This window comes from Ammospiza nelsoni, chromosome 6, assembly GCF_027579445.1.
Source record: "Ammospiza nelsoni isolate bAmmNel1 chromosome 6, bAmmNel1.pri, whole genome shotgun sequence".
Taxonomy (NCBI): Eukaryota; Metazoa; Chordata; class Aves; order Passeriformes; family Passerellidae; genus Ammospiza; species Ammospiza nelsoni.
This window is the reverse complement of record NC_080638.1, coordinates 22,826,417-23,403,132: the sequence shown is the minus strand read 5'-3', so window position 1 is coordinate 23,403,132 and position 576,716 is coordinate 22,826,417. Positions and strand designations below refer to the sequence as shown.

Sequence of the window (576,716 nt, the reverse complement as noted above, 5' to 3'; positions counted from 1 at the left end):
CTACCCGAAATTAAAGCAGGGAGAGTACAAGTATGACATCAGCTGAAGTGGGAGGAGGGGACATCTTGGCATGACATAACCAATCAAAGGTGGGCAGCAGACCCCCTCTGCAATAAATCATTGCTCTGGTACTTCCCCTGTGTCCAGGCAGTTATGAAGGGGTGAGTGACTAGATACGTAGTAACCAAATAAATGCCAAGATAAACCACAGAATTTTTTAATAAAATAAGTACAAAATTTTTTTAGGATAGGGTTAGGAAGTTTGCTGAAGGAAGAGGAGAAGATAGGTGGATCATGGGTAAATCACATAGCATAAGGAATGGAAGTTCTGATAAACATTTCTTATCATGAATGACTAGTAGGAAAGGGAATAAAGTGTGGATCTATATATGTAGCAATATCTATTGCTACATGTATAGATCCACACTTTATTCTATAATAGCCCATTGAGTAGGCTTTTGTTCTGAGTTATACTTAAACATACTTGAAAACCTTTGCTTATGGATATCAAAGATTAATAAATAACTTGAGACAATTTTTAACCTTTTTCTCTTCTGCACTTAATTTTTTTCTGAGGTTGTTATTTTTTTTAATTAGATGAATACTTACCACAAAAATTAAATACCACCAACAATAAAAAAATGCCTGTGATATTCATGGGTTTTAACTCAATAAAGAGTAGAAACAAAGCAGCTAAATTCAATTACAGTAGTACTACAAGGGAAAGCCATGTCCATTCCCCATGGAACAATAAGTTTGACCTGCCAAGAATCCATTATAACTGAGGTCAACTTTGGATGCAGATTTTGTGTAGCAAAAGTTATATGAAGTGACCATGGATCTGTTTTGAATTTTGTTAAATGTATAATTTCCTTAGAATGAAATTAATGTCAGGTGAGGGATAAATGCACAAGGTACACTGGGTTGATAAACATGCCAACTTTAAATCAAAATGGAAAGTTGAAGTCTGGTTTGTGCTGTCACCTTAATGTTTTTCACAAGCTGAGATAAGAGCATAAGCCTCATGTCTCAGGTTAAGACTCTTTTTGGGGAACCTGAATCCTGCTTTTGTAGGTAGGATATGCCTCATAGCTATTCCATTTGCTGAAGTTCAAAATCCTCACCTCACTTTTCATTATAAATATATGAACTTGCCCATTTTAAAAAAAGAATCTGTAAAGAAAACAGCATCATGACAATGAAAAGTTCAATTTCTATCTTTCAAGCACCAAAAGTTCTCATTTTTATTCTGTCTGACAATTTTACATGAATAGGATGGAGATGCTACATAAGGTGATACAAAAACTGATGAATTGTCTCCTGCCTCTGGGTACAAATCAATCATCATTGTTAAATATTATAGATTAATTCATTTCAGGCACACATACTGCAGGTTATGAATGGGTTCTCCTTTAAAAAGATTTCATGGTCTGTGTTTATATGCAAAAGAGGATGTTTTACACTGTTTGAGTTCCATCAATGATGGCTTGGTGGATGAAAATTATTGCTCTCATTGATAAATCAACATCAGGTCAGCATTAATTTAAAATAAGGAGTACCTTATATAGGATTGACTTTTTCTGGAAGTGCACCTGAGGGGCAGGGCCCTGAGCACATCCACATTCTCCTGGGGGTCTGGCAGCAGGGCCCAGGCCACCACAGCCCAAAGCTGCTCCCCTCCTGCTGGAGGTGTTCAGGTGAGGCTCCACAGCACCACGGTGGTGAGGCTGGGACAGAGCTGACCCCCACCCCACGGGAGCTCACCTGGGATGAGGGTCTAGTGCTAAACTCCACTGAGGATCCCATTCCCACTGCCTCACAGCTGGCCCACTGCCTGGTCCTAGGCTCCTGTGCTGGACCCCAAATATATCTGAGACTTCCATAATCTTTAAAGATTAAGGCTCAAAATACTCTTGAGTATATGAGGATTCTTACTTGGCAGATGAAAGAAATTAAGAATGAGCCCTTGTTTTCTGTCTCAGATGTGTATTTTGATGATGACTTTAGTGTCTCTAGACTTTTCAAAATGCCTTTTTTTATTGAAGCAAACAGGTACATTACATGAAGGGCTTTAAAGCATTCACTTCAGACTCCTGATGTCTGTGTGTATATATGGTGTGCATCGGATTTCTTCATTTTGTCATGTCAGTTTTAAAGCCAGTACAGGAATGAAAGTGGTGTAGGGAAATGATGTAGGATGTCAGAATTATTCTGAAAAGAAACTCAACGAAAAACGCTTGTTTTTTTTTGTGCTGGAACTGGTCAGGTCTAGGCTGACTCACCAACTCTCTGGCTGTGGATCCCATGGATGTGTCTGGAAATCCCAGATCAGCTGTTAAGAGAGGACTAGATCTCTGGCAATGAACTGGGGCTGAATATTCCCAAGATCAGAAATGTAAAGAGACTTGTGGTTCAGAAGCTGTGCCTTAATTTTGATGCGAAGCAACGGGAAGGGAGCAGCAGCAATCAGAAACCATTCTACACTTACAGCTTGATGCAACTCTGCAAGCCACTATAGAAGTACAAATATTAAATTTAGGTGTATCCCAGACAACTCAAAATTAGCTTTGCCATGAGTTGTAAAAGGGGAAGCAAGAACTGGGGTCTAAACTAGCTGGAATTTAAAAAGCAGATATGTCTCAGGAGGTCTTTCCCATATGAATGCTGGGTTGATTTCTGTTTCCAAAAATGTCCTGTGTATTCTTACTAACAAAGTCTGTCTGTGCTAGCTTAGATATTGCTGTCTTATACAGCAACATATGCACAGAAGCCAAGCACTGCAATATTACAAATTCAGAGATGGTTTACCCACACTGCCATCTACAGAATGTTACACAGATCAGCAAATTATGAGAGATGTTATGTTAACAGATTCCTCCTTTTTTCTTTTTCTCTTTATTTTTTTTTTTGGCAAGTGCATATGGCTTACTCACGTATTTTCTTTCTACATGGATTTACAATGGTAAAGTACACTGCTGTACTGTGAACACCTTTCCAAGTGTTTCTGTCTAGCAATCTTACAGATCATTTCATCTTATTAATTTCTGTTTTGTGGCTGGTGTGCATTTAACTGCAACCTTCTCAGTCTTCTTGTCGGACACCCTGTGAGAGTGCGCTACCTTAACAAATAGTCTGTTAGGTCTATTGCCCAGTACTGCAGTTCAGTGCGCAGTCCCAGGGTTCACAGGAGCTCACTCACTGCCCACGCCATTAGTTATTCCTTGAGGATCCCAAGGGACCTCACTTTAGCTTAGTTGTGGTAATACTGTGCTGACATGTGACCAGTGTGAGCAGATGAGAAGCTCCAGTGCCCAGCTAAGTGCCTTTTAATGTGTGCCCAGTAGTCACAGCTCTGCTGCTGTTCCATTCATGACCCAGGAAACATTTAGAGTAGAAGAAAAAGTTTAAAGCTGTTTCATTCAAAGTACTGCACTAGGGAGAAATAGCAAAGCATGCAATCTCATCAGCAAGTCTTGGCAGTTATATGGGAGATAAAGGAGGCTGAGAAGTATTGTGTGTGTTCAAGAATCCTCTAAATATACTGTAAAAATACACCACTTGTCATTCTTAATGATTCTCTGCTGCCACTTACAGTGATTGGAGCTCCATTTGCAGGTTTTTTTCATTTGAAACTATTTCAGTCTTGGAACAAATTGAGTAGATCACAGAGAGTTCACATTTCAAGGTGCTGAACAGAAAGTTCCCTGGTTTGGACGGCTTTTGTAATTTACTTCTGCCAAGATTTTTTCCCAGGCACATAATACACTGTATTGCTGGTATACAAAACTTTGACTTGTGTAAATAAATGAGCCACAGGAGGAACTGCTATATTCTCCTGTTTGAATGATTCATGCACATAGAGCAGTAGGAAATAACATACTATACAGAATCTTACAGAAGTAGCCTGTGTTGCTGGCACAACAATGGGATGGGAAGCCTAGCATAGAAAGATAACGAGATTTCCACTGAGCTGAATACGTATAGTAAGCCCTTGGGATTCAGTCTAAGCATGAAAAATAGACAGCAGATTATGAGAAGAAAGAGAGATGAAGATAAACTTTTAAGATCATTCTTCAAAAAAGTGCTTAATTTTTAAGCATTTACAATAGATCCTCCAGAGAAGAGTTCAGACATTGTTTTTCATATTCAGGAAGTATTACCTCAATCCTGATCCATCACTCTGCCCTGATCTTTTCAAAGGCTGAGGAATTTCTTTCTGTCCCTCAAGAATAAATAAAAGGAATGAAAACAAAATCTTCCCTGACTTTATTCCTGTTTTTAGATGCCTTACCAACAGTTGTCTCTGGAAGTGTATATTATCAGTCTCTCATTTTAGAAATGAGGGAGGTTGTTCTCAGGATGACATCCATATTTTGTCTTGCAAAGAATGGCAACCTTCAAAGATTCAAACAAACCAGCTTCTTACAGGTATAGTTGAGAAAACCCACCGCAGTCAACAGACAGCCTGACACTGACTTCAGAGGAGCCTTGTGTGGACTAAGGTCAGGAGTTGATCTGCTGTGAATGGGTGAGAGTGACTGGGAAACAGGAACTTGTCCAAAAGTCAATCAAAATTAAATCACATTATTTTAAATTAAATGTGAAATAATTCAACTTTTTTTCCTGTTCCCTGTTTCTCCTCTCTCTCTAAAAGCAGTGCAGAACACTTGAGAATTCTCCTCATGCTTTGTGCAGCTGAAGTGCCTGTATCTCCCTCCTGCTGTTTGCATCACAGGCATGTTTGTACCTACAACCAACAGGACTGTGGAAGGACCTGTTGGTTAAACTGTTGATAGATGAGAGCAGCATCCTCTGCAAGTTTAATCTGACCTTACTCTAATTAGATACTCTTTTGCCAGCTGAAGATCAGGGAAAGGAAATGAATACTGTATCTATCTAAATACTAATTCACCATAGAGATATCTTTCAGTTCGAAAAGTGTTAGGAAAAATCTATATTATTTCTATGTATGTTTAAAAAAATATTTAAAAACAACCTTTTATGAACTTATGTTTTGGCCAATCCACAGAATAACAGAATATTATGAGTTGGAACAGACCCACAAGGATCCTTGTGTCCAACAGTCCAGCTCTTAAGGTTGGTAGTTTTAAATCAGAATGAAAGTGAAACATGAAGTATTTGATCAATTATACTGAATCAAAATTCATCTTGGGTGTTTCCAGGAGGAATTTCTGTAACTGTTTTATATATATATATATATATTTGGTTGGGGCTTTTTTGGAAAAAAAATCAAAAATATCCATATTTTGCAAGCAGCAGAAGAATGATAATATTAGCATGCTCCTAGAAAGTTATATGACAAAGTTCAGATCCCCTGTAAAGGCAGTGAATCCCTGAAATCAGATGATCAATAAAAATGAGTACAGATCTTTCTCTTCTGTCATCTTTTAATCTTTTTATGTGTTTTTAATCCCTCAGGTTTTGAAGTTTCTTTAAAAACCTCTCGTACATGTTGTTACCCTGTGTTTCTTGACTTAGAGAATGATAATGACAATCTTACTGGGAAGTTTTAGTGTTTTATTTTAAATGATTACTAGTAGTAATGTCTACAAATGGTAATCCTCTTATAAGCAGAAGTAATTAGTCATACAGTGACAAAAGAAGGAGCAGGCAAGTAACTGAAGTGATTTGCCTTTGCATCCATGTATAGCTGAATTATAGACTCATTCATTCTCTACTTTATGTGTTACATTATGTTGGATCACCATGTTTGCAGGACAGTATTTTTTTCATGCTGTGTGCTGGAGATTGTTTTTGGTTTGGGCAATGAATTTTTTCTATGTTGTTCTCCTAATAAATGCACATTCAGTAACCAATTCAGCTGTTAATTCTGAAGAATATTAACTATTTACTTGAATAAGAGTTCTTCCTGGAAGGTATTTATAACTTCCCAGAGCCCAACCACTCACTTCCCATCTAAAAAACTTAGAAGAAAAAGAAGAAAAATCTCTTATGCAAAATGCTGAAACTGCCTTTAGTTCTGAATTCTGCTGCTCCACCTATCATTTGTGTCTTACCTGGTTTTGACAGCTGTTTTCAGAGCATGAGGAAAATCTTGATTACTCGAAATATTTTTTTTAAATACCAGAGTAATTAATGAGCTTTGTGGTAAATTAGCAATAAAAGTATATTTTGAAGTAAAGGTTGCTGCTCAGCAGAGTAATATTTATTTTCTGGAAAACTCCTCTTTCTCAAGAAGAAAAGATTCTGAAGAAACTAGCACATGGATTTACCAGGCTTATGATCCCAGATTTCCAAATTAACTATTTACACCACAGGTAGAATTGGAGAAAAGGCTAAAAGATGTGCAAAGGCAGAATTAAACCCCTGGAGCTCAGTCATTTTGCTGGATTGTAGTTCACCATTGCCTCTGATCTGCATTGCACACTCCAGTCCCTCAACAGCGACAAAGACACTTTATCAACTCCATTCCCCTAGCATCGCTGCCAAGAGCCTCGTGTCAGGTACTCTCCACAAGTAACAAGCAGAAAACACCTACTGTCACAGGTGGAAGAGCTGAACCATTTCCAGGAATTGGGAAGGGAAAGCAGGACATTCCTGGTAATGCCTTTTCCATTTCTTCATTCTGAACAGACAAAAGGAGCTGTGCTATATCAGACTGCTGCAGCCAGTTTTCATCACTGCTATTGCTTTGCTTAGTTCCTTGAAAACAAGCAGGTTGCTGGGGGAAACTTTATTATAAACAATGTGAATTTTCTTCTGACTATTCTAACTTAAAAATGCTTCTGAGATAGAAAAACTTTTAAAAGTTGGTTTATTTCCTCTTTTCCCATCACACATATTCCCTGATGGTTCAGATCTATTCTGTGTCTTCAGAACTTGCATTCTTGTGAAGGAGAAGGATGCATGTCTGGAGCATACCATCAGCATTTTGATAAGGGCACATAGGACAGATGTATAGGCTCGTCCCTGAGACTTATTTGCAGTTCCTGTCTTTTCCTCCCCTGTATAGCAGAGGCATTTCATAGATTCTACTCTAAAAAGAGCTAAGTGATTTGGGGATTTGTTTTATCTTGTTTTTTTCCTTGGTTTTTTTTTGGAAATAGTAAACTTTCTGGACTCAGCATCCCCAGACTATTTGCAGTGTCAAAATGAGTTCTCCTGTGTCATTTGATCTGATTACTGAGTAATGCTAATGGAGGATATAGTAATGAAATTGGAAGTGTTTGGATTTTGATTGTTTTGCCAACAGTAAAGATAAAATATTTTTATTCTAAATAGACTGGAATTCCTAACAGCAGAGAGGGCAGGAGCTGTCTAAGTGAAAATAAGAAAAAGAAAACATGCCACATTTGGTTCAGATCAAAAGTTGTGGAGTTTTTAAAGTTTAGCAACTGAATTAAAAAATCAATTATTTTCACAGCTCCTCCTGAGAAGTCATACCAAGCAGTACTTTTCTGTCTGAACTTTTCCCACCCTAGAGAATCTATAATAAATCCTTCAGTGCAGGATGCATGAAGATTGTAGAAATCAACAAAACCACTACAGCACTAATTGTGGAAAGCATGATCTAGATTATTGTGGAAAGCATAAACTAGATAGATAGATCATGTAAACATAGATCATGTAAACATAGCCAGTGCTGCTGGGTACTGGCTATGTGCAGTGCAGATCTGTTAAGGATCTCAGCAGTGTCAGTCAGAACCATGTCAATGCCCCATCTGGCAAAAGAGCATGCCCCATTAGGGCTGTTTTAAATCACAGAAACTTCTTCCTAGAGAAATACTTCCAGGGCTTTAGAAGGAAGAAGTTCAAAGACAGTTTAATTTTTGTGGGAGTACTGAATCAAATACTCAAGATGCATCAAAAGTCCTAATCATCCTCTCTCCATGCCAGAGGTTACACCTGAACTGGTTCATCAGCTGCTGAACACTTACTGATTCATTGCCAATCTTCATATCTATGGATGTCGTTCACTTTCCTGTCTTCTGCTTAAAGAAGTAGCTCAGTCAACGTCCCTTCAGTTTTGGAGTCTGCCTATTTAATGCTAGGGTTATACTAAAACTACAAGGTGCATTTGGAACTGGTCCTTGTTTTTGTGTTAGAAGCTAGCTTTAGGTGGATTATCCATGTAGCAATTAAGGCTGTTCCACGGTGTGCCCTAAGCAGGATCAGCTTGCGGATGTGGCGCAGCAGTCCAGGCACGTGGGTGTTTCCAGGCAACAGCCCTCTCTGAAGTGCTGTCTGCAGCCGCCCAGCAAGCTGCCTGCCTTGCCCAACAACTGGGTGCTGCCAGGCTGGCCAAAGCCGCCTTCTCCATGCGCACCCGGAGCGTGGCTGAATCCAAGGGCAGTCACTGCTGCCCCGGATAACAACTGCCTACAGCTGTGTATCGACACAGTAACTCAGAAGGCATAACAGAGCTGTTATCTTCCTGTTTTAACCATTAGCAAACTGGAGCACAGAAATTGTTTGGTTTAGGTAATCCATAAATTTTGTAGAGGAAACAAAAGTAAATTCCAGTTGTCTGGAGAACTGTCCTTTCCCTATGAGATCACACATGCATTTTTAATCTCTTACAAAAAGAGAAAACCTTTCAAAAATATAGATTTGTTTTATACAGAGATCTCAAAGGATCCCCACGTTTGGATGTCAGATTTGAACTCTGGGTTGCCTAGGGTTATTGGAAACCCTTAAAAATAGCTTGCTGCACATAGCTGCACACAGCACAGAGCACTGCTGTGGCCGTTAATCACAGCACTGTGTAAACATATTTTCCATTTCGAATTCAGCCTACATTTAATCCTTCAGTTCAGAGAAATGCTGACAACAAAGAATTTTCATCTGGCAGATTAATTTCTCTTTTATTACCTCTTCAGAAAATCCTACACTGGTATCTCATCTTCTCTCTAAATCACCCAGAGAGTACAGGGAATTGGATGTACCTGTGATCAACAGTTGTCAAAATCTAGTTTATAGCTGATAGACAACCATCCAAAAAAAAATAACTGAAGATGTTTGTATAAGATGGTGAGGAAAAAGGACACTTGAAAGAACAGAGTTGCAGGAAAGTCTTTTTAGGTCCGTATTTCCCTTGTTGATACTACATGAGGCGTCTAAAGACAGCCCTAACTTCTCATAGGCATTAAGGAACTGTGATTTATCACAGTTCAGGAGGGCAGCAGCAGCAAGAATATGAAGTTATATTTTACTAGAAATAATGAAGTAGTTCTGAGTGGTGTGCATTTTCATCCCTGGGGAATGATCTACCTCTGAACTGAGGAAAATGCAACTTTTACAAGTATGCCTTCTGTGGATGCTATTTAGTTTCATGAACAGAAGTAATCTATTGTGTCAGTAGTACAGACATATTACAGTAGCATAGGCAATTAAAGACATCAATAGAATATACAATCTAGAAATGGTGACTACATAGCATGCAAAATAGCATAGCCAGGCGTCTAGTTTCTCAGACAGAATGTGAAAGATCTGGATTTGCCAGTGCACCAACTGCAGTATGTCCTTCAATTCTCTTGCAGTGCACTGTGGTGCTGTGAACTCTTAACTGTTGCCTTAAGCTTCAAGGAAAAACTACTTAGGTAGCAGATGAGGTAGTATTTTTGCATGACTTTATCAGCAGTCTGGGAACCACCAGGAAAAAAATATGCAATTTATGAGACAAAGTACTTTTAAGAGCTTCTACATCTCTGGCTTCTACTACCACTCAGTGACAAATTAGGTCAAATATCTATGACCACAGCCTTACTCTGCACCAAAGCTTTTCATACAGTGCTGGAGGCATCACTTCACACTGACGATTTCTAATGGACCTGTGGTGCACTGATTCAGTGTCAAGAAGTGCTGAAACAAAGCAAAAGCAATGCCTTGGCAGCACTACTGATCCCCTGTGGCACAGCATGCACTCATACACCAGGATGGTGTTGTAGAGGGGAAAATCAGAGAGAGAGAGGATAACAACTTTATTAAAAATGACTGCTCCTGCTAGAACAGAAGAGAAGGGAGATATTAGTAGACCTGCTGACTGTGCACAGAAAGAGCAGATGTTGGAGGTTAATGGAGCATTAGTAAAAGAAAGAAAATCAAAGTCTTCTAATACCTGGAATGGTTATTTTAGTCAGACGATTCCTTACCTGAAATGCACAAGGTTTAATCCGAGTTGAAATATAAAGCAAGACACTGCATGGCCTTGTTCAGCAGAGCTACACTTTGCTCCAGGATTGGCCTCTCTGAATTTCTCACTTCAGAAGTATTACCTGCAGCCATTGCTATCAACCTAATTTAACTGTAATCTTTGTCTCTCCAAATACACATAAAGATTGGAATCTTCCTTCTGAGGAATTATTTTGTGTAATGAGGAACAACAGATTAAAAAAAGAAAATGGATACTTACATCAAGGAAAAAAATTATGTAGTATATAAACATGCCCCGTATTTATGTTGTTGTTACAAGGCATAAATTAACAGCTTGTTTGCTGTTTTACCAGCAGTAAACTGCAGAGATAAGTGATTTCCAACTGGTAATAATTACTTTTTCTAGTAATAATAAAGATTCCATGTGACACTGTAAAAATAAAACTTCAGGATTCTGTTTTCCTTTAATAGGGAGACAGGCCTGGAAGCTCCCAAACTCCTTATGAGAATTGTTTAAAGATCACTGTGTGAATTTCATTGCCAACTAAAAGAACTGTGTGCTGACAGACTTAAAAACTGAAATCAATTGTTTATTGAAAGAAGCCTCAAGGTAGTGAAAAAAGATAGCAAAGTATTCTCAGGCTGCTCAGCTGAAGTGTCTCAGAGTTCAGTCTAGCTAAGTGGCCATATATCCTGGCTTTTCAGATGACATTAATTTCTCTCAGGAACTGCTTGGGGCACTCTGAAGGTGTTCAGGTTTTGAGTTGATTAGAAAAAGGTTTTTTGTTTTGTAACCACAAACTGTTTTCTTTTTGCTGCCCTGAACATTAATGATTCTTCTTCAGTGTCTTATGACAAATTCAATCAGACACCAGGTTAGTAGGAAACTTCTGTATTCTGAGAAACACAAACACACAACTGTTGAGTTACAAGCTGGCAACAGTGATGCTAAATAATTTCTTTTAATGATGCTTCTGCATGACTATTGCATTTACTCAGAAATATAATCCAAAGTGAAGTGAGTAGTTTGCTTCTTTGTTTTAATAAAAAGTTTTTCTGAGTGGTAAAAAATGGAAACCAGATCAGTCTTATTTAACACATAGTCTGCTTGTGAGCTATGAGGCTGCAGTTTATAAACAGAAAGAATGAAGCTAGAAGCTGGGTATAGGCAACAGGCTGTTGGCCTTTAGTTTGCTCTAGAATTAATGCTTAGCTCAGGTGGTACAGTGATGAGTCCAGTGCTGCACAGAAAGTGTGTTTGTGCTCTCAATGCATTTCTGCTCCCTTAGTCCAGAGCCCTGTTGCCCATATTTGTCTCTTCCACACATACACCAGGTCTGCTGCCAGGTTCCTTCTGGAGGGAGCCAGCTTCAAGTATTTCAATAGTGTAAAGAACAACAGAGAAATGACTTATAAATGTCTGGTTGTCCAAGTGAAGCTATTAGAATGAGAAAAGAAAAATCTAAGCTAAAATAATTGCAGAATTTTCATAAAAGGGAAACATTCTTTACTGTGAGGGGAAGAAGCAGAAGCCTCATCCCTTGAGGCTTTAATAGCACACCAGAAATAATTTTTTTTTTTTTTTTTGCAAAAAGTAGATGCACTTCATAAGGTTATTTCAATGAAGAAGCACTTCAGAGAAAACCACTATATTGCTAGAAAAACAGATAGAATTATTTAGTAGTGTTTTCCATATGTAATTTCAGGATGTATTTTATTAACAAACAGTGTTGCAAACTGTATCTTAGAGAGTCCTCTATATAAAACCGGTTTCTTTCATTTTGCTCTCACATCCTCCACGGTAATAACTAAGGTATTGTCAAACAACCTAATGGCTCCTGCTATTTCATTCTCTGCACCTCCTAATGCCAAATCCTTCAGAAGAGCAGAGACTGTCATACTGGACCTGACCAGGACCCTGTCTCAGAGGAAGAACAGCAGAACATTTGTTTCTGAGTATTTAGGAAGCAACACACAGCATAGCTGTATGAGCCATCCATTGAAACAGTTTGCAGCCCCATTTCCTGAGCTGGAAGCTGCCTCTAGACCAGAAGAAGAAGTAAAAATAGTCTTTTAATGTCCCTGATCTGACACTGAGTCTCACAGTTGATAAGTATGAAAAATTACATTCTCTCAATTCTAACTGCAACCATGAATTCTATTAATATTGAAAATGAATGTTTTCTGATCAAAACTTTAAGGTAATTTAGCTGAAACTGCATTTTTCCTATTTTTAGTGCTCATTATCATTCTAAATCTTAATTACCAGCTCTAGCACCAAAATATCTTAAATGTATGGGTTTCTTACTGTCAACAATATCTTTCAAAAGAAGGCATTATACATTCAATAATTTATACAGTGAATGAGTGTGAACACATGAGCAATAAAAGAAGCAGACCTTGCAAAGAACCAGGTAAATAGGATGTAAAATCATGGTAAATTTAAGACTCTAAGGAGTTTAAAAACTTTTACATATGTCGGACACTGGGTTTTTGGTTTAGGAGGAGTGTTCAGTAATAACATCATTAGCAATGAAACAAGAAGCTAAGTGGGACATTATATAAATGATGGTGACAGTTTAAATTTTGCAACTGTCATTTCAATTCAGAGTTTAGACTCATGTATTTGTCTAGTTACTGGTGCTCTTGGCTCTGTGTCAAAAATGGCCTTGAATCATCAAACAGACAATCTCAGTTGTACAAAATTCCCCAAGAAAAGACTCAAACCCTTTCTTATGCCTTTCCTCTTAAAGAAAAGTAGAACAGTTCAAAAGAAACTGTGCCACATAATACTATGCTAACCGTTACAAATGCTAGTAGTTACCAATAGATATATGTCTTATAAATATTGGCCTTGTAAATTAAGCAATGTTCTAGTTATCTCTGTATGCATATATCACGGCAAACCATTAGGGAATTATATTCTTTTTACACAAACCTTCATTTGGCCATATACATGAGATTTAGTCACTTCCCATTCTAATCAGCCACTCAGAGTAGTTGCAAGAAATTAAACAGCAGCTGTTTTCTGCCTACCGTATTAAATGGCTGCATTGCATTAGTCAATGCAGTCATGTTTCACCCACTCACTCTCTTCAGATCTCTTTTTCATTGTTTGCTACAGGGAAATTTTCTCTGACAGCAAGAGGAAGAGGTGTAAGTTTAATATTCTGAAGTGCCAGGCTCCCACAAGCCCAAAAGGTCCCTATATTTTTTTCAGTGTACTTTGGATTCCTAACAAGATGGAAGATTGTGTATAAATGGGAGAAATTAATTTAGTATCACATTTCTTTCATCAAGAAAACAAATATTTCTTAGGTGGTCTGGGACATAGTCCTGGCAGCTGAAAGGAGTCAGAGTAAGATACAGGGGAGTTCTTCATTTCTCTTAGTTTAAAATTACTTTTTAGGAAGAAAACTGCAGATTCAATTAAAAAGCTTAAACATAATGTTCATTTTCCTGTATGAGCTCATCCATCAATTGTGATGAAATGGAGCTGGCTTGGTGGAGTGTATCATTGGAAGAGTATTTCATATATACCTCACTCCTCCAAAATGCTCCTCCAAAATGCTGATTTGCCACTTGGCACTGGAAAACCACCACAAAGGGAGTGATTGCTGAGAAAGAGTGGGAGAAAAAGGAGACATGCTGCTGTGCCACTCTTAAATTTGCCAAGAACACCTGTTTTTTGACAGTGGTAGGAAATAACAATAGAAGGTAGTTAGGTAGAATGAAAAATCAAGAAATGTGAACAGTCTGTAAGGAACAGTTTAAATTAAAGAATAGCTGAAAGCTATTATGTGCACTGTCATTTAATCCATTTCACACAAAAGAGCTTCACAGAAGCTATGGCATATAGACACATTTGTTCTATATATGATTGCCTCTAATGAAGATTATAGCTCCAAGTATATTCCATCACCATTTCTCCAAAGTCAAGAGACTGCAGTGAACTTCATTACAGACGACTACAGCCAAATGGGGTCTACTGTCCACACACCCCCTCTTGACAGTTAAAAGCAAAAAACAAACATAAATGTGGCTCATGCCAAGATGGGTGAATTTGTCCAGTCAGAGTGCCCTTACCAGAGTCATCAGTTATGTGTTGCCTGTTCTATGGTCATGCCTAGGACAGATTTTCTCTGTATGAAAATGAATTTTCCTCCATGAAGACAATTCTGTTAAATTACACCACAAATGACACAGGCTGATACAGCTACTGTGGTTCTTCGGGGGAAAAGCAAAGCCATGTTCGCAACAGCGAAATCCTGCTGGAAGTATCTATTACAAGATGTGACTACACATCACTGCCTGTAAGATGGATGGCATAATAAAGAAGTGAAAGAGGGCACTTCTCAATTCAAATTGACACAGTGAATCCCAGAAAGCCTATTTTAACAAGATTCAATGACTCCAGGACAGAACTCTTACGACTACATTTCTAACTTTCTCTCTTTTTCTACCCAGTCATCAATACTTTCAGGACTTATATGCCTTTGCTGTGGGTAGGAGCTGGCAACTTGGGAACTCAAATAAGACAGGACTGCTGAAAATCTGTGTCTGTGACCTGAAAGCAGTATTCAAATAAGGTGGCCTGATTGGGCACACACTGTCTGCAGCAAGTTCTGCAATTCATTCAGAAATTAAAGGCTCTGCTGAAGTTTGCATGTGTTTTAGACTTGAGTTTCAATTGGCTGAGGAGGCACCACTAAAGTGAGAAGTTAGAGAAAAGCAAAAAGCTGAGAGCAGTAGAAGGAACTTAGGGGGTAGAGACATGGAGGAGACAAAGCAGCCATCAACACAGTAAAAACTGAATTTTTTTAAGAAAACCCAAAATATTGCTGGAGTGAGGAGTTTACTGCCCTTTCAGATTTTCTTCCCCTCCTTCTATTATCTGCCCTCTATAAATCCCTTCTTGCAGACTCCACTGAACAGAAATTCCAGGAACAGACTCATTTTTGCTCAAGCCACTTAGCAATAAGTCTGGCAATATGAATTGCCAATCACATCCGGCTATTGTTGTAATGCTTTGTAAGAAGAAATTGGACCTGTTTTATAGGTCACATCACTTTTTAAAAAATGTAACCCAAGCAACACTGATTTAGGCTAGCATGGAAACACACATCTGAAGCCATGAAACCAAAATGACAATTTGGGAGATAGAACAGAGTCAGACAGGGGCTGGAAACAAAAGATTATTTCTCCTGTGCTGTCTAATTATGAAGCATAAGTATAAAATTCTTTGTAGCAAGTTCAATAAGAAAATCTAATGGGATTAGCAATTAGCACCATCAGGGTCCTTTTAAACACTGCATCATCCACACAGTGCCTATAGGGATCAGAGAGGGAAATCTGAGTTCTTGCTCATTGTTGGAGTCCCACGTGGGGAAATTAGAAAGTAACATGTACTGGTAGGCAGTGACCAGCCAGCCTAATAGCCCACTGACTGAGGTGACATAATATACCAGCAAGAGTCTGCTCCTGAAATCTCATTGCTGTGGTTGCTGCTGGCTGCTACCCAGTTAAAATAATGTGCAAGGACAAGCAAGATCAAGTATTCCAAAATGCAATGAAGTGGGACATGAGCTTATATGTTTTACAAAAGTTTTCTGAAACTTCTTCACTGGTAAAGGCTTTATCCAGCCGGACAAATAAATCTCCTGAGAAGTATCTTAAAATTAGAAAACAGAAGCTTTGGCTTGGGCAATCCAAGCTGGTAGGAACAGGAGATTTTTGCTAATCAGATAACAGACACACCATTTACAACAGGTGAAGATCTAATATATTTCTACTTATCTAAGTGAGACTTATCAAAAGCTGAATTCTACCTAGGATCTTTATTTTTGATTGAATAATTTTTAAAGCAGTAGGGGTATTTCACAACTCTCAATTTCTTGACTGCAAAACTAACAAGTAGCTTTAAGAGGCCAGGTTTGCGGCAGTTTCAAGACTGAATACAGAATAATCAAGGGTATATTCTATTGTAAAGAGCAGGGAATGAAACAAATGTTCTTGCTTCCCTCCAATTCTAGGGCTGTCAAGGACCACTTTGATGATGTGATTATGGCATCTAAATTGGCAGGAGATTTTTTTAGTGCTGAATTACAGAACTCCCTGCATGAAAACTGCTCTCACTGTAAAAGCTTCTTGCCCTGATTTGCTCCTTTTAGTCCCTTTCTAACCCACCCACCAAAGCAATTTCTGGACCTTTTGTTTGGTCTTGGTAGGAAAGGGAGAAACCATATGATTCAAATAATTTCAGCCACAAAGCATAGAAAGTCATAGTGTTTGCTATACATCTGTAAATACACTTAACAATCTTAGATATCAATTTCTAGATATAGATTATCCTAAACAGAATCAAACACATTGGAGATAGTAGAAATTGTTCCAGTGCAGATGTTAGTTCTTTGAAATGTCATTTTCAGCTATGACATTTGAGTTTGCTTTTGCTTTTAGATCATGACACATGCTATGAAAACTTTATCTGAAGAAGGAGATATAGAAAGAGAGTGGGAAAGTTGACAGTTCTTCTGAGTCTGTCTCCCAGGCATTCATATTAGAAGCATTTGTTCTTTTAGTTTTCATAAGCAATGTCATGGTTTTCATAATTACCTGATTTTTTTTCTCAATTGAAACCACTGTGGCTGTAGCTACAAGGCAGTGGATATGGGGAATTAATTATTGAGGAAAATGGATGGTAGAGAATAAATGCAGTGACTCTGAAATTAAATGAATGCAGGGAAGAGAAAATAAAATGTGAGTTGAAGAGCAGTAAATCTTGCACAGGAAGGGAGCAAGGCAATTGTGAATGGGTCCAAATACTCCCTTACAACTTCTGTGATGACTGCAGATGGTGATGAGGTGACATTTTATGGTTACTCTCCTGACCTAGACATAAACCAAACATTAAGGGGCTATTTGCAGAAATCATCTTTCTCTTGAGGCTCTCAGTTGTCTCTGTGAATGCTTCGTCCCTTTTTCTTTCCTTCACTTTCTGTTTCTATAGGCAAAGATGATGAGCTTTATACCCTCTGATGTTTCTCAGTAGAATGTCAGCCTCAAAAATTTATCTTGAAAATTTCTCTCCTCCCCCATCTATCTTCTCTCTTCTGTCTCAGGGTGACATCTGGTGTATTGGCTGAGGTCTCCAGGCAGCTTTGTACAGCTCCAGACTCGCCTAGGGCAGCTGGCTGGAGTGATCAAAGGGGACGACTGAGTTGTTTTGTTTTTGCTGAATGTCGGATTCTTTAAGTCACCTTTGGGTTCTGGGGATTTTCAGAGCAGCTTTTTATTTGCGACTGACTTGCACACAGTCTTAATGTTGGAGGAATGGAAGCAGACTTCAAAGAAACCCACAGTTTTCTTTAGTTCTTGAAACGTGCTCTCCTTCCCCATCTCCAGTATACTAACTAAATGGAAGAAACGTTCACCTTGGAAACAATGGTGCTTCTTTTTAATGACATGTTCTGTTGTGTACCGGGGAGTCAATAATTTTTCTCCACATTCGTTCAGGGGAAGGGCAAAACTGCCTTTGTTGACAGCAAAGATAATTTTCATCAGAAATGAAGCAATTTTAGGATGCTTCTTATGTGGATATCCTCAGAAAGAATGTATACAGGTTCATTTTTTTTATGATGAAGTTCCCCTGTCTTGCCAGATTGTCTTCATCTTTTATCCCAGCTTACTTTCAACTTCTCACCTGCTTGTTTCCTTAACATAAATGTTAGAGAAAATCTTTCTAATGCACAGCTTCTAAGTTAAATTTTTTAGTCTCTTTGTATTCTTCCCTTATCTCCTTCCCCTTTGTATGAAACTCTTCTTTCTACTTTTTTTCCCCCCCGATTATGAGTGGGTTTTGTTTTGCCTTCACTCACGAGATCTTTTCCTGTTTTTCTACTCTGCATCTTTGGGCTACCACAGCTACATTGTCCATGATATTCAAAAAGCTGCTTCTCATGTCTGTGCTTTAATCCTACACCTCATGCCCCTTGCCTATCCCACCTTAATTGAACTCTGAAGCTAATGCTCCTTGAGCCTTTGCTCTGACTGGACAGGAGATGGAATGGTGATTGTTGTGAGCTAATCCTAGTGCCAAACACCTTGAGCACTAGACAGACAACATTTGTGTTCTCCTAAATTCCAGAGGAAAAAAGACCTTTTCATGCAGAAAATCAAAGTACAGAAGCATTCTGTTCACCATCTCATCTAATCTGAGAGGTAACTGGCATAAGAGACAGCTTTGTCACGTCTGCCAGTTTTCCTGAAGCAAAGCATTTCAGTGCCCAGAGAAATGCTTTGGAAGGATAAGCATCTCAGACTGTTTCAAGGTGCCTTTGTCTTTAAAAAGATAACTGTTTTGGGATAGATTATAAAGTTTTTATACACTCAGAGAAGGAACTCAGGATTTTGCCATGGGCTTAAAGTAGATTTGCATAGTACAGCGTGCCTCTGCTGAGATGCCCTCAGAGTCTGTAAGAATTTGGTGCTTAAGCAGAGCTAAAAGAACTGCAGTTACTTTATTGAACTCCAAAACTTGTATGATAAACCTTTTTGGTATTTATGGAGTGCAGTCTTATAACCTACCTTAGGGTTTGTACCATTTTGTGGACTGCTTCACAGCAGAAAATCCACCAGCCATGGTGCTCAGTTCTATCTAAGATATAATTGTTCTTTAAAGAGATCCTGATCTAATGGATTGATTGTTAAAGTTCAGGTTTCTAGCCATTACCTGTGGCTTGAAGACATATTCACTCACAGTGGTAACAGCATCCTTGTGTAATAACTGGAGTAATTTGCCTTCATCTCAGGAGTGTAAGCTGAACAGCACCCTGAACAGATCAGCCAGCTACCTCATCTTCCAACCTGACAGCCTCCAGGGTTCCTCAGGACACTTCGGACATCCAATATACACCAGAAAATAATCAGCTATGAATACATTAGCCTCAAGCTCTGCTGAATATCACAGCTTGAAATGCAGGATATGACTGCTAGCTGAATTTTTGTTTAAGGGCACAGTGCAGCACTACTGTGTGTTCAGTGTGAGAAATCATTAGATGAGACATGACAAACTGCTCAGTCATTCAGCCAGAGGTATTAAGGGAGCTGAAGACAGCGTACTTCAAAAGGAGCTAAAATCCTAGCATGGCTAAGGCTATCTCTCTGTTAACAAAGACAACTCTCCAAAGGAGAGGCTGGAGCCTTTGCAGGGTCCAAAGGTAAAGGGAAAGAACACTGGTAAGGGCAGTAAAAATATTACCTGGGAATATAAGGGGAGATTTAAATTGAATAAAAAGAAAATCAAGCAGTCAGGTTTACTGGTAACTTCCTGGTAGTTGATTTCATCAGTGGAAACTGAAGTCTGCACTCCTATTGTCCTAATTCAGTCTGGTGAAAAGCCAGGCCCCTTGCTTCTACAGAAAATATGTAATGTTGCTGTTTAAGGAATCTTGCTTTATTCACTCTTGTATGCTCTATTTTTTTAGAGTAAACTATATCCTTTCAGTCAACAGAACAGCACCCAAAACATATGTTTGAAAGTGCAGCTGGAAGGATGGATTTTTGTCCTAAAGGTTGAATCCAACTGAATCCCAAGGAACTGGTTGTGCTTCCAGGGATAGGCTGAAGCCTGTTTTCACACATTTTACAACAAAAATAACAGAAGTCAATAAAGCAGCCCATTGGAAGAGGAAGAGCAAGGCTTTACAAGCATCAGATAATGTGATTTATCCAATAAGATGTGAAAAACAGAGTAATCTTTAAAAATTTAAAAAACAACAACAATGGAATAAATGAATGTCTGACACATTGTCTTTAGAAAGAGTATTCCCCAGAAAAAATAAGTGATTTGTTTTGTTTTGTTTTTTACCCACACACAGTTGTCAGTTGTGTCTTCAGAGGCAAGATTCATATTCCCTTTCATTTCAGGTACTTCCCACATTTACATTACCATAGAAATTATGATTATTCGTTTCCCCTGACAAAGGCTGATTTATGAATATTTTTAAAGGAACTAAAAATTCTTGCCTTGGCAAAAATGCTGTTTTTCCCATTTCCCATTGTCATCTTCAAATGATTCAAAAATTGAAGATTTTGTTCCTTTTCTGATTACAAGTAGTTGAATTTAAAAAAGTCCTTCTGCAACTATTTTAAGTTCTTTTTTTGGCTTTTAGCAAGTCTCTAAACATTTTGTCTAAGTGCATTGCTTAAATGTGTTTTGTGGGCACTTCCACCATATTTCAGGTAGATAATTATGGTTAGCAAATGGCCTTAAATGGATCATGCCCAGGCAGCATGGAAATAGAAGTGGTTTGGAGAGCATTTTTGAATTACAGGAGTGAATATTGTTCATGCATTGCTTTCACCAAAACTAAGGGAGTCCTACAGCTTTTTGGCAAGGTATGCAGTCTGAGTTTTGAGCTCTGAGAATGTATATGCAGAGCTATTACCTGGACAGGAAGGTTCCTATTTGAAATGTTTGCATTCAAAGCTCTAATTTAATGTTTCCTAGTCAAATTCAAATGGGTATGGGTTTTTGTTGGGTTGAGATTTTCTTGTTTTGCTTTGGTTGGTTTTTTTCTAGTGTGGAAAACCCTGCCCTTATAGTTTTGCATGTGTTGCTCATATCGTGATTCTGTCTGGATTCTGATTTCACAAGTACTTTTTTCTGAAAATCAGTTGCTCAGCTGTTCATAGTGTTGACAAAAGAAATTGTATTACTCAGTGGAAATAATTTGTTCTGTGACACTTATGAGGTCTTTACTTTTCATAAAGCATGATTTCTCACTAGTGAGACATATTTTACCCAACAGTTCATTAAATACTTACATGACAGGAAACACCATTGGTTTTTGTGCTCCAGGATTTTCACCAAATGGGGAAAAGTAGAATTTCATCAGCTCTCTCTAGTAAAATTTTGCATCATCTTTGCAAGACTCAGACTGCTCTAAGAAAGAATCACAAATACTTACGCAGAGCTTTATCCATGCTTAAGGTGGCAGTGTTGGATACAGATGCCACCCAGCTCACTATACACTAGCTCTAGGAGTTTTACTGGAGCTAAAGGTCTTTGATGGAAAGAGCAGTGACGCATAGTAGAGAAAAATGTCCAGACCAGCTTTAAAGTGCTGCTAAACTGAAGACCTGACATGGGCTACATTCTGGCTGTGCTGAACTGTAACTGCTTCAGGAGAATTAATAAGGTCAAAGCAAACAGCATGAGAAACTAAAGCATAAGCTTCTCCAAAATGCCTTGTCCTATGGAGGTAGAAACTATCTCACAAGATGTGAGAGGAATCTAATGTGATTTTAATCCTAAATCATGCTGATGAATTGTTAGAAAAACCAAGTAATGCCAGTTAAGACAAAGGTGTCCCTAATCCAAGTGTTTGGATCCACCACACTTTTGTTTAGATTTGGGAGATGAAAAATAAATGATAAGAATGACAACAAGTATCAGTGGGTACCATCACTTTCCTTGTGACAAAAACATACTCTGTGTCATGCATTCGGTTCAAATATGTGAGATATATATAAATATATATATATATATCTATATATCTATATATATATCTCACATATATATATATCTCACATATATATATCTCTCACAAACACACACGCACACACACACACACACACACACACACACACATATATATATATATATGGTTTTGCTTCTGACTTGTCTTCTGACAAGGCATCAGCAGATAACTGTACAGTAAAGGTGGAAATCAAGGCATCTGTAAAAGAATTTGTCAGAGAAAAAAATTTCTCAGTTTCCCTGGTGGCACCTTCTATTGCAGTGCACCAGTGTACATCTCTAAGTCATGTATATGTGTAAATAGGAAACTTGGTTATCTGACACCTAAGTTTTCAGTCTGGATTCCCAAGGTTCTTAATATCACACAGGGAGCATAGACATAAATTAATCCCTCTTTTGTTGTATTTCAAAGCACTGGAGTTTTATGATACATTTCATTAGGCCCAGGATAATGCCAGCCACTGATATCCAAAAAACAGAAAGAACACTTTCATCTTGGTACAAATGTCAATTTGGGAAAGTTATTTTCTTTGCACTAGAGAAGCCATCAGGTAAACTGACTCTAGTGTCACAAACCTCAAGGAAAATAAATCATCTTTGTGAATAGGAACAGTTGTTAGAATGAACTAATTTGTGGTATATTTGAAAACATGATAAATAAGTGGTAAGAAATACATGTGACAGAATCAGAAAATAGGGATATTCACCAGACTCTAAACATCTGTTCAAAAATCTACATCTAGAATTATAAAATAATCTACACTCAGATTTGCCTATCACAAATATGGATGTTCCATAACATTTTGCAGAATTTCCAGTCACAGGATACAATTTCATCGTCCTGGTTCTGACCAGGGCACAGTTCATTTTTGCAGTAGCTGGGAGGGGGCATGGACAGGACCCAGAGGTTATTTTGCACCACCTGATGTTGCTGCTAAGGGCAGGGGGGAGGGAATTTCCTCCGAAGGGAAGGGGTCTCTTCAGCAGAGCGTGAAGGAGGGAACAGTCAGGTGTTGTTTATTGCTAGGGGGGTTCCCTATGATTTGCCCGCCTCTCTCTTGTACGCTGTCATTACCTGCTATTCATTTTCTTATCTCACTGCTGTTTCAGGATTGTTCTTATCTCAACTCATGATCTTTACCTTTTTGCCTCCAATTCTCCTCCAAGGCCACTCACAGGGGGTTGGAGGGGGCAGGGGAGTGGTTTGGAGCATCTCAGTGGGAGTGCTAAATTGAGGAGCACCGTTCCTACACCATGGCAGTCATATATAACAACATTAACCATTTTACTAGGACATGGTTTTCAATACAGTTACAAAAGATATCTCTAAAGCAGAATAAAATCAAGATGTGATCTTGGAAAGAACTGACAAACTTGACTACTGAAGATCTGAATTTGCCTCAGTCTTGAAGATACATATGTTGCTAAAGTCAAAGGAGAAATCTGCTTTCTTTCCATTTCCACAAAACTTTGTCTTTTCTTCAGGAGTTCTATAAAGTCTTTCATGAGACCTCGCTGTAAAATTTAATTTTCCTGTTTGTGAATGAATACATTTGTATTTAGGACATACAGGGGTTTTTCCCCTTCATCAGCTGTGTCTCAACATCAGGTACAGTAGTAGTGATTCTCCATCAACAGGAAATATATATAAAGCAGGTTTATCAGTCAGTCTATTTTAGATTAAAGATGTAATAATCACACATTTCAAAATGTCTTGCATTAATCAACAGCAAGTAGAGCAGCAAGTAATGAGCCAGAAGCACTTATGGCAAATGAAGACATTTAGAATTCAATACAGTGAAGATCTCATATAAAAAACCTCTCAAAAAATCAAGATCACCACTGTCTAACCAGATAACTTTGGCAGATAAGAATTGCTATACTCAATACTGTCTTATCTGTTTCAGAAGCAACAGATGCTTTAAAAGTTATTACCTGCTAAGTGGAAAATTACAGACCAGATGGAGCTAATTAATTTGCAATTTAAAAATTGCCACAAACTAGATTATGTAATTAATTTTATGCAAGATATGGTTATGCAAAAGATTGGTCTGCCACTTTTAAGATATCCAAAACATTAATAACTGTTATATAAGCTGATGGATGCTATGGAGTTGGATAAGCATCTACAAATTCCTGTGTGTAGGAAGCTTTGGTGGAAAATTGCAAACCTGGATAATAAACTTTTAGAGAGCTCTGAAACCTGGTGTTAATCTGGCAGCTCTTTGATCTCAGCTGACATCTCTGCTTGGAAGGAAACAGAGAAAAAAAATGCAAGTTTGCCTTTGCCCAGCTACAAATCAAGTTATAGAATTATTTTTCCAAATGGGAATGTGTATTTCTACAGCTAAGTTGAAGCTGTGAACCATGGTGGTGTCTGTGCTTCCCTGTTAGACTCCTATAGTTCTTGCTTTAACTCCTTAATATATTAAAAAAAAAGCTTTCTTATTGTAAAGTTGCATAGCAAATAGTCAAGATTAGAGGACTCCACCTTCTAAAATTAATCAATAAACCTAGAGATATTTTGAGATTTTTTCATGTGTACACACACACACACACACATATATATGCATGAATACATAAATAAACGACTCAAGATCAAGATTTGCTCTATAGTTTTTAAAAATATTTTTTCCCCTTGTCTGTTGCTCACTTTGGATATTTTTCATGCAGAAAAAAATTCAACCATATTTGTGAAGCCATATAAAAACCTTTTAGTTAAACCCTGTGAGAGACAGGGTTTACTGTTTATCGAAAGATTTGAGCTATTTCTCCTAAGAACAACATGCTCAGAACTCTCATCTTACTCTTAATTCAACAACATCATCACTTCCTTGACATGAAACAGAGAGGGGAACATTTCCACACAGATAAGGAATTTTCTTCTCAAAGGGAAGGAGGAGGACCAAGTTTTCATCACTTCCCTCACCGCTGTTGTGCGCAGCTGTGGCACTCCTTTCACCACAGTGCCCTGTGCAGCTCTCTGGGCACTCTCACACCAGGGGTTTCACATCCTCTCCTGACTGATCCCAAGGCACCATACACAGTGAGGTATCCAACAGAGCAGGAGAAAATGTATGAAAGACTAACTTGGGAACTCTTCATTTCTTGCATAAATAATAAGTAATTGAATTGCTTTCCACTTTTGTGTTCTGTGTAGTAGAATGAAGAGAGTTTTCTAAGTCCATAAATGCCTATACAAGAAACCCTTTAAAACTGCAGCATGTTCTTGTATTTTCAATTTATTTTGTACTTTCTTTTCGTGGCATGTGGCACTGCATTGTAGCTAAGAATTCTGTATTTGGCTGCTTCAGGGACATTACAGACTGTTTCTAATGAAGGGAAAGATGTATAGGTGACTCCACTGCCCTGCATCCTTTGTTATGTTTTGTTTGTTTTTTTTTTTAATCGCATAGTTAACCTTCACCTTGATCTTCATTTTCTTTAGCATCTTTGAGAATAAATGACTGTGAGATTCTATCTCGTTCAATCCTGACTGACCAGGCTGTGGTCTAAGGACAATCTAAATCTTCTTGGAAAATACCAAAGGGCATTTTGCAAGGGTGAAAAGAGACCTGACCCAGAGATTCATATGTAAAATCATTATTTGGTATAAGTCTTCCCCCAGAAGAGGTACTTGGGAGATTTTTCCATCACTTCAGTTCACATAACCTCGCTTACAGGAAAATGGCAAGAAAGAGCTAAGAGGAGATTTAAAGTATTAGGGATCATGGGAAATTTAGAATCATGGTAAAACTGGGCACAAGATATCTGAAAAAAAAATCTAAAATTTGAAATGCTGAAATCCTCTCCCACTGCCTGATCCTTTAATGAGATAATAGAATGCATGTCTCCCTTGCAGTGGCAAACTCATACACTCAAACATGAAGTTAGTTACAGTGCAACAAGGAAAACCTCTGCAAATTTGTTGAGTTCTCTTTATGGCTGTTGAAACATTTTTTCCTTCTACCTGATGTTTTCAAGAACACTCAAAATGTATTAATAATTATTTTAGTCTTTTAAATCAGATAATGTAACTGTTATTTTCTTCATTAAACAAAAAGACAATGCCATGAAGCTTTTTTCCAGGTGTTATTTGGTGAACAAAAGAAACAATCTCAGAAAGAAACTGAAAATTAAGTATAAAAATAAATAGAAACATTAATATTAATTTTAGTAATAGGCATGCAATTAATGCTTCCTTTCCAACTTTAGGTTTTTGTGGGTTTTTTTCCCATTCCCATTCCTCGGTATATTCTGAATTAGTATATTGAAAATGGAATGGGAGATAACACATTAAATAACCAAACATGAGTAGGAAGTTTCATCTTACTCGTCTTTCTTATGTTCCTTAATATCAGTAAACTACAATAGCAACTTAAAAAGGGTCTACATGCATAGAATGGACTACAGGGTTTACTTTTCCCCACATGTCACTTAAAAGGACAAATGCACTGATATATACAGGAGCCACTTATTATGATTCTGAGGAAAAATATGGACTCTTCTTATGACAGCTAAACTTCATAAATGGGCCTATCATATTTTAAACTCAGAAGCATTAAGTCCAAAACATGAAGGATACACTTAAATGAGCAAATAGATAGCTTTGTTTGAGGACTAAAGATATAAAAGTATCTTGGTCCGATACGACAAGAGCTAAAACAGCAGCTTATGACAAAATCAGACTTATTCTAATGCTCGTCTTTGAGACTTTAGAACTCTATTATGCAAGAAAAGGGAATATTCTGATCCCAGTCATTTTCATTGAACAAAACTCTCGTGATGGCACAAACTACAAAGCCAGAAGTTGATTTGCACTATACATCAGTTTCTGGCTGCACCCTTTGCTCTGACGGGTAGGATGGAAGAAAAAATAACTTGGGCACCAGAACTTTTCACTTGAACCCCCAGGACTTTGTTATCTTTCTTGATTCTGCACAGTGTCTGGTGTGCAGTGTCATTCCTGCCCACAGCAAAGAGGAGCAGTGGAGAGCAGTCTATAATCGTGTGATGCCCTCTCAGTATCACCACACAGGCTCAGCTCCCCAAGGATAGCACTTCTCCCAACAACTTCAGGGTGGCACATGGCACTTCAGTGTCCCTTAACAGAGTCACTCACTGCCAGCACTCCTTGTTTTTTCCTGCAGTATCCACTGACAGCTGCTGGTACAGTTTGTCTTTGCAGTCCTTGTTTGTGGGTGTCTGTAGCTGTTCAAGCTTCAGATCTGGCTTTGCTTGTGATGCTGGAGTATACAGTAAAGTCTGAAGAGCAATCCTGATTTTGTAGCTCACCAGGGTCTAAAGTGCCTCATTCTTTGTGGGGTCAGCCACTGGAGCAAAGTTCTGTAACCACTGATCCATTTCCTCAGCTGCTCTAATGCTGTGCTGCATTTAACGAGACCCTGAAACACATCATCAACCTGTGCACATCTTTTCCGTGTACTGATATTTTCTTCAGGAAAAGGGAACAAAGTTTCATTGCATCCTACTGTCTGTACTGAAGCATCCTTCTTTACCAGTCCAGTGTGGGTGGAAGCATCAGACATCTCAGGGGCTTTCTCTATAATAACACTTGTTTTTTAACACTCTGATACAAGTGCCCACTATCCTGGCAGAGAGTAGAGCATTTCTGTGGGCTGTGGATCTACAAGATGCACAGCCCTTTTTATACGATCTTCTATACAAACTGCTGCTCCCTCTATGTGATCCCTCTTAATTCCTATTTTCATGCCCTGCAGCAGATTAAATTATGATTTATCCTCTAAGATATCTTCAGCTAACTGACCCATCAAGGATGGTTTGTGATTGAGCCCATCATCAGGGAGCTCAGTGGTAGAGTCAACTAAATAGACATCTGTACTCACCCTGCTCTTTCTGGACTCCAGAATAAATCCTTCACCCCAACTTTCTAAAGCTTTTAGAAAATATTTGGACTGTATGTATTCTTTTAAAAATATTTAGAGAAGTTTTGATGCAACTAAGCTGTGATTGGTATTTCACGTTATCCACTGCTGAAATTCTGCATCGCAGATGAAGTTCTATTATTTCCTCTTTTCATATCCTAAGTGGCCACTTGCCAGCACTCTTTCTGCTGGCAGACAGTCATGTGGTAATGATTGACTGACACTGATGATCTATTTCTCTTAGTTCTTTTGCCCAGGACTTCCCATCCAAAACAACTTTAAAAGGAAGAGAACAAAATAAGTGAATTATTTCAAGAAGTGTGAAAAGAAAATACGTTCTAAAGTTTTTTGGTTTTGGAAGAACTGTAGTTATTTAGTTCTATTAAATGGAACTTATCAAAATTGCAAGTAAGCCTTGCCTGCTTACTTGCAATTTTGATAAGAAAATATATCCTGGAAAGTCAATGATAGAATTGCATCACAGGATCAGGGGAAAGGATCCTCTAGAGATCAATTAGTCCACCAACAACCTGGTCAGGAACACTCTCAACATGAAATCATATTTCCTAAGATCTCAGGATTTGAATTCCCACATTAACAATACATCCAGAATGGAAGAAATGAAGGGGCTAAAGAAATGAGAAATCCTTCAGTGCATCTTATGTTTCTCCAATTTGTGTTCATGAATCTCCTTGCAGACATAACTAAAATTAGTAGAGAGAAAAATGTAATTTGTTAGTATTCCTAACAGAGGTGAAAGAAAAATTGCGATGTGCAATTTTGTGGCTCCCCATCCTTAAAACAAAAAACTATAAATCATGGATACCTACTATGAAATTATCAGTCTGCATTGTTTTATGTACTAACAGGAGAGCGCATTGTGTTTCCTAATACACATTCAGGTTTCAGTGTGTGATGAGAAATAAATCTTACATCTCAGCCTAATTTTATTTTTTTTATATCATGCTTTTCTTTTATTTGTTGAACACTGACCACTTAGTTTATAAAATGCATGTGTTCTCTGGCAGACTGCACCTGGTCTATGACTAGAATATTATTACTGAGAAGGTGTATAATCAATCATAGGAAAAATAAGGCTTGCTGTACTATTCTACTTGATGATAAGTCCCCCTCTAGATTTGAGACTGAGTTCTAGGTGCTCAGGCACATTCACTTTTTGATATTGTTAGTCTGGAATTGTCTGAAGAAAAAATATTTAACTTAAAGGTTATTTCTTTCTCTAACTGGAAAAACAGTCAAATTGGATTTACATTTCAGAAATTGGCAAGAAGCAACAGAGGAATAGAACTGCGGCTAAGTAAAAATGTGTTTTTTCTCCTGGCTGGCACTGATTTCCCTTATGAATTTCCTCACTGTGTCATAATGATGAAATTAATGTGCAGGTTCACTCTGTAAAAGGTCAGTGTGTCCAGAGAAAAAATCCCTAAAGTGTTACTGCCCTGGATTTATTATCAGGCTTCTTGAGGAGTTCACCCATAGAATTTAAGAATGATCCTGAAGCCAAAGGCATACATGAGATGACTATTTTCTCCTGCACAGCATGGATTATCACTGACTTGCACCTCTGTTTTGTTCTAGTCACAAGCTGTTTAACATCTCCCTGGGTTACCCCAGCTCACTTTACAGAACTCCTAGAATGGAGCTCCTGAATTTGGTGATCCCTCCAAGCTCTGCAAAGAAAACAGAAGCATTCAGAGACACTTGGATATCATCTGGATGTTATATATTTTTATGCAAATAAAATACTTTTTATTGGTCATCTGGGTAGAGAAGCAACAGTGCTGAGCAAAAAATGCCTTTTTGTCAGATTCCTGGCAGTCATGCAGCACATTTACTGCAGTGCTTTCCTAACTGTCTTTTCTCTATTGCTGACGTCTGCTTTCGTCTCCCTCTCACTCTCTTGCAGTTTCTATGAAAAGCTGTGTTTCATATGACATCTGATCTGCAACACAAGGCAGGTAGGTGTTCAGATATTTCTGGGAAGGTGTTTACCTCAGGTTATTTTCTCACTCACTTTCTGAATGGTCATCTGGCTCTGGGTGAAACCTCAAAGTGAATAACCCATAGCAATATTTTGACTCTCAGAAGTCATCCTCTGCTGAAATTATTTGTGGGAACTGTTCTACACTGCATTCAAATATTAGAAAGGATTCTTAAAGTCAACATTGACATTCTCAATGTCAACAATTACTAAACAATGCTTTTATTTTAATGCATATAAACCCAAGTTTTCAAATATTATGATTCCCAGAGAATCATAATATGGGTTATGTTTTTAGGGAACATACATACAGGGGAAAAACATGGAAAAAAAAAAGGTTAAAAAGTTCACATATCACTTGGTGATTAAGAAGAAGTGCTCATTTGATTCTGGGACAGCGTCAGTTGTCCTGGCTTTTGGTAGCTCAAATGGAGATAAGGTTTTAAGAGAGCTGTACATGCTGTATAACAATTCCTTCCAAAAATAAACTTTTTTTTATTACCGTAAATAAATTTTCTTGTAAAGCTGAAAAAAGTAGAAACATTCAGAACTTGAGTATTACTCACAATTATGTTTTGCAGTATCCTAAAACTTCTGAAAGAAGCATGCAAAGAGGAAACCTAGTTAGAGAGTGACACATTAAAGCAGAGATTTTCTTCAGCTATAAAAATTATTGTAATAAACATACTTCTTTACTTGTGGGAGAGTTCAGAGGGGACTCCAATGGCAATTCCAAACTAGCTGGACAAGTTTTGCCCATATGAGCTTGTGGATTTGGCAGAAGAAAGAGAAAGAAGCATTAATGTTGTACAAAGTATGCCTACGATTTTTGTTGCATTTTATTATTTATCACCTGCTATGTACATAAAGGCTTTTTCCTACTCCACCTGCCTTTGCCCTGTAATAGTCATCACCCTACAAGCCTGCTACTGCTCATGCAATATTAACATTTATGATGCTGCCAAAATGTTTAGAACAGAAGCCAGAATATACTTGCACGCATGCACACACCAGGGATGGAATACTTTCAGATCACAGAGGCAATATCCCAAGCATATGAATGCACTGTGTAAGCAGAACTGGAGGGATTAGAAAAACTGAACTTGGCTGCAATTGACTGTATGATTAAAAGGTTAAGTAAAGCTTTTCCAGTAATTTTTCTCAGCGTAATTATTCAACACACTGCTTCTCACAGGGTGGAATGCTTTAAGCAAGACTGCTTCTGAACTGGATCTGTAGTTGTAGTTCAAGGTGATTTTTCTTTTAATAGAAGCTCATTATATTTACAGAATCCACAGAAATGCTATATAAATTTGAGTTTAAAATTTTCTCTTCTGTTTGGAGACAGAAGTGTGAGGCAGGTATTTTAGAGGAGAAAGACACATCTAATGTTAGCCTGAGAGCATGCAATGTGAATATTATCATAATTGTAACAAACATTCTTTTTCTCATGGTCTACTAGATAAAATAGAATCATTGGATAAACAGCCTCAGTTCAAGCAGTCTCTGCTAACTGGTTAAAACAGATAACCTTATAGAACCTTATAGAAATGTGAACAGAAAAGAAGAGGTGTCCCCATCAAAGTACAATGAGGTTGGATCTAATCCTGCAAGTGCCTGGTGAGGCTGCATCGTTAACACTGAGCATTTCAAATTCATAGTCAAAAGGCTTAGCATGAGGAAAGGTGTTTTATTTTCACTTCATAAACCACTGGAAGTTCTAATTATACTTTTCACTTTCATAAAGTTATAAATCATATGATCTCAAAAGTCATTGCAATCCCTGATGAACTTAATCTCATAATGCCCAAGAAATAGAAAGCTTCTTTAAATAATATTTGCTAGGGCTTATGGGAAACTGCTAGCTCAGCCAAGCATAAAACCAGATCTCCTTACCCCTTTATCTGTGCTTCTGTCATCAAAAAAAACTGTCTAACTAATGGCTCTCACCTTCTAATTTTATTTTCTTAATTTTCTTTCAGTGAGATAACTCTGGTCTTCTTAACAGGCATCAAAAAACTTTCACCAAATAAAGTTACCAACTAATTTACTGGAAAATCAGAGTAGTTCTCAGCTAGATATCAATTTTTCAAGTATCTATATAAAAGGTTTACAGTTGAATTAAAATGAGTAACAGTAAATTACAGGGAAATGTTGTTTAAGAAGCCAAACATAATGAACACCATCTCTATTTAATGAAAATTTGCCTGCAACTATATGTAGGGTGACTTCAATGAATTTGATTACTTATATATATAAAGATCTTATATAAATTGTTAGCTGATTTGTGTGTGTGAGAAATAGCTACTCTTCATAGTTTAGGAAGGTTTATTAAACCTTATCAAAAATACAACAGAAGACCGAATAAAGAAAAAAGATTACGGCGCTGGGAGCAAAAGATTTTCCCTGCCACGCGCTCAGCTCTCTCAAAACGGAGATTTTCCCTTTTTAACCCTTTAACCCTCTCCCCAAATTTTGTCCATCAACCCCTTCTTCGATGCCCAGTGGTAGAGATCTCTTCCTCAAATCCTGATTGGAGGTCAGATGTCACCATAGTGACAAGCCAGCCCTCCCAGATGTCCCTTGATAACCACACAAGGGGGTACAACATAACTATAAATCTGTAAACTTTTCTTAACCTATACACATGATATTTTTCCATTAATGGTAAGAGTCAATCTTCACATTACTCATCTATCACACTGGGTTTGCTTTTTTCAGGGTTTTGTTTTGGTTTTTTTTTTATTTTCAACCATCTCTTCAGTCTTTCATGGAAAACATTCTTTCTCACTCTTGCTTTCAGTATCACAGAATGAAACAGTAGAAATTACCTTTTTTAATGGTAAGAATAGATCATTAAGGCTTCTGAAATTTGTCCTCTGTGTCTCAAATCAACAGAATTTGAGACTTTCAATGAGAAAGTGAAGTCTAAAGAGAAGTGCTTTAGACATAGAAACACTGTCAAATGCTTTCTATTCCCTGAAAAGCAGAATGGAACATGAACCCTTCTAAATTCTGAGTCATAGCATAGATCCTTCATGAGAAATGGGAGAGACCCAAGTAAAGAAAACACATAGATCAGCAAGATTTTAAGGAGGCAGGGACCTGACTGTGCCTAAATATAATGATTAGAAATAAAATCAGAAGACAGAAAATATCTGAAGGAGGTGCAAACAATATTTTTTCTTTTATGTAAATTAGTAAAATAATATTAATTAGTTAAGCAGTCTTTTGCCATTTACAGGTGATATGAACATGTGCTAATGCTAGAAATACAGTCAACCTGCTATCTAAATTACCTGAGTAACTGCTGTTTATGGGCTGTGGTATAGGTGGCAAACATGATTGTACTACATCTTAAAGGGTGATAAAATTTGAAAACATATGTAACATTTAACCAATGCCTTTTTAAAATCTCTTTGAATCTCAATTGTTTGTGACTAATGATTGTGATCTAGATTAGATGTTTAGATGTTTAGATTAGATGTTTAATCTAGATTGTGATCTAAATTAAAGTTTTTGTGTAACTTTTGCAAAAATTCTTGGAGGGACAAAAAGGTTTGAAAGTCCTAATGTCAAGAAAGTTTGATTTTTTTCTAATGTGTTTACCTCGTGACTTTCTGTAAGCCATCCATATCACGTGGATTAGGAATTAAATGCTGTGGTTGCAAAATTTGGGTTTTATGTGAAAACTGAAGGTCAAATTAAAAGCTGATGCTATGCTGTTAAACTAGAATAGGGAGCATTTAATAGGCTGAAAAGAATGTGCACACTCAAAGGAGAGCAAATCTTTTTGCTATGGAATTTGAACAATTACTAAAGTCCGTGTTACAAAGGTGCTTGTTTCTGACAGATGATCACTGATGGATTGCAGCTTTTTGTGTCCATATCTTCATAAAACCAGAAACAGTCAGCTGCCTGAACAATTTTCAATGTAAAAAGAACAAAAATGAATATATAAATTGGGTACAGGGAAAGATAAACCCTGACTATCAATAGAGATCAACATAGAAATATTAGCCTGAACTACTGGTTTGAATATAAAGGGAAGAAAAAATAGGGTGTATTTCATAGAAAAATTACACACTTAGTTTTCTTAGACTCTGAAATAGTCCACGGGAGCTTTGGTGGACCTGGGCTGAACAGTCACATGTAGCCAGGACAAATAAGTAGCCATAAAGCAATACAAAACAATTCTCTATCTATCAGATAATGTAATTGCTATTATTGTTGATTTCTCATTCTAAAAATGCTTTCAAGGTGTCTTGTTGCTTGAGTTTACAAAAAAATCTTGTCCTATCCACTCTGTACTGTGCATATAGCATACTAGTTGACTTCAGTATTTCATATTAATCCCAATCCTAGCAGCGCATTTGCTTCCTATTGTTCCTTTGTGGTTGTCGTGTTGTTTTCAACTGCTGCTCTTTTACTACTGCAATTGCCCTCCTACCTTGCTGACCTTGGCAGTCAGTGAACAATTTTGAGGAGCTAATCAGGCTTTTACAGCTTTCCCCTGAAGAGGTAGTGGAGTAGCACGTTGTCAGACAGTGCAAAGTGGACAGGCCTTAGTACTTCATGATGTTTTTTCTATACTTGTTTTGACACACAAAGATCTTTGTCCACACATCTGATACAAATACATACGAGCAAAAGAGATTTATGTTTAATTAAAATGCCTTCCAGAGCTTGACTGAGCATAAAAGTCTTTCAAAAATACATCCCCCAAATAAGGACTCTAGGGAAACATTGACAAAACAAGATAAAAATGAAAAAAGCACAACACAATTACTTAGCAAGCCAAATTCTAATTTAATAATTCATGCCTTTCCTCCATGCCATTAGCTGAGATGAGGAAGTGGGCATAGTGGCTAAGTGTTCAAAAAGGACTTGTAAATGTACACTTTTAACTTTCTGAATATTTCAGCTTTCTGTATGGGTCAACAGAACCAGTTCCTTGAGGAGAAGTGCATCCTCATCCTAGGAATTATCATTTGATTTATTAATCATTCAAGCTAACTCCTAGCTGTAATTGCTGTAGTTCATTAGAACTTCATTTTTCTCATTATTTGCCTCAGTACCTACTTCAAGCTTTTCTTCTTTCCTCCTTAATTCATGTTGTTGAAGAAAATTACCTTTTTATTTCCCTTAAGCCTTTATTTATTTTTATGCTCATATAAACAAAGAAGTCATTTGAGTCTAATTGTCACCAATATACAAAATATAGACACTAATTTATCCCTTCCCATAATAATACCTTAAATATTTTCTCTCTCTATTTCACAGGTGCAAAAGACATTTTTCAGGTAACAAAGCTTGCTAAATCTAGTCCCTATTTTGACTACTGAACCACTCTACTTGTCTTTTAGTATTAAATACCCGGTGTCAGACTGTCTCCAACTAGCATTGCAGATGTGTCATAATTTGTTTTAAACAAGGGAAGCATGGTAGCCAGTTAAAAGGTATGAGATTACTACTCTACCATGTATTATATTCTGGTGATATAAATAGAGCTCATTGGTGTGTCCTGGCTGCGCCTTAGTTCCTCATTATATAGTGGGTTAATTATGCCATGTTAAGCAAGAGGCAGGAGAAGAAGAAGAGTAGATTCATTTTTGCTCCTCATGGCATATTCTGACACTTCAAGGAGAAAACAACTGAAACATATATTTTTATGGCATTTGAAAAAAAAATGTGAATTCAGTAGGGATTTACAGGACAGGAAAACAGTGAATACTTGTCATATTTATTGTGGAATTAGGTTTCTTACAGAGGAGCAGTGTGAGAGTTATATGACTCTTATTGTAGTCCAATGACACTCCAACTCCCTTTTCCCATTAAGGAACACTGAAAAGAAATGTGAACCATTATATGCTACATTCACTATAAAACTACAGAGTGTTTGTGTGGAGTTTTGGGATATTTTAAGGTTGAGATTAAATGTGCAAGACATCATTTTTCATTTGGACTCAGATCTTTATTAGTTTTTATTTATATTACAGTCTCAAACTGTGAGTTCTACAGTACTTTAACAAACTAAAAATAGAGCTGTTATCTTTCTCTCTACAAGGCTTTTTAAGGTTAAACTGTTTAATTAAGAAATGACACAAATTTTTTTTACTTTTAACTCAATAACTAACTACTTGTGGTTTGTAATGTGGACTTTTTTATTTAATTACGCAATATCACCCAAACCCATGAAGAAGAAGGTGAAGAAGGACTCTGCCTTAAAACATTCATCTTGTTTTATGTATATTACTATATTCCAAAACCTTAAACTCCAAGTTTTCTGCCATGTGATAGTACACACTTCTAGTCAAGATACACACTCATAATTTTAGTTCTATCATTTAATTTTGGAAGCCTTCTCCATGGCCTCAGGTCAAAAGTAGCGTTCTCTTAGGAGTCATTGCCTCTTAGCACAGAAAATCTAAAATTCTCAGTAACTAGGATTCCAACAGGTTTGTGTCAAAGGGATTATACACTGAAACTGTACAAATGCACTTGTTTTATGAAGTTAGCTTTTATACACCATTCCACTGCAGTTAATTATACCCATGACTCTTACCTGTGAGTGGTAAGAATTCAATCAACTTACATTTTGAGACTTCTGAAAGTTTGCAGTCTTGATATTGCAGGAGGTGGCATCAAGCCTTGTAGCTCTACCACAATACTCCTACACCTCTGATTCACCTAAGTGAAACAGTTGTTCTTCATGAAGATCAGGATGGATTGATGTCCATTAGGAACTTTCCATCAGCCTTAACACGTCTGTGTGTGTTACTGCCGCCCTTCATCACTCCTCTCTGTCAGCCTCCTGGCAGTCGGATATTCCCCAGCCTGTTTTCTGTGGACAACTGTTACAGAAGCATTGGGTAAGTATGAAGGGAGAATGGGAAAAGCTGGCTGTGGAAGGTGCTGAAGAAAACAGTGGCAGAGAGAAGCTAACAAGAATAGCAGGGCTTGATGGTCCCAACATTAGCAGCCATCAGGATGCCAGCACAGGGAGGGGTAGGAGATCAGTGGCAAAAGGCAGGTGGGAAACACTGATGACTGATAGCAGCAGAGAGATTAATGACCCCTTAATTAGGGAGCAATCAACCTCAAAAATGAGCAGAAGAGATTGTTTTACTAGTTGGCATCCACTGTCACCTGTTCAACCACAAGAAATGCTGTAAAGATCACTTGGATAAAATCTTGGTTTCATGGTTGCTGGTGCTGCTACTTGGATGCACATGTGTAGTGCTGGAAATATGAAAGTATAAATATGTCTGTGGTAGTTAGTGAAATCAGTTCTGATACAAAAATGAAATTATCCTCTCCTGCTATGATATTGCTTATTGAACTTTGCTTCCTTGTTGCTACAACCCTCCATCAGTCTCCCACAAATCAATAGCTGTCAAAATACAGTTATACAGCCAGGCAGTGCTCATCATTAAAATGGAGAGATGGGCAAAAAAATCTATTCCATAGAATTAAATATACAGGGAGCAAAGGTTCAATCAGGTTCATCACTAAAGCTGCAACAACATCACTAAAACTGTCTTCTTTCTCCCCATGCTGAGCTTTCTTCCATCTTCCATTTTCTGGAAGATGTGTCTCATGCAAGTTATGTGTTGCTGCTGAATGCCAAACATGCTTTTTCTCCTACAAATAGTGTGGAATAGGTTAAGAATCTTAATCATCATTGTATTAGAATAAAAGCCTTTTTTTCCCATTAAGACTTGCTCCTCATTTGTCAAATGTCATTTATAACAATTGATTTGTATCCTGCTAATTTGAAGTAATTCATCTGAGATTGAAAATAAGAATTTAAAATAGTTGCATAAATGACACATTCTTTTACAGGATTACTATTACAAGACATTTGTCTAATGGGCTTCAATGTATTATTGATTTTCTATCATTGCATTTTCTAAAAATAAAATGATTATTTAATTAATTTTTCTCATCATGCTATCTTGTGTTATGGCTCTCTGAAACTGAAAGTGCATTATACTGTGGATCTCTGTATTTTCTTCTACTGCTGTGGTAGCACACAGCTTTCCTCCACAGCTCAGACTTCTAACGTGGGGTCTTTTATTAGGCTGTATAGAAATGTTACATGAGTTGGCAGAGCCAAATAGCAGATTCAAGACAGCTAGATGGAGACTGACAGAAACAAAGATGGAGCAAGGAAAAATAGGCAGCAGGAAAATACAAATAAGGACTGAGGAAACATAACATCTCCATGTAGCTGTAGTACCTGGAGATTCAGTCCTGAAATTTCTTATTCTACCATTGATTTGCTGTGTTAATGTCCTAAACACCAACTGGGTGGTGGTGGAAAAGAATCCTAGATTTTAATTTTACACATCTTCCTTACAATTCAGATTGAAGGAGAGGTGACCAAAATCCATGTCCCAAATGAAAGCTATGTTAGCCAGCTATAGATAGTTTTGTCCAGTATGAAGAAGCATACAAGCTAAATTTGAACAAAGTCGCAAACATAAATTCTTAAAATGTTGAATATATTTGTCCTATCCTATTAATTTAAAAAAGTGAGTCACTGGATCATCTGTACCTAATATCCTGTTTTATCATTAAAACTTTAGAAAACATTTATATCTAATGACATTTAGTAAAGTTTTCATAAGCCAGACTGCACATAATTATTTTTTATTCTTTTCACTGCATGCGAGTTGTCTCTGACCTTTCATCGTCTTCTTGGCTTTTTAGATTTATCTCAAAATGAGATCTTATTGTCATGCAAACTCAGTCAATAAGCTGGGGAGAAACTTCAACTGAGATTTGTAATTGTCACAATCACCCTTCTAAATAAACAACTGATAGGGAAAAGGTTGGCTGGAAGAAGACTGAAAAGTGAGGCATGAAAAATCTCCTGTTCAGACAGTGGAAGAGCACATTAATCAGTCTCTTTCTGTACTTTTCCTCAGGTCTAGTGCATACCACCATCTAGTGGCTCCGAATATAGTATGGAAAATGGCACTTAACTTCATTATAATTATTTTTGATGTTTGAAATTAAAAATCCTGAAATAAACTTTTACAGGAACCATTATTGGTAATGTAACATTTCCTGCAGCATTAAGTCCATCAGAATTACATATGAGATTGCAAACTGTCTTGGCCTTGACTAGGACTGAAGTGCCATGCCAGAACACAAGGCAATGGAGGCAGGAGATAAATATCCCCTAGTCCTATTCTTCTCTCTTCTTGGCACTGAGAGCCTCTGAAAAAGAAGGCATAATACTAATCTATAGAAGGGGAGAACTCCTGCCTTTAATAAGGAGGGTTGCACACACCTTAAACTGCAACAACATGTTAGTGTGCAGTCAATTAAAAAAAAAATTACTTTGCATCTACCTAAGAACTCCTTTTCAAAGCTGTTACCATAATAATTTATGGTAGACCTTCCTGCTGTAGTAAACTAGATAAACACAGTGGCATAATATGAGATTTGTAATTATGGACCTTGAGACCTGATGTGAATAGCAAATCCGTGGAATCATATTAACCGAAACTGAATACCTGAGCATAATTTAGTGCATGAGCTGCACTGATCCTGAAACTCTTTCATGACTGGTAAGGCTTCATATAACAGTGTTTTCCTACATAGAGAAATCTTAATCAGTCTACATACAGTCATCTTAATCTGATCTTGAATTCAACAAGGCAAAAGTAGTCCCATTAGACAAGATGCTGAGCATAGGGAAGTCATGGGACAGAAGATGGAGACAAGGAAATACTCACAGACTAGATGCTGCTTTTTAATTCTATCAGTCAAGTGATAAATTCTAATTTCTTCTTGTCAATTCAGGCTATATTAAAACTAGGAATGACTCATTCAAGAGAGCCGGCTAGAAGAGGGACTAGAGGCATTTTTCCACGTAGTTCAGAGGCAGGAGTGGGCTTGGCAGGTGAATTTTCCATACATAGTGAGAAAAAAAAACAAAAACCCACATTGCTAAGGTGGGTGGAATGCTAAACTATAACTAGGAAGCAGAAAATAAAGGAAAAGGAAGAGTAGAGGAAAACATGCAAAAATAAATTGAAGGTCAGATGGCATATCTGTGAATTACAGAGTACTGGGTTGTTCAGAATACTTCCAGCAAGACCAATCCCTCTTTCATTATACAGTCAAGTCCCACAAATTTATTCTGAGACATATCTCTTAATAACTTTGCTCAAACAAATGAGCAAAACAGTAACATAAAACCACAACCTACTCTTCTAGCTGTATGCATGTATTTTATTTTAGGGATGCTAACAATTCTTCCACACAACTGTTTTCCCATGGGAATCAGCCTGTGACTGGACACAAAGATTTTCTTTCCATTAGTAGCCAGTACTCCCTGTGGTGAAAATGAAATCAAAGAAAACAAATCAGCTTTATCAGTTAGCTGTTCAGAAAGCAATTTTGGAGAAAGCATTCCTATCGTGATCACAGGTAAATTTGTGGAACAAGAATAATTTCCAGCAAAAATACTGTTATGCAATACATTTATCTCAGTTACTTTTTTCTGAATTTCTGCAGTAGAAATCATCAAAGATGCTGTGAGCAGTGCCAGATATCCTGCTGGTTACTCATAAAAAGCACAGTTTAGTGCTATTATGGCATTTTAGCCAATACTCTCTCTTTCTAATTATTTTTGGTTCTTTTCTGCGCACTCAAGAGTTGAATATGTGATGAAGGTTGTGAGAATATGTTTAGCATCTAAAACTGTTCATACTAACAGTGACAGAGATGAGCAATTTAGATTTGTTTTGACACTTAGAATGTGTCTTACTTTAAGGTTATTGCACAAAAGGAAATACATAAATTTTAGATATGTAAGAAAGAGTAATTAATTGAAGAAAATTAATTATTTTATTATTTATACTAATAAGTGCTTATAACTCATAAAACATCTTTTAAAAGAAAGGCAGTTAGAAAGAGTGAAGGAAATACAGGAATTGAACAATGAAAGGAATGGAGAGAGTAAATGTGTTCATTTGTTTAGCTGATTAGAGAAAAAATAAGAGTTGATAAATAATTATATAGAATCTTCACTAACAAAAAAAATATTAGATATTGAAGAAGGTGTACAGTATAGTGAAGACCTATGTAGCAATAAATTAGTCTATAATTGTAAGAATTAAAATTGGAGATATGGCCTGCATCTTTAGCTGTAAGGGTAATTAACCATTGCAAAATATTACATTGGAAAATTGTTCATTCTTTATCTCTTCAATAAAGGCACATATTATGGTCCTGCAATCAAGAGTGACTGGATGGAATTCTCTGGTTTGTTAGACAGAAGGTATAATTCAGATGATAAAACTGTATTTTACTTGCCTTAAAAATCAATAAAAGGGTTGTAATTTTAAGCCCTAACTATCATAAGGAAAACTAATCATGCAATCTGATTTGTCTGTATTATAAGGATTCTTAGCGAGAAAGAATGTCAGAATAATGTAGCGCAAAAGGAACATTCTCTTCTGCTGCTTCTTCTGCCTATCTCCATATGGTCACAAGTTTGGGACTTGTCATCATATCTATTTCTTCATTATACATAACAGTTCTAGATTGATCCTGGAAATAGTTGTTTACAACCAAACCTAATGTACTGGAATTAAGTGCAGTGTTTTCAGTCACTAGACCCACAATTTGTGGGCAGTCCTTATTAGTTCACAGCTTTACTCTGGCAGCGTTACGGGGGAAGGAGTTGCCAGAAGGGTAAAGTGCTGAGTACTTCATGTGTGAAACAGTAATATTTGCTTCTAATAACTTTCTTCCAGGCTGCATCTTCCCACAAAACACATGGAATTGTGATGCATTTTCATGCCAACTGATCTGTTAGATAACTCTATTTGTAATACAAAAGAACTCTGTTTTAGTGGGTATACTCTGTCTCCTCACCTTTCTTTTTGCATGGCTACTTTAGAAACAGTATAAATTACACATGGTAACACAAATTTGGGATGAGAGGTGCTGCATATAGGTGCAAAAGATTGTTTCTGCTTAAGACCCACAGAAATCTATCTATAATGGTCATAAATAGTTATAGAATAAGAAAAAATGCATTCCTAATTTCATTCCTCGGGAGAGGGGGAGAGAGATGACTTATAAAGATAATCAAATAGAGAAAGATCAGCCAATATTAGCATCCTGAATAATAATACAGAGATTGAGCAAAGAGATTTAAACACTGCAACACACCCTGGAAAAGAAAATCCATTTTGCTGATAGCAGTTATTGAAGATGAGCTAGGGCAAAACATAGTTTACAGAATGAATGTGCAACTACAGCACAGTAATAAAAAATATCTTGCTATACAATCTGGAATGGTCAGATGTTCTTTCAGGGAAGATCTTGTTTCCCATCAGTTCAATGGGTATCTGTAATACCAGTCTTCATCATGAGAGTCAAGTTTGGTTTCCAGCCTATGTGCCCTGATAGCCAATTACTTATTCTTCCATGATTTCTTTTGTAAACTGTTTTGCTCTGTTCTAGGCATGAAACACTTTTGTTAAGATCACATTTTTCACATTTTGTTGTGCAGGTTCTTCACACCAATCTATATCTTGGGTCTATATCTTTTATTCACATAAAGTAAATTCTTGTTTAGGCTTAAATTTATCACACCAAAGTCAATTGGATTAGGTAGTTTCAGTGCTCTTTTTACATATTTAATTATTTTAATTTTTTAGTCTCTGATAATTCCACTAAATTAGTAGCATAGAAAAATGTGTCAAGCATATATCATCCTTAAAAAAATATAAACCAGAGAAATGTTAGACATGAAAGGCCTTGAATCTCCTATTTACAGCTGCACCCATCTGAAATATGAATCCACTTTAAAAGCAAGGCAAATGGTTACTTTTGAATTTGAGCAGTACCTTCTTTGCTCTTGTCCCCAGATACATGCCACGAAATGAGTCAACCAACAAATTTAAATAAAGAGGACTTTGCACTGTCTGCAAAAAAAATTATTCAAGTAGGTTGTGGCCATAAAAATACTTTATCTTTAGTCAGGGCAGTGGAGCAATTGAGCAGCCACAAAAGACTAAATGTACTTTGAATCTAAAAGCCGATTTCCAGTTGCCAAGCCTGTAAGAATCTTGCCAATTTATATTTGATTTTTACTCATTAGGAATATAATGAGTAAAAAATTCCTAACTTTTAATAAGCCAAAATTCACCTCATCTGTGGATTATTTGATATAATGAACTGGAATGATATTAATCATCCAGTTTCCAGTTACAAAACTGGGTTTTTAATTGCACAGCCCCCAGCTAATCACATACGATTGGTTTGTTGCATTTATCAGTGGGTTTAGTCAAACCCCACAATCAAAAGGCATTACCAAGATCCTCATTTAGGGTACGCTTTTGGATTGATGTTTTCTCTGGAGAAAGGAGTAGTCTGAGGTTTCTTTGATTTGTATACCCAGGACAATGTTCATAAACACCTTAGGACTGAGGAGTGGTAGGGTAGGTCCATCACCACACTGTTCCTTTGTCTTGAGCCAAACACAGCGAGGCAGGGCAGGTTTTGCAGTGTTTTTCTGCTGCCTACATCTCTTTTCTCCAACTCATTATCTTTGGTCTTGGCTCTAATTTTACAGTGTCATTTTTAGCTAGTGGCAGTTATGATTTTTTTCAGCCTTCTAGAGTTTTACTGCCAAATTAATATAGCCTTACGATATCTTAGTACACTTTGGAATTTTACCACAGGTACTTAAAGAGAATTCAGGTTATTTTTCTGTAAAATGTAATGATTGATACAAACTATGAATCTCTGTATATAAAGCTATGTCTATAAAAATAGGTGAAAAACTGATTAACAGAACTTTTGGGACAGTGTTATTCTGTTAGTTTCCGTGAGATCTTTTGTTGTTCTGCTGGTTGTCTTTGTGGTCACACACACAAGTACAGGGATAGCCCTACTTTGTCAGGAGTTTAATTATTTTCTCATCTATACTTTGGTTTCAAGCTTTGAAGCTTACTGAGGCAAAGTATGTGGGCAGCACAGCTGTCACCCTTGTTGCTGTAGTTCCGAATACAGTAGTCCTGATTCCCATCGTACTGCAATTAATCTTCTGCTTTGCACTAATGGATGAACAAGCATATTTACTGCAGCATAAAATTCTAATTATTTCCTGAACAGATGCATAAAGGGGATTTAAATTAATGGCAAGTGACAAATGTGATAAATGTAGATAACATCTTTAAATACTAATATTCTGCATTGCAGACATTTTTTCAATACTCAGTTCCTATACCTCCATAGGGTGTCTTCCCGTTTGTAATGAAGCTCTGTCCCAGCCAGATGTTTCAGGCACCATCTAACTCCCTCTGGAGACACCCCTGCCCAGCAGGCATGGCTGAGTTGTATTGGATTCACCATGATTGCACTCCCGAATTGTCCAGCAAGGTGTTTAGAGGCTTCCTTTCATCCCAACTCCTTTGCTTTATAATCACGCGGTATTTCTGATCACAAGCTTACAAGTGAGGTCTTCATCCTCCTCTCACTGAACTGCCTTTAATGTGTTATGTAGAGACAAAACAGATTTGAGTTTATTTAGAAAATTATCTACAAAGTAAGTTTGCTAGATTACCACATGTGGTTCCCATGCTAGCAATGAGAACTTTAACAATGTAGCACCTAATATTTGCCATGTCTCTAGGGAACATTAATCTAAATTTTTCATCTGCAATGCTTCCAGAAGTGATCACTACATGATATACAATCCTTCTTCTTTCACACAGAACAGATATATTCTAGGATCTGCTTCTCCAGATCCATCAGGGCCTGACTTGAATTGGCAAAGGATCTCTTATTTTTATGTCATGTAGATTCTCAGTTTTTGTCTGGACAAAAAATTGTATTGATTTGCTACTTTGCAATAGCAACTGGTCAAAGCATGTTAGTGAATGCATCTTGCAGGCTATATCCCTTGACAACACAAGGGTAGTACCTGGTCTGGGCAGCTTTACTAATGCTTTCATACAAATATTGGGGGGGGGGGGGGGGATGGGATGACTAAGAGCTAATTTTTTATCTTTTCATTGTTCAGATTTTTGTCTACAGTTATTCTCGTCTTCTTTCATTTAGTCTAGACAGCTTTTGAGACATCCATGACTTCAGAAATTCACATAGTTTTCCTTTATTGTCAGTATCCATTCAATGTTGTCCCCACTCTTTTAGTTCTTCTAAAAATAGCATTTCTGTGCAATTTTTGTCACTTTCCAGTTCTGTCTTTTGTCTGGCTGTGTCACTGTTCCACCTTGCTCACTGCTGTTATCAGCTCCTTATACCTCCTTTTTCAAGTGTGCATTAGATTTAGATATCACTATAATGATGCAGCAGGGACTCCAAAAGTGCCACAAATTAGATCTGAAAGTGTATATTAAAATGAGCTCTCTCTTTCCCTGCATACCAAGAGGGATATTAGGAAAAAACTAGAATATCTGAAGGTTTACCACTCTCTGGAAATCAATGGCACAAGTAGCAGAATACAAATACAGACAAATACAAATGCAGACAAATACAAATGAAAGTTATCATAGTATACCAGTAGAATTAACAAGGTAAACACTTAGGTTTTAATCAGAATACATTTGTCATAGAATATTTTAAGAAGCATCCATGCTGCTACCTTTTAGCAGTTACCTTCTGCCTGAAGGTATGAAGGTTTACATTCTAGTAAATTTTTATCATTTCTGGGTTCTCATTATCCATGTAAATGTATAATTCTTTATTAATTCCATTTAAGTTCTTAACTTCAATTATATCCTGTTGCAACAAGTTCCTCAGGTTAATGACGTATCATGCTTAAAAAATTTCTCTTTTCATCAGCTTTATATTTATCTTTTAACATCCTTCCTTTATGGCCCTAATACAATTTATGTAATTCCCTAGAAACTCTTTCTTGTACTCCAGCTCTGAGTTCTTTTTTTTTCCTTTTCTCAAGCACAGAAAAGTCTGACAGTTTGCCATTTTATATTATTTTAAATAAAGCATATCTGAAATAATTAAAACATATGAGACTTGATGTCAAAAAAATTTTTTGACCTCAAGATCATCTGATGGAACACCTTCCAATATTTTATTTGATAAATAGAAGTAATCCAGAAAGTTATAATGAATAAAATGTAATTTCTGAAGCAGACGCTTTGTGTAGAAAAAATAGTTCTCCACTCAAACCACTCAAACTTGATATGGTGTTAATTAAGTTTTTCAAGCTGAACTGCAAAACATGAATAAAATACAACTTGAAACACCTTGTTTCTCAAAAGCCTAACCAAACCAAAAGACCATGGATGCTACTAGCAAAGAACTGGACTGCTACAGTTAGTTCTACCATGGAAATGTATTTCTCAGGTTATATTTTTCAAATACAGAAACACAGTATTAGCAAAGATAAAATCTGTAGAGATAGACTTTATAGAGGTAGTGTCCTTTGTAGTTTTATAAGTGTTACATATAACTATATATAACCTTGTCTTTTGCAGTCATTGACTGATATACTCATTTTATTGGAAATGTATATATGAGAAATCAATGTTGCCAAAGTATTATTAGATTTCTAGAACTGTTTCCTAATTCTAATTTTCCAAAAGGCTTATCAAATGAAACATTATGACATATTTAATGATTGAACTTATTTTTGCCTGATGAATGCATTCAAAGTTTTTCCTCTCAGTTTTCCCATATTAATTCTGGTATGGTATTGTTGTAGAAAGATTGTGATAGATTATCAGAAGATTGGCTATCAAAACATTGTTTCCAACAGAATCATTCTTTGTGCTTTTTGAGGCCATATGTAGTTCCAGTGGATACACCAGGAAATATTTTATTATGTATGAGACATGCAGATCTAAAATGGCTGCATAAAAAATGTTGAGCTCTGCTTTAGTTGCCCCGAGCAGATAAAGGAAGTTCCTTTTTCTTTGACTGAGTTCCTTTCTAGCACAGCACTCTGTAAAAGGGCTTGTAGAATTTCACTTTACCAAGGAAAACAACCAGATTTCCTGAATGATTTGAAGTGTGTTGTCAGGATGATACCTCCCCCCAGTCAAGTCCACCCCAATGTCTTTAGGGTACTCTGTAAATTTGGAGAGGTAAAGAGAGACAAGCAAATACAGGTAGCTCTTGTGGCCTCCATAAAGGAATAGTTCTTGACTTTTGAACTGGTCTTATTGATCTAAAACTGTGGGAAGAATCAGCTTGGAAGCTCACTGGACCACATCTTCTGTGACTGACACTTCAAAGAAGAGTTTAAGTTCAGTTCTTCACCCTTGTCGGTTCTACATTTACACAAGTATAGAAAAATAAATCCTTAAAAATGAGGATTTAAAATAAGACTCAAGTTTCTTGAATCCATTTTTCTGGCACAAGTTCAATGGACTGAGTTTTATGAAAACTCCAAGAAGAATGAAATGGAGGTGAAGGTTCATTTTTAATGCATCCTTCTGTGTAGCTTTCCCAGTCTCTGCAGCCTCTACTACATAAAAATCCCAAACAATTCTTGGGGCTTCTGAGATGTGATGACCTTCTTCCTTTTACCTCTGTTGTGTACAACTACAAGTGAATTCCAGAATGTCGTCAGCCCCATAGCTCATAATTATTTCAGCACAAATCCTCAAAGACTAAGTATCATGCCTCATGGTACACTGCCTATTTGTGGATGCTTAGCTAAATCACACTTGATAAAATAATATGAATTTTAATGCATCTTATTTGATAAAATTCACAGCAGACTTATTAGAAGTCTGACGTATATATAAAGTAAAAAATATTTCTTAAAAGTAGAGCAATATCAGTAATTTCGTGCTGGATTTGTGGAAATGTAGAAAGTCGTCTGTCTTCCCAATAGTCAGGCTCAGAACCAATGACAGACATGGGAACAGAACCAGATCTTCCCGTGTATAATCCCTGTGACAATATTGCCTTTCCTTGCATGCTCCGTAGTGTTCTCAGGCTCTTTGTGTTCAAGAAACAGTGGGTGAGACCTTTCAGACTGTAATTCAAGTAGAATAGAGTGTTAGAAGTATGTGATAGAATTATTTTCCCTTTTGGTAATCTGTCTTCCATTACTAACTGTAAGAAACAGGGAAAAAAATCAATTTGAAAGACATTTTTCATTATAAAGTTTGCTTTCTTTTTCCTTCTCTTAACACTAAACTTTAAAATGAAAGGTCACTTCAATATTAAAAAAAAAAAAAGAAAACTCTTGTTCCAAAAAATTAGAACTAAACAATTTCCCTTATGAAGAATGTTTTTTCACTTTTCCTTAAGAGAATGCCAATCAAATTAGTATATTCATGTTAAAGGTTGGGGGGTTTTAACAAAGAAAGTACTTTCTAGAAGAAAAAAATTCAGCAGGCCTAATGAAGGTTTTATCTTTGAGACGTGGATAGAAAACTTAATAATTCATGAGATAAAATAAGACCCAGTTTATTGTAGCTTAGTGGCTGTGCCCTTCAAATCTAACAGAAGGGAACTTGTTTAGTCACAAAGTCAGATGATTCAAACATACTCTAGCAAGTATGTACATGGATAAGGAATAGCTGCTTTGGACAGACTTGTTTTTGACCATAAATCTACTTTCAGACTGCTCTCCAGCTCAGCTATTAGTTACAGCACTCTTATCAGTTCAGCTGAGCAAAAATGTTGCTGTAGGCTGGGGGTGTCAGAACAATGTCATTTCAGATGATGATTTTTGTACAATTCTCAGATTGCGCTACATGACACACTGTAGCATTATATAAATGAAAAGACTGTAAAGCATACATTACTTGCCCTAACTGAGTGCAAGTGGCAGCAAGTTATGAACAGGCACATGCAAACTATTTCTTTGCAGTAAGCAGAGGTTTGCCATGGCTCACTAGGGACCTGTGAGGATAGAGGGACAGCTGTTTATTATGGCACAGTTCATAGTGAGTGGCCTTTGTTCATCCACAGCTGAAGGTGTTGGTCCTGGGTAGAGCATGCAGAGGCTTTTTTTCCTTGCCTTAGTAAAAAACCCCTTTTCTTTGGGAGAAGAGGAGGGGTAGCAGTAGTGCCAGTGTGGATTTTGGACTTAGAGGTGCCACAGAATGGCTCTGGGAGAAGAGGATGGCTATTTCAAAAGAGCCATTGGTTTAGATATAGACAAAGACCACAGTGCTCTACTCAAGTAGCTCATGGGTGACTTTATAGGCCTCAGGGTAGCCAGTGGAGGGGGAAAAAACCTTATTTAGGGATATTTTTGGTTATAGCCTTGCTTCAGGCTATTTCAGAATTTCTCATGAAATCTTACTTTGAAAAACTCCCTAGGGAACCGTAAGAACTGCAGGCAGTGAAAAAGCCAAAGAGGAAACACAACAGATCAAACTTTCTGTCAGGCTGGCCAGCTGACCATCAGCTTTCATGGCTCCAGTGACTGTCTTTTTCTAACAAATATGAATATGTACTAGAGCAGGATTTCAGAACCAAAGACTGCACTGAAAAAAAAATGAGTTTGTAAGACCCCTAGTATCTTGTGAAACAACTCTTCTTTCTCAGAGACAGATGGTGTCCAATATGAGCTCCTGTATTCATCTGCCCTATGATGACAGCTGAGAGAAGTCACTCATGCAAAAAGATGATAGCACTTAACAAGCAAAATCTGTAGTTTATTAATAATTAAAAATTATTCCCATGTTCTCTTACTGATTGAATATTTAATCATTTGTTCAGTCAACACCAATGTCTCATTTATTATTCATTAAAGATAAATACTTTGTAGTGCTTCTGGATTGAAATGTGTTACACCAAGATTATTAAGAGCACCCAGAGTTGATTTATTATTTAGAAATCGATTAAACTTTTGTACAGAATTTAATGACTTAAATAACCTTTCATATTTTTAAAGTCAATAATAAGTTTTATTTAAAAATCGGTTATGTGAACACAAGCAATGATGGTGAAAAAAGAAATTCTCAGACCCGAGTTTAACATTTAAACTGAGATGGTTTGGGAGAGAAACACATCACTAATATCAGACCTTGCTCACACAGACAGAATGACTTCCTTCTATTTTAACGTAAAAGTACAACACTACATGCTGTGCCATAAGCTTGCAACCACTTAGTCCAGTATTCTGAGGAATCATCAGAACTCTACTCCATCCCCTCATTTTTACCCCCTTCACATTTTGTTACTTGACTTTTTGAAGGGACTTATGTATGATTTATGGAAGTTTTGCTGTAGCTCTTCTTCTTTGTCTGTATCCTGAATAAAGCCAAAGATCAGGAAAGGAGAGTTTCATCGCTTCACATCCTCTCAGTGGTGACTTACCACCTGAGGAGTATGAGATGAGACCCTTCTTTCTTCTCTGCAAGTGGACAGTCAGCCTAGCAGCAAAAGGTCTGCTGTCTCTCTCCCTAAAAAGGTTTCTGACTTGACTCATAGTGACTAACTGCTCAGTGAAACCAGTCTACAAAATGAAAATTCTCTGATTTTTATAATTCCTTAATTGCTGGGGCAAAGCTGGACGCTGCAGCCAAGGTGAAGAAATCGCATTTACTTGAGGAGACAAAGAAGACAATGAGTCATACCTGAGTGGATCAAATGAAAACTAGCTATTGTTTATACCTTCTAATTAGAGATCTCTGGCTATATATGTTGTGCAAAAATTGTGAAAAAAGGGAATAGATCAGTTTATTAGTTTGTCATAAATAAACAAAAAGTCTCTTGAGGTAATAACGGAAAAATGGGTTTTTCTCTACTATTTTCTTTTCAAGCTTTCTATTTAAGGTTTGGAGCCCTTTTTCCTTCTTTCAAATAATGCAGGCTTTCCCAATCTCACTAAAAGTAATTTTATGGTCATTCTTTTCTCAAATGTGGGAAACAGCAAATTCAACTACCTGGAAATATCTATTGTTTAGTCTTGCAGACTGTAAGGGCATGGAAGTGGCTGCCACTTGGTTTCTTTTTCCCTCCAGCAAACCACATTTCCTGAAGTACCTTTGTTTTCTCATGCTTCTCAGGATGGCAAAGCAGGCACCAGAGGAGAGAACCCTGATAGATCATAACTATCCCCTTCAACTCCCTCAGAGAAAGTTTAAAAGTTTAGTGGAGACAGTATTTACAAAATTCAGTGATATTCTCTCCCATTCTGGTTTATCTGTACTCAAGAAGAATAGAGAGCACTTATGCAACCCCAAGGTAGATTTCCTCCTCTCAAAAGCAGATCTTCCTTTTTTCTGAGTGTTCACATTGCTGAGATTACAGACATGCACGTTTTCCATGTACTTTTTGGAGATGGACAATATTTCTCTGCACATTTTCTTTGCAGATTCACTCCTATTTCATAAAGAGTGAATGTAAATAGGCAGAACAAGCAGAAAAGTTTTAAAACAATTGTTGAAAAAGTGCCAAAGTTTTTTGTGCAGCAAAGCAAGGGTGCCCCGTGTTCAGTGCAGAGGCGGCTGTAGCAGAGCATCAGAGCTGGCAGGAATTAGGGAGGCTGCTTCATTAGGGAAAGACTTGGTGGAGAAGAGACACTTGAGGAAAAAAAAGGAAGTTTTATATGTAGCCTTTGGCTGCATCCTACCAAGCTAGACAATTAACAGTGAGCGCCCTGCCATGGGAAGGAGTAACATCTCATCTGTCATACAAGAAACAAGTTAAAATAACTCCTACTCTGTATTGTGTCCACAAATGCTCCTGAGAGCATTTCCCCATTAAAAGTGAAGGGTATAGACAGAGTGTAAATATCACTACTTTTCTGTAGTTCTACCTGATGTTGGTTTTATTGAATCAAAGCCCTACTTTTCCTTAGATTCAGATGGGTGGAAAGGGAGTGTGTCCAGGCTGAGAAAGGCTGCTCGGTGTTGCTGTGAGACACTGTGGAACTGAAGAGAGTAGGGTGAAATTCCAGAAGAAATGTGATTCAGGGGTGAAGAGAGGATGAAAGTGTTGGTCTGGGGAGGTCTTCGATAAAGACGAATTTACTAATAGTTATAAATGCAAAATATCTGTCAACATATTTCTAAACAATTAAGGTTAGCTTACATGTGTCAAATTTTATAATTAATTTCTGCATGTTGTAATTACAGAAACGAGAAGAAAATTGGTTTACAATTTAATTATTGTAATTATATTGATTACAATATAATTAACATAAAAATTCATTAGAAAAGATATAAGAAAGGCAGTTTTGAGTACTTCAGGAAACATTTTGGGGTTAGGTAAAGAATTTTGGCTCTTAATTTTTTGTAAAAACTTAACAGTGTTAGCTCCTCACAGAAAAAATTATTTCTGTGTTCAAAATGATTTGAAGCGTTCCCAATGTGCTGCTTAATGCAATATATCAGAAAGAAAAAGAGTCACTAAAAAGACAGGACTTTGACACTTGTAAGTATTACTTTAAAGTAGCTTTTAGTGAAGAAAATGTAGCCAGCTAGGAAGAAAGGAAAAAGAATTTAAAATAAATAAAGCTTTGGAGATGTGGAGTGGATTGTGTGCTGTAGAAGATTCTGGTAACTTGAAAGCTTTGCACTTACGGAGACCCATCTTAAAAATTAATCACATCAAGAGAAACACTTTCATCTGAAAATGACTTTTCTGGGCCTATTTATAACAGACTTCATGGATCAAATTCATTGAAAATATAGTTAATGAGATTTTCAGTGGGACTCAGAGCCAGTATAGGACCTGAAACTCATTTGAAGTCTTTTACATGTTATAGCTGGAATATTTTTAATGTTGTTTTAAAAAGAGATGTGTTTCTATCAGTTTAACTGATAGTATAACCAATCACATCATTGGTGTAAAGATTTTGGACTTTGTGTTCTTTGGTATTTATTTTGCCTCTACATATATTGAGAGGAGTGTAATTCCATTAAACCGAAAAAAAAGGTGTTAAAAATGCATTTTTGACATTCTTAGAAACAAGAAAGTAAAGCAAAAAATACATCCTTCTCTTAATATGATGAACTGTTCAAATGCTGTGGTTTCAGTTTGTGGGTCACATCAGAATCTAGCTCATTATGATTCGTATGGATATCTCAAAGATTTTCAGGATACATGATGTGACTAATTTAGTACTGATGTCAAACATCTATTGTGACTTCATGCAGATCAGTAAACTGCTAGTTTTGGGCACAGTACTTACACTTCTTACTGGTCCTACTGCCTCAAGGGAATATTTTTGTGGGTTAGAATCTTTATTTTGTTTATGAGTCTGCAAGATTAAAAGTTTGTTAAAATTATTTTTTAATATTTAACATTATGTCTTTGAACCTTAGACTTTGTTGTAAAATGCTGAAAAATATTAGAGTGATTTATATATATTTAAATATTTCAATATAATACAAATAAACTAAAAGGCAGCATTCAAATACTGCAGTCTTTCCCTGCCCCCTCCCCACATTTCTATATGACATCTTACTCAAAGTCATGGTATGGGAATATGTGTGATATAAATGGATTTCCTCCCTGCCTTTGTTTTGGTTCTAAAAAGCATCTTCCATTCACTGCGTGAGATTTCAAGTTTGGAGACTGAATGTTTTTTGTCCCTATAACCATATTGATCCCTGTGTAGTCCAAAGCCTTAGGAATTATAGTCATAAATTCCGTGACAAAAGCACTAGATTTTTCCAGCACTTCCCTCCTATAGAATGAAGAGAAATGGTCAGGAGAATGCAAGGTTTGAGGTCTTGATATTTGGTGAGTTTCTTTTACTTGACTCTTTCCTGACAAGGAAACTCCCATAGACACAGCAGTACAAAGAAGGAAAGACTAAAGGAAATGGAGTTTATTGCTGGCTTAAGCTACTAGAAAGTATTTTTCAGCTCTGAGGTAGGGATTTTACTCTCCTAAAGGAGACAGTGTTTGGATGTCCAGTCTACTCAAACATACTGAATAATTGATAACTCCCATCATGACCTGTGAAAAATACTTTGCAGAGATTCTTCTTTATGACTGATAATGGACAACATGGATGACAGTTCCGGATCTTCTCCCAGCTTTTGTTGGGAATCTGTAAGAAGCCAAAAGACAACAGAGTATGCAGTTTCACAATTCTGCCTAAGGCAAGCTGCTTATTAATTAAAGCGTCATAATCCATCAGAAATACTTGACCACATTACAAAAGGGTCAGACTATAATCTCTTGAAGGATGGGGAATTAACACCTTTGACCAATTCATTTTTAAAAACAGTAATTTGTTTGTTTTCTTTTTCTGAATTTGATCCCACACTCTTAGACTATAACCAAATTACCAGGAGACTATTCTTCAGTGGGGAATAACCAGCTGACAGTTTTCCTGTATATATATATGTGTGTGTGTGTGTGTGTGTGTGTGTGTGTGTGTGTGTGTGTATGTATTTATATACACATAGACATATATATGCATGTGTCTATATGTATATACATAAAGTTAGAGATAGATAGATAGATAGATAGATTAGATAGATAGATAGATAGATAGATAGATAGATAGATAGATAGACAGACAGACATATGGGATTATGTGATTTCTAGTACTGTATTTGCATTTTAACCTCTAAAGGCTTTATGATTTGTGTTTGTGTCACTTGATTCTCTCATGACACATAGCATTAAAATAATTTGACTCAGGTATGGATAAGTTCCAGTAGAAAACATGCCTAATGGACAAGTTTAAATGAAAACATATCTAGCAGCTTGCTTCTAGAGCATTCAGGCATAAGGGGCAATGACTTGGGCTCAAATGTCAAAACTTTCAGTTTTCTGATAATACTGAAGGCTTTCCAGAAAATACCATGCCTCATCCAGTTCTAGTCAATGCTGGCAAAGAGAAAATTGATTTTCAATATTACAATTTTGCCTAACTTCATGCATGGAATCTAAGGGATGAAGTCTCCCTTAAAGAGAGAATTCTCTAAAGTTTGTGAATAAAAACTCTCGTAAAACTGAGATTTGATTTCACATTTCAGAATTGCAAGTGTTGGATGGACAAGCAGGAAATATTATAACAGAAGACAGTCGTAACAGAAACTGTTTCAGCAACAAGCCTTGATGCCCAGTTACATACCAAGGCCCGCTCTGGGAATGACCACCTCATTGTTTAGGTGATCTTGGGCCAAATGATTCTCTTCTCTACCTGAATGCTTTGCATAGAAGTTTTTGTGCTAAGGTGTTGCCATTGTCCAGCCTTCCCAAATCCCTATAAGTGCTTCAGACTGCACTAACCTCTGTGGGGCTGTGAAAAGCCCATCTGTTCATTGTCTTTTGACAGTTGCACATTAGCTGTGATGAGATTTTGTTTATAGCCTGCCTAATATAATGGGTTGGATGTTATCCTTGTGTTTATGTTGCTATAGCATGGGCTTGCAGTTATAAATTTACATTCCCTTCCCTTGCAGGCAGTTGCTGGTAGTATGATGTCGAGTGGAATCTAATCGCAAAATAAATTCACCTCAAGAGACCTTTTTTTTAAATAAAGCAAAATATACATTCAGAAATAAATCTTCGTAAAGCCACATTAGTTCACAGAAAATCTGCTTATTAAATGTTAAACATCACTAAAAATACTTATTTAAGAAGTAGTTTGAGAACTACATCTGATTTGACTCTAGATCAGCAATGGGTATTCTGATGTTGCTAGACACTTATTTTTGATTGTGTATTAAATTTTCTTTACAGATATCCAATCTGTTCTACGGCAAGTTTGACATCAGCAGAAGTCATGGAGACTCAAGAAGGTTCCTTATTATTTCCCACTGTATGAAGTAAGAATTGTATCTTTACTTTTCGAAGCATGTACAAGAGCTTTATCAAAATTATCTCTGAAGGGCCTCTATGAATACTAGAGCAGATAAATACACGTGACTTAGGAGAAATCCCATGCCAATTTAATAAACCTTCTGATACGTTCAGGCACAGTTTGAGATACTTGTCTAAAGTCTAAATCAAGCTGTTGTGGATTGTCTCATGACTCTGTTCATTCCTGATTCACCTTTAAATTTAAATTGAGCTTTTGTTAAGAGTCATTTGAATCACTGCTATCTTACTGTTCCCATATTTTTCTAATAAATGAATAATTGTTAATTATTGCAGTTGAAATGTCTCTTTTGGTATCAGGTCCTTTTTTTGCTTCCTTTTTGTGTTATCACCGTTGACACCATTTCAGTTGACAGTTCCTCTATAATTTTTCTAAAGCTGCCAAAGTCCAGTGAATGCACTGGCTAAGTACCAACAGCCTTATTTCTTTCACAAGGGGCTACCTCCTCACAGTGAAATCCCTAACTTGTGCTCCACACAACCCCTCTGCTTCAAGCACGTTAGGTGTATGAAGTGATGTAAAATAGTACGATCCAAATCTGTGGGACTTTGAGGGCTTGTACCTTTTTTCTTTAATATATTTTTATCCTTAGGAAGGGAAGCTCTGGTCTATTGATATGATGAAAACGAATTTCTCTCCTGCAAGCACTTTCATTCAAGTCATAAACAACCTCCACATGACATTTTTGGGTCTCACCTAGCTCCTGTTTAAAATATATCTAAAAGGTGCTTAGCACATCATGGCCTACATTATGCTGAGGTGATTTCACAACCAACTTGGGAGCTACTTTCTTATTACTGCCCATCTGTACCCAGTCTTGTATTAAAGATCTTATTGAAAGCTTACATTTTGTGGATTGCATATTGCTGAATGAATTTGGAATGCAACAGGCACCTTCTGCATTTGTTTTTAAAAGGCTACAGTCAGTTCATCTGATCTTATGGGTGATGTTCATTTTTCTTCCTATGCTGAAAAAAATGAGTAGTTCCAAAATCAAAGAAGATTTGGAATAAAATGTTGTTGACATGTTCATGTTGGGTTTTTTTATACTTTGGGACATAAGTCAACATGAATGAGCAGAAATTTCATATCTGCTTCTTCCAAGGTCTCTTGAACATTACTCTGAAACATGGAACTGCTTCACCTTGGGGTCAGAACATTTTACTACATAGAAAACTTATTTAATCCACTTATGGTTTCTCTGTTTCAGGTAAATGAGTAGTTCATTGATGCAATGGAAGAATTACAGAATAACTGCAATGAAAGCACAGGCAAGACATACTAAGATATCACAACAGATCCATTCTTTGAAACAGTTCAGCTCTGCAAGTTTTCAACACAAAAGTACATCCTGGGTAAGTACTGGAGAAAAAAATGAGTTACACTAATTCTGCTAGGATTCTTAATTGGATCACATATAGTTTGTTTCTCTACTACTTTAGACCTTTATTTGCAATGATTAAGTGAAAAGTAGATATGAAATACAGCTATTCTACCTCTGGCAAAATCATAGATAGTCTATGTAGAGGGAGATTACAAATGGCAAAACAGCAGATAGTTTAGCCTACACACTTCACAAAATTATGTTTCAAGCTGACTATGAGATGGTGTTAGCAAAATCTGGATAAAATCTCCTAAACAAATGTATCAGATTTACAGACAGGTTTTAGAGAAATGAAGGTGAAGTATAGAATAAAATATGTCTGTCTAACAAGGTTTGCCTGGATATTAATTAATATAATATTTTTTATTTATGTATCAACAGTGCAAAGAAACTACAAAGAAGGCTCAAATAAAAGCTTCCACAATAGAACCACTGAGTAACTGTACAGTTACTTTTATCAGCATGAATGCAGCCTATTAGGCTTGTGCAGTTAAAATATAAATTGATCTGAGTCCAAACAGTTTATAGTACTTCTGAAATGACTGCTTGCTCTGCTGAGAAATTGGTCTTTTTAGTCATTTGCTATAAGTGATTTCAAATCCTGATCATTGTTTTGCTGTTAATTATACATTTTCCTGAGATAGTCTAATGAAAGGCTTAAAAATAGAAATACAAATCAGGTTTACCCATGCCATTAATTCTTCACCCTTTCCAGGCTGTCATTGCAACTGTCTCTGTCTTCCTCAAACTGTCAGTCTGAGTTCTTTTTTTGAGGCCATGGAACAGCATCATTAACAGGACAGTGGTAAAGGAATATGCAAATGGAAAACATCTCTTCTGAATTTTTTATACCTGCCCTGTAGACTACTAGCAGGGCTGTGCAAATGACTGCAAATGTGGAGAATGTGCAGATGTATTAGTGACTGAATGAAAAAGGTGGTTAAAAAGATACTTACATTGTGTCACTAATCAAAAGGTACTTCTACACTGTCAATATCTCCCCAGCTTTGTTTGATAGGATAAACAGATTGAATTTTTATAACACTGTCAATGTAAAACATTTCTGTTATCCTTGTGAATTTCTGAGTGTCTTTTCTCCACCTTTTCAAGTTTTCTAAATGCATGAGAATCTGAATACAGTTTTCTATTTCTTTTTCATCAATCACATGCAAATACACTCTTCTTGTGCCCACTACAACCTGTTCATTTATTCAGGGATCTTAATTTCCAATTTGACAAAACTGCATACTATATGCTTGTCTTGAATTGCTAGACTGCTCTGACTCTTTTTATGTTTATCTGATTCTTAAGATGAAGTCCTCCTTCTATGTATTTTGGCTGGCTATGTTGGCTTGGTTGAGATAATACCTAAGTTCAGTTTTAACTGCATTATAACAGTTCTCCATATCAGTTATTGGTCCATATGAAATGAGAAAAAAATAACTTATCATGGCTAGATGGTTAGAATGTAGAATGAATGCTCTGTGTTTAGACAACATATCAAGTTAGGTTTAGAGTTTTTCTTCCTTCAAATATATCAAAATATCAAATACAAAATGAAAATCCCAAATGGATGCCAATAACCGAGATCAGGTAGCTACTGAGATAACTCGGAAAAAAGAAGAGTCTCTAAATAAAGTCTCAGTGTACTCAGTTTTGTAAACACTTTAAGCTCTTGCTAATTCAATACATTGCAGGCGATTTTTCAAAAACCTACTCAGAATTTCTATTATAACATCTGCATGGAATATTTACTCACTGTGAGTAAAATGAAAAATATGCTAGTGAAATATATGAATTTGAAATTAAGTACAACGTTTCATATTTCCTTTTAATTGGGATAAAGCTTTAAAAGCTGGCCTGGCAGCACCATCCTTCTGTGCCTCAGACAGTGGAGCATTTTTGCTTTCTCTTTGCACAGTTTTGCCAGTCTGACTCTATTAAAAAATTCATGATTAGACAGACAACATTGCTGAAACAAGAGAGGACACATAATCCATAGGCTGGAGAAAGTGGGTATGGTATTTGTTTGATTTAGAATGAGTTTGGACTATCAGGTACCTTGAAGTTAGGAGAAAGGGAAGAAATTTAGGAAAGGGAAGTAAGAAAAAAAAAATTAAGCTGTGTGTGCCATTAATTTTGTCTGTAACTGTGTTATTTTTATGAGCAAGGAATAAATGTTACTGTTGAGCATTGCAAATCATGTTATTAATTTCTGTTCTAAGAAATGCCTCTAAGTATCACAAAAAGCCTGAACTCCACCAAATAATGCATATTCTTAATAAGTATGAATTTTTAACATGAATGGAGCCAGGGATCATTGGCACTTTGTCTCTTTAGTGTAACCAGGAGGTGAAAGCATCAGGAAAAGTACAAGGATTCACAAAAAAACCTAGAGATTCTGAGAGACTGCTTTCAGCTGTCAGACACTAACCTTTTTCTGGTTTGTGCAATGCTGCCAGAACTTGAGAAACAAGTTAGTCATAGTCCCTTTTTTTTTAATCTGGTGTATTACATGGGATGAAAAATTGAGTAGAAGCAAATAGGGACCAATCATTAGATTAAGATTATAGAATGACAACATCCATAAGGTATGCGAGAAATAACAATTATCAATAAAATGAGGGATGTTATTTTAGAAATCAAGTCCTGTTAGGGAATATTTTCTAATAGAAAAAGCAGCAAATCAATTATTTCACTGAATTTATTGCACTCTTCTATTTTTATATCATGTTCTTCACATTGTAAATAAGACACAGTGCAAATACTTTCAAGGAAAAAAGACTTGAGAGCTGATATGTAGTAACTTGGTGGCAGAAATAGGAATGGAATACATTAGAAAAGTGATTAGAGATCTGAGAAGTTCCAGAAAAAAATAACAAAGAGGAAAAAATATGTTTACAAGATTTTGGTGAAGTAAAACAAAGATACTGGGGAAAAAAAATACTAGTGATACAAATTTGTTTTCAAGGAAGTTTTAACCATTTTGACCAGTAAAGAAGATGATATCTAGAAACCTGCCCAGCCTTTGACCATTTCTCCTTATTTGGAGACACTTACTGTCAGATGAAGTGATTACTGGCCAGTTCCTGGTCATGACAGCATGAGAGAATGAGCAGAAATACCCCAATATTAGCATCTTAAACTATTGTCAACACGGGACTTCATAGGTAGCTTTGGCGGGAAACCAGAAATTCTACTTGTCTAGAAGTTCTCACATTTTGTAAATAATTTTTTCTTCAATCAAATGGAAAAGCTGACATTTCAGAACATTTAATAGACAGGTTTTTTTGTTTTTTTCAAAGGAAAAAAAACCCAAAAGTTGAAATACTTTGTTTCAATTGTGTAGACAAAACACACCAAACAATATAAACAGATGAAACAATACTGAATTCAATCCTGCATTATAATTTTGTCTTTTTTAAGAAAATATTTCAGAATGTTTCCAGCATGTGCACATTATTGTGAAATAGTTTTTCCCATGAAACAGCATTGTCCAAAGAGGATACTAGTTTTTGTAGCCTCTCTGTATCTAATTTCCCAAAAAATATCTGCACAACAAAAATAATATAATAGCTAGATAATGAATGGTTGCCATTTTTCAATGAGTTGTTTTAAGAGATAGCAAAATGCTTAACTATATTCATCTAAAAAAATTTTTATACATTTTCCATGCTAGAAAATAATTTCCAAATTGATGTTCTCATAACTGCAAATAATATTTGCCAGATAATTTTGAAATATAGGTAAACAATAATTGAAAATATTAATGAAAATTTTAAACTGAACTCAAAATGAATGATGGCCAACCTCTTGTTCAGTTTATCCCATTCAAAAAATCACACAAGACATTATTTCTCTTTCTTGAATGAGTCAGATTGATTAAATGTATGTGAACAGTTGCTTTTAAAATGAGGTTAAGAAAAACTCATTTTCATTTTCTTTTAAACATAAAATAATTATTCAGATTTCAAATGTCTTTTCATAACATTTGTGATAGCAGAGTGTGAGGACCTGAAGCACACCGAATATGTGAAGGAATTTCAAATCAATCAAAATGAAATTTGTACTAAGATAACCATAAACATTATTGCAGAAAAATTCCTAGTTTCAGCTTGAAAAATTTGAAGGTCAATTTCTAATTTGATGGTAACTTGCTGATATATGTTCTAGGAATATCTGAAGGTATTTTATTTTAGAATAGATTGTCAAAAATCAGATAGTTATTTAGTAGTTTCATACTGAATTCCTATATTCAGTTTTCCAGAAAAAACCCAACCTTATGCCTATGGTGTGCTCTGATAGGAGAAATTAGAAAAAGGTCAATACTTGTCTTTCTTTCCAGCATCATTTTTATGAAGAAATTGCACTCTGAGCTCCCATTTACAATTTGAAGACTAGAAATGCTGTAAAGATGAGTTTTATAATGTTATGTAACATCTTCGTCTGAAAATTATTTCTATAGCCTTCATAATATGGCTATTTTGCAGATCTATAAATTGAATCTTGACATAGGTCAATTATTTCCAAATGAGGGATCTAAAGTTCTGGTGACTAAACAGAGTTCTTTGCTTTCCCCATAGCCCTAAAGTCAGTGCTATAGCTGAAAATATATTTCCTTTTCAGCTTGGTAGCTTAGTTCTGGCAATCTTTTGATGTACAGTGAGATTTAGTATTTGCATAGGAACAGCTTGCACTTCTATGGTGATTGCTTATCAAAGTCACAGATAAACTGAAGTCTTAACTCTGATGTTACTCATAGGAATTCATGGCATTGATTTCAGGAGAGCTGATCTTGACTCTGCTTTCTTCATCCATTGGAAAGAAAAATTTCAATCCTGAGTTCAAATCAGCTAATGTTATGTATATTTCTCGTACTATTTAAGAGACAAAGTTAAGAGAATTCCCTTTTCCCCCCCCTTTATTCAAAATTATGAACACCAAACAGGTTCTCAGAATCAGGCACTCCTTTGGGTTGGAAGGGACCTCCTGAGGTCTCAAGTCAAACCTTCTGTTCAGAGCAGTTTAACACTGGGCATAAACCATGCTCCTTAAGGTTTTGTTCATTTATGTGTGGTAGACCTCCATGAAGACCTCCAGAAATTGCATTATATCCTTGCAGAAAAAAAAAAAAAGTGTTTGTTTGTTTTTTTGTTTTTTGGTTTTTTTTTTTCTGAAACAGTTTTATGAGAGAAATCTATTAGACTTGGCTGGCTGATATGCTAAAGCTTTCCCTTTTTTCATATCCACAGTATGATGCTACCGTAAGCCAAAATATTTCAGCATAAAATTGGTACTGTGAGGAGGAGGATTTAGAGCAGAAATACCACACACTGGAGGTGGACTAGAATAACTGGTCAAACTTTGATGGTTTTATTGATACTTGAAATTTATTCTTCCACAAATTGACAGGGAAAATGAGATAGGAAAACTGAAAAGTCCTTAGGCTTTGAGACTATAAAATTTCCTCCAAGACTTAGAGTTCTAAAACTCTTCCTACTGGAGTTTAGATAGTATTTATTACACAAAGATAATGACTTTTTATTTTCAGTCACTTCATGAAAATTGTAATTTTCTTGTCTTGTCTGTTCAAAAAATTTACACGATTTATGTGTCAAAATGAATACTGAATATTTGCATCATTTGCTTCTGGACCACTTGCTTTCCATGAGTTGTCAATGAATGAAGCTGAAGTCTTCTGTCTAGGTCAGTAGCTCAGCTGTCTTCAGGTAAGACTTCATGGAGGGTTGATTGGTTGTAGCAAGAGAACCCTTCTCTGCTGAAATTTAGAGCAAATATCACCTCGGAATTTCTCTTGCTTTGTGTCAGATGTAGTATGCGTTTTAAGTTATATTTCTGAAATAACATAGGAATGCCAGTGTAGGAGGTTCTTTGACATCTTTATCTGGTACCAAAATAATATTGTCTAAATGTGTTGCAATTTATGATAGAGAAAGTGTCATAAATCAACATGTAAGATGCTGGTTAAAATGGAACATTTTTGTTACAAGATGTCAGGTTGTACCATATTGATTTTTTGTGTACGTGCCATGTAAGACAATTTTTGGTCTGTTTTCTGTTTTATGGATTTGAATTAGAACACATATGAATGCCTATTCAGTGAAGATTATTTCTCTGTGTTTCACCTTCAGAAATACAGATGCTTCATCATTTAAATTGGTCAGAAGAACATTGAAATAATCTTTTTATGATGGCTAAGTTGCATTAATTTTCTTTTCACTTTACTATTCAGCCAATAACCTAAGAGGCTGATTAGGTCCTCTTTGGATATTTCAACTGTCATGTTAAAGCTGCTAAAATTAATATTTCAATCACTAGAGTTAGTATTGGAGGGATTTGAATAGTCAAAACATGGAGCTAGAAAAAAGCCCTTTCCAGATATAATTTTGGTTGTCACTGCCCTCTTATCTTTCATGCGATATATTTATGCATAACTCAGTCTGAAATTCTTCAGACTCCCATCTTCGATATGAGCTTGGGATGTTAATAGATGCACCTGTCATTGTCTCAGTGTGAGTGGCCTTTATAAAAATGCTGGTGATATAATGATAATGGTGTCTCACAGCTGTGTCTAGGGGAAAATCCAGGCATCCTTACAGTATGGAGTTTAAATCACCTCAGATTTTTATCTGAGGTCAGGTTCCTATCTCATTCCCTGTAACTCAGGTGAAAAAATGTCTGGGGCTAAATGCAGAAATCAGCATCTTTAATGCTATTCATGCAAAATAAGGGTCAATTTTTTTTACAGAATGAAGGTTTAGTTAAATAAAAGAGGATTTCAATTTCATCCTTATTTGATATAGGCTTTTTTTCCCTTTCTTTTTCTTAAAAGGCAATCAATCTTCAAGTAAAAAATAAAAGGAAAATCTCTGTCTATGCTTGCTTGTATATTCATAAGCAGACTTAAATAATTTAGTAAGAGCTTAATCCCTTTCATTTTTAAATACATTACATTAATCCATTTATATGAGATCATTATTTCTGCCTCTTCTGTGAAGCAGATATTTGTTACCTAAAACAGTCTTTTCAGTGGGGGGGGAAAAAATAAAAAGAAGAGAAAAAGATTACAAACTTCCGCAAATAACAGTAAATACAAGGTTTGCTCCCATTACAGTTTGCATGCTGATAGCTTTTTCCCCACCTCACAGATGTTTAATACTAGTCCACAATTTGAAGCCAAGGTCAGTTTCAGTTTTCTTGTTTAACACTGTCTGCTCAGGTTCTGCTTTCCATGTTTTGCCCTCTGCTCAGCCCCAGGCACCACCCCTTGCTCTTGGTGGCTCTTCCCTTCACCTAGACTGTCCATTAAGGAAGCACCTAAATCCAATGCAGGAGCATATTTATGCTCTATAGCTCTCACTTCAGAAAGTTTGCAGATATCTAGCCCAGATAACATACAAGATGGCATTTCTAATTGTTAAGAGCCCATTACAGTAAATTCATCCTACATCCTTTCCAAAGGCCAGGCTAACTTCGAAGTCTCTCAGGAGCCCTTTGCAGATCAGGCTTTTTCTGTTCCCTCAATTCATAATTAAGCTGAAGCATTGCTTGCAACAGGGCACTGTGGATGCTTAAACATTTACATAGTGTCAAAAAACAATTAGACAAATTAGAATAGAAAATAGATCCATGAGGGTGTTATTAACCACAGGGATAACACTTTTGGTTCAGGAAATCACAAAGCCACAAATCCTTGCAGCTGGAAAAGCGTATCAGAGAGTCACCACTGTGTGACCTCTGGGCAGGCACTCACATATGGCCATCTCCCATAGCAGCATGCCAGGCTAGATGAACTTTTATGCTGATCTGCTGCAGCCACTTACCCAGACAAAAGCCAGTAAAACTCTCCCTAATGGAAGGTTAGATCTATTTCTTTGTAGTCAATGACAACTTTGCTGGAGTCAACAAGCCGCTGGGGCCATTCCATCTAAGCTGATTCCAGATCTGACAGTGTTAAAGATATTTGTATGAGTGTGGCTAATTGTGAAGGAATGGGTGTTTATAGTTGTGATCATTTCTGTAGTGTGGATGTATAAATTGAAAACACATGTTGAAATTTAACTAAATTTTATTAATGATAAAAGGGCCATGATGCTCATACACATGAATAAAATGGCTGGAAGGCTGCAGACTGTTCATAAGAGCTTTACAAAGAACAAGTGATTCTCTCTTTGTCACTCACATGGAGAAAAGAAAGTTTGCTAACTGATAAAGTTTCTGGGATTTATCTTGTCTCTTATAACAATAGCAATATGTGAAAAGAGGCTGAGTAGGATATAGGAAAATACTCACCTGTTCAAATATCTGTATCATGATAAATGAATTAATTCGTATTTAGATTCACTGCATTAGCTCAATTTCTATAGCTCCTTTCATCCAAATGTGTTCTCCCTAAGTGCCATTCAGATTTATTCAATGGATATATAAACGAAGGACAGAAAACACTGACATTTCTTTAGCACTACAAAGCAACTCGACCTAAATCTGCACGGCAGGAGGAGACTTGTTAATATTCATTGTTCACACATAGATAACATCTCCACTGAATCAAGAGCTGTCTGGGCACATGTTTTTGCAGTGAAATTTGGAGTTACATCAGCAGCTAGTTCTGCCCACAGTCCCAAAAGCAGCACAGAAGAGTGAGCTGATGGAAGAGTACAGGTGTTACTGATGCAAAATTTAAGGAATGATTAGAAGATTCCCAAATGACTGGGAAAACAATTACTGAGACCATCAGCCTCTGTGCTTAAGGGCATTTAAATTGCCACCGAATAGCTCAGGAAAGATTTACATATGTTATGTTACAAGGCTACTCCAGTTGCATTTTCTTCTGCTTTCCACTGAAGCATTAGATAAAGGACAATCTGTCTGCCAAAACAGTTGAATAATTTATTTCACAGAGGCATTTGCTTACAGAACTCATTCATTATATTTACATAGGGTATTCTCATGGACTCGTAGTGTCTAAGTTAATTGGTCTTCCTATATGTATACAAACCTGATAAACAATTCTAAAGATGCACAGAAATACAATTTAAAATTCTCTCCAGTAGCTAGTTATGCTGCATATTTTATTAAATCTCTTTGCAGGTTTTTTTCCAGTATTGGTGTACCTACAAGTGTCATAAAAGGACACTGTAGGGCTGGTTATCCAGGAAACAAATGTCATGGCACTATCTGTAAAAGGTTTTACCCACTTAAGAATGCAGCAGGGAAATTGAAGAACAAGACGCAGGCTCATGAATTAAAATTATGTGTCTTATTTAATCATTTCCATTGCTATTAGCATGATCACAGTTGGTGGTCCTAAAATTAAGAGGGTTTTTTGTGCACTTAATTTTAAAGGATGAAAACATTCTACTTAATTTCACCAACAATAACAAATTTCAAAATTTAATGTTCTGTTAATAAATACTTTCATTTAAAAACCTATTTCTTTAAAGATTATTGTGAAGGATAATGTGTTTTATTGCAATTCTAAGCTAATACTGTTTGGAACTGTTGTATAAACACTGGCATAATAACATTTGTTTCGCTTGCAGGGTTTGGCTAGAGGAAAATGGCACATTTGCTAGATGCTTTATACCAAGAAATAGGTAGTACCAATATTTGCATACTGTATTTCACTAGTTTATCTTGGTTCATAGCTGGTCCCATTTACAGTAGAGATTATGTGCTGAAAGACAGGGACCACTGATCCATTGCAAAGATTGCTTACATTCCAGACTGTTCCGGTCTGTTTCATTATGTTTCTGTTAAACTGTTTTTCATATTTTTCTGAGGACTGAGATGAAAATCTCTAAAGATGTTAGAGATTGTGTGCTTTTGTTGAACATGAGTTGTCCTCCATACTGGTGGACTTGGGACCCCTAGAGAGGCATGTTGGATTATTAAAATCACCTTTGACCTCAATGCAGCAGGGTGTTGCACTGTCTCAAAAGGTGAAAGCCATCCTTGACCTTGAAAGCCAGGGGCAGTGGTCCAATGGGAAAAGCGTCTTCATTTCTGGAATTCAGTGGAGTATTAGGCAGTTGTTTTCTGTCTGGGTTTTTTTGTTTTGTTTTGTTTTGTTTTTTTAAGGGTTTAAATAATGTAACTTAACTGTAGTAAACAGAAACCATTTCAAAATCGTAACTTTGTTGAAATTAAAAACTGTGAAATAGCCTGTTTCTTTAAAGATTATGTGAAAAGTAGTAAATGTTAGTGCAATTCTATATCCATGGTTTATGTTGGAAGTATGTAGTGGGAAGAAACGAGGTTTTATCCATATTAGTTCATCACCTCTTCCTTACAGGAATCAGACAGGCCAGATGTCAATGAAAATGAAAGCTGTTTCAATTTTTAAACTGTCATTGACCAAGTCTGGGTATTATCTCCCTGAGATCTGTTCAGTGCATCACTGGATCAGATTCTGCCAGTCTTTCTCCAGTTCTAGTTGCATCAAAGTGTTACAAAAGTATGAAAATATTTAGTATGCTCAGGCATGGGAGTTTGAAGTTAAGCAGCTAAATTTGAGCAATACAGCTGTCTGTCTGAAGATTCTTTCCAAATTCAATTTACAGTGTTGTATGTAAGGTGTGTCCACACCATAGCTCTTATTTTGCCTTTAGCATGTCTACACCGCACCTGATGACAAACATGTATGACTTGCCTTTGGGCCCCATTGCAAGGAGATTTCTGGCACAAACACTATGCCCTTCCTCACCAGCCTCACAAGACCTTCATCATTACATGAAGAAATAATTATGTAAACATCCACATAGGTGTTTATACACTGTTGTTTGGTGATGTTCCTGCTACCAGGCTGCACAATCACAGCAACACTATCAGGGAGGCACTTCAGGGCTTTCTGTGATGAAACCACAGATAGCAGGAGGTGGAAAGATACAGCCTTAAGGAGGGATGTGTTAAACATCCTAAATATAATATTTATTTTAAAACTCTCTGGAAGGTGAACAGAGCTGCTAGTGTGTTGTGTTTCTAAGACAGAGACAAAAGCTGCTGATGGGATCATATTAACTCTGTGTATATAGTATTCCTCATAAGGGATAAATGTTTTAGGAAGGATATATAACGCTTACTATGGTGCTGGGGCTTACCTGTCTCCATTTATCTGTGATAGATTATGAATTCAGACCAAGTACGGACTTGGATTACTCTTTTCTCAAGTAACCCAGCCTGGAGACAGAGAAGTTATCCAGGAAATAGTTGGGATGATTTCATATGCCAAACATTCAGTGAGCAGACTGGCATAAGATATCTTAGCACTTAAGGATATGAGAAAGTGTAGAGGGATGTGAACCTAGAGAGATTTCCAGTGTGATTCTGTAGGATGATAGACTTACCCCACTATATCTATACCATGAAAGTGAATGGTAAAATGAGTTAGAAAGGACAGTGATAGGATAACTTACCACTTACAAGATTAGAAAACCCAAAAGCTTTTTTGTTTGCTTGCTTTTTTAGATATTACAAAAAAAAAAAAAAAAAAATCCTTATTATCTCTGCTCTACAGAGTGATTTAAACTACCTGAAGTTAAAGGAGCCACTTGGTGCACACCAAAGGTTCTGCCTAAAGGCAATTTAATATACACATATACTTTCCAGAAGTATATGTAATAACATTAAGAATACTGCAAGGCAGCAATTTTTCTGACCATTTTTGTCTTTGTGTGACTGCATCAAAGAAGAAAGTTATTGTATACTGTATATTCTTGCAATTCTTTATTGCCCTGTCATTTTGACAGGCTTTGAGAAGTCAGAATGGCCACAATAGTACCTTCCAACCTTCAGTGAAAATGTCATTGCTGGTTTGCTTTGCAAACCCGAGAACAAGCTTTCTGTTGAATGCTAAAGAACCACAAGCCTTAAGAAATGAAGCACTATATTTGATGCTGTCTGAAAAACATGCTGACCAAGACAAATTTTGCAGAGAAAAATCGAAAGAATTTCAGACTTTTGTATCCAAAGGACAGCACTCTTCACAGTCTAGACAGTCAATTGTAGAGAGTTTCATCCTTTTATCTCCAGAAATTCTTTTGTTCAAAGCAAAAGATATTTTACCTAGAGTGGGGACAATTTAGCCAGATTGCTATTGTGTGGTCTTGAACGGAACATGTTTGCAGAGGACAAATAAAATCAGACCTGCTGAGCTTGATGCAAACTGGTTTCACAGGACTATAACCCAAAGATTCTGCTAAGAAAGGAAGAATCTTGCGATTAAACCCCTAGATACAAGTACCGGTTAAGTAACTGAAGGAAAAGACTCCATCAAAAAAATTAGAAGAGGTTTTGTTAGAGAGATTGGGAGGGAGACAAAGCTGTTGCCTGCTTAAATTATCAGTATTTTGAAGAATAAACTGATTCTGTCCAATATATTTTCATCTTTCTTTAACTTAGAAGAGGGTATATGTTTTCCTCTCTGTTTTAGACACTTACTTCACCTTGTTAAAGGTGAGTATACTCATATGGATGTTGGAAAGATAATAGGTGTTACCATATGTGACAATTGCCTTTGGTCAGTATGAGGCTTTGAACTTGCTTGAAGAATAGCAGGAGTTCTGGAAGGGAATGGGCAGCCAATTTACCTTTTAGGGTCCCTGGAGGGAACCCTGCTGAAAACATTAAAAGTGGCTGACTTTTCAGGCTGTGTGGTTTCATGTGCATGCATCCATTTCAGGTTTGCCAAGAGACCAGATACAGAAACTTGAATTTCTTTATGTGCCCAGATGTGTATTACCTGGTTAACAAAAATGAAACCTTTTCCCTAGTTTAGAGGATACTGAATGTCTCTATACCTAAGAAACATTAAAAATCATGGCCCATTTTCTGTTTAGTCATCTGACTTTAAGTCTTCAAATTGAATGTGAATATAATATTTTTAATCTTGTTGCAGGTCAGGAATTTAATGGATTGACTTTGCCACAGGTCAGGATTTTAAGGCATTAACCCAGATGTGTTTAGGAGAACTTATGTGACCACACATGGTTCCTGGCTCTCTAAAGACAGTCTTACTAGACTCTGGTTACTGAAACATTAATGTTGCATCATGTATTGTGTTTGCAATGACCTTTTGTGCTTGTTCAGGGAGTGTGAATGGAACAGTGCAAATTTTGCCACAGTATTTCATATTTAGAATTAAATCATGGCACAGAGGAAACACAGAATATAATTGTGATTGAGCAAAAAGAAGCTATGAAAATTTAAGAGCAATTTATTTGTCTTGAACATTAAAGTAATGCAGTTATTACAGACCTGGAATCAGGGACATACTTTTCCTCATCTATTTAAAAATTATATATAGCTCAGGGAACCTACCTGAATAACTACTCTGGAAGCTTTTGCACAGGTTCCCCTATATGCTGAAAATAGCCTTGGGGAGTTTAAAACCTAAATAACAATACTTGGTAAAAGGATTAGAAGAATTAGAGTCAGTTGGCAAGGTGAGTGTTGACAAAGGCAAAAGCAACAACTCCAACAGCGGCTACAGCACTAGAATGAGCTGGGCAGGGAGTTCCTAGAGCCAGAGAAGCTGAGCAACAGCTGAGAGACCTGAGTCACCAGACCCTGAGCCACACAGGATCACCTGAAGAAGCAATGAGCAATGGCAGTCGGTGACTTCTCACTGCAGGGGACAGGGACACCCATCTGCCCACCTAACCTCTGTCCTGAAGAGTCTGTTGCCTGCTAGGAGCTTGAATCAGAGATGTCACAGAAAGACTGCCAAGGCTTCTCAACATGCCTGGCTATTATCCCCTGTAAGTCTTTCATGCAGGTATTGATGAAAACAAGGGCAAATTTGAAACCTTCATCCATGTTTTTAGAGCTCTGGGGACACTGGACAATGGTCTGTGTGCTGAGGTAGTTTTCTCCTTGATATTTTCAGTTATGGTAAATGTTGAAGGAAAACCTGATTTACCAAGTAAATGACTGGCTACATTGCTGGTGTTGTCTAGAGGGGCTTGGTTTCCATAACCATGGGACCTTGTCTGCTGGCACTTGATAGGGAGAGATGAGATCCACCTCACTCCTGTCGTTATTCAAGCATAAGCAGGAAATACACAGGAGGTGAAAGCAGGGTCAGCTCACTTGGAACAAATATTGCTAATAACACAAAGCCAGGAGGAGGGGCCCATATCCCAGAGGACTGTGCAGCCCTTCAGAGGGAACCTGAGGGCTGGAGAGGTGGGCAGGAGGGAACCATCTGAAATTCAACAAAGACAAATGCAGCGTCCTTCACCTGGGGAGGAATAACCCCAGGCTGGGGGGAGCCTCCTGGAAAGCAGCTCTGTGGAAAAAGACCTTGGGGGTCTGGTGACAACAAGTTGTCCATAACTGTAAATTTCCGGCGTTCTTCTTTTCTCTTTGCTTGGCTGATTTATGTCCGGAGATATTTCAGGGACGCCGCTTGTACGGTTTCTCGGCTCTTTTGGCTTGTAAGGTTTTCTGCTGCTGTTTTAGGTCCAGGGAATTCTCAGGGATGGCCTTGGAGAGCCGACGCTTCAAAGGACGAGGAGAGACTTCTGATCTTGTCTTGGTCTTGGTGTTTATTAATTGTTTATCTAAAAGATTTTCTTTCAGCCCGACAGAGGTCTGCACAGCAAGTCAGCCATGGGCACACTGCCGAAGCCCTCGGGCGGTCACTTATCTTTATACCCTAAGTTACGTGTACAATATTTATCATTTTTCTCCAATACTTTCTACTCTTATTAACCGGTGCACTTTTAGTAATGACCAATCCCAAAGTGCCACCACCACCACAGAAGATGGAGGCCAAGAAGAAGAAGAAGAAGGACAGGACACGCCCCAATTCCTCCATCTTACTTCTTTAGACCCCCCCTGTACCAAAATCCTAAACCCTGTGTTTTACACTTTAACTAACTTATCCCTTCACCATACACCCAGTGAATTCCTCCCAGTCCTCATACAGGTCTCATCTCCTGTGTAGGATCAAAATCCTGCCACCAGACACTTCTGGCAACATTCCAGGATTCCCGAGCCCCCCAAGGGTGGTCTCGGCCTCTCTGCACCTCCATCCTGAGGTGCTGAGATCCCACACATAACCAGGAGTGCCCTTGTGGCCAAGAAGTACAATGGGATCCTGAGCTGCATTAGGAAGGGCTTTGCTGGCAGGTCATGGGAGGTGGTCCTGCAACTCTACTCAGCTCTCTACAGCTCAGCTCATCTATGTCCAGTTTTGGACTCCTCAGTACAAGAAAGACATGGCGCTCTGGACTGGGTCTAGTGGAGGTCTATGAAGATGATGTGGGGGTTGAAGCTCAGGAGGACAGACTGAGGGAGCTGTGCCTGTTCGGCCTCCAGAAGAGATGATTTGGAGGGGCCTCATCAATGTCTATTTGAAGGGAGGATATCAAGAGAATGGATCAGGCTCTTCTTCATGGTGCTGAGCAATAGGACAAGAGACAAAAAGCAGGAACTGATGCACAGGAAATTCCATCTGAATATGAGGAAAACTTCTTTACCATGTGGGTGACCATGCACTGGAACAAATTCCCCAGAGAGGGTATGGATTGTTCTTCATTGGAAATATTCAGGAACCATCTGGACACAGTCCAGTGCAATGAGTCATAGGATGACCCTGTTTGAACAGTGAGGTTGGACCAGATGACCTCTATGGTCACTTCCAACCTGGCACATTTTGTGATTAATATCACAACTTATCCTGGGCATGGGTGGAAGTAAAGGAGGGCTATTGAAGGACTGCTTGATTTGAAAGGAAGAAAGTATGAAAGCAGTGGATGTTGTGATTCAATTGGGCTACAGAAAGACTTTAGTCTAAGACTAAAGATTTCATATATGCGGTGTAGGAAAATTTTAATTTGAAAAGGAGAAAAGAAAAAATTTGGAACTATAATGTCAGGCAAAAATAAATACATGGATAAAGTACTGGTGCATAGCTCACTAAAACTCAATGACTGTTCAGTATTCATAAGCAATTAATTTCTGCTAGCAGCTTTAAAATGCTTATTTCATGTTCCTAGACATATATGCCAGCTCTTCAGTTCTATGCCCACTTGACCAAAGTTATAATATTTTCCTTTCAGCTAAGGCAAATTTTATATGGAAAAATGCAAATACAAGAATTTCACGCCCCAGGTCTGAATTTTTAATCCAATCAACTCTCTCTTGCCACTTCACAGCACATCACGCTAGATTTTACATGCAAATGTATTGAAACAGTGCAGCTTCGGTCCCCCCTCTGGTGGGAATGAGCAAAACTGCAAATGCTACAAAAGGGTTTTGTAGCTAATGGTCAGATCAACAGCCCTGGAAACAAACCCTTTAGTTTTTTCTGAGCCCTTGCCTCATGCACTTTGTTTTGTGCTGGTTGTGCTTTTTCTTTATTCCCAGTGTCATAAGACTGCTCTGAAAAAAAGAGACACACACAAAAAAAAAAAGGCTTATGCTATGTAACAATGTAACAGCTGTGTTTCTGTGTTGTTATTCCAATGACCTGTGGAAAGTAATAAAGAATGCTCGCTCCTCTAATTTGCCACAGGTATAAACTAGACATCTTATGGTTTCATGGCATAAGATGAAACAGGCATAGCAACAGGCAAGAATGAACACTTTTAGATTGTTTTAATAGGAATTTCCATTATCATGTATGAGATCATATCCCTTGCCTTTACCTTAAAAAGACTGGTAGAAATTTGTATATTTGGCTGTAGGAAGTGCACATATTGATCCATTTCAAAAATACAGCACTCTTTTTCCTTTTATAAATTTTCACAAAGAGGTAAAATAAGAGAAGTGTGATAACATCCAATTAAAATTTGAAAAATGATTAAAGATGTTCCAGAAAAGAGCAGAGAACTTTCTGTTCTTACCTCTTGACAATCAAGATTTTAAAGAATAAGGATGTAGATTGAACATCAGAAACATTTGTTCAGTTTGAGATTATACAAAGCAATACTGCAATAATACCTCTTAGTTTTGTACATCTTCCTTTATAGGACCCACATTTCTTAATAGAAAACCATATGTAATACAAGAGAAACATTTACATGCAAAATGAATTCAAAATTTCTTTATTATGTCGAGGTTTTGCTGAAAATACTGTCTACCTCATTCTTGAATTTTCAAAGTACTTTATTTTCCCTGTGTCTAGAAGCAAAGATTTTAATCTTGTGTGAAACTAAAGTTGAAATGTCATCTTCTTTTTTTCTTGGAGCAGAGCTCTAATCCAGAGTCTTGACAGTGAATAATGCTCCATGAATTCCCTGATCATATTGTAGACTTGTGAAACTCAGTGACAAACTTATGAAAAAACAAACCTACCTCCAAATTCAAACTTAATATTTTTCTACATCTAAAATTATTTTTCAATATTCTGAAATTACAACATCACTTTGAGAAAAATATCAGACTACTGTTAAATCCCAAAAATGTTTCTGTCTGCCTTTGCCTAGCTCAGTAGCACTGTAGGTATAGTTATTTAAAACTGATCTTAAAAATTTACATTATAGATAAAAAAATCCAAAACAATGAAAAACTTAAATGGAATTTGTTCCATGGCTAGAGAAATATGGCAAAAATGATATTAACACCACATTTGCAGGAAAAAGGCAGCAGAACACATTTTTGTCAGAATGGCAAATAAAAGAAATTTCAGAGAAAACAAAACAATAGGTGCTAGGCATAAAAAAGTTAAGTGATGTTAAGAGAAGGTTGAAAAAACCCCAATCAGTATATGGTTAAGGCTTGAATGATATATCAGGAAACATTTTGTAAAAATACTCTAATGTCAGAAGACACTGAATAACCGGAAAAGCTACATCAGGCAAGTAAATCTTAGTGAGTAGAAATTCCAGTTGATTGAATTAAGTAACAGTGGAAACTTAATTTTTCCTTTAGCATCTATGTATTTGAAATAGGCTTAGGTTTCCAAACCCATCAAGAGCCTACATAAGAGGTAGAGTATTTTAAGAGCTAGAAAAATGCCTGCCCTCTAGGTAGATTTAATGAACAAGAAATTAAGTTGAACACAAGTTTAGTATTCTTGAAAACTGAAAGGCCAAGGATTTTGTGGCATCTACACATAGACATAAAAAAGGTTTATATGAAGAATATCTGTTCTTCTTTTCTGAATAATAAACTGCACATAAAAGGAGACTTTTGATGACCTTTGGTGATGCTCTAACAGTCATAGGGTAAAGCAAACAGAAAACACAGCAAAGAACCAGGGGCAGAGTAACAGAAGGATGGCAATCTGGCCCAGAGAAGGTCAAATGGTAAAGTAAAAGAACTTCTGAAAGCTCTTGCTTTGAAAAAAGGAGCAAATATAGTGTCTGTTTCTTTCTATGATCAGGCTCATGGCCTCTGCAAATAAATAGGACTGCATCAATGAAATATACAATGCTAAATCAGTGTTTTCTCCAAAGGTAAAAGACTACAAAATTTGATTTTTTACAGTTTTACCTATCAAGCGGTAATGATATTTTTTCAGTGTGCAATAGAATTCATGTAGTTACTTTTTTTTTTTTTAGTGCAGCTGTCATGTCAAAAGCTTCTGCTTTTAGAAGAAATATTCACCACAGAGAATATATGGGACTTTGGTGTTTATAAAACCTAAAGTAGCAGCTTCTCCAGAAATAAAAAGAAAGATTATTTCTCAACTGCAGTTGAGAAAAGTCTGAAGGCAGTTGGAAAGCTGTATGACAGGAAGGAATCACAGAATCACAGAGTCATAGAATGGTTTGGGTTGGAAGGGACCTTAAAGATCAGCTGTTCCAACACAGTTGCCATGGGCAGGGAACCTTCCACTAGACTAGGTTGCTCAAAGTTCCATCCAGCCTGACCTTCAACAGTTCAAGGAATGGAACGGTGCCACCACATCTCTGGGCAACCTGTTCCAGTGCCTCACCATCCTCACAGTGAAGAATTTCTTCCTAATACCCAATCTAAGTCTCCCTTCCTTCAGCTTAAAGCCATTCCCTGCTGTCCTATCACTATGTGCCCTTGCAAAAAGTCCCTCTCCAACTCTCCTTTAGGTCTCTTTTAGGTACTGGAAGACACTCTATGTTCTCTCTGGAGTCTGCTTGTATCCAGGCTGAACAACCCCAACTCTGTCAGCCTGTTCTGTCTTCATAGCAGAGGTGCTACAGCCCTCTGATTACCTTTGTGGCCTCCTTTGGGCTCACTTCAGCAGGCCCCCATACTTCTTATGCTGGGGACCCCAGAGCTGGATGCATCACTCCAGATGGGGTACCAGGAGAGCAGTGGGGAGGAGGATCACCCCTCCCCTTGCCCTCTGGCCGTGCTGCTTTTGATGCAGGCAAGGACACAGATGCTTCTGGGCTGACATTGCTGGGTCATGTTGAGCTTCACATCAACCACTACTCCCCCCCAAGTCAGTCTTTGTTCTCAGGGCTTCTTTCATATATCCATGTTTGGAATTGACCTGACCCAGGTGCAGGACCATGCACTTGGCCTTGTTGAACTTGTTGAAATTTGCACAGGCCCAGCTCTCAAGTCTGCTGAGACCCATCTGCATGGCATCCAGAAGGGAGTGCGCTCCTAATCCAAATGCAGATGGGCAAGGCTGTGAAGCTGTGCAGCTATCTCTATTTCAAGAAATACCCAAATGCATGGGCAAGTTGTAACCTGGCCTCTTGTCCCTAACCCTAGCTCTGACACTAGGCTGTGTTTGATGATTTTATTTCAAAAATTCAAACATATAAGCTATTCCTAGTAACACTGATCCATGTGTCAGTTTCCCCATTGCAAGTGCTGCCTTATGAAAGTCCCAAGAAGGATGACTGTTTGGGGAGTTATTGATCTCAGACTACTTCTTAGCATATAATACATAATTGTTTTGCCTATATATTTTCTCCGTGTTTTCTGATTCTGATATAATAAAAATTATTCTGAGCTAGCAACATAATTACTTAATATTTAAGTAAATATTAGAATAGTCCATGGATAGTGTAAAGCTAACTTTCAAACCATAAAAACATCTGTTGTGTAAGAAGCCAGGATATGTCTTTTGCTAATATAATTGTAGTATTCCCTCTGTGATTTAATGCTGTCATGTATAGAGAAAGCAATAGATTCTAGTCTTGTGCCTGCTTTTTATAAAAAAATATTTTCCTTTGTTATGCGAGTTCATTCTTTGATATATAGCATGAAACATCAATAACAGAGTAAGGAAAAATGAATAAATTAAAACTTTTTTGTTTAAATATAATTTGTCAACTAAAGGATCACAAAGCAGTTTAAAGAAAGCATTGCATGCAGTGAGCACACAGAAGTTGAATGGAGTCTTTCCACAGAATTTCCTGGGCTTTGGATCAAGGCTTAAAGAAGCAAGTCTATTAGCGCCCCAGTGAAGTAAAATATGACTGGGAAAAGTCTAAAATAGAAGAGATGCTTAAGTTATAGACTCTGGTATAAGACTACTGTGAATAGAACTGAAAAATATTTTCAATCTTATATCATATACCTCAGATATGTTGCCAGTCATAAATCACATTCATTTTAAGGCCTTGAGGCACTACACAGAAATCAGTAAACACTTCTAGCATTAAGAAGAGTACTGCGAGTACTAAATGCAGCAGGATAGAGCAAAGTTAACCTGTTGGACTTCTGTTTGTAGAAGAATGTAAGAGAAATAGCAGACTCCAGTCTTCCACTAAATGTAACTCATCATTTTTATTGACCATCTTGAAGCATAAAAATCACTGTATGTCTTGGGGAAATTATATTTTCTTATTTAAAACAATTTACTTGGAAATAGCTGTGAAACAATGGCAGCCTGAAAAACAAAGCTTTCTACTCAACATCCTGGCAGAATTATCTGATTCAGTGGTCAAATAAGTTTAAAATAATGGCCTTCAGAACATTTTATTTGATTTACAGCAATTTTCTTCTCTTTTCAACTCTTAAAAAAACAACAGCATATTGACATATTTTAATATCCCGTGGTTCAAAACAGTTCCAGGCATTCTATGGAACAGCCCTAATCTATAAAATATGGTCTTCTTTCCACAAATCATTACATCCATGAGTAATTTTATGTACAAGAGTTATTCCAGGGATTTGGAGGCACTCTTTAAACCTCCTCCCTTAATCATTCACAGAGTGTGTACACTAAAGGCACCCAGGTAAATGCTTGCCTAAATAATGTATCAAATTAAAAAGCTAGTGTTTCAAATTCACCTGCAACTTTCAGAAAGGTACTGTGATTTTTTAAAACCATACTGGTTACATGATGCAACAGAATTCATGCAGCAAGTAGAAAGCAACACTGAAGAAAAAAATGGAGAAACATGTCTTGAAGTCGCCAAGATTTGTTAAACTGTGAATGATATTTCATACCAATAGCAAGAGGAATGTAGAAATCAATTCTGTAGTAGCAGGACTATGACGACAGAGGAGGACAGCTGGAAGTGACAAGCAGGAGCTGCTTAGAAAGAGAAGAAAGAGGGTTATTTAGTGATACACTTGACTGTGAGAGGCAGTCCCCATGTCAGTGTGTAAAACTGGAGCGCAGATAGCTGATGCAGTGATGCTGAGCTGTGGCAGTGACTATGGAGTGATACTGTGGAATGATAGATGTGGGAGCTCTTGGCACCACTGACAGATAATTAGGGAAATTGGCAAGACTGGGGGAAGAAAGCTGAAATCTATTGTGCACATAAAGAAGATGAAAACTTGTTGTTGGGAGGAATATAAGGGCTTTTATCTCCCGTAAGTAAGGAGGGAATTGAAAGCTCTCTGATGAAGGTAAGAACTTAGTGTCAGAGAGTGGAGGATAACCTGAAGAATGACAATTTTCCAAGCTTGAGCCTGCTGCCTTGTAGAGAGCTTGCCATTTGTAAATGAGAAGCTTTCGACAGGGGAGAAATATACAGGCAAAAATACAATTTGGTGTCTGCAAAGGCGGGTGTTACAGAGATTCATGAAAAACATTGGCAAAAAATGCAGTGTAAGGCTGAATGCTGTGATATTTTTAAGATGACTTGGAACTTAATCAAAGTGAATCACAACAGTTCAGTTTTAGCTGTAATAATAATAATAAACATGGCAATGTACCTTAGAGTCATTCAGTCAACTTCCTCTGGAAATCTCATGCCTGTCACTAAATGCCTGTCACTGCTGAAATCTGCATTAAGCAAACTCACTGTTGGACCTTAGGTATAGACTCTAAAGGAGATAGGAATGTCCATGTAGATTGGAGTGTCACATACCGAAAGAAAACACCGAATCCAAGAATAGCTGTGCTTGTTCAGGCCAAAGGATCCTCCTAATACTGTACCCCTAGCGAGTGGAGATAAGGGCAAGGTGGCTGGCAAACAGAAGAGCCTAGACTCTGTTTGCTATTGCTGTGTTAAATCAGGTTGCTTTCAATCAGAGGTTACTGAGAAAAGTTTTTATAGCTATGGCCACACTTTACTGCAACATATATGCATTTTCTTCACTCACATAGAGTGTACTTAAAAGAATTCATTTACCCTGTGTTTCTTACCTGGGAATTCATCATTTGACTGGTAATTATAATGACTGTTCTTTGTACTTGGAGTTTTTAGGGAGTGGGCTGTAGGTAAAGCACCTTGTATTCTTTAGGTGTTTATATCTTATTAATTTCATTGAGAGTTAGACAACTAATTAGAAAGTACATGCCTGAAAACCTTTGATAAGTTAGGCCTTTGTTTCTGCAAACAGATGCTATGCTGCTGATAGTACTGCAACAGAGTGTAGTTACACTGGATGGTTTTGTACATATGCAAGGAATTGTATAAGGTCTTAGACGGACCAAGACCTTTTCTTTTTAAATGCACTACAAAGTACTCTGCAACTTAGTGAAGTTACCCAAGCTCAGCAGATCTCAGGTCTTCTCTAGCCACTTTGTTATCGACATGTCTCTTTTCAAGACACAATTCAAGGCAACATTTTCAAGATGTTTGTGGAAATAGAGGACCAGATAACTACAAATTAACAGAAAGGTGAAAATAGATGCAAATAGCAATGTATTTTATATATTTCAATTTAATTTCTATACAGTGCATGTATACACTTCTTGATTAGGAAGAGAAGCAAAACACTTTCTTGGTTAAAGATCTATTTTCATGGCTATCTAAATGTCTTTGTCTCAGTAACACAAATACCCTCTATATTGCATTCCACAAGTCCAGACTGAAAATGAATCTCTTTGAAGCTTTCAGTTTGTCTCCTATTTCTGGCTCCAGATAGAGAGGTGAAATGTGTTGGAATGGAGATTTTGGTTCTTTTGGGTGTATTAGATGTACAAGTCTGCCAAAACAGGCTTGGTCTTAACAGTGACTCCCCAAGAAGGCTGTGAGACTTTCAATTTTCTTGCTGAAGTGATTCTACAACTAAAATGGTTTCCTTGCCTCTTATGTGCAATTTTCTCATGGATACACTGGGGAGCAGAACCTGATTGTATAATAATATTTACTTAGTATGCAAAATTCTAGATATGGAATCAATGAAGCTGCTCAAATAGAATTTTATGGTGATGATGAGTGACAGATAAATCAGCTCCCTCTTCTAAAACTGGACTAGCTCAATGAAGCCATTGAATTTTAGGTGTTCACTAATTTCAGAAAAGCCAGTGGTTGCTTAATTTTAGTAAATTTAGTAAAAATCCAGTAAATGCAGGTTTAAAAAATGCAAATCTTGCAGAGCTTTCTCAAAAAGGATTGCTTCTGTCTTTCTTTTTCAAAGAATATATTGTCTGTATGATTCATGTAGTTGATGCACTGTGTAAGCTGTGATCCCAGTGGCTGACTACCAGCAAGGTGCAGACGGGTTAGTTTAACTGATGTAAAGTGCATACAGTTCTATGGGCTCTCTCATGAGCAAAAGAGAATCAGCTAGAAGAATTTTTGCTATATCATGTTTCCAACTAAACCAGTTTTCTAGTTGTTGATTTGAGTATTCAGAGAGAAGGAAAATGTGCAGAACAAACCAAACTCTGAGGAAAGACTTGTCCCTTGCTTTCCCCAGGTTCAGCTTAACTCAAACACTGCTCCACCCCACTTCCTATGCCCAACTTTCCTCAGTTTTGTTCACATGTAGCTCCCCAATTCCTTTGGAGTGGAGTTGGAAAGCACAGGGTCCAGGGTTAGCACAGAACCATTCCTATCTGCTTCTCCCCTGGTGATCCACAGCTGGGGTCCTGCGAGCTGTTTCTGCCCCAGGGCAGGTCACCCACTGCTGAAGTTCTGGGGTCAGTAAGTTGCTTACACCAGCACTGCAGCCATCTGGAACTGGTTGTGAGTGGCTTTGGGCAGTGCTGCAGCTCCTACTAAAAATGGTTCAGGTGCAATACACTCTTCTAGATTTTAACAAGAACTGACCTATTTTTTAATTTTTTAACAGATATCTGGTGGAATTTCAGAAAATTTTATCATGAAATTAAATCTCTACTACATAGGGTAGCTAAACAACAGTAAAACATTAAGAAGGGCTGAAACACAAGCTTCAGTCACTTGCTAATAGTGAGATTCTTTCTGCATCAGTGCATGGAAAGATGTTTATGTGTGCAATGGGAGGGGCAACTTCCTGGATGGATATAGGTTGTGACAGGAAGATAATTTTGGGTTTTTTGAGAGTAAGAATGGTGGATGTCATAGCTGCAGCTCTGCTGGCAATGTTTGCTCTGAAGATTTGGTTCCTTCTAGTTCTTCCTCATTTCTTTTTCAGAACTGCCACTTGGGCTGCATTGTCCATCACAAAAGCAAATTTGGATGTTAACTCTGGAATCCTAATAAAGACAATGGAGATGCTAATGGAGACACTGAGATCAGGATCAAGGCCACCACGTATAAGACAACGGCTTGCTGAAATGGCCATTTTAAAAGCCTGAGGTGAAACATATATAACAAGTATTCTTCTTCTGAGAAATGATAAGCATATTTCTCTTGTTAATGAGAAACAAAATCTTTCTGAATTTGAATTTTTCAGCTGGGTGTATAGCGTCCCCCTTCCTCCCCTTCCCCTCAGTTGCTATCCTACTTTTCGACAACTATACAAAAATTTTCTTTTCATTTTGCAACATGTGGCAATGAATGAATACCCTTACTTGAATTAGAGACCAACAAAAGTTGGACTATTTGAAGAATACTGCCAAATGCTAATACTTTTGCATTCAGTAGTATTCTTCAAATAAATCTGTTGATGTGTAAAACAACATTTCTTCTTTCCCTATCTGTATAAAATCTTCCAACAGTCCTAAGATTTTATATATTACAGTGATTTCTACAGTGACATTTTGAATATGAAACTTTTTCTGAAGAGAATTATTGAACTTAGACTACTTTTTCAAAGACAATTTGCCCTCAGTGCCGTACTGGACTCAGGTATACACAACTGTATTGTGCCTTACCAGAAGGCAGTGGATGCAAAAATTATTTTAGCATAACTATCTGTAAAAGTTATTTGGGCTGAAGTATTCTACCTTTTATTTTCAAGGGGCTAATATATTTCTGCTCAGTTGCACTGAGTAACTCAATAAAGTGTGGCAAGACCTCCACAAGTCTAAGCCCTCTGTAGCTTCCTGCTCTGAGCAGCTCAGTCCAGGTGCTTAAATTTATAGGATAACAATCAAGCCAGTGTAGTCACAGGATTAATCTTATGTGGCTCTAGGTGTGTGGGTATGTGTTTATATGTAGGTTCACAGAAATAGCTGATAAATACAGTTTTATATTAGTAAGTATTAGAGGCACAAAAAAGCTTATACCAGCTTATCAGTAGACTGTACCTTACAGCAGCACTTGTCTTTTACAGGGAACCGGTGCAGGTTTGTGAGTGCACAAATAGCAGAAAGAAAAGTTTCACTGGGAATTTTCCTAAGCTTGTTAGTGAAATCATTCAAACACTGATCTACTAAAAGAACAGAAATACAAGTTCTAAGAATGCCTCATTAGTAGCAAGTAACAAATGCATAATTGAAGCACATGCAAGTTGTTATGACTTCTTAATGCCACATGATGGGGGGAGCAGAGGGCACAAAAATCTTGCCCCCTAAGCCACAGGTGATGAGTAGCTCTAGTGTCCCACCCATTAAAGATTTCCTTGTGGTTTAGCTGGAGCTATAAGAATAACCTTTGAGTGTTTCTATGCTGGTGGCTGCATCACTTGTTTTTATTCTAAATGCTGCTAAACTTGTGGTTTTGCTGTGCCTGACCTTGCACCTTATTCACTGTACTTGTTTCAATTGACTTCCTGGGAACAGAATCACAAAGAAAAAGACTTTTCCATGGGGTTTATCCTTAAACCATCTGAGAGTTTAATGACTACTAATATTCTACTGTAATTTTTTCCTGTTATTGTCTTATAATAGGGTAATATGATGTCTATTTTAATATGGAACAGAAGTTCAGAACATTTCAGATTAAAAAAATCAGAGCCGTGAATACAAGGAGATCAAGATTTTGGATTTCATGCTCTTTGGCACATCCTAACTACCAGCAGCTGTGAGGGGTCAGGGCCAAGCTGGTGGAGCATATTTGACGATACTTGCAGCAATTAGTGCTCAGCTGAGTGGGGGTAGGTGCAGCTTTTCAGGTGTTGCCTGGGAGGAGACTTAGGAGCTTGCAGTGATAAAAGGAGCCAATACAGAATGTTTGTGAGTTTTCTCCTCCTCTATGTATGTGAGAATCTTTGTCCAGATCAGACCTGCTATTAGAGTTGTATTTTTTGGGGAAGGGTTCCTGGCTCTGGGGAAGCCTTCTGTGAAAACTGCTGAGGAGTCTGCGTGTAGGACTGGTGAGTAATGCGTATGTGGTGTTGTGTTTAAATTGCCTTTATCTACCTAATGGAAAATACTGATTATGGAATGATGCATGGAAATGAAAAAGATGAATATATAAAATTTTTCTTTGTCTTCAGGCATCTAAAGCAACTATGCTCAGGGAATATTAGTATGTTTTGTAGCTTTTCCTGAGGTGAAATAACCTATGTTTAAAGGCTGTGCAAAAGTTTATTATATTTGGTATAGTGGGGTACCCAAAATAACTGTGTGGAAACACCACACGAGAAAACGTGCATTTTCTGTAAGAGGACACTGTCGGGGTTAGTCACTTAGGCAGTGGGGAACCTGATTTCTTCCTAGCTGTGAGTTCTCTGCATCCTCTAATTTTTAGATGAGTACTCTAGTCCTTTGGACTTATCTGATGCATGCTGTTTCTTTCCTTTTTATCGCTTAAGCAAATTCAGCTTTACGTTTCCGCAATTTTTTGTCCTTCTAGACTCCCTCTGTTTCAGCCACTTTGGCCTCCACCCTTTGGTGGCCTGGCTGCTGGCTCAAATAACACTCTGTTGAATGGATGTCGACAGGGTGCATTTAAGTTTTGCATGTTTGTCTTACAAGTTTGTAATGTTTTCAAAATATGGATGGAAATTGCCTGATGCCAGGGAGTGTTGCTTGCTAAATAAAAAGTTATTCTAAAGCCCCAGTATGCTAGAAAAGCTCACTGGATTAGCTGTTACACTGTGCTTCGCAAATCAAAGTAATTTTACTGTAATTTTTGCTTTCTGAAGTTTTGGAATTAATTTTTCCAAACTGCTTAGCCTGAAGGAGGTACTTGACAGGAAATGTATAATCCAAAAGTGCTACAGTTCTGTAAAATTCTCACTGAGAGAGTATTGCTAAAGTTTTTTGCTTTTGTTTAGAGTGAATATTATAATCAAATAACCTTCATTATGCATGGTAAAATCAATACTTTTTAACAGTTTAGTGCATTATCCTTTTGAAAAAGAAAATAAAAATTAATGCTTTCTTGTTAGAGGCTTTCTAATCCTCCAAGTGGCAACAAAATCCTTGTTTTTCTTCTTTACTTATGTCTTTTTGAAAAACCGCAGCCGCTGTTTGGGTTTTCTCCATTAACTCATGGAAGCTAGCAATGGAAAGGAGTTAATTCATTAGGTCACCTAATGCCCCTCGCTAGCATAAGATTATTCCCCGTTGAGCTCTTATTTTGTCCGGTTTCATTTCAAGTGAGACTTATTCTAGGACTTATGTTATTTCTTCTGAATGACATTTCCAAAGCTGAAAATTCTCTGATTATCATGCATAGTTTTCTGTTTTACAATTTAAACTTTTATTTACTTTAATTTCATCTAACCTTTCTTACTGAAAGCATTTTTATTATGTAAAATAACTTTCCTGATTAGAAGTCAGGGTTTATTTATTTTGTGTCTATATGTTTACATATGCTTTTAAGACTTATGTTTCTTTCCAGTCTTTGGTTTCCAAACTACCTATATGAAGTCAATATTTAAGAAGGTTTTCTCTTCTTACTCTTGAATTAATTCAGACAACTTAGCACATGTTTTGTCTCACACAAATTATTTTCAGTTTAGGTTAAATTATGAATCGCTTGTATTTATTTGTTTTTGAGCCAAAGTCCTCTAACAAACTGCTGGTGGTAGCAACTGGCAACCACTGGACCCTACTGAGTCTTCAAATGCATGTGAGTTGTTTTTTGATGAATGTTATTAATGGAGTAATCTGCTATTGAAGGAAGTGAGTTTTGGTTGGATTCCTTTGTGGTATTCTAAACAAGGATACTGATGCAAGTTTTCTAACATGCTTACTTCCTCTCTTGTTTTGTAGCTTGTGAAGCCTTTAATTGTGCTTTGTCTCTTGCTTAATCCTTCAGCCTTCTATTCATGTGAAAGTAGTATTTGTTTTAGTCTTATAGGAGTCTCACTTTCAGTCACAAATTTTCAGGCTTGTCCCATCTCTCCCTTCATTACTCCCTCAACATTTTCCCCCTTCTGTTTTTCTGTCCTACACTGCCACCCCAGTCAATGTCTTCTGGGGTTCTTATGGTCATTCAAAGATATCATTACTCTAATTTCACAGAACATGGGGAATTGTTTTTCTGTAACAGCTTCTTTCCTCCCACCCCTTGCTCTCTTTTTGTTTTCTCTCTCACCCATGGCTGAGAGAACAGGCTCACCAAAATGGCAGGTAGGAGGAAGCTCATACCCATTTCCATAAGTTTTCACTACATGTCCAAAATATATTTGATGGACCATTTCAGGCTCTCTTAATTTCGCTTTCAATAATTGCAGCTCACTGCAGGGCAAGCAGGTGTCAGGAAAGTCCACAAATGCCTGAGGTTTATGTCCAAACAGGACACAGAGGAGTCCTACAACTTCATTCGAATAAAGGGAGAGAGTCCACTGAGGCATACAGCCATGGGCTTTTGGAGGGCACAGCCTCCTTTTATCCTAGACTCCTGTGCATGTTGCCCTCTTCCTTTCCTCGCTGGCTGAGGTATCAGGAAGGTACAGCCCCAAATCCCCTACCCCATGTCTGCCTTTGAACCTACCATTTTATCTCAACATTCAGAAACTCAGGCCTGTAGAGGCTCTTGTCTCTTTCAGGAACCAAGCTGCCTGAGCTCTGCAACAAACCTGCTGCCCAAACTTAGGAGAGCCATTAAGACCCATTTCACTCCTTCATCCATCAGCTTGTTTGGAAAGACATTAGCACACATCTTTCCTATCACAGGGGATCAAGGTAGAAACGGGATATGAATCTTTGTATTGGCTGCAGCACAGGGAAACCTTCATCTCTGTATCATCCCGATCAAGCAGGTACAGAACAAAATTTGTCAAGCAGAAAAAATCATGGTCCTGCTCTAGATTGACAAGAATATGGAGGTAGCATTAATAAGAACAGGTGATTCACTTTTTAAAGCACTTGTCTCTAGGGTTAAACTTCAAAGTTTTTTTTCTCCTGGTTTTCACCAACAGGTCTTTGAACCCCTTAAATTTTTTTTGGAGTTTCTCCATTTGCATGAAAACAGATATGCCAGGGTACTTTCCCTAATGTGATTGCAGGTTAATAGTAGTTAACAATCTGCTAATGCTAATATCAAACAAAAACACCTGCTTGAAATGAATCTGTCTGAACTACTCACTCAAGCACTTCTGGGCCTGGGAGAATTTGGTCTTCTACTCACAAATAGAAGTACCTAAAAGAAAAGAAATTTTAGTGCCCTGAGGTACAAACTCTTGCAAACAGTGACAATAAAGGGAGTCTGAGAGAAAAAACTTGGGTGTAAGACCACAAGTGAAACGACTGCTGTCTTTAAGGGTACTTAAATGCTCTTTTTTCTGAGACAAATAAGAAAGAGAAAGAAGCAAGATGGCCTTAAGTCCAAAATGATCTCTTGTTTGTAAGCTTAACATTTAGCACAAGTAAGGATATCTTTTGCTGCCTGTTGCCCATGGTAATATGTAGGTGTTAGTATAAAGAGAAAAGGAAAATCTTGTGCAAAAAATGTTTCACTGCATGTGAGGGATATGGCTATAATGGCTGATGAAAATTGATTAATGGGAAAGTGAGTCATCTGAGTCTAACATTCTCTATCAGCATATGTTTTTGAAGTAATAGAACTCAGTGCTCATGCAGTGGATCTTTACAGCATTAACTCTGAGATCTTTTAGGCTCTTGAACAGTCTCTCTTGGAAAGTGATGGGCACCCCATTGTTCATACTTTGAAATTAGACTGCAAGCCAGTGAATGTACATTACAATGCAGCAACAAGGAGGTTTACTTGGTTAAGAGAGATGGACCTCATAGATCTTATTCCTTGATCAGCCTAAAAACTATTTTCTTCTTAAGGCTTTCCACCTTAATTTGTGAACTTCATTTGTCATGGAGCAGAGGACTCACCCTTAAGGTCTTAAAACTGCAGTTGTGTTTTATTAATGTTTAGTTTAATAGTTTAAGTATCTCTGTTTTGAAGTGAAAGTCGCTTTTATTTTGCAAACTTTGCAGTAGCTGTTGATATCTTGATTGGTCACAAGCCTTTGTCTCCAATGTGAAGTGAAATGTCTTATTTCAGGCCCAGCTTGGGTCAAGCTATAAAGGACTAAAATGCCATTTTTGAAATTGCATTGATGAGTGAAAGAGCAGGGTTGTTGTCACAAAACTCTTCTGAATATAAAACTCACAAAGGGCGAGTTCTTTGTCCTTTCTTTGAATCTTGATAATTTTTGTTTTAATTCACTGTAATTTGTTTCTGCATGCCAACAAAGTTTAATGACTTAAGTGTCAGCTTGCAACTTTGTAAATATTCTAAAGCAACTTTGCAAAATACTGTGCAGTCAGAAGCCTACTAGAAGACATTTTGAACTCTCCCAATCATCTTGGTAATCTACAACAGTGTTCTGATAAACACAGCAAGAACACATTTGTAACCAAAGAAAACTAATTTTACACTCATCCTGATATTTGCCTTGTTTAGCAATGTTAGTCCCGCTACTACTCAAGCTGGTTTTCTGAATTCCTGTGCAGACAAGTGAGACTTGAAAGGAAACCTGGAGCTGGCACTAGAGGGAAAAATGAGAGTCTCTGGAGAGCAGGAATATTGATAAAACCATACCTTAGGCATTCCTAATTGAAGTCAGAAAACTTGAGTTAGTGTAAATAAAGTGCTGGTGGGCGCAAGCAGTACAGAGAGGTTAGTCAAAGCTCCTGGACAATTAAAGCATTTGAGAATTGAAATACTGGTTCAAGATATATGTTCAATCACAGCTTCCAAGTTTTCTCTTTTAATTTTTTTTTACCTGAATGTATGCTAAGTTCAAGATCATGAAAAGAGTTATGACCAAATCAAAAACTCAAATTAAAATATTCTAGCTGCTTAGAAAATAATTTCTTCTAGGGAACTTAAATAAGCTAGTGCCATACCCTGGTCTTTTTGATATCAGTATTTCTTTAGCACAGGATAAATAAATCCAAGATGTTTAAGTTTAATTTAGTAACTTTCATTTTGTTTCATAAACAGTGATCAGTATTTAAGGCTACCTGTATATGCCAGCAATCCAGATGTTTTTAGCAAGTGCACAATTATGTGAGAACAAAGTCTAGACTATTACTTTGTCTCTTTTCACTAAAAGATGTACTGCACATTTCTTGAAACCCATTTCTCTAGAGGGAAGGAAGAGATACAATGGTCCCAGAGAAATGTAAGCAAATGTACAAAGAATGCTCATGTTAGCTCAGGCTGAGGGTCTGTGTATTGCATCTGTGTCATCTCCTTGCAGCAGTAGCTGCTGAAGGACAGAAAGAAGGAAGAAAAAAAAAGGTTATTTGCTCTGCTGACAAGAGAGGAAAAAATGTAATTTCCTTTGGAAAGGGAGTGGAAGTGTTGTGGGGGAACAGGTATATATCAGAATATAAACAGTTGTGTATGATTTTAGGCTTTGGAGTCTGTGGGCATAGACTTTTGAGATATGTATATGTCTCATGAGCTGAGCTTCTGAAACAGAATTTGTTTTTCATGCTTTCAAACAAGGCTTTAAATGTCTTTCCTTTGAAGGAAGAAAGATAAAGAAACGTACTTATCTTTTTACTTCTGATTTTTCATCAAATTGTTTCTTTTTTTTTTGTCTAAGATATTAGGGTTGGAAAACTTGTCTTTAAATAATAGCATCCAAATAGCACAAAAACAAAGCGATTATGATTTGTATTTCAGCATTGCAGAATTAATCTGAAATTACAGGCTTGTGACACTGAATTAAAGTTTTTAGGCAGAAGACTGGAATTTGATTGTAAGTCTATTGGAACTAAAAATACCCACAATGTAAGCTACTCAATTTTTCAAAATAGCTGGTTAGAAAAAAGCAAACTGCCACTATATGAAAAAACTGTCTTTATTTTAGGGCAGTAAATAATGAAATATTGTACTTAGTGTGTTTCTCAAGTTCTGAGGAACTCACTTGAGTTTCTCACTAGATTATGACTGTGAGTTTTAAGATATAAAGAACATGAAGAAAGTGTTTGCTGCAGTTTTGCTGTTGTGCCTTTTCCCTGGAGGAAAGGTTTAAGATGATACCATTATTACTATTACTCATATGTCTATTGCAACAGTAATGCATAGACCCTGACAGATTGTCTGCAAGATTCTAGTAGCAGCAGAAATCTGTTTACCACTGATCTTGAATATAAGTTTTGCAAATATTTCTTAAGTTAGTTGGCAATTAATTTTTCTCTTCTCCAGGTAATACATTCTCTTGTTTCCTTTTCTACTTTCTTTCAGTTTTCTCCTAAAAATATTTGTGGCTACTAATAGACTTCACAACTTCCAGGAGAAAGATCAGTGTGATCGCTTTTCCAAAAGCCTCAGTATTGCGCAGTTCAGGTCTGAAGTTGTCTCAAGTCCTGCAGTGGCAGTGGATGCTGGCCTTCCTTAGGAGCAGCTGCCGCTGCCCTCTAGCAGAGGCAGGAGAAGCTGCATGTGCTGCTTCACAGTCCCTGCAGTTTTGAGGCCGGTGCATAAATTTACAGCACCCATTGATCCTGACTCTCTTAGGACTGTGCCAAGCCAAATGGTGGATGAGAAACTGGTCTATATTTTCTTCTGATGATTGTCACTAGGGTGCTCGTCGGGGGTAGTGTGCACTCTGGCAGCTGTAACTCTTCAAACTTCATCAGCCAGTGATGCCTGCTTGTACTGGGTGCCAGCCTCAGCCTGTCTCCAGGGACCTCTTGGGTCATCTTTCACTCCTGCTGTGGTCTTGCTAATGCTTTCTCAGTGTGGGAATCAGTCTCACAAATATGATTATTACTTCACAAAGGAACTGGAAATTAAGACGAAACAAGGGAACTGGTTGCAAATAGCATATGGAATATGGGGCATCACTAAATCAAATGATGCCAATATAATGAAATATTGTAAAATATTTGAGGTGCTTTTGGAGGATTTTTGTGTGGGAGCATGTGTGCTGGGTCAGTATTTTCTCTGTTGAGGGCTTTGCTGAGCTATAAGCTTGTGTTCTTCACTTGTGCTGAATTTCAGAAGTTTTCAGAGGAGTGACATTGATATTAACTGACAGGTCATCAAATTCAGCTGAATGAAGTGAGGGCTAGAGTGAGGGGGAGCTGAAGTCAAGTTCCCCCCCCCCCCCCCCACCTTGGGAGATGGGATGGGGGAAGGGAGTGGTATATTCACCTGGTTTATATTGCATTGTAAACTGCCTTTGTTTTAACCAAATTGGGGGAACAAAACCAAAGATATTTGTAAGACTGTTGTAATCAGGAGAGTGATGAGATGACCTAAGTGCAGCCTGTTTTTGAGGAAAAAAAACTGGAATCAAACAGCAAGAAAAACCTCTTGAAGTGCAAGGAATATTTTTTCCTTGTGATTAATGTGAAAGTAATTAGCAGGTAGAATGGCTTTTAAAATGACATAAGGACAGGTGAGATAGGACAAAAGTCTTTGCCTGCACGTTTGGTACTATGATGATGAATATTTGGAAGATGCCAGTTTATTCTTGGGCAAAATTTAATCTTTCTTTTTCCTCTCTTCTTTAACATGCATTCTGTGTCATGGAAATTAGAATGCAAGTCAGTTTAATTACTTTTGCTGTTGTTCCAGTCCCATGGATTGTAAATATTAGATTTATGAATAGATTTAATTAGCTCTGGAGCTTTTTTTAATATACTCAAGCAATTCTGACTGCACCTAGTAAAAGGTCATGAAGAAAGATGTCCACAATGGACTTTGGTCTAGGCATGAGGTCTTCCTTATGAAACTTTAGCTGACTAGGCAGAACTATAGATGTTATATCCCTGATGAACTTGTTAATCTGAGAGTAGCAAAATGATTCATACCACAGTCTTAGAAAACAGAATCTGGCATTAGCTTCTTTAGCATGTGCTCCGGGATGATAGACTCTAAAAGTACGAAGTGTCAGTGTAGTGCTATACTTCTGTGGCGTTTTGGTCACTGCATGAGGTGGAAAAGGTTAGTGAGGAGTGTTTGACTGAATAGAGCAAAGTCAATATGAAGGGCAGGTAAATGCATCAGGGCCTCTCAGCATGAGGAAATGAGTCCAGGCTGCTTATGATAGAAGACTGTGAACCTGTGAGTGGCATACTAAAGTGTGCAGAGCACTCCTATCTCTGATTTTTTTTTGTGGCACAGATAATTGAAGGTTGGCATAGTGTACTTGGGAAACGCCACCATTTTCTCCCCTTGATTAGTGACAATGACCAATGCAGGCAAAACTTTGGCTAGATGGACCTTCAGTCCAAGCTGGTGTAGCTGCTCATGTTCCTATGTAAATAGGCATGTTTATGTTTGTGGATGAACAAGAATCCTCTCTAAGATCCACGAGTCAAGAAAACAGCAACATGTCATGCAGTGATTGGGAATACGATGGAGGGTGAAGAAAGGCTAGGGTGGAGAAGCAAAATAATTGCAGCAAAGAAAAAAAACAGTAACAATATACTAATTCTCCTGTTGGTACAGTGGATTTTCATATAAATAAATAATTTTAGATTTAAATTATACAACAGTTTAAGATGAAGAAGTGAACAAAAGCCCAAGTGGTTATGTGTCATTTGTAAAACAGTGCAGGTCTTCCATCTTCTGAAACTGTCTCCTACATTTCTCTTTCCAGGTACCACAGCCTCCTTATCATGCTTTGTGGCTTTGCAAGTTCACTGGCTGTTAAAACTTCAGGGTTTACTTAACAGTAGAAGAGTTTTACTCCACATTAGCACTAAATATTGTGGCCACTGTGCTTACGGATTTTGCCCTGTTACATTGCAGTCCTTTGTGCTACAGTAGCAGTAAAACTGCCACGGTCAGTGCATGCAGGCTGCTTTGCCAGCTACTCCATGCTTAGCGTGCCTAAAACTCCCCAAAGCACTTCCACCATGTTCAATTACAGTTTGGTTGCTAAAACCTGTAGTGGTAGCTCTTTCTGTGATATGAAGCACCAAACTCATTTCATGTAGCTCATTCTTTAGGGAGCACTGTCAAATGTATTTGGCTGCTCAGACCCATGAGCTGGTTCCTTAACAGTCCCTCATAGTTATAATTTACTGTAGTAATCCCAGAGCTGCTTCTGAGGAATGGTTTATTTTTGTTTTCATGTTTCTGAAGGGGTCTCAATCTTCAGTCTCCTGAAGGAGTCTGAAGTGTCATCTGCTGCAAAAAGCTGAAATTATGGATGACAAGTGAGACAGCAGTGTTTGCATCCTGAACCTGATGCAGAGGGTCTGAATTATCTGTGGGAAAGCAAAGGCAACATGTCTGTTTTCCTATTTCATGAGTGAATTACAGCTAGGACTTGTACTTTCCACAGCAGAATACTCAGGTTTGTGAACCAATGCAGGTCAGTTATCTAGGCAATAAAAGCAAAATCTGTTTTGGTTCTTGGACTGAGAATTCTAAACTCCTTTCATAAGTGAAAGGTTTTGGCAAAACAATTCTCACTAAAGGAGCGAATTTCAAGCATGTTCATAAATGCAGTGCTGGATGTCTGCCTTCACTGACATTCTAATTTTTTCCTTTTCTGCTAGAAGTCTTTTCTTTTCTAAAAATATTTACTTGACTCTGCATATCGCTGCCTAATCTAAAGATGGATAATAAAATGCTGATTTTAAAATCCCAAGTAGTTCAGGATATAAGAATGACTTTTAAAATATTGCTAAAATGATCTGTTTGGAACAAATTTTCAAACTGATTATACTCTTCTGGCTGTAGTGTGGTTTTCTACATTACCAACCCCCCACTCCCTCCCCCTATAACCACTGCTGCTGTCCTAATCTTCTAGACCATTTAGTGCCCTCCTCTTATCCTAAGTAAAATACAATTGCTGGCTCCGGTATTCATTAGGTGATAATCCAGATTAATTCAGACTTTGATGTAGAAACAAGTCCTATTTCAGCTGCCAAGAAATCCAGATTGCCCCATGGAAAATGCACACACACATGCACATACACACACACGCACGCAGTATGTAGAATGCCTTAAAGAAACTGTAGCTAACCACCTTATTAGTATTCCTCCCTCCTCTGTGTTTCACTTGCAGCAACAGAGGGCTGAGCAAAATGCAGTAGAACAGGGACAGAGACAGAGCTGGCAATCATCTCGGTGCAGGCTGCTGAATGTAGGGGGTGGGGGGGATGCAGCAAAGCAAGATTAATAACCTTGCCATAATCCTGTGCACCCTGGAAGGAGATACCTCCGGTGACTAGCTGTTCTTGTCTTGATTAATTGGACTGAGTGAATGAGTGGCTGGCAATCCACCTGGTTTGGAGGCGACCCCCTGGTTTTGCTGCTCTCTGAATCCTCTACCCATCTGGGAAGGTAACAGTGAGACATACCATCTGCAGCACACACAGCAGCTATTGGAGGCTACTACTGACAGTTTGCACTACAGTTTTTTGGTGAGCAAGAAGCCAGGTATATTGTACAGTAGGATATTTCTGTGCTCAAGCTACTGAATTTCACAATCTGGTCCTTCAGTAACCCCCTACGCTCCCTTTCCAATTGCCTTTGAGTTCTGGGCTTACTTTTGGCATAGTCTCCTGGACGCATTTTGCTGGGGATGGAAGAGCAGTAAATGGAACCTCTGAAAACTAATTGTTTTGCTTCTGTGTGACTCGAGAAAGAGAAAAGCTTTAAGAATCATATCCACTTGGAGGAATTTAAATTTCTCTCTGAGAAGTTTATAGAGGAACTGTACTAAAGGTAAGTCCAGGGGATTGTCTACCCCTTCTGTTTCCTTGTTTGTTTCCTGCTTGCTCAAAGTAGGGGAAAAAGGCTAAAACGTTAGTACTGGGTGCATACAGAGTGTGGTGTTTGTAAAGTCTGTGCTTGTGATTTGCATCCCCTTTTTACTTCCTTTTCTGCTTTTTTTTCCTCCTTCCCCTGCCATTTGCACAGTAAAAATGCTTGCAAAATAATAATCTATAGGGCTCCTGGAAAATGTTAGTTAAATAGCACTATAAAGCTCCTTTTATTTCAAAGGTATTAGAATTTCTAGGAGGAGAAATCTTTTTATTAAACAAGCTAAAATATTTGGGAACTATCTCGAATGGGCAAGAAATATCGCTCGTACAGTATCTTCAATAGAAGCCTCCATATTTTCATAAATCTTGTCTAGTTTTTTCTCTGCATTTCAGTCAGCTCTGGAATGATGAATATGTAAGTACAAAGCTGTTTCTGCTGCTGTTAGCTGAAGGAGAAGGTAGCAGAATAGAAATTTGTGGATTTGTGCATCCACTTACATGAAGTTCATCTGTTTGCTTCTCATTAACCTTTTGAATGCTGCTTTCCTTTTTTTTTTGGCTACAGAATTTATGCAATATGCAGTACCAAACAGTAATAACTCTTATGGTATAAAGTGCCAGTCACAAATGGGTTTTTGTGGGCCATTAATTTTTGGGATGGGGGTGCTACTAAGCACTCAGGTGATGAAAGTAAATGCTTCATCCAGCATGGTTCATTGCACTCCAGAATTTCTGGAGATCTATCAGTTGTATTGCTCTGGTGCTACTCAGTATTTCAGCCTGGCACTTTGCCTCCCCCTGCACCCCCTTCCACAATGCAGTTTCTACTGTAACAGTATGACTGCTTTAGCCTTTCCCATCATTCCATTAAATAATATAAATAAAATATCATTGCACTACAATAGAATCAGAGCTCTTGTAGTTGAGCCTTTTTTTATTGCTGCACTGATAGTACTTAGCATTCCCAAGGAGGTAAGCAAATCTGTAAATACATTTCAAAGATGCTTCATTCTCCAAATGCAATTGCTAGGTACTCATGCCTTTTCAATTAAATGACTATGAATGACTAATACTGAACAATACAGTATCTCTTTTTTAAATACTGCATAGCTGGATATGTACTGTAAAAAGACAGGGATCAACATAGAGTTCTACTGAGTAACCAGATGTTCAGGTGCTTCTATGTGTGTATGCAAAGATAAGGGGAATTACATCAGATTTGTAAATACAAAGACACATTAGATAGGATGATCTGTTTGGTACAAAGAAGTATAATGACCCTTGTAATAGATCCTGTGTTGTAAAGCTAAAAACTTAATGAAAAGGCTCTGCTTCAGAGTAATCAAATCACTTTATATTATTGCATCCTGTCAGTCAGTCCCTCTATTTCCCACTGGTTTTGCATAATAACTTTAAAGATGGATTAAGGAAGAAAGGAGAACTGGTTATAGGTGTGTTTCCCCTCATTTTCTGGAAGTGATGCTTCTGTGTTGCATGTGCATTTACTGTATATGGTTATGACAGCCAGATCTCTTTCTGGGCAGGATGCAGTTTTCCATAGTTTCCCCACGTTGTACTTTGCTCAAGCCCCAAATGTGTGCTGCATCAGAATCTTACTTCACCAGGCAATAAGCTGTGTTTTAACTATGGGGAACAGACTCTGTGTAATGAGGGCCAAAAAAAAAAGTGTGTGTGAGAAGAGATGACAACTCATGATTTTTAAAGCCTTACCCTGGTTTTAGAATTGAAGTATTGAATGAGACTATCAAAGCAGAGATGTTGACTGGATGAAAGCAGGGGACAAATGTTTTGCCTGGAGATGAAACTTTCATGTTCTGGCAAAAAAGACAGAAATGTGAAATGCATTTTTCTTCACTTCCATTTCTGTATGTTCTGATACATGGAATAAAATTTAGTAGCGTTGCCTCAAACTGAGTGGAAGAGCAGTAGCCTGTATGCTGGAAAAGCAGTATGTCATCACTCTTTATAGTGTCCAGCTGCTATTAATCATCTGTTTTTATGTAATCATGCTTTTTCATTATCTCCTTATATTGTGGACTAAAGCAAATACTGGTTATTTGGCATTTTAACAGGCTCACTGAAGAGGAAACCTTGTGCTTCTCTTCCCATGTTCCCCCAGTTGTGTTGACTTAGATTTTCATTAGAACTTTTCTGGGATTTTGCTTCTGATTTCTAAATTAGACTGTCACACTTGTTATTTTGGTATTTCTTATACATGATATTGTATGTAACATAGCATGTTATTTCAAGATCAATTTTATTTTCTAATACTTTTGTTATTCTCATGGTAAGAGTGGAAATTTATAATACTCAGTTTTAGCAGGTTTTATGTGCGAACAGGCTTTAGCACCAGTTGGACCATGTGGGGGTTTTTTGTTTTTAAAAACCCAAATCAGTAGTCAAGTCTATAAAAGGAATGTTGTTTCATTTTAATGATACTTGAATTTAAGTTTTATTTCATAGTGTAATGCCCCATATGCCTTCAGTCTCACCTAATGTGTAAGATGCTTTCTTCTCTGTACTCTTTGACTGCCTGTGTGAGCTCAGTCCACTGTGCTTTGTGCATCTTGCTGGAATTTGACAGGAAGGCCTGCACAGATCTTGCAGTAAGTGTGTCATAGGTGAAGTGTCTCAGTAGGAGTATGGGTACAATGAGGTTCTCATGAACTGAATTGTCTAAATGTTGTTTTAAGAATAAATGGAAGAAAATAGAAATTTCTTTTTCACTTAGTTCCAGTTAATTGAGCAGCTTCCTTTTCTTGTTGCTGAAGTCAGCCAACCAGGCACTAACCTTCTCCAGCACATGTTTCTGTGTTTCTCAGACCCAGGATACTTTACACATGAATTCTTTCTTCTGGAACAAGCTGGATTGACAACTGGTAAGGCAATCTTGAAGCAGTGCAGTGGCATAGAAGTAAGGGGAGGATGGAAGAGAGATGTACCAGCAATTCCAGGACTTAAATAAAAAGAAAAAGTTCTGTGGGAAGGCAGAAAGCATAATTTTGATTGCTGACTCACTGTGTTGGTCTGTAATATTATCTTACACTAATGTGATGACACTGGCCTGGTTTTGAAATAAAGAGGCAGAAAAGAGTAGTTTTTCAGGAACATATTGCTTATAACTGCATGCTACTTTGACAAATATTCTGATCACTTGAAATTCATGCAGGTGGACTTTGGATTCTTAACTCTTTAAAAGAATTAATAGTAAGTAAAATTTACTTTTTCCACTTGAAGAAAAATGAAGTTACAAATACATCCCTTGAATTGATAAGTTAGGTGAATGAAGTAAATTATATTCTACACCTCCCACCCCCTTTCCCACTTTCTCTTTTACTCTCCTTCCCATTTCTTTTCATTCTGTGTCAAAGGATAAGGTTTAGGAGTGAAGGAGACACCAAAATTCCTTTTCCTAAGCTAGCAAGCAAAAATGGGTGATAATATGCTGCTTAAGAGTCTTGAATCTAGACCAAATTAATTGTAATTTCTAAAACCAGTCTCAGTATTCCTAGTTGGAAGTGTGAAAGTGAAGTTTATTTGGGAGATTTGTTTAATTCTTTAGCTTGTTTAGGGAAGACACCCATTGTGATGCTATTTATTATTTGTCTTCTCACAGACTGAGGTAGCTAAAGAGGCATCCTTTAAAAGTAAGAGCTCCTTAAATTTTTTCAAATTAGTGTGGAAGTGCATGTACTTTTTAGTTGTATAACAAAAATTTTAAAAATGAGAGAATGTTTTAGACAATGGTGGCTTTTAGGAGTGGCCCACAAGAGTAGTGTTGAGAGCATGGTATGTATGCAGGTGGGAATCTGCTTCCAGAGGTTCTTACATCTCAGACTGCTCAAGTAGCGATGGTGAAATTCTCAAAGTGAAGATCAAATGACCCAGTGGAATGCTGAGTTTCAACAGCCATTTCATATTGCCAAGGAGGAAACTTAGCGTTTTGGTGCTCTCACAATCTGCAAGATGCTGCTGTGTAAGAGCTCTCGCTGCCAAACTTAGAGTGGTTACATAAGGTAGAATCCTATTGATCCTGGGGGAGGATGGTGGGCAGAGATTTCTTCGGAAACTGGAGACTTTCTCAGAACAGATACTGCAGAGGCAGAACTGTACCAAGAAATCTAGGTCTCTTTCCAGTGCATATTGAAGAAACTTTTTGCACAATTGCTTTGTAATTTGCCAAAATTTCTTTACTCAACTGGCCATCAGTGGTAAGTATTATTTGTATTGTGTGCTTTGCAGAGGTGAACAGAAAGGTATAAAACAAAAACGTGCCTCAATGAAGCTTATAACTGCAGATAAGGGCTTCTCTTCATGCATTTTTTTACATATCCTTCAGCTTGTGACCTGTGGCCAGCAGATTATTTCCATGAGGCCCATTCCAATCTCTTTGGTATTTTTAGATGTTGTTTTGGTAGGTTAAATTTATGTCAAGGACCCATCAAGTCCAGCATGTACTAGTAAACTACAGAAAAATTCTAGTCCTACAAAAGTAAGAACAGACTGATGTCAGTCTCTGTTTAACTTCGCTGAAACAGCTGACTTTGTATGAAGGAAAGATAATAAATGCAGTGGGAGGGCAGTAACACTCTTTTGGAAATGTTTGCTTAATTTCATTTAACTTCCTGTGGGAGCATTAGAGGCCCTCTCCTTACTCTTGTTTAGTTTTAGGAGAAAATGCTACATGGGGATGTCAAGGAGTGAGCATGTATTTTGTAGGCTCTTTGCTCTCTTTTTGAAATTTGTCTACCAGTGTATAAACTTTACTGTCTTTTCTGGTGTCCCAGCAATAAATTGGCAAATAAGAAAGAACAGCATTGCTTCTATTCTGGCTGTGGTGCATCACTAGCTTATTAAATACATTAAAGACCTCATTTTGGTATGATTATGTAAATCTAGGGATGGCACCTCTTCCTCTGTGTGATTTCCCCCTCACCACTTACTGCTCATCAGTTAAACATTCTTGAAAGCATTGTTAGTTGAAGGGACAAAGTGAAGGTGAATGTTCTGAGGGTTAAACCTTACAACAGAGGTTCTCACATTGGGGCTCCTTTTGTTTCAATCTATTTTTCGTTTTCTCTGGAGTCTCTCATAGGGATGCATTTCATGTAAACCTATAAATCTTCACGATACTCTTGGTTATTTCAGGAAGAAAATTATGCATGTTGAAAGGAAATTATCTCCTTACTTAAAGCCTGCAAGACTAGCTGCCTTCTGAAAAGCAAAAAGTTCAGTAGGAAAAAACAGAGAGAAAAGGGTGAAAAAAGATGAACTCAGAGATTACCTCCAAGGCAAAAGTAGTTACCTATTTTTGCAAGAATAGAAATAGGGATTGCATTGTTCAGACTGCATGTGGAAGAAAGTTTTAATTTTGCATGCAAAATGTATTTTGGCAGTTTGGCTGGGAGAAAATGGGTTATAGAGTGTTCTTTTAAACTTCTCAAGCATATGCTTCAGAAAGAAATCAGGTCTCAAGTCTCCATTTTTATTTTGAATAAGGTTAATAGCAGCAGTGGTGTTATGAAAACTCCATAAGAGATTTGGAACTTTCTTGAAAAAAAGCCTTGAAAACTTAAGGCTTGCATTTGTCTAGGAAATTTGAGCTGCAGTTCTATAAATAAAGGAAGAATAAATTAAGTAAAAATAAAACTCAAGTCAGAACAGAACTTCATGGAAGTGCTACCCCTTCAAAGACTCTTCAGTTATTGTACTGCAATTGGGCTGTAATATCAAAGACATGTTCTTTATCTGCTCAGATATGCAATCATTCCTCTCATTAACTAAAAATAGTTAAGATCAGTTGAATTAAAGAATTGGAAGCAAACTGAGGCACACAGAGGAGGTAATTTACTAAGCAGGTATGCAAGAACCTAAGTATCCAGAAATGGCTTCAGATCAAGTGACCAATACATTGCAAATTTGTATCATGTAATAGAACTGGATGGGTAGGTATTTTCATTACTGGAAAAAAAAATGTGATATCTGGAGATCATGAACAAGACCTCAGAATATTTGACAAAGGCAGTTATTATGTAATGAATCAGGTCTTCTGTGAAAAATATATACCCAAAGTGTGAAATCTTTGACCATCTTCAGAAACTAAAAAATTATTCATAGCTTTATATTATCAGCTCTAGAATATGCAGAGGAATGTGACTGAGTTAATGTATGGCTGGATACATGCAACCTGTCATCAGGAAGTAAACATGTTTCTTTCTGCTCTTCATGTTTCATATAACACCTGTTCCACGTGGTTTTGTGCGTCTGAGATTTGCAGCGGTGCTTGCAGTGGAGTGGGCTGTGTGTGGTAGCATTGCTCATTGTGTTTCTTGTTTCCCTGTGACCCGCAGGATGGTGTCCGTGCTCTTTACTGGAGAGCAAAGTGGTCTCGGGGAGCAAGGATTGCCCTGGTTCTCTTTGGCTCTTTCCTGCCCTGCAACTACCATGTGATTTAGATGAATGGTAGGGGAGAGAGAGTCTAGCCTGACTTGTGAGCTTCCCTTTTGCTCCTTTGTCATTGATATTCAAGGCTTGCTGTAGTAACCCAATGCCCTCCTTTTACAGAAGTCACAACCCTTTCAGACCACAAAAGATCCCTTCAGACTGGGATTCCCTTGACAATCAGCTTTATAGTTTAAGCAGCTTTATGCAATACTGACAACAGTGACAGTTGAGAGAGGTAACTAGGAGACTTCTTGTATTATAAGTACTCGGCTTGGGAGTGTGTGCTTAAGGGTCTTAAGCTGCCTAAAAGAGTCTCTTAATCTGCCTTAATTCTTCTTATTATATTATTTTTCTGAAGTAGGTGGAGATGCACAATATTTCTTTTCATTTAGATGAAAAGAGAAGTTCCACACCTGTCTCATTGCACATTATATTTTTCATATGACATTGTGTGATTTATATGTTCTACTGGACATATTTGCAGAATGTGGAAAGGAGAAAAGGAGGAGTCTGTCCAAAACCCTCATTTTTATATAATGTTTTTTCCCATTTGAAATCCAAGCTTTCCTTTGAATCGTGAACATTTCAGTGATTTTTTTCTTCTGGAATGTAATGGAAGGTTCTGAGGTCTGGAAATGGAAAAGACCATCTTCCTTATCTCTTATCTCTCTGTGACATAAACCTACTTCTTGGTGTCCGTCTAGGAATGAGCCAACTCGAAATGTTTGGTGGTATCAGCAGGAATCAAGCTTCCCCAAAAACACTATTTTCTTTATGCTTTTGGATATGGGAAGGGAAACTGTGGGAGAACACAGGACAGCCGATCAAGTCATGGTTTTGAGGATACAACAGAAGTAGAGATGGATGAAATTACTGCTCTGATATTCATAAATATTTACTTTGCTGGTAGAAATGTATTTTGCTGTTATTGAGGGAGGAGAAAAGCCATGACTTGCCAAAATGTGCTTTCTAAATCTGAATATTTAGAGAAATAACATTTTTTTCTAAATGTAACATGAGTACTTGTTTCCTAAGTTTATTTTGTTCTAGTTCGTGTCTATTATACAATGAGAGTGCGCTTTCTTTTAAGCAGAAACCATGCCTGAGCTTTTAACAGTTAAAATCTTCTGAACTTCTGGATGTTGCTGGTTGTTGTCTTTCTTTCCATGTTGTTTAACTATAATTGGTGTACTAGAAGGCTCCTTGCATGATCTTGTCCAGGCCCTTGGGCTGTGGAAATGAGTAGGTACTTCCAATAAGTATATCAGTTTATGAGAATAGACATTTGATCTCCAGTTCTTCTACAAATTATTGTCTAAATAGCACTTTTCAAATGTAGGTGAATTTCTGAAGTCACTTCAGGCTGAGACCTATTTAATTATTTAAGCCGAGTGGTGAGCACTACAAGAAGCAGTGGAGAGAAGGTCACTGGAGCAAGAAGAGCATATCTTCTACAAAAGACCCTGATGTACCACTTGATTTTAGTAGGATAAATACACAGACACTAGGAAACATTAAGAATTTAAGGTTTCATGGGCTTTTTACCATTGCTAGTAATGGGACTGGAAGTTGCTGTTTGTTAGTGTAATACTGTTTGAATTTTTAATATTACAAAGCAAAAGAAGTGCTTTAATTGTTTCCTTTTCTGAAACAAACTGTGAATATGCTCTTACATGAAATGTGTTTTGAGGAAGACTGCTAGTGTAATACTATGGTGGTTTGGTTTTCTTTTAACATCACATCTTAAAGGCAGCTACTTGAGCTGTTGGGATTTTTTTTTCAGTTCTCTAGAGTCTCAATTTTATGATTTGATGTTATCATTGACAAGGAGTTTGTGTGGATTATGTGAGATGAAGCTAATGTGTTTTGTCCTTGCTTTGTCCCAGATTGGAAGTCTGTCGTATTCTGTTTTTTCGGTAGACAAAAGAAAGCAATACCCCTCAATTGTCTCATTGCCCTATCCGTTAGACATGATAATCCCTAACAGTACTGGAAATATGTGTGCCTTTAAATCTAGGCTAGTACTCTAGTACTTGTATAGGGAGCAGGCTCTTTTTCTGTGCTTGTTGACATTAACAGTGTTCAGGTAAGTACAACAAAAAGTCTAGGAAAAATTAGTCTTATTTGATCTACTGCAGGTGTATATAGCTATTTTGTGATCTGTCTTACTTCCTTTTGCTTTCTCTGTGACCATTTTTCCTGTAGGCTAAAGAGTGTACAGATTTATGTACTGTATAGACTACTAAAACTGTTATTGAGTGATTGCATTATGCTGGTAAATTGCTCCCCAGTGCATGGTTGCTGCCCCTCAGGACAAAAATGAGAATCTTCTCTGCCACCACCCTGTGTCCTTCTGATGCTATTTCTGATTAACTTGCTTTCTCTGCATTACAGTAACAAATATCTTTAATGGCATTTCATTATACATATGATGCCCCAAGTTTCATCAAATGAGGAAACACTTTTACTGGCTTTCAATTTCTACTTGCAGACATTCAGCAAGCACTAATTTTTTTGAATTTATTGTTGAATAGATGATGAAATGCAGTCATTTTGCGAGAGATAAAGCAATACTTTCCTTTAGAGATCAAACTATTTAAACTGGCAGAACTGGAACAGAATGGGATGTCCAAGCAATACATTGTTGTAAGAGGCAAGACTGTGGTTCAGATATTTGGTCTTTTGCTACCTGTGACCTTTAGTGCCAAAAATTTTTCTATTAAGCTGCTCATACCCAGGCAGGAGTGAGGGTCAGTACACCAGTGTTGTCTTGCTGTTGCCTTTTGCACTACCTTTATTGGCTAAGTAGGTTTAAAACTGCACTGTAGTAGTGCAGGACACATGGAGAAATGGATCACATTGGGCATGCCTGAATCTGAACTACCTGCAACAAACCCTTGCTGGGACTGGTGTAACTGCTATTCACATTGGATGAGGGCAACAAAAGTGGATCACCATTATCAGGGTAGTGGGCAACTTTTGTGTCATTAGCAATGTCACTTTTGGTTTTGTTTGTAAGTATTGCCATCGTCATTTCACTCTTGTTCTTTGCTTGCTTTGTGTGCCCTTTGCTGGTAAGGATGGAGATGAAATATGCAAGCAACTTCTGACTCATTCTCTTTACATAATTTGAGAAGGATTAAGCAAGAGTTGAGTCACTAAAAGTCACTAAATCAACCATGAAATTGTGACTTGCTGTATTGGAGGCTGTGTCTTGCTTTCCATTGTTTTGCATAGCCCCTCATTCACAGTAGGTGTGAAATCCAGCCACAGTTTGTACAGCAGCTTATGCTAATACATCATGTTACAAATCCTGCTCTGGAATTACAGGGTTCATTCTGTTTCCCCCAAGGGCAGAAACAACAAAGTAGGACTGTGAGATCAGTTTGAGTAATAGAGATAAATATTACAAAACCCCTACAGGTGCTGATCTGCTTTAATTGTTGTGTAGTTGCATAGGGAAACTTGAGGACATAGTGCTCTGAGGACACTGGCTGGTAGAACTCCAAATGAATAGCTGGACCATGCAGCAGCTCCAGGGCTTAGGGATCTGACAGCAGTCCAGCCAGCTGTTCCCAGCAAAGGGTCTGATTGCAGTCTTTGGTAAAATAACACCTGTAGCAAGAGTTTTAAAAAGTTCAGATTATGTTGCCTTGAACCTTACAGTCACGAATTCAGAGGAATCTCTGCCCCCTGAAGATGAACTGTATGGTGTTTAATTGATATGAAGATTATAGGCTTCCATCAAAAAGTTATGACTCTGGTGATTACTCTTAAATTTATGGACTATAATAAAACATTTATACGGCATATTCCTGTTGAATTAGCCCATAGCATCTAATGTTTGGGGTCTTATTTTCTATTGAACTTGATTTGAGGATCCGAAAGTAGAAAATTATTATTAAAAAACAAGTTTTCACTACCTCATCCACCTTAGTATGTATTCCTTTACAGAGAATATATTTAGGTTCTTATTTATGCTTGAAGCATAGAAAAACATTCAACATGTTACCCCTTCACATCTGTTGTAGTACATGTGTGTTTAAAATGGTTCAAAAAGATGGTGGCATTGAGTTCTGATTGTGGAAATTAATGCATTAAGACCTTGCAAATTCATGACAGATGATGAAACTATGTGGAGTTTAAATTTAGAGTTCTTGGATATAACAGACAAAATTGAAACAATATTGTTTACATTCATTACTATGTATGTGTAGTCTTCCCCAAGAAAGCTTAAAAATAATTTAAAATTCCAAATTTGAATAAGAAAAAGCACTGAGTCCTTCAATACAGTCCCTACTACCCTCTGCATAAATACAACTATTATTTAAATAATACAATTAGTAAGACTTTAGTCTTATGATGTTCTGTCACTGTCAGAATAAGGTTGTGTCCATATCAAAGTACTTTGGGCTAGTTTCTTTTAATCATCGTAAAGACAAACACCTCTTTTGTCTCTGCTGCCTTCATTGCTCTCTTAACACTACCTGACGCAAACATTTCCAGATTTTATTCAGAGAGTAACACAGTATTTATTTAGAAATCCATTCCTGTTCTCATGTACACAGCTAGAAATATTGTGTCTGTGAGCATATACACTCATCTATTATTTCATAAGTTTCAAATGCTTCTGCCATAATCACTTATACTACAACAGTAGCTGATTTTTCTGTCCGAAACATTAAAACTTCTTGTACTTGTGAGGTGAACAACTATCTGAAAATATTTAGATTACTTTTTGGATTTTGTTTTAACCTGTAGAAAGAGCATTAAGTTTCAGCTGGCGTGGGCCCTGCCTTGTCTCCAAACATTGGTTTTGCGTTTCACTGACCACAGGTATTTTTGCCTCCTCTCCCATAGACACTTCCTCTGTTGAGCTTCCTCTGCAAATCTTTAGCAAGACGGGAGCCCAGCATTTAAAGAGCCATTTAAGTGAGCTGTATCTCTGCTTCAAATCTTTTCATCTCTTCTCTTTGCTGTTTTTTTCCGGACTCCTTTCTGAGCTTTATCACGCTTGAAAGCAATTTAAAATCGGTTTGTTTTCTTTGTGACCTGGAGGCGCTTAAAGCGTAGCTCTTCAAGAAGCGCTTCTAAATTGAGTGTATGGTGGTGCAGCACAAGCCTTGGGAGCAGTCACCAGCAGGGCTTGTGGAGCACCGGTCCAGCTGCATTTCCTGCTGAATTGCACCGGGAAGGGGAAGAGCAGAGTGGGGAGGCAGGCGGGCTGACCGCGGTAAAGCATCGCGCCACTAAGTGAGCAAGCGGAGGTGTTGCTAACAACTCATTAGTTCATTAGCTGTGGGTGTTGTTGTGGCTTAATATGCTTATTGCAAGCATGTAAATCCAATAAAAAATAGGTGAAATTACATTATTACCTCTACCAATCTCCCCCCTCCCTTTTGTCATAACTGTACAGTCTCTGCTGCAGGTATATAATTTATTTGTTACCCGCTTTGATCTGAAAAGCTAGCTAAGGCTCAGGGCATTAACTACTGTGTTAAGAAGAGATGATGACAGTGCCTTTGCTGAATCTGTTCATTGATTATGGAAGGAATTGAGCAACAGAAAACAATCTGAGATTACTTCACTGATCAGTTTAAAAAAGAAGCCTATAATGTTCAGAGAAAGAAATGAAAGAAATGAGCAACTTTTGTTTGTAGTGTATTAGTTTTGATCACTCCCACTGATTCTTTTTTTTTTTTTGCATGGAACTGGATTGGTGACCATTACTCATTCAGCCCTGTCAGGGATGCAGGGGTTGCCGTATAAGGTTCTTGGTTTGATGAAGGAGACTAATACTTTCTTGTAATTATAATGAATAATGGTTGTTTGCACCTTGGAACAATAAAAATTTTAACCCATTTCTTTCCTAGATGGAAGAACATAAATACTCCACACCCCTCTCTGTTACATTTTTAATTTTTTATTTCTTTGGCACAGGGTTCTTCATCCAGGTTGGATTTGGTTACTGCTGAGTGTCAAAAAGTAAATGACAGTACTTGGGATTTATAGAGTACTTGTTCAGTTCCTAAATGAAAAATGCCTATTTTCTGTTGAAAGATGGAAACTCAATGGGTGCTTATGCACTGGAATAGCTGGAGTTAGAGTTATCTTTAGAAATCAGACAAATGTAAAGTGTTCAGAACTCTGTTTCGTGATTCTTGTAGATTTAGGTGTGCATCATCATGTAACTTTTACCTTAGTCAGCTTTTAAGTCACAAAGTCTTAAATTTGGAAGACTTGACATCCTAGGTTCTACCCTAGATGAAAGCTTTTCAGCAAACTGCTATGGCCAAGGGCTAAAACTTGTGTGGAGTCCAAAGCTGCAAAATACTGAAGTTTTCTTTAATTATGGCAATTTGAAACTGGCCGAAACAGAAGTTATGGCTGTAAAAATTAAACATGTGACTCTGTCAGAAAACCAGTTATGTCCAGACTCTAATGACTTGGAAAGTGATTGCACATCCATGGTGAAGCTCACTATCAGTGTAACAGTGTGTGTGACTGAATTCAAGTAACTGTTATTTCAATTTTTCTGTTAATCCACTTGATTCTTGAGGTACAATACCTTATTTTTGCTTGCTATGCAGAACTAGTCTTGCAGTAGGAAATTCAGGGGCTTGATTTGCAGATGGACTAAGTGATTTCATAAGTCATTAATATTAATGAATCCATCAGTGGGGAAGCAATCTTGCAATTCTACTTGTTCTAAGTGTGTAAGCATGATTAATTTTAGATTCAACCTGGAAATAAAGTGGCTTTTTTTCCCCTCCCCATTAAAAAAAAAAATCTGCATATGTTAAATAGAAGTGTTCATGAAGTTGTGGAGGGATAGAATGTAAGAAAATAGTGCAGAAGGCAGTCTCACACCTGAGGAGCTGCAGCTGTACCAATCACCAAAGATTAGGAACAGGCCTGCCCTTAGTAGGCCACAGCTGTGTCCAATAAGAAGATGAGTGCTACAAAAGAGTGGGTTAGCTGGGTGAGGGGAGAGTTGGAGTTTGTTGGCTGTGCTGTGAAGAGAGATGGAGTTTGTTGGCACTTTATAGCCATTAAAAAAATCAGCATTCTTTTCATTAAAGAATCAACCAACAGAAAATGCTGCTAAAATATTGGTGATTGTGGTGTGTTTGTGTGGGGGTAGCACTTTAAGAGCATCTTGCTGCTTAGCTAATGCTTACTCATTGATTCTGTTTTCTTATGGGCAACATGTTGGGGTATTCTGTTGGTGCAAGTCCAGCGCAGCATCGGGTATTCCAGTGAACAAGATATAAGTTTTCCTTCAGAAAAATCCACCTTTATATTGAAATTGTGCAAATGACATAAAATTATAATAAAATGTACTATAGTTTATTCTGTGCCACAAGTTAAGGTATTTATCTTTTTGTTTAGGATATTATAGAATGAATGAACAGTTTAAGACATGGCAAGCTATTTCCAAATAACTCTTCAAAGGACTAGAACAGAAGTGTGAAGTAAAAAAAATTAAAAATCACTGTTTTCTTGGTTTCTTCTTTACTTTTGAAGAGTAATACCAGTGTCCAAAAAAACCAGTTTTCTGCACTATAAATGATTCTTTCTCCTGCTTAGAAACAGACCTTTATCAATAGTTTGTGTAGTTGTCAGTAATTTTAGAGCTCTTTTGAAAACAGTTATTTGCTTCCACTTCTGTCTCACTTTCTGTTCTTATCTGTGTAAACTTTGTCCTTTTCTGGGAAGAAAGACACTTTTCTTTCCCTCTGGAAATCTCACTTGACATTTAGCAAGGGATGTTTGTAAGAATGTCAGATTGATGAGAGCTGTTTGCTGAAGTCTCACAATGTTCATTCAGCTGAACAATATCTGTTGTTAACAGCTATAATTATTATGAGCAGGTTTAAAAGGACAAGCTTATTGCTGTACTTTGGCAAAATGCAGTTGAGCTGCTGGTTATTCAATAGTAATACTTGGCACATTATGTTGCTTTTTATCAAAGTGCTTATGGATATTGACTAATTAAATGCATCAAAGGCTATCTGTAGGTTGATTGGTTGAGGGGAAGTAAATAACTTCATACAGTTATACACAAACTTAGTACAGTTTGTGAGTGTTTGGGTTCATAATAACAAACAAGAAATGGAGATGTGGCCTTTGTAGTGGAGATATGACTCTTTTGCTGAAGTTTTGTTTGGGGCTTTCAGACTTGGCTTCACATTTCCATAAACCTATGGGAATTCAGTAGCTAAAAATGAATCATTAAAGTTGACTATCATTGAGTCAAAACATATAAAGCTTTTCTTCTCTGGTAAGACAAGACAGCACAGGTGTGGCTCTGAAATCAAGGTGAGGCAGCACAGATCACCTTAGTGATGGTGTTGGAAGCTGCTTACAAGTAAGAAGTTCCAGGAAACTTGGGATAACTAAATGACTTTTGGAGTTACAAATGTGCAATATTTGCAATACAAGCAACATGACCCTCAAGTTGTATTCCTGAATCTTACTGTCCTTTAGTTTGGGACCTCTTTTATTGGACAAGTTGCTAGTGATGGTTGTTCTTCAAAGAAAAATGAAGTAAAGCACTGCAGAAAAATGAAACAAACCAGCTTGCTTGGAATTAACACAATTGTCATGTGTCCTCTAACGTTTCTTAGCTAGCCAAGCATGGGATGTGTAATAAGCAAGCGATTCCTGTCTTAGATTGAGTATGTTATACTTTATTATGTAGACAGCTCTGGGCAGATATGTAATCAGATAAGTACTTGAGCCCAGACTCTAGTGACTATTTGTGCTAATTGATAAAAAGATTGCTGCATAGTAGCCTAAATGGTAATTGGGCCATATGTTAGGAAAGGAAAGCATGCGTTTTGCTAGCTGAATGTACCTGGCAGAACAAGACAATACCTTACCTATGTATTTCATGTATACGAAACAGGAAATTAGAAATCATCATGTAGCTATATAGGTACTGGAAATGGGAAGCTCTTTTCCTAAAGTTTTTGAGATAATACGGTGTTTGTGGAAGTCTTTGTATTGGTCATCCTGCTAGGTTGAAGCATAAAGAAATATCTACATAAATCTCACCTACGGTTTGGAGGAAGGTGGTAGCAAGTGAATTTCAATACGTTAATTTCCAAGTATCATAAACTGTGTAATTTTCTGTTTGTGCATTTATATGAATTATCGCAAAGAATTATGAAATAACATTTAGCTGATTATTATTCCTAGTTAACTGACATATGCTCAGGCCAGCTGTACTGAGCTTGAAATCATCTGACATATTTGAGCCTTTTAGACTTGAGAGCAGTTATCGAGAGATCTCAAAAATGGATTTTCTTGCATCTTGTGTGTTCCTTTTGCATAAGCAAGCAGAATTCACTTTGAGAAGTTCTCCATGATTACTAATTCTTAGCGTGGAATTAAAGCTGCGTTTGTTTCAGAATGCTTGCCTGTGTAGTAATTGACTCTTCATAATCTGACACTTACCTGGGCATGTAAATCTTTTAAAAATTCAGGCCTTTGTTCTGGTGTTGTTTAGATTCAGTTATCATATTTTAACTTTACACTGTCTCACTCCCCACTTTGTGTCTGCAGCTCTGGACAAAACATGGCTGATGATCATGAGACTCTGGCTGCTCACTGACATTGCTGGGAAATTGTAGCCCTGCCACCCTGGGTTGACTTTTTGGCTGGCAAGGTGTTTTTCTTTCAAGTCCTGAGGTGCTGATAAATAAGTATAGAGAAGATCGTTCACCTTTTTGTAGGTTTGCAAACTTCCTGTGAGCCTTAGTCCCCACTTTACAGGCTCTTTTTTGATGAAATTGTCCAAACTGACCCTGATTAGCATTGTTAGGGTAATTCATAAACCTTAAATACACAAAGCTTCTGGGTGTGCTTTATAGGATTTTTTTCTACTTAACTTTTTTGTGATGTCTCATTATTAGGTGTTATGTTCATTTTGGGAATGATTTCTGGTGAAATGGAGTTTATGAAGGGAGCGACCAACCCACTGAGAGGCTACTAATTAGGATAGATTAAAGGATCATCTTCTTTAGGTATGAGTTTGAAAGGATGGTTTCTGTCCACAGAATGATCAGCTGTACTTGTATAATTTTTGGTAGATGTCTAATTTGTTTTTAAAGACCTCCAATGATGAAAACTATGCAGACTCCCTTGGCGCATTTGTCCCTTACATGAAGCTAGTGAACAGTCACTGAGAAGTTGGCTGTAGAGTTTCAATATTTATTAATGCATTTGGGGCCCTCATCTGTACACCAATATACTTGTCCTTATTCCTATCAGCATGTGCTGGATGACTTCGCAGGTTAGAATCCTTTAACTAGAGCATGGAAAAATCTGCCAGAGATTAACATTTCCAGGCCCAGTGCACTTTGTATGTTCTGCCAGACTATTGCTGGGAAACCTGCAGGTTTGGTTTTACTTGGAACTGGTTCTAGGGAAATTTCTTCTGGAACTTGCTTGAGTAGAGACAGCTGCTAAGAATAGTCATGTGATGAAACACGTAGGATTTTGTTTCTTCCTAGTATCTTGTGGCTTGCTATCTGGAGTCACTTTGCTTATAACTATGTGATCTTCCCTCCAGCAACTGAGTATGTTTTCATAAACAGAGCATAATTGATTTGATAATGCTTTATGTGAGTAGGGATATTTCCATACCCGAAAGGTAGGGATACCAGATAAATGGTAAGAGCAGATGGCACTGTCATTATCAGAGGAAAACAACTAAAGAAGTTGCTTGAGAGGGGGAAGTGAATCAAAGAATTCTGTGCATAAGCATGCTCTCAGCTGTCTTTGTATACTTAGAATTTCAGATTCAGCTCTGCTGCTTTTGCTACTTTGCTCTGCTTTCAGCTAGAGGCAAGTCCTCCCTTTGATTCATAGTCAGAGAACCATGGCAGAGCTGTTGACCTAGGAAGCAGCTGGGTGGGAGGACATAATAAAGAACTGATCTCCCATGGCTAGAGTAAGTCTCAGAGTACTGAGTGATCAAGAGGAGGAACAGAGATGGAACAAGGTGGGGATAGTGTCAGTTGTGGAAAATAAACCTTGTTCAAGCCTCTGGAGCTAAGCAATTTCTTTGTTTATTTCTCCAAGTGTGCTGTCCAGTTTTATCTCGCATATGTGTGTAGCTGCTTGTAGTGTTGCTTGCTAAGATTTATGAAGTCTGTGTAATGTGACTGCACGCTGATCAGCTTTCCTTTTAGAGTACTGAGTTGGTGTAATTGCCTCTAATATGTACCAAATCAGTGTTGAAACTTTGGCTGTGGGAGAAATGCGTTCTGGTGGTCTTAGTTTGGGGATTGAATGTAAATGTTGGTGTGTTGCCCACTGATTTGTGAGTAGGTTTTTGTCACCAAGTCACCACACAGCAACAGAAAAAAAATGGACACCCAAAACAACTTCTGTAGAGCTGGCTTTGAAAATGAAACATTCCCCACTCTGTCTGGAGATGGTTTCTTGGTTTTAAAGTGTTTGGAGATATTGGCATACACAGTTTTAGTACAAAACATTTTGTTATGTGTACTTTTCATGTCACTATTAAAATTTTAAATTTTATTTCTTGTTATCATCTAGCTGTGGTTTTTTTTCTGATGTGAATCCTAGTTAATAGAAATGTTTTCCTTAGACTTTTTTTCTTGTATTTTTAAAAACATAATTGAAAGTATTCATTTCCCCTCTCCTGAATTCTTATTTTTGTGGCTGAGTCACCTGCTTCACATATCATGTGTTAACTGATATTTTTACTTGCTGTTTTATTACATTGGTTCTTAGGCTCTCCAGAATATGTTTCTATTGTGCTATTTGCTGTGCAAATGTAGGAGAGAGCTGATTTCTCCCTGTAAGATTCTGTGCTTTCATATGTGAGCTGGAGGGGCAAAGATTGTTTGCACTCAGAAGAAATTTCGGTGTATGAAAGGTTCTTAGTATATTAAACGTGATGTAGGCAAAAAAAAAAAAATCTGTTTTAGGAGTCAGGGTTCTCTATTTATAGTTCTTTGCACGCCTTTCTAAGGGACACATTTAAAGCTGCATCATTTGACATGATCTAGCAATCAGCTCTCTGAGAAGGTGCTCTTTGAACGAAAAGACACGGAGAGGCTACCGGAGATCAAAGAGCAGGTTCCTTAGCGGCCCCCATTGCGCCGATTCCCTGCGCACAGCCCTTTCCTGCCTCGCTGCTCGCCCGCAGGAGCGGAGCGCTGCCGGCCGCCCCGGGATGCCTCTCCCCGCTCCCGCCGAGGCGGCTGCCCCGCGGCCACGCTCCCGGGCGCTGCGGCACTCGCTCCTCGGCAGCGGGCCCGCTCCTGGCTGTCGGCTTCCAGGGTGCTGCCGGCAGCCGGAGAGGAGCTCTGGAGTCCCTAGTGGTAACGGCAGGGAAACAAACAGCTCCTTCTTCCCTCTTTATCCTCGGCAAAGAATGGGACCGGCACCGCAGCTGCACCGCGGTGAGCGCTAACCGGCGGCTTTGCTCGGTACCACTTGCTGACCTCCTTTTCTTTTGGCATGCTGTATTTACCTCCTTAGCCGTATGGCTGCTGTTTTGTGTCACACATACAATAAGTTGTCACCAGGACTTCTCTGTCCTTCCAATTTTCTTGTGTATTTTCTTGTATTGCAGTGTCTTTATCCTGGGGGAGCTGCTGCAACTGAACAGTAGGAGTAAATAAGTTGCTTTGCATGCCTTGCTTGTTTTCCTTCAGGCCAAGTTCTTGATACTGCAAAACAAAATTTTTCTCTATACTCTGTTAGAACCTGTGAGCGCTCTTTTTATACTAATTTTAATTGTTTCAGTGGGACCCAGGGTAAAAATTGACTTGTTACTATCAACCTGTGTACCTTCTATGAAAAATGCTTGTGAAAGCTTGTGTGTGTGCTGTGATATTCACGATGTAGATTAGGATTTGAATCTCTAATGCCAGCAGTACTATTGGATGTTGCCAGGTACCGCTTCTCCTCTGGTTTTCCACCTTTCAGCTGAGGTACCTTGTCTCTTAGCTACTTCTAATTTTATGCTGATGTTTTTATGGAATATTGTGCAGTTCTGTAGATGTTTGATTATTACTTTGGTCTGAAATCTATTCTGCTGTTTCAATACCCACAACCTCTTACCCCTTGCTTGTGACTTTATGCAGAGCAAAGCACAGTTTTGCAATCTGGTGTGTGTGCCAGTGGTAAAAAGCCTGGTCCAAACAAACAGCTCCAGTGACAATTAGTGACTTGTGTTTTGAACAGGCAGGGTACAAGTGTTCCTGTTTCACCAAGTGTGAAGTAGGACGTAGCAGACTGGTAGGGTCTGTAGCAAAGGACAAATGTAACCTTAAGTGGGATTTGTATCCAGGTTGCTTTCTGTCATCCTGTAACCAAGGGCTCAGAAGTCACATGTCGCTTTCAGCAGTGTTGATGCTGTAAGTGGAGTTGCTTAAGGCTGTGTATAAAACCTCACTACAGGTATAATTTAACTCTTCTCTCTTCGGTTGCAGAAGAGTGAAGAGCACTGTCTCTGTACCTTGTCACCCCGTATGTGCTGCAAAAGATTTTTCTGTCATATCTATACCCCACATGTATTTCGTTCCTCTTGCATAATTCATTGTTGAAGAATTTGCATTTCCCCGAAGTTGGGTGCATTGTATTGATGAGAGAAATGGGGGCAGAAGAAGCTGACTGGGTTTGTTTTTTTTTTTTTTTTTTTGACCTAGCACTACTGCAAATTTATTTATTGTACAAAAATCTCTTAACTAAGAGGCAGTTGAACTGGTGCCAGTGGAATATTTCAGACTTTAAAAGTGACAAGCCCCATTTATATTCATACTTGAAAAAAGATTTTCTGAGCTGCCTCAGCAAAAGGTGACCATCTGTCTGTGTCCCCTGCTAACCTGGCAGTGAGGGAGAGCTGAACCTTTGGCTGTCTTCTGTATGCAGACACCCAAGAGCCCTTTTTCTCCCTTAAGTCAGCGGTTTACTGCAGGTTTGATATGGGAAGCAGTCATGGGCAAATGGGCTCCTGTTTTGGGCAGCTATACAACGGGGAGGTTTTGGTGTGGTACTGGGTAGGGAGCTGTCGTCGCAGATAGTAACATCCAAGTAGCCTATGCAAGAACCAGTCTCTATTAGTTCACATAGAATATGTGTTGGGATAGCTACAGCTGCTTGAAAGATCTTGACTATTCTTGAATAAGAGGTAAGCATGTATGCTAAAGCATACATGTGACTTTCTTTACAGATCATTGTGCAAATATCTTTCATGTAGGAATCCTTTCTTTTAAGGTAGACGAGTAAAGGATATTTCCAAGAAACTCTCTTGGCTATTACATGTTAGTAACTTAATTTTGGTGTTTTTTGTTTGTTTGTTTTTTTTTTTTTAATGGATGAAACATAGCTTGCATCAACAAGGATTTAAAGCAAATAACAAGAGAAACATGGTGAGAGAGAATTAGCCCTCATTGAGGGGTACCCTGTTATGCTACATCATTGAGTCATGGGAATACCCACTATTGTCCTAGATCTCCCCAGTCCTCTGTCTTCCTTTCCAGGGTGTCACTCTAAAGGCTCCAACCTCTATTAGAGTTTAGCACTGCGAGCATGCAATGGAGGCCATATAAGGTTCATCACAGTATCAGTAATGCTATTGATGCCACACATGCTGCTCTTGATGGAATGATGCAAACCTAAATGACAAGGTAATCAATTGTAGCTGAGAAGTACTTAGCTGGGGGAGAGGGCCTGCTGAAAGACTGGTGTGACCTTTCCAGATCATCACTCATTTTAGTATAATTAATTAAAATCTGCTTGCTGAAATGAAATATCTATGTGCTTTTTTGGGGGGAGGGGATGAGTTTAGGGAAAGATAACAGCTTTTGAAGAACTTACATGACCAGATCTTGTTGTGAAAAAAGGAAGATTGTAAAGAATTAGACAGCTCAGGTATGCACTGTTTCACTGTCAAATTATTGAAATTAATGTCTGTGTCACTGTTTGCATCACTGCAACATGTCTTCTGACACTTCTGGCAATTTCCCCCTTGACTGAGAATCATTTTTCATCTTCATGATGCACCAGGAATCTTTTATCAGTGCTGCAGAAGTGCAGTGTATGTATTCATAGCTTGGCTTTGAAAGAGAGGTGCTTACAATAGGTTAAGAGCTCAGACAACTATAATTTCCCTTTTGGCAATGCTCTGTTTGATCCTCTTTTGCACATCAAATAAGTACACTGGAGATCAAGGCAAGTGAGCAGTGCAGCAAACCCGAATGCTGACTGACACTGCCTAGAAGCCTATGTTAGTTAAAACTTGTATACAGACCATGCTGCCACTGGTTCTGTGTTTAAAAACAAAAGTTTTCAGCTTTCTGCCAACAACCAGAACTGTCCAATTTAAATTAATCAGTTATTTTTCACTGTCTGGTATATTTTGTCTGAGTTGTTATACATTTTTTTTGTTGTTGTTTTCCTCCCATGTTTTACAGCAGCAACAATAGTGTGGAGACATTTGTCTTGCAGAAAAAAATCTGTAAGAATCGTTGAAACATGCGTCTTTGGCTTTGTCATAGTAAATTTGTATGTCTAGGAAATGAGACTGGTTGCTTGTTGTTTTCTTCTAGTGCTGCTTCTCAATGGTTAGGTACAATCTTAGACTGCTTCCCTTGAGAAACACAAACAGTAGTATGATACTTAACTCTTTCACAACCAAAGCCATCAAGTGAAAGTAAAAATGATGTAAAATAGACTTTGTGAAAAATACTGTATTCCTGTTGCATGGTGAATAAAAGACCTAACTGATTTTAAATTTTAGAAATATGTGTATGGGGTTTTATGGGGGGATTTGGGTTACTATTTTTGAAACAGCAAAGCTGCTATGACTTACAGGATTTATATATGTGTGTGTTTATTTTTAAAAACCCCATCCAGTCACAGGATACTACTGTGACAGCCAGACACTCCATAGAAGAGAGTGATTATGAAGTGAATTTCTTACCTTAGGAAAGAAAATTGCTTTCTAGTCATCCAGAGCTGTAGTCTATTTCTTCTCACTTCAAGAATATGGTTTCCAGAGTTAAATTCTTGGAACAACTGCCAACAGGTTAGCATGTGGCAGAGAGAGTGTTCAGCCAGTAGTTGCTTTTAAATCTAGAGTTACCTTTATTGCGGATTGTGCTGTCAGTGCACTGCTTCCTATAACCCTACTGCAGTGTGGCTGAAAATTGGGAAAGTATTCAAGAATGGTTCACTTGGTTGCTTCTAAAATTCACAACCACCTTCACATCTTATGATAGAGACAAATCTGGATTCAGACTGCTGAACAGTTTCCTACAGGCTGTGTCATAGCAGTGTCCTTGTAGAAAGGTCCCATGGCATTTACAGAGTTTGAAAGCAAGTTAGAGAGTTCCAAGGGTTTTGTTTTATGAAAATGCTGTTGGAATATCAGCAAGATAAGATATTTGTGAATGGTTGGCTTTTTCTAAACACTTCCAAAAGCAATAAACAGAGGCAAATACTGGGACAAGATTTTATCAGTCCTATGCTCCCCACCAGCTACAGATATGAAAGGAGATAACCCTTCATGCCAGAGAAAAAACTTGTTCTAAATGTTTATTCTTCAGCTAAAAGGGGCACTTCAGATGCCACTGAAGTCTTAATGATGTTTTGGAGAAAGACATAATGATAAATTTTGGAAGAGGATTAACAATATTAACAATATTGTTGAAATTTGGAAGAGTATTAACAATAGTCATCTTGCACAATCTTTTTAGTCTTAAGCTTCAGTACTGAAGTAATTTCTTACAGTTCAGGAAGGCTGATGTAAACACAATACTTCTGAGATTCATATTAATCCTGTAGCATTTTGCAGACCTTCAGTTGTGTAAAGAACTGGAGCAAAATCATAATTCCCTAATTTGGCAATAGAGACTTGCCTTGTTTTTGAGCAGAATGTGTGGCCTCCTTTAGCCTTTCCACCTCTAAGGGTGTCAACACATGGAAATGAGGATTTTTCCAAGATAGCGTATTGTGGTGTGTTTCCTCCAGTTGCTGTCCACCTGTGTTAGTCTCACCCAGTTCAGAGATGGAAATGGGCCTTTTGTGTTCAGCAGTACACACTTAGCTCAGCCTTTATGGCTGGTGATGGAGTAGACGTAACTTTTTGGATGCCAATAGAAAGCACATTTGTTTAATTGACTCTGATCCTTCACTCTTACCTGCCCAGTGGGATGCTTTAAAAAGAGCATATTCTTCTGCATAGATTGTACTGAACAGTGAAGGTTTGTTTGATGCAAAAATTATTCTCTGCATGTCTGCCATCTGTTCTCCCAGTCTTTCAATGCTCAATCTGATCAGTAGAGCTCCTCAATTATTGGAGTAAAAAAACCTTGAGTGAAAAAATGGCATTAATGTTTTATGCCATTTTTTTTTGGCTGAATAAACAATGCTGGAGTGTACAAAGGATTAATAGATACTTCCTGTTGGGCTTCAGCTATATTATGAGAAATTTTGTCTGTGAAAATATGAGCCTTGCAGTACCTCTGCAGGCATAAATTATCTGGTTTTTTGTTTTGAAGGATAGCTTGTTGGCCTGAAGGCAATTGTTTTTCATTTACAATGTACTATAGCTTTCAAATTCTTTTTCCAGTGCACACCCCCATATGCAGTGTGTTGCCTCCCTACATACATTAATGTTAGTACCTTAACAAAGAATCAAATTTAAGTCTTTGTGTATGTAACTGAAAGCTGGTGTTGCATAGAGCTGACCAACAAAAAAATCTAAGACACAGCAATTTACAATAAAAGCAAAATCATGAAATGTGTTTGTGCCTTTTTCCCCTGTCCATGTGGCATTAGGGTATTGCTGTGGGAGCTTGGGATGCAAGTTCCAGTTTTGATTCCTGCAAGGTAATGTAGCAGGCAAAATCTGCTGGCCTCGATTAGGCAAAATAAGGACCCAAACCTGAACATTGTTCCGCAAATCTCACCAGTGTCCTCTTGTTGAGATGGCTGTACCTTTGTGTTTTCCTTTTCTCAACAGTCAGAATTGCCTACCAAAGTTTATCTAACACTGCTCAAATGTAATTTTGTCTTGAATTGCAGGAGGTCAGAGTACACATTGAAATTTTCTTTTCCTGCTTCTAGGCATCACAAGAATAATATAAAGAGATTCAATTCTGCAGTTTCCCTTTTGACTCTGACAGTGAAATTTACTTTTGTATATGGTAAATTTAAACCCACTTGAGTACTATAAATGTGTGTATGTATGAGCATGTGTTTGCAGGGCTATCTTCTGATCAAGACCTCAGTGAGCTTAAGGTAGGTTTTATGCTGGCTCACTTCACAGGATTTTGTTTCATTGCATTGAAAAGTTTAAGCGCACAGAAGTTTCAATCAAGTTAAAGCTACACAAAACTTAAAATAGCATGAGTTCATGACATTATATACACTAACTGGATGCAAGAAAGGAGTTGATTTACCAGACTGTTGCCTATTCCTTCAGAATGCTGAAAATTTGTAGGAAATATGGGCAAAGTTGCTATAGAAAATTTCAGGCTGTTCTGTTCTTATCTTTGTAAAGATTTCAGAGTTCTAACTGGTTTTTTTGTTTCTTAATCTTTTGTTTTATTGCTATTTTGTCCTATTGCTAAATATTAAAGGTGACTTCTGTGTAGAACTGAATTTGTGTGCTTAAGGTCAGTCAAGTTTTTAAAAGTCTCCTATTGTAGAACAGAAGAACAAATCAGTTTATTGGTCAGAGAACACTGATCCATTTGTTGACCAACACCTTTTCTAAAGTTTTACGGGATGTAAAGACAATATTGTATTAATTGAATCTGATCCAAATCAACTGGTATGGTTTGTGTTATGAAAATATTTTAGCAAGCCCATTATAATGTTTCTATCAGAATCAATACACTAATGAAAACAGAATTGAGTGTTATATTTTAGACTAAATTTTTTACACTGTTTTCTACAAAGGCTTATAGGAGAAGTGAATTATTTGCATATGGAAGGTATGTTGATCAGAACTAATGGAATGCTTGTGATTGGGTTTTCCATAAACCAAGAAAAAGCAGCTGGCAGAATCTTGTCTCTGAATTATGTAATATAATGAGGCATGTTACTGAAGTTATAGAATAGTTAGGTTTTGAAAAGTTGGAGGTCATTGAGTTCAACCATTAACCCAGGACCACTGTGTTCACCACTTAATGATGTTATCAAGTGCCTCAGCCACATGCTCTCTTTGAATGCTTCCAGGGATGGTGACTCAACTGCTTCCTTGGCCAGCCTGTTCTGGTATTTGGTAACCCTTTCAGTGAATAAATTGTAACCTCCCCTGGCACAGCTCAAGGCCATTTTCTCTCCTCTTGTCACTTGTTACCTGGAAGAAAGCAAGCCACACCTGGCTTCACATTCCTTTTAGGCAGTTATAGAAGTGCTAAGCTTTACCTTGAACCTCCTTTTCTCCAGGCTAAACACCCTTAGCTCCCTCATGCATTTCTCACAGGAATTGTTCTCCAGACCCTTCACCACCTCTGCTGCCCTTCTCTAGATGTGCTCCAACACCTCAATGTCCTTCTTGTCATGAGGGGCCCAAAACTGGACACAGCACTTGAGAGGCAACCTCCCCAGTGCTGAGTACAGCAGGACAATCCCTGCCCTGGTCCTGCTGGCCATATTATTGTTGGCCAGGATGCCATTTGCCCTCTTGGCCACCTGGCCAAATTCTGGCTCATGTTCAGCTGGTTCTGGATCAGGACCCCCAGGTCCTTTTCTTCTGAGCAGTTTCCCAGCCACTCTTCCCCAGCCTGTTGTGCTGCATGGAGTTGTTGTGACCCAACACTCTGCCTTGTTGAACCTTATACCCTTGCTTCAGCCCAACAATCTGGCCTGTCCAAATTGCTCTGGAGACCCTTCCTGCCCTTCAGCAGATCAACACTCCCATCCAGCTTGGTGTTGTCTGTGAACTTGACAGAAGGTGTGCTTCAATCCCTTTGCCCACTTCATTGATATTAAGCAGGACTGGTCCCAGTACTGAGCCTCAGGGAACAGCACCTGTGACCAGCCACCAGCTGAATTTAAGGTCATTCACCACCATGCTCTGGGCTCTGCCATCCAGCCAGTTTTTACCCAGTGGAAAGTACACACCACTACACCATGAGAAACCAGCTTCTCCAGGAGAGTTGTGTGGTAAGCTTTCACTTTACTGAAGTGCAGGTAGGCTATCCACAGCCTTTTCCTCATAGGGAAATGGGTTGCATTGTCATAGGAGATCAAGTCAGTGATGTAAGGTCTGTCTTTCCCAATCTCATGCTGTCTGGGCCTTATTCCCTAGCTGTGCTGCACATCAGATGATTTCTTCTGTGACTTTTCCTGACACTGAAGTCAGGCTGACAGGCCTTAAACTTGGTCTCATCCAGGATTTGAACCTGAGACCTCTTGTACCCTATGGGAGAATTGTAACCCTAGATCAACAAGTTGACATGCATATAATTCATACATATGGGTATATAATTATTGCTCTCACTTCTGAATATTGGAAAATAAAAAAAAAATAACCAAAACCAAAAAAAAACCCAAGACTTTAATTTTCAGTAAGAACTTAGAAAACTCAAGAAAGCAAAGCCAAACTCTTATTTCATTGCAATATTCTGAATGATGAATATGGATGGAAGGACATAGGGTGACAAAAGGCATCCGTATTGGCAAAGATATGATGGATAGAGAAATTGTTCTATTTGAGTCTTTTTTTTATAAGTTCAAAGTAGCTTTTAAAGAGCTTGTGAAGTTGTTATAAAGCTAATTCAGTACAGTGAAGGGCAAGGTAACAAACTCTGGAAAGCAGTTTGAAATGCTCAAACCCCACTGATGGGTCCTAAGTTAAATTCTGCTTTTCAATCACACAGTTGTCTTTGTTACTAGATTACTGAAAATATCTGCTTAGTGATCAGTTATGGTTAAAATGATTAAAAATTACACTTAACAATAGCTTTTGAATAAGAAAGGGTTGAGAACATACTAGAAACACATGTTGCTCTTTAGCAGAGCATATGTAAAGTATTTTTTGGTTTGTTGTTTTGTTGGGGTTTTTTAGCTTTTTTCTTCATTTTGGAGAAGAACAGAGGGGGCAGGGCTAGGAAGAAAACAGTAGAAAGAAATAAGAAATGCTTCATTTCTTTGTGGTCTTAGTGGAAAAGTTTCCATTGACTGAAGGAGTACATCAGCAAGACTTTTGTGGGGGACTGTGATGAATGTTTTAAATAGGGAAGAATAAAGATAAGAACTCTGGGCTTGTAAGAGTTCTTAAGTTATTACTAAATGAAGAGGAGTTAAATAATAAAGACTGTGTCATCTGGATTTATTGATTTTCAAGTAGGGATAATGTGTTTATTTTATGAGGAGAGTGGAAAAAATCATCTTTTCAAGCAGCACTTGTGGAAAAAATAGTTTTATTTACTCTTGATGCATAAATAGTTTGAGAATCTTAAGTTGTCTCTCTGAACCTTTTCCTGAGAACAATAAAAAGAAAATAGAGAAAATGGGGTAGGAAAGAAATATCTTGTATGTCTCTCACTGCTCATCTCAAACAGAATAAATGAGACTAAGTAAGTTTTTTTTGAAACTGGAGAACTAGAGAAAATTAAGAATTTTTTTTTTATTTTGAGTATAGGGCTATAAAAACTGTGTCATATCAATTTCTGTGCTTTTAAGTATGTGCCAGGTGCTGACCATCGCATGTAGGAAGATACCTCTCCTAAAGGAAGGCACCTTCAGATCTGCAGCCTACCTGTGCTTTAATCTAAAGAGTCTTTGTTGCTCTTGGACCAGGTGAGGTCACATCTTAGACATCAGTGGTTATGGTGATGATTGCTTACATTACATATACAATTTTTGTTTAGTATTATTTGCCTCATCTAGATCTCTAACTGTTGTGCCATGACCCTTAAAGGGATAGCCTTGTACATACAATACTAAAGAAACTACAGAACTACTGAATGTAATAGCCTATCTTAGAACTGCAGGGGTCTTTAAAAGATTGTAAAGTGAGAAGAGGGGCTCCTGTGTCTTAAAATATGCATAAATTATGACTTCATTTCTGTTTCAGGCATTGGTGACACAACTCCTATGGTTTATGATATGAGTGGCCTGAGGCAACAGAATTTAAGAAATAATGTGCTCCATTATTCTCTATAATGAGTTTAGCACACAACAGGAGTGTGTACTGGCTGTTTGCTAAGGACTGTGATCTTCAGGGTGCAGAGTAAGTGAGTTTTACCTGTGTGTATTATAGGTGTTGAAATTACTGAATTGGACTTTGTCAGCAGTTAAAATCTGTTAACACTTTCTTGAATATGAAGTGTGAGAACACTTATTTATTTGCTTTCCAATGTTAGCAGTAAGCCTTTAGCCAGATAATGAATATAGGGGGGATTTTCATGTGTTGCAGGTTTTGTTGGTTTCCTGTTTTGCCAGTGGTAGGGTTTGTTTTGCTTATGGGCACTGTGGCTGTTACATATGCTTACAAGCTCTTGTATCCTTGGCATTTTTTAGATAAAATATTCTCATTTGTCTTTGGGATTTTTTCCCCTCATTTCTATTTGAAAAAAGTTAAGTTGTCCTGCAAATGTTGAAAACTCAATCTTGAACACTTCTCTCTTTTTGCAGAACCTGATCTGCAAAAGCAATAGTAGCTGAAGCCTCTGAATTCACCTGGTATATCTACAGGTTGTCCTGGAAAGCCTCTCTGGGACTGATTTAACTAGTTCAGTCCTGGGACAGAAAAAATATTATAGACTTCTCTGTTAAGACTGTTAAATTGGACAGTAGATCTTTAGGTAGGAACAGGTTTTAATCTTACTTGGCACAAATTGCGTAGAGGAAAAGCACTGGACAGTTTTAGAAAAAGTCATTGGAATGGATTACATTTTCCAGAAGACTGTTGCTTTCATTAGAATAACTGATAACTTTGATTCTCCCTACTCCACCAATACTTTTTCTCAGCTCATGGGAGAGTATTCCTTTCCCAAAGTACTATTGCAAAGATGATGTGATAATCTTAGTAGGGATATGCTAATGGTTAGATTAAGCTGAAATATCCTGTGAAGTTAAAATTTTCTTTTATTTAGAATGTATTGATATTTGTATGTCAGCATTATAAGGGCAAATTGCAATTTGTTTTCAGGTGTTGCTTCTTGACACTCATGGGTGTTGTATATTTTTTTTGGTCAAATAATGTACCTGTGACAAAGAATGGCAGTGTATTTTTGGTGCTTTTATACATGAATTTTACCAGTCTGTACTTCAGTGCTATGGAAGTAGTACTCACACATACACTCCAACCAAAGAAAAATCCTAAGATGGGGGAAAAAAAAAAAAACAACGTGCAGTGCAAAACAAAACTGCCATAGAGAGAAAGGAATTCTCTGCAAAGTTCCTATAACATTTTAAATTATTTCCTGTTATATTAATTTTTCTGCAATAATTGTCAAGTTTTTTTATTACCTCTAACTATTTAGAAGATATTTTCAACTTTTTTTATTCACATCTGGTCAGGATGAGGAAATTCAGAAAGAATCAGAATACTAAAAGAGGTCTGATAGAATAATATGGAACCAGAAATTCTGTGTAGCTCCCTAATAACTTACTTAGAAAAATGCAGCTTTAAAATGCAAAAAGCACTAGAAAAGCAAGCAAGCTATGCTGTTTATTATTGGGGCATATTTGCATAACTCAATAGTTCATAAGCATACATTAAAATTTTTCTGGTTACGAACACAACATATGACACATGCTAATTGTAAAAATATATTTTAGTTGACTGAAGTATTTATGGTGGTGTTTAGCACAATTACAGATGTTCATAATAACACTCAGTGTTAACTGTTGTGCTCTAGCAAATTAGTGTTTCCAATTAATTGTCCTGCTGAATGTGTGATTACAGAATACCCCTTCTCAGACTTGAACATCATGGGCAATAGCTAGAGAAAAGTAATTACTTAAACTTTCTAGTGTATATTTGGGTGCTAATAGTTTCACTGTTGTTCCCCTGCCCCAGTTAGCTGTCATGAAATTTTATTTATTTTTGTTTTTCCCATGAAGATGATAATTCCTTGTACTTTTATGCTTCAAAAGTCTTGGTGAAGTTATCTAGATAACTTGTCATTCATAAAAGCATTTGTCCACAGGTGCATGATTATCCCAATTTTTTTATTGGACCTAAATAGGATAGAAAAACATGCTCTTTCCACTGAATGATTTATAAAGAGAAATGCCTGTAAATCCTATTAACTTTTGACATCATTTTACCTATATCTAAATCTTTTCTCTGGACTCACAATTACATGATTTACTGAAACCTACTTGCCATGTCAGTCAATGAGCAAACAATGTGTGTTAATCATTGTGAAAATAAAGTGATATTTACAGTCACTTAAGACTTTAGAATGTTTTTTGCTCATTGTAGTTGCAGATGTATATATTCTGCATATGATTTTATGAATAAAAAATAAGCATAGCGATTAACAGAGGTGAAGGCAAATAGTATTTATGCTTCATACATTGTTTTTGTTTACAGTCCATAAATTACTTATATGAAGGCATTGTTAGAGCTTCAGAAGCAATGATCACAGAGGACAGTAGTTATTGGAGCTTTTCAAAAATGTTTCTTTTACCTTCTTGGAACTGGGACACCAAATTCACTGGCACATATGCAATGGCATGTTCTTTGTAGGTGCTTTTTCAAAATGATAATTGGTTTAACTCTCAACCCAGTGGTGAGATGATCTCTAAAGTCATAATTTTTAACTTACAGGACCATTTATCTGGCATGCTTTATTGAAAGCATCAACTTTGATGAAAACCAGCGTGAATCTCTTTAGCTATGTTCATGATCACTTAGTTGTCAGATTCATGTTAGGGAATAGCCATTCTCAAGTCAGAACTCTTGTGGGCTTATTCTGCTACCTTGCATTACCCTGGTATCCTACCTGAAAGAAAAGTATAAGTATATCCATGGGAATAGGATTAAATTTTTATTGCTCCTTGACCATAGCCAGAAAAATTCTTAGTGGAATCTATTTGCAATATTTTTGTCAGGATGATGATGTACACCCAGCATGCTCTGAAAAGTAGCTTTCCTGCCCATTCAGAGTTAAGAGACCCCAATTACACTCTTTAATTGGGGATCCTGTGACGTTGCATGTGATGGGAGATGTCTGCACCTACCTGATGTGGGTGACACTTTGCAGAACCTGCAATTTGAAGTGATCTTATGACATTCTTCTACCAAGCCACCTGACCTTCCTTCTGGGGTGATGGATTCTTTTTTTTCCCTAATCTCTAGTCTTAAATTCTCTTTTTAACCAAGCTGGTCCTCTTCCCCAACAACTTGTCTTTCTACATCTAGCTACAGACTGTTCCTGAACATTAAATTATTATTTTTTAAGCACATCCAGTTTTCCAGGGCTCCTTTTCCTTTCAGGACTGACTCCCAAGGGATTCTGTCTACCAGTGTCCTTTAACAGATCTAGCAGGGCACCTCCCCTGGAAGGCTCACTTATCAGTTGTGTTAGGAAGTTGTCTTCCACATCCTCTGGGAATCTTCTGGGTTGCGTCCTCTCTGCTGTGTTGTATTTCTAATAGCCATCTGAAGTTGAAATTTCCCATGAGTACCAAGTGCTGCTATAGATGATATCCACAGATATTAGTGCTGGATGTTTAAATGGTACCTCCCTCACAGGCAATTTCTGCTTCAGTTGCTGTTCAGGAAAGATGGATTCAGCCTGAGAAGTGACATCAGCAATTCTTCCAAGTCTTGTTCAATTTGTTTGATTAAAACATTAGGCTTATAAAGCTTAGGTGCTAGAAATTTCAACTTAATGGTGTGAGGTTTGATAGATGTTTTTGCATGCTGCTAAGACACCTCATCTGCAATACTTTTCCTAAAGCACCATCTCTGATCTGAAACTGATCAATGTACAAAACAATGGATGAGACTGGATTTGTAGGCTACCAAATTGATTTATGGCCTTGATTCCTAGGTGGTTTTTTTTTTTAGAGTAATGCTTGAAGTTAGTTTGCAAGAAAGGTTCACAGCTAGTCAGCAGGGAGATGCAATTACTTCCTAAACATATCACGCTTACAGGAGGAAGATATGTTGACTATTTTGTCTCTTGAAATGCCATCTCTGCATGGAAGCTGAAGGCAATCCTTTCAGAATGCTCAAACCAGTTAAATAATTGTATCAAAGTGAAATAGAAATAAATCCTTACTGTTGCAAGTGGTGCTATAATCTTGAACAAACTGTTAGGTTGGGCAGCATGAAAGGCTGTATACATCCTTCATACTTTGTATTTACTTGCTCGGGATAATGCCTAATATATTGAAGGTCTGTTCCTTAACACTTTCTAGTTTAGGGAAAGTATTCAGCCCCAATATTCTTCTGTCAGAATGAAGTAAAATTGTGGAGTTATGTAATAAACCATGGATTTATTGGCAGCAGATGTAGGGAATATATACTGAAGCTCATAAAAAATGCGTTTAATATCAAATATTTGTATTAATGGAGGAGTTAGCCTCAGAATTAAATTACTGGAAGTCAGAAAACGTGCAAGTCCAGATAGAGACGCTCAGTTCAGGACCTCTAATTCCCTCTATTTTTAAAGTTTCTATAGTGTTTTTGTGGGTTTTTTTGGTTTTTTTGCGAAGAGGGCAAGTAATACAAACTAATGTATGCATTGGAAAGTGTTGTGTACATTTTTAGAGAGAAGTTGTAATGTAAAAATAAATGAAGCCTACTTATAGAATGGGGGGAGGCCATTTATGCTGTTATATGTCACCATATGTTGAAGTTAGGAGTTCTCTTTATGGACCTGTAGCCTTCCTTACTGTTCTTATCAAATAGCTTTTTATTTATAATATAGCTAATTGGAGCTCCATCGAGGGTCTTTTGTCAAAGTCATTTCTTGCAGCATAAAGAACATGCTAAGTGCAACATGGATTTTTTGAGCCAACAGTATCCATTTCCATTGGAAGGTTTTTTTTATCACCTCCCCTGATATTTTTTTCTCCTTCCTGCATCCTTTTTGGAGTTCTATTTCTATTTTCATTACAATTCCTCAAACATTTGTTTCTTTTATGTGCATTCTGGGTTCATGTCTCCTCCAACCCTGCCTCATGTTGTCTTGCTTTATGAGGAGAATGGAACATGCAATTTATTGCTTTGTTTTCTCCTTATGGTTACTTGGACCTTTTCTGCCACTTAGAACTTAAAAAAATATGCTCCAACTTTGTCTCAATGAACTTGTTAAAAGAGAATTAACTCTGATTTTTTTTTTTAAGCTTTGTTTCCTAGGCTAAGCACGCAACCTTCCTTCCTCTGTCTGCATTTCTCTACGCTTTAGTCATTCAGTTGGTCACCATGAGTATTAATTGAATATAGATGGCAAGAGAAATCAAAGGTACTAGTTAATAGAATTTTTAAAATTAAAATGACTGCATAGATGTACAAGTAAATTCAAACTGAAGAACAACTCAAGTATTGATGGAAGTATAACATATTATGTACAAGAAATCTAACTACAAATTGTATAACCATTTATATGTTTGAGAGGGGAAGCTTTGCCCAAAACTTGGGAGTGATTAGAGACAGGCATCCTGATGTTCTGTAAGGGTTTTTTGTGTTTTGTTTGAATCTGTAAGAGTGCTCTGTCATAGAATATTTTATTAAATCCTTAACATGTCAGTTTGCTTGCCTTGGTGACTTCAGTCTTCTCCAATCACTAGTTAAGCTGTCTTGTTTTCTTGCTGAGCTTTTCCTGTCTGTTGCTGAATGCTCATTGTGCACAATGCTACAGGTAATGCATCAAAATAGTTTTTTAGGCTCAGAGAGGAAAAGTAGTTGCCTTGTGACTTCTCCCATTGTGCCCAAAGGTACCCTCCTGTTCAGTGACCTAGTGAATGACAAAGAGAAATGAAAGGGGACTTCTGTCTTCATGCTCTGCACTGCTGGAAGGAGGGAAGCCCAGCTGCTTTTAGACAGCAAGACTGAGGACAGAACCAAATTACACACTGTGAATAATTAGAACAACATGGATTTAATATCATTTTTGCCAAGCGTTATTGTAGTCATTTCATCTCAACTGCTTTGTTCCTGGTTTCTGTAAATAGCATGAGGTTCTAGGCAATCAGAGCAAACAAATTCAGATTCAGTTACCTAAGTTATTGCTCATATACTTCTCCAGCTTTTGTTTTGCCTCTTCAATATATTATTTTTCTTTGACCCAGATAACTTTTCATTTGACTCCTTGAACACAGTAACAGAAATGTTAAGAATATTCTCCCTTCTTTTTGGATGATTTTGAATAGCCTTTCATTGATCCTCTTCCATTATATTTTGAATTTCAACAGCCTTGTTGGCACATGGATAGATACTGCCTTGTAAATGGTAAAAAATAAGAAGCAGCAGAGGAAGCATGAGGAAGGGGAGAGGAAGAGGCTTTGTGGCTATAAAATCAGAAGTGGTGTTGGTGGCTGTAGTAACTCTCAAGGTCAACACTGCATAATTGTAAAATTCCATCTTCTGTGAGATGTGACCAATGAAAAACTTGAGTGTAATCTGTGACATCCACTGATGAGCCATAGGACTGTGTGCACTGAGTAGTACAGATGTCTTCTGGAGAATGGAATAATGGAGTTTAAGGTCTGTAATTAAGAAGTCCAGAATAGAAAGTTTGGATGTAGCTTTATGGTGAAAAAATATGTACATAATAAATGTTTCCTGGTCATATTGTTGTTGATTTGCTGAGACTTTTTTTTTTGCCGGGGGTGGGGCTGGGACAGTGAAAACTAAGTTTTTAAAGGGAGTTGCACAGTGGAGGTGGTCACTACATGTATTAACACTGTTAAGTCAGATTTATTTAGTAGTTTATTCCTGAAGCAGGCCATACCTATATAATTTGATATTCTGGTGGATGAGGAATCTGAGATACTGCCAGTAACTTGCATATGGAAGTAGTTTGCTCTGGAAAGTATCCCTTTTGTGATGCTCTGACTTCTAGCCCTACATAAAGTGGCCAAATGTCAGTCAGAAGCTGCACTCATGTTTTCTGCAAGGGATAGGTTTACACTGGTGAGCTGATTTACATCAGGACTGTGGTTTTGGTATTGATGCCCCAGTGTTTGTGGTTGCCTTGCTTTGGCTTATCTCATAAGTTGGTCATGGAGCACAAAACCTGAGTTTTAGATGAGCCTGTTTGAGGCAAGGTCATCTCCAGTGTTCCTGCACGGAATTAGTGCTCGGCTGCTGGACTCAGACTGGGGACAGTCAGAATTGCATTGTTGGCATGTGCACCATTTGAGTGCCGAGTGGCTCCTGCTGGGCTGTAGCTCCTCAGCTTGGCAGAACTATTTGCCAGCACACCCATAGCTTTTGGCACAAAAGCCACGGGTTACTGACTGCTGTAGCAAAAACCACGATGATCACTAGGGGTGAGTTAGAGCCGAACAGAAAATCTTAATAATGTCTCTGTCTGACTCGAGTGCTTGACCTAGTGATGACTATATATCTGGTCTCGTAATGTGTTGATGGAAGGTGTTTTTCTCAAAGCTGTGTAATACTTTGGATTTAAGCGGCAAAGATCTGATTTTCATTTGTATTTTATTTTTACTGTTAATTCCTCATTGATGAATTGCCATTCCTGCTTCCTTTTGTCCCACAACACTTTCTCTGTTATTTTCTGTGTCTCTTTTGTGTAATTTTAATTGACTACTTCCTTCTTAATTAAATATGTGGCTACAACTTTGAGAGAAAAATCCTGGCAATTGATTTCCCACTCCAAATATGTGTTCAGAATATTTTTAATGTTGATACAGTGCTATTAAACCATAGCAGAGAACCTTAATATCAGCCTAGCTTACTTAGGTAATTTTGAGATGGCATTTTTTTCTGGTATCCTTTCTAATGCATTGGTCAATGGGGAGAATAATCCCCCAAGCCCATCTGCTTCCAATATTTGAGTGAAAATAAGAGCTGGGTTTTGAATGAAAATGGGAGCTGAGTTTAGTTATAATTTTCAGGTGGATATTCTCTGGTGGTTGTTGCATTTTGTCAGGCTATCAGCATCCAAAAAGTCAGGAAACCAGCTGAGCTAGGAAGGTGAAGGAAGCAGCTACTCTGCATCTCTGTGGTAATCCCATAGAAGTGAGACTGCTGGAGAATCAAAAACATTTAGGGTGAGGAAATCAAATGTAATAAGTTTTTTTTTTTTTAATAATTTGACTTCAACAGGCACAGTATTGTATTCTATTTTCCATAATTTTTTGCAAGCTAAGCTGGAGCTGGTGAAGTTAGTGCTACATACTGTGTAAAGTATTTTTTATGCAAGGCCTGTTTCCCAAAATTCTTCAGGGTTGAACAATGTGGTGTTATTGTGATACCAATATTTATTGTACTGATGGGGGTGGGGGAACAGTGAAATTGGATGATGTGAACAGTTTTGTAGTTTTGAAGTATTTACTATCATACACTATTTACTATTACTGTTATACGTTATTTACTATTATACACAAACTATTTAAAAAACCAGCCAAAACTTTTCTGTATTAAAAGGGTTGTTCAACAGCAGCACATTATCTTATCATATTTGCTCTATTTTTAAAACTGGAAAGCAAATACACTTAAGACTGTTGTGAAGATGTTGGTCCAGTGGTCTCAAACATAGATGAGTGCTCTTTTTTTATATGAAACAACCTGATGTTTTTAAGCCCTTAGAAACACAGGAGGTTCTTAAAATTTTTAAAGGTTTAATTACGTTTCATCTCATATTGAGAAAAAATTAATTAGATTTGAATCTGTTTGCTTGCTCCTTGCAATTACTAGAAAGGCCTCTTTATCATCTCTGATATTCCCTTTTAATTTAGATAGTATATGGTCAAATGAAAATTTATGAATGACTTGATCCTTTTACCTTAAAGTTTCTCATATAGTACCTATGTATGATTTTAAAAATAGTTACTTGGAATCTTCAATACTTGTATGCCCTAAATAGATTCAGACTTTCTTTTTGAAATCATTTATATTTAGAGCATAGGTGAAACCTTTTTATGTTCCAGTTTAAATATTTTGCCAAGTCTGGGAAATTTCCAGAGGAAAAACAGAATTCTCACCATGTATTCCTTAGCAAAGTATTCAGGACACCATAAAAAAACAAAAATCTTCTCAAACACAGTTCTTGTTACCTACAGCTTTTGTATAACTTTCAACACCAGCTGGTGGATCTTTATATGAAGAATGTAAGTATATTTGCAGCACCATTTTCAACTCTGCTGAAACAAAAAGAAATGCCTTGGGACCATGTCTCTACTTGCACATATTTTAAACCTTCCAGTAAGGATGTGCATGCTTATGTAATAATATTAACTTTCTCTGATGTTTTTGATGCACCCCAGTGAAATTATACCAGCTCTTGCAGCTTTCTGTATCTACTGAGTTGATAAAGACAGCACAACCTATGTTAATGGGTTGTAAATATCATTGTTTAAGCTTGTCTCACAGCTCCACTAGGTTTTCATTTGCTTTTCTGCCCTCATAAATATTTGTACTCATCCATGCTTGCCAGCTGAAGAAAGTCTGTCCAAACAAGTCTTTTGGCCTAATCAATGTAAATTCATAGAAGTTCCTGTCTGGAGTGCTGAAGGCAGAGAAAACAACTGGAATGTTGCTGTGGTAATCTCCATTCTAGCCACACGTCAGCAGCAAACTTGCTGTCTTGTGACATGGGGAGTGAGAGTGGGTCAACATTCCTCATCATCTGAATAAACTAAATGCTTGCAGTACAAAACACTACTGTCTCCTGCCATTCACTGTTAAAACTTTAAGGATTTAAAACTGTAAGCATTTTCAATATCAAAGATTGCACTAGCAGCTCTACCACACTCACTCCTCTTCATCTGTGGAACAGTATATTCTATTTTTTACCTGTGTTGTATGGTTGGTGTGAATATGGGAGTGCTAATGGAAACTGTTCTGGGAAACATAGTGAATGGCTAGCAATCCCTGAACTGTAAGGGTCTCAAACCAGCAGAAGCTGCCTTGTAATAAATTAAGGGAAACTTATAAGAGGACCCCAATTTTGGATCGCTTGCAGCATACTGGCAGGTGTGTGTTAGAAGGATATCTAGCCGTATTAGGGTTTTAAGGATATCCAGCTCTTGCAGGTGCTAAGAATAGTGGTAGAGGTGGTATAAAAGTCCCAAGGATTTTTCCTCCTAGGAGAGGAGGTAGCATGGCAATATGGGTACCAGATTCCTGCAACTCCTAGCTCTTTTCCTGTTTGATAATGATGATCCAATTACTGTTGGAAGTCAATGAGTTTTGAATGCCTTTCTTTTTGCAGCAACTTGAACTGAGTTTGCTCTGATTAAATGTGTTCAGACATAGTTGGTGCCATCTAGGTGCTCGAGTTCTGGAGAGAGGAGTAAAGGTAGGAGCAGCTGGAGACATTTGGCTAGCTGCCGGTTTTGCAGATGTGGGAGAAGAGGTGGCATGTAGCGAGCATGTAGGAGCCCTTCCCTCTGGCAAGATGTCAGGATCCATTTGGCAGACTGATGCTCAGCCTGAACGAGGGCTGAGCCTGCCTTGGAGAGCCCAGCTGAGGCAGGTGCTTGTGCACTTGGCAGCAGTTTGGGCTCTGGGCTTTGCTGTCTTGGGAAGGAGGGGTCTGCTGGAAACTGATAAATTGCTGTGACAAAGAGTTTCTTGTGCCTGGTGATGATGTTATGGAGTAACTACACTGTAAAGAACTGATTTAAGTGCGTGTTCAGCACTGCTGGTACTGCATCACGAGGGTTTTACTAACGTACTTGTAGTAGAGAATGTGTTAATGCCTCTCACTCTTTTCCTTTACGTAGTTAGGGATAAATCTTTCAAGAAAGTTTCAGTTAAGCTGTTTAGTTCAGTGAGGTTCATTTACAACTTACTGTACCTTGCTTATGTGACTGATCTACTTGAACCCTCCCTATGGACAATATTACACATCTGTGACATGGTGGTTGTGGTGCAGAAGGTCTGAAGACTGAAGCTGACTATCAGTACTGAGAGCATTACTGTGCAGGGTGGGATTTGTGCCATTTAATATGTCTAGTACAGCATTTAGCATCTGGCCTAAACTGTAGTTCTATCTCTTCTCCTATTCCCATAGAGTCGAGGAAAGGAAAAGATTACTTCTTTCAAATAATTTATGCTATTTACATATTTTTACACATCTAATTTTAGAGTACGGTGTATCATATTTATGGCAGTAGATATTTCCTTAAATGGATTAGCTAAAGTATGTTGGAAAGTTTTTGTCTAACTTAATATAGTTAAATTACTCTAAGTTGATCTTTATATGCCGGCCAACTGGTGTCTTGCAATTGGTTTTGTAAAGATATGAGCATAAATGTATGACACTATCAACTGTTTGGTATTAACCTGCCCCCTTTTCTTTCTAAAATACAACACAAAATTCATTCTAAATTTAATCTTCTTATTTTCACTGGGTGATTTCAAAAGCCAAAACAAATCTGAAAAGTTGGAATAAAAATTAAAGAGTTGCAGGTTCTATTTACTCCTAATTGTGGCCTAGACAATTGAAGAAAAACAAGCAAAATGTTTTGATCTTAATAAATTCTGCTTCTGTAGTGGACTTAAATATAATTCAAATGGTAATCTTATGGTTAAAAACAAATCAAAAGAGAAAAAAATCAGCAAAACAAGCCTGTGAACTATAGATGTTTTGCATTTGGAAACTGGGTACACTTGATTCAAGCTCTCATTAAGCAATATTGGCTACAGAATATTTTCCATGTGTTTTACGTATATTTTGTGTCATGTTTTGGCATATGACCAGACAAAATAAAAAAACTTCCATTTGGGAGTTCAGAATAAAATCTCTTTGCTAAAGTCTGTTTAAATTAATTCTCCTTTAGATTTTGCCAATTGAGTGATGTGGCTGTGGTCTGTAATCATTTTGCTTGCTTAAGCATATGCGATATAAAAAATAGTGTTTATAATGCAGTTATCACATTGATGCACAAGGATGCGCTGGCTCAGGGCATCCATTGCTGATATGTGCATGGTTTCTCAGCTGTAGGTGTTGAGGGATATATTGTTAGTTAAGATTTTTCCAGGAGAATGAATCTTTAGAACCTTTAGCAATATCCAGTCAAGACTGAACTTTTGGTGCTCCAAATGGCCAGGAGCCATCATCTTTGGACCTTTAAATGGTATAGGGGAATGGAAAGCTTATGAGTCTACTGATATAATAGCATGGCAATGGGATTAGTGTTGATCACTTTGTTCAGGAGAGAGGCTTGATTGAGGGTGATGTCTGGCAATATTACGTTAGGTTGCTGTGTAATCCACTCTGTAATAGCTGTTGTCAGCTTTGACTTTGGCCATTAATCACAGTTTGTCCTCCACACTTTCTCAGCTGGGGTTGAACACTGTGAGCCTTCCCTGTACAGCTATCTGTGATTCAATATCAAATTCTACTCAGTGTATCAACAGTCAGGCTACATCAGACTGTTTTCAATCACAGTGAAATGTGGAGCTAGAAAAGACCTCTATTCAGTATCTCTTTCAAATACTTTTCCAATTTTTAACCTTGACCTAGATTTGTGTGGCTCTCCCAAGAGAATTTGAAGTTTGTCCAAGTACCATGCCTTATACGCAAACATTCCTTGTGTGTGCTATATCTATCTAAAGGGAACAGCAAATGAGATTGTCACTCTGAAGGGTTATACTTCTATAATATATAAACTTCTCATGTGTTATCTGATAATTTGCCATACTAGTATTTTAATGAGAAACCAGTTTATTTCTACAAGTCATCATAACTTCCTCATAACTTGCTCTAAAACTCAGTTCCAATCAGATCCAATAACATCTGATACCTCTTGTACTGAGACCAGCTTATCTTCATCACAACTTTGCATTTACACAAAGATCATTCCCCAAGATTTAGTTACTTGCATCTCATTTATGTGAGGCTGTCTGAGGACCTGGGTGTATTTGTTCACTAGTTCTTTCCCCTTCCAAAAAATTATTATTCAGAAGGAAAGATAATTACAAGGTTGAAGATGAATGGTCTAATCCACTGCCTTGAATTTCCTCACTTTCCTGTGTTCATATTTTTTGGCTGGGTGTGGGAAGCACAAGCTGAATGTGGATTCCCATGCTGGCTGCTGTCTGTCCACTGCCACCTGTTTCTTTCCAGGAGAATATCTCAGGTGTGTACCTGTTCTCTAGCTCATGATTTAGGAGAATTGCAGGTTTGAGTCTCCTGTATCTTTTAATTGGCTCTATACCACATGCTTTTAAATTCTGTGGAGCCAGGAAGTTTTTTGACTTGGAAAAAAACTTGGAAATATCTCTGCTGGCTGTTGTCTACAAACCCCAGGGAACTTAGAGAGTTTAATCTCCTCTGCCTAGGGATGAACTACTTTTGTCTGTCACCTCTTGTCTGTTAATGCTAAAGCAATCCTGCTTGGCAAAATTGTTCATTTACCCCCAGCTCTTCTGAAGAAAAACATCTTTCTTAGTATTTTAAACCAGGTTTTTTCTTGTTGCTGCTTGAGTTAGCAGCTCTTCATGCTCTAGTCTCTATTAGTTCCTCTGGCCAGAGAAACAGTCTGACTTCTGGGGCTTGGGTAAAAAAGGACGAGTTCAACTGAGAAATTGCTGTAAAAGTAGCCTCAGTGAAAGGCCCTTATGGCTCCAAAGTTGATAATAAAGGGTAGGATTCAATGCAAGGCCACTGAAATATAGAAATTGAAAGCCAGAATTTTGGGGACCTGGTGAAGTTGACCCTGTTAGTACCTCAGTGATGAAAGTTGAGAGGACTTTCTCTTGACTCCACCTGGTTTTTTTGTAATTCTAAAACCGAATTACTTCAAGTGATTTTACAACCTTTACTTTGCAATTTATATTGTTTTCTTTTAAGAGCAATTATCTTCAAGAATAAAACACACTTCTGTAATGTGACTAAAACCTTCAACAGTGTGTTGGGATTCATTCTGTTATTTTCACCCAACATAGATCAGAATTTAAATACATTTATGACATTATATTCCTTCTGGAAGAGCACTTCAAGCACAAAATAGCATAATAATGCTTTGGAACCTTCAATGCAAAGGTTAATGTAACAAATGCCCACATAGTTAACGCTCTTCCATACAAGTTATTTTATTATGTGATCAGAAAAAGGTATGACAAGAAAGACAAGGACTGAGATTGCTTAATTGGTATTGACCTCTGTGTCTTTATTTTGTAGCTCTCTTTGTTAGTTCCCCTGGCAGCTGTAGCAGTTGGTACCTAAACCAAATATAGTCTGGAAAACTGCATCCTAGAGAAAATATTGAACATCTAAGAAACATGATGTAAATTCTGATCTGTGCCTAGAAGATATTTTTCACTTAGTTGCTATTCAGAGAGACTCAATTTAGAATGCTTTGTGCTGTTCCCAGTCTCATTCTTTCCACAGAAAGGTAAAAAGTAGATGGAAAGAGATAAGGAACTGTTGATGAAAACTGGTAATAATATCTCAAAGTAATTTGAATAGAACAATTGGAAGATTGAATTAAGCAGGTATGAAAAAAGCATGCCTTAGTCTGTTTTTTGCAGGGTCAGGCAGTCAGAAGGATCAAGGTTTTTAAAATACCCAGTGCGGGAGTAATGGAGTAGTGACTGAACCAAAGAATTTTTCTGTGGAAAGGGAGGTTGTCCAGTAGGTGATGAACAGTAGTCATTGGTCAGTGCTCTGAGGCCACATTAGAGTTGTAGTTGGAATCAGAAAGAGAAGCTGTATTCACAAGACTATTACTTTACCATGTGTTAGAGGAGCAATAGTTGGGGTTTCCTCATTGACTTTGAGGCGCATAAGAGAACAAACAGCTGGATTAAGTGACCTTACTGCAGCTGCTTTCAGTTCTGAAAATGAATCTAGACCAGTGTGAGTATCCTTATCAGTCATGCCATCTGCAATGACTGTGTTGCTGCAGCCATCCTGTTTGAATCGCTAGAGAGATGTTACAAGTTTATACCATCTGTACTAATGCTGTGAAAGTTCTGCTGGCTGCCAGACACTTGTTTTCCCCTGTGTTTTAATTCCATTCTCTTGGACATGCAGGTTGAAGCTTTTTCTGTGCTAGGAAATGGAAATTTCAGCGTTGTCATGTTTATGACTTATTTACATTTCCCAGCCACTGATTATTTTGGGTTTTCTCCATATGATGCTTCCTGTCTGTGCATTTCAAATTTTACTCTGCTCCTGTAATAAGCTTCTCCTTTGAGCTGTCTGTTTATCTCTTGGGTCCAATTTTTGCTGTTTATTTCCCCTTAATATTGAGTGGTTGTTCTTTCATTTTTTGTGTGGGGCGTTTTAGTTTTTTTTTGTTATTGAGGGTGGAGGGAATTTCTTGTGTCTTGTTTCTTCGCTTTTGTTTAGAAAGCCGTCTGTTTGAATTCAGTTTGCTTAATGAGAAGAATTTTGTGGAGCAAAGTTCTGAATGATCCTTCCCTCCTCTGCCCTGTGACTTTGTCATGAGGAGCACTGCTGTTAGTAGGCCATTAAATATTAATGGCTCTCTTTGCAATTTCTCTCTAATGTGCTTTATTTTGGTGCCAGTCCAAGCTGTGGAAATGAAAACCCCCTCGGGACCTTATGTAGAATGTAATTTGCTCTGCAGTTTTGGCTGTAAACATGATAATAAATTAGAGGATGTAATGAATATTCATTGAAGCGCACAAGGGTTTTCTTCACCAATGTCTGCTTACTGGTTTCTCTCCAAACTATACCTGATGAGATGAGCATGGATGTTGGCAGCCCCAGTGGCTTGATAAGTTCACTGTGTGATGTTTTTTCCTTGGAAAAATATACTCTAAAAAAGGTCCCCAAAGTGCCTTGTCTTGGCAAAATTCATAGGAGAAAACAAACCCCTTGGTGTTTCAGCCTGTTTAATGTAAGTTAATAAGTTTAAAGTCATAAGTTAGACTTGTATATGGATGCAGCTTCACTGCCTTAGTTATCCTTGTGCTGGGATCCAGGCCAATTTCTCTCATTGGAATGAGAGATGGTTTGACAATCTGCTTCATGTGTTTTGTCAAGTCCTATTGCTCAGCAGGTTTTGGCCAGGTCATAAAATTTAGTTCATAGCAAAGGAAAAAAGAAAAGCTTTTTTCCCCCACATTTCAGTACAGTTTCATCCTTTATAGGGAAACTTTTTCCACTTTTGGTACTAATTCTCGCTTTAGTCCTTTTCAATACTGATTCTCTTTTGGACTAATTGGAAATTTATTGTATATGTAGGGGAAGAGAAAGGGCTTGTCACAGTTAATTTGTGCTGTTGTCATGAGAGATTGTTAAATTGTAACTAGTTCTAAATTTAAAAAAAAATCAGAGTAAACGATCTGCCTATTATCTCTCAGTATAGCACTATTTATAGAATATCACTAAGTATCAAGTGCACTAAATGTACTGCACAGGCTTTGGATGAGAAAAGTTTCAGATTAAGAAAACTCAGATTGTAAATGGCCTAAATATTTTTCTCCTATCCTTTTGCACTAAGTAACCACTATGAATCAGTTACATTTTTTTATACTTTCATTTAGCAATTGCATGAACTTTTTTGTATAAAACTTTTTGAGTAAAGAGTTTTGATGGAGGGTTTGTTTTTTGCTTGCTTCTGTTTTTTTTTTAAAACTACTTTGTCAACCACTTTGAGAGGGAGACAAAATCTGTGTTACCATAGTCTATTGAGTAGTTTATTGGCTTGGAATATTTAAGAGAATCCAGGCAATCTCTGGTCTGATTGAAACAAAGCAGCACTTTGAATCTGCATCTGTCACAGCCTGATGATGGACTTTAATACCTGTAAGACAATAGAGTGTGTGTTTTTCCTTTATGCCGGATCATTTGGAGGCGCAAATAAAGATGAATATTTTTCAGTCCAGAGAAAGTGATTTCTTAACTCTCTTTGCTTGCTTCTTTTCCATTCAGTTTGATACTTTTTGATGCTGTGCTTTTTCATGAAGAAGCTCACATTTTATCAGGCATTTCTGTATTAGAACTGTTCTGGTGTTGAGAATTTGTGTCTCACAGTCTCACAGTGGGAATGGCTAGAAAAAAAAATGAATCTTCCTAAAATGAGAATATGGTCTAATTGGCTAGCTTCACTAAACATCTTGCCTATGTGCATAGGAAAACCAAAATAGTTCAGCAGAATGTCTTTCTTGTCTGATACCTTTTGTTACCTTTCTGATTTTGCTACTTGCATGTCTTACTCTATCTTATTTGTGTAACTCCATAATAAGCCTCTGTTTGCCCCTTTGCAATTAATTATATTTATGTCTAGCTTGGTTAGAAATGCTGGCTGCTGGTTATATAATTAATGGTGTAACAATGTCACACGATACTTATCAGTTCTTGCTGGTTATGCTATTTTTGTTGCCTTATGCTTGTGCTCAAGGCATTTGAATATTAATTATATCTTGCTGAGTTTGATTTTACTTGGAGTGCAACAAGTTTCTCTGCTTCAGAAGCACCAGTGGTTCTCTGCTGGTGCTGGCAGAAAGAGTCTTTTCAAGTGTTTACATTTGTGACACAGATGTCAATGTTGTTTATTTATTCTTCTGTCTCACTTGGTGGTGTAAACAGATCAGAGTATTGTGGGATTCCTCATTTGAAATATTGACTCTAACAGAAATAATATGCCTTAATTAGGGAAATACTATTACCTTCCTAAAAAAAGCTTATCTAATGGTTTTTAATGTATGATGACTTAGTCAATAACTCACCCTACCATCCCGTCTCTCACCAGTAACCTCATACTAGGTTATCTGGATGGTCACTGCTGCTGTCAAATGGGTAACTGACTTGTTACCATCCAAATGATGGGAAATAAAAACTATATCATACTATAGTTTCTGGAATGCAGAATCCCCAACAGCAGTGCTAATGCAGAATGTCTGGGAAAAGCCTGACTTTGAACACTACAGAACTGCAATTTCTGGGAAGTTGCAGAAGAAGGGAACAGCTGGTCCCTTCTTGAAATATGCTCACTACTGGTAATACTGTATCTATAATAAATTTAGAAGAATTGCTTCAGCCTTACCTTACTTTGTTTACTTGGTTAATAAACTTTACTGGACTAAAGACTAAAACGGAGTGCCAGTGTTTTCTGACAATAACAGTTGCATAATGAGATAGTTAAGAACCTGGCCTCGTCCAGCAGTCTGCACGACTGTGTTTCTGATGGACCATGTTCTGGCAGTGTCTTGAGCAATGCTTCCTCCTTCTCAGCTTACAGGTCTCTTGAAACACATACACACCAGAGCTTTGTGTGTTCTGCTAGTGATAATGTCCAGGTCCTTTCCCAAATGCAGAATCTTCTGTACTTGTAGCTTCTTGTCTAGCTAAGCCAAATTCCCAAGTTGTAGCTGTTGGCATCTTCAGGCCCTTGGTTCCTGGATACTTAGAAAGAGCCCATGCATCTCCCCTAGCAGTCTGGGCTCAACATGGCCCTCTCCTGAGAGCCCTGTGTATTGAGAGTATTTCTGGATTATTCTAGGTATCAGAGATTCTATCTTTAAAGCAATTTCTCAAAGTTCAAACTGTGTCAGTTCATGGTTAAATTATCTTCAAAGCAGCTGTGCCATTAAATACAGATCTTTGTAGTCCCTATCTCTGGTTTAGATCGTCTTTCCTTTCTGTAGCTAATCTCTTTCTAACATTTCCCAGTGTATGTATTTATCACCCTAATACCTGTACTGTGGTATGCTTTCTGATTTTTGCTGTCATAGTATATACTTTAAGACAAGGTTTGCTCAACATTGCATTAAAAAAAAGGTAAGCTGCTAATAGTACTAATAGTTTAAATATACTTTAAAAAATATTTTCCTGATGTCCTACATGGTAGAGAAGGAAGACTGCAATAAAAGAGAAAGCCCATGAAACAAAAAGAAGAGACTTGTTCAGAGACATGAGAGAAGCAAGGTAAATTGGCGCTCTTACAAGCAGCTCAGTTGCAATTGTAAGAACAATTTTAGTGCCTCTGGATATTTCTTATCACAAAAGCATAAGATGTAGCTGCTTTTTTGAAGTACTAAATTGGGTACTTGGTCTAATTAGTCTGCATCAAGCAGTAGGAATTTATGAGGACCAAAGAGGGACATGTTACCTTCAGAGGAAATTGTGTGATGGCGATAATATTATTTAAAATAAAAATACATTGAAGGCAGGTGTACTCCAGATTCTGGATTCAGTTCACACTTCTTGCATGAAGACATGTCATTCCATGGCTTATCCAAAGCTTATCAAAAATTATTAATACATTTGGATATAGTGTTTTCATTTCTCAGTTATAGGATACAGCTTTTATAGTAAACTTCTCCATATCTTAGCAAGAGTCTGTGTTACTTGGAACTGACTGTGAAAAGGTGATAAAGAATGTGTGACTATATTGGCTGGTCTTTTGGCTCAGTCAGATATGTGTTGTCATTAATCTGTGATTAATTAGTAGATGACTTTAATGTCTATGTATAGCCTGGGATATAAAAGGATTACGCTGATAAAATGTAAAGTATATGGCTTTGAGATTAAGTCCTCTTATTGCCATAAATTATATTTGATCTTCAGCTAATACTTTGGAAGGAATTAAAAAATAATAAAGAAACCTATCTTTTATCAAAATTCCTTCCAATATCTATAGTGTTGGGTTTTTTTTTTGGTGGGTTTGGTTTTGTTTTGTTTTTTTTTAAATTTGGCACATAGTCAGGAAGGGATGGTAAAATAACCTAGCAAGATGTTTCAGGAGGAATCTGGAGCTCTGAGTGTCTCAAGTTCTTTGACGATTAATTTATCTTTGTAACAGTTGTGCTTTAGTGTAGGCACTTAACTTTTGAGGATGACGAAATGAAAAGAACGGAAATATTTGTGAAAAACTTCATCAGCAAGGGCCTTGGAAAGATCAAAATGTAGCAGTTTGTCTTAGCAGTTTTTAAACACTGTCAAAATTTATTAAACAAAAACTTTGTTTAAGTTGACCTAGTTAATAATCTTGTGGACAAAAGACTATAGAACAGGCTTTAAGTTAAAGCCATAGTGAACTTGTTTTTCCTGGTTTTATTTTATTTTTTTCTTCTTCTCTCATTTTTTCTCTTTTTTTATTTTCCTTAACTGATAATTCTATGAATTTGAGAACTCTGCAGTTTTCTATCATATAATTTTCCCAGTGCCATATTGAAAATGGCAGCACACCAGAGACTATGGATAACTTGATAAAATTTTTTTTAAAATGAGATCTCATTGTGTTTTCACCATTCCTTGTCACCTGCCTCTTTTCTTTGAGATATCAGAACTAATTTATTTTTACAGGAAATTGTGTACATTTAGCTATCAACTATTTTTCTGTCTCCTGGCTAAGAAATTCAGAAATGTGAATTCAAATGTTATAAGTGTTGTATTATTGTTGTGATTATCATTCACTTGAGGAAGAAAGGGGCTTTTTTCATTAGGGATATATTAGTTTACTTGTGATCACAAATGGACAACAAAAGTTTCCAGTCAGAATTTAAAACTGTCTTTCCAGTACCCACTCCAGATATATAAATGAAAGTTGATTTGTCCAGATGATAGTACAAATATATATAAATTTTTATCTTTTTATTTCTGTTGAATTGAGAACTAGGACCTTTTCACAGTATTTCAGAAAATCAATGCACCTTTACCTCTTTCATTAATGGTTTCCATTAACTCTTTAATTATCAGAATAACAGCAGGTGAATATATAAAGCAAGGGCCAACTGTGGTGCAAAAATAAGTATCTGGGAAAGAGCTACATAGAGCTATATAATTATTAAAGAATAACTCAGATCCCAGAATCATTGTGTTGAATAACCTAGTATTGCGTATTTTGCTTTGAAAAGTGACAGTAAAAGTAGGTGTTTTTGTTTATCACACATACGCATAAAATTTTTTTGCAAGTTAATGACCTTCTGTCTCCAGCAAGGTTATAACCACTGGAGGACTTTGATTCCATAAATGAAACTTAATTAGATATGAAGCTGCATGAGTGGAAACAGAGTCCAGCTGGCTCACTTGACTATAGAACTAACAGCAATGAAACCAATAGGAGCTTTTGTCAACAAATTCATTAGTGGAGACTGTGCTTGCTAAGAACAACCATTTTTAGTAGTTTTTTTTGGTTATATAATAAAACCTTCTCTTGGACTTTGAATGAATGTGAAGAATGGTTCATAATGCTTGATGCAGTGCTGTTTAAAGCATGTTATGAACCCTAATGAGTTGCTCATTCACTTCTCATCACTTCACATCACTTCTATTTCTCCAGTGAGGACAGAAAAATGCTCATTTTCCTATTATCTATGCCTTGCATAAATAGCACAGGACAAAATGCAACTATTGACATTGCTTCGTGTTCATCACTTGAGTGTCTTTGCTCAATTATCCCAGCAGCTGGATGAATAGGATTCAAGGTCTGGTTTCCCTATTTTGCATTAAGTATAAAGAAGATAACAAATGCAAGTTTGATAAGAAGGATGGCTCCTGCATATGGCAGTCAAAATAGGAAAGGACTTGGATATTTACTCTTCTCTATGTTTAGGCCAGCCTCTAAAGGTAGATGTTGGGTGTTTAGCCCTGCTTCATACTACACAGTCATTAATTATACTGAGTGCTCAATTATATCAGATTTTTTACTTTTCTATCTTGTTTTCCTTTTTACTGTTTTTTTCCCTCTTGCCAGCCTACTTGGGAGTTATTTACTGTGGTAGTTCTAGAGGAAGTAGTGTTAAACAATAGGAAGAGATAATTGTAAATATCTTAGATTTATTTTTTTTCTTTCTTCTATATGGTTAATGCAAAGGAGAGATCTACTATTGTGTTGGTATCTACTAGAGATTTTAAAAGAGAGGAGGCCAAATAAATGAAATGAGTGTTTAGGAGAGGGGAGCAAGTGACTTCTCTGAGAAAAATTTTGTTGGGGAAGCTTTGCAGAATGGATTTCTTCTGCATTTTAGTGATAGGGGCAACAATAGTGAGGAAAAAAACCAGGCAATTCAAAGGAAGGCAGAAAACCTCCAATCCAGAAATAAAACCATCTGCCTTGACAATAATTTGAGCATGTTCCTTGTTCCTGCAATATTAAATTTGCTGGAAATTTATCATCTTCTTTGTGCTTTCTACAAATCAGTGAGAAGTCTGCTTGCTGGTGGTGGTACCAAGATCAATGTACTAACTGTGTTTTAATTCTATAGGCTGTTATTATAGCCATCCCTCCTTCCCAAGTTTTCCTTGGGAAAATGGGGTATAATTTGTGGATGTGGGGAGGGGAAATGTTTTGCATCACTTTCCATCTGGATTTGATACAGACACTTTCTTGCAACTGCTATTAAGAATGGAGTGCAGATAACAAAGCAGATATATGCTGCATTTTGTATTGAAAATATTTGTATACTAGGGGTGAGATAGGCAGAACTTGCTGGGCCTACTGTTAGGCAGTACCAAGAATAAGGATAGTGAATGTATGAGGGGAAATTTACGTGGACAAACTTGATGCTGGAGGACTATACTCTTGGCAAAAAATGACAAGTCTGGCCAAGGCTGCAATATCACATTGTGGTTTTTGCATATACTAAAAGAACTGTCAAGAGTTTAAGGTTATATCCTTTGGTCTTTGCCTTTAGTATGGTCCATACTCATCTGAACCTGTGGAGGGATAGAATGTAAGGAAATAGTGCAGAAGGCAGTCTCACACCTGAGGAGCTGCAGCTGTACCAATCACCAAAGATTAGGAACAGGCCTGCCCTTAATAGGCCACAGCTGTGTCCAATAAGAAGATGAGTGCTACAAAAGAGTGGGTTAGCTGGGTGAGGGGAGAGTTGGAGTTTGTTGGCTGTGCTGTGAGGAGAAGCCCATGAGAAATCACTGAGATGGTATGGGAGCCTTTGCAACAGGATGACAGCATGAACCTATGTTCCTATCACCATTTTTTGACCACAAAATTTATCTCTAGGAGAAGGGAAAAACTAAAAAACAATAACAAAGTACTGATGTTTCAGTTGTGAAGACAAGAAATTCCCTGAACTTCAATGTGGAAATTGAGATGGATCCTGATTTTGTTGCCATCATGGCCTAGTGAAGAATTAACAATAGATTATGTTCTGTAATTAATGATATGGCAATGGAGTGCATCTGCCCATGACTTCTGAGTATCTCTGGTACTAGCAAGAGTTGGATGGGACTGTTGGGTGTAGGGTGTGGTTTGGTGGAATTGTGTTTTGCTTTGAGGCATGCTGGATAGAAGCATCTTCTGTTATGCAACTGCTGAGTTATTGGAAAATTCATAAAGATTAGCCCAATTTCTAAAGAATGAAATAAGATTGGTGCATATATCATGAAATGAACCTACTGTGTTGTCCCAGAATATTATTTGATTAAAAGAATAGGTAAGGTGTAGGGAGAGGAAAAGGTGGTTGTGTGTATCTGTGTGATTGAATGAGGTCTGTTGCTTTTGACCTGATTAAATAGTCCACTTTATCTCCTGCTGTTGTCCTCTTCATTCATAAATAATCCTTGGGATCTGCACAGTGATGAAGTTGCTGTATGCAATGGATTTCATGCCCTTGCTATAATCCGAGCATGTTGTCATGCCATACTGTGTGTGTAGATATATATATGAAATTTGAGTGAAGTTACTGACTTTTGATATGCAAAATATAAGCAGACTAGTCAGATTTTCAGTTTATGCTTTGCAAGTCTTGAGCGTTATCTCTATGAGAGCTTAAGTGAGATTTAGTAAATAACTTGAATGGCACATAGAAAGGGCAAGTTCTTGTTTCTGGTTTTGTTTAAGTGGTATTTAAATCCCATATTTATAAATCTCTGTGCAGTTGCAATATAGAAGTTGCACTGAGGTCTGGTCTTCTGCTGTTAAGAAACACAGTCTTCCACCCTTGGAAATGAAGAGATGGAATTTGTGTGCTTTTTGCAGATTAGATTTTACAGGGAAAAATTCATATTGGAAAATTGAGTTCCTCTCAAGCACTTAACAATGGCAAATGTTCCAAAGCTAGATTAATATTCTTTTACAAAGTCTTTGCTATAATGTACCTCCCACCTTGACAATCTGCTTAATCTCTTCTGCCCAGAGGGCAGTGCTCTTCTGTAGTCCAGTGCCTGTTTTATCCAGCTGCAGTAGACAGGTAAGTCATATTCTGGTCTAGTGTTGAGAGCTTTTATGGAATTTTTCTGTGTGTCAGGCTGTGTTCTGTGTCCAGGCTGTGTCTCTGTGACATAGTAATTGGAGATATACAGGAAGCTTTTTTTATACAGGTAGATACTTTGGGGGAATTCAGAAAGTAAAAGTGCTTTCAGATCAAAGATTGATTTCTAAAAGGCAGCAGTAACTTCAGTTACTAGGTCATTTACCCTAACTCACCTGTCTACCCCACAGCTGTGTGCTTACAGATCTGTGAGTTCTGAATTACTACTTCTTCATTTTAGCTCAGCTTTCTTTCTCAGCCATGCTGGTGGATCTGAATTTTTGTCAATGCTAGTGTAACATACAAAAAAGAAAACCAAAAAAACACAAAAAACCCCCAAAAAACAAAAAACAAAAGCCAAAAGGAAAAACACAGTTCTTTAATTGTACTTTGAATATTTAGTGAAAGTACTATTTACCAGCTTAAGAGGACATTATAAATGGTCAGATGAATGTTTTTGGTAAGCTTCTGTTGCTGCATTGAGCAAATAATTGCTTTGGTTTAGCTGGTTTTACTGCAGTTTACATCAACTGGGGATCTCACTGTAGCTGGAAGCAGCTGTTCTTGTGATTGCTTTGCTTTTCTGCTTGTTCCAGCACATAAATGAAGCACAAGCTTGTATCTGTTCTTTTTATGAAATTTATTCTGCTTATATTTTACAAGGTAGGTCTTACTGAATGCTAATGAAAGCCACACCTGTCTGCTAAATTAAGAACAAAGAATGTAGTTCATTTGCTGTTCATCAAAATCAGTGTTTCCCTTGGATGAAAGCTTGTGTCTACTGATGCCAGTGACAGCCACCTGCATATGTCTGACAACATAATATAGACATTGGTAATATGCTGCAGAGTAGGAGAAGAACAGGAATTGCTGTACTCCAGATGGAATAAGATCAGAAAAACTGTAGTGCTAATTAGGCAGATGACCCCATGTGATGAATTTACTTTCTTTTCTACTCAGTGAAAGTGGCGTAATGTAGTCATTTCCAAGTCCTTCTGTACATTGCCTCCTCTGCTTATTCAAGAGTAAATGTTGCAAAGAATCATAGAAAACTGTGAAATTATTCTAATCTACATCTTAGAACAGGGAACTGCTCTTTTAAATATAGTAATTTGAGTACAAAAGGAGGAGTTGGAGCATAATGCTGATGTTTTTGTATTTCAGAATGTGTGACAAATTGCTCAGCTTAACTTTATCCTTAAATATAAAAAAAACTTTACAAACCTAAGCAGGTCAGAAACCACTGACTGCTTTGCCATCTTTGAGTACATGCAAATGAATCTCAGCACTCCCATTCTATGTAAGTGCTAGTGAAGTGGCCATTTCCATCAGCAAGAAACTTACCACTTGTAGCATAACAGTGTAATGTTGCAGATAACTTCATTCTCCACAAAATTGCTATGACTGAATTTGCAATTGATTGGTCCCAGTGATATCAAGTGGTGTACTTGTGGTGGTGAATTTAAGTTGAAGAACTTAAAGAATCAGCTGCATTGAATCACTAGAAAATAGGAATTCAAAGCAAAGTTCAGAGCAGATACTTTATATTTTTAAATGTGTTGCTTTTTAAAAATTATTACTTTTCCTGTTAAGCTGTTTTGAATTTTGTCATGTATAAATAAATGTTATATGTTCTTCTGAATGTATTTCTTTGGTTCAGAATAGAAAAAAAATACAGACGGAAGGGCTGGATCATTTTTTTTTCAAGTCCAAGTAGACAAGAATGGTGATAAAAAATGTTTAGAAGAACTTACTTTATGCTTCTATGTGCATTTACTGTTGTCAGGCTCTGTTTTTATCTACTCAAGTGCCTTGTTACATTAGCTGAAATGATCCTTATCTCATTTTGTAGACTGACAAGGACAAATTCTGAAACCATGTTTGAAACAAATTACATAAATGTGATGGAAAGTTTTATGTAGAGACATTAGTATTTTTCAGTTACTAAGGTAGCTTTTATATTAGCCTGAATAACAACAGGTTGCATTACTAAAAACAATGATCAATAGTGGAAATGAAACTGAGGTTAATTATGGGGTGGGGATCATGAAAACTATAATGAACCATAGTGCTTATAACACAAAAATGTCCCGTTCAAAAGACAAATATAGTCAAAATGTTCAGGAAGGAAGGTCATAAAAGAAGCACACTTCTTTTTTGTTGGTATTATGGTGGGGTTTTGAATGGTTTTGTTTAGTTTTCTTTTCAAACTGTTATGCTGTATTTATGGCAAGCAATGTAATGTCTCCTCACAAGAGCCATCAGGATGGCCTGATGCTGGAGTTCTTCAGTGCTGTCTGAGGTTCTTTTTGTGTTCACATGATAAAAGAAATGGAAGGAGAATAAGTGAGTGGAAAATTAATGTATCCTTGTGAGCCATTCAGCCCACAAGTAAGGGGAGCTGTGTATCCACTTGTTGAACATGATTAGGACACAGATGTGGCACATAAAACATTTTGTTTTACTTGGTTAAGTCTCAGATGGATTTGTTCCAGCATCTGAAAGATGCACAGGAATTGGTAGGGTAGAAACAATGGGCTGATTGCTACTTGACAGGTTTTATGTCAGCTTAAAGCAATGAACTATAGTGCTTGCACAGTTGAGCTAAGAGTGACATGCAGCTGAAGGGCAGGGCTGCTTGTTCCTTTGCTTCTACCTGTTTCTAGTCTTGCTTTTTTGTGTATGTTTGTGTGTGTAGGGTGGTGATGTTTGATTTTTAGTTTATGTAGCTGCACAAAATAATCAAATATCTGCTAATCCAGTAGTGGATTAATTTCTAGGAAACTGAACTTGCATGTCTCTTCATTGTTAATGTTTAGCTTGCAGCTAAGTACTAACCTACTAAATATAAGGTTTGTTGATCTAAGATAATCATGAACCCTTTTTTGAAGACAACTTGCATCTCATTTATTTTAATTTTGAGATGCACACTTTGTAAAAGGAGGTTACACCTAAGAGGAGATATTAACTTTCGGTCCTAGGACTGAGAAAGAGCTGTGGATGTTCGACTGCTGCCTTACCACCCTCACCTAATGCCAGGTATTCCTCCCAGTGAGTCACTGGTATCACCAATATGATGAGTGCCTGGCGTATCACTAACATGCAGTCCAATGAAGTTCTGATTTAAATGTCTTATCTTCTTATGTAAATGACATAGGGAGTTAGAAAAACAGATGGCAGACTTGGTAACAAAGTCCTTTCTATTTTTTGTCACCTACTGTCAAGTTTATGGGTTCATGAGTGTCACTTCCATATACTTCTTGTTAACTTGTGTAGAAGAAGAGCTCCACACACTTGTGCTGTTGGGTCTCTTCACAGTTTAGTTTAGCTGCTTGTTAATCTGACAAGAGTGCTTAACATTTCATTTTGTAATTCAGTCTCTTTTTCTGAGCTGCTCCCTGTGATTCAGGGGTGGGAGGCATATATTGGAGATCTTATGCATGCTAAAGATTTTAAGTTTTTTTAAAAAAAACAATCTGGTTTGTGCATGGTAATGAAATAACAATTTTAATTTAAGCTGTAGTATCAAACAAATAATTCATAGTGAATTCCTGGCCACAGAGGTTACAGATAAAGGGGATGTGTGTGCACACGATCTGAAGGAGCATAATGAAATCTGTGAGTCATGTCTGCCTGAAATGCATAATATTTCAATGGTAAGCAAAACAGGGCTTTTATGAGCTTGAAAATTAAGAGCATAGAAATTCTGATGTGTTTCCATGAAAATGAACTTCATTAATTTTTTTCCAGCTAATTTTTATCAGATACCATTTTGTTTATTAAAATATTGCGTCTGGTTTACAAAATATTAAACATTCAGTCTCTGAAGTTGGACCTTGCTGAAGACTTACTGACCTAGAAGAGTACAAACAAAACAGTGCTGTTTACATCTTGTTGCCAACACTATTGGCTAAAACTAGGTGTACTGAAGTGGCTGGTTTTGAGTGTAGCTTCTGGGTGAATGGAATTAACCAAAAGGATTTGCAGGGGAGCAGGTTGAAGGATGTTTGGCAATGTCACAGGCTTGTTTGGATGCAGGCATGTGCTCAGTACACTTGTAGCAAAAATCTACAGCATGTCTTCTGTTGGCAATTTGTGCAATATTTCTTGCTTTGTGGGGAAAGTGGGAAGTGGAGGCAAGCTTTGGATTTTTTTTTATTTTTTCCCCGGAATAGAGGCAACTCTATGAATTGATATACTGTATGGTGGTATTGTATATAGGCTTCCACTTTCAGACCTATCATGCCAGGGTATATGCCCAGAAAACACATAATCCTCACTTGCATTTTTATATTTAAGTGAATAAAAACTCTTTTCCTAGAGAATGGGGATAGGAGAAATTTTTCTGATGGATGTGAAGCACAGCTTTCGCAGAGAACAGATTGCCTGTGAGTTGTAGGTAAGTTTTAATGAACAGTTATAAAAAGTTAAATAACCTGCAAAAAACTCAACAACCCCCTGCTCCCAACATTTATCCACAAATGGATCACTCGAGACCATGGAGGAAACATGAGAATTGTCCCAAATATTCTGGATCTCTTTTCTGCTCAATGAATAGAGAATGACACATATGAATCACTGACAAAGCAGGTGCACACAGGGTGCTAATGTATTTTGGTTCGTCTCTTGTGGAAGAATCGTGCTGTACAATTTGTGATTTCTGCCAAGCAGAGAGGGAAATTTGTTCAAAAAATGAGTCTTCTAGATACATTAGAACCTCTCTAAAATCATGACTACAGTCTTGAGGATGTATGGACTGGGAAAGAACACAGATTGAAAAGGAAGAAAGACAATTATCAGCCTGCCAGAATATAAAAAGAAATAATGTAACTGCTAAACTCAGTGTTGGGAGCCCAATTATTCTTCCTATTTTTAAGATTAATTGGAATTGCTCATTTCTAAATTTAATCTTGACTAAGTGGTAACTAAAATATGGCTATTTCAGTCCCTGGATTTGGAATGTGAAAAAAGAAAATAAATTATGACCTCATTAAGAAAGACTAAGTAGGTGAAAAAGAAATGAAGTTGCAGTCATGTAAAATGATGTTACTTCTTTCCAAATTCCTGGTAAGTAGGAGCAAGTGATCTAGAATACTTGCATGTTCACAATATAAAATTTAAGCATAGTTACTATTACCTATTGTTGCCGAATCACACAGGAAAATGAATTATTCAACACTGTGTTACCTTTAAGCTGATGAGTGGAAAAGCTTTAGCACTGATGGTTTCAACTTCCATGTGTGTGCTAGAGATGTAATGTTACCAGTGGTGTGTGGTGTCCCCTGCCCTCCCAGCTCAAACAACTTTAGCACTCGTATGGACTTCAAGTTCCATGTTCAAAACCCTTACATACAATGTAAAGTGTTTTATAGTGCACATAAATCAGATGGAATAAAACATAACAGAACTAAAAAGTGTATGTTGTAATAGGATTTTGACTGATGTGCAAGAAGAAAGCTCCAAACCAATAGAAATCATGCCAGGTTCTCAATGCAGCTAGGTGCAGCTGCAAACAGATGAGATTCCTGAACTAGGAGAGGGGATTTGGAGAGAAGACACTTTAAAAATGTAAAATTTATCCTAAATCACTTGGACTTTTTTTTTAGTATCTACAAAAGGGAACATAAAATGACACTGAGGTCCCTCAGGGTAGAGACAAAAGGATGATGTACAGAAATTGTGTTGAAAATATGCATATTATATTAATAGAATACATTTCATCTTTTTATAAACAAGCATGTATGTCTTGGAGAAAAAAGGAAATATAAGGAGATGGAAATCTAATCACATAGAACCAGTGGTACTGCTACCAATAATTCAGGAAGGATTAAATGCTTTGTTCTTGTTTTGGAAAAGTACTAATTTATACAACTAACTGATAATTCTTTTCCATTTTGCTAGTAGTCTTTGTTGAAGTAGAATATTTATATCTTTGATTTCTATCATTATATTTGGATTGATATTCTGCAAGATATTTTAAAACTTATTTGTGCAAGTCATCTGTAACATTGGTATAGCCTAAATCTTGGAGCATTAGGGAAATTCCAGATGAAGGTTAATAGTGCTGTATCAGTGACTAAAAAGAACAAAGAATGGAAGCATGTTCAACCTAAGACCTGCATTTTAAGTGTAAAAAGTAATATAATTATTTCTAATCAGTGAAAATAATTTTAAAAAAGCCCAATCAGAGTAGCTTTTTAGTTTTTAATTGAATTCCAAGTGTATCTGATATTACTTGAAGTTAGAACCTTTTCCGCTCAAAATCTCATACTCACTCATTAGTCCCAGATGAGACTTGGATAATCTCTCTGGCATACATGATGATCTGCAGTAAATGAAATTTGTAATTAACACAAAGTTAAGAGTTTTGCAGGGTATGCAGAGCTATGTCTGAATCCTGGCATTTTAGACACCTTAGGAGAGTGAGGTTGGGATTCACACTCTGTGCTCTCTTCTTGATGTCAGTTTTAGGTTGGACCTTTAAGTTCAAGGATCAGGAGGTTCTACTACTAGAAGTAAAAGTTCAGTAAAGAGCTTCTTTCTCCTTGCAGGATGTGTAGTATACACATGTTGGTGTAATAAAAGTGTTACTTTTGGTTCTCTGGTGGCAGTTGCTCAGGTGCCTTGGTATTACAGAAGTATTTCTGCTAAAGTCCCTCAGGAATCTGTTCCTAGCCCCACACTCTTTAAAGTTATTAACCTGGCGGAAAACTATACAGTGGTTAAGATCTCTGGTGATGTGGAATAAAATTGGCAGTTTTCAAGGTTCATATGAAGGTAATGATATTATTAGGAAGCCAAGATACAATTTGTGAGTTGAAAATTAGTAGAATTAAGCGTTTCCCCTGTAAATCCAAACAACTTGCAAAATTACATGTTTAGAGACTAATGGTAGATGATCCAGAAATGACTGTAAAAATACTGCTTAAGCATGTTCTACTGTAAAATAAAAGCTGGGAGAAGTCAACAGAATAGCAAAGAAATCTTTTCAAATAGGGCTTGAAGTGTGTCTTTTCAGTGAGGAAAACATGGGTGAAAGCTGCCACCAGGCAACAGGAGAGAAAAGTAATGAAACAGCTGTGAAAAATATGGCAGAAGACTATTTGAGACTACTTACAGAGAAAAAGGTTGTGACGGGAAGACGATATTTTCTATGCAATGTATTGAATTATCTGTTCTTCTGGTTTTGCTCTTGTTTGTATCAACATTTGGCATTAGAACATGTGGTTGCATCCTACTTGAGAAAGGATAAAATGAAAGCTGGTGTTTAATTCCTTAGCTAAAGTATGGGAGTTCAGAAGTGCTGTGTTTTAAGTTGTCATTCTTGCATTCTGCTGCTAACATGCCTTGGTTTCCTCATCTGAATAAAAGGCCATGAGGGTATTACTGTAAGAGATTGAGCTGAGTTTGAAATAATTAAATACTGAAAGATACTTTCAGGAAGATATTTCTAGATCTAAATTAGTAGTGTAATGGTGAAAAAAAAAAGCATGATCTGAGATGTTTCACTGTTGTATATTTTTCAGGATAATTAATTTTTAAAGAGAAGGGTAAGGGGAGAATCTATCTTTTATTGGGTGAGCTTCATTAAAGACATGCACATAGCCCATCAATAATCAGACTCTTCGTCTCCATGAGCTTCCTTGTCTATTCATTTTTCTTTCCCACCTGCACACACAATGGTGGCTGTTTGCTCCCACATACATTCAACAATGCATCATTTGTAAGCTGGCCCTCATTCATTTCATCCCTGTTTGAAAGGGCTGACAGAAAACCCTGTGAAAAGCCTTTCAATGCAAATGCCAGTTTAATGACTTGGTTCATTCAGCAGAGGGTAATCTGAGATAACTTGACTTGTCCTCGCTGCAAATACAAGAAAATGTTTTCATAAAGCCTTGGACGTGTTGTGTTTTTTAACAAGATGCTTTCAGTTTGCAAACAGAATGTAGTGACTTTAGTTTTTGCTTAAATAAAATCTCGGGGTTTTTCTGCTTTGTCAACCTCCCACACCTCTGGAGGAACACACTGGAACAACCTTCCACACAATGGAACCCACCCATGTGTGGGTTCCTGTTGCCCTTGCTCTGTGTCCTCTAAAATGCACCTGCCTTTTAAAGGTTTGATTTGCTTCAGTTCCTTGGCAGACCAGCAGTTCTCCTCAAGGATAAACCATTGTTTGATTTGCTCTATCTGAACATTTTAAATATCAAATTATTGGGAAATTACAAGTGTAGCTGCTCTTATTAAAGCCAAAGAACAAACACGTTTAGTGTGTTTCAAAAGCCTGTATTGTGGCTTGGTCTTGGGACATGCCTTCTTCTTATATTAATTCTCATTTCTAAATCATTTGTTTACTGGATTTTCTCACAGAAAGACGAGACCAAAGTTATGAAAACAAAATAATGTAACTCTCTAGGCAGTTTGTGTCTATTGGGGACAGAATTTAATGACAGTGGTTGTAGCATTGATGTTATAAAACAAATTATTGACTTTATTTTCTGTTTAAGTTTAAAAAATCCACTTTAGAGTTATTGGAAAGCTTTGAGGAACTGACCAGGGATAGAATGAATGGGGCTTACAGAGACTATGATAATTTATTAAAATTAATCATGACAGAAAATGAGAGCAACTGCCTTTCCTGTAGGTTGTTTTACCAAGATTATGAATATAGCAGTGGGATGTCTTTTCTGTGACATCTTTTTGCTCTATGAAGCAAGAGCAAAAATTTCTCATTTCAAGTTTGGCCACTGTTCTTAGTTTTGCAAAAGTGATTCCAATATAATATTCATTTCAATTGCTTCCTCCACTTGCACATTAGCATTCCACAAATGGTAGTAAAATATTTTAAATGGTGTTCTGTTTCAATATAATTTTTGAAAGAGATGCTCTACTAATGTTTTGAATCTGATGGATACTGTCAAATCAGTAATGGGATATGCCACACGAGTGCCAGACTTGACATTTTCTTGTTGAAGCTTATCAATATTAGACACAGGCCACTCATTTTGGCGGTAGCTCCTCTAAGTGCCTGGAAATCAGACTGGATCAGTGGAATGTAAGACTGAGTATTCTAGAAAGGAGAAGAGGGAAGAAAACAAAGCACCTTTAGTGTTATCAAGTTTTCTCCAAGTGTTTGATAATGTGTTCTTTCTGGAGTATTCTTAAAATTAAAAAATGGCACAATATTTTAGGTGTCATTTGATTAGGCATGTTTCTTAATATGGTAAGATACTGGTTTCAGCTGGGATGGAGTTAATATCTTTCACGGACTCTGGTATGGGTCTGTGTTTTGGACTTGTGCTGAGCACAGGGTTGGTAATGCAGAGATGTTTTTGTTATTGCTGAGCAGGGCTCACACAGAGCCAAGGCCTTTTTTGCTTTCCATGCTGCCATGGTGGTGAGGAAGCTGGGGGTACATGGGAGATTGAGAGGAAACACAGCCAGGACAAGTGGCCAAAGTGACCAAAGGGATATTCCAGACCATATAGCATCATGCTTAGCATGTATAGTGGAGGGAAAAAGGAGGAGGAAATAGGAGACGTTTGGAACGATGAGGTTTTGTTAGAAGTAACTTTTACGTGTGCTGCAGCCCAGCTCTCCTGGCTAAATGCTTACTTGTCCATGGGAAACAGTAAATTAATTAATTCTTTGCTCTGCTTTTAGTAGGCCTAGCTTTTGCTTTCCCTTTTAAACTGTCATTTTCTCAACCCAAGTTTTCCAGCTTTTATCCTTCCGATTCTCTCCATGATCTCAATGGGAACGAAGGAGTGAGTGAGTGTACGTGACTACTGGCTGGGGTTAAATCATGACAGGTAATTAGGTAATTGCATTCATTATATTTATAGTGTTTAGCCATATGTTCTGTTACTAATATTTCATAACCAGGTGATCAGTTTCGTCTCTATTTTACTGAGGTAGACTGAGTCAAGGGCTAAGCCATTAGTTTAAATCTTGAAAGAGCTGGTTTTGGGACAAGTAGCAGTTTGTGCTTCTGTGGCCAGTAATCTAAATCTTTAAAAGCCTTTAAAAATTGGTGGGAGACACACCCCATCTATTCCAAGCTCAACAACTTCAAAAGCAACTTCACTGAGGATCTTAAGCTACGTACGTCTTGTAGAAGATTCAAAAATGAGCCTCTTGAATGAAGTATTCACCACTACAAATACCCTTTAAAATTAGTACACAAGTACATATCAGCTCAATTACCTTCAATCTCTTTGCTTCTATTCTGTGCTACAGGAATTCTATTAGGAAAAATAACAGAGCGTGTGCCACAATACCCACGGATAGGCTGTGCCTTCACGTGTTGTGTTTGGTTGACCTTGACAAACACACAGACACAAATGAAAAATTAAACACTGTAGCCTCTACTATTATGAAGCGGAAGAGAGGTGTGTTAGGAAATGACATTCATATGATTAACAGCAGAAGTATTTGACAAAACATATTGCATTTAGCAGAAAAAAAAGTATTGATATTAAAAGTGACAGAGTATGTTAGTTGATCTTTGAGTCTAAACTTAATTATTCCTATATGAATATATCTTCTTTATGGGTAGATGGGGGTTTTTGGGTTTTTTTGTGTTTGTTTGTGTGCTTTTTTTGCACCATGCAGTGTTTCATTGTTTTTTCAGTGGACTGAAGGTGGGCTCATGTGACTTACATTAACAAGTAATCTGGTGGGGTATTGATCTAATCTAATATGTGTTATTGAACTATCTTGTGTAATTTGGAAAAATCCATGTCTTTTTGTAGTGCAAAATTATACTGCCATGTGTGAAAGGAGAAATAGCTACTTTAAATGGTTCATGGATTGAACAGATAAATTTATCCTGACTTGTCCAAAGTGAGAAAGCAGGCTACAGTGATAGGACCATAAATAGTGACTTTTAGGCTTGTAACTTCAACTTTGTGTTGGAATTCAATCTCTTTTTCAGTACATACCACTGAGATTGCTCTAGTGTAAGGGTAGGAATGACCCCTGTGACTGAGCTATTGTTGATATGAAATTTAATGCATCTGAATACCTGAGGTCTGTTTGACCTTCCCTAAAGCACATCCTGTGTCACCTGGATAGGCAGCAGGCTGCTACCAGAGCATATATAACTATTGTCCTTCTGTTGCACCCACCTCGCTGACTCAAAGGCAAGGCAGTTTTCAATTGGGCAGCTGGCAGTTTATGTAAGGACACGTACCTGTAGGTATCTGCATTTATGAGAGGGGAGTATGTGGTAAAATGAAAATTAAGCAGGAATGCTGTGGATTTGTTCTTGTTGGCACAAATGAGAAATCCCCGTGGTAGGTGTCCCTGTCTTCTTTTTTTTTTTTTTTCTTTTCTGGATAATACCTGGATAAAACCAAAAAAATGCAGCTATTAAACTAAATAAAATGATGACAAGGCTTAGAGATTCACTAGGTGAGTCTTTTAACTCCCCAGGAACACGAGGATAACTCAAAGATTTAAAGAACTTGTCATTTAATCTGGCTACTATAAATTGATTTTAATTGAAAAATAGATTGGATTCTAATAATAGTTCTGAGGCACTTTGCATTTTCAGTTATTTTTTTTAGGGAGAGGATGCTATGACAGGCATTTCAGAAATATCAACTTAATGAGCACTCCTTACAAGGTTATGAAAATGCTGGACTTCAACCTGGACCACAAGTAAATTTGTTGCTAGTCCTTACCAGTTTCTCAAATGTTCCATTCTTCTGGGACAACCTGCATTTTCCTGTCTTAAAATCCTAGGATCATAGGATATGCTATATTGAGAGATACCCATCAGGATGATTGAGTCCAACTCCTGGGTATGCCAAAGACATGCCCAAGAATATCACCACATATCTGAAAGCATTGTCCAAATGCTGTTTGAACTCAGACTTGGTGTTGTGACATTGCTGGGGAGGCTGTTCCAGTGCCTAACCGCCCTCTGGGTGAAGAACTTTTTCCCGATATCCAACCTAAACTTCGTGGCATATCCTTGAGTCCTGCCACTGGTCACAAGAGTGAATAAGATCTGCCCCTCTGCTTCCTCTTCTGAGGGTGTTAAGGACCACAGTGCCATCTCACCTGAGTCTCCTCTTCTCCAGGCTGAACAGACCAAGTGGCTTCAGCAGCTCCTCATACAACTTCCCCTCTAAACCCTGCTCCATCCTCATGACCCTCCTTTGGACACTCTAATAGCTTTGTTATTTTTATATTGTGGCACCCAAGACTTTCCCCAGCACTCAAGGTGAGGCCGCCCCAGTGCAGAGCAGGGGGGACAATCCCCTCCCTTGCCCAGCAGGTGCTGCTGGACCTGATGCCCCCCAGGACAGGGTTGGCCCTCCTGGCTGTCAGGGCCCTGTTGACTCAGATCCAACTTGCCATAAACAGAATCCCCACGTCCCTTTGTTGTGGCACTGCTCTACAGCCTCTCATTTCCTAATCTATATGCACAACCAGGGTTGCCCTGTCCCAGGTGCAGAATCTGGCACTTGCCCTTGTTAAACTTCATATGGCTGGTGAATGTCAATCTCTCGGTTCTCTCTGCAGGGCTTCTATGCCTTCAAGGGAGTTGACAGCTCATATTAGTTTCATGTTGTCAGCAAATTTACTATTTCTTTGAGTCCCCCAATCCAAGTCTTAATGAAGATGTTGAGGAGAGCTGGGCCAGGGATGGAGCCCTGTGGAGCCCCACCAGTGACTGGCCAAGCTGATGTCACCATATTCCCTCTAAGTCTTTGTGCCTGACCTGTGGAGCCAGTTGCTCACTCATTATGGCATGTGTCTATCCAGTTGTGTGCTGGACATTTTGTCCAGAAGGATACTGTTAGAGACAGTATCAAAAGCTTTGTTCAAGTCCAAAAAGATGACATCTACTGGTTTTTCTAGATCAACTGGGTGGGTTATCCTGTCCTAGAAGAAAATCAGGTTCAACAAGTAGGATTTTGCTCTCGTAAAGCTTGCTGGCTGTACCCAATGACTGAGTTGTCCTCAAGGAGTTTTTCAATACCTCCTGGAATAATCTTCTACCAGGCCCTGAAATGAGACTGGCAGGCCTGTATTTTCTGAGGTTGTCCTTTTTGCCCTTCTCAAGAAGCAGGATAATGTTGGACTGCTTCCTGTCAGCTGGGACCCCTGTGGTTTCCCAAGATGGCTCAAAAATTGAGAGGGACTGTGGTGATATTAACTAGCACCGTGAGGATTCTCAGATTGATCTTTTTAGGCCCCATAGATTTGTGGGGATGCAGCTGGAGCAGCAGGTCCTACACAAGTTCAGGATCAACTGGGGGTTAATCAATCTCATAGTCATGGTCCTCCAACTCAGGGCAGTGACACATCCTTGACCAATCTTGTGCGTCCTTCTCATCTCATTCCTTGGGTTGCTTGTAAAGATAGTAACCAACACCATAAGACACAGAGAAGACTTCTATTTCCTTCCTAGGGGTCTTCAGCAAAATCATTTTGCAGGCCCTGGAAAAGGAATTGAATTGCTATTGTACAGTGAAAAAAAAAGGTTTGCATATATTTTATCTGGGGAGAGTAAAGTAAAAGGTTTATCAACATCTGGTATGTAAATCATACAGAAGAGAAGTAATATAACTAAGGAGTAACAGAGCATGCAGGTAGAAATGCTTGAGTCCCAGTAATGTAATCAATTGAACTTATTTGTCTAAAAGCAGTGTGTGCTCATAGCTCAAAAACAGGCAGTGAGTCGATGTGCCAGAGCAAACGAAGTCAAAATCTGCTCACCTCCTAAATAGGCATGTGTTATGTATGTACATATATATTTATATACCTGCAGTCACATATCTATATTAAGCTAGAAAAAGAAAGGCAGGAAATTTTGATACGAGCGATGAGAAAATCAGTTCTGCAGAGGGGACTGTGACTCCAAATGCTGATCGTAGATATATCTATATATATATATCACTGTGTGAAAGGAGTCACACTTGCGGACACTTAGCTCTAAAAAACCTAATGGAAAGACCCTACAGGATCTCAAATGGGCTTTTGATGCAGAGTGAGATATACCACTATAAGAGACTCTGCCTTTAATAAATTTACAGGCTGTTGTGCTTTTGGTTTTAATTCTTAAAATATTTCTTACTACAGAACTATTTCAATTATGAGATAGTTGAGCTCTTTAGCCACCAAGTAAAGGGTTGGAACAGTAATTGCAAAAAGGAAGCAGTCTGAAAATCATGTGAATGGAATGAGTGAAGAAATGGAAAATGATCTGTTGAGCAGTGAAACTGAGTGGAGGGGAACAGACATGGTAAATGTCTCAGTAGATGTGAAAGGGAAGAGAGAAATGTTTTGGTGTAATGAAGAAACAAAAGTAAAGCATCAGCAAAACCAAATCCTCCTATTTGTTGTATGCATTTTTTAGCAATGTTTTAAACTACAGAATGAAATATTTGAGTGTTAATTTTTGAAAGATTTTCAGGAGGCTTTTACCTGATGTCTTAGTGATGGGAAGTAACATATGGAAATCAGAAAGTTTCATCTGAGTTTTCACTTCCAAAATCCTTATTTCTTTCGAATACTTCTTTGCTTGGGAGTAGTTTGGTGTGTAAGGCATCTTTACACACATTACTTCTTACTGTATATTTTTCAGAAATTGTTTGCCTTGCAATAGAGAGATTGGAGTTTTTATGTGTTTCTCAGTGAAGGTGATTATTTTTATAAGGTGCCAATAATGTTTTTTTAGACTACGTGGATAAGCTAGGCACAAGGCTGCTTCTGATGTAATTTATTTACTATATATTTCATTGAAGACTATACATTGAGTCTGAATGCATTTAATCAAATCTTCATACTCAGAACAGGTTCTTTGGTTTTATACATGTGATGCAATATCTTGGGTCAACCTTGGGTTTGATTGCTTTTCTAACAGGCTCAGAGGTAAATTTGCCACAGCCATTTAGTAACTTCATAGACAATCTAGGAAGTTTTATTTAGATGATTTTTAATATTTTTTCTTGTTATATTAAAAAAACACACAAAAAACCCCACAACAAAACAATAGAAAAATCCCAAACCAATCCCACAACCAGCCAACCAAAGAAACACCAAAGTATTTTTAAAAAATTGTCCTTGAAATGGACCATCACTTAAGTAACGAACCTGAGTGCTGGTCATTAGTGTGAGATAGCCAAAGAGAATCCTGAAACTCTGAGGTTCTGGAGTTCAAACAAAGAGAATTTCAAGGCAAGTTAAGTTCAGGCAAGTCAAACAAATTTTATTTGGAGTGGACCGTAACTGTAGCTATGACTCTCTTCCTCTCTTCCAATTCTTAGGCCAAGCTAGAATTAAGACTTTGTGTTTGAAATTTTGGAATGGTTTTAAATACTATCATATTTAGATTATCATGTAAACGATGAATTTTGATTGCTACATTTCTGCTATACTTTCATTTCAAGGATATACAGAAGTGACACCTCTGTTGACAAGCCCAAGATGCATTTTTAGGTTTTTGTGATATGTTTCTCCTAGTATTACAGGCCTTTAAATGGAGTTTCCTAAGTCAGATTTTATCAGCTATCTAATTTATCACAGCTTAATGGTAGTTGTTAAGAAGCATAACCGGAGTTCTTGACATTGGTCGTTATTTTACAGAAAAAAAATTGTATATATCTCCAACTGCTTTATGACATGAATTTGCAGCTTCCTTGGATCTGATCCTGTGAAGTGTTTAGCTGCTGTTAAGATTAGTAATGTTATCTACCTCTCCCCAATGTAAGAGTTTTCAGAGTATTTATTGAAGTGGTTTTATCCGTTTTTGTTCCTGTACAAGTCATGCAGTTAATTTTTGGGATTGAAATACACCATTTGTTATTTTAGCTTTCACTGACATGTCAAGTGTATAATTTTCAGAACTTGTCTGTAGCTCTATTTCACATTTGATACTTTCCTAAGTAAGAAGGAAAACTGCATGGCTTGTTTTCGTATATTGTATGAATAGTTATACTTTTTCTGCATCTCTATAAATTTGAAAACAGTGAGATGAATGAAAGTAATGAGTCGGAGAGGACAGTGTGTGTGTGATGCTAACAGAAATTTATTATTCAATTTCCTCTTAAGACCTGATGACTTAAAGGATGCAGTTCACATTTGCTTCAGTCAGATCTTTAACACTCAGTAAGATTGGAGATTTAGGTTTTACTACTTTGTGGAAGCCCTTGGATTATTCCCAAACCAGCGTATAAAACTGGTGAGAATACTTATAAATGCAACACTTAAATTTGTATCTTTCACTTCTTTTGTTCCTCTCTGGAAATAAACTGCACTATTACCAGAAGTTGTGTTTTTCTTTCAGATACGTCTGAAACTGCTCAGCTTTGTATGGAATTGTCTAGACTTTAGTGCGATAAAGGCCGAGTTACATATCTAGCTTAGAGATTATACTGCTGTAATAGACTTTTACCCTTCTTCTCTCTTCCCTGTCTGAGCTTGGATTCCATTTTTTCTCTCCTTTTGCTTTATTTCAGTGACTCATTGTGTTCTGCCTTGTGTACCCTGAAGCTTAAAACTTGTTGCCAAGTTGATTTATCACGGTCATGCATTTCTAAAAACTTGGTTCTGCTGGTTAGTCAAGAGAAGGGAAGCTAAAGAAAAAAACACTAACAAATGAGAACAGTTTTGTGTGACCATTGCTCTTTGAGAATCATCTTGTTGTGGTCACTTTCATGTCTCTTCTTTTTTTTTCTCTTTACACAACAGAGCATAATTAAGAAATGTCAGATAAAGATATGTGATTATGTATTTTTGCTTCTATTATTTTGTTGGAGCATTTTGCCTAAGTACAAAAGTGCTGATGAACAGCTTATTTTAGAAATGTGTGGAGATTGCATAGCTGTAGGAAAGGTACTCTGATAATGTTTGTACTTTAATATAAAACAAAGAAAATATTTCAAAGGTAAAGTTACATGTAAAAATCAGCATTCAGCATTTCTACCTTATATGAAATGATAAGATGGAGGTACACAACTGGGTGAGAAAAAAATCTTATGTTTTTTATTTAAATTGATCTTCTGAATGGAAACCTGAATTTTAGAAGTAAAGTCAACCATGATGTAACCATTAGGCTAGGTGAGAAACAAGACCATTGAGTAGATTTCTTCCTCTCCATCTCTATGGTTGATTTTTTAACTGCTTAATTTGCTCAAATATAGTGTGTTATATTTATTATAGGTATCACTTTATTGAGCAAGATATGCAATGTCCAGGTAATATACTGGAGAACAGTGAACTTGCATGGCTTTGATCTTAATGTAACTCTTTATTTGCACAGACAGCAAAAAAGCCCATCATTTTCAAATCACTATAATGTGTAAGCTTTTAATTATTGGTTCATTGGGCTATTTTTTTAGAAAACCTATTTGCAGATTTCTTGTACCTTTTCTGAATTCACTTGAAGACAAAGTGGATTAGTCTGAAAGGCACAGGCTTTTGGCAGTGCATTATTGCCACTAGCCTCTTCATATCTAGCTACAATAGTGGATTCTGTAGTTGGTCAGTAGTTGTTCCTTTCACACTTGATCCCTCTTTTGAGGTGCAGTATCCTAAGTTTATCTAATCTGCCAATCTTCTTTATAGAGTGCAGTGGGCTTGGAAAGCTGATGGAAGGACTGCAGAATCATTGTAAACCAGGAGTACTCTCTACAGTTACAGAATACACTTTTTACTCTCTGTGGAAGATAAGACTTATGTACTGTCTCCAGGGAGAGTCCTTATTTTTGAGAGGGAGGTGTTTATTTAAGATGATCTGTCTCAAAAAAAAGTTTTCAAACAATATTCAAGTGTTGTTGAAAGGGGTAACTTTTCTCCTTGTTTTGCACTGGCCTCATTTGTACCCTTCAATTATTGTGAATTTAGTAGCATGTGTTCATTAGTATGCAGAAAAAAGTTTTCAAAATATTAATAGCTTATTTGGCAAATAAGCTATGATGTCTCTTACTATCCAAATCTGTGGAGAGTTGAATCAGATTTTTTTTTTATCTGTGGACACTTCTTGTGTGTTTTCTACTATCACATAACTTATGATCAGGAAGGGGGAAGCGATACTGCAAATATTTTCAGTCTGGAAGACAGATACCCTAGGACTGATTAAAAATCCTCACTTTTGTGAAAAGAAACATCTTTAAAATCTGGAAAATGACAAGGATTTGATGAGCTTCTTCAATTCCATTCCAAGCCAAACCCTCGGCATGCTCCTTGGTCTCCTTTGGGGCCAGTCTGGTTTGTGATCTTATAATATGATGAAATCCAGTTGCAGATAAAATTAATTCATGGCTGATAGTAAAATAAAGACTGCTTTAATATATTAGCAGCATATTAACTTCAGGATCTGTCTGAGGTGAAATTAATGCAAAGCTGGGAGGATATTCACTGAAAATATCTATGTTCTATACATTCATTGAACTTTGTTTTTTCCTCAGGCAAGTGTGCAGCCATTGCTGGAGGTCACTGCATCCAGTACAGCAAAACCCTGTTGGCTTAGTATGCTGTCACTGTGGTCTCTTTTCCAAGACATGGGAGAGTTGTTTCTCAAGATAGCCAAGTAAACAAAAAGCTCTGAAATTGAGTTGTTGGATCTGTGAAATCATGGCTGTTAAGACTGAGCAAATAGATCTAATGAGACCCTAATTGCTACTGTCTTTCTAAACTTTCACTGTCCATGAAGGTCCATGTTGGGCTTAAGGTATGACTCAGGCTGTACAAGCAAAGTAGCATTCAGAGCCAATGTTTTTGGGTGTCTTGCAATTAAGACTCCAGGGCTGACCAGTCTGTTAGTTATTGAAAAATGGCATAATCTGTGAGCTAGCTACATCCCTGCTGAAACTGCGAGACATTACTGGAAATGCCTGTGATATCAACTGTTTGAGAAAATATTTATCATTCTCCTAGAACCATAGAATGGATTGGGTTGGAAGGGATTTTCCCCACCCCAGTCAGGGAATAACTATAGAGGAATCAATTCACTAATGACTGATGTTGCAGAGCCTTTTGTCTTGCTTAAGACTTTTCATCATTTATTTTTATGTTCTTATGTTCATGTCAGTAAGGAAAGGAGAAAAGGAAAACTTAATGACAAAATCAATTCTGATCAAACAAAGCTAGGCAAGCCAAGCATCATAAATTCAGGAAGCCCAAATTTGGTTTTCATGTAGCAGTCAAGACATTTGTGCGTTAGATACACGAAAGTTGAAGATTGAAATCAGAACAGAATTTATGGCTTTAGAGAGAATCTCAAATGGGTTTTTGGCCTAATTTTTTACACTAACTTTATAAATACTTGCATACATATAGATTGTACAATCAAAACCCCAAACAACTCTACTGTTTATTCCAAAGATGATAAATACAAATCAAGCTGTTTATCTCACCAGAGGGATGTCTTATGAAGATATGCTACTCTGTGTTCTTTGTAATAGGCAGTTCATCATTACTATTACAGCCTTTTCTGCCTGAAATCCTGTAGTGTTTTTCACCCCCACTTAGAGTTTCAATTTGTTGCCTGGCCAAGGATTTGTTAGGATTGTGAGTAGTAGATGATTTTTTAATGTAGTGTAGAGATGCACATGAATGCACCTTTTGCTCAAATTTTGCAGTATTATATTTTCCCTTAAAAGATACTGCAGCTTTTAAAAGAATGTTTAAATTACATGTTCATGTGACACAATTTGAGAGGAGCATGACTGTACTCTAGGCTGACTTTTATGTACAGGCTGGCACAAGGCACGTGCAGGGGCTTTTGAGATCAAGTTTAGGGCCATGTTACATTTGGCTGAAAAACATCTCCAAATGTGTGCTGGCTAAAATGTCAGAGAAAAAAGACCTCTTTTCCTTGTGAATAGAGAAGAAATTTTTTTATCTAGAATTAGAATCATTAACAGTATAAATCATCTAGGGAGGTTCTGTGTGAAGTGTTTTCTTGGGAGCAGTGACAGGTTGAACACAGTGTTGATACAAGTGTAAGCGGTCCTACTGTAGACAGTCGAATTTTTTTGCCTTTTTTGGCTAGAAGAAGCTTGGTTAATGCTTCAATAGTGAATGCAGCTGCTTGAAGAAAAGCAAAAAGAGAAAACAATGACTTTTCTTGCTGACATCAAATGCAAAGCACCATGCCAAAAGAGGCCTTTTAAAAATTCTTTAATACTAGATTCAATTTTCAGTAACTCTTTTAAAGCAGGAAGAAGCAGGATAGCACTCCCAAGACATCTGATGGGTACAATGACAGCTGACTCCAGACTTTTTGTACCTTGTGATTACATAGGTTGACTTTACTTACATTTGCCTGTGGCTTTACCCACATATCAAATGACTGCCTTGGAATGTATGTCTGTCTTTTCTGAATAGTAGAGCAGCGCTAAAGGGTACAGTTTGTGTTGCAGTTGGGCAATACTTAAAATAGGAAGAAGGTAGAGAGTAATGGAGCTCTGCCACCCACAGCGCTAATTAAATTTATTAATGTGAAAGAAAAACATCCTCACAAGTTACTTAGGGCTAATGGACTTCTGGGGTTTTTTCCTGTTTATTTTGTTTTCAGCAGAGTAATAGGCAATGAAAGTACCTACTGCTTTGAGGGTACTTGGTGAGAAGAAACTGAGGATAAGTTTCATAAAGTTCCTTTTATAATTGAAGAAAATTTGTCTAAAAAGCTTACATTTGAGTTAGATGTTGGCAGAACTTGTTTACTATTCCTAATGAAAGAATGAGTTGTCAGATTTCTAGTATATCTAAGTATCAGTCATATCACCTGAGTTCCTCTTCTGAAGAAATTGCTGTGGTCTGTGGGCCCTCCCTGTCCCGGGACTGGGGCACAAGATGGGGGCAGTTCTAGCCCCAGGGCATCAGACAGCTTCATGGGACAGACTCAGGCTGGGCCACCATGCTGGCCCTTGGATGAGGTTTAGGATCATGCTTGGTGACACGAACTGGAGTCAGATACTGCTTCAGGTTAGCTGGGCATGGCCATGGGGGTGGAGTGGGACATCAGCATTCTTCTGCCTGTTTTCTCTGTGGAGTTTGAATGCAAGAGTTGGTGTCATTGCACACCCTGGTCCTGCATTAGACAGAAATCACTGTTTTCTGTCTCTTTCATTTCACACAAATAAATGCTCATTTTACCCTTTCACATTCCCACTGTCAGTGATGTTTGCAATTTAATGTTCAGCACTGATTCCTTGTTTTATAATTCAAGTAAGTCTGAAGCTGAGAGCCCTGATAGCAGAGCTGCAAGACTGGAATGACTATTCAGAATGTCCACTTAATCTTGTCCTTTCAAAATGTCCATTCCTCTTTTTCAGCTTTTGATTTTTTGTGTCCCATGGTTGTTTTTACAGTTTCAATAATATGGGATTAGTACATGCTTAGATTTATAGATGATTAATCCCATGAAAGACCCTCAATAGAATGTTTGTGAGGGTACGGCAGGTTTCATATTTGGTGGGCAAGAATTCTTGCCTTGTTTCTAACAGCAAAATATGAAAGATTTCTTTCTTTTCTGTCCCTAGCTCTATTCAGCAAATGTACTTCTGGTACAGCAAGAAGCACTTTTGGGGAATGTAGCTTTTTCCTTTTTCTAGATATATGATTACCCCTGAATATAACCATTATCCCTAGCCTTTAATTTGCACAGATGAATGGTTCACTACATATAAATTCATGGCTATGGTACCAGAACTCCTGCGTAACGATTGGTTCATCAGTCCAAGTCTATCTAAGGTGCAAGTCAGCTTACATGCAAAACTATTCCATTACCAGGAGCCAGACACTTATTTTTCTCCCTCCTTAGGCTTGCTTTAGCTGAGACAAGTCAAAGACCAAATCAACATCTGTTAATTGAGAGTGCTGGCATTAAATTAAAGAAAGAAAATTTTTGGGTTTGAAAATCTTAGAAAAGCAGTTGCCTGTGATTACTGCAGCTGAGATGCAGCAGTTTTACTGACTTAATGTAGGAATTTAAAGAACTAAACTGCTCTCAGAATGTTCTCAAAAAGTTATAAGCACTCAGTGAATGTTGACTTTGTTGTATGCTTATAAACAGTTTAGTTATTTCTGATAGATCCATATTTCTTTCATCATCAGCTGACCTGTGGAAGGCATGATGACTTGGAGCATTTGTACTTTATTCACATTTTAAGGTCTAATTGATAGTCTGTTACTCTTAAATTTCTGAATTAGGCAGTCTATGGTAAAGAACTTCTACTAAATCAAACTACTGAAGTGCTAGAAGTAAATAAGACTGCCAATGCAATGGTGGCATGTCAATTTAAAACAGATTGTGATTACAGCACTTTCTGTGTGTCAGCTCAACTTCATGAAGAGAGCCTGAACTCTGCCTCTGTGGGAGTTTTCAAGAGCATCAAACTAATCTTGTATATGTAAGCTTGACAAAAAGGTGATGATAGTTACAAGCAGTCATCATTAAAGGCTAGTGTGGGACACCTGTGAATGGGCATCAAGGCTTAGGTGGAAAGACTGCAAAACGGGCGATGTGACTGTTTTGAGGAACAAGCACTTAAAACATAATTTAATTATCTCTAATCTATTGGAAACTGTCTTTGCACGAGTGACCTAGTTCCCAGAGGGTGGGAAGATGTAGCCCTGAAAGGTGTGCTTGTGACAAGGTACTGGGTGCTTCTGAAACCCTTCCAAAAGAGCTGTTCCTGATTGTTTACTGCAATTGTGCAAAGATCTGGAGCACTGAGGCAGACCTCTGGCCTCCTTACCTGGGCCCATTTGTACCAAATCCTTTCAAATACTGCTGCTTGAAATCGAAAGTAAGTATGAAGCTACTCATACTAACACCTTACTTGTTTTTATGCCTTAATTGTATTTGAATTTCTCTCCAAATGTAATAGCTTTTCTGATTTTGTATATCAGGTATTTCAGCCTTTATTCCTTGTATGAATGGAGAGTGGGGACATGTCATCTGTCTTTCAGAGGTGAAATGCTCAAATCTTGTTCATCACACTTTAAATGAGAAAACACACAGTGCAAAATGCCATACTTTGAACTTGAGGACTTTGTCGCTTAACTGTTGAATAGTCTAAATCAGTTGAAATAATTTTGCCACCATTCAGGTTTTTTATGTGATTTTTTGTATTATTTCACAAGAGTCTTTTATTTGGATCTCTAATAGAATAATTTTGTAAAGCTACTTTGTGCTGAGACTGGTCCTCATGTATGTCCTGTGGAGGGCAACAAGCAATAGTAAATCATCTGGGCATATCCATGTAGCCTTTGAAACGTCAGAGAATTCTGGTATAACCCTTCTTGTTCATGTCAGTCTTAGTAATATCCTTTTTATCACTGGAGAAAGGACAGGATTTATAAAACATCAGCAAATATGTATTGCTTATCAGGAACAATCCATAGGCAACATTATTGGATTTATTGACTCTGATGGGACAGCTGATAAGCCTTTTCTGGTCAGCAGCCCTCAGGGATATGAGGAAGTCAGACTTTATTTTTCCTTGAAACAGGCATATCTTCTATTATCTTTGCTTTGACTTTTTCAAGTATTTTGTAGCCTTGGATCATGCACCTCCTCACACCTTGAATTAACACTTTAAGTAAGAATATGAGCCAAGGTCAAGGTCATACCTTAGTAGTGCATTGGGGTGCCAGTGAGACCATGTGCTCTTGAGCAAACCTCCCTGTTCAGTTGGCATATATTCTGGGATTCGGGATGTCTCATTAAAGATACTTATGTATGTAAAGTATGTAAAGCTGAATTTTAAAAATAAACTTCAGAAAGTCAACACCAAACAGGTTCTGAACACTGAATGATAGATAAAATGCTTCTGTCTATTAGATCTGATTGCACAGAGCAAAGCTCTGGGCTGCTGTGTGTAATGGGTCATTAAACCCAATAAAATCAACTGCCTTAGGTCAATACTGATGTTAGGCCATTCATATTATTTGTAACAGCAAATATTTCATGGTGTCCTTTAAAATTAGAACACTTTCACTGTTATTTTCCCACCTCCATTTCTGTATTAATGAGAAGGAACATGCTAGTCATATTATTTCTTATCTTTCTTCAGTTCATGCTTTAGATTTTTTTTGGAAGTTCTTTAAATTGGCATTTTAGTGTTAAAGAGGAAAGAAGATAGTTATGGACTTGGGATGGGAGAGTTATTTAGTTTTATATATGTGATAAAGCAGAGAATCCAAAACATGTTATGGTTTCTTTAAACTTTTTTTTCCAGGTGTCATTTTTTATAATTTTAAATTTATACCTTGGCACCATTGCCCGTATACACATCAGCTGTAGTTGCTTTCGACCATTTGTATTCTTCCTGTGTTTCGTTGATTGTTAAAAACGTGGTTTAAAAGGGATCTTTCTCAATCTCTTCTATATCAGTGCTGCTATCCTGTTGAAAATCTGAGGGTGGAGGTTTCATCAGTTGTCCCTTAGCTGCTCCACTCTCCTGATTAACTTTTCTCTAATCAGGACCTTCCCAGATGGCAGCAGTGACAATAAGGTTCTAGTTGTAGCATTATGCAGTACGGAGAGGCATCTCTGACATAAATTTTAACTCCCATTCAAATAGTTGTAGGCTGGAGTTAAATTTCTGCTCAGCTGCCCTTTAGCCTGGCCAAACAAGTTCAGCTAGGGTTTTATGCCCAAAGCACTTAAGCTATTTTAAGATGCTTGTGCCTTCTGCAAATGAATATTTTTGGTTTTTTTCTAGGCCTCGTTTTGTTTTCTGAGTTTTTACAGGTTCCTGAGCTTCTTTATTCTTCCTTTGTCAACCTTTTCACACACAGTTGAACCATAATTCTGTATTTGTATCATTATACCTGTAATGTCTTTGAAAAGTGTTTGCAGTCTTTAGGTAGAGAGCTCTTACAGTAGTCTTTATGAACTATAAACCAACCTTTGGACAGTATAGGTGTTTTGTCTGTGATGTTACCTTCATGGGTAGATACTAATGCAGAATATTTAGTGGATTGTGGGAAATATTTATAAGTGAGCTATTTTGGATGGTTTAAGTTATGATAGCTTGCTACTAATGAGCACATCTAATAAATTGGCAGATAGCAGCTTGCTGTCTTTGAGTGTGTATTTAGAAACCCTCCTTATAAATGTCATAAAGATTTTCACAGTGATATCTCAAGTGCACTGACATATTTGTTATGCAGAGTCAGTGGCTGTCAGATTGTTTTCTTCTAACACTTACTTTTCGCTATTTGGGCATGAGCTTTCTTGGGAGATAAATTTTTCAAAAAGTAGTATCTCTTTTGTCCTTTTGTGTTTGCTATGAGATAATACAGTGAAAAATTGCCACAGTGAAAAATTGCCACATGGAATTCTCCAGCCTATGCTTCAGTTATTGGTGATGGAACTATTTTTCAGCTGACCTCTAGTTCTGAGGCATAAGTATGACTATGAGGATATTATTTATGCAAGATAGCACTTAAGAAGTGGCATATCAGCAGTACTCAGAATATACAGCAAATGAGCTCATAAGAGCTCCCTTTTTTACAGGCTCCTACGTCACAAGAGCTCATTTTCTCTGCAATGAATATGTTTACCAACTCAATGGCAGTGATTAGGAATTTTCAGTTCCATTCAAATTGTTAAGTACATATTAGGTGATGGCACGGAATGAGCTGTCTGACCTCAGTGTCTCCCACTACTCCTGCTACATGCAGCCAGTACAAGTCATTAGCAGAGAGTTTGAAAAGGGGCCCTGAAGAGTCATATCTCTATGCTAGGATAAAGGGATAAAAAGCAGTCAAAACAGAAAGCTGGTGATGGACTATTTGCTGTGGACACATCCCAGAAGGAATGTTTGAGCTTCTTCAGAATCATGGTGTGTTTTTACATTGCAAATGTCTGATGTTTCTTTCTGTTAGGTCTGAGTGATGATATCTAGAGTAAAATCCTTAAAGAGAGACATGGGAAGTTGTAAAAAGTCATATACTGTCTTGATAAACCTTGCATTTGTGTTACTGTGCTTATTTTTTAGAACTCTGTGTTGAAATTAATTGCTACCCTTCTACAGAAGTACAGTTCACTTCAGGCTTCCACATTATCTTCTCCTGCTATAATTCTCTATTTGTTACTTACAATGTTACTTACAATGTAAGAAGACTGGCAATTTCAGTTAGCCACAGAAGAAGGAAAACTACTTTAAAAATGCCAGGCTGCTTTCTTTTAGATTTAGCTCAAAAATAGTCTGTGTTTTTTGCTTCACTCCAATGTTCATTGTATTATCCATCCTTATGCTTTTCTAGAAGGTATCACTTATGTAACTTTCTGCACTTTGAGGAGATTTTTAGCTATTCGATCTGCATTAGAATAACATTTTTCTATGTACTTTTTCATCTGTTTCTCTCATGATAAGATATTTGAGCTGCTTTATCTGCCTAAAGTGATTTGGAAACATTAAAAACCACAGCTTCAAAATTTCAGGGTTGATGACAATAATATGGGTCATTGCTTGCTGTTTAAATACAGTTGATCAGCTTTGCCATGTTGAAGATGAGGATGCTTTCCAATGACACTGTTTAGGTGAAGAGCTGCAGCTAGCCTCCACTTTGTTTCCAAAAAAAATCCCATTGTATGCATTAGATAAAGGATCTACTTAAGGAACACTAAAATTATCATTTTCTCCATAAGTGAAAAATGTAATGTGCAAAAACCTATGCAGTGTTTCACGTAATGTAAATGTCTACATGTTATTCAGTTTACCTTCTTGCTTCTGTATGTCTAATCACACATATTTTGACCAAAATACGTATTTTGATGAAAATATATATTTCAGGAAGGATACAGCTTTGATTACAGCATACTTGAGTGTCAGATGCTGCACAAGGTTTCCATTATAATGTCTGCAATTCCACAAGTATTGAATGAAAATACTAAGTTGTTGAATTGCTGCTTAGCTTTTCTAGATGAAAGATTTAGTAGGTAATTTGATGTGTTGATTCCATATGTGCTAGAAATAACTCGGTAAAGTTCCTGTCCTCCTCCCTTCCACTGCGAAACAGTGAGAGCAATTATGGGTATAGTAGACCTAAATCACAGCACTTTAATTGAATTTGAATCAACTGGGTTGGTTTGCTGAAATATTTGTTGATTTGTTTCCCCTAAACCATGATTCCTTAAAGGAGCACGTGCAAGGACTAGACTTTCTGACTGACATCCAGAATTGTGTGCCAGTTAAACCCTCGGATGAACCATTTTATGACAAATAACTTAAAGGTAGAATGACCAGCAGAGGGGAACAAATCACAGAGCCCTACAGAAACTTGGGTAGACTCCATGCGGTCCAAAATCAGGGTGACACAGGTGGTGCTGCTTGGGGATAGGAAAATCTTTGATTTGGTAGTATCTGTCCTGGCATTCCTAAACCTTGTGACTGTATGTAAATGGTAATCCCAATGGAAAATGAAAATGTTATATGAAATACTGGATTTTCTCTGAAAGTATTACTATTAATTTGCTTAGAATTTGTTGGGGTTTGTTGTTTTGGAGGTTTTTCTTTTCAGTTGTTAGACTTCCTGGATAATTTGGGGCATTGCTATCCCAAGAATGTCAGAACTGAGAACGAGTATATCCTGGCACCATGTTAATTATATATAATGTGTGTATGGTTTTGTACCTTCAAAAGTGATAGACATGTATTATAGTTATTTGAAAATCTTAGCTGATATTTTGAGATGAGAAACTTTCAGATTAAATGTAGCACTTTAGATTAATTTCTTTCAATGACGGGATGGCTGTAAATTAAAAAAGGAAAGAATGGGATTGGAGCATTGTTAAGGAAATGTGGCCATATCAAGTGAAATGTAAGGACTTGATAAACCCAGGATTAGTTTTGTCCAGGAGAAGAACTTTCCTGTATGGGAGGCTAGCATAACTGGCAGTGGCAGCTGCAATGCAGTGTTGCTGCCTGGGATCCCTGTGTGAGGGCTGTGCCACAGGTGCAGCGCATGCACAGCTCCCACTGGTGCCTCCTCCTCTGCCATTGCTGCAGGGCTCTGCCTGCTGCTGAGCTCCATACTGCCCGCACTCAGTGCAGGAGGGAAATAAAACAAAGGTTGAAGGCGTAGAAGTCATGCTGGAAGGATATGGGAATAAATCACATGGACTCCATTTTCTTCATGGTGGAAAAAGTCCCTTCTTTATTCTTGTAGGTTGTTTATATACAGTTTTACAGCCCTCTTTGACTCCAATTGGTTAGTAGTTTTCTTGCCAATTTCTTTATTGGTTAGCAACAAATTGTTTTTCTGTATTGATTAGTTACTCAAACCCCCAGTGTGTATGTGCAGGAAAAGTTGTGTGTAAGAGATAGTTTTCATTTTTCTATCCAACGGTGTAAAAACAGTTTATACAGGTGCTATTTGTTTTTCACCCAGGAATAGATTACGTTAACTAACTGCTCATGCCAGGATTGCTTTCATGTGGGTATTTGCCAAGTGCTAGCTTGACAAGGCCAGTCACTGATTCCAGGAGAGCAGTCTTGATTTTATGAAGCCTTTCTTTGATTTTTCTACCTTACTGCAACAGAAGGAGACCTACCTGTCCCTCTGGTAACAAGCATTCCTGGTTAGTAATGGTTTTGCAGTGGTTGGCCTCATGACTAGTGTTTATGGTGACTGTGCTCTCTGCATTCAAGAGAAGGCCACTCAAATAGGAAGAAGTAATGGAAATTTGTGCTTTCTTGGAAGTCATATGATTTTTATTTTTTCTCTGTGCTCAGGTTTAAAATACGTATAAGATTATTTAATGATGCGATGATGGAATTTACTTAATGTTTATTCCCCATCATAATAAAGTTATTGCCCATCTGTACTCCATCTTCTGTTGTATGTAGTGATAGATAGCTCCACTCCACAGAGTATTGATGGAGGTGATTGTTAAGGACATTTTTTCATAACTGAAAACTCATAATGAATAAATAGGCCAGGAAAGAGCTGCAATTTGCAAGTTGGATTTTCAAACTACTCTGAATTCTAGCAAAACAATTCCTTACATGGTTTTCTTCAGTTTTTGGTGGAAAAGCTATGCTTATGTGGCATTTGGCATTGTGTATATCTTAGTTTAATGTGTAGTGTATCCTAATTATGTTTGTACTATTGTTAAAACTCCACTTAGACAACATTTCTGAGGGAACTTGAGCAAGAGAAAGTAGACTTATGACCACCTAGTGTGGAAGAGAAAAAAGGGAATCCTTCCCCAGGAATGCAACCCAAAGAGCTTCTTTCCTCTCTTGTTCTTTATGCATGTCTTGTATTTCCATTTCATAACTGTACATATCAGTACTGGCCATATATTTTACACTTCCATGCATAGCTTGAACACAGGATGCTACTTTTTGATTTATGTGACCATTAATTAATTGTTCTTTTTGACTCTTATGCAGGATGGACATAGGACATACGTAGTCTTCATAAACTGCCTTTTTAAAGGAGTTGTTTATCTGCATGGTGTGACTTAAAATAATCTGTTTACTGGTTGCTTATGCTGGACTGTGGCATTGCTAATTGAGTCTTGCTTCACATTGACATTATTCAGTGTCCTCTTTTATTACCTGTGTTATAGCAAATTTAAATCCCTCTGCTTTTCTTGCAGCAAAAGAAAAATTAACTGAATTCCTGTGTTACTGATGTCTCTATGTGAAAGGGTTAAACTACTCTGGTGTGGCTGAAAGTGGAGGAATTCTCTTAATTAGGAGCTACTTTAAATACATTCTCACAGGGATTATCAGCATTTCAATGGGGCAGTTTTTTGGTTCCTTTTCCAATACCTGGATTAGTGTATCTGCCTGAAGTTTTTATGACTCTTAGTTCCTGTCACAATGTCTCTAAAGTACAGTATTTGGTTCATGTGATTCACTACCTTTGGATAATTAGTTTCTTAACATTTTACATATATTCTTCCAGTAATTTAAAAAGATATTTTTTCTGACTTTGATTAATTCCTTATCTTGCTTTATTTGAGCCAGTGAAAAACTAGGCAAGTTGTTCTGTGTATGAAGGGTTTTTTTTTTTTTCCTCAGCTAGCAAAGAGAAAGAAGAGGTGATGTAATTCATGTTGCCTTAGTTCCCAAACAGGAAACAAATACTTGGAGCTGTTGACATATAATGACTGAGAATGTAGGTACTTGGCTGTACCTGTTAAGTGTGTATGTATCTGGAATAAAGTGTGCTCTCCATGAGGGCTGGGCAGGATTTCTCCTGTGAGCTGCTCTGAACATGAAGGTTACCATGTGTCATCCTGCAGAGCAGGAGCTGCTTGTGAAACAACAGTGCATAACTTCAGATAAGGTTTGGATCAGCATGGCTGTGGGTGGTAGAATCAGGGACCCTGATACCTACTGAAAAAAGGAGCTATAAAAAAAACCTGTCAGCTGAGGTAATGCAGACAAGTCATATAACATGTAAAAGAACTTACTGAACTGTGAAGACTGACATTTGCATCATAAAATCAGGCTTTGTTTAACTAAGTTAATGCATTTTAAGTTTGTTCTGTCTCTTGGTGTAATAAAATAGGAGCGATGAATGATTAAAATTGAAAACAGAATGGATTCAATTTTTTAAACCACATCAGGTTTAATTCAGTAGATATATTAATTTTTTCATTTTGTCATTGTTGAAAGCAATGAAAGGTTTCCATGAGCACTGTGCTTATACATGGCACAGAGTTTGACCTTCACATGCAAGTAATTTGATTTGTGCATTTAGTACAAAGCAATTCTGAGATCCTGATTGAAGGGTCCCTTTATTCCTGCCTCCTTTCCTTCTACAAACCTAAGGGACTTTTCCTCCCACCATTTCAAACAAGTGGTTTTTGTTGTTGTTATGAAATTACCGGATAGCTTGGTGATGAGAACAATATCAAATTCTCCTTGCGCTTTCTTCTCTCCCACTAGTTCTTCTATCTCAGCAGCACCACTTCACCAGTCTTTTCATATTCCATAAATTTCTGCTGTGATATACCCCCTTTTTTGCATAAAAAAGTGTATGGATATTTTTTCACTTGGGCAAAAGATTTTCCTAAGTCAATTAAGCTTATGATTAATTAGGTAATTTTTCCGAGTGTCCTTGTTTCATTGTCCTAACATTTGTCATGTGAAGAGAAAATGAGGCTAAATTCTCCAAGTAACCAGTACTTAGTTGATTGATTTCTGTTTACTCGGACAACACTTACCTGCAGCTTACTTGATACCTATGTCTGCATCAATGGCCCCTTTGAGAAATACCAGTCTCTCCTTTTCCCTATTCTTTAATGTCATTTTATTCAAGCAAAATTGCTTGTTTTGGCTGCATAGTAACACTATTTTTGAATAAGTCTGCAGAGGAATTTTCTATTACTCTAGGTTCATACTATTTTACATTAACCTTTATGAGAAATTTTGTTCATAGCGGTAACAAGCAGATACAAACCTCCAAGCACGGAGAATATTTAGGAAACTCCAGAAAATAATTGAACTGGCATCTTTTGGAGCAGAATAAAATGACCAAAACGAACATGCCTTACTTTCTTCCTAAAATCAGAATTTTGTGGCTGTATCCATCAAAGATCAGAAATTTTCTCCTCTTCTAGGCTGGTTAAAAAACCTGCAAATTAAATTAGCAAAATGTCCAAATGATCATGCTGGTTAAATGATGGTGATTGTGGACTTAGAATACAGCCTGAAATGTTCTTAACTTGCTCTGTTAGGAGTTGCTAAAGTTTAGAGGCATAGCTTGACACTAGAATTTTCTGCTGACCCCATTAGTACAACCTCTTCTCCTGTTCTGTCCTACAGTGAGTTTGTTCCTGGTAAGTGGTAAGTTTTGATAATTGTGGTGTGTATCTTATATTATTTTAAAAGCAGGTAATATTTGCTTACTTAAGGCACTTGCTTGTTGTGTGGTGGCATATGGATTTTTAATGATTATAAATACAAAACTTTTGGGTACCAGAGTAAAAACCATTGTGATAGAATTCTTGTAGTGTGGGTTACCGCTGAGACTGCAGGAGCAGAAGTACTCTACACTCGTAATCACTGGTGAATTTTCGGTAGGCAAATTGCAGTTGCAGTGCTTAAATTGGTTTAGTGCACTAGGGAAGACATCTTAAACATTTTAATAAATAGGAAGAGTTTTAATTCTGTTTTATACCTATACCAAAAGATAAATTTCCCAGTGAAATTGCTCTCTTTTATGAAGTGGAGAACACCATGTTCATCTTTGCATGGCTTCCTGAAATTTAATTTAACCTTCCATCTGCCTTGCATAGCAGACCACCAAATTGTGCTTTGCCCAGCTTGCTTAGTTTAGTAAGACAAATACCTGAGACAGTATTGTTTGTGTTTTACTCAGCTGTTTTATTTAACCCAGGATTTCCTACCAAACTGTAGTTTTAAGGGAAAAGCAGCACCTAATATCCATTTTCCATACTTGTTTTAAATATTTCACATCTTTCCAGTGACTCCTCACTCTTTTATCTTTCTAGTTATTTTCCCCCAGCAGCTTCCTTTCCTCCCCAGCAGGTGCCAACTTGGCACGGCGCAGGCTTCCTCTAACTTGGTGCTGTGGCTGTTTCCAAGGCTGTTTAACAGGGAGCTCTTATGTGAGGAAGTGCAGCTGGAATTTTGCTCTTCCTCCTGCTCTCCTCGGTGCTCCCCCCGCGTTCCCCCGGCTGGCTCGGCAGCAGCAGTGCCCTTGCAGCCTGGTGAGGCGGGGAGCGGGAGCACTCTGTCACCTGCCAGGAGCCAGCCTCGCGCCCGCCTGGGCAGCCTGCCGCGGGAGCTTGGAGAGATGCTCCCTTCAGCTAGGAGAACATGCAGCACACAGGGCTGGAGCTGCACGGAGCTGCCGTGCATCTTTCCTACGAGAAATGGAGCACGCAACAGCCACCAGGCTACCCTCTCTTGGCATTTCCTTCTGCATGAGCTTCAAAATGAAATCCAGTGCGTCTCATGAAATGCAGAGGGACATTATTTCTGTTTTTCTTGCTTTAAAAGCAATAAACTTGTGCCTTTGCTAATGGGACAACTGAGATAATGAATCTATTCATGAAGAAATAACAACAATGATCTTGGAACAGATTACTACTTTGGTGTTAAAATGGAGTAAAATGGCACTACTGCTTGTTGTTAATTTTATTGTTCTCTATTGTATCTGAACTATTAAAAAATGGCTTTGTGAAGTTTATCTTATTAAGGAAATAAGATGTTCAAGCACAAGAAAGATACAAAAGAGGGATATATTATCACTTGTTGCCAATTTTGTCTATTTTAGAGCAAAGTTTTGTTGTATCTTAATCATTATTAACTAAAATATCTTCACAGCAGATAAGTAAATTTTTATTAGAAAAGTGTAACTCTTAGCTTTAATATGAGCACTAATATTAGTATGAATTAAGGATTAGTATTATTATAAGCTTTAGTATTGTATTTTGGAGACAGTAGAAGTCACAGGGATGTAAATTACTTAACAAGGTTCTATAATAAATCAGTGGTAGAGACAGAACAGGCGAGCATCCAGGCACTGTTAGTGCTTTTGTATAGAGGCTGGAGAATGTCTGGAAAGTGCATCTTTAAACGACCTGTTTCTTGTAATCTCAGTCTTTCTTTTCTTTCTTGCACAGTAATTAGAGCAGGGAGGCTGGGGAGAAAAAGAGAGGATTAGTAACTTCAGAACTTACTCAGACTGTACAGATACCAGTGCTGTTTGCATAGATGTAACATGGCGGGGGGACCAGTGCGTCTTGGAGAAAATCTGCCCTGTCACACTAGGCACCAATATCAACAAAACTGTAGGTTAAAGTGCAGCTTGTGTTTATTGTGTCTGTCTGTGTAATCATGCATATGTGCTGCTGCCAGTGATGGAGAGGGAATAGGATATGCAGAACCTCAGCACAGCATCTACTGCTCTCTGAAAGTGGTTGTGCTGGGGGTGTCTAACCTAGACTTTGCTTCCTGGAGTGGCACTGAGTGTCAGAAACCCATAGCTGCATCCTGTTGAGACAAAACATGACTGTGCCCTCAAAGCACATAACACACTGGTGCAGTCAGTCAGTCTGCCAGCTGAAGCATTTTGCTTTGGACATGCTCACACCTTCCTAAGGAACAGCATCGCTATAATGCTCGTTTATTGTTGCTTCCTTGGCTGTACATGCAAATTTGATCCTCCGAATATCTAAATGGCCACAGTGTGCAGGGAATCACATAGAGGAGAGCTGTTCTAGGCTTGCCAGTTCACTCCCTCAGATTGCATCTCCCTCACTGCCACTCTTTATCGCTGCTCTCTTTAAATTTTTTCTCTGCACCTGATTAAGTAGAGAATTTACAATATTTTACCCTTAGTGCTATCTAGGCTGCCTACTTGGGAAGTTAAAGGTTTGCTTCATATGCTGTTCTGCTTTAACTGTGGTATTCCGAAGTTTTTTACTTTAAAGTAGGAGAGGATTAGGGTTGGTACGTTTGATTAAGAAGGTCAATGGTATCTTGGGGTGCATTAGAAGGACATTGCCAACAGGTCAGGGCAGGTGATCCTGCCCCTCTACTCAGCTCTGGTGAGGAACATCTGCAGTTCTGTGTCCAGTTCTGGGCTCCTCAGGACTGGAGAGCTTCTGGAACAGGTTCAGTTCAGGGCTAGAAGGATGATTATGGGACTGGAGCAACAAGTAAAAGTTGAGGGAGTTGGGCCTGTTCAGTCTCCAGAACAAAAGACTGAGATGCGGACCTCATCAGTGTCCATTAGTATCTGAAGGGAGCATGTCAAGAAGCTGAATCCAGGCTTCTCTCAGTTGTGCCAAGCAACAGGACAAGAGGCAATAGGCACAAACTGAAGTACAGGAAGTTCCACCTGAACATGAGGAGGAACTTTTTCACTGTGCATGTGACCAAACACCAGAACAGGTTCTCCAGAGATGTAGTGGAGTCTCCCTCACTGGAGATGTTAAAGAACTGGTTCACTGATCGAAAGCATGGAAGAGATTACTCTGCATATGCATTTTTCTCTCTCAAAAACAAACTGCAAACTCTTTCCAGAAAGCATATCCACAGCATGATGACTAAGTTCCTGGATTCTGGGGACAGGAAATGGTGGGAGTCTTTTCCTTCACCTTTCAGACCATTTGACTGGTGGTTGCCTTATTTATAGGAAATGGAATTTTTTTTCAAGGCTTAATTTTTTCAATTATGCTTTGCTACTAAGAACAAATAACCTCCAAATGAGGTTTTCCTTGTTTCCATATGTGTGCTTGCTGTGTATAAGTCTTCTGCAGAGATCTGAAACTACTTCTTAGCCTGCTTTTGGATCAAAAGGATTGGATAGCAGCAGTGCTGACCAAACCAGCCCCAAACTAAGATCGCTTCCACGCTTATTAGGCTTCTTTTACACACTCAAGATGGTGGTGACCACAAATGTCTAAATCTACACTTCCAGTCAAACTACTCTGCTTATCAGAAATTTGAACCCATTCTCTAATCCTAGGTTGTATTAAAAAATGTGGGGGGTGGGGTGTCTGTGGAGGGTGTTTGTTGAATTTTAATATTTAGATTTCTGTGTAAGTGTACCTATTCTCATTACTGCTATTCTGTTGGTCTGCATGTTGTCCTGAGAACACATTTGAAAATATTTTTTGTCATAGGTTCAACAATCAAAATACCATATTTTGGAATAATTCAAGAGTATCTGCACAATAGGTAAATTATAAGACATGTATATCTATTTAATTTATCTACTGTGAAAGAATAATTACATAGCTTTTCAGCAATTTTACAGTCATCATGGAGCATATACGAGTCATGCACAACTCATGAGGGAATAGAGAGAATATATAAGGTGCTGTTATGGTATCATACACTGGGATTTCTGCTAGGCTTGATACCAGATGCACTATTTGGTTAAATTCTCAACCTATGTTGGAGTAGTTGTAGCAAAAAACCTGTTTTTGCAGCTCTCCTGGAATTTTCTGAGAGCCAGAAAATACTACACTCCTTTATCACTGCTGCCAAAGAAAGAATAGATGTCACTGATCTTGATAGTGGGCATCACTTACTTGTAAGTTTACAGGTTTCCCCAGTTCTTTCAAGACCTGTCAGGAGGACTGCCTAAATCAATTCATAATGGACAGAATCTGACAACAAGTTAAAATTATAGCTTATTAGGTTGTTCTTGCTACATTTCCTTTTTTTCTTCTTATATATTTCTCTGCTTTCCTTCCTGAAATTCATTACCACCAGCAACAAATGTTTTGAAAAGGACAGTTCACTCTGATTCTAGACAGTTGTGTATTTGTTTTCCATTTCAAAAAACAAAATAAATAAAAAATACATTATAATGTGGTTGCAATAGATTGAATCTCCACTGTAAGAGTCAACCTTGTTTCTTAGAAGAAATCTAACCTATTCTCCCATAGATATTGTGGAAGTAGATAATGTTGTTGTTATTGTTGCTAATATTATTATTTTATTAGATGTTTTGTGCCTTAGGGGAAGGAGTATGGGGTGGCAGTTGCTACGGAAACTGGTTTGAAAGAATGTTGTTGGGAATCTGTGAATCTGTTTCTAAGACAGCTGTCAATGTGGACATAAACTAGACCTAGCCTCATTAGTTAGGTGCTTTCTTTCAGGAGGTTGTGGCTGTTATCTGACATTTTCTATATCTGAGAGATTTTGTTGTGCAATTCTGCTTATTTACAAGAACAGGCTGGCTGTTAATGGACTCAATGTTTTCATTAACTTATTTTTGTTATGTATTCTAATGCTAAGTGAAGTTGTTTGTGTTCTGGTTTTTTTTTTTTCTTCCCCCAGACACTACTAAAGAAAAGTTGTTTTTCTGTGTTTAGTTCCACAAATGCTGGTGGCATGTTTTCAAGAAATACAAGATGGTAAACTCATATGACAGAGTACAGACATTTTTAGTATGCTCAAATTCTTTATCCTTATGGGTTGGTCCTTGGGGTGATAATTCAGCCATACAGTTTTTTTATAGCTTTAGCTGTTTTGCCCCATTAGTCTTATACCCTAATCTTCTCTTTCCATAGCTCTTCTATGCATAAAGTAGAGAATCCATTTTAATCAGCCAGTGTCATCTGAGCCAATTGCTGCCTTCGGGGAACTGAATGCAGACTCTTAACTCTGCTTTTTTTAGCAGTTCCTTGCAAGGCATTTCAACAAATATATAGTTTTCTTAGTAGGGAAGCAGTGGTTATTCTGTCTTTGTGTCCTCATGCTCTCTGAAACTTATTCATATATAGCTTATTTTTTTATTTTTCAAACACTCTCTTAAGGGACATTTATAGAACAGAGGCTGTATCATGAAACCTCTAGATGTGAAGTTTCCCCTACATCTGCTTATCCCAGGAAATGTTTATTTGGCTAGCAGTTAATCATATTGGCCAACTAGATGAGTAATTGTTTTTGATGGGATATTTGGGTGTATTTTGAGTCCATTATCATTCTTCACTCTATTTGTCATTTCATTATATTTCAGTGTTTTATATCTCTCCTTTGTGCAACTTTCATTAAATGCATTAAATTGCACTAAATGCAGTTTAAGGGCAAAGTATTGATAGGCAGAGCAGAAGTTGTGTTATGCAGAATGGTCACTTCATCCTCAGATTTAATAAATCAGTAATAGTATAGTTTTCTCTCTTTTCCTTTTTATTACATAATTCACCAAATGAAAGTAACCATAAATAGTATTTTTGTATATTAGTTTTCATTGCCAGTGTGTGTAAAAATTAATGACAACTGAGAGAAAAGTGCTGGAACTGAATGTAGGCCTCTATCTCCACATTTCTATAGCAGCTCCTTAATGCAAACCTGTAGCCTGTGAATAAAAGGTGCTGTAGCTTTACTGCCATGCTGTCACTTCATTAGGCCCCTGTATGTCCTCCTTCTACTGAATCCTGTCATTCAGCTCCAGATCTCATTCCTGTAAGCAGGATCTGGTGTTGCTTATCATCTTTTTCAGGATGCAAACAGCTGCTTTCTTGAAGTCACCAGATATGGCAAAGTAGTTTCATTATGCGTGAGTTAATAGTAGTGACATTCCTAAAGTATTTTGTGGCTTCATAATGTACTGGACCAAATTAAGTGAACCTGAGCTGTTCTGTCTCTATTTATGATAGTCCCTACTAACGCAGTCATCTTGTTTTGAATTGACTTTCTTGCACAAGTAAATGTACAAGCCCTCCTACCCAGATAAATTTTTCCTGTGTTGATAAGGTTGCAGGAAGAAAACATTCTACTTTGTAAAGGGTGGAAATTGTATAATGGGATTAAGCAGTCTGTGGCATTTGCATTTTAAACCAGTATGCTTAATGAGTATATGAGTAGGTTCAATTTAACTTTCCTTCAGGATGAAACTTAGTCATTATGACTGTTCAAATGTCATTTCCCTACACCTGTGTATACGCAGTGTTAGCTGATAATAGTTGTTGAATGAAATTTGGTCATCAAACACCCATTCCATTTATGCAGTTTTTCATTATTTAAATTGATTTCAATGATTCAAACTTGATGGGAGATGGGTTTGTTTGTTAAGCATAGTTTTGGTCGTTCAGTTCTTGGACTACGTTATGCCAAACATTCCTAGAGCTGCATTTCATAGTTAGAGATCTGTGTCCGATTGCAGCACACTCCTGATACCTGCTCCAGCACTTCAGTGCACTGTAAGTTATTAGGAACTTAGCAAGAACGTGAAACAAGCACTCTTTTCATGGTATTGGACATTCTGCAATAATTTTACAGGATGTCCTCATCTGTTCATTTTAAGAGCAATAGAATCAAAATAAGGAATGCTGCTTGCAGATAAATAGAAATGCTAAATAAAAGTTTTCTGTGGTAACATTGAGAGAAACTTAGACAATTGCTTTCATCTGTTATTTGCAGAGGAGCCTGAGATCTTAATGCATCTTATTACAAATCTATTTATAGATGCACATCCAGATATACACATAAAAATGATCTTTCAGTTAACATCTTTTCTTGAATACTGTTGTCAGTGTCTTAGCTTATGCAATATTCGAGGAACATTTAATTTAGAAATATTTCTGTGGAAAAAGAATCTCTTGTTGTGCTTAAAATGCTTTCTTAAAATGATTGTAAAGGACAGGCAATATTTTTCCCAGGATTTTATTCAAATTGTTTGGCTCAGACTTTTTATCATCTGTTTAACCAGTCATCAATGGTCCTTGATAAGCTTTGTGACTTATCTCAAAATCGTCCAAATTTTTGTCTGGAAGATGAGGCTAGAAATTTCACTAATACAGCCTTTCATCCACCCTCTGCTTCCTATTAATAAAATTATTAGGAACAAGATTTAGTCCTATTGTAGTCATGGGATTAAAGCACTGCAGAAAATTCCTACATAGTTCTATTTATGCAGGGATTTCTGGTGGATTCCAGAGGGCTTATAAACCCAAATGTCATTGGAATTCTGTGGAAGCTCCTGAGAATCTGAACCATTTTACTGTGTCTCATTTTACTGTGACTTCATTGTCAGTTTAAAATGTAAAAAAAAAAAAAAAAAACAAAAACAGAAAAAAAGAGGGAAACAGAAAACCCCTCACACTTGGTGATTTGTTCTTGGTTACTATAGTGATGAATCCTGTATGAAAACCCACACAGTTCTGACTGAAATCCAGACATGCAGATACTTGTCAGAAAAGAAAACAAAGGAAGAACAAATTCAACAGCATAGCATTGAATGGTGGTGTGAACGAAATCTATTTGGATGAAATTATTTACCTGACTTTTAATCTGGATCTTATTGTTTTGGACACAGATGTTAAATACTTCTTTCAGACTCTAAGCACAGAAAGCATAAGTACTTGGTGGAGCATGGTGCAGGTAGTCTAAAATTAAACTCAGTGTACAGTCCTGGCTAATAGTCTCATGAAAGGTGACACCTTCAGTATTCAACCTTTTATATGTCCTTTATCCAAATGTAGGTACCATTGCAATTGTTTTTACAGTAGACTCCCTCTGTGTCTTCAGTATTTCTAGACATTTATCTACTTGGAGCTTTGGCTTCCTTTTCTTTCTAGTAAAATTCTGTCACTCTCAATGTAGCTTCTGTAGGCTCTGAGCTTGGCTTTTGCTTCTGGACTTGACCCTGTAGTTTATAGGTCCCCAATCTGTAAGTACTTGCAGACCCTCTTCAAGCTGTGAGGTTTCCTGTACGTTGTCCCCAGAGCATTTCCTCCCTGAGGAACAGGATGTTCCTTAGCTTCTCCTCCAAAGGTATCCTGTCCACATTATTTTTTGTTCCTATTCAGTTGAACTGGGAATTACACTCCAATTTTCATTGTCATTATGGTGATATTTTCTGAATGCTGTTTTTTAATAGGGCTCTTATGGAGTTTAAGTATTTCCATTTTAAGGCTTTTAGAAAGAAGACCTAAATTATATAATGAGATCTGTTTGGTTTGCTTCCCACCTGGTAAAGCAGGGTTAGAAAGTGCAGACAGCTCTGCTGCCTAGACTGATTCCAAGTCTGAAACTTGCCAGACTGCAGTATTTCTGGGTTGGGGGGACCACTAAAAAAAAATAAATTCTTTAGTCTGTTAAGACATCAGCACTCTTTAGCCTGGAAATTCATGAATGGTCTTTCAAAGATTTTAATCCCAGCTGGACACTAGGATATCTAAGACTTCGGTGAGAAAGCAGAAAGTAGGTCCCTTAATGTGGTATTGTCTTTTCACATTTCTCACTATCAAACCTTTTCTGATCTGGCTTGTGTTGCCCTGGCACGTTCACTCGGTGGTCTAAGAATTCAGCTGTGAGCAGGAGACCTGGCTCCTGCTTGTGCAACAGGTCCTCTGGCAGTCCTCAGTCTGAGTCCTCATGGTCCTGTCATCTGGGAGGACTAGAAGCATGGAGAGATTCCCCATAGCCCAGAGTCTTAGGTCTGAGCCCCTCAGCTCATTAGTAAGCAGTGGTAAGGATGTGATACCCCAATGATCTCAACATCTTGCTCATGAGTTTTTATTCTCTTTACAGCTCTGAGGTTATCCTAGTTATGGATTTAAGATAGAAAATATTCTTTAATTTCAGTAGATATTAAACTCAAAGAGGAGGAAAATCTTAAAATCTCAGATTAAATGTCACAACTGGCCAAAATTGCTCATATTCACACTCACTCTAATTCTCCACTTTGTCATTGTTGTATCTGAACTTTTCAACAGAGGTTGTACACTACTCTATCTTTGCAGCATATACTATTCAAACTTAATAAACCTACCACTCTGAGCAAATGATCTTAGTGAAACAATTCACCTTTGAAGTGTTTTAATGTTTATCTGCTATCTCAAGTCAGAAAAATAATCTCATTAAAGATGCTAATAAATTAAGCTAATTATTTCAATCCTATCTATTAATGACTACTATATTACATGGATCAAAAGGCTGACTTTAAAATGTTTATATCTCATTATTAATAATTACTTCTATTAAGCTTTCATCTTTAATGTTGCCTCAGTGCCTTACCTGAGCAATGAAAATCCTTTAAAAAAAAAGGTAATTTCATTGTTGATGTTTAGAAATATAGAAGATACCAGTCTGGCTTTTAAGAGTGTTTGCAAAGCTTGGCTCATGGTAACAGCCATGTGTAGTAGACCATGCAGAATTTTATGGATGACTTATAAAATGTCACTTCCAAATGATCTAGACCTGCATGTACTGTGTATAACATGTACTAGTACAAAGTCAACTCAGTGGGATTTGGTGATGATCCTTTTATCTTGAAGCCAGTTTTAATGGGGTTACAACAATTCAATCTTCATTTGTCAATGTGCCGACAGTGTCCTCCTCCATGTTCTGAAAAGTCACTTGTAAATTAGGTCAGCAATTTTTGTCTACTGGAGCTCTATGAGGTAACAACAGAGGTTACAGTGAAATGTGATTGAAACAAGCTTACCTCAAAAAACCTCATTAATAACTCCTTCCCCTGTTCCTTGCTGCCCTAGGCAAGTGGAAGAAAGAAACAATGGCAAGTCCTCTCCTGTTTATGGCTACTCAACCAGAATTCAGTTAGGACCATATCCAGGAATTGCCCTATTTTTCAAACTAGGGACATATCTACCTGTTTTTTCTTGAGGTTAAACAATATTTGTTGTTTTTCAAAATGTTCCGGCCCCTCCAAGATAGGAAGTTTTTGATCTTAGAAAGTTTTTTCTAAAGCCCGTGTTTAGTTCCTGCTGTAAAGCCTGAAAATTCAACTGCTTTGTGCCTGTATTAAGTATAGTGAAATTGTTAATTTGATTGTCTCTATTTTTACGCTTTCCCTAGATGGTGTCTGTAAATTATATGTAAGTAAATAAAATTTAATTTTATTTTTGCTCAGTTCTAAGGTGTGAAGTCAAAGATTATATTCTTTGGCATCTAAAATACATTTTGATATGTGACTTAATTGAGTTTTGTCAGTGCTGGTGGGCTTTTAAGGTAGGTTCACTCTGCCATGACTGGAGCAGGTGCTATTAGAACCCCATACTCTATTCTGAGATTTTGGGAGGTGCTACACCCCAAAATCACACTCACATCAGTTACGGGGGAGGGTTCATTATCTACTGAACTGAAAGTCGGCCATTTTAGATTAAATAATCAAGTATTATGGATTAGTGTATTAAGTGTGGGAAGCAGTTAGAATGTTGTCCTGTGACGCTGCTAATTTCTGGCTAATGGCTGGCTGATAGTGCAGGACATTAATGGGATCTGCAAGTCCATTATGAGTCCAGATAGGTTGGAGAGAAGTCTCTTGGTTTAAGAACATGAGTTTTGTTGGTTACTGTGACACAGCTCAAGCATGGTAGTTCATTAAGCTTATCACACTTAAGTTATGTGCCTATGATTTTAAGCTTCAATTGAATGAGATGAACAGTGCCTTCTGAAAAGGGACTTACTGCTCTTGTCTTGCCTAGAGACTTGTGAAAAACAGGCATATATTTTGTTCTTCAAGTAATTCTTCATGTGACACCCATTAAGTATTTTGTTGGTGGTGACTCATTTGTTAGGGGTAAATGTCCAAATGGTAAAATGACTCAGCATTAACTTGTAGTAGAAGTAATTGATCTGAATAGGTGTCTCTTTGCCAGCTCAGTAGTTTGCTAAAATTATAATTTAAAAATAGACAATTAAAGAAAGTAAGTGATTTTATTAGAGTTAACCAGCTCACATATTGAACTAAAAATAGTTTTAAATGGTGGTAATAGCCAATTTCTTGAAAATGATATTTGCATTGTTCATCCCATTTTTTTTGCATTTTTCTCTTACCAGAATTAAAGTATTCTATGTATGATTTTTCCAATAGATACTTGATTATTTCTAGAAAAACCCCAAAACACATTGTACACCATGCAGATCTTGTTCTTTATAGTGTTGGATCAAAAATGAAGATTTTGTTTTGCTGCTTCTTTCTTGATTGCTGTTGGAGGCAATGAACATAGAGGGGAAAAATCATTCAGGTTTTGGGGTTTTTTTCTTTAGATATGGGCTGTTGGTCACTGTTAAGCAATAGGACAAAGAGCACAAATACTTGTTCCCAAATTCTAAATATGTGTGACCTATCCCAAGAGATTTTTATTGCTGTTTTGTACTCCTGGTTTATCTGTTTCTTCTTTCAGTTGCCAAAAAATTTTTTAGATGGTCTATATACCGTCAAAACAGATGCTGCTTGTGAAGAGTATTTTACACTGGGGGTTTTGATACTTGTTTGAGCCTCAAGGAATTTTTTCAATATTTGTAACACCAAAATTAGTCCTTTTTTATAATACTGCTTTTCGTAATTTCTCTAGAAAAGGGAAATGAGAAATTTAAAATAATTGGTGTATGACAAGAAGAGCATCTTGTGAGTCAGGAAGATTGGGTCTAGGTCTTGGATTATAAGCTTGCTTGAAAATAATTTTTGCATCTCTATCTAGAAAAGAAAAAAGAGGTGAGGCACCAGTCTTATTGCTGAAAGTCTGTCCTAGAATATAATTTCTCTCATGATTAAACCCCCTTTTTAATATCCCATCCTCTTTGCAAGCTTTAGAATTGTTTATTGGTTGTATCTGGTATGCCTAACAGTGTAGCAACTTGTTTAGAAAGAAAGATAACCAGTCTTCCCTTAAAAACTCATTGAGAAGGACTTTTTATTTCCCTGGTCATCTGTCTCAATGTAGTTTCACTTTCTGCTCCCACCAATTTGTATAATTGTTTTTTTTTTTATGGTTAGAATTTTACTGACTGCTACTTGCGGCTGTTGGCAAGGGTTTTCATTAAAAACCTTGTTTTCCTTGAAAAGTCTTTATAATTCCAAGTGTTTTTTGGTTTTGTGTATCACATGACCATTAGCAAACTATGTTCCTGCTTTTCTTAAACTTTTCTCAAAGACTGTAGAAAGGTGTGTAAATGAGATGCCCTGGAAGGCAGCACTATGCTTTACCACCTGGGCATGGAAGGCACATGAACTGCAGAATCCAACCAGTCTGTTGAGGCACAGGGCTCTTCTGAACCTGTTACTCCTATGTGACACAAATCAGGGTAAATAAGGCTATTACATGCAATTGTGTGCAGGTATTTTTAAGAGATATTGGTAATTGCAGTGTTCTAAGAGAAAAAAATACCACCACCTCCACATACATGCATTCAGCCCTCCCCTTCACCCTCTCAATAAAAACAAAACAAAAAGCAAAAAAAGATCCCTTGGTTTATTTTGTGGATTTAGTAATTTAGTGTTTGGGGGGTTGGTAAAGAATAGCAATGAAAATAACAAAGTGCTGTTCTTTTAGGAAATATTGTTTTGTTTATTTTCTTTCTACTCTGTAAGCATATTTGAATATATTAACAAGGAACACTAAGCCTCAAGGATAAAACTGCAGTCTGAAAATGCATTTCCCCAAATTCAAAAATGTGTTGTTTCAAATTTTTTTTCTTTATTAAGTCCTGGTCTATTGTAGAGAGAGTGATATTATGAGAGCCTCTTCTCACCTGGAAATTTAATGAAATTAATGAGTCTTGCTTAAGTGCTGCTGCGGTTTGTGCTGTGTTTTTTCTTGTGTTGTTATTTTTTCTGAAATTTTTTAAATTTAATTTTTATTTGAAGTACAAGGAAATTCTCTGCAACAGCCTTTTGCTTATCCATATAACTGAGGGAAGCAACATTTCTTCAATCATAGATGTGAGACATTGACTGACTGGACATTGGGTGCTCTCAAAGCCGCTCTGTCACATCTCTCTTTGGTGTCACTTTCCTCTTCAGCTGCATAGGGGAGAGAAAACATAATTAAAGGCTCATGGGTTAAGGATCAAATGACAAATTACTGTCATGAACAGAACAGACTTGACTTGAGGACTTTATTTGAATTTATTGCCTATCAAATTCAGAGTGGGGTAATGAGAAATTAAATTAAGTCTTAAAATACCTTGCCCCCACCTATCCCTTTCTGCTGGGCTTAATATTATTCTCAAATGCTGTACCTCCTCACCTCAAGCAGTGCAGGGATGCAGGGAATATGGGGGCTGTGCTGTGGTAAGTTCATCACATGTCTCTGTATCTCCTTTCTCCTCAAAGGGAGGACTCCTCTCAGTTCCCTCCTCCAGCCTGGGTTCCCTCCCACAGGAGGCAGTCCTCCATTAACTTCTCCAGCAAGAGTCCTTCCAACAGGCTGCAGCTCTTCATGAGCTGCTCCAGTGTGGATCCTTTCCAAGGGGTGCAGTCCATCCAAGGGGTGCTCCAGCATGGGTTTCCTGCAGGTCACAAGTCCTGCCAGGGGAGTCTCTGCTCCTCTGCCTGGAGCACCTCCTGTCCATCCTTATTCGCTGCCCCAGGTGTCTGCAGAGCTCTTTGTCTCACATATGCTCGCTTCTCTCTCTGCTCTGATTTTTTTCTCCTTTAAATGTGTTACCACAAAGGTGTTTCCATGGTCACTGATGGGCTCAGCTTTGGCCAGCAGCAAGTCCAGCTTGGATCTGGCTGGAGTCAGCTCTATCAGGCATGGGGAAAGCTGCTGGCAGCTTCTCACAGCCACCCCTGTAGTCCCCTCACTACCATTGCCATGTAAATCCAATACAATAGGCAATACAATTAGGTGGCACAGCTCTTACTTTGATAAATAATACAGCCTGCTATTTTTGGGTAAAAATTTATTTCCCTTCTTATAATTTGTGGCTATTCCAAATTTATACTAATCATAGAGATGAGCACCATGATATTAGTTCTATAAATTATTTTTCAATTAGAGGATTAAAAATTAATATCAAAATACCAGTTGGGGAACAGAGCAGATATTGGACCATATGAGGCAATATTATTGTTGTTTAAAAGGTTACAGCCTTGAGAATGTGTGCATGAACTGACCATTATCATCAATCTCTCTGATACATATTATGCTGCACATAACACATATAAAACCAGTCTTTATAAATTATAGTTTGTATACATACAATAGTGTGATATATTTCAGGATGCATGTCAGGGTCTCCTGATTTAGTGAGGCGGGGGAATTAGTCGCTTAAATATTTTCATAGATCTCATGTTTAGTTATGGGAATAAAGCAGTAACTTTGTACTATTAAACCTCAACATGAAAAGTGTATTACAGCCTCATTAAGACCATTTAGTTGAGCAATTCCTGTTCCTGAGAGTTTTAACAGAAGCAGAATTTTAAAAAGTAATCAAGAAATAAATAGTTACTGGATATTTGTTGCCTCAATTGTTTACAAAGTGTCCTGATATGTCTCAGTAAATTCTGGCTTGGATGTGAGGAAACAAAGCAGTTTAATAATTTTGAGAATATTCTGGTTTTTACTAATTTTTTGAATTGAAGATGTTTTAAGTGCATTAGAACAAACTTAAAAATAGGTGTGAATCTCTGGGATGCAGTAAGGAACCTTCTGAAAAGACAGTGATGGGTTAAAAATGCTGCTGCCACTAGGTGTCACGCTGGGATCATGTCTCAGAGCATGGGATTATTAGAGGTACTGGATGAAGGAGCGGGATCTCCTGCATGTATTTCATTATCGAAAATGGCTGGTTTTGCAGGCCATTACAGCCCTGTGCCTACCCCTTGTATCTGGAACGTTCACACATCTCATTGTGTGAAAAGGGTCGGTGCTACACAACCTAAAGCCAACACAGGTGCTGGACGTTTCCTCTTTCATCTGATGTCTTTCACAGACAGCCTCAAGTCACACACACCTGCTTAGGAAATGTGTTAAAATTGCTTCATGTGGGCGAACATGGTAATTATGGAGAAAAAAACATATGATTTTTTTTTTAAATCCTCCTCCAGTGTTTCTATCATATAAAGCTCAAATGAGCCAAAAAAAAGAGAAGAACACCCAAACAACCAGCAACCTGAACATAATGCAGCTTTTTATAAAGAAGGGCCCTAGAAGGAAAACTGGTTTCATAAGCAGGGAACACAATGTCAAACACTGAACTTTCTATTTATTGAAATTAGTTTTATAATATGTAATTGAGAATACAAAATCATTGTGGGGGCAATGTTTGGTTTTGTTGTTTTTTAATAAGCCTGCTGTGTTGTGGTTTTTTTTCTGTACTTCACTCCTGCCCACAATCAAAATTGTCACGTTTCTTAGCAGTTCCCTAACATGAACATTGTACAAATATGTGTAAATACTTGATGGAAGGGAGAACAGATGAATCAGATGCCTGATGAAAGAAGAGGATATGGGCACAAATTTGAAAAACTGGAATTTCTAGGTTTGTGAAAGGAAAAGCTTCTAACTGTGTGGCAATTTATTCCCCAGCATGTCTCTCAGAGAGGTTTTATGATATTGTTGGGGATACTGGAAAACCACCTGGATATGATTCCCCTTGAGCAGGGCAGTTGAATTTAGGTGATCTCCAGAGATGACTTCCAGCTTCAACCATTCTGTGTTTCTGGGTGTTTCCTGTCTGCCTATTGAGTCATCACTGGGAACACTTAAAAAACAAGCAAAAAAAACCCAAACCCACAAGACAAGAGAAAAAACCCCACCAACCAAACAATGCAAACACCTGCAAAAAACCCCTCCCAAATAAAATTGTAGTACATTATTTTAAACATTGTGGTCATAGGCTTTAATCGTCAGATACCAAAGAATTTGGAATAGGTTCTTCTTGTTTGCGTTTATTTCTCCCAAAAAGGAAAAAAATATCCCTCCTTCTTTGCATCATATGCTATAAGTCTAATAGATTATAAAGACTCTTATGTTTAGAATTTGCTAAACTTACTGGTTTTTTCCTAGCTTGTACATGGCTGAAACACGTACACTCAGGTACTAGGAATAATTTCTCACTGTTCTGAAGCTGATTTATGGTACTTCTCTCTCCAGCAGCCATTTCTGTGCTGAAAATTGAAGTATAACTTGGGTGTATATATAAACATCACCATGCACACAAACTTTCCTCTGACATTTCCGGTGTCATGAATAACAGCCTTACTAGGAAAAGCTTGAGCTGACCAGAGGCAAAAGGGTGTGCAGCCACTTAGAGGATAACATATTATTCAGTATCTGTCCACCAGTGTGATGTTTGTGCCTTACAGACTTAGGTCTATGTACACCAGGAGAGGCGTGCCCTCCATCACACAAAATATGTTTTCATTTCTGTTACATAACTGCTGGATCTCAGTCTCCCACCTGAATTCTCCACTTATGAATATGAAGCAGATTTCCTTAAAAGTTTTTCCACAAAAAAAAGGATAATATATATAGTGTGGTAACACATATGCTGCAAGCTCACACAATGGGTTCTCCTGAGTTTCTGTTCTGTACGTGTGAATTCTGTTATCTCAGATGTGTTAAGATACAAAAAAATTAGTTATACTTTCAAATATCTTTTTTGCCTGTTGATATGTATCCATTCGTTGTCTTGGTGTATATCTGTCAGCAAATGCTTTATTCCAAGGGCTGCTGGTTTGTTGCGTAGTGTTTAGCACAGTAAGACACTGATTTGTGTTCTTTGCGCCTAGTCAACATGGTGGTGAAAAGTTTATTACTGGCAATTAAAGAAGCTGAAGGTTTTCTTATTCCTTTGATTTGGTATTTTCATTAAGAATGTGTGTGAAGTAATAATGAATATATTTGTACATGACAGCATCTTGGGAGGACTGTTGGATGCTTGGGAAGACAGTGTTGGAATGTAACATTTCTGTGGCTCCTGGGAAAAAATGACCTAAAAAGAAAATATACAAAACTGTGAAGATAAATTCTGAGTGCTATAAATAAAGGAAAGCACACACACAGGTAAAAATATAGATGAGACAGTGCAGCATTCAGAAGCACATAGGGAGTTTCAGGAAATAAGATTCTATAGAAAAACAAGAAATATTTTGCTGTTGCAGTATAGCCAAATCTGTTGGTGCCTATGGAAGAATTATGGGGTGGTTGGGCTTTGTCTGGCAGTGATGGGAATGGGGCCAAATGACCAACAGGTTATTTGCCTATGAAATCCCCTTGTTTGGCAGGATAGTGAAGAGATGTAGGCAACTTGGTGAGGGTTGTGTTTGGAATATGAAGAACTCATAGCAAAGCATATTAATGGTGGCTTGGAGATAAGGAAGGAAGAATTATACCTGGATGGAAAGTAGAGGTGAGGTTAAGGCTTTAAGATGTTTTCATTCCAATAAAGTTCATGATTTAAAACTCAGATCTGCACAGTACTTTCTTGATATAGGACAAAAATGTAGCTGCAGAAACAGTGTCATACAGTACATTTTAGTTCTGGCTATATGAAAATACTGAGATAAAATGAAAACAAAAGTCTCAAAAAATTTGTCATTACCAGCACTTAAGACTATTTTTAGTTCCAACAATATGTCAATATACTGAGATAAAAGAACAGCTCCTTGAGCAGTTTGGTGACTGGATGCTTTTCTGGATCACCAGGTGTTCACCAGCCTGGGCTTCTGTTTCTGTCAATTTTGCCTGTTATGGAAAGTTCTCATTAAAAAAAAAAATCTATTAGATATTAATAAATTTGCAATTTAATCTGGTAATGTGAATAATGTTTGTTTCATCTCGACTATTTTTATACTGCCTGATTAATAATTGATAAGGACTGCTCCATCTTTGAAATTTCCCCTTAGGGAAAAAAGCATTTCCCTCTCCCCAAGAGTGTATATATGGGATTGTATGATTGATAATGCCTTAAACTGTTACTTGTTTGTTCCTTCTCATCTTGTTAGTGAGGAGATGAGCATTGACAGTTAGCCATACATCCATTCAGTTTGTGTTCTTCAGCAAGATGGTAACATGAGATTTGTAATCATCTTCCTTTGGACAGATGATTAATGATGGGCAAGTACAGCGAATCCATTTTCTAATTTAATGAAGAATATTTATGCAAATGAGCGGTAATTAATGGTATTGCAATGTGATAGATTTTAGAAATAGGTGCCTGACATTCACTTTCGGACACATGAATATTTTGTCTAGCATCTGAAACTTAGTGGCTGATGCTTTAGGAGATGAAATGTTCCTCTCAAGTATGAAGCTGGTGGTTTTTAGTTACCTTTACTGTGGATTTCAGAGCTCAGTTTAAGATTTTTTTTTCTGCTTTAAAAGCACCTGTGTATAATTTTTTTCACCATAAAATTTAAGTTGCTTAAGAAAAAAACAAACAACCCAAAACCAAACCATAAACATGTAGCATGGCAAATCTGATTTATGCTGTTGATCCTATTACACAAATGCAGCATTTGGCTAATGAAAATTTAAATATTGTACCGATATCCATAATAATAGGAGAGAAGAAAAGATGCTTATCATCTTGTTCTGCCTTAGCTTAAGGAATGAAGAGGCAGACTGAACCATGATTCACTTAACTAATTTTCTATTAACTGACTTTTTAGCTGTTGGTTGTTTAAAAGGTCTTATCTCATATTTCGGCTGTTTGTGATTTATCCTAACAAACTAGAAGCAAGTTTTATAAGGGGTAAAGGATGTATATAAATCCAGCTTCAGCCTTTTGAAAGAGATAAAAAGCTCAGGAAATGGAAAACCATAATGAATAATTTGTTTTCATGGATTTGTTTTTCATAATATTGATCAAAGGCATGGTGTTGACCATAGTCTTCTCTCTTTAATCAACAACAGTACCAAACATTCCTTTCTTTTGGGCTTCCAGAGTAATGGGCTAGATGATCATTGAAGTTTCTTTCCAACACAAATTGTTCTACGCTTTTATCAAAATTTCTAAAACATGCAAAAAACCAACATTGCATTTCTAGTAAAAAAATTCTGGAATATTCAGTTGAGTTCCAGTTTGTGTGTGTCTTGTAGTTTTTTATTCAGCCACATTGGATGATGTTCATGTGGGCCTTCATCAGTCATTCAATCCTCTATTTGTTGCTGCTTTCTCTACCTGCTTGTTCCTAGCTACTAACCTCTGTCAAAAATTTACCCTTCACTATCAGTCCTGATTGAACCCCAGCTAGTGACTGCACACCATGCAACTTGCTCACACACCAGCCCTGTAGCGGGATAGGGAAAAGAATTGGAAAAAGGTAAAACCCGTGGGATAAGAAATATTTTAGTAATCAAACTATGATGAAATATAATTATATTAATACTAGTAATGAAAAGAGAAACAAAAATAGGCAAAGAGAAAAATAAAACTCAAGAGAGACAAGTGATGCACAAGTTGCTCACCACCTACTGACTGATGCTCAGCTTGTTCTCAGCCACCAATCAGCACCTTCCAGCCAACTCCTCCAAGCTGTTATACCAGGCATGCTGTTCTATGTTATGGCTTAGCCCTTTGGGTAGTTTGAGTCAGCTGCCCCACTATTCTCCCTCCCAGTTTTTTTTGCATTGAGAGACTGAAAAGACCTTGATGTAAGGTGAGCACTTCTTAAGCAACAAATAAAACATCTGTGTTTTCAGCAATATTCTCATACTAAGTGCAAAATGCCTAGCACTCTCCCTGCCACTAGGAGGAAAACTGATTCTATCCCACCTGCAACCAGACCAGGTATGATTTTTTATTAAAAACAAAAACCCTGACAACATAGATTATTCCACAATTCTGATTTGGGTGGCTCTCCAGGTACAGGAAAAAATGAGTTGGAAAGACAATTGAATTTATTGCTATCAGACTCAGTGTTAGTTAGAAGAGTTATTTTTAGCTATTTCTAGTCACAGATACTAATGTATCATACTGACATGCCTCAAGGTCTTAATTCTCTTTACCAAAAATGACAGGTTGTTTTACTCAACTGAGCAATGCAACTGCTTTTAGACATGTACCCTAAACTAGATTTCCAGTTGGAAAAAAACCCTATCTCATAAATATTTTAGGAGAGAATGTTTTTTCTTTTATATCTTTTATTTAGGATTCAATGATTAGTGAAAGCCCCCAGAATTTTGAAAGTGCTCACTGAGATTTATTTGCTACTAAAATCTAATTAATTGTAGGCAAAGAAAATGGAAGGTCGTGTTTGCCAGATACCTTGTCTGTGGTGAGGTTCACTTTGGAACAAATTGTTTAAATACAAGGGGTTTGCATAGTCTGAATGAACTTTGAGAAGACATTCAAATGTCACATTTCTCTGAATCTTGTCACAGTGCTCATCTCTTCAGAGGCTTATCTTCTGCTAGCTGTTTACTCAGAAAAGAGTGTTAGAACCTATATTTTAACAGTCTTTTTCTTGGGGATATTTTGACATTGGTGTGTCCTTGCTTCACAGAGCATGTCTTCACTGAATGGAATTAATGAGTTTTATCATAGGCTGTGTACTGCAAACATCTGAGGACAATTACCTGTAAAGCCAGTTATTAGGAGTTTGCTTCTCTGTCTGCATTTTGTTGATCTAGAAGAGGTTGAATGATCATAATATTCTTTGTACTATAAGGTACAAAACACTGGTATCACATAGATGTCACACTGCATGCACACTGCATGTATGACATACATTCATGTATCTTATTACGTGTTAGGGACCATGGGTCTTGTGTTTTCCTTGCTAAACTTTTTGCATCCATGGGACTTGCCTGTAATCCCACTGAGACCATTGGGATTTCAGTTACAGACTGAATTTTTTCACTAAGTCTGAGGAAACAGTAATAACTTATTCCTTCTTAATATCTACTAGAAAATTTGCTGCCTTTCCTCAGTTTTGGTTTAGAAGTCAACCTTTTGAACACAATTAGTATATTTGTGATTTTCTAATGGACTTCAGGAAGGAAAATATTGCAAGTACAATTTCAACTTCGAAAGTGACAGTTGCTTTTATGAGCTGATGGACTAGGGCAAGAATAACAGAGCATTGGTAGAAAAAGCGGGGAAATAGTAATTTCTGTAACTTAGAATTTAGTACACCTGGGAATGATAAGGCATGAAACCTGAATAGAGGTAAAGAAAATGTACATCAGTTTTTGATTCTGGCATGTAGGAAATATAGCTTAATTTTGTTTCCCTCTCTCAAAGAAGAAAATCTATTTTAAAGATTCTCATACAGGACTTTTTTTAAGTGTACCATAGGATACATTAGGCAATTTTGAAGAATTTTAATTACAGATGGATTTTGTGTGTGGTTTTCCATGAACTATATTTATATGAAATTACTATATGCTGTGTATGTTTGGAGTTCTATTGTTTAATGTGTCTGGACTGATTGATAGAAATTTATGTCTATCATTACAATTTTCCCAGGTATATACATACAGAAACTAAAGTGACACTGAATATGGTACTTTGGCCAGGATATTGCAGTAAAAGTTGCAGTGAGGACTGAGGGGAGAGATTGTCATCTCTAATCTTACCCCTCTTCTACTCTTGACTATACAATTCTTTTGGAGGATTCTGTTTGCTTTATTACTTTGACAGTGGCTGAATGCATTCCTAATGGGAAAAGAAGCAAATTATTAAAAAATCTATTTTTTCCCTCTTTTTAAGTAAAGAAATATAAATAAAAGAAAATGGGCATGATTCATATTATCTGAAGTATCCTTAGGAATTAAAGCTGTTTTGAGGTTGGGGACAAGGAATGCTTAAGAGAAGCTTGGAAACATCACAAAAATGTATGCCCTATGCAGCAGATTGCTATGAAGAAAAAAATTATGGATTTTAGGACATTTTGCTCTGTCTCCTGAGACCACAAGGTTGCTTTTTCATGAAGGTAAACACCATGAAAAACCACAGATTGGTAAGATTTTTTAAAACAATGTATTTATATAAAGAAATTTTAAGCTGAAATATTTCACTTTAAGATTTTCATTTCTTGTGGGATCAAGTGGATAAGGTTTATGTGTAGGGCTCCAGAAAAGGATTTTTCTCCACATCCAGAAAGCATTCAGTGATGTGTTGTACCCTTGGAGCAAGAGCTCTTTCCTTATGTATCCCACCCTCCAATTTTTATGTCAACTTTATGACATAAAGACAGACATACAGACATCTGTATAACGTGGTTGAAATATTTTTCCCTAAAAACATTATCATTAATTCAAGTTGACATTTCCATGTTTCCAAGCTGGAGCACAGTGTTTTGCGAATTGTTAAGTTTTTCCTGCTTCGTCAAGCTGATTGGTTTCCATGACTTGGCTCAATGTTTTGCAGTGTACAGTGGACCTGAGTCTCACTTTAGTTATAAAAATGATAGACAGGGTAATGACCTATTACAAAATAGATCTTGATTGCATAATTTTAACCATAAGCACAATAAAATTTTCTCCTGTGTATTTGGATGACAGGCTATCGGTCCTTGTGCAGTTACGATTACCAAGATAACCATAATACAAAAAAATGTTCCATTTATGGGAAATTGTGTGAGTTGAAATTACTGAAAAGATGCAATTTAAGACAAAATTAAAACAGTATATTTACCATAAAATGATTGAGATTCATGAAGTAGATAAGAAATATTTTTTGTGTGACTGTTGGCAAGACTGAGAGATGAGAAGACAGATTTAGAGGAGGAGGTAGATAATCCTTGGAAGATGAATGAAAAGAGGTTTGATGACACATGCTGGTTTAGGGCTCTCATGTCTAAGTGATGGGGGTGGGAATAATGTTTATCAAGCACAAGGTGAGTGGGTTGGTTGTCTCCTTTTGCCCAGAAAAACATTGGTTTTGTTGGCATTGTTCATAGCATGTGTAGCTCCATGTGTTCTTTGTATGGACTTTGATTTGTGGGCTTCACAAATTTTCTGTCTAGGTGCTTTTCTAGCATAGTTTTGAGTTCTCTACCATGACAGATTGTAATCTGTACAGTGTGAGTTACAGTTGGAACTGGGCGACTTTCTCTGCTTAGCTGAATGCTATTGGATTGTTGATGGCTTATGCAGTACTTTTTCAACAGTTTCTTTCCGAATTTTTATTCTCAGATCAGTTACAATTTAGTATGTTAAGTTAATCTTACTTTTTGAAAGTAGTAAGATTGGTCCTTAGCCTTATATGATTTATAAACAGCTATATTTTTTGCTCTCTCATATAAACCCCACATTCTCTTTCCTGTTTTTTACATTAAGTGCACAACTTAATGTTGAGTTAGTTTCACAGTCCTTCTTGTCTGGCTTTAACTCTGTTAAATGTTCTTCAGCTGTCCCGGCCATATAGAAGCTTTATTGTCTGTCAGGACTACCAGCCCCTCCAACCCTTCCTTCAGGCAGTCTTTTTGCTCTTGGTTTTATGGTTCAGTAATGAGAACAACCAAGGGTACGACCTTGGTTCTAATGGACTGTGTTGTAGAATGTGTCTACCAAAATCATTCTGGGTGGCTTTTAACAAATCCCGCTAAAAGTGTGATTCCTCATAAGCAACAGTATCAAGTCCACAGGTTTCATGTTGTCTGCTACTTTTTCTGAAAATAATTTTGGAATTGTGTATGTATGCAAATCAACTCTACCATGAGTGTACAGTGATTGCAGTACACCGACAATATGTCAAACCTGTTGAAACTCTTCCGGACAGGAAATGTGCATGAGAAATATGGTGGAACCACTCACTTTCTGGTCAGGAAATCTAATGTATCAAGTAAAGGACATCTGCTACCATGCTTCAATACAACAGAAGCAGATTTTAAAATTTATTTAGATGTAGCGTTCCCATCGTTATTGAAGAGAGATAATTACTACATTTAAGAAAGTATTGATATGAAATTTAAAAATCCCTGGGCAGGAATAGCAACATAATTTTGTTTGGTGTTATTTCAGCTTCACCATTTTCTTGTTTTTGCGTAATAGCTTGCTTAAATAAATATTGTCTGGATAGCTCCCCTGCTGCAGTTTGGAAAATCAGATAAGCACAATAGAGTGGAAGAGGAAGGAAAAAATACATTCAGTTTGAAGGCAGAACTGCAAACTAATGGAAAGGAAAAGATTGTTTCAGGGTCAGTTGAATTGAGACAACTCACACCTGAATTGAGACATAAGGTGTCAATGCCTTCTTTAAAGTATTTGAAACTATTCCATTTATTTTTTTCTTTTAAATTGGGTAATTTTTCAAAAAAGCTGTTTTGAATTAAATACCTTATTTATAAACTCTAGAAACTTCTTAATGAAAAATAATATGGTGGCTGAAAGTTTCTTTTATAAAGAAGACATTAGTTGGTGTTTGAAGTGTTCCTTTTTATTGAGTTTTGAATTGAATACATATTAATTGAATTCAGACTAATGTTTTTTTTTTTAAATGGTTATGCTGCTTATCAGCAAATCTCTATCATACAGGATAATGATAACCAAAAAAAAATAAGGAAGGGAAGCTCTGCTGTGGAGAGAATTAAAAAGAATCAATTTGCCATGTTAGAATTTCTTTACAAATCAAGTGGAAGACAGAGGAATTACAGCTATGAAAATTGTTTTTAACAGCAGCGAATGTGATACTTCACAGTGGTTTAAATTGTTGAAAAATGTGTCACATGGTTTCCTGACATTTCAGATTGTCCTGCCATTACCCAGGCTGCCATTACCATGTTATCCAATTTCTTCATGCTGCTAACCTAGTACCTATGATTGCCACTAAATGAGTAGGAAAACTTATTTATTTACAACTGGTGTTTGAAAGTGCTGCAGCTTGTGCTGTACAGGCTGAGTTATTTCATTTACACATTGATACCCTTCCCATTCCACTAGAAGGAATTCAGTTTTCTGTAAGCACCTTTTGTGTATTAGTTAATCTATTCAGCTTCTATAACTTCTACAATTATCTTCCAAAAGTCTTCCTTTTTTTTTGCTGTTTCTCTTGTTTACTTCATTTTTGCTCAAGACTAAATTTCTTCCCATAGTTTGAGTTTCTATTTCAGAGAATTGTCTTTTAAAAGTCCAAAAACTGACTTTCCTCTTCACCTCTTCTAGATACAGACTTTCCTATGGCATTTCTCGCTAGACTGTGTCAGATCGTATTAGGAACAGAAAGGCATCTGGGATACGCAATTCTTGAGCATCATAACCTTTGTTGTGTACAAGTGGAGCTGCTATGTACCTTCATGCCAAAGCTTTAAAAATTTGTTTATACATGTTACTAAGGGTTGTGCACACAATCCACAGCACAGACAGAAGTATAATCAAAATTATTTGTTATGTCCTTACAATGCTTTCTAAAAAGCTTTCTTTCCTTACATAAATTTACAAGAAATGTAAAAAGGTTTTTTCACTTTCCTTAAAAAGTGATTGAGTTCAGTAAACTGATTAGGAATTCACCTATGCTGGCCACACAGAGGCAGACAAGTTTAAAATTACCATGAAATATTTTATTACCTTTTAAAGTGCAGAATTTTCAAAAGTTCTGCTGAATTAGATTGAACCATGAAATGCTCTGGCACCTTGGATGAAAGCTATTAATAATTTTCATACTGTTTTTTCTTTGTTTCCTCTTCTCTGTGTTTTCTGACGTTTGCATTATTACCTGATAACTCCAAAATTTTGAATTCGTGTATGACAAATGAGGTAATACCACCTGTCTCTAATGATTGGAAGGGTACTAAGATGTGAAAGTCTTTTCCTTGGCTCTAGGAAACCTCAAATGAGTTTTCTTTTTCTGGAGCTGAAGGTAGAAGCAAAAGAATTCAAAACATGCAAGAAAGAGATGAGATATTGAAATGATGGTGCTGAGCCAGAATCTTTAGGTGCTTCCCAACAACTCCACAAAATAGTAATTTCTGTGCACTTTGTGATCCACTGTTGATGATAGAGTAACACATGGCTTTGAGAATTATTTACTTGACTCTTTCATCATTGTTGTACTCATAGGATGGACTTCACAGGACAGCTTTAGGGTCTGCCTTGAGAGCTGGGAAGGCAATGTGAAACAAGCACTGGAGGCTGCAGTCAAGCAAACTGGTCTTGTTGCAGGAGTGGCTGCTTGCACTGAGGGTGAAGTGAGGTGAACACTGTGTAGGTGAATGACAACCTGCAAAAGAAATTAATTGAAAACTATAAAAGGAGGACAAGAATTCTGAATCAATAGGGCTAAAAAAAAGGAGGATGCGAAAGTTTGGACAAAATGTCTTTGTGAAGATGGCAGACTAAGCAGGATGAGGATAAAAACCTTGGTCTAAATTTTGAGCAGGAGAAGATTGTCTAGAAACATAGCTGGAAAAAATGCTTTATTACACCAAAAAGAGATATTTTCTGCTGATCTGGAAGAGAACTAGTACCCACATCATTGGAAAATGGAGTCCTTGGGCTCACTACTGAAATCACCAGTGGGGAATATATTTGCATTTTATGAAATGGTCTAAAGCCCATCATTCACCTCTTAGATAGTTTTTAGTAATTGCAATGTCTTTAATAAGTAATATAAATCTTGAATTGTTCCTGCTAGGAGGCAGGCTTGACTTCAAATCTATTTAAAAAAATATATATTAGAGGGAAAAAATTTGGAAGCTGTCCAAAAGCCTGAAGCAAGATAGGTTTATCTTTTTGTGTCTGACATATCTAAATATCTCCTCTGGATCTTTGGCACTGAAAATACCCCAGCGATTTAGATAAAAGGTTTGTGATTTTTTTTCCCTTCAGATGCTTTTAAGAAAATTAGATACTTGTTGGGATAGTTGAACCTTTTTTGAGGCTTTCAAAACATATCTGTAAAAAAAACAACAAAACAAGAGATTTTTTGATAGCTATTGTAGAGCATTTAAAGATGCTTGGTTCTCTTCCTGCACATAGAACTAGAAATTTCTCAACATTCACAGGGAAGAACATTTGAGGATCAGTTTGAATATTTCTGCACGATTTGACTCCAAGGGATAGAGCTTCGAGGAAAATTTTAAGGTACATTGGCAGAGCTCAAGGGGAAGAGTTTGACCCTGTCATAGCCTAAGCAGTGTTTTCTCATGAAAAATTCATTCTTCTATCCTAATGCTTTGTCACTGAGAGAGAATGTCTTTAATAGAAAAAAGTATAAACTTTTCTACACATCCAGAAAGTAAAATAAATGTAGTATAAAGTGCAGTAGAAGTATATTATCCTATAAAACCTTAGCACTTGAAATAGCTTTGTTTTTCTGATGCTATCAGTCATCTAAAGTAATTTTTTATTATTAAATATAAAACTAATGCAAAACTATCTCCAAGAATAATAGGACACTTTGGTCTGTAATACTTACAGCAAAGGTTTTCTTCTGTTGAGATATAAAGGGTTTATCAACCATATCTGCTAGTCTGGCTTTTGAAGAATTTATTTTGATTGAAACACTCTCTGGTCATTTTCAAAGCTATTTTCTTCTTCACACAGGAAAGCCTCAAGTTGATTTTTCAACTTGATGAGGAATTTCTACTGTCTTTTTGGATGGAGAGGAAATACAGTTTAAACAATTGTATTGGACCTGCAGGAAGTTTACAGACATTGTGACGTGCTCATAAGCATGACCTTTTAAACTCTGTTGGGCAAATTCATTACTCTCAGGTTTTTCTGGTTTTAATCCAGCAAGGCTGGTACTTCAGTTTGGCAAGTATTTTAGTCATTTGTTTAAACTGTCACCTGTACTTGTTGAGAAAAATTTGCTTTCTGTTTGTGAGCATTGCCATAGAGATATGTGGCTACATAAGACCTCAGTATAGAACAACTCATAGACAGGCTTCAGTGCAAAATTGGATGAAACTTTACCCATGGGAATAAGGAGGCTTAGAAATTCTAGAAGAAATCTCTGCCGATGCTTTCTGAAATTAGGTGTAAATAGGATGAGGGAACCTAGAGCTGAAAAGAGAAGAGAATGGGAAATAGCAATATTTTTTTACCTGCTGGAAAAATTGTAAAATATTACTTATGCCAAGTCTGCTGTTAGTACTGACAGCCATTGATAGATCAGAATTTGTAGATGCCTGCAGGGTCAATTGTTGTTATATTAACATTTGGATGTCAGACTATAATTCTGTGTGACATTTGGTATTAAAGCTACAAATCCTGATCTGAGGAGCTTATAAACTAGCTTGAATCATTGGGAAGAAATAACATAGAGTGACAACAGTCCCATATTTTGTGTCTCTCCCATAAAAGTTGAATGACTTTTTTGCCAGCAAGTAAAGTGCCTGCTCTACTTCTAATGACTCACAGAACTTGAGTATCTGGATAGCAGTTTTGGGTGGATTCTTTCCTCTGAAATGAGGAGCACCAGTATCATATACAGAAGATAAAATTAAAAAGTTGACCTTTTTATTTTCCAGTTGCCTCAATTACTGGAGTTTGAAAATTATTTTGAAATTCTTTAAGTCCAGCAAATAACATTCCCGTTGTGTGTTCATTTGTACATTATCATGACATGTTACATTAAAAACTAGAAGATGCCGAAGTATTTTCTGGTTCAGGAAGATCCTTTGCCAATACCTTCATTCACCCAGTTGAACTGCTCCAGCACCAGCCAGTCCTACAACTTGAGTGATGGATCACTTGCCTGTGGGGAGGTTTCCTGAGCTGGGAAGCCCTCAGGGAGTGGTGAGACTGGCTGGGAGCTGTAGCTGCCAGAGAACAGGCTGCCCAGGGAAGTGGTTGAGTTACCATACCTGGTAACAGCATCAGTGTCTCAGTGACTCTACGATAACCTGTCCTGAAAAGCACCCACGACTTGACCAAAAAAAATAAAAATGGATGAGGTATTCTGGAAACTCCTTATCTAGAAGCATAGTTATTAAAATGTGGAGTATTTTTTTGAGGAGGTAGAAGGTGAAATATGAAAACCATCGCTAGCTTAGAAGTAAATACATGAACAAGTAAGGAAATGCTGCACCTGCAGAATGCAGTCTCTACATCTTGATCTTTGAGTAGGTGAAATAAGATCTTTGAATAAGCTTTTTGGAAAAAGCATTTTCTGCAGTAATTTTTGTAGATCTTGCAGTTTGATGTCTTATATACTGTTTTCCCAAGTTAAGGCTAGTATAAACATATTATATAATGCCCTTGCCATTAGAAAAGAGAAATGTATGTGAAGAAAAAAAGTATTTTTATCAGTTCCTTCAATCTGTTTTATTTCAGGAATGTTTCCTTTAGAGTATGCCCCTTGTGGTCTTCTGTCAGTGACCAAGGAATTGTATCATGATTTCTTTTACCAACTGTCTATACTGACCAAGTTGTAGTCTCTAGTCAAGATAGGCAATCCTGTTTGGGTTGCTTGGTAGTGCTAGAAGTCTCATCCTGGGAAGAATTTCCCATTCCCAGCCTGAAAATGCTGTCAGCTGATGTGGAACATGTTTAAGATTTGTGAAGAGAAAAGATGAGTTGTGGTGTGTCCTTGACAAAATAACTCCATCCTTCCCTGGCATATTTTATAATGTCAAGAAGAAGCACAAAAGCACGTACGTTCTTCTCCCTCTATGAACTGCAGACACTACATTTCTCATTTAACTAGCAAAATTGCTAGTGGCTGCCTTCCTGCAGGATGACACCCTGTAAAAGGCACACTGGATAGGTTCCAGTGTAAGGAACATGCTTTGGAAGTTTCTTTGTTTACTCTTGATGATGTTACTTGGATTTCGCTAGAGATTTATGCTTTGAGGTAATATGTCAGAAGTGATGATGACTGCAGCATGGTCTTGAAAGAAAAATGTAGACAAAAACCTCTAGTATACTGATAAAGGCTAAAAGATGCAGAAACTTTAGATACTGAGAAAATCTTGTTCAGTGGAGTTGCTAGAAATGCTGCTTTCTTGGCAACAGCTTTACATTCATTGAAAATTGATGTAGATGCTAATGCTCCATAGCTTTAAATAAAATGCTGATAAAATATGCAAAAACCAGAAATATTATGTTCTATGCCTTTATGTAGCTTTATACATTTATAATCCAGTACTGCTTGTGTCAAAAACCAGTAAAAATTGAAACAACTGAGACACATGGGTGTCACTTGAATTAAGTGTTCTGCTTAGAAAGCTTGGAAATGAAATGAATGATTAGGAATTAGGGATTTTGAGAGGACTTAATTAGAATTAGAATGAATGTGGGGAAAATAACCTACTCTTGTACACGCATAAGAAGAATGGAAAGTGAATGCTTATTTCAGTTTGTTCTCGTTGTCTATTAAAATATATCTGATTAAAAAAGACCACCTCATTAAAATAGTTACATAACTTTTTTTATGAATCTAGTTACTGATTTGGGAGGGTAGAAGAAGGAAAGAAGAGATAGGTGAGGATGAGGGAAAGCTTATGTTAAAAAGCAATACAGTACATGGGAAAGCTTATGTTAAAAAGCATTATAGGAATGCACAGTTTCTCCACAGTACTTTCAATGCTAGGAGGTGTGTCAGAATTTGAATTTTGTATCTTTGAACACATTTCTTTCTCTGAAGAAAGAAACTTCTTTTGCTTTTTTCCAGTTGGATGTATGAACTCTGACACATGCATTTCAATTTTATAAATAAGCTTAAGTATCAAAGCACTGAAAAACCTGTACCTTTGCTTTTGTCCTATTTCTCAAAGAAAGGCAGGGAGGTAGCAGAATGTGTGATGAAGAGTTGGACTAAGTAGTTCTTCATGTTTTGGCTGCTTTACATTTTATAAGCGAATCCAGTACACTGTTGAGCGCTCATCCCTAACTACCCAAAGAGAATAATGGAAAGCCCAGTTAGAGGAAATAACATTCTTCTTTGAGCATGAAAGACTCAGGCATTTGAACAGCAGTCTGATTGTCATTACTTCTTCCAGCTGTTCTGCCTATCAAGTTGGAGATGGATCATTGCTTCATTTTGCATCATTTCACAATTCATAATGATAAATGTTTTTTAATGATCAAAGATGTCAGGCTATAATAATAAAGTGAAAGTATAATGAGTTGTTCAGTCAGCTTCTAGGTTAAGACTCCTAAGGTAAAAGAAAAGCAGACACAATATTGAACAAGATGACTCTTCATTCTCTCAATGAAATGGAACTGCCTGCATGCCCTTTCCATTTTACCTTGATTGTCAATTGATTTCCAGAATTTATTTCTATATAATCTCTGACTTTTTGAGCAAGGTTAGCTCTGAATTTAACCATATCTAGTCATATCTGAATTTCAGCTTCTGGGCAGCAGGATTGAGCTGTGAATAGCCTAGGTTATTTCCAAAGCCTGTGTGAAAGACTGGTCATGAGGCATGCTTCAGCCTTAGCCGCTAATACGCCAACTAAGGAAGCAATTTCCATTGTGATTTTTAGGTGGCTGCCTTCTCCAGAATAGCAAGCTTAGCTCAGTATCCAGAGTCACTAAGCAAAGTCCTGGCATACAGATACAAAAGCACACTTCCACAGAGGTGAGCTAATTGTCAAACTGGTTAGAATTACAAATTCCCACTATTTTACACCAGTCCCGGAAGTCACAACGAATTCCTTGATCAACTGGACTTTCAAACTTTTTACTTAATGTCTTCCTCTTTTCCCAACACAGGAATTAGATTTCTCTGCCTCTACTAAATTCTTTACTGCCACTTAATTTCTGGAACTAAACTTTGAAACAGAACAAAGTGAGGCATCCTGACTGCTGCTGTGCTGATAAGTTCAAGATTGAATCCTTGGTTTATGACTCCTGTATTTTAATTTCCTATAGGCTGATCAAAATATTAGTGCTGGAATTACTTCTTCAGGCCCTTTTATCTAAAGAATACTTGGTTCTAGAGAGCTAGGACTGAAAGCTAAAGGATTTTCTTCCCAAGTCTAAATTTCCCTTTGGTCAGTAACTTTATTTCAAGTTGTAGTGGTTACTGAATAAGTGTTATTTCTACATGTCTTATTCATAGTGAGTTGATGAACCAAAAGGTATAAATAAATGTGTAATATTCCATACTGCCCTAACCTTTTCCTGTTACAATCATGACCCACAGATGGTGGCAGCTTCCAGGAGAATAATACAATCCTACTCTTCTCTAACTATTGCAATTAGGTTTCGGAGCTCCCATTAATCACAAAGTCTGAATCAATATGTGCTGGACTATCTATACTATTTGAATACTCATGAACACATTTCATTTCTTGCCTTCAAAAAAGTTACTTTGTAACTCATGAAGCAGGAGTGAAAGAATATAATATCAAAAAGTAGAGAAAATAGAATATATTTATCACTTATTTTCTTTTTTTTTTACACCTCTCTGAATAATGCCTATAGCAAAAATATAATGTCATGGAATCAGGTGATAAATGAAGTAAATAAGTGGGCAGGTAAAATTCTGAAAAATACATAATAGTGCCCTCACAAAATCCTGAGCAGATAGTCAGCTTACCAGACTGTTACTTGATTTGTTGCTGTTACTTTAATCTTTCTAAAAAGTCACAAGATTTTGGCCACTCACTGCTCCTGTGAAATCAGTTGGGAGCTGCAGATATTCAGTGAAAATATCTTCTGTGGTGCTTAGTACTTGAAACTTTGTATTGAAAACAAATATTCCTTTATCATGCATTTGATAATAAAAATGTGGTAGTTACTATAGCCAAAGTACCTTAAATCTTCAGCGATAAATGACCTACAGAGCTCAAATCACAAAATTGGTCATTTAGATTATTTTTTGTTTTCTCTTTGATATAATGCATAAATGAACAGGTGGCAAACTATCCAAACCCTGTGCAATTCTTCTTCAGGGTAGCATAAAATCTGATGAATACTTTTAAAGTACTGTTAGTTTCCTAGGCACAAACCTCTTGCCCATTGATGTGTTATGTGCTTATCTACCAGTCCGTGACAGAGCAGGAGCCTTATAAGCAAAATTCAACAAAAGGCAAAGAGCGACAATGTTATCTAACAACACTAAATCTTTCAACACATATTTTCCTCTATATGTGCAGATATAAAAAGTGCAATGACCCTGCATGGATAGAGGCATGATATTAACTACTTATTCCAAATCTACTTATATATTTGTGATCTAATCGTGCAGTCCTAATTCTGTGAAAGACAAAATGACACTTAGGAAATAGTAGACAGCAAAAACCAGATCTCTTAAGTGGACTGCTTCTCACTACAACTCAGTTTTCACAGATCTTAAAATAATCACAGGGTAGCCATGAATCATGTAGAAAAACTGCATTATGAGATGGAGAAAATGGTAGAGGCAGGATGGCAGAGGAAGAGGGATATTTTTCAGTTTTTAGAATCTAGAAAAGATTTTTGTAATGAAGAGGTTATTGTTATTGGAAATTGTAGGAAGGTAAAGAAAAGATTTTTATTCGTTTCTTTGCAATGCCTTTTATTTTTTCCTTCAGTGTGCTGGGTGGAGGCTTCATGAAAACTCTAGTAGTTTGGAGGATGGATTTTTCTTCAGCAAACTTACTTCCATTGCAAACTTGAACAGAGGTTTAATTGAGAGGATGCTTTGGCAAAGATTTTCTGTCCTTTAACTTTGATTATTCATATTCCCAGGAAGAGAACTATGTATTAATTTTTCATTGGTGCCAAGAAGCACAAGAAAAAGATCCTTAGTCTTTCATGTTTCAAATCAACCTTTTTGCAACCCCTGCAGTACTCATTTCCAAAGCTGCTGTCCTTTAGCAAGTTAAGTATTACTTCAGAGATGCGGCCTAGTGTTATTAAGAGTTTTTAGGTGAAACAGAGGACAAAGTGAAAGATCAATGTTATGCAGGACATAATGGTGGATAAAACTGGATCGGGAGCACAGAAAAATAATAGGTTTACGAAATGGATTTTAAGAGCCTCATTGGCTAACAGATGTAAATTGGCAGGAAAAAAGAAATCAATCTTTTATGGCGTGCTGTTTCATGATTTGATGTGATTTTGGGGTGGCTACAACTTCTTCACAGCACGTGTTGCAGGTGTCACTGTTTTCAAGGGGCATTTTCAGTGGGTTACTGATACTTCTTGGAATGGAGTCTACCTTGTATCTTAGTTGACCTGCTGGAGTTATACGTTTAAGGTCTGCTTCTCCAAAGTTTTCTGATTGACCCCTTTTATTGACAAATAATGGGCTTTGACAATTTATGCTCGATCCTGGTCTGGAAAATGTATTGTTTGTATTAATGATATCTTGTGTTTGTGGATGCTTGTGTAATTCTCTTGCATATCCCAGTGTCTCACACAGAAGTTGTTTGGGGATGTCCAGAAATACATACTTATAAAATCTCTCTTTACGTTTGTGATTTGAGAGTTGGTAGACCTATTAGCAGTATGGAGATTTTCGTCTTTTTCTCACTAGCATACTGAAAAGCTGTTAGAATCAGCTTTGAAGTTCCATTGATTTGAAACAAATAATTAAAGTTAATTTCCTAACAAATTGATTTGGGCTGAACAGCCCCATAACTGTTACAAATTCACTGAACAAAGTGAAGACACAATGAGTTCAGTTACCAAGCTTTTGTCATTCATCAACAAGCTAATCTGAGTCATCATTTTTTGCTTAGTAATAATTGCTCTCATTCATCATTTGTTCTGCCTTTATTGTTTTTCTATTTCATTTACTGTAAACCAGGCTCATCGAGAGAAATAGTTGGGTTTTTGAGTGTTGAAAATGTGCCTTGGAGCAACCCACAAGCGATGCTGTAGCACATTTTATAGCGCCGCCCATGCTTGGGAGTGTGCTCTCCAGAGGTGTCGATCAGAGCTGCTCAGCCTGAGCTTGCAGCAGGTGATTAACATGCTACCTGTGGAGCACAAAGGACCGGTTTGTTCATTCTGCAGAGAAGCTTTAGCAAAGCTTTTCTTACAATGTGATTCTCTTTCTCTGAGGTGCAAAAGAACCGCTAGGCTGCTATACTTCTCCAACATAAATAGTAACATTTTTTTCCCTAAAGAAAGGTGGGTGCATACTCTTATTACATTTTTTCACTCTGTTAAGAAAAATGCTTTCGCTACTATTACTTGTTCCATGCACATAATTTGAAAACACTTAACACTGCAAAATGCTAATGAGTGCTGTGATTTTGTGTGACTTGGATCATCTGTCTGCTCCAAGAAAGAAAATGATCCCAGCAGATAAACCTATGGTGCGCGTCTGTTTGTATGCTTATAGCTATTTTCATACAATAAGTAGGAGTAATAGTGATTTACATGTTTTCTAGGACATTTTCTGTGTTGATTTATTTACCAAAATTGCTGATATTGATACAACTCTACTTGGAATGGTAGGACTTTTCAGCATAGTATCTACCTTGTTTAAATGATCTAAACAACCTCGATTAGATCTATTGCTAGTGCAAGAGTAATTTGGAGGGAGGAAGGCTGCTAGTGTTATTGCTCATCATTAATATTTGACCTGGAAGAAGATGAATAATCTCTTTTATCCATACTTTTAGATTATATTTTCATTTAAGAGTTTTGCCATGGTTTTAATAGTATTTTGTATCTTTCTCTTGACTTATATTGATTTTATATGAATTTTCTTTGGAAATGTCAAGCTACTGAACATTATGATAATATAAGTAGTCTTTGTTAATGTATTTTGCAAAAAAAACTTTCTTTCCTGTTTTTTCTTACATCTTTTGTTTAATATGCGTGCATCAAAGGTGTTTACTTCCTGATAGGTCACTCAGAAGTGACAGAAGGTTTATGTCAAAAGCTGTTGGCATTTTAGACAAAAGTTAAGTAATAACAACCTCTGAGTGGCTGTAATATGATTGGAGTTAGCACAGCCAAAATTAGCCTGTTAGGGAATCTGGAGAAATGTAGGTAAACTTTCATGGCCCCAGCTGATGTAGGCTTTATTATGGACGTTCACTAGTCCTTACTGTGGGAATTGCTGTGCAATTAAGTGCAAAATATTAGGTAGGTTTTAATGCTATGTTTTCTTGTGAAAAGAACTGAAGGAATGTTTTGTGTGATACTAAGCTACGTTATGTTAAAAGAAATCTCATTTCTCTGATGCATTGAGCCACTTGAGAAGGTTATGACTGTACTCAAAAATTCTCTTCTATTTTTGATCACTTTTTTCCAAGACAGTCTTGTGAGTTAGGGACAGCTAATGGGAGAAGTATTATTCCTTGTCCTTGGTTAGGAACAAACACAGAGCAACTGTTGAAGACAGAGGACAGGGAGTAGGTAATAAATCCTGTGGCATACGTATGAAGGAAGTTGTGACTCAGTCCAGCATAATTTTCATTTGTGTGGTAATGGATTTTTTGCCCTAGTCCTGCAACTTTCCATGTCAAATCATAGTATTTTTGCTGTGTTAGCATTACGAGTAACTGCTCTTTGGCAAAGAGGTGCAATTTATTGTTAAGATTTGATAAGAAAGCTGCAGCAGTGCTCTATATATTTTCATCAGCAAATCATGAATTTGACATCAACTTCAGGTATAGAACTGTAATTTTTAAGTAATTTTTGTAACTATTTAATTGATTGAAACATTGAATTATTTGTGTTTTGACTTTGTGTGAAAGAAAAATGCTTTGTTTAGGGAGGGGGGAAGACCCTGCATGTAGCTGTGTGGACTTAGTCCAGTTTAGAAATAAGCGGACTTGTTCTTAATATCTTCTCAATTAGCACAGAAAAATAATTCTGGCACTTAGCCTTAGGATTTCCCAAGCTCCCAAGGTAATTGAAATTATATCCATGAAGAATACAGCACTACTGTTCTTAAAATGTCTTGAATTATATTTCTTCAGTGAAACCATCTTCCTCTCTACCTGCTTCAATCCAGTGAAGCCAAAGTGATTGCCAGAGCACCTTGTTGTGGACATCCCCTCTAATAACTATTTTTTAGTACATTCTCTTTCTGCTGTTTCTTCTGGTTTGGTGTATCTCAAGCAAGAACGAGTACACAACTGTATCATCTACCCCATGCATCAATGCATACAGCTTGTGGATTTTTTTGTTACTTGTCAGAATACAGGCACCATGTGCATATGTACAGTATATGTACTCTCCTGCTTATATTTGACAGATGTGTGTATGTTCTCACTTTAGGAAGATTTTGAGCTCATTTCAAAAGAGAGGGTTCATTCAGATCATTAAATCCTACACAGTTCTGGTTAATAAAACAAAATCTGCCTGCACTGTGTTGAATCTTTTCTGTGACTCAGAAAACATCACCTTCCCCCAGCTTGTTGAGTCACTAAACAGATTGGTTTTTAATACCAAATTTATTTGGGTAACCTTGATTGTAGACAGTATCAGTTGGATATGGGATATAGATGGTACATTCCTGCAGAATGTTTTATTTTGGAGGTGATGTCAAAATACTGTATTTCTAGAATGTAGGTGAAGTTACTTAATAATGAGATAATTATTTGTGCAAACAATAAAGAGAAACCTTACTGGTGCTCAGTATTGGGGATTTGAGAGCATCTTATTATGTGAGGAAATACTGATTGTAGGAGAAAGTCTCAATCTTTTCTGTACTCAATTTTGCAGTAAGCAGTTTTTTGTCTGATATCAATCATATATCAATGTATGATATAAAAGAAGTTTATGTGTGTACTTTCTTTCAGTTTTTCTTCCACCTTGCCTGGGTGTTATCATGTTGTTATGCAAAATCATGAATCGTGAGATGTTCTACAAAAATGATTTAACATACTGGTCAATTAATTTGAGGTTTTCTTTTTACGGACCCTTTTGAAGGTCTGTATCACTGATTTCAGAAGTTCCCCTTTCAGCTATTTAGTTATTAATAATGTTACAAGCTTTGTCTGGTGTTCTGTCTCTAATTGTAAGCAACATTGAGAAAAAGGTAGGTCTTCTTTTGAATATTAAATCTTAAAATATGATAATTGTGCTGTTTTTCTGACCCTTGTTTGCTTTTCTACTGGTGCTTCAGCACAGTTTGAATTGGTTTAACTTGTTACTATGGCCTGCAGTAATGCTTATAGAAATAGTATTTGAAGCTACAAAATATGAACTGAGTTTAGTTTTCCTCCAATTTCCATGGATTTTCTCTTAATGAGAAGGAAATTGTAAAAAATAGAGATGTTTTCTGGTGTGTTTGCTCCTTTTTCTACTATTACAATTTCTTTACATATGGCCTCTTTTTTCACATTTTTTTCATGTTATATAGAGCAATAAGCATAGAAGAAAGATGAAGGAATATTAAAATAGGCAAAAATTTTATGTTTTTCTAATGAGAAACAGTCAGTGGAGTTTTGGGATAAATGTTTATTTTTAATGCTACAAAGCATTGGTCTAAAATGCTCAGTATCATAGATTTTGGCTTTCTAACAGCACTGCTAAATTCTTGGGTTCCCACAAACACTGATCCTTTGAAGATACTACAAGATGCAAAGAAGTAAGCAATCCTTTAACCTCACAGGTTGTAGAAATAAAAAATGGGCATGCTTGGTTTATTGCATTTTATTGAGAGATCTCCTGGTAAATACCACATGCAAGCAAACCCCTGTCTGTGTAAACTGCTGTCTTGCTCTTTGAACAGCTTTTCATTGTTCTGCCTTTTCACCTGTTATAAGTACAGAAGCACAAAGTTGTCAGCCTGTAAACATTTTTTCACTTTGACGCAAAATGTGCTACAGAATCACTATCTGGCATCATAGCAGGCTTGGATTGAGCTGTTGCTGAAATATGGCTACTTTGACAGGTGAGACCCAGTAAAGGGCTAGGTCTGTTCAGTGGATAATATTATACAAATAGAATATTATATATAAATTCCTCATTTCTTTTCTAAATGAATCAGAATAATTCAAAGTTTCATGAATTATAAGCAAATTCAAATAAGTAGAAGTATATTACAAGGTCGCTTGAGGCCAGTATAAGATTTACAGTGTTTCTTTACTAGATTCTTTTCTTGCCTCTTGTGTCATCTGGACCTGCCCTTGTTCATCTTGTATCACTTGCTTCTAATTGTTTTCCCTTGGGCAATTAGTCTTGCCAAAGTAGTCACAGAAAATGCTTTATTGTTAAAGTATCCCAATTTGTTTTCTAATATGGTTAGTGAATCTACAGTTTTTTCTTCATCTTCCGCTGAAAACATACTAAAAAATGCCCCTTTTCAGAAAGTTAGGCAATTGGTTCCTAGGTTTTTGGTGGAAATTCCCTTGGTTGTTATACAGATGTCTAGAGAAGACTGCAGGTCCCTGTGCTGGGTCTTTAAGGCAATGGCCCACGGCTTTGCCATCTGTTACACAGGTGCATGACATAACAAAAAAAAAGCTTAGAAGTCAGAGTAGCACAAATTAATATATTGGACTGTTGTGGGATTGTAGATATCTGCATTTTAATAATTTTTGTTTTGATGCTTGCTGAGTTTAATTCTTCTTTTTGCATTTCTTCCCAAATATATGGAAAATATGTTATTTTTAAATGTTCTTTTTCCCCCATTCATATGTAAGAATGCTGTTCTGAAGAACAGAACTATGTATTTGAATTCATACATGTGTGCATTTCTGAATCTGCACATTTGGGTAGATGTATGTTGGTACAGTTGTTTTAAAGAAAGATTCATTGAGTCGTTCTTGCATTCCGGCTAATTGTCTTGGCATACCACTGTAAGAAAACACTGCTGTAAAAAACAGACATGAGCAGTGGAACACAGATGCCTCTACCACTTTTCTTATCATATCTTGATAAGAAAAGTGGTACAGGCATCAGTGTTCCACTGCTCATGTCTGTGGCTAGTGCAAGGTTATCTTTTCTCTTGCTCTTCTGTAATTAATAGCAGTTGAATTATTAAATGGCATGAACATAAATAAAGCTAAATATTGAAAATTAGTCATGTTAAAACCAATTCAGGTTTTTTTTAATTCCTAAGAGGAATAAAGCCTGATGTCTGACATTTACTTCAAGCTTTTATCATATATGTCTGCATCAGTCAGATTTGTTTAAAATTTGAAGGCATTATTGGCATTCATGAGGCTTAGAATCATGTTGAGAAAAACCAGGTGAGCTCAAAAGGGATATGTGTATATGGGCACTTTTTCAGCCAAAGGTCTGATGTGCTTTGCAGTAAATCAAAGGGACCCTGTTACAGGGCTTGCAAGGGTTGCAGGGTGAAGAGAGATGAGAATGTTGACCTTATGTTCAGAAGGCTTGATTTATTATTTTATGCTATATATTACATCATTACTATGCTAATAGGAATAGGGAGAGAAAGTCTCAGAAGCTTGCTATGCTAAGAATAGAAAAGGAATGAATAAACAAAGGAGCTCTCTCTGATTCTGCCCCAGAGAGATCTCGGCCTTTGATTGGCGCTTAATTGTAACCATCCAACATGGGCCAATCACAGGTGCACCTGTTGCATTACACAGCAGCAGATAACCATTGTTTACATGCTTTTTCTGGGGCCTCAGCTTCCCAGAAGGAAAAATCCTTAAGAAAGGATTTTTCACCAAAGATGTCTGTGACAGGACCCATTTAAAATGCTGATTCTGGGACTTTTGGCTGGGGGGAAAAAAGTACAAATTTTAGGAAATTTTTATAACTGAATTTTGGTTTTGAAATTTAAGGATATATTTTTGTTCTGACAGAGGACTGTCAGAACAAAGGTTTGCATTTGTTTTCAGAGAAGTTTCTTCCCTTTTGCCCCACCTTTTTGCAGCTAGAGAAGCAGTAAAGAAGATTGACTGAAACTGCTAATTTTTGAGTGTTTCTGCAGTCACTGAGAGAAAATTTTATTTTGCTTAAGTTTCTTCTGCTGAAATGGTTAGTTCTTTTTGTGTGTGGCTGGAAGGAGGGAGTAGAATATGAAAAGAAAGTTCCCAGTATATCTTTAGAATCTTTATTCTTCCATCATTTTCTATTCTTTATTTTTTCTTCAGATTCAGAAAAAAGTTGTCACCTAGCAGGCTTTTTAAATTTATTTCAGCTGCAAGCAATTTCAAGTTAAATCCCAAAGTCCTCACTAGTCTCTCTTTCATTTGCACACTGTCTCTTTTTACAATGCAGTTCACTTCCCAAAATATTATTCTTATATGAGGTGATTTTTCTTCTTAAGAAATTCTTACACTTACTTTAAATTGCACTGGAAATTGATAATATATTCTTGCTTACAGTAATCATGTTGCTCATGTGGAAGTAGATGGTTACTTAGAAGTTTTGCTCTTCAACTTTAGGATCTTACAGTTTTTAAAGGATGTATATTAGGTCTTGGCTCCTGTAGGATTTCTTCTAGATTCTGTAGATTAGTATTAGTCTCATGAAAGGAAATTGCTTGAATTCTATATATAAATTTTAAATTCAATGAATATTTTTTGTAATTTTTTACTTTGAAAGATTTCTTTTCATTTGTTGTAGTAGGGATAATAGAAATAACCTTTGTTAATTACTGTTTGCCTGTTGTATTTCACTTGAGTTGCTAAATTTCAAATTTTCAATTGAGTAAATAACATAGGTAGTTGGATATTTGTGTGCCTCTTGAAGAGTATTGTTTGGGATGGCAGCTGGGTATATCTAGCCCATGATTTCTCATGTGTGTACCTGTGGGATACTTCCATGCATGTACATATTGCTAAAATCAAATTAATAAAGTGTCACTTAGCAGCGAAAGGAAGATTTAGGGTGAAATTTTCAAAGGTGACAGATGAATCCAGAAAGAACTTGCAGAATGTGTCAGATGATTTTTTCCTTTCCATTTCATGACCAAATTGAATCTAATCCTTATTAGCTATCCAGGTAGTTCTAAATATCACAATTCATGTGCCGTCTTGAAATATCGTTTCACAATTGACATTTTTGTTCCAAGTTTTGTGCTGATGTTGACTCAGTTTGAACACAAAATAGTTGGTTTTAAGTATTTTCTTTTTTTCTCCTTGAGAATTTTAATATATGAATAATTGTCTTGCTTTGTGATGTTATTTTTTTTAAATTGCATTTTCATCTGCTAATGAGAAATTATTTAGTCTCTCACTGCTTTTCCTTTGTTTCTTTGGTAATTTTTTTCTGACTTCATAATGTCAATAAAAAGATGTTTGTTCAATTTGGCTAGACCTTAGCAAGAAATTAGGACAGAAGTCCTTGGTATCACAATTTTCATATTTCTTTTTAACTAGACCATGATACAAGAAGAGGCATCCACAAATCTTTCTCCTTTCAATCATTGCTCGTTTAAAGCAATTCTGATTCCCTGCTGAGGTCTTCAGAAGTGAAATGGTAACTATAGCAAGTGCCAAAACATAGCAAAATGCCAAAGTTTTACTTTCTCTCACCTCTGACTGAAGTTCAAGTACTGAGACTGAGATTCTGCTTGCTTTCTCCCCTTTAGATTAATCTGTTTTACTTTTTAACATTTTATCCATAAGTTTGAAAAAGATCTTCTCTACGTTTGTCTCACTGGGTTGGAGCTTTCTTTTCATCTCTTTCACTTGATTGTTTCTCTGTCAGTTTTCCCTTGAGCAGCAAGTTAGTTCATCCATAAAAAGAATTATTAAGTCTTGATTTTGAACAAATTTTCAAATATCTGTGGGTTGAAAATAGTGGAGAAGAAAATGAGACATTCCAGAAATACTTTTCACCCCTCCAAAACAAGTTCAGAAGTTGTGATAAATTTAGGAAAAACAATTTGCAAATTTAAAACGGTTTGAGAATTTTATGAATTTGCATGCTGCACACAAACAATTGTGAGTTTATAGGAAGAGTATTCTTAGAAATAATATCTTTTTGAAAACAGGTTCATGAAAACCTCTGTGTAGAACAAAGATAAATTTGCTGTATTGTATCGCTGTTTTTTCCTGTCAGCCTCATTGATACTACACAAAGAATTTTTACCTTTTCGTTAAAAAATTCTTGGTGGAGAGCTGAATGGAAAAAAGATGATAATATGGCGGCTTGTGTGAGTGAGAGCAAAAGCCCAAACTATTTCTAACATGGAGATTGTTTTTGCTTTTGTTTTTCTTATTACACAGATTTTTTTTTTTTGGGGGGGTCTGGAAATGAAAAACAAAAATGTGCTCTGCTTTTGAACAAAGTCAGATATTATAAATGTTTTCTAAATCTTGCATGGCTGTTAGGAATGAAAACTGTTTTGAAAGCTTTGCAAGTGTCTCTTTTAGGAAGTCTTCTGTTTCAGTTTCAAATAAAGTTTAATTACAAAGGAAAGCTTGACTTCTCCCATGAGTATTTTCTTGTAATAATCTTTCTAATGTAGTGGTTCTCTTACAAATAACAAATGTTCTTAGTTTTGGAACATGTGGATATTTATTGAAATGTGTGCGCTCCTGCTGGGCTGTTAAAAATATCTGTTCAGGGATGAAAATTGATATATTCATCAGGTCTGACATCTGTTACAATTGAATATTTACATTTTATGTTCCCTTGATAGCCCTCAAGAGATAAGAGAGGACTGCTTTTCCCTTTCTGTGTACATATGTAGTTGATTAACATGTTTCAAATGTATTGCTAGTAATTATTGTTTTGCTGTCTTCAGAGTTCTTGCATCTATTAAAAAGGTAATGAATTTGGGTTTAGTAGTTACTCTTTACATTTTTGGTTCAATATTTTTTGCACTTGGTAGCAACTACTGTTACCTGTTCCATACTGTGTAGTGTCTGTACTGCTCTGGAAAAGCAGACCTTCTGTGTAATTACTATAAACTTCAGGAAACTGGAAATAGTATTATTTTCAGATCCACTTGGAAACATCAATTATCCTCATGGTGAAATCTTGCATCAGTTCACCACGAGAAGCAGTTCAGGCAGTAGCTGTTCATTTTGTGCTCGGTAGCCTGTAGTCCCTATTTTTGGCCAGGTTGCCAAGGTCTATGTACTATTCTCAGCCTTGGATCAATGATGCTAAAAAAGACTGGATGTGAAAGATTTAACAAAGCAGTCAATACTTAGGGCATCTCTAATCACCTGTGCTCTGGAAAACAACGTACAGATCAAAAAATTGAATGGTAAATCTGTCGATCATCACTTGATACTTAGCTTCAACCTTCAGGGGAATCTGATCTCTGAAAACAAGGTAAATGCTAAGGTATTTCTGAGTAGATACTGTGGCACTTCTCTTGGGATGAAAGTAGTAACCCCAATTCCTGTCAGATAATGGGCAAGAATGCAATATAGTTCTGTGATGTTATTGCATATTTTGCTTTTTTTGTCTGACCTGGAAGATAGGTGAGAAGGTAATCATAACAAACATTCAAGTTTTTAGGAGAAACTGATTATGATTTTGAGAAGGTCCTTCCTTTTAAAATTTTTAATAGAAATTAACTTTATTTTTCTCAATTTTCTTACTCTTATTCTGTAAGGTAAGGTCATGCTCTTCCCCTGAAGACATGTAAATAGTTGTAATTATGAAAAAATGAAAATATGTTTTTATTTTTGGATCTGAGACAGAAATTAATTTTTGAATGACTATTCTGTAGTTCTGTAAAGTTACACTTTTATTTAAGTTTATAAATGGAGTCTATAATTTTATGCCACTTGCGAGAGGTGCTTCAAAAATGCATAAAACTTTATCAGCTTCTTGACAATGAAGTGTTTGTTCAAAGGAGTCTGCTAAACTATGTTCTCAATGTAATTTACCTATTAAAAAGAATGTGTTAATTCTCACATTCTTATGTAGAAGTGGCTACTTAAGGGCACACAAATGATCTTCTGCATCCCAGGTTCAGCATTATCTGAAGAACTTTGTATCTTTTGGTCTACCTGGTAGGTTATACTTGAGGATTTTCTGTGGACATTGGTTTTATGGGCATTACACCTGCCTAGTGAAAAATCGTTGTGGATCATTAAGTGGATAAGTGAATACACAATTAGAGTTTTCTTTAGGGGGGAAATACTTTGCAAGCCACTAACCAAAAAAACTTGAAGCCTTTGTACTTTTCTGTTGATTGGTTAAGATAAACGGTCTTTGGCGTTTAAAATAAATCATGGAATTGCTGAAGGGTGTACAGAAGGATTATAAATCTTGATTGGACTTTCAGTGGAAGATTAGAAATTGTATACAGAGGTGGAGAAATGAAAGTTTGTTATAATTCCTTTTTTCAGAAATGTATGGAGTTTACTTTGCTTTTTTGGAACAAGGTCTCCTCACTTTAGTAACTTGGTCATCATACCATTACTTGCTGATCCAGGTGTATAAATGTGATCTCAGTTCCCAAAGAGTAGGATTTTCATTTTAAGGTAAAATTCTTCATTGAGTCTTATAATAAAATGTCCAATTATGAGAAAGTAAGTCCTTTTGAAAAACCACCTTGCCCACTGAGAACTAAACCTCAGGTATTTCCAAATCTCCCTAGTGACTGCTTAAGAGCATAAAACAAATTATTTAAGTTCCGATGTGGTTATGTGTGTAGACTGGGGAATGAGATGCTGGAGAGCAGCCCTGTGGAAAGGGCCCAGAGGGTCCTGGTCTATGGCAAGTTGGTTCTGAGCCAGCAGTGCCCTGGAAGCCAGAAGGGCCAGCCCTGTCCTGGGGGCATCAGGGACAGCATCACCAGCCAGAAAAGGGAGGGGATTGTTCCATTCTGCTCTTCACTGAGGCAGCCTCACCTTGAATATTGTCTGCAGGGTGCCACAATATAAAAAAGACATCAAGAGATTAGAGAAGGGCCATGAGGATGGTGAAGGGCTCAGAAGGGAAGCCATGTGAGGAGTTGCTGAGGTCACTTGGTTTGTTCAGCCTGGAGGAGAGGAGACTGGGGGGAGACCTCATTGCAGTTACAGCTTCCTCCTGAGGGGAAGAGGAGGGGCAGACACTGATCTCTTCTCTCTGGTGACCCATGACAGGACCCAAGGGAATGTTGTGAAGCTGTATCAGGGGAGGTTTAGGCTGCGTATCAGGAAAAGGTGTTGTATCCGGAGGGTGGTCAGGCACTGAACAGGCTCCTCAGGGAAGAGGTCATGGCACCAAGCGTGACAGAGTTGAAGTGTTTGGAAAATGCTGCCAGGTACGCGGTGTGACTCTTGGAGTGTCCTGTCCAGGACCAGGGGTTGGGCTCCGTGACCCTGATAGGTCACTTCCAGCTCAGGATATTCTGTGGTTCCATAAAATATTACGTATGTGGTGGGGGTTTTAATAATTTCGTATGAAGGCAAATAGCACCTATTTTTAATATTGCTTACTGTGTAAAATATGACCCTTAAAGAACTTTTAAATAATAGCATTTCACAGAATCACAGAATAGTTGAAATTGGAGAAGGAAAAATCTGTAACTGTATGTATATTTTACATATATTCAAGACTCAAAGAGAGAACAAAATTTTAGTGCATATAGAGGGCAGGTAGTAATGTGTTTATAAAAAATTATGTACCTTTCATACTTGTCAAAATTTCATGTTGAATTAGTGCAAATAGCTTAAAAATATCCAATATTTAGATTTTTAAAGCTAGCTGTATTGTAGCTCTGTTTTTAAAGCTAGCTGTAGTCAGTCCCTCTCTTCTTTTCCTTCTTTAAAGTATTTGCCATTTTTTTCTTTTTGCCTCATTGTTAAGAAACAATTTCAAAGGATGGTTTATGAAGCCATAAAGGTAGTTTAATTTATATTTAGTCCTATATTACATGTGAAGGTAAGTAAATGAAGTGCAGAAATGAGGTGGTATTAAATACAGTACAGAGGTAGACTTCGTGAAATTTTAAATTGGAGGAGAAATTACTAGCAAGAATATGAGAAGAAAATGAAAATTTTGTGTGCAGTCACAGAGATTGGTGGAAGGGGCAAGGGATAATGGTAATGAGGGCTGAGCAACAAAGATGTTAGGCTTGAAATAGGAGGTTAAGGAAGCCCTGTATGAGGCAGAAATTTAGGGTAAAAGGACAGATTTATTTGTGGGGTGTAAACACAGCTCTTAAGAAAGAGCTCCTAAGAAGTAAGGAAAGAAAAAAACCACTCTCCGTATTCCGTGAGCGGGCTAGGCTCTATTCCATAACAGGCTATGCTCTTCAAATACCATGAGGTTCAAATCCAAACAGACAGAGGAATGAACAGTCCCAGCAAATGGCTTCCCTAGTATTTACCAATCTAGTAGCAGTTGAGATCTGTAATCCCAGAGAACTGAGTCCACCCATCTTCAGAGTGTAATTGCATGCTCCTTTTCAGTCTAGTAGCTCTTTCTATTAGCCTTTGATGCTGTCAATTTAGGCCATGTCACATTTTCTGTATGCATTTAGCAAGGCCCACTGAACTCTAAATTATAACACTGTGTTTCAGAAAAATTAGCCATCTTTCCAATTATTTTTCAATATTTCTGACTTTGGCAGGGGCATTCCTTGGGAATTTATCATACTGAATTTATCATACTGAATGTGAAAGGAAGTAAGAAAATCAATTATCTCAACTAAGATAACAGAGTCTTAAGCTTGGAGGAAGTCCTAGTACTTTGAAGGTGAACTTTGACTTGTGTAGGAAAACAACAGAGATCTTTAAATCCACATACAAATGGAGAGATTCCTCAGCTGGTATTGTGATTAGGTTAGTGGTAGATATAGGGTGGAATAGAGTTTACTTATGCAGTTTTTAAGCAAAATACAATACTTGTGGCAAATTAGATCATATTCAAAGCAGTTAATGAGAGAAACCTAATTCATTTGATGAATGGGTAAGTTCATATTTTTGTAGGTTTTACATAATACTTTGCTGCTTTAGCATGACTCTGCTGATAGATCACTGAGCACTTTACAAACTTTAATTAAATGAGTTCAAACATAATCTTGGCAAATGTTTTCAGGAATAAAGCCATTCAGCAGAATACCTAGCTGGAAAGAAATGTACAGAATATTGTACGGACCTCATGTCTGATGTTTTTGAATTAGAGTGAGGCCTTGTTAGTAATTATTTGCTCATATCTGCTGGCACTTGGAATTTCTACTGCAGTTGGAATTTTCCTGATTTATTTTTATTAGAATAATAGTAGTACACTGGAATCACAGAACTTGTTTCTGTATTGGCAAATTCAGTTGAATTCTGCTGTGGTGCAGTCTGTCATTCCCATTCCCCCCAAAATTTTGCATATTTTTATGTTCATATTTTTACTGTAATTTCAGGAATGAATACTTGTTTAAGAGTTTATGTTGCAGTTGAGTTAAAAACTCCTAAAACTGCATTTGTCTACTGTGAGGTGGGCAGAAGTCTTAACCCAACTCTGCCATGTGCTACTTGAGCAGGGCAGAACTGCTTTCTGCTCTAGGTTGTGTCTAATCTAAAGAGCAGATCAATAGCACTGAGTGTGAGAACATGATAATATGTTGAAGTAAAACTGGTTGATTTGATGGCAGTACCAGTTTCAGTACAGTGACAGCAGACTGACTATTAACAGGAATTAGTGATTCAGGAAGCCCTGAAGCTAGCACGATCTAAGGAAGGTGAGATGGTAACACAATGTGCATTATCTCTTTCCACAATCTTAGTGCTGTGCTGTCCCTGCACTATCCAACCTTTTCTTAGACAAGAGAAGTTGTGTGTGTTTGATAAACTATGAGAAACTGTTCAGTTGTTTACTGTTCTGAATCCAAAGGCTTTGAATTGCATATAGCAAGTTCTCAGATTATTAATTCACTGCCATGCATCAGTGTATCCATATTGATTGCTTATTGAAGGTTTGGCTGAAGTTGAAGGGCGTTTTTCTGTATTAGATAATTTTTAGCTCCTTGTAAGCTTTACCCTTCATTCTTACCCAACTAATGAACTGAGATCTAAATATCTAATTTTTAACGTGTTTTTTCTAATGAAAATGCTCAAACTTCCTTTTTGCTTTGCTTCCAATAGAAAGGAAAAGGCAGCTCACACAAACGGGCAAAACATGAGTTAGGAAGGGTTACAGCAGTGTTGCATTTTGCATTCTGTGATACATCCCTGATATAATTAGCTCTTACCTTGAAAATTTCAACATTAATTCACAGTAGTTCAGCACACTTTGCACGCACCACTTCTATGGCATATTTAAATGCATTACAGTCCTCCACATGCTTGCTTGTTTTGCAGGGATCCAAATTCCAGAGCCAAGAGTTGCTAAATATTTCCATCTTCCGAACAAAATTTATGACTGTTGCTTCCTTTTCTGAAGTTTTGCATGTATTTTCTCCTGAATGATTAGTTCTTTTTATTATTCTGATATTAGAGGGAGGAAAATGCAATGCCAAGGCTGGTGCAGAGCAATGATGACATCTTTGGTTTTATCAAAACATTTAACTTGATTACAGTCAGCCATAATCAATTACATATAATTTCCCGTATGTGCCCTTTAAACAATATAATGCCTGGGATCAAGCCGGATATTACAAATTAAATGAGAGCTGCTGTCTAAGGTTTTCTAACAGTGATTGTTTCGGAAGAGGAAATAGCAAAGAACGTTCTTACTGGCAGAGCCTGATGTAAAACCAAATAGTGTAATTTTGCTAGTAAAGTTTTATTTTATGTTTTTTGAAGGTAAGCTATTCAAAGTGGATTTGTTTAATGACATGAAGCTAAGAAATTTTTGAAAAACAATATCAAATACAGTACTGAAAACTCACACTGTGGATGAACATTAGGATCCACGTAACCTTATTTTTGGACACTTGACTAGAATTTGATATGAATCTTACACTAGATTTTATGATGATGAGAGGTCAGTGTTGTCATCTTCCTCAGTGACTGAGTAGCTTCCAGCTGCATTAGATTTTCAAGCAGATTGAATGGTAGGCAGTTGAAATTAAATTTACAGCACACCTGAGGAAGGTTAGAGGAATTATTTCTCCCTTTCCTCTTCTGTAAGCATCACTGTTTTTGATGTGGAAATGCACAAGGGAAATACAGGACATACTGAAGTCACCTTGTTAGCTTGAAGCCAACAGTCAGACAGGACAAGCTGCACTGTATCACAGAAACCAGGCTAGTTTTTAATACGTTACATATTCTCTTATATTCTTGTGGCTGGGAGGCTTTTCTGCAATTGCCTAAAAGGAAGGTAAAAGCAAGTTGGGGAAGAATCATAACAAATGCTCTCTGGGCCAGAAGACCAGTGGTCAATCTGGCCTAATATTCTGCACTGAAAGGGTTCATGAGAGCCCTGGGGAGTGGGAGAGCACCCCCAAACCTGGATGCTTTCAGTAGCTCCTACTCCTGTACTCGTGTCCTCATTTAGAGTTGGGGGTGCTAGAGTAAAGAGAGCTGGACCTCTCCTGTTCCTAGGCATATCAATGCCAAGTAATTGCTGGTCTTCTCGAAAACTAGAATCATGTCACTACTATGGCATCAATATACTTGCTGAATGAACACATGCATTCTTTTCTTTTAGGTGACCAATACTTAAAATAGGTGTACTATGTTTAATCATTTGATTTTTTGGTGCCGAGTATGACTTGGTTAATGAATCAAAGTTATATAGTTTTGGAGAAATACCCTCCACAGTCCCTCCCTTTTCAATGCTACTGTTTTCATTTAGCAAAAATCAGATATTTAACATCATAAAATTTTTATTAGTGTCTCATGTATTCTAAAATTTTGGTCCTGTTAGAAAAAATTCCCTTCTTAAAAGCAAGCGAGTCTTTTTTTTCCTCCTTATTTCAGCTACTTTTTTGGTTTATCCTTTTTAAGTCCTGGTTTTATTCATTCTGTTCTAGTTTTTGTGCTGGAATTTATTTCATACAGTCTTCTCATTGTAAGTGAAAATGGCTTGACTTTGAGGTCTGAGGAGTATTATGTCACCACCTCTAGATAATGGATATGAGCTTTGACTGGTTTTTTTCCATTAAATTTAATGCCTTCTTAAGGGACTGTTATGCTGTGTTTTTGAAGCAGCAGCTTGTTGCAGTGACTCATTTCCAGATGTTCCTGGATCAGGATACTGCTGGTTATAGCTTCTCTCATTGTACAATAATAATTTTGAGTTTGTATTTTCATAAGTAGTAATGGTAAAAATAAATCAGATTATTTTCTGCAGTGTTGATTCCTAAGTGATTTTCAGAAGCCTCTTCTGCCTCTGGCACTGTGTATTAAGACCATTATCCTACCATATAGTGTAATAATGACAGAACACATGCTGTGTAATGTAAATTTACAATCCAGTTCTAGGCGGATCTTATTAGACTGTCAATCTCTCTGAATAACAGCAATGACATAAGCAATGACATAAGCAATGACATAAATACCCCAAAAGAACCCAAAAACTCAAAAAAATCCAAATACCCTTCTCTCCTTCCCACCCCATCCATCCTGATACCAGTAAAAATTGTATTCATATTTGTTGAGTGATTTTGCATTGACAAAGGTTTTTCTTACTTTAACAGGTTCTTTTTTATTTAATCTTGCTTTCCTTGCATGACCAAGGAATGCCAATTCAATGTAGACTACATGTAATCTAGTGAATAATGTGGCACCATGTTCTTTTTACTTTGAAGAAGGAATTTGTTTTCTCTCAAAACTGGCCATCTTCAGGAGTTTAGGAGAATCTCAGGAATATAGATACTAGAAATTAGACATGTGCTATAATAATTCTATGCATCTGTATCTGATTTTATACAAAGCAGTGAACTTGCCTTTCATGTTGTCTGTTTTGTTTATGAACTAGGAATTCAATCTAAGACTCACTGACTAAATATTTCTCAGACTCTAATAATTTCTTCTTCTATGGATGTTTGTGTTAGGGAAGCATTGCCACAGCAGCCATGCAGGTAATTAAGTTCCTTGTAGAAAGCTATTCCAGGCTGTGAGGAAGTAGAGGCAGCATTTTTGAGCCCTAACTTGAGCATCATCCATAGTTTCAAGGCTTCCACCTCTTTCACTGACACAACCTTCTGGTGAGAGAAGAGGGTGCCCTGGGAGGGAGAGGGGTGGGAAGGGCTTCTTGCAACATCACAGTGAATTTCTCTTTCCTCTGAGGTTCAGGTTCCCTTTACTTTAAAACTCACTTATATTGACATGGTGACAGAAAATTTTCTATTTCTTGGTGGTTCTGTGTTATATTGTGCTTCAAGTTATGCAAACAGTTATAGAAACAATATCTGTTTCTGAGCTCATCTTTATCCTCTGAGCATCACAACATTGAGATTTCTCAGTTTTCGCTTAGCTTTGCCCTGCAGGCACAAGAAGTCTGGGACATCAGAAAGGGACATTGTGCCTGCTTTCATGTCTCTTCAGGTGACAGGCTCTACCTAGGGTGCTGCTTGGTATGACTGCCCCTTGAGATTTCCATTTATCATCTATCTGATGAAGCAGTAGAGGAAGACAAGCATTTCAGTCTCTTGTTGCAACAAGACAGTGATGTGACCCTCTGGTTACAGCAGCAACATGCTTTATTCCTTTATTTTTCACATAACCTTATGGATTTTTTAATCTTGCCTAAAATATCCAGTTCGTGAAGAAAGAGAGAAAAAACCTCTTTCTTCAAATTTCTTGTTATGCAGCTTGTTTGTGATCATAATTTGTTACGTATTTGCATCTGGTACTTGATTTGGACATGAAGAAAGAGAAAATAAACAAGAAATAAGGAATAAAACATCACTCATAATGATGAGCTTTTTCTTATACCCCAGTGGGGTTTTTTCCCCCGCTTAGGGAATGACTTGTGATCTTGTCATCTTGAATGTTTGATAGGCACCCTGCACTACAGAAATAAGTAAATCCATCATCTTGGTGTGATGTGTAACCATCAGCTGAGACACAAGGGAATGTGTTGGATGTGTAAATAGTTGCATAGGAATTTTTTACTGTTCCTTAAATAGGCATTATGTGTGCACCAATGTCTTGGAAGAAAATTTGCCTCTGCAATTTATATATGAATAATAATATGAATAATCTGAAGGTCACATCATCATTTATAGGAAGTCCTCCATCTGCCATATGAATTTTATCTTGAATGTTTCCAATGAGTGCTCTGAGTGGTTTTCCTGCTCTCATAAAGGCAAATTCTCACACCCACAAGGATCACTGGCTAAAAATCATACTCCAAATCTCTTGAGAATACATACAACTGAAGTGTTTGTCTTGCTCTTTCTGTGACTAATTGCTAGAGGAGAGGGTTTGGATTTGTGCTCTTCCCCTCCACACTCTGGTTTACAGTGTCTTTTCTCTGTGTTGTTCTGTCATGGCAAGGTTACCTGCAGCTTCCCTGGCTGGCACATAAAAGGGAATGATGTACTGCAAGTGCACTGGTCTAGGCTGAATTCTCTAGTGGGACACGTGGCCAAATGAACAACCTGCTGGACCAGCGGTTGTAGGTGCTTTACGCTGAATATTCGTCAGGAAGTGAATCTTTGAAATCAAAGACAAACATACTGGGAATGGAAAAAGAAAATTAATGCTGCTAAGAGAATATGTGGTAGCCAGTGGAATTTGTCAATAACTTTCAATTGCTTGCTTAGTTGCAGGGAGGAAACAGACCTTTTAAAATTAGGAAATTCTCCATTTGGCCCAGACACAAGAAGAAGATCCAATATTCTGCCCTGAAACAGCCAACAGTGTTTGGGTGAGGGGGAAAAACATTTATTATGAGTTGTTTACTGCCAAATGATTATTTAACATTCTAAATATCCTGAAGAAATAGGCCAGCTCTGTGATAAAATATTTACAGTTCTTGGGCCAGCAGAGGTGTATGGGGGGGTGGACAGAGTGTTGTATGTGACCTAGATATATCTGAAGTCTTGCTAGATGGCAGAATATGATCTGAGAGGGATGATCCCTGAAGATTTCTATCACATGTCAAAACCAGGGTGGTTGTGAATGTTTCTCTTGCTGACATTCTCACATCTGAAAAACCACTTATTAAGCCCTTCCCAAATTATTTCTTACATCTAAATTACTCTGAGTGCTCTTACACTTCTGTTGCTATTTACCTTATGTTTTATAAACTGCAATAGTTTGTCACTTAGAGAATTGAGTTTTCTGTGTGTTTTACAAGGAAAAAGAGCAAAAGGAAGTGGAGAGCCTATGAGAAAATTGAGACTTTAAAAAAAATTACCAATTTTTCTCTCTTGGAAGATTTAATTCTTTAGATTTTCTAAAGATGAAAAGAATGCTCCATGGTCAAGATGATTGCCTAGTGGCTACTTTTTAATGTGATGTTAAAAAATAGAGGGCTAGGGATGTGACATTTTTACCAAATAGAGCTGGTTAATAATTTAAAAGAGTCCTACACTCCCTTGATTTTTTTTCAGCAATTCACTCATATACCCTGCTGCAGATGAGGTTTCTACTACATGGTTTTCTGTATTCTAATAGGTTGCAATCTTGTAAACTAATTGCTTTGCACACCTTAAGATATGGAAAGATTTGCAAGGACATAATTAGGGATATGCAACTGGGTAGTAGGAGAAGGAGCTTCCCATTGTGACCATCTTGTTGATTAGACTAGAAAGTTGTGTTTAAAAAGTTGTATTAATATTTTGGTTTCGCCTTTTCTTCTTCCTGTCTTATTTTTCTGTGATGCTGAGAAGTTTATGACTCCACTGAGACCCTTCATTGCTGCAAAACTAACTGCTGTGCATTATAGCAGTAAATGAACATTGTCTAATATTGCAAACAATATTTTCAGAAGACATAGGACTATAATTAGCACTTAGGAGTTTTTCAATCAATATTTATTTTGCTGGAGAAATTAATAATGAAATGGTTTGTTATGCAAGTATCCTCTTATAATTTCATACTTTTTAAAAGGCATGATCTTATATTCTGTAGCTTAAATAAATTTACAACAAAAAACCTTGATATATGGGGGAAAGTAAATAAAAATAAAATGTTGAAGTTAGACCAATTTGCTTCTATTTTCCATGTGGCTTTTTGGTTCATTATTAATAACTAATCTTTTGTTTGTGGTGTTTTTTTCCCTCAAAAAAATAAGGTGGACTTCTTTTGTCCCTAAGAAATTCAGTATGTACAGGAACTTTTATCTTATCCTTTCCTTATGGATGAAAGTGATCTAGCTCATCTTATTGGGAATGTACAACATCAGATTAATCTTCCTAAAGGGAAAAAAAGCACTAATTTTTTCTTTGATTAATTTGGGCTAAAATGGAAAGTACAATTACAGATTCCACATTTTTCTAAGTGAGAACTGTGTTGCTTTGGTCAAGTTTGATAGACAGTAGGACAGTTGTTTATGCAATGATTTCTGTTCCTTTAAGATTGAGTACCAACTCCCTTTGTGTCCTTTAACTCACAGAAGAGTGCAAAATTAACCTGGAATCTAATGTAAATGTGCACTTTTCAACAACTTCACATATCAGTAGAACACCAAGTTGACTGAAAAATTATGGATGTTCCTAGGCTATTTTACATTAACCAGGGATGCTTAAGTTGGTGTCTAATTTAATCTTAGTTTTTTGTGTGTATTTCAGTCATTTGTTGTGCTTGAGTACTTCTGTCACAAGAGCAGCTTAAATTTATACTGGCATTTGGATTTGCAATTTATTTAAAACACTAAAAGGAGTTCTACATTCATCCAGAAAGAGTTGATAATGTATTTTTTTCTTGAGTAAGAATATTAGGCAGATGTAATAATATAGTTTTGTTTCTTACTTGGTGTTTCTTTACCTGTAAAATAAGCAAATGGGAATCAGAAACATCCCAGAAATACAGCTACAGTGTAACCATAGACTGTATGCTGTATACAGGTCTTTTCAGCTACTATTAACTGTAACACATCAAATGATCCTTGTGTGTCCATTCCAACTCAGAATATCCTGAGATTCTGAAAAATGCTGGTAATATATATACTTCCAAATTGTTGATCAGTTTTGGTCTGTTTGTAATCAATAAATAGAGTTTAAATCAATTGAACTGTGCTGAATTTGTCTTCTAGACAGTAATTCAACTTATAATTAAAAACTAACAGTCATGCAAGGTAAATGAAAATTTTAGTCTCTTGGTTTGTAAAAACTCTGCTTGTGTTTGTGGTTCTGATTATTTTGCTGAAGATGTATACATTACGTCAGCTGTTTCACTTTTGCATAATTTAGAAAAAATATTAAAGGTATTTGTGACACAAAAACTAAAAAATAAATAGGAAAAACTAAAGAGGAAACCAAATGCTCCTTATTTGTTTCAGGCTTCAGTAAAAAGTAAATCTCCCGATTATCTTTTTCCATTTTTTATCTCTACCTAGTACTAAGTAAAGAGTGATAAGATTTTCAAAGTTGGGGCAAAAATGATCAATATTATGGAAATCTACATGTCTGTCACATATCCCTGGTCTTCTGGGACTGGGTGAATTTAAGCCAGAAGATTGCATGAAGGATGTGACAAAGGCTCAGGAGACAATAGGATTGTTTGGGATAATGTGAATAATGGGATTATGTGTCTCAGTACTCAGAAATTCATGCTAGTATACCCAAAGTATGCTGTGTATCCTGGGCTTAGAACAAAGTCTGGATTTCAGCCAGATGCTGCATGTTCAAGGGGCTGCAAGTTGGAACTCAGCCTGAAGGCTTGCCCCAAAAGGGGGCACATAACCAGATCTGTGAAAGTAGCATTGTTTGTCTTAGAGCAATTCTGCCATTTTTCTTTCTACTTCACTGGAAGAAGCTAGGCATAATATCCTTTACTCTCCCTCTGGTCTAACAGGAAAAGCTAAAGATAAACAAGGTTGAGAAATGGCTCAATTGTCTGTAATGAAAAAAATATGCTTGGTGGACACTTTCATTTTACAGCTATTACCCTTAGGGCCCTCCTTATTCTCTCAACTCGCTTTTGCCGATGATTAAAGTCTTGACTGATCATTATTCTCTGAGGTACTTTTGTAGGATTTATGGCTTTGAAGTGGTTGTTACATGTGCCACTAAAGTACTTCACACTTTTTTTTATCCCGTCCTGGCACCTCCTACAACCATATAGGGTTTGGCTTTAATGGAACTGGAATCATAGCAGCTTTGCCAGAGAGAAAGGATTTGAGAGAAATTTAGTACAAAGACAAACTTTTAAAAACAGAATCAGAGTGTTTTAGATGAGTATTTGTGGGCAAATCTTAATTTGGTGGAAGTGTTTTCTGGCTTTTTTTCCATTACTCTTCAAGTGATTAAATCTTGATCAAGTGTAGAAGGTATATTTTTGTTTTGTGTGCACAGCACAAGAAGGTAAAGAATTTTTTGTTTGCCTTAAAGAAAAAAGTAAACCTGATTATTAAACTGTGCATGTATAGAGTTATTGTAGGAACACCAAAGAATATTAGAGGTGCTACACCAGGTCAGTGGAAGATAGTTCATATGGGATCCTGACCAGGATGGCTAAACCAGAGCAACCCAGATGTGAAGCCAATAAACTGAATCACAGAGTGCATAGTGCTGAGGCAAATCCTGAATTACAATTTTGCAGGTCCTTATCAGCCATGATCAAAACCATTACTTCAGAAAGTTAGAGCAATTAAGTATAAAATATGAAACCAGCATTGTGTCAATATTCACTGCATGAACTGAGATGGGTGAAATACTACAAGTACTGCAAAGCTTCTGGTCTCTTGAAGAGAATGAGAAAAGCTCAGGCAATATGAAATAACTGACCTGAGAAAGGAGCTATAATGAAGAGAAATTTTAATGTACTCTAGATTCAAGCTTTTCATATGAAAAGCCATTGGAACAGAGGCTGTGTCTCCTCACAGTTGGAAAAGAAAAGATATCCAGGCTGCAGGACTAATAAAAGTCGGCTGAGGTCAGGGCAAGTGGCATTTTCAAACTCACCATTGTCAGGGTACTCTATATATATCTGTGTGAGAGTTTAGCTAGATTTGAACTCCAAACTGCCTCACATGACCATTTGAGGGAAGAAAGGAAGCACTATGTTCTTGATCTTACTTTGCTCTATACTCTTGTGACAGTCACTCAAGGAAGCAAATGCCACTGTTATTCCTCAGTGTAGTTGTGTTTTCTGCAGTGGTTGCTCAGTAGTTCCTCAGTTGAGCTGACAGAACTGGTTTTTGATAGGCTCTGGGGTACGGCATTGAATCATCTAAGTTAAACCAGAAGACTTCTTTCAGAGGCAGTAGGGCTGGTGTCCTTACAGAATATAATCCACCACTGGTGAGTGTTATCACCTCAAGTGGTGATGGTGAAGTGATTTCTGTAGGCTTGCCCTCATGGGACCCCAGCAAGCAGTGCTACCGGTTTGCTTACCGGTTTTACTGTGTATTGGAAAATGGGATGGCTTCTTAAAAGTAAGAACTGATACTTAATGTCACTAATCCAAAAAATGAAAGCAAAGAATGTTTTAAGGATTTCATCATCATCATGTTTAAAACAAGAATGCCATGGTCATAGTTACTTGTGATCTTAGAAAGGTGAAGTAGCAGACAGGATAAGGATTTTCCTTCCCATATCTATTTATAACACTTGTTTTGCAAGCTACCACAGTACATTTTGTACCAATCGCAGGTCCTTCAGTTAGCGTCCAAGACTATCTAGTAATTTGATTACCCACTGAGAACTGGAAAAAAACTCCAACTGTGAACAGGACAAAGAATTGTGTCCTAATCTAATATTAGAAAACCTTTTAAAAGGTCTTGTTTTTATTGACTGTTTAGGAATGACAGCGTTAGTTCTGGCAGTTTCAGGGAGAGGACAGGAGAAAAAATTGTGTTTCCTTGTCAAGTGTCATATTCTAAATGCACTTGGTAGAGCCATTTAGAGCTGTAATGTCAATATAGCCTCTTTTGTTGAAGTTTCCATCTCAAATGCAGAGGTGAGCTGCTAAATACTCGAGCTGATCTAGGTGATGTGCTACAGGAGAAAGGTAAAGCCTATTGTCCTCTCCATTCTTCTTACCTTGTTCTCTGTGTCAGATGTTGTCTCCCAAGGCTTCCAGTTTTTCCTTTTCTCTCAACATGCTGTCTGCCATTGACTCCCCTCTAAATGAAGCAAGGCTCCAAGACAGAATTTTGCAACTAACCTGCAGGCCAGAGTGTCTGCTGCAGGGATAGAAGCACCATGAGGTGGCCAGCCGAGAGGCAGCCAGCCACTTGGACAAGATGGACGCCATCTGGCTTCCCTGTCAGCGCCTATCTATTTGCTGGCCAAAGTACACCAGCTCTGAGTGCTTAGCTGGGCTCCCAGAAGGTACTGATGCTTTTTCAGCTTGCATGGAAAGCTCAGTGTCTCGCACAGACTATCTGATTTGGATTGTATTTTGTCTATAGCTTGTGGCCTGTTGTTTTCATTTTGTTTATTTGGGTTACATTTAGGGATTGCTCTTCAGAATAAACCCTGTTTTGTCATCATTTTCTGAAGAATTTTCAGCACTTCACTTTCTTTGTTGTTGCAAGTCAGACTTTCATGCAAGACACTATAAGCTGACTTTTTTTTCTCTCTCTTTCTCAATATGTTTTTTTATAAAACAACCAATGACAAAATACTCATTAGATCTTTAGAGGGTCTGGGAAGAGACAGCATAGAAAATTCCACTTTACAGCTTCTCCTGAACATCCAAGACTATTGGATTCTTTGACCCAGGCAGTATAATGAAAGCTGTGGCACTGTACCCTGTTCTGTCACAAAGAACCTGTAAGTACTTTTGATTGCTCTTGTAATGTGTCTTTCTCTAGAAACGGTGCCTGTGCTTGACATTTTTCATGTTAAATAGCAAAGTTCAAGAACAGAAAAACTGCAGTGAAGGTGGTGTGTGAATTTCAATCTCTGTGATTTATTTTGTGCCTTTGGAAAAATTATTTTTCTATTATTTGAATCAAATTGAGCCCTGAAACATTTTAAAAAATTTTTGTTCTTCCTTTGTAAACAACCAATTCAAAAATGAATTTGGGTTTTTTGATCCTACCTTGCTAAGTTCATCAGTTTGTCTGAATTTAGAAGATGTAATTGAGCAAAACAAACCCTCATACATATACCCCCTTTGTCATAATTCACAAAGTTTCAAGGCCAGTACTGGAATCTGGGAGTTTTCTCCCTGAATCTGGGAAATTCAATGGAAATGGTATCTGTCACTACCAGGATCTAGGGTTTAAGAGATCTGGCATAGGGACTGGAGAGCTTCCACTCATTGAAATCAGCATTTTTCAAATTAAAGTTTGAGTTTTAGAGAGAAGCAATACATTCCAATGGGGAATAGAATCCCAACATGAATGAGAAGGCTACTCTGTTAAAAAAGGATTGAAGACATTAGTGCATTAGATGAAAAATAATTGTATTTCCGTACTGCTTTTAATTTAATAATTTTGAACAGGTTTAATGCGATAACAAGTGAAGACAGCTGATGGTGAGTCATTGGGAGAGAACATTTATCAAGCCAGCTCTATCAAGCTTGTCTATTTAACATTAAAATACTGCTGGTTAATATGTTTCTGAATTCCAACAGGAAAAACAGCTGGGATAAGTCCTTTACTGTAAACTGTGTTCTTCTGCTGTGACGTTACCTTCTAGTCCCCTTGTCGCTGCTCTCTTGATTAGCTTTACATGAGAATGTGCTTGGTAGCAGTTGGGTTTTCTTCTGTGAAGGAAGAAGAAATACAAATATTTTGTCAGTGGACTGTAGTTTTTCCCTTTTTTCTGAGTAACTTATTTGTATTGGAAATGTTGTTTGTGGTTAGGGTTAGGGTTGAGAGAGTCCAAGAGCCTACAGCTCCTGAAACTCTGGGGCTGTAAAAGGCATACCAAGGCCATCCCAGCAAGGCCCCAGCATTGCTGCTCCTACGTTTTATCTGGTCTGGACCACCCCTAATTATGAGGTTAGGCTTAGGGTAGTGAAGCGGGTAGGTAAATGGAGTTTACCTGTAGCGGGTAGGTAAATGGAGTTTCAATCAGCCTATGCCCCACTGCAATGACTTCTTGTTAACCCTTGAGAACTTTTCCAGGTTACTTCTGCATCTTGACGTTCATTTTCATCATGCCTTTGGAGATAATTGTAAAATAAACCTTTGTCTCTTTCATAGAAAGTTGCTTTACCTACTCTTCCTCTGTTTAGTTCCATGAGTGTTAATATCTAAATCGATTTTTAGAGCATTTTCAGATTCTTTTTATTCTTTTAACCATGTCAGAAAAATAAAAATTTCATGTTTCCTCATATTCAAAACATAAAATAACTACAAACCCAGAAAAATAAGAGAAAATAGGAGAGAAATTGCTGTCATCATAGAAGTTGTCTGCTAAATCACCTTAGCATTTGCTTGCAGTTAGAGATAAACAGTTATCAGTGACTATTATGGCATTCTCATTAATTGTTTCTGCTTTTTCTCTAAAAGTAGTTTTGGAAGCTGAATTATTTACTTTTCTGACAGCTAATAATAGGAATTAGGAAAGAGAGGACTGGCATCTGCTCGGAAAGCCTTGCAGAAGTGGTGAATCTGCCATGGGGAATACAGACTCTCTGTTCTGATACTTAAGAGACCATAATGGCACTGAAGGAAAAAGGAACCCACAGGGACCCTATTAGGGACTGGGAGTCAGATAATCGGAGAACAAAGATGAAGACTGTGATGATTCAGAAATGAACAGTATGAAGATTGTGTGGTGGGAAATGAAAAAGGGAAGTTAGAAGTGCAGCAGAGGGCAAACTGAGAAACTGACACATCTGCTTGCATTTTTGGGGATAAAGGTTATTTCTGTTTTGGGGAAAAGGGACATTAGTGGCATCAGCCATACTGTGATGGCTAAGGATAAAAATAAATAGACTGGAGAACAGGATATCTGCAAAGAAATACAGAGCTTAGAGCAATGGGGGCTTCCTCCATCATGAACAAAAGGCTAGAGCATTATGATGGGTATTAGCTACACAGGTGTTATAAGGACACACACAGAACATAGCAAAAGGAAACCAGTGACTGTGTGGACAGGGTTAGGCCCTTCCATTTGTTCTTATGGGCCCATGTTGCTTATCCTGTATCACTCTGGAAGGGCGCTTCTGTGGCTTTTGGCTTGGAAAAGATCGAGACAGAGAGAAGTAGTGCTGGGATAGCAGGGAGCATGTCAAGGAACCACTGTGTGTTAAATGAACTTGGCTGTCAGAAATGCTGAATGTTTAATTCCTCTGAAAATGTCTGTCAAGTATATAATTTTTGAGCAATAATGGGATTATTCTAAGTGATGCACAAATGGTGTGTTTCACCACTGCTTTGATGTGAAGATGCCATTTGTCTTATGCGTGTGTATATTTGCTGTCTTATTTGTTGGATTTTTAGTGATGTCCAACCTTGGAAAAAATCAAGAAGTCTGATCAGGAGAATTAACCATGGGACAAAATTAAATTCACCTATGTTTGTGAATTAGAATTTTAATGTCTGGTAAAGCACAGTTGTAAATTACACAAATCTGTGGTCATATTAATGTAGTTATTTATATATTATTGCTACCATAAAAGTTTTATAGGGTTAATGGTGGGCTAAGGTTTTGTGCCTTTTGACAACATTTCCAATCTGAAAGAGTGTGCACAAGTATTTTAGTCTTAATGATTTTCATGCTTTACATCTTACAAAGTGGAACAATAATTCAGTTCCCCATGGCAGATGCTTTGTGTTTGGAAACCTACTTTAAAAAGAGTATGCTTGGAAGGCTTTTTGAATGACTTTTTATTTATACATTACCTGATGTCAGTGATGTGTTGGGGTACTGTCAGTTACCCATCTCTGTTAGGAACAGGAACTTGTTGAACTTGGATAGCACATTTCTATTGACATTTGAGTGACTCTTCTTTTAATTATCTGTGAGTTGGGCTTATGATACTGACCATTCAGAGTTCCAGCTGTACCTAATGCATATTGCATTTACAGCCCCTATTCAAAGCCAGGTTCTCAACTGGGAATGCAAATTGTGTTTATCATACCATCCAGACTCACATTTTTTACGTCCTTATTTTCTGGAAGTTCACAATATCTCATTTGGAGGTGGTATCACTCCTTTTTTGTAGTATGCAAATGACACTGAAATCTTTGCTGTGAATCTGTGCATGGAGTAAAAGAGTATTTCATTTAAACATGAAAAAGAGGGTAGACATGCAGTAAATGCAGGCTGTGGTGTGATAGAGGAGAGCCTGTGATTCTTCGGGGAGGTTTACATAATTATTAGCGAAAACCTGCTAATCTTCATAAGAGGCAAGTTATTATAGGGAGAGGTTTTGGAGGCTGCAAGGATAGCAGCTTCATCTGAACTGCCTCTGAAATCCTGTGGGAAATGAAATAGCTAGCAAGGATTTCAAGTTGGCTTGTTTTCCTGCATTCCTAATCTGCTTACTTCATGATAGGGTTTGATGCAATAGTATACTTTCTTTCCATATGGCAAGCCACTCAGTTTGAGTCCTTACAATTTATATTTTGGCATGAGAAAATAAAAGAATGCTGTCTTAGCTCTCCTATCACAGCCACTTTACCTATCCATGAAAAGAAATTGGGGTTAGAGAGGCTTAGAAGGTTTCACAATAAGATAAGGGGCAAGGGCTATATTAATCATGAAAACCGCAATATGAGGAGGAAAAATAAAAAGATTGAGTATAAACTTGTCTGTATCCTTTCAGGATAACCTTAGCAAACCCAAATCTGGGTATTTTCAGTAATGTCTGGAGCACTATAGCAGTGGAGTGCATTGCCATTTGACAGCCATTAACCCATTCTGATGGTGGAAGATAACCATAGGTAGAGGCATTAATATGAGAATAGATTTTTCGAATGTTAAAGTGCAGAGTTCTGTTTTGAAGAAACAGAACTCTTTGTCCTTTTCTCTACTGATTTTGCATCGGGAACTACACAAATAACAGTAGTTATACCTGCAAGTGTATGTGCTCTGTAGGAGTAGACAAAGATAAGCATGGTTAATAATGGAGAAATGACCAGGAACACTTGTAACTGAGAACTGCTTGAAAATCAGGAGTCTTTCTCTCAATTCTGTGTTGGGTGGGTTTATGGTGAAACAAAAAGAAACAAGAGTTTGTTGTTACCTTTTGAAAGTCTATTTGATTTCTTAAGCTCAGAAGTAGTGGCCTGAATAAATTTGAAGATATTTGAATTTGATTTAAATATCTTCGTTTCCTGTGCAGAAAAAAAAAATCTAAATATCTATTTTTAGTTAATTTGCATTTATTCTAAATTATTTATAAGCTATCTGGTGTTGAAAGGATGTATAGAAATTCAGTAGTGAGCGCAATTTGGCAAATTTACAACTGTATTTTATACAATTCTAGATTTTATACTTCCTGCCCAAAGTTTTTTGCTTCTGGATTACAAAACAGTGATAATTTTGATGTAGTGCCCTTGAACATATTTGCTCTCAGATGTTTATATCCATTAGTCTTTGCCATCTTTAGATTCTCTCCTTCTCTGCTCGCTCTCCCAGAGAGCCCCCTGGAATGCCATTGTGTTAAATCTCATTTTAAAAGCGGCCAATAGACTTTGCAACGCTTCTTCCTGACCTTAGTTCATAAGAGCAAGCATTATATAGAATTTCTGTTACTCAATTGGTATTGCTGTCTCTTACTCTGTTAGTATGGGCTGGAAAGTAGTTCCTAGCAGGTTTTCATTGTAGCAAAATCTATGTGGTGTACATTCGAGGGAGTTTCCAAAATCCAGGAAAAAGAAATGTAGCTACGGCTCATGGTGATCTAGAATAATTCTTGGTTAAGGAAAAACAATCAAACTTGTTTTGGCTTGTTAAAGCCTTGTCTTTTGTGAAATCACTTTGTGAGAAGATGTGTTTGATTGCTACATTGAATTCATTCAATGTCACATTGAGTATCATGTGACTTTCTGTGTAACTCGGTGAGGGGGAAGGTGTTTGAGACATTTCATACGTACTCTTTTCTTAGTTAGAAGTGTTTAAAGTTGATTTCAATTGCATAGCAGATTTACATGTTGACTTGCTCTTTGAATTAGTTGTTGATTATATTTTTCAAATCCAAAAATGAGTTTGGGTGGCTGCTTATATTTACCATACAGGAAGAGATGAGTGCCACATAGATAAAATGGAATCTGTGACCCTCTTTCCTGCTCTTAAATCATGGAGAACATATAAGACAGCCTTCTGTCAAAAATCCTGAGTATACATTACAAATAAATATTACCCTGCACAGTCATAAATAACATTCTTAGCTTTTAATGCATAATTAACATCGACTACTAGCTAGTAACACAGCTGAATAATTATGCCACATTTTAAGACTATTTCTGTCTGCTTCAGCCACAGTCAAGCAGTTAAAATATGGCCAGTTCTTTGGGCTTTGGCACAGTAATACTTAGCTACAAATTCCCAGTGAGCTCTTTAAAAGTCTAATTAGTAACAACCATTAGTGTTGGATTATTGCTCTGGTTTAGGCACTAAATAAACTGCCTGCTTTTGTAGGGTAAAGTCCTACAATGTGCTCAGAGTACCAGCTACGAGGGTTCATTTTGCTCTTCCTCCTAAATCAGAGTCCCTTCAGTTACCCAGGGGCCTAAGTGGCTGAGCCCAGTAACGCCTAACTCTGCTGGGTACCACACTGTGTATCCATGTCCTGATTCCCTGTGGCCAGGATACCCCATCATGCAGTAGGAGCTGAAAGCCCCCTATAGATCACATATTTGGTGGAGACCTGTGCTGAGGGGTCTGCTTACAGTAAATACACCCAAATTTTATATGTATATTGGTAGGATATTTCACATTGGGTTTAAAAATTGTGCACACGTTATGCAGTATAAGGCCATGGATATCAGTGAGGGTCTAGGAAACAGAAATTATTTAAAATGCTAATTGTCTTGTTTTCAAAGTATTTCTATGTAGTACAGTCAAAAAGTACATATAGCTTTGAATACTAAATGAAAGTATAATACTTTCAATGCTACTTAGGACTTCTGCCTGCCTGCTGCTAGCTAACAGTAAGTGTTATTAGAAATAGTTATCTTCTGTCTTTAAGGGCTTTATCTTTTAGTGACAAAAAGTCCCTTCAATTTGTGAGTTTTTAAATTTTTATCAAAGGGTAGTTATCTATTTTGATCACTGGTTATTAATTGAAGAGCTGATTTCCAAAATAATTAGATCTTACTCTAATCTGACTTTATGTAGGATTTGGTGGCTATTGAGTTACTCTTCCTGTATGTAAATATTTCTTTGAGATTTTATTCTACTCAAATCACCGTCTAATGTCTACATGCTTTGAAGCTTGTCAGTTTAGAATATCTATTCATCTTAGTTCTATGCAACAAGTGTTTTCAGATCCTTAAAAATGGTAATGATAAATCATACTTTTCAATATAGTTTTACTAGGGGATTTATTTGAGATATATTCCTACTCTGTAGTTGAACTTCATATATTCATAGAGGGGATACAATTACTGTTGGACTTACTGGGATACTGCAGTGAGGAGTTACATAATACATGCTGAATTTTTGTGATTTTTTTTAAACACTTTCTTCATTCTTCTTTAAATGTGGCAACTTGTCTGTTTCTCACCACATTCTGGTGTAAGTGGGGAGAAAGGCAATGTGTTTACCTGAGTTTTTAATTAATCTGCTGTATCTTAGATTGTCTAGCTAGGAGTTCTCAATTTTTTCCCACACCTCTCCTAATTCCATTATCTAATTTCTTTATAGTACACTTTGTTCTTTCCCTTGCTTTATTTACCCAGACAGGTGATAGGAGTGACTCTAGCAGTAACACTGTAGGCATAATATCCCAAGTTCATTTCAGAAGGCTGATGCAGTGGTCTTGGACATTTACTTCATTTCTTTTCACTGTTCCGCATCCAAGGAATTTTCACTGCTGCAAAACTCTGTTTGCTAATGCAATCCAATAACTGATATTTCTGGCATGAATTCATCCTTGCTGGAAATAGCCCCATTGCTTTCAGCAGAGCTATTTTAGGGATGGATTTAGTCATCTAGCTTGTTAAATTATGTCCTTTCCTTTTCCTTGATTTCCTCCTTTCCCACAATGTGAAATCTGTAGTCTTCTCTCTGGGGTCAGCATTTTATTTTCAATGTGAAATATATGCCCTGGCTCCAAGGCCATAAACCATTCGAACAGCTTCTATTATATTAAGTATAATGTGAAGTATTTATTCAGCCACTGAGTAAGAGGAGTAAAATACTGGAAGGTCTACTAATATTTGCCAAAATGTGTTCTTTTGCATGAAAGAGACAAGGTAATAATGTGTAAGATTACATTTATTCTGTGCTGTACTTTGAATTTCAAGAGATAGCAAAAAATCAGGAGGGGAAGGAGTTGAGATAAAACATGTGGATTAAGCAGCTGACATCCAAAAGACCTGAGACATCAGAGTAGTCACAGAAACTGCCTTACTGTGAGTGATTTTGTCCATATAAATTTTTGGCTTTTCATATCTGCAAGGCTATTTTGCTAGTTCTGCTAATCTGCTAATGATTCAGTTTAGCTTTCTCCCTTTTTCTTTTGTTTTTTTTTTTTTTGGTAATGTCTATTTCTATGTCATCTGTGAAGGAATGGGTATAATTGTGAATTTGATCTTTTGTCAGTCCTTCAAAGCAGGCTGTTCAGTGCATCTCAGAACACCCTTATGCATCCACCACAAAGGAAGTAGAATTCCAGAAAATCGGTTTTATATTCTGTGCCTGAATTTCCCGTAGATCAAAACAGAGTTGCAATGGCTACCCAGACCAGTGAAATATCATCTTAGGTGTCTGAGGCCTCTCTTTTATTAGGTTAGGTTTTTCTTCCAGTTCTGAAGAATGCATGTCTAAGACTGAGTCACACATTTGCAAATATATGGAATGTTAAAACTAATGGCTATGAAAATTAACTTATTGTACTGGCTATTAAAATTAGTAGTCAAAAATATAATGAAAGAAGTACAGGTTAATAAGATTGATTTTGTTGGTGGTGGTTTTTTGTTTTATTTCTTTTGGTTTTGTCCTCTTCATACAAATTTGCTGTGTGTCAAATTTGCTACAAATTTGATGATTGTCCTTCTGGATCTTTCTGGCTTCATTAGCAAATGTATAGTCTGTACAGAACATAATTGAAGAACTTTGGCATGGGAATTTGAAAAGACAAGCACCAATTACTGATACTCTGTTCCTGTGGAGAAGCTTTTGTTCATGTTTTAGGGCATGATATGATCAGTTTAAAACACTTATGATAAAACAATCTAAAAATGGGGTTACAGACTGGCAATGTTTTGTTGCTTGATTTGCCCATGTTAATTGTGTAGGGATAGAATGTAAGAAAATAAAGATAGTTCAGAAGGTAGTCTTATACCTGAGGAGTTACAGCTGTACTAATCACCTAAGATTAGGAGCAGGCCTGCTCTTAATAGGCCACAGCTGTGTCCAATAAGAAGATGAGTGCTAAAAAGAGTGGGTTAGCTGGGTGAGGGGAGAGTTGGAGTTTGTTGGCTGTGCTATGAAGAGAGATGGAGTTTGTTGGCAGTGCTGTGAGGAGTTGTCCATGAGAAATCACCGAGAAGGTATGAGAACCTTTACACGAAGATGACAACAGTTAATGACAGCTTTTGGGGTCTTACTCTGGATTAAAGTTATTTCAGAGACTAAGCATTGTCAGCAGTAGAGGCTGTGCAACCAAGAGATGAGATGAATAGGCCAGGATCAGAAAAAAATTCAGAAGGAATTAATAAAACTACACTACACATAACCAATAAATGTAGTTTGTCTTCTTGCTTCCTGCTGCCCAGATACTTAAAGGTGAAAAATATATGTTCTAAACAGGGATTCTGGAAGATTTGGACAACTGTGCGTGGCAAATTACTAAAATCTTTACAAAAGGCAAAAGGCCTTGTGAATAAGTACATGGAGGAAAGGGCAGCATAGCTTTGTGAAGTGAATTACTCTGTGCAAAGCACTGAGCAGGGGAATAAGAAAGGAACTCCTTCAATAGGTGAATCAGCAATTTAAACATGGGCAACACAGGGAAGGAACAAATGGTCAGCTCCTTAAGTCACCAGAATAACTGAAAGATATTGGTGTTGGGACAAGGGCTACCTATCATATGGAACAATGTACAACTGGTAGTAAGAAATCCTCTTGATGGGTGTAAATAGAAATACTAAAGTTAAATTAAAGAGCTGAAGGAGGATCTTACACAACTCAATACCTGCATAATAAAGTGGCAAATGAAATTTTGTGTAGTAAGGGCTAAATTTTCCACAAGAAAAAAGTACATTTTGATGCTGTATATGAAAGGTTGAAAGCTGAAATTACTTTTAGTTGTCAGAAGGAACATTTGTGAGGTTATACAGCAAAATGTCCATAAAGGTATCAATTTAGTACCTGGTAGCAAATCAAAAGAAATAGAAAAACAAACCAACTGAAAGAAATTGTCAGAAAGCAGATAACTTGGATCACTGTGTAAATCCAAGGTTTACCCTAATCTCTAGTTATTTTATCCCCTAATCATTGAAATCTTTAATATCGTTACATATAGATATTAATACCTAGAGGTTGGGAGATATGAATGAATGCTCATGACTTGCATTCTGATGAAACCAACTTTTGGCTACTGCCTGAACTCAGATGGAAAATTTAGAATAAAACAGTATGACAAATCTTACTGTTTTCTCTTATGGTACAGTAGAATAAATAAAATATCATCTGACTTATTTTTCTGCAGTCCATGAGAAAATTAGTTTCTCTTTAGCATATCTGTTTTGTCTGTTCTTTAAAATTTGACATTCACACACAATAGCATTTAATATCTTGGATTTGGGAAGTTTTCTAACAAATGGCCATGTCTAAAAATTTGCTGTGTTTTACTCAGCAAATTTTAGCTCAAATCTAGAAGTATTTTATTCTAGTTTGTGGTCATGCAAAAAGTTAATAGCCCCTATTTTTATTCTCTGTTTTCTTGGTTTTTTCATTGCTTTTAGTATCATGCTCTTGGTGTCTCTATCACACTAAGAGAAAATGTCCTTTGAAGTGCTCAGCGCTTTAAAAGCAGGATGGAGAGGGAAGGTCAGAAGTTTCATCAGGTATCTGCTGAGATCTGCCTGTTTAGAAATTAAAAAGTGCTGGCCAAAAACCTGATGCTTTTCCAGAAGGAGTTTTTTGATCCAGTGGTTTGCTGATAGGCATTATGAAAACAACACCTAGCAATAACATCAGGTTCAGAGCAACACCACCTTTCCTTAGCTGCACTTCATGTGTGTGAACAAAAGAATGAAGCAGTCAGGTGTAACGTGGGTACCCACAGGACTGAGACCCATCTGTCACCTCAGTACATGTTTCCTATTAGATGATTGTGAACGCTAGAACCTTCTGCATGCCCTGTAAAAGCTGCTATTTCCTGATGTGTTTTCATTTTATACTGTAAGGTATGAAATCATAATTTCAGACTCAACAAGTCTGGTCACTTGGAATAAAATGAGTGACAGATCAGACTAGTTAAAGCATTAATTATCAGCTATTAATTACAAATGTGGTCTCTTCTCCTCCTTACCTTTTAATGCATCCCTGTTTCTGTGATTGTAGTAGTCATTCATAAATATCAGCTATTTTTAGCAAATTATTTTTAACAACTAACGGCACAAAATGAACCATTGAAAATGAGTGATTTATTTGCTTTGGTTATTTATTATTCACTGCTTGGGGCATAGCTGGTCTGTACATAATGTGTTATTATTTTATCATAGATGACTGACAATTTTTAATATTTAGAATAAGGAATTTTCAATCTAGAGAATGGTGATATAGAGTTAACTCTTATTCTGATTTCTAACATTTTTCACTTATTTTTATTAACATAGAATTCTTTAAGTTATCCAGTTTAAATGCAAATGTAAAAGACCTGGAGGCGCACAGTTCTACAGCAGCAGGAACTATGATTGGGACAAGTGTGTGTAGGGGAGCCTTTCCACCAAGACAGTCCTACACAATGACAATAACTCATGTTTTGGACTATGGAGATTTACTTTAATATCTGAGTTTGTATTTTATGTCTAGTGGATGTGCACTAGTCCCTGCAATGCTGCTAAATCATGCCAAGAATCTCTATAAAATTCTGTGCTTGATCTTTTCTTCTGCCTTCCCTGTCTTGTTTTCTTTTCCATGATGCTATCATTTACCATAAGGGTGTTAAGAAAATGAGGGTTAGACTTATCCGTTCCTTGTTTGCTAAATCTGTTAATTTACTTTGCCTGGAATATGATAAATGAAAAATTTGGTAGAATATCTGTTGGATTTAGAAATGGGAAGAGATTTTTTTTCTTTTGTTCTGCCGGCACTAAGATGTGTAACAGAGAGCACCACTTCTACAGGCCTCCTGGAAAACAAACTTACAGCATAAGAGATTTGTGGTGATTTGAGAGACATTATGTTAAAGGTAAAATAATAAATGATTCCTTGTCTGCTGTGGAGGAAAGACAGGAAATAAAGATCAGGATAACATCATCAGATGCCTTGTGAGAAAAAATCAGTAAGTGAACAAAAAATTAAAGGAACAAAACTACATTACATTCAGAGGCAAACTAAGGAAATGAGGTCTAAATAAAATTACCACTATGCAAGTAGTAAGTATACATAATTTATAGACAGCCCAAAGAAGCATAAAAATTGATGTCCAGCAATAGCCATGTTAATCGACAATTTTCAAAGGTTGCTTTGATCTGCATTTTTCATCCATATTCCTATTGTTTTGACAGATAGTAATGTTAAAGGTGAATATCTTAGTGAGATTTCATTTGCATTTGAAGCAGTCTTGTACTTTTGTCTCCTTTTCAAGCATCTCAGCAATCTAATTTTTTTTATTTTAATGTTAAATTTATGTGTGCAAAAGCTAATGGGATATTAAGCCATTTTAAAGCTCTGGAATGTGAATAGAGAAGATTTTCAGATGATAATTGAAATTGGCAAGTGCAATAGAATAGCAGAAGGCTATTGTTAAAATTAAAATAGGTCTAATTTAGAGAGAATATTTCTGATAACAAGAGGAGTTTGTGCATAGTGACATTTACTGGAGACTTTTACAGATCTTTGGCTTGTGGAGAGGAAGCCATATGCAGAGATGTGACAAACTCTTCTGCTACTGCTCTTGAGATGTTCCATGTTATAACTATGAATCTGGAATTAGCTGGGACGTGAGCTTCTACTTTTCTACCAAAATGTGGAGTAAGGGGTCTCCTTCCCCCTGTTAGACCTGGAGCCATGCACTAACTCACAAAAATAACTGCAAATCTTCTCACATCTTTGGCTGAGTGTTGGCATATTGCTTAGCCCTGGAAAGGGTGAGGGAAGAACACTACTGGATCAAACAGAAAACTCAGTACTAATACTTTCCTTCATTTTTCAGGATGGTTTTTATGGTGTGTTTTTGTTTTATTTTGTTTTTTCCTTGTGCGTGTGTTTTTTCATTGGAACTGTGATTTCCAATGTCCCTGTAGTGCGGACTCTGAGACAGGTGGCAGAAATTCAATGCAATGCAAAAGGTTCAAACCCCACTAATGCAGTTTATAAGTAATTGTGTCAAGCTCACTGAAAATTACCAATCCAAATTAGCACAAGATGGATTTTTTTTTTTTTTTTGTTTCTTTTTAAAGCTTGGGAAACTCCAAAAGAGGCAGTGGCAGCAGCAAAGTTTAACTATTTGTTATGTGCAGATTCACATTAAATTATGGGTTAACATGCAATTTCTGGTACAATTGTGTTCTTCATTTGCAGACTGGAGGTTTCATTTATGTGCTGAAAAACACAGCAATCAGGGGGGTGACTGCACAGAAATATTAGAATGAAAAGATGGGTGAATCTGGGAGGTGCAGTGGTGTAATGCATACTATAGAATAAATGTGTCAATTTTAATATTTCCACCTACTCTCATTATGGTGATACCATGTGGTTCTTATCCTATTTTTTTTTTTGGCCTTCATACTGTCTTGAGAGAAGGAGTATCTGGGAGGATGAAACTGTAAAAAAAACCCACCAATTTGTCAGGCTGTCCTCTGCAATCTGTATGTCCTGCAAGCACTTTGGGTAGAAGGTTAACTTTCAATTCTTTTTGCCCTCGAGCATCGCACCTTTTTTATGTCCTACAAAACACAGCTAAATTTCATTCCCCTTCTTTATCCACTTAATCAGAAATGGTAGTAAAGTGGTAAAAACATGCAGGAATGGCCTCCAAGAGGTAAACAAAGAGCAACTTTTTAGTAGGACCTTCTCTTGTAGAAAAGAAGTAGAGGATTCTGGAGCTGCTGCCAATGGCTGAATGGAGCCAGGTTTTACCCCCTTGCCTACAGGAGACCTATAGTCTTCCTCTCAGAAATGTGCAATATTGAGTACTCTATCTGCATCTTTGAGTTTTTCAACAAGGGAGTTTCCAAAAATTTGCCAGGATTTCCCAGTGTTTCCACGCATTTCCAAAAGTTTGTGGGAAAAAGTTTAAGCAACCTTTTGTTTTCTCTTTTTAGTGACTGTTAGTAAAAGACCATCACTACTAAAACTTTGCAAATTCTGCCATCTGTCTTTTATACTGTTAACTGAAATATTTTGGCTGTTAAACTATAGTCTGGCTCACAGAATCCAATATAAAAATTTCAGCAGATGAAACAGAATGATATTGAGGAGAAAGTTAGGAAGGAAAGAAAAAAATTTCTTGGGGAGGGGAGAAGAGAAAACCCAAGGAACACGAATTAAATGGCACATGAAGGAATGGAGTCACAAGTTATGTATTCCTTGAATGAAGCAATTTTGAATGAGAACAGCAATCAGCTGAAGTAAATAGAGCAGGAAAGTAAATTTGCCCCAGCAAATAGAAATGCCTGTATTTTATTTGCTAGAATTATTTTTCTACAGTAAAAAGGAAGTCAGAAAGGTGAATTACTGAAACCATACTCTCATGGTTCCTTCTTTTGGCTTTTTTCCACCTCCAACTACTTTTTCCTCTTCTCATCTTTTCTCTGGAGTTAAATGGGTCACGATTTCTCTGCTGTGACACCTTTCCTTCTGCTTTTTTATTCAAACCATCCCAACCAAACTGTCATTTTGTGTTCAGGGTATCTCAGCAGAACATTTGGGATATGGATAGTAGGGGGAAGAAGAAACAAAAGGGGAAAAATACATTACGTATCATTAATGTACATAATGATCATAATGTAACATTAATCCACATGGCAACTGTAGGCTTCAAACCTCAGCATCAGAACTCTGAATTTCGGCCATATAGACTATATTGATATGGTTTGCAGGATAACTTGTGGTCTATATCTGAAATCAAAATTAAATAGCAACTATATCAGAAATGTTTTCTTTACTGCAGAAGACAGCAACTAAAAAAATATTCGTTTCAGTCTGCAGAAAAGTCAATTTGCACCCAGCTCTAAGAGTGAGCAGTTACTCAGTTTAACACTTTTAAAGGGGAAGAAACCCCTGTGTTCCTCTTCTCTGATAAAGCTTTCAGAAGCTATTCAGAACGGAAATTTCAAAAAACAAAACAGAAAAGAATTTTATAAAACAAATTTATGTGTTTCATAACTATGCTTTCTATTTGTGTTGTGATTGTTCCTCTCCCCTTCAATGGTTCTTGTCCTGCTTCAGATGAAGTACATGTGCTTGAAACTGTGGGCTTGGTTTGAGAGATGCATTTTGTTAAAATCTACATATTAACAGTTTTATGTGGTACTGGGATGAAAATTGAAAGGGACAACTAATTCCATTTAAGTACAAAGAAAAGGTAGAGAAAACTAGAGAAAAGGTAAACACATTTGCAGCATCCTTAAACCAACTCTGGATCTTAAGAGAAACAGCAAAGTGTTTTTGTATTTAATGGAGACCTAAATAAACTGTAGTTAATGACATAGGTGTATTTAGGCAGAAACTGCCCTTGACTTTCTAGAAACAAACTTTCTAGAAACATAAACTGCCATTTAGGTATTAAACTATGAAAAGCTATTGGTACTGTTCCTTGTTTAGCTTAAATTATATAGAACAGTGAAATTGGTTCAATTCTTAGTACTGTTGAACAGTTCATATTCAGTATTCTTCCCCCGTGCCACAAATCATTGCTGTCTTGAATAATGTAATAGCAGAGGAGTGGTTTGGGTTGGAAGGGCCCTTGAACATCACCAAGTTCTGACCCCCCTGCCATGGGCAGAAACCTTCCACTAGAACAGGTTTCTCAGGGCACCATCCAACCTGACCTTGAACCTGGCCAGGGATGAGGCCATACTGTCTCTGGGAAATCTGTTCCTGTGCCTCACCATCCATACAGTAAAGAATTCCTTCCTAATATTTAAACTAAACATATTTCAGTTTAAAACCATTCCTCCTTGTCCTATCACTACACGCCCTCAGAAAGTGACCCTCTCCAGCCTTCTCGTGGGCCCTTTTTAAATACTGGAAATGCTGTATGTTCTCTGAGTCTTCCCCAGTCTTAAGAACCCCCTTTCTCTACGATTTTCCTTGTAAGAAAAAGGGGGAGATGCTTCACCCACCTGGTTATCTTCAGGGCTCTCATTGCTTAATATATGTAATGAAAACATAATTAAAAATATGAGTGTTGGTCAGCTCCTTCAGTGGCTTTCTTCTATGCTCTTTATTTGCACTAGTATCAGGAAGTCACTCTCAAAGTTGCTGAAACCACCAACTTTCCTTATATAAGCTAATAATAAAATATTTTATATTTGATTCTCTTGCATTAGTGTAAGACTATGTCCACTTTGTCAGCTAAGAAATGTGATCTTTCTAGCATGTACCACAATATTATTTAGGTGGCATTACAAGGATTTTGTGGCATAGAGAAAATGTGAGAATCCTCTGACACTCTGCTAAGTAAAATACCTGGAACTGCCAGAACCTGCGTGAAAATTCACATGCAATATGTAAATGATGATGGAGAAATGAAGTTGGATTAGCAGACTTAAGGGGATTTATAATGAAATAAAGGGAAACCTAACACCTTAGGGACTTTCCCCCCAAAAAATCATTGCAACAATGCTCTTTTTTTGCTGATACCAGTCATTTGAACATTTCAGTGTTTATTAAAATACTTTTAATTATGTTGAAAAGTAGACATTTTTTCCAGCAGATATATTCAAGTAAAATAATGATATGCTTAGAGTAACGCTTCTTTGAAATCTTAATTTGATCTATATTATAATGTGAAGTGTTAATTTTTACAAGGTCTCGGCCAAAATCGACTCATGTTAATTACAGCTAGCAGATCAAGTTTCACCTGGCAGTTTCCAATGAAACAGTTGTTTTATTTCTATCCTTCAGCATTACTAGAGTCCCTTTACAGCTGTCGAGTACAGCCATGGAGATTTATTAATCAGAAAAAATATTAGTGATATACTGAAGTGGAAGGTGTAATTCAAGGATTTAAACTTTAATTTTCAGATTATTTTGTAGATAAATGTTATTAATAGGAAAAAAGAAAAGCTTTAAATAATAACTCATTATGGATTTCAGTCTGTAAGGCAAAGAATTTCTGGTCTTTTTTTTACTAGCATGCTCTAGGCAGTGGAGTTAAATTAAACTGGTTTTACAATTTAGTATATGGCTTACTTCAGTGAGACTACTTATGAAATGATTTTTCTGGCCTTGTGGCTGGGTCTATGTAACCATGCAGTCCAACGCAGTTTCAGATGCTATATCACTAGAACAAGAATTTAACTTCTGAGATAAAGTCTGAGTTATATTTTGTGGTATACATCTTTTTCTTGCTCCTTCTGCTGTTTGACTCCCTCATAGTATTTTTTCTACTTTATTTGCTTTAATACTGATGGATAAACTGATATGTAAGACAGGGGCAATTTATTTTGTGTGTTTCCATAAGTATGATTTTAGAGGATGGAAAAATTAATTAATACTGTTTCATAGTAGAACCACTACAGTTTTTTCCAAGAATGCAAAAGATTTCCGTCTTTAACCTCAAATATTAGTTAACAATGACATGACATGACAGCTATTGAATGGATGGCAAGAACCCATGCTTTCCTAAGAAGAATTTTTTTTTGCTTTTAGTGAATCACAGTGGCTTTTTGAAAATGCTAGAAGACTGAGGTTATCTTACTACTCTGTTTTAATTTTAATGATAATGCACTTTGTGTCATTGAGGCAATTTAAGAGAAAATTGCTTTGTTGCAGCATCCATGATAGAGTCAATGCATAGTGAGAAGGAGATTGGTTTCCTACCTTGCATTAAATGCAGCTTGGCAGTGTGGAAAAAAAAAGCAACCCCAAATCAACAAAACTTTGAGGTTTGTTTGTTGGTTCAGTTTTTTTTTGGTTTGGGTTTTTTTTTTTTTAGTTGGTTGGTTAGTTGTTTTTCTTTTTGTGTATGTGGGGGGGGTTCATGTGTTTTTGTTTGTTTGGGGTTTTTTGCTAGCAAATATTTATAGGTATGATGGAAAACATGACTTGGTAAATGCTCAAGATCTCAGTTGGTAACTTTGGAGGGACGGGTGAGCCACTTCACCCTCCTGAAGAGATCTTAACTGCTCCATAGTGAAGGTGTAAAAGCGACAGCTTTCAAAATCTTTTTTTGGTTACTCACAGTAATCAGGGGTTTGCTTCAGATGCAAAGTCCTAAATTTCTACAGTTGCATGAGAATCACAGCAGGAAGTTGAAATAGAAGTCAGTTTCTAATTGTGTTGATGGCAGATGTGAAAGCAAGTAAGCCCAAATTTTGGCCATTAAAAAAAATCTCCTTATTATTTAAATAATTAATGATTATTTTCGAATTTGACTGATGAACTCTGAACTTCTTGAGGTGACAGCAGAGTGCAGGTACTTCTTTTCCTGTCCTAGGTGAGTGATGGTTTCTGCCTGAAGCCGCTATCTTTCAAGTCACTGTTTATATAAATCTTTGGTCTAACTCAGAAAACACATTGGCAGCTGTACTTAAGGTATCTTTTTTCTCTTTAAATAAACAAACAGCACCAAGTATAATACAGTCCCTCTCTTTCACACCTCTCTGCATTGTGACCTTAGTGCTTCTAATGCAGCAAGTGTACAAGACCTTATTATTTCATAACCTACTGAGTACTAAGTTTTGGATTGTTTTTTAATTAACATTTTAATTGCTCATCAAAGTAATTGAAAACTGTGTTGGAAAAATTGTCCATTTACTAATCCCTCTGGTACCAGTTAACACTAAGCTTTTCTCAAGGTCAAACACGCTCTTGTGGTGGTAACTTTCTTTGCTGACATGATGCCAAAGGCTTGGTGGGTAGAGATGTTTTTACTATGCCTTGCAATCTGTCTGCCTGTGGTGAGGGAACAAAGGTATTATTCTGTGCATAGCTGCTTAGGCAACACTGGCTCTGAGATGTATTGCCTTATCGCTTCTCAAAGCCAGCCTTCACTGAGCCTTGATGAGATTAATGCTGGTAGAGAAAGTTCCATTTATGACAGTACTCTTGGACTATGCATGCTCTCAGGGATGCTCATCCCATTGCTGAAATATGATCACTGGAATCTAAGCTAAGGCTCAGTTCCTGGAACTGTCTAGGGAAGACATTGAACAGGCAAGGATTCAAGCAGGCTGGGTCACATTAAGCTGGAAGCTGTACTAAAAGGCTATGAAATGATTGTTTAGATATAGTTTAAACAAGCTCTATGAATCTTCACTAATTCTTACAGGAAGCAATGAAGTGACCTCCCTAATCAGTTTGCCTTGCCTTACTTCGAATCTGCTGTGGAAAATCTTACTTGTTGTCTTCTGGCCTCAAGTTTTATGTTTTATCTTAAAATAAACTTAGGCTTCTTCAGCTAGAGATCTCTGCTGAAGGGACTCAGACTGTTGACAGGGAGCTCAGAAAGAATATTGAAATGTGAGATTTATCTTTTTTCACTTAAAATCTACAGTTTCAAATAATTGACGTGATGTACTGGGAATTATTTTGCCTTCCCACTTGTGTAAAGGCAACAGTGATTATTGTTGTATGGTCTAAAATTTGGTGTGTGAAAAATAAAAATTCTGTTAATTTCTTCTTTTTACATAATTTCCTCGTATTTCCTTGTTGTTCATTCTTTCTGAAGGGGATTTGGGCATCAGAATCTTCATAAACTGGTTATGTGTCTTTATGCAATACCCAGCAATGCAATTTACAAGTTTTCTCTCTGATATTTAGGTTTTTTACTCAAAAGGCTTTATTTTGAAATGTCACTACCCTCCTTCTCTGAAGAATTAAAATGTAATGAATTGGAGCAAAAGTTATTCATTTCAGAAATAGGTTTCTGTCCCAATTTATGGGGGTTTTTTTACAATATTTGTGGGTTTTTTCATAGAAGAGTTGCATAAATATATCAGATGTCACATGTGAATTCCAGATCTTGACAAACTTGAGTGTCTTTTCTCCAATCCAGACCCTCTGCATGACTTGAGGATAGATTATTTGTTCTTTTACCTGCTTTTACTGTATGAAAAGTTGCTTAGATATATTCTGTACTTTAAAGTATTGTCCATTCAGTGGCAATTTATTTGGATTTTAAAGAGCAAGTAACTGATCACAGTGCTTGATAAAGTTAGTATATGTTCTTTTAAGTCCATATAGCCCATGTTAAAGATTAATTTTTGCATCCATGTTAACAGATACACCTTAATCTTTTCAATCAACCAGTTTGTGAAGCAAAAGAACATTGAAAATTGAGCAAGAAAAAAAGAATCATTGAAGTAACTTTGATGAACCTTCAAAGTGCCTCTGGTCACAGAACATCTGAAGCCTTAGAAAAAGCCCATTTTACTTTGTGCTCATTGGCAAATTAGGATAAATTGCTAGCTGAGCTTGCAGTTGATGTGTAATTGGCTCATCGTCACTGGAAAGGCTTAAGATGGGAGAGTACTCTGGTTATTGCCTTGGAAATTATAAATAGGAAGTGTCTGCTATGTTTGAAATGAAAATAAAACAGCTAGAGACTGACCCGTTGAAACACTTCATACTTTTCATTGCTAGCAGGAGATCCTCAGTGAGGCAGATCAAATGTAATTATTGAGAGAACATAAAGAAAACATCTTTGTTTGCCCTGTTGTAATGAGGACAGCTCAGCAGGACTGGTCCTGAGTGTGCTGGCTTCTGGCTGGGGTACAGGCTTGTACACTGCAGAGTTGGCAGGGGTCTTGGTTGTTTAATTACATGGAGTCATTTTTGCTTTTGCAAGCACTAGTAACTTTCTTTTATAAAGAGGCAGGAGCTTGCAATACTTAATATACACTTCATGTCCTGAAGGTGCTTTTCAATTATTAGGCAGTTAGTGTGAATGCCACTTGGCTGTAGTTGTATCCCTTCGTATGTATGTTGTAATGACAGATATAACCTAAACCTGAAGATGTTAATTTACAGATGGAGAAACAAAGCAAAAGGAGTTATTTTGGTATGTCTGAAATCATGTTCAAATAATTCAAAGGAGTTGTTATCCATGTGATAACTAATCAATGACCAATTTAGGAATTTGACTTTGTATTGAACTCCTGATACTTTTATACGAGATGAGGGTTTCTTTTCTTGAATTGTGATGTTTGAGTCTTGGCTTCCAATTCTTCTACAAGTACTAATTTGAGCATTGTTTAAACTGTTAGGAAGGAAAGAGTATTTTTACTTTGTTTTAGGTAAGAATGTTCTTTTCTTAAAGGTACATTAGTTTAATCTCTAAGTCTTCTATATCTAAAGAGGACAAAGAGGTTTTTTTATCAGATGAACATGAGCAGAAATCTAATAGAGAGGTCTGAGTTCTTCTCTGAAGATTCTCTTGCTCACTGTGGATTGCATAAGGCCCCAAAGGAGACAAGTCTCCCAACTTCATTATTTAATATTAGGCAATGTTGATATGCTCTTCTGTCCTCCTGAAAGTCTAGGATTTGAGTTTCTTACAAGAAGGAGCTTTGACAATGAACATCTATATACGTGAAAGACTAGGACTTGGAAATATGAAAACAGCAAGCTGTGTATGTCAATAATATAAAAACAACACATCTAAAACGTAACTCATCTTGCTCTACAGATTATAACATTTCTTAGTGATCATATCATGATCTTAAATTCTTTGGATACTGAGCAGCATTGGAACTGAAAAGGTTTTATTAGTGATACAAAAATAGTGGGGCACCCACATTTTATATTAATATATGCTTAAAATCAGAATTTTCTTAGGTTTCTCAGTGTGGAATATGTTTAGCCACAAACAAGACTTTGAAGTTACAAACAATCTTGAATTATTTTTCCAATGGGAAATCCCAACAAATCGGCATTGTTCTCTTTCATTTCCAATTCAAAGTGAAAAAGTGAGTATCTTGTTTCTTAAATAATTTTTTTGTAGTTTCAAAAGGTGTTAGTGCATGCAGTCCAAATCATATTGATTACATTGTAGTTCAAAATAAAGGATATATTAAGGATTAATATTTGCCTCATCAAAGCAACATTATTTAAATTAAATGGGAATGTATAGTGATTAATTTTGACATTGCTCTCTATGCAATTCTGTCCACAATGTTCCTGTAAAATGCCGCTTTTACTGGTGAAAAACTCTTTTCCTAGTTTTTGTCAGTTATTATAGGAAAGTATTGGTCTCATACACCTCCATAATTTGGACTACATGGACTACAATAACTTTTGCCTGAACAAATGGAGCATTGCACTTTAAATTTCTAATTGGTTGCAATTTTCATTTTTTCCCCTTGCATAAAAAACATACTTGGTCAAATGTGGCTGAGGTTAGGAAAAAGAGTAGGGAAAATTGGATGGCTTCTCATTTCCTCAGATTAATCTGAAATATTAAAATAGTGATCCTCTCATTAAGTAAAATTACTTTTCACTGTGATAAGATTGATTGCAAGTGGGTAATTTATTGAACTGCAACATAGTTTTAAGCGCTGTGCCTTGTGTCTGAGCCTGGCCTGAGTGTGCCACAGGTTCTGTGTGTGCTCTTCCTTTTATATTCCATGTTTTCTCTTTGTGACTACAAGTACCAGTCAGAATCCTTAATCCCTTCAGAATGGTTGTGACCATACTTTCAGTTTTTCTGAGCTTGGGACCAAGTCCTTGTGATAGGAAAATATTGTTGCAGAGCTGACCTTCTGCATGTAAATCATGTTGTTTCTTCCTTTGGTTTACATTCTTCAGAGTTGTAGTTTTCTCACATGATTGATTCTGTGTGTGCAAAACAACCAAACATGCCAGAGATACTTTCTTTATGGCTGTGTTAGTATTGTCTTCCTCTGTCTGCTCACCTGGAAAAGGAAGGAAAATCTTACAAGAGCTTAGCAGTAACAAACAGTGTATTAAGAAATGCAAATATCACTGTTAAGCTAAAATACTAAAGCTTTTTTGTCTGTAAGGAAAGGATGAAGAAGTTTAATAGTTCTGTTACGATATACGATATGGTTGTATGTTGATTCACCATGGGTACAACTTCTGCTTGTGAGAAATTATTGTTTTCCAAAAAAAAAACCTTAATGTAAAATTCCAAATAATGCAGAAACATTCTTGTTAATTTGTTTATTTCCAAAGGCTTTTTTTTTTTTTTGGCTGAGTTCAGTTTGAGAGTTTAGGGATTTGTTGACCAATCCAGAAACTTGACTTTCCTAGTCTGATGGAATATTCTCTCCTCATTTGCCTTAAGCAGTAGTGACTAACATCTGACACATGCCTGGCACACCCTTCCTCAAGCAGAGAAAGATGAAAAACATTTTTTGTGGATTTTTTTCTTCACTGTCTGGTTTTCTACATAAACAGAATACAGGACACACCTATGAGCTGGGATGTTTCATTGATTGTGGACTTCGGACTAATACTTTATGGATGTGGGGTGCTAGAGACTTTATGGTTTACTTTGAGGACTTTTTATAATTATTTTTAACATATATACAGTGATTAATGGAGATGTCCACAGAGAGGAATTTTCAATAGAAGCCTATCAATATTTTTACTAGTACCCTAGTCACTGGATTGTTGCCTCCTCTCCCTTCCTTTATAGGGAGGGATAGGGATGGGTTGGGTGTAGGTATCCTCTTGACAGGTAGCAGAAATAAGCATTTGACTGTTAGAGTAGTTGTTGCTTAATGCATTGGATCAAAAATGTTTGTATTGATGAGATCTTCAAATTATTTGATGTACTTAAAACCAAGGATGGACCCCTTAAAGAAAGCATGTAGGGCGCTGTGCATGGTATGCTTAAGTACAGCAATAGGATGAAATACACAACAAAACTGTTGAGTGAGAAATATTGTTTAAAATTAAATTTCATAGAATCACTAAATTTGAAAAATACCTCTAAGATAATCTATCAACCATTAACCATGTCATGCAACCATTAACCTGACACTGTGATCTCTTCTACTAAATCATGCTCCTAAGCACCACATCTAGATATTTTTTCCACTCTTCCAAGCACAGTGGTTCCACCACTTCCCTGGGAAGCCTGTCCTAATGCTGAATAATCCTTTCAGTGAAGACTTTTTTTCCTAACATGCAATCTAAGTCTTTCTTAGCAAAATTTGAGGCCATTTGCTCTTGTCCTGCCACTTGTTACCTGGGAGGGAAGAGCAAACCCCACCTTGCAACAACCTCCTTTAAGGTACTTGTAGAGAGTGATAAAGTCTCTGTTAAGGAAACTTCTCTTCCTGATTACCCAGGAGCCACTCTGGCAGTCACCCTTGCCCCACCTGAGCTGGAGTAGTCACAGCTGCACAACCCCCACTCACACAGTCACACCAGGTTTCCTTAGGACTCGAGCACTGCCCTGTTCTGCAGGTTCTGGCCACACTATTCCTGTTACAGGCCAGGATGCCATTGGCCTGTTTGGCCACTTGGGCACACTGCTGACTCATGTTGAGTCTGCTGGCAATTTCTCCTTCCTCCCCTCCTCCCTCATCCCTCCTTCCTTCCTTCTTCCTTCTTCATTATAATTTTCTCATCATTATAATTTTATAATTATTTACTACCTGTTTTCTATATATTGTTTATTAACAGTGGATCAGTTATGTGATCATTTGATCTGGCCTCTTGATCCCTGTAGCAGTGTGTGTATTTGTGAATAATTAGAGTTGGTGCCTGTGAGACCTCATCTACTGTGAGCAGCAATATTAGAGAAAGTATAAACTGCTGCTGTACATTATATAGTGGTATTGCACAGAAAGTTTTATTTTTCAATTTTTTATTCTCTCATTACCCTCAAAATGGTAATTTCTTGTTTCTGTGTGTTTTTTCTGGCTTTTGATTTATGCTATATATTAAATGCTTCATAGTTATTAACTACTGAGTGCTTTGTTTTTCCCTTATAACATTGTTTGTCCTTTTATTGAGGCAAAAAAGTGATAAAATAATGAAAAAATAAATACAACAGGATTTTTTAGGTTCATTTTATCATCTGATGACTACAGAACCTGGGGGAGGTGACTGAACTTACCTCTGACTGGATTGTGAAAGGAGACGTGTGTTACTTTTCCATCAGAAGGAGGTAGTAGTGTGTAGACAGCAAAAGAGCAGCAGGATTCCTCACTAGTGTTCACAACAGCTAGGGGAGCAGAATTTCAGGATATTAGAGCACATTTAGCAGGCAGCGTAGGCAAAGCCTCTATGTGCTTCAGCCTCTAGACATAGTAGAGTATGACTAAACCCAGTAAGCATATTGAACAGTAGTTTTAAAATACTGTCTCAGTCTTAATGCCTTTGGTATAAGTAAACTATTATAATCCTGGAAAAAAATATATGAAAGGAAAAAGGAGAGGATATATTCTAAAAAATAGTTATTTTGTCTTATGTCTGTTCTCCTTTCAAACAGCTAATAGGGAGGAGTGGAAGATAAAAAAATTTAATACTTTTAAACAATAATCAGGAAATAAAAAATTTCATAATCTTTTTATTGAGTTGGTTTTCTGCAAAATGAAGCAGTTTCCTTTTCCAGAGACTCGGAGAAACAAACACTTCAGTTTTAAACAATTTTGCATTTCCTCCTGGCTGATCTTTTATGGTTTTTCTTCTCTGACTCATGCCAAGAGCTATTTCAGCTTGACATGCTGCAAGTGCATTTTCTGTCTGTAATGAAATGGAGAAATGTGAATGATGGATGTGTGGTAGGCTTGCTCACTCCTCTATGCCTTGCTATTGATAAGTAAGCTGGGGTAGCCAGAAATGAACTTGTATTTACTTCAAAGCCATCTGGGCTCCCTTCATTCAAGTTGTCTGTAGCACTGTGGGTGTCCTCTTGTCCTTGCAGTGATACATACCTCTTGCTGCAGAAGATTTCTACTTTTGTCTTTACCTCAGACCTTGTATATAAGTCAAATGAAACAGGTCAGTTTTTACATGGCATCTTTAAAATGTATGATCTTTCCTCTTCTGCAGACAGCTGGAACTCTCCATGGTAGCTCTATTAACTTTAGGAGCATGTATTAATTTTTTACTGGATTTCTATAGTGCATGCATGTGGATATTGCTGTAGCCAGACTCTAATCTGTGGTTGCTCAGTTTACAAGTGTAAAGTGAGAGTGGTGTTTCCTCACACCGTACAGACTCTTTTGTAGCCTTGCTAGTTAACATCAGTAACATTTCGCATAGCGAGGGTCAGTTGCTGACAGTAGGAGTTACATCTCAAGCTTGTCAGCTTCTTCATGAATAATATATTTCTGATTTTACTTTGTGCATTTCGCACGTCCACACTGATTCACTGGATATTGCATCCGTGGTTAAGTGTCCTCTGCCACTATTATACAGCAATTTAACTTTGAGCTCATTATCTGCTTCCTGTTAGAGGAGGCTGACAAGAAGGTTATGAGCACTATCATGCCACTTCTGACTAATGTCAGTTCAGTTTGGGTGTTAGGTTTGTCATTTCCTACCAATTTAGCTTTCAGATATGTGTGGAATTTTTTTTCACAAAATGAAGGTGAAGCTGACCAACAAGTTCCTGTATCTTACCTCTCCCTTTGTTTCAGCAAATTAATTTCAAGTCATTTTAAGGTCTCACTTAACTTCTAAATGCTTGAAAGAGACAAATCTGTAATATTTTTCCCTCTATTTGAGATAAATTACAGATTTGTGAAAGCAGTTAGGATGAGTAAAACTCAGTCACATCAAGGAAATAGCAGTAGTCTAATGGATAGGGAAAACAGGTCTAAATTCTTACCTAGTCTCTATCCCTGCAGCAAGATAAAAGGCATGCTACTTGTGAAACCCATGGATTCTGTAGCATGCAATTGGACAATCCCCACTTCTGTCTCCATGCACTTGGCAGAAATCTTAAAACCAAAAAATTCCCTCCTCCCCCTTACTATTACTGCTTTGCCCACCTAACGATGTTGCTACTTGAGCTTTGGTTCATGATTAGTGTTTGTTTTAGCAAACATTAGATCTGAAAAAAATATCTTGAGCAAGCTAACCAGAAGTTTTCCATGTCCCTAGTCACAAAGAGTCTTCAAAATGAGAATCTTATATGCTAGTTATTTTATGTAGCTGCTGGATTTTTAAGGGATATTAACCATCTACAGTTCCCAGTAGGGGTACATTTGTTTCATATTCTTTTCTTAAATTCCTGTACTGATTCTGCAGTCTTCCATAATATGAGATATTTTGCTGTGTGCTTTCACTTTCCATTACAGATAATTAAAAAAAAAAAAGTGGCTATTCAGAAGCTGAATACTGTGAGTTGAATGGGCCCATAGTTATGGGCCAGCTGATATCCAGTAAATTCTCAATTTCTAATTTTGACCCTTGACAGTGTTTACAGCCAGAAGCTGTAGTAAGAGCATATTAATCTAAAGCTGTATAATCCATTCCTTTTGTTACAGTATTTATTATTTTTTAAAATCCAAGCAGCTTGAATCTTGAGCATTGAGATTATCTTTTCTCTCTACTGTAATTAACAGTATCTTCTTGATTCAGCTGTGAGTTGCTAACTGCTTAGGATGTTCTTATCCCACTGAAAACTTGAAATATTTAAAATTACATGTGAGTGTGTCCATAATGTGGTTCTAGGAAAGGAAACAATTTCGAAATAAGTCCTACTTAAAATAGGAGATGCTGGTTATTCCTAGGTGTAAGGGACTAAAGTTATTAATGTAAAACTTCAGGCCATTAGATACGTATTTTCCCATTTTCTTCTCTGATCTTGAATGTGGTTCTTGTGACTTTTCTTCTTTCTTGCTGAGAATGTTAGTATTCAACACATAATATGCTATTAAGACTCCCGAAGTATTAGAAATCTGACCATCCTTATGTTAGGTTGTTGTGATGGGATTCTCTGATATAATTGATACACAATTGTTACTGAGGGGAGACCTCCTTGGGGTCTAGAGCATCCTCATGAAGGGAAATGGAGGGACAGATCTCTTCTCCCTGTTAACCAGTGACAGGACATGAGGCAGTGGCATAAAGCTCTGTCAGGAAGATTTATTAGGGTGGATATCAGGAAAAGATTCTTCCCCCAGAGGTGTCTGGGCCCTGGAACAGGCTCTCCAGGGAAGTGGTCACAGCACCAGCCTGATAGTTCAAGAAGGGCTTGGACAATTTTTTCAGGCACAGGGTGTGATTTTTGGGGCTGATCTGTGCTGGGCCAGGAGGTGGACTTGATGATCCTTATTGGGTGCCTTCCAACTCAGGATATTCTGTGATTACATGCTATTAGATGATAGAGATGTCTTTATTGATATGAAGCTTGGAGGCCTCCTTGTTGTTCTATCAAGTGAACTTCAGGGTTATAAAACTGCAATAGCTTGAAAAAATGCTCCAGTAAATATCTGAACTTGAAAATTAGGCTACCGCATCTTGATGGAGAAGTGCTGAGATGAGTAATTAATTTAGTGTTTTCCAAAGGCCTGTAGTTCAATTCTAAAATTCTTTTCAATGCTCCTGATAATTTATATAAAAATACTACTTTGATTTTGAAACCACCTTATTTTTTGATTACTGATTTTATTTTGGATTACAGTAGAGAAGCCTAGAGTAGATTTTACTGGAGATTTGTGTGTCTGGGAAAAAGGGAAGTGAAGCCACATTTATTTTGACATACTGTTTTCATATCCTGGCCAGTGTAATTGAAAATTAGCATAGTTGTTCCACCACTTTAATGTAGAATTTATCATTTCATGTTGGAACATATAACTTAGAAAAGGTGTATAGGTTAGAATCACAAAATAAATCTCTTACTATTATGAAAGCATGTATGCATCATCTAGACTTTTCAGTGAAATCCTAATTTTGAGCTACTTCATATTGTATGCCTTGTGTCTCCAAGTTCTTTCAGTGGGAGAATAATGAATAGCCTAATTAATAGACAGTTTGCTTGAGTCTTGCTTCCTTGTCTTTATGAATGGGTCCGTACTTGGCTGCCCCATTTGCAGAAAATGTCCAGCTTGAGTAGCTTGAGTTTTTGTTTTTTTTTTTTTTGGTGGTGGTTTGGGTATATTTTTCATCGTTTTTTCTTTTTTTTTGTATATTAAATTGCCATTTACAGCAGCTTACACAGCAGCCCTAAAAGAGGTTGTTCTTGATGGCTGAATGTAATGACATACCTTATAAAAGAAATGGGAACAGGTCTTTTTGCTGCTTGATTAAATACGTATTATTTAATGTCTTTTAAGCTAAAATTTTCTGAAGAGCAATTAAATGGTGTAGATGAATGATGAATTTTCAAAGCACAAGCTTCTCTTCAGCTTAATCATAGGATCTCTGATATTTTAATTATGTTTTAAGGCCTCTTGAAATGACAAGGTTGATATGAAAAAATAACATGAAATCACAAAATAACTGCATGTTATGTTTTTCAAAACACTGAGGTAGCTACATAATAATTAGTTTTGGAGCTATTAAATGAAAACGCACAGCAGTGTTCAGGAATATGTGATTACCTGGAGGATTTCTTTATTAAATCTCTACTTTGTATTAAACAATACGTGTCCCGCTTCCTCCCTTTATGAAATACCTTGTGTTAGATGATGTTAAAGTATTTTTCAGATTTGGTTAAATTAATTGCTGGGGCAAACTGGCTCAAAGCAAAGGTGTGATATCAGTGACTAAGTGTGGACATTAGTTAAGACTGAGTGATGCTGTGTTATAGGGGGGGTGGACAAAAGAGGAATACTGCTTTTTGAGAAAGAGGTTTTCAGTGCAAAGAGAGATGCACTTCAACAATGGCATTGTCAGGTCTGAATTCCATATTTGAATCTTATGGTCTGAAGTCAATCAAGAAGTTTTTATCTCTTTTACAAATATTAGGTAATTTTTATAGGTTATTAATGAGTTGAAAAAAATGTACTATGTTTTCCTGAATAGACATTGAACACTTTAACATTTTCTTCTAATTTATAATCCTAATTATGCTTCTTATTTACTTTTGTGTAATACACCAGTATTTTAAGAGTTACTATAAAGATCTTCCATTTTCTACTTCCCTCCCTGAATTACAAAGAGTAATCAGAACTCAAAGCAGGACACACTTAGTTGCTGAAGGACAAATACATTAGGGAAGTTTCAGCTGCCAAGCAGCAAGTCTGCAAGAAAGATGTTTGATTCCAGACAGGCTCAACATTTGAGTAGCTAAAGGTTTGCAATAAAGCCTGTAACACACCAGGAAGAGAGATGTTTGCATCTAAGAAGGCAGCTTATACATCAATGCTTCCTTCCCTTTATTATTATAATGATAGAACCAGCAATAATAACAATAGTAATAGTTAGGATTATGTGAATCTGGCATCTGTTTTACAAAACATTGAATCACCTGTGGGAACTGCAAAGACAATAATGGATTGAACAGATCTGGATGTGAATAGTAATAGGGAGTGCATGCAAAATAGGCACACAAAGACACAAAAAGCTCAGGCAATTGTGCTTTACCATGTGTAGTGAGTCAAAAGAGATGTTTAATAATGAATAATATTAGAAAAAGGAATGTTCACATCACAGTAAATTTTAAAAAGGCTAACTGTAAAACAGTTTGTGTCGCTAAAGACCGTTTGTACCTAGGATGCCTAAAGTTTGAGAAGGGAGTTAAATCAATGTACCAGATGTACCAGGTGGAAGTAATAGCTGATGGCAAACATGACTCGATTGCATTTGCTCCGGCTGATACTTTGGGGACTGCAAAGTATCCTGGCAAGCATAGTTAAATGGCCATATTCAATATTGAAAGAAATGCACTGAAATTTGTTATATAAGCGTCTTTTGAACACAGAGCTCTGAGAAATTCTTTCTGTGGCTGAATTGTCCATTGTCATTAAATCTTCCAGGTGTAGAAAGCCTTGAATTTTCCTTCAAGACTGTGTGTAAGAAAAATTTCAGGATTTGAAAATGATGATTTGGTTGCTTGTCTTCACCAAAACACAGACCAAGTTATTTATCTTGAAATAACTAAAGGGCTAGAAAATGTTTAAGAAATCAGATATTCTAGAAATCATTGATAACAAAGAATATATATTGTATCACCATAGTTGCTGACAGCCTGGAAGTGAAAGATAATTAAAAATGCTTCTTGAATTACAGGTTTTGTTCTAAATGACGGAGTTAGCAGTAAGATTAATTGCTTTTGGCAGCAGCTGAATTTTTATCCATTTTTGAAGGAAGGAGAGAAGTGTTTCTACTCTTATACATTACTATGACTGTTGAGAATGTTTTTTGCCATTCTCTGAGCCTGAGAAAATGGACACATAGTATATACATAATTTTCAAATGCAATAGTGAGTCATAGATGCAGCTTTCTAAGCTATATGTTTACTATGAACATTCAAAGTTTCATTCTGATTTTGGAAAAAATACTCTACTTAGTAATTGAAGTCTTAAAATAGCATCCTTTTGTATTAGTTCAAGAATTGAGACATATGCTGTGACATATACTGAGACATATTTTTTTATTTTAGCTTGAAATATTTTCTTTTTCAAACTTTGCCTGGCTTAGAATAAGCTAAAAAAATAACTTCTCTCTGCCCTCCATCCCTTATTCAGTTAACCCCCACTCACTGCTGTGTCTATTAGGTCAACAGAATTCCAACAAGGTGTTTTTCTTGTATTTTTCCAGGATGATAGAGGGTGGAGTGTAGTCTCAATATTTTGATTTGGGAAAGGCTCAGTCCCTAAGTGGTATGTTAATGGAAGTGAATGCCTGAGAATTTGGGTTTTTTGGTCCCTCCCCCTTCAGTGATCTTTTAAATGTCTACCCTCTGCATCCCAAATGTTAGATAAGACTATTTGGTCATTTCACTACAGACAGAGGTCTCAAATATTTTCCAAGAGCATTTATTTCTTCTTTCATTGTCACCGAGAAATAGTAATGAGACTGCCCTCACTAGAAGCACACTGATTGTTTTTAAAAGATGTTTCAGGACCCTGAATGAGTTTTCATCATACTGCTTTTGCTGTTCTGCAACATGGCAAATTGCTGCTTTGTGGCAGCAGAAGGGGACTAAAACATCTGTAAAACTGAGTGTCATTAACTGATCTGACAGTATAATTAGTCTACAACAGAGAAGTGTCAGAGTATGCAATTGTTGGTTCTAGATTCAGGATAATATCAAAGCATCTGGAACTTTCAAAAAAGCTTCTTAATTATCAGCACCTCTATTGCTACATTCTATACTGCATACAAAATAAAACAGGTAAGTAAGACATCAACAACCTTGTCCTTAGTATGCAGAGATAGATGTCATTTTTGCAGCTCACTGTGAGGTGACAGGTGCTTGATAGACCAAGCAGCACAAAGAAGCTGGAGCTGTTCCTGCATATGGAGCTGTCTGCTAACTGTCTAGAATTAGAGTCCTCTGTTTATGAGACTGCCCTCCCTTGAGGTTTTGTCTAATTTTAACAGGAGCTGCTCAGTTGAGGCTGACAGAATTCAGCTAGAGATACAGCAGCAAGATAGATAACATGTAATCAGAGAGTAACACTTAGGGACAACCTGTGGTGTCCTCATGCCAGCATAACGACCTTGTGTTTATTAAAATAAATATCCTCAAGCAAGATGGTGCCAAGGAGTTCAATAACAGAAACATTTTCCTGTCCTCCTGCTGCTGAGTGAACAGTCTGAAGGTGCTGCCTCTAATTGAAAGCATTCTGCTTGCTCATAACAGTTAAGGCTAATTTATTTGTTTATGACAAATAACTGCCTGCAGAGTACATGGGAAAGGGGTGGTGTAAGGCAAAATTGAGTTAAATTTTCCAGCTGTGCTAAGGAATGATAGCAGATTCCCTACACTGTTGTTGTAAGTGATGCTGATGATGGTAAAAATAAGGAAATAAAAATGTATCTGGGCTGTTGCAAGCATTTTTCTGATTTACAGGTAGGTCTGTATTTTCAGAAACACTTTCATGTGGCATCTTCAAATGTGTGTGGGTCTGATAGGAATATGTACCGTGCAAACTTGACTTACTATGTGAGACCCAAACAGGTAAAACAGGAACATAAATTGGTCACCAGCAGTCTTGTGTTGTTGATAATACTTCTATCCAGATATGCATAGTCCTGAGCCACCTGCTCCAATTGACTTGAGTTTAGAGACAAAGATTGGACTTGGGTGATCTTCAGAGTCCCCCCCAACTTTAACTATTCTGCCATTCTGTGAAATTGTCTGCTGATAGATCCTCAGTTGTCAAGTGACAGTTCCTCAAAATACCCCCACAAGATGGAAAATTCTTGAGTTATAGAACTGACAGAATAGCTCACGGTGATGCAGTCATCTTTATGATGTAAAATAAAATCAAGTATGCTTGCAATTCCTGATACTTCTTTTTCAGGAGGATTTGATTTCATGGACAGCAACTGGGGAGATTGCTTGGTGCAGCTGCTACTTAGTGTATGGCCAGATGAGATCAGGTAGTTGAGGATTTTACTCACTCAGGTTTTTTAGTATTTCCAAAGATGGACATACACATCTTTCTGAGAAGGCAGCTGAATATTTGACAGCCATCATGGTGATTTTTTTACTTTAAACTTAAATGCAATTTTAAGCAGATGATTCTTGTTGCATTGTTTATCTCCTTTCATGTGTCACTGGAACTGTTGAGGTAGGTCTCTCTATTCTTGACAACTTCCCGCTAGGCATTAAGGTAAGATGGCCCATGAACTTTCTCTTCTGAAGACGAACCAGTCTCTTTTTTCAGTCTTCCTTATCCATCATGTACATCAGGCTCTAACTCATACTGGCTGCTGTTCAGTACCTCAACATGTCTTGTAATCTGTGTTTTATACACGAAGCACCCATGGACAGCAGTTGAGTCTCACAAATGCTGTAGAGGGAAATAATCACTTTGCTCAATCTGCTGGCTGTCCCTTTGCTGATGTAGCCCTGTGTGCAGCTGGCATGGCTTACTCCATCCCAGCGGCAGGACTTTGAATTTGCCCTTGTCAGACTTTATTAGGTCTCTGTCAGCCCATGTCTGTGGAAGGCCAAAGTACCTCTGAAGGGACTGATTGCGGGGACAGAGTCATCACAGTTTCCAAATTATATTTTATTGCATTATCTTCCACATGGATAGGTGGTTTGTGTGTTTTTTTTTTTTTTTTCCTTAAGACTAACTTGGTTCTTCCTTTTGATGCAGTTTAAATCGGTTACTCTTGGTCATGTAATCCCTAGGCATGGAAAATTAATTCATGCTATCCTCTGTTTCACAGCTCTCTAGGTATTTGCAAACTTAACATAATGTCCTTTTACTCCTTTATTGTTTTCTCTCCTCCTTCTTTTTCACAGCTCTTAATCTCTTTGTAATTTTTCTTGTTTCCTCTGGACTATCTGCAGTTGACCCTAATCTTCACTGAAATGCCTGAAATTTGATGTGAGTCTTTATCCTTGACAAGTGCAGTAGAGGATAATTTCCAGCCTTTTCAAGGCTGTGTATTAGCAGGTATATCCCATATACAATTTACTGCTTTTACAACAGCATAAAATTAGGTTAACTCCTGGACCATAAAAACCTCCAAATCCTTTTGTGTGAAACCATTTTTCCACACTACCACTCTGTTTGTGTAGGAGGGTGATGACCCTAGATTCAAAATATTGTCCACCTTTAAGGATAATTTTGCTTGGTTCTTTAAATCATAGTTACATGTTGTCAAGATGACAACCACTTGGAAGCTTAGAACTGAAAGTTATGTTTTATGTTTCATTATCCTCATCGTTAATGAAAACACTGAGTGAGCCTGAATCATGAGGAAAGTTCAACAGATGTGTTTGTTTCGTTTGCTGAAATGGCATTGATAAAGCCTGTTGAAAATTTTCTCTGAGCAACTTTGTGATAATCTGTTTTCCTTGGTGTTGTCCTTTTCCTCCTGTTTATATCAGATGGGGTAGAATCAAAACCCTGAATTCATGTGCTGTTATAGGAAGCCATCATAAAACCTTGTATGTTGTAGCAGAAAGAAATTTCTAGTTGTTACACATTTGATTGTTTTGATGGCATTTTTTTTTTCCCAGTGTTTTTCGGAGAACTCAAACTTACTTAAAATCCTCAAAACTGCTCAGCTGTGTTTTGTTCCCAAGTGTAGAAAGTTTTTGCCCTCTTCTGGTTTCACCACTGTGCTGTATAGAAATATTGTTATGAAACAACATGTCAAGTATCAGAAAATTGTCATAGGACACTCCATATGCTGCTAAGAGGTCTTCACACAATATTCTTTTCCCAACAGACAGCTATTTAGTTAAATGTCTTAATTATCATGAGGCTGAATTCTTTCTGCTTACTTACTATTCATATAAATATGATATGAATAGGTGACTAGGTCCTGCTGTAGATCTGCACACCATTGTAACACCTAGATTAGCATGTGACCAGTGTAGCTACTTGGTATGCAGAGGAGGACCACTCCTTTGTTCCTTGCTCTGATTCTTCTGCTTCTTAAATTTTTAGGGTTATTCATAATTTTTGTGTCTCTCTGTGGGTTTCTGTTACTGTCTCCCAGAAATATGAAGAGGTCTGTAATTTGGTAAGCAAAATATTTTTTAATTCATCTGGGCTGTATTATGTTGCCATGAAATATGTCCTGTGGCCAAAAGATGAACCTTTCTGGACCTTCCTCTGCCCAAGCACACGTTGTCTTTGCATCTGCTTTCTCCCTGAACCCCTGTACATTTACCTGAAAGTACTGAAAAACAAAAATCTGATTATGCCAACCCTTAAACCACTACTTTCCTTCACAGACACCTTTTGTTTTCTTAGAGAAGTCCTTAGGAATAGCAGTATCTGCATGATTTGTTTATATTCACTAAAACAGGTCAGTATCTTTACAGGAAATTTTTCAGATACAGCTTCTAAATGGCACAATATCTCCCAGAATTTCATGTAGGTATATTAGGAATGTTTTAAGAATTGAAAAACCCTAATTTCAAAAGGAAAAGGAAAGCAAATTTCAATCTGATTGCTTTCTCACCCCAGATTCTATATGGCTCTGTATTGACTATGGATACCTGCCAAGATAACTTTGATTAGGTCATCTCATCAATAAGCAATGTCCTTCCAGGAAACTACTTTAATTCAATTAATGTGGCAAGTCAAGCTAGGTCAGAATTGAAATTCAGTAGACATTTGTATTGCAGAGACATTTGTTAATTACATTCAGTTTTACATAAGGGACCTCATCAGATAAAGGGGAAAACAGAAGCATTCAATTGTAATCAAGACATCAATGTACATTCTGTGAAGGTAGAGGAAAGTAACACTACATGTGTCAGATACTCCATAGAAAACTTAAAAAGCTTACCAGAGAGATGCAGGGGGGAGCTGGGGCAGCAGTCAAGTGAAAGGCATTTAAGTGGAAGCTCATAGATGAATATAAAGCCCAAAGAGCAAAGATAATTGCAGAGAAGAAACACACATACCTTCAAAAAATAGGGACAAGATAAAATTCTGTTAAGATAAAGTATACACTTTATGTATGATTACATGCAGTAATTGCTTAAGAAATACTAGAAATTAATGCAAGTGACCTTATAATAGTATTTGTGAGACCATCTCAACATGTCTTCCTATTTAAAATATTTTTCATATTTAAAATATTGAAAATATTGTTAATATTTAAAATATTCAAAACAGGCAGGCAGCAACATTTTACTTGATTACAATTTTACTCTAATAAACTTCTGACATGACATTTTAAAGTCTGCCAAATTTAAACAAGAATATAATAGAGAAGATGATAATGTACATCATGTACTTTTGTTAATTGACAGTATAAGCAAGTTAGATGATTTCTGGTAGAAATAGTCACAAAGTGCTGTACTGGATAGTTAAATGAGTTTTGTATGCTCCAGCATTAGATGAAAGAGAAAATATAAAACATGTTAATGTCTGAATTCTTAATTTTTGCTAGATATATTTAACTAGTTAAAAGTTGTTTGCCTCATGTTTTACTTAATGCAATCTTGTGCTGATTTCTCAGGAGCATTTAAATATCCTCTATACCAAAAACATTTTTGAATTAGACGGCAAAAATCAAGCAAGATGGTGAAAAGTAACACTCTTCTTCTGTACATCCATGTAACTGCTCTATATATTGATGTCCAAATTGGCTGTCCTTTACGCAAATGCAAATTGCTGAGATGAATTAAGAGAAGTTTCAAGAAAGGCTGGTGATCTGGGAAACACCAGTGAAAGGCTTGAGAAATTCAGTCTGCTAAATTTATCAAGGTGTTGATCGAGAGATGGTCTTGGAATAGCTTTCAAGTATGTCCTTAAGGAAGAGATTGTTCCTTACCAAAGTTGCAGTCTTTACTCATGCTGTTCACTCCAAGGTCGCATGGCTTTGCATGTGAGAAAGACCCAGTAATTCCAGTCTCCCAGTTATGACAATTATTATGTTTTGTGGATATCAGTAACATGACTGAATGCAAAGTAGCACTTCAAGACAACTGTCTCTAATCCTTTTCAGGACCTGATTTGTTAGCCTTACTGTTTCCATGCATCTTCAACTGATGATGCAAATCTTTGAAGCATAGAGCATTAAATCAGTAACAGACGTTTGCTAAAATGAAATTGGAGTGGTTGGTAATACTGTGGGATTTATAGCCAATAACAAGAGGCAGGTGCTCAGACAGATTTATTGTTGTTTTATAATGATGTGAAGAAACCTCAGCAGGAGAGCAAGAACCTGCTTTTACTGTTTAGTTGATGCAGTCTTCTAAGGAAAACACCACATTTCGGAATTTGGGTGATTTTATTGACTCTGTTGCTACCTGAATGAGGTCTGAATTGCAGCCACCAAAAGAATTTGTTTTGTCAGATTTGAAGCTCCATCCTCCTTTAACAAATAACCCCAAAATTGGATGGGGAGATGCTGGCAATCTTAGTGTTCTGTTCAGCCATTACTGCTGCGAGGAGGTGAAAAAAGCAAATATCCAGGGATGTTTGGTTTGGTTTGATGACATTTAGAAGCATGGCCCATACAGCCAATACAAGATATGATCATGTTGTATTTTGTGAATCCTACATGATACTGGAAAAAATAGCTGTTTGTCATCATTATTTGTCCACCCTACCAATGGCAGAGCTGTCATCCAGACTGATTACCCCAATGCAACAGAAACTCCAGTGGAAGTGCCAAACTAATTTAAGTAGCTAGAACAGAACAATAACTTTTTTTAGGCAGTTCAGTGACTAATTTAGTCAAGCAAGCACTAAGTATAGGGCAATAAAGATTTTTTTTCCTATTTTTTTTGAGTTTATTTTATGGTAATTATGTGTGTTCAGGCCAATTTTTATCTAAATAAAGCATTGATTTTTATTTTGTTGAGAACAGTGTTTAACAAAATCAGTTATAGTCAGTTTTAAGCATATTTTTAAAAATGTGTTCTTAATTCAAAAATAGATGTTTGAATCTGATTCAAACAAGCTATTATAGTTGGGGTTTTTTTTGTCTGGAAAAAGAAACAATTGACCTTGTCTGTCATGCAAACAAGGTGGTTTCTAAACTTGGTCCCATATTTCTGCACGTGAATTCTAATAGCTCTGGATACATAGATCTATTTTATCACTGAAATGTTATTTCATTTGCAGTTATAAAGAACCATGGACAAAGTTTCAAAGATAAAATGGGACTTGGGCCATGAAATATATTCTTCTAATGTGATATAATATTTAGTAAGCCTATGAAAGTAATGAGAATATTATTGTAGAATGAAGCTATGCTTATGTCTCAGGTTCATGGATTTTATGGAAGAATAACCTCATCCTAGACCTTGTGAGATTTCCATACCTATGCTGCATAATTTCCAAGTAGACATGTTCTTAGCTGCTAATTTCCAATGCAGATGAAAGAGTCCTTCAGTAGCAAGATTTCAGTCTTTTGTCAGCAGCTTAAATTTTCATTTAAGACAATGTTTAAGAACCATTCAGAAGATAATGTAACAGAACTCATTAAGAGAAAGCACCAGTGTAATACACAGGATATTCCAACTATTACAAACTACAAAGTTAAAAAAAAAAGTGTTTTCAGAAATGTCTTAAATCAACTGAAGTAGAACTACTACTTAGTGAGAACTTCTCAGAAAAAAAAATAGACTTGAAAAAATTAGGAGAATTTGCTACAAAAGATTATTCATATTATGCTATTGCCAAAGTAAAACTGTTTTTTTAGGAAAGCAAATCATGTTGGCTTGTAGGTGTAGGTTGAAGAAGGAGTGTTTACACCTAGACAAAACTACCAGGTCTTGAAGTCCAAAATAGAATGGCATCTCACACACACACACTAAGCATGTGCAATGCAATTGTAACTGGAGCAAGTTTTAGAGCAGAACTCTTTAAGAGATAAGAGAAAAAATCTGTAAGTAATCAATCTGTGTCCAAAATTTAAACAATGTTTCTCCAAAAAGAATCCTTCATCGTAGCTTAAGATCAGGTCACAGAAAGGGGACATTGAAAGCTCTCAGACTGCTTCACCTAAACTATTAATGGAATGGATTTGTACAACTTCTAATACACACATATTAATATAAAATATTTAATATAAAATTTACCATATGTATAAAGAATTACTGGGTAGTTGAGTTTGGTGCTCAAGCCTCCTGCTCACAGCCAGGACAGCCTGGGGATAGACTGCTCCTGGCTTTACCCAAATGAGTCTTGGAAATCTGCAGGGACACCAAGACTGTAGTTTCTGTGAGGAGCCTCATGTAAAGCTAGATTATTCACATGACAGAGAAGTCAGAACCTCTCTTGTTTCAACTTGTGTGTTCTTTGATGTCTTCCTCCCTTACACCACTGTGAAGATATCCTCCTGTAGAAACTGCCCCTGCCACCTCCCAGCCCACTGTGTTACTGGCTCTGAACACTCCCAGCCCTCTCACTTTCTCCTCAGACCAAGTGAATCTAACCCTGACCATCACAGTGGCCCCTTACTGGACTTGCTTCTGTTTATTCTAATCTTTTTCTGCATTGAGAGAGAAAGTGTTGTTTTCAGTAATTAAAAGCTAAAAAATTGGCTTTTGTGTAAAAGTTCTCTTATAACTGTATTTTGAGTTGTTTTGTCCCACAATTTGGGGACACACTGCTTCTCAGTAGTCATAAGGCTTTGTGCCAGACTTGGCAGTTTGCCTCATCTCAGATTTCATGGGAGATCTCAGAATGGAAGATAAACAAGGACAACATAGAAAATACTTCACCCTTCTCTCCACTGGAAATCCCACAAAATCCCACCATGTGCTACTTTTTCTTCCTTTAAGTTAAGGAAATTTTTCTTTAGAGACTATTTGGATCACAATTTTTATTTACTCAAGACTGCAGAAAAACATCCTTCTGTGATCCAGTCAGCTACTGCAGTTTGCCCTGTGAAAGCTTAACATCTACATAGTTTCAAGCAAATTTATTTTGATGTGATTGCAGCCCTTTTTTTCCACCTTTATGGCAAGTTGTTGATGCAGAGGAGAGGAAACTTGGTTGTCCAGTCCAAATGTGTAAAGCCTACCAATTGTATGGTATGACAAAAGAAAGTAAAAAAATATATATTTGTTACCATAGCAACAACAAAACTCTTCCTGTGACTGGATTGAAAAAGAATATCTATCCTCTCCTCCTGAACTGATAAGAAACTATCCGAAGCACTATCTGTGAGATATTCTACAATGAACTGAAATGCATATTGGTTTATTAAACTGAGACCTTCACCCCCAAGAAATCATTGCATTCATGCAAGGATATCACAAAACTTTTTTTTAGTTTTCACTGGAACTTTATAAAAATTAAGTTGAATTAAAAATACTTTATACAGAAAACATGATGAAAATCTGAATTGTGCATTGTATTCTGCTGTATTTTTGTTCCTGTTCTGTTCCAGAAATCATAGCATGGGGATGGAAAAGTTTTTGGAAAATTGAACTAAAGTCACAATTGGTACGGTATTATTTAGTTTCCCACTAAGGAATGTCAGTTGTCAAGATGATCAAGACATTATTACAGACAGAACTGCTTTTGAATTTGATCTTTTATGCTTTTGTCCTTATAGCTGGTTTTTTTTGCCAGTTTGTACTATGTGTTTCCAGTTTGCTCCAGTAAATTGTGTAATATGCTGTGGTGTGGGTAAGAATAAAGTGATCATCCTTTTTAGATAAAATTATTTTAGTTGCTGTGATTTCAGTTTGATTGTCTGCTCCTGCTTCAATACTTCCAGCACATCTGATGACACTCTTAGCAAAAGATATTCTGAGTTTAGCGGGCTACTTCATTGCTTCATAGACTCTTCAGGAGAAGTATATAATTTCATTCCTGTCTTGCATGTAATTCATGTAATACAAAGAGTTTTATAGTAATACTGAGTCATACATTTAGTCAAACTGAGGTAATATGAGTTGAATAACTTGCAGAGGAAGGTGTTTGTTTGGGTTTTTGTTTTTGTCCTTCCCAAATCAAACCTTTCTCTTTATTTGTGCATTCCCTTGGCCGAGCAATTTTACCTTGAAATACAAAGTGACATTCGAATAAAATTGAATCAATTTTGTTAAATTTTTCTAGGAAGATAGTTTTAGAAGCATCTAAGTTTATTGTTCTTTTCCCCCATTTTGAATTTCATAATGTGCTGATATATGACTTTATAACATTTTTCACTCAAAGCCATCAAAGTTGCTAATTCTCTTAGGTGCTAAAAATAATGTTTTTCTAGTGTTCTGTAACTTTTGAGGATGGAGAATTACTGTGCATGGTAAATACATACTAGAGCCAAGGATACAGCATTTTAAAGTATCAGACTAGCATTTTAATCATTGTGCACTGTGATTTGCCACAGTATTTCACCTTTAAAGAGTGTCTGTAATTAAAAATCCAGTCTTTGAACAGAATTTACTCATTATTTTCCTGCATTGATATTTAATTGCTAATGGTATATTTTTGGGTTCCGTTTGTGTTCCATTTTCATGAGGCTGACATGGTGATATCTGCTTCAAATCTACACATTAGTTGTCTACCCTCATTTAAGGCAATTGGCTGTGCTTGAGTGACTGTCTCTGCTAGAGTTTATTTCTGTCCTCCATACCTGTGGTATGACTTGGGGTAATATAACCATGGTTATGGTAGTGAAACAACTCAGCCTGTCTTAGAGCTGCACTAAAAATGGCTAATAAAGGAATTTTTGCTTCAACTGCACTGTTGTAGTTACCTGGAATGCAGGAAAGATACAGAGTAGATCTGCTGAGCTGCTTATATGGAGTGAGAGAGAATGCAGTTCAGTGACACAACTGTAATTTTTAAATAAATGTACCTCTTTGCTGAAAAATAAGTGTTACTGTGTTCCACAGACACAGGATATACATGATGCCGTTTGATTCTTTCTCCAACTACTTTTTCACCCCTACTCAGAAACTGTCATGCATTTTGAGCAGCTTCTGCTCTGTAATTTCATGAGCAATTTTTGCTTAACCTCTAAGGTTAAAATAAAAAAAAAAATCATGTTAATTATAGGATAAGAAGAAACTTTTCCTCTGGATATTTATTGTATTGTATAGTGTGGACCTGTGCTGTGGAATTGAAGAGTTTATGTGGTAGAGATTAAGCATTTTGTGTAAAATGTGGAGGTGACATAATCACTCTTCAGTACATAAGAAATAAAACAACTTTCAGCAGCTACTGTTCTCTTTCCTAGATTAGGCTTCTTTTGCATTCTATGACAAACTCCACAGTTACTCAGTTTTTCTCTGTTTTTGTATTAAGATTTTGTTGTCAGCATTGATTGTCCGCTCTTCTTTGCTGACCTGAGAGCAAACTGACCCTCAGCCAGATATTCACCTCTCTGACTCTGTATGCTACATACTGTGTCTTCATCATTCAAGACACCTTCAAAGCATCAAAATTTACCAACATCCTGGAAACACTTCCTCTCCTGCTTCTTACTGAAGAAGAAAAGGCATTTCTTACTGTGCCTTTTTTCCCCTTTTTACTTTCAGAAAAACCCTCAATTTTTTTTTTTAAATCCTTTTTATGAATTCCCTTAGAGTTGTGGCATGTTCAGAAATGTTCTTTATAATATATACTGTTCCCATACCACTACGTTAAGTCTGAATTATATGCATTTTGGGGGGGATTCTTTCAAATTCTCTGGAAAAATAGTTTTGACATAAGATAAAATGGTATAATCAGATCTATTTCTGCTCTAATTAATCTTTACATTAAAAGGTGTTTCACGTTTAGCTGCAGAAGTGAAAATTCATCTTCCTGAAAATTGCCAGTTTCCATCAGCATTGTAGTTGGCTAAGAAACTGTTTCTAGGACATGTAAAATTAAACTGAAGGAATTTTTTTTCTGACTTTTAAACAGGCTAGTGTTACTAGCTTCCAGTAAAACTGCAGATGATGTATTTTGTGGAAATAAATTAAAAAATGATTAATTTAGGCAGACTCAAGAACAATCTTAACCACGTTGAGAGTTATCAGGTTACAGGACATTGAAATTTCTCATAACTTTCATATTTATCCTAACACTACGCTGGTCAACAGACAAGAAAATGTGTTCTTAGAGACAACATTGACCAAAATAAAATAGAATCACAGAAGTTGAATTAGTCTGTTGACCTTGTGTATCTATGTCCTAATCTTCTGTAATGAATTACCTGTTGCTGCACTGCTCAGGCCAGCAGTGTAAGTCATCTTATGTGTGGGGTCTCTGAATAATGGAAAAGTTCAGTAAATTTGCAGGAGTAATAACCTCTTCACTGTGCCATCCAGCCCATCTATTTTTTCACATGCTACTGCATCATCTAGGTAATCCCTCATAAAACAAGACATCTCCATTTGCTGCTTCTGTGCCCAGTTGTGTTGACTAAAGAGAAGGTGGAATATTTTTGCTCTTTGGTGTTTTTGTTTTGATTCTCCTTAAGGAATTTACTACGGTGATTTAAATTGAAATCCTGGTAAATTAGGTACTCTGATATAAAGTTGCAGATATTTTTAATATTTATCTAGCAAATCACAGAAACTTTTTGTTTTGACTAAAAGATATTTATGCTGCCCTGAATTGATTCTTTAGAGTATTGGCTGGTCATTTATTCAGTACAGCATCCATCAGAGCTTTGAAAAGTGTCAGGTAAAGGTTCTTGAAACTAAAGTTCACGAACAGCTGTTAATGATGTGCCCTTTCCCAGAGATCTTAGCTGTCTGCCTTGCCCTTAAAAATTAAATATTAGATCAGACTTGAAACATGAAATTTTTTGGTCTCTTGTTAAATTCTTTAATACCTGCCAGAAGCTTCTATTATAACTTTACAAAGACTTATTTTTAGAAATTTATGGTCTCTCTTCATATCCTGATTCTTAGTGTGAGAAAATGAACATATTCTGCAGAAAGCATGGGCACATTATTTGGCTCTTACTTGCTTCCAAAGCACCTAGTGGCCATCTTCCACTGGCTTTTGTGGAGATGGTTTTCTTCTCAGTGTTTTATGCTTTCTATTGCTGAAATAAGTTACATGTCAGGCAAGAGAAAAGGAATTTATGTTCCTCTGATGACTGCTATATTTAAATGACTGCTCAATGTAGTCTTTGCTAGTTTGAGTAAGCATTCATCAATTTCCTGTATGCTTGCCTGAAGATGCAAGTTCTATGCCTTTAGGAAGGAGCTTTTTTTCATGCTTTACTCTTTTCAGGTCTGAGTATGTAGCTATAAAATTTATATTTTTTGTTTGAAGGAATAAATGAGATCCTGAACTTTTGTGCTTTCCTTCAACAGATATACATTCTGTGACAAAGTATTCTTAGCAATAATCTGACCATGAAGGTGCCCTTTGATGTACTCAGGTCAGATGATTACCGTATTGTAAGAATTTAGAGTAACATGAGAATGTAGAAATTAAAAATGTTGAAAACTTGAGGTAGCTGTTATGTAATGTGTTTTCACTGTGTGAGTCATATATTCTATCTATAATCTACAAAAAGAAGTAAATATAAACATGTAAACATGGGTATAGGAAACCAACAGAATAAGGTGTCAGTAAAATGTAGAAAAAGCTGGAATCAAACACAAATGGGGAGAATTAAGCAAATTGGCCTTTCCAAACAGAGACACAGGAGCTGATGATTTGATCTCATTTGGGTTTGCAGCTCTGCCCCAGCAAAGTTTGTAAGAACAGGACTGACAGCATCCTGATGGGGCAAGCTGTCCTGCTTGGGACCCCACATAAGCTGCCAGCCATGCACATCTTTCTGGCTCTTCTCAGTACCGAAAGAGGCACCAGTACCAGTCAGGTTTCATACTGGAAGAGTATGAAGAGTATACTGCTTTTGTAATGACCAGGTAGAGACAAAAGTAGAGCGTTGGTCTTCTGGGTAAGATCTTTAAAAAGACTAGCTTCAAGGATGAGTTAGGGCATCAAAGTGTTGGGATTGACATGTTGAGTACAGGTTGTACCTAGAACCTGTAGGTACATGTGTGCATGCTGTGATTAAAGCCTTGGAGCTGTGCCATGGTACCTGGCTTTGAATCAGGGTGCTCCTGATAAAGGTCCTCTTACTGATTACTTCTACTCAATGATGTTGACTGAGCAAGGCTTAGGAAATCAGTTTCCTTTTGTGAGTTTCTACTGTCAGGAATACAGGTTAGTCACTGTAAAACCCTTCTTAAGACAATTCATACCCTTGCAGTGCTGGCACTGGGAATTATCAGCATATTGTAACCTTAAAGCTGTGTAGAGTTTAGAACATTTGCTTGAGTCCTTGTGCAACAATTATTGCCTTGTTAGTAGATTCATGACCTGACATTTGCTACTGTCATCATAACAACTATTTTTGTAAGAAAACAGTATTCACACCTGAACTGGTTTGATGCCTGACTCCTGGGAAAACACAACTGACACTAATTTGCGGTCTCGAAATATGCTGGGAATTCCTATTATTTTTCCTTTTGTTACTCCAGTCTGTCCCCTTGAGGCAGTAAGAATAAAAAGAAATAGGATAGAGAAACTGATATATGTTGAGGAAATACGATTACTTCCCATAGGTATTCTTAAGGCCTCACTCATCTTTCAGATATTTGGGGTAGAATGCAGTGGATGTGGGGAAATCAGAGCTCTGTTTCACTGATTTATTTTTTCCTTTAATTTTCTGTATGCCAAACTTACTTAATTTTCAGGGTTCCCTTCTTCAGCCACCATAAGAAATTATTCAACACTAATAAGCATTAAAACTTCTGATTTAAGTGTTTCTTTAATTCTAAACTAGTTATTAAAAATACCAGTTCATTTCTATTTTCCTGCTTTAGTGATCAGCATTATTTGAATCTTTCATTTGAGTAGTTCTTTCATTTAATCATCATCATCATCACTATAGCCCTGGAATCTATTTCTCATTTTCTCCTTTTAAAATATGCTTATTATAAGTATTTTAAAAGTATCTTATTTGTCTGAAAGTTTTTCTAAGCTCCTTCCAAGGACAGAGGAAAATTATAATAAGCGAGTCTTGAGTATTGATGTGAAATAGTTTTCTGGGTCTGTGTTTCTATCACTTCAAGGTCTCATCTTGAGATGAATGTTGCCTGGGAACTGAGAACCAGGAGAAAGATTCTCCCTTATTAATAACACAGTCTTTTTATCTCTCATCCTTACCTTAAGGTGTTTTCTGTGTCTGGGGAAGCTGGCTTGAAAATTTGAAATCCTAGTAGTGAGACCAGAGTTGATAAATATTTTCAGAGGAATGTTTAAGCAGAAAAGAGACAGGTGGCCAGGATTTGTTGATATTAGCCATGAAGAACAAATACATGAAGTAATGGTTATTAAATTACTTTGACATGATATGTTACTTCTTGGAAACTATAAATACAGAAAAGAGTTGTGTATATCTGTGAGTACATCTTGCACTAAAGGTTTACACTTCCTGCACCAAGAGCAACCTGCTTCAAAAGGAATAGGATTTCAAACCTGGGAAAATGTCATTTTATTTAGAATTCTCTATAATTTGACATAAGTATATTCCTAAACCTACTTTAACATCTTAAGTGGATGGGGGAATGGACTATGCTATTCAGCATGAGATCATGACTCAGAAAAATAATACAAAAAGAGAAAGGCCATTATGCCTTAGTAGGAGCAGGAGGGAAGGGTGGGAGCAGTTCTAAGTGAATCTGAAAGGATTGCAAAAAGGCAGATGTGCAAGAATTATGGACAGAAATGAAAGCAAAAAGCAAGGCATCTTACTGAAACACTGTCTGCATTCTATAAAAATAATTATATTAATTGATATTCTCCTAGTGTATTGCTTGCTAATTCCCTTCATAACCAGTAGATCTCTCTAGGGTATATACTGAAATCACTCCCCTTATTATTTTACTAAATTCACCTCACATATCTGTCTCAAATCCCCTCTGATCTCTAGCCTTGTACAACCTGAAGTTCACCTTCAGAGTCCTTTGCAATTCTTAACTTTTTGTTTCAGTGCTGAGGTCTTGTAGGTCTTAACCTCTGAAGCTTTTGTACCCATTTTGGATGGAATTGCATTAATTTTCTTTGGAGTAGCCTGTGCTGAAAACAGTGTTGATAACACAAGAATGTTTTTTGTTATTGCTGAGCAGAGCTTACACAAAATCAGGACTTACTTTTCATCCCCCACTGCCCAGCAGTGAGCAGGCTGGGAGTGTACAAGGAGCTGGGAGAGGACACAGCCAGGACAGCTGAGCCCAAGCATCCGAAGGGATGTTACACACCATAATGTGTCATGCTCAGCAATCAAACAGTGAGGGGGAGAAAGGAGCAGGTACTGCTCTTGCTTAGGGACTGCTTGAACCTAGTCAGATGATGGTGAGCAATGAGTTAGAGTTAAAAAAAAAAAAAAAAAAATCATTAGTATTTCTTGGGTTTATTTTTTTTTAGGGGGTGGAAAAGGCATCTACCATTTTTTTGTCATATTAAACTATTCCAACATATGACTTTTCACAGTTTTAACATTGCAATTCTTCTTACACAGCAGGTCAAAAAGTAAGCGAGCAATTGGGTGTGTTCAGCTGCTTACTGGGTTTAAAAAGTGATATTTATTCAATCCTACACATAATTTCCTTCATTCATTTCTTTCACTTTCAGCTCTATGCCTTCTCTCCTGCTTCTTTTAGCACTTGGAATGACTTCTAGCTTGCTTTAATCTTCCTTGCTTCTGATCATCTTTCAAACTTTCCTTACAGATTCTTTTTCAGAGACTTTCAGTGTAGCATGCTCTCCAGCTGTTGTGACTTCAGTTAGCAATAAACTGATTCTTGTTCAAACTCTAAATTAAAAGATGAGGACAAAAGTATGGTGATAAGTGTTATATTATGGGCTTTATTTGTTTGGCTGTTGGATTGGATTAGTAAGGATTCTGCTTACATGGTGCTACAAGGTTTTATGCAGTGCTTTGTAGTGAATCTGCTGGTAATACAGCAGTGTGATTTTCTGAAACTACAGATGAATAATTAGCTGGTTTTTAATATGTAGGTCAAAATTGTGAACTGATTATTGATTAACAAGCTGATAATTTCTTAATAACATTGTTAATTTGAATTTTTTTTCATGTTCTTAAAGTTCATCTATAGATAATTCACAAATACTTTCAAGCTCATAGCTAACACCTGTTAAATTTTGATTAGTTTCAATGAGCTGCATAGTTTTATTTTTCTATTGAAAGGTTATACAACTAGTCAGTGACACTGAAAATTTTGAATTATGCACTAAAGGAGGTGGGTTGGTGTCACTTAAATTCTTCATATGTTTTCCATGTGATTTTCAATTTACTTCAGTATATTTTCTAATATTTGCTTTTGGATTTATTCATAGTGACTAGCTTCTTTCCCAATGTAAAACAGCCTCAAAAATGAGGTGTAATTTGACCAATAGCAATTTAAATAAAAAGATTAAAGGAATACTTCAATTTTAACTTTAGCATATGTCTATGTTCTGTTATGACAAAAATTTTCATATGTACAGGTGAGGGCATGAGTATAAATAAGGCAAATAGTTGCAAATATTGTGTAATAGAACTTAATTACCATTTGCTAATTGCTTTCATGAATGTTATAGCCTTTTAGTATGATGTTGACAAGAATCTCTCTTGGCAACTGGCAGGAACTTTTGAAAATATTCTGTGTTTTTCTTATCCATGTGATTAACAGTAGTCAGATGGGAGCCACCACCCCATGAGGTCTGGTAAAAAATCAGTGTTATTGCCTGCTATCCACTTATGAGTTCTAATTTTATTATCACTGACAGTTTATTATTAGCTTGTTGCAGTTCTTGCGTTATGTTTTTGTTTTTTAAATACTCCATCAAATTTATGCGGATGACATAAATTCCCGTGGCATTGTCTGGACTGCTTTTAGGTTGCCTACTGTTTAGATGATGTTTGTAGTTTCATGCAAGCATTTGGATTTTAAGCAGGCAATTAATGTTTGAACACTTTTTGAAAAAGCACTTTGCTTTTCCAAAGAAATGTAAAGAAATTGCCAAGAACTGAGTTACATGTTTATAAACACAATACAGAAGTTTAAGTAACATCTTACATTTTAATTATGAGAGAGTCTCAGAATTGAAATGTAACATGAATTGTTTTCTCAGGTCTGTTTTAACTGATGTGATTCCCTTTCTGCTTGCTTTTGAGAGTGTAGAAATACAGCAACCAGACTGAAACTAGTTTCTTGACATGCAGAGCTTCCATTTCAGGCCTTAAAGCTGATAAAGCCTGCTTAAACTTTTGCACTGATCTTGTTTTTTCTGAGCTGTGTACCTGTGCTCCATCAGTAATCTCAACAATTTTTCACTTCCCCTTGGCTAAATTTGAGGATTAAGAAGCATGGCAAAGTTCACGGGGGAGGTGCAGGAAATCAAGTGAATCTTGGATATGTTAACCTGTAAATTTTGAGTGTCCCTTGTCAGGAAACCTTAAAATCCATTGATTTCAAACAGCTCAGTTCTGTGAGTAACCAGGATTCACAAATACCTCTGTGGTTTTTTTGCCCTAGTAACACATGGACTGCCAGAAATTAAATAGAATTTGCTTTCTGTGTCTTCCTTTCTCCTCCAGAAATTTGGCCCTGAACTATATAGCAAATACAGGAATAATGTTCAAAATAGAATTGTAATGCATTTGGCTAAAAAGAGGAAGGAATAGGTATGCCTAATAATGCCTACAACATATTTATTTCTTCTCTCTTCATGGGAGGCAGCAACCCTGTTCGTGGTTCTGAAAAGATTCTGCATTTTTTCATAATGTTAATAAATTGTGAAAATAGGTTGGTTACAATAATATTTTGTCTCGGCAGGTCTTGACATTGTTTACTGTATTTATTAGGGTTAAGGAAAGAGGGCAGGAGGATGCACTAGGAAAGAGTAAGTCTCTCTAGTGGTTTTGCAAAAGAAAAATTCCAGTCTTTGTAATTTATTTGTGAGATGTAGTGTAACTGTTAAACCCCAAAGCAACACCACCTGATGTCATGAATGTTCCTGCAGCTACAGACAGCACTTCTTGCAATGAACTGAATAATGATACAGAGCTTTCTGAGAAGCTCTGTATGACTCCTGGAAGTTCAAAGTGCTGCTCAATTCACTTCCTATGAGCAGCTTTCACTGATTGTTCCTTGTGCAGCAGCTCTAAAACAAACAAAGCTGAAAGCAGAGAAGCTTGTGAATTGCAGGCACTACTGTGCCTTAATGGCTCGGTGTGGAACCAGTGCCTTAGAAAGAGAGTTTGAAGCTATCCCCTTTCCTTTTGGATAAAGCATAAAACTACCCAAGCTCTCCTGTAGTAATTACATTATCTGCTTAGCTTTTGAGCTGTAGAAATGCTGACCAAAACCAGAGCTTTTCCAGTTAATTCAGTGTAGCTGTATAACTTCTGAAATTTGTTTTAGTAACACCAGCACTAGCTTGAATTATTTTGTACTTAATTTGTGTTGGCTCTTAGACAGTAGCATTCTGAATTCTCAGAGGGATTTTGATTGAAAAGTTGTCCATGGCACTGTTGTATTTGTGTTCTAATGTTTTTAAGAGAAAGAAATAATTTGAAATGTAAGAGCAATGTTTCATAAGCTTCAGGTACGCTAACTCATTTTCAATATGAAAATTCAGCCTTATGCAAAGTCCTTGACTGGCCCTTCTGTTTACCCAACACTACTGAAATTTGGCAGACTTCGGTCTTTTTTTTTTCTTTTCAGCAAAAAAAAGTTCTGTTGTTACGTTTTCTCCCTATTTTGCTCATTATAAGCATTGTTTTAGTCTCCTCTACCCTATTACCTTATGCTCCTCTAAGTTAATATAAAAGGACTGACTAGCACTGAACACATTTTGTTGTGGGCTAATTGGCTGGCCTTGTGTCCACTCTGCTGCTCTTTCTGTCATCTAGAAAACTTCATTTACCTTGCATGGTAGTGCTATGGGTTGCCTTTGTTGCAAACTGCTCCCCCCCAAAAAAAGCCAAACCAAAAAGTAAAAAAGCAACATGGAGATGTGATTATGTGCAGAGGAAATGTCTATTTAAGGATAAATTTGGAAAGATGGTCAAAATGTGTTTTATAGCTATAAAAAGGGTTATAAGACTTTATAAAGGGAAGATGATGAAAAAAAGATGAGTTATTCAGTGAATCATTATGAAAAAGGGTTAATTAAAAGCTTACTTTTAATAATTAGTTAAAATACAGGCAATAATAATTGAAACTGGAAGTAGTTGAGTAACTAGAAACTGTTAGTGTTGGAGAACTTGCAGGACAGACAAGTTGAAAAGAGTCAGTATTGCACCTAGCTGGGCCTTTTAGAGGACTATAAAGTACATTTAACACATTACTCCGCTGCTGAAGTGGCAAATTAAAATAAAATTAAGTACAAATGCAATAGAAATGTATGTATGACATAGGGATATTTCCATTTAACTATGGGTGGGGCATTTTGTTTACATCTGGGCACTGGAGAAGTTTTGATAAATACAGATGTGATAGTAGGAAACAAAAGCCAGTGAAATTACCCAAGGTTTGTAGAGTGGGTTTTTACACTGAAGAGTGAGTTGTTTTCATTCTCACTGCAGCTGACAAAGAAACTTGTATTTTTTATTTTCTAGTTTTAAATATTGGCCATATAATAGTAAGGATAACAGAACAAGGGAGAAATACTGTCATGGATGTTCTCTGCTAATAGTTTCTTGAAGTAACTAGAGGGCAAGTAGGCAGAAGGCTGGCTGAATATCCTTGGCTCTATTTCAGTAGATTAGTGTGTGTGCTAGTTGATTAGTTGAATTCTTCTGAAGGCCTGCATTTGGAGACTATTAATAAATAAAAGTAAGCTACACTGCTCTGGGGGCGTGGATGTTGAAAACATCATACACATTTTGCTGTCTTTCAGCTTGCCATGTTTAATCATTTTCATTCTCTTAGCTACAATGTTTCAAGCTCAAGACCCTCTGCAGTGTAGACAGCACTAATTATAACACCCTTGACTAATGTTTGTGCAAAATTTTATAATTACGTCAATATTGCATCATGCTGATTAAATGTGGTTTCACATATAGAGTATCTCACCTTAATTCATTCTTCTCTTACTGCTTTTCCCTCTAAAGTCCCAGTGTTAAACTTTCAGCAGTGATTATAAAAATATAAAATGTTTTTGCATGAGAAGAAAATTGGTTTCAGCTCTTCACGTTGAATAGCGATAATTTTGGTCACTACTTGAGCATGGACTGTGAGATGAACTATTTTAGAGGACTTAATATTTTTATTTCTTCATAAAACTATTATAATCTTCCTCTTCCCTGAATTATCTTCTGTAATGTGCCATACCAATGACTTCTTAATTGTCACTAAATAGATTTTTCCCCCCAATTTTTACATTTCTCTGGTTTCATTTCATTTTTTTCTCACTCAAATTTCTAATATTTTTACTCTAGTGATCTTTTCTCCCATACTCTGTATATTCACAATAAGCAGATGCTACCAGGGGCTAGATATTTCTGTGTGGTCACTGTAGGCCCTAACCACACTTATACTCTTAGGTGGCAGTCCTAATATGATGTGGCCACACACATGGGTGTGAAACAAAGCTTCACTACGTTATCCGAGGCAGAAAGGCTGCATTGAACTGCTGCAGGAATAAGTTATATTTTAGTTGGTCCTGTGGAGACATTTCTATGAAAGTCAAAGCAGGTGAGCTGCGCATGGATGAATCTTTTGAAATTTTTTCTTATAAGAGATAGTTTGGTGAGGGAAAGGCTACAGATACCTAAGTTTTACATGGAAAGATAGTTATACTGTGTTTCATGCATTTGTTTACTTTCTGTGAACCCATACACGACTTTTAAACAACTGGAAGTTGTCAAACTAGGCAAGAGGCTATTGGGAATAAAAGAATCATAGAATAGGCTGAGTTGGAAGGACCCTTTTAAAGGTCATCTGGTTCAAGCCCTTTGTTGTGGGCAGGGACAACTTCCACTCAATCAAGTTGCTTGTAACCAGTCTTGTTTCTTTATGGTTAGATAAATGCAGGATGTCAGAATTATTGTTCGATAAAATGCTGACAAAACTGGAAAGCTGTGTCAGGCTACCAGCACTCATTCCATGAGAACCTGCATGCCACCCCTTATTTCTTTGTAAGAATTTGATGAAGCTTTAGAGGGTGTGTGGACTTAGTAGAGATAACCTGACATATTCTCTCACTGAAAATAGTACCCTCAGTAATATCTTCTCTCAGTCTTGAAAGGTTAAAAATTACTAAAATCTTCTAAGTAATTTTTCCCTTATTTTGTTTAGTGTCCTCATCTGTCGGATGGCTGAGTACTGGTTCACAGGGGTCACAAACAGTAAGGAAAGAAACCTAATAATTTAGTTATTCAGTTAAAAATATTCAGGAATCTGAAAGAATACATTCTCTTGTCAAAAATGCTTGAAATTCCCTGTTGACAGCAAGTCACAACACTGATGGAAATCTTATAATGTTTTGTTATTTTAGGATAAGAAACAAGACTTGCTAACTAGGGTTTGTTTACAGGTACTGATTTTTTAAAATCAGTATAATTTCCTACTAGAAGGAAAGTTATGCCCTCTTAAGCTTCTTTCAAAGCTGTAGAAACAAACTGTATATAGAGCATATATTCACATGTATGTATGTATAGAGTAGTCTTCATTTTCTTGCCAGCCTATTCCACTCTTAAATTGATTTTACTGCAAGAGTCTATTATTCAGCCTACCTGTTTCTTTTTTTTCATGTGTTCTCATTAATACATATTGAAAAGGGATAAAGGAAGGTATGCTGGGATATGATATGCCGGATTTTCTTCACATCTTTTCCTCATTAATATTCAAGGGAAATCTGATTTTTTTTTTTTTTTTACATAAGAAAAATGTTAGGGTTTTTTTGAACATGCTCCCATTTTCTGTTAGACTATATGTGAAAGGCATTTTTGGTAGAAATTGAGAATACTTGCTTCTTGAAAATAAAACTTTTGCTCCTGGTGGTACAGAATAAAACAGAAATATTAAACTCCCTACAGTGCAAGTAACACTAACCTATACAATAAACGCACCTTGAGTATTAAAAATATTAATAATTTGCTTCCCTTACAAATGAAGATATAATGAAGTTGTACCATGTTCCTGTAAATTTCCCAGCTGTAGTAATGTATTTTGATATTATTATCACAGTGTGGCTACCAAAAACCCCCCAAAAACTGTGAATAATTTAACCTCACTTTTATCTTTTTATTATTTATTGTTGTCTTTCAGAAATGAATTCTTTTACTGCAAGAAATTGTGATTATTTATTGAGTCAGAAAGAAAACAGACTGATGTTCTCTTGGGTCTTCTGAACAACATGTAAGTTAAAATTTTCTGTAACCCTGATTATGTCTTCAATTTAGGTAGTGATTATTATTTGATTTTACCAAAGAAACCATTGGTTAGAGATGTTTCTTAATGTATTTTTTTTATCACAGCAGCAGCTAAGTGATAGCTGTGACAGCGGCAGATTGTCTGAGGCAATACCTTTTGGAAGATATTTTTATCCCCTTGTTTTACTTAGCACATTAATATTCATCAGGTTCTACTAATAATTTGTAAGCTTCACATAGGCAGGTTTGTAGCAGCACAAGTTAAAATCCATCATAATTGCGAAGCAAAGCTCTGAAAAAAAAAAATTTATACAGGGCCTACCTGCTCAGCAAAATGGTCTGGCACTAAGTAAGTGCCTTTATGCGTTAACTTCCCCCCAAAATAGCGGTATTGTGACCTTTTCTGGTAGGAACTGCAAAAACACAACTACACAGTGCCTGGTAGAAGTGTAAAATCTGATTAAAATTTTCAGTTTGAAGGAGATGCTAAGTAGTATTAATGACCTTCTCTGACTTAATGCACTAGCACAGAAAGGGAGGCTTAAAAGTTCGTTTGCTCTTTCCCAGGGCGATGTGTGTGGAACAATGTCGCTGCTCAGTAGCAGCATGATTTCTGGTATTGCTAGTGGAACAACAGACTGAACTTTTCTCCTGTTGATGTTTGATTTCATTGCCATAAGCATTTCCTGCCTGATAAAGGCACAGTTCTTGAGGTTCATGTTGTATCTCTGTTATTTGTTTGACTTTTGAAAGGCTAATTGATTCAGCTTTGTTCAAGGCATGGTCTTGGTCTTTTATGTGCATAGACATTTGTGGGGACAATTCATGGGCTCCAGCGTTAGGGGACTGAATATCTTTGATCCAAATAGTCATGCACTCACACAGATATAGGACTTTAAACATCCTGGTTTTCAGTGTTTTCAGTATGATTTCTGTCACTGTTTATAGAAATACTCCAGTCAATGAGTAGAAGAGATGTCACTGGCTGAGGTGATGTGCCACATCTAGTGACTAGTCAGAACCTAAATGTGAGGTTTGACACACAGCCAGCCAACTTTTCTTTGTTCAGGTGAACTTTCCAACTACTATGCAAGTAAATTACCTAATATAAGATGGTATTTTCACAAACAAATTATCAGTTGAAGGAACAAGTGGTTTGAATGTGTTCAGCTATAGGTGGGCATTCTCAAACTGGGATGCAAAAGCTATGCAATGGAAACTGCAGTGTGTCTGTGCTCTCTACTGAAAAAATGACAAGAAGAAGCTGCAAAATGGGTCTCTGGACAAAAAAAGTTCAAGATGTGCCGTGAAAATTCTTGTTTTAGCTGAGAAGTTGACACCGATGTTTGTAGCTTCCTAGAGGACTAGACAGAAAAATAAAAACTGGGCATCCCTTTATCAACATCTAGATAGTTTTTTTTCTGATTCATAAATACTTTCAGTGTCATGATCAGACGATTTAAGATCAAGGTTTTCATTGTTAGGGAAAAAAATAGATTTTTCTTCATTGTGTTGGGAAGATGAATTCTTTTATTTGATGTGCTCATTAGATTTTGTGATAGAAGCCATCAATTTCAAATAAAAAATTAAATATCTTAGTACCATTTTATTGTGCAGACTAAGAGGTTGCAGCTGGCCTAAAATGACTGCATAGCTACTGGCTATAGCTGATCAATAAGCCTCAACTTTCCATGTGTGACATCCCATCATTTACATTTTCTGCTATTACAATTTTATGATGCCTGGTCCTTCTCTCTGGTTTTTGGAAGACTCTTAGTCCCTGTTGTTGTAAAAAGTTAGCAAAAGCTGTGCTGCATGCAGTACTAATTTATTTACACCCCCCCTCAGTCTAGGAGCTAACAAGACAACTAAACACACGTGCTGCAAGTGTTTGGTTTTCAGCACATGCAGCAATCAAAGGAATTCTGGCAGCCACAGGGTGGTGTCAGTACTAGTGAGAACTGATCTACATTTTGCAAGAGGTTTTTTTTCACATCAGAAAATGCAGATTAGTGGAAACTAAAATCTGTGTCCTCAGCCTTTCATCCCAACTGGCTTCCTGATAACCTTTAGGAATAACAGTGCTTTTCCACTGGTAGCTAATTAAACACAGTTCTCTCAGGGAAGCTGTATGCCACAAAGCCTGCAAGGTAGAAATTGGGCTGTGCCCCTAGCTGGGGTGTTTTGGTGCTAGAAGTAGCTCCTAGGAACTCTGAAGGCCTGGAAGATGGTGTTGGGGATGGAGCCCTCCGTGCTTTTAAAAGGCTTGTCTTGCTCAGGGTGCTTCACTTCTGTGGTTAACTCCCAACTTCCAGACCAGCTTACAGGATTTTTAGGTACTTGACAGTACATTGAGGATCTGTGAACCCAGGGCAGCTCATGATGTTTTGTTTCCGTACTGCCTTAATATCTTTCATTTACTAGAGTTCTGCCTGATTCAGTTTGTTCTGTGTGTTTTTTGTTATTTTTTAATCATTATTTGATAGAATAGAAATTCTGTTAGGAGTTTTATTGCTGTGTGATTTGGGGGGTGAAAATATAATCATCTGAGTAGTGCTGATAATAATCCAGGTACATAATGTTTTAAAGAGATTTCATGTGGATATTGTTCTTCAGCTGAAAACATTGTTTGGGAATGATTGATTTAATTATTTTCTCCGGTTAGAGTCTTGGCTTCTAACTGGAAGCATTTTATGCTGTGTAGTTACTTGAGGCACTGTTATTTTCAATTCAACAGGAAACGGCTCTAAGAGCACAGAAATGAGTGACATTGTGTTAGGGGACTGCATATCTCAAAATACACAGCTTCAGCCTGCATGCAAAAACATCATTTAGTTGTGATAATAGAAATTAGATTTCAATCAGCATTCTCTTTGTTATTAATCCATTTTTCTCCTTTCATCTGAAGAGGTCCTAATAACATGTTAGACAAATCACACTCTTTAAAAGCTGATTTGAAATAAAAATGCTTTTGAAGCCTTGTAATTTTGGGCATGCATTTTGTAATAATAATATGTTTCCTTGCTGATGTATTGGCACATACTTTTAAATGTGCACAATGTTGTTCTTTTATTTTGGTCCAAGTTTATTGTTAGGAATTAAATAATTCTTCCTATTTAAGCAAATTTGTGAGGAAACCATAGGAGGTACAGTAAGAACATTAGATTTGAACATCTAATAAAGACCTTAAGTTTTAAGGACTGGTTATTAATTTGGAAGGTTGAAGGCCTGAGGTTAGCTTTTCCCTTTGGGGGCAGAAGTGGTGGTACTTCAAGTAGTTATAAATCTTTGATGTTTCATCAGTTTCAATTACTGTCTGAAGGTGAGGAATTTGTAGCGTGTGCACCCAAGCAAACACTTCTGTGTGCATTCTGCATAGGAGCACTCTCATATAGGTGAGGTTTTTATTGGAGTCTCAACTGCCCAACTTTATACAGCTTCATTCTAGCAGACATTTTTTGCGATACAAAGAAAGACACGTATATGAAGGCTTTGGATAGGCTTCTGTGATTATCATTTTGATTTCTAGGGCCAGCTTGAAGAACAAAAGAACTACTGTCAAAGATGTTGTGAATTTACTGCTAATTTAGTAACATTTTTCAGTTTCTTCTGCTGCTTTTAGTCTAGCAAATTTTAGCTACCTAATATCTCCTTTTAAAAACACCCTTTTGAGGTGGGTGGGGTTGGGGAGAGAAAACAATTCCCCTCTGTGAATGTGGCTATAATGCTCTATCTGAGCATACACTTCCTGACAGTCTCCCTTTGTGCCACCCCAAAAGAGGGTGGTGTGCCCAAAATCCTTGTCTTAAGGACCTTAAAGGGGCCTCTCAGTATTATTCTCTGCTCTCCTACAATCTTGCTGCTTCTTGTAGGGTTGATTTCACCACACACCCTTTTTCTTTTACAGTCTTGCTTTTCAGCATCCTTCAAGCTGTGTGAGTGAAATTGGATTGGATGAGTAGGATCCTCTGGTCCATGGTGCCACAAATGAATTGACAGCCCATGGATAACAAAACCCCACTCAACCTGCAAAGGGTCCTCTGGATCAATGGGGCCAAGGGCTTGATATATTCCTGTCTCAAAATCCAGTAGCTTTAGGACCTCCTCATGTACCAGTGTCCAGTCACACTTTTTCTGGTTAAATCATAAAAAGCTCTTTTTCTGGTTAAATCATAAATCATTTCCATATGATGGAAAATAATTAGGAGAATGCTTCCTCCAAAGCCCCGGTGCATAGCCAGGTGCATCTTTGGGCAATCTTTGTGTTTTTTCTGCTCTGGCCTCCTGTGGCCATCCTTCCTCAGGAGGTGCTTCTGCTCTGATAGCCACGCTTGGGCTATACTGGGCCTGCAGGACAGGGGTGGGACCTTGCTTCCAGTGTGCTAGTGACTGACAGCTGCACTAGAGGCTCCAAAGGGGATGGGGTGTGGGGCAGAGCACTATTCTGCCTTTGCTGAACTTGATCTGCCCCCTCCCACACATCCTGTAGATGCTTTGAGCCAGACACAATTTTTTTTCAGTCTTTCTCAGACTGCTGAGGTACTGGGCTTATTAAAAATTGATTTGAAATGTATCAGGCATTAATGCCTGTGAGAAAGTATGGCTAATATTATTAGGTGTCTGAGCTGCTTCCACACACCCAGGGCAGAAAGTGAAAGAATGAAAAAAGGCTTTGCTTAGAATACATCAAAACCACATGCAGTTAATCTAGTTGTCATAAACCATCACGTATATTAAATGCAGTTTATGTGCTTAAATTAAATTAACTTCATTTCTATTATTTCTATTCTTTATTTCTATTAAGTATTTGCATTTCTTAGATACTTTCATCCTCATCAACTTAGTACAATATTATTTATGCCACAAATCACATGTTAAATACAACTTTGTTCACTGAAATGAAAAGCTCTGCTGACTCATTTATAGGTTTTCAGTTTTCAGACTGCACATCTGGCTGACAGTAAAATTACTACAGAATTATTTTGTTATCCTAGTCTCTTTGGAACAGGAATAAGATATGTCCTATACATCACCAGTTTATGGTCTTGGCATTTAAAATATTTCTGGTAGGTACGGCGTGGTTGATACCAAGCTGAAGCTTCTTATGTTATATCCTAAGTGTTGGCAAATGCCTTCCCCCCCTCCCCGATCCCTCACTTGTGTCCTTAGAGCTTTGATATATTTACATACAAACAGCTTCTGAAGATGAAGAAATTAAACATGTTATCCACTGTAATTCTCCATGACTGTCTTTTAAAATGTCAGAACAGCAATTCCAAATTTGGATTTGCCACGATTGGAATGCTCTTGGTTTTGCAGACAGGCTTGAAGCACTGTTTAGCTCTTAAACCCTTATTGTTATATGGTCCTGTGATCTTTTAGGCCAAGGAAATAAAAACTCTCATAGGTGACTGAAAAATAGGAAAATAGTTTGGTTGTGTATATACTTGTTATGGACTATTTTTCTGCTAAACAGAGGGAAGTTTTATTGGTGCAGACTCAGGGATGCTGCTTTGCTAGAGAGTTTTCTCTTGTTTCCAGTTGTTACTTGTCTTGGCTGCTGCAGAGGTGCAGGGCTGCTGTCACACAGCTGGCAGCTTGGCCCTAACACAGGGAGCAGCTGTCCGTGCACTGGGTGTCAGCTGAAAGGTTGCAGCTGGGTTTGGAAGCGAGATGTGTGCCAAGACCAGATAGGCGATGAAGCGATCTTGTTTTGATGGAAAATTTTGATAGATGTCTTACAGTACTTTGAACCTGATATACCAAAGAAGTGTAAGAGAGTTGCACTTCGCAGTTCTAAAAAGCGATGTTTGAAATTCCCTATTTTTGAGGTATTGATATCAAAACTGCTTTTGGGTGCTTTTTTGTTGCTGCTGTTTTACTGGCATCCTGACAATCCTTCTCTTTGTTGAAGTTTCATTCTGTTACAATTCTGTTTGATAAATGTTCCAAAACTGCTTTATTAAAAGAAGCCGGATACTCTACTGATTCTTACCAAGTGTATCTCTCATTTGTTGTTTGTTGAGCAAAGGGATGGAATTCATATGGTAAAGTTGTATCTGTGGTGCGAAAAATGGATACAAAGAATTTTAGCTCTTTTCTATCTCTGCAAACTGCATTGTATCTGAAAATAAATTCCAGCTCTACATATGCATTTCTGTTGTGGCCATAGTATATGTTATTATTATTTTTCTCATAAAAAATTAAAGTAAATATTTGGTAGTATAGTTTTACATTTGCTGTGCACAGTTGTTTTTCTAGCATATCTGCTTCCCTCAAAGATAAGATGCCAGGCTGTGATTTATATATATATATGTCTGTCTAAATAATCTAAATATCAATGTCATAAAGAAGATGCATCACTTCAGTTCTGGTATTCATTGCGAATTTTGTTAGAGAATTGTCACTTCTGCAAATGGAAATACTTCAAGCATTGGGGAAGAGTAATTAAGTTTGGATAATGCTATTTGACTAAAATAAAACTAAACTAATTTCTTCACTGAATTCAATTCCAAATCTATTCAGAGTTCTGGAATATTAATTTACCTATAACCTATCCACCACACACATAGTCACTCACTCATGTTTGCTACCTAATTCTATTTTGTTCCTTTGGAAGATAGATACTGTCCGCAATCAAAAATGTCTGTGCTAATTCATTCTCAGTCATTCTGGTTATCTGTGTATGTCTATATTATATTTTTTTAATGTACCATGTCTTAGTATTTAAGAAAACAATGCTGTTACATATGGTATGGCTATGACCACATACTTCTACCTGAAGCAGCCATATGTTTTCTCACATTGACTCACACTGTAATGAGAATAGTAGAGAGGAAAAGAAAGACAAGTGAAAATGCAGGTTTATGAGGAATATCAGCTACTTAACATCATTTGAAATAGTAAAATAAATTCTGGTGAAGAAGTTTTCTTTACTAGGTGATATAGCTAAAAATGCATGGTAAATCACCAACAGTTGGCTAATATGAATACAAATAAAGAACATGATTGATAAATAAAGCACATATTTCTCTAGCTCATCTTGCACAGAGAAAGGCAAAGGTGCAATAAAATAGGAAACACCTGAAATTTCAAAAGGTGATTAACACAAAATAATTAAATGCTATGAATTGTTTTATTAAGCAGACATTTTATTGAACAGTTACCCCATTTCTGTTGCTGTCACCTACATAAGCTTAGATCACATTAAACTCTGCATTGTTTTCTACCAGATATGCCCAGATCTTAATTCATGGGGGGGACCTGTGGCTGGAGTCATCTTTGAATGTTATCAGACCATGTGAAAAATACAGCTACTGTCACCCTACACACATCTGAGATGAATCAGAGCAGCAGTGTAGCTTTAAATGTCCCTGCTGCTGCACACCATGAACCTGAAAATGGATCACTCCTGTTCTCCAGAACACAGCCAAAACATCTCAGTAACAGAATGAGAGAGCTTCCACAACCTGTCTCAAGGCTCTGAGGGTATAATTTTTGGAAAGCTTCTTGGCTGAGCCCAGAGTAGTAAAGATTGGTAGCACTTTCTGTAATGGTCTGCAGCAGCTCTTTTCAATCAGCCTGTGAACTTTGAATGAGTCCATAACAATGCAAAGACGGAGTACAACATTTTTACATCTTAGGACACAGTTGGTAGGAATACTTTTTTGAATGTGAAGAGCAGCATTAAATGAAAGAGCTGACCAAAATTATTACTGTAACAGTTCTGGAGATAAAGAGTAGTCTGTTCTCATGTCCTGGTCTGAATTATAGGAGACAGACATCTCAATGCAGGTATAATCCTAGCTATTAGATACTCTTATATCCCTCTCTTGTTTTTTCTCAACTTGAGACAACTGTTTTTCTGTGAGTTTTACATGGTTTGATTTGAAAGGAAAAAAAAAAGGGTCAAAAATTTAAAGTAACTTCAGAAAAGCGGGTGTCAAAGAAATCCATTTGAGGATGCTGTGATTTTTCCTAGGGGAGTAGTTGTGTTTGAGATTACTATGAGACAAAGCTATCACTTAACAAAATATGGGATTTTACACAAGCTTCATACTCCTGGCATCTCTATTAGAAAGTACTTAAATGATTTTCTGTTTCAAATGTTGTTAACTTGGATAAATGCCCACATTTCATGCTCCAATTACAATACATATTTTTAAGCTAATATCTTAGTAAAACAATTGGTAAAAATAGTGGTGTAAAAATGGTGAATACCTAATTTCTATTTCCTGTATGAAAAACAGAAAATATAAAAGAAAGCAACTTTTGTCTCCATTTCACTGTATTAGTCCATTTTGAGACACTTCTCAAGCTTCCATGGAAACATTTAGCCGGAGACCTGGAAAAGATCAGAAATATGAGCAGCAAGCTCTGACTTTGTGCACTCTTTGTGCCCTTTCTGCCAAGCCAGAGCAAATGTATATTTGTTACTTCTCAGTGCATGTTATGAATCAGCAGCAAAAAGGGCACAGATAGAGAAGACATCATTCAGGGTGACAGTATTTTTTTTTGTAATTCTTCATTCTGCCTTCTGTTTTCCTGATTTTGTCCTCCTAGGCCCTAAAGAACACTTTCAAGAACAATTCAAAGCAGCTTTGGTACCATACTGATTCAATTTCAATGTCATTAACTACTCCTCCATCTCATAGACATTTTCTCATGGTATTCTGAACATTTCTTTTTTCAGTTCTCTTTCATTTTCATAAGCAGCTGTCTTAATGGCCAACGAAGTGCAAAAGTCTCTCTTTCCAGTACATGTAGCCAGAGGGCACATCAGATGTATAAAATGGACTGAAAGAGTATCCAGTGACACTAAGTGGTGGTGGATCATGCAAAAAGATAAAATTCTGTCGATGCAATGATGATGGAGATATATCATACTACAAATACAGAATGAAATCTGTTTATCTTCACCTTGGCACACAGTAGGTGTTGTGTTTTCACTAAGGGAAGGTAACCTTTGTAACCTTTTGTTCTGTTTGGATGGAGTAATTGATGTTTGCATCTGTGCTATATTTGCTCTCTTTAGAAAACAAAACCCAACAAGGCTTTCCTGAAAAATATTTAAGCTTTGCAGAACAAATCAGACATGCTTTATGGAGCATTAGCTCCATGTCTTTACTGACAGTTATTTCTGTTTTGTGTAATACTTTCCAGATGATAATTATTAAATGCTATCAGATTCTTGATATTTTCCAAAGAAGGCAGCATACTTGCCATCATGGCATTATAGGATTTACCTTTTGCTGTGTTTTGTGCTTTTTTTTTTTGCTGGCAAAACACAGAAAGTGATTACTTCACATAGAATAAAACCCCCAAAAACACCTTTAAAAGCATTTGCATGTTCCTTTTGACCACATAATAGGCTATGTGTGCTTACCATAAATTATTCAGCATTGTTGAGTGTAAATGTGGCTCATTGGGCTTGCTGCAGTTGGACTTTCCCAATCTGAATGATTGTGCAGCTTACAGCTGGCAATTCTGTTAGTTAGTTGCTAGTTTAAGGCAAGGAAGGACTGCAGATGGAGCACCCTGGTTTTGTTATGGGGATCCCATCCCCCAAATGTTTTGACTTCTGCTCTCAGAAAACTGCCCCACACATTAGCTTGTATATAGCATAGGAAGAGAGATGCATTATCACTGTGTATAATAGTGCTTTATTAAAGGAAGTCTTCATACCAGCCTAAATATACTTCATCAAAGTAACTTAGTAAACTGAGACATAGATGTTCTTTTTTAGATTAAAAAAAAAAGAATAAAACAGTCTAAAAAAAAGAATAAAAGAGTGTATATATATATATATATATATATATATATATATATATAAAAAAGTCAAAGTTTAAGTAATAGGCTACAAACCCAGAGAACTCTGCCACATGTCACATGTGCAGGAAGTTTCAAAGAAACGTGATGAATGGGATGGTAGAAGCAAGTAAGTACATGTAAGGGGAAGAATTGCTATCTATCAATGTATTGACAAATTGGCAAATTCATGGATGAAATTCTACAGGAATAATAGTATCATTATATGTACTAATAGATTAGACTGTCCTATCTCTTGAATTTTTGGATTGTGGTGTGTGCAGAGGACCTTCACCAAAAAATAAACTTGTGGAAATCATGTTTACGAAGATTGCAGAAATAGAACTTCAAATGAAATCTTGAAGAATAAAGCAAGAAAGGATATGGTAGCAAAGATTTTTTTGTAAAACATGCTGTCTGGCTCTGAAGAACTACTGTATGATAAATGTTCTGCAGTATTTCCTTGTGTTTTGTTTTTACCAAGAGGGATAATACTGCTTTTGAAATGAAAAATTGAAGGAAGAGCTGACAGTGGAGTTTATTCCCTGATATGACTTGCTCAGCTCCAGAGCCCTACCCTTTGGAGAACTTTTGTTACTCAGACAGAGGCTATTGAAGAGGAGCCGGAATTTTTACAAACAGGTGTAAGTCTTGTTTGCTACTGTAGGAAAACATTCACGAAATGCAGTTTTAACTCTTGAGAAATTTTCTCCTGTGCTACATAGTGTGTAGCTACTGAGCTCATAAGAAAACTATTTTACTAAATACAAAAATTCTAGCAAACTTCACTTATGCTGCTTTTTAGGTCAAGAAGAGTAAAACAAAAAGGTGCAATGTCAATAAAAGCCTCACCCAAAGACCAGAGAGATTAAGGTAACACAAGAAAAGTAAAAGCCAGATACTATTTACAAATCAGAGTTGTTCCATTGTCAAATTAAGCAGAATAAATAAACCAAGAAGACAGCAGTTTCAGTATTGTATGGTTTTTTGAGTGGCTGGCAGATTTGGGGCAGAAAGATTTTTTTTTTTTCCCCAGTCCCCCTGGTGAACTGTGTACATGCAATGCTTTGCACTCAAAGGTTTTAAGAAAAAAAAAATTAACTTCTCATTTGTTATTACTTTGTCTTTCTGAAAACTTACAGTGATAGGCATGATTCCTTTTAATATGGAGCCTGAAACATATAGGAAGTGTAATATCAGCAATTATACCTAAAATTTAGGATGTTTTCTAATATATTTTAATCCCTGGGAAGAGTCAGTTAGATTTTCTGAGAATTTTTCACTTCTGATCCATTCCAAGTGATTTATCCTGATGCATTTGGCAGACGAATTATCTGCTTAAATTTTGATGATGCTACCAAGACTAATCTGCTAGATATAACAGCATTTAATGGTTAGAACAATACTGAGAGTGGCTGTTTGTTGGTTGCATCATGGATAAACTGTCTGGACATTAAATATTTATTTACCTTGTTCGGTGCATATGAGTAAGTGTTCATCTGGTGCGGGTCAATTGTAAGAGAACCTTAAAAATTGCACCAAAACCTGCCGCAGAAACTAAGTGAAAACAATAGTACTGTTTTTCTTCTGGTAGGATAAACTGTATGATGCTTATTTATACACCTTGTGATTTCCAAAATAATTCCTGAAGGAAAAAAAACTGGTGGCTACTGGCTTATTGCAGTGGAACTATGCAAGCTCAGAATAGTTCTGGCAATAACAAGCTGGTTCTGGTAATAACAAGCTATACTTATATTGTAGGAATCTAAACCAGCCCCATGATATCAGAACATGCTACTGGGAAATTAACACCACCCCAGCCAAACCCAGCACAACTTACTACACATAACAACACTTTGTTAACAAATTTTGTGAATAATCAACCTAATATCTTTGCACATACTCAATAATGTTTGCAGTGTATCAATAAAGGTGCGCCACCCTTACATCACTTTTACAAGGTGAAAAATTGTCTGACATTCTGGTAATGTAGCCTGTATATGCTCTTGTGAAGCAAGAAAAATAAAAGGATGTATATTTCTTTAGAGAGAGAGAGAGAAACCTAGATGCAGAAAAAAGAAGCAAATAGAATTGGTGGTAAGACACAGGAACAGGTAAATCATGATGTTTATTTTTATGATATTTTTATTTCTTAATTTAGGTTTTTATTTAAAGCTTTGAGATATTTACACTTAATTTCAGAAGAAATTTTCATTTTGTCTTCGAAATCTTCATGTTTTACTAATCTAATGAAAAAAGAAATGATGATGTTTGCAAATGAATAATTCTACTTCACATAAATTTCTTCAGTGGTGCAGAAAGTTGTCAAATGCAAACCCGTCAAAATTATTATGCCAAATAAACAGCATTCAACAGTTATATCATGGCTCTAAAGATTTTTTTCAAAAATTCTGGATGTATTTTGTGTATATGCAAAAACCAAATTTCTGATATGCCAGATTTATTTTAGGAATACAAAATTCTTTACCTGTGCACTATTTGAATTAGCCATCAGTTTAAAATCCCAGATAACAGAAGCCTGATCAATTTTAGATGGCATAAACAAGCTAAGTTAAAATGAAGTCAGCTCCACTCTGAAGGAAGTGATACATCATTAAGTGATAGCTCAGACAAAACCAATCTGAATAAAAGGTGTAGTCCACTCCTAGACTGAGCTAGAAAAGCTTAACACTTTGTTAACTCACCACTGGGCTTTGTCAGTGGGTTTCTGAAGTTTCTTACAAGAGTCCCTTCTCTCAGCTTTAAAGATGAATGTTATACTTACTGATTATTTATTACATACTTTGAACTGAATTGTAGAGAAAAATTAAAATTTGATAAGTGTGTTTCAAGTAGTTCTCGAGCTTTGTTCCTCTTTGGCAAAAGCTGCAGAAAAGCAAACCAGTTACGAATATAAATAAGGGTTTTTTATTGTTTATTATATACTTTAAGAGACCTGAAATTCAGCAAATCATTATTTTTTGGTGAGACTTAATTTCTGTAGGATATTTCCAAGCAACTATAAATTAAACTATTAGCCTATACTACCACTAATATTTTAACTGAGTGAGCACAACTCCTTCTTTTTTGTTTTGCCTCATTATACTTATCTTTTTGCATAGTACAGGTTATGATCAATCATAATTCAAATATAAGTGTAGGTTGTTTTCCCAATTCTGTTGCCTTCAGTCTGACAGCTGCTCCCTTGACATCTCCCCAGACTAGGCAGACCTTAGAAGTAAATAATGACAGGCAAACTAAGAACTGTCTCTCATGCTGACAGTCATTTTTCATTCCTGAAAGATACTGTCAGTTTCTTGGTTGACTGCTTGAGCTTCTTGGACTGCAGCCACATTTGTTTTATTTTTGAGAAGTTCAAGAGATAGCAGTGTGAAATGAGTGACCCTTTTCATCCTTCATCTTGAAAAAAAGCAGTGAAAACCAGTTTGCTCAATTTTGACATAAATTTAGAATTTTCTCCTACTTTCTTCAGTCAAAGTGAAAGTAAATGGAATTTTATTCCCTTAAAGGTGTTCTCCCTACCTTCATCCACTGATTTTTTTTCTGGGAGTCAAAATGGACAAACATGTCACCAACAGTATTTATTTTTGCACGTGCAGTTTGCTAATGTGTTTCAGTAGTATTTCTGATCCCTTCAAATAAGTGCTGTTATGAAGAATTAGAAACAAAGGAGAAACAAGTTTGCTTTAACAAAGCAGCCACAGGATGTTAATGAATAATTCCTGCACTGAAATTAGATTTTTTTCTGCTGTTATTATTTCAATGAGGATGCAGTGCCATAAAGACCTATGGAGTCAGTATTGTGCAAAAGAGGGTGAAACTATGAATAGCAGGAACAGAAAATGCTGACTGACCCATTAGATAAAAGTTGTTGAACAAATCTGTAAGGAAAATAAATAAATCACTAAAAAGTATATTTTTTCTTTTCCAGTCATAGAGGAGAAAAGCAGGCAGTGTGCACTTTTCCAGTGAAAATGGAATGAATGAAATGTTCAGTAGCATTCTCCATGGAAGGCCTGGAAATGTAAATATAAATTAAGCACTTTCATGATGACAGTGCATCCAAAAAATCCTTTGAATTTAGGCCAAACAGCCCTAGAGAAAATGAGAAATTCCTAATGCTTCCTGCCAAAGAAAGATAAATATGATTCCAAATTGAAACTCATGAAAACAGTTGCATATCTGTTGTTATATTATACAGTGGAAATGTTGTTTAATTACATGAAAACCAGTTGTAGGTCATGGATTTTAACCCTCAATACAAACAGAAGATAGGGTAGCTGTTGATCTTCTAGCCTCACTTCATGATGTTCTTTCCAACTAAATATACAGCTAAATTCAAATTACAAAAAAATAAAAAGGCAAATTGCATTAAATTTCATTCAACAAAAATACATAGAAATTTGGGTGGCAATACAGTTTGTGTGCTTGTGTCTTTTGTTGCTTTCTGAAGTCTTCCCTTTGGTACCTTGGGCTTTATATTTCATCTCTTTGCAGATGTAAAGTATTTATAATGCAGATATTAAACATAGAGCAGGAGTTCAGAGTTTCAAATTATTCCTTGTTAAATAGTAAGCTCATTTGTATGTGTTCTTGTCACTAGAGGGAAAACTTTGATAGTAAGTCTGGGATTTTTTTCCTCAAATATATCCAAAATGTCTCTTGAAAAACTCACATCAGAGGAAATAAGCGTGCCATGCTAGTAATGGATGTTAAAGTGAATGGAGAAATAGCATTAAGAAGGAAATACCATTATATTTGGTGGATAGCTAGCCTGAGAAATCTATACAATTATAGAAATTACAGAAATCAGGTATTCAGAAAGGGATTAGGCATGTAGAATTAACAATGAGTATCTGCAATGGCATTAGTGAAGAGCATATCTGTAAGGATTATAGTATTTATTGTTACTGGATGTACATTTAACACATTCTTAGTATTAGAGATAAATGTGCTTCTTTGGCTAAAGTATAGTTGTTAAAGTCTCGTTTCACTATTCTATTAAGGTTAAAATATGGAGCAACTCAGATTTAACATGGCACTTCGAAAATCAGGGGGGTTTTTTTGAGTTGTAGATATACTGTAAGGTTGAAGGCAACAGAAATAGAATGGAGGGAAATTCCAAATACAAGAGGGAGAAATTTCAGTGATAGATGTCTTTGTCTTGGCAGCACAGAGCATCATCTTGTTTTTGGTTAATCGCTGTACAAATTTTATAGTCTATAATTATCTTTAATTATAGAGATACACAACAATTATTATGCTGAAAGGAAGATGATAGTTGTGCACAGTTAAACATCCTTCTTCTATGTCTCTTTATTTCTGGAAAAAAGTATGCGATTATAATACTGGTAGGTGTTTCTTCTGTCAGTTTTGGAGCAGTATACATAACAATTATTTCTATTACCAACTTTCATCACTCATTAAACAACTTTGAAGAACTGGGAGAAATAGCTTGCTTTGTGTCAGTAGCTGGCTAAGCAAAGTTGTAGAGCAGCAGCAGGAAGATGAAGTTATAACTGTATTGGTGTTTCACTCTTCAAATGATCTGAGGCACTGGCCTAGTTCTGCTGGGGAAGAATGGGCCTTTGTCACCTAAAATTTATCCTGGCTGCTTCTCAGTCAGGGGTGACTGAGTAGCTTCAAGGTCAGGAAGGAAATCCTGTTGGCACTTGAGAGATCCAAACCAGGGTTTGGACAGCAAGCAGTCTGGAAATGTGCCTGAAAAATGCTCCAGTGTGGATTTGCTGCTCCCTGAGGGAAAGAAACTTCTGTGTGCCGCTTGGACCATATTGAAACTGTTCAATGCTGTGACAGTACTTGATTACACAGCTGGGAAGGAGTTAGAAAAGGAAAAGCAGTATATCTTATTTTAAAAATTTAAATGAGATATGGTTTTGCTTCTGAACAAGCAGGAGTATATCATGGAGTATATTACTCTCAGTCAAAGCTGGTAATGCAGCTCTAGATCATTTTTTCTGAATATTATTTCTCAGGAAAGACTTCTTTCTGGAGTCAGCACCCCTTAATTTATCAAACATTAGGCAAAGAAGCGTATCAGTGATATATATAATCTAATGACGAGTTGCAGTTTTAATAAATACATGTTTTGCTGATACTTCTTTTTACCGAAGAAAGAGAAAAAGTACAGGAAAAATCAGAATTTATATAATATTATAATAATATATTCTTTGTAATATCTTTGTGTTTCAGATTTTTTTTTGCTTGGTCTGAAAGCAAGTATTACAGTTGTAAGACCATGTGGTACATAAAATGGCAAAAACTGAATAACTGACTGCTCAGTTCCTTTGGTTTTTACCAGAGAACAAAAAAAACCAAATATTTTTATGCCATTTACAGGTCAAGGAAGTACCTTCCCCTTACTTTCATTTTCAGATCACTAGCAGCCTTCTTTGCCCATCCCACTTTGTCTTTCATTTGAAAGATTTGATCAGAAAAATACTCTTGCCATCTTCCCTTTTCCAAGCAAAACTGGAGCATACTAAACACCCAATGTTGACTCAAAGGAAAATGGTTGATACAATGGCAGAGTTCTGGCAGCTTCCCAGTGGCTTCCTGCACCTTGTTTCTTGCTGTGTCTCGTGCAGACTAGGGAGGAGGTACTGCCCTTGTCCATGTGTAATACATTCGAGATGCACAAAGAATGCACATCTCACATGCACAGTCAGGCATTTGAATGATGGCAGGCCCCTACATGATCAGATTTAAGTTTTATTTAAAGGCTTGTCTTGTTGGGTTTGGATCTGCCTTCAGTGTCTTCTGTTGGTACTACTCTCTTGGTTCTGTGTAACGCTTGGCTTCATTTCGTTAACAAAACTATCAACTTAGGAAGTACAGGGATCAAAAAATCTGATGCAATTAATAAATTTGAGGAAGGAGTTGGTGAGATAACTCATAAATAGTCTCTTTTTTATTATGATTGCATTATTTACTCTAGATTTTATCTGCTTTCTCCTTCAAGGGGCTCCTTTGTTTCTAAAATTCTTTTATTAGGAGTCTTGGAGACATGCAAAGCATGGCTTCAAGCTTTCCCAACCACTTTATGTCAGAGCTGCTTACCTGAGGTGGAGGTTTTGTAATTGGAGGAACTTTTACATTAATGCATTTCTAGTTTTCGCTTTTTGTTATGTCTGCACAGACAAGAAAATGAACCTTGTGTTATTTGTGATATGCTGCTTTGATGGTCATCTTATTCAAATATCTGTCCATTAGGGATGTTCATGCTACCCTAAAAGGCATTTCACAGAAACAGCTCAAAATGCATAAAATTACCTTCTTTTTGCCAAAATGGTCCTAAAGAGCACCAGTCTAGTGATTCACATCTCTCTTAAGTACTGAATCATGTGCTTTTTCTCTTGCAACAAATATTGGCTGTAGGTTACAGTAGCTGATCAACTTTCCTCTCTTTGCTGAAGAGAACTTTTATTTCATAATACAATACTATTTTTATAACACAATTTAAAAGAATCATAATTTAGGGATGTTTTTAATATGCTTAGAGTCATCTTTTGAATATTAGCTGAGCCAGGTAATTGTTATCCAATGTTTCTTTTCCATTTACCAGATTGCTCTTCAGTTATTGTAGAGGTAGGCAACGATTACATTGCCATCTGAAGTATGAATACATTGCTTGACATACAGAGAAGTCCAGACATAATTTTCCAGGAGTCAGCATGAAGGTTATATACTTAAGTATGACTATTTATGTGTTTTAAGGGTATAAATGTTTTGAAATTCTACTGGCTTTTTATAGTCTGATTTCTTACCTTTTTCTGTTTGGGTTTTTTTTTTTTTTTTTTGTTCCTCTTTCTTTTCACATCTAATATCAGCATGGATGATAGAGCAGCAGCTTTGAAAATTGTCAGTTCTTTAAGTAGGGCTCAGTCATTACAGGATCACCCAAGATAAATTGAATCTTAAACTCTTCCAGGCAGTGAAGGAGGAATTTCTAGCAGAGGTAGATAAAATAAAAAATTTGGTCATAAATTTATACTGTGAAGGTCTCTTTTATTTGTTCCATATTCAGGTGATGATTTCAAATTACAGTAAACAATAGCATCTACAATACTCAGAGGACTAATGGCTTCCTTTATGAGGAAGGTCTGGAAGAAGATGACATAATTAACATAGAAAAATGACAAGTGAGAGGAGACTGTGTTTATTTTCTCTAAATGCATGAAAACACAAGTAAGTGCCAGAGCAGGAAGAATGCATTAAAATCTGGGGCTGGCAGAGAGGCAAATGGAGAAATTAGGCATGAATACGTTTTGATGGAGTATTTTAATTATTGTATAGCCTAGCTAGAAGACAGCTAACTTTCTGGGAAAAGGGAGAATTATTAGCACAATGCTTGACAGCCTCTGATAGTTATGACTATATTTGCTTGCAGCAAGAATTTGGATCCAGTGACCTCTGAATTCTCAGATATATTTTTGTGGCTAATTTTTCTCCCTTTCTCAATATGCAATATTTTCTTTTCTGTCTTCAGATGCCTATGTACTTTTCTGAGAGAAAAGGATTTTTTTCTTTTTTTTTTGCTTTAGTCAGTAGGTCTTGCCTAGGAGAACTGCAAAAGGAAGACTAAAAACATGAGTAAAAACAGCTGTTCTGCTGAGTGCTTTCATTGAAAATGGCAGAGCAGTTGGGACCAATTCAAAATGTGTCTCTTGATTCCAGGAGGGTCTTGGTAGGCAGGCTGTAGGCAAACATAAAAGGTCTTTATAGTCCTCTGAGGGCTTGAACAACAGGGAATGATTTGAAAAGGGAATATGGTGAAACCTGTAAATGAGTGAATCTCTATTCCATATGGGCACTAGCGAGTATCACATTTTAATAGCTTTCTTTCATTCTTCATGTTCAAGTTACATTAAGTAAAACTTTGAAACTGAAGCAATTAATAGTAGAAATGGATGTAACAAGCTGATACCATCTAAAAGTCTTGAATTTCAGAAGGGGTCAGTGTTTAAGGGCTATGCTGATAAGGTAAATCGCTGTAAAAAACTATTATGGTACAGCAAATCCATTATCCAGAACTGAAACATAACTCTTCCTCTGGGGTGATGTACAGCAGCAATTCAATAGCACACACAAACACTGGAGAGTAAAAAGAGATTAAAATGACAGGACTGTAACCGTATGGTCACCACTGCAGTAAGTATATAAAAGGGAAAAAAATCTTTCAGATGATGAAAGAATTTTTTCTTTACTTCTACTGGGAGAGGTTAAGAAGAAAAACTGAAGAAATCCTCAGAGAACCCTTTGTTCACAGGGCTGAATTATTTTACAAATGCTGAAATTCAAATCCCATCTGCTAATAATTCAGTTCAGAATACACTTGAAAAGGCCTCTGATGGGATGAACTTTTACAGCTAATTTGAGGCTTCATCAATAACTCTTTTGAGAGCTGTTGAATTGTTGGAATTTGAAGTGGAAAAGGACATTTTTGAGTGTCAGCAGTTCGCATTACGGCTATGCTTGTTGGTATTTCCCTTGGAATGCTGGAATTTTGTAAGCTGTGTGTAAGAGCAGATCCTATATGGAGAAGATTTCATGTTTGGCCTTGCTCATGTTTATTAAACTTCAGCTAATTTGAAATCTGCTTAAAAAAAAAGGGTCTTTAAATTCAGCGGTACCTAAGAATGACATTTTTTTGTGGTTTTATCCAATTTGGGAAGGCAGAAAAAAAGACCAAGTAGATGTCACAAATCAAACAAAGATCTTTCCATAGTAGTTTCTCTGTGATGGAAAAAGAAGAAAATCGTCTGTTTAGAATCTTGAAATGCTGGAGCGTGCAGAACAGGCTTGGTGCAGAGGAAGGAGATGCCCTCTGTTCATGCTCACAACATGAACTTCCTTTACTCACTTCCAGTTTTCTCTCTTTCATTAGATTCAGTAGATCTGTAATTGTCCTTCTTTTATGATGACTTTTGTGCTGGTAAAGGGTATCAATTGACAACCCTGAAGATTAAAATCCTTTCTTGGAGATTATTATGGAGTATACAAATGCAATGGGGTTTTTGAAATTGTCAGTGCGCCTCAAGCCTCAACCATTGAAACCTTGTTTAAAAATTGGGTAAGCTCTGTCTCCACAACCTATTCGCAGAAGAGTTATTCTGTTAAAGCAGCATGCCATGATTATATTATTTAATTCTTCTAATACTACTTCACTCTGCTTGATAATTTGCACTGTTCTTTTGAGGATTGAACGAAATTTAGCTTTTGAGCTTTCCCCAAGTCATACTTTGTTGTGGGCTCTATTGGTTTAAACAATACAGACATGCACACATCCTTGACCCTAGTAAATTTGTCTACAACCATTCAAAGTGTTGAAACCAATTCCAATTAAAAACATGCCTCTTGTTTTTATGTAATATTTATATAGCTCTTGTACTGGTTTGCATTGTAGTCAAATTTGCATCTTATGCTGAGCTCAAATAAGAAAATTCAAAGATACCAAATATCACTGGTAAAGCAGTGTTATGATGGAACTAATAGTGACTGCTTAATTTCAAGTAATTTTTTAGTTATTTTGAATGCAAACAGTTATAAAAAGTAATGGTTACAAAGCCAGACATGGCCCAATATAGAAAGAATTGTGCTTAAAGATAATTTAGCCAGCTTTTAAGTGAAAAAAGATTTTTTTTCTCTAATTCTGAAATGTATTTTAGACTTTGAAAACAGTTTATACATAAAGTAGTACTTTCTTTTCTGCATTAATACTGTAGCCAGAGGGAAAGGCCTTGAAAATTAATACTAATAAAACCACAATATTCAATTCCTTTACAAAAAAGAAAAAACAGCACTGTAGGAGCAGTGTGTAGTTTGTAGGCCAAATAATCTAATAGTCCATACTCCATTTCTGGAGAAGAAGACATTTCTAAATAGAAAATATTTGCAGTGACATTGTTTACCTGAACACAAACTGAAACAAGCAATTAAAAAAAGCAACATTAAGTTTTGTTTAGAAACTATTTCACCCTTTTAGAACTGGAACAGATTATAGTAAGACACACTCTGTGTCTGTGTTCGTGCAGAAGGATAAAATCTGATTACACAGATGCAATTCTTGGGAAACAGAGGTTTTGTGGCCCCACTAAACACTGCACATTGCATTGAGGCATACCAGTGAATGGATGAACCAACTCTCCTGCTGCTTTACAGCAGCAGGTCTTTACTGGTCAAAATTGCAGTTTATTTGGAACTTTTTATAGTACTCATTATTTTGCTGGTGTCCAACTCCAGCACTGAGATCTCTCTGAAATCTGTCCTAATTTAGCCAAACCAGAAAATTTGTCTTTGGTTGTTGTTTTGGTTCACTTCTTAACTATTGTTTCATTCTCTTCACCACATCAAATTTAGCCCAAGTTTCTGTGCTCAGTTTTAAGGAGCATGATACAATACTCATGTCACAAAGGGAAAATATATGCCCTGAGTTTTTGAGTTTGTGCTATGTCGCATGCTAAAAATGTGATCTGTTTGTGATGTGTTGCCTTCTAGAAAAAGCAGCCCAGGTTACTTGTTTGTACATGTTTTTACTAGAAAGCAGAATAGGAGACACTGAACAACAAGAGAGGTAAAATTCATATTTGCTGCAGTACATTTGTGATCAATTTGAAACATTTTGCACTTCATATAATATCTAAAGTTGTTAAAGTATCCTAATATCATAATTAATTTCATTTTCAAATAGCACAGTTGAGGTACTGTGATTCTGAGATGCTTGATAAGAGTTTGCATATGGAATGGATATCATTTTTGGTTGCTAATACTCTAGCATAAAATGAACAAATATGAATGAAAATATTCTTTATTTGTTTGTTTGTTTTTATGTCTATCTAAGATTAAAGTAAAAATCAAGCCCAAAATCAAATGTAAGATTCTCAGATGGAACTGCCTCAAAAATTGCTTACTAGACAATATTTTTATTCAGCACATATATAACTTTTAAAGAGAGCCTTTTAAAAAAATTCTAATACATCTACAGTCAATTAAGATGACTTATGGAAGGAAAATCTGTTGTTTTATGACCTTTTGACAAATGAAAAAAAAAAAAAAACACAAAACCCCACAGTTTTAAAGTAGTTTAATTGCTTAAAGATTGGTGGCTATGTAAATATTTGGTAATAATTTTTGAATGAAGGCAACTTCATGCTTTCCATCTTTTATCCAGTTCATGATTCCATTTCAAAGTTAAAACAGATTACTTTAAAAACTGTGTTTTCATCTCTCTAATTTTAAATTATAAGCAGATTAAAGAAGTATGAAATTTTTTCACACCCACATTAAAAAAGTCACATCTAATGTTTGACATACCAATAAAAGTTTTTACAGATAGAGTTTATATGATGCACTGTATAATGAGTCCATGGCAAGAAGTTTTTATTGTGCCATTTGGACTTTCTGTAACATTATTTTCTTTGACATATTTACGCAGGAGCTGAAAGCAGATCTCTTAACCTTTTTATCAATATATCAGTTCATTAGATATGTGCTGAAATTAGGGAAAAGATGGGGACAAAGAAAGGAAAAAATCAGAGAGAAATAGGTGCTGAATGACTCAGACTCAAATTAACACTTCTAATATGTTGAAAAGGAAGTAAAGACTTCTTTTGTAGCAAGCTAAATTAAATGTAAACTACTTTTTCTTTTATTCTTCATACCCTATTGAACTTAAAGACATAGGCTATATGACTGAAGAATTGACTTCTAATACTTCTCTATTACCGCGACCTGTGTGGGTCGCAGTTGGTGAGAGAGAGACGGTGAATCTTGTATCTTGATCAGAAGGCTGAATTTATTAATATATGATATAATACATTATAGTTATACTAAAAAGAATATAGAGAGAGGTTTGCAGAGCAGCTAGCTAAGCTGAGAAGAGATAGAAAAGAACCCACAACAAAGTTGTGGCCAAGGACTCAGTCCCCTGGCTTGAACTGGTGATTGGCTCTTAATTATAAACATAGAAAATGAGCCAATCAAGGTGAATCCTATTGCATTCCACAGCAGCTGATAATAATTGTTTACCTTCTCTTCGGGGGCCCCTGGCTCCCGAAGACACAGAAATATGAAAGGAAGGATTTCTGTGGAGAAATGTCTGCGACACTTCTCCAGTACTTAGTGATTTCAGATTAGAATCATTTAACTCTTAAATCTCTTAAACTGTCCCAAATAAGAAAATATTAATTGTATTTCTCCTATTTGTTACAATTAGTCTTCAATTATATTTGGAGAATGAAAACATGGAATAACTTGTCTTCAGTCTGGTTGCACTCAAGTGACACAGTGACACATGCCAGATTAGCTCACCAACTAAAGTTTATAACCTCTATTACACAACAAATGTAGGTATAATACTAAAATATTCCTACTAATTATAGAACTTTGTCTTGCTAATGATAATTCAACCTAAGATTCTGGTGATTTAATTTGTTAAGGACACACTTCCTAATCAGAACTAGACACACTTTCTTTGCCAGTGAAATCTGTAATTTTAACTGATACACTTGTAGGAAGCCCTTAGAGTTTCTAAAACAAGAAAATTTTTTATTTCAACACTTCCGTAATAGCTGTTATCATCAGATAAAATAGGCAGAAACATTAGGGAGAGTGATGTGTGTAGCACCAGCTTGATGCTTTTTAAATTTGCAGTGGAGGCTTGATTTAGTTGCCTAAATCTAGCCTCCAGCTGCCTTTCCAGATGGGCATGAGTCTCCCATAGATCCTGTTATATCTGCCAGACTCCTGACAATGTCTCACATAATCCTGGAGCATGACAAATAGCATTAGACGTTTATACTTAAGCAACAGATTGAGCCCTGTATGTTTAAATACCAAGAGTATATGTCATTAAGCTTTACTGAGGGACTTCAAGAAGCATTGTGGAAAAGTAAAGCATTTCTGAGCTGGGATCAGAACAGACTCAGTAGTTTAGTTCATTGTGAGTCAGGATTTAACTGCGGGCCATCAAAGGAGACATTAGTATGTGTTCCATATGAAACTAATCTTTTCTTGACTCAGGTCAAATTCAGTATTCATTTGGAATAAGGATTTTAGCTATCCCAAATAATGTGTTCTAATGAGTCTATATAAAAAAAAAAAAAACAAAAAAAAACAAAAAAAAAACAAAAAAAAACAGAAAAAAAACAGAAAAAACCCAAACAGAATGAAAATACAAAAAGCAGAAGAGGAATATATCTCTACCATTTAATTATATTACTTCTTGTTTCTTTGCTATTTTAAAGTTTGGCTAATTCTACTCTATTTCAAAGCGCCCTGTGGTTTTTAAATGGATAGGATATTTACATCTACCTACTAATCTAAAGGGCTGACAGTGTTCATCTGTGCTGTTAAACCACTGCGGTGTTCTGTCTCATAGTTGGCTGCACTTCAGTAGTAAATGGAATTAGTCTATTATTATAGAGTTGTGAAGTGCTTTGAGGTCTGTCAGGATGTATAATATCTTGTGACTGCATGCCAAATAGGTAAATACCTCAACCATTTTACACTCTTAAAAAAAGAGGAAAAAATACTAAACTATACATTGTCATTGTCATTATTATTATTTCCACTTTTTAACTTTACAGGAAACAAAAAACCTGAGGAAAAAGTGTTACACTGATAATTTTCCAGTCACCTTTTCTTTAGAAATACAGAATAGGTATTCCTACAGCAATGAAATATATTCACCTGAATTTTTTCTAGGTTTCAGCTCCTAATTTTGTTACTTCTTTTAATGTTTAGGGAGATGAGGAATTAATGCAGCATTGTATGTCTTTGCATTGGAACTTCAAGAAATTTGTGTGTTTTTTTCACTCTTTTGTAGGAAGGAAATTCAACGCTTTTCACAAAACTAAGGAGAAGGAAAAAATAGTCTCTCTGTCTGATGTGTTTTAGTGACCTCAGTAGTGATATCATCCAAGAATAATTTAGGTTGAAGGGGCCTCTGGAGGTTGTTTTGTCTGCCTGCATGCTTGAAGCAGAACCAGCTTATTTTGGATGAAGATGCACTTGAAGCTTGTTCAGTTAAATTCTGAACATGTCCAAAAATGTAAATTCCCCAGCTTCTCTGGGCACCTGTTTCAGTATTTGATCACTGTCAGTGTGAAAGGGTTTTTCCTTATATCTAATTAGAATTTTCCTTCAAGCATCTTGTGTCTGTTGTCTCTCACCCCGGCACTGTGTACCTCCAGATTATTCTGGAGGGTCTGTCTTTACCTTCTCACTAAATAGTTAACTGTGGCAATAAGATCCTACATTAGATTTCCTTTTTTTAGGAATAGAATTAAGCTAGTTACCTCAGCATCTTCTGGCACATTGGATTCTCCAGTACCCTAGGTATATTGCTGACCCTTCGCTGAATTTATAGGAATGGTTTTCCATTCTGACGTGACAGTATCTTATACTTGGAATCTCAAAGTTGAAGCACAGTATTGAAGATGTAGTCCCAAAGATACAGAATGGAGGGCAATAATCACTTGTCTTAACTTACTGACCACAAGCTCTATTGCTTAGAATTTAGGTCACCTTTATAACAAGGACATATTGCTGTTATGCTTTTCTCTCCAGAGAGTCCTACTGCACAGGTTATTCTATTCTAAATGCAAGAAGTTTGCATTTTCCTTTATTAAATTTCACTTATGCAGTGCATGAATGCCTGCAGCATGGGAATCTCACAGGAGGAATGAGAAGTCGATGTGCAGTCACAGACCTTTTATCTCAATGGAATCACAAAGTGGTAAAGGATAGGTTACATAATTAGAGGGCTGCTTTGGATGCGTACATGCTGCTGAGAGGATCAGGATGGGAAGGAAGAGGAGATGTGCTCTGTCCAGTTGGGAATCTGTAGCTGTGTCTCAGGAAAGACAAGGAGCTGTTTGGGAACTTAAGAGCAAGGACGAGATCAGCAAGTGTGGAATTTTGATGTGCATCTGCTATGGGCAATCTGATCAAGAAGAAAAAGTAGATCAAGCCTATTTCTGGAGAACTAGAGAAAGTGTCAGTATCACAAGCATTAATCTTTAGTGTGCACTTGAACATCTTCTGCAAAGACACCTTTAGAGTCCAAGGTCTCTTGCTGACCACGGAGGATGATCCAGTAGGCCTGCTAGGGCCAAATAAGGCAGACATGGTCAGACTTGGGGAGTCTTGGGAGAGCAGTAACCATGGAATTCTGGGTGTTTTAAGTTCTGGTAGCTCACCATGCTTGAATTGTGTGACAGTCAGACACTGAGAAAACATGCTAACATGCTGTATGTTGGTACTAAGAGTTTGCATTGGGAGCTTGATGACACTGTAGGTGAGTGCTGGAGATTGGTGTAGTGTGTGGTCTGCTAGAGTATGGATTGTCACTATTTTTTTTAATGAACTTTTTTGTGGGCTTTTATATGGTGGTTTTGCTTGTTTGTTTGTTTTGCATTTTTGGTTTTTTTTTGTTTTGCTTTTTAACGAAGAGATTCAAAAATGTCAGATAAATGGGGACAGAGGTATTTTGGGAAGGCTAGCCCCAAATAATTCATATTGAATTGTTCTCACAGATTGCTTTGGAACTCTATTATTTATGCAGAGGGGAGAAGGAATCCTCCCCTCACCCAAACCTTTAAGGGAATATCCCTGTATTTGCTTCAAGGTGGATGATTGAGAAACACCTATTACATTTTGGTAATTCTTCATTAACAAAAAAAAAAAAAAAGGCACAGTAATGTCAGGATTTAAAATTTCTTTTCAAGACAAACCAATATCAGAGAGATGGAATAACAAATAGAAGCAAATTACAGACAGAATTATATTAAAATAGTGTGTAAAAGCTTAAATTTATGACAGAAGCAGTGAGGGCCTTTTTTTTCCTTGGGCTCTTATTTTATACTAAATATCTTCCAGTTTTGAAATAAACTTGCTTCTTTACCGAGTGATCTGAAAAAACAATTGGCTTGGCAAAAGCAGGCTGATAAGATATTGTAGTGTCATCTTTATAATGCCAGAATATTGGAAAATAATCACAGATTGTTTTCCATTGTAAAATGAAGGATAAAGATGAAGTGGATTAATGTTGTTTCTAATGATGTACAATATAGTAATTGCAATATATAGTAATTGCAATGTTTATGGTATTTAGCTTTCGAACAATAATTTAATTCATTTGAAGAATCTACTATGAACTCGCATAAAATATTTCTTTTATGTTCAGGCTCTAGCAGAGGGAATTCCTATGAACTGCCAAAGTAAGACTTGCATTAAGGTTCACAGAGTTTTAAGTACCTTCTGCCATGTAAAAAAATCCCTCATTGCAGGGCTTGTGGTTTCTTCTGGGAATTCATTGATGAGGAATTGTTTGAAGAACAGTGAAATTAAACAGAAAACAAAGCAATAAATATGCTCAGGGGTAACAGAAGTTTGGCTTCTGATACTAAGAGTGCTTAGTCCTTTTTACCTTGCTGGGATTTATGAAACAAGCATAAAACATTACAAAATAAAAACAAAATTACTATTCAAACTGGTAGACAAACTCCAGTAGAATGGCATTGTGAATTATTAAATTTTCAGTCATATTCCAAAATGTATGTAACTTACTGGGAAATAAGTAAACAGGCTTCTCTACAGCCCAAAAAATTATGATTCATGGTAGTGGCAAGACTAAGTTGTAATACAGTCTAAAAAGGGAGGACAGCACCAGGTGTGTTTGAATAAATAGATTCCAGGTGGTATAATCTCCAAATATTGGATGCCACATGGAAGATAAATTTTTCATGAACTGCATCCCAGTATACAAGATAAGAGATGAAACATTTGCGCCAAGGTTAAAAATGCTCAAAAATAAGTGAAATGTCAAGTATATTTCTAGCTGCTATTTCAGTTAGCAAAAGCCATTTCAAAATCTCTTGACAAACATAAAGGAAAACATGTGTGTGTGAATTTTGACTAGGTCCCTTTTTTCCCAATTTCAATTTAAAATCCTGGTTGGGAAAAGATCTCAATAGTGCATGCACTCCAGGTCACAATTTATCTGGAAACCTGAGATTAATGCAAAAACCCTAAAGACACTGCTAGCTACAAAGCCCACAAGTGTCATCACTGGTTTGACATAACATATGTACATTTTTGATTACAAAATGCACATACAGAATTCAACAGACATGTTTATCGATTTTGTTCGCCCCTGATTTGGAAATGATTAGATACACAGTGTTTTTTCAGAGGGACAATTTACATCAAGTAAATAGTTTTGAATGTCTGCAAATTCTTTTTTTTCTGTAAATTTGGACTGAGGTTATGTTCGAAGCTGGCAATAACCCTACTGAGTGAAAGCTAGAGTGGGATCATATTCCTTTCTCTCAATCTTCTTGCTAAACCATATGGACTTTGGCTTCTCTATAGCTCTGAAAAGTGTCTTTCTGTCACCACTCTGGTTTCACTTGTAGAAGTCTATTTCGTACTTATTTCAGTAAATCCCACAATGATATGTTGAGATGCCTTTTTTTTTTTTTTTCAATTCTTCAGTGCAAAGCATCTTGAGAAATGTAAACTGGTCATTCCAGCAGTGTCTCATAATTCCTGGTGGTAGCAACAGTTTCAATGCACCAGAGAGAAAACAAAACACAGGATTTCTCCTGCTCCTTCAAGTAAATAACAACATGTAAATTTTGCTTTGGTGGCCCAAAAGTAGCCACAGTGTTATCTGCTGTGCTGGCATCATTACAGAAAAATGTTGAGGAAAGAAAGAGGCAGCTGAGGGTGTGGGAGCATCTTACTGGAGACACACTCATGGAACCAGGCACCACATTGGGTAGCAACAGCCTTTGAAGGGCTGTGGCTGCAGCAAGGATGCTAAGAAAGAGCTGTAGGAAAACCTGAAGGAGCAGAGAACATTTGAGAAAAGGGACAAAAAGCAAAGTGTGGGAGAGTAAAGCAGGAAGAACAGCAAAGCATTTGAGGCAAACTTCTGTGTACATGACCCTGACATCCAAGTGTTTGCTTGACAGTATTTTTTTCTGCCCCATGCCTCACTTCCTTCACTGCTTTAATTAGCAGTAAATTAAACCAAGTAGAAATCCCCCAATTTGAGATTGATTGTTACATGTACACATAAGGCTGAAAAAGGAGATTGCATACATAGCACTAAAATAAACCCACAGTGACTGAGAACCTGAAGAGATTAATTTCTAAAGCTAAGCCTAATGTTAGGTACCAGTTGTTTTCTTAGAACACCGGTATTTTAGCTTTTCAGCCTGAGAAAGGAAATATTTGCAGCCAACCATATTTTTGGTAAAGTATGAGATTGTTTCTACTACCTCCCTCATACTCTTAAATATTCTCTCACATAATTGGCTTTTCATGTGAAGGATAAGCAGGAGGTAGTGCTGACATTATTCCCTTGGGATTTAATAAAGTCCTAAGCATTTGCTTTGTTTGAAAATAATTAGAAATTAAGGGAAAACATTTCCAAAAGCAAATGTAAATGTTTTTGTTGCATTTTCGCTGTCAGTATGCATTTAAATAAGACACTTCCCCCATACACACCCACATACAGAAACTATAGGAACACCCATTTGAATTCTCACTCTCTGCACTGCAAATGTCTCTTCATCCTTAAATTTTATAATTAGTTATATAGTTAAAACCAGTTAGGACTGTTGCTTTTAATAGTTTAATAGTTATTAAAACTGCTAATTTTAATATGCCACTCAGATGGATAATTAGGTTCCCATGTATTTTGAGGCATGTTGCCCTAGGGTTTTCTTTCTTTGTGGAGTTTAGTGGTCATAGATCTTTTAAGCAAATCAATTTTTTGTAGAGTTTTGAGGGAAGCAGTCTGTTGCAGTCTTTCACAGTCAAAGGAAATACATGCCCCACCCCCACCACACCCTCAGCTTCTGGAAAAAAGTTTGAAGATTTGCATTCTTCCTTCAATGTGATTTAAGATCTATGAGATCAGCCACCTGGATTGATGAAACTTGGTGATGACGTTTTCTTTATCACAGTAAACATATTCTGTAGGAGTACCCTATGAATGCATTTATGGAATCCTGACATCATTGTATTCATCTCAAATAAAACCAAAAAACCAACAACCAACCAACTAAAAAAAACAAAAACCAACCAACCAAAAATAAAACCCAAAAAAACCAAAGAAAATCAAACCCAGATCTCAAAAAACCCCATGAACATCATGGAATGGTTTGGGTTTGGAGGGACCTTAAAGGTTATTTAGGTAGGATGATGTTTAGAAGGTAAAGAGGAGCACATATGTAGAATCAAACAATTTGGAGTGACCAAGCTAAAATAATATTGTGCCTTCCCTTGGTGTATTCTAGGGTAGTGTTAATTTTCCTAACAGATTGTTGGATAGATTAAAAATACAAAAAATTACTACAATTATTTCCTCTCCCGTAAGCCATTTTCTTTGGTTTTAAACAAAATTTTATAAGAAATAACCCTTATTTCAAACTGATACCCTGTGCTTTCTATGAAAAATGCATACCTATTGCCTCTAAATTTAATTTCCTCAATGTAATTGCACACAAACTATCACTTTACCTCAAGTTTACTTCGTGCTTTTACTATAGGACATAAAATATGAGTTCAAAGCAGGGAAAATCTTACTGCCTCCCATGCTGTCACTACTGTTTTTACTACCAGCTTCTCTGACATTTCAGTACCAATCTTATGTGTGATGCTAGGACTACAGAAACTCTAGTGAGCAAAAGTCAACAGAAATCCTTGGGTTATGTGGGGTAAATGGGGAGTTAAAATATTCCAGCAGTGAAAAACCTGTGATTCTGGTATTTCTTTCACTGAACATCATCTCCACTGTTTTTTGCAGCCTCCTCTAATCAGTGCTGTCCTTCTGTTGTTCAGCCTGGAAATCTAAGCACTATGGAAGATGGTATGTTGTGTATGAACTCAAAGTGTGAGGTGTGTATTGGAATGGTGTAAAAGATAGGTCACAAGATTTCAAGCTGAAATAAAGGAGACGCTGTCCAAGGAGAAGTCTTGCCAGCCTGCCAAGAGGCATGCTAAATGGGAATGTGTTATAGAATATGACTTAGAGATGCAAGGTGCATTTTAGACTTAGAAAATAGTGCAAAGCATATCGAGAAATAGACTCTCTGTTGTTGATAAAAATCTTTTCTCTCTCTTATGTTTTATACAATTGTTTTAAAAAAATTATTTCTATTATAGATCCTGAAATATATATAAAAGCACATCATAAAAATATTATTTAATTTTTTCGCTGACTAAATGTACAGGTGTACCATAATTTGTGGCTTGCCTTCTTTTCACCCATTAATATCATTCCCACTGGATCTCTTCTACTCCATTATCTGAAAGTTATTTTGATAATCAACTCTATAAATACGGCTTTGCAGAGTTACATGCTTATTTTAGCCACAGGTTAGCCACTGTGGAGAACACAGCAATAATAGGAGTGTTTTCTTACTGCTTCCTTTTCAGTTCAATGTTATATATAACATAAATTTATCAAGCTGAATGAGCACTGATTAGCTGCACCTTATAGGCCTTGTACTGCTAGTAGATAGAGAGGATTTTCCCTGGAGATAATTTTGTAGAGAAAAGGGATCTGAGATCTGTTTGGACATTGACCATAGAATTCCTGCATGAGTGATTCTTATTTTGCTAAAGGTTTTGTTTTCCTTTAGGGAAAAAAAGTCCCAACAACATAGCAGCATATCAGGTAAAATTAAAATTCTAATCAGAGATTCATTGCATATATTGTAGATGTGTGATTCGGGAGGGGTTTAGCAATCCAGCTGAAATGGGCAGCAAGTGTTCGGAATTTGGCAGCTCTGTCATTTCCTACTGCTTAATCTGTTCATTTTAGTGTCAAAAGGTGTTACAAGATAGACCAATCACCAGAGTGACATTAAGAAAATCTGTTCTTTTCATTGCTCTGCCTGATGTTTTAGCAGGTGAATTGTGCCGAATATTATTACACTGATTAGAGTAAGCATTAGGGTCATTGGAGGGTCAAGTTTTCCTTCTTTGACTGAATGTGAAACACTGCTTTTAGAACCCTCCAACTGGCCTAACACCTCTCTCACTTATCTCTTACAAAAAAGCGTATTTGACAGAAAATGCAATCTCTCCTTCTTTCTCAAGGGACACACTGGAGGTGCAATGGAATAGAGGCCTACCATCCTGCTGAATTTCTCTGTTTGGGAAGGTGGTGATAATGTCTCTAAGTGGCTTCAATAATATACTTCTTTCTCCTCACTCTCCCTGGGAGAACCATTTGAGATTATTCTGCTCTAGAAGGCAGCAGAAGCAGCTAGGGCTTGAAATAGCTCTAAAGGATTTGAGTCTAGTTGCATAAATCCTGTAGAAGCAAAATACCTTCTGATCTCTTAAACTTTATTGAATCTACAAAACTAGACTGCGGCTCAATTGTATCTTGACTTTAAGACTTTGTTTATGTTTGAAATAATTGTAGAAGATGGGTCTGTGAGAGAAAGATATTGATGAGAAAATTCAAGATAAAGGTCTAGTTGCTTCATTTTAGATGATTTTTGGTGTTATAATAGGAAGCGGCATATGGTTATATGGTAATTTAAAAAAAATAAATCTCTAGTTTACCCAAAAAGTGAAAGATTTGTGAAAAGATAAATGAAGACCTTAAACATCCAGCTTAAATATATAACAAAGCTAACTAACTATTGCTGCTTTACCATACCTGGTCTTGGTCAAATCGCTGAGCCTTCTTCCTCCATTTTTCTATATATCTTACTGCTTAAGGATGTCAATTTTCATACATTACATCAGACAATCATGCCAGTGATAACTTCTGAGATTACCTATTGTTTCACTTAGACAAGCATGTAAGAAATGATGCATTTGTAGTTTGTGTAGAGTCACACACAGTTCAACAGAAAATAAAAAGCTGACTAGTCAGCACAGGTTTAATATATTTATGGAGATATAACAGCATGTATTGGATATTCTCAGTTGCCAAACTGTTCAGAAGCCCAAATTGGACATATCCTGCCTCAGAATTTAGATATGGGAGAGGCTTGTGAAGGAATTTATGTAGTTCCACTTGGAGTAAGAAGTGATTTTAGAGAAATAACATGTTTTAAGCATTAATTTCAAACAAAAATACAGAAATTTTGATAAATATGTCACCAGAAATTTTTTCATCTCCATGAGTATTTGAAAGAGATAATTTGCATTAAAAAGTCCCTTCTGTCTGAGATATATAAAATGTTACAGCATAAATACCATGGATCTGTTTTTAAACTCTTGAGAGTCCTCTAGTTATGAGCTATTATCTTCAACCTATTTATTTATTAAATCATATCTTGAACTAAAATACAAATTTGTATATTTCCTAATTCTCATTTTCCCTTTGAAAAAAAAAAAAACTTATGTTCAATAAATGTTCAATCCCCATATATATATTTTAATAGTGCTGGGATTGCTACTTTTAGTTGCATTACAGGTATTTGCGTCTACTATAAAACCTAATCTAAGAAACTTTTTTAATACCGTTAATAAAACCCTTTTAGATATTTCTTATCTTTGTGTGTCTTTGTAATAATTTCTTATCTCCCTTTCATCACTGCGTGCCATCTTTACCACTACAATTTTGACTCTGTCCGCTGTAGTATGTCACCTTTCTTGTATTTATCACAATTGACAATCGTCAAGAAATGCTGGTAGTTCTCACTGTCTCTTTCAAAGGGTGTTATGTTCTCTATGTGGAGTCTAGCTCAGAGATGGAAAATAAATCTTCAATTTTTCTGCTATTCTTAGAAAGTTTTCTTCTTAAGAAGTATGACAGCAGGAACTTTTGCCACTAATGTTTTGAAATAATATATATTAAGATGTTATCAGTTAGGATGTCATGATATACGTACATGTTATCCACCAGAAATTAGTAAATAATGCTATCCAGAGTTAAAGAGGAAAGTTAAAAATAGGTGAAATATGCATGGTAAAAAAAATCCATACATGGAAATGTAGTACAATGTGCTTAACTTGTTCTATGAAACTTGCCTCTTTTCAAGTGTTGTGAGCTAAAAATATGTATTATTGTATCTTCATTCAAATACAGTGAAAAAAAAAAACAATTTTTACTTTCCAGAGAGTACCTTGATAGGACAGCCCATAATCAAGAACCTGGCTGTACCTGACAGGGACACGGGACATGTTCATGGTAGCTAAGGAGGCCCTCTTTTCCACAGCTGGAATTCAGTTTTGAGTGGCAGTGTGTCTGATGCTGAAAAACATGGCCTGACATGCTACATTTGTCACTCTTGTTCTAATTTTTCGCTGTGGTAATATGACTGTTAAGGAAAGGAGGGTTTTCTAAGTATAATGAAAATACTCTCTGGTTAGTTGTTTTCATGGATAGAAGATATTTTCTGTGATAGAAGCTGATGGATTCCTATTGAATGTATCCCATAAATGAAAGCAACCCATTACTTTAAATAGCACATGAATCTATGCATTAGAAAATACATATAAGAGAATATTAACAGAGCACCTTTTGTGCCTTCTACCTGAAACTGTTTGCTTTGTAGCAATGTTTAAAAGTTGCTCAATACTGCACACTGCTAACAATGATACAGTACCAGGGGCTCACGGCCTGTTATCAGAACTAATCACAGTACAGAGAGAGCTCATGCTTTCCCTGAAGGTCTTGCAAGATGAACTACTTGCTATTCTTCTATGTTTCAGTGAATGTGCTAAACAAGAGTATACACTAGAGAAAACAAATGCTATCTTCCTGGTCTCGATGGCTAATCTGATAGAAATTAAAGATGAGGATCATTGTATTGGGTTTCAGTGGCAACTTTTGAGGTTGGAGAGTACAGGAGCAGCTTCAGTAAAAAGCTGCTGGAACCTTTAGAGCCACTGACTAAAGCTGAGCCCATCAGCAATAGTAATAGCACCCCTGTGATACCTTATTCAGAAATAGGTAGAGAAATCCCTGTTGCAGAACAGCAGCCAGAGTGAGACTAATGTGAGAAAAACAGCCCTGCAGACACCAAGGTCAGTGCAGAAAGAGAGGCAGGAGTTGTTCCAGATTCCAGAGCAGAGATTCCCTTGCAGCCTGTGTTGAGCCAGGCTGTGCCCCTGCAGCCCATGGGGGTCCATGGTGAGGCAAATATTTACTTTCAGTCCATGGAGGAACCCATGCTAGAAGAGGTGGATGTCCAAAGGAGGCTGTTACCCCGTGGGAAGCCCGCACTTCAGTGCAGTCTCCTGGCAGGACCTGTGGATTTGTGGGAGACCCACACTGGAGCAGGCTCCTGCAGGATTTGTGACTCCACAGGGAACTCAGGCTGGAGCAGCCTGGTCCTGAAGGACTGCTCCCATTCCTGGGGAGAAAAGCCTTGTTAGAGCAGTTCATGAGCTACAGCCTGTGGGAAGGAGTCATGTTGAAGTTCATGGAGAATTGTATCCAATGGGATGTACCCCATGCTGAAGCAGGGGAAGAGTGTGAGTCCTCCCTCTGAGGAGGAAGGATGAGGGGACATGTGATGAACTGACTGTAATCCCCCTTGTCTGTGCCTCTGTGCCATTTTCATGGGAAGATGGAGAGAAAATTGTGGAAGTGAGACTGAGCCCAGGAACAAGCAGGAAGTGAGAGGAAGTTGTTTGAAGGTTTAGTTTTTATTTCTCATTATCTTGCAGTGACTTCATTGGCAATAAATTAAATTTATTCTCTGAGGTGAGTCTGTCTTTCCCGTGATGGTAATTGTGAGTGATCTCCCTTGCCCTTAGCTTGACTCATGAGCGTTTTGGTATGTTTACTGTCCCCTGTCCAGGTGAGGAAGGGGAATGATAGAAAAGCTTGTTGGGCACCTGTCATGCAGTCAGGGTCACCCCACCACTGCCATTTAGAGTTTAAAAATAGGTAAAGAAGATGAGACCACCTTGACGCCAATGTTTTCCTATTATTGTATATAAGTGTGAAATCTCAAGGTTACTTTAAAGAATTAATGGGTTGTAGTTATTTCACTCATGCACCCTAACTCATCACACTAGAGAAAACCTTGGTGATAAAGGATGACCCCTCACAACAAATCGTATCTAGGAGGCTAGATCAAACACCAAAATGTGAGTTTCCACAAGTTGCTGCTCTAAACAGCAATTGAAATACTTCAGGGACTCATAGCTGACAACCCAATGTTCAAGAAAGATGATGAATGAAAAGGTGGATAATTGCAAGGAAAACATCTGACAGTTTCATTTAGTTAAAATTCTAGCTACAGTTATTTGGAAGGATTGATTTTATTTTGCTTTGCAAGGGACCAAGTAGGAGGCAAGGAGCAAGTGTAGGAGGCAGCTCAGTAAAAGAACACCTATTTTGACCTGTGATACTGACTGGACCATGCATTTTACGAAGAAAATTTACTATACTAGCTGTGTAACACAGCAATTGTTACCTCTGCTGAAGGTTGATTTTGGATTCAGATTTGATTTAGATTTTTACAGCTAATATGATTTGTGTCTTCTGGATATACTTGGATGTCTGTACTTCCTTAAAATAACACTATATACAAATATGAATTCACATAACTCTTTACTTGCTCATTCTAAAATGGATTGAATCATTCAGGATCTGATTTAGTATCTTTGTCTAGCATAGTAAATTGTGTTATCCCAGGAGGGATTGAGTGTGAACATTCCTATTGTGTATTTTGCTATTTAGAGGCCAGTGTTGTTGCTCCTGGAGTGGGAGAACTCTGAAATGGTGCTGGTTTTGCTCTATTTTGTCCTTTGCAAAGCATTATTCTGAGGTAAACTCATGTGAACATCCAGCTGTTTCATGGGGCAGAAACTTTTGCAGGGATGGTTCAGTGCTTTGGATAGGTTTCCACTGAATACTTTTGTAAGGTAATGTTACTGCTCTTCATTACTGGGGATGTCTCACTGTTTTCATTTCTTGTAGAAGAAGCTCTGTTTCTTTCCTCTTGTAATGCTGTCAAATACTTAGCAGGGATATTACTGAAAATAAATCAATAGCAATAGTGCACTAATGCAAGTGCTTCTCTTTCATGAGAAATGGAGAACAGTAAGGTTAGCATGGAAGGTTATAGGCAGCCATACCTCATATGTATCTCAATGGATTTTGTACACAAACTCTGCATTTAATGTTTCAGCCCATTAGCTGTTATTATTGGACTAAGTGAATCTAAAGTAAAATAAAGCTGAAATCCTGAATTTCTTACACTGTTTTCAAAGAGTGATGAAGTGAAACCGTTACTTAAAAGCCCTATTTTTTTTTTTTTAGGGGACAAAGTTGTTGAAAGAAATGTATACTTTTCAGAATTAATAGTATAATTTCATTAGAAATGAGGAGCCTTTTGTAAGAGAGCAGAGGAAGAGAGAGGAAAAACTTGCACTGTTGAGGATTCCAAATTTCGCTTTTTGTCTGAGACTGCTGAAAATGATGTATAGTCAAATAAAAATTACCATTTAAATAAGATTTTAAACACCAGAAAATGATGTACAAAATGTACAGAAGGATACGAGAAGGTTCTCCAGCTCATCTTTGGACATTTCGATGTCCTTGTCCTGCAGAAGACAACATCTGCAGTGTACACTTCCTGAAATGTAATCTAACTGAATTTTTCAACATTACTGATCCATTGGTGATGTGTTCTAATGCTTGCTTGTAGAAATTACCCTAAAATGTGCTGTCTTTGTGATAATTGCATAATATTTCTTTTTGAGCTACTCAGAATGCTTAATGGAGAGTAGTTTAATCTCTTTACAGTGGTCTTTTACATCCCTCAGTTTTGTCTTCTCTAAACTGAATAACAGCTATTTGTTTCATTTGCTGTCATATTTATTTTTATTTGCTGTCAAAAGTACAGATTCAAGATCACTGTTTGCTGTCTAGAAGTGTGACTTCCCATTACAGAGATAATTTTGAATTGAAACTTTTCCAGGGCAGAGTAGTCTAAAAATGCAATTCCCTTTGTATCACGGACAATTTCTAGTCTACGCTTTAAGGTTTCGTAATTACTTTTTTCATTAAGCCTGCTTATTCTGACTTGAGGTCACTTTCTGACCAGCAATATTCCATTTTCCACTGATCTTTACAGGTCAGTAAGTTTAGTTACAATTATTTAACCATAAGAAATCCGTTTTCTCGTCTGTTGGTACATCTGGATAAGATTAGGTTTTATGCTCAGAAATGTGATGAAAGTCTCAATAGTTCTTCTACATGTGAGATTTTAAGCTTACTATCCATGAAGTATTTCAGTTAGCAGGAACTGTTTGCTTAAAGGGCCACATTGCTGCAGTGAATGCTGGCTCTGTGCTGAGCCTTTCGGCGCAGTCTGTGAGGCGGATTGTCTCACAGCACTTCCTCTGAAACACCTTCACTCACTGACTTACACATGTTTTTCCTTGAACGTGCTGAGAGTATCAACCTGCCTGTGGCTTTTCATAACGTGTTTTTTTTTTTTTTTTTTGGTTGTCTTGATCTCATCATTGTCTTTCATGTAGCACGTCAGTAAATGAGATGAAGTTCAAGTTCTTTCTTTGAAACCCATTGACTCAGTCTCCTCAAATAACACTAAGAATAAAACTAAGGCCTGTCTGTAATTAAACTTATTAGCCTCCTGTACTAGAGACATTAGATTTTGCTTTACTCTTTATGCTTGTGGACTCTCATATACATAATGTAGGTCCCCTGCATATCAACTATAAACAACAGCAGAGATTCTCAGTTTTAGGATAAGGTTGTTCATTCATTTTGCTTTGTCTGTGTTCTTGAATGGATTATTCTCCCAGTGTGGCATTTTAAGGAGTTATCAAACATGTGTGGAATTTGGTAAATGAAATAAATTTTGAGAATTTATTTCTTTTATAATTTTCAAAGTTGGAACATGACTTTTGCAGCATTTTATATTTTCTTAATGTTATTCGCTGGTAGTTATTTCCTGGAATAGAAACTCTACAAAATGAGGGTTTTGCCCCCATTTAGATAAAATTCATATTCATTTCCAGGTTTGGTTTGTTGTTTTATTTTTTTTTACATGTTGTTTTGTTAGTTCAAACAGATCCATACACATAGATTAATACCTAAAACCATCACTGAATCATGTTTATGATTTTTATATTTTTTTACACCTACATTGACGTAAATAAGAGTCTTTACGTGTTTACTACTTGTGAAAGTCCAGATGGTTTTGATGCTAAGGACCCTGAGTACCCATATGTGGCTAAATAAACAAATGTGTGTTGATTTTCAATGCTTCCACACAACAAACATTCCTACTGACTAGAAGAAAAGGCCAAGATGCCAACCAGAACTTCTAGAATACCTGCTACCTTTGTTTGTTTACTGTTTCAAGTGTTTAAAAACTGTGCATCCACAAAAATAGAGATCTATCATAGTACTAGGATTGACATGTTTTCCTTTTTCACTTCTCAAGTTCTTGCAGAATTCTGTTCAATTTTTTTAAATGGCAAGAGAACTAATATAGCTTGCTCTTCTGTTAGAGAAACTTTAATTATAGTGCTTGCAGGTGAGAAGAGAGGCAGTAGGTCATGTCTTTATTAAAACATATCTAATTAAGTAATGTGGATAAAGCTTTCCCTTCTTACAATATGTCACATTTTTGATAACATTCTGACAGCTGATTGGGCTGGAGTTAAAGAGTAAGTTTCGGGTCAACCAGTGCGCTCAGATGTGGCTTTCCCATTGAAGCCACACTCATCCAAGGCAACAGGAGTCAGTTTTAATGAGGCTGGAACTGCCTCTGAAGGAGACAGATCATGAATTAGTCATAGAAGAAGAAAGAGGATATAAAGCAGTTTAGCCAAACAAAGAAAGGTGATTTCCTACTGATGGCCCTCACAAGTCCCTCAAAATGAAAGTAACAAATGGCAGAGGCATTGTCACTAGGTTGTGATGACATTTCTTTAGAAGCTGATTGTTGTCAAGGATATAACTCTAAAGAAGAATCAGAGAAGGGCTTTTCTGAATTTTGGTTGACATCTCCTATTTATCCTTGTGCATGGCAGACTGCTTCAAATGGTGGCAAGATTTGTCTCATCCCATAACTGTGATATCCATTTTGTGTTTACGGCTACATGAGCAAATGATGATGTCAAAGTAGTGAATTTTGATGGAAAATCTGAACTCTGATTTAATGGTAATTAAAATTAAACCTTGAAAGAAGATCTATTCATAAAAACTGGCTTATCAGTGGAGGGGCTGACATTTCTGTGATTTCTTTCCTACTTCATATTCTGGAGTGTGTCGCCTAATGTTAGTAAATTTATCCTCATAATGAAGTTATGTTTTAATAAAATACTATTGCATCTGTTTACTTAGAAATAACTGAGGCAAAACTTGAGTGGACAGGCCTTAACAGTATATTTATTTTATTATTTATGATTATTTTTTATTGCATTATAGCTACTAGTCTCTTAGACCTTTTGAAAACCCAGTATTTAGAGTAGATATATTCAGCAGCTGAATTATATTGATGTTGCTCTGTAATGTTCAACCTCCAAACTCAGCAAAATTCTTGCAGAAGCAAATTACAGTTTTAGTATGGAGAGAATTTGAGGAAACTGAGACCCCCTGTCATGAAGTCACTTGCTTAAGGTTGCTTGAGTAGTCCAAAAGAGAGGAGATTTAGGAGTGGACCACAAGAACAAGACCATCCTTCCTCCTTGTAAGTAATGGATCTGAGTAGAAATATATCTGTCTTGTTGGTGGTTTTAGATAAGAAAATGAAATTATCACAAATACACTTACTGATTTTTTTCAGAAAGCTGAGAAAATATAAATCTTGATATTCTTTTTCTGCGTATGCTGTCATTATAAAAGCTATGCCAGTTAGAGTTGTTTTAGCGAATTTATTGGTTTGATGCATCATAAATAACTCAGTAGTTTTATTCACTATAGGCAGAAACACTTGTGTTATTCTCAACTTTTCCAGCACAGCTACTACTTGCAATTCTGCAAACCTTAACTACTGTGACTGGTTCCAGCTAAGTCAATTAGTTTAATGAAGCTAACTTAGAATAATAGGAATTAAGTCACTGCTGAAAACTAAGCTACAGTAAACTATGTTCTTTGTGATAATTTATGCAAAAAACCACTTTTGATTCTAGGATACAGTGGCAAAATATTCCAGTAATAAAACATGTCAGAACATATATTAAACTGTTTCAAGAACTGCTTCCTGACATAAGATAGCATTTTATTCTTTTGATGTTATTTGAGTATGCAGAACATTACAGTCTGTGCTCAACTGAATTAGCACAATTGAACATTCTCACCATTTAAAGCCTTTAAAACCCTGAATCAGATCCTAAAAACCTCCATTCTCTTATTTTCTGAATTTTGTGATTGTTTTGGTTGTTTGGCTGTTTGGTTTTTTAGGGGGAATTCTTTGTAAGTGTTTGGTGCTTTTTATTTTCTTTCATCTTTTTATACATGCAGCATTAAAATCTGGTTACTGAGAAAAGCATGAAAATTATAATTTTGCAAAACACATTCATTCTTGGAGTAGTGTTTTAAAGATAAACCCAGCATAACAAAATATGCTAAGACAATAAGACTTGTCAGCATTACTAATGATGTAAAGCTCTTTTCAAATAGTCTTCCTTCTCCAAAATGATTGGTGAATTTGGTCATTATATCTAATTAATTTTCATTTTAATGAAAGACAAATGATATATTAGCATTTGTGAGCCTTTCTCTGTCAGCGTTAATTTTAAGAAAGCAGTGTCAAAGCAGTTTTCTAATAAAATTTGTGTAGACTGAAAGCACAATCAAGGGGGGCATGAACCAGTTTCTTAGGGGCGCAGGGCTCCAAGGCTAGAGACCTCCCTAAGACAAGGAATATTTCCAGTCCATACTGCTGTTCTGATTTACTTAAAATATATTAGAATGTCTTGACTTTTCTTCTGGCTACCAACATCTGTCCACAGAGATAAACCCCTTCCATTTCTAAGACAAATATATACCCATCAAGAAACCCCAGGATACATGATCGTGTTTATTTATCCAGATTGTGATGTCTTTTTCTGTTGATCATGTTTTAGTGTTGGGATCAGTGAACTATGAAGCTGTATATTTCTGAGCTTTCCTCTGTCTAGCAAAGAGTCTAGAGGATGATCATTTTCTCTCTACTTGGACCAATTTTCTTTACAACTGAACAGAGACTTTTAATCGTTTGGCAGGAAACCAACATGTTTACTGAAAGAAAGTGAACTTCCTCAGACTTTTCAGAGCTTCTCCCTAATGGTTTTTTTCAACGCCTGATTATTTCATAGTTTTGTGAATATACTAATTGAACATGAAAATCCAAATAACAAGGGAAGAGCCTAGAAACAGCAGTACCTGCTAGTTCTTACTACTACTGTTATAGTCAGGACAATATTCTGAATATTCCTCAACTGCTTCTTCAGAGTCTTATTCACAAAAAAACCCCACTAGTTAACTAAATTGAGAATCTTCTATATACTTTTGAAGTTTACTATTGATTTAATCTTTATTTTTACTTGATTATTAAATGTATAAATCTATAATTATTCCAAATAGAAAAATAAAACATTTTAATTTGACATATTGAACATCTACTAATAAAGAAGATTTATATGCTTAAATGAAAAGAATTAAAATACATGCATTGGCCTGGTTTGACAGCAAGCTTATAAGCTATAATGATGCTTATATTTCTTTTTCTGGTGATGGAATTCAATGGTTTAGGGGCTCTGCGTATCTAAAAGTAATTAAGAAAAAATCACATTGGAAAGACTGACATTTGAATAGCAATCAATACCCTTATGACATCAGAAAAATGCAGATGTTCAGGCAGTATGCCAGATTCTGACTGGATGTAGCTGTTTTCCAAAGTAGGCAAGTTTCTGAAGATAGTTAATCTGCTCTCTGAAGCAGTTACTGAAATAGAGCTGCAATGAGTTATGCTCCCCCAGGACGTTCCTATACAGAATTTATTCTACTCAAGTAAAGCTGCCTTTACAACCATTTGAAGTTGCAGGTAATGCAGTACTTTAAGTGCAAACAAGTTTCTGTGTATTCTGCTAAGTTCTTAATCTTAGCACCAGTGAAGTGTGAAGATAGGCTTGTGACTTTTGTATCATATTTCTCAAGTAACTTATTAAAACTGACTCTTACGTTTTAGAGATGATTGTTAAAGTGAACAACTTCATTGAGATGAATGGAGAAAATATCTTTTCCCTGAAGCGTCTTTACCATCTTTTCAGGCCATTATTTGCAGCAGGACCTTATATCAAATTTGCATATGAAAAGTTGTTTTCAAAATTATGACGTCCAGCAATGTTTTCTTGACTTCTTCCTACGTTTAAGTTACAGATTCAGTACTTCAAAAACTCATAAAATTTGGTTGAAATCAGTCAAAAATGTTTTTCTACTTTTTAACTTCTTTTCTCATGGAATTACTTTCAAAAGGTAACAAGTACAACAAATATTTAACTTGATAGTCTGTTAGTTTATTAGTCAAAATTAGAAATGGATTTACTTTTCTTCCAAATACTTACCACACTTGTAAGCTTGTGATATCCTAAAGGGAAAATCTTAACAGAATATAAACCTGCTTTGTTTGCCATCAAGTAGCAAAGTACATGTTTGTTAATTTTGATCAGTTACTATCAAATTTGATGATATTTTATCAAGTAGCTATCTCCTGCTCTTGAAAAATAAACTACTGGTTTATTCAACTCAATTGAAATGATCCTCACCCCCAAAATCTCTTTTATGCAGTAACATTTTATAGTGGCACATTGACTGCACCAAATCAAGGATTGCTTTATATTTGCTCACATTTGGACTCAATAACATGTTGAGCTATGCAGATAATTTATTCACATAATTTCAGTTTGGCTACAAAACAAAGAATTAAATTCAGCATAAGTTAAATGGATTTGGCTTTCTCTAACAAGAAAATTTTTCATTTGTCACGTCAGGTTTAATAGATGCATGAGAAATGCTTAATTTCAGAGGGTTTGGGGTTTTTTTGGGTTTTGTTTGTGGTTTTTGTTGTTTTGGTATTTTTTTTTCAAAGCAGGGGAGTTGTTCAAATGAATTCCTGAACTGCATGAAAACTTGAAACAGAGTAAGAAATAATGGTTGTGCTGATGACACATCTATTATGCTCCCAGAAAATGGTATTTAGCGAGATCAGCTGATAGGTAAAATGATATGATTTAGCCATTTATCTCTTAGAGTATTTTTATATGGGTATGTAAGACAAGATTAGACATTCCTCTTCTGCAAGCAGTACCCTTTGCCTTGCATGACATGGTACTATCCAAGTTGATGGATTGTTTAGTTACTCTAAAACTTAATCAGTGTGAATGTTTTATACAAAATTAATAATTTTGAATAATAAGCATTAACTGTTACTAAATATGCTTTAAAATAATTTCGGTTCAAAGATAAAAAAATAGGTTTTTTATAATATGTTGCATATGACTAGCTATTTTTGTATTATTTGTAACAATAATTGAAACATTAAATACTTCTAAATATGATTATCTATTAAATTAAACTTTTGACTATCGCTAACCAAAGATTTATATTAATATCTTTATCTAAAGCCAATTCCTAGCCATATATGTTCATGTTTCCATTATATTAATTTGAAAGGAGCTGCTGCAGAAGATGAAGTGGAAGCATGACTCTTGGTTAAATATTAAGGTTTCAGGATTTTGCTCGTACTTTAATGGTACACTGTGCAATGAGAGAAACACATACACATGCACTTTTTGTTTACATTTTATATTAGAAAAATATAGGAGACTTCTAAAGCTTCTGAAACTTCTAGAGCTGTCTGAAACTGAAAATAATAATTTTTAGGATATATGCATTAGAAAAGTAGACCAAGTCAAATATCTTGGTTTAGTTAATAACATTTTTGGTATAATAATAGGAAATACCCATTTAAGGACAATCTAGACTGAGGTAGGAACAGGAATTATATATACAGCAGAGTTTTCTGATCTTAAAATACATTCCAGCCTCTTTTATGTGCAAACCACATAAGAGCAGGTGGTAATAGCTGCTGAGTCCATCTTATTAGCTGCTTTCAAAAATAATTCATTCCCAGATCTGTACCTAAGGATAAGATTGTATAGAACTGAGGTAATTGAGAAGACCTTTGAGAAAGTAAGATGAACATATGAAACCAGTCCCCTTCTTTTAGCTGACATGCAACATGCACTGTCCTTCCCAGACCTAACCATATCTTTGTAAAGCAGTGATCTTTGGGAGCTGAGACTTTGAGCCAGTGCTTGCCTTCTCTGTCTTTGTCAGCGCAAGAGTGTCATGAACAGAAATTTCTCTTCCAGTGCTGGAATGCAGAAAGGGAAGGCAAAGAAAGTGTGAATGTCTTGGTTTATTGGTGATGCAGAAATTCTGCATTTAATAAGAAACAAAAAAACATAAGCAATTGTAAAAATGGTTATTTTGGACGTCTGTATTAGTTTTGTCATTCCTCTGCGCATCATAGTGCACATTTTTTGAATGATGAAAAGAATATATGTCACTTTTGTGTCATTTCTTGTTTTAGGAGCATTTCCTCCACCAACAAAGTTTTATAAAATATTTGTAATGAGCTGTGAATTCCTGTGAATTCAGCAAAGATTGCATTGATGAGTTTTAGTGTAAGTTGGAATGACAAATAATTGCAGCTTTAGAAATCGGATTCATGATGGTCAAACACACTCCACAAAGGCATGTGTATGCACATTGAACAGATTATCTGCCAAAAGGGAACCTAGTGCAGTTGACTATAGCTGTGCTCTAAAATCTCTTTATGTGCCGGTGGCATTTAGAAATTTCTAAAACCTTTGTAGAAAGCAGACTTGCCAACTGTTGACATGTTTTCTAAAAAAACCTTTTCTGTACATGTAAGCACTTGGTATCAGCTGCTTCACAAAGTTAAGTTTAAATGAAATGAAATGTGCAGTAATCCTGGCCATTAACAGTAATTTGAAGTTAAATACAAGTCAAAAACAATTAGTCTAAGTTTAATTTCATTTGAGGTCATCTGCTAGGAAAATTTGGCTATCTGTGTTTTAGAAAAGCTTAGGGCACAAAAAGGGTTTCCTTAGTGGGCAGAAACTATAATGCTCCATAAAATTAAGCTCCTCTAATAAGTCTGTATACATTTTAGTTTCTGGTCTATGTCTTTGAAGGTGGTTCATAGGTTTGCCCTGACTGTGGAAGCAAAAGGTCTGGTACATGAGTCTCTGATATTGTGGGGGAAGGATCCATGTCTTCAAACCATGATGATCTTTTAGTTCTGTAAGCCAAGATTAGCCAAATATCTGAGGGTTTTGGAAGAATATTTTTAATTTAGTAGAGCATGTTGGAATTTCCTGAATACTGTTTCAGAACTGGCAGAGGATGTATTTCTGGAAAATCTGTTTGTGCTATTAAGGCCAAAAAGTGTGAAGAAATTCAGAAGAAAATTTGGGCACTAGAAAACATTAGAGAGAATCATCAGGGGTATATTTACTAATCAGTGAATGCATATGGCTCACTGAACTGTATCATTTTAAATAGGCAGGTAATGCCTTAAAGCCAAGTCTTATACCCTGGAATGTGCATTAAAATATCATTGGCATACAAAGGAAAAGATACTTGAACATCCTTAGGATACAGAGGAGGATACAGAGGCATTAATTACCCAGTTAACTAATATTTTTTGTTTGTGTTTCGATTTTTTTGGTTTTTTTTTTTTAATCTGTGTTGTATTAGAACTGAAGTATCAAGGCCTGAGATTTTTGCCAGCTTTGTCATTTGATTCATCTTCAGTTTTCTGATTAGGAGAGATCCCAGGCATTTCCTGTGTCTGGGATTTTGAGCTCATCCTTGTTAGAGGAAAAAAATTAATTTGGGAAAATTTGAGGCATCTTGCTTGCTTTATTGTACCTTTGTAATTTTTCACAGAAGTGAATTCAATTTTCAGCTTTGAAAAAAACACAAATGCTTTGAGACAGGACCTTTTATTTAATTCCTTGTAATCTTTCTGCTAAATCAGAGGGTAATATGCGTATTTTTGTAAAATAATTCTTTGTATAATGCATTTCACCTCATTGGCTCAGTTATTTATAAAATGTGCATTCATAATGATTGTTTTTAATCTAGAATTCCTTTTGTTTGTGGTTTAGATATGTTAAAAGAAAGTGCTGAAAATGAAAGACAGAAAAAATAATTTATCAAATGAATCATATGAGAAAACTCTGTGCAAAAATTCAGCAGTCCTCATTTAACTCCTAATTGGAATATTTTCATGAAAGATTGTCTACCTTAATTATTCTAGTTTACAAGAGAACAAAAAATAAGAAAATTTATGTCGCTAATTGTATTTGATCTGCTGCCATTAAAATATCTATGTTCAAATGTAGTTCCTCATCTAAAATACAGATTACAATGAAGTGAGAGAGAGCATGAAGAGAGTAAACATAATGAGAGGATAGTTTGGTATGGCCTAAATGTCTAAAACTGGCTAAAATTTTCATGCTAGAGAAACTGAAAAATGAAGTCATCCTGAGTCCTAAATATCATTGAAAATTGATTACAAAAAGAAAATGAAAGTATACTGTTGAATAAGGGTTATATTACAACAGAGAAATGTTACTTATTTGAGAAAACCAGGTACTTTTATAACACTTTCTTGGGTTTGTATTTTTGTTCTTTTACAGAATCACAGTCTTTATACTGACTTTACCTTTTTTGAGGGAAAGATCTAATGGCATTTCTTTTGGGAAAATTCATTTTATAAAATCATTTTATGACATTTGCTTAAGTATCTCTCTTTTCTGGTTATAAAGTGAACTTGAATATTCATGTGTCAGTTAAGTTTCTAAATAAGGTAAAGATAGGAACACAGTAAAATATTCAAAGTCTGAAGCTCTATGTCAGTGAGTTTCATAGAATCCTAGAATGGTTTGGGTTTGAAGTAACTTTTAGAGGTCATCTGGCCCAACCTTGCTGCAATGAGCAGGAATATCTTTAGCTAGATCATGTTGCTCAGAGCCCTGTCCAACCTGACCTTTAACAATTCCAGGGATGGGAACTTTTATGGTTGCTCAGGGTCAGAAATCCAGAAATTCTAAACTAGAACTTTTATTTGAGGTCACCACCAGGTGATTTTTAGGTGTCAAGTTGAATCTATCTTATCAGCATGAAAGCTGTATATTGAAAGAACATGGACTACAGAATTCGCAGATCAACTAAGTTATCTGCAGATGAAATATTTTTCATTTGTTGACAGGAATTTCTGTATCCAAGTATTTGCAGCTACAGAAACCCAGTACAAGAGAACTTTAGAAGCAAATCCAAACTGTTCTGCTTAAGTGTTTGGATTTTTGGCCGTGACAAAATAAAAGATGGTGCTGCAGGCATATTATGAAAGAGATATAAAATTGCAAAACGCTTTTGGGTTTGGCTTGTTAGTTGAGATTTAAAGGAAAAAGATTCATGCATCACTATGTCATAACATATATTTACAAGAAACAGAATTTACTATTATAAAGTTTGGGAGGAGCCTCAGCTGTAGTTACCATGGGATTGTGGACTTCACTATACAGCAAGGAGGAAGCAGGGAAACAAGTAAGAGTGCAACCATGGACTTCAGAAGAGCTAACTTTAGCTTCTTCGGGGATTTTCTTGGAAGAATCACATGGGAACATGTGGGAAGAAGAGTCCAAGATATATTCAAGGTTGGTTGATATTCAAGGATCACTTCCTCCAGGCTTAAGAACAATGCTTTCTAATAAGCAAGAAATTGGGCAAAGGAGAGAAAAGACTTCCATGGCTGCATAAAGAACTTCTGTCATTCCTCAAGTAGGAGGAGGAAATACACAGGAGTTGGAAACATGGTAGGGCCACTAGGATGAAATTAGAAATTTTTTCAGAGAAAGTAGAAATGGGTATAAACCCAAGGCCAATCTGGAATTAAATCAGATCAAGGGTGTTATGGACTGCAAGAAGGGCTGCTTTAAAAACACCAAGAACAAAAGGAAAACTAAGGATAATGTGGACTCATTGCTAAATGGAGGCAGGGCCCTGGTAATAAAGGATGCAGAGGAGGCACAATTACTGAAATACTTCTTTGCATTGGTCTTCACTGACAAGGACAGCCCCCAGGAATCTCTGACCTAGAAGGGTAAAGGAATGTTAGAAGACTTTCCCTTGGTCAAAGAGGATTGAGTTAGAGGACTCCTAGGGAATTTGTCATCCACAAGTCCATGGGCCCCAAGGGAATGTATCCATTACTGCTGGGAAAACTGGTGGACGCAGTGATGAGGACACATGGTCATCTTTGAAAGATCGTGGTGATGGAGAGACATGTTTGAGACATGTTTTGCAAGAAAGCAAAAGTTTCCCCAGTCTTCAAAAATGGCGAGAAGGAGGATTCAGGGAACCACTGGTCAGTCAGTCTAAACTCAATCCCTAATGACCAGCTCATTCTGGAGGCCATCTCTAACCACAGGGATTACAAGAAGATGATCAAGAGTAGTCAGCATGGATTCATTAAAGGTGAATCATGCTTTACCAATCTGAATTCCTTCTACAATGAAACAACTACCTGGATGGATGATGAAGGAGAACAGTGGATATTGTCAGTCTGAGCTTTAGCCAAGCTGTTGACAGTGTCTTTCCCAACATTCTTGTAGGCAAACTCAGGAAGTGTGGACTGGATGAGGGAACAGTGAGGCGGATTGAGAACTGGCTGAGTGGCAGATCCCAGAAGGACGTAATCAACAGCACAGGGTACGGTGGGACTCGTGTCATTGGTGCTGTCCACCGGGGTTCCATCCTCGGCCCACTGGTGTTTAAAGAATTCAACACTGACTTGGAGGAAGGGGCAGAGGCCTCCTCAGCAAGTTCCTGCAGACACAAAGCCAGGAGCAGTGGCCCATACCCCAGAGAGCTGTGCAACCCTTCAGAAGGGCCTGGACAGGCTGGAGAGAAGGGCAGAGAGGGACCTTCTGAAATTGAACAAAGGCTGGTGCAGGTCCTGCTCCTGGGGAGGAACAACCCCCTGCAGCAGCACAGGCTGGGGGCTGAGCTCTTGGAAAGCAGCTCTGTGGAGAAGGACCTGGGGGTCCTGGTGGAACACAAGCTGTCCATGAGCAGCAGTGGCCAAGAAGGCCAATGGGATCCTGCAGTGCATTTGGAGCAGCATTGCCAGCAGGCCAAGGGAAATGATCCTGCTCCTCTGCTCAGCCCTGGTGAGGCACATCTGGAATTCTGTGTCCAGTTCTGGGCTCCTCAGGACAAGAGAGACTTGGAACTCCTAGACCAAGTTCAGTGAAGGGCAACAAAAGTGATTTAGGGACAGGAGCATCTCTCTTACAAGGAAAGGTTAAGGGAGCTGGGCCTGTTCAGTCTCAAGAAAAGACTGAGAGGGGATCTCATCAATTTCAGTATTTGGAAGGAGGATGTCAGATGATGGAGCCAGGCCGTTCTCGGTGATGCCACACAATAGGATAAGAGACGGTGGGCAGAAAGTGATGCACAGGAAGTTCCAAGTGCACATGAGAAAGAACTTTACTGTGCAGGTGACTGAGGAGCGCTGGAACAGATTGCCCAGAGGGGCTTGGAATCCCCTTTGCTGAAGATATTCTAGAACTGTCTGGACAGAGTCCTGTGACATGTGCTCTAGGATGACCCTGGCTGAGAATGGAGGTTGGACCAGATGACCTCCTGTGGTCACTCCCACACATTTTGTGATTCTGTGATTATATTAATATCATTCTAGTATTATTAATACTAGGAAATGGTCCATATCCTTATCTCAAGCTATGCTAAGTTTATTTCTCAGGTTAAGGTTTAGCAACATTGACTTCAGTCTTTCAGGGGTCTATGATCCTGATCCAGTGAAGTCTGTAAGGATGTATTTAATTTAATATGAATGCATTTAAGTTAATACAAATAACCTCCTTATATTAGTTTTTCATTGAAATTTAGGTGTACATATGAGGCCTTCAATGGATTGAGGTAAAAATATATATTGTTTTGCTAGACTGAGTTTAACAGGGCAAAGGTGTCAATCAAATATCAGTGTTATTGCTGTCTGGTAGGGTTCTGTGTAAATATAGTTCATGGTTCTGTGTAAATATAATTCGCCACGACATTTGTCTCAAATTATTGTCATAGTTTTTATATTTGGGACTTGCAATTCTGGAATTCCTCTTCCACTTTCGGTTGTGTTCTTTTGAATAGTTTCTCCTTACCAAGGTGAACAGTAGCTGATTTCCTCGCAATTTACTTAAGTTAGATAGGAAGTTGTTTGGCTTTTTTGATCAGGTATGAATAAAAGTGTCCATGCACTTTAGCCCCCTGCTTGCACACACACCTTAGTAGGAGTAGTAATTGTTCAGGGCCTCTCTGGCTTAACCAGAGGATGTGACAAAACACTACTGTGGTAAGGTGAGACGTGGCTAAAAGCAAATCTGCCAAAATATAATTAAGGGAAATGGAAACCCATATTAATGAAATTCATTAAGGAGCTAATGCAGGAAGAAAATGTGGTTTGAGAATAATTATTTGAAAGCAAAATTATCAAGGCTTATTCCGTTAAGTAAAAAACAGTTGTGCGTTCAATGACAGTTTGAAATTAAAAGAAAGTAAAAAATTGCAAATCAATAACAATAAAAAGTGCACTGAGCTAATGGATCCCTTGTTTCAAATTGAAAGTGACAGTTTTGAATTCTAGAGTAAATCTTTAGTGATGGCTCTTTTCATTACCACACAGCAGCCCTTGCCATTTTAGCTTCCATAGCTGTACTCACTCAGCTATGTGCTGCTTTGATCTATGACTCTATTTGCCATGCCTTTCAGGGATAGGGAAGTGGGAACTCATTACTGAAAAACACCCGAGTGATTTGGAAGATAGATTTTCATGTCACCAGCTGATCCCTGAGGCTCAACATCCATCCTTTGAACAGAAAGTTAAGTAAAACCTGAGATGATGTTTTCCATGTTGCTCTTTTGAAAGGGACCTTGCTGACTAACTGATTTAATGGGCATATCTGTTTACAGGCACTTCTGTGTTTTCCAGTACAGTAAATGCTTTTCCTTGTAGAGAACAAATAGCTTGGTGTTTTTTTTGTTCTGTCTCTTGAGTTTAGCTGTGTGATATTCCCATTATACTTTGCACTGCTGATGCTTGACATGTAGGAGTTGAAATAATTGGAACTGATTGGAATAATCAGGATACAATAGCTCAATATTATACCATAGGAAAAGATTCAGTAGGCAGAAGTTCTTTAGTCTCCCCTGTTTCTCTAATTTCCTATACTAAAATGATCATTTTCTTTAAGACATTTATGATATTTTTTCCTCTTTAGTACTTCTAAAATATTTTATTTAGAAAAGAAAAATCTGATGCACCCTATGTTTACTAGTATATTAAAGCATGCACTTCAAGACAGCAGCTGGGTTGTATGAATAATTAGTTTTGTTTCTCAGGATAAATAAAGGATGACTCCACCAAAAATTACACAAGGCTTGTATTTTAACTTTATTAAAAATATTCCTTTTTATAAAATTTTTCAACAATAATGTCTATCATTTTTTGAAGTGAATGCATGAAAAAAATATGGTTGTGAGAAGACAAAACCAACTTCATATTAGTAAAACATTAGAAGCCTTTGAAATAAATATTTCTATTCACAGTATTTCAAAGTAGCTAAAAAATAATAGTAATTTGTTCCATTCTACAAACAGAATAAATCTTCTGCTTAATATGTGGTAGACAGCTACTCTGCTATCATGTGAAATATTGGAGGGCATTAGATTGGATAATCTAAAGATTGATGGGAATAGTGGGGTTCATTTTGATATTGTCTAAATTGTTTGCATTCAGATAATTGGAATTGTTTGAGAACTTAATTATTTCTAAATATATTATATGCCTAATTCCTTTATCCTTGAATTTGGGGTCTAGTCCTTTGCCTCTACAGTTATGAGTTTTAGATTATTCATGCACCCATTCCCCCAGGAAAAAAAAAGGTTAAATGAACTAAGGCTGAGAGAGTTGGGACTCTTTAGCCTGGAGAACACAAACTTCAGGAGGGAAATGTATTAATGACTATGAATACCTTAGAGGAGTCTGTAAAGAAGACAGAGACATGCTCTTTTCAGCATTGCCCAGTAAGAGGGCAAGAGGCAAAGAGTCAAGCCCGAAGACAGGAAGTTCCCTAAGAACAGCAGAAACAGCGCTGGGATAGGTGGCAGTACTGGGAAAGGATGCCATGGAGTCTCCCTCTTAGGAGATTTTCAGGAGCCATCTGGAGACTGTCCAGTGTATGTGTTAAGGTGTTAGTAGAGCTTTGTCATTGTTTGGTGTTGCAGTTGAGATTCCACCAATGAAAGCAACAGGATTGCTATTGATTTCAATGACAGTAGGTGCTTAGTTAAGAGTTTTATTTTTTTATTACTCTTGTGCATACCGTATTAAAGAAGAATTAGAACTGGGAACTTCAATTTGAAAGTTGTATTTCTGGTTTAGCTGATGACTTGCCCTGTGACCTAGGGCAAACTCTTTTAATAATTTGTGCCTACATTTTCCAATTTGTAGAACTCAGAAAATAAAATGTATTCACCTTGCAGGGATGTTGTTTCAATTAGTCCTTGTGAAGTGCTCCAGAGATAAAAGACCGTGTAGCAATAGGAACTGCTGTTATTTTTATATCATTATAATACGTGTTAACTCTATGAAATTAATCTGTATCAGTCAAGAGACTTGTAACTCATTCCTGGCTACCTCTCTATGCATTATAATTTCCTCTATATACTGATGATATATATCACATTGGTATAGTACTGTATGGAATTTTATATCTCTATTCACTCTGTTTCATGAGATAATAGATATTTTTAAAGCTGGTGGAAATAATTCTTTCTTATTGACTGTAGTGACTTTACTATTTGAAAAATGTATTATAATTAATAATTGTTTTTAAGTTGGACTAAAATAAAACATTGTGTCATATGGCTTTATAGGACTTTTTTGAAGTGTGCCTGTATGAAAATCATAATATGCACTTCCTTTGATAACTGCATTGTTGCATATCAAACCTTAGAATAGGTACAATGTGTCACCTTGAAGAATGAAACCTATTTATTGCACAAAATGTCTAATTTATTATTTTGATTGTATCTGAATTAAAGCAGGGTTTGTTACATGATATTTGCTTGCAGGGCTGAATCCCTCAAGTATTTATCAAACATATTGCATAATGACAAAAATGTTTTGAAGAGATAAAGTTATATGAAGTAGTATTAACAATAAGTGATGTGGTGTCTACTAATTGATGTTCTTGCCTTATGTATCAGATCACTTTTAGTGGCAGGTAACTTGATGAATGATGGTGAAGGGCCTGGAGGGAAAAACATATGAGGAGGTTGAGATTTCTTGGTCTGCTCACCCTGGAGAAAAGGAGACTGAGGGGAGACCTGATTGTGGCCTGAGCCTTCCTCACAAGGGAAATCAGAGGGGCAGACACTAATCTGTTTTCTCTGATCACAATAAACTGTGTCAAGAGGTGTTTAGTTTGGATATTAGAAAAAGGTTTTTCACCTAGAGGGTGTTTGGGTGAACAGGCTCCCTAGGAAGTGGCCACAGCACCAAATCTGACAGAGTTCCAGAAGTGCTTGGACAATGCTCTCAGGTGTATGGTGTGACTCTTGGGGTGTCCTGTGCAGGGCCAGGGGGTGGACCTGCTGATCCTTGTGGATCCCTTTTTACTCAGGTTAGTCTATGGATCTCTCCATCATGTACAAATATTTTTCTATAAATATTATCAACTAATATTAATTATTTAAATTGAATAATATTTGTTTATCATTGATTGGTTAATTTTTTTTCATGCAAATTATATTTTTTTTGCACACTGTTATTAGCATAAATAATGAGCAGATATGTAAAGAATATATTTGATTGCGAAATCTAATACATTTTTAATTGTTTTGCTGTATGTAGTTATCATATAATGGTCAGCCAAAGTTATTACTAGCTCATAAAGACAAGTGAATGATGGCCGAGTGATTGCCACAGAAACTAACAGGGATTTCAGTTAAGGTGTTGCTGCTTTGAGCTGCATTTTTGACCAGTCTCTGTCCTCTCATCTCTTGGACCATAGGACCGATTTTTTCAGTGAATCTCAGAAGCAGTTTAATGTGGTTTGTGTGGTTTTGAGTTAAAACATTCAATATCCTTCCATGCAGCAGCTCACAGTGGCAGCGGAGGAATGTTACCTGCATGTTACTTCTGTTGTTGGGTGGAAAGCTGTAGCAAGGAGGTTGTTAGGGTGAAAAACAGAAAGTTACACAGTCATAGGGGCTTTTTGCAATTGTTTGACCAAAGCCAGATCTCAACCTCTTTTGATTTAATTAAAAAAGTAGATTCATAGTTAAGTACTGTGACATGTTTATGTATCTGTGAGTACAGGTATCTATGAAATTATTTGCACTGTGAAGATTGAATCCTGAGGTGAATATTTGCAGACTGAAGTGACTTTTTCTGATCTAGATTAATTATTACGCTATTTCATTTCTAAGGGTGTGTTTTTTCATCAAAATCCATGTCATTTTACAAGTATGTTATACTGCGAACAGTGAGTAATGGGAAAGTAATTAAGCATCGCTTCTGCCACAAACAAATATCGTACCATATGCTTTTCATTAGTACTTCAGTTTCTTCTTTTGCATTGGTTTTACACATTGAAATAAAAGAAGCACTAAATAAAAGGAATCTCTAATGGCATTAATGTTGCCACTTTTACTTTGAATGGATGTTTTGTAACCATTTTAACCTCAAGCAAAGAAGCTGTTGCCCCACTCAGCCTAACTTAATTGATGTCACAGCTGAACAGAAGTGATTCATCCACAGCAACTCTAATGTTTTCATGAAGTCAGATACATAATGAGATAAAGAGTACATTCAAGTCATGCAGAGTATTTAATCTGGAAGTTAAAGTGTCTACTCACAAAATAAGACTTTTAACAACTGATAGTTTTGATCTTGAGCATGTTTTTCTACTTGCACAAGCATTAAAATATTTCAATATTTCAATGGTCTGTACTTTTGTTTTGCAAGACAGATTTCAGTAGACAGTTCTTAGTCTCCTTGTAAAAAAAAAAAAAACCCAAAAAACAAAAAAACCCCCCAGAATCCTCTGAAGTAGAAGAAAGCTTGATTAAGGTCTTTCAGAATATTTGAACTTGACAGAAATATTGTTCCTAGTAGAAGGTTTGCCTTGGATTGAAATGGAGTCAGGGTTCAATCTCTTAAGTCTAAATACTTCTCACTTTATCCAAACTGGGAAACTGAAGTAAGCTGTGAAAAAAAACCAAACGTGTAATTCAGACATTGAATTTGTGGTTTGGTGTTTTCTTCAAGCATAGAAACACTCTTTAGCAACCATATTAATCCATTGGCTTTCTTAGTAATGTTTCAAAATCCCTCTCTAGTCATCAATTTGTGTCTTCTTATTAAAATTATTGAACTTAAAAATGTTTTAGTTGTTCCTTTCCTTCTTTCTTTCTTTCCTTTTTTTCCTCTTCTTATTGCCAATCATACATCAAACTGGTGACTTTCATGTCAAATACAACGTATTAATAGTTTGGCACGGTTTTTGTCCTGCAGTCTTTTATCAGTGTTTGCTTCCACGTGAGTATTTTTAATTGGGACACCAATAGGAATATTATTCATTACTGAGTTGCATGTATCGTGCATGTGACTTACTTTTTTTTTCCTTTCACTTGCCTGCCTCTATTTAAAAAAAAAAAGATTTTTTTTTTTTAGCAAGGTATTTGATTGATTTTAAAGTGAATTATATGAAACAAAACTTGTCAGGATTGACAGGTTTCTGAAAATACTTTGAAGCAAGTTGCATTTGCTAAAACAGTATTAATGAAAGTCACAAAGATCCTTTCATTAGATAATAAAGGAATTATGCGTTTTACTTATGCATTGTCCATTAAGAAAAAATCACTTCACTTCTGCTAAACGTTTTTTTTTGATGCACAATTTTTTTTATGTCTTCCCAGGAATAATTTTTGTTGACAAGTAAGTAAGAATTCGGTATTGCATTAAGTATTAAGCAAGAATAACATTGCAGTTCTCATAAGAGACAGTAACCTTTGTGCAGAGTTGGACTGTCAGCTTCCCAAAGTTGTAAGATATTGAACTCATGTTCAAGTGGGACTGTATTTGAGCTCTACTTAAAAAGGCTGGAAAAGTCACTCCATTCAAACTGAAAAAGAGATTTGAGAAGTATGTAGGGCAGAAAGAAAGGAGAGCATAAATGGAAGAGAGGATGCAATGTATGCAAGCCTATTTCATAGAAAGGACAGGGGAGGGTCTAAATGAAAAATGAAGCTTGTACAATCTTTATGTCTGGTAATGTTAGTGAATTACCCTCTGATGGTATAAACAGATGAGTCAGAAACAGGACGATGGAACAGATTTCAGAATAATGAGTAAAATTTTTAGTATAGCTAACTGCTGGTTTATCCTGCTGTTGGCACAGTCATTTATACAGAGCGAGGGTGATTATTAAAATGGTAAGCAAAATTATGAATCATATATGCTTAATGAGACATTTGATGTGAGATGCAAGTTTGCATTGAAATGAAACTCCACATTGCAGAGTGAAGGGAGTAGTCCACCATCACAACATTTCTGAGAGTATGAGTTAATGAAAGAAATGGTACAATTTTAACCTGATGTGGTATGGATTTTCTTATTGCAATTGAATTCATTGTTATCTTGGAAGAAAGACAAGAAAAGCTGTGTAGGCTCTTGTCGTCTTAAAGAGTATATGTGGCCTGCAGAAAGTACTGCAACTCTCAAGTTAAAAGACTTAATTTAATTAGATTAATTTTAATTTATTATGTTATTGGGAAAGTATCATGTTGCTTTTGCTCACAAAAACATGTTAATATTTTTTTTTTCAAAAAATGCATATGTTCATATTCATGAATAATTTTCTAGTCTTTTTTTAGCAGAATATTTTACCCTGAAAAGGTGCCAATCTGCCAGAAAGTCCAAATTATTTTATTGAATTTTCATAATCTAAATTAATGTCAAGAGTAAGATTTTTTGGATGGTGAAATGTCATTTCTATACAGTATTTACCTCTAAATCACTTGAGGAAAAAAACCAAATAAATCCTGTGGAGCATAGGGTTTTTCTTATGGAGCATTTTTTGTCCAGTATTACATGAGAGGGGCAAGTTAGAGGCTACCTCTTTATTTGACTGATGTAATTTTTTTTTTCCCCATTAAAGAAAGGCTGTCCATTAGAGTACAGTCTGGGATATGCATTATCTATAGATAGAGTAATATAATTATTGTTCCTAGAGCAGAATTTGAGGAAATTTATCCTAGCAGAAAGGAAGTAGATTTGTGGTTTCTGAATTATTAATAACAAACTATTTCTGTAGGATGAAAAAAAAGAAACACTGATTTAATTAAAGATTTCTGTAGGGAATTTTCAAATCATCCCAAAGTGTGTTGGTCTGTGAAGGTACTAAGTAGCTTATAATACATATTTTACTTGGGATTTCTGAGACATTACATCATTTAATCAGGGATGCTGCAATTTTTCTGTTGTTTTATTTAATAAAACCTGAAAGCTCCAGCACAAAAAACATGCATTCCATAAATAGCAGATTCATTTAGAAGTGAGTAGTTGTGCTCAGTGGTCATTAACATCAAGCAATGCCAATTCATTTGTGCTTGTTTGTTTTTTCTGGGTTGGGTTTTCTTTTGTTGTTGTTTGCGGTTTTCTGCTTGTTTGGGTTGTGGTTTAGCTCCAGCTGGCAACTAAGCCCTACACAAGGGGATGTGGGAGAGATTTAGAAGAGCAAATAGAATAAACTTGTGGGTTGAGATAAAGACAATTTAATAGTTAAAGCAGAAGCTGTCCTCCAAGCAAAGCAAAACAAGGAATTAATTCACTGCTCCTGTGGGCAGGTGTTCAGCCATATCCATAAAAGGCAGTGCCCCATCACATGCGATGGTTACTCAGGAAAACAAACACTATCACTACAAAGGTCCCCAGGCTACCTCCTTTTTCCCCCAGATTTATATGCTGAGCATGACATCGAATGATCTGAAATATCCCTGTGGTCATTTGGAGTCAGCTGTCCCAGCTGTGTTCCCTCCCAACTTTTTAAGCATCCCCAGCCTCCTTGCTGGGGAGAAGCAGAAAAGGCCTTGAAACTGTGCAAGTGCTGCTCAGCAATAACAAAAACATCTCTGTATTACCAACCCTCTGCTCAGCACAAATCCAAAACACGTCCCCATACCAACCAATTGGAAGAAAATTAACTCCGCCCCAGCCAAAAGCAGCACACTTTTTCTGTATATTGGCCTTAAATGGTAACCAAGAGCTACACAGATTATTTGTGTGCATTTCTGTCATTTGTAAAATTGGTCAAACTCCTGTGAAGATTCCTACGTGTTGTTAATTTAGGTTAAAATTTGAGGTGAGGGAAAGAAACAAAAAGACATTTTTTATACTTAGCTGGAATCTCTGTAAAATACTGCTAGACATTTCCATAAATTGTGATGGAAATTTTAAATGAGTGTTCAAATTCAGGAATCATTGTGTAGTTTTTATGTCTGTTCTATGTGTTGTGGAAGTACTAATGTTTCATCACTTGGAGTTATCAGTCCATGCTTTCTTAATGTTCACTACTCCCTGCCAGCCCCCATCTCACTATTCTGCTCACAGAACTATTTTCACAACTTAGTTCACAATAGTGTGGATGATTTCAGGAGAGGAAGCATAGTACAACAAATTTACTCTCCAGTACTGATCTTTGCTATGCAACGTTCAGAGAATCAGAAAATTAGTGTTAAAAGTGGTTAAGATATTTCTCTGTATATAGGAATGGAGCAATTGTATTAAGTGTCATATTTTCTGTTATTGCTTTTCTGAATATGACAGCACTATAAAACGCTGCCAACATTTGCATGGTACCATAAATGTATCAAACAACTGGCCTTCATCTTCTCTTATACCAAGACATGAATTAAGCATGTTTACAGTTGGCAGCAATCCATTTCAGTTCTGGGATATAGCACTGGAATTATCTGCTTCTCCTCAGCCCTTTCTCTGCTGCCCTTTAAAGTGCATGATGACATTCGCACAGTTTAAAAGGTATTATATGAAAGAAAATTGTAGGCCTTTGTCTTTTGACAGTAGAAGTGAATTACTGATTATTTAAATATGTGCTTTGTCCAAATAAGTGATTCATATTTGAGTATTCATAATTTCTTTTGTTAGTTTCAGTGAAAAAGAACAACATGGAAAATACAGAGACTCACACTTTAAAAATACTTTTAAGATTTATATTTCAGAGTAAAAGCAAATATCCATCATTGTTCCTTTTCCAAGTTTTCCTGTAGTAATTCAAGCCAAAAAGAAACTAAACAAGGTAGTAGAAAAATGCCTTAGATTTTTACATTGTTTTTCTTGTATGTTTAGTGTTGCGCCATTGATGTTGTATTGCCTCAAATAATGAAAATCAGTTTCATGAGGTATTTATTCTACAACAACTTAATTACTCTGCAAAAATTATGCTACAATTTTCATCAAATATAGTGCAGTTACTGTAAAAAAATTGGGATGGAATTATGATGGGATTATGGTTGATTAAAATGTTTGCCATGTGAGGCATGACATGGAGAGATGGGTATAATTTGTGGCAAGAGAGCAGGTAAAGGTCCATTGAAGATAGTGCCTCGCTCTCTGGACCAGTCTGGATGGCTTTTGCTCTACAGAAAGGGTGAACAGGATATGCTCCATTTAAAGGTAAAAAGCAGTAATTTGTTGACTGAGACATGAAGGATTAATTAGAATTAGCAATAAGCTTAGGCTGATCACTAACATGCTTCATCACCCTCGATGAGGCAATTAGGGGAGGGTCAGGGTCTGCCACTGCTCTGTGGAATAGGATGGTTTGTGATGTTCCTGTATTGCCATGTTCTAGCTCTATAATCCCCCTTTAGGTATTTATACATTTTATTGCATCAGTGTTCTTTTCTCTTGAATCCTGAGATGCCTCATAGCTTTTTTCTTCTCTATTTTATCTCTGCAGCTTTACCTTTCACATCTCACTTGACTATAGCCTAAGTAGGTTGTCACAGCTCCTTCCTGTAAACGAATGGGTTTCTTAAAAGTCCTAGCCAATGTTATGCCCAAGTCAAAACATGTATGGAGTAAAAGAAAAATGAACCCCTCCAGAAAGAAATAGAGATCTATTTTTTGATTTCAGGGACTGATCTACAGCTCAAACCTGAAGTGGTCTTGATTCCATTAAGTCACTAGGAGTGTTACTGTTGAACTAATGAGGCCTAAAATTTCCTCTTAAGTCCCTAGGTGCTCATTCCTGAGACTTTTCAGCAATTACCCTGCTTAACTGCATTTTAAGTTAATAATAGAGGTTTTATTTGGATACATATGTAATGCTGCTTGTTGAAAGATGATGTGCATTTTTTTTTAGATGTACATCTTGTAACTCATTTAACCAATGGAAAGGTGACTATTTTTCCCCAAGAGCTAACCTAATTTTTAGAGGCAGGATTCCACAAACATTTTAGATTCTTGAAGAGTCAGAGAAAAGTAACATGGACACAAATTTAGGTTATAGTACAAAAGAGTTGATATACTTATAAACAGAAGTTTGCATTTGAGCTGCCCAGGATGAAACTTCTGTTCTGAATGTTTCCCTTCTTGATTTCCAGAGTACCATAGCAGGTGCAGTGGCAAGGTTGCCAAATGGATTGATCTTTTCCTTGTCTTTCATTTTTCAACTCTACACATCTCATCCATTGAGTGTTTCTACAATATTTGTTAGCATACTCTTCCCTCTCAACTTTGAACCAGTGCCAGGAACTGAAAGCAGTGGCTGAAGAAGAGACATGATTGGGAAATGAAGCACTGAGTTTGTAGGAGTATACAAAACTCTTAAGTCTCTCATCTAGCCATGACCTGCTTGTCACAGATTGTCAGTGTAATACTCTTCCTTCTAATGTGTTGAATCTAATGTGACTGCAAGGGGAAAAAAATATTAAAAATGCTTTAAGCTCTGCTTTTGGAATCTATCCAGAAATATTTTTCCTTAAGTTTGTAAGAAACAGCTGCCGGGACTCCATGAGTCCCTAAATGCCCTCCTCATAAACATTGCATTAATATGTGCTTGGTCGACAGTTTCACAGAGAACTTATCCAAGGATATACCGAGAGTACCTGCCAAAAAAAAAAAAGGAAAAGAAGACAAAAAAAGAGTCTTTTTTTCCTGCATCATTTTCAGAGCTGTTTCAGCTGATTGATTGTGAAAGTGGAGTATGGTTTGAAAGTGGAGTATATGCTATAGGTATCTGCAGTATCACGTGTCTTTCCTCTTAATCTATTGAGAAGCTTGCTTGCAATTCTAGAGCTTTTCTACTCTGTCATAAACTTGTGGCTGGGCAAGCCTACCCCCTAAACTTCCACCTCAGATGCATATTTCTGAGAAGTTTATAAAGTCATATCAACTTTTAAAATGAAATAAAAGTTATACCAGCATCCATTGTATCTGAATTTTCATTCATATAAAAATGTTTAACTGAACGCAGGAAGAAGAGAAACACAAACAGGAAGTGAAAAAACTATAAAGAAAATGCTGTGGACTGACCTGAACTAGATCAAATTTCACGTGTATTTTGCAACAAAATAAATTGTGTATTAGTAGCTTTTGCCAAAAATTGAGCACCATTGGATGACAAATCTTTAAAGAGTGCTAAAATCTATTTACTAGTGGATATGTGATTCAGTAGGTGGTGCTCTTCCCTCTACAGATCATTTATGAATCAAACATTGAGGCTGTGATAGACTGATGCCTCATACACTTTGACCCCAGACATATGTGTTTTTTAGTTATTCAATAGACCGTGTTACAACAATAATGACAGTAAGGATTAAGAGCATGTTTCAGATGAAGTTTGTTTTTTTCTATGTGTGCATATCTTTCCTTTCGTCTTGCTCCTTCCCCTCAAGTGTAAACATGGACTGGGGCCTGGATATTCTCTTAGTCCTATGCCCTAAAGCATCTCTGACTCAAGTGACCATGTTGACTTGTTTCTGTCTCATTTGCCTAGCAGGTTTCATAATCATAATTAGTCATATCTCTTATATTTGTTTTTCCACTGGAGGATCAGCCCTTCTCTTGCTAACAAATATCCTTTCCTTGTTCCATTACCCTTAAAGGCCCCCTCCCACCACAACCACAAAAAAAAAAGGCAAAAAAGCCAAAAACTCTCATAATTCTCTCAGGTATGGATAACAAACTAACAGAGTCTCATGGGTTTTCAAGCACTCACTTTTCATTTATACCTTCCATGCAATGTTTTGCTAATAATAATCTCTCCAGCATATTTTTCAGAACCCAACAAAGCTGGACACTGATGGGTGTCCTGATGGTTTCTCAGGTCTTTCTATACCATTAATGCATTGAAAGGAATCCCAGATTTAATTCTGAATGCTTGTCAATTTTAACAAATATTCATTCCACCACTCCTTTCTCAGGCACCTCAACTACTTTCTTATGCCTTTGTTTCATGTAGTTGGGGAGGAGACCTCAGAAGATGATTGTGGAAAGCTGCTCATTGGAAATCTGTACTTTCCTATTGACACTCATTTGAGTGCTATCACAAAACAGCAAGTCACCTCTTCTCAGCATCTGGCATCTAAAAGGAATGATCTTGTACTTCCAATTTATAATGTAGAGGTGCCAAACAGACACTATTGAATTGTTACGTCTTGGACCTTACTAACCTATGTATGAACACATAATATTTACTCAAGTTTTTCTGAGTCAACTTTAAATACAAACACATGGCACCATTTGGTGTGTTAGTAATGTTCCATTCTCTAGTCTTTTTCACTTGTGCTTCAGGGGCTCAGCCACAAGGATGACCAAGGTCTCACAGGTTTCTCTGTCAGTGTCATACAAACTTATACACATGAAGCCATATTTCTGTAGGTGTGTGAGCATAAGCTTATATGGACATAATTTTTACAGGAACACTTAATGTTTGTTTTCTGTGAGGCGTAGAGTCTAGCTTATAGTCTTACATAAGTGATGCACAATGAATTTAGGCTGCTAAAGTGCTTTGACTTTAAATGATTCCTGTATATGTACAGCAGTCGTCATAAAATTGTCAATTCCTGCCAGAAAATCATTATAGATTCAATTTTTGTTTTGAAGCAACATTCTTCTGAAATGTTGGCATTCATATATCTGTTGAGAGTTTTTGATTTTTAATAATTATTGCATGTTTCTTTTTTTATCATAAGTTCTTTTGTTTTGACTATAACTATGGCATTATCATGTTTCCATTAATTTTTCTTTTGAGAGTGAATGTCTAAAAACACGTTAAAAGGTAAGTAGATCTTTAAGACTGTTCTAAGCTTTTCTTTTGTATGATGTGTTATACCAATAATGCCCTGCAGTAAAATAATCTATGAACTTCATTATGATAGATTCATGTTTCAGAAAGAAAGCACGACAGCTGTATATTTTTTCTAATTGAAATTACCAAGCTTCTTAACAATATGCAAGTGAGTCTTTGAAACAGAAACTATTCAATTTAGATTATATGGATTATAATTAAATCATTTTACATTTGCAGGAGCAATTGCCATCTTAGTAAGACCTTTTCACAGAGCGGTAATGCCATATGTCTTAGCATCTATATAGGTGTATACTTTTGAAATACTTAAATCAATCAAAGTTTAATCTTAAAATAGATAAATACAACAGCACTTTATCAAAATTTTAGTAGTAATGCAATTCCTGTTCTTGAGATAAAGAAAAGATATTTTTCTTCAAATTATTTTTGTCCACAATTTTAAGAGAGTGATACCAGATCATTTGTTTAACTGAATGGTGTGTTGACTTTAGCACAGTTGCAGCAATTACTTGACTGAATTTGTTTCGTGATCTTATCTAAGAAACATAGGATTTATTTTTATTTGCAAGATGACTGCTAATTTAGGATCCTAGAATCTGAGGTACATCACTTCAGCACATTATGTCTTTCCACTTTCCACAGATTCAAAGTGCCCTTAATTTCTTTGAAAGTCAGTTTGAAATGCAGGTGCTTATCAACCCTTCAAAAGAGGCCATATATGACTCAAAGCTGCAGGCATTGTCATGTAAAGTTAAGAAATTTTTTGCCTTTAACAATAGTCTCTTCCAAGTGGGTGGTGATGAGAACGAGATAGTAGTATATCTACTGACACTGTTTCTGCACTGCTGATGAGGAGAAAATTTAATTCTCCAAGGCTGTCAATCCAGCATGAAATTCAGATATTTTTAAAATTATTATTTTAGCTCTGTGAGTCATTCTGTGATACATAAGGATATGTGCAATAAATAGATAATAGGTTAGATCTAGCCAAAGTGTTTCAGTGTGACACTGAAGATGCACTTGTTATGCCTTTTTGTCTTTGTGTCATTTTGTAGCAGTATTTCTAGATATGTGAAATCAATGATTCAAGTTTGGGTAATTAGACTTTAAATTCTGCTCATTATCTTCATATTAAGAAAAAAAAATCCCACAAAGAAAATATAGCAAGAGTGTGTGGTTGTCATTTCAGACACAGAATCATGTCTCAGTCTGAGTCAGTTCCACTTATCATATCTGATCCCTCAAAACAAGTCCTGCAACAGAACTGATAGCACATAATGCTGTATGAAAACAGAAGTACTCGTGAAGATCTAAAATTCCTCATAATTCTAGCAGCAGTTTGTTTTCTGCGCAAACAAGAATTTTGATTATCATTGATTTAGCCTTAATGAATACAGATTTATTTAGTCATGCAGTTATTTTGCATTTAGATATCTAGCCATAATATTTGACTCAGTGATATTGTCAGCATTGATGCTGAGAATTTAAAATGCTAAACACTGATGAGTGTTCTCAGTAGTATGTGGAAAAGTTTGTTATCTGTTGTTTGGTTTTGTTCCTCAGTGGAATATGTCAAAGAGCAATAATGGAGAATAAACTACATTAAGTACTTTTCTCTTACTGTTTAGCACATTCTGATGACATTTTTTCTTGTCATCAGAAAATTGTACCTCACAAACCTTTTTCATGTTGCAAATCTTGTAGAAGTTCTCCACCTCTTTTTTAAGTTTCAAAGTTGTTTGTCCATTACATATCAGCATATAGCAATGTATGATACCTATACATGAGTTAAAATCTCAGCATATACAATCTAACATAGTTAGATTTTAGAGCTGGATTCATCTACAAATTTAGGAGAATATTTTAGAGTAAGAATTATGAAATCCATTGACTCTACTAATCAGTTTAATATTTATCTTCCTTTACTATGTTGATCATAATTTAAGCTTCCTCTTGATATAGTATTTCTATCATTTTTTTCACTTTTAACAATATTCCTATGACAACTTGCTATTAATTAGATCTTTAAAACCGTATAGAGTTGCTGTGCTCTGTCGCACTGTAGGTGTCAGGCATCAATAGCAAAAAACTAATTCCAAACTGTTCCTATTGTATCTCTGAGCCGATTCAGTAGGAGAGTGAATTTAAAATATAATATTTGTTTGACTTTTGCTTCACTCTGTAGAGAATTCTTTTTAAGGGCAGGCACACAGTCATTTCAGAAATTCTGAGAGCAAGAAGAGAGGACTTCTGATTTAGAATTAACACAGTAAAAGCTCATCAAAAGAGTGAGCATATTTCTGCTAGTGAAGAGGTCTATGAGTTATCAGAGAAAGGTATCTGATGTTGATATTGTGTCATGAATATGTCCTCCAGAAACTAAGTAGAAGCATCTAATGAGAATGAATATTTTAAGCAGTCCTAAGGAAATGGAACCAATTTATGGTTTAGCTGTTACACATGTGTTTACAAAATATTCTTTCTTTATGATGATCTCTATACTCTCTAATTTCCTGCAACCTGTGAGTCATACTGAGAGAAAAATGGATGAAAAAATCACATGGCAAAAAAGCTGGCACCCTTTATTTTCCCTAGTTCTGCCATCTTTAGGAGGAAAAACAAATATGCAATTATATTTTGTTATTCGAATTTCAAGAATTGTATCTATAAATTGTGTTAGTTTTCCCCAAACAGGGCTATAAATTATAAACAACAGATCTGATCCTGGTTATTTTTATCTTTCAATTCTGTACTGGCAAAATGAGATTCTTCTTATTACTGTTGACTTCTTATTGTCAAATAACTGGAGATGGTGGTCTTATAATGCGAGTTTCCAGTGACTGTTGTTGCAGTATTTGTTGAGGCAGTGAGAAAACTTTAATTCAGCTCTCCTTGACACAGCAGGACTTTTAGACACCTCAGCCTCAGCCTGTTTCATGCCTTGGAGGTCTACAGACTCTGCCATCCTATCATTCTAGTTCACATTCTTATTTTCCTTTAGTCTTCCATGACATGAAAAGTCTTAAGACACTTCATCACCTCTTTTTTGCCCATGGCTATCAATATATTCAGAAAGTGAATATAATGTATTTTTGAGTAATCTGCTTCAGACAGCTCTTTTCAATGTGGTATTTAACCAAGATACAAGCCCTATATAGGTGAAGAAATCAAGGCATAAGAAATAGAGGGGTTTGACAGTGTTGCTATTTTTTGGTGTTAAATCTCATTCATGTTTAAAAGTGAGTTTTTTCCCATTCAGGTTAATATATGTGTTTTCATTTAACCTGGACTATTTTTTATCCAAACAAAGTTTCTATATTCGCTTCCCAATTAAATAAATCAAAAGTCCTTTTTCCTTTGGCTGTTGGATTCAGACAGGAGTAAGTATTTAGTTTAGCAAAAAATAACATGAATTCCTGACATGGAATATAAAATAATTCCATGGGAGGAAGGGAAATAGGACCTTTATTTCTATCTGTATGTTGTCTCTGAGAAGTTATTAATATGGCCTTCACAATTTCATCTGAGGGGAAATATTTAGAGACATAAATCAATAAGTCATTGAATGTTGATACCATGCCTTGTCTATATCTAGTGTTCTCCAAGTTTTGACTGCAGATCTAAAAAGGTTTCTAACTCCAGTCTGATTTTCCCCCTCAACCCATTTGTTGTTCTGGAGAATGCTAATCTTGGTGTCTTTTTTACTTTGTATTAGAGTCTCTCATATAGTTCAGCTGCTTTACCAATATTTGGAAACATTTTTAGGAAAAAAGAGAAGGAAAAGAATCCTCAATAAACAAATTCTAGCAAGAATTTGTTTCGGTGTTCAACTTTCACTGTTTGTGGCGTAATTAGTAAAAGAAAATGTCTGGAATATTGCAACACCTACTCAATGTGCATGCATATCATTGTATCCACCCATAACAAATCCGTCAGAAATGCCAGGGTGATGAGGAATGATTAATGGTAGGAGCTACTGAAGTAAACAGCCATACAAGTAGGAATAATTGTAGGACTCAATTTTACATGGATTTCTGGCTGGTTTTGAGACCTTTTATATATGCCTAAAGTACCACCATTATTTTTCTTCTGAAAGGTAAGTGTCATAAAGATTTTTGATTTCCAAAGCAAATACAGTACTTTAAGGGTAATCGTAATCATAATATAATATGCTAAGTGTCTCACTGACTAATTTTCAAACTGAAGAAATGCACAGTTTTGGAAATTACTTATGGAGAATAAGTATGTGAATATGGTCAAGATGATTTCTGTGTGAGAATACAGCTGACCAGAGCCTAAATCAATTAAAACTGATTTTGTTGTTGTAATACACCTTACTGAGACTGATTCTCTGTTCTACAAGACCACCAGATCATGTACTTCCTTTCTTAAATTCCCTGAATTTTGTTGACTGTAAATTTGAAAGGACAGTTGTCCCCACTTCTGAGTGTAAGTCTGTTACAGAAAATGCATCTCAATGTTCAGAAGTCCTCTTCTGGTTTTATTAAGAAATGCATTAGGGTATGCACATTTGATTTTATGACATTGCCCTTTACACTAAAAGTTCTCTGCATCTTTCTAATTTTAACAAGCCAATACATTTATAGACTGTAATTGTATCTTCTCTTAACCTTCATTTTTCTAGAGTGAATGAGCTAAGCATTTTCAAGTTCCTCTTATAAGATTGGATTCTGTTTTTTTGATGATGATCCTGTTATCTTCTAGAGCTTGAATTAATATTTCTTGCACATGCATTGTGATCTACTGAAGTCCAGATTAGGTTTTGTACAGTTGCATTAAAAGTGGAACAAGACCAACTGAATCATTATGGTCATGTTTTCTTCATTGTCCAGTAATTTCTAGTAGCATTAAACTATTCACCTTAGTCCTTCCATATACAGTTTATAAGATTGCACTATTTACTGTAAATCCATTTACCTCATTAAGTGGAGGACCTTGGATATACCAGTAACTGTCACCCAATTTCTTTTCTCCATTTTCAGATGCTTGAATAAACACAGATAAAAAAATCAGACCTTATAAGCATGAATAAACCCCAGGTATTTTTTGCTTAAAATGTTTGTCAAATATTGATAGATAATGTACTTTCAGTCAAACTTCATTGCCTTGTATCACATTTCACATTCATCTTTGTCTTGGATTACTTTTATCTTGATTTTTTTCTGAAAATTCCTAGATCGGCAGTTCTTGGGAACATTTCTCCCTCTGCTTTCAAGTAACTTTAATATTTATTCCTCTCTAATCAAATAGAACCATATATTTGTATGTATGTATATATATATATATACACACACATATACATATGTGTATATATGTCTATATGTGTGTATATATATATGTATATATGTGCACATATATGTGTGTGTATATAGATATGTTTGTGCTAGTAAATTGTATGTGACGTTCCCTCTTTTATTCTTTATTTTCCTGAGACTTTGGCTTGTGGTCATTCAAATCAGAAATTAAAGCAATTATCACTAAAGAAAGTTATGGTTTTCCATGTGAATCTACTTAAATTCCTAACAAGTCTGAATGAAGAGGATAGAATAATCTTATTTCTTGGCATCATATGACAGTGCTGGATATCTGGACTGCACAGTCCAGCCACTTCAATGCCAAATAGCTCTGATACCTCTGCCTGATTAACGGACTCTATGCAAAGAAACAATGTGTAGTTAAGTTTTTTATCCCTCCATGTGACTATTTTGTTTTCCACTGTTGTGAACACATCTCCACACTTGTTTTTTCAATAGTGCAGTGATTTAAAGATCATGTCACTGCATTATTGATTGTTTGTTATGGATTTGAAAAAAACCAATCGGCTACTTTTATTATCTTTCAAAATTGTTATGGTTTAATAAGGTTCATAAAATTTCTAATGTCCTAACAAGGTTGACTTTCAGGTTTATTCAAGTTTACTTCAGCTGGAAAAAAGTAATCTTTGTCTCTTTTTCCATCTAGTCTCTGAATGGGTATGTAATTTCTTGATTAGCATCTTTGCATCCACCTCAGATAGTGATTTGTTTTTCTTTTGTTTTCCTTCTTATGCAATATATTCATTTAGAAAAGTCATGTGCAACTGGTGTATCAGCAGCTATACGATACTCATGGGACCTTACAATATTTGCAAGTATAAATTGGGACTACAAGTCCACTGTAGATTTGCTGACTTCTCCTGAATTTAATTAAGAGGTAAAGAGGGGTGAACAATATTAATTATTACAGTAAGGTGTTTTAACATTTTAAAAAGTAGAAATACGTTTCTGATGAGTGGAATATTTTCATATTATCTGTGGACAGGAGGGCAAAGAAACTGCTGCGATCAAAAGTATCATATGATCCTTGATCTGTGGCCATCTGGACATGTATGTGACTAATGGCAGATGATCATATAAAGCAGCAAACAGAGATGATGGATTATTTTTATCATGTCTTTCTTTTTATCTCTCTATCTACTTAGTTACAGAGGTTGAACTTCACTGAGATTGTCAACAAAGCAATTATTCCACTCATTGGTCAATGTGTGTTCATTTTCTGCTGATTGCTGCAGGGATCGATGCAGTGTGCGCTGATCTTTTCTCAGGTTCATTTTTCCAAGGGGAGTTAGGTGTAATCCTCATGGTGTGGTTTAACCCCAGCCAGCAGCCAAGTACTGCTCACAGCCTCCCTCACCCTGCATGCTGCACTGGGGTGGGCAGAGAATCCCAACAGCTACAGTGCTTGTGGGTTGACATAAAGGCAGTTTGATAGATAAAGCAAAAATCATGCATGCAAGTAAACCAAGACAAGGAATTCATTCACCCCTTCCCAGGGTTCTATATGCATAAAGCTTACTGGGGAAGACAAATGCCATCACTCTGACCATGCTCCCCAGCCAGCCCTTCCTTCCACCCTAATACACTGAGCATGATGTCATATGGTGTGGAATGTCCCTTTGATCAGCTGGGGACAGCTGTCCTGAGTCCCCTCCCAGCTTCTAGTGTACAGCTCCTCACTGGTGGTGTGGGGTAAGGAGCAGAAAAGCCCTTGACTCTATGCAACCACTGCTCAGCAGTAACAAAACGTCCCTGTGTTGTCAAAACCTTCCAGTACAAAACCAAATCCAACCCCACAGGGGTACTATGAAAAGAAACAACTCTATCCCAGCCAAAATCAGCTCACCTCAGTTCATCTGTTCCATAATAATAGGTCATAACTTATGATTAATAGTTTGGAAGCCATTGAAATAATAATTCACACGTAGGGAAAATCATGCACAAGGAGTAATAGAAACTTTCCTCTCTCCCTTATGAAATTATTGTAGTAGATGTTATGGTTTGTGTGATTTTTTAAAAAAAAATTATTGTTCTGATAACTTTTATTTTATCTTTTTAATTTATTAAAGAAGGGCATATATGTGTTTTCACACACTTAGAGGGGAGGTTCTATTCATAGATGGATCTGGGCAGAGATGGAAGGAATTGCAAATCAGTGGGTTCTCTGGAAAAAAGCCAAACTTTTGTCTTCCATTTACTTTAGTATGTACCTACAGGCATGCCTTATTGCTGAAATAAATAAATACTATTAAAAAAACACCAAATTGGGTTTTTCACCAAAAGTGCTTGCTGTTATTTTATGATGTGAAAAATGTTTTTTAATTGAAATTAATCTCTGGAGGGTACAATGACCTGGGGCAGTATTTGCAAGAAGTGACTTTATATAGCATTCTGAACTGCATATAATGAAATAAATCAGATTATACTGAACATAAACAGAACCCCATGGCAACTGTCAGTATAATGCTGCCTGTGAAAGGATTCTAAGGAAGATAAGATATATTGGCTTTATCCATTTACAACTCTGTTTGGATCAAAGGCTTTTGAGAAAATTGAGATATAGACTGATATTTGCTTGAACTATGCTATTTCTAGTACACATGGATTAATTTTCCTAGAAAATATCACGAACTAAATCTGTAAACCTACAAGGGACAATAGGAAATATATATTTCTGTAGCAGTTTAAATTATAGGTTTTCAGGTGTTTTTCTGTTTGCTTGCTTGCTTGTTTCATTTTTCATTTCAGTCATATTTAAGTAATGATGGCATAGTTTATTTTGAATTTCTCAGGGATAAGAACCTGTCTTACATTAGTAAATTTCAGTTTGTGTATCAGCTTGTCTTTTGGTAAAGTTCAGTTTGTGTATCAGCTTGTCTTTAATTCTGAGCACACTGTAAGGAAGGCATAATAACATACTTTTTACAGTATCATCCTTTTATGAGGCTCAAATTCTGTTTCCAAGGTATTTGTAAAATACAATACTAAATCCATAAACTCAGGCTAATCTAATTGTAAGATGTTACTTATTTATATAGCAATTATGTATATCCATATATTTATGAGACTCAGTCCTTTTTTGACCTTAATTATGTATGAAATAAGGTTTTTAGATGTATGTGAATTCTAAAAGTTTACAAATAAATCCTGTGATAAATATTTTTCAATTGCTGATGAATAAACATGAAGATTGCTTTTCAATGTAAATATAAATATTTTCTTGTTTTGCAACCTTTAGTTTTCTGATTAAAACTAAATACTGTTCTGTCTTGATAAATTGAATCATTAAAATTTCCCAATCATGGTGTGAAAAATAGTTGCAGGATCCGCATATGTAAATACTAATTATGACATGGTTATTCCCTGTGTCCAGAAGTTTGTTCTCCTCTTTGTGGGAAGGAAATTCTAAATTGACTTTCTCACTGAATAGCATCTTTCACAGAGTATATGAAGATGACTTAAGTCCAGATATAATTTGTTCTGAAACCCTGTAATGACTCATAGCTTCAGTTCTTTCTGTGTAAGCCCCAGCGTAGACATTCATGTTCCAGAATGTGTCATATCTTGATTTAGTTTAAGCCAGCTAAAAATGACTTAAATCAATATAATGCAGTGTTAAAGTTAGGAATGTTTACACAGAGGCTTAAAATATCGGTAGTATTTACTCTGAAATTTCATGCAAACTGTATACATAAGACGACATTTGAAAGCTGTACAACCAGTAAAAACTTCCACTGCACTGTCCCATTTCCCAGTCTATCTCAAACGTAGCTTGCACCTCAAGCTGTTCCTGTTACATTTAGGAGTTGAAGGGACACATTTGAACATGATGTGAGAAGACTTTCCTCTCAGGAAACCTTTTGTGCCTGGGAGAGGGCACTCTGAATCAGCTGGTGGTGCTCCTTCACGGTTTTTTTGAACTGTGCAGCTTCCTTTGCAAGGATGGCTCTCCTCCTGTTTTCTTTTGGACACAAATGCATCCTGGGCTGTGATTGAATATCCTCTTAATTAAGTATAGCTATTTTCACTCTGTTTTAGAGCATATCTAATCTTCCATACCTGTGTGAGATGGGCATTTTCTTGCCATGTGCTTTGTGTGGTATTAATTCTGCACGGGTGTTACTGACTCCATTCAAACCAGACACTAGGGAATGGGTTGAAAAAGGTGGTTCATGGCAGTGAATACTATTTTCTTTTTTTTTGCTCACACTTTTTGTTTGTTAGGAATGGAGAAATAGAGAAGCTTTTATAGAGGAGGGAAATGAAATTATCATTGGGAATGGAGAAATACCCTATGAAAAGAAATCAGGCAGTTTAAAGCAATGACAGAATAAGAAAATATCTTTATAAAAAGTGCCTAAAGTGTGGCTTATCCCCTATGCAGTGGTAAAGAAATGGTTTATCAACATGTCTTTTATTCATTTTACATGGCTGGAAACTATATCTCCAAAAGCACTATGGTGGTTCATGCATGCAAGGAATTTTTCTGTGTGATACATGAATGTAGTTCAAGAAAGAAAATAGTAACCTTTTTTTAAATCATTATGGTTGAGTTCAGAATCAACTTACTTCACTGTGTCCCAGAAGTCTTTCTTAGAATTAGAGTATCAAACACAGTTTATTTTCCCTAGGTGATAAGTAAGAGAAATAGATGTGCACATTTTATGTCACATTCAGACCATGCATAAAATTGTATGATCTATTGTCTTAGGAGGAACAGTTGAGTCATTTCCATAAAATCCCAAGTATAAACCTACCCAGACTTCTACAGTGTGGTATGTTGACTTAATCTATTTGGGAGTGAGATTCTTTTCAGCACAGAATCATCATGAAACAAGAAAATGGCCCTGATTGAGGTACTGAAAATTTACATCCTTTAGGAAATTCTTGATATCTAGATGAGCCTGCAGAATTCTTTTTGTTTTTTTCTTTTTTTTTTTTTTCATAACATTATGCAATGTGGAGGAGAATCCAAATAATTTAGTCTTAGCCATCACTCATCAGGGAACAGTAATAACATGAATTTTTCAAATTTTCACATTTGCAATGTGAAATAAATTGACCTTGCTGTTTCTGTGAGGGACAAGAAGAATGGTGAAAGTAAGGCTATATTTAAATACAATATGATGAGAGGTGAGAGAATTTGTCCTTTCATGAGCGTGTAATCTTTGCTGTGGAAACAGAGAAATCACATCAGACCAAGAAAGAGTATTTTTAAAAGAGAAAATGGAATGTAGTGATATGTACATGGAGAAGCTACAAGAAAGCAAAACAAATTCAGAATTTGAAATTAAAGAGTCAAAAATTTAATTTCAATTTTTGAGGCAGTAGCAGGTTGCTCAACTATAGTAGAATGTTTTAACAACAAAACACTGTGCTACTAGTAGATAAAAGGTCAGTCTTTCCTTCAGTGGCCATTGTGTGGTAGGAACATGATTAGGAAATAGTACTGTGTGATGTTAGAGGCAGGATGAGAAACAAACTGATGCTTATTTCAGCACATCCTCAAAACATTGCATGCCTTTGAAACCTGGGATTAGATCCTCTTCACAGATCCCTTCCAACCTCAAAGATTTTCAGCGATTCCCAAACACTGAATGAAAGTTGTTCGGTAATCAATCATAATAGGCAATTGTATTTAAACTCCAGGCAGTTCCTCAGTGGCAATTACAACAGTTGTTTAACAATAGGATTATTGATTAGTGCTGTTATTATTTTTGTTATGAAAACATCTGCAGAGGTTGTTATCATTGTTATATACTTTTTATAAATAGTTCTGTCTATTGTTTACACATACAAATATAAAGTATACAATGAATTTCAATAGTCATTTTACAGGTGGAAAACATGGGACAAAAGATAAAATCCTTCTGCTCAGTGCTTTTCTACGCATAATCCAATTTCCACCCTTGGTCATCCATTTGAAACATTTGGATGAATTAGAAACAGAACCTCTGCAGTCAGAGTCACTGTCACCAGTTCATGTTCCAACATCCCTTTCCCTGAACTCTGAGTGCAGAAGAGGAACTGACTGATGGTAGTTACCAGCATACATGGGGCATATGTGAGCTCTCTGTGCTTGTTGAAACACCTCAGATAACTGCTGGTAAAGCTGGATTAATATTCGGCGCTAATTGATTCTGAGATGTACTAAAAAACACAAAACAGATTAAGAATTTTTTTTTTGTGAAGAATTACCTTAACAGCTTACTGTGAGGTGGTTGTAACATCTGTAATTACAGAATAATCTTCACTGCCACAAATAAGAAAAGTATGTGATCTAATTTGCAGACTGGAATGTCATCTGACTCCTTCATCTACTGTTGCCAAAGGTAGTTCGTGTCATCCTTGGCAAGGATAAACTCCTAATGGCAGGCAAAATATTTGAGGTTAATTTGAAATCTACTAATTTGTAATAATAATTTTTAAGATGATATGTACCTTCTGTTTTTTGACATAGTGGTTCTCATAATTTTAATGGTACAATTAGGCCAAATTCTCATCTTCATACAGCACAGGACAAAAATCTCTTTCTATAATGAAATTTTCAAATGATCCTTCTGATTAAGTTTCAGAACAGCTGTGATTTTTTTAGTTTTCTGTTATATAATAGTAAATTAAGCTGTGGTATAATCTGTGACTGTGAATGTGTCTGATGGGTTTTTCTCCCTTGTCTATTTTTGTCCCCTGATTATTCTCATTTATTATGGAAGTGAATAATATATCAGTGGTGTAGGTGTATATATAAAGCATTTTTTTCCTGCTTTAAGGAATGACTTTTTTTTTACTTTTATATTTTATTTCCTATATGTTGTATTATAATATTTTTTGTATGGGATTCAGTGTTTCAATTTCTATTTTTATATTTCATAAATATGAAAAAGAATGTATTTTTAACATCTATGCCCAAATAGAAATTCTTTCTGATGATAAGAAACTACTAGACCCCTCCAGTTACATTCTAAATGATGATTTTGCTTTTCTAGGTACCAAAACTAATCTGTTTTGTATACATAGAAAGCAGTCAGCAGAGACAATTTACAGTTAATTAATAAACCCACTGGATCACAATAAGCTAATAAAGGCAAGTGATAATGTGTCTTTGGGATAGAAAAATTACTCTTAGGAGAAAACAAGATAGAAATGTTCAAAATATTTATTTTAAATCCACACTGCATATTAACTAGATACATCCATTTTAGTAATTCAGAAGTATTATCTATGTAGCTGATATGGTACATAGGAGAAACTGCAAATATTACAATATCTAAAGGAACGTTACTGTATTTTTGTCTCTGAGTTTTCCCTCACACATTGCCTCTGAACACAGAAGAAATGAGCTTTCTGGTATTCAAGTGATTTCATATTTTCTGTGGAAGTATTTGATGTTTGTCATGAACTTGTCAAATATGATTTGTTAATTAATTAGAGACCACTCTGTTTACTATCAGATGTTTTTTTGCTTAAAAGGAGAAATTACATTTCCAGGTATTTGAATAGCTACACTGTGCAAAATTAACATAGTACACACCTGCCTTAGAATTTTGTTTTCCTCGGTAGAGTAAGTGCTACTATAAAGCAGTAGTTCCTATAGCTACTATAAAGTAGCTCCAGATTAAAAAAAATATATAAGTAACCATTAATGACTGTCACACATATATAAAACTGCAGTGGAATCAGTATGATGAAAAGCTTCAAGGGGTTAAAAAGAAAAATACTGTTCAGATCTGCTGCTTGTAGGGAAGATTTATGTGTGTCATGGTGGTGATACCCGACATTTAATTCCTGTCAGGAAGTAACGCTACTGTCAGAGAGAGTTTGTGCACAAAGAATTTCCAAGTTCCCAGGTGCTCCCTAGCATTGTATATTTGGCCTTGAATGTAGAGCTCCTGCCAAGTGCTATAAAATGCTCTAAACATTGGAAAACCCAACCCACAATAAAAAACTAGCAGTATCTCAATGTATGCAGCTCAGAAAAGGATAATGATTTTTCCATGTCTTTGAGTTCTGGTGTGAATTGGCAAATATTTGTCTGGTAAATGGGATAATGCCTGTAGCATAGTCTACCCACTTTGTGGTGTCTCAAGAGCAAGTTCCACATTATTATTATTAAAATTATTGTTGATTAAGAGAAGCAGAACAGAATATAACTCCAAGTCAAAACCAGATGAATTCTCTTTAATTTCCTTTCTTTATAGATTGCATGTTTAAGGTGGTCTGCCTAAAAAATTTCAACTGTTTGCACTTTATAGGTGTTTTTATTTCATAATTATTAACAAGATTTTTATGTTCATTTTAAAGCAAATTATAATCTCATGCTCTGTCAGTATGGGACACACCGCAACATGAAATGCCTTTTTTTCCCCCTCAACATGCACAGGTTGCCAGAAAAAAAAGGAATGTGCAATGGAGATTGTTATTATGATCATATCCTAAGACAACTGTTGGGAAAATAAATACACATCACTTCATGAAGGACAATTAACAGTGCCATGTATTACTGAGGACAGGTAAACTGAAAATTGCTTTCCTTCCATTCTTTATTCATTAATAATGTGTGTCTTTTTAGGCCTGCTATTACTTTCTTCCCAAACTTTGTTCTTGCCTGTTCATTTATAACTTTTCATATATTCACAAAAGGTTTTATAAGAAAAAAGTGTATAAATGGCTGATTGGTTATCAGTGTTTACAGATCTCAAAATGACTTTTAAGTTTGAAACTGTAGGTTCTCTGCTGATAGCAGATGCAAATTATAGGGAATGAATTTATTGTGACTCATCTGTGTCAGTCTTGTAGTCGTTTGTTTGTGCTTAATGTATAAAGTAGAGCTAAGCATTAATCATTAACAGTCAGAGAAGTCTGCGTGCATTCCACGGGATTTGGAGTGCAATAAGCATGGAACTTTTTATTAGAACGTTAGTGTGTGCTGAGGGGAGCACAGTCTTTTGTTTTGTATTTGTACAGAGGAATTCCAAATCATGAGAGAAATTTAGAGTACAGAACAATTTTCAACCTGATTTTTTGTTTTGTTGACTTTTTTGTGCAGTCATGATTGTGAAAAGGGAATTCTGATGGCTACCAGTGCTGGAATGGGAATTTTACATTTTCCTTTTTCATATAGCTAAATAGATTTTGAAACCTTTTCTAGGTTAATAATTAGTTTTGATTTTTCTTTCCTTGTAAAAGCATTTTTTGAGACTTTATCCTACATGCAAGTATGCTATTAAATAAGAATTATTTTGGTTTGAGTTCCATAACCATCCAGATCTTAAAAAAAGCTTTCAAGTTAAAAAAGCCAGTCCTAAAAAAATCAAAAATAATGACACTAAAAAAATATCAGGATTTTTTTCAATTATCTCTATTTCCCCTCATAGAAGGATAATCTCTATAAATCAAAGAAGAATATGGTTTTCTTCTAAGGAATAATTTGTTTTCTTTTTAGTATTTTCAAATAGAAAATATATGTATAGAAAACCATTTTACTGAAAGGCAGTTTTTAGTATCCCTTATGGTAGAATGTTACTCTTTTTTTTCTAATAATGCTACTAGAAATTACTGGACAGTGATGACTGTCATGTTTTGGAGACTGCTGAGAGGTGTTTTAAGAAAGTTTTTGGTGTTGGTGCAATACAATTGGAGAACTTGTAATGAGGGTGACGAACTAAATTAGAATTAATTTTCATTGGTTAGTATTTATTTAAAGTAAAAAAAAAAAGATAGAAACTAAATTTTCAAAATAAATGTGAAAGCATCATGGAAGTAGACTTGTCTGAATTGATATTTAGTCCTTTGTTCTCTTCCCTTTAGGAAAAAAAGAGTAAAAGAGTTAAAACTAATGTGTTACTGTAGATATTTGTTCTATTACGGCCACTTGTCTGTGAGAATTACTGTCTCAAATCTGTACACCACCTGCAGGGTGGAATTCTGCTCATTTATTTTTGCATGTCTTAGAGCTTCAGATTTTTGGGTTTTGGTGGGTACTTTTGGTTGGTTTTGGTTTTCCTGTTTTGGTGGGTTTTTTTGGTCACTATATTAAATTACTCAAATCATATGTTCGGGTATTGATAGTATCACTTTCAGGCTTATATTTACAGAAATATTTTTTAACTACATTCTGGGATTGCTTTTTTGCACTTCAGTAGAGAACTGTTGTCTGTGGATTAAAATTAACATTCTACAAATCTCTGCTTGAAATGTATAGGTTTTTATAATGGTGAGGAAGCACAAATGGCATATATGGTGTTCGTATTGTCTAATTACCCATACTGTTATCTTCTGAATAAAACTAACACTTGTATTGGGGTTGCACTGCGAGGTTTTGGTAGCTGGAGGGTTACAGGGGTGGTTACTGTGGGCAGCTGCCAGAGCCTCCCAAGGTCTGATGGAGCTGATACCATTGGGCTCCAGGATGGACCCACCGCTGAGCCCTCAGCCACGGTGGTAACTCCTCTGAGATAACAGCTTTAAAAAAGGGATTGAAAAATCCACCTGCACAACAGGCAGCAGCAGTGACAAGAGAGAATATATGAAGGCAAGAGCTCATCAGACACTGAGGTCAGTGAAGAATGAGAAGGAGGAGGTGCTCCAGGGACCAGAGCAGAGATTTCCCTGCAGCCTGCAGTGGAGCAGATCCACCTGTCCCTCCTGTCCCTTCAGGGACAGCTGGATCCAGCCAGAGTCAACCCACTGCAGCTTGCCATGATAATGCAGGGATTTATTACAGCAGTAATCTATTTTTTTTCCCTTTCTATCTCATATGGTATGTGTGCAGGTGCTCCAGAATCAGCAAAACTTGCTTTCTAATTGAACATAAATTGTACAAGCCCATAGCATTTAAAATACAGTGCGCTAAATACACTTGTTATGATATGGCAATTTTTTGATGGGTGGCTTGGCTTTAAATACTGTCTGTGTTTAAACATATTTTATTGTGATGGAAGCAGAAATTTGAATTTATGACAGATTTTAATGCAAAAAAAAGCAGGTAGATTATATGTACTTTAGCAACAATTCCTTTATAAAAGTCTTAGCAGAAAGCAACTTTATCTTCTTCAGCTGGTGTAACTTGAGGAATTGCAAGGTGATAAACTTGAAATTTTTCTTGTCTTTGGAACAGCAGTGAGCTTATGTAAAACTAATCTGCTTTCTGAATAACTTGGCCCATCTGCAATTTATTTACAACAGAAAAAATCTTTTTAAATATGTCTCAGAAAGCCCTTAGGTTGAGCTATATCTTCTATCACTTAGGAGATTAATAGAAGTGCCTTAGCAATTGTGTTATTATGGGTCCAATTCCAGAATTCATCTCAAAGTCTTAGACAACTAACCTTTTTTGAGGGAAGATAAAGCAAACATTCCAAATAATGGCCATTATAAACCATCAAAGGATGACATATAAATAGCATTTGTTTTCAAAATTTGGTACTTATGTTGGGTAATGAATTGGATCCACTGAATCTTTGTCCTCTCACAGTTTATCTGCATCTGCAAAATTTCCTTGGAGCTTTTCCCCAGGAAAAGGATAAGAACCAATACACTGTCAGAAAAGCAGACACAATGCTTGAAAGGTTCTGCAGGCTTCATGTACAAAACAGCAATTGAAAATAATGGGTCAGTACTTTGCAGTTTTGTCACTGTGACTTTGCAGCTTTGTGACTTTGTAATCCAGATCGCACAGTCCTCAAAATCCTCTGATATGAAGTATGAAAAATGTTGTCAATATTTAGGCTTTAATGTGCTCCAAAGGATCAGCTTGACCATGAATGTACCTATGCTTAAAGATTGATGCTTGAAAAATCTGAAATGGTAGCCTTGCAATCATAAATTCATATATCCTTATTCTTCCATATATTCTTGGAAAATAGTCCTTCCTGCATAAGATTTTTAACTGACTAAATTTCAAAGCAACAGCTATTTTAGTAACAGCTTCTATTCTTAGGTGAGAAATGTTAAAACTTCAGTATTAGTGGTTACTGCTACTCTTGAGCTTCTCATACTTAGAAGCAGGAAGAAACTAATTACTGTGTGACCAAAGCGGAGGGCAAAAATAGCAGAAGTACAGAAGTCCAAATGTCAAACACAAAAAGCTAAAGAAAATATATCTTGAAATATTTGAAACACTTTTGTGTCACCTTATGTGACATTCAAGAGGAGTGTTATTCCAGTTGTTATTCCAGAATGTGAAGAACTGGCTGAAAGTGCTCAGTTAGTCCTCAAGGCACTGACCTGCCACAGCAGGTGAAGGTATTTTGGAAAATAGTATAAATTCTTGCAGCCACTAGATGATGATGCCCACTTCTTACTGTTCATCTGCAGAAAGGTGAATCTGCTTTCTACTCAGGGGCTGGCTCACTGCTTCTGCTGGCACATTTCACTGATGTGATTGTGGGATTATGTTCTCTTGAACTTTCACCTAATAACATTCGAGAGCAGTAAAGCTTTATCCTGCTCCTCAAAAAATCCTATATTTGTGGTTAAAACTTTTCCCATGGGTTTTCTTCCTTTTCAGAGACATCATTTGCCCCTGAATCCATGTCCCTCAATATGGTTTAAAAATCTCTAGAAAACTTGGACTGTATTTGAATTATAATGAAATGTGAAAGCAGGGAATTCTGAAATGTTCCAGGGCATTTGAATTTTTAACTTCATATCATTTTAATTTAAAACTTGAGCTATAATAGTTGTATTTAAAAGACAAAGAAATTACTCTCAATTTGTAAACGTATGTTGGATTATAGGATGTCCTGTAAATACTAAAATTAATTATTTGGGAAGAGAATAATTACATCAATGGAAATATTATAAGCATTAGTATTTTACATCCATCTTATTTCTTTATATTGTATTTTTAATGTAGTCCAAGAGGGACATTTTCACAAGTGAAAACTGGAGCAGAATTCCACTTGAAATACACGAGATTCATGTTTTGCATTTCCCACAGTGTCTAAAATATTCAGGGTAAATCTGTAGGTGTTGTGTGTTCCCTAAGGCATATGATGTTTGCGGCCAGCTCTACTTCTGGTTGAAGGTGTGGACTGCAATGCCTGGACTATACTGTGCACTGCACTACCCACATTGTAACAATATCTTTGGGACTCAAATGACCATTCCTCTTCACTCTTCCTGTTGCCATCCCAGGTAGTTTTCACGTGAAGATACGTCATTATGTTGCTGGTCAAACATTGTACTTAGAATCTCCTACAGTCTAAATTCCCTGTGGAAGGATATGACACTGTTATTATGGAATACTCCTCTCAGGTTTCCATTTGCCAGGAAATAAATAGCACTGTTTAGGAAAATGATCAGTACTGCTAAAGCTACGGAATGTACTAGGTTTAGAACTTTGACAGTTGTTAATAATACCTCATTTCTTTAATTCACAGCTCTCTCATCACAATTCAAGAAAAACAAACCAAACCAGTGAAAATATAGCCATGCGTTTCAACCTAGATGTGATAACAGGCACCATCTTGGAATGTAGCAAAATTGATTAGCAAAATAATGTTATGACTTGTGTTTCTCTTACTGGCCTGCACATAGATGTCTTACAATTTGAGATCCAAACCACTTGAATGCGTAACTTCTTTCTCTTTCATAGATACATCTCTTTTATTTCTTCTTTCTATTTTTTTTGACACACAGCACTTCAAATTTCCAGTGTTGCAAAATCATGGGATACCAAAACTTAGAGATTCAGGAGTGAAAATTTCCCACATCATGGGAGTGAAGATTACTGAAATAAATATAAAGAATATGAGTCTCTGTCATGGCTTATGAGACAGTATTATAGACTGAGAAGGTGAATTAATGAGCGAAGTGGCAGGTATAAGGAAAGATCAAAGCTTCGTGGTTAAGTGTGTTATCATGGGAGCATCACACAAAATGGTATATGATCAAATAATTAGTTGCAAGACTAGAAAGGTCTTTAAAAATATTATCTTCTACTGTCTTGATTCACAAATCTGGCTTCATGTGTGCGATTTAATGAAAATAAAGGGCTCTCAAATTACTGATACCAGCAGGTCTCTTTATATCATATAAGTTATTGTGTCTTTAACTGCATGTTAGTAGTCCACATTCAATTGAAACTGATGGAATTAATACAGAAAAAAATGGGTATAATTTTGAGTGAACACTAGAAATAGGTGTAAAATTGTTTGAGTTGTATATGAGAACCCCCTGAGCAAGGCTGACATATGGCTGGTGATATCCTGTAGGGAACTGTAGAATGCAAGGCGGTAATGATAATCCTTCTTAGAAAATAAAGGTCACAAGTGATAGCAAGTGCCAACAAAGCATCAGGGATTTTTTTAGAGCCTACTGGGTCAATAAAACCTCAGAAGGGTCATGTATTTTTTTAACTGTAAAAAAACCTATTCAGTTTGGATTTGAGAGTATAATGACTTGTGAGACAAGTAGAGAAAACACTTCATCCTACCCTGAGCCAATGCCTGTTTCTTCTAGGGGTATATATTAATTTTAGGAGGTTATGCATTGGAGCCATTGACCTGATTTCCAGCTGTGTGGATTTCCCAAAAATCCAGTCAGTATAAGCTAAGGCAGGAAACATTTTGGGGAATCAGTTCCTATATTTTTATATATAGGGATACTGTTATGGATTAAAAAAATAAATTTCTGAATATTTCATATACTATATAAAAGTATATTTCAAATCAACATATATTTAAGGAAATTTTCTATTAACAGATGATTGAATGAAGCAACTGGAAGCTCACTTTTTTCCTTCTAGATTATTCATGTTATATAGAGAATTATGAAAAATAATTATCTTTTTGCATTTTTTAATGGTACTGGTGATCATTACAGCTTCTGAATGATGAATAATCATATGGCAAAGTTCTTTTTGTCAGCAAGTTAGGTCCAAGTGCAACTGGCATGTACTTGACTTTTAGGGAATAGAAATTAAGTCATGTTATTGATGCAACTGGATAAGTGTTAAGGTATGTAAACAGCAGAAACTAAAGCAAAAGGCAGTATAATAGGATGACTATTAACAATTTTGCACATGGAGGATGTCAGGTTTTCAATTATGTCTTTGCACTCTAACACTTCCTGATCGATTTATTTCTTTGTTTTAATTGATTTCAGAAATAAATTCTGATTTATGTGTAACCCATGCAAATACATATAGAAATATGAAAACGTTTGTGATATACTGAGATTTATGGAAAAAAAAATTGAAGACTGCATTTAATAATAATGCTGGAAAATTATTTAATTAGCTATACTAACTTTTAACTATACTAACCTTTATTTGGAATTCAGTTACTTTATTGTGTCTCTCTATCAAACATCTGCTTGTTTGTGCTTGGTAAAAATTTGCCCGGAGCTTACCAAATATAATAGACTGAATTTGAAAATACAGGGGGTTTTTTTGTTAAGGGGAAGTTGCCTCCTGGGTTTTTTTGTTTTGTCCCATACAGGTTTTTCTCCCAGACCAACCTTTATGTTTTTAAAAAATTTGTCACAAATGTCTTTATAGCTGACTTGTTCACAAGGTCTCTTTACAGCTTTTGTTTTCATGGTACATGGAATGGTTTTCTTTGATGTGAAAACTGCTGGTGTACATAGTTCTCTAGATTGGCAGCTTCCTGTCTGCTGTGTAGTTGCGTTCTTGTTGCTCAGCATTTACTGTCCAGTTCATCTGTGTTTATAAAAAGTCAGCGTGATGCAGCTTGTGTCTCCACCTGCACTAGAGGAACAACTTCTTACCATGGCTGCCACCAGAATTAGTATCATTGCTCATAATTCACTGCTGATAGAGATTTTTGTGTTTCTAATTTTTATATAAACTACATTGATTTGGGAAATTTCATGATTTATGATAGATAGGCTTGCGAGTACCTTCATTTAAAGACTCAATCTATCTATATGATTTAACTTTAACTAACTTGAATTCACCAAACTACAATTTAACTATCCACCTATCCATCAGGCTTTATGATGAATTTTTGCACTATGGGACTCATGTTTGAAAGTTACAGGGTTGAGAGTTCTTTTAGACATATGGATAACAGCAACAAATTTAATTAAAAAATAGCAAATTACTGATTTGAATTCTGAGAAATGTATATGCCTGGAAAAAAACTGGACTCTAACTTTATAGAAATATTTTAGTGCCCACTAATCTATTTGTCCTTTTTCCAAATGTAAGGTTTTAATCCACTAGACTTCTTATGTCTATATAATCTGTACCAGATTACTTGAGAAATCCTCAGAATATAGTCTTGCATTTCATGTTAATATCAAAATACAGTGTTCTGTTATAATTTAGTATTATTATTAATCTGGTTCCTCTTATTTCTTGACAAATGAGAGCTTGCTTAGTACGGTTAGGATTCCTTGCTAACAATAGTTGATGGCATTAGATAAATTTATGTTTCTTTAGCAATTTCATTAATAGGAAATTCTCAGATTCTTGTAGCTTTATAGATTTGGGCCATAAAAACTTTGGTTTTGTAAAAACCTTTGTAAAAATAACTAAGGAATTTTAAACCATAATGTTTGCTGTAGTACTTTTTCTGGGTTGCTGCCAGTATGACTGGTAAAATCGCTCATGAGATTATTCCTGCAATTATACAGAGCTATAGATCTAGCAAAGTGCATACCTTATGTAACAAAACAAGAAAAAACTAAAATAGCAGAGTAGAGAGAAGTGTAAAGGAAAGTAATTTCACAGTAGTTTTGTGAAATGTAGCACTGTATTCACTCACATTTGATAATATGGCAGGCATACAGTTCCTCACAACAGATGCATGGGGTGTATGTGGACAGTGTGTGGACCTAGTTCAAGCCAGAATTCTGTAATTATTATCTTTTTAATGCTCTGAGGATTTCCCCTCTCATTGGATTAGGCTACCTTCAATCCTTTAGCCTCTGGTGATACAAGAAAGTAAAGACTGACTGTGAAACTGAGTCTAATTACTGACTGGAAGACTGTGTGAAGCTTTTTAACATTAGAATTCCTTTCAGAGTAGCAAGCAGGTAGGAACATGGGGAAGAAATGAATGCTTTTTTTCAGCTTTTGCATTTGCATGCTCTTTTTTATTAGATATGTAAAAATTTAATAGATGTAAATTAAGGGTTGTCTTTATGGAACTTAGCTTAATAAACAACCTGTGCTTTCTAAATGATTTTACAAAGTAAAATTTAGGTTCACTACACTTTCCTAAAACTGCAGACTTTGCCTCTTTTTTTTTTGTTCTTTTTAATCACAAATACAGGTTAGGTCTCCTATCAAGGGCGAGTTTAGTCCAGTGTCGCTGGATTTTTATGCAATTCACTGGCAGTTGAAAGGTCCTTATATTTATAGTAATAGGGAATCAGAATGTTCTGAGGAAAAGAAAAAGCATGAGAGCAAGATAACAAAACTGCAAGTTATGTCATGGTGTGGACTGTGGAAATGGCTTTTAGATGTCATGCTATCAAAGTGGATCCAAATGCAAGGAAGAGGGACATGAGGGTAGTAGCATCTTGTCTGGGACTGATCAGTGTGTCTATTTCATTTGCCTAAGGTGTCTTCAGAACTATCCCCATTCCTGTCATTCCAGAAAGAGCTTAGAAGGTTTCTTCCTCCAAAGGAAATTTGCTTTAATACTTAATAATTTATGTAATGTTTGCATCACTTTAAAATTTTCATGCTGTTACTGGGTTTTTTGAAGAGTGTGGAGAGTAAAACTGTAATGCTCTGTTCTAACTTTAGTCTCCTTTCCATTCAGATATGAGAAGGAGTTTTCATACAGCCACTGTGCTGCTCACTTATTTTGTGGTGGATGACAGTGGTTACATAAAAGACGGTTTTTAATTTTATTCTAAAAAAAGGGTCACAAATTTTCTGATCCTGATATATGACCAGTGCCAAAAGCTTCCTGTGTTTGAGATCCGCAGGATTTATACAGTGTACCTCAGAAAACTGGCATTAGCAGAGTAGTTCATGGGTGGAGGACCATAGCAGCTTCTTAGGGGTTTTCCTCTGAGACAAAACCACCATTAAATCAGCATAGCCATACAAGAAGAAATAAAATGTTTAGGTGGTAGGTAACCATTAGTATTTTTTGGAAACTTTCTGTAAAAGCACAGCTTTCCTAAAGTCAGTAGAGCAGGGCAGATTTAGGCCACCTGAAAATTTATTACTTATATTTTAGAAATTAAAATTATTTGTCATTAAGGACGCTGACTTGACCATGGTTTCATTGTGCAGATGGGATTGACATCAAACTTCCAAAGACACTTTCCTTTCAGCAAATGCATGGCAAGTGTGTTTCGATCTTAATGTGCCCATTTAATCATTACTTTTTGCTGCTGCTGCTAAGAATGGTGCCCATTTTAGTTTGACTGGTGATTTTTCTGAACATCAGTCTGCTATGCACTGTGCTGAGATGCACCAAATTTATTTCAAATTACAAGTGAGAACATCCCACCCTTTACTCCTCCACACACTGCTCTTAATATAGGGATTGTATTCACATCAAAGCTGTCAGAATGTTTCTGTGATCTCATTAACTATACTTATTTCTACCTACAGAATATGTGAATCATCAACTGAAACAGCACTAAAGACCAACTGCTAAAACTCACATGGCTATAAGTATATCCATGCTGAGAAGAGATCTTCTCAAATCTGGAGATGCAAGTTGTTAAAATGGCTAGCTCTGCAGACCTAAAAAGGGGTTAAGTCATTTTTTGAGATGAATTTGTGCCTTAAGTCTTTAATATGGAAGTAAAATTTTTAAATCCATAATAAGTATGCCTATAAGTAAAAACCCTGTCTGTTTATATAACACTGAAGGAATTGAACCCACATTATGTTTTAATGTTTGTGGATTTTTTTTCTCTGTTTTTATTTTCACAGTTAAAATAGAGGGTTTCATTTTACAACTGTGTGAGGTAAATTAAATAGGTGGTACCAAACAGAAATTAGCTCAGTTAATTCAGCCAATTTAAATCCTTATGTATGTAAACATTCACTGTAGGGGAGTGAAATCCTTTTAAATGAGAAAATGAAGAGAAATGGGACATAGAAGCTAGGTGTTAAATAAGTGAGGTAGATACAATGGTGGTGGATGACGGCAGGCAGAAGATCTGCGCAGCAAAAAATCAAAGCTATTCTGATCTCCAGCTGCTGGTTATTAACACTGTTTGAAGGTCATTTTAGCACCTCAAGTGGGATGTGTGGTGACTGGAAACTAAAATCTGTAACAATCAACAGCCATTTCTAGAGGGGTTGGGCAACATGAGTGTGTCAGCAAGTTGAGACTGGAAGCTCTCTGAAAGTTGAGGATGCTCCCTCTTCATGGATGTGAGAAATAAGTCCAACAGAAAGAGAATTCAGACTTGGTTTGTTGGTCATTAAAATCTTCTAATTCTGTATCTTCTTTTTTTGTGGTTAAGGGGGAAAGAATTTGTAGACTTGACAAAGTGAGACTTTTTTCTCTTTGGCAAGTAATGTAAAGTAGGGGAAAACACAAAACACTGCATCTTCTCTCTCTCCTTCATTGTAACATAGATATGCCATTGAAAAGCATTCTTTTCACAGAGGAGCTCCATGCGTCACTGCCACACACAACTCCTCTGGGCCCCTGCAGAACCGATCTAGTGGAATAAGTGAATGTCTGACCAATCAAAACAAATCTCACACCAGTGCACAAGCACATTCATATTCTGAATTGCAGGAGAAGCAGCTTTTCCTGGCATAGCTTTTCACGTGTTTGTGTCTGCATGTGTCTGCACTTCAGTACAATACCTTAGAACTAGGATTAAGGATTCCTACTTACACAAGAGACAGTTCATCTTTCCAGAATTAAATGCCTTTTTTTTTTTTTTTTTTCCTTTTTGAGTTATAAAGTGCATGAAAATAGAGAACATAATTTCCCCTTTGGTACTGTGGGGAATTTCCTAAACTCTCAGTCTGAGATCCAACTATGTCACATCAAAATTGCAAGTCCTGAATAGTCTCTTGCAATCATGTCAGCTTAATATCAGATGCTGGAAAACCTCTGGTAGATATTGAGTGGACAATCTTAATTGTTTCCACAGCATGCTATATCATTCTGAGGCAAATTTTCATAGGCCAAAAGGTAAAACTACTGAGTACCAATTGGGTGTGTAACTCCAAAAGGAAAAGTTAGTGTGTATATGCAAACCATGGAAACATTCTTCTCACGTAAATTGGCTGAATATTATGAAGATTTACATGAACAGTGACCTTTGAAAATCTGGTATTTCAGTATCATGAAGTCAAGTAATAAATTTTGTGATACAGTATAGCTGATTTAGCTGATTCTCTTTACTGCCAGTCTACATATGTGTGTCTAGATCAAGGAACTGAGAATTTCAGTGCAAAGGCTTTGAATGTCCTGCAGTCAGCTTGTGTCCAGTCAGGCTGACTGCATTTGGAAACCGGGCAGTAAGAAGGAGTTGGCAGTGGCAGCTTGCCAAAGGCAAATGAAGAAGATAGCAGCATGAGCTTTGGGAGAGGATGGAGAGGAGTCTGTGGGAGAGAGCAGTCCTGTGATAGTCTAATATGTCTATTTTAATCTATTGTTTAATTTATCTCGTTTATCTATCTTATCTCTGTAATTTTTATTTATCTTATTTCTATTTTACTGTAAGCAGAGAGGCTTCAGTATCAAGAAAAACAGCACGAGAAACAGCCTCAGCCAATGTAAATCAGTGTACTTTACTTGAAGGCAGAGAATCCGGCCATTAATATAATATAAAGTTACTGGATTTTGATTTCTAGGAGCATTGACTGAGCACACATACCTCAGGGTAAAGTAAATGGAAGAGACAGGCTCAGTATCTCTGGAAATCAGGCCCGTGATTTCTAATAGGTCATAGGCATTTATAAAAGAAGAATTAAATTCTGCTGTATTTTAAAGCCTGTGAGCCCACCACCTTAGCCACAGTTACAGAGCTGTGTGTATTAACAGATATAATTCAGCTTATGGAGAGTCCTGCTTTTGGTTTTTGTGGAGTTTTTTTGTGGGGTTTTTGGGGTTTTCTTTTCCTTTTTCTCATTCTAGTTTAATTATTAAAACTTGCTTTCTTTCAGATATATTTTCTATGTTACGATCAACCGTGTATAGATCCCTGTGTTTTAATTAATGCATTTCATCAAGAGATAGTGCATTAGGAGAGATGGGAGAGCTGGATAATACCTATGAAATGTTTGGGGGAACTGAGTACAAGCTTTTCTGTGGACATCTGCTGAAGCTTTAAATACAAATTCTTTTTCAGTAGGGAGTAGGCAAATGCTAGAAAATTACTTTGGAATTTACCCCCTTTCTAGTTCAGGCAAGGAGCATTATCAGGTCCAACTGAATTTTGCCTGTGCTGTGATCTGTCCATCCTCGAGGCACATACTGCCCATGAAGGCAAGAGAATAAGAGTTATTTTGTTCAAGAAATTTTCATACACATAGGGAGTCCTGATTATTCACTCTGCAGATAATGATTAAAACCTAAGTGCTATGCTTAACCAGATTTTGAGTTGTGTTACTGAGTATGTTTGTATGGATAGGAAAAAGGAAGCATGGGCCATAAGTCAAAAACCTGAAGTAATGTAAACTTCTGTTACACTTGACATTTGAGCTTTTCCAGTGAGCTCTTTGTGTAAAAGTCCATTCCTGGGCATTACTGTCACTTCTGCTTTCTCTATGGAACATTAACTCTGTTTTCATTGCTCACATCTAGCAATGATCAGATGAAGCATGGCATATCCAGGCTGATAACCTATGATTTGCTTTTTTTATGTACAGACATAGACGTATATTTCAGTACTGGCTTCTTTTGTTAAAATACTGGTTGTTCCATGCAGAAAAAAAAAAAAAAAAAAAACCAACACAAACAACAAAAATATTTCAATCAATTTTTAATTTTTTCTTCCTTTGCTGACGAAATTTTGAAATTTTTAAAGATGTGCTTGTGAAATGATCCAACTCTCCCATCAGGCTGGATCTTAACAGGTCATAAGGCAGCCCAAGCATCATACCTTGCATCTGCTATGCAAGTTGAGTCATCTCAGGATTTAATTTTTTAGGATGAAAAGATTTACAGGAGGGATGTATCTCTGCTGTTTTGGAGAGTTGCTAGTGAAAACCTTGCCTTGGCAACTAAGACTGATAACTTACTCGTTTGACCTTCCATTTCTGGAGACCTAACTGCAATCTGAGATACCCACTGAGCCTCCAGCGAAGAGAGGGCCCCTAAGTGCTGCAGTCCACTGCAAACTCTGGAGACACTGCAAAACTGTTCATGTGGCATCTTGAGAGGAGTGTGCATAACTCAGCTAGGTGGTGTGGGCAGAGCGGCTGTGGTGGCAGGGCAGCTGGAGACTGAAACACCAGTGAAGTTCTTGATTTGGGGTGAAGTGAAACCATTTATTTGCAGAAGAGTTAGTTTTATCTGGTTTTCTATTTATTTGTTATTGCACCAAATTACCTCTTAATAACTCTTATTAAATTTAGGTTGATGTGAGCTAGGGTGCTAGGATAGAAAGTTGGAACCTCTATGCATTTTAAGTGTTATCTCAAGTATTAATTAATATTTTCTATTAATAGGACTATCATGTACCTTGTAACATAGATGGTAACTGTGATTATGATACACAGGAGTGAGACAGTCTAGCAGAGGATATAAGGAAGAATGTGGTGGGAGCAGAGGGATAGAAAGAAAATTATGGAGATGGTAAAATGAGAGTGATTACAACCAAGTATTTTCTATTACCACTTTTGAAGTGCTAATTTTTTCCTTACCCTCACAGGCTCTTCTAGTCTACATGAGAAGAGAGGGCAAGGCTGAAACTGTGTCATACAGAGCAAAGTGAGAGTTAAGCCAGTGGCCTCAAGACTTAATGTTCCATTGGTCATTTTGTAGAAAAACAATGGATTAAATAAGGGAAAGTGGAATAATCTTGCATTTGTAGCTGTGCCATGTTTCTTCTCTTGAGCACTGGGTGTTAGGTAACTTTGAAAGGAAAAAGTGCAGGTTTGCTGCAGAGTTAAGCATCTTCCATAGCTGAAAACACTAACCTGAAGTCACTAATTCACTAGGAATATCTTATGGCCATATGTGACAGTCATTAATTTTCAGAATTGCTCAGCTCTTCGTGCAGATCTGTGACATTTTCAGATTTAGAGGCTGCCAAGTGTGTGAACTTCACTAATTTTCATATAGTGTGTGGAAAATTATCCAGAATGTTTTACATTAAAATTCAAGGTTCGTACAGCACACCTTCCATATAGCACTGCTGCAGATTAAATTCATTTATACATTAGGAAAGGTGCCAATGCAATCATAATAGAAGGCTGAAGTGCTGAAATGATGAAGGAGTTCTTTTGCTGCCTTCCTTGGCACATGTTCAGCACCCCACTTTGATTCAAACATCATACTCTATTTGGTAAGACTCTTGAGAGTAATAATAAATTATCTATTATGAGACTGATTTCTTAGGAGAGGATGTGAAACGCACAGGAAAGCTGCTACAAAATAACGACAGATTTTTCAGATCATTCATATAACCATTCTAGAAATTTAGTTTTCATGCCTGTGTACTTCTGAATAAAAAACTTACAGTGGCTCTTCAGTAAATGTCACAGGAACATAGTCCTACTTTGGACATGTGTGACAGATAGAAAAGCAACCAGTCCCCAATCTCATAAGCTGGACTAAGCCCACTGAATGTTTTTGCTCACCAAGAGATGTCATCTGTGTCAAATTCATGTAGCATGTCATTTTTCTGTGCACTCAGACTGATTGATTAGTTCCCAGTCATTCCAAATGTATTTCTGTTAAATAGTCTGTAGAGCTGATTACTTTTGAAAGAATTTTTTTCCATAGAAGAAAGGTCATTAATCCCAATAGCACTTTAGAAAAGAAATGCTGCCTTTGGCATTTTATTTTTGTTTCAGCATTTTCCGTAGATATACTGTGTGCATTAATTTCTATTGAAAATGTTATGAAAATGTTTATTGAGTGTTCTAGCTTGAGGCTGATCTGATATGTGGTGAATGATACAGAACATTTGGATGACTTCCTAATAATTCTCCAGGTACTTAAATGAAACAAAAAAGACATTGATTACAGACAGAGTAAGGTGAAAACAATATTTTATACTGTTTTAATAAGACTTTATGTATTTTTTCATTGTTAAAATTTCTAACACATTTAAGTGCTGGAAAGCATTCTTTACTCTCCAATAATTTCAATTTCAAAATATCATTTGGATACACTTTTAAAAAGTTTTATAGGAAGGTGTTAAACAGATACTGTGTTCCACCTTCAGATTTTAAGATCTGTATGTGTTGATGTGCTGGGCATTTCAAAATATATATAAGTAAGTATAGGCAAATACATAAATATGGATGTACAAGTAGTTCTAGTAAAAAAGAAAACTGATTTGTTAGAAAAGGGCAGATAAATAATGGCAATAAACATAAAAGCTGTACCTTTTTTTCTGATTCAGAAGTACAGGTTAAAATATGACTGCATATCTTTTTAATATAATAAATTATTTCTCATACAAGGCTGCACTCAAAAGTGTGAGAGCTGTAATTAGGCACAGACTGATGGTATCATTCAACAGTGAAAACCAGGGAGAGATCTTGTTCTCAATAATTGCTCTAGATTGAAATCTAATAATAAAGTCTGGCATCAGGACACCTCTACTAGGAATTTAGGTAAAATCTGGGGATTTACCAGTTGGAGGTGATGGGAGAAGGAGAGAATCTGAACATATTGGTCAGAGAATGACTATCTGCTGATGCTGTTAAGTAGCATGGAAATGACAAAGCAGGTTCTAGAAGGCAGTCACAGGTAATTATTAGCTGCCTTAGAGGAATACTGGTGTCATTTTTTTAATAGGCAATGTGTAGTGTGACATATCAGATACTTATATTAAGAAAAAATCTTTGATTTCAAGTATGTTCAGGGTAGGGAGAGCAATACAGCAGTTTAGACAACATGACACAACACGGTCTGTGTAGTGCAGTCCAGCTGAAGCTGAGAGATGGTTTTCTTTAAACATATCAGAGAGGGAGAATAAATATGTTAAAAGACAATATTAAAACCATATAAGTTGTTATTAAACAATCATAAACTGAAGAAGGTCTGCAATAAGTCATGAAGTGTGGTTCTAAAATGATTTCTAAGTAGAGTCAGAGAAACTAAATGGTTTTAAGGTGAGGTTTGAAATAAGGGTTATGCAAATATGTCCAAAAGTTTCTGCCATAAGTAGGGACATATTGATATCTGATGTTCTGTTTTATCTAAAGGATGTTGAAAGTAGTCTTGGCAGCCTCTAATTTGCACTTTTATTTGTGTTAATTTTAAACTTCAAAGCTTTCCTGGTCATTTATTGAGGTCAAGAAGGTGGTTTCGGGGTTTTTTCCCCCCTTTCTCTGCTGAAATTGCAAAATTCAGTTCTTAAATTACCAGAAATAAAACTCAAGGGAAGGTAATATGGTAGCAAGTTACACTGGAGTTAAATTCTGCTATTTTGTTGGTGCATCCTTAGGTTTTGTTGGTGTAAATTTATGTTTAAGTTATTCTCCATATTTAGAATCAGAATGAAATTTAATCTCATCTGTTCAAGTTAATATGGCTATCAAGTTAGTATGTTAGTACAGCTGTCTTTTTTTTTTTTTGTTCTATCCTTTTTCTAAGTTATGATGGTATTTTGAGGATTTCTTTTTCTCTCTTCATTCCTGGGGATGTATAGTTCCATTTTCTAGGGTGATTGGGAAACTATATGAAAGAAATTCCTTGCTATCATTCATCATAGGATATGATATTACAATTGTCTTTGATGTCTTCTGATCTTTTTCTGTGGCTCATTATAGTTGTGGAATTCAATCTCTTGCTGTGTTACGCATGGATGGCCAAACAACCCTAGCAAAGAGCTACAGAAATCACTGAGAAATAATTCTGACAAAAATGCCTTTTTTTTTTTTCCCCAGTGTAGGATTGATATTTTAGTATATGTGGACTTACAAGCTGCTGGAAGATCTTTCTACAGTATTAATGCTTCACTGGGAAAAAAGTAATTGGATGAAGACAAAATAGGTTTTCTCCCTTTTGTCTGTACAAAGAAAAATGGCAGTTGTAAGAACCCACGTGTAGGGCCAGCTTGAAAGGCAGAATTCTGATATGTGAGAAATTTTCTTTCAAGAACCACAGAGAAAGATGAAAAGCTGTTAAACTCAGAGAAACTATTTCACTTTCAGAACATCTGTGGTTCTTCATGGGTGTTCTCAAGACCAACTCATACCAGTAGACAGAGCATATAACAATTGTGCTTGGAATCATAGAATAATATCCTGAGTTGGAGGGGACCTACAAGGATCATCAAGTCCAACACCTGACCCTATACGGGACAATACCAAGAACTGCATCGTGTGCCTGAGTGCGTTGTACAAATCTTTCTTAAATTCTGATAGATTTGATGGAGAGCCTGCTCCAGTGTCTAACCACTCTCTGGGTGAAAAACCTTTTCCTAATATCCAATTTAAACCTCCTGTGACTCAGTTTCATGCTGGTCCCTTGGTTCCTGTCAGAACCAGTCACCAGATAGAGATGAGTCTCTCCTTCCTTGCCCTTTTGCAAAGAAGTCGTAGACTGTGATGAGGTCTTCTGTCAGTCTCCTCCAGGCTAAGCAGACCAAGTGACCTCAGCCATTCCTCATATGACTTCCCCTATACACCCTCATCTCACACATGGGCCTCTTTTGGAGTCTATACTTCGTGGAGCCCTTATCTATAATTTGCATATGCAAATAGTAACAGGTGCTGTGTGTGCAAAGACTTCTGCTTTGATAATTACATAGTTTTGATAGTCTTGGTTTTCAATGTTATTGGTGTATAAGAGCTGAATTTTTCTTCTCCCTGAGAATTCTTCCTGCTTAAAAGAAATGTGAGTACTTCGGGTTTTGTAATCCTGTAGGCAGCCATTATGTTGATCTAGAAATGGCTTCAAGAAACTCTTTTAGGGTCATCTAAGGAGTGAGAATGGTCTGGGGTAAAAGCTGTCAATGAGATCCTTGCACTGTACCACTACTGGAAGATGTGCTGGAGTTTTGATAGAGTTGCTGTAACCTGAAGGGGTCATGAACCTGACATTTAAGTAGCATGCTCACACAAATGAGTAGTCTTAAAACCAAAAATGGTAAGCTTTTAATCAGGAGGGGATGGGGAGATGAATAAAGGACTTGAATGTTAACTGAATGTTCCAACCAAAATTAAATCTTTGGGTGTCTTAGGTAGAGAAAACAATTTGTCAAGCTGAGTAGATGTGAAAGTGGGAGGCTTTGGGCATAGACATTGATCATTTTGGCTGCAGTGATTTTGCATTTTGCCATTAATTTATAATTTCATTGCTCACTTAAAAGGCAAAGAGCATTAATCTCCATCCCATTTAATGTAAAACTTGAGTTTACTCTAGGTTTATAAGGAGTATAACAAGTAGAGAATGTTTAGGTACTGAAGTATGAATGGGTAAAATCAGTGTAGGGGGAAGGGGCTGGATTGGGGACAGTGTGGTAGCATCTGCTTTATAGTGGGTTTTTGGCCTTGTATGTTCTTTTGCTTGCTTTTCACTACTTCAGGAATATAAGGCTGCAGAAAATCTGGCCTGGTCTGGGTAAGGATTTGCTTTGTGGCAGTCATGCTATGTCTTGTGAAATCTCTCATATTGCAAATCTTAGCGTGTTTATTGATTTTTCTTAGTGTCACAGTCATGGAAGTGAATGCAAGTCTCCCATATGTTAAAAATACCTGATAATTAGGAGTGTAAACTAGAATACATGGAGTACTCCAAGTGACACCTAAAATTCAAAGAATAGATTACTAAAATAACCACTATCATTACACAACAAATCAAATATATTGAGAGTTTCTACATGTTGTCGTTTTTATTATTGACATTGCTACATAGAAATGGTCTAGAAACTTTTATAGGTTAAGTAATTTTGGCTTTAGTGTGACCTCTTTGTTGAATCCTCTTCAAAATTTAGAAGCAATCAAATAATATATTTCACCTTTAGATTCTATCTTCAAAGTATAGCAATAGAACATCTTAAAATATAGCAAAGATATCTCTGTATTAAAATACTGTTTGATTGACTTGCTATAATCTCTAACTTCAAATATCAGATTATTTTTATTTTCTAGGGATGCAAAACTTTTATACTGATGGCAACAGTTCTGCTCTAAGTATTTAACATATAGCACATGTGTGAATGAATAGAAGTGTAAAATTATATATGCAATCATGAGTGTAGGAACCTGTGCTCTGATTCTGATCTACTGTAGTTGTGAATTGTTAATGCTGTGTAACAAACATGATTTCCCAGGTGTTTGTATTTTTGTGGTATCAGCTATTAAACAGGATAAGGGTCGCAGTAGCTGGAAAAAAAAATACTGGCTTCAGTTGTTATTGCTGGTCATTATTCTCATTCATGATTTTGAAATGACAATTTTCTGTGTTGGATTTAGAATGCAAGGACATTAACTTCTGTCAATTCTTTGAAAAATTCACAAATTTAATAACAATTTTGTGTGTGAACAGAGGCTTTAAAAGCCTTTCCTTTTAACAATTTTACGTAAATAAGAGCTTTCTCAGGACCAGCCCTCTCAGGACCAGCCCTCTCAATCAGGTTTAATAAGTTGAGACAGCTGATTTTGGAAGGGATCAATGACTAAATTTGCTATCACACAAATAGACTGGGCATAGACCAAGAGATTGTCCCAATGTTTCTTTGCCTCACTGTCATTCAAATGAACAACCCCTAAATTTTGCATTATTCTAGATAGTTTCGTGTTAGGTATTATACTTTCTGTGTCATAATTAATAATAATGATGATAACTTTTGAAAGTTAAAAGTTTTGATTTAGCTCACCATGTCTCCTCCTTCATTAGTGTCTTCAACAGTGTCATTTAAGAGCAAATGCTCCATCAAGCAGTAGTGATTCAATCATAAAAGACTGTAATAGCAGAAGTATTAGAATTCTCATGTTCCAAAGTCTCTTGGTTTTTTGCATCCTATGCTCTAAATTGGACCAGTTATAGTCTATCTTAGCTCATTTCAAACAAGAAAAACAATCCTTTACTTTTACGTACAACCTTTTATTCCTTGAGGGTACCTAAGGGCTGCTGTGTACAACATTTATTATTTCACCTTTAAATATGCACTCAGCTCTGGACTGGAACAAAGTGGAATGCTTACAGGCTCAAATTGCCTGCTCTCTCAGGATGACAAGTCTTTGTAAGGAGAAAGAAAATGGTGCAACCTGTTCTAAAATCCACATGCAAATTTTGCCAACACTGGAATCTGAAGACTAAGCATTTATTAGGGAATATTATGGGAAATAACCTTTTGTTTTCCTGTTGTGGCTTTCAGCTCAGGACCTTCTCACATTTTCTATATGTTAATAAGCTTGTCTTCAAAACCCTGATAGCAGTGCACATTCTTTTTTTTCCAAAATTACTCATCTTTGTTTAACACATGCATCTAAGAGATATCAAATCACTAATCTATGCATAGCTATAGTATAATTCTGAACACTCTCAAATTCTGAGTTGAGTTCACATTTAAAAATTTACATATGTGATTGTCCAGCACTTGTGATAAATGTTGAAACGTGATCCAGCAGTTCTCGTTTCAAGCTATTTCGTCAACTGATGAGCTCAAGCTCTCCAATATCTCTGTTAATCACATAGGGAGCAATCTGAATGAAGGCTTAAAATAGGCACCCACATTCAATTGTTATGAAGGGTATAGCAGTACTGTTAAACAAGATCTTCTTCTAAGTTTATTGTCAAGGAATACAGAGGAAAAAGCAGCTCCTCTCTGTGTGGTTTGGAAAAATCTTTTTATTCCCCCTCCCTCTTCATCCCTCATGCTACCCATGCAGATTAAAACAGCTCAGAGCTGACTAGACTCTTCTTTTCTGAACTGTTCCAGCTTAATTTAAAATCGTAATTTTACTCGGCATCTCATGATTTATACTTACAGGTGCTACAGCTGCTAGGGGATCTATTTGACTGCAGTGTCTTCCGAGGCAAATCAAAACATTATTTCACAGGTTATTTTTAGTATTTGAGACAGATAAATGCCTGATAATCTTCCTGATATTAGGTGAGCTGGATTTGTGCTCCAGTGACTACAGAACTATTTTGAATTTATTCCTATCACTAATGCTTTTGCCTTTCCACCTCCACTCCTCTCTCTAGTTTTCCTGCTCACTATGTAACATCTCTATATTTTCTTTATTATTAGAAACAGTTCTCCTAAAACCTGACTGCTAGTACTTCTGGGGTGATCGGTATTTGATTCCATTTTACCGCTAACCAGCTACACTAGGGAGCTATACAGCTTAGCTGTTATCTTCTGAGAGTCTTAAAATTGGATAGAGTCTAAATAAGTCTTGGCATGTACAATAAGAACAACAGATTTCAACAGTCTGAAATTGTTTTGTTGGTTTTTTGGTTTTTTTTTTCCCTTCCTCCATATAAAGCAAAACTTCAGAAATATACTAAGGTTTTTGTCTGCATAATCCTTTTTCTATATTGAGATATAGATTTGGGAGTAAATCTGTGAACAGTCTGTGAATTATTGCTGTGATTGTATGTCAATCCTCTTTTATTGTCATATTTTTACTCCTTATGTCTTGTCTTCAGAAGACATTTAACAGGTTACATGATCTGGAGTTTGGAAGCGAGTTGTCTAAATGGAAAAAAACCCCATGGCTATATGTCAACTCTTTTTACTCAGATTAGGTTCAAAGAATTACTGTTTTAAGGGACTAGGAACATCTTACAAAAAATGGTGATAAGTTGTTGATGTAAGGCTCTAAAAGTCCAATAGAGAAAGTTTTCTGAGGTAGCCTAAAGGAAAAAAAAAACGAAAAATGGGAGGGATGGAGGTGTGTTTAAGCAAGGATTTAAAAAATTTTAAAATGACTTCTCAGCCTGAGAACGTGTGAATGAAGTAAGGATGACTACCATAATGCTGTAGATAGCAAAATGGCACTAGAGAATCCAAAACAAGAAATTATACATAAGTGTTGCAGAATGATCTGTTTGTTGGGGATGAGCTATTTGTCAGGTGAGGGGAAAACTCAAGCTATTTGTCAGGTGAGGGGCTCAATTTGAATCATCAGCAAGTTCTGTTTATTGAAGAGAGCACCAGACACTTATACAGCAAGTAATAAACTCATGAAAATTCTGTAATTTACACTGTCTATTGGCTACACTACAACATCAGCTCTTCCTCATTCCTTAGAACTTACATCTCTCTTTTCTCATGTCTCTCTGTCTACTTGTTATCATACACAGCTAGGCCCAAGGACATGCTGTCTTGCAAGTGCAAGACTTAGAATTAGCCACAGCCTTGCACTTTTCCAATCTCTAGTCAACTAAACTCCCAACACATAAGTTAGTATTTGATTCAGTCAAATAAAAGTTTTATGTGTTTCAAAGCTTAAAAATGCTTAGTGTTAGGAAATCATAAAAAAAAAAATATGTTTGTCTTTGCTTAAACTAAGATTTCCATCTGAACTTTCATACTGTTAACCAGCACCCATGGACTTATTATCTAGGAAAATCTGGGTGTTTAAACTAGTAGCATTTGTTGTTTCACCATCCAGTCTTGTGTCACCATTTTCTGTTGGGAACCTCTGTACGTTGAAATTGAAAGTGCATCATGAAATCACCTTTGGGTCAATGAACTTTGAAGAGATCACAGGCAAATATTTTTGTGCTGTTTCTCAGGGACCATGTTTTCTTGGTGCACAGTCCTAGGTAACCCGCACTTCTTGTTTCCCAGGAGTGTAGGGGACAGAGTGTTGTGTCGAATGGGAAGCTGTGCAGGTGTCTAAGTGTCTCATCTGCATCTTGACTAAAGTGGGGGATGAATCTTGATAATGCTTTCCACTTCAAAAAAGACTTTAATGAGATTTCAGGTAATCTATTTTGCTTCATATCTAAATATTTTTCTTGATTTATTTGTAATTGAACCTTGAATATAAGCCTATAGGCTATTTGCTTAAAACAAGCATGAATTCATGCACACATGTATGTGTAGCATTTTTATAGCTCAATATATTCTTGCCAGAAAAAGGTCTTTATTCTTTTCAAGGGGAATTACAGTTTTAGCATAATGAAAATCTGATTATCATAGTTGAAAGAAAAAAATGTATTTCCAAAAAATTTTGTGTGTCGTTTTTTCATCAAGAGTAGTAAACATGGCATACAGATAGAATTCCAATTTTTAAAATGGTTGCTGCCTATTCAATAGAAATCTCTCCATTTTCCTGAGGGTAATGATCTACCTAACTAAAATACTATGGAAACTTTTATTGTCCTTCTTCTTCCACTCCGTCTTGGTCTTTTTTTTCTCCTTTTATGCTTTTAGATTTTTTCCTTATTTTTCCCTCTTATTATATTTTCCTTTTTTTTTCCCCTTTTTTTTTTTTAAGGCTTGATTTTACCTTTTTAGTAGCAATGGCAGATGTGCAGTGGACATTATGGGGACTCTTAATCATAGAATTGCACAATTTGCTGGGTTGGAAGGGACAATTCCAAGTTATCAACTTTTCAGAGTCATTGCAGGAGCGTTGTGAATTAATTCACAGCAAAATTTATAGGACTTGAGACTTTACTCATCTACATGTGAACAGGTCCACTGAGTTGCTATTGGGTGTGAATAAAATAACATCCTATTGTATATCAGTGATATAGATTTTTTTATACAGTTATGCAATTTTAGATCCTGTTCTTCCTGCCTAAAAAAGAAATGAAGCCTGAAAATTGTGAGAAATTTATTCTCATTTCAAGGCTGTTCTTTCATCTAACTTATTATACTGCCATCAACTTCAAATCATGCAAAAGCTGCCCTTTTCATACTGAAGTATGATGAATAGGTATTTAATGAAGGCTTATCAAAAAAATTGTACAAGAATGCAGTAATATCAGCAGAACATTAGTGTGCCAATATCTAGTGCATACACTAGCACAGTAGCTGCCCTTTATGGACATAATTAGTGTAGTTTTTCAGCATATGGACTGACTTTGCTGGGGAAGTGCAGCCACGTTCTTTACACGATATATTCAATAACGTGGTGGTTATGTGCAAGGAACACACTCCCCGATTTTCAGAGCTGGAGTAGATGCGATGTTTGGTTGTACCTGATCAGCTCTGTTCTGAGATAACATATGGCGCATGTTAAGCACAGCTGCTGTGCTGTGCTTAATTTGACAGTGAGAAAGAGCTTCACAGTAATGGTAACTGTTTGCCAGAATTATAGAATACATGGAAACCATGGACAATAAGTCTTTATATAGACATCTTAACCTTTAATATTCATAGCTCTGTCTATGGTGTCTCATCAGCAACCAGATCAGATTTTCAGTAGTAGAATTACAGTGCTATTATTTGGTGAGTTTTGGTTGGGATGTCCACCTAAAGGCAAGTTTAAATAACATAGCTTTCTGGTTATGAGATATTTCTAGCGTGTGAGAAATTATTTTCCCTCTTCTAGTGTCTGGAAGAGCTGAGCTGGAACAGTCTTAGCTGTGCATGTTTCCATTCTTATCTTTCACAAAATACTTAACATAAAGCTTTTAGCTCCTTATGCGTTTAATACATTTTGTCTTCTAGTATTATGTTATAATGTAAATAAGACAAGGTTGTTTGGGAAGAGGGTATAACAAATTTCAAATTGCTTATTTTCCTCAGTCTTATAAGCATTAATTAATATTCACCCATCTGTCTCCATGTACTTCCTGCCTCTCTTCTCATGCAAATAAGACTATCACTTTAGTGTGCAGGCTGTCAGGCCATTAAGGGGCGCTTTGTGCTAATGCATTGCAAAAAATGAATCTTCTTGTTTCTTATAGTTAAGAGGCTGGCTTTGAGAAAACATACCTCCAAGTATGAAAACGTAAATAAAATCTAATGCCAGACAAAATCTAATCATCAGAACTATGTGTTTTAACAGCTTATGAGAAGTGTGCAAGGGAAGAGTGAGGTGTATTCCTGCAGGAGTCTTCATCATGAAATAAGTCAAGGAACTGACTAAAAGGCTGTCTATGTAGGATGTTGATGAAATCAACACAGGATAAAGACCAATGTCTTAAGGCATTTGGCAGCCTAATCTCATACAAAATCAATCACATGAATCTTTTAGTTTGGAGAAGACCTCTAAAATCAACAAGTCCAACCAATGATGTTCTCCACATTGTTAACTAGACAGTAGCACTAAGTGCCATGTCCATTCATTTCTTGAATGCCTCCAAGGATGGTGACTCCACCATCTCTCTGGGCAACCCACTCCAGTGCTTAACAACCCCTTCTGTGAAGAAATTCCTCCTGATGTCCAACATAAGCCTCCCTTGATGTGACTTAAGGCTATGACCTCTCTCCTGTTATTAGTTGTCTGACAAAAGAGACCAATCCCTACCTGGTTATAGCCTCCTTTCAGGGACTTATAGAGAGGTGAGTAAAAGAGGCTCCCCTGAGCCTCTTTTACTCCAGGCTGAGCAATCACAGCTCCCTCAGCAGCTCCTTGTGAGACTTGTGCTCCAGATTCTTCCCAGCTCAGTTGCCCTTCTCTGGACATGCTCCAGCACCTCAGTATAAGGGGCCTCCAGAGTCTGAGGCACCTAGTGAGGGGCCCCAAACTGAACACAGGATTTGGGGTAGATCATCACCAGCGCCAAGTACATCCTGGTCCTGCTGGTCACAATATTCTTGCTACAACCCAGGATGACGCTGGACTTCTTGTCCACCTGGGTGCACACAGGCTCACATTCAGCACCCCCAGGTCCTTTTGTGCTGGGCATCTCTTCAGCCACTCTTCTACAAGCCTGTAGCAGTGCCTGGGGTTGTTGTGACTAAAATGCAGGACCCAGCACTATCTTGTTGAACCTTATACCATTGGTCTTGGTCCTTGGTCATCTATCCAGCCTTTCCACATCCCTCTACAAAATCTTCCTACCTCCAGCAGATGAATGCTCCCACTCAACTTAGTGTCATTCCCAGACACTTGTGTCTTCCTAAGGTTGAATATTTCATGATTCTGCAATCTTAAATCCTTGCTGAAAATGATGAGATTTTCTGTTTTGAAGGTGGACAGGGAAGAGTAAAGTGATGGTTGAAACTTGATCGTTGGTGGTCTGCATGTGTTTTAGTCAATCTTAATCCAACCCTTATTTGTCATCTGCCCTAAATTTTTTAGTATTTTCATCTATTGCAATTGTTAAAATATTAGACACAGGCTGAATGCTAGATCCATCAAGAGACGTTCTTGACTCTTGGACAATCTATGAAATTAGGCATCTGAACAGAAGAGTTTATATATTTTCACTATCTGAAAAGCATCCATAGTTATAACAGTAAGTAGGAGAGGGGAACTTTAAAAGCCTTCCAGTATGAGAACAGCTTGTATTGCATATAAGTTGCTCCTTTTAAAAATTGAAGAGGGCTGTCTGTTTTCTTTGTTTTTCAAGTGCTCATTTCTGATCATGACTATTCTGAAAAGTGAATCATAATGGAATGAACTTTTTAGCTTCTCTCATTTCCTGGTAGAAATATGCCTTGGAGCTTGAGGATTTATCTCTCTCTAAAATTATTCTATTTCACATGTTCTCATTAAGCCTATTAAGTCTAATGCTTATCTGAATTCTATTAATCTCGTTTTGTGTGCTATCTTAGCACAGCTAAAACTATATATTGAGGGTGCTTCATTTTAAACTTAAAAAAAAAAAATCCCGCTTTTGGGTTTAATTGAATATAGCCTTCTTTTTTGAATGATAAAGATAAGAATCTCTAGGGAAGTTGTCCCAGTCAGGGATGCCAAATTTGGAGTATCTTTTTTGCATAGTCCACATAACTGTCTAATCACCACAGATTGTTGGGTAATCTTCAAATCATGGGCAAGTGGCCAAGATCACCCCTGTTAGGGCCTTGAGTGTATTAATATCTCTAATGACTCAGAGCAGCCTCAACTGTGGCCTCCATCCATATCTCTGTCTGTAAACCAAAGAGTTCTGTGTTGGCTCAGTCTGGAGTCTTCAGCCTCTGTCTGAGCTGTGCTGGCAGTGTTGGTTGCTGGCTGGCTCGGCCATTTGTGTGCACAGACACAGATCCTGTTGTTCTGGGTCCTAGCCCATGTACTGGCATCCTATCTTGACCTGTTCTGTGCCTCTGAACCTGCTCACTGACCTCTGGATAATATATCACCCTGATTACCTGTAATTGCTTCTGACCCACAGACTGTTTTCTTGGTTTGATCTGGGACCTGCCCTGTGGCTATGCATATCCCTGCTGATTTGCACTCTTGGTTTAACTTGACCATTATCTCTGCTACCTCTCCAATGGTGCTCTGCCTTGCTAACCTTTTTATCTCATTTGGCTTCTGTCTCCTCATCACTTAGGGAGCAGCTAACCCTTGTTAGATGATCATTCTGCATTCAGATCTGTGATGAGGAATGATAGGAGAATTACAGTCTATGAAAGCTGCCTCATCATGCTTTGTGACATGATGGTCAAATACAGACTGAGAAAGCACAGAGTTTAAAATACAGGCATATTTTGGAACCCTTTTTAGAATATTGTGAAACTATTTATAGTTGTGTGGTGTCATCTCTACCACATCAGACATAGTACATCAGCAGAAAGGAAAAGTTCAGTTCTGAAGGTAGCCACAGAAATAAGCGGGGCTGTATTAAGACTCTTAGAATTTGATTAAAAACAAATCTGGTCTTGGAAGACATTCTAATTCTGGGAACTGGGCTGCAAATTGGCAGCTGACTTTGAAGTAGTCTTTGAAAATACCCATAAAGAGTGGCATGTCTTGTGGAACCAAATTTTCATGTAGTACTTTTTGTGACCACTGGGTCACAATCAGTAGGCAAATTACAGTTACTGGAAAAAGGGACAAGTATGGACTAAAGTCAGATCACTGATTGCTGTCATGCTCCCTGCTGCTGTGTTCAATCTGATCACTTTGTGTTGAGTCTGACTGCCTTAAGAAATGCTTTACTATGGAGATTATTTTGGCTTACCACACCAGACATGAGACCAGCCAGTACCAAATACTATTTCCACAAATTGTTGGTCTTGCACAAGTGTATCCAAGTCAGCTAGGCAATTGTTTTATTCATGTTTGTTTTATTCATGTTTTATTCATGTTTGGAGAATGTCACCAGGAGTAAGTTCCTGGATCTAGTATTGGAAAGAATCCTGTCATCCTCATTACCATTTATAAGACCTGTGTTAGCTAGTGCCAAATCCTGCTCTGGAATGTGGATAGAGAAATGGAAGTCTGGTGGTAATAGAAATGCTAAAACTTTAGTTACCTGTCCTTCTTGTAGAATGGTTATGAATTTGGGGGAAAGAGTTCTTGAACGTGTAGTCACTTGGTGGAAGCACTTGCTGGGATTTTCATGCCCTTGTTGGAGTGGGTCTCATGACAAGGCCCTTGGATATTCTGCAGCCAGGACTTGTCTTGCTCTTCCTTTCTACTCTAAGTTCATTACACAGGTATTGACTGAGATCTCTTTGCACTTGGTACCAGTTTTCTAACACATAGGCTAGGATAGTCTTTACAAATCAAGGGTACTGGTCTTGCTCATGACTATTGTAGTTGTTGACCTTCAAAATGACTGTCAACAACACACTGTCTTGTTCTAGAAAAACAGACTTGTTTGATAATATATGCATCATATATATTCATGACACAGTATGTGTGTTAAGATGTATGTTAAAGACACACACCTTCCTAAATCAGACAAGATCTTAAAATTTTTCGGTTGTCCAGTGGTTGTCCTGGCTGGCACACAGCTACTGTATCCATTTGGTCAGACAAGTACACCCCAAAGCTATTTATAGTGTTTTAATATTCTAAGTTTTTGCTGTTTGTTTTTTTTTTTTTCTTTGCAAAAGAGATAAAACTTACTGTTGAAATTATCACTGAGTATCCTTTCTAACTTGGTACAATTAAGATAGTTGTGTTTTCTGTAATGTTCAATGTTAAGTTTGGAAGGATAGATTGAAGGTTTTCCATCACCAAAAGCATGTGTCCTGAAGTTGAAATACTGTAAAAGAGGCAGTAATTGTATTTTTCAGACTGCATGTTGTGTCAGTTTAGTATGGGTTGGATTTTAAAATGCCTTTAGAAGGAGAATGTTTCTGATTCCTTCCTTTCTTCTTTCAAATAATTAGTCCTAAAATGCTTCTCAAGTTCCTCTGATACAACCAATACCTAAATAAGACAGTGTTAAAAAGATCAATGATGACATCAGAAAAATACTTTGTTAGAAATTGAAGACTAAGTAGCGTAGATACTGATTTTCATTGGATAGTTAAATGTTTCAATAACTAAATACAACTGAAAGTAGCTTGTGAATGCATGTGTGTTCATCACACAATTATTGCTTTGCTCATCAGAATAGTATCATGCCTATGCTGTATTTGAGAGATCAGGTACTATAAGTATCATATTGCATATCATATTACCTGGAAGTTGACTGCATGGTTTTTGGGAAAAAATTTCTAAAGCTGAAGGGCAACATTTTCTCAGTCCTTTACACTCTGTTTATTACATATTTTTAGTAGCTGAAGTGCTTCCTTAGAAAATATCATAAGAAGACAAACGCAAATATTGAGATTAGTACATGAGTTGTAAAATGATACAGCATATTTTGAGTCTTTCATCTCTAGTTTCTGAGCTGTAAAGTCACTTATCTTATAGTTCAGGCATCTGTGCCTGTTTCTCACAGATTGAAAAAAAAAAAGAGAGAAAAAGTGAACTTCAACTTTTCATAATTTATTACGTTAAAAGCAAAACCCCTACAAGTGTCAGATGAAAAAAGTAATGGATTTTCCATTAGTTCAAGAAGCTACTTCAAGTGTGCAGATTTAAAAAAAGGGTCCTAAACAAAATGATTTTGGTAACATTGAAATTTCTTCTAAATTGAGTTGCCAGAACAAAGGACAAATCTAGACTAGGCTTTTGAAATCTATTTGAAACAGAAGAAAATTTTATGAAGTTGAGTTTATTCACTTAGCTTAAAAGCTTATTGTATTCAGAAATGCCTCTAAAACAAGTTTCTACTTACAAACAAGCAATTTTACTCCTGAAGCACTTATTCTTAAAGACAGGTTATGTATTTTAACATAGAATTTAGACCTATCTGACAGCTGCAGCAAAGGACACTTTTCTTTGTTCCGCAGATGAAGTTTTGTGTTGCTAATAGAGAGCTAAGAGGCACTTCTTGTTTTCCTTCATTTTTTTCTTGTTTCCCTTCATTTTTTTCATTTTGCCTTTATCAGCCTTTGTGTAAGAATGCTCTTGGAGTATGTACAAGAAAAGGAAACCATAAATCATCCTTTCCCATATAAGATAAACACCTTCATGTTTTTTGGCCTTCCTTCTCAAGCTGTTTTATTTACTCCATTTCTTCTTTGATGTTATTTTTAGTGAGTCTAGGAATCATATATCAGATCTGGAGAGCACCCATGTTAATCTGTTTGTTCAAAAAGCAATTAGATAATTTGATGATTAAATCATGTGTCTCTTCCAGAAAGCTCTTTGAATACATATTGAAGTGTGAGATACTTGGATCGACCAAGGTAGGAGAAAGCACTGAACGAACTATTTCACATGTGTGTTATGGGCATGTAATACCTTGTGATACATTATAGATGTGGAAGAAGGCATTGGTGGTAATCTAGTGCTTTTTGTTAGCATTTAGGACTTTTCATTGAAGGACAAAATCTATTATTAATATTGTGTGTGTATATTAATTTTAGAATTCACAAACAAGACTTTTGTGGTTGTATTTGGGAAGTCCAGAGCTGAATGAGGTTTTCTTCCAGTGAAGTAACTGAAAACCTTTTCAACATGATATAGTTTACCCATACCATATTTACCCTCTAAACATGAGCTTGAAAGGCTATGAAGATTGATTTTATCAGTGACACTTAACCTCTGAATCCAAAGGACATTTTTCTTTGCACTTGAGGAAATACTGAAAGCACTTTTATATTTACAGCTTTTGACAATGCAGTAAGCCTCAAAGGCCTTTCTTCATAAATTAAATAAAATCTGTAGTGCAAACTATGCAAATGTGTTTTGTCATTCCCCGCCCAGAGCTGCCTCTTAGCATTTTATCTCAGTGAGCATGATTAAGTTAGAGTAGTGGTTTTCCTACAAGCACCTGTTGTACATCTGAAGTGAAAAGTAAAAGAAAAAAAAAAAAAAAGAAAGGTATTGGGGGAAAAAACTTACATCCCATGGCTTTTTGCCATGTCTCTTTTTCTCATCAGGGAATGACATTAGCACTGCCAGCTCTAAATGTGAAACCACTGCACGATATCCACCATTAAGAATGTTGCTGATGATTTCATGTGTGAGGTTTCTGTGCCATAGCCTAAGCTTTCTTATTCCAATTAGATAAAAAAAGGTTGTCAGCACTTGAATTGACTGTGCTAGTAATCCATGTAGCTCAGACAGAACTTATTGCAGATGAAACCTAGGGCTGTGGGGTAGGAAGTTCAGAAAATATCTTTCTTTGACTTCATGATGCAGTAGCATAGAAATTAATTGTGCAGAGGGTAATGTCAGCTCCCGTCAGCAGGGCCTGAGTCTAATTAGCAAAAAAGTGGATGTTACAGTCTGTGAATTTTTGATTACTAGATGATGTATAATAAGCAGGAGGAATGGTTTACATCCTTTATTGACAGAAAATGTGTACAGGGTGATTAGTGCCCTTGTCAAGTAACCAGGTAATGTTGTATCTCACTGCCACATATCTGTGGTTTTCCTCATGAAGTGATCATCTGGTTGATGTGCTTTCCATTCTCCATGCTTCAAAAAAAAAGTTTTGTTTTAACAATAATCTGTCATTGGTGGTGTTAAGTCATTCCATATAAGGACTTCTGCATTTTAAGTTTATACATAGTTTAAAATGTTTTAATTTCAAGGCTATCTAAATCTAACTCAGAGCAAATGAAGGTAATAATGTAGTGACTGACACTACTGAAGCCTTTCTTCAAGTATCATTTTTACTTAATTAGGCCTCAACCATCTGACATCTCCTCAACCAAGAACACTCAGGACTCCATCATCATCAGAATAATTAAGACAAAATATTGTCATAGCAGGAGCAATGATCTGTCTTTTAGAGATTGTATTATACCACAGTCAAGTAAGTATTGCAGAAATAGAAGATATACTAGGATATAGACATATATTAGATACAGCTCTGAAAATAAGAAATTGCACCTTAGATGATGCACAGACCTTCTGAAAAGTGCATGATTATCAGGGGAGTTTGCTTAGTATATAATGATGTATTATTGAGAATGGAACTGTGTAAGTTGAAGTGTAGGTAAAAGAAGAGGGCAAACCTCCAAGCTGTTGAGGTGTAATAACCGGCTGGAGACACAGTAGGTGTTTTGTCTATTCATCTCCTACAAAGACCGTTTTTTTCTCCTACATTTTCTTTTAATTTCCGTAGGTAGTTGTCCAAAGAAATCAACCATGAAAGGTATATGAGTTCAGTGAGCAACCAAAAAGCTTGAGCTAGTAAATGCACAGCCTCCAGCCATACTCCTGGTGCCTTTTTCTTTAGTTGTCTTAGTAGCTTTATGTATCTATGATGGATGATGTGATACAGGATACTGACAAAACTGCAAGATGCTCAGACATCTCCAAGGCTGCAAAAGAAGCTCTGTATGTTTGTGAGTATGCTGGCAATAAAATTAATATTGCCACAGGAACATTTTATTGGTTTTATACAGTAGACTTATTACAGTGTATGAGTTTACCTTTACTTATAACAAAGAGATTATCTATAGCTGTATGGGTAAGACATGGGTCTCTGGTGGTTTTAAGGACACCAATTCCTCTCTTGCATATTGTTTTCTAAAAATCTTGGGGAAAATCTTCATATATAAGAAAAAATGTCTATCAAGATTCTGAGAAACCTAAACTAAGGTAGAAGAAGGAAAGATAGTAAGAATGAAGATTTTTAGTTAAGTGTAGCTAGGCCTGCTTATCCTAGAGAAGTTTATGTACCTTTTTCTAAAAACCAAAACACAGCAGAGTATCTCATCGGGAGATGCCAATCAAAGAAATAGTGAAATCAGGATACCAATCAAAGAAATAGTGAAACTATTTGTGAAGTTTAATAGTTTGTCCCCTTTCCATTCAAATATTCCATGAGTAAATAAAGTACAATGCCTTTTAAAAGAGAATGAGAAGGTGTGAAAAGATTTCAGAAGTATATGGTCAGCAGCTAATGGACAATTGCACAGCTTTGCTCAGATTTTCCTGAAAAAAGGTGATGTCGTTGTTTCCTCAAACTTCCCTGTGTTGTCTTAAGAGCAAAAGACAGTTGGAACTTTCTCTCTACAACAAAATAATGACTGGTATTTTCTGTGAGGGACACGAATAGAAAATGTAGAAACTTAGATATATATGTTTATATAGATGTGTGTAAACCTTCATGTATTTGTGTATGTGTATTTTGATATCTGCATATATTGATAGAGTCAAACACAGGGGTGTTTGGAGATCTCCAGAGTCCTCCCCACTTGCAATACTTCTTTGACAGATAACAATTTGAAAATGAGAGAGCATTTGCTACAAGTAGGTAGCTAGCTCGCTGCAGTGTAGTATTTTAAAAGATGGTGTAATATTTAGGCAATTCTGTCTTTTTTTTCCCCTTTGGTAAGCCCAGCTCTTTACTTGGAATCCAACAGTCTCTCCATATAAAAACAGCCTGCATTTCCATGCAAAGTATTACTTGGTTTTCCTTAAGCATTGGGTTCTCCTTCTGCTCTCATGACAAATAGTGAGTTCCTCTATTTTACCCAGACTGGAGGACCTCAGTGGGACAGGCTGTTTCTAGAAATCTGACTTTGTTGTGCTGAGTACAAAAATCTCCTTTACAGAGATTGATCAACCCTGAACATGATGTCAGTACTATTTCATCTGCAAATAAAGTCCTAAAAGGGCTGTCTAGTTGTGTTCTTACTCTATGCTCTATTTAATTTTCCTGTGTTCTCTAATTTTTAGTAGACAGTAGAAATTTTATCTTTTTATAAGGCATAAAAGGTGATCAGTATCCAATTAATTTTATGGGTCTGTGGGAGTTTTATTGTCACCTTCATTGGTAAGAACAAATAGCATGTAAGACCAAATTTTATTTCTGTTTGGAGCAAGGGCAAAGCAAGCAAACTAAAACTTAGTTTTGTCATAGTAATTAAATCTTAAAAGAGAGGACTGTGCACTGCAGAATTTGGGTAAAACTGAAGTACCACGTGGAAATTCAAGGAAGTCTCATTTTTGATATTTAAAGGGGTAATATAATAGCTTAAAAGTATTTTCATTACTGTGATGGACTCCAGAAAAATTATCAGCAGATCTGAAATACTGGCTATCTTGGTAGATTTGTATGCAGTACTCAGTGGTTTTGTTACAGTTTCCATATTATTTGTTTGTTTGTTTGTTTATAGCAAGAAAACGAGATTCCGCAGGTTATTCTTAGTATCCTAACAAGATGTTATTAGTAGCTGTTACTTTTCTTTACTCATCCAAAGAAGAACTAATATTTATTGTTCACTGGTTTTTTAAAAGCAATTGTCCTATATTTTTCCTCTTCCTTGTGTTTTGACTTAATTGAAATTAATATAGCTAATCCTGTGTGGTACCTTTCAATACAAGCTTTACACGTGCCAAATCATCTTTCATATCCCAATGATTTAGCTGTTATTGATTTAATCAGTAGTGAAGAAAATTATTGTAGTCTGATGCACTTGGAGGTTTTCACAATTGCTGTCAAAAAGATTTTTATTGACCAGCTTTATTTACCAAATATTCACTTAAGCCTAGCACAAAGATGAATGCAGCACTGAGATTACAACAATTTATAGATAAAACGTGTCACCTAAAGAAAGTAAAAAACTCTTGTCACCATGCACTTCTGTGACATTGGATTTCTCTAAACAATATATTTGTGGTTCATGCTGGCATTGGAGCTTTGACTCCTTTCAGCACTGGCTTCAAGGTCTATGTGTTTCTGATCTATATGAATATTAGTATAAGTAGAAAATTCTTGCCATGGTTTTAGAATTCAAATGCTATTTGGTATTCAGGTTGTATATGTCACACTTGAAGGCATGCTTGCGAAATGGATAAATGATTTCTGAAGAAGTTTACAAGGAAATTACAAGTAAATGAGTGATTAAGGCTGATTGCAGAGACACATGGGATGGCAAAGCTGCTGTTTTTCCTTGCGTCTGTCTTGCACCTCCAGTGTACAGAAACTGAAATGTACACAGTAAACACTCTCCACATGGGCCTAGATCACTTCTGGTACTCTTGGAATCTAGTCTCAGTATTTGGAAAGTTTTAGCATAAGTCATAATTTCAGATGGCTGAAGTTTATGTAAGGGCAACTCTCTGTACAGTACTGTCCTTTTCACTAATGAAATCTGAGTGCTCTACTGAGACAGTGGCCTTTTGTATCTTATTCATCTCCCTGAAAAAATAGAGTAAACTGTCAGAGACCATGACTGTGTTGCCTTATAAATATACTGCATTGAGGGGGAAAAAAAACCCAAGAGAAATTAAATTGCTTTAATTTAGTTCAGGCAAATAAATACAGATGTGCTTGGTTCCTTTTATTATCTTACACAAGCTCTCCTATTGGCTTCTTAAAGCCATCAGAATAATCTAAATCCAAAACAATGTGCAGTTTATGCAACAGAAAACTGAAAAAGAGAGTGTAAGAGAATGAGTTATAGTTTTGAGACTTTTGCTTTTTTTGCCTTCATTTCATTCATGAGTTCAGCAACCATGTAATGAATTAGTAGAATAATTCAGAATTATTTCACTTAGTTTTCCTGGGGTAGCTAAGTTCATAAACTGCATTCAGTCTTGAAACAGATATTTTCATTATATCTATAAAGACTCAAGTTGAGCACTGTGATAATATCTGGTGTGTGTGGTATAAATAGTTCACAGAATGCAGTTGTGTTCTTCAGCTTAGGTCATTCAGCAGGTCTGATCTGAGTTCTCACTTTACAATTCTCCCCCTCTAATTATGACTGTGATACTCTATAATAAAATAATTAAGTCATAGCAAAGCGGTGTTTGTTTAACATGGAAAAGGTATATTTTAAAGAAATATAGAAAAAGGTATATTTTAAACTCTTGTACCTTTTCTATAGGTATCTGACCACTTATTTGAGGATCTTAGACTAATCTTTCAAAAGGCACTTCCAGGTTTCCCTTTCTCTTTGTCTTCCTGTCAGAGCTCAATGAGTCCTCATGGACCCTGGCAATTCTTACTGAGCATGATGCAATGTTTTAAGTATTTTCATGCTTTGTTCTCTTCTGGTAAAAGTCAGCTTTTTTATTCTGAGTGTTAATGATTTTAAAAGCTTATAGCTTTCTTATTTTTAAACAACTTCCAAGGTTGTGTGTTCTTGTATAGGAAGTCAAACTGTTCCTCTTTTTCCTCCCAAACCCTAGTAAAGCTAACGTGCAAAGACAAAAGAAACAGATGTATATAATTTTACAGTATCTTCTGCTCCATGTTCCAACCATACATAGTATGCTTATAAATTTATTATCACTTTATTTAGTATTGCACATAAACTATTTATTTGAGATTCTACACTACTACACGTAGCATCTTTACTGCTCTTCTGCTTCATCACAACCTACCATACTTTGTAAATGTATGGAATATAGGAAGTCATTAATGTGCAAAAGGACACAGCATTTTTGAAGAGTAAAACATGGTTAATGTTCCCATTGGCCATGTTGTCACTGACTGCTGAAGCAGACAGTTTAGACTCAAGCGATTTACCTATATTTGTATTCATTACTGAGTGGTTCAGCAGTCTGGGAATTTGCATGGAGTGAAGTGAGCTAATTTAGTTACATAAATCTTAAAGAAATTCATTAGCCCAGCTCCCGTCCTCTTATGTTTTAAGGCAAAACTCAGATGAAAGGCAAACATACAAAAACCCTTCATGCTTCCAGCAGTTTGATTCCTCATGGAATCTGGTGGGGAATCCTATGCTATTTAGTTAGAATCTTACTGTGAGACAGCATCCAGAATAGCATAATAATAGGGATTGGTGTCTCAAAGAATTACAGAAGTGGCTGTTTTTTTAGTCACTAAAATAAATCTTTTCTAGATGTGTGACTTACAGAATACATTCTCTCAGGCTGTTTCAGTCCATTTGCCCAGTAGACAGAGACATCCTGGATATTGTCTGTCTTCAGTTGTACTAGGTGGGCACATCATCTGGAAGACACAGAACATGTTAAATAAACACTTTAACAAATGCTTTAATTTCTAAACCCAGGGTCTGATCTTTTCAATATGCAATTAGAATGGAGCAATCTTACAGATGCAGCCCTACTTCTGTTATTAAGTGTAGTGTCTGCATTCTCAAGTGTTAAAAACTCCCTCATAATCTTGTGCCTATCCATTCTAAGTTTCAAAATAACTTTCAAAGAACAGTATTGGTTGTGGCTATCTGCAATATGAATGAGTCTAAGAGGTTCATCTTGATACATCATATGGTGCATGGAAATTTCCTTAGGAAAGACCCCCGGTAGTGCTGGTTTCATATGGACAAGCGGATTGTACCATTTATTTTCCTAGGGATGAGAAGATTGTTCTGAAAAGCAGAAAATCACTCTCATTTTGCATCTTTGCCAAAACTTTGGTTTTTTGTTTGCTGAAACAAAATTCTTTACACCAGAAATAGTTTTGATTAGTCAATCAACTTGAAATAACATAGAATGGAAAGGAGAAGATTTCTAAAAGTATCAAAATGTTTTGTTTCAAAATTATTTTCTTACTAAATAGTAAACTTTTAATTTGAAGTACTGGCAATTTTTTTTTTCTCAAAAATATATCAAAAAATAAGATCAAGATTGCAAATGAAATATTTTAGCTGTTCCCAGCTAAAATGAGCCTGTTGAGAAATTCCTGACTGTCTGTTTAAAATTCTTTTGAAGTAAGAAAAGTAATTATTAGTAGAGGAAGAAAACATCCCATCCAGTTATTGCAGTTCCTCTGTAAGAGGAGGTACTTTTGAGATCCATGGGAAGGAAATAGCCTCCTTAAACTGGGAAGTGAAGCAGCTGCCTGTTATGGGTGTGGCACACATCAATGCACTCATTTACATATAGACATGTGACATAATTTAGGCATAGCAGTATCCTGAAGTAAACATTTGAAACAACTTCCAGGCGTTAGTGAAAACACTGATTTGGTATTTCAAGCGCATGACACAGTGTTCTTGTAGGAGATTCTGACAGTGAAAGGGTCTGCACTTTCTACCATACAGAATCTAAATAGAATTGCAAATCAGAATTACCCAGTACTACTGATTCTGGCCCTTTTAAGAAACTGAAATTAAAAATAAAACCAGCCTTTACTTTTTTCACTTTGCTTTCCAGATGTTTCTTGTCCTTTCAGAACTTGAATGTAGGCAAATTCCTATAGAAAATGCTTTCAAATTAAGATCTATTTGTAATCTGAATCTGAAAAACATCTATGTTTTTCAAACATTCCTTGTATATTTTGAAATAAAAATTAATAGCTGACTTTCATGTGAATATCTCCTCTCCTCCTAAATTAACATCATGTCCAAATGCAAAAAAAATTACCAGATCTCGCACCATTATATTTCCTTCTCTTAAAAAGAATGTACTGTAATATTTAAAGTCACACATTGTAGAGGAATTGCTTAACATAACCCACCTTGCTTTCTATATTAAATATAATGGAGAAATTTGTGTGTTGATTGACCCCAGAGAAATTTCCTTCCTGGCTAAACAGTTGGTACCATTGTACAAGGTAAGCAGAAATAATTCTGCAATAATTTGGACATTTAATTATGGTGTTTAAGTGCAGACTTTGAAGTAAGTAGAAATATTTTCCTTGTCAGTTCATCTTTTGATGTTGGCTTAAAATATCTTTCATGAAAACAATCTTCTTTTGAGAAGGCTAGAAATATACTGTTTAATGCTCAGTGAAGCAGAATGGGATCAAAACCTCCTTAGATGCCTCATGATCAGCTGTTAGGGAATTTTAGTAGAACATCATATGTCCAACTGGCTCAAAAAAAGTTGCAGCAAACTAATCTTTACTCTGACTTGAGTTTGGATCATAGATTCCTTAAACGTTGAATTCACTGGTAAACAAGAAAGCTTAATTGTATGTTCAAATTTTTGTCAGGAGATTCTCATCTGAGGATGAGACAACCATAGTGAGATGTCCCAGTTGCATGTGGAGCTTTGACAGGATATTTCTTCGGACCGTGGGACAAGACAGTGCTATTAACATAAATGCTGTCAGATGCTGCATTGGATCTGTTGACTGTGTTGATTGCTGACATCTCATTTTCTCTATCTCTCAGGGGGTGGAGGGGAAGCGGTGGTGTATTGAGTGTTGAGCCTTCTTAAAAATAGCTTCTCAAATGATCATTTGCAGCCCAAGTTTTCTGATAGGTGTCACAGTTTGCTGTTGCTAAATTCCAGTGTGGCCACTTATTCTAATACTGGATGCTTCATATGCTAACATTCAGAAAACATATATGCCACATTTATGTTTTGCTGTTTGATTTAGAATCTTAGAGTTGTAGAATCATAGAGTGGTGTAGGTTGGAATGGACCTTTAAAGATCATCTAGTTCCACCTTCCCTGCCATTGGCAGGGACACCTTCTACTCTGCTTAGTTGTGCAAAGCCTCATCCAAATTGTTGTTGAGCATTTCTGGGCATGGAGCATCCACTGCTTCTCTGAGCAACCTGTTCTTGTGCTTCACCACCCTCAGAGTGAAAAATTTCTTCCTCATATCTAATCCAAACCCTCCCTCTTTTATTTTAAAGCCATTCCTTCTTGTCTTAAAACCACATACCCTTGAGAACTGGCCCTGTCCATCATTCTCGTAGGCTGCTCCCACCATAACTTGTAAATTAAATAATATTATAGAGTACCTTGATGCTGGTTTTTAAAAAAAATCCAGCCTTAGAATTCATGCAATTACTGGTGGTATATTTAGCAATGATATTAGAATGATTGCAGAGAAGGGACTTAGGAAAAGGTGAAGTTCTTTTAAAAACAGAACAGACTGACTTGAAGAAAAGTTTGTGAGACAGAAAATAAATAAGGAATTAAGAAAAGTGAGAAAATAATTGCTTCAAACCAGTGGCCTTCAGGAATATGCTGTAGTTCACAGAACTGGACCAAATTACCTAACAAGTATATTCAATAAGTTGTTGTGACTAAGGGTAAGACCGAATGTTTATGAAAAATTATTTTCTTGAAAAATAGCATTTGGCTTAAATTGAGGAAACACATGAGATGCTGGTAAAAACAGGAAACACAAATAAGCAACTTGTGCCTAAGTTTCACAGAAATCAGAGTCCTGCCAAATTGAAGGCATTGAAATTCAGGCTTCCCATTTTATTCCTTGTAAGCTTAGATGCAAGCTTTGGTACACCATCAATTATGGTATCTTTTATGCTTTATTTCAGGTTTTTAAAAAGTTTTGACTCTCACTCCAGGTTAAGATACAGACTTCCATACGTCATATCCATCATATCCTTTAATTCTAAAAGTGATAAATATCCATTCCATTGAAGACCAAATTTGGCCCTCTAGGTTTCTCTGTGATGCCCCTGTGAACCACTGTGCAAGAGATATTTGTAGTCAGAGGTTTGGCTTCCACTGGAGTCCAGATGAATTTGTTCTGCCATTATTATTTGGAAAAAACAATTTTTTTTTCCTTTCTATTCTAGGTTATCCATCTAATACTACTGATAATGACAAGGGAAAGAAAAATAAATGAGCCACCATTTTTGTGTCAACCTCATTGCATTATCCCTCCAAGCTGAGTTTTAATATACAGCAGGACAAAGAATATCATATCTGTGCTGGGATTTTGCTGTAGCTATTGATTTTCTGTTTAAAGCTCTTGGTGGTTAATTGTGGCAATATAAAACACCAAAATAGTTTCATAAGAGTAAGGTTTTGTCCTTGGTGGAGTTAATACATTATCTTGATTAATCAAATTTGGTTTTTTATGGAACATCAGAGCTCAATAGAACAGTTTGAAATCTGTTTAATTCCACAGGCAAGCAAAGTGCTAAGTCAGAGGTAGGTGCCCAAATGGTATTTAAATAGAGTAAAAAAATAATCCCCCTCTAAAGGTCTAATAGAATATGTTGGCTACTTGTTTGTTATCATCGGTAAGTGAGAATTGTTTCATCAGGTTTTCTGTATATATTTTGCTATTGGCCAAGGCATGTGTATATTTTTAGCAATTTGTTTTCTGTCTATAAACTATGTTTACCAAGACACTCATCTATAAAGAAACAGAAAATCATACAAACAACTTTTTGCAATGACTGCCCACATTTCTTGAGGTCTTTATACTGATTTCAAGAGACCCATCTAAAATGTCCCCTGCTTGAAGAAATGACAATCAGATACCGTTAGATTGATGTCCCCAAGATGAGAACTGTACTTGTCAACAAGTCAACCTTTTATCCCAAGAGATTTCCACCTTTTTTTAAGCTATGAAACAACATTATTGACTGGGATCTTTACTGCTTGGACTCTATTTTGTCCTTCTGTGCAAAGTTTGTAAAAAGTTTCAAGCTGTCTTTTCTGTTTTCTGTCTTGGTTTGTGTCTTGGAAATGAGAATAGAATTCTATTCCTTCTCCCCAAAGTCAGTGCTATTTTTAACGAACTCCAATGGGTTTCTTTTAACTTCATCATTACTGCAGATCTAGAAATAGTAAACAATAATTCCAGGACACTGATATTTAAAGATTGTGAACTATGAGTAAACCAGGTAACCCAAACAGCTTTTCTGTGACAGTCTTTCAACAGAGTGCTTTGCAGTTTCCCCTTGTTCACATGCGCAGTGGAGTATATTATAAGCTTATAATTTGATACAAATACATCCTATGTCAATAAACCTTTCAAAAAGGCTTTTTTTTTTTTTTGTTTTGCCTTGGTGAAACAGAAATTGTAAAGCTGTTGCCATTCAGTGTCTTCTACTTGATTTTCCCTGCCTTGATGTAATGCATGTACTGTAAGAAGCCTCTTTGCTGTCGCCAGACAAAAGTGTGTTCATAATTTTTTTTAAGTATTTGTGGGTAAGGGCATAAAATCTCTTTAATTCCCCTTATAAATTAAAAAACCCAAACAACACCAGTCATTGGCTGCATGAAAAAAACCTGTGACTGCTGCATCCTCACAGGGGATTGCAGGTGTGGGTGTGCTAAGTACTGGAGAAAGAGGTATCTGTGTCGAGGAGATGACACTAACAACTTCCTTTGAGGATTAAATGGAGCAAAAAAAGATGCTCATTATCAGTGGTGTAGAATTTCTGGGCAAGGAATATGGACTAGGACACCGAGAAGGACACACAACTCATATATGTCAGAGGGGTCATGCTGCAGGTTGTTCTTGAGACAATTGTGATCGTATTAGCAGTGCTGTGCTTGACATTAAATGTCATGTTCAATTCCAGCTTATTGAAGGTGATACCTCTGGCTGTAAAAGTGGTGAAAAGGCAGATGAATGTTTTATCTAATAACTACTGGGAGATCTGTGTGAGTTTGGCCAAACACTGATGAAAGGAATAGAGAAAAATGCATCTACAATATTGTGTATTGAGCAGTGTTTTTCTATGTGAAGATTTAATTTAGTTTCTCTCTCTTTGCCTATATCTTATTCTAACAGAAAGGTGTAGGTTTTCAACTGTTGTTTCCAATCAAAAGATTTTTTCTATGTCTGTTTCAGCACAGTACATGTGTGGTCTGTATCATTGGGCACTACAGAACTGCTGTGCAAACATATAATTTGACACTTTATATTTTTTTCATTGGCTTATGGGGTTTAGCCACTCCAGATGGTTTAAAAAACATTGCTTTCTTGGATAGATGCAAGACAGAAATAAGGCTAATTGTCAGATTTTCCAATTAAGATTGAAATCCTTATGAATGAATAGTAGATTAGACAGCTACATGTACAGCAGACGTCTCCAGCATGTCCAGAAGTCTCTTAGGAGTTTCTGCTATAAAATTGAACATGTAAAACTCCTAGGCAAACAAAAGAAATTCTTTGAATTATATTTGGAAAAATTTTGCAATGGAAATAGAAAAACATTTCTGCAAACAAGAGTTATAGGCTAGCCCCAAAGGAGGGTCTTCAGTATGGTTCTATGTTTGATGCTCAACTACTGTTATGACAAGCTAAACCAAAATCATTCACTGTTTATCTCCAGTTCCTACTGAAACAGGCAATAAGTGGTAGTGTGAGCTGTGAGTATATTCTAAAACTTCTTCAAAGAACATTTTTGAATAGTAAATTTTTGAGTCTCTGGTGCTTATAGTCAGGCAGAATTGTTGCATGCTATGTCATCCCACCTGAGACCCTATTTTGGGCCTAGGTGATCAGGCACCTTCATGAATGCCTGGGTATGATTTGGAATTAGACAGTCCTCCATCAGCAACTGGAAATTAGGTGCATCATTATTACTATTTGCACTGATGGAAAAGTCAAATTCAAAAAAAGACTGAGGGTAAGAGAGTGGATAAACTAACACCCACTAAGACCCTGTCTTCCTCTACTTCTAAGTCCTGTACAGACAGGTATAAAACAGAAGTGTGAGATGCATACCTAAATATTGTCATGGTATATTTGCAAGTGACCTCCTGATCAGAGGGGTTTATGAAATTCTTTCAGAGTAGACCCCTTGCAGGCACTTATGGAATATTGTAAGTTGTCCAGCTCTTCACTATGAGATACAGGAATGAAGAGTATCAAAAATACTTGAGTAGAGTTTGCTTAAACGATGAAGAGTCTTGATAGTAAAGATGACCTTGAAATAATTGCCAGAACAGCATGGTATGGTAAAGATTCACATACAACAAAGACAGAGAGATCATGGAGTGACAGAGCAAGGAGGAATGATTTTAAGGTGCAAGAGAGTAGGTTTAGATAACATATTAGGAAGAAAATATTTTTTGAGGGTGGTGAGGCACTGGAACCAAATGCCTTGAGAAGTTGTGAATGCCCCACTCCTGGGAGTGTTCAAGGCCTGATTGGATGGGACTCTGAGCAACCTGGTCTAGTGAAATGTGTTCCTGCTTATGGGAGGGAAAGAGTTGGAACAAAATGGCCTTTAAGGTCCCTTACAATCCAAGTCATTCTATGACTATGATTCTTGTTTTATTTACACTAATCCCATCCTAGTGTTATTCTTCCAATAGCAGATGAATTAATTGTGAATTTCATTAAGATTTATATTTACTCATAGGAATTTTTGTCTGGTATTGTGTTTGTATTGAGAATCAGAATGCTTTGCTGAAGAGTAGTTTGAGTGACTTTTGGAGTTTTTTTGCCTCAATAAGGTAGAGAAGCAGCACTATTAACTTGAATGGAAGTGGAATAATGGGAGCTAGGTAGGCCTGTTTAGTGTCACTACATGCTGAATACCCTTACCTGGAGAATTACTCAAATTTGTAGTCTAGAGAGTTAGTTCTAAGCTTGGTTAAGTATGTTAGTGCTTCATTTTATTAGTGTAATGTCCTCATTTCATGAATACACATATTTGCTTAATGTCTACGTAATACACTGCAGATAGTCCTTAATGCGTGATAATATTTTTCAGATTCTAAAGTCTGAACTTTTTTTTTTTTTTATTCAGCAAAGTTTAAAAAAAGTTATTTTCATTTCTTCATATTGAGAGGAATTGATATTCTGAGGTATATCCTTGTCATCAATTTTTGGTTACTCAGGCATCTAATTAATAGACTCTAATGTGACTCAAAGTATTAAAATTTGAGTCCTAATGTAGTCCCTGGAATCAGTTAAGTGTGTCCAAAAGTTGATTTAGAGCATTTAAATTATGTCAGAAGAAAAAAATCTAATATCTGACTTGCATAGGATGAAATAAATTTATGTGAAGGAACTCACACTTTAAAACTGGGTACTACTTCCCTTCTGTTCTTAAGCCAATCCTTAATTTCAATCTTAAGCAAATAAATATATTGTATTTTGAAGAAGTGATTCTGTTCTTTAAGTTTGAGAATCCAATAAACAAGCAATTTCCACAGCAGTTGAAACAATTTGCTTTAAAATAGAGAGGAGTTTTTTTGTATTTTGAAAGCTGTATGTGATGTAAATTTTTACATTCCTGCATTTCATCTACGGTAAGAGTTTGTTAATATATGATCCACTAGAAAATGTTTTAAAAGGCAAAAAAACTGCATTAATCCAAGTACGTTACCTTCAAGAACAACATCTAGTAAATACAACTACATTTAAAAAAAAAACCAAAAAAGCAAAACAAAAACCCAAAATATTTTAATCATGATTGAGAGTTATGATATTAGGAGGAAAAAGGATTTAGGTAGTCTAGAATATCTTTTGCATGGCATTTAATAACCATCAGTGTTTTATTTAAGCATAAAGACCTGAAGGAACCTAAAGTATTTTCCTGTTGAAAATATTTTGCACTTCTGACTGTTCTAAGATTAGAGAGAGATACAAAAATAAAAACTTTGCTTATAGTATTCTTTATATTCCATAGAAATGGTTTGAAAATCCATACTGGAAAACACAATGGGGACAACTTAAAGCATGATAACAATGATAAAAACAAATTATTTAAGATTTCTGCATCACAAAAAGATATGCATAATTTAGCCAACAGTCATTTTTTGACACGTTGTACTTCCCAGTAGGTGACAGAAAACAAAAACATCTTGTGACAGAAGGAAATAGAGTATCTAAATAACACAAATTGATAAAGAAAATCCCTCCAAGAAAACACTTCACAATTGCATAATCAATTATATGCTAACCAAGCACTGTGAAAATGATTTGCAGTGAGCTCATATAACAGGAGTAAAGCCATAATTATTTGCATAACAAATACGTTTGTGAAATCTGGAGTTTTCTTGGAAATAGTTTTTGGAAATAGCATATTTTTGTGAATAGTCTTATTTTGGATGTGTTTTTCAATTTCATTTCATCTCTTCTTGGAAATTTTAATAGATAGATCTATTGCAGGGGAACATCAGTGTTACTGTCATCACAATTGTACCCTCTGAAATGAAATATTGAATTCGTTCTGAGATGAAAAATATTACCATTATTCTTGCTTTGAACCTAAGGTAAAATAGTCTAAAATACCTTGGACACTTTGACAGAAATTGGTGGTGAAAATCTTTTGATTTCTGAATCCTTTGCAACACTTGAAAATCAAATAGATATGTGTGACATTGCAGGCTGACAAATGTAAGCTCGTTGCATTTGTATTAATTGGAGACCAAGTGAACTCAGCGTGATGTTGAGCCCAAAATGCTGTCAGTGTACATTGACTCTCAGCAAGGCCTGCTGTCTTAGAATGAGTATCACATTAATTCCATTTTCATAGCTCCTATGTGGGAAGAATGAGACACCTTCTATAACTGTTGGTGTTTCTAGAAAGAGTTTTATAATACTTCTGACATTCATGTGTGAAAAACAATGCCTAGAACAGGGCTGTAAGTGGGAGGAAGGGGTTGAAGTGAAAGAAGTGTGAACAGTGTTATGCTCTTAGGTCTGATGTCTCACAGATGATGCAGCCTCTGTGAGAAGGCAAGATATACCAGGTCAGATACAGCACACCTGATCTAACCTACCCCAGAGTTCCCTCAGGGAGAAAAGGAATGTCTTGCCATTTAGTGGGTTCACATGCTTATACTCAAAACAATTGTTTTATTGTTGTTGTTTTTTTGTTTTTTAAGATTGAGGAGTTATGATTACTGCTCATTAATCCAATTAATATTCTCAATATATAGAGGCAAAAACCTTTTTTGCCTCCAGCTATGTCTGTGAATCATTCATATTTGGTGGTTAACCTTTGTCTCTAGTTGTACTTCTTCCTAAAATGGTGATCGTGAGACTTGGCAATATTTTTTGACTGTAGCACACTGGAAAATTATAATGCTCCTGACTCTTCTAACATGTTTTAATGTAGTCTGAGATGCTTGCCTACCACCATGCCTCCAGCTGAGTCACTGAACAGAATGATCTAAGATTCCATGATTTTTTCACAAGCTTCCAGTCACTTACATTTTCAAGATGGTTTGTAGTGAAATCAAGAATCCCTGGATGCCTTGATTTAGATTTTAAGTGCTTGGTACTTAACTGTCCTCATTTCCTTAAATAACAAGTCTTGACAGCTCTGGAAATCAGGCTACATACTTGTAGGTACCTGAGTGTTTAGATAGTGTGAATTCTAGATAGAGGTAGGACTAAGATTAACCTTTTTAATCTAAATTGGTAAACAACACTGAGAGGTACCTACAGATGTGGTGATTACCCATCTCTTCTAAAATGAAAATATTTTGTTAAAATGAAAACTGGAACTGAAATAGAGCTGTAGTGGAAAAACACTGGGTGAGACACATCAAGATATTTTGTCCAAGATGCCATGGTACAGAGTGATAGCAGTAACACCTCCTCATAGAGTCTTTGCTCATGTGGCCAGCACTTTCATATCTGTATGTTAAACCTCTGTCAGTAGATCTTGTCAGGGAAGGGCTCATGAGATCTCAAGTAAGAATTACCTCCTCCCCACCTCCCTTGTTGATGGTTAAATCAATTAATGAAGTAATTGTGTGAGGATTGAGAAGTATTCTCAATTAATTATTTAAAGATTTTTTCTTTTTTTCTTTGTTCTGGTTTGAGCAGCATCTTATTCTGCAAAATGTATGTGTTTGGAAGGAGGTGATATGAAAGTAAACAGTCTCTCCAGGAGACATTCAGGTGAAATAAATTTCATTTTTTAAGCAAAATAGTTGTGCAAAAATTTTGAAGACCAGAGGAGGCTGAGGCAGAAATCGTGTCATTTAGTGAGAAATTACTATAAAGATTATAGAAAAAAGGCAGAAGAATTTTACCTCCTGATGAAATATGATGAATTATTTAGGATAAGCTGAATGCTTTATCAATGTACAAATTTGTCAAAGATATGAATAGATTCATTTGGAAGTATGTGTGAATCTTTGAGGTTTTTGAAGAACTGTCTATCTTTGGTAATATTTTGTTAACCTTTCTGCAGTGTTGATGTCATTCCCACAATATGTTTGCTCCCAGTGCATACATGAAACTGTTACATGACTAAGAACCAGGACGCTGATTCCACTTGGTTCAGTGTGTTCGGGGAGGGGGTGGGGGAGAGAGGTTCTGTATTTCCTGCAGAATCTCAGCAGCGTGACTTTTAAAACATTATACAATACAACTTGTGAACATATACAGGAAATAGGAATGTATATTTCCATGTGTATAAGAATAATACTACTAAAATCAACACTGCTGCATAATCTGAGCTCCAGACTTTTCTTAGAACTAAAAATCTGTCCTTTCAGACAGACTATGCTTAAGATTGAAATTAGATTACTTCAAAACCGATCATTAATTGTATTTGGGGACCTAAGCATTCTTTTAGAAATCAGTGTAAGAAAGATTTTGGATAGGAGCTGTATTTTTTTATCCTGAATTTACTGCTGCAAAAGCAGAAGTATTTGCTAGAGGATGCACAGCATTTGATTTATGTGCTTTGGGGTGAACATTTGGAATAGCCACTGTTACTTCTTTTAAATACGAACATGTATATGCCAGATCAGCCCTGTAGGCTTTTCTTGAGTGAGCAATGCTGGCAGGTGACTGCTTTGCTCTTCAGGCTGCACTCTGGGCCTCCCTTTGCAACCCATTCATGCATTCTGTGATGTCTCTGCCATTTAAGATTAAGAACATGTTTAAGCATGATGCTGGATCAGAGTTTCAGTGCAGTGCCAGCACTCTGTTCAGCAGAGCATGGTGAAATGCTCTGCTGTAGAGCATGCTGATAGGAAGAGAGGTGTGATGAACACAGTGACAATAATATTATTCTTTGATTCTGTTTACCAGGTGAAGCCTCACCTGTGCTGAATGACTTGGCAGCAGTACATCTGTGTGCCCTCCTGGGATGCAGCCATGAGCATTTTACCAAAGTTCAAATCATAACTAAACTATATTTAGATGTATTGTAACATTGTGAAAACATTGTTTGGGAGTTCAGGAATTTTAATTGGCTATTCAAAATTTCCATATTGTGTTTGTTATGTGCCTTTTATGACTGTATCCTACTCCTTTCTCATTCATATTCTAGATTCCATCAAAGTGTGTATATGAGGCAGGGAGGTGTACAAATTTCTTTTAAAAATAGTTAAGATGGGAAGGTAGGTGGGGAGAAGTAGTATGTTCTCAGGGTTTGTTGTTAACAGAGTTTGCTGTTGTTTTGTGCTGGTTTTGTTTGGCCACTAGCAGAATGATTCTTCTCTGTGTGCAGCATCCAGGTAATTCAGCTGACTGTGATTAACTCATACCTCTTGGTGCCTTCAGACTGTAAGACATATCATGATTCAGATGAAGACTCAATACCTTTGGTTGTGATATTTGTTTGGTACAGCCTAAGCATCAGTAGGGGAGTTCTAAAGATTGCTTTGCACCTAGGATGAAATTCAAGTTTAAGACAAGTGATGCAGAAAGGCTCATGTTCATGTAACAGCCAGATGAAAACTGAAAGGAATATGAAGGTGATTTAAAAAGAACTTTCCTAGATAAAAGCACCTTTGTGGCAGCTTCCATGCTCCAGAGGATACAGTGAGATGTATGGCATGGAGAGAGTGTCTGAGAAAGTAAAGTTCCTCCAAATACTTTGAGAATGCATGTCTCTTCTGGGCTGACTGCTTCTCCATGTATTTGGTTTTTGCCTACTAAAAGTCCTTTAAGCAGTGCAATGTTGGAAGTAAGCTGCATCATATCTTGATATCCAAATTCAGAAATAATATAGTGTTTTTTAATCAATAGTTATCATTCTCTTAAGAAAAAAAAATAAAAAACAAAAGGCATATCTGAATAGTTATGTAAAAACAGGGATGAAAGCTGTGATGTTGTGGGCTGTGTGAAACATAAAGGCTGTGTGAAAGTACTTAAAGGTAAGGGAGGTAGTAAGTCAAGTTTTAAACACTTTCTCCAGCTCTGGACTAAATTTGTGGTTTGCAACGTATGTGTCTCTTCTGCAGTGATGGATTTGTATTTTGTTTAAGCTCCACAAGACAACGACTATGGATAATAAAAAGAAAAAATTAAAAAGGAAAATATTTCCTTTCATTATTTTAAATCTGGTAATCTAGTTTCCCTTTACTGTGTGAATGTTAGAGGTCAGATGTGTGCAAAGAGATGTGAGTATCAGTGAGGCGTCCCTGCAAATATATCCATAGACTGAAATTCCACTCAAATCAGGTGCAGCTCCTAATCCTTTAGGTAAAAATCTTATTTTTTAATATACTTATTAAAAAATAAGTATATTTTTTGTGTGACCAATATATCTATGTTTTGTACACAGAAAACATTTCAGAGTAGGGTCCTTTTTCATAGTGGAAAGCCTTTTTTAATACTTTTGAATAGTATTTTGCCAGTGTATCTTGTACTGTATATTGGAGATTGCTTTCAAAGTTATATCTAGAGAAACATAGCAAGGAGTAAAAGGCTATTTAAAGCCAGAATTAATAAATTCTGCAGATATACGCTGTGGGACATCATTAGATCAATTAGAAATTAGCTAGTTCTTTTCCAAGAACTGCAGGGGGGCAGAATTCACAGCCTATGTTGTGATGTGCATAATATTTCCTGCTTTCATTTGCTGCTGTGTGGGACTAAAAAATGGAAGATCATCATAAACAACAAATAATGTGTATGCTACATGTGCTATTCTGTAGTTTAAAAGTATTTTTTTCTATTTTGGTTATCCTAAAGGTCATTTGGTCAATTTTAGTAAATATGGTTGATAAATAATGATGGCCAAAATGCCATAGGATTTAAGGATTACTTGTTTCTCAAGGAATATAATAACATATTATACGGAAGTGTTTTGCTTGGAAAGACAAGTTATTGACAGGAAAATGCATGTATAAAACAAGAAGTAATGTTTATTTGAAAAATTTTGTTTTTATAATTAAGCCATCTGGTGTATCTAGTGAGACTAGTGAGACTATAGAAATAGCAGTGTTGTTGTCCTAGAAACACATGTTTACAGAATACCTGTGGTGCTCATTACCAGAAAGTTCTCAAGGTATGAAGATCTAGAAGAAATTACTTCCAGAGTAGATGTAGTGCTCTGAAATGAATAGTTAACAAAAAATATCTGTTCAGTGTGTTAGCTACAGGTGATTTGACTATAAACCAAGCAAGGCTGAGTGACACCACCTCCTCTGTGAATGACCCATAAATCATTCCATTACACATAGCTTACTAAAACACCAAACTTGTCCCCCTTAGGTATTTGAGTCTGTGCTGCTTGTTTTGATAAAAAAGAATTGTTTCAGTGTAGTATTGAGCCCTAATACAAGGTTGAAACTAGCAAACAGCACATCACGGGTCATATCGAGAAGTCTAGCATGCCAGTTAAATGATATGAAGAGAACTGAACTGAAATAATTTATATGTGCTCAGTAATTTTGATATTTAAAAATTATTGCTTGTAATATTCAGGTAAATTGAAATGGCTACTAATTTCATTTTTTTCTACAAGAAAAGTTTCTGAACCTGGAAGTTCTGGTATCTTTGGGAGCTGGATTTAGATCATAATCCAAATTTGCTTTCCCCTAAATATTTAGTTACAATGTATACCAAGGAAAATTAATGAAAATAGAGCATTTAATACTGAAAAATGAAAATTTTTTACTATCTTGCAATTGTAGCTGAACTTGCACATACATTTCATTTTATCTAGCTGTGATGATTATAGCAGTTTGAAAAAAAAAGTCTGAAATTTCTATGCTGAAGAATCAGACCTTATTTGTTTATTGATATAAATAACTAGCTTGAAGCTTCAAAACTCAAAGGCTGTCATAAGGTCAAACAAAGCTCTTTGTATCTGCGATATTTAATTAAGTGTGATCATTCTTCTTACGTTCCATATAATAACACAGAATCTGGGGGAATTTCTTTGTTGTTCTCAGATTGCTGACATTCTACAGAGACTCATTATTTAAATGAGCTTTCTGAATAGAAGATTCGAACTATGACCACTGTACTTTCACAAGATATTTTGTACCTGATATTGAACTTAGTGTTGTTCCAGTGAGAAATAATATGGAATTGTTGAAGACAAATTATTTTTATTTTTATCTAACATTTAAGAATTATAATGTTTCACTTTTCATCTTAGAAATGATAGAACCCTATAATCATAAAATGGTTTAGGTTGACAAGGATCTTAAAGCTCATCTAGTTCCAATTCCCCTGTTATTGACAGGGACACCTTCCCCTATACCTGGTTGTTCACCCAACCTGTCCTCAGACACTTTGAGGAATGGGACATATTTTCTGGGCAACATGTTCCAGTACCCCACCACCCTCACAGTAAATAATTTTTTTCTTCTGTCTCATCTAATCCTACTTTCTTTCACTTTAAAGATATTCCTCCTTATCTTATCGCTATGTATCTTTATGAAAATCCCCCTCCATCTTTCTTGTAGGCTCTCTTTGGGCACAGGAAGGCCATGCTGAGGTCTTCCAAGAGCTTTCTCTTCTTCAGGCTAAATAACTACAACTCTCTTTGCCTGTCTTCGTAGGAGAGGTGCTCCATCTCTCTGGTCATAATATCAGTGTGTCTGCCGGACACATTCCAATAGATCCATGTCCTTCTTACATTGGGAATACCAGAACTGGATGCCTTACTCCAGGTGAGGTCTCACATGAGCTGAGTAGAAGGGGAGATTCACCTCCTTTAATCTGTTGGCCACGCTGCTTTGGATGCAGCCCAGAATACATTTGACATTTTGAGCTGTGAGTGCACATTGCTGGGTGATGGCCAGCCTCTCATTCACCAGCACCCCAACTCCTCAGGACTGCTCTCAATCCATTCTTGGACCAGCCTGTATTGGGATTATCCTGACCTGGGTGTAGGGCTTCCCACTTGGCCTTGTTGAATTCATAAGGGTCAGATGGGCCCACCCCTCAAGCCTGTTAATGTCCTTATGGATGGCATCCCTTCCTTCCAGAGTGTCATCTGCACCACACAGCTTGGTGTCATTGGCAAATTTGCTGGGGATGAGCTCAGTGCCACTGTCCACATCACCAACAAAAATGCTAAACAGGGCTGGTGCCAAGCCTAGAGGGACACTTCAGGAATACATGGGGACCATCAGTGATCTCCACTTGGACATCAGTCACTGACTGTAACTATGAGATATTTGATATGATCGGACATAAGCAGAAAAGAGTTCACTTGAATACAATAATTTAGATATTCAGTTGTTACTACTTAAAAAAAGAGATCCTTACCAAAACAAATCCTTATTGTAAGCATGGTATTATAACTGTCACATGAGAGGGACAGTTATTTTTTATCATTAAGGATACTTCAAAAGGAACATTGATTTCAGATACTTTAAGAAATTAAGACTCAATATCTGTTGCTCATCTTTTTGAAGATTGAGCAGTTGGAAAATAATGACTGTTTATGATTCTTATAGAATTAATTTGACCAGCAGATTTTTCAAGGAATATAATATTAACCTGAAGTTTCCTTCTAAATCCTGATGATTTTGTTTTTTATTCTTAAATTTGTCTGACACCTCTCTATTGTGGTACTGAAATGGAAAAAAACACAACAAAACACCTAATGGTCCCACCACCCTCTGCCAAAAAACCTCAAACAACGCCCAAAACATCAATCCTCTTTATTGTTCTCTTTTTTAGATAGCTACACTTCGGCTTTCCATAAATATATTTTTCTATACTAGGGTGTACTTTTCTAAACTGGGGTATCTTTACTATAAAATTCCATGTGAATCTTAAAGGGAGAAACAATTGCATAAATATGTTTAAGCCTTTATCACCTTTACATTCAAATAATGTTCAAGTCTTTTTTTCTGTACTTCATTTGTCAGCCTTTAAATTCCGGTTTTCCCACTTGAGTAATCTGTTCATTATTGCCCATCTGTCGTAACTTCAGGACGAGAACATGTCTTGAACCAGAAGAATCACTTGTGCATCATATTTGTGGTCTTTGTGTCTAGCATGCCCATTTATTGGGAGACCTACCTGGGGCTTCCTGACTTACTTGTCTTTTTGGGGATATGCATTGGAAAAGCTATGAGCTTTTCCATATGCTAATGCAGTAAGTTCTGATTTACTTTCCTCTGAGTAGAGATTTTAAAGGACTTACACAGAAGATTATATCTTATGCAGTTCTCTGTCATTTACTATACATTTGGAGCCAACAAAATGAGTCCAGATAAAAAATTAAAATCTTCCCCAGAGCACTTCATGTTGATTTTTAATTATGAAGTGTGGCTTGTAAAACTGGGATTAGAACCAGTTTTCTCCAGTATCAGCAGGACAGCTCTTTGCATAGGAATTCCCAAACTGGTTTGTTTGCCACTTAACAGCCAATGGAGTATGTTGTGTATGCCACAAAGGAGTGTTTGCATAGCAGCCATCCTCAGCAGAGCATGCTGATTGCCAGGGCTGTAACAGCTGCGATATTTCTTCCAGCTGCTCAGAGAGCAGAACTTTTTGCAAATGAGCTGCCAGAAAACCCTTCAGCTGTGCACTCTTGATGCTGCCTTCTTCCCAGACCAAGCCACAGTATCAGTAGTAGCTACATGTCCATTTCTGTCACTGGTCTGTTAGTATCATTTTTCTGTCCAAGATGAATTTACACCACTTTTGTGGAAATTTTTTTGCCAGTAAGATGAGTTTTGTGATCCTCTGTGTGATGTCTCATCTTTCAGCGACTTTCTGCTTTCAGAAGTCTACCAGCTTGGATGTTGATAGAATATACCTTTATGAGATAATGTGAAAAGCTTGTTTGAAGTCTTTAGTTAAAGGTAGAGAGAGAGAGAAAAGATGTAGGATGTTTGGCACCAAAGAGACAGAAAGACTTGTTCCAATTAGTAAGGTTCTTATCAGTGTAAATGACAGCAGGGCTTGCCTTAAAACAAATAAATGAAAAGTTAACATCATAAAAAAGAATAAACTATTTATTTATTTTACACACTTTGAGCTCCAGAGCAAGCTCTGGATGATGTCCATAATAGATTCCCCTTTTCTATAACCAAGGACAGAAATTTAAAACGGTTACTATTTGTAGAATTTCTTAGGAAAGAAAAATTAAGAAAATCAGTCTTGAGTTAAAATTGAGTTTTGTTTTGTTTTTTTTTATATCATTGTCCAGCAAAATACTACAAAAAAACTACTTTTCAAAAATACTAAAATGCTATTAACAATTTAGTAGCTAGAATAGAGAATATTTCCTTTTTATGAAGTTATTTGTTCCAGTAATCCTGAGAATTTGGTCACAAAGCAGGCGATGTGTTTCTCCACCCTCGACAATCTTTGTTCTTCAAAGTGTTGTCATTTATATCTACCTGTGCAAGTCTAGGATATCTTTTCTGTGAAAGCAAATTGAAGGTGAAGCATCTAGCTGAACATTTATGCACCATCAAGCAGCAGAACACACATAAATTATCATATATTCATTAAGTAAATTAAACATGACACTTTCAGGGCTATATGTAACTTAAAAGCCCCAAATGGAAATGAGATAGTTGCAACACCAGTTAGTGGTAGAAAAGCAAAAAATGCTCTATAAAGAAATAAAATTACATTCTCATATGACATAGAAGACAGGTGACTTCCCAAATCTATTAGAACCTCTGCCTCTTATGAAAAAAAATATTTTTAAATAATGTTCAGCTAACAGGAGATTACGCATAAAGACTATTCCAAAACTTATTTTAAAAACTTAGGTTATGGTTTCAGATTTATAGTTTGTTTGTTTTCTGAACTGTAATACAAAGAGTATAGCCATGGAAGTGCAAACCAAAGCACTTGTAGCAAAAATGTAAATGCAATAGCAATTTCACAAACTCAAGAAGAATTTGCCTCTGGGAGGTAATGAAAAACAAAACCAGAAAAACAAAACTGTCCTTACCTAAAAAAAAAAAATTAAAAAGCTTGGAAGTATGGCAAATCAACTTCTCTTCTTTAAAATAACCATTATAAAGGGTTTTGCTGGCTGCTTGAGTTATATTTCCAGTCTGGTATTTTCTCTTAATATACTACCTGAAATAATTTTAAAATATTAATTTGATTAATATGTAAACAAGCAAGCAAACAAAAACAAAAACCTAGTTTAAAAGGTAGGTTTCTGGATTGTGCAGACACGTCAGATTGTCATCTGATTGCCAAAAGGATGCCCTATTTATTGCTATCTACTTTTTTGTCCCTATACTTCTCAGATGAGATCAATGCCATATGCTTGTTTGCTTCTTAATGTATAGGGAAATATATACAGAAAGGTCAACAAAATGGAAAGGAAGTTATTTTTTGCTAAAGCCTCAATGAGAATGAAAGGGCCTCAGAAACATCTAGGTTAACGCTTAGTTCAAGAATCTAAGTAGATGTGTCTTTGTGGCGGAGGATCTGCATCTTAATTTACCTTTCCAGCTGAGATTTTACTTACTTGATTAGAATGATGGTAGTTTCTATGCTTTTGAGAAGATCGGGAGGGTCCTTAGGATTCTCCAGTAAATCCTGTTTTACCAGCTGTCTAAAGTTTGCTCAAAAGTTTGTACTTAGATAATGCCCTTAAATGCACAACTCCCTATTGGAGTGCATGGGTCATAAAAGCAGTACCTGCAGTTTAATTGGAGTTTAATTCCCAGCTGGTTTTTTAAATCTTCACATACAGTGTATTTTGTAATGGGAATCTAGATATGCTTTTGAGATTTTTCCTATTAATTTCTTCTCCTTTTCTTAAGTTGGGTCTTGGGGTACTATAAGCTGCTTGAAAGCCTTGCTTGCTTAAGGCATGACTATTGAACAAACACTCAAGTCAAACAATGTTGTATCTGACAGGAATATCACTAGTTTTAATTAAGATACACATAAGCAGAGATTTTGTGCTATCTGGAGTCTCTTACACACCAACAGCCTTTTAGACCATACTTTTGTGTCTGAGAATTCAGAAATTTAGTGACTCTGTCCCTGGGTGCCTGTAAAAATGATAAACTTTAGATTCTGTAGAACAGACAGGATTTTGAAAAGCCACAGGAGGTTATTAGCCAGTGCTATTTTAAAATTTATTTCCCTTTCAGTTTGGGATGAAGGTTCTACTTGTAACATAATTTAACACAGCATAATGCTTTCTTCCTGGTACATGTTGACAGAATGTGGGAAATTGAACAAGACTGGCAGAAGTGGCAATAGGGATTTGTGTAAATTTCACTGCAAACTTGTGTCAATGAAATCAAGATATATTTAAAATAAGTTTCCAAGGGACATAACTAGCTCTTTTAGCTGAAGATGATTTTTATTTTAGCTGGAAATTTAATTTGCCATAAAAATAGGTGTTAAATTACAGGCTAAAAAACTTGGTCAAATTATTGGTTGCTTTTTCTTTTAAAGATAAATATAGATTAGTTATTTCTGGGTTCACATGGAATTTCTAATATTCCAATCCTGGATATCTCTTTGAACTTACTGGAGACATAAGAGAAGCTTTGCATTCCTTAATATGTGTGCATTGGAAGACGGTCATTCGAAATGATGGGCATCTTTCAAGATTGGTATGGATTTGATTGCCAACTTGTAATTTTTGACATTGATGACCCCAAAAGTTCACTGTTACTTTTGTGTCTTTTTATATTTATTTTATATATGTTTCAAGAAAGTTACACTTGCTTTGCCTGTGCCTCAGTAAAAAAAATCTTGTAACTAGTTTGGTTAAGCTAAAGCCAGGCTAATGAGACTTCTGAATCTATAGGGTGGGGCTGCAGCCTGGATCAGATACAACTTCTTTCTTTCTAAAATGTGTCTGCGTGAGAAGGTAATGAAGCCATGGCCTTTCAAAGTACTGATGGATATTCAATTCTAAGATATTCGGTTCAGATAAAAGACACCAACATCTGTGCCTGTTAGATTTTAGATATATTTGCACAATTCTCTGGAGAGAAGTTACGTGGCAGCTGAAAGAATCATATTGATATGTCATAGCTATGCCAGTTTAGGATGATGTCTGTCTGTGCTTGCTATTAACTTCTCACATTCATTTTCATCATTCACCCTATGACTAATAATAAACCTGATCAGTTAGTGATTCTTTGCAGACATTGAAATATGAAGCTATCATCTGCATCTGCTTGAAATTATTCCAAGGTTCCTAATTATTCCAATTATTCCAATCCTTAAGGTTTGTATGGATTAGGAAGATCCTGGAATGTCTGGAACCATAAGAACTTGACTTGTTTATCTTTTTCTCTTCTTCTAAAGGAAAAACTTGTGATGCAGAGTACTACATAAGAAATCATGGTATAGTTTCCCAGATAGATAGAGAATGGCAGGTGATCATGCATTTTTATTTAAACTACTCATTCACAGGAATTCTTGTGATTATATAAAATGACAGTCTCCAGAATAGATATAGATCATGGCTTCTTTTAAAGTGGTTTTAACGAAAATGCATTTAATATTTTATGTTAGGAAGTTCCTTAAATGATACAGTGTAATATATTTATAATCATGATTTCATAATAGATTCTTACATAAATGTCATGAATGATTGGTTTAGGTCACTTAAAGAAGCACTGGCAAAAGTCAGTTTAATACAAATTTCCAATAACAGGAAAAAGTTTGATGGCAATGTTCACTCTATTACTTTTTAGATATCTCAGGTTATCCCCTGAGTTTCTTATAAGGTCAAGGGAAGAGGTATTGCCTAACTCATTACTCAGAGCTGAGGACTAAAGAGAATTCCTGAGATTTTAGAGCAGCCTGAGGAGGTGGGGAAACTCACCACACCAGTGATTTGTGACATCTGCTACAGGATACAACACATGATCCTAATTGCTCATCTTCCTACTTAAGTTCTACCCACCCTGTGAAAGAGGACAAAAAATGGGCTTAAGCATTGGGTCTACTACTGGAAAATTTTATAAAGACTAAATAAGTACCTACTTCTGCAGAAATTTATAAAAATAGTCACACATTATGAGAGGCAGTGTGGGACAAGGGGAGCAGGGAGTGGGGAAATGGGATTAGCTGAAGAGAGGGAATATCTCTTCTTGTTACTTGGTGCTTTTATCCATCCATCAATATCAGTGCTGCCTTTACTAATGTTCCTCTCTGCATTGCTTTTAATTTGGAGATAAAATGAATTGGCCAGCAGAGATCAAAAATACCTTGCAAGTACGGATGTGCACTTACTTCAATTACAGATTTTGAAGAAAGCGCTGGTACTGTGCAAAGAGGAACTTTTAAAAGCAAGTTCTACATACAGATAATAGAAATTTTGGATGGATTTTTGAACATGGCATTTACTGACTGAGGAGTGAATGGTAGAGAACAGCAATTAGACAACAGTTTCCTCTCCTATTTACTGGTGACATCAGACTGGAACCAAAAGAATTCCTGTGAAACTATTGAAGACTTAAGACATCTGTTACATGAGTTAATGAGTTTATGGGTGCACAAGAGAGACACAACTTTTGAGCAATTTCAGCTAAAGGGAAAAAACCTGAGATACCTGCTAGAGGATGCTAATGATGAACATTACCTTGTTGCCATCCCAATGCATTCTCAGCCCAATAACATCTTGTAAATATATAGGTGGGCAATTGATATTTCCTGCTTATAAACTGTTCCAAAAGCTTCCCAGCTACTTGGTAAATCTTTGGAATCATCCTCAGACTGTGAACACCATATGAGAAGAGAAATCCTTCTGAAGTGTAGTTATCCTGAACTCAGGGCTTCCAGATTTTTTGTCTCTTTTAGGAAAGTACTCCATTCTTCCTCTTCCATTCCTTCACCTGAAAATGGGTTTTATTTAGAATTGAATTAAAATGATTTTTTTCCAGGATGGGAATTTTTTTTTGTGGGTTATTGTTTTTGTAGGCAATGCTTCAGTTTTACTTTATCTATCCCACTGCTTGAGGGACACAGTTTGTTACCGTCTCATTCTTCCAGTACTGCACTTTTAAGGAAGTATTTTTAGCCTGTGAAGGAATTTCTTGCTGGAAGGGCATTGGAAAATGCAGTTGAGACAGCTACCATGTGAATGAAAATTTCAACTGCCTGTTTGACATCAAGCTGAATATTCTTGTTCTATACCTAAAGACGTCCTGTAAATAAAGATTGGATTAACCCACTCTAATGAATGTGGAGTGCAGAGATAACATGAAGGAGCTGCTCAGCAACAATGTGACTCTCCCACATTTTGTTCCTTTTGCATGGGTGATTGCCCAGGAGGTTTCTGTTCACCAATATTCACTGAAGATCTATACTTTAAAATCTGAAAATGCAGATTTCTTGTATGTTTTCATCTCAGTACGGTGACATGTATGATATTGCTGCTGCTGAAGTTGTTATTGATTCTCTGTTGTCTCTGAATCAGGTACTTTCACAGTGCCAAAAAAACAGAAAATATATTATTTGGCCAGGAAAATACATTTCTATAAAAATAACAGTGTTCAGAAAATTGGAGGTTACTTAATAATGATCTAAGTTGACTATAAAACCAGATTCCAAAGTACTGTTTTCTCATATCACAAGACTGAATCTATTAAAGGAGTAGATATTTCTTTTAATGAAAGTCCATCTTCTGTACTTCTTTATATATTGAAGGTTAAAGAATAAATTTAGAGTTGGGATTCCTCTTTTTCTCATAGAATGTAGCAAAAAGTAGCCAGAAATAAAACTCCATAAAACTGATGGGCTTGTTCTTTGGGATATCCTGTGGCTTTTAATCAGAGGATCACTTGATACCCACATTGATCCCTGGATCAGGCACAGCTTGCATGTGTGTGCACATGCTGCTTCCTATAATGACATGAAGGTGGTAGCAGTTGGGTAGCATATGCTGCTAGTCTGCTGCATGGCTACACTGAATTTGCCCATTAGAGCTGTGTGTAAATAGAGCTCAGTGGTGATTGATGGGTCTGGATGTTTTCTTACAACACATGGCTATGGATTTCCAGGTATTTTTATGTTTTGCTTTCTGGTTGGGTATTGTTTTGGGCAGTTGAGACACTTAATCTATTTCTGATTGAATTCATCCTGTTACTGTGGGAGATGCTGTGAAAAAATAATATTCTTCTTTAAGGTTCAACTATTTTGATACTTGATATACCATATTACTGAAAAAATACCTAGCTGGTGTTTTTCTGAAATTGCTTTTAAAACTAATAGAAAATATTATATTAATTCCAAATGAAATTTAAAAGCAAACATTTGTAAGAAGTAGGAGTTGCTTGTGTTTATTAATATATCCACACAATTTTTGTAGTGTTTTTGTTGTTATAAATTATGGTAAATGCTGTTGAAATTCAAAAGTACGTAAAAACTGTATTCTAGTTTCTTAAATACTTTTCTCTATATTTTTTTCAAATTAGAGAGTTTCTTCTTTATTTTTGACTTGTAATTGCCTTGCTTTAGTACTGTGATTACTAAAATTTTGCATTTATTTCATTAACCAACATGACAATCTTTAATGTCTTGCTCTGTGAAAAAGTAATTTGAAGCAAGTTGAAATGAAAACATTAAAAAGACAGTACGGTAATATAATACAGTTTGATAGTATTTTATATCTACTCTGATTCATTGAGCTTGTATTCTATCATGAATAACTGTTGAATGATAGCACTGACTCATTTTGAAGTATTCACTTTTCTAGCTTACCGTCAGGGCAGACTTAAATTGAGGGGGTCTCAGAGAAGTGAGGATGATATATGCCTCATGACCCTGACAAGTTCTGACGTTGACAGTGTTAATGAGTTTTCATCTTTTCTTCACCACCTTACAGAACTGTAAAAATCATGAGAGGTCAGTGTACAACAATCAGGAAAAAAGTGGGACAGGAGGAGCATCAGGGTCAAGTATGCAGTCAACCATGACAAAAGCCATTTACTTAAATTATAAAATGTTATCTGAATGGCTGGGAATTTATATATTGACTATAACTAAAATTCATCTTACTGCCTGGAGTTTATGCTGATTAGAAACTCTTAATGATCATTTATTTTAAATTAATGATCATCTGGAAGACCAATGGTTCAGTCTCTGACAGGGACAAAACTAGGCTGCCCAGCAATGCTTAGCCCTCTTAATAGAATATGGATTATTTTTATGGATGCCACAGTTTTAAGCTGGTATCCATAAGGCATAGCTAGAAGCCAGATTCCATTTCTTTAACTCTTTTAATTGCCTGTGTGATCTGTCTGTATTCTCTTGTTCTGGTTGTGGGGACTATGTTGGATCAGGCCCTTCTAAAATCTGAATTTGTTCCAAAGTACTGCAGAGCTCTATATTTTAGTACTCATGCTCATGCTGGGGGAAAAACAAAAAAAAGTCTGCTAGAAAATTACTGTGGTAAATGGGCAACTAAATTAATCAACTTTCTCATCACGACCACAAACAGAGCTTCCTGCTTCAAGTATCTACCTTTACTTTTTATAAAAATGGGAAAAGAACCAGACTCTCATAATACTGCAGTAAGCTCTCAGGCTCATCTCACTGTAAATTTTAAAAAGGTCTTAGAAGGCCACAGTGATGCTAAAATTCAGTGACCCTTGCTTGAGCAGTGGTAACGTGAACTAATACTCCAGTGCCAGCCTATTGTGAGGAGAATGGACTCTCCTGCTAGCTTCAAGCCTCAAGGGGGCAAAGTGGTTATTGTCAGTGTGCAGGGTTTTCTTTTGCAAAACAGAAATATGCAATTACTGCACAATAATAGAAGGATGAGTATTCATTGGAAATACTAAAACAATGAAGAAATCAGCAATGTGGCTCAATTCTGTTTGTTCTCTACCCAGCCATCCTCCTGCATTTAATTACTCTCTTCCTCTGCTTTGCCGTTTACACCATCAGTATTTGTGTAATGAGAGTACAACATCCCTTGCTGTATATTTTGGGATAGAGCTTTGGAAATGTAGGTTCTGCTGTTCAGATGGAGAGAGGTTTGCTGCCAATCCAAGAGGTTTTTTTGTGATTCCAGTTCACAACCTGTTTTCCTGTGGGACTGCATATCCAGACTCCAGGCTTGAGGGACATCAATAGTTAAGCCTTCATTTAAAGGATTATACTTGGCATTTAGACAGATATTACTGTATATGAATTTCAAGGTCATTAACACTTAGAAAAGTATATCTCATAGTTGTCCTGAGGGCAATTACTATACCTGCTTTGTTGATAAAATGAGGTATACAAGTGGACAGTCATTCTTAAACACAGCATTAGTACAAAAACAGTGCACCAACTAGAGAAATCAGGATTTAAGAGTGTAGTATTTCTATAGCTACTCTCAAATAGGGATTAATTTCTCCCTAAAGAGACTAAATTTTAAAGTTTTAAAAGTATTTCCTGTGTCTGTGCTTTTTTAAAAGTATTTACCTCTGTGTCTGTACTGAGATAATTGTGGCTTTAGTTCAGACTTCTTGAATACCTACATGTTTCTTTGTAGATAGTAAAAGCAGAATGTATTTTGTAGTGAATAAAATATACGTCAAACTTAGTTGTTATGCCACCAAATTGCTGTTTTTGAACTGGCTTTTAAAGATAACCTTAGAAACATCCTTTTCCTGCCTCCTTTCAAATCAGAATATAGAGTGGTTTTTGCTTCCAATGGGAAGGCAGTACTACTTCTTCCACTACCCACAGGACAGTAAATGTTCATTTGATAATGAGAAAGCTTTATAGTCAGTATGGTGATTAAAAGGGAGATGTTTGCATCATGGAGTTGATTCTTTGAATTTACTTTGGGGAAACTGTGGGGAGATACTGCTACTGAGACAGCTAGTGTCATGCCAGTGGCTCTAAATAACAATTTGACTTTAACAGAAGGGAAGAGAATGCAATATAAAGCATTACAATACAGTAATACAGTTGCCTGTTGTTTTCATTGCACCTTGGAAAACAAGAGAAGTGAAATAGCATGTCGAGCGTGCCGTGAGAGGCAAGAACAATGAGCTAGCTTTGCCTCTGAGTGAATATGGAGCTGAAGACAAATAGCAACAACACCAGGTGTACTCATTACACAGCAGAGTGCTTTCTGGGCTGTATATTCATGGTAATTTGCATTCATGGAGCACTATTGATCCAAGGTGACCCATGAAAATGTCCATATTGTGGCTAAGGGTGTTACCTGAGGTCAGGAAGCATAGGAGAGGACCAGCAATGTTGTGAGGCTTGGATGGCTTCAGTTCAGTTCCAATCTATGCAACAGAGTTGAGTTCAGTTCCAGTCTCTGGTTTGAGACAGGTAATTTCATCTTGTTTGACTCTTCTTTTTTTTTTTTTTTTTCCTGGAACTGTACCAACAAGTATTAGTCTTATTGCTGTGTTCCTTATGTAATGGCTACTTCCCATATCAGAAGGGATATCACCAGATTGTCACAAAAACAAAAAGCAGAAAGAGGAGTTCGGGTATCTAGGAAATTTTTCATTCCTTACATGGCATGCATCTAAACCTGGAACTAATAGAAACTTAATTTGATGTTAACTCTGCAGGTTCCTTTAACATTTTACAACTCTTAGTTGGATCAGTAGTATTTCACTATCTTTATACATTCTGCTGAACTATCACTAATAATGCCTAACAGCTGCATCTGAATGGTTTCCAAACCTTTAATTATCTGGCAAGAAAAAACTGAGTTGTTCAGCATTAGACTAGTTGCCTAAAAGAAATATATAAACATTATGTCCTACCCACAGGATTTTTTTTGTACTCATAATTGTCTGACTTATGTTTTTGAAAGCTCTATATTCAGTTTAAAAACAGACATGTTAAAAGAAAATCTTCTAATGCTGGAGGTAGTGATTATCATAGTGAATTCAATATTGCTTGAAGTACTTCTATAAAATAAACATACTGTCAACATGATTTAAAAGTCTCTAGACTGTTGTCTTAAAGTGATTTTATCCCAGCTGCCCTCATCTAACTTTGAAAAAATCCCAACATAAACTTTCAGTGACTGTATAAAACCAGATTTCTACTGTATCTCTATTTAGGAAGAAAATCAAATATTTACTGTTTGTTACCAGGGTGAATATCTGATCCAACAGTCAAGAAACTTGAAGGTGAAAAGAACGGATGTTACCAAGGTTTGCATAATTTAGTACAGCTAGTATTCCTCTGCTCTGAGTTTGAAATTAAGGGTGCACACACCTTACTGCATAATTCAAGCAGACTCTCCTCTTGAATAGCAGCTGATTCTTTGGAGGTGACAAATGAAATAATATTACAATTTCCAGAGATTTCCAATTTTTATAAACACCACGGTAGATATACAAATGTGTTTTGGCATCCAGGAAAAGAGTATTAGTCAAGAATCAATCTTATTTCATCGAGGTCTTAGATGAAAGTTGTTAGTTGTTTTGGATCGTCCTTAAACCCCTCTGTCTTCCTGTCTGGTTTTATCTGACTATATAAATTTGAAAATATGATCCTTTTGTACTGAAAATCTGGAATGTTTACTCATTCCCTGCCATGAACTTGAACTAGTTTGAGCTTAAAGAAATGGCTTTAAGGAAACAAGAAACTTATAAAATGCATTCAGTTTGCAAAAATTATATTGAACATATAATTTATATTGGATTAGCAGTTCAATAAGATCTAATATATGAATCTGTTGCGCATTATTCTCTCTTTTGTAGTTATTTTTCAGGTGCTAGAACCTATGGTTTATATTTTTATTGTGGCTACTGCCTTTCAAACACAATTTCTTAATGATAGTATTATACTAGACATTTTCTTAATATAGGAAAAAATTTTTTCTTCTATTAAATTGTAGTAAGAGACTCCAAAAGACAAGAAATAGGAAGCAGAACAAAAGAAGCCCATCAAAAGTGATATAGCAGAAATAAATAGAGGTAGCATTTTTATTTAAGACTGATTATATTAGTGCTTGGAAAATAATAGATTTTTCCAGATGTGATAAAAGAAAAAAGGTAATTTTATTTAAATTGATTGGAAAACTTCCAAAATAGAAGAGAATAAAAGTTAATCAAGTGCCATTCTATGCAGAATATTTTACATTACAATGTTTAATTCTGTGCTATGGCCCTTGGTTCTGGTATACTTAACATATTTTTATTCCTCAATACACACCTTGTCAGTTTTATTTTAGAAGCGACAAATAAAAATGAAAATATATTTGCCTGGATAACCTACATATATACACCCTTTGTGCTCTCTAGAATGTCTTCCCTTTCCGACCAAATTAAGGTGCCTGATCAAAGGTGGGGAGTAATGGTGAGTGCAGCAACAATTAACTTATTTGCACCAATTGACATCTGGGCAGCTCTGGGGGAGTCCTCTGTTCCTTTCTTCCTTCTGACATTTTCATCTTATAGTTTGACACTTTAGGAAAATTATGATTTTCTGCCTTTTTTATTTTTTTTCTTTCCTGTTAAAGTGCTTTTGATACAGATCAATGCATCTGAATGTCCCTTAATTTTTAATGGTGTGGCAATGTATGACACTGGCAGCTGGAAACCTAAATTGAGCAGATGACAGGAAAGTAATGGACATTTGCAACCACTTATTCTGTCTGACCTTGTGCTTAATATCAAAGGGTAAATGTTCATTTTTCTTGGAACCCTTGAAAATTGAGGGAATGCAAAGGCAAGTGAGAATCTGATTTTGCTTAGACATACCATAATATTTTTATGGGAAATAGGCACACCTCACATTCCACCCTGTCTTTTAGAAAAATGAGGATGGATACATCCTGCTTTGTTTGAGGTGATTATAGATGGTGTGGTATGGATGCCTATCAGTAATTCCTTTAGCCCTATGAAATACTGTAACAAAAATTAAGAAAAAATGAAAGAAAACAATGACATTGGCCTGGATGGAAATTGATGATATAACCCGGTATAGGCCATCCTTATACTTCTGACCCATCCAATGGCCAACTCCACATCTTAAAAATCTGAAGTGTTTTGGCATTTTCTTAGGATTTGTCCTTTGGTTTTTAGGTAGGGTTTTGGGATTTGGGGTTTTTTGGGGTTGTTTTTTTTTTTTCAGAAGAAGATAAGATTCAAGCAATCCAGTATCTATCACTGTGAGTTGTGTACTTCTAATACCCACTGCTGCTCTGGAGTCTTCTCTATGACAAGCAGAGATTAGCAGTCTGTATTCCTGAAGCATGAGGGACTAGTACTTCAACAATCATAGGCTGACTTCACATTGCATATTTAAGTATTTCCAGCTGTCTTAGGGTATCTATAGTGCAGTTTGTCAGCAAAACTATTAAAATCAAACCTGCATTTTCCAATCTTAAATTGATCTTTAAAATTTTGATGCTACTATGATGATATTTTAATATTTTTTTTATATTTTTCTAGATTAAATCTAGATTTAGTTTAATGATACATAGAGGCAGTTCTCATGATGATGTATCTGATGTCTGTTCATAGATATATGCATTTTTAATTGCGAAAAAGCTTTAATTTTCCTTTATTTAGGTAAAACCACTTGTCTTTCCATCCTGTATTCATATCTTGATTGTACCTGTAAATGTTATTTCCTTTATTTCAGTGAAAGTAGAGTTAGGAGCTTGTTTCATGAGGGATTTTTCCAAATTACTTATTTGCCAAAACAAAGCACTGGAACTGGTAAAGAATTTCATGATTTACCATTTGGTATGATCACAAAAATGTTATCACTGGGAGTTCAGGAGATCTCATGCTTGAAATCAGAGATATTGCCAAAAATTTCAGTTATACATTGTTTAAAAAAAACCAAAACACACAAATTTTTGTAAGGTGGTATAGAGACTGGTCTATACAATAGCAAAAGCTGATGTTCTTTGTTGATGTGACTTTTACACAGGCAGCTACAATAATTTTTCTGCAGTATGAATGGCCTAGTGAGAACATGTAGGTGAGCAGGCAGAACCTGGAAAATGGGTGAAAATAATATGTGTCAACAGGGAGGTGGGGTGGGAAAATTGTAAGGATATTTCTCAGAATATTTCTAAGGATATTTCTGGAATATTTTCAGGATGTTTTATTTAGTGTTTCTAGAAATAGAGACAGAGAAGGTCTTGACCATCCTGAATGTTAAAATTAGGAAATAAGACTGACACTATAAATGTCAAGTTGATAGTCTTCATGTCATAATCAAATACAATTTGGTTAATTATATTTCTCCTTTGAAATTTTATTCTTCTTTCTCCACTGGCTACAATGAATGACCTCTTTCTTCCTTTACATTTTTTCCTTCCAAGCAGTCTGCTTGGTCAATGTAAAATCAGCCTAAAGATTCCCAATTACACCAGTAGAGATTTTCCCCCTTCTTTTCCCCTATCTGATAGAAATGTCTTTGTAGTTTGAAAGCCAATGAAGAATGGCTGTAGTTAGGAATAGCTGAAGTGGTCCTGAAAATTAAAGGCATTTGCCTGCTTCTGCCATGCCTAGAGCCTTAGCTGAAAAAAACAGGGTACATTTTGCTAACTTGTTCTTATTAGTGTCCATTAGACAACTTAGGCACATGTGTTGGCTTTTGCCACCTCCAGGATAGAGGCTATACTGTGTAGAAAGAGGGTTTGATAACTTCCTAAATCATTAGCATGGGACAAAACACCCTGTCAGTGGCATTTTTACCTGTTCCCATAGAAACTGAAAAAAGTGTGATTCTGTGAGCTCTACAAATCCTTTGCTCAGCTCAACAGCTGCACAGCTCTTCAGCCTCACTGCCAGACCCCATTTCCCTGGGACAACTGAGCCCTTAGAAAATTAACTCCCATGCCACCATACAGGAAATACATCTTAAGCAGGTACTTCCTATGATGTCTCCATTCTTATTGTTTCCTGGTCCTCTGGGTAAATTTGGGCAATGGTCTAAATAGTTTTGGGAAATTTGTGAGACTCAGGTTAATTATATAATAGTTATTATTAACAATTATCAACAAATATTGTTATAATTATAATATTACTACTATTACTAATGTTATTATTACAATAGGTCCTCCTGTGCAAATGTGTGTTTGTTTTACATTTGTGCCTACAAAGTTTGAACAGAACATGTGTGTTAAAATCTATAAAAGTGGCTTCTGGAGAAGCAAGGAGAAGAACCTTTCATTGCACTTCTCTTCTGAAATGCATCATTGACATGCAGTGGAGGGAATAAGCATTAAATTTAATTAATAATGGATTTTTCCACGTTTCAGCTTTGAAAAGAGAATGTTTCTCACATTCTGTAGAGTTTTATTTTATTAACCACACAAAGAGAAATAATGCTTCATTTAACTATGTCAAAACCAATCTAAACTCTCTGCTATTTACTTTCCTTTCTACAAATTTTAATGCATTTTTAATTCCACACCACTGGTTGGCAAACCAACCATTGAAGTTATTGCTGCCCTGTAATGTATTTCAGTCATTTCTAATAAACCTGGACCATAAGATGATTTATTATTATCTCTCTACTATGAAAATGGATTTGCTGCCTGTGCTGGGTTTCAGCCTTCATTACTATAGGAAGATACATATAAGATTGAAGAAACAAACAAAAATAACTTATCAGACTACAGACAACTTCTAATTTTGTGTTCTTTTGCAAGGAAAAAAAAACATGTTTGAGGAAGTAAATACAGAAAATGGATGAGTTTTTAATGCATTTAAAGGAAATTTTCCTGAAATTACAACAATAGGAAGATCAAATGTTATTTTAACAGGAGTTTTTATTATAAGACCTGTGGGTTTTTTCTCTTTGAAATTAACCTGACATATTTTGTAGCTACTTTCTTAAGCTATTATGGAAATGTAAACATTTATTTTAAAAAAGTCTGTATGTTAAAAATTTATTTAAGATTTCAACAAGAAGGTTGGAAAATCATACAAAACTAAAATAACTGATGTATGATTAAAATATCATATCAAAATGTAACATAAACATCCTTGTCCTTTGAATTTATTTGTTCAAATACAATAAGAAGTCACAGTACTCATTTTCTGAAAGTGATATCGAAAATGCCTTGTTCATCTCATCTATTACAGGAAAATAATTACCTTCAAAACAAACTTTTATGTTAAGTTCTGTACAAGTCAGAGTGGTTGACAATTGAGTTCATATTATTCTCATCCTTGATTTCTGGAGAATTTCGTTGTGTCGTTAAGAGTTTTTCTTTTTTTTTAGAATTGTTCTGCTCCTATTGTTCTGACTGTTCCTTGTAACCCAACTTTTACATACTAAGTGTTTTTCGTGGGCAAGGAAAAACATTTTCAGCTGCTGTTATGACTGGCAGCTGAGCAGTTTTTTCAATCTCAATCCTTCAAGCTGAGTTTATTTTATTCAGAAATTGCCCAAGGAATATCAGATAAAAGTGAACAAATCTTCATTTATTCCTGCTTGTGGCTAGAGGCCCTCAGTTTCTGGAGCTGGTACTTTGTGAACTCCTGTAGTCTTTTATAATGATTAACCTTTCTTAAAAGAGCTAACAAAACCTTTAAGTTACTTTCAGCCTATTTTGAAGGGAGAAGCTATTTCAAAAAATTATATCCTGCAAAATTTTCTTGAAATATTTACTTTCTGTCTATAGTAGTTTAAATTAACCATGTTTGTCTTTAATAAATACACTGTATGGCCTCTGAGCTGTAATTTGGCTACTGAAAGATGCCATTAGGCAAGCTTGATTGCCTCCTAATACTGCATATATTCTGAAAAATCAGCTATTTTAGCTTTACAATGTTTACCTTCTAGGAAGTTGCAGCCTGCGCTCAGCCAGCTGACACTGAGGACAGTTTTGTAGTTTTATCACATCTTCATGCATCTTCATCTCTGTGGTAAATCTTGTTTCTGTAGAATCTGAGTGTAAAGTACCCACACGGTACATAGAACAAATCTGTTCTTACAAATTACTTTGGTAATGTAAAAATACACTTGGCACTTTGTGATTCAGCTTATCTATTTTTAAAAAGTAGATAATGGCAAGGTATGCTAATCATTTTTTGCTCCTAGTGCATTGCTAACAATAATTCTACTAGATACGTATTTAAATATATCAGCTCTTCTGAGAAGTTCAAGATCTAATAGATGTAAATGTGCTGAGGTTTTTAAAGCATCTTGGAAGGTCAAATTAGTCCCCTCTCATGATACTCTGCAGTAATCTACACTCTAGTCAGTAGAAGATAGAAATGCAAGCTAGATTGCAAATGGAATGCAGTTATAAACTGTATTACAGAGGAAAGAGATCTCATGTAGATGTTATTGATATGTATTAGCTAGCTTTTTCACAGCAACTATAAAAAATATATGCCAATCCATATTTTCTACAGAAAATTAAAGAATTCATGCAGGGCTAATTTGGGGTTTTTTGGTTGGTTTTTTTTGGGTTTGGGTTTTTTTTTTTCTTTTGATTTGGTTTTGTTTGGCTTTTTAAATTTTTATTCTACCTTCTTCTTGCTCTGTTGGATTGTCTGTCTTTATGAGCAGGTGTTATTCTCAAAGCAGATGGCAGCAGTGGTAAAAGGCAATCTCCACTTCCATTTATGCATTCTTTTTGGTGTTCTTCTTCACACTGGTGGCATACTTCCCCATATGTTGAACTTTTTCCATATCTGACCTTAAAATCTCAGAGGTGGTAGGATCAAAGAATATTTTTTTTTTTAAGGTGTGGATAAGAACAAATAGAAGTATTAGAGGTCAGAGGATTTACAAGTTAAAATTAATTGAGCCTGATAGGCAGTATATAGCTCAGCAGAATGAATTGAATTTTGGAAAAAGGATCAAAGGGAGAGCTGTATAATCACCTCTAAAGGATATAAACTGCAATGGCTGAATTGTGCTTGTCAGTCTCTGACTCGGAGTGGGCAGTGCAGAGAACCATGTTCAGAGCCCGGGGTATAGAAAGAAAGAAGTTATCCTGTCTTTCAGGAAAAGAGGGCAGGTCATTTGGTACCTTGGTATCAAATGATGATAAGGAGAACAAATAATTTTATGATTTAGAGCACACCTTTTGAACTGCCTTATACAGACAACTCTTCTGCCATTCTCTTTTATGAGGCAGGAAAAATCAGCCCCAAATACCAAAACAACTTAACACTGAAAATTGTAAGTAAGTACCACCACCAAATAACCTGACAGTGGAACATAATTGTGATTAACTGATTTATTGGATCCTTTGGAATTGGATGTAACTGAGCCAAGGTGCAAATCTCAATTCAATATTCTACATTTTTAGTGCAGAAGTTTTATGTCAATTTCAGGTTGAGAGCCTTTTTCATACCTACCATAAAACTATACGAACACCATTCTCTAAATATCCCCCCAAAATTTGAATTTTTTATCTTGAATTTCATTACTATTTGAGCTGAACATTTCATGTTTTCTGAAGCCCTTGAAAGACATCAGGACCAATTTCCTTCCACTTTCTGCCCTACAGCATGTTTTTATCTTGGCAAAATATCATTTATACATTGGAAAGAAGAAAAAAGAAAACCACTGTCAGGATGTTGACACAGTGAAACACATTGCTCAGGGAGGTTGTGGAGTATTATCCTGGGGAACCTGCTCTGGTTGACCTTACTTTGAGAGGAGAGCTTAGATGAGATGATCTCCAGAGTCCTCTCCCACCTTCAAGTATTTTGTGATTATTTGAACTTTGGCTCCCCTAGCTAAATAATGATTAGAAACTTATGTCATTTTTTACAATATGTATTTCTTTTTTCTAAAGAACACTGCTTGCAACAAATCCTTTGGAACCTTTGCTTGAAAATGATTTAAAAAAAAATTCTTTTCAATTCCAAGAGCAGAAAAAACTTCAGCATATGTACTTTAAACTTTAATTCAACATACCCATCTTTTAAACCTTGTTGAGTTGTAAGAAAATATTTTTTCCCCTGGCAAATTAATAGGCCTATTTTATTACTGGATTCTGTGTAATAATTAGGTTTACACAATGGAATTGTTCTTGTGTGTTAAAGTTATACAAATACTGCTTGCTAATAGTTTTTAGTTTTATTCTTGAAATAAAAAATAATCTTAATTTATGTGATTTTAGTTGCTAACAAGTGTAGAAATGCTTTTTGCAGTCACTCTCTAGTACTGGTATTTATTTTTTTTTAGAAAGAGAAGTCTAATAAAAATGAAAGACCAGTTTACACTAAATTGATGAGTTGTAGTGGCTTCCTTCAATCTAGCACACTAAAATGTTTAATTCCTGAAGAATTATTTTAGCTGTTAAGAAATCAAGAAATAAATGCTGCACGCCTCAACCAATCAAAGGAATTTAAATACCTCAAGGGAAAGTTGAAATGAAAATAGATAGGCTGTTTTGAAATGCTGAAAAACAGGAAAATCAATATGATAGGCTTGGGATTTGCCTCCACTAAAATCCCCAAGTTTATCTTGGCTTGCAGCAATTTCAGCAATCACTCCAATTATCTAATTGTGTGGATTGTGGATTATGAGGTGATGACTGTGGTTTGGTTTTGTTGATTTTTTACTCTTGATTGGAATACATGGTTGGTCTCAGCATCTTCACAGCATCAGAAAACTCTGTGGCAATGTCTGCTGTTCTATCTAGAGCAGACGTTGCTGTTTTGAATGTAGCTGTGTCAAAGTGGCACAAACATCAAGCTGTAATCTAAGATGTCCGATGGGATAAATGACGTCTTGCAAAGAAATCACAAAAGTATAAATCTATCCAAAATCTATTATCTGAAGTGTGTTTCTAATTCCATGTACATACCTTTCCAGGAGTAAAGAGGAAGCAACTGATATTGATTCCTTCATCTGCCTAGAGGCAAGAGTCTGAAATTTGTAATTTGCAATACCTTATGTCACAGGGTTGCCGGCATTAGGACAATATCTGGATTAACTAATAAAACATAGATTTCTTCTAGGAACTAATGATGGCTGCTACCCAGATGAGAGGAAAAATTACATTTTATGAAGTATTTTAAACTACTGTTCAGACAGTTTTATCTTTTGTGTAATTTTTTTATTTTCCATGTCTTTTTTGAAATATTTTCGGTTTGAAAAGTGCTACAGAACTTCAATAGTATCTGATAAACCATGTGAGCCTACATGTTGTAATCCTATTGTAATCCTATGTAAAAAGCTTTTCAGCATTGTAGGAGTTAAAGGAAGCTCTGTTAAAACATAATTTGGAAGACCACGTCTGATCTTGTCTCATAATCCTCTTTCCTGCTGTCACTGGAAAAGTGGAGACATCCTTCCCAAATGTCTGAAGTCTGGGGGTGCTGATGATAAAACTTGCATCATTCTATATTCACCATGTGTATTCATTTCCCAAAAGAGAATGTACTCTAAGAACATAAGTAATTCCTGTTTATTTACGAAGTAGTTGTATATAGACTGCAAAACCTCTATGGAAAAAAGCCCCCAAAATTCTCTTTCCCATATTCTTCTTTATTTGGGATTTTACAAAAGGATTATTAGTTAACTAATATTTCTGCGATATTTGTTTAGATGAATAGACTGAACTAATTTTTTTTTTTAGTTATTGAATATTGTAACTGGGCTTGAAAGAACTGGTTGTGAATTCCAGGTAATTGCTTGAATATATGACTTTAAAAAGGTCTTTAGTCTCTGACCTTTTTAGTTTCAAGTATTAATGAGAATATTTGTGATATCTTTAAAAAACATACTCACATGTTGACTCACAAGTCTTAGAAAAAAATTTCTGTCAGTGTATTTTTGCTCTTTGAAAGGTAGTGACAGGGTATGATACACACATAGGTAAATAAAAGATAGAAAAAGTTAATGGATTCATCTAATTAAAATATTATTTCTTCTAGTACTGTATAAAAGTAGGTGAAGTTTCATCTTAAATTTTTAACAAAGTTTTGGAAGCAAAAGGTTGAATTTTGAATGTATGGAAATTAAGAATTAGTCAGGTTATATTTCACTGTGTAACTCAGATTCTCCTCCAAATTAATTCATGATTGGAAGACCCAGACTCACCTGCAGAGATAAACACTGATTTTTTTTCACAAGCTGCAGTAATAAACCTCTTCATACTGGTTTTATTTATGTTTTGCTTCTGTGATTTTCTCCACACACTTCTAATAGATGGATCAAATGTCATTATACTGAGTGGGTAAGTAATGCTTTATTTTCAACACATTTTCACCTGTCTGAAGTCAGATTGGTAAATTCTTCAATCTATTGATTACTTGCAAATATTTGGTGTTTAAATTACAGTAATAACTTTTCTGTAGTTCAGTAAGGAGCGACTTAATGTGGGTTTTTGAATTTTTAAATATGAAAGAAATTATTTTATAATGATTTCAGCTTCTTCTCTGAATAAATACATAGAATGAATTGAAAATACTCTGCTGCAGATATTTACAGTCTGACAGTAATTTTTGAGAAAGATCCCTTTTAGTAAGCCTTTTACTAGGCTATGTTGAGATGGAAGAAAAAACAAATTAACAAAAAACCCCAAATAAATAACAACAACAAAAAACAAAACAAACAAAAATTAGCTGAGTTAACCCCAAACAAACCAACTAGAGGGTGAGCACTAAAAATTCTTAAATCACTAATATTTGCTTAACATTAGTAATGATATTACATTGCACTAACTGTCAGGTGAGTATACAGACATAATTTCTTTCCCCTGAAATACCTTGGCCTGCACTAAAGAAAAGTATAAATCTAGTTTATCGTCCTCACTGTAGTGAAAAAATGTTCAGAGTCTCCTATGCAGTGGATAAAATTATTTCAAAGACCAAGGTTCAAGTCTTCCCTTGTGTTTTAGAGAGGCACCTTCATCTGTTGCTGTCTTAGGCAGAAGAAATGAGGAGGAAAGTCTTTCTCTGAAAGCCTTCCCTTCTTTAAGGGAGGGAGCCCTCTCTCAAAGAGCTGACACTGCTGAGTGTAGTTTCCATGAATGCTGTCCTACTGAGAAACAGACTTGCGTCTGAGAATGATAATGACTGAGAGAGTGGCCTTTGCCCTTCTTTAAACCTGCTTTTTCTGACACCAGGGTCTCTGAGGATTTAGGTGCTCTTAGTGCTTTAATGTAACACCCGTGCAACATGCTGAAAGGCTGCATTCAGTTCAGACGGGCTCAAGCAAATGGAAAAGTATACAAAACACTGGTCTTGCTCTTTTTGTTGGAAGAATAATATTTTATAGAAATAATTGGATCCATTTATTGTCCTGCCTTTATTATTCCGTTTTTGAGAAAGCAAAGTAATAAAGCTGAACATTTTAAATTCCTGAAGTGGAAGGAAAAGTAACTTACTCTGGGAATATTTAGATTTTCTTTTGACTCAGTTTGCACTTTTCAACTTTCAGTCAATTATGTTTCATGATACTGTTAATTTTATTCTGCATTCCTTTCTAAGATAATTTATAGATACCTTTCTTTATATTGACGGTGCTTACAGGAAATGAAAAAATTATCTTAAGAAATTTTGGAGAAGCAGTTTTAGAGGTCTTTCTGATGAGTGTAGAATAGAATTAAGCAAAGGGCTAGCAACAAAGAAAATAAAAACTGACAGAATTAAGAAGTTTGTTTGGTCTGGGTTAAAGTGTTTTAATATTAATTGTATTTTTCAAGAATATGAACAGATTAACCTCTGGGGTCTCAAGCACTTAATTCCATCAGGACATACTTTGCTAGGTATGGTACACAAATGTGCGATGGATATAATTTGAGAATATTCTTCTTACAAGAGTCTCTTTTGTGTGTGAGCATTACATGTATAGACTCTATACACACACATATTTAATAACTTTTTAAACATATATAATTTTTATATATAACAAATTTTATATATATATATAACAAACTGTTAGTGTATATATATGTATATATATTCTAACTATACTATATATAACTAACACTAACTATTTAGGGTTATGAGCTTTGAACTAAAAAAAGCTACAAGCTCTCACCTAATGGCCCTGACATTATATTTTTGTTCTATAGATATGTAGTTAATCAAGATACACTGTCCCTGGTAAAAATATTTCTTCTCTAGATGTTAGATTGCACATCTATTGTTATCTTCCCAAGGAGACAAGAAGCCATGAGTTTTCTGTTGCTAAGGAAGGCTGGAATACATATATCTAGTATCTTATGTGATCTTCATTATTGTAGTATTGTAGAATTCTCAAAACAGATGGGGCAGCATACAATGAAACTAGATGCAAAATCTCACAGGAAGTCAATAGCAGAAACATAAATGAGTCTCTCAGTTTGTTTAATATAAAATTGTCCCTCCATTGTAAGAAAGATGCATTATCTGAAGTAAGAAACTTGTGCATAAACATTCCAGAAATCATAACAAGCTGTTGATATATGGCAAAATGAAGGTCTCATAATTATCAAGGGTTCCCTGCTTGAGGATTAGGTCATTATTTTCTCTTGAAGGTGCCTTTTCAAATTCTTTTAATAATTATTAACTAAGAAAAAACCTTCTCAGCTGATTTCTTTTATTCGCAAATATTATTTTTTTTCAATTAGAAAATGAGAAATGACCCTGATATTTGCCATCCCCTAACTCTTCTATTTCCTAAAACTGGTTCTGAATGCTGTGTTTGGTATTTAACTGCATGATGTAGACTGCATCTGGTATTTCACTCTATACTGGAAGGTACTCATGCTTTTCAGCATTGTTATTTTTTTCCCCTATGGTCACGGTTAATGAGGTCTTGCTTTGTAATAACAGATGTAAAAACAAAATTTTAATTACCCATCTGTATCCTCATTTTCATCTCAATTTTTTCTTTATTTTTGGGCTATACTGTTTTATAGACTGTGATTATGATATCTTTTATGGAATCTTTTACCTTCAGAGTCCCATAAAAAGCTTTGCATACACTTGGACTGGAAATGTACTGGAGCTGCAATGGGGTTGGTGTTGGATCCTGCAGAAATAGGGAGGCATATCCCAGGAATTGGATTTTACTGAGCAAATCTAGTACAAAAAGTTAGTTATATTCTGCAGCCAAAATGCTATTAGGGCAACTACTTCTGACTTTAAGGCACCAAATCTTTAATCAGCATAAAACGCTGCTCCTTTGGACCACAAATAATTGAAGCTATTTATCATGTGCTTAGCAGTTAAATGAACTATTTCTGTGCTGGAATGCTACAGCTGTTTGTTAACACTGCACAGTTTCAGAACAGTTGAAGTGAAGAAGCAGAAAACAACCTACTTAAAATGTAGGTAATTTCCTCAGACTGTGATTAGTTCTGAAGACTCCAAAACAAATGATAGTCAGATTTTCTCCAAAAGCAGGCCATTTCAATAATAGTTTGTGGCTAGTGATGAACCTGAGATGAAAGGGTTGTGTTCATTAGAGGTTCTACATGCCAAGCTTACATGCTGGCCTAGATTGTTTCTCCAAAAAAAGGATTCCAACCCGGCTAATGTGTTGCTGATACTGCATTCAGAAACACCCCCTGTTTTTTGTGATGTTTCTCTCCAAGTACAGCTAATCCTGCTCTGGCATTGTTTTGCAATCAGAACCTGAAACTGTATTGCAATATTATTTCAGCAGTCTGCAGTAAAGGTAGCGTGTTGTTTTCACAAAATTATTTAGATTTTACGCTGTAATGTAAGCAAAGGATAGTGTTGTAGTATATTTAATTACCTTTTTTTTTTTCTCCTCCTGTTTATGGCATGGACTTAATTTGGTTAATTTCCTTGTCAGTTAAACTTCCACTGGCATATTTCTTTGGTTTTATAGATCTTTATCTTGGTAGATATGCTTGAATGGTAGTGTTTCCTGGATTAATTTTTGGCACAAAGGCTTTATCCTATCTCCAGTTCTGATGTTTAATCCAACATGATAATGTGTTTTTGCAAAGCATGGAGACTCGTGTGTTAGTGGGCAGCAAACAGCACTTCAGAATTTGGAAGCTGTTTCTAGAATCTCCACCTTATGTTGTCTAAAATGGAAATTACTTTATTAAAAATAACTTGATTCGCCTCAGTGCACCTGTTTCTATGCAACAGCAAAGGCACCTGTGTCCTATTAATACTTACATTATGCAGCACATTTGGAAATGTTATAACTCAGGTGGATTATCCTCCTGGGAACCACACACATCGCTCCTGCCTCAGCTCGTTCTCTATCTATATGTCAAGTTGTTAAATGATTTTTGGGTTACTTCAATGTGTTTGCAGCTTGAATTCTTAAAACATGCTACTCAGGCAAGTGAAAAGAAACTTATTCCAGATGGCTGGTAGCAGATCTCCATGTTTTTCTATATTCAAATTGTCCAACATCTTTTTTGAATCCATCCATTCTTTTGTACTGCCATTTAAAATGAGACGTACATAACTGGTAGGTCATCTACAGTTGCTTGATTCTAACTCAGACTGTTGTTCAGCTAGAAATTATGATGTCTCTCATGCTGCTTCTTGTCTAGGTCAATTATTTTTGTTATAGTATCAAAGGTTTTGGAAATCCATTTAAGATGATTTGCTATTTCGTTATTGTACAAATATTAATTTAATTTTTACACTAAAATATGACAACTGCAACTCAAGCATCAGGTGACTCCCACAGAAAAGATGAGCAAGAAATTAACTTATTTTGCCCTGAATCTTATTCATTTAGCTTTATTGCCAATAATGTAAATTGACATCAAGGCCATGGAAACAGGTTCCATATTCCTTGTTAGTAAAATATGATGTGAAACTTTTTATTTTCTGGTGTGGCATCACTGTGTATGGCTAGAAGTAGTATACTAGGAAATGGCTAATATATTTACTTTTCATATTTAGTAGGCAAAACTGACTGTGTGGAGTATTAATCCCACCTAAGTTATCAAACTCAATGGTGATCATACAAGATCTTTATTTCTGCTCATTTAGAATAATGACTTAGCTACTTCATAGTTTTTCCTAATTCAGTATTTTGAAAGATAACTCTTACTAAATAGGTTTTTCCTGTGTTATACAGCAAGGAAGCCTACTCTGAGTAGTATATCAATCATTGAGGATGATTTGGACTCTATTGAAAGGGACCTGAATAGGATAAGCATGCGACCTCCATCTTCAAAAATAAAATAAATATAATAACTAATTCCTGACATATATTTATCTAGCCTGTACTTAAAACCATCACCTAGACTTCAAGGGATCCCTTGCCTGACAGGTAGGCCATATGAAATCACACAGAACCTGATTTTCCTTTTTAAAAATGTTTGGGCCTTTTTTCTGGTTGTATTTGTTATTTTCTTCCTGTCTTTTAATGACATATTAAGTTGATGAAAGTTTGAACTGCTAATGTCCTTGAGAAGATATGATTGTTTATTCACAGTGCCTTCATTGTATTTATTTGGTTGTAAACATGAATAATAATTATATCCTGACAAACATGTTTTTTAACCTGATGTCCTACATGGGAAGAACACAGTAACAAGTGTCTTTTCCTTTCTTTGAATTAAAAAAAATGGCTGGCATAAAATGTATGGAGAAAAAATAGCTTGTGTTAGAAGTCTGCTATCAGTTGTGTCAGGACTATAGCAATCATAAGTCAGTGAGTGAGGTTAGTAAGGAATATTTACCTGCTATCAGAGTAGTAAGGACCTTGTTGGTTGGTTGTTGTTTGAGTCCCATTCCAGAGCCTGGAGCCATCTCTGGTGTTATGCAGTGAAATGCTTACAAGTGGTTGTAAGTGGTTGTTGGGAGAACTGTGTAAAATAGGGGAACTAATGTGAAAGATTGTTATATATCTGTCGTAGCTCCAATAAAAATTCTGTTCATATAGTGTTCTTCTTAGCAGGCTTTTCAGGAGCTTTTTAATTAATTAATATCCTGTCATTTCTTTAAATGGCTCTTACATGCTTTAGTTCATTGGAAAGCTTGTGAAACGTTCTGTTTACCTGTTGGCTAAAGAAAAAAAAATTATATCAGTCTCCAGGGCAGCCAGTTTAGACAGCATTACACACTAAACACCACTTTTTTTTTTTCCTGTAGAAATCAAGCTTATTAATTATTCTCTTTTTTATTGCATTGCTTTGAAAAATACATTTTCACCTACTTGCTCTTTGGTCTATGTAAAACGGAAGCTGATGCTGTCTGTAGAGCAGATGCTTTCATTTCTCAGAGTATTTCAATTGAGATCCAAATTCCAAGTGCTTACATTGAACAAATAATTTTTATTTTCTTTTCTGATGCTTTCCTAGATGAGCTCCTTGTCAAATCCTGACAATTTGTGAAGACTGTACATTTTAGTCGAAGGTATACTCTGTTCTCATGAGAGTGAAAACCTGTATGACAACTGCAGCATATGATGTATAAAATGGTTGTGTTAATGCGCTAAACATACGCCATGTCTGCTTTTACCGTGTTTCTGATTATTCTTATTTTTCTTCTAGAAGCAGAGAATTCATGCCCATAGTTTAAAAAGTATGAAGTTAATTTTGATTAAATATCTCTTTTGAGATAAAAAAATATTGAAGAAAGGATCATGGTTTGTTTGTAAAATAAATCTCTTTAAAGGACTAAAGGACTGTTGTAATTGCCAACATACAAACCCCAAAGTGGGTTAGCAATAGGATTTGTAAATGGACTAAGTCAATACTATGGATACAGGATTTTAAAAATCCCAGTAATATGCTCTTTTTCTTGTACAGTTTCCAAAGCAGAAAACTTCTTTTACTGTTTATGTACACATTCATTTATGAGATTCCATCAGGACTGGTCTTTCTGAGTGAATCAGTGTCGATGATTGTAACTGTAAAATTAACAATTTTAATGCTGGTTACTAGTCTGCCTCTGAAATTTGTCCCAAGCCCTATTCCTAGCAACAGTTTGAGTATTTAAATATAAAGTCTTTTTCTTGAGGTAAGAATTAACTGAAAATATAATAATCACATTTACTAACTTTTGGGTCTGGTTTTGATATGTCGTGGGCTTGGCTTTTTTTTTTCTCTAGTCTTAAATTTCGCTAAACTAGAACTGAAAACTTGTAGTTTTCACTACTAGAGACAACTCTTCCAAATCTTTTATTTTGTATTTTAGGATTCTTGTCATATCACCATGCTGATTCAAATCTATAGCACATTACAGCATTTTAAATTGACATTTGGTTCTGCCATATGTCATTCTGTGTTGTGGCACACCAGAGTGATATCATGCTTTATCAAGTTTATCAATACTTAATTTATCCTTAACATAGCTTTGTCTAATCAATCTATTCATTTGACTTATGCTCTTACTCACTAAATGCCAGAGCACAGACACATGGTTTCTCCTGGAAGATGCTATTTTGATGCTGTAGTTTAGGAGAAGTTTAGTAGTGGTTTAGCTAAAAGGTAATTCTATTGCATTTTAGCATTTCTCAGATAAGATTTAAAATTGATTGATTTGGAGATTTTACCAACAAGCTACGGGGATTTATCTAGAAGACTGAAAGGCTAAGGTTTGAATGTGTAAATTAAAAGAGTGATTTTTTTTTGTTTGTTTGTTTTTTTTTGTTTGTTTCTTTTAGTTAGTTCCTCTTTGTTAGTGTTTCATTTATCTAGCCAGAATTACCTAAATATGACATTAAGGCTGTTTCCATCCATTTGGATTCTAATAAAGTTAGGGCAGGGAATCAGAACAAAATCCATCAAGAAAAATGAGGAGGCACACCTGGTTGACAGTGTTTGTACCCCTGTTATATCTCACAACTCAGCAAAACCGTTTTCAGAAAATGCATTGCTAAATAAAGTTAAGAAGAGCAGGTAGACAACAACTATAACACATAAAACAATGTTCTAGGGAGATTATATTTTTAATAATATCACAATCTTTTTCATTCTTTAAAAAATTACATTTCAAAGTTGCTAATTAGGGAAAATTATGGGTATGGGAATAAACATTTCTGGTGTGCAGCAATTTGCCCATTCAATCATGCTGTAAGAAACACTAAGCATAACAGATCAAATAAGGTGGAAAATTTCTAAGAAAATAAGACATGACTCTATGGAAAAGAGGTTAATTTTGTACATATCTATCTGGAGGTTGGTTGTTCACTTGGTTTTACTGCTGCCTTGGTCACAATAAGTCAACAAAACAAAAATGAAAACTTGTCAGTAATGGAAGTATTTTACTAGAAACCAAAATATCTTGAAAATGAGCTGTAAATGCATAGAAGGGGAATATGTAAAAGGACAGGAATTTTAACTTTTGTAATTATTATTGTCACCTCTGGAAGTGTCATGAATAATTTACTTCTGTTCCTTTCATTTGCTCTTGCATAGAATGCTATTCTGACTGCATGTTATGGAATGTGGAGGAAATTCAGTCTGTCCTTAGAAAAATAAAGTTAGGAAATTTTGCTGTCTGGTCTGTATTTTCCATTTAATGTAACCTTTTAAAACATACATATGTACATATCCTTTCAAATGACCTATGGAAAGGAAGTTTTGAGAATACCATGTGAATATATTTTCACAATGGGTAATTGTTGCTGGAGCCTGAGTTTTTAACATTATGCATTCTATTCTTTCTTTTATCTGTTGGTCACTAAAAACTTAATCTAAAGTCCAGTAAAATGCATAAAGGTATTTTTTCCATTGTCTTTCCTCTAAGATTACAGTCACTTGTGTAATGGAAATAAATTTTTAATATATGTGATAAAAATCTAGTTACTAAAATACTTTGATGACTGACTGATAGGGGTTCTTTCTCTGAATATTTTTATCTATATGGATCTTAGTAGATGTTAAATCTCTCGTTTCCTGCGCTGAAACTGCCTTACCTGTATCTTCTTTCTCCACTCCAAAGAAAAAGCCATAATAATCTGGTCAGTAGTAGATAGTCTTAAATTTTGTTGATATGATAAACACATATTTATTCCTAAAAGGTTAATAGTTGGGAATATTTTGTAGAAAAATGATGATTCAGAGACCAGAATGGAAGAGTATCAGCAGACAATCAATCTTTTCTAATAATTTTTCATCCCTCAGTGTATCTATCATGTAAGTGTTAATTTAGTACTTGTGAATTTAATTTTTCATTATATAGAAACTTGTTAATGGTTGTTAAATGGCTTAGGAGCCTAATTCTCATAATCACAAATTAATTAAATAAGTAGAAACCAGAAACCCATTGAAAACCAATTAGTCTTAGGTCTGTGAGTGCCATTTACACTACAGAAAATGAAATTTATGCTTCTAAATAGTTTAGGCACTTGAATATTTTTATGCTATTTCACTGCTAAAAAACAGACACAAAATTTTCTGGTATCACTTATTGAATATGTGATAAAGATTTACGTGTAATGTTAAGTTGTTTTTAAACACTTCATATGAATGAAACAAGCATTCTACTCAGTAAATTTTGGGTCCAACAGGCATAAAGAGTTGGGTAAATTCCTGTGTTCTGGTTGAAGATACTTCAGCATGAGAAGACACTTGATTATATTGAGACCTCCAAGCCTCAAAAGCCTTACACGTTTCCTAAAAAGGGCATGACTAATGGTGAGTTCTGTGTTCTGTTTATGAGTATATTACAAAGGGAATGTAGCAAAGAGGAGTAAACGGCTAAAGAAGCTCCTGGAATTGCCTGCACAGAAATTCATTCCAGTTTTAATACTGATTTGATGAATAGTGTGTTTGCAGGAAGCTTGCACGTTGCCCTTGTGACTCCTATTCTTGGATTTCTTAGTGGTAAAGTTCCAGATCTCACCAACATCAAACAGCATGAACGAACATCTGCTGCCCTCATAAACTTTTGTTAGCTGTCTTCCCTGGTGCCTCTGAGTGCGAGCCTGAGCATAGCCTTGGAGGTGTATTACATGGGGCAGATAGCCAAATTAAAATTATTTACTTATATAGCACAGATACAGTATTACATCTACATAAATCAGTCCAAAAAACTACATAATACAGAGGAGGGGGAAGAGAACTGTGGCTTGATGTATAAAAATGTTATATTAAATTATCTTAAAAAAAAAAAAATTCCTTAAGTGGGAAAATCTAAGAGTGGTAAACTTTAATACAAGTGTCTTAAAATAAGTAGTTCTTACTTGCTATTTTTTGCATGAATGGAAGACATGTATTATGCTGGCAACTCTATATGCATCACAATATGTAGTGAATATATATAGGTACGTATACAATGAAAGAGGAATTAAAAAAAAAAGCAAGTGTGTATGTTTAAATGTTTTGTTCCTGAGGGCTTCTGCTTTCAGAAGTAAGTCTGCTTTCCTCAGTCATAAATATAACAAGTATTGTTACACAATTTTAAATCTTAGTCGGAGTATTCCGATAACATAAAGCCCATTATGAAAAATGGATATTATAACACCTTATAAGTAATATTTTAAACTAATTATTTATGCAAAAACTATATGGGTATAGATGAAATGCACAGTATTTCTTTAATAATTTGCATATTATCTTCAGCCAGTAATAGGAATTATTATAACTTTAACCAAAATAATATTTTCCAAAAAGGTCCTTCACAAGTAATATGAAAGGAGGCTTTTTCCTAAGACCAAAAAAGATGAAATTTTGATCTTCTTTTTGGTCTTCATATTTGAGATATATATAACAGATTGGCAGGGAGGATTGCCATTAATTGTTAAATCCATTTAATGTGAAATGGAATAAATATCAATGCATCCAATGTAGTATTTTCTATCTTTACTATGTAGTTTTTCATTGTATTTTCTGGAAATGTTAGAATTGCAATATATTTAACCAAAAGATTATTGTATATAGCTTCATGTATCTCCTTTCTAAGCTTCTGGTCTAGTGAGAAGACAGGTGAGGGCAGGATGGCCCTCAACGACAGGCTGCTGAAGGATCCTATTTGATCTGTTATTGGGTATGGCAGCATCTCAAATGAATAAATGCAGGTAGTCCAGGAACATGGACCTATTTGAAATTAATCCAGTTGTGATCTGCAAGTGTCACAGATTTCAGTGTTTGTCCATCTTGCTATTAACAAAAGTGTGCTTGGAACAAGACAAAGCATAGCATACAGTTATTCCAGGACTTAGTCCATGCTTCTCTAGCTAGTTAATCAAATACTGTCTTTTGGAAAGCAAATAAATCAGCTCCTCAGAGAAATGTCGTCTTTTCTGTTTCACAAAGTACTTGCCCTAAAACTCCACATGAAACTGTTTAATGCTAGTAGACAACAGTCGCTCTGCTTAGAGAGGAAGTCTGTAATTCTTATGCAAAAAATCCTCCCACTCCAGAGTGGTTTACTGTCATTTCAGAAATCTGTCTCTAGTCTATGTATTTTAATGTCAATAGAATATGCTTCTGTTTTTTATCCTTAAGCGTTTTGGCAAACATGAAAGTGATCAGTTGACCATCTGATAGACTCAGTCAAGTTGCCTGTCAGACTTCTCAAGTTGCTGACTCCATCTGGTATGAAGTGAGGAAAACTGACTGAAAAGAAGTTCTGATTTTATTTTTTGACTCTATAACCTTTTCAGCGAGTTCAAGCCATGAATTCAAACCAGCCATAAGAAAGGCCAGGTAATTACTTTGTGATAAGAAGAGCAGCACTGAAGGATTTGCCTGGGGCTCAGAACACTGATTGTCGGATAAAACTCAGCAAAGTCCACGGCCCCGAAGGACTGCTGAGGCTGGACTGCTGTAGGCTAATATGCTTAGAGGAAAGGTCAGGCAGTTGTGGAAGCCTGAACAGCAGACTGTCTCTGAGCTCTGTGGCTGGCACTGTTCAGGAGCTGAGTGGGGAGCACAAAGGGATTGATTTAAATGAGTTAACTGATTCCTCTTTTCTTTAGGCCCACATTCCCCAGACATGTGAGCGGGTGTTTGTAGTCACAGCAAAGCACTGGAGCTCTAATGTGAGCCTCCTGCATAATTGGTGTGGGACACGAATATTGGATGTCTCAGGCCCTGAATCTAAAAGTTTGCCCCCATCCTTATTTCATGCAGTTACATTATAAGGCGTGTTTGGAGGAGGAAGAAATTATTTTTTCTCTTCTACACGTCAGGTTATTTCTAGGAAAATAGTATTCTTGGTTACATCCTATTACATATTGGCCTCCCACCTGTATAAGTGGCTAATAGTTTCTATTGGCAACCACTGAAAAATCAGAGAAGCTTTTTTAGCTTTGATTTATGAGAGAAGCCAGAATAATACTCAGGAAGAACATAGTAGAGGTTTCACTTTCAGTAATTTGCATCTCTGCCTCATTTCATCTGAGTGCAGTTAGGAACACAGCCAGGTGCCTTCAGCATAGCCACAGCCTTCAATAGTTGCTTCCACAAGCAGTGATTACACATGAAAGGATGGAGGACTGCTGGGATTCCTCATAAATTTGTAAATACAGTACCTTTCATTTACTTGAACATCCTGCTTTTAATATTGTGTAAGAAGGACAGACTGATTAGTAACACTGCCAAAAGTAGGTGGTCATTTAAAACTTGTCTCTACCTAATGAACTTCCTTTGTTACCAGTGTTTGGTTTGGTTTTTTTTATACTTCACTTTTTTTTTTTTTTAAATCACTTACAACTACTGCAAGATATAAACATTTTTCATCTGGGAACAAATTTGTCTTCTAAATAAAATTAATCTATTGACTAGATTGCTCTCCTAGTCTGAAACTGCATTTATCTTCTTAATCCTCTCAATCATACATTTAAATATGAATAGTACATCTAGCCATTGCAGAAAAATAGTTGGAGGATGTTTGTCTGATTGTCTGGGTAATTTTGCAAGATTCTATTTGAAAATGGCAGTTGGTCAGGGTATGAAATTCTGCTCCAATCATAAAAGTATTCTTCTTGAAAGAAAAAAAATTAAAAGAAAAAGGGGTTTATGTACCACTATTTTCCCCTTCAACAATCTTGGTGTTTTCAACCATTTCTGCATCTTGCAGTATTGTTCTTCTCTATGTCCTCTTCCTTTGTCTGAATCATAGGAGATATTTTAAAACCTACTGGAGTGGAAAACTACAAACTAAAGAAAACTTCCTTCTCTACTGAAACAACTGAGTCAGAGGGAATCCCTGTCACTGGCTTCTTTCCTGAATTGTCTAAATAGCAGACACATCTCAAAACAATTTGGAAATCATGAAGTTGAGATCTCCACCTATTTTGATGTAAATCACTAAACAGTCACCAGCAGGTAGTAATTTAACTTCCAACCTGACTAGTGGTTGTGAATGTACCCAGGAAAACACCTTCAAATGGGTTAACTAAATGAATGTTTATATTTCACATCTACTGTGCAGTCGCACTCTGGCATTACTGCTTGATTAGGTTTTGAGAGATGAAATGTTCCCGGTAGTTTTATGTATTTCTTTGCCTTTAATTAAAGACTAAGTTGTACCTTCTGTTGCCAACTAAACTAGTAACTTCAGTGTGAAAAATATGAAGACTCTTTAGTCCCTATGATTTTTTTTGAGTGGAAATAAAGGTAGAATATGCATAAATCTTGAGAAGCTTCCACATATACATTAGAATTGCAGTTTTACTACTATCATCTCAAGATGGATTTCTGACAGATAACTACTTATTGAACCTACTGGAAGGATAATTTTTGTATTTAGTTTAGGAAAGAAATTGAAGTAATTTTTTTCACATAAAAATAATATGGGCTAATGAAAATTATATTCAGCAAAAGATAATTTGTATCTCATTGGAATCATTATTTATGTTTTAAATACATACATGCATATGTATACTTATACAACATATATATACACACATATATATACCTATACATACATGCATGCATACATTTATACTTATTTTCTCAGTATAAGATTGGAGCTTAACATAAATTTCAAACCTTTAATCTCCTTGCTTTGCCCTGACTCAGAAAACTTGCAATTCACTTGTTTGGGGAAATCTGTAGGTGACCTAAAATGCTTTTTTCCTTCTGGAGCATTTCAGTATCATTCTGCTTGCCCCATACCTCCTAAATAATGGAGGTATGGGGCAAGTAGAATGATACTGATATGCTCCAGTGATTGGAGGTTTTTACTGTGTCAAAAAAATCCATTGATTTTTTGTTTTCTTTGGTATGACCATGGATTTGCTTATATATCAGTAGATAAAGTGACAAGAAGAGTCTTTGAAATGAAATAACATGTCAGCTAGGTTGCAGTTGTATGTTCCTGGGAGATGTTAATGCCAGAGTAGAACATATGACTGCTCTCTTTTGTGAGGTACCATAGTGTATATAGGAGAAAAACCCCAAAACTAAAAACCCCAAAGTTAGGAGGAAAAGGGTCTTGCATAAAATATGAACATGGCCGAAAATGCTCTCTCAAAATAACAGAACTGTAACCAAAATAACTGAGGGCATGGTTGTCACCTATAGGTTTTTCATGTGTGGAGGTCATTAGTAGTTTTTTCTGGTGTGTGTGTGCAGGTACTTGCAGGCTCTGGTGCTCATGCATACACAGCAGAGGTTTTAAAAAGCACTCTGGTGCCTTGAAATGACTTCTCGGAATGAGTGTCTGTGACAGTGCTAAATGTTTCCTAGCAAGGGAGTGCCATAGGCACTTTTAATAGAATTTAGAAGCTGATAGAAAGAGGCAAACTGTATGCTGAAATCCTGCTGTCTGTCTGCAGCACAAGTCTAGCAGACGGGAACAGCAAAACCTTCTGACATTCAGTAAATCCTGTAAGAGGTCTCCAGAGGGATTGCTTCTAGGAGTTGAACCATAACCTTTTCCTCTATGAGCATCACAGTCCTTGTCTCACTGCAAAAAATGCTGGCCAGTGCTCTAAACTTGATGTTACCTATGACATTGGCATCTTTTCCTTGAGAGGTAAGAGAAACATGCTAATCTATTTTATATAGACAGTAAAGCCTGCTATCTGGGACATATGGAGTGCTTCCTCCCATTGGCTTAATAGTAGAGGGTTTTCTGTAGTGTTGTCACTACAGCAGTGTATATAATATACCCTCAAGTATGAAACCATAATTGCTGGCCTGCCAGTCCCTAATGTAACTTTCTTGAGTAAAAAGTATTTTTGGTGTTGTGATTCTGAGGGGAAAAATGAGTGCTGGCCTATTTGGTGCAGGTGACTTCTAAGAAAATAATAGAATATATTATCCTTCTATTGTCTGCAACTAGCTTTCCACTCCGTGAAATTTTGTTAAATATATTGGAAGTGTTCCAGGAATAATCTGGATATGTTTTTAATTAAATTCTGTACTGCTGAACTGAGAATAATCAGCAGTATTTATCAAATACTATAGGTGAGGTATTTCAAATGCAGACTTTTGAAATTTTGAAAATATGGCTGGCCTTGTTTTGCCGAAATTTTCTGCTCCTGAAAATGAAGAAGGATGCGTTTTTCCAGGCTGTGGTGTTGAGTACAAAATGAAGTATTTTCATGAAGAAAATCAGGACATTATTCATGTCACTTATCCATAGCAGAGATGCATTCAGAAAGTTGCTTTGCAGTGAAAGCCAAAAGAGTTTTATGTATCTGCAAAGTTAATATGACAAATAATTTCTCTGTTCATGATATACAGCCACTGACCCTGGAAATCTGGAAGGATCCTTCTCTCTAAGGCATATTATTCATTAGAATAGAATATTAATTAGAATTAATAAAAACAGAATATTTTGCACAAAATGTTATAATTAAAAATAAAAAAAAATTGACACCAGTAATGATTTGGGCCATCCCTATAGTGCTGCTTGAATCAAGGCACTCTATGAGACTAGATGATTCAACTTCCTATATGCTTAGAATACTTTTCAGTAAAATTGGAAAGCTTTGCTATTGGCCCATCTAGAGAGTTCTCAGGACTTTATAAATAAGAAGTAACAACTCTTCCTCAATGCAGAAGTCTACTTTCCTGTCAACCTGGTGTAATTTGGAATAATTGAAAGTGGAATGGCTGGATATCAGCTCATATATTCTAAATGTCCATGTACCAGTTGGTATTTACTTCTGCTTTAAGCCACACTCTACTCAGCTAAAAGTTTCTACCTATACATTCTGCTGTTTTGATTGTAAGCATTGGAAACATTTGCAGTCTCTTCTGTTCACTTCATAGTCGGTAACTTCATCAGTTCTGCGTGTGCCAAATACTGCTCTGCAGCATCTGGCTGTTAAGCTGTTTTATCTCCCTGGGAGAATTTTTGTTTAAATCCATGACTAAGAATCATATAAAGATATGTCCAAGACAGATGCCTTTCAACTTGCCTAACATTTGATATTGATGTGTATAATAAACTCTCAGTACTCTCTCAGTACTTCTCAGAACTCTCCAGGTGATTTAGGCTCTCCTGAGCCCAAGGAGAGTTTGAAGACATCACTTATTTCTGTGTTCCATCTTGAGATCTTCAAAACATAAGATTTATGGCATAATTTTTTTCCACATTTGAATTTTGCTGCTTCAATGCTTGTAGTTGTGAAGACCAAAACTATGCATGTGTCTTGAAAGGATATATGAAGCAGTAATGAAAAGCTGGTATATATGCATGTACTTGGCTAAATACACTGAAAAGATTTCCAATAAGAAACAATATGAACATTGGAAGAAATAAGCAGGCAATATGTATTCTTACTGTTACCTTTCTAATGATATTTCTCAGATAAAGCAGAAACATTTTCCCTGTTTCTAAACTGGAATTTTTCCCTATGCCTTTTTAGAATAATTTTTGTTTTCTTAGCCATGTTACAAAGGGGCTTCTCCCTCTTGGAAAATAGCATAGCTGTTTGATAATGACAGGAAAATTTATCTATTCTATGTTTAAAACAACTATAGAACTTAATTGGTGAGTAAATGAATATTTTTTCATATATTTAAAATGTGAGTTTGCTTAAAACATATTTGAAATATGTGTAGCTTTAGATCAAATTACACAATGCTGTATGATTCCAAAATATTCTTTTGCCTATATACTAAAAATGTGAGTTCTGTGGTACTTCTATACCTACCTAATATAGATAAGGTATGCAGACTTTTGTTTCTAAAAGATATAAAAATCATGGACAAATACTAAAAAGTGTGAGTATTACCAATATTATATTGGAATGGACCAATACACACTTTTTTATATTTCTTATAAAGAATATTGGAGTAGGGGGAAATAAAAAGTTGGGGTAGCCTAGTACAGGTTTTTGGTGAAATTTAACGATCCAAAATGGCAACATGACCATACAATGAAGCTTGATACCTTTTCTTGTAGAGGGAACAGTTTGAGAAGCGTCTTGTTGTTAGTAAGTAATTCTACTACTGGGACGCAGATCAAGCAGCCGCTAAAAAGATAACCTGCTTATTACTGCAAAAATATCCACTCATTACAACACATTACGAAATATCCATGACTTTGGAAATTATTTGGTGGTTGTATCATTCCATTTCATGGTAGGGGATGTGCACAAAACAGAAAAAGTTTCTGTGGTACAAAAAATTTTGAAGAGAAGCTTCACCTGGGAACTGGTCACACCATGTATTACATAAGTGTTGAACAATAATCAACAGTTGTTATTTTTGTGTAAACATTATTCTTCCATTTATTTAAACAGAGAACATTTTTTCCTATCTCAGTTTATCATGTTAGGAATTCAGTTGTTTGTCTTCATCATGTCATTGCTGCTTCACGTGTCCACTCCACATTACCATTCTATCCTCTTAAAAAGAGCAAAGAATAAAGATGAAGGGAAAGAATGACTGAGGAACTCTTACTGTTCTATGCAACAGGTTTTTTTGTGGGCTATTTGAGGCTTTTTTCTTTTTTAAAATTGGGTGTTCTGCCAACAGGTTTAGAGAAAACAAGCCTTTTCAATTCTCTTGTAAAATAACAGGGAGATGTATTTTTTTTTTACAGTTACCGGCTTTTGAAGGGAAATTACCTCAAAATAATTATTATATTGGTTGGTTTCTATCCTATTTATTGGGTATGCTGTAAACATTTTAAATCCACTGAATGCCAGCTAAAGCCAAAGTAGTTTTTATTTTTTCCCATTTAATGTATATCTGTGATCTTTATCTTAGTTGTTTTATTCTTATATTCATCATCAGCCATAGTAGATGTTGCAGTTTTGTGCTGAGGGTTTCAGTACAAGTCTTTTGAGGCTCATGTTAATGCTGTCTAGACTGTTTCTATTTAAATTGTGAGAATGTGACCTACTTTCATCTCTGTCACTGCATCTGTGGATTCTCCTCTTCACGTCATATTAATTCATCCAGTTTTAATGATTGTCCTGCCTCATTAGCTGGGCTTACAGGACACATATGGGAGACCTCAGCCAGGCCAAAACTCATTTTTCAATCATGCCAAGAACATGTCACTATGTTTATCATGCCCTTTGTGACCCAGTGATCCCAAGTAAATATGCCTAGTAGTTATTATTAATGGTTGCTGAGATAGATTTCACAAAGTTTAAAAAAATCACTTATGATGGCCTGTCCATCTGTACTTTAATGATGAATGAGTCATGTTCACTCCTATGCATGCAGATTCAGCAACAAGAATTGAGTTTTAATGCTCACTGATTTTTTCTTGGAGTACTGAATAGAAACAATACCTTTGGCTTTTAATCAAGTACTTGATGCTACATTTCATTACAGCTTTTGCCAGAATTTGATGGAGTTTTTTTGCCTCTGTAAATGTAGAAGTTTTTTGAATCTCTTCCACTGCTGTTTTCTTTTTTTCCTGCTATCCATCGGTTAATTAATACAATAGAAAGCATGTCAACATAATTCACTAAAGAAACTTTACTGGACATAAGATGTTTCAGGTAGCTGATCATAAAGGCAACTGGATTTTTGTCAATTAAATATATAGATCCTCAGGAATATTTCAGCAATTTCATAGTGAAATTGCCTCAGGATTTTCTTAATACAATGGAGTTTCAGATCTAGTATTTTCATAAGCATTACTAATTTAAATATTAATCTCTTCACAGTATAGAACATAATATTTCTTAATTAAAGAAGAAAATAAAAATATCCCAAATTACCTGTGAATAGATTAAGTTAAAATACTAAAATTTTATTAACAACTTACTTGATTTTTCTGTCCCTCAAGCTTATCTCTGCTTATTTTGTCTAATTAGGGATGGTTTTCAAGGGGTTGGAGAGTGAAATTATTGCATGTTAAGGTGGTAAATTTGGCTTTCTGACTTAGTTGTTGAAATGTTGCAGGCTGTGGGGAGTTAACAGTTCCATAATGAGATTTAGTTGGTGTTTATTAATTTATTCTTCTTGTCATACTACAGTGAAATTGAAGCACAATACTTGACAAACAGCAATGCACATGCAAGATCAGAAAAATGTCCTGAAAGTTAGGTGATTAGGACCTGACTGTTGTGGAGATTCAGAGAGATGATTCTGAAAGACATAAACATCCCTTGCCTAATGAGATGTTATAGGTGTGGCCAGTAAGTACTAGACTATAATTAGTTGGTTTACTTATCAATCAGATATAGGAATTATTCTACATATAGCTTGCTACAGGAGGTCTGCTGTATCTTAGCAGATGAAGTAGTCACTGTGCAAAGCTTCACACAGGAGCCATAGACTATTTTTAAATCCTCAAGTAAAAGTTGAGTGGTTTATAAATGGTTCCTAGGCCTTTTGGTAGGTTTCTACACCACTGTATTTTGTACTGTATAAATGTCTACGAATTAAGATCTTTGACAGCAGGAGTATGGTGTGGTTACTGAAATACAAACTGAGTTCAGCATACAGCTGTCTTCACTACATGGCAGACAGTTGTCTTCATTACTCTACTGTTTAAGTTAAATAAAAATAGATCATCCTAAAACTAGAGAATTAACAAATTCTCATGGAAAATTTTTAAGAACTTCAGAATCTAAGTCCTTTTCATTGAGATAAGTAATAATCCTTTTTAAGGACCGCAGGGTTTTGGTTTGTTTTTTTTTTTTTTTTTTGGTTGTTTGGGCTTTTATGTTTGTAGTTTTTTGGTTGGAAATTTTTTTGGAGAGGGGTGGATGGGTTCATTGGTGTTCAGTGGGGATTTTTTGATGTGGAAATTCAATTAATGTGAATATTTTCCCTATAAATCCTTCTCAATATGAAACAGAGCTGCTATGAACATAAGTGTCTCATTGTGTTTGGACTAGATCATCCAAAAATGAGTGTACATTTGCAACTGGGTGTGACTCAGTATTAAAACTGTAGTGTATTAGTTTAATTGTATATAAAATGCGAGAAAATGTAAAACTTAGAATAAGGTTTCTAATAGCAGAAGAAAAGCTTTCCTCCTTAGTTAAAAAGGCCCTGTCTTGTTAACATAACTGCATTAACTGAAGAAACAAGAATCCTGAAAGAATTTATTTACAGTTGCAAGTCCATCAAAAGGAGGACTGAATCCGAACCAGGCTAAATGATTCATTCAAGGAGTTCAAGAAATCTGGGATTTAGTGGAACACTGAGGGGTTTCCAAGTGCAAGCCTTGGATGCAAAGCTGTGGGGTATTTTTGAATACCAGATCTCTCAAGACCCTGTTCGACCTCTGATTTATAGGTTGACATTTACAAAGTTTTAACTACTGGTTGGAAATATTATTAAAAAAGTCACTGAGATGAACTCAGTTATTTTGCAATTAATTTATTGATTAGAATTGTAGGTACCAAAAGTTTCTGTTTAAAACCTAATGGATTTGAGAATGGCATAGAACATATGGTATTTGGAATTCTTTTCCTCTGTGTTTTTTTTTGGGAAGTGCTCCTTGCTTCCTTATGTCAAGCACTCAGCAAGTGCACACATCAGAATCTCTTTGTAACTTCCTAGAACAGCCTAAAAATGGTTAAGTTTACAGGAGTACACTTGTTTTGATTAATTCATTCTTAAAAGAAATCTGCAAAATGGAAAACAGATTAGATCTCAGTCATATATAAGTAGAGATGTGGCCTCCCTTACCAAAAATATCAAAGTGTCAGTGTAACATAAAATTTTTCCATATATGCCTATTCAGACAGTATGGCCTAAATGTTACACACAGGTTTTTGAGTTGTTTTATGATCAGTGATATGGGATGAGTTGAGTAACAGAATTTTTATTTTTCACTTTCTCTCCAGAGACATTTTACTCATTAAAATTCAGTTACAGGGAGTATGTGGTCTTCATACTATGTAAGATTAAAAAAGTCATATACTGTAAGTGCTGAAAAAGCACTGTAGGGTGGTACTCAGCACTAATGCTCTTATTAAACCCAGCAATACACTTAAAGATATTTTCAGGGGGTAGTTTTTTTCTCTCCTAATAAAACCCACACAGGCATTTTCGTGGGAATGTCAGAGACATCACTGCATGCAATGGTTGTTTGTACCTTGTCATGCATCAACTTTGTCTCATTTCAAATGTAGAAGGAACAGTTGAAAATCATCACTCTGAGTCACACACCGTGACATTTTTCCATCTTCATTTTTTGCTGTACTATTTATTGGTTTTTTTTCTCTGTGTTCTAAATTGCTGATCTAAATTACAAATATCTAGAAATATGGGTATCTGGAATGGATTGTTCAGTTGATGTGAATTTAAGCAAGTGGGATTAAAGTGGCATGTGGTCTTTCATCCTTCTAAGACACCATAGTGTGTTTAATACAGAAGCTTCAAATGGGAAAAATTAATGAAAACCAAACAAAGAAAAACTGAATGAAAAATCATAATGTTAAGTACAGACAGAACCATCTGAATAGCAAATAATAGCTGATTTGGGAGTAGCAAATAATATAGAATGATTTGGGAGTCACTTAACACTAAATCTCACAAAGCAATGCAGAATATGATGCAGAAAACAACCCAGAAGTACTTGATGATATGGACAAAACACTTATAAACTGATTGACACTTTCACAAGTAGTTTTTAAATGTGTACATGGCAATCTTGGCAAAATAATGTTATAGGAACAAGTTATTTCCTATGGGCAGATTGTGTATCAGTTAATAATTAGGATTTTGAAGTTATTTAAAGAGTTTGCATTTTAACCTTTGAGTTTGAAAGACAAAAGTTATGAATGCATGCATGTGCATGATCTTCCAGCTAATCCTCTAAAATTCAAAATCAAAAAGAAAAAGTACACTGGCGTCAAAATGAATTAAAATTTTCTCTCATTTTCTTTCTATTAAAACCAATTTTGAAAAAATAATTTCAGAACAAAAGGCACATTGTTTGATCTTTTATGCAGTGTTTCTGCTTTGGATTTCTGAGGATTTTAATGGAATTTGAAATTCAGCTTCAAAAAGGAGCTATTACATATCTTGACAATGAGGAGAAAGAAGGTCTAGAGAAACTGGCATTTCAGAAAGAACTGAAAAAATTGGCATTGAAAAGAAGAGAAGAATGAGGTATGGAAGTGGGGGATAGTGAAATTTTTCAGCACATGAAAAGTTGCTGTAAACAAGGGCAACCCATGCTGAATGTGGGCAGGATATGTTGGTTAATATCGGCTATAGTTTCTGTAGGATATGGGTTTATACTTTGACACTTTTTTCCATGTTGTCATTGGAAATCTCATTCTAATATAGACACTGAAATACTGGACCATAAAGCAGAAGAATATCTATTACTAAATTCTTCCTGAAAAATGTAGAGTGCTTATCAAAAAGGGTGACAGTCTACCTTGTGAGAGAAGGTAGAGCAGTAAAAATATTACCTGCCTAAAGGAACTACTTTTCTAAATATAAAATGGGATAGATGACTTCTAGGTTCAAGGTGAAGATTATTTTTACATTCAAACCTCATAACATTAATTTATTTCCAAATTTTAGTGTTTTTTTTGTATTGGCATTCAAAGTATAAACCTGTTCTTAGTTTTGAAATGGCAAATAGACTGGTTTGTACTACTGCTTTCCCTTGAAAATATTCATAATGTATTTCTACTATTTATAGCTTCTCTTCAGACCTTCAGAATGAGAAGTTATTTTCCTATAGATTACAGAAATGAGTTGTTTTCCTCAAATAGAAGCTATAATAAAATAAATTAATTTAACTGGTGACTTAAAATTATGACAGTGACTTTCAAGCTGCAAACAAACTGTTAATGGTTATGTGGGAGCCAGTCCATGAAAAGTGCAAGAATATCACAAAATCACTCTGGGCTAAATATACTGAAATTTTTTGCTAAGGGAAATTAATTGACTTTCCCTCCTGGTACTTACTTCTTACAGACATCTCAAGCATGGCAAATCCAGCAAGTAGATGTGTGAAAATCAAAGGTTTTACTCCAAGTCTAGTGGCAAGGTGGCTATTAGTGGCAAATTAAAGTGATGTTAGAATTTCTTTGTTTTGTCTTGTACTTTTCTAGTAGCTTGAGAATTATTCAAGGTTGAATTGATTTGCATGTATCAGTATTTAAAATAAGTCTGGAAAATGCAGGCATAAAATATGTGCTTTTTAATTTGAGGTCATACAAATACAAATGTTTGGAAAAAAGTCTGTGTGCAACCACTTTTTCCTGTGAAGTGAAATTACATAGCAACAGATTTGGGTACTATTAGAGTGGTTATTGAAAGCAAGGAGAAAATCAAGAGTTGACTCATGTATTGCTGAATTTACCTGAAATGAGGAACATACAAGTTCATTTATTTCTGTTTGATGATTTGAACATTTTGGAAGTAGAATCACAATCAAGGTTACTGTGCATTTTGAAGAAAGTTGTTCTTAAAGCTAGCAATTTTATTCCCGCCACTCCTCCAGTTTTCTTCTGTTGCTGTAAATTAAACTTGATTTTTGCTTTAACTCATACAGGTGCCAAGAATGATTTATAATAATAAGTGTGCTAGTTAGTCTTGCTTATTTTCTCCTACCAGCTGTGTTCTGGAGGAGATACAGGACTATCTTTTACAGTCATAATTTTTATTTTTGGGGAATAAAAACTAGAAATCACGCTTGCCTTTTTTTTAAAGCTTCATTTTTTTTTAATTATTACTAACAGATATTTTAAGAGTTGTTGACAACGCATCCTAACTCCTTAAATGACCTATTTAGTTTAATTCATATGCAACACAGTAGACATAGGTCAAAATATCTCTCTGCAATCTCCCAGACAGTCTTTCAGAAGTCTGGTGTCACGTCCTATATACATGGAAGAAAGGTACCCACAGCCAGAAGTGCATTCTGCTGCATCAGTCTCACCTTTATCAAAATCTGTACGCAGGAAGTTCCTTGATGAAACTGTTACATAAAATTCCTTAACAATACACAGTTCTTGTGAACAGGTAATGAGATAATAAGGAAAAAATTTGGTCTCCTTTTGCTCTAGTATTTTTTATCAGTTAGTTTTGTTTCAGAGGCCTTGATGCTTTGATAGTGCTGGCAGGCAGCAGAGGAAGACTGTCAGAGTGAGACGTCTCCATTGCTTGTCTGAACTTTGGCATAAGAATGACAGTTGTCAGGGAAAACTCAACATATATGCTGATCCCCAGTTGACTTTTCATGTCTTCTGATAATTTAGACTTCATTATCCTCATATGGTACCTGTTAAATTTTGTCAGTACGTCCAAGTTATTTTCTCTAGGTTACTATTTACAGCTATATTTGCACACAAAATTATTTTTACTCTGCTTGTATGGGGCAGACGAAATAAGTGTATGTATACACACATACTTATGTGTTATAAAACAAGACTAGCTGACAGTCATTTTATAAAGGTGAAAAAAATATTTAGAATCATAGAATATTCTGAGTTGGAAAGGACCCACAGGGGTCACTGAAGTCCAACCTCTGGCCCTGCAATTCAGCTTTTCTTATGAAGGTAATTCTGGCAAAGTATTTGTGTATACATTGCTTGAGCAGGTCCAGTAGGAACTGGCTAGTAATCATTAGAAATATCTGAGAATAAATCCTTGGTGCACACTTGGCCTCGCATTTCAATGGACATCCACTACGTTTGACCACAAACTGTCTTACACATTCACAGTTTTTTCAAGTATCGTTCAAAAGCAGGATCTTTTTATAATCTCAGTAATTCTCTTTCTTAGTATATTCATATCCTAAAATTACATATTACTAAATATTGTATTTTATATAATTTTATTTTGATTAAATATTTAGCTTAGACTTACATATCAGTGTATTAGAAAAAACTTTATACACTTTTTATCAAGATTTTCAAACTTACCACATTTTCATGAAATGTCTTTTTAGTCTGGGTTCTAAAAATTCAAAAAGATATGCCATATCTAATAACAGTATAAATTTATGTAGGCTAAAGTAGGCCAGTTTCATCTGGAATGATCCAGTGTAATTTGAAATGGAAAATACAGCTACTTCTGACACATTTGGGTAAAAGTTATCTATATTAGTTATACTTCATTTATTTGAAAGACTGGGACTTGAGATGAACATTTTTGTGTTGGATAATTCATTCTAACTTTATTTTCAATAGTGAATAAATCCAGGACACCAGAGTACCACAAGGAAAAGCAGGATATCAATAAAACTCAGAAAATAAAACCAGATGTCCCACAATGCCCTGTTGACAATTTTGCATAAAGATCATCACTTCTTTCTCTAATAAACTTGTTGAGGTACTGGAGATACAGGTGTTGTCTCATCATTCTTAATATCTTAATCCCACTGTTCTGGTTTTAAGGTTGCCTTTTCAATATTTTCATTCTAAATTTAAAAGTATAAGACTTTGTGTGAAATATTTCTAGTGCCTAGATTAGCAGAGTGGGTGCTATTTACTCTTCTGACACCATGCAGTAGGTTCCTATTCAACAGACAATGATTACCAGCATTGCAATGGTGAATTCAGCTCCCAGGACAGCATAGACAACATTCCTGAACAATTCCTTCTCAGCGTAGCTCCCAGTATTCATATTAATAATCGGGGGAAACCCCCTAAAACGCTGGGGTGGTTAAAAAACAGGTAAGATATGCCAGAGACATTGTGGGCTCTTGTAGGTGTTGTATGTCTCTGCTGGATGTGCCTTGAGATACTTGTTCTAATCAGATATATTTTAAGCAGAACGCTGGACTGGATGACCCCTTCCTTTCCAAAGTAATGACTCTGTAATTTAATTTGTCCCTTGTAAATATTAATGGGAAAAAAAACCCCCAAAAAATAATAAAACAAACCAAAGGAAAACAACAACAAAACCCAAACCAAGAATATTCTAGGAAGAGTATCACATTCTGCAACAGTATATTTCCTCTCTTCTTTGTGTTTAACTTCTCTGGTTGTTCAATAAAAGGTAGTTTCTATAAAAGGTAGTTTCTATAAAAAGTTTGGTAAAAGTCGTCAGATAACAATTCTGAATCTTATGAAAAATTAATTATACACGGTGCAATACTTATTGAAAGAAATTGACTTTTTAATGAAGATATGAACACATAAATCCTTTCTAGTTTTCCTTTTTATCTTCATCCTGACCTTCCCGTATCACCTTTGTCCTCAGCCATATTGTTCTAAATTGCTTGCTTATTGTTCTAAAATTGTTCAATGAGTTAGGAAATGGTCACACAATGAGGAACATGCTTTGTACTGCTTAGGCCATTAAACTCCTGAGCAAGTTAGAAAGTTTTCTTCAGGTCCTTTGTCATCAATGTATTTTGAACAATGATAAAAAATGATGGTGACATGATGGTAACAGTATTGTCTCTTACCTACTAAAATTTTGAATGAAATTGAACACAAATCCCAATTCTTGCTGTTGATGTGCAAGTTCTGTGTGATAACTATTGCAAAACACCATAGTTTTGAGGCTGGTATGCTTTGTGGGTCTGTGAGATGATTCCTATACGTGGATTGTAGACACACTGCCATGAAAAGACCTGCATCAGTACAACTTAATGTGTGGGTTAATTGAAAGGTTTGTTAATTGAAAGGTAATAAGTTCACAGGGTTTCACAGATAGATAAATACTAAAATGTTACTAACAAATTGATATTCTTGATAGAGGAGCATGATAATTAGTTCCTCACAGTTTCCTTGGAAATGTGCTTCACCTCAGTCATTACTGCTCAAACTCATTGTCTAACAAAGAAAATTACCATATGATTTTTATCATATTATCAAGTGCATTCTGAAATAAATATAATGAGTGGAGTATAGATGATGTTTGGAAGTGCTGATACCAACTGCCTGAAAGTCTCACTCAGGGTTGGTTATGATATACTGCAGTAATGTTTTCTGACCTGGTAAGTCCGTTTGAGGATTCTCTGAATTTCTGCTAAAGCCTGACTTTAAAGTCAACCAAAACCAAAATTCCTAAACAGAGGCTTCTACTGTGTATGGGAAAAGAAAACAGAAAGAGAAAAATTGAAGAAGTTATTGCAATCATTTAAATATTGCAATCATTTTAAAGATGGGCCTGAAAAATAAACTTGCACATTGTGATTTCATTGTTTGCAAATACTTAAGAAAGCAAATTTTTGTCAGAAAAAAACATAGATTTTTGTTCATAAAAGCTAATTTTCAAATACATAAAAACTAAGTTTGATTTTTTCATATCTATAAACTGATAATTTCATATTCAAGAAATTCAGACTGCCTTCTTTGTCTAATTGACTCATTTGTTTTTTGTGTGTGTGTTTGAACCTGATGCCTATATCTGATTTCCTTTGCTGATTTATTTATTTTCATTCTTCCTGGTTGATTTTAGGTTTTGTATTTGTGCTTTCTCTGACCCTGCAGATTCTATCTTCTCTTCCTAACCTTTTTTCCATAGCGCAAAGTACTGTACTGACTTTGGTCCCATGCAACTTCTCGAGCATTTGACCTGTTCTTTGTTCAGATCACTTTCTCCAAGACTGATATATCTTGTTGGAAAATATTTATTGGCTATTTATTTATAAATATTTATTTGCATAGAGAATTCTAACCACGTCAGGAAGCCCTTTTAGATATGTCTCCATTTGTAATGGATGAATTTTGTTGATAGTAACCAGTTGATGATCCCCTCGCTCGTGTTGCCAGATCCATTTCACAAAGAGCAGCAAACTTGTGCCTGGATTGTTACAGAGGTATTTTCCCCAAATGACCTGTGCTTCTGCAGCCCCTCAGTGCTGTTCTGCACTGATAACGTGCATGCTCTCTGCTGTGCATTATGACAGTCTGAGTGACATGCCATGCAATGAATAATAATGTGTCATAGCTGCAAGTAGTTAGAGCTTCCCTCACTTCTAGCACCTTGCCTAATGTGCCTCTCCCACACACTTTTGTGACAAAGGGCTGAGGTATATTTATATACTTGCTCTCATTTAACCAAAGCAGAAATTCTTGTCGTTCTAGAGCTTAGCATATAAGGCCTTCATCAGCATGGTTTCCCTATAAATATCCCACTTAAATATCTTGGAGAATAAAACCCCAAGGATGGGCATTGGTATAATACAGAACTAGCCCAGAGAAAAAACATCAATCAGTTTCCTAAAGTGGGAATATATAAAATCCAGGTATTTGAAGTTTTTTGGAGCAAGGTACAGAAGAGGTATCTCAAATGTATCCCCTGTTTTAGTATTAGCATATTCTGGAAATAAATTCCCATCCATGAATAAATTGCCTAAATGCATATTCTCTCTGCATAGAATTGCCCCAGTAATTGTGACAAGCTGCAGTTTGTTTTGAGTTTTAGGGTTTTTTTAACTGACCAGCAGGCTTAACGACTGACTCATATCTTGCCATGCACTGCCTCCCACCTAATACCATAGTGACAAGCTGCTCGTTTTCTTCTGCTGAAAAGAAATAAGGAATAGAAATTAAGTCTTTCAAAAAATGGGATAGTTTTCAGTATCAGTATGATTAAACTGACCTGGATGGTGCTGACTACCTGCAAGGTTACACATGGACCTTAAATATTTAGCATGTATTCATTTCTGTTATATTAGGAAACAAATAATTAGTATTCTTTTCTGGAAGGCTTCTAAAGTTGAAAACATATGGGAGTTAGCTGATTAATGCACTTAGACAAAACCTGTAAATCACAGAATTTTCCAAATTCACACATTTGAACACCTTTTAGAATATCTTTTAGAGATTTTATTTGCAGAATAAAGTCAGGTTTTGTGATGCTCTGATGTTCCTCAGAAAATTTTAAATTGAAGAATTTCAGCAAGTGCAAATTCTTGTGTGAGTAATAATAATTTAAGAATTTCTGATCTTAAACACATTAATTTAATAGGAACAATGCCAATGCTGCTCTGCCTACAAACAAGCAAAAAATCCTAAACTATCGAGTTCAAGGACCAATCTGCATCGATCTCTCTAAAAATATATACTTTCTAGTATCTAAAATATAGTTTATTTTCAAATATTTATCTAAATTTTGTCAATTATTTGTCACACATTTTGGAATATTCTTTTAAATAAATAGCTATTCCTTAAAGCTTTCTAACTATAAAACCTCCATGTCAATTACATTCAAACATGAAAGCATTTAGACATTCCATTTTTCATTAGAAACATCTATGTACATAGGTTATGTATCTCAAAAAAAGGCAGACACAAACCAATTTTTGATTCTTCTATCTGCACTAGTCATGCAGGAAAAGAAACAGCAATTTACATACAATTCTGTGATTTTCAATAGCTATGTGAATTCTTAAAAAAATGCTAAGGGACCACAATTCTGTAAAATGATCACTTTGAAACCACATATTTATTTTTTGTTTTCATATCAATAAATAACAAGGGATAAATTTCTTTTTTGTTTGTATTTGTTTTCCCAAAAAACCTGAGGGCAGGAGTATTAAATAAAAAAACCAAACTGATTTGTGTTTAATTATCATATTTCTTGGGGCAGATTTGAATAGGAAATTGAAACCGCTTTTGAACCTTAATTTTTTGAGAGATTGTATTACAATTTTCCTTTGAACCTAATATTTTCTTCTAAATTTCTCTTCCACAAAAGAAATGCTAGTAAAATGTACTGTATGTGCTTTATTATTATAGATGGTTAATTCCTGCTTCCAATTCTATGCCTTCATGGATGGAGTTACTAAATGTGTTTTCCAAAAGTGATGACTCATTGTAGTTGGCTCATCTTTGGAGAACACATTTTAACTGGAGCTGGATTTAGCAAATATTGCTGTGCTGCTTCTGAAAATAAGGCCCACATGAAACATTTTAAGTGAAAGGTCATTTCCTTTGACCTCCTGATTTTTACAAAATGTGCTTTCCATTAAGTTTTGAAGAACTTTGGAGAATTTTTCTTTAGCCTCTTATTCTAATTTTCTTAATATTAGACCTTCTTATTGTTCAAAGACTATCAGTACTGTGATTTTTGGAGCCAGTAGTGCTCCTTATCTCTTACAGAATTTTTTTATATTTTATCCTTCCACTGACATGCACAAAGGATTGTAAAGCAAATACAATTTAAAGGAAATGCAGCCTCAATCTAAGCTAGGAGAAAAGTTCAAGGAGAGAGAAATAGAAGATCTGTAAAACAAAAAAGCATTTAGTATAACTCTGGATCAAATCCAGACTTCTGTGCATCACATCTTGTGGTTCCTTTGCTTTTTTCCCCACACTCAAACAATTTATAATAATCATGATGTGCAGCTTCTTAAAACAAAGTTACATCCCTTACAGGTGTTTTATCCTGTTCATCACCGGAAGTAATTCTTTTAACAAGAAACTCTTCCCAAGACCTTGAAGATCAGATGTGATTGATTCAGTAAGGTGAGTATTGATTTAATACTTAGTATTGATTTAATATTTAGTACCATTGCCCCTGGGAGTGAAGTTCAGAGAATTTGTAGGAAAACTTAGCCTAAATTATCACTGAATAAAATATAGATAAGAAGAAAATATTGTTTATTAATACAATAAAAATAAAATAATAATTTGAATATTTAAAATATTTTGTAAGAAAATAAATATTTAAATAATCATTATTCTTGCCATCCCATTCACCGCTTGTGACTGACAGCATTTCTTCTTATTAGGGTGTCTAATGTGGGGTAAATAAAGAACGAGAAAAGTTCTCAACCACAGATTTTTTAAGACCTTTTCAAAGGATCCTGCCCTGATGGGGACAAAGAAGTTTATTCATATTAAACCTGTTTGCTCTCATTGTCTCCAAAATTTAGAAGTATCTTTTCCACTTGTAACATTTCCAGGGCTTCAGTGCAAATCCAATGAAAACTGGTCTTGGCTATTCTTCTGCTTATAGTGCTTTATGAAGTGAAAGTTATGGAACAATCTTGTCTTCTTTTTAGAAATGACAATACAGCGGACTAGGCAGGCTATTGGTCTGCTCTAGAGTGGCAGTAACCCAGTAAACTCCAAAAGAGTTTCAAGATGTTCAGCATTGTCTTGTAGTGTTTCATCCATCTCTCTAAGATCATACTGAAGATGATTAGGTATTTCATATGCTCTTTAAGTGATGTAGAGTTTTAATGTGTTTGTGGAGATAGAAGGGAGAGCTGAGCACCTAATGAAAAAATCCAGAGAAATTAAAGTTGAAGAGTAATTTTTCAAGTAACCTACACCATAGTTCGGAACATTGGTGAGTATAAATACAGTGCTTCTTGCCTTTGTTCATTTCTAGGTCCTAAATTGTTCTCTGACTTCTCATCCTTCTAGTTTATGTCAACATCTGTCAATGTACATTTACACTATAACACGCTCAGGGATCTTAAATTATTTGATATCAGGTGTTGACTGCTAGGGTACAGGAAAGAATGAGAATTATTTAGAGGGATGGCTTTTTTACCCCAATTGCTACCTTATATTTTCCAATCTGCCTTGCCTGCTGTAGTGCATATCATGTGGTGATTTTGGGGTCAGGTCATACACGGACACTAGTGGAAGACTTTACACTCCCTAAATAAAGGTGAGTCCCTCCAGTTTAACACATGCAGTAAGAATTATTTCCATTTTACAGGTAGAGAGCCAGGTGTGGAGAGAATCAAACAGCCCATCTTGATATCATGCAAATACTCTGGAAATACAATTCCAGTGAGTCCTGGCTATAACACTTTTGATGCCCACATCACTAGCAGCAGTCCTACAAGCACCAACGGTAAGAAATCAGGTCCTTATATAATATGCATTATAGTATTTCAATGCATTTGAATTTAGAAAAATCTGGGAAAAAAATCTTATGTTGTTTACTGGTGGCCAAGGATGTGCCATTACTACTTTAAGGGGAAAAAAAGTAAAAGGAAAAGGGAGTAGAAAAAAAATTTCTATGAAAGTACAGGGTTTTTTTCATATTGACAAATGAGGATGAAGTGAAAATATTTTCTCATGTACAGATGATTCCCCAGTGTTGGACACAGGAATAGAAGATGCTGAAGATACTTAGCTGAAGTAATTTATTTTATATGTACCTGAAAAGAGATCTTGAATATTAAAGTTATCTGCTTTGGAAATGTTATTTATGGCACAAAATTTTCATATTTTCTCCATTTTGACAATTTGCCCTCTCTATGCAACACTTATTTTCCTCCCCAGTTTATTGAAAGCTGTAACTTTCTTTGCATGGTTAAAGCAAACTATCCTGCTTGTTGTGATGAAAATTTAGAGATCTTGGATGTTACCTTTTCTTTGGCTTAGAAGTTAAATTGTAAATCTTTTCCCTGTATCAGAATTTCACTTTAAATAGATGCTAAACATAAGGACAAGATAGGAAAATATGGTTGCTAGGTTGTCTCTCAATATGTGGAAATCGTATTTTCCAGTCACAATAACTCCACAGGAGAAGAAATTAGGATGTCTGATGCATTCATCTCTGTGTCAAAGTATCATATTGTTGCTATTTAATATTCACTGAGGGGAAAAAAAGGCTGTCACACTATAAAGATATTATTTTCAAACAGATGGATTATTCCTGCCCAAATCTAGTTGTCTATATTCTTAAATTTTAATTCTCAAAATTTAATTTCAAAGAAACTGTTCCTCTTTTTTACTCTACTAACATTTTCCAATCTCAATGATTATGTAATTGTGTGATTTAGAAAACCAAGTACATATTAAATGGGGCATGGATATAAAATAAAGAATGCTCTATTCTCATTTACACCTGCATTAATCTGGAGATGGTCCATTGAAATCAAAGAAGTAATTCCTCCCTATGGAATGAATTCATGACAGCTTAATGTCAATGGTGCTCAGTCCTAGAAAGGAGATAATTTTTCTCAATCCAAATTCTAAGCCTGAAATTAATAGCATAAAAAAATCACAGGATTTGGGTACTATTCTCAGAACAGCTATATGGTGGAAACACTTGAAATTTATATGTCCCAGTCAGAATTGCAACACGATTGCAAGAGCTGAATTAGGACATATTTACCTTTTTTCTTTCTCCTGTTTTTTAACCCAAGCATAATTCATTTTAGAAAACAAAGGAGACCCTCTGCTAGTGCAGAGCTGAATGCTAAGCACATAACTCTGATAAGCCCACAGTAAATGAGAAACTAAGAGCACTTGAGAAAAAATATTTTTACCAGTTAAATATGAGGTTTCTTATTTTTCTTTCATGGAAATACTTCTATGGACTGGTAAATTGCAGAATCACAGAATACTGGAGGGTGGAAGGGACCTTCTAAGGTCACATAGCCCATCCCCACTGCTCAAGCAGATTCATCCAGAGCAAATTGCCTGGTGCCATGTCCAGATGGCTTCTGAATATTACCAAGGGGGGAAGGCTCCACAACCTCCCTGGGCAACCTGTGCCAGTGCTCATACTGTCATAGTAAAAAATGTTTCATGATATTCAAAGGGAACCACTGATGTTTCAGTGTGTGCCCACTGCCTCTGGTTCTGTCACTGGGCATCACTGGCTCCATCCCCTTTGCACCCTTCCTCCATGCACATGGAGGCATTAATAAGATTCCACCAAGCCTCCTCTTCTCCAGTCCAAACAGTCTCAGTTCTTCCAACCTTTGCCCATAGGAAAAATGCTCCAATATGTTGTCCTTATACTGCCTTGTTGGACTCTCTCCATTCTGTCCATGTCTCTCTTGTAGTGAGCAGCTCAGATCCGGGCACAGCACTCCAGGTGTGACCTCTCTGGGGCTGAGCAGAGGGGAAGAATCACCCCTCCCCACCTGTTGGCAATGCTTTGCCTGGTGCAGCCCAGGATACCGTTAGGACTCTTGATCAGCTTGGGGAACTGGTTTTGTCTCTGCATAACAGAAAATTTGACAATAAGTGACTCAGTTCCATAAGAAGAAATTCTAGAAAGTCTCTTCCAACAGCAGGCTGTTTTCAGTCATGGATGGTTAGCATGGAAGATGAAAATTTGCACAAATGTACAACAATTCTAAATTTGTCTTATTTACCCAACTGCACAGGGAACATGCAATAGGCATACAGAAATTTTGAGAATGTAGTTCCCTTCAAATGTAAACAAGAAACCCCACCATTCAGTTCCATCTCTATCAGAAACAGTTGTTATTATGATATTATGAAGAGGTTAGTTTATTGAACAGTCAGGTACACATCCCCGTGCGAAAATCATGTGCTGTGGTTTTATCCTGGAAAAAAACAGGATTTTCCTGGAAGGAAGATAGCTTTTCTTTTACTTCTTCCAAGCTGCTATGACCCAGTAGAAATTACTTGCAAAAAAAAAAAAAAAATCTCACTAGAACTGTAAACAGCAGGAAAAAAAAGCCCATGAAAATCAATAAATGAGGCAGTATCATTCAATTGATAGTGTTGATGGCATGCACCTTATTTTATTGCTTTTTGTATTAAAAAAAATTGAACCATAATCAGTGAAATCACATAAACAAGAAATTATATACTGTGGGCTCCAATTACAATAGAATATTTATGTTATTTCTTTTAGATTATATATAATATATTTTATATAGTCTGAGAGTTTTAGGAGATCCATTGAATTAACAAATTAATTAACAAGCTGGATCCTAGATCTGTGCAGTCAAAAGTATGTTTGTCAGTGAATTTTATTCCCTTTTGAAATAGAAAGCTCTAACAGAATTCAAGTACTCTCTCCATATGCAAACATGTTCTTGTCAGCAATACTAAATAAAATAGAAAGAATAATATTTTATTTTCTTTATGATTTTCTAGTTTATATTTAAAAGGATGGTGGGACTGTCAACTGACTTAGGAAAATGTTGCAATTGTTTTTCACTTTGTCTAAGCAAAGCAATCTGTTTTACTGGTTTTTTCCTCAAAATTTGGTTCTGTTTATTCAATTACAATGTTTCTGTTCTCCTTTGTTTAGGGTCAAAATCCTTTTCTCTTAGTCTTTAGCCACATTTCTCGTCCACCAAATGACTGAATATTGTGAATGTTTGGTCGTTTCCACTAGTCTCTTACAGTGTTAGTCATACACAGAGTTCTGTAGCTGGCCTTGTCTGCTGGAAAGGAAAACAATCTATATAGCAATCTTTATAACAATGTGTTCTTCGTGTTTATGATGGGAATATTTGCCAGTACATACATTTGAATTTTGTTATCCTTTCATACTCAGCACTGGGCAAGATTGAAGGCAATATACAAACAACAGTGTTTCAAGGCAACAATATATAATGTGCTGGAGGAAAAACGTAAGAGTTCTCTCCAGAGTTAATGATAGTCTTTTAACATTTGATTAAAAAATGAGTTATTGTGATAGTACCAAAATATTTATTTTAAATAGGTTTCATATGTGTGTGAAATATATGCTTCTAAACAGATAAATGCAATTATTTTTTTTTGTATAAAGATATTTACTTTTTCATGTAGCATGGAATGTTATCCTGTAAATATTGCAAACTAGATTGCTTTAAAGTTATGTTCTAAGAAAATAATCACACTATCTTCTATGTTTATTGGGTGATAAAGCCTAATCGATGTATTAAAGATAACAAAACTTTGAGATCATATCATAGCCTAGAGCATGTTGCAGTTTTGATACATTTTTTTGTTTTGCCACACATATGCCAGCAAATATATTATCTTTGTATATAGAAAGATATGTAATATATTTAAGCAGTTATCTGTTGGAAATGTGTATTTTGATGTCATTTGAAAATACACATATTTCTATCATAAGTATCCCTTTGAATCAACAGAGATATTGTAGCTACAGCAGAGTTTGTGTCTTAGATTCTGATTGGATGCCCAAAATCTTCTGCAGCTGACACCTGTATATTTGTTTAATTCAGTTATAGAAACCTTAGAAACCTTTGCTTTCACTCACAGATTCTTTAATAGTAGCAAGAATTTTTTCAGGAACTTCTTGAAAAAACAGTGCAGGAAACATATTAGACTGTGATGTTTTCATCCTTCTGGGAAAAGGAGCAACCTTGTGGTTTTTTGGATTTTGAGTAGTTAAAAGAAAAAGACTCTTATAAGATGTTTGTAGACCCAAAATACACCACCAGCATCAGTGAAACAGAGAGGAACAAAATAAGCTCACCAACTGAGAAAAAGATTGATACTTGTCAGCAAGTAACTTGTTACTTCATGTCCTACCACACTTGCAACCTTCCTCAAAAAACTCAGAGACTTTTTCAGCATATTGGGAAGACTGCTAGGTTTGGGTTATTTATTATTGCTACACACTCAGCCTTTCACCCATTGCAGGTAATTTGTGTTTGCCACTGATTTCAGGGATAGTAAGATCAGATGATAAATGCGCCCAGTTCCAGTTGCTTAACTTACATCTAGTAGGACCTTCTCACCAGAAAGCCTGTTGAGTCAGTAGAATAAATCTGAAAGTCAATGATTCAGTAAGTGTTACTTGACTGAATTCAGCTAGCTTATGGATTTTATAATTCTGGAAAAACTTCTAATATGACATAGAACTTACACTTTATTTTATATTCTCATATGTCAATTTCACACAAAAGCTGAAGCCTGAGTAAGGCTACCAAACATAACTTTACTATTTGAGGGAGGACTGAGCAAAGAGCTAGTTATATTACATAGTGCATGGAATAACTCAGTTACTGCTTAATATTTGAAGTTTGCTATAATTACAATTAAAGCACCTCACTTTTTTTTTTTTTTTTTTTTTTTTTTGGGTTGTATGGAGGAGTTGGATCTATAAATAATATCTTTCTGATTTTAAGAGAGACAAATGCCAGCACATACTTCACCCATTTTCTGTTTCCATGAAGTGAGTATTGTATCTGATCTTAAACATACAAAATTTTCTGTAAAATTTCCATTGAACTTAGATCCCTGAGAGAAACAAGGCATAAGCCCAATTCTGAGCACTTTAGGTAATATAGATAAGTACATCTAACATACCTGGGCAAGCAGGTAAGAGCACATGTCAGTATTTCAGTAACTCAAATTAGAGAGTCAGTTCAGAAAACTCCAAAATGCATGTCTGAAGTCATTGTAATCAAACTGTGGCAGATTTGATAGGCAAGCCCAGATGTTGCATTGCTGCATTGCTGTCACAGCTTACTGAAGGTAGGACTTAAACTCATTGAAACCTTGAAGCTGTTCAAAGGGCTTTTGCCCTTGAACAGCTGCCAAACTGGAATTTTAGGTAATTTTTATGTGCATACAAGTTTTAAACAAACATTGATTTCTGTAATTGGAAAACAGATTGTCTTTCAATGCAAATTATTTTCGTTGTTACAGATTTTGCAAAGATAATTTTATACCTTGTTTCATATTACAATTGTGCCTCTACATCAGTGGCCAGAGCTGCTACCTGTAAATTCTGGTTGCCCTGTACCTCTTTTGCAAAGACACTTTATACCTCATTTCATCTTGCTGTCATTTACTCTGCCTCATCGGCTAGGCTGGAACCTGAGAATATTGGTTGAGCTGTCAGAATCAGGCAGGCTTTTAAGAAAATGAGTTTTGACATTCCTTTCCTTAAGATGATCCCTTGTTTTTCAATTACTGCTTTCTGACTCGGAGATTTCTTAAGGTAACCCTGAGTTTGTTCCCAGTCTGTCAAGCAGGTGGCAGCAACGCCACGCCGGAGCAGCTCCCGGCCCCTTTCCCCGACATCAAGTGTTAACGCAATTGACCAATCAGTGCTAAGATGATGGGAGGTAATTGGGTAATTGTATTTTACTGATCACAAGCAAAGAAAAAGGGAAGGGGGGGAAGAGAAGAAGGGGACAGAGGGGGGAAAGAAATTAAAAAAAAAAAAAAAAAAAAAAAAAAAAGAGAAGAAACAAACCGCGACAGAGGAAGAGGGGAGAGAACGGAAGGGGAGAAGGAGGAGTGTAGCCAGAGCGACCAGCCCTGGGACATTTGCAAATCCTAGGGTGCCACTGAAAGGTGGGGAGTAAGAGAAAGCCAGAGCGACTGAAAAGCGGAGCTACTCCCAGCAACAGCCGCAGCTGTCAGGAGCTGGATATACACATACATGCGTCCCTACATGCTCACACGGGGAGAATTCAAGCTGCAGCTCATAGGAGGAGGAAAGCGTTTCGGCTGTGCAAAGGGCTATGCATCTCAGGGATGAAACTAAAAGCTGAAAGAATCGGCTGCGCTCCTGGGACTGTGTCATCTTGGAAGGGAGGGAGGCAGGAAGGAAGGAAGAAAAGGGGGAAGATAACTGGCATGTGGAAGAAGATGGGAGACTAACTCACTGCCGTGCAGAAGGGAAATCCAACTTGTACATCTGAAATACACCAGGCTCAGCTTGGAAATGAGATCAGACCTGCATTGAAACACAGAAAGGGAGGAAAAGGGAGGCAGAGACGGGAGAGCTTTTATCCTTTTTCCTCTCTCTCTCTTTCCCTCTCTCTCCTCAAAGAAATAGAAGTTTATCCGTCTCACTGCTTCTGGATTCATAGAGCTGCTGGACAAAAGATGGAGAGGAAGCTAAAATGAAAAGCAAAGTATGCTTCTGAAATTTACAGCTAAAAGGACAAATCACATCTTCTCGGGTTTCTTTGTGCCCCATCGGGGGAGTTCTAACGTCTGAAGGATTTTGAAAAGTGGGTGGGGGGGGGAAAGGCGAGAGTGGGCGTTAAAAATACCCATCCCAAGTGTTTAAAAAATAACGAGGTGATGGATTTATCCTTGACAGCTGGTGGGAACCTTGAATTTTTCGCTACTCCCTCCCTCCTTCATTTCATTTAATGTGAAATTATGAAAATGGAGAGGAGTTGGAGGGAAGGCAAAAGGATATAACGTGGAGTTTGAAACAAGGAGAGGGTGCTGATGCTGTGGATTGCTGGCTTCTTGCCGAAATCAAAAATCCAATTGCGCACTGGGTTGTGATTGGAAATCTAATCAGATCTTTGGAGAAGGGGGAGAGAGACTAAAAGTTTATTGTTTTGACAGACAGGAATAAAAATTTAAATGCAAGAGGAGATTCTTTTCTAAAGGAGTGTGGGGGTATAGAGGAAAATAAGAATGGGAATCCCCATTCTAATGTGGAGACACATGGATTGGATAATTGATAGTGCAGCAAAGAAGGAGCAAAAAGAAAATTGGCTGGCAAGACCTGGATCCTAAGTGTCACAACAAAATTACATTAAAAGAATGCAGATGGAGGATTGCTTAAAAGGAAATACAGTTATTTCTGCTCTCCAGAGAAAAACAAATAGAGAGCAATGGGGACCAGTGGAGCCAAAGAGGCAGAAAACCTCAGAAAAAGGAAATTAAGCAAATGATCCACAGTGGAATGAAAAGTTTCAGAAAGGAAAAGGACTATTCATCCTTCTCAAGGATTTTTGGTTTTTTCCTGTTATTTTAAACCACTACTCTTCAGTGGAGGCAACCATCAACATTACTAGCACAGAAATTTTAAGCAGAAAAGTTGAAAGCCACCGAGAAAATAAGGACAGAGAAGAAGAAAGCAAATTGCCAGAAGGGGAGAGTTCAGCAGTGTTGGGTTGGATTGGCACCTGTATGGACTGAAATTGCTGGGAAATTGCAATTGGATATCCTTTTTTTTTTTTTTTTTATTTCCTTTCTTGTTTTTAATTTTGTTTTGGTTGCTGAAATGAAATAGTTTTCTAACCCCTCCCCCACCCTGGTTTTTCATAATCACTCGGATTTCCAGCTGGATAGTCTTTGAGGATACAGTGAGTACACTTTTAATTTTATTATTTTTTGGAAAAGGATCTATGCCCCATTGCCTTTCTTCTTTCATCCTTATTCCTCTTTTCTCAGTCTTTCCCCCCACCTGAATAAAGAACCTGACTGTATTTTGATAATGGCTGGAGGGGGGCGGTTGGGAAGAGAGAAGGGAAGGAATGAGGGTAGAACTGAATTCTCACAGTAGCTCAAATTCCTAAAACTCGAGCCTTGGTAGGGTGTTACAGACACCTGCCCGTGTGTCTCTATAGCATTTATAAATGTTTGCTAGCAAAGAAATCTTTTGAGAAAGCCCTTGCAGTGATGGGGGGGTGCTGCCTGATTGATTGCCCAGTCTCTACAAACGGATGCAAGTTGCATGGAATTAGATGCACAGAGGAGGTTTATTTATTTACTAAGTGTTTAAAATAGTTCAAGGCTCTGATTTGAATGCTGGTATCCAGACTGACATTGCAGATCAATATGGTGTATTTAAAGGAACATTTTATAATCAAGCAGGGAGGTGAAGGATGGCTTTTGGCGGGAGTGGGGGGGGTGTGGGGCAGGGGCTTTTAATGGATTTTGAGGATGCAGCTCCAAGCCAAATGACGTGTTTTACACCCCATTGCTAAAAAAGGAGACAGTAATATGCAGAGAGAGGATATTCTCCTATTGAAGGGGAGTTTAGGGAACTGCTGTACTGGCCACCCATGCCCTCTGGATCTCCTAGGAAATTCTTTGTGATTTTGTGGTGAATCCTTCAGGATTCCATTGGACTTTCATGGCAGTTAAAAGAGATTTACTTTGATTTACAAGGAGAGGATTTGGAGGTGTCAAGAGACTTTCTTTATTATGCTGGTAATGAAAATAATTAAAAAGTGGCTTGTAAGTGGTGGGCTTCAGAAATTAGCAATGTTATGTAGCAGACCAGTAAATATCTCTCCCTTCCTGGAGAAATGTCGTGTGGGAGGGTAGAATAAAGGGAGGATAACATGATGTTTAAAATAGAGGTCCATGTTTTCCTGTGGGGAAGAGTGTTACTTCCGTCCCCTCTCCTGGCATGACTGCATAGCTCGTGAGTAGGGAGTTTTCTTTCTTTTACTTCCCTTTCTGTCCTCCTTCACCTCTGCCCTCTTCAACCTTGGCCTTCACATGTTAAGGTTCCAGCTGAAGGTATTAGGCCAAAACTGGTGCAGAATGAGAGGGAGAAACAACTAATTAAATGAACCATTGAATAGGAATGGGTTTTTGTTGGGTTCTTTTTGCAGGCAAGGTGCAGAACTAGCTTTGGCACTCATTTTACTTTTCTCTAGCAGCAATATTCTGGAGAAGGGGAGAGCGGTCAGGGAGGAAAGAAGTGTTGATAGATCCAAATTTTAGCTCTTTTAATTTCTGGCAGCATTTCTCACTTCACAAGCTGCCTGCATGAAACAACACAAAAAAGGGCTGTAACTTCCCTGGATAAATACATAAACCATTATTAGCCTCTTTGTTTTTTCCCCCTTTCTTCATTCATCGACATCACTACTGTTACTTCATGTAAATGTCCTGAATCTTTTGGCGTAATGGAAATGAGAACTTCTGCCCCTCAAATGTGTCCCATGTGCTTCTGTTTGGAGGTCATGCCTCTTAAACATTGGCTATTTGAGAAGGATTAATCAATTCTGCACCTAAGGAAATCACTGGGAGTTCTTGTTTGGCCACGCGAACAAATCCGACCCTTTGTGCAGTTGTGTTCAGGAAAAGAAGGAAGCAGGCACAGCAAAAATTGTTCCTTCTAGCTCCAATTGCTCTCATCCTTCTCAATATAGCTGAATTGTTTTAGTGTGAAGTGCTTTAGCCTCCTTTTTTTATCTCTGGGCCCATGTTTCCTGGTGGGACACTAAATGGGTAATAAGTTTGTCAGCATCTGAAAACAAGTGCAAAACTCTTGTTTATTCCTTCATGTATCATGATAAGTCTGTGCCCTGTTGTGGGCTACACTTACATCAGCAGTTGCAGCAATAGAAAAGCTAAATTTATGTTAAGCTGCTGCTCAGTAATTACTGAAGGAAAAAGAAGCTGGCTAAGAAAAAGGCATCTCCAAGCTTTTCCCTGGATTGCTCTCAAGTGAACACATAAACAGAAAATTTGATAGAGCAACTCCAGTTTTGGCCAATAGAAAGCTGTCATAGCTGCCCTATTCATTTTGTACAATAACTAGCAGGAGTATTTTCTTGACATGATAAAGAAGCACTGGGAAAATTTAGTCACCAGTTTGGGCTGAAATAGGCAAACCTTATCAACATTAAAAAGCTAGGGATGTGTGTCTGCTTCCAAAGAGGCAACAGTTTCACACTTCAGTGAATCATTCACTTAATACAGTAGCCAAAAGACGAATGGAACAGCCCAGAGTTTAACTCCTTCAATGTCAAAGTGGGAATGAGTATAGCATTTCTCAGTATTTGTGCTGAGGCTTATCCAGAGCCCAAAGGGCTGATAATAAAATAAATAGCCTAAATATTAATCCAAACATCCAGCCAAGTGGAAGCAACATATCTCCTCATCCAGAGGCAGGAGCTGGCTGTCTCTGCTACTTCCCTCACAGGTGTCTGAGCACAGGTGTGTCATTCAGTGGCATATGCTGGTCCTGAGGGCTGTCTCCTCTTCAAACCATGGATGATAGTTTTGGTAGTGACCCCAGGAAGCTGGGATTTTAGCACTGTACAGGGAACAATTTTGTCTATATTTATGCACTAAATGCAGGAAGAAAGATAAAGCTGTATTGGAAGGTCCTGCTCTGCTTGGTCTAATTGTTTTCCAGAAGGTCGGAGATCAAACCTCAAACTTGAGGCAAAGTGTAAGTTTTTAATGCAAGGGGATGGCTGCTCTATGTCTTTTCTCATGTCAGGAATGATTTGTACTGATCTAGAATTGAAGCAGGTTCAGTTTGCTGGAGCGGCAAATTGTGTCACAGTATCTCCCAGCCTGATACCACTGACAAGTGAAAAATGAGCTTTTAAATTAGGTGAGACCCAAGAAAAAAATGCTGTAGATGTGAGCCAATACAAGCAATTATGCGGGACTGGAGAAAAACAAAGGGATTCCAGAAGTGTTGCTATGGATTCCTATATGTAGGCTTTAAAATTATTTGCCTGTGACCTAAAAAGCTATCTCCTATTTGATGTGAAGATTCTTGCTGTTGCAATATGAGGCAGGAAGATTTTGGATGGGGCTCAAGACAGGATTTTAGCACATTTTGAGAGAGCTTGTTGCTGGTGAAAAATCCCAAGCCAGGCTAGCCAAGTTGCAGCATATTCACTGAAGGAGTGCACTGTGCACTCAGCAGCAGCGTGAGAGAGAGAGAGCCTCCATCTCTGTCTTGCCAGAGTGTCTTTGTGTTGGCTTGGAGATATGCTTTTGTTTCTGATGGCTAGTGAGGGAACAAGGGGAGAAGGAAGGGTGATGGAATTAGTGCCATTTCCAGTCTTGGATGAAAATTACTCTGAAGATATTCATGTTGGAACCTGCTAAGTATTTTCTAGAGTAGTGAAGCTGACTGCATTTCAGGTTAGTATTCTCAGGGGCCTTTCAGCCCATTACCAGCTGCTCTGTGAAAGTCATAAACAAAAACAGCCTCCTCCAGCCCCCACAGGATAACCCAGATGAGAAGGATTTAGAAATAGCAGCAGCTATGGTGATCTGGAAGGTGGCCTTGCAGCATGCTTGACTCTAGCAGCTTAGAGAAGGAGCAGCCTTTGAAAAGGATCCTGCCTCTACTTCCTGTCATGGCAGAAGGCATTGGGGATTGGTTTGTGACACTTTAGAGAGGTTGATTTAATTACTTCATTCACCAAAAAAAAAAAAAAAAAGGGGCTACCTGTTATTTAACTGTACTCTCATGGTCATTTTTTTGATCCTAAGGGGTAGAAATGGGGGCACAAGAAGGGAGATGATTATGCCAGTGGTGTGTTTTGCTTGCATATTCACAAGCTGCAATACTTGGAAGTGAATTAATGTGTAGTTCCTGGTAGGGGGCCTGGATATTTTGCTATCTGTTAGTGAAAAAGGCAAAAATCAGAAGCTTGTGCATGCACACAATAAAAGAGAATCAGGATTTACATTTGGTATCCAAGGAAGCGAGAGCAGAATCCTGCAGGGCTTTCTGTTCATTGTTTAAATGTTGCCATAGCGATATCTCAGGGCACAAGTTACATGTTTTCCTCTTCTAGAGTTGAGCTTTGCTTCTCTCTCTCTCTCTCTCAATCTCCTCTCTCTCTGTCTCTCTCGATATTCTAAACTAGCAGGAATATCTCCACAGCAGAACTTTGCACAGCAATAGGAAAAGATGCTTGCAAGCTGCATTATCAGATGGCATATATGCCTGTATACTCTTCACTGATACTTGCTAATATGTTGGAAACCCAGTTAGGAGGAAATTGTTGGATAGAAGTGGAGTGTGAGACTTGTTGTTAGGACATGGAGCATATTACAATATTTTCTGTAGTGGTGATATGTTAATTGGATAGCTGCAGGTAAGCAAAGTGTAGCAGTCGCTGACAATTAGAAACAACAATGGACTTTCCAGGACTGGATCTATTCCTTGGGCATATTAAAAAGCATTTCAGGTATATACCATAGCCTGTGTAAATTTAAATACTAACATATATCTTGAAATTCTGTTTTCACAGTGCCAGGACAAGATTTACCTTTGCTGCTTGTGAAAGGGAGAGAGGCAGCATCAGACCACTGAATAAAATCTGCCATAGTTTTGCTGCCAAGCTTGTACTTGTTATGTCAGGACTGTGGGGGAGCAATATAACCAGGAACCAGCAGAATTAAAAAGGAAACCAATCACCCTCAAAACAAGGCAAACTATTCCATCAACAATTATTTCATTTGCAGCTAGCTAAAGCTTACTCAGAAGTTTCACAGCAAGATAAGTTAAATAAATGATGTTTTCTCTGCAAATGAGCAGCAATTCAGAGCATTCATTAATGCTCTTTGTGTTTGAGGGATCAGTTAGTTAACAGCTATGGGATTACGGGATTCATATCATCCTGTGCATTAAAATAATCCTCAGAAATATGGATGTGATTTCCTTTCATATTTGTACAGGCACTGCAGTATGACCTGACTTCTAGAAGGCCCAGGAGTTGGTGCTTTTATTTCACCATACATATAAGAGTCATTGCCCAAAGGATCTGACCTGATGCTGGACAACAGTGGTAGGAAGTTTCAGAAAGTATTAGAGTCCTTCAGATCTGCAGCATATTTTGATTTTGCTTACAAACCTCGCTTCACTTTCATGGCAATAATCTCTTCCCTCTCACACCATGTTACATGGGAAATAAAGCCAAGCACACAAAGAGCCTGTTTATCCTTGTGAGGGTGCAGCAAGAGTCAAAACAAGGCAGGTTTCCTCACACTGCTTATCATCACCCTTAGATATGATCTTAAGCTAAAGACTATCTTAAGATCTTAAACAGGCAATAATTCTGTTCATGTGTTTTGAACTTACCAAAATCCTTGCAATGGCAAAAAGGTGGCCACCTGTGGCTGAGATGGGGGCTACTCACCTCACTTCTCATGCACTGTGCCCACTCATCAAGTTAGTGAAGATCACCAGGTTCCATTGTCCTAACTGGAAACTATGATAGTAGGGAATAGAGGAGGAAATTTTCATCATACTGAATCGTCATCAACTATAAAGCAACATTTAACTTTCTTGTAAATCTCCATAAACAGCTATTAGTGGACTGTTCATGTAAGAGAAGAGGATGACAGTCTCTCCATGAACAGGTATAAGTGAGATTTTTGTCTTGCAGGAATTAATTAAAATAATGAGGGTTTTTTGTAATTCACTATTGTTCATTTTTTAGTCATCATTTAGCATTGTAAAGTGTATGAACTAGCTGGCTCTGTAATAACCCTTCCATGCAACCGGTTTAATTCCTTTACCATTTATTTTCTTCTGTCATTGTGAGAACATAAACCCAGATTTGCTCCAATTGATCTCAATAAGATATTTAGTAATTACTTCAGCAGGACAGATCTTGCTCTGTAGGTTTTTGTTTTCTTTTTTCTTTATTTTCACAGCTAAATAATCAAAAAGTATGTATATTTATGGATGTAAAAAGATGATCTGAATGCCATGTTGAGTTAATATGCTACAAGTTTCAGAATTTCCAAAGGCTCTGTGCTCCTTTGCCGTCCCTGCTGACATTCCAGGTGTTAGTGCATCTTTTTCATCAGTGTGTAATGGAATAATTGATGAATTAATCTCACTGCAACAGCAAAACCTGATCTTATATTAACAAAAGTAGCTGTTTTTAAAGATATTTTAGATATTTTAGGTCTGAATTCTCAGCCTTATGATGGTGTAATCTCTGTGTATTGATTACACATGTCAATAACTGAATATTGTAACATGTTAGAATCATTTTAACAAAAATGCTATAGTTTTTATTTTAAAAGAGGCTAGAAGAGGTTTTACAGGGACAGAAAGAAGTGGATTAAGGAGTCATACTTTTCTCTCTCTCCATACATGCAAGTTTCAAATGAAACGTGCACAAATATATTCAATTACATGAGCTTCTTTGCCAAAGGGCATATATGCTCTGTTAAGGGTTCTTTGCTTAGATGTTTGGTTTTGCAAGGATTTTCTTTGCCCCTACTCAGTTTGTGAGCCCTTATTGGACAGGCAGCTTCTTCTACAAGTGATTCTATATTATGTTTCCAAAGGAAAGATTTTATATTTGCTACATCCGTTGGAGAACTGAGGTTCATTTTTGTTAAGGTTGTTGATGACACAGCTACCAGAGGGGAAGGATGGTGACCCCATTAGCCTTTCATGTTGCTCATATGCAGTGCACAGTCTACTACTTCAATAGGAGTTTTATTGCATTTAACGCCCGTGTGAATTTTGACTGTATATGGTGCAGGGAATTAAAACCATAATGGATTTCTCCTTTGAACCAGAAAGAGGTCAGAAAACTTCACCTTCAGTGAATGTTCATGTTGATATCCCTCTTTCTGTAATGTGCATTTTCCTGAGTGGTCTGGCCCTGAAGATTGAGTTACATACATTAAGTGAAGGCCTGGAGGTATCTGTTAAAGACTACATAGTGGAGGATGGCTCAGTCCTTAGGTAACTTTCCATAACATGTGGAAAAAATAATTGCATTTTTTAATGGGAAATTTCAGGTTTGTGGATATGATGAAAATGTCATGCAGTAGTTGTAGAATGTCATTAAGAGTTGCAAATAAGTATGATAATAAATACATTCACAAAGGTATTGCATCTAATTTAAAATATCACCCAGATAACACTTTTTTTGTGTCTTGGCAAAGAAAGGTAAAGTTGATGATTACCTATGGCCAAATCAAAGGTAAAAAGCAGTCAGTGATGCTGCTTCAGAAATGCCTGTCTTCTAAACCTGAGAAAAATTATGAGAAAAATTGATTGGAAGAGACATATAAACACAAGGCTATGAATATAAACTGGTCAGTTTCTAGGGATATATTTTTTTGCCCTGAAAAAACCCAATTTATAAAAGAGTTTGTATTTGACTTTGAGTCTGTCTTTGATACAAGGGAAAAGGACAAAAAAAAATTAACAATTACACCAATAATTATATCAAAACAAACTAGTACCTAGTAGGGAAAAAAAGGAAATCATATAACAATGTCTATTAAAAAATTAGATGTAAAAGGAGGACAATTGATGTCATAGAAGACCAGTGTTGTGATTGTGTGCTAGTCTTAGAATACACCAGGAATAAGGGAGTATTGCTGTTCTTTTGTTGTTTTTTTGGCCACATCCTGTGAAGAGATATTGGCAGTAGTGATGCATCACTGTCAGAATATTTCAATTAATATTTCCATTCTGTATCTGGAAAAATTATTATTAATTTTTTTATTATGGAAAGAGAAAGCAAGTAAAAGGATTTTGGGGAATATTTATTAGGGGACAAATATTCTTAGTAGTGTTTTACTTCTTCAAAAAGTTATCAAGAGTATATGTCTAGAAAACATTCTAATGCTACAGGTGAAACTTATATGGATGTGGTAACCATTGTCCATTTCCCCTGGCATAAATTTTAGGCAAAGGTACTGAAAATACAATATAGGATTCAACTGGTAGAAAGTTTAAGCAGAGAAAAGTTTAATATCAATAGTATGGTATTATGGGAATTATTTTCTATCAAGCAAACAATTTGACCCTTTTATACTGCCTGGCTGTAGATAGAAGTTACCATGGAAATAAAGTACACTCAAACTTTAAAAAACATGGGATATTCAAGTAGCTTAGAAGCACTTGTAAGATGTAGTAAGTGTTGAGATGAAATATTTTTAATGGATTATGTGGATATTGTAACTCTTTTTACAATAATAATACCAATGTTCTAGCAAAATCATTGACAGAAAATTGTACTTCATATAAGAATAGAGCCCACAGTTAGCAAAATTACACTGATTAAACTGTCGGTTAGGATGGGTATGTGAGAGCAAACTGGGTGAGTAAGATTAACTGAGCTGAGAGGACATTTCCCAAAACTGACTGCTAAAGAGGAGAATTGGAAAAAACCAAAACAAACAGATACAAATCCCTAAACTAAGAAAAAGCAAAAACATCCCTCCAATAATCAAAAATAATAAAAGCCCCATGAAACAAAGCTTGAATAAGAGTCTGAAAGAAGCATGATGTTTTTAAAGCATAAAGCCTGTGCTCCCAGGAGTGTGGGTGTGCTCATAACCAGCATGGCCTGTGAGGATATCTGAGTGATGTTGCTTTAGAGGATTAATTATATAAAGTTTTTTAAAAGTTTTTAGGTATTTATTGCCATTTTTTAAATGTCTAGTATGGTGGGGTTTTTGTTGTATTGATGATTCTGAGCTGGCAGAGAGTGCCAGTTAATTAAATGTCTTTGGCCATAGTGATGTGATTTCAATCACATGGATTGAGAAGTTTTCCCTTGAGACCAAGTAAGGCAGCATGATAAATAAGACTGGCATACTGAGTAATGTTGGATGCTAAATGTGACATACAAGAAGGACAAATTCTGAATGACGGCCACTCTGTAAAGCCAACTCTAAAGAGAATTTGGTATTGCAACAGGCAAGAATTTCCACATGAGCTCCCACTGTGCTAGTGTTAAAAAATATTATGACATTCCAGAGAAACAGAATAGTGATTTTACCAATGTCAGTGGGAAAACTGGAATGCTCTTTGCATATGAATTTGTCCACACTTAAAAATTTTGTTGAAAAGAATATTCAGTGCTAAATAAAAAGGAAAAGTTTAGTACTTTAACATCAATCTATTTATTAAGAAGCTCAAGAACTGATGTGATTAGTTTAAGAGGAAAAAAAGTAGATGTTTAAATGTTTTGTACTATACCAAATAAAATTCTAAGAAGAAGCAATAGATTCTGCTGAGGTCTCATAAATTCATGCTGGAAATTAAGGGTATAATTTTAATGTTGAAAATAATTTACCATTTTAAAATTTTGCAGAGAAGTATTTTTTCTGTCTCTTGGGGTCCTTGTCTTTGTGGAAGACTGTTGTAGTTAAGTGTTCCTCATTGTGTTTTGTATATTTTGACAATTCAGAAAGGCAGAGTAGATGATTCTGAGGTTCCTGTACCTGCAGGCAGAAGGAATGTAGCCTGAGCACCTATAACCAGGCTTCCAGTCCTGTCATCAACATATATATGTAGCTATGAGCAAAATACCCCAAAGGATGTCACTCTGCAGTCCATCATTCCCTCTCTGCTGAGATTGCTATCAGAACACCAAATAAGTTTTTGGGTCATCTGCTGCTTTATGACAGTACTGTGATTCAGTGCCTAAGTCTTCTACTTAGTTGGAAAACTGTCCTTTGAAATCTGTGAATTTGTCAAATCTGAAATGTTCTACAAAGGTGAATTTTGAAAGCTATGCTGTGGGTGAGCAAATCCCTGAACAAATCCCATGTGTATTTAGATGTTCCCTCGGTACCCGATCCACAAACTTATTTATGTGCCCAAGCTTCTACCTCCAGAGTTCTCTCCCCAGTGTAGATGTTTGCGAGCTTTAGGTGTTGTACTTCTGAAACACTGTCTTTTCAGCAACCTGGGCCTCCAGCTGCAGAAGTCTGTTTCTTTAAGCTGACCCAGGGGTTCAACATCTAAATCAAAACCAACCAAAATTATTGTCTTTGAGCTTGTGTCCAGTTTAGGCTTCTGATATGAATCCGGACATGAATTTCTGCAATAGTTGGTCAGGTGGTACCTATTGTGCAATAGATGACAGTCTTCTTTCCTGGTCTGAAATAGACTAAATATTGAGGTGTCAAAGATGGTATATCCAACATGTTCTTAGCTTACAGAACACTAAAGATTGCTTTGAACACATCCTTTTCTTGCTGTGAATAGCTCCTAAAAATTTCAGAGTAGAAATGTGCATTTCTATCCTCATAAAATAACTCCATTCATGGACTTGATTTTACTTATTTATTTCTTTTGCTAATTCCTGTCTTAGGTTTGGGAAGACAAGAGAGGAAGAAAAAATTAAGTGAACTTTCCTCTGCATCTCTGCAGGTAGTAGATTTTGGTAGTATAGGTTGAAATTAAATGCAGTCTCAATGGACTGTCTTTTCATATTTCTAGTTACTCTTCACCTTACTTGGACACTGATTGCAATAAATATTTCTGGCACTAAATATTTCTGAAAAAAAAATTGTTATGGAAATCTAAAATAAATATACATCTTTCATACTTACTGGTGAGGTAGACGTTCACTTTCTCTGTTTAGAATTCTGTAGTCCAGGTCCTTTTTTTCAGATAAATTGTGTTTCTTCCATTCATGAGCCTTCCTGGAGTAGTGTGCCATTTCACTGTTACAGCTGAGAGGTTAGTCCAAAAGTTTCTGGAATGCTGCTCTGAGGTAGCAAAGGGCATTCCTAATGTTAGAAAGCTCTGGGTGAGGTCAGAGACAGTTATGCTTCTTACCTCGCTGCTCTTTTCTGTGTTCGCCTTTTTGCACCCTCTACTTTGCCTTTGGAAAAATAACACTACTTTTGCAGAAATTATAAAAATGAATTGGGTGATCTCATGTGCTTGTTTATAGGAGAAAACAGCATGCCTCACATGAGTATAAAACACTAAGCTGCATTGAGCTTGCACTAATATTGCTGGCATAGCTAGTGCATGTTAAGGGTATATTATCCAAAAGGCCTGTTAATAATGACTGAGAATATCTCTCTAGGTAGTCAGTGTAGTAATCAGCATTTAGAAAATCCATATCCCATCTTAATCCTTATGCATTATTCCACATGTGTGTTCCATATAGTGTAGTCCTGGATTTTCAAGGAAGGAGACTGAATATCCTTTACTGCTCCCTTACAACAGAAACCAATAAATTTCCCTACTACTGAAATCTTGTTTGGGATAGTCCTTTTCTCTTACTTCCCTCCCAGTCCCTTCTGCAAATTCTCTTGTCAGAAACTGGTGTGACTACTTTTCAAACCATCCACCTAGCTTGGGATAAGGCACATGTTTACAGAGACCAACTACCTACTTACTAGGAAATCTAACTGTAATAGGGCTGTTCCTTAATCTTTGACTAGGGGCCCTTATGAATTTTGTCTGTCAATAGCTCTTCTCTCTCCTCAGTGGCAGCAGAATTCCAAAGCTCTTTCTGTCACACTGTGTTTCCAAAGAGTACTGTGCTGCCAGAGGTCTCTGGAAGACTAGAAATATCAGTGAATGATCATGGCTCTGGGGAGAGGTAAGTGAGGAGATTGGAAGAAAGTGAACTGTTGCCTGATTCTGAGCGTTTCTGTAGCTTTTTTTAATGAAAAGGTAAAAACTTCTAGGATACAACACTGTTCTTGTCAGCTTTTTCATGCAGATGGATCTACGGACCAAAATGAAGCCTCAGTGAAACTAAAACAGATTCTATATTGAGGCAGAAATGTACTAGAGGAGCTGTCAGTTTAATTTCACTGGCATGAGCTGAGCTACTTTCACTGCTAAAGCTATATATTTCTGTAGGTGCATGCATGTGTGTTAGTGGATAGATTGCTTTGAAAGTTTTGGAGTGTATTTGGCCTTATGACATATTAAAGTGATGGTTCTTTGCAACTCTGGTTGCACTGTAGAAAAGTAGCAGGGAAATATTATTTTTCATGTATATTTAACAAAACACCCGATTCCTTTTTTTTTTTTTTTTTAGGAGTGGGATATAAATCTCCACACATTAGTCATCTAGATTTCTGATGATTTATAACACTAACTACATGGCAGTTGGGTAAAAAAGGAACTACTTTCAGAAAGGTTTAAGAATAAGTTTTTTGCCAAACAAGTAATGAAACTATCACCCATCTCCCAAAAGCAAGAAAACATATCAGATCTTGTTTGACATCTTTCTTCCATCTAAAATTTCAAATTATAGGTTTTGAAAGAAAAATGCAATTAGGATATAGATTTAAATATAGTGGAATGGTCAGTTTTGTGCACTGTAGTGGGCAGCTCTAGAGATTTCTTAACTCTGTGAAGAAGTCACCCTTCCTGTGGCTTCTTACCCATTGCTTGAAACAAACCACACAGACTCTATGTGCTCCTTTTTACTTCTTTGTAACTTAGCAGAAATTGCATTCTCATGTTGTAGGACAGATCCCGTGCATACCCAATGTATGCAGCCAACACTCTCGGTTTTTAAGAGTTCAGATATCAAAACAAATTTAGTGTAATTTAAGAGGTGGGAGTGGGATTTAAGGAGAGATTTTGTGAACATAAGATTTAAGTTGCATTAAAGGTACTTGAATAAAAGGCATTTTGTAAGCACAGTTCTTATTGCAATCTGTGTCACCATATGCAAAACAGTGTCTCAGTGCAGAGTAAGAGATGGAAACAAAAAAATACATACATCTTTTTAATATTCCTTTTAATAAATAATTCTGGATGCATGGGTCAATTTTTTTCTTGTCTTTGCATGGCTAAGAAGGGTTTTTCCTGATCTGCCAGCAATTTCATACCCCTATTTTATATTCAGGCTCATAGTGATTTTTCCTATTAACTTACTTTACTCTGGGCATATATTGAATTGCACAAAAAAAAAAAAAAACTAAAATTTCCTTCCTTAAAATTAAGCAAGATTATAAGCCTACAAAAATTCTTACTTTTAAGAGTAAGAATTGCAAGCATATGCTTATTTAAATATTGTTTTAATATTCTAGCTCTAAACAAGTAGATAAGGAGCATTCAAGCAAAACCTTATCTGGCTTTCTACATATTTTGCACCAAAATTCTTATTCATTTATTTTCTGTTCATATAATATAATGGTTGAAAAGCACAAATTTTCTTCTTCCTGGACTGTTAGATTTTGTATACTCTGACTATTGTCAATGTTCAGAAACATTAGGGATATAAAGATGTTTTTGTCATAATTCATAACATTGAGTGCTTCCATTTGATAAGATGTGCCGCCTTGTTATGCATTTAGTAGACGAACCACTTCCTACAGATGGAGGACCAGTTTCTGTAGCACCCCACTAATATAGAGATGTTCCTTTTTTATCTCAAACCCAGGACCTATCTCCTTTCAATCTCCTCTCTAGTTCTGCAGACACTCATCCTCTCCCTTCTGTGCAAACAAGCAGATGAAGAGTATGTGGACTTGAAATGTGACTCAGAGGTCAAGAGATTTAGAGTCTCAGGAGGAAAGTGAAATTCACAGCTAAGGACAATTTACTGTGACCAACCTACCCCCAGGAAAATCCCAGCACAGCCAAAGGGCTTGGTGATGTCTCGATTTCTCACATTGTCAGTTGCCTTGAGTTTGCACAGGAAGGCATGTCTGCGACTGAATCAGAAATACTGTGATGAATAAAAACTGTTTATTTGAGAAGGGGTTTTTGAGATCAGAAGTTTGTCTGAATGTAATGTTTCCAGTGTACTGTGCTTATACATAAATCACTGTTTATAAATTACAAATACAGTACAATAACATTTTGTCAGACTTAGGGAAAGGGAATAAATGTAGTGTTAGGTTTCTTCTTTTTTTTCACTTTTAACTTTATTTTTTTTAATTTATGACTGTCTGTAGAGGTAAAAATACAATTAAGACACTGAAATGGATATCACCTGCCTACTTGCCTCTGCTTGGCACATTAAGGATCTTTTATGAATTGAGTTTAACGTAGAATCTGCGTCTTTTGGTGTTGTGGTGTTTTGAGTAGCTTTGGTGAATTGCTTAATTGTTTATTGATTTCATAATTATTCTAAATTTTATTTTTTCCCCCTTCCCCCCCCCCCAACCTCTTAATTTCATCCTTTTTTAAAAGTTCTTGGAAAATTTACATGAATTCAGAGATTCTTATCAAAGTTTTGTGCATTGCATAAATTCCACATTGCCAGAATGATCAGGCTGGAAGTTACACAGAGGTACCTCAATAGTTAACTAACCAGATAAAGGAGAAATTGTCCACATGGTCACAATTCAGTTCTCTCAACCTCTTAATTTCATCCTTTTTTAAAAGTTCTTGGAAAATTTACATGAATTCAGAGATTCTTATCAAAGTTTTGTGCATTGCATAAATTCCACATTGCCAGAATGATCAGGCTGGAAGTTACACAGAGGTACCTCAATAGTTAACTAACCAGATAAAGGAGAAATTGTCCACATGGTCACAATTCAGTTCTCACATTGGAGGCAGAAGATAGTTATGGTAAATTTTGCAAAAGGCTACTCCCACAGGGTCATATTTTATTAAACTGAGAAAATTGGATGAGTCAGAGCCATGACTGTCTAGGAATTTAAAGAAAATAATTGACACTTTTGTCTCCCAAACATACTGTATTTTTCTTTATTTTTGTGGTGGGTGTTAGGTTAAGAGATGTCTGCATAAACTTCTGTTGATGAAGAGAACATGATGGTACTTTTTTTCGCATTTTGCTTTGGTTTGCATTCCACAAAGGAGATCTGCTTCATACATGACTTTTCTACCAATTAGACTACTCTCCTTTACTGTTCATCAAAAAATCCTGACAGTGTTCCTCTATTTTTTAAATCCATCTGATTTGCCTGTTCAGTAATAGCAGAGTTGTTCTGCTATTATGAGAATGGTGTATGTGCAACAGTGGACTCAAAGTAGAAAGCTAAAGGACCGCTTCAAATTTTAGCATGGCAAATTTCCCTCCACCCTCTGAGTTCATAAATGAAAATAATTGGGCTACAATGCCAAGAAATTAGTATCCTAACACAACTCCACAATGCTGTGAAAACATAGCATTGCATAACTGTGATTCCACTGAATGGTATCATTACGACTAAAATTATCTAACGTTGTGTTGCCTTTTTGTTCAAATCTGGCAAGAATCAGACTATCTCACCATGGTACACAATACGTTTTCTAAATATGGGTGAAAAACTAGAACATTCTTCAGAACAAGTATTGCCTAAATCCAACAGAAGCGAATGGAAAATTCTGGCCTTATTTGGTGATACTTTCTTGCATTGAAATGTGATCAGCACATCAGTCATCTTTAGAAGGAAGTAAATGCCTGTTACCAGATGGAAAATAAATTAAACTGAGCATTTATCATTCTTCAGGCAGTAGGTGCAAAAGCAGAAATATTTTTAAAATACTAATCTGCAATATTTTAAAAGAGCTGAAATTTTTAAAAAATCCTGTTTTTTAAAATGTAAATTAATTTTAAAGATCATTGTATTTTGGCTAAAGCTACCAGTAGACTTACCCAATCAGTGTGCATAAGTATTCCTAGCTAGCTTCATTCTTCTTGAATAAATGTGAATGAGATCTGAGTAAATGAGAGACAGTTGTTATGCACCATGACTAAAAAGCAAGAAGTGATAGTCTGGGGTGAACTGTCTTCGAACAACAAGCATACATAACATTAATGCCTTGGGACAAAGAGTCCTCAATTTAAATTTTACGGATTTTGTGTTTCTACTTCCTTTATCATCACTATTCCAGAAGGCATGGGAATTAACTACTACCATTATCTGTGGTAGCAGAGGGTATAAACTGAAGCCCTGAATCTTCATTTCATTAGGTAAGACAACTAAACCTATATCTGAACACTTTACATACATAGTTTGTGTCAAAGAATCTCAAAAGCTGCAGTTCTCATGGATTTCAGCTCCTATGATACCATTAAAAATTGTTGACTTCTAATGTAAAATAAATCATGTATTTAATCAGACCTGTCTTTCAAATAGAAAAGAGTTAATGTAGATTGGTTTTGCGTTTATCTTTTCAAAGCTTATGTTGTTAGATTATGTCAATGTGCTTGAATAGACTGGAAGATGAATGGTCAAAGTCTGATGGTACAGGCTATACAAACACTTATTAAATAGAATTGATAAAAGTAATTTAGCTTAACTCTGCAATTGCATTTATTGCTAGATCCAGTCTCTACAACACATGTGCCCTAAGTCCAGTCCTTCAGAGTAGCATGTACAGAATTTCCTTGGTGTGCTTTATCTTTCTTCCTTACCTGATTCTTTTATAAAATCTCTTTTCAGTTTGTTAAGATTGCAGTATTCCAGAGAACATACATAGTAACCAACTTGCTGTGTTAAAACTGTCTGTATTGCAATGAGGAAAATATAACAACATTTAATATCAAATGTGCAATCAAGGAACAGCTGGGTTTCTTTTGCAGTGTCCCAGAGCTGGCCAAGAAAGTTAAATCAAAAGTCATTGAGTAATTATTCTCATTGTTGGTATTGATGCATTAGATCCTATCTAAGTCCAAATAGAGTGCCCCAATCATTAAAATAACCAATTCCCCCTTTCATCCCTCCTTCATCCAAAGGCATTTCATACAGTGCTAATTCTTAAAAGAAATTGTCATTTCCTATATTTTTTCCCATGCTTCTACCACTGTTCTGTGTTGTTGTACAGGTAAAATGGACTTAATGAATACCAGAGTGATCAAGATACAGTAATCCAGATATATTAACATTAAATTGAGTCCTTTTCCTAAAAGACAATAATGTTATACTTGCTTTTGTGTAGGGCAGAGTAAGTGCAGCAAAATTTAGTAGCTGTTACGTATAAATATTATAGAGCATTATTTGGTTAGAAACATATTAATTAATAACAAATGAAGGAAGAAAAACACCCAACACTTGAAATATTGGTAACAAATATGAAGGCAAAGAAGTGTATTAAAAAGTATAATTAGTTCATGACCATAAGACTCACACCTATCTGAAAAACCCAGCTTGAAAATTCAAGTTATTTTATTTTGCATGAGATGACAATACAGGTGAGAGTAAATGAAAAGCTAGACTGAACAGTTCTTCAACTCCCTCAGTAGGGAAAGGAATATCCAAGAAGAATCTCAGGAAGGGAATTGTGGTTTAGTCACAGTTGAAAATCAGACAATACCTTGATCCATAAAGAAAACAATTTATTGCAATCTATTCATTTTATTGCCTTCTTTACATCAGCCTTTTTCAGCTTTCTCCTGTGCCGGCAAAGCAGTGCTAAGGCTCTCCCTTCCATTTCTTCTATCATTTTTGCTGAAAATTAAGTTTTTGTAGACTGTGATCTGGGTATAACTGCAGGAATCAGGACGCTTTGCTGGATCAGGACTAGATCTCTCTGCTGTGCAGGATTGAGCCACTGAAGAGAAATACAAGTTGCTATAATAAGCCAAGTGCAAAATAGGATTACAAAGTCATTAGAGGCTGGAGTTGTTCAGCACCTTTTAGACCCTTGGGAAACTAATGAAAGTGGGCTTAGAACTAAGCCCAGAACTGTTTTTTCATAATAGTGGTTATTAACTGTAAAAATTTAATTATTGTGCACAATATTGGATTATACCACATATAAAATAGAATATATGATACCTATAAAAGTATATCCATTATGTAAAAAATATTAAACCATGGATGGTGTTTTTCCCTAATATCTGTTTCTGTAAGTTGGACATTTAGATAACAAAAAAGGTTTTTTTCTACTTTTTTCTAGGATTTATGGACTTTTTTTCCAACATGAGTGCCTAAACCCCTCAAACTACATAAAATTGTTAAACTTCTACTTAATTCTTGCATATTTTAAGTTTTTAATTAATTTTATTGTTTATTTAAGAGAAAATATTTGTGAATATGTCTATGCAAGTGTTGCTACTTTTATAATTCAATAAAGCCAGGAAATTTTTGTATGGAGAGGACTATTAGAAATCAGCATGACCACCTGCCCTCCCAAAGTAGTCAGTGGAAATGCTTGTGCTCAGCCTGGCATGCAGTGGGACCTCCCAGTTGTCTCCCTCAGAGTTTCCCTTGAACAGTCAGTGTGCCTGTACTGAGCTCTGCTGGCTGCAGACATTTGCACTCCTTGAACTTTCAGATATTTCTGTTGACTCAGGCCTTAAGTATTTTCAAAATCCTCTTTTATTCAGGAAATCAACTACGTAATGGCATTTGCAAATATGGTTCTGGGCTTAGATGGCTTTTTTTCTAGATTCAAGAAATTGGAGCTGGCTTCCCTTTTTCATTAAAGAAAAAGAATAACTGTCTTTTATAACACATTATTTTCTCTGCTTTCCTTGGTAGACTCACATAGTTTCTCTGGTTTGCATGTGTATGATAAATATACAGTAGTTTATTATGACTGATCATTCTATGGCAAGCATGCCATCAAAGGTAAATATTGTGGATACCCTTCCATTTTCAGCCAGAACTGAGTGCCTAGGCCCAGGACATGGCAGCTAAATGATCCAAGTGCTGCTGTAGTTATTTAGCTCCATCTCTCCATTAGAGCAAGGCTAGTTTTCAATCATAACTCAGTTTTGCCACTCATACTTTGCTCAGAGGACTGACTCCTGGTTTCCAAAACATGTTGAGAATAACCTGATCAAATAAAACAAAACTCCAAAATCTGTCAAGTTGGGACTTATTGTAAAGCAGCTTTTTTAGCTGTTCTCAGTGTTCTGTAAAGATAACAAAAAACCCCTTTTCCTATAAGAAAATATTGAATGTTCAGAAAACCTCCTCCTTATTTATACATAATAGACATAACATATCACTGGGTGTTATGCTCGTTCTAATTGCTCTAAATGAGCCTGGTTGGAGGTAATAATTTCTTATTTAATTGTCCTTTAAAAATGTTGGAGCCTTTAAGTAAAGTTAGGCTAAACCATTTGTTCTTCCAAGGTAATTGGCCACTTATCTCACAATCCCTATCCCAAGAGGTGGTAAGGGTTACCAAGGCAAGAAACCTACCAAGTTCTACTTGACTTCAATTGACTGCCTTAATACTTCTTCCTGTTCATCAGAAATGAATGCAAATATTGTCATTGGGTTAGGGTTTTTTTTTTTTTGGTTTTTTTTTTTTTTGACTGGTTTGGTTTGGCTTTTTTGGGTGTGGGGGGGGGTTTCTATGGTGTGATTTTTAATTTCAAAGTTTTCTTTGATGGTATTATAAATAAGAGAATAAAAACTCTAAGATGTCCTTGGAATTCAAACCAGATTGGTGTTTAGTGGGAACCAGCAATACTTCCATAGTGTTCTTTGGGATTTTTTTCCAAATTTAGCTCAGTACATATAGTTTTTCAGGGATACAAAGCTAAATTTTATTCCAAGTACTTTTTGTACATTCTTCTGCCTAGAGTTCCTGCATTCTGCAGATTCTTATGATATACAAGGTATCAGTGGGGCATGAGACTGTAGTACCACAAATTATTTATGTTTTACTTTACAATTACTTATTATTTATTTTAGTCTTACTTTATTCATATGTGTTTACTTATTTGTTACTTATTTGTTTACTTTTTATATGTTTTATTTAGTGAACTTTTCTATCACTTCGTCTTACCCACACAGTCCCAGATATGCAGAGCCCTTGTTATTCCATTCTTTTGTGTCTTCAGTCCATTCTGCCAATTGTTCAATTTCACCAGAGTTTAGGCCTAATTTATTAAAGGATGTGAAATATATGAGTTTAAATCATATTTTCAGACTATCAACCAAAATTTTTTGTTTTTCCTGCAGCTGAAGTGAGAAGGATGACAAGAGCTGCTGAGAATTAAAAAAAAAAATAAATTCAAATTATGTCCTACATGAAGAGACAAATGGGCAAAGATTTACTTCCTTTTAAAGAACCTGCTCTTGCACACCAAATACCATCAAGTCTGTTAAACAACTCTCTACATAAAGATTCTTCTATTGCGCATACCCCCACATAAGGCAGTAGATTTTTCATAATTCCCCGACTGCAGACTACAGGTCAAGTTAATCAAACTAAATAAAATGTTTTTGATTTTTTTATTTTTTAATTTCTTTTATTTGGACCAAAAACTGTGGCATTTTATTAAATGACAATAAATTTCTATTTCTTAACAGAGTGTAATAGTGACAATATTGAGAGGATTGAGATATAAAAATCTTTTATTTCAGACACTTCTTACAAGAGACTGAAAATAGATAAATTTGGTATTGAAAAAGTAATGAGTATTTCATAAGAGGCATAACTTCTTTAAAATAAGTTAAATATTAGCAGCTATTGGCAGAAAATATGCTTTTAGGATACTAGTAACTATCTTTGTATTTTTCCTCCTTTTCTCTTCGACATTTAAAAATGTCTGGAAAAAATTATTGGAAAAATTGAATATTACTAAAAACTTGGTAAAAATTCATGACACATCCCCTTTAGAAGATATAGAGCATTTCAACAAGCATGTACAGATACTCTTGTATTTGAAATAGTTTCCCAGCAAAGCCAAAACTGGTTTGAGGTTGTTTTTTTTTTAACAAGGAGAGAGAAGCATTTATTTTCTTCTGTCATCAAGAGCTTTTGAATACTATTTTCTAGAATTCTATTAACATTAAATCTTTTCTCTAAAATGCTTGCAGGCTTCTAGGTTTTTTCCTGTCTTTGGAAGAGCCTTAGTCTATTTTTTGTGAATGAACTTTGTATATGGATGTATGCTTGTGGTAAACAGTCATGATACTTAACATTTTCTCCAGCCCAAATCTTTCCTCACTCATTCATCTACTTTTTTATAAGGTCATTGACTTTTGTGATAGGTGACCTTATAAAAATCATGTGACTACAGAAAACTACATTTTAAGAGAGGAATGTTGAACATTATGTCCAGATGTTCCTTAAAATAGGTTTTCAGATATAAAGAACCAAATGTGAAAACATTTGGGTAAACGTAGTGATTATACAGATTGTTCCTTTAAAGCCAGAGGAAAAAGAAGGGAAATGAGGTCACATCTATTTTGATAGTGCTTTCAAAGGGAAGAGGAAGGGAGAAAGAAAATGAAAGAAAGAGGTGTTAAAATGTAGTGGTGCTCCAGAATGATTGACTAGAAGAAGTAATCTCAAAGACAAAAAGGCAAATATAGATGATTTAGCCTTCTGTGTCATCAGTACACAATTGTTTCATGCTGTCTCATGCTTTGTCTACTCTGTTTCCAAATGTTCCTGCCTTACAGAATTATGTCTCTATTGGATAGATTTTAGTCTCATGAAGTGTTTTGCTGCTATTCAGCTTATTACCTTCATTTCATACTATTGTTGTTTTATTGGCATTTCATTCTTGCTGTATCGTGCTAAATTTTCTTTCTCAAGATCTGTAACCTTCAGATTTTCAGAAAATCATGTGGGGTTTTTTATTTGCTTGTGATTATTTTATTTTTTTTTTATTTAGTCATGTTTGACTGGTCTGTCCTTCTAAAATGAGCTTTTCTTGTTACTCTTTCATCTCCGAATATCCTGCTCATCATTATAATTTTGGCAGCAAGATTGCTTAGACTTAGGAGGACTTGGCACCCATGATTGCATCAGACTCGTGTAAGGTGTATGAAGGAGACAATGGACTAAGATAATGTGAGATATACTGGTAAATTTTCTTTGTCATCCAATAATGCTTTGGATCCAAAATTCCTTGTGGTACCAGCCATATACATGATCAAGGCTGTGGTGATTGGCAGTATCTCCTTCTCAGAGGCCATCATTCCTTATCGGTGGAAAAGAGGTGGAGCAAAGGACAAGTTTTTGGTTTCCCTCTGCCCTGAAGGCAAATTTGAGAGAAAATTTGTAATTTTGTCTATTAGCTTTGAATCATTCTTCTGGAGATCTTCTTTACACTTAGGCTGCCGCTAATCCAGTTTAGATAAGATTCAGTACATCTGTATTAACAATGCATATGTAGTTTAAAGATTGAAAGTCATTCAAAAATTCATACCCACTTTAATTTTTATTCATTTAAATATAAAATAATTTAAATAACAGTGTAATGAAAGTTTTAAAATCTGTAGAAATCCATTTATGAGATGAGATATTGTATTGATTTTTCACTGATTACAATCATTCCACTTCTTAGAAAGTGGTTAAAATTATATAGGAGAGTGGATTGCCATACATTATTTAATATTCTGTGTTGGATGTGTTGGTATGCAAGTAACCAAGTTTAAATACCTGCAAAGTCTGAATTTACAGAACAGTGATGATGCCTAACTTTGAATTCACTGCGACTTTAGCAACCCTGAAGTTCAGGCCATACGGTTTCTATCACTGGGTACTCAAAATCAGAACTTTAGTGCCTTAGTTTATTTCTTTTATTTTTCAAAAAAAATCCCAAACAGCTAAAACAACAACAAAAAAATCCCTTTAGCTATAATTCAGCCCTTTAGCCCGCCTAGACTTTCAGTAGAGCACCAAGATAAGATTAGAGATGTTTCATTTATTATATCACATTTTTATATGATTTAATGCATTCAGATGAAGAGTGTTACTTGTGAGGTTAATAGACCCAAGCTGCAGTGTTTTGTTTTGTGTGTGTGTTTTTTTTTTTCTCATAGCAGCATTTGTAATGATACTTCCCAGAAATTAAGAAAAAAATTCAGTCTCTGCTGAAGAGACACATTATGCATATATTATTGATTGAGTAAATGGTAAAAGAAGGGGAAAGCATTAATGTTTTTGCATTTCACAGGAAGAAATAAAGAAAAAAATAGGTGAAATGACAAAATTAGCAGTGTCTTAAACAAGTGACCCAAGAATGTGTTATGTATTTAGAATGTTGTGCTGCTATCCAGAGGGTTCTTGAAAGGCTGGAGAAATGGGTTGACAGGAACCTCATGAAATTCAACACAGAGAGATGCAAAGTTTTGTATCTGAGGAGGAGCAACCCTTGCACTAGTGCAGGGCCAGAGGCAACTGCATCTAGGGGCATGAGAATGGGTTTTGTATCAGATGATTTACAGAGGTCCCTTTCAACCTCAGCCATTCTGTGGTATTCCAATACACTGCTCTGTGTAAGAACTATACTAATGAAATTACTGTTTCACTATTTATGGAACTCTCAGCTACTGCTGGCATCAGATCAGGCCTTTTGTAGCAGCTGATGACCTTCTGGAACAGCTGAAGCCAGTTGTACTGAAGAATTGCCAATCTAAAACTCTTTATTGGTGTTAGAAACTAATATAATTAACTGAAATTTGTAAATTGCTTCTTTTTTATTATTTTAAATATTCTCTGTTTCAGAATAAGTTGCTGTTGGTATTATAAGGTTTAGTTTATGGCGGTATATGACATGTACAAAAAAACCCCAGAAAAGTGTATTCTTTTATACTGAAAAATTAGCAATAGGTATTCTATGAAGCACCATCACCAAATGAAGTAGCAGGTGATAGGTTATATATGCATATATTAAAAAAACCTAAGGGTGATAATGATTCTGTTAGTATTAAAGTTCATATTAATGCCTTTCCATCAGACCAGTTACCAGTAGATGAGAACAGCTGTCACAGGTGCAACTGTACACATCACAAAGTTTTGTGTGAAAGAGTTTCTTATTATAGAAAAATTAAATGCTTGCTGGGTTTGGCTAGCAGATGACTTCTGTTCTGGAAAAATTAGTTTTTTCAAGTGTGATCAGGAGGCTTGTCCCATCACCACATAACTTCTCTGGTTTTATTTCCCTTTGTCCTTATCTCACTTTATATCAAAGGATCAAGAAGTCCAAGACAATATTTTTTACACAAATTTATTCTTAGTCCTTAATATTCTTAAGATGATTACTGAGATCACTTACTGGATTTCTAGGCAGACTGCTGCCTTTATTATTATCTCATTATTGTCCAGCAAGGACAAGATATTTGTGAATTCTCAAAAGCTACCTTTGGTCTGTGAGAGGGATTTTCTATTCCTGTTCTGCTATTTATCAAACTACTAGTTGTCTTCACACATAGCTTAGTTCTTATTGATAGCTTGGTAGTATTGGAGTGACATTTGAGTTTTTGTTTCTTTTTTTTTATTGAATGGTATGTTTTTTTATCATACAGACTTAGTTTTAGCTGATACATGGATCCCAGTGTGTCCTAATGTGAGTCACTGGAAATGCCTGTGTTTAATTGCTGCATCCGACTTACTGTGATTGGATATACAGGTGGGAATACCACAGATGTCATGAATTTACTGAAACTTGGTTTTCAATTTTTGTATGATTTCAAACTCCATTGATTAGCTTGCCTATTATACTAATTGTTGATTATATGGTGTGTGTGCTGAAAATGTATCTGCATTGTATGCAAATGTAAAGCATCAGTATAGCTATTTGTATATAGATATTATAAAGAATAAATATCAGAAAGATATGAAATTCAGAGCTCTGATTTTCTGATTCCCAGTTGGTTGACCAGTCCACTGGAAGTTCTATTAGCCTGAAATTATTTTTAAATACAGAGATTTCCTTTTTAAATGAAATTGGTTTTGATGTTGCAATTGCAGTAACTAATGTCTTGGTCTTGTGGTAAGTATGGTTCCCTCTGCCTGATTTTAAAGATCATTGAGGGCTGCTAGGATTCTGAGTAAACAGTTTTATTAGGAATTTAATTCTGTTGAGTGCTGAGAATCTTCTCTTCCTCCTGAATGCTGCTGAGGGTTGCTAGGCACCTCAAAGGGTTAGTGACTATCACAGCTTGCTTAGCACATGGTACTACATATGTCATTTGCAATCTCTGAGTAGAACAAACTTCTACTGCTGTCACTGTAGATTATTCTCTGTGCTTTTGGGGGTGTTTTGCTGTGCTTAAAATGTGAGTCTGTCCCTCATAAAATGGTAACATTCTGTGGATGGGGACTGCTGGATCCAGCAAAAATAAATCACTTGAAGACATGGCAACTGAAGAGATTTCAGATTTTTTGTATAAAAGCAATAATAATTCTTCTGAAAAATTCATAGAAAACCTCTCCAAAACATCAAACCAGCCAATGACATACACTGTGTGACAGTAATAATAAATCTTAATTTTCTTACAGTCGTTTTTAGGCCTTGTTCTTTTTGTATTGTTTGTTGTGACATGTGGGTTCCCACATACTCTATGTAATGCCAGCAGTATACAGAATGCACACAGCACAACACAAGCAGATCCCCAAAGCCTCGGGGTATTGAACTGCCTTTTTGTTTCATGCATCCTCTTGCAGAACGACTCACAGAATGACACGCTTTACCGCATGTCACCTTCGTGCTTTATTATTAGCCTTCGTAAAGGTCAGATGGGCCTGACTCAAATTCAAGAGGAAACAATGCTGTACAAAGTTTTCCCCTCATTGAAGGACCTGCATATTTTTCTGAGCTCTGCAACAGTATTTTTAATATCATGTCGAAAGCAGAGAACCATTTTCAATTCCCATTGTGGTAATCAATGAGATGTAAAATTGCAGCAGTTCCATGCTGCCTAGAGCCTCTCCTGACAAACCTCGTTTGGTTTGTCAGAATGCATAAAGCACTCATAGGAGCGTAGCATTAGCTCTGTTTCCCTGTGATGTGAACAAGCACAGAAAGAAACCTGCTCTTAAGGTGACATTTTAATTTGCTTAAATAGCTCTGCCATGGCTGCAGTACAGCAAAATCTTCCTTTGCTATGCATATTTCTTAGGATGGTAATCAGAACCATTAGCTAGCTGTATGTGTGATTCAGAAAAGCAATAAACCCATGGGCTAGCTCAACAATTATTTAACTTCTGAGAAGTAATTCACAGATAGAAAGTCAGTCAAGGTAACAGTCCAGGTATGCTGTATATGCTGTACTTTATTAGTATATTTGTGATTACTCAGGAAGGTTATGTTTGTCACTGTGCTGCTGTCTGTGACCATCTGGAACTTAATAAGATACAATGTAGAATTTGCATCCTTCTTTTACACAGACCAGAGAACTCTTTCACCTGAAGTAAAATAAATTTTCTAGGTACTAGCAACTCTAAGCCATTGAAAGAAGTAAGCAGTCAGGAATCCACTGAATTATGAGCATATAAATTCATCTGATAGTTCCTTAGAAACTCTTTTACAATATATATTTAGGAGGAAGAAATGCTCCATGCTGGATGTTTTGAAAACATGCAGAGTATGGTCCCAGATTTTTTCCTGTGGATGTCATTATGGATGGAGTGATTGGGTAGATTGTGGCATTAGCAATGGGTGAGAAACTCCTTGTCTGTGCCTCTGATGCCGATAACTGCAGTCATCCCTTATCAATTCCTTGGAGGTGTTTATAAAGTGCTCTGTTCTCATTCCCTCTGCTGCTGAAGCAAACATGAGTTTTGTATAATGACATTTCTCCTGACTACCTTAGCTGATAAGCAAAGGAATGAATGAATGTTTGTAAATTAGGTATTCTTTCTCTGCACTGATTGTTCTTTAAACATAGAAATTAAGGGGATTGCAAGTTTCCATCTCATTCTAGAACTGGTTTTCAGAACTATATGCCAATTTTCTTTGCTTAATTTTGGTTTTTCTAATGAATAAATATGAGTAAAAATGCAACAGCTAGCATTTCCAAGCTTTCACAAATTGTGTTAAACTTCTTGACAGGACTAAAAACAACAAAAAAGTTTAGTAATACATGCTTCAAGTATTCCATCTACTTTCTTAATTAGCAAGTCAACAAAATATCAGTTTTCACCTCATGACTGTATTGCATGATTCAAATTGAAGAAAACACAGACTTTAGAGATAATTATGTGTAAGCCCTGACAAGAGAATAGATGAGAACTGATTATGTTGGAATCACTGTCTCCAAGTGGCTGTGTCAGGAGCTTGGGTGCTGTGCTCATCTGCAATGAGATTTTTGCCACAGCCTAGGGGAAATCAGGGAAAATGTGGAGAATGATCTGGAAAGAGGAGGTCTGAAATTCTTCATGAGAGAATTTAATATTTCTCTAAACCACTAAGCCCACCATTTTAAAGATGTGTCAAAAGTATGATGGTCTCTGAAGTCTAATAGCAGCATAATTTGCTGGGATTTTGAGTTTTCTTAGGGATTTTTAGTCGCTTGGGTACAATATCTCCTTCTTGATTTGAAAGTTAGACTGATTATACTGGATCTCAGCCAAAGACTAAATTTTATTTCTGAAGAGTATTTGAAGAAAGGGGGGAAATCATGGGAATTTGCTATCAAATTTCATATTTATAGGGGTTTTTTGGTTTTTTTTTTGGGTTTTTTTTTTTTTTTGTTTTTCTTTTAGCAAAACTGAGATACCTTCTTTAATACATTGATACCTGCTGAATTTTTTACAATGTAGATTGTCATTTGAAGTTGTGGTTTGACACGTTTGCAAAGTTCCGTAATTATTTTTTTCTGGATGTGTTTTTTACTTTTTTCCTCTCCCCTCCACTCAGGAGTTCAGTATAATTGTTGTGCATTTCCTTAACATTACTGAATACAAGCATAAAAAATGGTCCAGGTTTTATTTTATATCTTGTATTCCAAAATTGGTCCCCTGGTCAATCTGTGCTGCTGCTTGACAAGTTAAGCAGTGGTGCACCACAATTCCCTTTCCTGTGGAGAAATTGCCTCACAAGTTCCTGCATAGTCCAGCCCTGGACAACTGCAGTCACACAAGGTGTGATTATGTTTTTTTTTCTTCCTTTTTTACTTTTCCTTATGTTGGATAAAAATGGCCTTTCATACAAAATGTTATGAATGTTCAAGACAGAAATTCAAAAAGTGATAAAGTTTGTAGCCTAAAATCATTTAGATAAAACTTGTAACAGGTTTTTTTTAGGGGGGAGGCTAAACATTTGGTAAGTCTCAGAAAGGTGTTCTCTTCATCCTTCTTGAAATATGACTAGGCAAGAATACATGCAGGGGTTTTGTCTACTGTAGATTTAATTGAGCTGAAATCTCTTCAACTCTGTTCAAAAGGTTTTCATGAGTGTGCTGTTAAGGAGAACAAACTTGTTTTCTAGGGTGTATTTCAATATACTAATCAATATATTGTATCTAATATCCATAGATAAGGGTCTTTGTAATACTCTGGTGAGTAGTGTCTAAGGTAGACTACAAAGGCCACAATTGATTTCCAGACCAGCTTTGGATTGCTGATCTTGAAGGTACATTTTATATGATCTTGTTACTATGGCAATAATCCCAAATAAACAAAGAAGAACCCAGTTCTGAACCAGAACTATCTTTCCATGTCCAGATTCACTACCATGGGTGCTCCCTCTTTTCCTTTTGTCCCCAGAAATTTTACATGGTTAGCAAGTATGGTTCTGCTCCAGGGGCATGAAGTCTGCCTTATCACTTCTGCAAGCACCTGAAAAGAGGTTGTAGTGAGGTGGGAGTTTCTCCTCTCTCAGGTAACAAATGGCAGGAAGAGAAAAAGTGGCCTCAAGCTGTGTCAGGGGAGGTTTAGACTGGATATTAGGAAAAAATTCTTCACAGAAGGAGTTGTTAAGCATTGGATCAGACTGCCCAGGGAAGTGGTTCCATCCCAGTCACCATCCCTGGAAGTGTTCAAAAGACGTGGTTTTGGCAGCTGAGGCCATGGTTTTATGATGAACATTATGGTGCTGCTTGTTGATGGTTAGGCTTGGTGACCACCGAGGTCTTTTCCAACCTTAGTGCTGTGAAATAAACTTCTTTTCTGGAAGAGCTTCAGTTCAAACTGAAGCAGGAATTGAACTGAGTATCCCTCATTCCTTGCAAGTAGTTTATCTACTAGATTATATGCAAAAGATGAAAGTTTGCACTGCTGCTCTTTCAAATAACCAATCTTTTTTTCCCTACGATGTGTGAGCACTTTTAATTATGTTTAAAAAAATATTATGGATTATTACACATTCATTGCACTGTAACTAAAAAATTAGACTAAATTTAAGTGTAGAATTAAAAAAATAAAAAAAGTGAAAGGGATATTTCTGCAAATTTCACCATTCTTTATTTGCAATAAAAAGGTGATATTAATGCAGGTACAACTGTAATTCCCAGACCATAGAAATTAATACTTGAGATGATAAAATTCTGCTCGCAAATATTTCTAAAATGCTTAACCAGATAACCTGCTTGCAAAGTCTAAGTCTGTTCTGAGACTTTATAAGGCCTACAGGTTACTACTTTTATTTGATTCCAAATTTGCCATGTGAAAATGGGCACTGCATATTTTGGAGAAAAAAATGTACAAGTGGAGTTCATGTATCTTAATGAGGGTTCATAAGCTGGGCACCACTGCCTGTGGTTGTCTGTGCCATTTTCTATCAGATTGTTTCATTATGCTTGCGTGGATACTTCTTTTGCATGAGTACGATTTTGACAGTTTTGGAAAACTGGAGTACTGAGCTGGAACTGATGGTATTTTTCACATCTTGGTAATCAGTGTAACAGGAAGCAAATGTTCCTGGTAGAGATCTGGTGACTATTCCCATTTTACTCTTCAGAGGGAAGAGAACTTCTTTTAAACTGAACATAATTTCCAAAACACCTTCTCTTTAAAGGAAAAAAAACCCCTATTTTTATGTCCTTTACATGTTTAAAGCCTCCGTTTCTTTTCCTGAAATGTTCAAATATTTTCTTGCCTCTTTCTAGCTGTTAAGGTTGAGTCATCCCATCTGAACCATCAGCATTGCACTAGATGACCAATGACACATAATTAATCTGTAATTTATAGGTTTTAATTTCTTTTAGCTGTATTTCTGGAAATTCTTTAAAAATATCATTATTAGCAGAGAAATGCATCAATAATTTATGAACAATTTCCAGATAAGAAAGCAGCTGACATTTTTAACTGCTTTGCTTTGTACTAGTAGACTACACTGTTGCAATAGCACTAAAAATATTTTGATCTTTAATGGCTCTACATCAATTGTTTGGTGGGGTTTTTCCCTGTTCTTTTGCAGGTAACAGTGCATATCCCCTTCCAGCAAGGCAAGATTAAGCTATTTCTATTCAGTATGTTGCAGGGAATAATATTAGCTGTGCTTCAGTCCCTGTTTGTCAGCCTCCACCTTATGTTCACCTCAAGAGTAGCAATGATAAGTGACTATGCACATATACTGTAAATAAATCACCTTCTTCATTAGTATAAGATAAACCGTATTCTTCAAATCTTCTGAAAGATGTTCTTCAGTTACAAAGCAGGCACCTTTCAAACTCTTGCTTTTTCATGATGCAGGGAATAAGTTTTTTTCCCATGTGCAACATCAGCAAATGATGTCACTTTCTTTCACAATACTTTGAGGGTACAAAGGGCAGAAAATAAATTCAATAAGGGGATAGGTCTTTTGCATTATTAATATAATTGAAATTTTCTTTATTTGGAAACTCTGTGTTGTGGGAAATGAATTGTGATTAGGAAGTATCCACGTGAACTAGTGAATAGGAACATCCTGTAGTTCCTTTCATATAACAGTATTAAAATATTGCTTGGATCACAACAGATCTTAAAGGTTATTTAGTGCCAGCCCTTTGTCTTCCATGCTGTGTTTCTGAAACTGATTTACATAAATTCACTTCTAATTAATGATTGAAAACTCTACAAAATGGTATTAAGTTGGTAAAAGATTTGCAAAATTTTGATATAAGCAACATATACACCAGCAGGGGAATAGAAAATAGGAATAATTCACATAAATAATAACAATACCAATACTACTAACAATAGAGAATTTCTGTTTTCATTTGAAAAGAAAAAAAAAAGGTTTAGCTGCTCTTTAAAAATAGTGACTTATGTCTTACTGTGATTAAAATAGGACTCTGGAACTCAAAATTTCTTTCTGAATTTTTCTGCAGCTCTAGATCTGTTAAGATGATCACCTTCCTTTTTTTGTAGAGATAAAGATCCTCACAGACTGCTTTGATGCTATTACCTTCTGGTATAGCAAAATTCTTTATAATCATTGCTAAGCTGGAGCTACATCAGATATGCTGTTAGGGGAGGTGAATATAAGTTTAAAATTACCAGTTCAGTAGAACTCAGTAGCACTCATCCTATTGCTTTGTTGACAACATGGGTTGTTTTTCCACCTAACATGAAAATTTTTTTTCTCTCTGGCCCAGTCTCTGTTTCATTTCAGCCATACTGAGTTTAGCACTTGATGAAGTAGACACTAATTTTTTTTTCTGTATTTAAAATGCTAGAAAACACTATCAAATGTTCTTCGATCTCTTTTCTTTCTGTTTGTGAATATCCTACTGTGTTATACAAACACAGCAGGGATGAAAGCTAAAACAAATGCATATTTCTGTCTACAGTACAAAAATGTGTATTTATAGATGAACAAACCAGGTCAAATCTTTCACAGTAAAAAATAAATTAAACAGCCATTTGTCAGATGAGTATCTGGAGACCATTATTAAGAGTCAATAGAACTGATCTTAAAATGGGGGAAATATTGTCAGGGGAAAATATTTTTAATGACATTTTGTGTTTGTAAGCACACACAGACACTCACATTAAAAAGACACCAGTCTGGTTTTCACACTGTACTGCTGCTCTGAAATGAATCACTCACAGCTTGGTATTAGTTAGGCTGAGCAAGACAAATAGTCGAGAAGATTGGTTTAACACATATTAACTCGTTTATTGATTAGATGTACAAAAACATTTCCAATCAATAGTGTATGAGTGAATATCTTTGCTGCAGAAGATCAGAGAAAATTATTTTACAATTTAGAAGGTGTACCTTATTTGAATTGGTTTTGGAGAGATAACCATGCAGAATTAACTAATCCTCATCTGCTAAACTCAAATGCAGAAATATTAAAATAATTAGCATACCAGGCATACAACTATTCTTTGGTTTGCTTCCATCTGGCATTCTTGAAAGAAGAAAAAGGAGAAGTGCAGTATATATAGAAAGTACAGGTTTTATGCAAGAGAATAATTCTTGCTCAGCGTTTAACTAAGATAAAATATCAGGAAAAAATGTAGTTATGACCTTGGCCATAGCTAATCAGGGTTTTGGAGGTTTGGAAAATTCTGAAGTCTAAAAAAGTTCTGCTCTTTTAAGCATGCTAAATAAAATAGAGCTCTGCAATGGCAGAATATGTCAAAAACTGAAGGGAATGAAAGCTAGTAAGAACACCTTTTTGAACCATCAAGGAAACACCAGTAGCTTATGTTACTGCACAGTGAGTCAGCAGTCAGAGGTGAGATTTAGCTCTAAATTCTTCATATTTACTGCTAGTATAGAATTTGTGTACACACACCTTTCTTTAAGGAGCTTTCTAGTATTTTCTCTCTGTATCCTGATGTTAAAGTCTTATGTGGGCATAGCACACTATGATTTTCTGTTTTATTGATTTTACTCTTGTTATTTAACATGTAAGTAACCAGAGCTCACACACATTTCTACTAACAGCTTGCAAGTGACTCAGATTCATAAATAACAGAATCTAATGCTATTTCACACATCCTAGCCTACCCAAGACTTCAGGAGCAGGCAGATAAGGCCTTGAATCTACAAGAAACTTGTGCTCTTCTGGAATGGCAGCTCAGGGCCAGACGTAGTAACAGAGTATAACAACCTCCTTTCTTTTGGCAGTTGAATGTTACCCTGTTAGTGATATTTATTAAAAATAGCAGGAACTGGGTAACTGTTTTTTCTCTTCTGCTTATTTATGTTCTTTACTATAATCATGGTAGCATATGTTACTATGTTTAGTCTTTCATGATAAATACTCTTTTTACTGCAGATTTTTTCATCCATTTGCAATCTGTAAAAATATCACTGCTTTGAGAACAATGACTAAAGCCCAGTTATAACTTCAATGAGTTTTTCTTACTTATTGCCATAATGAATTGTCAGAAAATATTTAAATATTTTAGACCAAATTTTGATCAGTTACTGGCCTAAGTCTGAAGTAAATACAGTGCACTTGAAATGAGGAGATGAGTTTTGGAATAATAATATTGATTGTTTTGAAAAGGTTTCTTGCAATTCTCGTTGGTGAGTTAGTTATTCAAGCAAAGATTACACTTTCATGTTGATGATAATTTTCTTGTTCTGTTTTTCCCACTAAAGTTTCATTTGCTTTGTAATTACCTTTTCCCACACCCTCCCTAGCATTTCATTATTCTGTAGTCCATATCCAGAAACTGAAGGCATTTTGTATCTCTTTCTTGGGGAAAGAAGGGAGGAAGGAAGGAAGGGAGGGGAGGGAGGGAGGATTGTATCTCTTTTTAGTATTCTCTTCTTTTGGGACCATAAGTGCATGGCAGGTGAGGTTTTCCAGTCTAAATGTAGTAGATTTAGTACCTAATTATAGTCTCTGAAATTTTGAATGGGGCTGCATGGAACTTATTTTTCCATATGCCCTGAGACAGTTCATTTTGTCTGGTTGAATTTCCTTTTCTAGCTGCTCTAGCATGGTGCAACTTTATTCATTCTGTAGAAAACCCTATTACACATTTTCTTAAATAAAAATGCATGAAGAAGTTTTTCTCTATTGTCTATTTACATGCCCTTGAACTTATTAAAAACAGACTTCTCACAAAAGTAAGTGAGAAAACAGACATGTGAGTCTGTGGTTCTGGTACCCTTCAGTAGGTTTATTTTCAGAGAGTTTAACTTAACATTTAAAAACATATGTAATTGTGATCATACTTTGTAAGGGGAGGAAACACCACATGCTCAAGTTTTGCTATAATAATCATGCTCTGTGAAAAATGAACATACGTATGGAAACTCATTTTCAATAAGCAACTACTTAGTTTTGGATTATGTTTGGAATTTATTTGTATTACAATAACTCAGAGGAGTACAGATTGAGATATTTGCTGCTAACTACGAATTTACATTAGTGTGTGGAATGACAGAGGGAAAGGATCGTGAAAAATTGTTTATTGTTAGTCCATGAATAGAAAAAAGAAATCCTAGGCCTCTGTTTACTTCTAGTAACTTTCTTTCTCCTGTTTATTGAATAATTTCGCTTATTTTAGTTTCTAGGAGTATTTTCACTCTTTGTAAGTTGCTCTACAAAATGTATTTCTTTTAACCAGCAGGTAATTTTTGAATAATTTCTATCATTTGTATTGTTACATTTATTTTATTTAATTGGACACCGATATACCACCCAGCCAATATACCAATATTTTTGTTGCCTTTTACAATATTGAGGAGATTTTTAAAAATATATTCTTTCCCTACTATTGAATTGGGAGTAAATTTTTACTGATTCATAAGTATATGTAAACACCAAGATTTAAAAATGCTTCCACAATCCTACGACTTACAACAACCTAATCTTTATGTATCTAGCCCTGTTGGTAAGAAATTGAGTGGAAGTTAGAAGATCTGGTTTCAGATTTATGTTCTGTCACAGATCCCTTGCATTTCCTTTAAGGACAGAACGTAGCTAAAGGTCAACTTAATCAGAAAAAAAATGGAATCAAGTGATTAAGGTGTATTGAGATATCTTAAGACATATTGATTTGTTGTGTTTCAGGCTTCAGTGTGATCCAGAAGTAAATGCAACCTCTTTTGTCGGAGCTCAGGGTTGGAAGTAGTGAGACACAAATCCTACATCCCCGCCATGGGGCTGCAAACTACGAATACTGGCATTTCTTTACCACATCATTTGAGAGAGCCTGTTAAGCTTTTCAGGGTGCATATTTGATGATCCCTTCCTCTCTTGTTTTTTTTCCCCTTCTTTTCAATTGGAGGAGATTGCTGTGTTGATAAGGGCTTAAAGTATTTGCAAAGTGCTGGTTGAATAGTACTGGCAAGAGAATATGTATTTTCTTAATGTAGCATAGAGATATTTTCTGTGAAATCCCCAATTTTGCACTTATAATGAAGGGGGGAAAAAAAAACCCAAACAACAGAAAAACCCCTGAGGAAATAGTCTTTTCCATGCAAAGCTGATGACTGGCTCAGGGAAAGACAGTCCATATCCTGTTCCAAACGACTTATTATAACAAGCAGTCCCATCCAAACCTTCCAGATTGTCCTGCTTTGAGTCACAGACACAGCAGATCAGCTTTAGTCTCCATTTCCCTCTAGAGCTTGGTTGATACTGGAGCTGTTGGTGACCCAGAGCAGTAGCACAAACTGTCTTCATGTTAAGTAAGAGCTGCAGGCTGCATGAGCACAGTAACCTTATATAAGGACCTAGGAATCCAGGGTGAAAAAACTTATCAATGAATCAAACCAACAGGGAGGGCAAGAAATACCAGTGCCTGTTACATCAGTAGCCTTCTACTGAGATGAAGCTTTTGTCTAACAGAAACAGCTTTTTCCCAAGCAAAATCAAGGAGGCAGGTACCTCTGCAAAACTGAGGACTGTGTCCTTCACTGAGACACTGAGATGACATGTTTGGAATCCACTGTTAGAAGGAAGGAACAAGCAGCTCTTTGTTCTGCATCCTCCTTATAGACATTCTCATAAATAAATATATAAATGAAAACTCTCCAGAATTAGTATAGACTAAGAAAGCTCTGTGGAGGTTGCTAGGCAGCCAAGGCCAAAGGAATAGAAAGCAGGCAGGTCTTTGAAAAACAGAATCAGTGACTTATGGGTTATCTGAAGTCATGATTTGCTCAATTGTCTTTTGTCATAAACAAGAGATAGTAGAATTTATTTTTCTTTTGCAAATTAATTTTTTTAAAATAGTAAAAAGAAAACAATCGCCTGTTTTATATCTCATACCGATCTGTGTTTTGAAGCTATGAAATTTTATGCATGATTATTTATAATCTTTACTTATTACTGATACAGAAATTTGATGCAGTATATAGAGGCTATAAATTGAAAACTATTTATCAAATTAATTAATTTTAAAACTTAATTTTAATTTTTGCTATGGTGTGCATATAAGACTCTAGAAGAAGATAGTTTTCATGCTGGAAGGAATGCCTTGCCCTCAAGAGGTGTACACAGACAAGTTTCACTGTCACTAATGACAGAAAAAGACCTGAATTCTACCACCTTGCCCTCTATGGTGTATGATGAAGCTACTTATTACAGAAATACAGAAGTAACCACCCCCTTCCTTTTACTGCTAAGTATGCAAAAATACAGGCATTTCCAACAGGCAAGGCAAGGTTGTCATCTGTAAGATTAAGTGATCACATTATTGACTAATTGCTGCCTTTGAAACCTCTGTTTGTATTTGTTCCTTAAAAGTCTTCTCAAAATAACTGTGCCTTCAGCAGTTCTGCCACACCTACATATATTGAGGGGGCACTGTAATCCTGCAACTCCCCTCCCTTCTCAGATTGTGTGTGACAGCTCTAGATCATGGTTTGTTCTACCTGAGTTATTCTCTCTCCATGTCATCAATTTATGTCAAGAGAAAATTTAACTGCTGCATCACAGTTTCTCAATCTTTGTTTCTTCCACAGGGTGGATGCTGTGGGGGGGTCCAGGCAGCTCTGTGGAACAGTCTCCAATGGGCTAGTAGGATGAGAAGGTCCAGGGGTAGTTTGGGAAACGAGGAGAAACATCACCTCCCGAGACGGTAATCCTACTGAAAAGGTAATTCACGTTAGGATATTGTTATGCAAGTCAGCTTTTCAGGCTCCACGGATGTGTTGGAATGCATGGCAGCAAACTGGTAGGGAAGGGGAGCACAAACCTTTGTTGTTGTCTGACTCTTCATACAGCATCCCTTGAATATCTTTCCTGAACTTCTTAAACTGTGCTGAGTTTCAATTCCCATCCTTGTGTGAGAGAGAATTTGGATGCTGTATCTTACAGGGGTTTTCTTGTTTTCTTTTGGACCTGTAAGAGAATACAAATCACGAATTTACAGTAACTTTCCAAGAAATTTATAGAAATTAAAATTCTTTATAGGGATTAAAATCCTGTAAATGCCAGTTTATAAGCCCTATAACAATTTAGCAGAATAAAATGTTCTTTCACAGGGAGAGCTAATATTTGAATTTTTAAAAGTACATAATCATGTTTGATTGGGTTCTTTCAATCTCACCTTAGCTACTGTGCTTGTGGAGACTCTCTTCCTACCCTGAAGCTTTAACTATGGATGCTTTTGTTCCCAGCATTTCAGAAGTCCAAGAGAATGTGCAAACTAAAAACGTGTCATCCCTCAGAATTACTGTAATGCTTTCTCCTTTGTGTTGAAAGTTGAGCCATGAAGCATCAAAACATTTTCTGCAGTCCCAAAAGCCCAGCTATATGGTGTATTTTTGAGCCCAGTTAACTTATCATATATCCATGCTATACACATATTTCTTGGTTCTCAGCTAAAATTAAGTTTGCTGAACAAACAGATTTTATTCACTCATCCTAAACCAATCATTTCCCATGGTGCGTTTTGAAATATCTGACAGGCTGCCTTGCTTCTTCCCTTTATTAATATGCCTTAATGTATGCAGAGTGCAAGAAAAATAACAATGGAAAATCACACTGGTAGAAAATAAAATGGGATTTTTGATGCAAAAGTTTTCATAAGGATCTATTCCCACATCTCATGAGACACCGAAAAACCATAAAATATCATTTAATGGGGAAATATTTTTCTTTGCTCAGTATAGATGTTTTGGCTGGTTGAATACTAGGTTAGGCTTTCAAATGTGCCTGGGAGATACCTTCCTTTTGTTGCTGATGAGCTCCCTCCGGCTCCCTGACATTCATTCATTAAAACAGTTCAGAGAATCTACTGCTACAATTCACAAAGTCGTCACAGAAGAAAGGTTTGATACAAGAAAGGGAGGCCTTGCCTCCTACATTTATAGATGGGATAGTTTTCAGCTTATAATCTACTTTTCAACAACCTAGCTTCTCCAGACCTAATTTGGTTTTCTATTATCTAGTAGAAATGAGTTTATGGGGCTTTTTTTAGTAAGGGCCCAGTAGTCTTCACAAAAAATGACACCAATTTGTCTTAGATACTTTACAGTAAACAAAAGACAGGAAGAGCCTGCTCATGGTTGGATCTGGTCTGAGATCCAGAGGACCCAGTGTCAGTCCTTTACTGTGTTTCAGGCGTCTTGGTTGCATTTTTGTACTTGCAATGTGGGCAGGCTCTCATGGAACTTCTGTAATGTTGCTTTGTGGATGCTTTAGTGATAATCCTTTCTTGAAGGGGAAAAAGGATCTTTGCCCAATAGTTGATAGGTGTAATTAAAAGAGCTTTAAACTAGATTTGAAGCGAGAAAGGGATGAAACCAGGTTCACTAGTGAAAAGCATGAGGGTAGCATGCCGATGTTTGTGGGATGGTGTGCTAGCAGGTCCATCAGTCTGCTCAATGATGTTCTGAGCACATTTAAAATGCCTTTATGCTAATATACACAGCATGATCAGTGTAGTGGGCTTGATCCTGGTCAGATGTCCAGTACCCACCAAAGCTTCTCTGTCAATCCCCCCCACACCTGGACAGGAGAAAGAAAATATAAAGAACATTTAATGGGTTGAGATCAGGACCGGGAGAGATCACTCCCCAAATACCATCATAGGCAAAACAGACTCAAACTGGGGATATTAACTGAACTTGTTACTAACAAAATCAGGGCAGGATAATGAGAGGTAAAATAAATCCTAAAAACACGCTCCTCCATCCCTTTCTCATTCCCAGCTCCACCTCCCCACATCCAGCAGTGCATGGAGACAGGAAATGAGGGTTATGACCAGGTTATCCTGGGTTGTTTCTGCCACTGCTCAGGGAGAGGAATCCTTCCCCCGATCCAGCGTGCAGTCCCTGAACTTCTCCATTGTGAGTCCATCCCACAGGCAACAGTTCTCTGCAAACTTCTGCAACTTGAACACAAGAGCAAGTGCAGGATTCTCCACTGGGGACGGGTCAGTGTGGTAGTATGTACAAATCAGAGGAAGAGTCTGGAGAGCAGCCCTGCAGAATGAGATCTGGGAACTGGGTCAGTGGCAAATTGAATATGCAGTGCCCTGGTAACCAAAAGAGCCAGCTGTGTCCTGGGGTGCATCAGGCACAGCATCATTGGTTGGTTGAGGGACATTATTGTCCCACTCTACACTGCAGCCCCACCTCAAGTACTGAGGGCAGTTTTGGGGACCTCAAAAGAAGCACATTGACCTATTAGACTCTGTCCACAGGCAACCAACATGGTGAAAGGTCCTAAGAGCAAGACTTATTAGAAGCATCTATGGTCACTTGGTTTGCTCACCTTGGAGAAGGAAAGGCTGGGGTGACCCCATTGCAGTCTAGAACTTCCTTCTGGGGGCAGCAAAGGGGAAGGTGCTGATTTCTTCTCTCTAGTGGCCAGCAACAAGACACAGGGAAATGGAATAAAGCTGCACCACGGGAACTTCAGATTGGAGGTTGCTCACCCAGTGGGTGGTTGGTCACTGCCATGGGCTTCTCCACGGAAATGGCCATGGCCCTAAGCCTGAGAGAGTTCGATACTGTTAGTCACATGATTTAGTTTTAGGTAGTCCTGTGAGGAGCAGGGAGTTGGACTTGACGATCCTTTCAACTTCAGATATTCTATAGTTCTATGAATCCAACAATGCCATAGAGAATCATTTGTATTTCAGGCTTTACACTGGAAAAGACATTACAACCCCTCAAGACAAATAGGGAAAGAAATTGAAATTAGAGGGGATGACATTGTGATATCTTCATCTGCAAGAGATTAAGTGAAGTTTGAACTTCTTCACACCTAAAACTTCCTGAGAAATAGGAAACCTAATGGATTGATGTTTCAGTCTCTGATTCCCTGCTTAAATTGTGTTTCATGTGAACTATTCTTGAAATGCCATTTGGACTGAAGGTAGAAGATAAGAGTGCTGTTTTAATATAACTTGAGATCTTGATGTTTAAGGGTAATTTATATTTTCAGTAAGAGGCTTTCATCTTCATTGGACTCTAGTGATATTGATCTGATATCAGTACTAAGTATATATCCTTGAATTCTGACCAGATTCTGCTTCTGGTATGAATGACAAATGTTTCACATTGTCCTAGCAAATAGAACTCTTTCTGTGCATTTCTTTGGCTGGTCAGTTTACAAGTGGCTGCATTTTGCTGGTCTGCTTGATCAATATTTTCTTTTGGTACGTTTTAAGATTAATGGGTCTGAATTTTCAGTCTCTGTGCCCCATTGAGGGTATTTAGAGTAAAGTCATAGTAGTCAATGCAGGGTTTGATTTTGTTTCCTGTTTTGTAACAGCTGAGGAACCAGTTTCTTCCATGATTTTTGGAAAAGTCCAAACCTTTCAAATTAAGTGAAGTGTATACAGCTTCAGAATTAATTATGTTCTTAAACATAATGAAAATCTCCATTTGAAAATGAGGCATGGCCCAGAGTTTGAAACAGAACAGAAGAAATGAGATATTCAAATCAAAACAGAAGTTCTTTTCACCTAACAAATCCCATAGCCATGCTTAGAACAAAGCTTGTCTCTTGAATGTCTGTGTGGGCAAAACTAACTCTACACAGCTGGAGATTAATAAGACTGCAGTCACAAAGCATGAGCATGCAAAACTGGCAGTACCCCTTGCTAGCAGGCAAGAAAGCACCAAGAGATCCCGAGGTTTTGTCTTAGAAGAAAGAACCCTTAGGCAGAACCAATGTCAATAACCCTTAAGAGTCAAATAGAGACAGGACAGCAGCAATTCCTTCAATATTTCAGGAAAGGGCTAAAGCCTATGACATGACAAGGATAGACCACTGGATCTCTGAAATTATCTGAGAAATCAAATATGAAAGGGATGAGCTACCAGACAGCCTTCACCTGCATCACTGAATGCCATTTAAATTACTCTCTCCACAGCTGATAACAATGTTTATAATAGTTTTCTTATGTTTCATATTCTTTTTATTGAAACTTAGTGTGTAAAATTCTTCTTTCATTAAAAATAGTTGAAAAGCTGGTCCCCTTAGTGTGCCAGAATGCCAATGATACAGTCTATCAAATTACTTCTTTATTTTCCTCATGTCTGTAGAGTTGGGCTTTGTTCATCTGCCTTTTTTTTCTTGTTTTTTCTCTGCTATTATGTAACTTCTTACCAATTATGCTCCTCTTAGTTTGATAAATTATGATTTCCCTTTTCAGTTCTCAAGTTCTGTTGTGATAGGTAGCAGAAAACTGGTCATCTGATACTGAAGGAGAGCAGTTTGTGGTATTTACTCTTTGTAAGACTGGATGTTCAGATACCTTCCTTTGAATATTGTGGTTCCTGTACTGTTCCAGAATTATGTCCTGCAATTTTTAACATTTCCTTCAACAGAAATTTTGCTTTGACTACAGTAGAATAAAACTCGATGTGGAAGAGTTGATCTGAATACCTAATAGAATTTTTTCCCCCTTATTCCCTTGAAATATTGGGAATTTGGAAAACACAAGTTGTTGATTTGGCAATATAAAATTGATAGATAACAAAAGATCAGCTTCAAATTGCTTTAAACTTTTACTTGCAAAAGAGAACATATTTAAGCAGGGTGAAGGGGAGGGAAAGAATTAACTCTCAAATGCATCAAGTAGATCACTTTTTATTGAGGTGACATTTGCGTCTGCTGAAGAAGGTGAGATCTCGGTGAGAAATTGTTAACATACCAGCAATCAGATGCATAACATCTTTTGTTTATATCCAGTGTCTGATGTAATATTTATCATGAAGCTATTGAAATCTGAAAGATTGAAGAAGTGAATATTGAACAGTCCGGATTAGACAGTGTGACTGTTAAAAAAGCAGATGAATACACCTTACATACACAAATTACCTGACTGCAGCTAGAGCTTCCCAGGACATTTAAATCTACCCAAAGTAGCAGTGATGGAAGTTATTCTTGTGGAACCTCATAAAGTGAGGGGAAGGGAGAGAATTCATATCTATATGGCCTTTGAGAAAGTGCACATTGGAAGAAATGTACATGAGGGATGTGAATGAAGCATACTTGTAGGGTTAGAATAGAATGGTGATTTATGGTCAGTTTTGGGGTTTATTTTTATCTTGCAATGTTCTGTTTGCTTGCTTCACATAAAGCAAATCTCAAATTAATCTCAAATTTTGCTCGGTATAACTTTTTTCTGTGTAAGCCTGTCTTATGTTCAGGATCAAGATGCACCACAGTGAGACAGTAGGGCTGTCTGCAGAGCTAGAGGTGAAAGGGCAGAAGAATGTGAGAGCGGTGGAAAAGGAGCTGCACCTCGAGACACCAGTGCTGAGAGCGCTTCCTGCTGCTCTGTTAAGCATTCTTATGGGAACTGTGAATGCCAAGTATCAGCCTTTGGGAAGGAATTCCCTCTGGCAGAACAGTTCTCTGTTCCTTCTGCTTAGAAGCAGATGGCAAAGAGGAAACCCACGTCACCAGGCAGACCTGGGTATTCTGTGCCTCTGTAGGCTGAAGATTGCTTTAATCCAGTAAGTCATTGTTCATTTTAGTCACATGGATATTTGAACTGATTTAGAAAAACCTGAAAATTATGTTGAGGGCAATCCCTGCACTTTTTATATAAAGCAAATGAGCAGTACAAACAAGGCTGATTTTATGCCACATGGAACATAGCAGCTAACAGAACTAAACTGTGAATATATTTCCAATATATTACAGCATTGCTTTATATTGGCCAAGTTGATTATTACACTTTGTCATAATATTATTTCTAATAGTCTTCTAACATTGCTATATTATGGCAGTGCCTTTGATATTTTATGAAAAGAGCTTTTTGAGCCGAATAAAAGAGAGGTCTATATCATTCAGATGCTGCAATGAGGGAAGCAATATATTTAATCCTCTTGATTTACAGCTATTGACTTCTATTTCTTTTAAAACTTTTTTGCTGGGATGAATAGAAGAGTATTTGAGTTCAGAGTCATTTACTCCTTTAGATACATGAAGTAACACTGTAAACAATGAGCCTCTGATGAATAGAGAAAAATATGCTACATCAGTACAAAAGTGACAGTGCACGGGTTAATTTATTTAATAACTGAGCAACACAGAAGTGCTCAACTTCTCTGAATATTGCATTTGAAAATGTGATTCTATAGCAAAATTTCATGTTTAGAAGCAGCATAAGTGAAAATGAGTAGGTAATTTATCTTTGCAACTTCTGTTTGATCATTACTTCAGTTTTACAAAGACACAGAGATGCAGCATTAAGAAAGTTGCAGGGGGTAGAACCTCTTCCCTAGTGACTTTGATCTGGAAATCTGGGCCATTTTCTCCACAGAAAGCTCCACTTTGACTTTATTATTGCATGTATTGATAGTACTTTGAGGATTTGAGACACTACAATTGAAAATTACCTTAAAATGTCTAAACAGAGAAAAGCTGTCTTAGTTACGGACATTGCATAGAGAGAGGCAAGGATGGTCCTGTCTCCAGTCCTATACACTGTCTTGAAAATAAAGTAGCCCTTTTTATAACAAAGGATTAATAGCTAAACCAGAAAATATTGTTCAGTGGCATAAGTATCCCTATTTAGTTTTGCTAGGAATACTAAAGTTTTGGCAAGACGCAGTCCACTATGTTTTGAGTTATAAGCAAGAGATGTTCCCATTTCTCCTGTCCTGATCTCTTCTAAGCATATATTAAGCATTACAACTAGCTGCTGAGTTCCACAATAATGATAAATATTGTCAAATATCTACTAGTGACAAATCTGGGAGCCACCATAATCCATTCCTTTGCTGCAGTTAAAGTTAACTTTAAAATTACCAGTATGAGGAAGAAGGGCTCTATAAGTAGAAATTGTCATTTGATACAGAATTGCTGGTAATTTAAAAATGTAATTAAAAAAAAAAAAAAAAAAGGTGTCATGGTCCAAAAAGAAAAAAGTGAAAAATAAGGCTTGCACACTGAATTGGATTGATCTGTGTGAGCAATAACAAATTCAAACTGCATATAAACTTTGTGCATCCTGGATGGTTGTAGAGTGAAATCAATGATCATTCTTGATTGCATCAAATTTCTTATTTACCTGATTAGCAGCAAAAGAGTGGAAAATATGGGTTTAGGTATTTGAGCAAAGCAATGACACCATTGCTGCACCTCTGCTATGTCAGAGTCAGGTGATCAGAGAGTGATAGCTGATTAATCTCTTGAGCATTGGATCAAAATCAGATCATGCTTTGCATCCTTCCTTAACTCCATGTTTGTGAAGTATGGTTTCATTGCTATTTTCTTCTGTACCACTCCCAGGCTTTTTTCCTTCTAATGGTTCTGTTCAGACAAAATGCCACCAGAAATCTTTTTCTGATGACCTTTCCCCTGTCCCAGTATAACAGGCTGATGAGATTCAAATGACAGCTGAAGCTTAATTAGAAAATCTGCATAAACAAAATGTACAGCCAGTCACAATAGATGTATTTTTTAATATTTTTATTTTCTACTTTTGCTTGATTAAAAAACTTGATAAGAATAAGGTTTTATAAGGTGAAAAGAGAAATCAGATTTTCATGGGGTTTAATCTGATGTGTGAGAAATGTAAAGCTAATCTTCTATTTAGGAGTGCTTTGCTTGAACTTATTGGCATGCATCCTCCTTTCCACTTTGCTAAATGTGTTCTTCAGCTTCCTTCTTTTATGAATATGGAATATTAGACTTTACTTGTCTTACTTGCCAAAGTTTCATATATTCCTGAGCCAAGTGTGAACAGAGAATTTTCTATAGTAGAGACTAATGTGGAATTTGGTGAGAATTTTTGAGTTAATACTGTAAGCTATGCTGTCTACAGAATGAAATAACAAGAAGAATTTGTTCCATCAAACTTAAAACTGACTTCCAAACAAAAAGTAGTATTCTAGGTTCTCATAGGATATGATATTATTCATTCCTCTATTTTAAAATTATTAATATAATCAAGGAACATGTAAAAACTAACTTAGGGGTCATTCAGATAGGAAAGTTTTGTTATTATAATGAAGGGTATAGCTTCCACTTTTAGTCTCAGAAACAGATTTCAGCAGGTTTTCCAGGCATTCGTTACTTTTGATCTCTGAAGTAATCACAGAACAAACAAAAGAATAGGAAAAAGTGAACATTTTCAGAACACACTGGACTATGGTAAACATAGCCTGATTTGAAACCTCTTCATTCTGATGGAAAGATACTCTCTGACTTTCAAGAGGAATGTTGGAGCTTTGCCTTTAGAATATATTGCCTATCCATTCAGGTATAAGAAGATATATACACACTTGATTTTTTTTTTTTTTATTTTGCTGTCATGCTAGCTTGTACAAAAAATTATTGAGTGTTGATTAAATTGTATGTATGGATTTTGATGACTTCCACATAACTACAGGTAAAGGAGATAAACTTCATAAGAGTTGTAAACAAGTGAAATGAATACAGGATGAGCTAATTTAGAATGCAGAAGAGCTGGGGTTTTGCTACAATACTTAGGTTTTATTTGGAAAAAATATTATTAAATTATGTCAGTTCAGAGGGAAGCTTCAGAGCCGTTGACACATGGTGCTTAGAACCATACCTGCCATGCTGTCATTTCAAAGACATCACAGTTATTATCTCCAGTGCCCTCAGAGGAAAAGGACAAATTCAGTCTAATTATTATACATTATGTTCTTCACTTGAAAAGGTTCCATATTCCCTAGTCATGCCTATGAATTTAGTGCATGTAAGGAATTACATTGAACTGGATATGTAGACAATTATGTTGATCCTTACCTTTATATATATATATATCTTAATTAATTATTCTGAGCATTAAATGAAACTAAATTTATGAGGTTTGTGAAACTTATTAGTGGTAAATTAAATTGGATTTCTTAGCTTTATTATTTTACTCAAATTTTAATGATTTTTTATGATTTTTGCTGTGTTACCTCTATGACAATTGCAATAGAAGTGTGCATGCATAGTCCATTAACAGCTCTACTTTTGACTTTCTTCATTTTCTGAACCATAAATTTGCCATACTTCACCTTCTTTGGTTCCCCACTTCAGAAGGAATGTAGTACATATGTAAGGATTGCTATGGTAGAAAATCCTTTGTATTTCCAGTAAAATGTGGGAGGGATTGAGTGGTTATACTGCATACATCAATATAAATATTATTATATTATTCTCAAGCGCGTGATCATGTTTTAGTCATTCCTTCCCTTACATTCACCATCTATTCAGACCTTGCCTCATGTTTTGCAGAGGATGACTTGAAAAAGGAGCTGCAAAGACATTTTGGGATTTTTTTTTTGAATGCTTGTTTTTGCAATTGAAATAAACTTTTTGTTGTTATTTTGGTATTTTTTAGTTAAAGCACATTGCTTCTGTTTTAGATATAATACAATTTTTCCTGCTATTATTAGGAATTTAAAACCCTTTCACTGCATACTCAGAACTCCCAGTATAAGCAGCTGGAGATCTGCACATGGAGGGGAAGCAGACTATTGAGTTGAGATCAGCAGTCCATCTGAGAAGGGAGGGTTCTTCCCTAGACCTGATTTTTTTCCTCTGACAGTAGGTAGTACAAAAAGAAGGTATGTCAAGGACTAAATACTCCAGGTGCCCTTACTTGTGCTGCTATTTGTATATTTTACACTCCATCAGTTTCTCTCCAAAAGAAAGATGTATGCATTTAAAATATGACATTTGGTTTAACTTGGTATTATTTATATAAGCTAAAAGGAAAATTGATTAGCTTTCCATTTCTTTCCTCCTGCAATTCTGAAGAGATGTTTTTGGTCTCCTTTGATGTACTCTTACTCTGCATTTCATCAATGCTTCTGTATTTGCTTTGTCTTGTAGTTCTACCCTTGCAGTCTTCAAGAGCCTCATCATGTTTAGTTCTTTAAAAAACCTCATGGAAAACTCTGAAAGCCATTCTTCTTGGAAACAATTGTGCCATCATCTTATTGATTTTGTCTGCATTAAAAAGATTTAAAAAAAAATTATATTGCTGACTCACCCTGTCCTTCTCTACTCCAGATATGAACAGTGGTTTCCGTACACCCTCTGTCATTCTGTTTTCCATATTGGTGTTCTAGTTAGTAATTAGTCCTTGTCCTTGTGTCCTCTAGCTCTATTTCCACTCCATCCTGATAGAGTAGTACATTTTGCTTAAGTTTATTCTGTCCCTGCTGTTTACCCCTATGACTGTTAATGGGGCTGCATGATGAAATAGAAAGATCTGTTTTAAACTTATTCTGCCTTTACAGGAAGGCTTGTTATTAACCTGAGAGTTGTAGCCCTCTTTTCCAGAAATCTCTGCAGTGAGTGGAATTGTACTAGCACAACCAAATGTGTGTTCAGGGGATGGAAATCTGGCTGGGGACACAGGAGGCAGGATCTTTCAGAGAAAGACAGAGTTGCCAAGAGAAATGGCTGTGCAACAATGGTCTATTCCCTTGCCATCTCTCCTCAGATCTTTTACTTTATTGATTACATTTAGGTAACTTTCTGAAAGTTAAAGACCCTCTCAGCTCATCTGTTTTGGCGTGATCTCACCTAATCAGTATTAACAAGTCCCCTCAGGACAGGAGAGTAAAAAACAACTGCACTTATTGACTTCTTCATTTTAGAGGAGCTGAACTGTTTCCAGCAATTAAAGGTAATTTGAGTTTTCTGGGAAGTGTAAAAATTGGAGTAAGTAATAATAGTGTCTCTTATTTCACAGCCCTGCAGGGACTGAGCTGCTGCTCATTGATAGCTCTCTTTTTAACCTCTGTGTGACCTTCAGGGGATTTATGACTCACAGTCAGAGAAAACTGTACTAATCTGGTGCCCTACTTGGTCTCAGATGTCACCTATCTGTGAATAAAATGTGTCATCTGCTCTTCTCTTATGCCTTTGCTCCTTTGGAACACAATCAGGAGAAATACAACATGGAGTATCGGTACTACTAGGAGATTTATGGCAGGAATGTGAAGCCATGCATGCACAGAACTTGTTAAGCAGTTCAAGTTAACTAGACACAAGTAGGTAGGAGCCAAGCAGACCCAATCAGACAGAACCTCAGGACAAGGAATGACAAGTGATGACATAAAAATGGCGCCTTCTTACCTAGTTTTTGCTCTTAGCTATTTTACAGTCTGTTTTAGTGACAGAGATATATGTTTCATAAAATTGTGCCAAACCTGTGTTGCTACAGGAGGAGCTGGCTCCTGTTCCACTGTAAGGATTGTGACTTGTCGAGAATTTCATATTTGGGGAGGATGATGTAAGGTGCTGAAAACTGTTGGGCTTGGTTTCCAATCTAGACTTTGAGATCGTATCACTTACAAAGAATGGGTATTCTTCCCCATCAGTGGACAAAAAAGACTGCAGTTTCTCCCTGTTTTTCATTTTAAATTTTTTTTAAATTTTATTTTAAATTTGTTGTTTGGTTGGTTTGATTTGCTTTGCTTCATTTTTACTTATATCACCCACTGAGAGATATAGATTTAAAAGCTTGTTTAGTTTTTTTCTCATCATCTTTTGGGATCATTTTGAGCTAATTCCAATCTGGCTTAATCTCAAATATTCTTGCTGTTATTGCTTATCAAAGTAAATTATTAGTAAATTTAAAGTTTTTTCAGGTGCAGCAAGACATTCCTCAATATCAGAATGTGTGGTTGGTAAGATGAAATAAAATAATTTTCTGATTTTTTAAAATCATTTAATGCTTTTTTTTTTTTTCAAGTTAATAGCAGGGTAAAATTTGATACTTACATGGTATGACTATAATTTGAAATTAGTTTAACCATGCAGTATTTGCCTTCTCCATTCTAAAACATACAAGGGATTCTTCTTTTCTTATTTTTTATTTCCTGGTTTCTTTTCTGTCATTGTGTTCATTCATATAATATGTTCACATAATGAATGAATTTTACAATTTTGGCTACTATAAAATCCAAATGATGTGGAAAGTGTTCCAATATAGCATAGAGGGAACAGGAGTGAAGCCCAAGAAAATCAGACAGAAAGGTTAAACCTTAGACCAAAGTCAGCTCCTGCAGCTGACACATCCCTTATCTTTTTGACTACAGTTTATGTGCTTTTCTGTTAAATACTTGTTTTTTATGAGCCCCAGAGCATTCCCAGAAGTTTTATTGTACCACTTCAAGTAATAACTGATACTGTGAGGATCTAAGTACTTTAATGTTCTGTTCCAAGTTGTGAGGCTTTTGGGGTGACCAGTACTTTCCAATATTTGGACCTCTAGCATAGTGCTGCAATCGTAACCTTTATGTCTGAAGGCTTAGATATTTGGCGTATTATAAGTGTAAGAGGAAAAACTAGCTGCATTTTGAAACCAAGGTTATAGAAAATTATTTTCAAATAATCTTGCAAATGCATTTCATTCTCTTTGGTTATAGTGCCTGTTACACTCTGAGCTCAGAAAATACCTGGACAGATACATAATTGAGAAGTTAATCAGTAGCACTGCTTTACTCATGACACTCATATGAAAAAAGCTGGCTATTGGGGAGCTAGAGCCTCTAAGATGAATGATGAAAACATAATAGGTAGTATTTAAAAATATGCAATTTGCCTTTTTTTTTCTTTTGGATGAAACAAGAAAACCTAATGTGGAAACTTTGATTTGATATTATTGTCTTAGTGGTAGCTTGCTTTAATACATGTCTTTAAATAGTGGGGTGTTTTGAATAGGAACTATGACCAGACTTGTGTGGGCAATAAGCAGCAAGTGGTCAATGGTGAATATCTAGAATTGAAAAGAGTGAGAAAAGATCACAAGCAGAAGAAAGCAAGATAGGCATCTATATGGTTTGTTAAAGAGCTCTGTGGTAATCAAGTTTTAGAGATTCTTAATTTTAAAATTTTAGCTGCTTTCTTAAGTGATAGATCTAGTGTGGGAGATGCAGTTACATTGCTGCAAGCAAAGCTGCAGCAGAAATATATGCTGTAGATAAGTATTTAAAATGACAGTGGTGTGTGCATAGAAGAAACCTGTCAAGTTGTGAAAATTGGAACTATATCTCTGTATCACTTCTTCCATGATATTCTGGGAACTATGTTAAAAGGAAACAGGAATAATCCTAATGAAATATGATCTCTTCTCTATTCTGAACTACTATAATCTGAGTCTGACTGCTTACTGCACTGGTGACGTTTCTTAATCCAATGTAATGGATTCCAGCACTTGTCTGGGCAGCTGTTGAAATCCCCCATTGATTGCAACCTATGCCATCTTTTTAACTGCCTGTTTTGCATTTCAATTATCATCTCCACCTCATTTTACCTCTTGTGATCAGATGGATATCTAGCAAATTTCTACTATGAAAATCACAGTTCACGTTAGGCTGTTGTCTCAGTTGATAATCAAGTCACACTTCAGAGGAAAAACTTATTATTTATTTTCCATATTTTCCAGGCTCAGTATGCTCATTGCTCATCACTGAGTTTTGATCCTTTGTTGCACTTTTAAATCTGTAATGGTCAAAATCCTCTTTCATGGATAGAACATATATGTCTCCTTACTGTCTTGTTCATATAAGAAATTTGAAGTGTCAGCCCATAGTCTTCAAGGGAATTGAGGGGCCCAATTTGTTAATTTACCACTGTTTTGTATATACACTCTTGGGTATGTCACTTAAGCTGCCTAAATTTAATGGTGTTTAAAATGAATACCATAAACTTAATTCACTGGATTATTGTGATCTAATTAATGAATCCTTTGAAAAAGCCTTTGAAGTTCCCATTTATAAGGTGCTTTATAAATATGCAATAGTCATAGCAATATGTTTATTTTATTTCCTATGTTTCAGCCCAATATCATGTGAATTTGGGAATGCTACTTTGTTTTACTCTCCTCATACACAGAGCTTCCCTTTGTGGGTCATAACTAAGTTCTCTCACTTCTCAGATGCACCTCTAAATAATGACTGTTTCTTGTGCAAAGATGTATCAAAGAGAATTTTAAAGATTTATTATTCATACTCCATATGAATCACCGGAGTTCTTCATTCTAAGATAAGCCTTTTGAAAAATGTAGATTATTTTCCTTTCAACCTTGTCTGCAGTTTAGAAGCATGCAGCGAAAATGTGCTGTTTACAGGTGAAGGATAGATCCTGCACTGAGAGTCTTAAAGAGGCCTGAACATGTGGACTATTATTAATACTGTTTGGTACCATAAAATATTACCCACCAGCACTGCAGGTGGGGTCTCTCCAGAGCAGAGCAGAGGGGCAGAATCTCCTCCCTTGCCCTTGCTTTGGATGCAGCCCAGGATATATTTGGCTTTCTGGGATGCAGGCACACATTGCTGGGTCTTGTTCAGCTTTTCATCCACCAGTAGCCTCAGCCCTTCTCAGCAGGGCTGCTCTCAATCCTTTCATCCTACAGCATGTATTGACACCAGGGGTTGCCCTGACCCAGGTGCAGGAGCTTCCACTTGGCCTTGTTAAACTTCATGAGATACATATGGGAGCACTTCTGCAGCAAATTGTCCATTTCAATTTCCTTTCTATATTAAAGTCTACTTCAGTTTTGTATGTGACAGGAATTTCATGCCATGATGTAAGTATGTCTCACACATAAGTAAGAACATGGCTGTATTAAGTACTTTTATGATCAGGATCCAAAAATCCAAGGCATCCTCATTCTCTGTTAGAGCAAAAAAAAAAAGAATTTTATTTATATCTTATTTAGACTTCTAGATCATCTTATTTTCAAATTATTCCCCTAGCAGGTTGATGAGAATGAATAACTTGGACAATTTAACGGCTGAAGTGGCTTTTCAGAAAATTGCCAAGTTATTGGCATCACTGACAATTTGCCTGGCACTGTTATATCTAATGCAAGATGATTAACTTCATTAAGGCTGGAATATTAGCTGTAGGAGGGGCAGACAACTGAGGTGATAGTTCTTTACCCAACTATTGCTTAATCACTTCCATTTATTGGTCAAAAAAGGATTAAATTATATTTATCTATACAAATATAGTTGACACCAATTTATGTGAGTTTATAAATGTAAACAAACAGAATAGGCAGGACATTTGTAATATGCCTGAGAACAATATTAGCATTACTTGAGTGTAAGGAATAAAATGGGGAAAATATTAATAGACTGTCAGATAATACACTTGTAATGCTGTAGTAAGAATTATTCTTCATGTCTTTTACACTCTTTTCCAAATATTGGAAACACACCATCTGCAAACTTTAATTATATCCTCACTGCTGCACTGAAAGTTAATATTTTTAGCCCTGATGAAAAGTCATGTAGCAGGTTTGGGTTTTTTTAATAAATTTTGAACTGTCTCAATCTTGGAAAAAACCTCGAACAAGCAGAACAAAGTCTTTTTTCTCCTGTACTTATATTTAATTGAAATAATACCTCAGTCAATATAAACATTTACTTATGTAACTATATAAAACACTGAGATAAGTTTATAACATGATCAAAATAAGTATGAATTCATGAAATCTAAAATTTAGCAAGCATTTTATACATTATGAGAATAAATTCTAAAGTCTAGATTTTTATCCTTTATTTAGTCTCAACTAAGAAATTGCTACTTGCAGGAGTTTTATAGTAGTAATATAGTAGGAATTGTGTTTGACATGGGATTCATGTAATAGTTTCACATGTTGTTGCTTTTGTTGCTGAAGGGATATATGTGGTATTAAAGTTCTGAATATTTTTCTCAGTTTCCTGTAATTTAGGAAGCAATCACTCAAAGAATAAACAAAAGATTGATTTTATTGTATCAAGGCTCTGATTTCTGAAAGTACTTATATAACAGCATCTCTAAAAGGTGCTGATGTCTGGGCTCAGGCAAAAGCATCTGTTTTCAAAATTCTGACCCTGGTAACTTCTGTGAAAGCCCATAGGGATTGAGGGACATAAGAAATACTGTAGCTTGAACCTCGATCTTTTGCATTTCTTTCTTCTAATAGCTCTACATTAAATACAAAGGAATATTTAAAAGGGAAAAGTACCGTTGTAGAAATGATGGTTATTAAAGAAACAGAGAACACGAAGAAGAACTGTGCAATTGGTAGTTTAATTTCTAAGTCTTTCTGCTCTGGTTTTATTATTCCCTGTATTTAAATATTAATAGAGTCAGTGCTACTTAACCAAAGTCATTCGTATCATTTCACTAGCCTACATGGAATCAAGGCAGAATGAACTTCAGCTCTCTAAGTGAGCAGGAGATAACAATGCAGCATGACACAGAAATGATTGAATTTGCCAGCAGTGTTTGTGCAATGCTTGCTAATTTACAAGGGCGTTTTCAAGTGATTCAGTGGCTGGGATTCCTTGGGGGCAGTTCTCTTGGGCACTGAAACTGAATCAACATTTAAATGGTTTTACTTTTGGAGTAGCTTAGAAAAATCATAAGTAAATAGATTTTTTAAAAATATAATTAATACAGCAACTGCAAATCATGCAAGGATTATTTGCTTTTTGAAAGGAAAGAAAACTGCTCTCATTTGGCTGAGCATTTTGCACTGTATTTGTTAAAACTGTGAAGAAATGTAAAATGCAGGTTGCTGGAATAAGACAAGTCCAAGTACTCACTGATCTGGATGAATCAACTCCCCGTTTAGTAAATAATGAATCTGCTGTAGAAGAAATAAATCGAGCTGTAATCAAGCTGAATTCAGAAATCTAAATTCTTCCTGTTTTGCCACTGATGTGCCTGTGCCAAGGCATCCCACCTTTCCCTGCTTGAGGTCCACTTTGGCTAGAAACAGGGGAGGCAATGACCCCTTCCAAAAGAACATCCAAGTAAATAATTTTGAAATCACAATGTGTTATTTCCATCCCTTAGGTGTTCCTTCTAGCCTCCAGGAACTCCTATTGTTATTTTCCTTTGTAACATCCCCCAGACATTTTAAAATATGACTATTAATGTTCTGCTGCAGTGCCTACATTTCAGTAGCAGAGCATAAAGAGGATTGCCTTGCTCCTGTAAATGTACTTTTCCTGTGTACTTGCAGCTGCTAGACATTTGCCATGTTCGTGCAATAAATACCTGTGCTCACTTGAATGCTGTAACATCTAATAAATACAGAATTTCAGGGCTAGATATCTCTTTTCATAACAAGAAGGAAGGTAATGTTTTGGCAAAGACACAGAGTGTGAGCAAGAAACAAATCTCCTGCTCTTGCCTTCTTGATTTCCTGTACATTATTGGAAGTCTAGAAAAAGTCAAATCAAAAGTCATTTTAATTAGACAATGACTTTGGTAAGTTTTTGGCTTCAGTGAAACTGCTCAGACTTCATTTTTGCTAGTTGCCACCCATGGATCTATATTAACTCTTTTTTTAAAAAAAACTTTCTCACTCTATACAAGATAATATTATGAATAGAATATTTATGGAGTACTTGATGATTAAATGTTTTTTTCTCTTACAAAATCTCTGGAAGGGAAGTTATAAAATTCAGTTCTAGAAGACTCTAGGGAGATAGAAACCCCAAAATGGCAATCCTTTGTAATCAAAATGAGAAAAATGTATTTTTCTCTTTGCTTTTTTTCTAATGAACTCTTGAGATTTTAAACATTGCAAAAGAGTTTCTTGGAACAAGCAGAGTTGCTGATTCCCTACAGTAGCACACTAGAAAATTCAGAAAAAACAGATATGTTTCCTCTGATTCATATATAGCAAAACATTTGAAAGTTAAGCCATTGCTCTTGCTAAAGAAGTAATTCAGATTCTAGGGTGTGAAGACTGTTGCTTGACTCTTAGTGTTGGTGTTACTGTCTATTTTACATGCCCTTCCAATTCCTTGAAATTTCCTTGACTGCCCTAACTGTGAAGAAAAGATAAATTCTCATAGTGTCCTATGGCTGAAGTTGCATCACGCCCCTCAGCTTCTGCCAGTCTAAAGATGCTAAAACTTTGCAGGTTTACCCAATGAGGCTCCTTCCCCAAATCTGTGTCCTAGACACTATCTAGTAGTGAAATTTCTAGTTGTACTAAATTTTTGAAACAGCAGGCAATTCTGTCTCTGAACTAATGCTTCTTTTTGCTAGGCTGTTACCTAGAGAAGAGCTGCAAGATTTTGATTTGTTTTAAGCTTTTTTGCACATACTTATTAAGATATGGGTTTTGGGGTTGGGTGGTTGGTTTGGGATTTTTTGATTGCTTTTTTGGTTGCTAAACCAGTTGGTTTATCTCTTTGTACAAATAACTCAGAAGTAAAGCTAAAGAACTAAAGAACTGTAAGGACTGCTGGGAATTGAGTGGCATTGATGATTAATGGCCTCCTGCCTCTGAAAACTGCAAGTCAGATATGAAATTTCTTTTGATAACAAAACCGGGATTTCATATTTTAGTTCATATACACATTCAAACTTATATTACTATGTGTGCATGCTTTCTTCCTGACATGTACATGAACTTTCTGTCAAATTTTTTGTTGGTTACTAAAATGCTTTCAATTAAAAGGGTTATGTTGTAATTTCTGTTGCTGTAAAAGCCTTGGAGGTTATGAAATTACATTGGATTTGACAGGAAACTCAGATACAGTGGCTACATATACCCACAATGGTTAAGATTCAAATCAGAATATGTCAGTTAAGTTTGGGGAGCTAGTAGTAAACATATTGAACTAATTTCAGAAGGAAAGTGGTTAAAACCAGCTGATGCTTCCCAGGAACAATAACAATGTTTGTGAATATAATTACGGGTGGAGTTCCTGAAGTCTGGCTTGGCTGCAAAATCTGTTTAAAAACAAAGACTTTTAATTTTTCTTTTTTTCTTCTATCCTTACTCCTATTCTCTTGACACTGAAGTGAATTTCATTAGTTCTTTACTTTGGAATCTGCTTTTATTTATGTCAGGATTATGAGACCATATTATCTCTTTCTGGGTTTGGCTTCAGAGGCACCCTGTGAGAGCCATTATACTTGGGCTACTGGAAACACTTTTATATGAAATAACTGGAGATTTCTACCCTACCCAGGCAAATGTTTGCAAATGTCCTCTTTGGCAGAAGATATTTCTCTCTGTTGGAGGTTATTGCTATGTCTTTCACAGTAGTGAGAAGTTTGAAAATACTCAAAAAAATAGGGGATGTTTGGCAGCAGTGTATGATCATAATTAGCAGCTAATTTCTTCCATTTTGAAGATGCCACTCTATAAAATAATGGGGAAACTGTGCTGGCTCCAGGGCAATGTATACTGCAGCAGTGTACAACTGGTCACTAACCAGGAGTGACACCAGGCAGAGCCATGCTTTAGAGTTTTTATCCACATCATTAAACAACTGGAGTTTTGCCCACAAGTTCGAACAGAAGACTGATGCTGGAGAGCTTGGGTCATAAATGTGCTCTTGATTTTTTTTTTTAATGGGATTAGACAATTACTTTTGCCTCTCTCCTCACTTTTAAGGTCAATTTTGGGGTAAGATTCTCTCAGCATTACCATCATGATTTGCATTTCCAGATGTTACTACAATAAATTCAATACCTATGATGAAAAATATAGTTCACCTTTTCATAAACATTGTGTGCAAAGTATACATTAGCCTTGATTGAACAGCTCAGCCTTCAGTCAGTAAGACCTACCTATTATTCAGATAGATCTAAGAATATATTTAATGCGTCTCCAACCCGTGTTATCAATCTAGATTGGTAAATCTTTCCTCAAAGGACACAGTTGCTGTTTTTTCTTATAGCAGGAAAAAGTGTGGAGTTTTCCCCGATCTCCTTTTCTTTTTAGGTGAGTCATTGCCATCAGCAGATTTATAGAGATTAGTCAGCTATTTGGTTTTATTTCAGAATGGGGATAGGCTTTAACGAAAAAGAAAACACTACTGACTTAGAGTTAAGGGAGAGCACAAGGCAGTTTCTGTAAATCTCATTGCAGCTCATTACTTTTAAACACTAGAAATGATGGTGTTTATTGAACATTAGAGATCTAGCAGGTCTGTGTGTCCAGCCTTGACTGTGGAACCATGAAGAAGCCCGTTCACTCTGGTCATTCAGCCCAGATTTTACACTAGCCTCAAATGTGCTGAGTCAAGACTGTAGGAGCTGAGCAAGCTTGGCAAGAGCAGTCGTGTGAGGCAGAGCTTATTGCTAAGACTCAGGCACTTCCAAACCACAGTCTTACATATCCAGGGCAATTTAAGATACACAGCCAATTCTCTCAGCCAGGCTCCCTGGAAAATCTTAGCTTTAATGTAATTAAGCAGCAGAGTGAGCTCCATTCGCCTTGATGGTGCGAGCCTCACACTCCTTGCTGACAGTTTCACTGTGTTGCTGCATTATGTCTCTACTTTGATTAGGCCCAGATGCATTTAATTAGCAGGTTGTTTGATCAATTAGATAATGAACCCTAAAGTCACCTTCTTGCTTAGATGTGCTTTGAAAAACAATTTTAGTCTTAGTGACAGATCCTCGAGAAAGAAAAGAGGAGAAACCAATGTAATTAAAACGTGAGTGCACAAAAATGCCTATTTGACTCTGGAGCATGAAAATGAAATTACTTTGAACTCTAAAACATAGAAGACATTGAGTTCAATGAATGTAAATGCCACGGTTTTCCATTGAGTTATCACTTGATTATGTCTATGAGTTCAATGAATGTAAATGCCACGGTTTTCCATTGAGTTATCACTTGATTATGTCTATGATGAATCCAAGAAAGATATTTGAAAGTGTCCTTGCTCCCACATCATTGATTTCTCTAACACCACAGCTGGGCTAATACTGAGTCAAAATTTAATGAAGTTTAGTGCTTATGCAGCACTCGCATAAAATGCTCCTGATTTTGTAATGAATAGTAGTAGGTAAAAAACCAAAACTGAGAAAAAAACCCAACCCAAACGAAACCAAAAATCTCATGACTCTTTACTAGAAAATATTTACTAGCAAAATTCTGACACAGTGGGATGGAAAGAGATGGAAGTTTGCCTTCAGACAATCAGAAACTGACTCAACTGTGTTGAATATGTGGAATTTGGAATAAGGATGTATCAAGGTTCATCTTGGCTTGTGTGATTATGAGCAGGGCACATTATGCCATGAAATAAAAATAAATGATAGGGGGGAAAAGTGAATTATTTTTGGGGATTGGCTTCTCTCCATATCTTTAGGTTTTTCTTTGCTTCTGTATTTGTGCTTTGCAATTTCAGCTTCTTCATTTGAAAGATTTTCCTACCATACTGAATCCTGGGGTATAAGTAAAGAATTAATATTTCATGCAAAATAAGTTGCAGTGGCAATTAACATGTCAATTCTTTAATAGCTACAGTGACTATATAAGGATTTAAAAACTGATCAAATTCTACTGCTGGCACCAAAATTTTGGCCAAATACATTATCAAGGTACAAAGAGTGATTTTTTTTTTCCCCAAAGTGATTTAGGAGGTAGAAACAATCTAGAAGGAGTGGGAATGACAAACAAGAATTTGTGTGTGTGCATACAAATGTGTGCACATGTTGGAATTTATGTGTCTATAACATTCTTGTGTCAAATATTTCTGTTTGTTGTGCTTTCTTTTCATGAGTTTAAACTTTGAAGCCCACTTAAATAGGGAAAGGAATTCACTGTTTTCTATTAATCTAATTTAACTATGTAGCATTGGCAGTATGTAAGCTGTTCAAAACCAGGAAAATGAAGTATTTCTGTCTTTGTTCCTGGTAAATAGTGAGGAATCCTGTCATTATTTAAGTATTTTGTTTGTGGTAGAGCATGGTGTATTGTCTAGTAGAGTTCCACTGGAAATACTTGATAGAATTTTTCTTTCAGACTTTTAGCCCATCTGTAGGATTGTTTATTATTTTTCTCTGTTATTGGAAAACACTTCTACTGACTCAACAAATTTATACTCTGCTTGAATTAGGAGAGATATCTTGAAGATTGTCATTCTTATTTTTTAAAATATTGGACTTAAGGAAATCATAAATGTAACTAGTTGGTACTGACAGCATTAAAGCATCCCACTCCAAATGCAGATATCAATTCAATAAGGACAGGGTTAATTATCTTCTCTTGGCTCCAACTGCCATCAATGCTAAGTATTTAAGAGATTGTTTTCTTGAACATCATTCACACTTTGTGGGATGTGTTCTGCATTTTCTTTTTTGGGCTTTAGCCATACACTTGTTTTCATATTTAAGTCCCAAATTCATGCAGAAAAGCAAAATTGTAAACATCCTCATGTCTAACAAAGTCAGTATTGTGTTTATTCTTTCCATTTTCTTCTCATATCAATGTCCTACCTCCTTTTTCATTCCTGTAGGTCTCTCACTCAGGACAATTAGTCGTTCAAAACATCTGATCAACATATTTCTTATAAAGCATGTTATTGTTAATATTTCTAGTCTCCAACTACCTAGCAGGAACACAAGAAAGGTCTTTCCAAGTCAGACCAAAGGTCCATGTATTTCAGTATATTTTTCCTGTAGTGGCACACAGTAGATATACAGGAAACATTATAGGAAAAGAACAAAACAAAACTAACAATAATAACAATGTATTAATTTACTCTGTAGTATTTTCAACTTAAAACTTTGTTGGGATGTTATTTTTTTGATACTCTTGATAGTTTGTCATTCTGCTAGCTTGTGTCCTTGCATCAGTTTTTGATGCAAGGTCACCTGGCTAACTGCTTTTAACATGATGAATGCTTCGATATAAGGGTGGTAATATGGCCCAGGGATTCTTTTTCTATAAGGAATTATATGAACATGCCAAAGACCTAGAGCTTGTCAACTGTTTTTACTTCCTTCCTAGCTAGGTTTTCTCCGTCTCTCTTCTCTCTCTGAACTCTTTCCAGTTCAGATTAATTTCTGAGCCTGGAGTAGATTTATGTTTATAAATTCCTATTGATTTACTCTTCCAAAAACTCGCCTAGCATCCATTTCTGGATAACTATCTGCTTTCTGAAAAAATATTTATTTTTGTGTCATGATGCATATACTTTTTTATTTTCTAATGCTTGCATAGAGAGATGCAGCAAAAGCTGGACACAGTGCTCCAGGTGAGGCCTCACCAGGATAGAGCAGATGAGCAGGATCACCTCTCGCAGCCTGCTGGCAATGCTCTTCTTGGTGTGCCAATGTGCCCCATTGGCCTTCTTGGCCACTGCTGCTCATGGACAGCTTGTGTTCCACCAGGACCCCCAGGTCCTTCTCCACAGAGCTGCTTTCCAAGAGCTCAGCCCCCAGCCTGTGCTGCTGCAGGGGGTTGTTCCTCCCCAGGAGCAGGACCTGCACCTGCCTTTGTTCAATTTCAGAAGGTCCCTCTCTGCCCTTCTCTCCAGTCTGTCCAGGCCCTTCTGAAGGGTTGCACAGCTCTCTGGGGTATGGGCCTGTGCTGCTGATGACCCTCAGGAATCTGCCACTCAGCCAGTTCTCAACCCCCCTCACTGTCCATTAATCCAGCTCACAACTCCTGAGCTTGCCTATGACAATATTACAGGAGTCAGTGTCAAAAGCCTTGTGGAAGTAATACATTTAAAGAGGGAATGGCAAGGCTTTTGTTTTCTGGTTTTTCCCTAATAATTCTTGATGTTAATATGCTTTTTTGACTGCTATAAAATTGTTTCTGTAGAGTTAACCATCGTCACATCACAATCCTCCTCTACACAGCTGTTTCTCTGCATTACAGAATGCATTTATGTTAATTGTCCTTACCATCCTCTGACCATCCTGTTCTTCCTACATGTGCCTTCCTCTTTCTGCAGAGGATAATGAAAGTCTTTACCTCAAAACTGTAAGGATGATGAAAGTCTTTACCTCAAAAATAAATAATAAGAGAAAAAAAAGGAATTGCAGAATAAACTTCAAAATTCCATGTGTACTAGGAAGTCTAAGATACTGTTTCAAGCAAACTAAAGTGAGAAACATAACTAAAACATTAAGGTTCCTGAGCTGCTCAGGAAACCTGTGCTCTTTCTTACATAAGCTTAGGTGCAAAGATGGGCAACAAGAAGTTTGGAGATTTAGGTTAAGCCAGAGCTCCAAAGGAAGAAGCCCCAGGACCCCCAGGTCCCTCATTCCGCAGTGGGCAGAGAGATGGTCTTAGATAATATCTCTGAATGGGGCTGACACGCTTTCTGGACTTCCCACTCCTCTGGAAGATCTGACAAATTTGTTTTATTTCCAAGGATTCAGTTAAAAAAATAAATCTTGTAAAACTCCTGACCAGTCTTATTATTCAGCCCACTAAGCATAAAATCAAATCTAGGAGGTGACCATTAACTCTCAGGGAAATCTGACTTTATTTTAATAAAAAAAGAAAAAAAAAACCCAGTGGATATTTACACATGTACTCTAGCAATTTCTGCAGCAAATTCCAATATATACCTGTGGCCAGTAGTCATTTTAAAGAGCAGAAAGTATCATGAGTGTAGGATGGTAAAATAATTTGACATTTTAAAATAATACCTCATTATATATTGTGAGAATTGTCAATAGCAGCACAATGACTCACCAAAGCAGGTAACTCATTATCATGACCTAAATAGAAACGAAGTAGGATTGACCTGTTAAAAAGAAAAGATTAAGGCATCCTGAGGAAGGACAAACACCAGCAGCTGAGTTTGAGGAGGTTTATATAGAAACATTCATATTTTTAAATGTTAAACTTATTTATTATTTATTTATTTATGTATTTATTTATTTATTTATTATTTTTCATGTAATAATAAAGCCTAACCACAGGACATACATGAATTTTGAACTCTGCCTTGTATGTGGAGAATACTGGGAAGCATGCCTGCTCACACAGTGTTACTAATAATAGCATAAATTATTAAAGCAGACAGAATTTTTATAGCTAATGCATGTGCACTTTGCACTCTGCAGCACAGGCAATGAATAAACACCAATAAGGTTTTGTTTCTGCAGTTCATGTGCCAACATAATGCTATTATTTGCGATCAGAGCTTTGCAGGAAAATGTTAAAATAAAAAAAAAAAAATTGAAAAAGAGGCAAATAATCCCTAGTGTTTAAATTAAATTTTCTGTTGACAGTACATTCCTGTAATAGTTGTTTCTTTAATGGAAAATATAAATAAATAAAGAGCACACATTTAAATATATGTCAAATGGCTTTGATAATCTCATTCTTGATTTTTACATTGCTCTTCAAAATCTTTCTAATAAACAAAAATTAACTTTTGTATGTAGGAAAAAAAATACATTTTAGACAGATCTTAAGCTTTAGAGAGATCTATGAGAACAGTAATTTAAAAATTGGTTTGTCTTTGAGCTGAAAAGATAGGGAACTAGGAAATATAAAAAATAGTTTTTTCAATAATTTCTGTACCTTGCTACCTTTTTGAATGCTTAATTCTTATTTGTAGCCACCAGCAATAAAACAACTTTAAAATATATTTTGATCATGTTATGTTCAGGCATTTGAGTCTTTCAAAGAGTCAGCCTTAGAACAATTAATGGCATAATATCTGGGACCTGGGCATTGGTTTTAATGAAGCCAAACTAGCTGAGGTTAGTGTAAATTTGTAGAAATGCTAGGTAAGTTGGAAAATATAGAGACAGACTTTGACAGCTGTGGTCTTAAGAATTTTATGACAGTTTTATTCATTTCTTGTATAACATATTTTGCTGAATATTTCTAATTCTTTTTAAAGGATGTTGATGATGCAAATGAAGTTGCAATGCATTCACTTATGTTTAATCCTTATGCATGTACATACTTAGTTTTAAATGTGGTACAGAAGGAAATGCCATTGGTTTATTTTTGAACTGTGGTCACGGGAGTTTTAATTGCTTCTTTATGTGAAAAGCTTTTCGTCAACAACTTTGGAACATGCCTTGTCCTCTAATTACTCTTTCTGCAAAAATTGTCCATGCTCAGAGTTTCTCTGACTGCCTTTTTCCTCATTACTCTCTGCCCACTTTTAGAGTATGAATAGCTATCAGTACGTGATTTTTCTTTCATATCCTGCCAAGGGAGGTCTCTACTGTGCACAGCAATGTGTTGGTGATTTAAAAGAATCCTTCTCTGCAGGAAGCAATAACACTAGAAATGATTTAAACAAAACCTAAAATGTCACCTTAGACTAATGAAATTCCTTCATCAAGCAACACAGAGTTGACACTTCTGTGAGACCCTTTAAAACTCAGATTAAGAAGAGAGTATTAAACTTGAAATGACAGAAAACAAAACCAGCTCTGTTTCCCCTGGAAATAGTTGAGAACAGTATGTTGATTATTCTCAGACAAGCTGATTTCACAGGCAGTGACCCTAACTCAACATAAAGAACAGCTAACAACATGGCTTTAGATGGCTGGCAATGTTATCTGTTGTTCATCATTTAAAAAATGAAATAGCCGTCTGTCTTGGAGCTGGCCCATCTGTAGTTTCACTCATATGTCCCCTCATATGCAGGGAGACAGTTGAGGAACTGCCTTACTGGCTCAACCTAGAGATTATTTTCTTCCATTTTTCCCATCCCGGAGAGCGGGCAGTACAAGTGCTCTAGAGGAAAAATATAGAATTCCTTGACAGATGGTAGTTATAAAATAACCTATGTGTAACAGAGTTTTCTTTTAAATTCATCTCAATAAATATATCAATGTGTGCTGTGAATTGCAGGGCTTTGTCACTCTTTTATTCAGTTCAGTAAAGTTGTGTGTTTAAACATCTTGAGATATTCGCAATACCAGTAAACAGCCATTGATCCCCACATTTAAATCTAGACAAACCTCTACCCTTGTGATACCTTTTGGTGAATAGCTGAGACCAGATGCTTTTTTGGGAAGGGCATGAGTGTTTATAGAGGTTCCTTGGCTTTAGTGGAGCGCAGATGTGAGAGCACAGCACTGGGGAACTGTATCTGAGAGCTGTAGCTTTCCTGAATAAGGACTTTTACATGTCCTATAGGGACACTCTGGTATCACTTCACAACACCACATTTGGCTGCACAAGACTGCAAAAAAAAAAAAGACATTCATAACATTTAGGCTGAATTCTGAGGTTGGAATCTTCAGCTTCTTTTAGGATCAATTAGAAATGGGAACTTAACTCACATAGTCCCTGCACACACCACCATTTCCCTCTCAGCTGCTCAGCTGCATGTGAGAGCTTAGATGTAATTTTGCCTTGGGCACAGAGCCAGTCCCTGCAACACTGAAAGAAGTGATAGTTCAGGGCTGCTCTTTTACGTCTTTTCATCACTGCTGAGTGTTGTTTTACTTTCCTCATTTCAGAAAGAAACCCATCATCCAGTGTGTGGGCTGTCAGCAGCTCCCTCGCGCTCTCATTTTCTGCTGCGGTACAGCCCGATGGGGACTGCTGGCCATCCACGACGCTTCCACAGCCCGCCTGCTCTGCCCCCAGCTTTCCAGCCTCCCTTGCCTGCAGGGTGTGCCCATAAATTCTCCCTGCAGACAGGGCCCTGCACGCAGTGTGATCGGCACGGCAGCAGCCGCAGTTATCTAGAGAGATGTCTGCTTCCTGCAGGGAGAGATTTTACCACATTGGATCCGATCACACAGCCATGACATCCAGCATCTTGCTTTAAGCAATGACCAGTACCTGATGTTTCAAATGAAGCTGAAAGCACCTAACAATGTAACTGGAGAACTGTGTGTGGCAGAAGGGGAGCGTTTATTTGACTGGCTCTGTGTGCCTATGGAATTGAAAACCCAGCTATTTCCATAATAAACCATAAAGCCATGACTCCCTTCTGTGTCTGGAGCTGGACTTAGGAATACTTTAGCAATAATGACAAGCTGTCTTTAATTGGTCTGAGGAAAAAACATAGTAAAAGCCAGAGATGACATCTGCAGCACAGACTTGGAGAAAAAGGTATTTTCTATCTACTTGAATTTACAGGCAAGTTGGAATTTTCCTGGCCAAACTAACAAAACCATTGACTGACATGCTGCTAAAGCTAGCACACTGTGCTGTTAACACTGGTTCATTATATTTTATTGCTGATTGCAGGGCTGCTGGTATGGAACACTGTGTTCAGATAAAGCTCCTGTGAAGCACCAATGTGAAATAGGGGGACTCTGATAACTGTACAAATTAAAATACCTTTAATAGGTTATAAAAGCACAGCACATCCACAGCTGTTTTTAGAAACTGATAGTGATTTCCCTGTTCTAGTGATCAAGTAATTTTTAAAACCTGTGATATTTGCTGATTTTTATTATCTGAGATAATTTTGATTGAATTGTTTATGCTGGCAATGATAATAAGACTAAAATGTTCTGTTTAACTTAATTTGATTTTCAAGGTTTCAGAAGGACTAAAACTATGGATGACAAATTTTTAGATGAAATCTTTGATCATGAAGAGTTTTAGGAGGTCATCTTAGTGCATGCTGAATCCCAGCTGCAGTGAGCTGCACATTTCTGTTATGCTGCTGGATGTTTTCAAATGAAACATTTAATCCAGCACCTATAGTATTTTTTATTGATATAAGGGTACCAATTTCACTGCAAGAAGAGGTTTTTTTAAAAAGAAACAGGACTTCAACAAGGGAAGATTTCCCATGTGAATCCATCTTAGAAAAGCTGGGGTGAATTTTAGACAGACTCCACAGATCTGTCCCTCTGTTGATAGACTTGTTTCCCTATGCTGTTAAGTCCAAAGGATAAATTAGAACTAAAAATTTAATGTGATTAAAACACTGAGATATCAACTTTTTTTTTTTTTTTTTTGAAGTGGGGTTTTTAGTCGCATGAGAACATATATTTGCCAATTCAACAAGACACATAAGAAGGAGATTTTGGGTAATTCTCAGGACTGGAATGTAATTCTCTCATGTTTGTGTCTGGCCCAACACAGACACCACTAATTAAGGGAATGCTCTTTTGGTTCACTGTGCAGAGATTAGCTTCATTTCAGTGAAGGCAAAATCTTGGGTCCTTATTTAAAATTAGGTATTGCAGACATTCCACAGAGGAAAGCTCATTGAAATGTCTCCTTGGGTACATGCAGTTCCCTGCATTTGTGCTTGGTAGTAGAGCATAATTAGATTTCAAATTAATGGATCATGTGACAATCCTCAAACAAGGCTAGGCTAGGGCGAGTCAGTGGGCAAGTGAGTTAATTTCCTCTTTTGAGACCTTAATTCTAGTCCCTATCTCTTTTTAAGTATGTGTCCCTATGAAATATATATGTTTTGGTATATTTATATATTCACCTCTCAGCTAACAACAGAATAGTCAGTCAGCCGTGCTAACATCTTTGGAAGGATGAAACAGCACTTGTAAATGTCATGATTTGTCTGGAAGCCCAAGCCACAAACAAGTATCTGAGGAACTGGTCTCAGCAGCTTTAAGGCATGATTATTCTTTGAAATAGAAAATGGTAACGAAGACACTCATCTTCCCATTTCATTACCTCTCCCCAGAAGCAATTCAGTCTCATTTGCATGGCACAATATTCAGGTTGTTGAGTCCTAGTCTCTCAGGACTGTCTCAAAGGACTGGTGATGGTTTCAGATCCTCTGCCTAAACATCCACTGCATACTATAATTCTGCACTTTCTCCACTCCATAATTTTTTCTTATTTCTATCTGCAGTACACGCACTAATGAAAGGGGTGGATGACCCTAAATTAGAGGACATCACAACATGGGTCTCTTTCTAGCTTAGAAATAGATGATCTGTGTATTACTCAACTGAACCCAATAGAAGGCTTTTAAAACTCCAGGAAAATGACTATGAACAATGCAAAAACAAGTTGCAAAGAGTAGCTCTGGCTCAGATCCTCAAAATTAGGTAGACACCTTACTCCTACTTTAGGAATTAAAGATTTGATTATCATGAAGCATGCTGGCTTCAGTCCTTTAAATCTCTGTGTATTTGTGCTTATCTATAAATGACTCACAAGAAAATATGTATGAGGGAGAGAGAACCCGATGTAGGATTTAACAGGCATGAAAAGAGTAGAGATCTACAAATTGAACAGGACTGCATTTCTTTTCTTATTAAAACATGTGGAGTGTAATGAACCTCTTGTGAGAATAAAGTATTTTTCTAATTATTTTACTGGGGCCAGTAGTTCCTGCCCAGAACCTAACTAAAATTATTTCTTTAGATTGTGGTTGGGGGTTATCTTGTAGGATAGATAAAACTCTCTTGTAAAGTCTGTAGAAATTAAATTCTTTAGATTTTTATCCCCAGGCTCTGCAAAAAGAATTTCCAGGCTTTTGAATAGTTTATTATCATCAAAACCACTGTGTACATTTCATGGTATTGCATAACAGGCTGTTTTTCAGCAAGTTCTGTTGGCAGTAGTTTTGGATGAGTGGAAGAGATTAAGTAATTTTTTTTTTAAATTAAAAGAAAGCAGCTTATTAAGAAGATACATTTTCTAAGGTTTTTTTTTTTTCACATCTCCTATATTTTTTGCATTATTTAGCTATTTACCACTTAAGTTATAACAGATGGTCGGAGGACTAATTGACCATAAATCAATTATTCTATTTCATTTATAACTACAAAAGAGTATTTTTCATGTTTAGTTTGCTGGTGTGCAACCTTTTCAGTTGGTTTTTCACACCACATGAGTCAGTGGCACTAATGAGCCAGATATGGTGGTAGTAATTAGCTGAAATGAGCTTCTTGATCCCCCCCCCCCCCCCCCCCCGTGATTTCTTTTTATTATTTTTTTTTAATCTGACCCTTTATTGAGAAAGACTCTATAACTCTATGATCTTGAGTCAGGAAGCTACTCTGCTGAGTTTCAAGATCAAATCAGCTTTAGCTCAGACTGAGTAATGGCCTCAACAGCATATTTTAGCAGCAGGGTATAAATTTATAATCCTCAGTATTGCAGAACAAAAGTTCTGCTACAAGAGCTACAGGAATTGCCCCATTAGCTGTGGCACAGGACATAGTTTTCTTCAACTAAGAGTTGCAAATAATGGCAAATGTCACATACACCACCCAACTCTACTGTGAATGAACAAGGGGCGGGGTAAAAAATCCCTACACTGCTTGCAAAAGCCAAGTTTGAATTCTGTTTTTCTATAACAGGTTTAAGATTAACTTGTGAAGACTCATCTTTCAGATACATCAGGTATCTGATACTACATGTAGGCAAGGAAGTATAGGGGGGAAAAGTTCCTGAAAGACTGACTTGTTTGGACACATGCTACTTTCATTTCCAGCAAACCTAGAGTTTTACCCTATGAAGTGAGTATGAATATTTTTTTTTCCTATAACAACATTTTGATTGATATTGAAAAATATTTCAATATTACATTTTAAATGCATTTTGGACAATAAACTACAGGTGTTAAAATACAGAAAAATTTTTGAAGTTCATTCTCTTGGCAAAGACTTTTTGCATTTTCAAGATTTTGCAGCCAGCTGCTTTAAGCTAAAGAAAAATAGTAGCTCATACTTGTGAGAAAGGAATAAGCATCAAAGATTATGGGTGCTTTTTTCTAATACAGTCCAGATAGTTTTACACATTTTTTTCCTAACTTAACTGAAGTGCTGTGAGGCCTCACTAAGATCAAACATTCAAAATAATGAAAGGCTTTTGCCGTCTCCAATTGTTACTTTTTATGTTTAAGATAAATCTGTGACTTTAAACAGAAACGTGGTATTTCTGCATATTGCACAAGAGAATATGATACTGTTAAGGGCTATGACATTAGCCTGAAGAAAGAAATGGGAAACAGCAGTGTCATAGAAACATTCCAACTTTTCTTCTGAAGTCCTCTTAATTGCCGTTGGTCAGTGGCACATGAGTTATCCTTGAGTGAGATGACTGGAAAATAGGGAAGATGAAATGATTAATTTCTGCAGTTCAAAACAGCTGATTTTTTAGTACCAGTTGATGAAAGTATATCTAAGGTAGATTTAATATTATTGTGAAAACAACATTGTTTATACTATAAAAGAAAGTTTGAACCTGGAACTTTTGATTCTGATTTTGTTTGTTAATTTTGGCATGGCTTTGGTAAGTCATAATTCATCAGAAGAGGAGTGAAAATGGAATTTAAATTTAAGTACTTATAATCTAAACCTTTTAATGTCTTTGTTCCAGAGGAAAGACTCCCATGCATATCAAACACTGAATTCCTCATAGCCATCATCCGCATCTACTAGGAACCTCCTCTTGTTTATTCCTTGTGACAGAAATCCAATTGTCATTGCAAAGGACAGAGACAGAAATTGTTGTAGAGGGTCTTTGTGACCCTGGTGTTTATTAAGTGGAAACATTTTTGAGAAATACTGCATTAAATATAATTTCCATAAGAATATAATGAACTAATTACCAGACAAATATTTTAAAAAACTAATCTTCATTCTTGCTTATTAACAGTGAACAAAGAGAGATGGTACCCTTTGTTGTTATTGTTGTTTTTCTTAAATGTATGTACTTTGGCCTGCAGTTACCTAAACCAGCACTTGGACAAAAATGTTGGATCAGGAGTTTGAGAAACTATTTAAATGGATGCAGTGAGACAGAGCCGGTGCCAGTGAAGCTGCACTGATTTATACAAGCTGTGGATCTGGCTTATGAATTTTATTTTTGACAGTAGCCACTATTACAGCACAGTCAGGACTTTCTACAGGCATTCTTCATGACACAGAGCACTGGCTCAGCATCCATAACTAATTTGGTGTTGAATGAAGCGATCGCTACGCACTGAATTGATATTGAAACTTCCCATTGAGAGAACATTCCAAAAATAGCAAAATTCAGCATGTGTTCAGAAAAAAAGGACCTTTTACTCAGGAGCATAAAAAGTCAGGTCATTACAGTTGTAGTATGAAGTGTGGATCTTTGAATTTTACTCATGCTTTTGATGATTGTGCCACTTGTATAATGGGCAGAGTGGCATGGCCAAGGATTGTTGGATTGAAAATGGAATTGGTCATTATTCCTTGCAGTCTGCAAGGAAGGTGAAGCAAAGCCTAGTTCAAAATCCTTGAATCAACAGTCTGAAAATCAGAATTTCACGAGGACAGCAGTGGTTCTGTACCCACTTCCAGGTATACTGTCTGCTGTTTTTGCATTGTATGTTCGTATTGTTCAGCAATGACTGATAAAATTCCTCTCATTTCCTAGTATGTTCTTACTTTGCCTTTTGGGAGATGAAGAATAACATTGAAGAGCAATTGAATATGATCTAGTAAGTGCATTTCTCACTCCTAAGTACGGCTTGTTAAATTTCATTTTGAGAAATGAAGCTGTATTTAGTATAAATGTGAGGGATCCTGGTGGGAAGAAAAGCACCCCAAACCATTAAAAGAAAAAAATCTTTTCTTTTTGCTGCTATATAATTTTAAAATTAGCAATTTGTGCTACACTTAAGGAAAAAAAGAAATTGCTGACAACTTGGACACCAGACTGCAGGTAAATTAAATTTTAAAATAAGGATTTAGTATTCTTTAAGAAGGAAGGAGAAATGAATTTTGTCAGTTCTTAGAAGACCCTTAATTAAATTGAAAGGTGCCTTACTGTGCTACTTTTATACATTAAGGAGGAACTATTAAACTGTTTTGCTGACTTCAGTATACTTTGTAGAGCTGCAGAAAATGATCCATCTTTAAACAGCTGTAAAGTATTATGAAAAGATTTTAATATAGCTTTGCTCTCTTCTTGTGCTTGTCACTCTTACCTATAGAGTGCACTCTAAATCCCAGTATCTGCCCCTGAACATTAATTTGTTACTTGTTTTAGTAAGAAATGTTGCTCAGGGCAGTCTGGACAGCAGATACTGAATGCTAATAGATCCCACCAAATGATGGTTACTCTCTGAGGAAGAGGCAAGATAATTCGTGGCTGTTTCCCAAGTTTTCTCTCACACCCTGTCTCACTCAGGACAAATGTCAGGGAAAAGTCACTGTCTGGAACACGCTTCTGCAAATACTGCTATAAAGATTATCAGTGTGCTTAGCTTACTGTTAGCTAAAGGATGCAGGGTACCAGTCTCTTCCCACTGGGCACCTAGCTTTCTGTCTCTCCTTAAAAGGATTCATTGCATCTGCTGAAAGAAATGGAAAGTTGCAAGAAGCTATTTTGTCAAATTTGTAAAAGCAGATTGTTCTCCCAGTCTAATTCTACAGCAGTGTTTTAGTGTTGTTCTGACAGAAATAACTGTTCTTTAACATGATAGAGGTGAATGAGAAATCCACTCCACTTGGAGTCAAATCCTCTTCCAAATATGTATTTTCCAAAACAAAAGGGAAGTTTACCGTAATTACTTTATGTCAAATTTGAGCATAGATATATAGCCCACTTTTCTAAACTTTCTGAAGTTTTCCTTTGATTTCAATTGAAGACAGCAGCCTTCAGTATTTCTTGATATAACATGGTAAACTATAAAAAACCTGCTGCGAGTCTCTCCAGAAATACTCAGGTTTCAGTGGGAAATAAAGTAACTGTGATAGATAGAGAGAGAGAGATAGATGGATGGATGGATATTGTTTTTCAGTGAAGGATGTAAAACACAGGGAAAAACCTAAATAAAAGTTAATATATAACTCTAATCTATTACCATCTATTAATATAAAACTTAAATTTCATGTACACCAGACAGCATTGTAAAAGAGGAGATAAGAATCTCTCTTTCCTTGATGTGGATTAAGTCTGCTGTTTTTATTTCATAATTTTGATTGAAACCCTATAATTTATTGTAATAAGGAAGAAAAAAGAGAAAAAAAAAGGAAATACCTCATTATTCAGGAAAAGGAAAGTTTATGTCTTGAGAACTAAAAAAAAGGTCCACTCTTAATGTATGATTATTAGTCCTTCAGCATTCAGCAATCAGAATTCTTTATTTCATGTTAAAACAATTAGTTTTGTCTTTACCATTCTAAGCCTAATTTATAAAAGCTCCATTTTCATAGCAGTTGGCTGTCTGAACCTCTTGATAGTCATAAACACATGAGATTGTAGAATAGTTTGGGTTGGATGGGACCTTAAAGATCATCCAGTCCAACCCACCCCCAACATCTTCTAGACCAGGTTACTCAAAGCCCCATCCAGCCTGGCCTTGCACAATTCCAGGAATGGGGCGTTCACAACTTCTCTGGGCAACCTGTTCAAGTGCCTCACAGTAAAGAATTTCTTCCTAATATCTGATCTATGTCTACCTTCTTTCATTTTAAAGCCAGTTTCTCATGTTCTATTATTGCATGCCCTTTTAAAAAGACCCTCTCCAGCTTTCTTGTATGCCCCATTAAAGTGTTGGAAGGCTGCTCTAAGGTGTCCCAAGAAAGCTTATTTTTCAAGAAGGGATAAGTTTAGTTTAGAGGCTACCAAGGATCACAGCCTTCAACTGAAATAAAAATCATCTGGTTTCATTGACTTGAATGAAACAACTCTAGTTTATCCCATCTGGGAAATTGGTCTCAGTTCAGACAATTTCCTAGAATTACAGAGAAAAATGTTGCCTTCACTCTACTGAAAAGGAAAGAAAGCAATAAAGAGCAGCCACAGGAAAGGGTTATGTATATCACTTTCTTTTCCCTATATATTTTTTTCCATCATTCCCTCCCAGCTAGTCATAGCTTAGATTTAGATCTATGGCTGAAGTGTTAGAGGAAATTCTTAAATCTGTGCATGTTCCTTATCTCTGATACACAGCAGCTGTCCTGTCTTCCATGAAATCCTTCTGCGATTTAGATCCCAGCTCAGAAATCAGGTCTAGTAAAGGAAATCTCTGTGCTTCTATGTGAAGAATGTGAGACAGAACTCCCTGAAGTCTTTGCTGGTTCTAGTTGCTGTGATTACATTTTGTCACTTTCTGAGCATTCTTAAGCATTGAATATATGAACAGCAGTATGAATAAAGAAATTAAGGTGCTTTTCTGAAGATGCTTAAACCCAAGTTTTAAAACCATTCTTGCAGATCAAAGGCAGACAATGACAGACAATTACTTGGTAATAGCTGCCATTAGGCATTCTTGCACAAGTGGATACATCTAGAAAGAGGCAAAGAACTGCATATGCCTATAGGCAGATAGCAAAATCCACTCTACCTTTAATTGTGTAATCTTCCAGTCTAAAAAGTGCACTATGTGATGCAGGTCTGCAAGTCATCACAGTGTTGGGGATATACATGCTGTGTATCGTTGATATTTAATGCCAATTAGCACTTATACTCATCGTTGCTTTTAGTAGCTCACAAGTACATGGAACTGGTGTGAAATACTCTGGTGGGAGAGTGTCTGATGATGCCGAAAGTCTTTGGATACTTCACAGGAGGAAGTATCATGCATTATCCATATTTATTATAAGTGCTTACATGGATGCCTGCTAATGACACCTTGGAAATATTTCATGTCCTTGTCTTCATGCATCTTTCTGGAGTAGGAAGAATCCAGAAGATTCCAGAATCCACAAGAATCCAGAAAATAATTTTGAGCCAAAGAGAACTAGATACGTTAGCACTTTTGTCCTTCAACTGTATTTTTGATGTGCTCTGACTAGAACAACAGTTAGAATTCAAAAATTCAGAAAGTTCTTTCTTGATAGAACACAAACAAGTAGCTTTTTAAAAATAGCATTGAGGTATCTTTAGGTGTATTAGGTATAGCTATGCATGTAAAAATGCATGAGTTTCAATGAAAACTTTACTGGCTATGTTGTGTTTTATTATTATCTTTAACTATTGACCAGATCATGTGTTGTCTATAGTAACTGTATCTTTCAACGAACAGAATGAAAAAAATATCCTAAATTCAGTACTTGGGTCCTTATCAGTAACATTCTCCTTTGCTGGAAGCTATTTGTTACCATAAGGTATGACAGCTGCTTTAAATCAGCTGCATTAATATATTGACATTTTAAAATATTGTACTACTGGGTTTTTTATAGCTGCCTTTTATATATAGGAACTCTTTTTTAGCTGCCTCAGTTACTATTTTTTTCTTTTATGTTCTCTGACAGTTTTAATTAAATGAAAATTATATTTTCATATCCTTGAAAACTATCCTAAAAGAATGTCATCAAAGCCCTAGTGCTTACATCAGCAATAATCTGCCGTTGGCACGATATACCAAATTCTTATTGATATATGGCATGGAGTTGTGACTGCACTGAAACCAAATGCAAAACTCCCTTTGGTTTCTGTAGGAGTAAATTTTTACCTATGATTGTCTCTCACAGAACTAATTAAAAATGCGAGTGTGTGGTGAGGTCATGCGCCTAGAATACTGCATCAACTTTTAAGAGTCTGAACAGCTGAACAAGCAGGCAGCACTGATGATGCTGAGCATTAGAGCCTTTTGGAAACGAGGAGCAGATACACAGCACTGTAGTGAAAATTATCATCTGCTAAAGTATTGTAAGCTAGCTTTCCTGGATCTGGTATGACTTTCACAGTAATGTAATAATATTTTGAATTTGGCCAGTGATTTTGACAAGCAGGCTATAAGGAGCCTGTGTAGAGAAGATATTCCATTAAATAAAGGTGTTTTCATCAAATTTAAAACCATGTCTATGTGAAAAGTAATCTATTATTTTTCTCTAGAAGACTTCCTGTAGTATGAAGTTCCAGAGAGATAACATCTATTCTATCTTTATAATTTATGATTCTTATAGGTTGTCTGGACAAAAATAGAATAAGTCATATATGTTGCCACATTTTCTCACAAATTCCTTTAAAGCCTTGTATTTTCACCAAGCTCCATTCAAAGATCTCTTTGTTAATCATCACTTGCTAGGCAGATCTATATTGCCAATTCTCGAATCAGATGACATTCTGAAAAGATATGCACTGTCTTGAATACCTCAAGAAAACACATTGGGAGGGATGATACAGGATTTTGCTAGTACCATATTTCAGCACATATTGAAACACAATATTAAGTTACTCCAGGATTAATTTAACATTTGAATAAAATTAATTTGAATAAAATTAAAACTGGTTAAAAAAAATTATTTTGCCATGTTAAAGTGGTTGACACAGTTAAAAAAACAGACCTAGTTCTGTCTCAATATTTTTGTTTCCAGTGCCTGACTGAGCTAGCTTGTTAAAGGATGTTTATTCCCTGTTACGGTAAAATAAAAATGTCATCTTATATGTGCATGTATGACCCTATTATTATGCTTTATACAAAGATATTTGGGGGTTAATGAACTAAATATTGGAATCTAGAAATTAAAACTTTAGTAATTAGTCACTTTAGAGTGAAACTGGTTTTGAAACTTATTCTTCAACATTACTGTAAAAAACATGAGTATTTTACCAGGTCAGAAACATGTGTTTGTTAGAGAAAAATTGACACTTGAAAGAATATAGCTAATGAAAATGAGATTTGTAGAGCTTGTATCAGTCTGACCTCATGGCAGAGAAGGTCATGGAGTAGATTGCTTGAGGGCCATTGCACAGCATGTATAGGACAACCAGGGGATCAGGGCCAGCCAGGGTGGGTTTAGGAAAAGCAGGTCTTGCTTCACTAACCTGATCTCCATCTGTGACAAGGTGACCCACCTAGTGGATCCGGGAAGGGCTGCGGATGTTGTCCTCTTGGAATTTAGTAAAGGCTTTCTCTTCTGCAGCATTTTCCTGGAGAAACGAGCTTCCCATGGTGTGGACAGGTGAACAATTCATTGGGTAAAGTTTGGCTAGATAGCTGGGCACGGAGAGTGGTGCTGAATGCAGCTAAATCCAGTTGGTCTTCCCTTTCCTCCTTCAGCTACCGAAGCTAGTGCTCTGAATGTGAACCATTGTTCTTTTTCAAGGGCTTTACATTTCCTTAGTTGGATAGCAGCAAATTATAATGAATGTCACATTTTGCCAGTTATACAATCTTATGGAAGGAATTTTCTTTCAGCCTTTATCACTTTAGTAATTTTATTGTTGGAAGGATTGGACTGTGCCTCAAGTGATCCAGACTGATGTCTGTGCTTTTTTGTTTGGGTAGAAGAGTCCCATGAGTTTCAAGTAAGAGTAGCATTATAAATTGGAGTTTCAAACTCCCAAAGTATTTCTTCAGATTTGCAATTTATAGTGGCAACAACTTGCAGCAAATACTTGATAATACATATATTGCATCTGGCCAGTGTGGAGTGTGAAGCTCATGTTTGCAAAGTATCTTATATACACATCATAAATTTTGGTAAATAATTTAATCCATTATTGCCTCAGTTTCTTCAGCTGTAAAAATGAATAATATTACCTGCCTTTTTCCCAGAGGCCTTGTGAAGGTGTGTTTACATTTGACATTACATTTGACAGCAGTCCAGGAAACGATGAATTGACGCCAAAAACTCCCATTGTGTGCAAAGGGCCCTGGGGTCACTATATTCAAGCAATTCCCAATAACACAACTCTCAGGTCAAAGTTTGTTGTTCAGATCCAGGAAAATACTTGTAAGTAGTTTTTATAGTCCCCCTGAGTCACCACATAGTTTCACTCTTAATTTTATGTCACTAGCTGCCTCCTAAATTGAATTGAAACATTCTCCCACTTGTGATATTTAAAGGTGTACAAATGCTGTGCACAAGAGAACCTGTGACCTGCTCATTGCCCAGCAGTGATAGAGCTGGTAATAATGTGCTTGCTATTCTGGCTGTACTGCACTTTGGTAACACCTAGGGTTTAATTGAAATACACCCTGACACTGGTTTTGTTCATGAAGCATAGAATGGACATAATTACTATGAATCTACTGAGGCATATTATGGCAAAATGTCGTATTACTAATTTTGGCTCCTCACTCTCTTTGGGGAAAAAAAAAAAAATCACAGATTTCAGTAAAAAACAATGTGCTGCAGTTTCATAGAAGTCCTAAAACAAGTAATTTTCCAAAAAATTAACTTCTTATATTTCTCTGTACCTATTTTTTCTTTCAAAACACTATCACAGTAGGATAATTGCATTGCCCCTAACAGTTTCATATTCCTTCATAATTAAATAAACAGCTTGTAAATTGCAGACCACAAAGTGCCTGTGTTCCACTCTTACCTTAAGGGGTTTCCATAGTTACAAGGACAAGAAGTTTAACCATCATTTGCCAGACTCAAGGCTATTTGCAGCCTTAACTTTTTAGCTCATGTCTCTTTTTCTCTTTGTTGCTTTGTTTATTAACAGAATGAGGGAGTAATTTGGACTCAGTTAGCCACTACAAATGCAATGATGCAAAATGGACTCTGGTGCTTTAGTGTGTTGTTAGCTGGGTATGTTTTTCCCAGAAGGTATTTTGAAATAATACATATTAACAATACAGCCTGTCGTTATCAAGGTTATGAAATATCTACCAGGCATTTCTTCAATTCAGCATCAAATAATTTAGCAGTTTAAAAAGGAAAACATTCTTCTTGGCATGTCATCATGGCACAGAAGTATTTAGGCAGATACCTATTTTAAATCATACTGCAAAAAAATATCGATGCAGATTTTCCATGGCTGCTTGAATATAATTTCCTTTCATCCCTCAGTCCCCTCTGTTTTACATAATACAAAGTTCATTTGGAAAAACTGCGGTTATTATTGTACAAACTCAATCTTCTCATGCCACTCAAATGGACAATTCTCTGATTTGCTAATATCAAAGTAATCTTCAAATTTTTTAAAGTTACTTCAGCTTTTACCAGGGTATCTCTGTTGCCAAATTGTAGAGAGGTATAGAAAACTGCTACTGCATTACATGTTCATCAAACTAAAATAATTTTGTCTTCTTGTGTTTGTTATCTGCTGAGGTCCAGAGCTCAGCAAGGCTCAGAGGATGATGTGTATCGGTGACAAGATTATTCAGCATTAGCACATTCAGTGGACAAGTGTAAATATTGCAATTTAGGAAATAATGTTTTGGACTTTAAAAACTAGATTCAAATTTTCTTGGGTTAGGATGAAACTTTCTTAAGTGCAGGTATATACTCTAATTTTTTTTTTGTTTATTTGTTTGTTTGTTTCTCTTTATTATACTGGCTATATTCGTATATGCATTCTTAGGTGTTTCTGACCTGACATTTCCCACATCTCTTTTTATCATTTGTGAGTAGTGAGAAAATTCTGAAAGTAATCAGGGCTAATACCTTGGATTCCATGAGCCTTACACATTTTCACCTTTTCATTTTTTGAAAAGACACAAACTTTAACATTACATAAAGTAACAGATTTTTTGCCTACCAGTTTTGAAATGTTCTAGTACATTTTTTAAAAGGATGTTAATTTACAATTTAATGTTTCCATGTATAAAAATTGATAATATTATACTGGAGCAAAACTAGTTTGTTTGTAATAAAGTATCACTTTACTATGTCTAAATAGATTTTCAATTGCTCCTAAAACCAGAAAATACTATGGTACTTTAAAAAATGACCCCAGTATGACAGGACTAAAACCTGTGCTGTTTTTGACCAGTGCTTTTGAACAGCATATAGTTTTTATTAAGGGTTATTTTGTACTAATTTTGTTATGGTTCTCAGATGCCTTCCTAACATGGATCTGTGATTTTAGTTTGATAATGAATGAAAAAGAATTAAGAAAATATAGTTTTAGAAATTGTGCAGTTTAATTATTGCTCACTGAGATATTTCTGACATAAGATAGCCAAGTCTTGAATGTCTTGTTGGACTTCCTCTTATATCATGGTTGGCTCATGAGGTGCCATGACAGACTTCTGTAATTAAGAGAATTTTATTATCTGGGTATTGTAAAATTTCTATTGTTCAGTTGCCCGTTTTCCCCTACATAAATATCTGTCCAGAAGGAGCTATAAGATGAAACAAACAACAAAATGACAGGGAAAATATATTTAATGAACTGAATTAGTGAAGCAAAATGGAACTTCAGTAACCCAGGGGGATCAGTGATGAGGTAGAAAACCTTTTTACCTTTATGTAATTGGTTTGAATCAAGCCCAAGTCAATACAGAACAAAAGTTCCTAATGTCTATACGGGGCCTCAAGAAAAAGAATCCAAATTAACTTTGAAAAGGGACTAGCTAAACTACATTACATCCTTTTATGGACACTCTTAATTGAAGTTACAGTGGCCTTGATTCAATTTAGCTTAAATTAAATTCTAAATAAGAATGTCCACACTAAGATTTAATGCAATAGAATTAACCCACTTAAAAGTTAATTCCAATTAAAATTCTAGAATGTTTCTGGGTGCACTAAAACCAAGCTGCATTGTGGTGGCTTTTATTGAAAGAATTTTATCTCATTGTGAATAGTTCATAGATTGCTCCTATTCATGCAACTGTGAACAGTTTGAACAGAGAAGTTAGGATTGTTCTGTCCTCATCACCCTTGGAGTGACTCCCTGGAGTGGCACCCAGGGAGAGGACAACAAAGAAGTAGTATAATTCCTCTTAAGATATCGAAGTTTGTCCTAAAGGAATATTCATTACTTATTATCTGATGTTTTCTGTGATTTTACAGTGAAATTAGTTTTACTGAGGATACAAACTGAAAATGGTGCTTAAAATTATGTTCATAAAGAGAAATGCCAAACTGATTGAGATTCAAACACTATAAAATATCTTAATTTCTAGCTAAAATGCAAATATTTTTGCTTGGACCAATGTGCACTCAAATTCTCATTTTTAAAAGGTTTATTTCATGTTCTTTTCTTTTACCTGTTGTTAAAGATAAAATTTTAAACCTTAGGAAGAAATGAGAGAGGAAACATGAAATCATGCTGGAAAATGAGGTGGGTGAGATAAAGCTGTTTTCTGTATAACAGAATGAAAGACAAGAAGAAAAAGGCAGACTGGGTCAAACTCACCCTTGATTGAACTCCACTGAAATCAGTGGTGATTCAGGAGGATTGAATGTGTCCAATCACATTTAGGTCTTTCAGATCAGTGTCTTAGTGATTCAGTTGAGTCTTGAAAGGCTTGCAGGAGAGAACTAGGAAGTGTCTGTGGTACAGCAATATCCGCTCTGCCTCCTTCCTACACTTGAATGCTTCAGGGGGCCACAGAACTATGTCCCAGAGCAAAACAGTGAAACATGCAAAGAAGAGAATAATTTGCATTGTGAGTGTTTTGATTGTCTGGTCTCATGAGTAATCAGTTTGCATTGCAGGGCTGTCTATCTAGCCTGCTTGGGCCTCCACTGTATTTAACTAAAAATAAAATAAAAAACCAAATAGATAAAAACTGCTGGGTTTTGAAACCTCACAGGATTTTAGACGTTATTGTAATGGTTCCCTTAACTGCTGTTGAGGCTTTTAAAGTCCTATAGCAGTGAAAAGGGAAAACAGGTTTTTAACAATGTACATAAAGTTACCCAGTTCTATAGTCATAACATGGGGTTTCATTGTAGATCAATCTATTAGAAGAAAGCCAAACACCTCTGACCAGAGTCAACCCACGAAGAAATAAAAAATAAGATTAGGAAAAGGAAACCATTTTAAAATGGTAAACTTACTGTAAACCATTTCACTGATTTTTCGTGATGCATTGTAGTTGTCTGTTAAGAGCATAGCATGTGTTCTTTGTTAGTGACAAAAGCATCTTATGGAAAAAGAGAATGGTGTCATTGTACTGTGTAGGGGCAGGGAACAGCATGCAAACTGCTTACACTGCTCTTGAACTGAGAGCTCAAGTCCTTGAGGGTTCAGCCAGGTGGAAAGGTATTTCCAGAGAGGAAAGGGGGGAGGTGAGGTGGGCAGGAGATTAGGGTGAGTGAATCCCTGGCAATGTGGTTCCATTGGCCCAACCCTGCACAGCCATATGGGGACACACATGTGAGGCTGCTGGAGCATTTGCAGAGCAGATGTTGGTAGAGCATTTCTGACCCCGGTGGAACTCCCAGCCCACAGCTCAGTCTCTATTCTGGGATGAAGGCTAACCCTCCTGTGTTTCAGTACTTTGTGGAGCTAAAGCATATTGTGTGCGTGTCTACCCTGAAATTCCCTTGGCTGCCGTTGCTGCCATTGCTGCCAAAAGGGGATCAGTCTCAGGCCCTTGGAGCATTCAGAGTTCCTGAAAAGAGAGTCAAAAGAGTTACTTCTGCATAAGGTCATCCTGGGATTTGGACCTATTTTTACTGCTGTACTCCAAGCTCTGTTCCATACAGAAACTATTTTCAATTCTCTGGTGCTGATGCTACCGGAAGAGACTTCCCAGCATAATTAGCTGCTTGACGCACCTAGCTCTTCTTCACATGTTTGGAATCTGCTGTTTAATTTGCAACTGTAGAGTGGCTTGTTCTCTGAAAAAATGCAGATATCATTGCAAAGGGTTTTTCTCTCAGAAAACCTCTTTAAAAGGGTGTGAGGTACAGCATACATAACTGTGCTATATAGAGTGAAGCAAAGATGAATTTTCTGAATGCATCCACACATTTGTCAACTTGAAAAAAATTGAAAAAAGTGATTTGAATGCTTCTTATCCTGAAATTTTCTGGGACATGGCTGAGGGAGAGCTTTTGTGATTTAACAGTTCTTCAGCTGAAACTTAACTGATGAATTTGTGATGATGTAATTTTACTGTGATAGTTTAAACACCTGATACTTGATTAATTCTGTCTGTATTTTCAATGCAGCACGTATAACATCACATCTCAATTTTTTTCATGGCAGGGGTACAGCATGAACCAAAGTGTGCTAGATCATACTGTATCTTAAACCATATATTGGGATAAAGTCATGGCCTTTGCAGTGCACAGCTCTGCTGCTGAGACAGTTTTTCCTAGACCCACAGACAAGACAGAAGGCAAAGCACGAGTTGCCAACAGCAACTAAACTGCCAGCTAAGGGTCACTGGAGCTTGGGGTCACTGGAGCTTGGGGAAATATCTTTGCCACCTGCCATACCTCATTAGGCAGATCTTTGCAAATGGCATGCAAGTTCTCTTTTGTTATCAAAGATCCCCATTACAGGAAAATCCTTCAGCAATCAGAGGGAGCACAGTCACCTTCTCCTGGTAGTATAGCAAAAGGAGAACAAAGCACATCAGACCCAAGATCTCATAAAAAAAAAAAAAAAAAACAAAAAAAAAAAAAAAAACAAGTAGGTAATATTACAAGGCCCATAAAGAAGGCACCTCTGCATACACATTTGGCAAAGTTACATTTCAATAGGGTAACCACTGCATCCTCCAAGCTGAGGAAAGTTGCACTGAGCATAGTTGCAGAGGTAGATTAGCTCTGTCATTCCTTGCTTCATCTTCTATACTGGATCTTAAGAGGGCAGAGCTTTTAGCTCAGAGGGAAATGTGTAGTACATTAAGAGTAACAGAGAGTCAGATAAGCTATAGAGAGGACAACATGCACATCAAGTGTCAATTTCAAAAAAAGATTTTTTATTTCTGCAAAAATGGAAAACAAAATGAACAGCTCTCCATATGTATCTGGGAATGTCTCTATGGCCATAAAGAGAACATACATTACTGTGCTAAAAAAACAGATGACTGTGGTAATTAGAGCAGTGCCACAGACAGACTAAAGGCCATGTTTGGAAACACATTTGATAATTGCACTGTGTGTAGGGAACCAACTGTGCAGTAAGGAAATTCTGAACATTTTAAACTAAATTTTTAGTCTATACAGCAGAGGGCACTAGTGATATTGAATTGACTGTAGAGTTGCTATTTTGATACTAGAGAAATCAAAAAAAAATAATACTTAGAAGACAAAGAGGTGTCAACAAGGACTAAAGAAGCTGGTTGATGGTCTGTGTTCCATGTGTGGGCTTGTAAAGCTAAACCTTCAGTGTTTCTAGCATAAATAGGAATTGAATAGCAAATTACTCTAGTACAGAGCTCCAGATGGATCTTTATGTAAAGCCCATTAAAATATTTCCATAACACCCTTCAAGGCTTTAAATTAATTTTCCACTGTTATTTTATGCTGGCTATTTTTTTTCCAGGGTGTTTCCAAGATATTTATGATTTAAAATTGCCCTAATATGAAATACCTGCATCAAGAGTTCCTGAGTATTTAAGCCCTGAGCCCTGAAAAACAGCCAACATAAAAGAAAGGATCTTTTTACTACATTCTTCCAGCCACCAGGAATCTTACTGCCATATTTCAGCCTCATGCAAACCTCAGTAGGTGGAAGTGATGATTAGCAAGGTATTGCCTGGTATATTTTCTGCTGGTCATGGCCATTTTTTTGAATCATCATCTCCCCTGTACTTTAGCAGCACCAAGTTCACTTAGTGTGGTCTTGTCCTAAAAACAGGAGGCATTTTGCTTCCTGAACTAACAAAGAACAGGGCAAAAAAGACAAGTAATATAAATAAGTCCAAAGTTAAATCAAATGGTGTTTGCAAAAGCTAAGATTTGCTCTCACTGCCTCCTGGAAAATGTTACAGAGGGATGGCTATATAGATATTCTGTACTTATATATTAAGCAAGATACAGCTTAGACACAGAAAGATCAAACATACCAATACATGTGAAAACATATCTAGAACTAAGTATTCACATATCACAAAATGTCACAAATCCTGTCTTCAGAATTATAGACTCAGAGAAGCTATCAATTAGTCAGTAACCAAACTTGTATTTGAAGTATGCACAGATTTGAATTTTACAGAAACCTGTTGGTGTCAGATTTCCCTGGAGGACTTTGATAGATGGTTGTACTGAGGCATATGTTTGATTGAGACATCCCTAGCACAGGACTAGGGAGAACAGTAAATGTAAAAGCCACAGGCGATTTTGGCTCAAGGAAAAAGCTGTTCCTCGTGAATGATTCATTGTTTCAGTCAATAACCAAAAACAGGAAGAATATAGGGAATTTATCATAAGAAGATAAAAGCATTTCTTTCAAAAATCTTTTTGCAATTGAGACAGGTAAACACTTTGGTTTTGGTTAGACTACATTTACTGATCAGTCTCATAACTAGGTAATTTATTTGTTGTAATAATGTACTCAAGTAAAATTATTTTTTTCCCCCCATGGAGCATATGCGTAGTGATGAAAAGGGAAGATTTTCTGGATGAAGAACTAGGTAACCGAAATTTTGGGAGATACCCTCAGGTTCAAGTAATTGGAACAGGAGAAAAGTGCCTTGGAGTACTTGCAGCATGGCTTGGGATCATCAGCTTCACGGAGGCTGGAAAAGAGCAGCTGAAGGGACTTGGTGCATTCAGAGCTGGATGTTGAGGGTGCTTGCTCTCCCATGGCCTTTCTAATTTCTCTGTACTGTTTTGTTCTACAAATGTTGTAGTTTTCCTGGTCCTTCAGGGAATCCAGGATGCAGGATTGAGACCAGACAATGACAAAAAGAAAGATAGAGAAACTGTATGACATCCTACAAAGCTGGCCTTTAGTAGTGAATTGGTCTAAGATTCCTGTGCCTCTGCAAGCCCAATGTGCTGCCTGTGCCTCACCAGCCTTGTGCACAAGGATAACTGGCAGCTCTGAAGGCAGACATAGCAGCCTGTGTTCTCATGCCAGTTTAAGCGAAGACAAAAATATTGCACCAGTGCAATGGTAAAATAATTAGTTTGTTGTGTTTCTGTGTCTGTTTTATTACTTGTTAGTGGAATTCATTATTCAGTCCAAATCCTTAGGGTATAAGTTTTAGAAGAATTTTGAAAATGAGAAAGGAAAAACAAATTACTGCACAAAAAAAAAATAAATTAAAGGGTGACAAAAATGCTAATACAATCACTTAACTATCACAGATGATGGTTAATTACTAGTCAGCAGCAAAATTCATGGATCACAGGTCTTAACTAAGAACCCTAAAATTGATATAAGGCTCTAATAGAATTCTTTTGACCACAACAGTAGATTTTTCTTCATAACTCTGTAGGAAAGATGGGAACTATGGCCTTTTCACCTGCTTTTTGAATATAGTTTCACTGCAGATGGACTTTTGCAAGCAAACTTGAATTTTAGTGGTTGGAGTGTTTCTCCATACATCCTGTTCAGCGCCTCTGAAGAGATAAGTGACCTTGTGAGCCTGCAGTGAAAAGGAAGGTGTGTAGAGCAGCGACCCCTCATCTAGTCCAGTACATTATCCTGAAGCTGATGTTCAGGAGTGCAGGTGTTGGCAGAGGGAAGGGATGGAGGGGTGGGAGCTGTAAGATCTAACACTACAGCCACAGGGCTCTCCAGAGCCAGGGGTCAGAAGTGTAAGCTGCAGAGACAGAAGTGACTTACTCAAGGTTGCAAAACACATCAGTTTCATGAATCTTTCATAACAAGAATGATGTTTTATAAATAGCACATATAGAGAGATCAAACATAAGATATACAACCCAGAATTTCTAGTTCTTTTCACAGTTTTTTAACCATTCTATTGGTTTTTTCTGCAGTAAATTACTAAAACTGAGATGAGAACACTTGCTAGCTCTGAACCCTTATAACAGGTTTTTGTTTTTTTTTAAAAGGCAGAAATGAATTCTCAAAAACACATTGTCTGAATATACAATTAGGAAAAAAAAGTGTTTCATTAAATGAATTGCTGTGAGATGAAAGTTAATATATTTTCCTGGTTTGGTGATTTTTTTCGTGGGGTTTTTTTTTTTGCCTTTTTTTTTTTTTTAATGAAAAGTCTCTATTTTTTACAAAAAATGAATCAGTTTGGAGCCTGGAGTGGAAAACTGTTGCCTTATGGTATTTTGTTTTAATGAATATATATGTACTATCCATCTGGGTGCTCTGGGTAATAAATATGTTTTAAGCTTGCTGTAATTTCTAAGACTTCACTTTTGGCTGATTTATAAGAAATTTCATTAATCTCGGCAACAGAGGAATCTTAAACTGAGCAGCAGATTGAAAATGAACTGAAGGCTGGGGACTATAAAAACTGCCACACATGAATCAGTACTGAAGTTCTTAAAATGGTAATGATCATTTCTACTGTGAAGCTCTTTTTTCCCTTTGCAGTAAGAATTTTTTGGGAGTTTTTTCAAGGTGCCAATGAAACTGCCAACCCTGCACCTACAGGGATATTTTTCAGCATTTAAATAAATGGCTATTCTCATTTCTGTGTTCAGTACACATTTGCTAATGAGTGTTTCTCTGCTGCTGGTGTAAAACAAAAGAATTGAAGAGGCAATATTATTAAATTGGATAATGCTCTGTATGCTTCTTTATTTTAATTTTTAATTTTTTTTTAATTCTTATAGGCAAGATCTTGCCCTGTCATCTGCATGACATTCAGTTTTAGAGATTTACTTCTAGCTAAACTCTGATTCAGGAATCATGTTTGTATAGACAGAGATTTTTACTCATTCCAGAAACTTGCTTTTCGTATTATCTGTTCTCTTTCAATGTGTAAAAAAGGTTAACACCTTGAATACTCTGATAATTCCTATCTTAGTAAATTCCTATGTTGCTAACTTTTGCCTTTGGAGATGCTTGTCCTTTCTTTCAACTCTCCCCTGAGTTATATTTCTTTTCAGTATTCATTGTGATTGAACTTCTTATCTGCCATCCACCTGTATACACTGTACATTGGAATGTGCAGGATAACTAATGTATGGCTATTTCTTATCTCATTGCCAGTTGCAGCTGACATACATATCTGTACGGAAAAGTAATATTAGAAATTCTACACCTGCTCTCACTATCGAATTTCAAGAAATTGGTAGAGTTGACTGAAAGGACTTGAAAAGCTTTTGTTGAGAGAACACAATTATTTGAGATTAATTTAATGTTCTCCTTCTCATTTCTTCCTTTCTTTCAGACGATTCAAACTCCAGAAGGACCAACACCAAATAAATTATGAATGTTGAACAAGATGACCTTACATCCACAGCAGATAATGATAGGTCCTAGGTTTAACAGGGCCCTATTTGACCCCCTGCTTGTGGTGCTGTTGGCTCTTCAACTTCTTGTGGTGGCTGGTCTAGTGAGGGCTCAAACTTGCCCTTCGGTCTGCTCCTGCAGCAACCAGTTCAGTAAAGTGATTTGTGTACGGAAAAATCTTAGAGACGTGCCAGACGGCATCTCCACCAACACCCGGCTACTCAATCTCCATGAGAACCAGATTCAAATCATTAAAGTTAATAGCTTCAAGCATCTGAGGCACCTAGAAATCCTGCAGCTCAGCAGGAATCACATCAGAACAATTGAAATAGGGGCCTTCAATGGTCTGGCCAATCTCAACACTTTGGAACTCTTTGACAATCGTCTGACCACTATCCCAAATGGGGCTTTTGTATACCTATCAAAACTGAAGGAACTGTGGTTGAGAAACAACCCCATTGAGAGCATCCCTTCTTATGCTTTTAACAGAATTCCTTCTCTCCGGAGGCTGGATTTGGGGGAATTGAAAAGGCTTTCATACATCTCAGAAGGTGCCTTTGAAGGTCTGTCCAACTTGAGGTATTTGAACCTTGCCATGTGCAATCTTCGAGAGATTCCTAACCTTACTCCGCTTGTAAAACTGGATGAGTTAGATCTTTCTGGGAATCATCTGACTGCCATCCGGCCAGGTTCTTTCCAAGGGTTGATGCATCTTCAGAAATTGTGGATGATACAGTCCCAGATTCAAGTGATAGAAAGGAATGCTTTTGATAACCTTCAGTCACTTGTGGAGATCAACCTGGCACACAACAATCTAACACTACTGCCTCATGACCTGTTCACACCGCTCCGCCTAGAAAGGATCCACTTGCATCACAATCCTTGGAACTGCAACTGTGATATCCTTTGGCTCAGCTGGTGGATTAAAGATAAGGCACCCTCCAACACTGCATGCTGTGCCCGTTGTCACACGCCCCCCAGTTTAAAAGGAAGGTACATTGGTGAGCTGGACCTGAATTACTTCACATGTTATGCTCCAGTCATAGTGGAGCCACCAGCAGACCTCAACGTCACAGAAGGCATGGCTGCAGAGATGAAATGCCGGGCATCGACCTCCCTGACCTCCGTATCTTGGATTACTCCAAATGGATCTGTAATGACACATGGGGCATACAGAGTTCGGATTGCTGTGCTCAGTGATGGCACATTAAATTTTACCAAGGTAACTGTGCAAGACACGGGTTTGTACACATGCATGGTGAGTAACTCTGTTGGGAATACCACGGCTTCTGCCACGCTGAATGTCACCGCCCTGGATAACCCTGGTTACACCTACTTTTCAACCGTCACGGTAGAGACTGTGGAACCTTCTCAGGATGAGGCACAGACCACAGAGCAGGTTGGGCCCACACCAGTTACCAACTGGGAAACCATTAACATGACAACCTCACTCACTCCACAGAGCACAAGATCGACAGAAAAAACGTTCACCATTCCTGTGACGGACGCAAACAACGGGATCCCAGGAATAGATGAGGTTATGAAGACTACCAAAATCATAATTGGTTGTTTTGTGGCTATCACTCTCATGGCTGCTGTGATGCTGGTAATTTTCTACAAAATGAGGAAACAGCATCACCGGCAGAGCCATCATGCTCCAACACGGACTGTAGAGATCATTAATGTGGATGATGAGCTTACAGGCGATACACCCATAGAGAGTCATTTGCCCATGCCAGCAATAGAGCATGAGCACTTAAATCACTATAACTCTTATAAATCTCCTTTCAACCACACAACAACAGTTAACACAATAAATTCAATACACAGTTCAGTGCATGAACCGTTATTGATCCGAATGAACTCGAAAGACAATGTTCAAGAGACTCAAATCTAAAACATTTATGACATTAAGGGGTGGGGTGGGGGGACAAAAAAGATGGTTTATAAAACAAATGACACAAATGACTGGGCTAAATCTACTGTTTCAAAAGTGTCTTTACAAAGAAAAAGAAATTTATTTATTAAAAATTCTATTGTGATCTAAAGCAGACAAAATTATGTGTATTCCTCAGAACCTGTTTTTGCTGCAGTTATTTACCCTCCTCGTTCCTGTTTTCCTGCCCAACCTACCCTGACTCCCATTTGCCATATTTTTCATAGGAGATCTTGATTGCCTAAAAGAACTGATCTAGGAAATTTTGTAAGAATTCTGTTACACTTTGGGAATTTTTATGGTGAATTCTAGTGGTGAGATTCGGTCTATTTTGTCACTTTCTCTTTTTTCTTTTGTTTTCTCATGCCCTTTTTTGAAATTATTCAACAGAGAATGGAGTAATAACAGTAACTTTGCAAGTGAGAAAAACAAGTAAACCTTCTTTTTCTCCATGTGATGATTTGCTCTGTACTTACCGAAAGCACCATTCTGTGAAAAAAATGGAAAAAAAGTTAAAAAAAATCAACCCAAAAATTAATTTACTTGTGAAAGCCTATAAAACCCATGATCTTTTAAGCAATTCTAGAACCAGAATTTGTAGTTCAAACACTAAACTAAGATTATAAATAAAATATTGGTTTTTTTCTGTACTTGGATATAGCTCATTCTTAGTGTGGCTTTAAACATCAAAAGTTTGTTAAAATTCTTATGATAATCTGCTCTGATGGTCCAAAACACAATCACTTTAAAGAGAATAATTAAATCATTTTGGATCATTAATGAAGGATATCACAGTTTTCATTTTAGTTTGTGAAAACAACATACTGGCAAACAAGGGTGTTTGATTTCTAATGCAAGATTGAGATTGTTCCTTCTAATGGTGTGTGCAATTATCTCTATTATATCACAAGATGCTTTTCACAATGACAGAAAAAGTTTTGCAAGGAACTTCAGTTGCCTCCGAATTTATTAGACAAAACTAAAAACTTTTTTCTGTTTTTTACTGTTTATAACTGTCAATAAGAAAATTCATCTTTATATCAAAGGTAGTGGTTTCCAGTTCAGTTGTTCTGGGACTTCTAGGCACAAATATGAAAGAAGCTTAGCCATAATAATACCTGTCATAAGAGCTGTATCCCTATGTGCAAAATCAAATCAACATTCTCTTCATGGAGTAAATCACATGAAAAAATCTGAGGATTTTGGTTTAAAGAATAGAAAGAACAAAGTCAGATAAATCAGAGGATATTTTAAGTTACTGTAATTTGCATGACAATTAGACTCCCTGTAGAGTACTCAGTTTCCATTAATTTAAACTCAGACTCATGTACCATAGGGAAATGCGCACCCTCCGCCTTTCTGTTTATATACGTTCTCTGGATTTAGCTCATTGGTATAGGACTGGTGTATACTGTGCTTGCTGAAAGCTAAAAGGAAAGCTTT

General features: G+C 36.4%; 1 protein-coding gene across 5 annotated transcripts; it reads left to right on the top strand.

Moving 5' to 3' along the window:
- The first annotated feature begins 93,701 nt into the window (after positions 1-93,701).
- LRRC4C (leucine rich repeat containing 4C) lies at positions 93,702-575,923 on the top strand. Of its 5 annotated transcripts, XM_059475093.1 has the most exons (7): positions 93,702-94,262; positions 293,047-293,136; positions 371,181-371,310; positions 477,364-477,453; positions 478,661-478,798; positions 523,308-523,440; positions 573,276-575,923. In XM_059475093.1, the coding sequence occupies exon 7, from the start codon at positions 573,318-573,320 to the stop codon at positions 575,232-575,234; it is 1,917 nt and encodes a 638-aa protein (XP_059331076.1). In that variant the 5' UTR covers positions 93,702-94,262; positions 293,047-293,136; positions 371,181-371,310; positions 477,364-477,453; positions 478,661-478,798; positions 523,308-523,440; positions 573,276-573,317; the 3' UTR covers positions 575,235-575,923. The 5 variants fall into 5 exon arrangements, with proteins under 5 accessions (XP_059331076.1, XP_059331077.1, XP_059331079.1 ...); XM_059475094.1 differs by lacking the exon at positions 371,181-371,310; XM_059475096.1 differs by lacking the exons at positions 93,702-94,262; positions 293,047-293,136; positions 371,181-371,310; positions 477,364-477,453; positions 478,661-478,798 and adding an exon at positions 456,251-456,376.
- The last annotated feature ends 793 nt before the right edge of the window (positions 575,924-576,716 follow it).

Coding starts and splice junctions, on each gene's coding strand:
- LRRC4C (XM_059475094.1), top strand. CDS start 573,318: ATGTTGAACAAGATGACCTTACATCCACAGCAGATAATGATAGGTCCT.